Source organism: Delphinapterus leucas, chromosome 4 (assembly GCF_059928025.1).
Source record: "Delphinapterus leucas isolate spDelLeu-1000000601 "Yukka" chromosome 4, BTC_Dleu_Yukka2, whole genome shotgun sequence".
Lineage (NCBI taxonomy): Eukaryota > Metazoa > Chordata > Mammalia > Artiodactyla > Monodontidae > Delphinapterus > Delphinapterus leucas.
In genome coordinates, this window is record NC_143132.1 from 145057185 (window position 1) to 145633900 (window position 576716).

General features: G+C 39.0%; 1 protein-coding gene and 1 long non-coding RNA gene across 2 annotated transcripts; both read right to left on the reverse strand.

Annotated features, from left to right (window-relative positions):
- Positions 1-7146: 7146 nt before the first annotated feature.
- Positions 7147-253501, reverse strand: ZNF385D (zinc finger protein 385D). Its single transcript, XM_022554708.2, has 7 exons — positions 252532-253501; positions 146799-146909; positions 107010-107172; positions 39443-39676; positions 22373-22551; positions 21202-21303; positions 7147-13061 (listed from the first exon to the last, which is right to left on the reverse strand). The coding sequence occupies exons 1-7, from the start codon at positions 252709-252711 to the stop codon at positions 12828-12830; spliced, it is 1203 nt and encodes a 400-aa protein (XP_022410416.2). The 5' UTR covers positions 252712-253501; the 3' UTR covers positions 7147-12827.
- LOC149749453 (uncharacterized) lies at positions 252586-346154 on the reverse strand. The gene is made up of 2 exons (XR_016393145.1): positions 345481-346154; positions 252586-252674 (listed from the first exon to the last, which is right to left on the reverse strand). It is a non-coding gene; the product is annotated as an uncharacterized LOC149749453 (long non-coding RNA).
- Positions 346155-576716: the final 230562 nt, after the last annotated feature.

The window sequence follows — 576716 nt, forward strand, 5'->3', positions numbered from 1 at the left end:
TGCTACTACAGCTTTCTTTTGATTTCCATTTGCATGGCATATCTTTTTCCATCCTCTCACTTTCAGTCTGTATGTGTCCCTAGGTCTGAAATGGGTCTCTTGCAGACAGTATGTATATGGGCCTTGCTTTTGTATCCATTCAGCCAATCTATGACTTTTGGTTGGAACATTTAATCCATTTACATTTAAAGTAATTATTGATATGTGTATTCATATTACCATTTTCTTAATTGTGTTGGTTTGTTTTTTGTAGGTCTTCTCCTTCTCTTGTGTTTCCTGTCTAGAGCAATTACTTTATCACTTGTTGTAAAGCTGGTTTGGTGGTGCTGAATTCTGTTAACTTTTGCTTGTCTGTAAGGGTTTTAATTTCTCCATCAAATCTGAATGAGATCCTTGCTGGGTAGAGTAATCTTGGTTTTTGGCTTTTCCCTTTCATCACTTTAAATATGTCCTGCCAATCCCTTCTGGCTTCCAGAGTTTCTGCTTAAAAACAGTTGTTAACCTTATGGGGATTCCCTCGTATGTTATTTGTTGCTTTTCCCTTGCTTCTTTTAATATTTTTTTCTTTGTATTTAATTTTTGATAGTTTTATTAATGTGTCTTGACATGTTTCTCCTTGGACTTATCCCTGTGGGACTCTCTGGACTTTCTGGACTTGATTGACTCTTTCCTTTCCCATGTTAGGAAAGTTTTCCACTATAATCTCTTCAAATGTTTTCTCAGACCCTTTCTTATTCCTCTTCTTTTTCTGGGACCCCTATAATTCGAATGTTGGTGTGTTTAATGTTGTGTCAGATGTCTCTGAGACGATCCTTAATTCTTTTCATTCTTTTTCTTTATTCTGCTCTGCAGTAGCTATTTCCACTATTTTATCTTCCAGGTCGCTTATCTGTTCTTCTGCCTCAGTTATTCTGCTATTGATTCCTCCTAGAGTATTTTTAATTTCATTTAGTGTGTTGTTCATTATTGTTTGTTGGCTTTTCAGTTCTTCTAGGTCCTTGTTAAATGTTTCTCTTATTTCTGCAATTTTAGATCATCTTTACTATCATTACTCTGAATTCTTTTTCAGGTAGCCTGCTTATTTTCTCTTCGTTTGTTTGGTCTGGTGGGTTTTTACCTTGCTCCTTTGTCTGCTGTGTGTTTCTCTGTCTTTTCATTTTGTTTAACTTACTGTGTTTGGTGTCTCCTTTTCACAGGCTGCAGGTTTGTAGTTCTCGTTATTTTTGGTGTCTGCCCCCAGTGGGTGAGGTTGGTTCAGTGGCTTCTGTAGGCTTCCTGGTGTAGGGAACTTGTGCCTATGTTCTGGTGGGTGAGGCTGGATCTTGTCCTCGGGGTGGGCAGAGCCCCATCTGGTGCTGTGTTTTGTGAACTTGGTATGACTTTAGGCAGCCTCTCTGCTAATGGGTGGGTTTGTGTTCCTGTCTTGTTAGTTGTTTGGTATGGGGCGTCCAGCACTTGAGCTTGCTGGCCGTTGGGTGGAGCTGGGTCTTAGTGTTGAGATGGAGTTCTCTGGGAGAGCTCTCACTGATTGATATTACATGGGGCCAGGAGGGATTTTTGGTCCAATATCCTGGACTAGGCTCTCCCACCTCGGAGTCTCAGGCCCTATTCCTGGCCAGAACATCAACTCCCTGTCAGACACATGGCTCAGAAGAAAAGGAAGGGAAAATAAAAACAAAATAACCTGAATAGATAGAATTTCAAACTAAATGGTAATAAGGATATTAAACAGACAAAATCACACAAAGAAACATACACACACACTAATAAAAAGAAAGCAAACAAGTGAAAAAAAAAAAAGTACAGTCAGAATCCTAGGACAAATTGTAAACTCAAACCTAAACAGACAAGATCACCCAAAGAAACATACATATATGCACTCACAAAAAGAGAAAAAAGGCAAAAATATATATATAATAAAAAATGAAAAATTAAAAATAAATAATAAGAATAGTTAAAAAGTTAAATTAAATTAATAAAAGGAAGAGAGCAGCCAAACCAATCCACCAATAATAACAAGCACTAAAAACTAAACTAAGATAAACATAAAACCAGAAACGAATCAGATGCAGAAAGCAAACCCCACGTCTACAGTTGCTCCCAAAGCAGTTGGTCCCAAAGCAACCACCTCAATTTTTGGTACCTTCATTGTCTAACCAGGTATTCTTCAAATAGAGAGTTTTCAAGTTGATTGTGGGGATTTAATCTGCTGCTCCTGAAACTGCACAGAGAAACTTCCCTTTCTCTTCTTCGTTTGCACAGCTCCCAGGGCTCAGCTTTGGATTTGGCCCCGCCTCTGCGTGTAGGTCACCCTCAGGCTTCTGTTCCCCTCCCAGACAAGAGGTGGTTAAAGCAGAGGCTGATCAGGGCTCTCATGCTCAGTCAAGCTGGGGAGAAGGAGGGAAAAGGTAGTCATAATTGGAATGCAGAGTGAGCCTGAGGCGGAAGAGGCCAGCTTGAGGTGCACTGTGTGTTCTCCTGGGGAAGTTGTCCCTGGATCACAGAACCCTGGCAGTGGCGGGCTGCACAGGCTCCTGGAGCACTGTGGGTAGCGACCTGTGCTTGCACACAGGACTCTTGGTGGCAGTGATGGTGGCGTTAGTGGTTCATGCCCCTCTCTGGGGTCCGAGCTGATAGCCCATCTCTGGAGCTCGCTTAGGTGGTGCCCTGCCTTCTGTGGGCACATGGAGTGGGAATCCCCTCTCCTTGTGCACCCCGAAACAAAGGTCTCTTGCCTCTTTGGCAGGTCCAGACTTTTCCCCAGACTCCCTCCCAGCTAACTGTGGCACACTAGCCTCCTTCAGACTGTGTTCATGCAGCCAACCCAGTCTTGTCCCTGGGCTCTGACCTCAGAAGCCCAAGCCTCAGCTTTCAGCCCCCACCTGCCCCAGCAGGTGAGCAGACAAGCCTCTCAGGCTGGTGAGTGCTGGTCAGCACCGATCTTCTGTGCGGGAATCTCTCCACTTTGCCCTCTGCACCCCTGTTGCTGTGCTCTCCTCCATGGCTCTGAAGCTCCACCCCTGCCCAGCCCCTGTCTCCACCAGTGAAGGGGCTTCCTAGTGTGTGGAAACTTTTCCTCCTTCACAGCTCCCTCCCCAAGGGGCAGGTCCCGTCCCTATTCTTTTGTCTCTGTTTTTTCTTTTGCCCTACCCAGGTACGTGGGGAGTTTCTTGCCTTTTGAGAAGTCTGAGGTGTTCTGCCAGTGTTCGATAGGTGTTCTGTAGGAGTTGTTGCACGTGTAGATGTATTTCTGTTGTATTTGTGGGGAGGGAGGTGATCTCCACGTCTTACTCCTCTGCCATCTTAAAGGTCCTCCAACACATTTCTTTTGAGAAACAGTCATGAGACACACATCCTGTGAGTCACTAAATGACTTAGTTGGTACTTGGAACAATAGTGTTATATGTTTTTTCTGTACTTCTTGGAATGGTAAGATGTTACAAACAAGTAAAGTAGAACATGTAGTTTACAAATTTAATTTGTGCTAAGGATCCTCTTCCAAAGAGCCTTAAAACTTAAACTAAGAAGAAAAATATTTCCCAAATTAGATACATTGCCTATGGGTTATTTACAGATGAAAGAAAAATAAGCAACCATCTTTATTTCATGAACTAAGTGAATAATAAAGATGTAAATGAACAAATTTCCTGAAACCACCAGTAATGTTACATTTACCTGGACAATTTTACAATTGTCCAAGTGAGAGGAGACAATGGCTATGGATGTTTCTAGAGCTGCTAAGGGAATTAGGGAGCTTTCATCCCATAAAAATACCACTAGTGACTTTCTTTTATTGAAACTGAAAAGTTCTTCTTAAAGAATTCCTGATTATTTGTTCACAGCTGCAAGTTTGAGTACAGGACCAGAGTCAGGATAGAATATGTTATATTTTACATTTCTCTGTCAATAAAATTGATACAGCTTCATTTCATATTGTGGAAACTGCTGGCATATGAGGGGATTTTACTGTATGATTTAAAACAGAAAATGGCATGATATGAGTGATATGAGTTGTTCTGATTATTATTAGTATTTTAGGACTTTACTGGCACACCAAGGGCCATTCTTTGGGTCTGCAATTAAAATAAATAATAACATCAACATAATCACGATTCAGCTATCAAAATGTAAAACATGCAAAAAAATTCCATCTCAACGGTCCAAGTCTACCTGGGGACAACTATAACCTTTGATGAAAGGTTAATCAGCATGACTTGGCAAGATGAAAAGAGCAAGGCCATTTACTGAACACGTGGGCTGAGAAGGTGGCACAAATTTGCAAACTGAGCATTTTGGCTTCTGCAGCTCATGCCATGTTCCCAACGTGAGGAGATGAAGCTGCTTTCCCCCAGTAGTTCCACCCCAGTGAAGCATTATTGTAGCTGAGTGATGAATCAGAGACCCCTGTCTGACTAGCAAGTCAATTTCTTTAATCTTTGGTTCCGTTCTTCTTTTTCCTTTTTCTGTAAAAATCAAGCTAGCCATGTCCTCTCTACCTCTTCAGTATTTGTGGTAATGTTCTTTTGAATATGAGGTATTATTGTTATCAAGTAAAACCTTGCCAAACTTTTTGCCAGGTGGTTGATATTGGACAAAGCCCTGCTTGTATTCTCTAAGCGATGAGAATATAAGGAGAGAAAAATCACATAAAATTTTTTCCCTTAAGCAGTTTTGTTTTTCTTTTGGCTGGGTTACACAAATGTAGGGCAAACCATAGACTATTGTTTAAAATTTGAAAATATTATTCAATTTTTAAAAATGTTAATGCCAGAGTTTCCCATCAGAAGTCTGGTTGTCAAAAACAAATACAGCCTCTAATTTGTGGTCACTAAATGCATTTGGATTAGGCTATTTTTAGATCTTGAGATTAAGGCTCAAATTGGCTTCTGTCATTAAATAGCCGTACTGTCATCACTCAGTTCATTCAACAGGGTCTGTTTGTAGTTCTATTGTTAAGAATCACCATTTTAAAATAGCCGAACTGGGAACTCTACTCAATATTTTGTAATAACCTATAAGGGAAAAGAATCTGAGAAAATATATAGATATATATGTATGTATAATTCATCACATTGTTGTACACCTGAAACTAACATAATATTCTAAATCAACTATGCTTCAATAAAAAATAAAAACAATAAAAATAAAAATAGCCAAATCTCCAATTGTTGTGAGAGTTAACTATCTCATCATACATTAGTTAATACTAAATTTTCCTTTGATTGACCAGTATAAGGAGACAATTTAAAATTAATTGTAAAATTGCAGTAAATATTACTAGCAGAAATGCTTGTCTACAGTTACATAAGGAAACTTCAGTTGAACTGACATAAGATTTAAACTTACAAAAGAAATTTTAAAAAATAGGAGTAATGGGCTTCCCTGGTGGTGTAGTGGTTGAGAGTCCGCCTGCCGATGCAACGAACACGGGTTCGTGCCCCGGTCCGGGAGGATCCCACATGCCGCGGAGCGGCTGGGCCCGTGAGCCATGGCCGCTGAGCCTGCGCGTCCGGAGCCTGTGCTCCGCAACGGGAGAAGCCACAACAATGAGAGGCCCGCCTACCGCAAAAAAAAAAAAAAAAATAGGACTAACAAATTTCCCAAGAAAAGCAATGTTCCCCTCACAGACTTAGAGAACAAACTTACGGTAACCGGGGTGGGGGGGCGGGGGGGGAGGAGAGGGGGGAAGGGAGTTTGGGACTGACATATGTTTAAACTGGATGACCACCAAGGACCTACTGTACAGCACAGGGAAAGCTGCTCAATATTATATAACAACCTAAATGGGAAAAGAATAGATACGTGTATATGTATAACTGACTCACTTTGCTGTACACCTGAAACTAACACAGCATTGTTAGTTGATTATACTCCAATATAAAATAAAAATTAAAAAAAAGAAAAGGAAAGCAATGTTCTTAGCATATAGCTCCATGTGTGTATAAGGCAATATTTCTTGAAACAATCCATCAAGTTTTTTTTTTTCAGGACAAAATTGAGTATCTAATAGAGCTACATATGATGTTGCTTTGGCATCAGATCAGTTCCATTTCAAACAGTATGTAGGAATATGAACACTGTAAATATAAGATGCATTTTAAAACAATTTTATTGAAATTTAGAGGAATTAGGCTTAGATTTTGGGACCAATTTGAAGAGGCAAATGACCTGCTTTTACTAAATATCGCCTTTTTTGAAGCATATCTGTATAAAGTAATTTCATTATTATTCCTATTTTTTCCAGAAGGAAATCATCAAAATACTGAGTTGGCTCAGTTTCCTCATAGATAATTTGTGTTGAAGCTGGAAACCACTCTTTGTTCTGTGATGGTCAATCTTGTGCCCAGATCCCTTGGCCACAAGACTTTTCCCCAATATCAAACACTTCCACACATGTTTCCATAATCCCTTTAAAAAAACAGATGGCATCCCGTGAAATTCTTCTTGACTATTTTATGAAAACTAAACTTTCTAGAACTTTGAGAACTTTATTTCTTTTCTTGCTCTAATAATATTAGCTCAGTCAACAAGAGACACAAAGCATTTGGTGGAGGGTCTTCACCCAGTATGAACTTCCTTTAGCCCTAGCGTCAGATGCTAAAATTATACAATAATGTATTTTAAACTGAGTTGACAATATCCAATGATACCCACATTATTATTTGTGGTTAATAAAATTCCATACCCTCTCACCATGGCTTAAAACTCCATAACATCATTTCTCAATGGATTCATGCCTCACAGATTTGGACAATCAAACAGCAGAGTAACTTTTTAAAAAAATGTGTTTGCTGGGAAAAAAATGCAATCTGGGCCTCCAATAAAGGATTATCTCTTTGTCAGGTTTTTTAGCCTTGTTTTACCATGTCCTGCACACTACCTGGATTGGGAGATCTGATGAGGGTTCAACTCCTATAGTCAAAATCAGTAGCTTTTATGAAATGATACAAAGTGGTAGCAGAAGAGCCTTGCTAGAGAGCATAGTACCTTGATATTATATCTGCTTCTCAGCCTCTCCAATGCCCTAAAATGATTAGGATTCCCAAGTGTGAAATTAGAGTTCCTGTTCTTAAAAGTAAAATCAACCTACTCACTAAAAAAAAAAAAACTTTTTTTGAAAAATGATAACAGGTAAAAAGAGGTATTAAGGCTCATATTTTACAAAAATACATGTATCTCTATCTCTATCCATATCCATATAGATATAGATGTAGTGACTTACGACCTGGCCACTGTACAAGTATTTATCTTTAGTTATAATTTTGCTCACAAATCATTTTAGCTCTACTCTTTGGGAATTGCTTTTAGAGCTGACTTGTCAGTCATGAAGAGAACATGACCTCATTCTCTATTGATCCCATTCTCAACTGGGTCATCTATATTAATCATCAGATTTGACTTCAAATTTTGGCAATTTCTAGAGTGAACCATCTAGGAAGGATGGCTTTCCATCCCTGAGAAGAGGTGAAAGAAGATGACCAGATTCAAGGCAATTCTTTGTCCTTTCACATCTGAGCATTGATGACACAACCAGAGAATTCTTTAAACTCTGTGACTCTTTGGAACCCGTATGGACTTCTAATCAAGTAGCACATAGGCAGGAGGTTTTCCCAGTGTTGAACCTGTCTTTCATCACCATTCGTAATTCTGGTAAGCTATAAGTTCATTTCTGGAAGTAACAACCATGTAGGCCACATGAGGATGATATATCAACATATCCATCTTTCACTGGAAGCTCTGATACCCATCTCAGCACAAGGAAGTAGGCAATGGAGACTTGCCATACACATGATCCATTTCACTTCTTGATAGTAACTGTTGTCGTTTTTGAAGATACCGTAGAAAGACCAGAAAAGATGCTCCAGAAATAAATCTGCTCTCTTAATGAAAACCAACAGCAATCAGTTTGTAAAATATTCACTGTCAGGACTAAGTCCAAAAAAATTCTTGCTATATCAATAACAAGAGGGCATAACTGATATCCTTTGGCTGTGGAAGAAGTGATCTGAATAAGGTGGTCATTAGCTAAAACACATGCAAACCCAGGACTGGATTAGCAATGGCTCAGGTGGGGGTCCCTTTCTACTGAAGGGAGATTACACAACAAAAAGAACGAGGGTGAGACATTCAAATACCTGTTGCCCCCTTCACACCCACACTGTCAATATTCTCTTGCTTTTATATGGGTTGGTTTTATTTAGAATTTACAGTAAGCCCCCTACATATGAATCTTCAAGTTATGAACTTTCAGAGATGTGAGCGTGTGTTTGTATGTTCAATCACATGTTAGTTCACATGTCTGGTGTACACTGTCATGGGTGCACCTCCTCTACAAGTGGTTGTGCCTTTGTGTACTTTACTGTACAGTACTGTATAGAGTACTGTAGTACAGTATCTTTGTTTCAAGCCCAGGATGTCCGGAAGCACCATATTATTTGTGTGAAAAGTATTATAAGCCCATTGCAGTACAGTACTATATAGCCGATTGTGTTTGTTGGGTACCTAGGCTAACTTTGTTGGACTTATGAACAAATTGGACTTACGAACGTGCTCTCGGAATGCAACAGGTCCATATGTAGGGGACTTAGTGTATTACGTTTTGGACTGAGAAAACAGATGTGGTATATATCCTAAACGACTTTGTTATAAATCCAATGTGAATTAGCAACTCTTCTGATAACTGTTGGTGAGGTCTACATCTGACTGATCAGATGAATGACCTACTGCCTTGTGATGTATCCTTAGGAGGGAAAAGAATACAGAACACTTTTCTGAGAAAATGCAAATATTTGAGTAGCTGTGTGGTTCACAATAAGAAAGCACTTCTTCGAGGGAGAGAAAAGTGTTTTTTTAATGCAAAAATAGGTAACCAGTTTAGCCTTTACTCACTCTCACCCACACTGCTGATGAAGTGAGTAAGGACAAAGCATTCGTTGGCTATTTAAATGTTACCCTGCTAGGCAGGGACAAAGTCTGCAATAGGCTCTGATTTCTTTCAGGCTCATTGTTTTCCTCACCACATTAAGATGCTTTCCTGCGTACAAAGAGACGTTAATACAATGTCATCCATGCAAATGTACAGAAAGGTAGCTTAGTTCTATAGATCAATTCAGATTTGAAGGAAGAGGTCTCTATGCCAGAGTCATTTTTTAGCTTTATGGTCTGATTTCTTCAGGAAAGTTGAAACATTCCATGGGTGTGGAGACAAAGATATTAATTTAAGCTATTAATTGTAAGTGAAATTTAATGCCCATCTCTACTGCGGGGTGGTTCTGTACCTTAAAAACATACATGAGCACATCCACAATAAACTCTGAATAATCCTTTTTTAAAACCTTTTCATTTTTACTCCTTTGTGTTGGGATTTCGTGCTCTTTGAATTTCCAAATGAGCATAAATGCTCTCTTGGCTAAATAGTTCCTTGGCAGCAAAATATGTAGCACCTTTCAAAAAACCAAATTATATCTCTGATGTTAATGGCAATGAATTATTGCAAGAGAGGAACGGAAACCCAACGGTACCTGAAGATTGCATCATTTGAGATGAGGCAGTGATGACATAAATTGCCCAAAGCCAACTGCATACACAACTGTGCTCAGGTGTACACAACAGCCACTCTTCAAAGTTCAGGAGCAGTGAGAGGAGCGATTTGTCACTTGTAATCACCTGTTTTCTCGGAAGAGAAATACAGTGCCTTCCCAAAGACTGTTTCCAGTTGTCTGGGTAATCTGGATGAGGTGCAAGAATGCTTTTTCCAGAGGCATTTGACTCTTGCAATGCATTTATATTTGTTGCAAATGAAATCGGAGAGGCTTTATCTATCCCATCCCTGCCATGGGTATGATGCATGGGAAGGAACGTATAACCATAAAGTCAGACCCCCCCTCAGGGATGTTCAGAGCACCACTGCTGATCAATCGGAATTACTGATCTTTATTCATGAAAAGAAGTTCCCTAAGGGAAAGGGTAGAGCTTTATAGCAGTCTGAACAATGGTAGATATGGATCTGGTGTTAATAAATACATGGAAGGTTGGGAACCAATTCACAGAGAATCCACCATAAGTTCCATGGTTAGGCTTCATCCTTTATTAGGTAGTGAGTAAAAGACAACTGATAATTACAACTCCAATTTTAGAGACCATTTAAACAAAAATGGTTCCATAGTGAAGTGAGGCAGAAGGGGTTTAGGTATTTCTGAGGTTTCTCCTATGGCTGATGGAGAAAATATGGCTGATTTGTTTGTTTCCCAGCAAATCATTAAAGTTAGTAACGCCTTGTGATCCAGGACTCTTGTATCCCACCGGCCCTGACTTCTAGTGGACTGGCTCTTTCACTCTGGTGAAAATGGGGAAGAACAGCAAAAGTACATTGTATTAAGATTTCATCAATTGACACTAAGTTCTCCAACAGAAAGAGAGGTTTTTAGAGGTGTAAATGTAGTTGGATAGGGATTCAGGCTGACATAGTGAACGATGAAAATATTCGACAAAGCAGAAAGAGGAAACTGAAGTTCAAAACGGTCAGAAGCTGGTCACACAGGATATAGACAAGCCCCAAACAACAGAATTCATGAGCTAACTCTCTCCCTGGCTGAACTAGCAGGGTCTGAGGGTGGAAAAAGGAAACACTTACTAACACCAGAAAGTAGAGATACTGGCAGATGCAATATCACCAGATACTTTCAAAAACAAAATTCAATTGTAACCAACATGTTCAGGGAGAAGATGTATGGTTTGAAATTCCTCTTACCAAAGACTGATGGAATACTTTTTCTTTTCTTTTCCTTCCTTTCTTCCTCCCTTCCTTCCTTCCTTTTTTCTTTTGGTTGGTTGTTTAACAAAAGTTCTATAAAGTCAACTGCTTTAAAGATATATTTATATGACAAATGTCTTTAGCTAGATGGTGGAGAAGAACTCCAAAGACCATGTTTAACGTTGAGCACCAAGCACGTTATGGGTGTTTCTTAAATATAAAATGACAAATACTAAATACCCATCTCTCAAATCGCTTCACCTTGAGTCTTTAGACCTCTCAAAAGTCTACTACAGTTTAGATAAGAGCAGTTTCAGGAAGGCCATACGCAGCCTTTCCCTATATTTTTAAATAGTCTTTACAAAACCTTTCAAAAATATTTTTTTTTCCTCTAAACCTAAATCTGGTAGGGTGGATTTGTACATGTTTTCATTGTTCTAAGTTTGAGCGTCATTATTCTTATTAATGCAACAGACTGGCTGCATCAAACCCCATCATAATGATAGGATATGTTAGCTTTCTATGGGAAAAAGCAAATAGCCTTTATCACAAATTAAAGGCACAGCTATTTTTATGCCATCTGTTACCAACTTAATGATAACATGTAACACGGGATGGTTATATAATTTATATAGATTTTCTTTTTATAAGTTATTCTCTTAATCTTTCTAACATATATACAATATACATATATTTATATATACCCCTGAAAAATCTTGTTTTAAAGGTAAAACATCAACTCCTTTCAGCCTTATGGTGAATATTGAAGGCTGTCAGTGTTTCAGAACTCCACTAGAGAAATGATGGTCAAATGCATCTTACCAATATTTTTTTAACTCTACATCCTTGGTCTGAAATTAATGCAGATTCATTTTTCTTGTTTTACTAATATTTAAATATATATTAATTGTTTATATCATGTCAGTAGGAAATCTAAAAAAACAACAAAACCCCCCACAACAATAGCTAATGTCTACCATCATAGTCAAAGCAGAAACCTTTGCTGAAGAGACAACCCTACTGGTTTGATATAAAGGGGATATTGCAGAGATGCAATATTCTTTGTTTTTATTGGATATGCACTAAGAAAAATCTTTACTTTGCATTATCATGCTAGGTTAGGATCATCCATTATCCCTGAAACAGAATTGTTATACTGATTTCTTTCTGAACACCTATGATGCACGGGTTTACCTGTTTTCAGATATAGGTGCTTTACAAACACTTCCTATTTCCAGCAACACTGTTCCAGAGGGAGGGAAAAGTACTTTGTAAGAAACCATTTTTATTAATCTCTCCCACCTCTATGCTTAGCCCTGTTCTTTTATTCTGAACTTAAAGTCATCTCCAAGCTGGGTAGGATGGGAGAATGTGAACCAGGGACCTTCCCCACACCATCCAGTGGTGTTTAGTTTTTGACTGCTTACAGGCATGAAATAGTTGTTCGTTCTACCTTTTGCAATTCTTGAAAACCTAGTGGCATAGATTGAGACACAGCACTATTGTTTTTACAAGACATCTACTGTATCTACTTTTGTTGGGATAAATACCCAGGAATTGCTGTCATAGCAAGAGGAACAGCACGGGTACTACTATTCACAGTGTTGCTTTTGTTTTTTGTGATTTTTTTCTTTTTCTTTTTCTTTTTTTTTTGTATTATTTTAATCTACAGAGTAAATTATTATATATACATTGGAACCAGTTAATGCCCTTAGACAATGTATAGCTGTCTCATAAAGCAGGAAAGACAATGCAGGGGGAAACAAGTGCCCAAAAGCACAGTCACAAAGGCTTCAGAAGTTCTAGATACCACTACAAGTCAATGCTGGAGATCACTTCTAAAACACTCAATGTTCAAGAGGAATGCTTTAATTTGGAGAAAATACCACCCCTCCCTCCCACCCCTAAACCTCCCTCCTTTTTTTTTTTTTTTTTTTTAATAATCTTTTCAATTCACTATCAAAAGTCCTGGCTCTTCAGGTATACTTTAAACTATAAATAAACACTGCATAGTTCTCTTTTTGTTTTGTGTTTTTTGAAAAATTATTGCAGTACAGTTACTCCCATTTGGAATTCAGTAAGGAGCAAACAACACAGGAGTGTGGGCGGTCCGAATGGGTCCAGGAGCTGGCCGCAGGAGGGCTGGAGGGACTGCAGAAGTCTGGAACAGTGTGGCTGCTGGAGCAGTTCGGAGGCTGAAGGGGGAATTCACTGCCACAGCCGCAGCAGCCGCTGCAGCTGCCAGAGGGTTTGGTAGAATTCGTGGAGCCAAAGGCTTTGAAGGTTCTTTTGAAAATACTAATTTTACCTGCAAGGTAGGGGGGAAAAAAAAGAGTAGATGAACAAAAGTCTTAGAGTCTACAATGAGAATCCAAAAGGGTGAGCAGCTTTTAAAATACAGCAGTCAACAACTACAAAGATAAACTCACACCAGGGAACTGATGATAAAAATCACGCAAAGTGGGGAACCTATATTCAATATCCTGAGATAAACCAAAATGGAAAAGAACATGAAAAAGAATATATATATATATAACTGAATCACTTTGCTTTACAGCAGAAATTAACACACCATTGTAAATCAACTGTATTTCAATAAAATAAATTTTAAAAAATAATGTAAAGGGTAGAACATCTTTCCTTTTGGGAAAATTGGAAGATCCCGGAAAATGGCTTGACCTATGATGTTACAAAGTCCTCCAGGAAAGTACTTTATTTTATTTTTTTAACAACTTTATTGGAGTATAATTGCTTTACAATGGTGTGTTACTTTCTGCTTTATAACAAAGTGAATCAGTTATACATATTCATAGGTCCCCATATCTCTTCCCTCTTGCGTCTCCCTCCCTCCCACCCTCCCTGTCCCACCCCTCTAGGTGGTCACAAAGCACCGGGCTGATCTCCCTGTGCTATGCGGCTGCTTCCCACTAGCTATCTATTTTACGTTTGGTAGTGTATATATGTCCATGCCACTCTCTCACTTTGTCCAGCTTACCCTTCCCCCTCCCCCTATACTCAAGTCCATTCTCTAGTAAATCTGCCTCTTTATTCCCGTCTTGCCCCTAGGTCCTTCATGACCTTTTTTTTTTTTTTAGATTCCATATATATGTGTTAGCATACGGTATTTGTTTTTCTCTTTCTGACTTACTTCACTCTGTATGACAGACTCTAGGTCTATCCACCTCACTACAAATAATTCAATTTCGTTTATTCTTATGGCTGAGTAATATTCCATTGTATATATGTGCCATATCTTCTTTATCCATTCACCTGTTGATGGACACTTAGGCTGCTTCCATGTCCTGGCTATTGTAAATAGAGCTGCAATGAACATTGTGGTACATGACTCTTTTTGAATTATGGTTTTCTCAGGGTATATGCCCAGTAGTGGGATTGCTGGGTCATATGGTAGTTCCATTTTAAATTTTTTAAGAAACCTCCATACTGTTCTCCATAGTGGCTGTATTAATTTACATTCCCACCAACAGTGCAACAGGGTTCCCTTTTCTCAACATCCTCTCCAGCATTTATTGTTTGTAGATTTTTTGATGATGGCCATTCTGAAAGGTGTGAGGTGATACCTCATTGTAGTTTTGATTTGCAGTTCTCTAATGATAAATGATATTGAGCATTCTTTCATGTGTTTGTTGGCAATCTGAATATCTTCTTTGGAGAAATGTCTATTTACGTCTTCTCCACATTTTTGGATTGGGGTGTTTGTTTTTTTGATCTTGAGCTGCATGAGCTGTTTGTAAATTCTGGAGAATAATCCTTTGTAAATTGCTTCATTTGCAAATATTTTCTCCCATTCTGAGGGTTGCCTTTTCGTTTTGTTTATGGTTTCCTTTGTTGTGCAAAAGCTTTTAAGTTTCATTAGGTTCCATTTGTATATTTTTATTTCCATTTCTCTAGAAGGTGGGTCAAAAAGGATCTTGCTGTGATTTATGTCCTAGAGTGTTCTGCCTACGTTTTCCTCTAAGAGTTTGATAGTGTCTGGCCTTACATTTAGGCATTTAATCCATTTTGAGTTTATTTTTGTGTATGGTGTTAGGGAATGTTCTAATTTCATTATTTTACATGTAGCTGTCCAGTTTTCCCAGCACCACTTATTGAAGAGGCTGTCCTTTCTCCACTGTATATTCTTGCCTCCTTTATCAAAGATAAGGTGTCCATATGTGCATGGGTTTATCTCTGGTCTTTCTATCCTGTTCCATTGATCTATATTTCTGTTTTTGTGCCAGTACCATACTGTCTTGATTACTGTAGCTTTGTAGTATAGTCTGAAGTCAGGGAGCCTGATTCCTCCAGCTCCGTTTTTCTTTCTCAAGATTGCTTTCACTATTCGGGGTCTTTTGTTTTTCCATGCAAATTGTGAATTTTTTTGTTCTAGTTCTGTGAAAAATGCCAGTGGTAGTTTGATAGGGATTGCATTAAATCTGTAGATTGCTTTCGGTAGTAAAGTCATTTTCATAATGTTGATTCTTCCAATCCAAGGACATGGTATATCTCCCCATCTTTTTTCTCCTTAGGTAGGTTTATTCCTAGATATTTTATTCTTTTTGTTGCAATGGTAAATGGGAGTGTTTTCTTAATTTCACTTTCCAATTTTTCATCATTAGTGTATAAGAATGCCAGAGATTTCTGTGCACTAATTTTGTATCCTGCTACTTTACCAAATTCATTGATTAGCTCTAGTAGTTTTCTGGTAGCATCTTTAGGATTCTCTATGTATAGTGTCATGTCATCTGCACACAATGACAGCTTTACTTCTTCCTTTCCGATTTGGATTCCTTTTATATCTTTTTCTTCACTGATTGCTGTGGCTAAAACTTCCAAATGTATGTTGAATAACAGTGGTGAGAGTGGGCAACCTTGTCTTGTTCCTGATCTTAGTGGAAATGGTTTCAGTTTTTCACCATTGAGGACAATGTTGGCTGTGGGTTTGTCATATATGGCCATTATTATGTTGAGGAAAGTTCCCTCTAAGCCTACTTTCTGGAGATTTTTTTATCATAAATGGGTGTTGAATTTTGTCGAAAATTTTCTCTTCATCTATTGAGTTGATCATATGGTTTTTCTCCTTCAATTTGTTAATAAGGTGTATCACATTGATTGATTTGCATATATTGAAGAATCCTTGCATTCCTGGGATAAACCCCACTTGATCATGTTGTATGATTCTTTTAATGTGCTCTTGAATTCTGTTTGCTAGTATTTTGTTGAGGATTTTTGCGTCTATGTTCGCCAGTGATACTGGCCTATAAATTTCTTTCTTTGTGACATTTTGTCTGGTTTTGGTATCAGGGTGATGGTGGCCTCGTAGAATGAGTTTGGGAGCATTCGTCCGTTGGCTATATTTTGGAAAAGTTTGAGAAGGATAGGTGTTAGCTCTTCTCTAAACGTTTGATAGAATTCGCCTGTGAAGCCATCTGGTCCTGGGCTTTTGTTTTTTTTGGAAGATTTTTAATCACAGTTTCAATTTCAGTGCTTGTGATTGGTCTGTTCATATTTTGTATTTCCTCCTGGTTCAATCTCGGAAGGTTGTGCATTTCTACGAATTTGTCCGTTTCTTCCAGGTTGTCCATTTTATTGGCATATAGGTGCTTGAAGTAATCTCTCATGATCCTTTGTATTTCTGCAGTGTCAATTGTTACTTCTCCTTTTTTCATTTCTAATTCCATTGATTTGAGTCTTCTCCCTTTTTTTTCTTGATGAGTCTGGCTAATGGTTTATCATTTTTGTTTATCTTCTCAAAGAACCAGCTTTTAGTTTTATTGATCTTTGCTACAGTTTCCTTCATTTCTTTTTCATTTATGTCTGATCAGATTTTTATGATATCTTTCCTTCTGCTAACTTTGGGAGTTTTTTTGTTCTTCTTTCTTTAATTGCTTTAGGTGTAAGGTTAGGTTGTTTATTTGAGATATTTCTTGTTTCTTAAGGTAGGATTGTATTGCTATAAACTTCCCTCTTAGAACTGCTTTTGCTGCATCCCATAGGTTATGGATCATTGTGTTTCACTGTCATTTGTTTCTAGGTTTTTTTGATTTCCTCTTTGATTTCTTCACTGATCTCTTGGTTATTAAGTAGTGTATTGTTTAGCCTCCATGTGGTTTTATTTTTTACAGCTTTTTTCCTGTAATTGATATCTAGTCTCATAGCATTGTTGTCATAAAAGATACTTGATATGATTTCAATTTTCTTAAATTTACCAAGGCTTGATTTGTGACCCAAAATATGATCTACCCGGAAGAATGTTCCATGAGCACTTGAGAAGAAAGTGTATTGTGTTGTTTTTGTATGGAATGTCCTATAAATATCAATTAAGTCCATCTTGTTTAATGCATCATTTAAAGCTTCTGTTTCCTCATCTAATTTCATTTTGGATGATCTGTCCAATGGTGAAAGTGGGGTGTTAAAGTCCCCTACTATGATTGTGTGTCCCCTACTATGATGGGTGCAGAAATATTTACAATTGTTATATCTTCTTCTTGGATTGATCCCTTGATCATTATGTAATGTCCTTCTTTGTCTCTCATAATATCTTTGTTTTAAAGTCTATTTTGTCTGATATGAGAATTTCTACTCCAGTTTTCTTTTGATTTCCATTTGCATGGAATATCTTTTTCCATCCCCTCACTTTCAGTCTGTATGTGTCCTTAGGTCTGAGGTGGGTCCCCACTTGTAGACAGCATATATACTGGTCTTGTTTTTGTATCCATTTAGCCATTCTATGTCTTTTGGTGGGAGTAATTAATCCATTTACATTTAAGGTAATTATTGATATGTATGTTCCTATTACCATTTTCTTAATTGTTTTGGGTTTGTTATTGTAGGTCTTTTACTTCTCTTGTGTTTTCTGTTTAGAGAAGTTCCTTTAGCATTTGTTGTAAAGCTGGTTTGGTGATGCTGAATTCTCTTAGCTTTGCTTGTCTGTTAAGGTTTCAATTTCTCAGTCAAATCTGCATGAGGTCCTTGCTGGGCAGAGTAATCTTGATTGTAGGTTTTCCCCTTTCGTCACTTTAAATATGTCCTGCCAGTCCCTTCTGGCTTGCAGAGTTTCTGCTGAAAGATCAGCTGTTCACCTTATGGGAATTCCCTTGTGTGTTATTTGATGTTTTTCCCTTGCTGCTTTTAATATTTTTTCTTTGTATTTAATTTTTGATAGTTTGATTAATATGTGTCTTGGCATGTTTCTCCTTGGATTTATCCTGTATGGGACTCTCTGCACTTTCTAGACTTGACTAACTATTTCCTTTCCCATATTAGGGAAGTTTTCTACTATAATCTCTTGAAATATTTTCTCAGTCCCTTTCTTTTTCTCTTCTTCTTCTGAGAGCCCTATAATTTGAATGTTGGTGCATTTAATGTTGTTCCAGATGTCTCTGAGACTGTCCTCAATTCTCTTCATTCTTTTTTCTTTATTCTGCTCTGCAGTAGTCATTTCCACTATTTTATCTTCCAGGTCACTTATCTGTTCTTCTGCCACAGTTATTCTGCTATTGATCCCTTCTAGAGAATTTTTAATTTCATTTATTGTGTTGTTCATCACTGTTTGTTTGCTCTTTAGTTCTCCTAAGTCCTTGTTAAACATTTCTTGTATTTTGTCCATTCTATTTCCAAGATTTTGGATCATCTTTACTATCATTATTCTGAATTCTTTTTCAGGTAGACTGCCTATTTCCTCTTCTTTTGTTAGGTCTGGTGGGTTTTTATGTTGCTCCTTTGTCTGCTGTGTGTTTTTCTGTCTTCTCATTCTGCTTATCTTACTGTGTTTGGGGGTCTCCTTTTTGCAGGTTGCAGGTTCCTAGTTCCCATTGTTTTTGGTGTCTGTCCCCAGTGGCTAAGATTGGTTCAGTGGGTTGTGTTGGCTTCCTGGTGGAGGGGACTAGTGCCTGTGTTCTGGTGGATAAGGCTGGATCTTGTCTTTCTGGTGGGCAGGTCCATGTCTGGTGGTGTGTCTTGGGGTGTCTGTGGCTTTTTTATGATTTTAGACAGCCTCTGTGCTAAAGGATGGGTTTGTGTTCCTGTCTTGCTAGTTGTTTGGCATAGGGTGTCCAGCACTGTAGCTTGCTGGTCGTTGAGTGGAGCTGGGTCTTGGTGTTGAGATGGAGATCTCTGGGAGATTTTCATCATTTAATATTATGTGGAGCAGGGAGGTCTCTTGTGGACCACTGTCCTGAACTTGGCTCTCCCACCTCAAGAGGTACAGCCCTCATGCCTGGCTGGAGTGCCAAAAGCCTGTCATCTACACGGTCATGTGGCTCTAGGTAGGAGGCCTCAGTTCATTGCTACATGGATCTCTCCTTAGGGCTGCTTGAGTGTCCTCATGACATGGCAGCTGGCTTACTCCAGGATGAGTGATCCGGCCCATGGTCCCCAGGACCGCTGCAGCTTTGGCTGCTGGGGCCCCTCCAGAGCTGGCAGCCTCAATGAGGCCACCCTCCCTTTGGGCTCCAGGGCAGTTTAGTGATGGCGGAGGGAAGAGACCCCAAGCCAGGAGTTCCAGCTCTCTATTTTATTTTTGTGATAAATATACCTCGTGAGGAAAGTATTCATCTTGAGGAAAAACAGGGAATTTTTTACTGCACTCTTTACACACATTTTAACTAGCAGGGTATAGACATTTTTAAAGAGAGATTAATTAATGCTGTCAGCTACTATTAGACTATGCAAGTATGTCAAGTGAGTATCCTAGTAAGATGTGAGTACCAATCAAGAGACATTATAAAAATAATGAAATTCCACTTTCAATAAAGAAGCAAAGAAAACTTATCTTCCCTAAAAGTTTGACGTGTTTTGCTTTCATTGGTAGCAACATTCTCTCAAACCTACTATATAAAATCAGTTCATTCTCTGACTAGTAGCATTAGTAAGATGGCTGTTCTCAGGAAGGGAATGGTCCCATTTATGGAAATAGTAACAGTGACAGTTAAACAGGAGGTTTGGAAACTAACATTAACACAATTTGACTTCTCTGTTTATTTAAGAACCATTCACTTGATTGTTGAAAGCTTCATCTACGTAGGTCAGGAAGAGCACTCAGGTTATGACTAGTGGTGCTGAAACATCAGTTCCATGCAGAATTCACAGCCACTCAATGCAGCTAAAATTGATTCTATGCAAGAGAGTAAGATGACTTCATTTGCATAAAAATGGGTGATGCTACTAAGTTAATTGGGTCAACTCATTCTGAGGTCTCAAAATGGATGACTACAGCTTTCCTTTAACTGTATTTTCACGTGTCAGCAGCACACAGTAGCACTGATTATTAATAAGATCTATTTTGAAGAAAACAGATTTCAAAATGCATAATTCAGCACATACTGTAGATCAATTGTTCTTCATCTTAATTTTTTTATGCACACAGTTATGGTTTATTACAGCTAAACAATGCAGAGCCCTGGGTCTCTTAGATGTAAGCTATTGTCATTTCAACCAGAACAAAAGCATATGCTTATAAATATTAGCTTAAGATGTCAGGAGGTTTACAGACTTCCCCTAAAATCCTACAAAAATTCTAGGTCAGGACATCAGTACTAATATGTTTACTAATCTAAAACAAGAGGGCATGTCTCAGGAAATATTTCCCAGGCCTTAGATAGTGTCCTTAGGTGAATAATTTTTAAAAGGAGCCATGTCTTTGAGAGTGTGTTATTCAAAAGACAAAACTGTTGAGGGAATCAACAATACTGGTGCTTTGTCTCCTGAAGACCTTAAAAAGGAGATGCAAGAATTTGTTTTCACCGACCTTTTCCTAATAGTATCCACTAACCTCAAGTCCAGATTTCATGCGATTACCTACCTGACACAAAAGAGTTTGGTTTTCCTCCCATCCCCATGCTCTGCTGTAAACCTGTGCCCAACTAAAAAGATAAGACGTCGGACTTTGGCGAATGGTGACAAAACACTCAAACAACTCATGAAACCAATGATTCTGTTGGTGGAGTAGGAGTTGGACTTTCAAATCAATTGTTTGTCTTTACTTAGGTATCTTCCATTTATTTCATTTAGTAACTGACAAAAAAAAATCCAAGTTCAGTGAGTAGACTGCAGGACATGAAAGGCTATTCTCACGCTTCCCTAGTGGTACAGTGGCTAAGGATCCTCCTGCCAATGCAGGTGACACGGTTTCGAGCCCTGGTCCGGGAAGATCCCACATGCCACGGAGCAATGAAGCCCGTGTGCCACAACTACTGAGCCTGTGTGCCACAACTACTGAAGCCCGGGCACCTAGAGCCCATGCTCCACAACAAGAGAAGCCACTGCAGTGAGAAGCCCACGCTCCACAACCAAGAGTAGCCCCCGCTCACCACAACTAGAGAAAGCCTGTGTGCAGCAACGAAGACCCAATGCAGCCAAAAATAAAATATAAACAAATAAATAAATTTATTAAATAAAAAAAAAGAAAGAAAGGCTACTCTCTATTGGGATGCAAAAAGGACACTCACCCCCAGCGGATGTGCTGCCTTCTGCAGTTTGTTGTAAGGACTGTATTTAGGTTTCGGGGGCTTCCCAGCAGCTCTGTCTTTGTGCCTTCTACTGCTAATATGCTATTAAAAGCAATTAAAAATGACAGCTTTAAAAAAATTATCCCCCAAACCCTTCATAAATATTGTTTTAACCTGGGGCAGGATATTAATTATTTCATGCAAGTTGAAGAAAGACAAAAATACAAGAGCGTGCACTTTTGTCCTCAGACGCTGATGCTTTGAGGAGAGATACCTTTGTGCTAGCCGTTTTAGTCTATTTTAAACAAATAACAGGGTCTTCTTTTTCCCAGCATTTTTCCTTATTACTGCACAGATCTCGTTTTATGGACATTTACAAAGGAAATAAATGTCTGAAGGAATTTTATGTGCAAATAAACAAAGATGGCCAGGCGGGCATGAATTTATTTCCATACTAATATTTATCCTCACATTTGTACAGCCAAATGTCAACCCCTTAAATTCTAAAGATAAATAACTAAGGTGTGTAAAAATCAGTGCAAGAATGTACATATGCATATAAAACACAACACTATATGAGGGCTGGGACTTCAACTAGAAACGTAGAACTGATCTCTTTGGAAGGCTATTCAGAGTAAAAGTGAATGCAACAAGGATTAGTCATCTTGTTAGCAGGTGGCTGCAGGATTTAGAAATACAGTACACCACCATGTAATAGAGTACATAAAATAAAAGAAGAGCACAGCATAAAATTAGTGGTAGCATGTAAATATCTAAACAAGTAAAAATGGAACATTGAAATTTGACCTTTAAAGGAAATCAACACTTTTGAGTGGGAAACCTGGTAAAGAAAAGATCTACTACCCCCTTTCCTCCCACTCTTCATATACAAAAATAGCACAGACTCACTTCAGGCAATTTCGGAAAGATCTTAGAAGGCATTACATTTTAGTATTCCTTTAACCAACCAAAATATGCATAAATAAATAAGGAGAGTGAATAAGAAGCTAAGTGGATGGATGGATGGACGGATGGACGGATGGATGGATGGATGGATGGATGGATGGTTGGATGGGAGAGAAAAACAGAAAAGAAAGGGAACAGAGGAAGCACACAGTCTGCTCGTGCGTGACCCCCTTCTGTTTTCACTTCTAGAATGGGTACCGCCTACCTGTTTAAGCTGTGTTTCCGAGTTGACGTGCACATCACAGATTTCACAGTGAAACGTTTTGTTCTGCAGGCCTGTATTCCCCTTATTCACTGGTCCTTTGCCTTTCACACCTACCCTAGGGAAGGCTTTGATAGTCCCACTGCCGTTCCGAGCTTCTAGCATCGTTTTGTGCTTAGTACCTGCCAGGAATATTTAGAAAAGAAAAAAGAGGGGGAAAATCTTAGTTAGTAATCTCCTCCAAGAAACGATACAACAACACAACATGATGTGACGCCGAGTTTGAATGCAGTTCTTCCAGGGATTATGCTTGAAATATGCTTATGACATAGAAAACTGTAACAATGTGCTCTGATCACCTTATATAACATAACTTAATCACTCATCTTTTTATAATGTCCTGTTTTACAAATAAGCACCATCAGTACAGGAGCTAAACTCAAAAGTCCTGAGATGAAATTAAATGGGTGTGACTTCTTTTCATTTCCTCTTGATGCTAATAAGACATAAATGATAGCTGATGAGGAAGAGTGACTTAGTTGCTACAGGTGTAGTTGGAGGTGAGGTGTAACAAGTGTGATCAGTTTAAACACGGTGTGTTTACAGAAGTGGCACTAATTAAATGCCCACTTTCTAAATAGAATACAAACAAGCTTTCCTGGCTATGGGGTTTAGGATCAAAGAGGGAGAGTAATTGTATGGAGATCTTAATGACTCTGGAAAAAAAGTCCTATTAGAATAGGAAAGTTCACACTGATTGGCTATGAAATTTCAAATATAAACAAATGAGTAAAAAACGGGGGGATTCACCGACTAAGCAGATACACTGTAAAGAAACCCTTCTTTTTATTAAACCAGTCACATCTTTTGGCTGTCCCACATAACTAATGTAATTCTACTTATCAAGATTTGCTTTTTTTAAACAATAAAATTCAGGATGGCAGTTTGCTTTCAAAAACTTTGCTCACAATTTCCTTCTCCTTGGAGTTGATAAGTATGCTTTACTTTTCTCATTTAGCCATATGTTTTTGCTATGAAATTTTCTCTTGTAATCATTGATGTCCTTTCTGCCATTCTGGTTTTCTAAATCCTGATTTAGGGGTTTCACCTTCCTAATTGTATTTATTAGATTGTTATCAGTTCTGGAAGCAGAGAAAAAAAGAGAAATTCTTAACTTCTGGTTCTTGGGCCAGCCTCTCAGAATCATTCCATATCAATGAAGAAAAGATGCTGAGGGCTCTCTAGCTCCGTGTCAATCACCCATGTCTTCAATAAGAGGCAACGCACATACGGAACAGGTTTAGAGCCATACGTTTCTCTCTTGTAAAATGATACCTTTACTGAGTCCAATATTTAAAAATGCATATTTTTACCACTTAGGTTCCCCACTTTGAATCTCATTTTCTTATACACAGCAATGAAAATGTTCATATCTCAACATATTAAGGAGAGAGAAAAAAGTCAACGTTTTGTGAGAAGACGGGAGAGGCTGAAATACGGAGTCAAAGAACCATGTGGTAGTGGTGGTGGTAGCAGTGAGGCTGCCCCGGGGTTCACTTTCACCCATGTCCACTGCAATATAGTGACCTAATGCTTTCTGCTTTGTATGAAGATACCATAAATGAGAGTAGGGCAAGCAATGTTCTGGTGAGCAATACATACCTACACAAATAATTAATGAATGAGTATATATATGCATATATATATATATATATATATGTATACACACACACACACACACACACACACACACACACACATTGTTTTCTCCTACCTTCATTTATACCATCTTCCTACAAATTCGAAGCTTTTGTACCACTATGTGAATAGAGGGTTATCCAACCTTCTCTATCCAAACAGGTGATTTTATCAAAATATTTTTTTCCCATGCAACCTCTATAGTCAAACTGAGAAGCTTTCCTGGGGCCGCTGTGGCTTAGGAATGTCTAAGTAGCAGTCAGTAAGAGACAAATTCTCATCCTGACCTTATTTTTTTTTCCGGTACGCGGGCCTCTCACTATTGTGGCCTCTCCCGTGGCGGAGTACAGGCTCCGGACGCGCAGGCCCAGCGGCCATGTCTCACGGGCCCAGCCGCTCCGCGGCATGTGGGATCTTCCCGGACCGGGGCACGAACCCGCGTGCCCTGCATCGGCAGGCGGACTCTCGACCACTGCGCCACCAGGGAAGCCCCTCATCCTGACTTTCTCGAAGGCCCCTTGACTTACTCTGGTTAATATCCTGTGTGATTTGAGCTGGCGTTTGATAGTGGCAACCAGAATGGTTCAGAAAACTGTTTCTACCTATTCACTGATATGGAAGTACTTCATCTTGCCTGGGAGGACAAAAAAAAGTCAGGCGTGGGTGGCTTGCCTCAGGATTGAGTGACAGATGGGTTAGGAGGAGAAGAAAGTCAAAAAAGTTGCTCCCAATACTAAGTTGCTACCAATAGCAACAGTAAGTAAAAATCCAGAAAACAGACATTCTCCATATTATCTCTGGCAAGCTAAGACCCACCTATGTCCTGTCCCTAGGGGAAGGAAAGAAACAGAAGATACGTGAGCATTGGAGAAATGCCCAACCTCAGAAAAATCACTGTGTCATTAGCATTATTATTTCAGTGTAGTCTCTCCACAGAAGCTAGTAAAGATAGGAAAGTTAAATATACACACTCATGCATGCCTTACACACACGTGCACACACACACACACACACCAAACACATGTGGTTAAAATTGTGCTGAGATTGGGTGAAAAACTTCAGCTAATAGCTTTGACTCTGGGGTTACTATTCATCATCACATAGAGTGGAACGTTTGTGCAATGTAACCTCCTGCATCTAGTAGCGGCTTGTCAGTCATAATTAAATAGATATTAGATCATTTTATAAGATCTTAAAGCTTGAACAGCCTGTAAAGGTAGCTGTTTTTCCTTCAAGTACAGCTACAATTAAGGAGAGATGTACTACTCTTAATTTTCAAGCATTTATGTTTTTGAGAGATCAAATGTGCATGAATACTCTAAAATAGTGACTATTAGGAGAACTGATACTTATTTTACTTTTTAAACATTGCACATATTGTGATAAATTATTTACCTGCTCTTAGCCACCCACGAGTTTAGGTGCTATTATCATGCCCGTTTTAGAGATAACAAACTGAGACTCAGAAAGGTTAAGTTACTTGCCCAGCTCACAAAGCAAACACTACTTGAAGTTACTGGCAGGTAGAAAGTGGATTTCTAATTAAGTCCTTAGAGCTATGGGGATTTAGCTAGAAATCCACTAAGGATGTCTGAGCTAGCTGAATTCCAGTGACACAGGAATCTCTCATAGTACCTTTAATTTTTCTATTTTGTTAATGAAGTCTTTTCTAAACTCGGATTTTAATTTGAGTCTTTCAAAGCCCCCTTCCCCTTGTTTTCTTGTAATGCTCCTTTCTGCTCAGCAGAGTACCCGGAACCAGGATGCTATAATAAATGACAGTGGCTTTGTGATGGCAGGTTTGACTACCTCAGGTTCCAACAATGTGTAAATATCTCGCAAGGCTTGTGCCTTCCCCTGTGATTGCACAGTAGGGCCATTGCAAAGCTGCTTCTGTACTTTAAATGGACTATTTTCTTCCCATCACTTTTAAAAGGCCATCACTGATAATGACATTCGTTTGAAGCTTCCATGATTCCTGAAATGTGAAACGGTTCTCCAACCACAGTTTAAATGCAGCAAGTCATCATGCTCCTAGAAATACTGATTTTGTTTGCTTTTTTTATTTGTTTGCTTTTGATTGCCTTGGGTCAAGATATTGTATCTGCAAAAATCAAAATAATATGTGCTGCAGAGTGAATAGAGGCTAGCCTTCCCTTTAATTCCTCATCATTTTTGCAACTTCCTTTTTTAGATGGCTCTTAAGTTAGGTACTGGCATAAAGGAAAGGTGGGTGAGCAAGAAAACGGGCAAATGACTTTTTAAAATTAAATCAATCATTCTCTAGGTCATCAGGAAAATTGGGGAAATTTCTTTAAAATGGAAAAAAACCCAGAGTTCCATCAAGGAGAAGCATATCAAAATATTAATGGTGGTCATCATGTACCAGTCTTTTATTTTCTATTTGTATATGTGCATTTTAAAAAGTCTGGATAACTTAGTTAAAGTAATTTTGTATAGAACTTTCCTTGGAATTATACATACTTCTAAAAATGCACATGATTTTTAATGACAGCATAGGCTTACAATACATGAACGTTATATATTTAACCACTTATCTAATATTAGACATTTGGATTATTTTCTTTTCTTTCCCTGTATAATTATTTTGTAATGAACATCCTACTTGTTAATCTTTTAAAATCTATCCTAAGGTTATTTCCTTAGGATAGATTTTCATAAGGAGTATTATAGGTACAAAATATGGCTATTTTTAAGCCTCAGTTCAAGCTGTCAGATTAACTGTCTAAACAGTACAAAGGAAGTTTCAGAGAGATTCATTTTATAGGGAAATGTATCCTGGTAGAGTTGCAAAATTCACCTTTCTATAAAATACATTTCAATACCTTAAAGTTCAATTTTCCAGAGTGCCCAAGAGATGAGATTTAATAGTGTTAGACTAGGCCCTTAGCAAACCCACGTGACTGCCAGTGATAGTTTAGTTACCTTCTCATTGACAAGTTCAGATGATTCCAGCTTATAGATACATGGGCAGGAAGGTGGTCAGCCTCCATGCAAACAGCAAAATGCAAAGCTGTTTTTAGATGTGTTTATTTATAACATTCAGTAAAACGGCATTATAGTCCAACTCTGTGTGTCCCAAGGAAAGAAAGTTGTTTTGAATCTCTACACCTGAAGGGTATAATTGGCATCAAGAGCTTCCATGTTCTCTCTTTTTTTTAATCCACTAAATGTCAAATTAACCTTTTATTACCCTGACCTCATATATACTATGTATTTTCCATGTCAATCTTAATTTTATTTTGTCTTTGAAATGAAATCTTTGGTTTATTTTATCAGCATATCAACAAACAGTAAGTACCCAGAATGGCATCTATGGTATCAGGTGACCAAGGAATGCCCCAAATGAGTAAAACACTGTGTTATTTCTGTTAGCTCCCTGGTTGAAAGTAATTTGTTGATTCATCAGTAATGCATCACAAGTCCAAATGGCAGAGGTGAAAGTAGAGACAAGGGAAACAGAGGAGAGGAGAACTTTGCTTTTAGCATCAGAAAGGTCTTCTGAGGAAGAGCTATGAAGTGGGAACAGAAGGGGAGGCCAGCCACACAGCACCAGCGGGGATGGACTCGGTGTCCAAAGACAGCTCAGGAAAGAGCTCTGCAGACCCTGGGAACCAGTAAGTGGAGCACTGGCTGGGTTTGATGGGGAGATAAACATGTGGAATTGATATGGCTGTAACCCTGGACATACCAGCACATGAGAATTTTCAGGCATCCAGAAAGCCTCTTTTATCTATAACAATGGACTACAAGGAAGATGGAGGATTTCCTGTGCTGCTTTAGACATGCACTTAACAATCCTTATTTGCACCCATCTCTGCTACTTAGAAACAAGGCCCTTAAAATCATGGGAAAATGCTCCACTGCTTTCATATCCATTAACCAAGAGAACCCGGTAAAAAGGTTTTCACATAATAAACACTCAATAAATGGACAAATTAGACACTCTCATAGTATAACAGATATGATGTTGTCTTAGTTATTTATAAAAGCAGTGTTTTTGCTTACTTTTTGTGTAACTAGTTCAGTTTTCACTTTTTTAAATGAAAGTAACACTTTGTTAGAAAATTCAAAGAGCACGGAAAAGTATAAGGTGAAAAGCGAAAGCCCTCCCACTTTTCACCTTCAAGCCGCATGCCCTCAGTAGGGAAACAGTTTCATGTGCAAGCTTCCTAAAATGTTCTAAATATCAGTGACATTATATTAGGCTCGAGTAGAAAAAATAATGTAGGTTGAACGTTCTACTTGGTTTGCGCACGAAACCACTCTTAAGAAGCACAGCACGTAAAAGTACACAGCAAGAAAGCACATCTCGACACAACTCTGAAATCACTTATTCTGGTTGTTCATCTGTGGGATGTCACCGAACATGAAATAACTAAACCCTGAATGCTCACAGCTACATAAAATTTTTCTATTAGGTAATATATCCTAAATCACCCATATTGCAAACCCCCAAAGTACATTATTTAAAAATTGTAAGAATGCAGGTGACTCTTCCTGTGGCAGTGCAGGTTTGAGGAGGTGGCTTGCAGGGGTGAGGCATTTAGGGTGAGGTGACACCGACCTTGGAGCCAGATTGGCTGGGTTTGCATCACAGCCCCAACATTTAAGGCCTCTATGGCTTTGGGCAAGTCAAGTAGCAGGAATCTCATCAGCACAGAGAGAAAGCTTCACTGAAAACTGATTGCAGAGCAGCGGGGGAAGCTGGATTCCATGACAGCAACAGCAGGGTTTGTGGCAAGAATCACGGCTTTCAGGCCACCCCGGGCAGTCTCATCTTCCTTCAGCTTGTAGACCCTCAGGCTTAGGAGCAGTTTCAAGCACACAGCCTTGAGAGAGTAAGATGTTCTTGAGACCATCTGTACCAAATCCGTGACTGAACCCAGTGAAGACCTCTATATAAACGTTTAAGGTTCTGGCAGCACACACAGAGACCTACTCTTTTAGCCACCAGCTGCTGGAGAGAGCCTCGTAGACAAAGTGCTTCCAAGTCAGCCTGTTGTTGTAGCTGAACAGCTATTGTAGACCCTTATAATCTGACTTCATAATGGAGACAGCCACATTTCACTGCCGTGCGGCTGACAGCATCTTGGTACTCCAGCCAGGGGTCAGGCCTGAGCCTCTGAGGTGAGAGAGCCGAGGTCAGGACACTGCACCACCAGAGACCTCTTGGCCCCAAGTAATATCAATCAGTGAGAGTGAGAGGTCTCCCAGAGATTTCCATCTCAATGCTAAGACCCAGCTCCACCCAACGACCAGCAAGCTCCAGTGCTGGACACCCCATGTCAAACAACTAACAAGACAGGAACACAACCCCAACCATTAGCAGAGAGGCTGCCAAAGACCACAATAAGTTCACAGACAACCCAAAACACATTACCGGATGTAGTCCTGCCCACCAGGAAGACGAGATTCAGCTTCATCTACCAGAAAATAGGCACCAGTCCCCTCTACCAGGAAGCCTACACAACCCACCAAAACAACTTTAGCCACTGGGGGAAGATCCCCAAAACAACGGGAATTATGAACCTGCAGCTTGCAAAAAGGAGACCCCAAAGACAGTAAGAGAGGCAAAATGAGAAGACAGAGAAATATGCAGCAGACGAAGCAGCAAGGTAAAAACCCACCAGACCAAACAAATGAAGAGGAAATAGGCAGTCTACCTGAAAAAGAATTCAGAGTAATAATAGTAAAGATGATCCAAAATCTTGGAAATAGAATAGAGAAACTACAAGAAACATTTAACAAGGACCTAGAAGAGCTAAAGAGCAAACAAACAATGATGAACAACACAATAAATGAAATTTAAAATTCGCTAGAAGGAATCAAGAGCAGAATAACTGAGGCAGAAGAATGGAAAAGTGACCTGGAAGACAAAATAGTGGAAATAACTACCGCAGAGCAGAATAAAGAAAAAAAAAAATGAAAAGAATTGAGGACAGTCTCAGAGACCTCTGGGACAACATTAAATGCACCAACATTTGAATTATAGGGGTCCCAGAAGAAGAGAAATAGAAAGGGACTGAGAAAATATTTCAAGAGATTATAGTTGAAAACTTCCCTAATATGGGAAAAGAAATAGTCAATCAAGTTCAGGAAGTGCAGAGAGTCCCATACAGGATAAATCCAAGGGGAAACACGCCAAGACACGTATTAATCAAACTATCAAAAATTAAATACAAAGAAAAAATATTAAAAGCAGCAAGGGAAAAGCAACAAATAACACACAAGGGAATCCCCATAAGGTGAACAGCTGATCTATCAGCAGAAACTCTGCAAGCCAGGAGGGAGTGGCAGGACATATTTAAAGTGATGAAAGGGAAGAACCTACAACCAAGATTACTATACCCAGCAAGGACCTCATGCAGATTTGATGGAGAAATTAAAACCTTTACAGATAAGCAAAAGTTAAGAGAATTCAGCACCACCAAACCAGCTTTACAACAAATGCTAAAGGAACTTCTCTATGCAGGAAACACAAGAGAAGGAAAAGACCTACAATAACAAACCCAAAACAATTAAGAAAATAGTAATAGGAACATACATATCAATAATTACCTTAAATGTAAATGGATTAAATGTTCCAACCAAAAGACATAGACTGGCTGAATGGATACAAAAACAAGACCTGTATATATACTGTTTACAAGAGACACACTTCAGACCTAAGGACACATACAGACTGAAAGTGAGGGGAGGGAAAAAGATATTCCATGCAAATGGAAATCAAAAGAAAGCTGGAGTAGCAATTCTCATATCAGACAAAATAGACTTTAAATTAAGACTATTACAAGAGACAAAGAAGGACACTACATAAATATCAAGGGATCAATCCAAGAAGAAGATATAACAATTGAAATATTTATGCAGCCAACATAGGAGCACCTCAATACATAAGGCAAATGCTAACAGCCATAAAAGGGGAAGTCAACAGTAACACATTCATAGTAGGGGACTTTAACACCCCACTTTCACCAATGGACAGATCAACCAAAATGAAAATAAATAAGTTAACACAAGCTTTACATGATACATTAAACAAGATGGACTTAATTGATATTTATAGGACATTCCATCCAAAAACAACACAATACACTTTCTTCTCAAGTGCTCATGGAACATTCTTCTGGATAGATCATATTTTGGGTCACAAATCAAGCCTTGGTAAATTTAAGAAAATTGAAATCATATCAAGTATCTTTTACGACAACAATGCTATGAGACTAGATATCAATTACAGGAAAAAAAATGTAAAACTTACAGACACATGGAGGCTAAACAATACATTACTAAATAACCAAGAGATCACTGAAGAAATCAAAGAAGAAATAAAAAAATACCTAGAAACAAATGACCATGAAAACACAATGACACAAAACCTATGGGATGCAGCAAAAGCAGTTCTATGAGGGAAGTATATAGGAATAAAACCCTACCTCAAGAATCAAGAATAATCTCAAATAAATAAACTATCTTTACACTTAAGCAATTAGAGAAAGAAGAACAAAAAAACCCCAAAGTTAGCAGAAGGAAAAAAATCATAAATATCAGATCAGAAATAAATGAAAAAGAAATGAAGAAAACTATAGCAAAGATCAATAAAACTAAAAGCTGGTTCTTTGAGAAGATAAACAAAATTGATAAACCATTAGCCAGACTCATCAAAAAAAAAAAAGGGAGAAGACTCAAATCAATAGAATTAGAAATGAAAAAGGAGAAGTAGCAACTGACACTGCAGAAATACAAAGGATCATAAGACACTATTACAAGCAACCATATGATGATAAAATGGACAACCTGGAAGAAATGGACAAATTCTTAGAAATGCACAACCTTCTGAGACTGAACCAGGAAGAAATAGAAAATATGAACAGACCAATCACAAACACTGAAATTGAAACTGTGATTAAAAATCTTCCAACAAACAAAAGCCCAGGACCAGATGGCTTCACAGGTGAATTCTATCAAACATTTAGAGAAGAGCTAACACCTATCCTTCTCAAAATCTTCCAAAGTATAGCAGAGGGAGGAACATTCCCAAACTCATTCTACGAGGACACCATCATCCTGATACCAAAACCAAAAAAAGATATTACAAAGAAAGAAAACTACAGGCCAATATCACTGATGAATATAGAAGCAAAAATCCTCAACAAAATACTAGCAAACAGAATCCAACAGGACATTGAAAGGATCACACACCATGATCAAGTGGGGTTTATCACAGGAATGCAAAGATTTTTCAATATATCCAAATCAATCAATATGATACACCATATTAACAAATTGAAGGATAAAAACCATATGATAATCTCAATAGATGCAGAAAAAGCTTTCAACAAATTCAACATCCATTTATGATAAGAACTCTCCAGAAAGTAGGCATAGAGGGAACTTACCTCAACATAATAAAGGCCATATATGACAAACCCACAGCCAACATCATTCCACTAAGATCAGGAACAAGACAAGGTTTCCCACTCTCACCGCTATTATTCAACATAGTTTTGGAAGTTTTAGCCACAGCGATCAGAGAAGAAAAAGAAATAAAAGGAGTCAAAATTGGAAAAGAAGTAAAACTGTCACTGTTTGCAGATGACATGATACTATACATAGAGAATCCTAAAGATGCTACCAGAAAACTACTAGAGCTAATCAATGATTTCGGTAAAGTAGCAGGATACAAAATTAATGCACAGAAATCTCTTGTGTTCCTGTACACTAACAACAAAATATTTGAAAGACAAATTAAGGAAACACTCCCATTTACCCCTGCAACAAAAAGAATAAAATACCTAGGAATAAACCTTCACAAGGAGACGAAAGACCTGCATGCACAAAACTATAAGACACTGATGAAAGAAATTAAAGAGGATACAAACAGATGGAGAGATATACCATGTTCTTTGATTGGAATAAGCAACATTGTGAAAATGACTATACTACCCAAAGCAATTTACAGATTCAATGCAATCCCTATCAAACTACCAATGGCATTTTACACATCTAGAACAAAAAATTTTCACAATTTGTATGGAAACACAAAAGATCCCGAATAGCCAGTGCAATCTTGAGAAAGAGAAAAAGAGATGGAAGAATCAGGCTCCTTGACTTCTCACTATACTACAAAGCTACAGTAATCAAGAGAGCACGGTACTGGCACAAAAATAGAAATATAAATGAATGGAACAGGATAGAAAGCCCAGAGATAAACCCACACACACTTGGTCACCCTATCTTTGACAAAGGAGGCAAGAATATACAATGGAGAAAAGACACCCTCTTCAATAAGTGGTGCTGGGAAAACTGGACAGCTACATGTAAAAGAATGAAATTAGAACACTTCCTAATACCGTATACAAAAATAAACTCAAAATGTATTAAAGACCTAAATGTAAGGCCAGACACTATGAAACTTAGAGCAAAACATAGGCAGAACACTCTATGACATAAATCACAGCAAGATACTTTTTGACCCACCTCCTACAGAAATGGAAATAAAAACAAAAATAAACAAATGGGACCTAATAAAACTTAAAAGCTTTTGCACAGCAAAGGAAACCATAAACAAGATGAAACTACAACCCTCAGAATGGGAGGAAATAGTAACAAATGAAGCAACTGACAAAGGATTAATCTCCAAAATATACAAGCAGCTCATGCAGCTCAATAACCTAAAAACAAACAACCCAATCCAAAAATGGGCAGAAGACCTAAATAGACATTTCTACAAAGAAGATATACAGATTGCCAAGAAACACATGAAAGGATGCTCAACATCACTAATTATTAGAGAAATGCAAACCTCACACCATTCAGAATGGCCATCAAATAATCTACAAACAATAAATGCTGGAGAGGGTGTGAAGAAAAGGGAACCCTCTTGCACTGTTGGTGGGAATGTACATGGATACAGCCAATATGGAAAACAGTATGGAGGTTCCTTAAAAAACTAAAAGTAGAACTACCATATGACCCAGCAATCCCACTACTGGGCATATACCCTGAGAAAACCATAATTCAAAAAGAGACATGTACCACAATGTTCATTGCAGCTCTATTTACAATAGCCAGGACATGGAAGCAACCTAAGTGTCCATCGACAGATGAATGGATAAAGAAGATGTGGCACATATATACAATGGAATATTACTCAGCCATAAAAAGAAAAGAAATTGAGTTATCTGTACTGAAAGGATGGACCTAGAGTCTGTCACACAGAGTGAAGTAAATGAGAAAGAGAAAACCAAATACCATATGCTAACACATACATATGGGATCCAAAAAAACAAAAAATGGTTCTGAAGAACCTAGGGGCAGGACAGGAATACAGACGCAGATGTAGAGAATGGACTTGAGGACATGGGGAGGGGGAAGGGTTTGCTGGGACGAAGTGAGAGAGTGGCATGGACATATATACATTACCGAATGTCAAATAGATAGCTAGTGGGAAGCAGCCACCATAGCACAGGGAGATCAGCTTGGTGCTTTGTGACTACCTAGAGGGGTGGGATGGGGAGGGTGGGAGGGAGACGCAAGAGGGAGGGGATATGGGGATATATGTATACACATAGCTGATCCACTGTGTTATACAGCAGTAACTAACACAACAACGCAAAACAATTAAACTCCAATAAAGATGTTAAAAAAAAAAGAATTGTAAGACTCTAAGAGTAGATATATGTGTAACTGATTCACATGGCTGTACACCTGAAACTAATACAACATGGTAAATCAACTATATTGCAAGAAAAATTTTTTTTTAAAAAAAGGAAAAAGAATTGTAGCTCCAGTCCACTGTCTGATAGGAACTTCTTTGCTGATGGAAATGTTCTTGATTTGTACCTACCAATATGGTGGCCTTTAGTCAGAGACGCTCTTGAGCACTTGATATGAGGTTACTGCAGCTGAAACTGAACAGGTAAGTAATTTAAATTTAAATAGCCACCTCAGGCTAGTCGTTATCATATTAGACAGTACATCTCTCCTGCTCAAGTATGCCCTGCAGGAACATGCGTAACACGGAGGTCTATGGGGCTGAATTGGTTTTTTAAACATTTGTAGAAAGTTTAAAGAAGGCGCAACAGCAGACTTGTGATAGAAGAGTCTGTATCTGTATTTCCCATCCAGTTGAAGTCTTACCATTACCCTAGAAGATGCTGAAGAGAAGTGGTAGATAATCTTTGGGCCTTAATAATAATAAGGCCATAAACATGGACCACCATGGCTGACTGGCTTAAATGAGTTTTTTACTTGAAACACGAAAGGACAGATCTCTGGATGAAACAAGTCTTTACACATTCTCTTCCTGAACACAGAGGCACAAACTAGACCAGGGCTTCCTAAAAGGCAATTCCTGGGCTTTGCTCAAATTTAGATTCTCAGTGAGCAACACATGGTAGACAATCAGTGAAAATTAGCGAAGTATTAGATATTTATAAAGATCAACAAACACAGCAAACTCTCTGGAAAGAGATTTATAAGCTCAGGCTCTGAAATGGTATAAGTCAGCCTCCATCAGCTGAGTAGTTTCAACTTACTTGTGCCTCAATGTGCCTCAATGTCTGTAGCTATAGAAAAAAAAAGATCTCCTCTACTGAAGTATCGTATTAGATGCATTTTTTATCTTAAGCATTATTTCTGGCACACCCACATGCTCAAGAAATTTTAGTCAATCTTCTCTTCTCCTTCTTAACACTGATTTTGTGTTTAGGCAAAAATTTAGAAATTCCATCCTTTGATAACGTGTCATTTCTATATATTAAAACTTAGTGAACTTAAAAATAAGCTCTGTGTAGGGATAGAAGAGCTGGAATGAGCTTAGTGAAAATGATCAAATATTACCACTTTAAGTCATTACCAGAAAAATCTGCCCAAATTAGTAATGAGGACTAATTATAAAACATTCCAAAGTTTTTTTCAATTATATAGAGAAAATCATCAAAAACAGCTAAGCAAAGCATTACCTAGTAGGATGTTTGGGGGGAATTTCTTTAAAGAAAAAGGCAAAACATATCTTTTATAATACACGTCTATAACACACAAATAAAAGGAGCCTTCCAGATCTCTCGAAAAGAGTATGTCCTCTCAGGGTATTTCAAGCACTCTTAGACCGTTTTGTGAATCACATGAAGTAAGTCAGACAGAGAAAGACAAATATCATATGATATCACTCACATGTGGAATCTAGTTTTTTAAAAATGATACAAATGTAATTATTTACAAAACAGAAAGACTCATAGATTTTGGAAACAAACTTATGGTTACCAAAGGGGAAACGGCAAGGGAAGGGAAATTAGGAGACTGGGATTGACATATACACATCACTATATATAAAATAGATAACCAATAAGGACCTACTGTATCACACAGGGAACTCTACTCAATATTCCGTAATAACCAATATGGGAAAATAATCTGAAGAAGAATGGATATATGTATATGTATAACTGATTCACTTTTGCTGCACACCTGAAACTAACACAACATTGTAAACCAATTATACTTCAATAAATTTTTTTTTTAAAATGCATTTTCCAAGATTAGGAGAAAAACATGTTTTGAAGGTGGCAGGCTTCCCATGAACAGACCATAAGTGCATAATTCTCCGCTCGGTGCTATAGCCCTGATTCCATGTCTATGATGTATTTCTAAAAGGATAAAGAAGAGAAACACTTAGAATTACAATTTAAATGCAAAGGACACATCTCCCCATGCTGCATCCTGGTTGCTTCTGAGCAAAATTGATATTCAAACTTGGTTTCCTGAAAAACACAGCCCAATCTTAACAGTATTGTCCTAATATCTGGCTCTAAGAAGTAATTGGAGAAATCTTTTAAAGTTATATTGACAGGGTGGGGGTGACTGGAGGATGCAGTGGGTGGGGTGGTGATTGTGGTCTGCCCTGTGCGTAGCTAAGAAGGGGGTCCTTAGATCACTTGAAGGTTTTAAGAGTAAAAGCGTAGGAGCTGGGCGGGGGGCCGGCTTTGGTGGGTAAGGTCCAGTTTGCCCACGTTGGTAGCTGGCTGTGCTGGCCACCTTCCCTGCCCTATCTCCTTTCCCAACTCCACTAACCTTGTCCCTTTATCTCCCTAAAAACTATTTGCCCTGACATCCTTGTCTCAGAGTCTGCTTCTCATGGAACCCAAACTAGAACCCACCACAATAATCCTATGATGAGACTTACAAGGACCATTCCTACTCCTGACAGGAGAGGGACATATGCGGAGCCTTGCCCTCTACAATCACCCCACAGGTTTACCAACATCACACCCCGAGGGGAAGATCTCTGACGCAGGAAGGGAAATACAGGAACCGAGAACCCCAAGCAGCACCTTGGAGGGAAGGGGAGTGGCCAAAGTCCCCCGACTGGGCTGAAGGCTTGGAGGGGACACCCTTAGAAAGGGATTCAAGTAAGGGTGACGACCGAAAGCATGTCTTAAACTCCCAGGTGAGATGGTTACACTAGTTCTCAGCTCTGCCTGCAAAACACTTGCCAGGTTTTGTTTTTGTTTTTTTTCTTTTCCCAAACACTATAGCTTCCCAGGCCCTGGATATATAATAAATCAGAATCCCAGGATGTAGGAGATATATATATATATATATATATATATATATATATATGTGTGTGTGTGTGTGTGTGTGTGTGTGTGTGTATGTATTTAAATAAATATAAATATATTTATATATAAACATACGGATATATTTGACATTCATATAAAATATATATATATACATAAAGCTCCAATGGCAATTCTTATACACAAACCAGAGATGACCATAGAACTGTAATATGGAAAATGTTGACCTGATGTGACGTAAACAAATAAGTCATCCCTTCTTTGCCTCCTAATCAGATGTTTCTGATCAGAATTCAGAAAGGACATCCAAGTTCTTCGTAAATTAACTCCAACCTCAAAGGCTATGGTTTATCTGTCAAAATAGATCCTCCCTCAAAGTGAATGTGTTTCTCTGTCACTATGGGGGGATGATCAAGAATTCTGGAAAAGTAAATGGATTTCCAATGATGCCCACCCTCTCCCAGTGATCTCACATTCAGGAAGAACGTATTCGCAGGAGGAAACAGAGGGCAAATCTGAATGGTACAGATTCTGACTTGGGGCCAGATGCTATTCTGTGTCTCCCAGCCCCTGAACTCATGAACTCTCCCTGACTATAACTCATGCTGCCTGCAGGACGAGGATGTGTGCGGAAGGAATTGTCCTCCTTCTGCAATTACCCCCTTAGAGCCTTGAAGTCAGTACTTGAATATTACGCGTGCAGCACAATGATTGGTCGATGACGCCATCAACACACAGCTGCACTATTAACTCAGGGTATGATTCACAAATGATTCTTTTTCGATTGTAATTGCTGACAGAGTCCTCGCAATGAACCCAGTCTTTTAGAGAAAAACTGATCTTGGGACAAAGGGCTGGCTAAAACCTCAGGCAGGACATAAGTAAATAAATAAACAATAAAAGCTTTATCTATTTAAATCGATATAGATATACTCTATATATGTATCTAGTTAGATAGGTTTATATATATATATATATAAAACATCTTTAAATATAGATGTAGATATAGATATAAACATATATGTATAGAAAGAGCAGGGAGATGGAATCAAAATGTATCAGGAGAGAATTCCATCCCGGCTTACCAGTATTTTCTGTTATGCTATATGAAAGTTTAGTGTTAGTTAGAGAGACCTGGGTTTGAATAATGGCTCTGTCACCTAACTGGTCATGTGTCTTCTCTGAGCCTCAGTCAAAACAAAGGAATAGTATCTTTACGTTGTCAGAAAAAATAAATAAAATATTATATGTAGACATCATGGCTGCCTCTAAGAAGTATTTTCTTAAGTTTAATTTTCCAGCTCATATAGATTTAGCCCAAACAACATTATTTGCCATAAAAACCATAATAGGGAGGTTTTTAACCAAAAGTGAATGGAGTTATGCAACCAACTTTTGCAACTATATTATTGGTGCAACTTCAGAAAATTTCAGTTACAAGCAAATGTGTGGAAGTAACATAGCAATCTAGAAATCATATAAATGCAAAGTTGACACTTCAGAATTATATTTTACTGTCTCTCTTAATGTTTATAAAACACATACACACAAACACATATACAGCATGGCAAGGGAGCCCTGGAAACCCTTCCTTGCCCCCCTGTAAGTGACACTTTGCTTGTCATTTTTACTTCTTAATGGTTAATGAATTCCATGTAATAGTTGCCAGTTTTCTGCCTCCCCCTCTGTCCCCTGCTGCAAAAGATCTAATCTATTCAGAGGAAGATAATTGCAGAGCTGTTGAGACAGAAAATAAAACGCTGCATCTCACCACTGTTGTGCGCCTCCAGCTGTGAGGTGGAGTTGACAGCAACCTTGCATAGAGAACAGTAAAGCAGCCGTTTTGCCTTTTCTTCCTCAGTCTCCGTGGAAGGACAGGAGCTATTGCCGGTGGCTGTCGTGGGGCTTTTCTCCACTTTAGAAGTGATCTCAGTTGTCATAACGCTGCTTTTGCGAATTTCCACAGTTGTCGTCGTTGATATTGCTGGTGTCCCCGTGGTACTGTCTGCAGTCAAAGTAGCACAGAAGAAAAGGCAAAAACAGTGGTATTACCTTTCCCTATTCGAAAGTGTATCACTAATATTACATTCGGCTAATTATGGTAAGAACAGCTAGCAAGTGCTGCTTGTCAACTATGTGTCGATCATCTCCTGAGGAAATGTACATAGATGACCACTTATAGTTTTGTCTATTGATATAACACGTTCGGACAATTCTAGAAAATATATACAAACAGGCTTTAACGTTTTTCCATGGGGTAAATAAACATATTCACAAATTTCTCTTGTTAACATATGGCCTTAGTAAAATAATCTTTACAGTGCATTGTGCTTTGTATATTTCTACAAGGATGGCTTTAAAAAAAATAAAATGGAGGATAAATGTTTTTAAGATATTTTAATTTTTCTTTACTACTTGTCTTTCTATTTTCCTTCTACATCTCTTTCTTTAATTAAAAAATAGGTACTGATCCTCCTGTGTATGCTTGTGCAAAATACAGAAAAAAAAAAAGAACCCTGATATCATATCGCTTTGTCCAGATCAAAGGTTTAGAAAACCATTGCCTTATTTACAAAGAGTTGTATATTGGACCGGTACAGAAATCATCCATATACAAATAAGATGAATTCTAATCTAGCATATTTATTAAATGTATGCTCTGCACCAGGCTGTGTTCAGGGAGCTTGTGACACAAAAGTATTCAAACATCAACAGCCACTCTTTATAAGGAATTCACAGACTGGTCATATCATGTTAATGTCACAGCTTTCAAGAGCTTGATGACCAAGAAAGTGTCGATGCACTGTAACCCTACAACCCTTCTGCCTCTGAAGTCTGATTCTAAAGCTGGAGAGGTCAACCTCCAAAGTAAGACTACCTTGTCCTAACTTCACTCGGGTGTACACAGCTCCCAACTCAAACAGGCTAGTTAACACAATGTCAGCAATGTCTGCCATACCCAACAATGAATTGCAAATGAGCCCTATGCCCTGTGCTTTCTATTTTTATGTTACTTTTTGCTGCCTCCCGGCTGGCTAGTTCTTAACCTTTTATTCAAACTATTCCCAGGCTGTCTCTCCAGCCACAGCTGCTCTTGGAATCGTTTCTCATTCCATATGCTGCTGTGGTCACTATCCAGTGCCACACTGTAAAGTCCATGATAAATGGAGTGGGCAGTGGCTGTAAAGGACAGTGGTCTACCTGCAATGAAGTGCTGTCCTCATAAACGCTTACTTCTTTTTAGTTTATGTTATCAAGATGCCTTGTAACTTGGATTTTCCCTTTGATCCAGAGAGAGAGGTGGGAATATGGGTGAGGTTGCTTATGGCTTCTTTCCCAAATATGGCATCAGACACACTAGTCAATCAGAAGAGAAATGGGCTCTTTTTTTTTTAATTAATGAATTAATTTTCATTTAAAAAATGTTATTGAAATATAGTTGATTTACAATGCTTCAGGTGTACAGCAAAGTGATTCACTTATATATATATATGTATGTATATGTATACATATAATATATACTTTTATATATGTGTGTATATATATATATATATATATATATTCTTTTTCAGATTCATGTTGAGGGCTATTGTATAAAACAATCCATCTGGCTCTCCCCTTTGCCTGACACTTCCTATACTTTTAATCACTTATTTAGCTGTAAGACCATTAAGTAAGTCCCCTGCAGTGTCATGGAGAATATCCTCCAACCATGTTAGAAAAAAAAAAAAAGATGACTAGTCTCTCTCATGGCTAGAGAAAAATAAATAAAATGATCCTAACACTGAATTTTGCCACCAGAATACATTTATTTCCTTGAACACTGAGAGGCCCACTTCCTGATTAGTGTTTACTTGCCTACTAAGATACCAACATTAAAATATCAGGTAATTGCTAGAAAATATTTCTGAGAATCTAGATATGGCATAAAACACAACAACCAACTTGAGATGGTCCAGTAGGCATCATTGCTCCCAGCAAACTGGAAAGTATTCTTTGAAAGCAGGTGCATGAGTGTCTGTGAACACATAGCAAGTGGCCAGTTCATTTGCTAAGTGTTTTATATATGTAATTTCATTTAACCGTCACACATACTTTTGAAAATGAAGAAATTTCAGACGTTAAGGAAATTTCCAAAGGTTACACAAGTAGTATATGGTGAGTCAGGACACAGTGTTTCATGGAATTAAGAAAGTAGGGATTTGGGGAAAAATGTATTGTGAATGATGCTCTTGGCCATAATAATGAACCTCCATAGTAAGGTCACAAAGAGTAGTGGGCTAAAACCACTCAATTGTTTTTATGATCAGTTCTATGGGAAGTGACAACCATAAAGAGAGGTATAATTAAACTTATTGTGGCCACTTGCTGGAGCCAGAGTGTGATACTGTAGGTATTTATTTCATTTGAATCTAAATAAGGATATCCCTAGTAGTACCCTACTTCTAACAATTTTCCTCTGCGTTATGACAATGTTTATTTTATGTCTTGATCTGAAAATTTTACATTGCATAGATTATAGTAATCTTAATCCAACTTCTCTATTTACAGTGAAATTCATAACAGAAGTATAGAATAAACATAACCATGGACCTTCCAATCTCTGTGACAGCTACATCAGCATCATTCCTAATCCCAGAGGATAATGTACATTTATACCAAGGACACCAAAGATTAGAGACACCAGGCTGTCTATGTCCGGGGCTTAGTGAAGTATTAACATCGATATTTCTTAAGGCAAGTCCCTTGCACGAGACAGGCTTAGGGGAATTAGTACCAAAATGCTTAATTTCCGGCACTTCTTACTTTGTTGCATCTTTCAGACCACATAGCTGAACAAAGATCTGCAAATTTTCTCAAGCTTGCGGTTAGTTTGAAAGAAATACAAACAGTTACATGTTTGACATTAAATTTAATATGTAGATCTTGAGTCCACAAAGATAAGAGTACTATTGCTTTATAACAAGACATGAATTTTTCACTTACTCTTCATTTGCCAGTAGTAAAGAGGACTTTTTTTTTTAAGTAAAGTAAATATATTTTAAGATTATGCCACAAAAGAATCAACTATTTCATTTAGTTGGCGCTTGGTATCTGGGGGTTCTGCATCTGCGGATTCAACCAACCAAGGATCGAATATATTTTTTAAAAAAATTCCAGAAACTTCCAAAAAACAAAACCTGAATTTATTGTGGGTAGGAAACTATTTACATAGCATTTACATTGTATTTGCAACTAGCTACATAACGTTTACATTGTATTAAGTATTGTAAGTAATTCAGAGATGATTTAAAGTAAACGGGAGGATGTGTGTAGGTTATATGCAAATACTACATCATTTTATATAAGGGACCTGAGCATCCATAGATTTTGGTAACCACAGGGGTTCTGGAACCAATCTCGCGCAAATAAGGATGACTGTACTTTGCGTAGAAATTACATATAGCAAAGATATTTTCCTTAGTACGGTACATTAAATTACCAATTATATATAACACCTATCCAGTCATTAAAATAAAATTTTAGATCATTGATCATGTTAATAGCATATACTCTTGCTAAGATGTGATGAGAATTACCGCTGTGATCTTCCTCCTAAAACTCATAACCCCTGTCTAACCATGAGAAAAGCATAAACAAACCTAAATTTAAGGACATTCTACAAAATTCCTGACCAAGAGTCCTCAAAAGTATTAAGGTCATCAAAACAAGAAAAGTCTGAAAAACTGTCACAGTCCAGACAAGTCTAAGGAGACAGGATTACTAAATATAATGTGGTGTCCTGGTTAGGATCATGGGGCAAAAAAAAAAAAAAAAGAACATAAGGAAATTAACACAACATTGTAAGTCAACTAAACTGCAATATAAATTAAGAAATTAAATTCAGAAAAAGATGTGGTACGTACACACAATTGTAACAGTCAGATGGAGAAAGACAAATACCATATGATTTCACTCCTAGGTGGAATCTAAAACACCAGAACAGAGGAACAAACAAAAGAAAACAAAACCAAACTCATAGATACAGAGATTAGATTAGTTGTTACCAGAGGGGAAGGGGGGGTGGAGGTGGGCAAAATGGGTAAAAGGGGGTCAACTATATGGTGATGGGTGGTAACTAGACTTATGCTGGTGATCACTCTGTAGTGTATACAGATGTTGAACTGTAATGTTGTTTACCTGAAACTTACATAATTTAAAAAAAGAAAAAGAAAAAAAAACTTTAGGTATAAACTTATGAAATCAGAAAGAACTATGGACTCCAGGTAATAATATATCAATATTTGTTCATTAGCTTTGACAAATACACCATAGTAATGTGAGATGTTAATAATAAGGGAAACTGAGAGCATATACAGGAACCCTCTGTTGTGTTTTGTACCTTTTCTGTAGATTTAAAGCTAGACTAAAATTAGAATTTTGTTTATTTTAAGAAAAATAGAATTATAACCAGTCAACAAATAGTGCATCATTTCAGTTACTTTCTAGAATCATAGTCAAAAGGGCTCTTAGTGGTTTCATGGTATAGCTTTCTAGGTTTTTAGATTAGGAAATTTCAGTAAAACTGGGACTTGACATTGCATCTCCCAATTCCAAATCCTTATTGCAATTCCAGATTGTTATTCTATGTTGCAATGACTCATGTATTTGAACTTCCCTCCATCAACATTCATTGAGTCGCTATTTTGTACTAGGAGATGGGAAGGATAATAGATGTCCAGTATGTGCTGAGTGGTTCATGAGACATCCCATAATGACTTGGAATAATAATAATAATAAACTTAACAATCCTTCATCAGTTTTGTCCATTGCTATATCCTTGCACTTATGCTTGACATAAAAAGGCAGTCAATAAATATTTATTGAAAGAAAGCAATGAATGAATAAATGACTGAATGAATGAACAAAACACAATTATAGCTTATGATAGTAAAAACAATTTTAAAGCATTTATACGTATAAACTCATTCAAGCCTCCTAAAAAACTAAGAGGATAAATTAGGAGTTTGGAATTAATAGATACACACTACTATATATAAAAAAGATAAACAAGGACCTACTGTATAGCACAGAGAACTATACTCCATATCTTGTAATAACATATAATGGAAAAAAATCATTAATATATATATAATATATAATATACAAAGTAATATAGAATATAGAAATATATGTACATATATATGTATATATATATGACTGAATCACTTTGTTGAACACCTGAAACTAACACAACACTGTAAATCAGCTATACGTCAATTAAAAAAAAACAAAGATGGGCATACCATTTTTATCCTCATCTTAGAGAAGAAATTGAGGTATGGAGAGATTTGGGAACTTGTGCAATGCCAGGGCTGCCAGCTGAAGTACAATGATTTGAATTCAGACAGTCTGGCTCAGAAGAACAAGCTCTTCATTTATTTTTCATTGCTAAAATTTTGATTTTGTTCGTAAAAGAACTGACTGTATCCCTTTCAGTTAATTCCAATTAGTCATGATTTATTATGAGTGCTGGAAGATAGAATCTTAAAAATTTGACTTAAAAAAAACTGAACTTGGCCCGAGCTAGAGTCAATCATGTATGTCTAATCATCCATTTATGCTAATGTATTAAGTTGCTGGAGTCCATTTAGGAGGAGAGGAGAAAAAAAAAAACCTACAGCTCTCAAACAACCTCTTCTGCAAAATGATAAGAGTAACGCACAAGACTTCCTTATTGCACAGTTTTCTTTTGTCTTTTCCAAAAGATGCGAAACTAGAATAACAATTCACTTTTCTTAATGTTTCCCAGATACAGATTTCTTTGCACTATTCAACCAATGACCCAATGGGAACAATCTATGTGACTGGGAGTCGAAAAGAATGGGTACATTCCAGTGGGAAGGAACAGTTTGAGATGGCTGGGGTTTGCATTTCTGTGCTGTTTTTTCGCCAGTGCCCTCTAGCAAACATTCATTATTGTAACTGTCACTATTTGGCTTTGACATCAAAACAGATTGTTAATACTTTGTGGAATGGGGCTTTAGTGGAGAATGAAAGGAAACTTGTCAGTATTCAGAGTGGCCCATTTTGGCCCTCATTCTTATATAAAAACACTGTAAATACTTTTTTAAAAAATTCAAAAAGCATAAGAAAAGATTCCAGAAAATAATCAACAACTTGAATTCTAGATAATAAAATGAAACGGCCAAGTTACATGGTCCAGGTAAGAAATTTATTCTCCTAGTTACAGACCTCATAACCCAACTGACAGAACCAGATGTGAGTTATTTAAGTTTCCTCCCAGGTAACAGAAATTAATAGCATGTCCCAAAGGTAATCATCATGTTTTCTGCTAGACTGAAGACTCAGAATGATACACAATTTATTTCCTTCTTCTCTGTGTGAAATAAAGTCTCAACCAGGCTTGCTAGCAAGTGAGAACAGCTGCTTCCTCTTAAATATGCTGACATTCTGAAGTATAAAAAGGTGCTTCGTTACAGAAAAAAAAAAAATTGCAAGTTTTTAGAAATTATTACTGGTGGTTTCCTTCCTCTGGATTTCATGCAATTTGATCAACATTGACTGGGCATAGTACCAGCCTCTTAGACACAGGCAGGAATGGCCCCTGTGCTGGCCTCCATGTATCACAAGCCACTGAAACAAAAGTCTATTTTTGCATTTTTTTGATCTTATAAAAACACTTTTTAGACAGTTTGATAACCAGCTGAGCAAGTGGAAATTTTAATTAGAAAGGGAAGTAAGAGCTGGACTGGGTGCCCCAAAGGCCAGAGTATCGAGTCTGAAAGTTCACAGGTTTGTGTGTGGTTGTGTGCATAGATGTTTATGATTTGTGCATCTATGTGTGTGCATGTGTGGTTATGTGTGTACATGTGTGTCTATGTGTGTGCATGCGTGTCTATGTGTGTGCATGCGTGGCTGTGTGTGTGCATGTGTGGCTATGTATGTTGAGAGGTAAAAGGAGATCACAGCCTCTATCTGGAAACCAGAGAAAAAGGTTTGTTTTCAAATCACCAATCACCTCAAATCACCAATCACCTCAAATCACCGAAAGGTATGTCTAGGCAAAGTCCCCCCAAAACATTCCCTCCCTCTTTCTGCTATGGTGATACAGGAAATGCTTAAAATTGCTTGGGAATCCTGAGTCCACAAAATGAGGTTGGGGAGGAAGGATGCTTCCCCAGTGGGCTACCTGATTGGGGATCAGAGGGCTGGCTTGGGGCACAGCTTCTGCCCTGTTCCTGCAGAGCTGTGTTATCATTTGGTAGGGCTCAGGGCTGACTCAGGCAGGGAGATTCTTTGACCTTCAGGTCACAAAGGCAATCCCTGGATAAAGGTTGGGGGGCTGCCAGGGAAGCTTGAGTTTACAGCTTGTAAACATTTAGCTATACAGTGCATGGTCTCCATTTGAACTCTTGTCTTGGCCCTGAAACTTTTGCGGTGGACCTGACTGAACGCTCATGTGTCAGACCCTGTGTTAATCACTGGAGGTTAAAAAGTAAACATGATGGACTCAGCCATAAAAAAGAACGAAATAATGCCATTTACAGCAACATGGATGCAACTAGAGATTATCATACTAAGTGAAGTAAGTCAGACAAAGACAAATATATGATATCACTCATATGTGGAATCTAATTTTTAAAAATGACAAAAATGAACTTATTTACAAAACAGAAACAGACTTACAGATATCAAAAACAAACTTATGGTTACCAAAGGGGAAATGTGGGGTGGGGGAGGGATAAATCAGGAGCTTGGGATGAACGTACAGACACTACTATATATAAGATAGATAACCAATAAGGACCTATTGTATAGCTCAGGGAGACAAGAATCTGAAAAAGAACGAATATATGTATTTGTGTAACTAATCACTTTGCTGTACACCTGAAACTAACACAACATTGTAAATCAACTCTACTTCAATAAAATTAAAAAAAAAAAAAAGTAAACACAATGTCATTTGTGTACTAGAGTGACAGGGCTCCAATACCACAAGAGGGGAGGGAACAATGGATTTGTTCTCTTTGAGGAAGTAGAGCAGGAAGAGGCATCACCAGAAAATACCAGAAAAACACCTGTACTTCAAACTCTAACTTTATCACACCTCCAAAGTTCTGTTACTTGGAAGTGCCATGCAAAAAGTGATCCACTGATTAAAACTCTTAATGTCCTAAGGGATCAGGTGAGTAATTCTTTCTACCTTTACATCCTTTGAACTAGAGTTCCCATGTCTTTTGTGCATCAGAAATTATAGGAAGGCAAGATTTCAAAAACCTACATAACAAAAATATCTAACTGCAACTTCTGATATGTGTCCCGAAGCTGCCCAATCTACCATCTGTTTGAGGCAATTACATCAAGAGTAGATTCAGACTCAGGGATCCTGGTGATTGATCTGTTGAACTCACTTTGGGCCGTGTACACCAGGTGCAGCTTAGAACATAAATTATTCTGCTGAAAACTATTTCCAGAGCCTGTTGAAAGAAAGAGCTGATTCAACTTCTGGATTTTCCTCTTGAAGCCAGGACTCATTAGTTTCATGGGGATCGGCCATTTTTTTAAAGAGGATCATGTGATTTGAGAGGGTAACATGAGATTACTTTCTTTTATAGGAACATTTATCAGGAATTTAGGTTATTCCTATCAATTCCTAAAATTGGGGGGGGGTAAAAAACTTAGAGAATCAGGTTGTCAGGTTAGCGAATGATGCAGAAGCCCTCAGAAGGTGGTGGTGGTCAGAACCTGACCAAAGGATGCTTGACTTGGGACAGGAAGCAGAGAGTGGGGATAATGTGAAGGAAAGAAGGCAAGAGGACCAGGGCAAGCAGGAGGGAGATCAGAGGCTCTGGAAGCACCAAGGGCTCAGCAGAAATTACCCAGGTCCTGGGGAGTTAGGCGGGATCCAACAGTTGGCCAACGGAAGCTGAGAACTACTTTGTATCTTCTAACCTTAAATGTCCTTGACCTCAGAATGGAGGTCTCTAGTTTGTTTGTTTATGTATTTATTTGTTTTAAACTTCTAATTTTATATTGGAATATAGTTGATTAACAATGTTGTGTTAGTTTCAGGTGGACAGCAAAGCGAATCAGGTATACATATACATGTATCTATTCTTTTCCAAATTCTTTTCCCATTTAGGCTGTTACATAATAGTAGTTTAAACTGGGATTTCACCAAGTAAAAGCAGCATAAATCTAGGCGGTAGTCAGCCCACACCCCCCCTCCGCCCTACACACACATCCAACAGGAAAAGGCAGACAATGTAAAGGAGTGAAGCTGGGCAATTGACACTGATAGAATTACTCACTGTGGTAAACTGGAGAGCACATAACTCCACAAAAATGGGGGAGTTCATTGTACACTTCTAGTCAGCCATCTTAGAAATTCATGCCCCGTTTTACCAGATGCTTTGATTATTATTTTGGTGAAAGCCAGAAAGTTTCGTGTACAATTTCCAAATTTTAAGTGTCAGCAGCTGTATGTGTGTGTGTGTGTGTGTGTGAACGCTTGTGGACCACAATCTTCTCTGTGGGCTGCCATTTTGAAAGGTGCTCTAGCGACACTGTGTCTGTGCCCCAAACCCTGCTCATTCCCACAGTGGTTCTGAGACGCCGGGCTTATGACTGGCCTGAGGCTGTCCCTCAGAAGGTAAGGTCTCTATTCCAAGGAGAGAAAGCTAGTTAGAGTTAGTCTTATTTTTTTCTTTACCAGATAGCTTGCCCTCATTTCTTTCTTTCAAGTTCACAAGGAGAGACTCATTCTAGGGCAGGAGGCTGACATGTCTTGTCAGCTGTGTGTAAAGGATTATGACTTAATATCCCAGTGTCACCTCAACATGACATCTCAATCAATATCTTATCACACTGCAGCCTTAGTTTCTCAAATTCCATGGGGATCGTATTCCCTACTCCTACAGCTTATACTTAATATACTCCATATGCAGCTATAACAAAGCTTGCTAGATATTTGGTAATTGATAAATACAGAGGCTGCTGTCAACAAATTTGTTCTGTTAGGTATTTGCCATTCTTTCAAAAGTTGATGTCGTACCCCCATAAGGCACTAGACTGAACATCGGCACAGCGATGTAAATAGCAACTCTCTGACCTGCTAACCTAAGTTTTCATCCTCAGTCATTTTCACCTTATAATTTTCTTTCACTCTGTTTTCTCCGTGCTCTTTCGGCTGTCACAGCATCCAACAACGATGCAGCCAAGATGTTGGAAACTTTTGTGAATCAAAAATCATCCTGTTCCTGTAAACTAGTGGTTCCGAAACTTTACTATACATTGAACCACCTGGAGGTTTAATCAAACACAGATTGTTGATTACCACCCTTAGAGTTTATGGTTCCTAGGTCTGGGCTGCGGCCTGAATATCTTTATTCTAACAAATACCCCCATGTTTTTGCTGCTGCTGGGCTGAGGATGACACTTCAGGAACCACCACTGACAGACCTGTCAACTACTTTCTGGTTTAGCCTAGTTGGTCTCAGCTTTAGAGCTATAATGACAATTAAAGAGAAAGTCATGAGTGTAAAAAAAGGGAAATAGAGATTGGGCGGCCAAGGTCCTATTTTGCCTGTGACTAAGGGAGTTTCCAAGACATGGGACCTTTAGTACTTTCAGGGAAAGTCCCTTGCAAGTCAGGACAAGTTAACCACCCTAAGAAGGAATTCAGAATAAATTAGAGAACAACTCTTAGAAAATATTTTAGATACCTGAACAAGCAATGACTATCTCTGCTGAAAGATGCAGTTTTGGAGATAGATGTGATTATAAATGAGGGAGGATGGAGAAAATTCAGATCCTTGAAACAGAGAAGAATAACTATGGGGCTTAATTAACCTGCCATTTAGGCTTTAAACCAGGGGCTCTCTTGTAAGACACAGTCTTCTCTTCCTGACTTAGAATCTGTGTGTTTCCAAGGAAATTTGTTTCCTACACCACTCACAGAATGTATACTTCATCCTTTCCAAGCATAAATTAATCCAAAGTAAATTAATTCAAAACTAAGTTACTTGAACAAGTATCATATGATTTCACTTATATGTGGTAAGTGATAAATAAAAATGATACAAATGAACAGAAACAGACTCACAGTCTTAGAAAACAAACTTATGGTTACCAAAGGGGAAACAGGGGGGAGGAAGGATAAATTAGGAATTTTGGATTAACATATACATACTACTATATATAAAACAGATAATCATCCAGGACCTACTGTATAGCACAGGGAACTCTATGCAATTATTTTGCAATAACCTATAATGGAAAATAATCTGAAAAAGAATCGATATATGTATATGTATAACTGAATCACTCTGCTGTACATCTGAAACTAACACAACATTGTATATCAACTATACTCCAATATAAAATAAAAAGTAAATTAAAAAAAAAAGCAAATAACAAACAAAAAACCCAGATTACTTGGAAGGCAGGACCGCGAGACCTTGGGAGAGTTGATTGAGTGGGTTCGACCACTGTACATACAACTGATAAGCACCAAGAAGAAGGGGTGAGTTTTGTCAGAATCTGTGAACTTTCTGATAAACATTACAAGAGGGAAAGAAAGAGGAAGATAAAAAGAAAATCCATTTATTCCAAGGCTATTTTAAGTGACTCAGATGCCACTAAAAGGCATAGGAAGCTGCCTTTTTGGGTTTCTAATAGAGTTTTTTTTTTTTTTCCTTAGTAAGGCAGAAGGAAAAAGAAAATCTTTCCAAATCTACGAATGGTAGTTCCCCTCTTTCACAAGTTTTCTGCAAGGAAAAAAAATTGCTGCATGCCACAGTGACACTTCCCATTTCATTAACGAGGAGACACGCGTATTGCAAAATTTCCAATCTGGCAAAAAGTCAAGGCAGAGTTTTACAACAATTGCCTTTGGTAGTTTATCTGTTATATTTGTAAAGCAATAATCTTCCTTCTGGCTGTGTGCTTTAGGTTAAAACTGAGGGTTTGCCTTGTGTGCTTAAATCTATAATATCTATTTAGAATTAGGACATGATAAATCATGAATTTTGAAAGCTTTTACTAATTGAAATTGAACACAGAGTGAGGGAGAGCCTGCTTTCTGACTAGTGAATTTAGAGCATGTGGAGAATTGAGAATGTGGAGACAGTCGCTCCAAGCCATCTAGCTCAAAAACCCTTGCTGTACAATCCCGTTAGGAAGCCCAGATAATTAAAAGGAAGTAGTGACTGTCAGCTCTTCAAATTTTGTTGTACTGCAGAGCTGTCCTGAAGATAAGAAAACAAGCTCTCATCATGGATGACACAATGATAAAATATTTAGTGCAGATATATTTTAGACCATTAACTCATCTGATCTGGGGCATTTTATAGTATGTCTAAGAGTTACTTAGTAGTTTTCATTACAGTGTTAGCATTTCATAGATTGACTATGAAGAAAACATTTTAACCACCAGAAAGATACCACGATGTAACTGTTATATATTTGCCACGCTCAGACATCTAGAATAATTTTTTTTTTTTAATTTCAGAGGACCAGGAAAGAAGTTTTCAGAGAGTAAGTTCTATTGGACAAATTATGGGAAATGGTTGGCAAACATGAGAGAAATATAGAGAAAGAGAGGACCTTTAAAAAATCAAGAAAACATATTATATATACATATATTTTTAATAACAAGTTTTCAACAACTGCTAGGCATTCCATTTAAACGATAAACTGTGTTGTCTCAAGACTCAAACTACCCAAATTATTTCACCCAAAACAGCAATTTATTATTATTTTGCCCTCGTCAGGAAGGGCAAGAAGATGGGAGGTCATCACATAATACAATCACTTTTTGATAAAATTTCTCTCCTTGAAGAAGCTGTTTCCATGTAATGTTAATATACCTCAGCCAAGAAGATTTTTAAGAGTTGGAGGACACAGAAAAATTAAGAAAACTGTGCACATCAAAATAAACAGGAGAAATCACAATTCTACTCATTATTTCCTTAAAAGTTGGCTGCTGAAAAATTAATAGAACTGCTTGGAAATCATAAAATTCTGGAGCAAATGCCTCTCTTCACAGAAAAGCCAATAGACCTATTTCCAATATTCCTTTTTTTAGCTACAGAAACCATATAAACCAGATTTTCATGAAATTCCAGATATAGAATTGTCTCTCCTATTATAATCTCATAAACTATCACACAGTTCCAGAAATTCCAAGCTACAGCAGACTGCCTCTTGCACAAAAACTCATCATATTATGAAATCTTCTTTTTGTTTTTGAGAATACGTTGATTGTAATTGTATCACCATTTCACCAAAACACTAAAAAACATATGTCAATCTCTCTTTTGTCTAAATGATGCAGAAAAAACATTTGGATTTTCCTTAGGCCTTATTGAAGAGACTAGTTATTTTGGTGTTATTTCAAACAGCTTCAAATCGAATTATTTATTTTGAGAATATATTTAAGAAAAAAGAAGACTTATTCTTGGTTAGCTCTATCAACTAAAATTTAATTCAACACTTTAAGATAAATATACTTTTAAAGTGGAGCTGTGTTAATAAAGAGTACACTGTAGAAAACATTAATTTTTTATTATCTCTGACGGTTAGTCTGTATGGTAATTCTGATCCTGCAGAATGTTAAATATTTTTACAGCTATGAAGGGATAGAAATCTAGTCTCAAGCAACCTGACTTCTCAAAGGATGATGGCATTTCTATTCCATTTTGCCCTTTGGGAACTCATTTCATGAGTCAAGTCAGAACAGTATATTACAGACAATTTGATATGAATAGAAGTTCTGAGATTTCATCATTAACTTAGATAAGATACTTTAAAAATATAATTCTTAAGCCTCAGGAAAGAGTCATTATTTTATTTAGAATATATATTTCTGTAACTGTTTTTTTAATTTAATTTTTATTTTATATCAGAGTATAGTTGATTTACAATGTTGTGTTAGTTTCAGGTGTACAGCAAAGTGATTCAGTTGCACAAATACATATATTCATTCTTTTTCAGATTATTCTCCCATATAGGTTATTACAGAATATTGAGTAGAGTTCCCTGTGCTATACAATAGGTTCTTGTTGATTATTTTATATATAGTAGTGTGCATATTTTAATCCCAAACTCCTAATTTATCTGTTTTTAATGATCACTATTTCTAGTGATCACTATTAGATCACTATTTCTATTTCTTTTTTTTTTTTTTACATCTTTATTGGAGTATAATTGCTTTACAATGGTGTGTTAGTTTCCGCTTTACAACAAAGTGAATCAGTTAAACATATACATATGTCCCCATATCTCTTCCCTCTTGCATCTCCCTCCCTCCCACCCTCCCTATCCCACCCCTCTAGGTGGTCACAAAGCACTGAGCTGATCAGTTTGAACTCAAACCCAACTGTGAAAGTTAAAATTAAAAGCCAGTACTCTGGGTAAACCACCTTGTTTTATAGATCACTTTTTTAAAGCTAATTTTCTTGGGAGAGAAGATTTTCATCTTATGTATCCTGTTTTCTGTAAACCTGTTTTACATCAACACTCGGTTCTTTTGAAGCAGTTCCGTTAGAAGCGGAAAAGCCTACTGCAACATGTGACTGGCTCCATTCACGTCCTTCCTGGCAGCCTCCTCTTGCTTGGGAGGGAAGCCAGGCCAAGAATGCGAGCAGTCCAGGGCTGGATGTGTGGAGTCAAAAGTCTGGGTGGGCAGAGAGTATGCAATGTAGGTACCACATTGACGCCTGGCACTGGGAAGTCTGTTGCCAAGCAGTCAAGATCACAGCCAGGTCCCAACAGGCAATTCACAGGGCTGGAGAGAGAAGTCGGAGCCAGAAGGCAAGCTGGGTGAGAAGAAGCAGCTCTGGGGTGTTTGAGGACACGACTTAAGACCATGGCAGGCAGATGATGGGGTGACCTTGTCGGGTTATTTTTAGCACAATGGCTTTACCTCTTGGACAGCCCTGTCATGGTTTTACTGAGGAAAGAGTACTCATGGCTACCACCTGCAAGGGCAGGAGAGGCAGAGGAAGAGATGGGTGTGTGGGTCTGGTCTTTGGGTCTCATGCCCCTGGATCACACTGGGATGAACAGGCAGGTAGAACAAGGCTAGGTTCAAGCTCCTTTATTTTTTCCTCTTTTGTTCAACCTGCCTACCCCCAACCCTATCAAAAATAACAATGTAAATAATTAAAATAACACATGTATGTATGTATGTCTCCCTTTGAGATTTTAATTTGCTCCTGTAAGCCACCACTCATTGAAGGCATTTCTAGAGAAAGCAAAACTTTAAACTTTAAAATGTTTCCAGGTCAGCTGGGGGATGCGGGAAGTGACCAAGGATTGGGCATGTCGACACACAGAGTTGAGTTGTATGATCTGGTTCATCTTTTCTCAGAAGCTCATCCAAAGAACATCATTGCTTAGGTCTAGCTTTGTAAAAATACAATGCTCTTTACCAAAATTGAAGCCCCATATAAATTCACCTAGGTATTTTGAGGGGACAGATAATCCTAAGAGTTGGGGGAATTCTTGAAGAATGTGCTTAGATATTGAAAAAAATAATGTATTGTAGTTTCACTTCATTTTTACTCAACACACGATTTATGGGCTTTTAGCATTGTCGTGCCATAATATCAGTAATCATTTGCTTTTTACTTAACATGTCAGAAGATCTCCACTGTGACCTAACCTTCAAAACGCAATTCCAAAGCCAGTAGAAGTCTCTTCACTGCTTGACTTGTCAATCTGGGTTGATAAATGTCTCCTCAGACTGGACGTTTAATTAACTTAAGTTGAATAGATCTGAATGAGATAGAAATTATTTGTATTTGCTTATTAACTCTGTTGTTGGCAAGATAAGAGAGAACTAGAAAGAAAAGAAGCAAGAGAGAAAAGCAAGAGAGCCGTGTCTTATTTGCCCTTCTAAATTACAGATTTTATAAGGAAGGAACTTTTGTGAGTTTCTCCTCTTAAAGGATATTTTTATCAGTCAGTCCAGATGGATCGATATGATGAACCAACCCATAGAATTTGGATGAAATTCTTCTCTCTCTTTCGATCTTTGAAGGTCCCATCACCACAGGTGTTTCATTTCTCTTGACGGATAAATCCTGTTAAGATTTCTGAGATGCTAAAAGAAAAGGTGCCACCAGATATGATGATTTATGAATTCTGATGTGAATATCACTGAAACATGCAAATGAATGGTAAATGCCAAAGAAGTCTACAGATGATTTTTCAAGATATATGTTATACAATACACCCAAAATGACAGATAATGCATCACTCAAAATGAGATAAAGACTGCTTCTTCAACTACTTTTATGTCTCATTATTTTTTTGCTATTTTAAATTTTGCATGATACAGAGTGGCTCTCTCTAGTTAATCCAACAATCTAGCTGCCTCATTTTATAGGTCCTTACTCTAAATGTCATTACTGTTACAGGAATCAGCTATCTGGTATAACAGTACACTTTCTCAAATGTAAACCTAAATAATTACAAAATTAAACAAATGTGTTATAAAGAAACCTTAGAAGATACAAAATAATAGCAATGTCCTACATTTGTTTTGTCTTTATGAGTTTTCAAACATATTTTGTAGACCCTTCTTTTTTTATACTCAGGAAAATACTGTGAGATAGACATTGGAATTCTTATTTTATAAAAGAGAAAACTGGCTTACTGATATAACGTCACTTGTTAGAACCATATAGCTATTAATTAGGAAAGCCATTATCAGCACCAAGATTTTTTTAGGGTTTATTGCCGCCACCTGGTTAAAAGAAAAATCTTTAACATCAAGAGCTAAGTGTAAAAAAAATTACATAATATCAGTAGGACATTGCAGAATCATATAGAAGTAATTTTTTATTTCTACAAAAATATTATTGCTAAGACAATGTGTATGACTAGGACACACTATATATTTAATTTAGAACTAATTTTATAGTATTTAGAATACAGGCATATATTAACAATTTTGTGTGGTAATATTACTATATTATTTAAATGTAATGAACCATGTTAGATTTTAATACCAGCTTAACATAGTTACTAAGGTTTCTAGCCTTACTTTTAGAAATTATAATCATTTAAAACATAAAAAAGACAGTATCATTTTAAAACAGGGGTTAGATACCATCACTCTTCTCCTCAAACTACCACAATGACGCCTTATTTCGCCCCAAGTCAAAGCCAGTGTCCAGCTAAAAGCTTTCTCCCTTACCTCAGGGGCAAGACAAGGATGTCTCTCTTGCTATTGCTATTTAAGGCTGTACTGAAAGTTCTAGCCAGGACTATTAAGCAAGAACAAGAAATAAAAGATATCCAGATTGTAAAGGAAGAAATAAAACTCTCTTTTCAGGAGGCATTATCTTATATATAGAAAATACCAAGGAATCTACCAAAAAAAAAAAAATAGGTCTAATAAACTAGTTCAGCAAAGTTGCAGAATACAAGATCAATGTACAAAAATCAGTTGTGCTTTTATATACTAGCAATGAACAGTCTGAAAACAAAATTAAAAAAAATTATTTACCACGACATGTAAAGAATAAAATACTTAGGAATAAATGTAGCCAATGAAGTGCAAGACTTGTACACTGACAACTATAAAACATTACTGAAGGGAATTTTAAAAACCTAAACATGGAAAGACACTTTTTTTATTCATGGATTGGAAGAATTAATATTGCTAAGATGGTAATACTCCCAGAGTGATCTACAGCTTAAATGCAAAATCTATTAAATTCCCATTGGCTTTTTTTTTGGCAGAAATTGACAAGTTGAATGAAAGTTCATATAGAAATGAAGGATCCCAATAATGCTTTTCAATACTGAAAAAGAAGAATATGCAGGAGTACTCATTATCTTCTGATTTGAAAACTTACTAAAAAGCTACAGTAATCAAAACAGTGTGGTATGGGGCTTCCCTGGTGGCACAGTGGTTGAGAGTCCGCCTGCCAATGCAGGGGACATGGGTTCGTGCTCCGGTCCGGGAAGATCCCACATGCCGCTGAGCGGTTAGGCCTGTGAGCCATGGCCGCTGAGCCTGCGCGTTCGGAGCCTGTGCTCCACAACGGGAGAGGCCACAACAGTGAGAGGCCCGTGTATCACAAAAAAAACAAAACAAAACAAAAAAAACAGTGTGGCATAAGGATGGACAGATATATAGATCAATGAAATAAAACTGAGAAATAAACCCATATGTCTGTGGACAAGTAATTTTGACAAGGATGGTAAGACCATTCAAAGAGGAAGTAATAGTCTCTTCAACAAATGGCCCTGAGACAAATAGATATCCACATGCAAAAGAACAAAGTTGGACCCCTGCCTCATACCAAATGCCTCTCAAAATGGATTAACAACTTAAATGTAGGAGCTCCTATAAGGAAACATACCTGTAAAGATTTGTGACCTTGGATTAAGTAATGATTTCTTAAAATGATATTAAAAGCACAAGGATAAAAAAATAGATAAGTTGGACTTCATCAAAATAAAAACTTTTATACACAGAATGGGAGAAAATATTGGCAAATCAATTATCTGATAAGAGTCTATTGTTCAGAACGTATAAAGAACTCCTACAACTCAATAATAAAGAGAAAAACAGCCCAACTAAAAGGGGGAAAAGTGATTTGAATAGAAATGTCTCCAAATAAGATGCAAATGGCCAATAAAGACTTGAAAAGATAGTCCACATCATTAGTCATTAGAGAAATGCAGATCAAAGCCACAATGAGAAATCATTTCACACCCTCCAGAATGGCTATAATAATGATGAAAAGTTAAATTTAAAAAACAGAAAACAACAAGTGTTAACAAGGCTGTGGAGAGATTGGAATCCTCATACATTGCTGGTAGGAATATAAAATCATGCAGGGGCTGTGGAAAAGATCAGTAGTTTCTCAAAAATTTAAACATAGAGTTGACATATGACTCAGCAATTCCACTTCTTTTTTGTTTTGCTTTGTTTTGACCATGCCATGCGGCATGTGGGATCTTAGTTCCCCAAACCGGGATTGAACCCACACCCCCTGCAGTGGAAGCACAGAGTCTTAACCACTGGACCACCAGGTAAGTTCCAGCAATCCCACTTCTAAGTATAGACCCAAGATAAGTAAAATATAGTTTTATGCCCAAACTTGTAAATGAGTGCTCATAGCAGCACTTCATAATGACCAAAATATGGAAACAACCCAAATATGCATCAACTAATGAGTGGATACACAAATGTAGTATGTCCATACAATGGAATGTTATTCAGCCATGTAAAGAAATGAAGTAATGATACATGTTACCATATGGGTGAATCCTGAAAGTATTATTCTAAGTGAAAGAAGTTAGCCACAAAAGACCACATATTGTATGATTCCATTTACCAGAATGGTCAAATCCACAGAGGCAGAAAGTAGATTAGAGATGGCCAGGGAACAGGGGAAAAGTGGAATTGGGAGCTCCAGGGTTTCTTTTGGTGGTGATGGAAATATTCTGAAATTTGATAGCTGTAATGGTTGCACAAAACTTTGAATATACAAATTGTATGGTATGTGAATTATATCTTAGTAAAGCAGTTATTTTAAAAAAAAATAATAAGGACCTACCGTATAGCACAGGGAACTCTTCTCAATACTCTCTAACGATCTGTATGGGAAAAGACTCTAAAAAAGAGGGGATATATGTATAACTGATTCACTCTGCTGTACAGCAGAAACTAACACGCCATCTTAAATCAACTATACTCCAATAAAATTTTAAAAATAAAAACTTTAAAAAATTTTAAAAAGTAATAAGCTGTGAAAATTCTGGCTTCGTTTCTGGTTTACTATGAGGAAGCATGACCAAATGCTAACTCCTGCCAGCTGGGAGGATGAGAGGGGATGGCAGGTTATACCAGCTCTTGTGTGGGTGTAGTAGTAGATTTCAGAAGTATCAAGAGGGGCAGGGCCCCATGTTGCTTCTGTCTTCAGGTTGCTCTTTGGGGCGGCTGAGCCTTATAAATTAAAGCATGCAAATGGGATGGTAGTTATCATGTATCTCAAGCCAAAAAGATCCTCCTAAGATTACGATAAGATAATCATGCCCCTGCTAAAAGCCTTGTAGAGCAAAGTCTAAATTCTGTAAAAAAAAGCAGCTGACCCTTGAAAGCCTTTGAGCTACAACTCTAGATCCTCACCCACAGACTACCCTGTCGAGCTATCCTAACGCCCCAAGCGCTATGATTTTTCCTAGCTTTCTGTGCACCCTTAGGCCAAGGCTCAGTACAAATGTCACCGTAGAAATCGTTGAGTCCTTCTCCATATACTTTCAACACCTTGTCCATATTCCTATTTTGGTACTCATGTTACTATAATTATTATTATTATTATTTTTTGTGATACGCGGGCCTCTCACTGTTGTGGCCTCTCCCGTTGCGGAGCACAGGCTCCGGACGCGCAGGCTCAGCGGCCATGGCTCATGGGCCCAGCCGCTTCGCAGCATGTGGGATCCTCCCGGACCGGGGCACGAACCCGTGTCCCCTGCATCGGCAGGCAGACTCTCAACCACTGCACCACCAGGGAAGCCCCTATAATTATTTTTTAAACTTTGGTTACCAGGGCAGAAAAATGGGGAAGGGATAAACTGGGAGATTGGGATTGGCATATACACACTACTATATATAAAATAGATAACTAATAAGGATCTACTGTATAGGACAGGGAACTCTACTCAATACTCTGTAATGACCTATATGGGAAAAGAATCTAAACAAGAGTGGATATAGATAGATAGATAGATAGATAGATAGATAGATATAGATATAGATATAGATAGATATATAGATATAGATATATAGATATATATAACTGATTCACTTTGCTGAACAGCAAGAAACTAACACAATATTGTAAATCAAGTAAACTCCCAATAAAAATTAAAAAAAATAAATAAATTAGTCATCTTTTCCCCAGGCTGTGTCTTCCAAGGGCACATGGCAAGTGCTTAAATTAAGTATGTCTTATTTGGCTGGCTGGATGAATGAATCTAGTATTGAATGTAGTATTGCATTTAACTATTTGCTTGACCTCCCTGCTCTGCAGGGAAGGAGGGGGAGGGTGGAGTGACACAATGCTTTAGAAATGAAATGTAAGTTTAAAAATTATTGAAGTGGTGTGGGCCATCACAAAATCAATGAGTGGACAATGGTGTGGAAAAAGCACACAGCTGATGGTTAGGATGTGTTTTCCTCTCAATGAGTTCTCAATCTCTGTCCAAAGAGCATTCCACCATGCAAGTATATTTTACGTTCAAACAATACATCCCATAAGCACAAACCAACTGTCTCATCTAGCAGTCACCCAGCGTTCCATAATCTATTGTATTGTTTCATGAACATGGAACAGGTTGGACATACAAGAAAGATGGAATATCTATACCAAACTGCCTCCTTTTTAAGGTATGTTCCGGGGTAACTCTGTTAATACCGGATTTTCACCTTAGGTGAGGACTTTAGCACCCAGCTCCCATGGAAGACAGGACTCCACTCTGTAAGTCTGAGGACTCAGGATTCTGCTCCAGGTCTCAGGGTGACCACTTACAACATCCCCTAGTGAAATGGAGCAGGACCCTATGTCCTCCACCTGCCTTTTGACTGTGGAAAAACTTTAGCCAAAGAATGTTTAATCAGAGAAGTGAGAAAATGCAGAAACAAAGGAAAACAGTCCAACAAGTCTACATAATAATAGTTTAGCCTTTAAGCATAGCTAAGGACCTCTAGTCCCTCCTCAAAGGCTATAGATAATATTCTGAGCCCTATTGTGTGAGCTGTTATAGATACTAAAGCCTCCACCAGGTGGAAGACGTTAACTACGTGATGACCAGGCTGTAACCATGACATAAGCTGCCACAGTTCCGAGAGCTGGCCTCAAAGAAATGGGAACAAACCAACCCTGCAAATGAAGATTACCTGTACTTAAAACAATCAGGATGACACTGAAAACACCACCCCATGACATATTTCAAGATGACTGTCTGAGCTGCCTGTGCTGTTTCTGCATGCAACCCCCTCCCTCCGTCTATAAAAGCTCTTGCCCCCTGGCTGTCGGTGGTGGGGGGAGTCAGCCCTTGGACAGGAGTCCACCTTCCCCCCTAACCCCCCTGGTCACTGGCGTCCGAAATAAAGCAAACTTTCCTTTTCATCAACCTTGCCTCTTTATTGGCTTTTGCGCAGTGAGAAGCCAGACTCCACTTTCAGTAACACTAGTGTTGCTTCATAAGCTAGGCTGCAACGAGCACCAGCCCACATCACTAAGATTATTGGCGGCTGCTAAGTCACCTGTCAAATTCTCTAAATTTTCAGTCGATTTACTCTGAATGTTAACCTTGCTCTTCTGCATCCATGTTTCTGCTGATGCTGTTTCATGAAGATTCCTGAGAGACTCAGGCCTGACCTCAAGTTCATGCTCAGATGCTCTTTCAGTAACACCATCTTTTTCCCTTCCAGCGCTGGACAAAATAAAATTCAAATGTAGTTTAGTGTCGCATGTCCTAGCTTGCATGAATGGCTGAAGTAGATTTGGAGGTGTTGGTTTCCATCTGTCTGAAATTCAGATGCTTCAGCCTAATGCTCTGTGTACCTATTATGTAGATATCAGATCATGTGAGAAATAGTGTATGGAGCCAGAAAGCAGTTGGTGGATATTGGGTATTTAGCATTTAACTTGGCTTATACCAGATTATATTCAGTATAAAGCTTTAACAACAAGCTTCTCAATTGTGTACTTCAGTGGGGACAAAAGAAATAAAGAAACTGATTCTTCTTGAAAATACAACATTCCCTGGTGGTCCAGTGGTTAGGACTTGGTGAGCTCACTTCCAAGGGCCTGGGTTCAATGCCTGGTCTGGGAGCTAGGAGCCCACAAGCTTTGCAGTGCAGCAAAAACAAACAAAAAAACAACAGTCATATTTTAAGGAAAGAAGATGCAACAAAGGTACCTATTAGAGCAGTTGTCATCTCTAAAATTGATGGTCTTCTAATTCGATATAGAGTCATGACGTAGACTTCTCTAAAGAAAAGGGCAATTAATAAGGGCAACTAGATTTGTAAGCCAATTACTGAAAGACTCAAGACTCATCCTTCTGCCATGAAAAAATACATTAAATTGATTGCTTTAATAATATCTAAGATTTGTTTATCACTGTTCACTTCGCCAAATGATTTACCCCCCATTCATTTTTTTTTTTTTTTTTTTTTTTTTTTGCGGTACACGGGCCTCTCACCGTTGTGGCCTCTCCCGTTGCGGAGCACAGGCTCCGGAAGCACAGGCTCAGCGGCCATGGCTCACGGGCCCAGCAGCTCCGCGGCATGTGGGATCTTCCCGGGCCGGGGCACGAACCCGTGTCCCCTGCATCGGCAGGCGGACTCTCAACCACTGCGCCACCAGGGAAGCCCCCCCCCATTCATTCTTGAAAAATTCTTTTAAAGCAGAAGAGCACTATTTTGCTTCTTCTAAAATGTGGTAACAAAACTTCGAAGACTTGCCCTAGCTCACCTAAAGACACAAGCTCTGACGGGCAGCTCAAGACCACGGTGGACCTGTCCCATCACATATGGTATCTTAGGGAATTGAGGTGAGGAAAGGATGTAAAATGGAAGGAGACTCTCTGCCTTTCATCTTTTAAAATCATCTTCAAGTTGTAGTTTTTTCTCTTTGGTCTTCACATTTTAAATGATATATGAATTTTTAAAATTTAAAACTCGTTTTAATTTTGTTAAGTTTTGAAGAAGAGAATTTTGAAGAAGAAAATCTAAGAAAGTGACTCTGGTAAAAACGTTATAAATTTAAAATATTCATGTTGGGCCAAATATTAAATAGTAACTTAACTGCCTTCAAATTTTCACAGCAACTAATTAGGACTCTAGCCAGTTGCAATCACACACTAACAACTTGTACATTTCAAATGTTCATGGAAAGAAATGGGATGCTCTTCTGAGAGCATGTTCCCTGGTCAGTTGCAAATGTCCAGTAAGTTGCTCACTGGTGCAAACTGGGACACAAATTCATCTGCAGCCTTATTAAAGTATTTTTAACCTCTGAACACTTAGCATTGGGCTTAGAGACTCCCTGTGACTTTGTAATTCTTAGTAAACTAGATAAAAATAGGAACCTGGTGTATAGTAGTTGCTTAACAAATATTTTATGAGTGAGCTAATTTTTGGTCCTTTAAAACATTTCTAACCCTAACCCTAACCCTAACCCTAACCCAAACCCAACAACAACAAAAACAATAAATCCCTTCGACTAGAAATTCTAGATTATCCCATAGTGGCTTGGTGGTTGGAACTGTTATATTCAAATCTAAACACAACTTTAAACTTTGAATTTAATCTCTTGTTTTTTTCCTAGGCTATCATTTTGTGAGCCATGATTTAGTCTGCAGGGGAAAAGAGGTACAATAAGTACCTAGAGCAGTTGTCATGAATTTAATTGGAAGAGAGAGATTTACTTCATAGCTGATCCTTACCCCTACAATGCTTGTTTGCAATTAAGTCAAGAGAAGAAACATAAATTCAAAGAATAGATAGACATATAGGTAGATAGTAAGTAGATAAGTAGCAAAATATTGTTTTAAGGGTAAAAGTAGACATTAAAATACATGTAACCTTATGCTAGAAGTAAACAGCAATTTTTAGGAGGCTAAGGATAAAAACATAATAGAGCCAAGAGACAAATTAAGTTAAAATGAATTTTAAATGCCATAAAGTTTGAATTAGATAAGACTACCTTATAATCATATATTAAATTATAATAATTATATATTATAAATAATTACATACTTATAATATATTAAAACTATATATGATGTATGATGATTATATGTAATGTATTATATATTATGTACCAATATGATATATAATTACATATATTTATATATAACATATTTGAATATAATAATAATATAATATAATGCAATTATAATGGTAAACTAAAAGGATAGGCAGGCAACACCAAGTAAAACAATTTTTAAAATAATTGTTTGACAACAAATAAACACACAGACTTGAAAGACAAAATAAGTAGACGAAGCTATAATGATATTAATAGTAATACATACAATTTTATCAGTCTAGGTAATTAAAATAGTAAATATGCAAAAAAAATAAAGAGGAAAAGTAGAGCAGAAAATATTCAATACCTACCACAACTGTAAAACTTTACATGTAACATGATCCCATTTTTATAAAAAGTACATCCCATATACTTTCAAAGGGAGACTAGAGGGAAATAGAAGTGATTGATAGAATCTTTTTTTTTCTGTGTTGAAATACATATCCACGTTACTGCTTTCACAATTAGAAAAAATACAAATTAGTTAGAATAACGATGATCCAAGGAGTGCAAGCCTTGGCAATGGCAAGGTAGGCACAGGAAGCTCCACCTCTGAGATGCGCACAGAGCATGCGCACTAGAGCCCGGGCAGTCCCGAGGGCCCTCTGAACTTGGATCCCCGGGAGGCGAGGAACAGCCAGGCGCCTTGACCCTGGCCTTGAAGACTAGGCTCCACAGCAGCTGCCTAGTGTTCTCACCAGGTCGCCAAGCTAACTGACTTCTCCACAGACGCTGACGGATATGAAAAGATGCCCATTTCCAGGTGGGGACCCTACAGCCCAGACATCTGGGGATCAGAAGAAGCCTCTGCAGATCTAAGCTCCCTCACTTTTCAGTGACAGGCCCTGCTAAATGAAACCCAAAATTACTGATACGGCTAAACACTGACAGTTTCCTTCCCAGATTGCTACCATCATATAGCGTACTCTTGGGAGAGCCACTTAGCTCCTGTTGCTTCACAGCCAACAAGAATCAGAGTATATGTCCCACACTGTCTTATGTCAAGGGGGCCTCAGCACGCAGGTACATGAAACAAAGGAAACAAAGCAACGGACTGGGGTGTGTTCCGCTGACGTAAATTCTATATACAACTCTCGCCTTAACCCAAAGTAAGCAAAGGTCACGGTAAGTGTTCAATCCACTTAAATCTCTTCTGAAAGCAAATAGTTTAGATTATAGTATTCTCATGGTATTTGATAAAGTAATCCTTCAAACACACAATGCAGACTTTTGGGAAAGTAATCGCAGAGATTTTCGAAATAACTTCATAATCACTGACGGGAAGGTTAAGATAGAATAACACATTATGCACATATACTGTGTTTGTTAACTATGTAATCTTATATTCTCAAATGGAAAACCAAAAGCCTTCTTGTAAATGGGGCTACCAACCTTAAGCAAATAAATCTTAAGGCTAATAAATACATTGTATGTATAAATATATAAAAAAATATATATATATAATATATATATATTCCCATGCTGTCTCTTTCTGTATTTCTGTCTGTTTCCCTTTCCTTGTAGGCACAAGCACACACATACACATGTATGTGAGCCCAGGGTACCTCAAACATTCAAATGCTTATTGCTTTTTTCTCTCTGAAACATCGTATCGGCTTCAGAAACAACGGCAGTTAACTCTTCTCATAGAATCTGCTCTAGAATAGCAGTTTAAAAACCACAGCTGTTAGAAATAGCAGTCCAAAGTTAATATGTTTATGCCATGTTTTCAACTCATCGTCTCCAAAAACCCTTGTTTGTGAAAAACATAGACACATACACTCAATTCTTTACAGCCACCTTAAAGTAAACACACACACATACACACTCACATACCATTTCTGCATGAACACTATTTCTGCAATCATTTCTGGATTAAGAGGAAAAATAATCGCAGCAGATGTATTGCACATTACAATGTTTGCAGAAATATAACCCATGAGAAAATGAGACAGCACCCGTGCTTACCACACCTCACTCGGCCACTTGGCTGTTTCAGTGGTGTGCAAGCAGAGGGACCCAAGCAAATTTATGAGGCTGTCATGTGACGGTACTGCCAGCCAAAGGCTGCTACAAAGTAAGAAGTTATAAATTTCTTTCTCATTAAATACTTGGTCATCTTCACAGAAAGACTTTATCCCCCAGTACTCCACATCCTGTGTTTTAACAGACTTCCAGCCATCTCTCTTTATAGGGGACATTTTCTATTAAATATTTTTGGCATCTATGTTTTCACTGTCCCCTTGCCCACATGGAAAACCTAAAGTGCCTTTCCATGTAGGCAACTACATTTATATCTAGAGCCTTCCCAATTTCTTTTGCTTTTAGCTTACATTTTTATATCACCCATTGTGTTGAATGAAAAACACGAATTTTCAAAGATTTTTCTCTTCACTGAATATTTTTTATTCAGAACCGTGGTGATGTAAGGTGCTGTGGCTTGATCTACCAACAGCCTATGTAATCTGTTAGTTAGAAGTACTTCCTCTTTTCCAAATGGGAAGAATTGTGTATGGAAATGTTTCGTGCAGAGCATAGATCTAATGGGACTCTCTCTTCCTATCCACACTTTTGCAAGCCCCTCCCCACTCCCAAGAGGGCCCCAGCCTTCCATCATCTGGCAAGGGTAGCTAACACAAGACAAAACATCTTAAAGTCCAGGAAAAGCTGTAAGAGAATGAATGAATCAGACGCCAAAACTGCCAATTACCACCAGGGCTTAAGCCTGAGTCTCAAATAATTCCCCCAGGACATTCCTGGAGTTACTTATTGTTCTCGGCACTCTTGTCTCACATCTGTGTGAGTCTCAGGGTGTCTGGTTTTCTGTCCCGACCCGGCTTCTTCTTTTCCTGTGAAAAGTAAGCCATGCAGAGCCCACCTGCGTGGATTTTGTAACATTTCTACAATCTGTTTCTTGATCACCCATTTTATGTTTGTGATGAGTAGATGACTAGCCCTAAGCTGGGGACCGGACGTCGGATCTGGTACAGAAGCAGACTCACAGTCTGCAGGCTGACCCTTCTCTCAGGCTACAGCACACTCCTTCCCCATCTCACTGCAGGCTCCAGAGACTGCTGTGAGCATGAAGAGAGATGTTCTCCTGCATAAATTCCTGCCAGGCACCTCCTCCCACATTTGCAAGGATCTTGAAATGTTGTTGTCTCCATCTATTTTTATTTTTAATTATTATTTTTTATTATTAAATTAGTAACTTCAAATGTACAGAGATTTGTGAAATTTTGTTAAATTTTATTATCTCCATCTATTTTAATAGCAAAGTTCGGAGTACTGTTATCTCTCACCCACACCACTGAAATAGCCCTGCAAATGATGTCTGCCTATCTTCTATGACACCATTCTAATCCATTCTAACGTGCAAATCCATTCTCAATTTATAGCTTATAATATGTTCATTCACTCACTATTTGGATGACCAAATCCAATGACCTTGACATGGCTTATAAGGTCCTTAAGGGTCTGGTCCCTGCTGACCTTCCTAGACTCAGCTCTCCCCCCTTGACCCCTCCTCCGTATAATCCCTTGGCTCTAGTTATATTGAACTTCTCTCATTTCCTTGAAAATCATTCTTATCTCAAGGCCTCAAACATTATGTCACCTTTGCCTTTAACATCATTCTTCCTCCACATCCGGGTAATATTTCTCAGCTAAGAGAATTATTTTTCCAGGAAGCCTTCAGGGACCCCCTAAAATGCGCTGTCGACCCCTCCTGTGTGCTGGGACTAACAGTCATGGATTTCAACATCTGTATCTCAATTTTCTGCCTACCAGTTATCTGTGTTCCTCAGGAGTCTGAAAGCCCTAATAAAAAAAAGTAACATATTCATCTTCTTCTCCATGATGTCCTGTGATTCCTGCTCAAGGCATTCATTCGGCACAAAAATGAGATAAATTAATGAAAAGCTGGTTCCATCTCCTATAACTCCACGTTCTCTCCCAGTGATACACGTCTTCTTTCCCCCTGCCTTAGGTCCCCATGAGTTATTGGCCTTGATAAGCAACTACAGAAAAATTCCGAGGACTGGAAACTTGAGAAAGTATCTATTACTGTCTCACCATTTGACAAATGAGAGCACACTCACCCAAAGAGACAAGACAACTTGCCCAGGACACTGGGGTAGTGGTGGTGTAGAGCAGCAGGCTCTGGACCTGAACCCAGTTCTCCTAAATCCTGGTCTAGTTCCCTCGACTACACCAAGCTACTTACTAATGACCAGGAATTTCTCACCTACTCCTTAGGTTCTTGTGTCACTGGCCCGAACATTCGTACCCTTATCCATGCCAGATACTGATGGGGGTAGGGAGCTTATTTCATCATCACTGCTTCAGCAGTGTGTTCATTAATAAAGTGAAAGCAAAACTAAGAAGGAAACTTAAGTCAGTAAACTTCTGTGTCGAATCTTGAACACGCTTCCTTTCCGGATGCGTGAACTTGACAGCTTTTTCAAAATGTGACCATTAAGAACTGTTTTGCTTTTGTGGGCGCTGTAATTGTCGTTGTGATGTTGTTGTTAAGGGCTTACGTACTTTTGTGGATGTGAAGTATATTTTTTTGCGAAGGCACTGCTCTGATTCTAACTGCGCCTAAGTTGGAAGACTTCAATGAGATGTTTCTTTGAGACACCATTCCTAATGCATACAGATTGTATAGTACTGGGGGGACAAAAGAGTTTTCAAAAGTGGTAGGGGGCATTTTTTTTACCAATCTTAAGCATCTCCCAGTGAGTCTAACCTGCAAACAGGAGCAAGGGCAACGCTAGCAAACCTGTCAATTCCAATTCACTAAGAGAGCTTCGTCTTGGCTTTAGTGACATCTTTTTGTGGGATTTCCCTGGTAATTCATAACATCCTGGTTCTACCCGAGCAAACCTATGCTTCCTGTCAATGACTGTTGGAGAATCAGCCGTGTTCTTCAGGACCCAAAAATTCAAACTTGTGAGAATATACATAGTAGTTCAGAGCACGTTGGAAATGCTGGTCCTGCCACTTGTGTGTGGTGTGAATTTGAACAAGTGAACATCTCTAAACTACTGTTTCTGCATCTACAGCATGGGAGTATTAACCACAGTGAGAAATCCTATCACACCCCCTGAGAAAAGACTAAAATTTCAAGGAATAACAATTCCACTTGTTGGCAAGAATGTGGGGAAAGTGTCTACTGTCTATGGGCTGTAAAGTGATACAATCGCCTTGGAAAGATGTTTGACAGTTTCTTATAAACTGAAATATACTCCCGTCCTAGAAGATAACAATTATATTTTAAGTATTTATGAAGGAAAATAAAAATATGTCCATACACACACAAAAAGTATACACAAATATGTAGAGCAGCTTTGTACGTAAAAGCACCGCTAGGAAGCAACCCAAACAGCCATCACCAGTTAAACGAAGAGTTGGTGGTATATTCATAAAACAGGGCACTATTCAGCAATAAAAAGAAATTAACGGATATAAAAACAACATGGATGAACCCCAAATCACTGTGTTGCACCAAAAACACGAGGTGCAAGAGTACATGATTCCCTCTCTATCACATTCTAGAAAATGCAAGGCTAGTCTACTGTGACAGAAAGTAGATCAGTGGTTGCCTCTGAGTGGGGAGGGCATGAGTGAACTTGCTGGAGTGATGGAAAGGTCCTATTTTTTTTTCATTTAATTTTTTATTTTATATTGGAATAGAGTTGATTAACAATGTTGTGTTATTTTCAGGTGTACAGCAAAGTGATCCAGTTATACATGTACATATATCCCTTCTTTTTCAGATTCTTTTCCCATATAGGTTGTTACAGAATATTGAGTAGAGGTCCCTGTGCTATACAAGGTCCTATATCTTGACTAGGGTGACGGTTACACCGGGGAACAGATTTATCTAAACTAATTTAAAATCTATGCATTTGATTATATATGAAGCATGCCTCAAAAAAAGAGTAAAGCAACTGCAATTTCTTCATTCAGACTGATTCTGATATTATAGATGCAACATGGGAGGAGGACATAGACTTTTGTGCCTTGGACTTGGAAAATAATCACGGTAGCACTGTGATTTCACCAGTTATTGCCACCCTGAGCCCTTGCACAACCAGCCCAAGTTTGAATTCATGTCCAGATGACCCCATGCCTTGCCAAACACATTTGTGTATATGTTGCTTCCTTTTGGGGGCCAAAATATAAGCCATTATACTAGCCCTTCTTCTTAAACAGCTTTTTTCCGAGGGAATTTAAGAAATATAGCAAGTGTCTAAGTAGCATTTTTTCCAACTATAATAATTAATATAAATTGGCCATCTATCAGATAAAAGTAGATTTAGGTCACCTGATGGGAAAAGTTTTTTTTGTTTGTTTTCATTATAAATTATTCCACTGATGTTCAAGTTCCATTCTCTCCTTTTAAAATAACAATATAGGCTGATGGAAGATCAGTTACTTGAGAAAGGTTTTTACGTTTTCTTTTCCTTATTTTAGTGTGACCGATAATTTGGCATAAGCATGGCCACTTAAAGCCTAAGAAAGAATCATTAACATGGAACTCAGGGTATTAAACAACCATACAAAGAAGACTTAAAGAGAAAAAAAATTCAGTAATTGTCTTGTGGTCTTGAAGTTTAATAGTAGAGTTACAAAGCAATCTCTCATTTCTTGCAAAGCACTCCACAAAGCAGGTGCATTAAGAAAAAATTGATGGGTAAGAGGACTAAGAATATAGCTACTAATGGAATGCGTTGGTTTTAAAGTTGGATAAAATGGGAGTCATATCAACTTAGCAGAACTGCTTTTCTCTCAGCACTTCGCTTGCTGGGTGTCATATTAGGCACTTATGGCACTTTCTCCTCCCTTGAAAATACAAGTGCATTGCATAATCACGGTCAGGGATATTTCATGCACCTCTTTTCTATTTTCCTGCTTTGCCTAGTAACAGTGCTGCGCAGACCAACTTTTCAACAAACATGCGCTGAGAGAACTAAAGCATGAAGAGCATTTTTAAAGGGCTTTATATTAAAAACATGCTTGATCCTAAGTACTTATCTAGGTAGCTTGAGGAAAGTAGGCAGCTGCCCAGATTTAGAATTCTTGGCCCAAAGTCACTAGTATTGTTTTAAAATGTGATAGGAGTGGGTGTATCTTGCCTACATTATCCTCAGATTTCTGTAAAACTGTCAGAGTATAAAATGACTAAGAAAACGCAATAACCGTTTCCAAATAAATCTTTCTAAAATGTTAAAATATTGTTTTATACCATTAGTATCAAACGGCATCATTCAAAGTAAATTGGTGGCATGAACATATATTTTTAAAAGACCAAATTAAGTGTGATATGTGTCTAATATGATTTCTGTCTTTAATTTTTCTGAGAGCAAAACCAAATGATTTTGCTACCGTGTTATCAGGGAATGTTCTTTATTTTCCTACCACAGATCTAAACTGAGCCACACCTACGATCTGAGAACTGCTCTTGCAGACAGAAGAAATGTCATTTGGGACTGACTATGGAGGTGAAAAAATATAGGACACAGCGAAATGCTAAGAAAAGAGCCTGGAATCAACTACTTTTTTGTGTATAATTGTTTTTGCATGGTCCCAACCTCCAGCCACCATTGGGCCCAAGTACACTTTTATATACATGGGACACACTTTGGGAAGGTTTGCAGTTATGTTCCAACACCATGTGGCCATTAGAATCTGACAGTAGACTAAAGCATGTAGTGAAACTCCAAATCCATTTTCTATATACAATTCTTAGTTAATGACAAGACAGGCTAGTGACCCATAAAAATCATTAAATTTTAGAGTTAGATGGTGGGTCTCATGTTGTAACTCTCTTGCTTTCATTCTCTGGTCCACTTATACCTGGACTTGTTTTCTTACCATTCGTTGGTAGGATCTATTCATACAAGGATATTATTTTCAAGAACAAAGTTCAAAGCCATAGTCTTCTGATACTGCAGAGGTTCAGCTAAAACATAACCCCTAAAGCATCTCTGATAATGCTCAGTAAAGAGCCCAGAGCAAATAAGCAAACTCAATTCTCTGCAACAAAATGTTGCCTCTTACATTTATGGTGGGAATATTTCTCTGTTCATGAATCTACTATAGGAAATCTTCTAATGATCAAAAATTCCCAGAGGATGAAGTAGAGAGAATACTTTTCACCCTCAAGTTAAAACATCAAAATATTTTTATTATAATCAGTTTTGTCTCATTCGAAATAGACTGCAATATGTAACATTTCTCTTAAGACTCTTTGGTTTTGATACAGTTTGAAAAATGATTTCTTTCCGAGTATATTTACAGGGTCTTTCTGAATATATTTGTGCATGGAAACCTCAGAGACAAAAGAAATCAATTATTGTTGACTGGTTATATTTTTTCCCTCCCTGTTGGAGGGAAACATAATTCCTTCTTCCCATTTTGTTACATACATAGGTTCAGAAAACAAAATGCTAAAATTTGCTAAATTACTTTGCTTAATTTAGGGAGAAATTCTGTGCTTGTGTGAGGGCTGATTAGTGCTATTTTTGTCTTGAAATATGTTCAAAGCTGTGTGACCTGAGTTTTGAAATTGCATCACGTTACACTCTTTGACGAATTCTCAAGTTGAAGTTTCTAGAAGCTTCTAAAATGATAATTCCTAAAATGTTTATAATACCACCATGTTGCCAAAGGTCGGAACATTTCATTCTATTTTAACCTTTGCTGACATAGGGACTCTGCTAGGCACTTTAGGGGAATACAAAAGTAAATTCTTAAAAAGTATGAAAAGAAATCTCTCTTCTTGAAGAGTTTACAACTAAGACAAGGAAGAAGACAAGAACTTCACCCCATTGCAATGCAAGGGGACATAAAAGGAGGGCTCTGGCACAGTAGCAAGCTATGCATTATGGAACCCCAAAGAACAAGCGATGAAGATGAGTCCTACTTAAAACCCTCCAGTGGCTTCCCATTGGTCTTAAAAGTCCAGCCGCTGATTGTAGCTTACAGAACCGCAGTATGACATGCTTCCTGCCTGACTGTACATCCTCTTCTTCTTTTCTTGTAGAGATTGTGTGATCTGGCTCAGCATCCATGCCAGAGGCTGAGAGCTACAAACTCTGTGGTCCCAGATTTATTCCCACACAGGTTCTGGCTACAGTTTAGTTTCTACCAATTAGACTGCAGAAGATTGGAAGAAGGGAACTAGACAGCACTTCTGTCTTGACATAAGTAGTGTCAAGGAGGGGTCTGGCGTTTCCTGAGTGTGGTATCTCCCAGATACTGGAAGTGGTCCCTTGCTGGCCCAGTTCTACAGCTTGCTTCTCAAGGTGCTTGCTTTCTTTAGCTTTCTAAATGAACCTGTAATCCATTTTATCCTTTCTACTAAAATGAGCTAAGGTGAATTCCAAATCCTGCTGTTCGACCCTGAATTTTATATGTGTGTGTGTGTGTGTGTGTGTGTGTGTGTTTGTCTGTGTGTGTGTGTTTTCAGTTTCTTTAGGATGGCAAACTTTTTCTTCTTTTAAGGTCTCTGCACATACTTTCTTCCCTTATTGGGTTGGCCTTCTTTGGGTATCTCCCTTCTTGACATAAATTTTAGCTCCTCAAAGATACTTTCCTTGGCTAATCAACCCAACTTAGATACTACCCAATTTTTCCCAATTAAACACTCTGCTTTTTAATTTAATAGTAGTTAACATAAGCTATAAAATATAAACATATCATAAAATATCAGATACTTTTTATCCCATATGTGAGATATACCTGTATCTATATAAATTGTTTACTCATAAGTTCAGGCACTAAATTATACGTTCTGCCACTTCCTCAACAGTGTGTACCTAGTACCTTGAACAGTGCCTGGCACAAATATTTAAAATGTAAATTTATGTTGTTTCTAGGAGTTGTCCAACTTTTCAACCAGCCCATTTTTCTTTCATTGCTTTTCATATGATCATGACCTAGTCGGGAAACCAAGAGGGAACGCTCTGTCCAGAGTGGCTGTGGAAGTTCCCCCTGACCACAGCACAGAGGCAAACCATAGTACAACTGTCAGAGATGGTGAAAATCACAGAGGATGGTGGCTGTGTCTCTGTACTGTTCTATCTCCCCAGCACGTGGCAAGGTCTCTGCACTTTGAGCAGATGCTCGAGAAATGAATGTATGGTAAATGAACTGATCTTATTCTATCCTTCCATCTTGAGAGTAACACGAGGTCCTCAGAGGCTAAATCACTCTCCCAAAGTCAATGATGTTGTTTAGAGGTGATTCTAGGTGCAGTATACTCAGATACACAAAAATTATCCTATTCCTTACATCATTCTTTTATAGTTCAAGCTGCCATAGTTCTGAAATTTCTCCCATTTTTAAAAATTTTGTTATATTTTATTTTATTGTTTATTTTTTTAACATCTTTATTGGAGTATAATTGCTTTACAATGGTGTGTTAGTTTCCGCTTTATAACAAAGTGAATCAGTTATACATATACATATATCCCCATATCTCTTGCCTCTTCCATCTCCCTCCCTCCCATTCTCCCTATCCCACCCCTCTAGGTGGTCACACAGCACTGAGCTGATCTCCCTGTGCTATGCAGCTGCTTCCCACAAGCTATCTATTTTATGTTTGGTAGTGTATATATGTCCATGCCACTCTCTCGCTTTGTCCCAGCTTACCCTTCCCCCTCCCCATGTCCTCAAGTCCATTCTCTAGTAGATCTGTGTCTTTATTCCTGTCCTGCCCCTAGGTTCTTTATGACCATTTTTTTTTTTTTAGATTCCATATATATGTGTTAGCATATGGTATTTGTTTATCTCTTTCTGACTTACTTCACTCTATATGACAGTCTCTAGGTCCATCCACCTCACTACAAATAACTCAATTTCGTTTCTTTTTATGGCTGAGTAATATTCCATTGTATATATGTGCCACATCTTCTTTATCCATTCATCTGTCAAATGCCATCATCAAAAAATCTACAAACAATAAATGCTCGAGAGGTTGTGGGGAAAAGGGAACCCTCTTGCACTGTTGGTGGGAATGTAAATTGATACAGCCACTATGGAGAACAGTATGGAGGTTCCTTAAAAAACTAAAAATAGAACTACCATACGACCCAGCAATCCCACTACTGGGCATGTACCCTGAGAAAACCATAATTCAAAAAGAGTCATGTACCACAATGTTCATTACAGCTCTATTTACAATAGCCAGGACATGGAAGCAACCTAAGTGTCCCATTTAATTTTTTTTTTTTTTTTTTTTTTTTTTTTTTTGCGGTACACGGGCCTCTCACTGCTGTGACCTCTCCCGTTGTGGAGAACCGGCTCCGGACGTGCAGGCCCAGCGGCCATGGCTCACGGGCCCAGTCCCTCCGCGGCATGTGGGATCTTCCTGGACCGGGGCACGAACCTGCGACCCCTGCATTGGCAGGCAGACTCCCAATCACTGCGCCACCAGGGAAGCCCCCATTTAATTTTTGAGCTTAGAAATATATTTCATTTTTTTTAAATCCTGAGAAGGAAAATTGAATAACCTTTTGGGTACTTAAACTTTAAAATATACAGAATATTTTCTAATCAAAGCTCTCTCACAAGCTATGCTGTTCTCAAAATCCAAAACAGGGGCTTCCCTGGTGGCGCAGTGGTTGAGAGTCTGCGTGCCGATGCAGGGGACACGGGTTTGTGTCCCGGTCTGGGAAGATCCCACGTGCCGTGGAGTGGCTGGGCCCGTGAGCCATGGCCGCTGAGCCTGCGCGTCCGGAGCCTGTGCTCCGCAACGGGAGAGACCACAACAGTGAGAGACCCGCGTACCACAAAAAAAAAAAAAAAAAAAAAAAAAAAATCCAAAATGATTTTACACAGCTTGAAACCCAGATCTAGGTCTTTAAGCATTATACATAAATGATACATTTCTCATATTAATGATTACATTCCTCCTAACACATTTTCTTAAATAGTTTAATATTTGAAGTTTGACTAAGATACATTTGATGCAAATGAGAAGGACTCTTTTCCCTAGCTGCTTATATAGAATATACAGGATGAATTAAGAAAAAAATTTTGTTTTACAGCTAAATCTCTGACATGTTATTTATTTTTCACAGGGTATACAGAGTGATAAAAGTAATGCTACTGGGATAAAAGAAATTTAAAAGAAAAAATACCAAAAAATTTTGATTGAGGGGAGTCAATCATCATTTTGTGTTATTCCACTTATCATTACTAGTATTTGAATTGATATTTATATTAGACAATAACATTTGAATTGATATTTATATTAGATGTTTATATTAGAGATTTCTATTAGACTTTTTATTAAAATATATAGGTGTTCTGTAACAACATGTCTGAAGGCATCTATTTCAAATCTGAGAAGTCAACTCCTGTTTTTGATGTTTAGGTAAATAATGTCATGTATAAACTTAGAATATCACTTTGTTTAAAATATCTAATGGCCCTTTTGTTCAATTTTTTTCTTCAAGAAATTAGGAATTTGATACACATTTAAAAATTTTTTACAGCCACTAAAACAAAACAAAATTTCTCTTTTCTTAAAATCCAAAGCCCTTATTTAGCCTGACCTCTCAAATATTAAAAAGAACCAAGAGGAAATTCCTTCCCAATCCTACATTCTAAAATCGTGTGAATTTTCAAAACATCTTTATTTTTCTTAAGAGCCAAAGAACTCCATTCTGCTATTAAAGACACACACATTTAAAATGTCAGGCCCATTAACTCTTTCAGTCTCCTAAGGAAACAATCAGTGCTTACCTCTATTAGTGCAAATCAAATTTAAGACAGAAAGAAGATTATATTTTATAGATACTTAAATTCTGAGTTTAAAGTAGACTCCATTGGCATGCTTAGGAAAATCCATTTCTTTTCTCTTGGTTTTTAATGGCTTGATATAAAATCATTTACAGTGTATTATGCATGGAAAAGACCTCATCTTTTAGATACAGTTCCTGTGTATATGCATTTTGCATGCCTAGTAAATCATCAACAGATGCATAAGCATCGTTGCTTTCTCAGCAGTGGATGGTCAAATGGATTAAGAGATAAAGCATACTAGACTTCCCTGGTGGCGCAGTGGTTGAGAGTCCGCCTGCTGATGCAGGGGACACGGGTTCATGACCTGGTCTGGGAAGATCCCACATGCCGCGAAGTGGCTGGGCCTGTGAGTCATGGCCACTGGGCCTGCGCGTCCAGAGCCTGTGCTCCGCCACGGAAGAGGCCACAACAGTGAGAGGTCCGCGTACCGCACACACACACAAAAAAGAAAGATAGAGCACAGTTAAATATTCCTGATTATTTGAACACAGCTCTGTAAACATTCCTCAACTCTGAACTGTAGTGTTAGACGTTTAAACAACTGAAAGTTGTTTGGGCAGAGAAGCTCCGAGCTATGATAGTGTGTGTGGTTGCTTTATTCTTTTAAAACCTAGATACACTACCACACGTAAAATAGGTAGCTAGTGGGAAGCAGTCGCATAGCACAGGGAGATCAGCTCGGTGCTTTGTGTCCACCTAGAGGGGTGGGAGGCAGGGAGACGCAAGAGGGAAGAGATATGGGGACATATGTATATGTATAACTGATTCACTTTGTTATAAAGCACAAACTAACACACCATTGTAAAGCAGTTATACCCCAATAAAGATGTTTAAAAAAACACAAAAAACCTAGATTTGTAAACATAGAATTAAATCCACTTTAGTTGTGGTCTCAAGCATGATTTAAACATTGTCTCCATGAAGGAAGACCATTCCTTATTTCAATGTTCACTCAGCCCCTAAAACAGACGTGACAATGCATAGAATTATAAATAAATAATAAATAATAAAAGGGGACTGCTTTCAATGGGATAATTGTCAAATTTATTATTTACTTAATGTTCTAAAAGTTAAAGCCTCCACTCCTTTCACATACAGATTGAAAGGTTTTTTAATGACACTGAACTCAATTTTCTCTTTCTTACAGTAGAAGACACTCAGTGTATTTGTTTGAATCATATCTTTAGGAAATGTATGCTCAGGGTAGGTGTATGTGCTTGTGGGCATGTGTGTTGGAAGGAAGCTTATACTCTCCTTTTTTTTTTTTTGAAGGTGAAGCACATTAAATTCTTTGCTTTTTTAATTGACATATAGTTGATTCACAATGTTGTGTTAGTTTCAGGTGTACAGCAAAGTGATTCAGTTACACATACATATCTATTTTTTATATACTCTCTTTTATTTTGCATTTGTGGCATATAAAATATAACTGTTTTAGGTGAGAGTGGCTACCCTTTTTAGATTATAGAACCTGAACGTAGGTCAGAATTAAAATAGAGCATTTCTCCTCAATTGAAGAAAAAAATGCCCTCATCCGAAATCTATTTCTTATGTCCTTTCATCTTTCACTCTGGCTAAAACCTAATTCTCCCCTCAAAAACTAGTTACAGGAAGCTCCCATTCTTTCTCATCCATGGAAGAGATTCTGGGGTGACCGTATTCTTATAGGCAGAGACTCATCCACATGCACAAACCTTGATCCGGTCCCATCACTTAAAGAGTCCAGAGTTATCCCTGAATCACTGTCACCCATCACATTGCTCATTTCTGTAACTGCCCCACAGTTCTTTTAAGACACTCCAAGTCAGTCTTTAAGGCACTGCTACCTCTTGCTTTGTCTGCTAGACCAAATCAACAGACTTCAATGCCACGTCAGCTCACCCCTTCCTTTCCTGTCCTATTAACACCCACAGTTTCTGGGTAGTAACTGCATCATAATTTACAACTTCACAAAGAGCTCCCTAGCATACCTTCTTCAAGTTACTGCTAGCTCCAGAATATCCTACCGAGGGTCAGATTGGTCTCTGTAATGTCAAGGCCTGAGTCCTTAATCTACTGGGTCTGCCCTTTCCTGTTGGAGTTTCATCTTCCTTATTCCAACCCTGGCATTCTAACTCCCTATGGACCAACATAATGTCCATTCCTGCGGCCCCGTTTTTGTTCATGGTTACTTTCACCAGGCTGGTTTTGTCCTCTGACATCTCAAAAACCTGTGCCCAAGCCAATATTTCCTTTAAATTTTACATCTCTTACAGAGCCTCATGCTCAGAAGCTATATAAAACCAGTCAGTATAAATGCATGGCCACCCATTTTCTGCCCTATAATGCAAAGACCCCACATTTTTGTTTGTTTGTTTCTGTTTTTGTGTTTTGCGGTATGTGGGCCTCTCACCGTTGTGGCCTCTCCCATTGCGGAGCACAGGCTCCGGACGCGCAGGCTCAGCGGCCATGGCTCACGGGCCCAGCCGCTTCGCGGCACGTGGGATCTTCCCGGACCGGGGCGCGAACCCGTGTGCCCTGCATCGGCAGGCGGACTCTCAACCACTGCGCCACCAGGGAAGCCCAGACCCCACCTTTTAAAAAGCCACAAATCTACACTTGACAGTGACTTTCTCTGCTATATTCCAGTAGAGCTGGAGGAGGCTCTTCCAGAATTGATCAGAATCGCCAGGGATGCGTATGAAAACGTCAGGCTCATTTCCTGCTCCCTCTCCCTGATGAGAATTTCTTTCAGAAAGAAGTATTTGTAGTCTCTATGAAAGTAACATAAAATTTCAAGCAATGTAACATCAATGAAAGAAGAAAGTATGTCTATGCTATTCACTATTCAAGCCGAAACCCCAACCCAGATCTTAGCACGTATAAGATGTTCCAAAATATGCATTATATAGACAAACATTTACTGCATGGTTGATAGCATCACTGTTGACAATATCCAAACCCTTTCTCCAAAGACCCCTTCCCTACCAGAGGATTGTACATGCCTGTGCCCTACTGACATTAGAACTCACCACGTGGCTGACTTTGGCCCTTCCCCCAAAACACGAGTGAAAGTGACCCACGCCGCCGCCCAGTAGATGATTTAACAGATAAGGCATGCCTACCTTTTCCCTCTTTCTCCCTGCACATAAGACAAGCAATGCCCAGATACACCTGCTGCATCAAACTATGTCCAGAAATGAAGGCATGTTCAGCAGAGTCATAGCAGAGAACAAATCTCTGTTTTGTAAGCCCTTGATATTTGGGGACCATCTATTACCATTGCATAACTTAGCCTAAGCTGTCTGATACAGAGAGAACCAAATATTTGCAGTAGGATTATTCTCTCTTGGTAGTAGATATTGTTTCTGAAAGAAAGAAAGGGCATTTCCTTTTATTTAGGTTTGTGGATATCTTTAGTACAAAAAACATTGTCCCAGGTAAAACAGAAAACAGACTGACTAAAGGGACAGAAAGAGAGGGACTTTATTTTTTCTCTTTACCTTTATTAAAATTTGGCAGAAGGAACATTTTGAGGAAAAATCTCCTTTTGAGGAAAAGGGGATTATAGGAAGTTTTTTAGCTTTTAGGTCACATAAATCTTATAAAATGTGTATAATGAGATTGTACTATGTATAATTAAAATAGTAGTAATAATAAAAAGTATATGATAGGATAAAGTGACAGCCATACATTTCTTATAAACATTGGGTGAAGATATTAACTATTTCAGATCAAAACACACATTATCAAGTTAATGTTTTTATACTTAAACTGGTAGCCTAAAATGTTGGTATTATTCCCTCTATGGAAAACTTTAGCAGATTCTAGAGCTGTAAATTAATTTAGTTCAATATTAAGGCAGGAAATGCATCTCTCTCTGTATAATTTCATCTAGGATACCACCTGAGAAATTTCCCTTGGCTTTATGTAACTTTTGTGGAAATTTTCCTTCTCAGATCTGATCCATAATTTAGCATGTATAATTAACACATGTAATGATGTGTTAATGATCTCTTATTTATACAGCATGTAGCTTCAATGAACACAAAGTACTCTATTTACTTAATTTGTCCTCTAAACATATGCATCTGGAACTAACTTTGGACTAAAAAATAAACTCCACTAAAGAGTAGATTTCTGTAAAAGAAGATTTTTTTTTAAGGGCAAGAATAAAAAATTAAGATATGCACATATTCTTTTGCATGACGAACTGATTTAAGGCTTTTGATTTACAATTAAGAGGATTAGAATAGTTTTAACAAACTCCTGTCAGTGTTCAGCAGGTCTCTGATGAAGGTTCTCTAGGTAGAACCTTCCATTTTTATTAATATCAGAAGAACTTAATTTGTAATGAAAGGCTACTTTGCAGTTGCAGCTAATTCTACATTTACCTGCCTCTATAATTTGCTTTACTTACGGCTGTCTCTCACATTAATATTCATTACAAAAGCTCCCTTCTAATATTACTTGATTTGACAGAAGTGCATTAGCTATGACAAATGCTTCATAATGTACTCAGACAGTATTAATGCAAGCAGAATCTATGGTAATTACTGCTATTTAAACACACAGATTATTCCTCTGGTCTTCTATTTAAAAATGCAAATAAAATCTCCAGCCACCAGAGATTAGAAATATCTGCTTTTTAAATACACTTTGTATTACTATCATTTCCCCACATTAAAACAGCCATTATACAGAGGTAGTGACATATGATAAACATGGCGGACTCATATTTATTCGGAGAAAAGAAGAAACTTTTAAAAAACGCTAAACTCCCCATTCGTACGGGAAGAAAGGTGATGTCAGGTGGATGAGTTACTTGTTATCACAAGGTTAAGGCTCACCCTCAGTTCATCCTCCAAAGCTGCTTTCTAAAGCTCCTCCCCTGTGCTCAACATGTCAGACCACCAGCTCCTTTCAATAAGGAAAGATCCAGAAGATGAAGAGGGATTTCTTTTTCACTTTCAGGATCACTAAACAGCATAACACATACAGCCTGATTCACTAGTAAATTGTTTGATTGGCAATATGTGATATCTGACTTGTTCAATTTTGTAAGCACAGCCCAGGAACATAGTCGTCTCCCAGCAATCCATTTTCAAAAAGGGAATAGAGATCATTTCAAAGTAGCACATAGTGTAAAGCTGTGCTGTGATTCAAATATACTCAGATGGGTATCTGGATCTGGTATTCTCAACGATTTTAACCCCATAGCAGTGTCATGTACTGTCATATCACCAGTTACATAAATCACTAAATGTCATTTTAGTTTTTGGGTTGCATTATTTATTTTTAAATTGCTATTTTATATTGGACTATAGCTGATTTACAATGTTGTTTTAGTTTCAGGTGTACAGCAAAGTGATTCAGTTACACGTGTACATAGATCTACTCTTTCTCAAGATCTTTTCCCATTTAGGATATTACAGAATACTGAAAGCACATTTTGAATTTTCTTATTGAATAAGGTAATCCTTAAATATTGATTTTCTCTTCAAGGGTTTCTAAGTTTATGAATTGATTTATTGAGGCCTACTCCAGGCTAGGCAGAAGGAGAGGTGATGGGCAACCCAAAGTTATCTAAGACATTGGGTGAAGAATCACTGAGCAACGGAGCTTACCTGAAAGGATACAATTAAGATTCCTACGGTCGGGAATTCCCTGGCAGTCCAGTGCTAAGGACTCTGCACTTCTACTGCAGGGGGAATGGGTTCCATCCCTGGTCTGGGAAGTAAGATCCTGCAGGCCGTATGTCACGGCCGATAAATAAATTAATTAATTTAAAAAGAAAAGGTTCCTACTGTCATAAAAATGGAGACCTAGACAGAAGTTTGTTGAGTTGTAGGAACAGAAGGAAGATATTATATATCAGAATGTACAGACTGTAAACACTGAACACAGGGACTTCCCTGGCAGTCGAGTGCAGGGGGCGCAGGTTCCAACCCTGGTTGGGGAACTGAGATCCCACATGCAGCTGGGCATGGCCGAAAAAAAAAGAAAATTGAACACAAAAGGGATGTGATGCAATAAATGAGATAAAATATAAGCCACTGATATAGAACTAAAAGGCAGGGTCCAAGGAAAAGTAAAAATAAGACACTATTCAAACTCCAAAAGTATTATTCCTTAAAGAGAATGTAACATTTTGGATTCCTATAAATTGTCTCTTCAAATCTACAGATTTCTGATCATGTATTCTAATTTTGAAGGGCTCCACTTGCTACTCCCTACTTTGATAAAATAATAGAAGCTCAAAGTTAGAAGGGACCTATATCACAGGGTATTTGACGGCAATTATTATCTCAGTGGTTTTGAAATATATTTTTAGCCAGAGGACTCTTTCTTCAGAAATAGATCATGCAGAAGTGCAACTGTTAATAGATGAGCACGGAGTCTGAAACTGGAATGAGCAATCTGTAGTTCTGAACTCCCCCCGCCCCCGGTCCTTTACGGAGCCCAGGGAGAGTCCTGCGTCCACAGAGGAGACTGCTACCCCCTGGCCCACATATACTCCCCACTGAAATGCCCGGGGCCAGCTTACCCTACATGTTAGATTGTTTTTGCATGACTCCAAAGACCAAGAAATCACCTCCCAAAGTAGCTGGGTCCACTTGCAGATAGCTTTACATTTGTAGAGAGGCCTGTCTTACAGAATTGAAATTCATCTTTCTGCAGTTTCCTTCCACTGGTTAGTTAGTATGGTAGTTTCCCCCTTATCCGCAGTTTTACTTTCTGCAGCTTCAGTTACCTACAGTCAACCATGGTCTGAAAATATTAAATAGAACATTCCAGAAATAAACAATTCAATAAGTTTTAAACTGCACATTATTCTGAGTAGCATAATAAAATGTGCCATCCTGCTCTGTCCCTCCCGGGACTTGAACCATCCCTCTGTCCAGCACTAGTCACTTAGCAGCGTCTCAGTTGTCAGATGGACGTTCACGGTATTACACTGCTTGTGTTCAAATAACCCTTATTATACTTAATAATGACCCACAAAGTGCAGAAGTAATGATGCTAGCAATTCGAATATGCCACCGAGAAGCCATAAAGTTATTAAGTGAAAAGGTAAAATTTCTTGACTTAATAAGAAAAGAAAAAAACACCCTATCCTGAGGTTGCTGAGATCTACGATAAGAATAAATCTTCTACCTGTGAAATTGGGAGGAAGGAAAAAGAAATTCCTGCTAGTTGTGCTGTTGCTGCTCGAACGGCAAAAGTTATGGCCACAGTGCATGATAAATGCTTAGTAAAGGAGGAAAAGGCATGAAATTTGTACACTAAGATGTTTTGAGAGAGAGCATATTCACACAACTTTTATTATAATATATTATTATAATTGTTCTATTTTATTATTAGTTGTTGCTGTTATTCACCTGATGTGCCTAATGTACAAACTAGACTTTATCATAGATAAGAATGTACAAGGAGAAATATAGTATATAGAGGGTTTGTTACTAACTGCAGTCTCAGGCATCCATCGAGTGCCTGGTACCCCCATGCATAAGAAGCAACTACTATGTATCTCCTGGGCCTAAAACAGCACATGAATGGAGTAAGTGTTCATATATATATTTGTTGAATAAGTAAAGAAACAACCTTAATTTTTTTTTTAAGTCATAAACTTCATAATCTGTCTTCCAAACAGCAAAGTGTTCAGACATGGTATCATTCTCAACATTTTCCTCTGGCCAAGTTGCTTCAAGTACTTCTCCCATGTGTGCTTCACCATCCTGGGTGATCTGTTCTGGCTTTGCAAAGTTTCATACACTTTCTTTGAAGTGAGGAGACCAGAACTAAGTGAATGAACTAAGCATGGTTGGACGAGAGCAGAGTACATAGAGCCAATGGTTCTTTAAGTCTGGACTCATTTTTTCACAGCAGGATTCAAAAACTCATGGGCTAGGACCATCCCATGGTTGATTCTTACTAAGTGAGTCATCCACCCAATCCTCTAAATCAGCGTCTACCTCTGGTCTACTGTCTGCTTTTGTAAATAAAGTTTTATTGGAACACAGGCATAACCATTCTTTTATGTATTATCTATGACTGCTTTCCTGACCATGGCAGAATTGAGTAGCCAGGAGAGGGATCACACGGCCTGCAAAGCCTAAAATATTTCTACCTGATCCTTTAGAGAAAAAGTTTGTGCATCCTTGCCCAGGCCCAATTAAAGTTCACGGTATGAGATCACTTATATGCGGAATCCAAAAAATACAACAAACTAGCGAATAAAACAGAAGCAGACCCACTGATATAGAGAACAAACTAGTGGTTACCAGTGGGGAGAGGGAAGGGCAGAGAGACAATATAGGGGGAGGGGAGTAAGCAGTACAAACTATTAGGTATAAAGTAAGCTACAAGGATACACTGTACAACATAGGGAATCTAGCCAATATTTTATAATTAAATGGAGTATAGCCTTGAAAAATTGTGAACCACTATTTTGTACACCTAAACCTTATTGTACAGCAACTACACATCAATTAAAAAAAAGCTAAAAAAAATGTTCAGGCCAACATAAGCAGTACCATCAAATACTACAAACCCAGGGAACCAAGGAAACTACTCCTTCCTAGGCAAAGCTAACTTTTGCCTTAGAATTCCTTTGAAGCAGCATTTCCCCCACGTCTGTAATCAGTAGAATTATCTGTGAAAATTTTTTAAAGTGCCAATTCCTGGGCCTCAAACTAGGTTAACTAACTCAGAAACTCAAGAGTATGGCTTAGAATAATCCCTGGCCTCAGCACCCCATGTCTTAGCCCTATCCTTCTACCATTGTACCTTCAGCTTATTTCTGGCTTTGCTGTTATTGTTCTGGTTGTTTGTTTACTTCATCTTTACTTTGACAAATTTTTAGACCAACAGAGAAGTTGCAAAATTAGTATAGAGAGGGGCTTCCCTGGTGGCGCAGTGGTTGAGAGTCCGCCTGCCGATGCAGGGGACACGGGTTCGTGCCCCGGTCCGGGAAGATCCCACATGCCGCGGAGCGGCTGGGCCCGTGAGCCATGGCCGCTGAGCCTGCGCGTCCGGAGTCTGTGCTCCGCAACGGGAGAGGCCACGACAGTGAGAGGCCCGCGTACCGCAAAAAGAAAAAAAAAAAAAAAATTAGTAGAGAGAGCTCCTGTGTAATCTTCATCTAGATTCCTCCAATGATAACATTTTAGATAACCATAGCAAATGTACCAAAATCAGAAAATTGACCTTGGATCGTGCTATTAAGTGAACTACAGATCTTATTCAGATTTTACCAGTTTTAATAGGTGACCTTTTTTAGTGTATATGTCTTTGAAATTTTATCACATGTATATATTCTGGTAAGCACCATGACAATCAGGAAATAGGCTGTTATATCACTCCAAAGAAACTTCCTCATGTTACCCCATTGCAGTCACAGAGTCTCTCCAACTCTAAATCCTCAAAACTACTGCAGAGTCTAATTTGGAGAATGCTACATACATGGAACGATAAAGTATGGAATTTTTCGAGGTTGGTTTTGTTCACTCATCGTGATGCCCTTGAGATCCACCCAAGCTGCAACACACATCCATGATTTATTCTTTCTCATTGTTGAGTAATATTCCATCATATTGATGTACCATAGTTTGTTAATCCATTTGCCCAGTGAAGGACATTGGGCTATTTTCAGTATTTGGTGAGCATTAATAGAACTTCTAGAAAGATTTGCATCCAGGTTTTCATGTGAACAGAAGTTTTCAGTTCTGGGAGATAAATACCCAGGAATAAAACTGCTGGGTCAAGTGGCCAGTATATATTTACCTTTATAAGAAACCACCAATTGCACTCCCCGATGGCTGGACCAGTCTGCATTCCCCCCAGCAGTATGTTCCAGTTGCTCTGCATCTTCATTGGTGTGTGGGATTGTCAGATCTTGTTATTTGTTTCACAGTAGCCATTCTAGTAAGTGCACAGTGATATCTTACCAGTGGCTTTAATTTGCATTTCCCTAATAGTTAATGATGTTGAATATTTTCTCATGTGCTTATTTACCACCCGTGCAGTCTTTGGTGCTCAAGCATTTGCCCATTGTCTAATTGGGATGCTTGCCTTCTTACTGTTGAGGTTAATGTGTTCTTTGAATATTCTTTGTCAGATGTGTGAAGTGAAAATATTTTCTCCCAGACAGAGGTTTGTCTGCCACAGAACAAAGGTTTTAATATTGATGAAAGCTATTTTATGCATTTTTGTGTTAATGGGTCATGCACTGGTGTCGGTCTTTATTAGTCAGGATCCGATCAGGAGAGAGAAACGACACGGTACTTTGAACATGCAAAGGAGATATAGAGACACAGACATGGAGAACAACTGTATGGACACAAAGGGGGGAAAGGGGTGGGAGGGATAAACTGGGAGATTGGGATTGACATGTATACACTACTATGTATAAAATAGGTAACTAGTGAGAACCTACTGTATAGCACAGGGAAGAAAAAACTGAAAAAAAAATTTAGTATTAACCGTAAGCAGGCTCTTGCTTAATGACGATTGCCTAGTACGAAGTAAAGAGATCTCTAAACACTACAGGACTAGCAGATGTAAGGAGCAGCTACCACCTCTAGGGCTGAGGTCCCGTGCCTAAGGAATAGCCCCCATCCGCCAGGCCTGAGCTCCAGACCTTGTTGGAGAGGGTGTGGCCATGGTTCCCTGAAAGGTTGAGAGGTTGCTCTGGGGCCTCCCCAGTGGTACTCGCTGGAAATCCGCCCTCTAGGCATCAGAGCAAGCTATTCATGGAGAAGAACTTAACTAGAGATACAAAGGTACACAACTGCCATTTGCTGTGCTGGGAGACGTTGCTGGCCGGAGCGTACTGCAGGAGCTGGGTGTCTATGGAGGTACCGCCAGAGTCCGGCCAGTGAGTACCCAAGACCAAGAAGAAAGACCCTTTCCTCCTGCGATGTCTCCCCTGTGCCCTCTACTGACAAAGCTTACCATCCTGCCAGCTGGTAAAGAAAGAAAATTTAAAGCGTCCACCCAGATCCGTCTTCACGGGGTGGGGCTGGCCGAGTATCTCGTAGAGAGGATATGGCGTCTGCTTGTTAACAGTGCTGAGCACAGATGGTCAGTAGGACTCTCCCTGCCAGTTTCTGAAGGGTCTGGGGGGGAGGGGGAGAGGCTGGGCTCTTTGTCCTGTTTGCCTGGAGTACAGTGTGTATAGCCAGAAGGGCTCCAACCTACAGGGCTACTGTCTTCCAAGCCTACAAGAGGGCTAGAAAGAGCAGGCTGTCCTTCAGATGTTGTGTTTGCACCCATTGGCAGTTCCAGGTTGCAGGCTGCTCTAGTGCCCAGGCTGGCATATATAGAAGGAAAACAAAAACCCAAAAACCAAACACCCAGAACAAAATAAAATAACAAAAAGCAAACAACCAGGGAACTTCCCCCTGGGTCATCCCTCAAGTCCTGAGGTCCTTGGTCAGTCCTACACTTTTCCACTTGTCAGACTCTTCTGACAGTTGTTCTCCGTATTTTGTCCAGGGTTTCCCGTTGTAATCAGCAGGAAGATAGGATGGAATCTGCTTACTCCATTTTCTTTAGAATGGGAAGCTCTCTGTTTAAATTATTTCTGAGGCTCGTTCCACGTGCAGGTGTTTCTGAGCCGTGGTCTTGCTGTAAGCAGCTGGTTCAGGGAGATTCCCTCTAAAAAACACATTGATCCTGATCTAAAAGTCTCCCTTATTTGCTAAAGCTGGACACAGGCTATAATGTGGGCGTTAAAGAGATACTCACCTGTGTAACCATGAAGGGCAAATTTTACTAAATATTGGAGCAGACACGAGGAAAGAACTTGAACTGTCCTGAGCTGCCAGCTGGTGGAAGAAAATGTACATTTGCCATCACCGATGTGCACCCACCTTTGTGACCAATCAAAGGTCCCAGGTGCCTTGGCACTCTTGGCTATACTTTCGTTTCTGATCTTGTTAGCTATCAGCTTTCCCCAGGAGGTTTCCTTTTAATACCCCATTTGTGAGGCTCACACAGGAGTGGGTCCATGATGGTAATAATGATCACAACAGTAAACAGTAACCACGGTAACCTTCTTAGCATTTCAGAGTACCTACACATGCCAGGCATTATGATAGGTGTCTTAACTGCATCACTGATCATCCTCACTACAACATATTATTTGATAGATGAAGAAAATTAACTGAGACAGCAGAGCTTAGAAACCTAGAGTTTGGTTCCAAACGCCATCTACTTTTCCCGATGCACCCTCTTGCCTTCACTCGTTCTACCGCATGTCTGTACCACCCTTTTTGTTCGGACCTTTAGGCGAACATCCTAGTATTTCCATTTTGGTTTTATCTACTAAACAAGATTGAAGTCTCCTTGAAGGCAGTGAATTTTCTTAGGTCCTAACACAGTAGCCTCTGCTAGGCATTGAGTGGCTGCTGATTTTTATAGCTACCAATCCAGGGGCTGTACTCTCTGGAAACTGACTTAGCAGAGAGATTCAAAGACTTTATCTAGAGAGTCACAAATCCAGCCAGTGACCGCTGAGTAGAAGGGACGCTCGGTGAATAATGAGGCTAATCCGACTAGTGATCAAAGTCTGGCCATGCATGTATATGAGCACCCAACTTAAGATGAGGTGGTACAGGTGCATTAGTTTACAGCTCCACAAGGAGAAATGGACCCAAGTGTCATAAATGCAAGCACAGCCTTTAAACACACACTTTTCAGAGACACCTAGTTGACGATGATCCCTGATAAAGGCTCACATCAGTCACGCCACAGCCTCCCGTCCTGATGACAAAGAACAGGCTGCCCGTTTCTCTGAAGATGATATGTTATCAAAACATGATAAATGTGCTCACAAACAGGTAGGGCTAAAAAAATGCATGCAATATTTCTCTGTGGTTTTGCAACAACAAGCACCTTGACTGGATTTCCTAGCTGCTAAGGATTAAAAAGCAAAAGGCTTTAAATATCAAGAAAGCTCCAAAGTAAAGAGATAAACACCAGAGGATCTGGGCATTGGAATACTGCTTCACATCTAGTAGAACCACAATGCAAAGCTTACTCCAAAATATTCCTAACTACTAGTCAGTCACATAAGCCTGTAGCAGAATTCCACCATGGTCAGTAAAATATCTGGAATGTTCTATCCGATTGAAAGCTCCTTTGTTCATTCAATCGTCCTCCATTCATTTGTTGGCTGACTATTTACACTGTGCTTTTTCTTAATGAGCCAAGACTATGCAAGGCGCTAGGAAAACAGCCATGAACAAGACAGACATCTTCCTGCTCTTAAGGAACGTCTATTCTATTGGAGGTGGCAGACAATAAACAAAACCGCACAACAAATAAATTATTGACAAGTGGGATGGAGAGTCCATAACAGGATATCAAAATGAATTTCTTTTTTAATTGAACTTAGTGAGTTCCTCTGTATTTTTTTTAAGACTTTTTGTTTTTGATGTGGACCATTTTTAAAGTCTTTATTCAATCTGTTACAACACTGCTTCTGTTTTATGTTTTGGTTTTTTGGCCGTGAGGCATGTGGGATCTCAGCTCCCCGACCAGGGATCGAGCCTGCACCCCCTGCATTGGAAGGCAAAGTCTTAACCACTGGGAAGACCCTGTAGTTTTTACTAAGTAGCCCTGGTTGTATAGCTTCATGCCATACAGAACGACGCTGTTTTCATTCTTCTACATGGTGACACATCAGATATTTGAGGACAGCTACCTTCTTACCGTCAAAACTTTTCCAGAACAAATATATCTCCAGAGTTTTTTTAAACTCTTTCGCCTTTGACAAAACGTGTGGCCCTTCCAACACCACTCTGGTCCTACATGCTAGGTTTTTTTCTCTGTAAATGCAGTGGTTCACAATCTATGCTTTTGTTCATAATCACATTAGCTACAATGAATTATATGGCCCCAACAGAAATGTAAGAGGGACTTGAACATGAGGGGAAGACATGGGTATTTAGTAAGTGATGCCTCTACTGCAAATTCCAAATTTCACCTAACATCACAGCAGAAGATCTACCATTATCACCTTCCTCACTGTCAATCCTATACCTTTACTGATACTTCCAAGCATAATCACAGACACATATACACTATATAATATGCACACACAGAACAATATTAATATAGTAATAATATGCAGAAAACTTGATAGAGGAAAAATTATCGAATAATATGCTTACTGAAATATAGCTGAATCACAACCTTATCTGCCTTGTGCTCAGGACCAAGGCTCTGGAGAAGATCCGCTGGATTCCAATCCTGGTTCTATCGTTACCAGCTGTGTGACTCTGGGTAAGTACTTAACCTCTCTGATCCTTAGTGCCATCATTCACAAAATGGGAATAAGATCAGAACCTTTCTGTGTGAATTAAACAAGCCAATCTATGTAAAATATTAGAGCATTTGACTCATAGCTAGTGCTATAGATGTCTACGCTAATCGTTATTACAATTAAATGTGCCATGAAAATGCAATTTCATTATTTGCTAAGACCAAGTCAGTCTTCCTTAAAAGCTTCCTCCATGCTAAGTTAAAAACGGGAGGGAAAATGTACTTTAACATTGAATTTACATATTCACATCATCACAGCCTCTCCAGGCTGATTAGTCTCTTTAGGATTCTTTTAAACTCTATTGCACAGAGTTAAAATTTTGTGTCTTTCTCTCTTCTTGTGCTGGATCGGCCTCTTCCTCTTCCCTTCCCTTAACTTCAGGAAGATTACAGTTGTTCATCAAGTTAGTTCTAATCTTCCTAGCAGTCAAGGCAAAAAGGGAAACACGACTCATTAAGAAAAAAGGAGGAAGCATGCCAGTGCCACAGGGAGCTAACACTGATTTACCTTTTCTCCTGCCTGTATGTGTCTGTATACCTAGAATGGAATCTTCTACCCCATTAGCACCAAGGCAAAACTCCCAATCTTGTTCTTGCGCATCGGACTTTCTCTAGAAGAATTCAGATGTATCCCTTCCATTACCCTGATTCTCAGCCTTCTGTCCATCCAATGTCACAGCCCTTTAGAAATAGGACAATAAGGAGACTGCCATTGGGCCCACTGGGCAGTTTGCTACTTCAGTCCTGGCTGTTATCTTAGGCCAGGGTTTTTAGAGCATGAATAAATCCAGTCAGCTTCAGCTCTCTGGAAGGAAAGTTGTGCCATTTATTTGTTTAATCTCTCCAAAGCAGTCCAAAAGCATTACCTGGAGGTAGAACTTGGAATTGGATTTCTAGTCCCAAAGGACGATTGCTGCTAGAGTCAGCCTAAAGCCCTAGCATGGAACAGGCACATTTGTAGTTAGACTCTATTAATAAACCGATGAAAGCTCACTGGTTAAAAGCCAAAGAATGCTATTTAATGCTCTCTTTTGCTTTTAATGGACTAAAACCCATTAAGACACTGCTAAATAATATGGCAATTTTTTTTCTTGCTGCTGATAGGGGGACAGACACACACACACACACACACACACACACACACACAGTAGGTTAATTTCAATAGGCTCTACACCTAAAGCAGCTGGAATGGAGCAGAACCTAGAGTCCAGAGGGTCCAAGGAGTCCCAGAGAAAGGCTAGACAGAACTTCCATGATTGCATTATCAACTTTTCCTGGGGCTATTAAACAAATAGAGCAAAAAACAGGCACATTTGGTCCACAAACAGAGATGGCCGGGGACAGGGGAGGGAGGCTCCAAATGGCACAACAGATGTCTCGGGGCTCACACACCAAGGTGCAGGCTTGGAAGGGCCCTTCCGGGGGTTCTAATGCTGGGAACAGCTGATTGAGCGCAAAAATGAGAGAAGTTAGGGGATGGAGTTTGAAAGTCTTGCCTCGTTCTTGAACTTCCCAGATGGGCTGTTTCATCTATTTTTGGAAAGGTGATGTCAAAGCAACCAGCTGATGCAGTCATTTTGGTGAGATTTTTGCTTTGGGGACAACTGCCAGGATTCAGCTTCACTATCTAAACCTGGTTCTCTCTTCCCACCTAGGAACAGCCGTCTGTCTGCCCTACTCTGTGCTATGGGCTGTCCTGGGTTGCAATGGCTTCCAGACTGTCACAAGGTTATGGAGCTCCCAGTCTACTCAGACTGTGGCCTCCAAGTCGAGGGCATCTCTTGCTTCTGGTCATGGAGGTCTCTTCCTGATGGCCTTCCCTGTTGGTCTAGATTGGATTCACAACCTTCCTTTGAAAACAGGAGGCTATGCATTCATCTTTTATATACATTCCTAAAATTCTTTCACTTCAACACACGGCTCTGGTGTTTCGAGTCTTACACTGTCTTGGGTTTAGGCCCTGCTTGCCTGCATCACCATGATCAATGTGTTCTTCCTATTACGGTCCCAATTTCTCCCTTGATCTCCAAATCCTGCCCTGCCTTTTCTATGGCTGTTGTTCAAATACCACAGAGCAGAACAGACTGTGGCAGTTCCATTTTACAAAGATGTAAGATACCACTGTGGCAGTTCCATTTTACAAAGATGGCCAGAGCAAGAACTCCCATCTCACATGATTAGCTGACATTGTGATTCTGCCACTCTGCCATCGTTGGGTACCATCTTGGCCATCTCTGGTGCCCATCTCGACCAATAGAGTAAGTTCAGTGAAAGGATATTGGGAAATTAGAGGCTAGGTAATAAAAGGAATTAGAGCTTCAGCCTAGCTATCTTTTCAGAACCCAGATGCCATGTTGTGAGGAGGCCAGGACATGTGCAAAGGCCACCAGTAGATGCTCTGGCAGACAGCTCGCACTGAGGTTCCCACCAAAAGGTAGCATCGCTAACAGCCTGATCTGTGAGTGGGGAAGGTCTGGGGATGACTGCATCACAAGCTGCCGTTTGACTGTAAGTACATGGGAGACAGCGCTCCTCAGCCCTCCACCAAAGCCAAAACTGCCTACTTGGGCTTCCCTGGTGGCGCAGTGGTTGAGAGTCCGCCTGCCGATGCAGGGGACACGGGTTCGTGCCCCGGTCCGGGAAGATCCCACATGCCGCGGAGCGGCTGGGCCCGTGAGCCATGGCCGCTGAGCCTGCGCGTCCGGAGCCTGTGCTCCGCAACGGGAGAGGCCACAGCAGTGAGAGGCCCGCGTACCGCAAAAAAAAAAAAAAAAAAAAAACCTGCCTACTTAACCTCAGAATCATGAGAGATCTCATAACATGGTACTAATAATACTACTAGTAAGATGCTCATCATCATGACAGATACTGAGGAGAAATGACAATTTTTTTTTCCCACCACCAAGTTTTGAGTGGTTTGTTTTGCATGCACAGATAATTGGAAAAAATATCAAACAGCTGAATATTTGGAGGCCACTAGACCAGGAATATGCAAAGTATGGCCCGTGGGCCAAATCCAGCCTGCCGTGTGTTTTAGTAACTAAGTTTTACTGGAACACAGCTCATGCGTTTACATATTGGCAATGGGTGCTTTCATGCGACAGGGTCAGAGCTGAGTAGCTGTGACAGAGATTGCATGACCCACAAAGGCTGAAATACTTAATATCTGGACACCGTATAGAAAAGGTTTGTTGAACTCTGATAGACAAATGGCTGACTTTTCCATTTTCATTTTGTTTTGTTTTTTTTTTACTTTTGACAGTGAGTATTCACCATTTTGCAGCCTAATATACTTGTATCCTATCCAACTATGTAAAATTTTATATTAATTTGCACTCTGCAGGCAAAGCTACACATATACACTCAAGCATTTGGGAAAAGCTTTCATTAAATTAAAACACACCACAGAGATTCTAAACGGCCATACATGCGGTTTTCATGATGCTAATGCTGGATTGAGTATGAATGAGGTACCCAAAAGTAAATTTGCACATTGACCAAACCAGGGAGTAGGGCACATTATAGTAAATGTTTTATTTTTCTTTCTGGAATAAGAAGACAACTGATAAAACTGGCAACTCCTGGCTGTGCAGAAATTTACATTGGGTGGAATTTTGATGGAGCTAAAAAACAAAGACTTTCTGAGGTTTTTAAGTAAAGGCAAGTAATTTTAACAGCACCTAAATTAAATTAATCTGATGACAAAGTACCTGCAAATTGAATGGGCCTTCTTGATGTATTCTAGATGTGTTCTACGTGAAAAAAGTACTTTGTTGATCAAGTCCCACTTGGTTTCTTTCCTTCATTACTCTTTGCATTATAAAAAATTAAATTTCTGCAAGGTACAACTCAAAAAATCTATCTTGCCTTCCCCCATTAATTGCAAGTTTGATGGAAGATGTCACCTTTACTCTTTTGAAAAAAGGGAATAATAGAGGACAGAAATACTCAAGGAATTTGACAGCCATGCCAAGTAAATTATTCTATGGCTATTCCAACCACAGCTATTAGATTTGTGTTTTTTTTAACACAAAGGCATATAATCGGGTTAGAATCCTGGATTACTTTGAAGTAAGAAATTGGTTTTCACCTACTGTTTCAAAACGCTTTTTAAGATCCATTCATCTTTCAGGGTGACGATTAGCTACCCCCTCTTCCTAGGGCACAAAAGTTAACACATACTGGTACCTCAAAATAACCAAGAGACAAATCCAACACCACTAACATGTTTTTCCAAATATTTGGCAAATGAGAGATTTATGAAATATTTCTACTAATGGGGAGATAAATATGATTTCTGTCTCATTTCTGATACAGTCTTCTGCAAAGAAAATTCCTTAAAATGGGGATGTCAGTAATTTACAAATTAATATGATGACCTATTGAAATTTTAAAAGCTATATAAATAACAAGTACACTCTTTCTCCTGTTTGGGAAATCACCAACTTTATAGAGCAAACTATTTATGCCCCTGAACTTTAGACTACATTACCTTATTTTTAAATACCACTATATACTGATCTAAAATGTCTTAGTAATACAGGAAAAAGCTTGCATTTATGGGCCCTGAATCAATCCTTTCTAAGTTACTGGATTTTCAATTACCAAAATTACTGCATTAAATATCACCTTAGTTGCCTGAAAGAATTAAAGCACTTTCCAAACTGGAAATTCCTAGAAGATAATACATGTCCTGCCAGACTCTAATCCCTTCCACTGTAGGCAGTCTTTTTTTTTTTTTTTTTTTGCGGTACGCGGGCCTCTCACTGCTGTGGCCTCTCCCGTTGCGGAGCACAGGCTCCGGACGCGCAGGCTCAGCGGCCATGGCTCACGGGCCCAGCTGCTCCGCGGCATGTGGGATCTTCCCGGACCGGGGCACGAACCCATGCGCCCTGCATCGGCAGGCAGACTCTCAACCACTGCGCCACCTGGGAAGCCCTGTAGTCAGTCTTGTGGTATCTTTATTTGATAATTTTGTATATTCATTTAGAAAAATTAACATTTGACTGCCAAAAAACCCCAGTGGGGTAGGGCTAACAAGGATTAGCAGAGGATCAAGGGTTTGCTGCCTACGAGGAGATCGCAAGGCTGCAGGGGTCAGAACTAGGTTCCAATCCTAGCTCTGCCTCTTACAAACATGTTGACATCAGTGAAGTTATTTCACTCAGAATCTGGTTTCTTGAACTGCAAATTAAGAGTTAGATTCTCCTATAACCTTCACTAGCCTCTAACATCGAATTTCTAAACCTCTTTGTTTTAGCCTTTTCTTCTTGCTAAAGTGAACCACGAGAGGACAGGAAGAAATACTGAATATGCCCTAAATGTTTAAGGGAAACACTTCATCTAAGGAGTTGTTTTAGGGTTTGCCACCCTTGACATGTTTAGCACATTTGGTTAGTAGTATGTGTGAACCCTCTACCTCCCTCCTATGAAAGGATCATTCCAATTGCTCTGGACTTTCATGGCAGTATATCTGCTGGTTTCCCCTGACAAATCATTTCCTACTCTGGATTATATTTTAGGTTTATTTCTTGTTTTCCAACCAGACTGGAGTCACCCTGGGAGTAGAACACCTATTCTGTACCTTACTTTGCAGCCCTGCAGTATCTTAAAATATTGCAAAATTATTTGAATAGCAATGAGTGGGTGTGAATGAATGGGTGGATAAAAGAACAAATAAATACCCTAGAGCTCAAGAGTCAGATGCTCAAATCTCTGACCAGTTCAGAGAAGGATGGGAAAGGTTTTCTTTTCCACAAGCTTTTCTACTTCCTGAGCAGCATGAAAGAAATGCACTATTCTTTTCTGGTTTTACTTTAATTCTACCAGAGAGCTGGCAAGGAAACAGAAAGCCAGGCAAAAATTAAGATAAGGTCCAAATGGGTAAGTATCCTGACTGCTACACATTCTACATCTTGACCTTCACCTTGGAGTTTGGCCAGGCACCACCAGCTGTTAGTCTGAGGGTAATTGACTTGAGCAATCACGTAAGTATCAAATGCTGTCAAGGCTGCCTGCAAACTGAGTCATAGCAAAAGCAAAGCAAAGGCTGTGTACTGGCCGCATGGCGCAGACTCCACCCCACTGAGTTAAATATGCTCTCTGCCCTCAAATTTAACCCGATACCAGTGACACAACTCGGTTAGTGCATAGTCAGTCTAACTCAATAGAGCTTTTTAAAATGTTCTTTACTCTCATTAGAAACTGAAGTAGCAGGGTAATTTAATGATGAATCTGAATGTAATTAAGGTAATTAAAATAGCAACTTAATTTTATGCTGTCTCTGGGAAATGTTCAACCCAAGGGTTGCACATTCAAATTCTGAGTTACACTGGTTAATATCTTTGATGTGTATTATAAAGTAGTTAAATGTAATAAGAGTTCAATTAGTAAAATATATTGACTCTAGGCATTGAAATTGGTACTATACATTTTGGGAGTGTGTTAGTTTTCACTGTTAAAAGAATTCTTAGGATGATAGTCCTGAAAATAAAATTAATACATCACTTTATTGACAGTTTTAATGTAAAACTGCTAGTGGCTGGGATAACGACGTATGGGATGAAGGTGTATGCTCCACCAAGGAGGTGAAAATTTGATGGGGTTGACAAGTAGGAAGATACATAATTTCAGTAGGTGCTAGGACGGAACTTACACAGAAGCCTGGAAATGGGAATTAGCCAGGCAAAGAACGTGATTCTATCTGTACATGTTTGTGCGCATCCATCACTGGCACACAACGTGTGCATCCTCTGTGCCTCCGTAGGTGATACATGGGATGAGGTGAGGTATAAGGGAGGGTTTTTCGAAGCAAAAGAACATACGCACCTTGCCCTGGATTCTCAAGTAATTTTGTTGCGCTGGAGTTCAACAGAGATGTGAAGGACTGCCAGAAATGGTAGGCAAAGGTCAGACCACAAAAAAGTTCTGATGCCATGTTTAAGAGTCTGGAATTCATTGAACATAAATGCAAGTATAATTTTTAATTTAAATATCTGTTTCAGTTTGTGTTTTACTAAGAATTCAGTAGAAGCTTTATGGCTCCTGACTGTAAGAAATGTGCTGCTAACATGTTTTGTTTCACATTCGTTTCATGTCTATTACTATTAGATATTAAACCCTTCACTTTTCCACTTTGGAGACAAAGTTCTCTCATGGTCCACGTGTTTTTTACAGGTGCTCACTTCATGTTCTGTCATATTTGATCATTGTTAAACTTTTTTGTTATAGTTAAGAGTCTAACATTAAGAATTATTATTTTGCAGTTGAAATATTTTATCATTATATAAGCTTATGTCCACTTGATTCCTAAGAAGAACATAAAAATAGGGGGAGAAAAAAACCCCTCCATTAATTAAAAAACACACACAAATGCACACATAGATACAGATGTTTCCAGAAGTGTAACAGCTGTAGACAAAGCCACTGGGAGTTTTAATTTAGTTTTTAAAATTCATCCAGATGTCTGTTATTTCATAGATACTGGTTAGGTGTTTAGCTTATCATTTATTTTATTCAATTTGGTATTTCTTAAAGAAAGACAATCACATACACGAAGTGTGTACAGATACACACACACACACACACACACACGTCAGGGACCCTGTTGCTTTGAACCATAACATAAATTATGTCTAGCTTGTCAGTTTAGTTTTAATTCCCCTCTTATCATGCACACAATACCCCAGCCCTTGACCATATGGATAGACAACAGGTTCTTTAGGAAATGTAGGTCCTCACTGCTTCACTCATTCATTACGTTTAGGAAGACAACACGTTCCTGTCAGGTGAAGAATTTTTGGTGAAATTCTTCTGCGATTCAAGGATTGGGTTTGTATAATGTATCTGGGTCAAAGCTTTTATCAGCACAATACCATTCATCTTGATTTCCTCAGGCACAAAAAGAACAGGATAGAATATTGTTTGTGATTTCCACATCACCCCTAATGTATGATCTGTCATCACGGATTCATACACAAGGATCCTGGAACCACAATATTCAAATAAGCATCTAGGGTTTGTGTGTGCGTTTCCTTTCTGAATTTCCCTTCTCTTTTTTAATCTCTCTAGAGATCTGCTACCAATACACTCTGCTGGTACTTATCACACATCTTGAGCAGGGAACACTTGGTAAAGGCTCTTTCTTTGACCAGTCAGAAGCATGTCATGAGCCAGCGCTAAGAAGAGAAAAACCACTTAAGGCATCAGTGGTCTCGCAACAGTGCTTCAACTCCTGTGCCAAGATGCTGGCAATGGGGTCCTTAATTGTATTAGTGACTGTTCCAGGGGGTCTTTGTTTGGGAGATTGGGTGAGAAAAGAAAGACCCCAGGAGCCAGCACAATTTCTACTCTGCAAAGAGGGGCATTTTTACGTCACTACACCAGATCTGTAAGTGCTGATAGAAATGTGTCCCTTTTCAAATGACTTCGTATGGCCTCTGAAAGGTCAAAAGAGCTATGGCTTCATAAGCCACAAAAGCATGTGTTCCTCTTCTTAAAGAAAATGGGCAATGCTGATTATGAAGACCTGGTGTAGTGGGGTATTTCAGGAACAGGTATTAAAGACAGAATCTTGCATATCAATAAATATGTATGCAAAATATTTATATAATAAAATACCATCTGATATATGCCATACTATATCATACATACAAATGTATAACACGATTTCAAAGATGCATGGCTTTCTGATGTCAAACCCAGCTGTATTCTGTTATAATTTCCAACACTTGGGACCTTTGTCTGAAGCCTCTGTCAAGAAAAGCAAACTTTTCCCAACTTCCTTATGAAAACAGAAACAAAGCTAATTCTCTCTTGTCCTCTGCTGAAAACTATGTGTCTGTCTTCTAAATGGCCTTGGACTGGCTTTTCCTTACAAACTACTCATCTACCACTTTTATTTCCAGGTCACCATTCTCATGATTTAGCTTCTACTTAAATGGAAAGGGAAAAAAAAGTGTGTGCCTAGCACTGCCTGGCACTGGGCCTGATGTAAACAGCTGGCTTGAGAGGATAAGGCTCAGGAAAGGAAAGACCCCAGACCCTGTGACCTTATAAAATTGACTGACATTCACAAAGAGGCTTTGTTTCCTAATGTATTTATTTGTAGTCATTGGATATCACTTTCCATTGGATATCTTCTTTATCATTAGAAAAGTCTCCATCACTCTAAGTATAAATAATTTGAATTCCAATAAACACTTAGAATCAATTATTAATTCAGAGTAAATAAATGTTCCTTTGCATTCATAGACCTTTTCATAAATAGATTCAAAAGTATTTCACTCTTGGCACCTTTGGGTCAGGTAAGTACAACATCCCTGGATGATAATTTTGAATTGCCAAAAAGAAAAAGAGAGGGGAAAATTGATACAAAGAAGACTGAATCATAAGAGAGAAAAGTGCAAATTTAACTTGTAACATAGTAGCTTTATCTAATGACTATATTTGCAATTCGCTGAGACTTGAGAGAATTATGTAATAGAACCAGGGAGAAATGTTCTCAGATCTTACCAAGTGGATGACTATCGTAAATCTAAAACTCAATAGACTAATTAACTCCTGAGTGATAGTCACTGAAGGAACATTAGAAACGTCAAGTCTTCTTTACCTGTGTAACCAGGGAATCTCAAAGGAAGCAAACAAAGAACAAACAAACTTTAGGAGTTAGACTTGATGACCTTTAAGAAAACCTGCAGCTCTGAAATTTGATGAGCAATATCTCAGAATTCTTTGGATTAATGAGAACCATTGTTCTTTCATGCAATCAGGTATTCACAAATAAAAAAGTCTAGAGGTTTGCTTTTAATTCAAGAACAAGAGAGCAAAACTGATTGCTTCAGGTTTTAAAACTACTTATTAAAAGAAAAACAAAAAAAAACCCTACTTTTACACAAAAAGTACTCTTTAAAGAAAAAAAGATAAATAAAAGGATTATGCAAGTATGTACTCTAAATGAGCATATCATCTGGCCATAGGAAAAGGTAAAGACATAAAAATTATATGTGAACAAGAATAAGATAGGGCAGTTAGGAAGATACGGATTCTTATGGGACTTCATAGGCAGAACGAAGAAGAGAAAAGTGACACACTTTAAGGGAGAAATTTAGAACAGTATAAGATACAAAGATGCAGGGGGATCACGTCTCTAGTGGAGAATATTGCAGGTGAACAACAGAAGAAAAGTTTGGAAAGGCAGGTTGTGATCAAACCATGGGGGACCATGAGGTCCAGCATAAAGGCACAATGAAGGTTTCTGAGTGGGTTAGTGCTGTGCCTTATACACTGTCTAGTATGAATGGGCAGTAGCATGAAGGATGTGGTCGTCAAGGGGCCAGAATGGAGGCAGTTGGACTTGCATGGAGGCTAGGGCAATGGTAGGAGTAAAGCTGAGACCCATGAGGCCAGGATATGGGTAGAAACCATGTGTGAAAGAGTGAAGGACGTCTTCTGGGAATGTGAGGGGAGTGGGTTCCAACCACTGAACGGATGTGTGGACTGAGATAGGAAGAAGAGGCTAAGACGGATAGAAGGTTTCAGGTCTATGAGCTCCAGGACCAAAAGTAAAACTCGGGAAGGCAGGATGGAAAGAGAGTTGGGGAGGATGGTCAAAGTGAGGCTTATTTTTTTTTTGAACCTGCAAAATAGAGGTGCTAACAAACCATCCAAGTGAGTGACCAATAAGCCTTAGAAATCAGGTCAGGGATTTCCCTAGTGGCTCAGTGGTTAAGAATCCTCCTGCCAATGCAGGGGACACGGGTTCAAGCCCTGGTCCGGGAAGATCCCACATGCCGTGGAGCAACTAAGCCCGTGCAGCTAGCCCGTGCGCCACAACTACTGAGCCCGCACACCTAGAGCCCATGCTCCGCAACGAGAGAAGCTACCACAGTGAGAAGCCTGCGCACTGCAACGAAGAGTAGCCCCCACTCGCTGCAACTAGAGAAAGCCTGCATGCAGCGACAAAGATACAATGCAGCTGGGTTTTAAACATAAATAACTAAATAAAATGTATAAAAAAAAAAAAAGAAATCAGGTCAGATTTCAGGAGAAGAACAAGGCTGGAGATGTGGAATGCTGAGACTCCAACACAGGGCTGGCGGAAGCCATGGTGGGATGTGATGCTTTATTGCTCACTAATATCTGTCCCCTTCCCTGAAGAAGATTATTCTTCCCTGCCCTTTATAATCAGGCTTGATCATGTGACTTGCCAAGGAAAGGGAGAGGAAAGTTAAGTCACTTGCATTAAAAAGCTTTAAAAGCCTATTGATTCACACCCTTCTTTTTTCCTCTTCCATAGAACTGGTAATGCCCAGCTAGTGATTGCTTCATTAGCCTGGCCCTAGAGTTAAATTAACAAAGGAAAAAAAAAACAAAAAACAAAAACCCATAGCTGCTCTGTAGGGTGTGAGAGCAATAATTAGTGGCTGTAAAAGCCACCAGGAGTTGGCAGTTGTTTATTACTGCAGATTCACCTAGCCTAACCTAATGGATAGGTCATAGGAATGAATAAAATTGTCCCCAAAGGGAAAGTAAAGAAAGACCAGAGGATGACTTCGCACAAGACTTAATCCAACAACTGCGAACGTGTCATTTCACAGGAGAAAAAAATCAATTGAGCTATATTTGCCAAGTTATTTTAAGCATAATTTCTTAAGTTTTGTCATTACTTTTTCTGTATAGAAAACTTGCATTAAAAGAAAAACGTGGGGAGGGATAAATTAGGAGTTTGGGATTAACAGATAGTACTATATACTACTGTACATAAAATAGATAAACGACAGGACCTACTGTGTAGCACAGGGAACTATATTCAGTATCTTGTAATAACCTATAATGGAAAAGAATCCAAAAATAATATATATATGTATGTATATATGTATATGTGTGTATATATATATATAAACCAAATCACTTTGCTGTGCACCAAAACTAATACAACATTGTAAAGCAACTATACTTCAATTTAAGAAAACACCTCGCTAAGTCAGACAAAGTTATTCTGGTCACCTTTGGAAATGTTTGCTCCATGAAATATTCTGTGAATGAATAGCAATCACCCTCCCGTAACAATTTTGAGTGTTCGAAATATTTTTAAAAATATTACTTTTGCCTATAAATTTTTCTTTGTGTAAATTCACCAAACACTCCTCATTAGATTGTAAGAACTAAAATTATGTATTAACGTTAGGGAGTGTCTTCTTGCCTAGCAGTAGGGGAACGAGGCTATCTGGGAGCGGCTGGTGGTGGATCACTGAATTGCTCACCACTGCAGCCTGCAGACTGGTAGAAGGAGGGGAAAAGAATCCCAAGATCACGAAGTTAGTGACTGAGACCTCAGCCCTCATGTAAGCCCAAATATGTAGATATATTTATTAGCCTAAGGTAGCAATTTAAGCCCACAATACATGATTTAGGAATTTAGAAGGAATTGTTTGTCTACATTCTCTTTTTGTAAGTAGATTTGGAATGAGAATTTGGTTTTTATGAATATTCTATTTCTTGTGTTTTAAAGAATCCCAGGAAAACCTCCTAAGCAATTTTTAAATTCAAGTCTATACCACTTCTTGCTTTCTTTTTTTTTAACTATTGTTGCCCAACCTTCTCCTAAGATTCTTCTCTATCACATCACTGTATACTCAAGCATTTTTAAAAGCAATTGGCCTACATACATACTAAATTCTTGTTAAGAACAATTTGGTAAACTTACTGAAAGTGGTTTAATGTCTCTATACCTTTTATGCATGGATAAGTCCACAAACCCCAAAACAACTTTTTACATTAAGTAGAACGGTTACAATTTTTTATCATTAAAAAATATGTGGTCTTTGATTTCAGAGTGTTCTCTCTTTCCCCTTCTGCCTCCGAGTATTTAACTGTTGTAAGAAACTAGCTCAGAGACCCATCCTGTTTTCAGAGCTGTGCTCCTTCCCAATCAGTATGAGGACACAGGCAGTAATAAAAAGGACAAGTAATCGCTTTAAGAAAACTCCCATTTATCAGCATAGGTGCCTCAGATTCATACTGCAGTACGAATGGGCTAAGAGCCTATGAAATTCCAGGAGCTTTCTTGGGCGACTTCTCATAGGTAGTTTTGCAGAAATCCCAGATAAGGATAGAGTTTGGCTTAAAGCACCTAGCGAGTGTGCTGGACTCGTTAGTCTTTCAACCTGTATGACCCATTTCTTTGTGGGTAGAGGTCCCCTTGGATCAGGAAGCCAACCCCTTCCAGATGCCCATCACTTCCTTACTTTGGCTTTAAGATATTTGTACTAACTTTGCAGATTTTATTATCCCTCTGTCCTTCTGGAATTTTCTCTAGCTCCAGCTAGAAAGGGCACTTCACCATTTCAACACCATTCCAACCACTAGGTGAATCTGGCATCCCCACTAGAATTCTGTCTATCTTATGTAGGCTCTGTCCCACAACCCAGTCCAAACTAGTTTCCATTCATCCTCCAAGAGGACAGAGCCTTTCCACTCTAGTCTCTCAGGTGAGGGATGGAGGTATGTATTCATAACTCATTTATGTAACGGAGATGACACAAAGGGAGCACTTCTTAAGCCCAGTCAGCAGCTCTACCTACCATGTACATATATATATTTTTAAATGCCATGCATCTCAATGTAACAGGGAGTTTTTGCATTTTAAAGAGAAATCAAGGTAATCCAAACAGCCATTATTGATAAAAATGTCTAGGAGTAGAAGAGTCTGGCAACGAGCAAAAACTTTACATCAAACTCATCTCTTTATATCAAACCTTTTACATCAAATTTACATCTTTATTCTTCCTACCGACTATCTTTTTGCAAATGAAATATATGTCTCTATGGCGAGTATGGCTTTAGGGATCCCATCCCAGATGCCAGTATCTGGGAGCTGAAATTACACTCAACTGCTTCAAGACTGCTCATTTCCCCTACAGGCCCCCAAATAGGGTGGTGACTTTTCAATTAATGGAGAAAAGAATAATGTGTTCCCTACAAGGTTTTACATCTAAATTAATAAGACGGTATAATTCAGCTCTTGCTCTGAATACCAAAGAAATGAACATGCCAAGTTTTATTTTTCTTCTTCCCCCTTTATATGTTGTGACACAAAACCAGATGAATCAGAGAATCAAAGGGATGAAAGAAAGTGCAGCCAACAGACATTTTACTCAGCACCTACCCCGCGTCAGACAGGTGCTGGGGTACAAAGATGACGAGAGGTCACTCAGCCTCAGAGAGTATACAGGTTACTCAGGAAGGAGGCATGATGCATGCACCAATAATATTCAGATGAAGTATATAAAATGTGTTGTGGGAACTCACAGAGGACACTGTCGTCCCTTACAGATTCACACAGGAGCAAGCATCTCTCCAGATCCTTTGAGGACTATGTATCATATGTCTCATGGGTGTACCGCGTGTAATAACGTCGCTTTAATCTGTTGCATTGGTTCACTGTTGACTTTATATTTTCATCAGCCAGGGCCAGAAGATCTCTTCTAGGTAAGACATTCCCATAAATGACAATATAAATGCTTCCTGACCACTGCTATTTGTAGGGGCCGGAAGGCAACTGGCACATACCAGCCCTTGTATTCTTAGAAAGTGATTCATTAAATGGATGTGTGTACATCCATGAATCACACGGGATCTCTTTTTATGTAAGTTTCGAGGACCAGTGGTCTTATATTTTTAAATGCCAGCTTATGGAAACCCCACAGGCTTCCCCTGCCGTGAATACACTGGTTGCTTGAGGAGCTATCCCAAGGCACCATTCAGAGGCCGTCATTTCACCGTGAAGACTGTTAAAAAGAATAATTGGTATCAATAACACTTACCTGTGTATGCAGAGGGAAGGTTACCCAGCCATAACAAGCCCAGATTCTCACAGCCACTACTTAAAACAATGCAATGTTTGGGATTTATGAGAATAAACCCTGTCAGGAATAATGCCCTTATGGGGGCCTTCTTGATTCATTTGGCATATTCTGCTGTGTACTCACAGTTCAATCAAATCTGCCATGCGGTTATAGGCTAACGTGCTTGCCTACAAGATGCAAACGATACACACCGGAAAGGTTCACTTCTCAAAAAGAGGTATGGCTTTAGATGCCCTTCTGACTCTTGTGTTCCTCTAAAACAGCCATAGGACTGTTTCCAGTGCAAAATCTGCAACATTACTAGTGATTATCGACATCGCTCAAGGGTACTGGAAAAATGAGGGGGAAGCATTACCATTACATAGAAAGATGGATCAAGCATGAATCAAGATGGAAGGAACACCAGCAACAGATACAGTCAAGCAAGGGAAGGAGCCCCCGAACAACAAGGATGAGGACGACAGTAACACAACAAAGAGCATCGCTTAACCTGTTTTGTCAGAGCTGGTATTGATGGTATTGGTAGTGATGGAGGTGAAGGTAGTCTTTGCGCTGTCCTTGGCAGTTACAGATTTCTGCTTATTTTTCATGGCTTCCAGTGCTTTGAGCTTCTTGGCATGTTTCGTGCCTTTGTAGTGGGCCGCAGCCTGGCTCTACAAAGGAGAACAAAATGAACCATGCAATCAGGCTCATTTCTAAACTGGCATTCTCTGTATTACTGCAAATACAGACTCCCTTTCAATAATAGGTACCATTCACGCGAATTGTGGCTGTGGTCAAACGGTGGGGTTCTATTTAGAATGATGCTACGAAGCAAAGGGAATCAAGTTCTAAAACCTCTGGATGGAAGGAAGAAATATTCTATTGCTTCTCTTCAGAAAAATGTAGATGAACACTAACATAGCAACAACATATTCTTTGTGGAGTGGGAGAAAAAAAAATAAGAATTTACAACTGTATTGCCTTTGTTCCGTCACAGAAGATGCTGGGCTCCCAAAGATTAACAAGGGCCCTAGAAAGAGTAGCTCTCACCTTCTTGGCTCCGGAAATATGTTTCTCCTCCTACAATGTGTCTTATTAATACAGGACCCAACAGGTGTCTACCAGGAAAAATTCACCGATAACAAGGGAAATAGGCACCCTGGAGGCTGAGATGGGAGCGTGAGAGTTCAAAATCAAATGCACTGCTGAAGTCCAAATGGAGTATATGGAAGCTAGGCAATTTTATGATTCTTTATTTCTCTTTGCTTCCCACAGAGGGTAGTCTGAGTTCAAGGTATTCTTTCAACACGTGTGTCCTTTGTGCCCTGGTCCATTGCCAGGAGGATCCAGTGTGTTTTGAGCACTTCATGGGGCCGATGCAATACTTTTGCCTTTGCTTTTTGAGATTTCTATAAATAGTAATATATATATTCCCAAGTTTATATTTTCTTAACCTTATCTTTTGGTATTGGAGAGACAATGAGATAGAAAATCATCTTAAAAAATATATATTTATTAATGTTAATTTATTGGTGGTGACGGGGAAGCCTTTGTGGTTTAGGGTGAGGTGGAAGTGGGCAGGGAGATTCTTAGATTAGAAGGTTTTCCAGCTCAAAACCTTTAAAACTATGACCTCACAAGGAAGAAATCTCGGTGGAGGACTAATTCTGTATAGTATCTACGCATCACTTCCCATGACTTATTTAAACCCAATGTTCCATTTTGCCAGAAAAATGCACATTGGCCTCTTCATCACAGCAACTGTAGTAGGTAGGGTGTTGCAGTATAATATCTTTTTATAAGTAGATAAATATATAATCCACACCTTCATTTGCATCATTCTGACAAGTATCCTCAAAGGACTAGGTACCTTTATTGAAAGAACACTGGACAAGGAAATTGTATATTAGAAACAGTTTGAACAGAGAGGACACTCATGCATCAGTTTTCCAACAACACATAACGTCAAAAGACATAGTGTGAGTCAAACTATGAAGTTAAGACTTACTATAGTTAATTGAGGAACCAGTGATAGATTGGATTGGTTTGATTCTACATGGAAAATGCTATTTTGATGGACAGAGTGGTGTCCCTTTTTTCTCCTTCCTGATTTATTTCCAATAATTCAAATCCTCTGGGTATATCTTTTGAGGGCATGATGCTGTATTCAATTAATTGCACAATATATAGTCGGTCATCTTCTCTAGACAGCTGGTGATGTACTTTCCCTTAAAGCAAGGTTCATCACCCACTCCTGGTATAGAAGTGAATGCTTTATATATAATGCATATTAAAATATGAGGTTGAGATAAACAGTGCTACCCCCACATGTACCTTCAAAATATACATTTTGTACATATACTTTCATTCTAAGTTTCCTGGCAAATCTATATTCTCGGTGGTATTTCAAATCAGATATGACTTTGTTTTAATACACCATAGGACCAGGTGAATGTCACTATTTTAGATATTAAGAAAGTTACTCCGAAAGAATCCTGACACTTAAGAGTGTACTTATATCCCGCGCCCCCCGGCTGAAAAAAAAAAAAACCCCTGCACAGATACAGCTAAGCCAATGCTTCCAACAAGTGAAATGGCTCAGGGAGTTGTGGGGAAAAGAGGGTGATCAAATTACCAATAGTTGGTAGGCTCCCAGTTGAGACCCCTGATATGTTAAAAAGCAAAACAAAAGAAGACAATATGCACACTCACTTGTGCATGTGTTAATTGAATAATAGTCCCAAAGCACCCTGATAATAATTAAAAATATCTGCTATTAAAAAAAAAAGCAAGCGAGCCTCCCACAAATTTGAAAAGAAAAAGTTGAATGGTATGAAGGTCCAAAATGCTATGGAGAGACCTGTAGAATTTCGGGGGAAATGTTGGATATAGTGGAGGCGGATCGGGGTAGCCTCAATGTGATTGTGGTGGTGTAGGGTGTGTGTGTGCTAGGGGTAGAAGTCGATATACAAGTTGTAAACAGAATGCAGACAGATAACCCTTCTGGATACTGTAAATTTTCTTTGTCATCGATCTTTATGTTTGTATAATTTATTGGACTGCTCTTGGGTTCTACTGGTATTAATTTTAATATCTATGTATACTGCCCCCTGAACTCTTCTTTTTTTGTATTTTTTTCCACTATGGTTTATCATAGGATGCTGAATATAATTCTCTGTGCTATACAGTAGGACATTGTTGTGTATCCATTCTCTCTATAATAGTTTGCATCTGCTAACCCCAAACTCCCAATCCTTCCTTCCCCCATACCTCTTCCCCCTTGGCAACCACCAGTCTGTTCTCTATGTCTGTGAGTCTGTTTCTGTTATAGGTAAGTTAATGTGTGTTATATTTTAGATTCCACATATAAGTGATATCACATGGGATTTGTCTTTCTCTGTCTGACTTCACTTAGTATGAGAATCTCTAGTTGCATCCATGTTGCCGCAAGCCCCCTTGATACAGGTGTGTTGCATAAAGGCGTGTTCCTTGTGTAAATGAAGAAAGCCCAGACAGCTCTCCTTACCCTGTTAGCCCACTTCACTGGACTGGATAGATTTTTCAGCCACATCTAACCTTTCTGTGACTGTAGACAAAGCTGCAGCCTAAGAAGGAATCATGCTGAGAGATTTTTCAAAAAGCAGTAGTTGGACAGAGATGTGTCTTTGGGGTTCATCTGCTTTGCCTTTGGGCAGAGAGGTGCTGGGTGTACGTAGCATGCCATTTTCCCTCCAAGGTTGTCTCCTATTATTTCTTAGCCAGTCTCTGAGTCAAGTCATCCTCAGAAACCTGGGAACCATTGAACACAAACAGACTATTATTTTTCACAGGAATGATTTCAAAGTTAAGTAAGTGTACTACTTCATCACAGTACATGTCAGAATTCTGTATTTTAAAACTCAAAGAGAATTAGGTGATCAAAGTACACAGAGAACAAGAAAACATTGCTTTCAACAAGTTCCTTTTAGATCATAAATGGAATATTCGGGTATAGTGTAAAAATCACTATCGCCGACCTTGAACTAGCACATGACACCATGAAATCTAACAAGTGTCATCCCAGAGGCAAGCGGTGACATTCAAGGTATGCACACACATTCCTGCGGAATAGTGATGCCACTTTAAATGTCAGTACCAATCCTAGCCTTCAGTAGCCAGTCAGACTTTTCAATCTTCAAAATTTGTCTTCAGTATTTCAAAAAGCCTTCAGGTTTAAAGGCAACTGAAGTTCCAAAGTAGATAAAAATAACCGTGAAATGGCGAACACTTGGAAGAGTTTCATCATTTTGAAACACATGCACACATATACACACATCTATTTTGCTTATCTATGAGGCTTTGTTATAAAGCACTATTATTCTGTGAAACTCACTGCAAAATTAACGTTCATGCATCCTTTTATTCCCTTAGCTCCAATACCTTGTTTGTGCAATTTTAATCTGCATGTCTTTGGCATAAAGTCTCGTGATATGCTTTTGAAGACTATGAGCATACATATATGGCAATGATAACCAATTCATTTTCATGAACACGTGATTTCAAAAAGAACAAGGTGGTCTTTGTTAGTTTCTGATGTCATTTCATCACATTAAATTTTTATTAAAATAAAATGAACAGTATCCTATTAAAGTGTAACATCAGAAAAATAAAGAGTGGTTATGAAAGAAGTTACCATCCTCTTTGGGGAGACACGAGATAATACTTGAACAGAGGAATTCTTTATTTTTTAAGAAAATTATCTGATTTCAAAACTTTAACTTAGATTGTTGTTTTGGATATGAAAAAAAATGAAATGATAAAAAGATATAGTATCCTAAACTCTAAAACACTTACTTTAGATTTTTATTTTGAAAACTATTGAAAAACTACTCCTGGAAAAAAGTTTAAAATTTGTATTTATCTCTGTACAGTTGTTTTTTTTTTGTTTTGTTTTGTTTTTTTGCGGTACGCGGGCCTCTCACTGTTGTGGCCTCTCCCGTTGCGGAGCACAGGCTCCGGGCGCGCAGGCTCAGCGGCCATGGCTCACGGGCCCAGCCGCTCCGCGACATGTGGGATCTTCCCGGACCGGGGCACGAACCTGTGTCCCCTGCATCGGCAGGCGGACTCTCAACCACTGCGCCACCAGGGAAGCCCTGTACGGTTGTTTTTATGTTGCATACACTCACTCAAATCTAATATTGAGGCCATCTGCATAGGTTCAGCCATGTGGATTAAGACCAGTGTGCATTCTAACTGTTCAGTGGCTTGTTAAATATTTTGAATATCACTTTTGTATATATCAATAGAAAGTTTCTAATGATTCTATCTTAATTTGCTTATTATCAACTCTCAGTTTCATTTAATACTCATATAAAGCATTAGTTCTTAAAGTGTGGTCCCCAGATGAGTAGCAGCAGTGGCAGCTGGGAGCCTGTTAGAAATGCAGGGATTTGTACCCAACATCTTATAATAACCTATAATGGAGTATAATCTGGAAAAAAGAATGAAACACTATGCTGTACACGTGAAACTAACATAATACTGTAAATCCATTATACTTCAATTAAAAAAAGCAATAAGATGATATTCAGTGAATTTGAAAAAAAAAAAAAAAAGGAATGAAAATTCTCAACTTCTTTCCCAGACCCACTGAATCAGAAACTATGGCTATGAAGCTCAGCAATCCGTGTTTTACAACCTTTCCAGGTGCTCCTGAAGCATACTAAAGTTTTAGAACCACTCATCCTAAATATTAGTACATTTTCTCCAAAGATGGCCCCTTCTTGTGTAAGTGGCCAATGTCTAGGTCTTAAAAGATCAATATATAGTCATTTGAAGATTGAACCTTTCCATATGTCTAACTGTGAGTAATGTGTATTACTCAAGAAAAATAATCAAAAGTTTCTTGCCTTAAAAACAAGCCGTAAAAAGAAGTAAAAAATAACTCAGATAACATAGGGAATTGGGGAACTTCTACACAAGAGGGATGAATTCAAAACAGTAGATCAATCTTGGAAATCTTGTAACTCTCAAACCCCATCTAAGTGCTTTCCAAGCCTTTGTGATTCTCTCTGTACGTTTTACCTTTTCTCTCCAAGCTAATTATTGTTGCAGCATGACCTCTGACCCCATTGTTTGTATCTCTATGTTGAATGCTTTGCTGTGATCCATTTGTGCGGGGGTGGGGGGGGTGGGGGGTGGGCTGGGGGAATCGCTAGTTCTGTAAAAAAAAAAAGCAAAAGCAAGGCCCTGTGTCATGTCTCTTAAAACCTCACTATAACAAGCATCTAACTCACTATTATATTTGCATTAACTGATTCAGTGTTAGCCATGGCTAAGTTCTTTCCTTATGTACTTAAGGCTGTTTTAATTGAAGGAAACTCCTAGCCAGCAGGCAAATAAAAACCACCCTAGTAAGCCAAGAGACTGCCTTCCCTGTTACTCCACTTAACAAAATATTTGAAGAAGAAATTTCAAGATAGAATAGTTTATGGTTATACATTTTCCTTACTGATGTGAAGACATGTACTTTTCAAATTCTCTTACTCAATGGGGAAAATGACATGAGAAAGATATTTTTATTCCTTAATTACATGTCCCAGAAAGAATATTTAACAACTTATTTTAATCTGTGATTGTGCAGCTAACATTTAGGTAGATGACTACAATATGAATAAAAGTGAAAATTCACTTGCATTGAGTCCCAAAGTGAAAAACATGATTCAATTAAGAGTGTTCTCTCTGAGCTCAAATGATTGATGCCTTACTTTAAATGTGTTCCTGTCTTCTGTACTCTTCAATACAGAAATGAATAGTACCTGCCTCAGGAACAGAAAAATAGAAAAAAAAGAAAGATAATACCATAAGAGTAGGGTCATTTTTATACACTACCAGTAGTCACTCAAAAAACAAATTCTAAATAAACATAGAAAAAAAGAAGAGAGGCATGTCACAGTTTCTCAGATATATTAGGTAACTAACTTTTATAAGCAACAAAAATACCTTGTCACTAAGTGGTTGTGAAAAAATCTCGATGGACTCACTTATCTTTTTCAAAGTCTTCTCAACTCATCTAGAAACTTCATGATTTTTAAATATTAAGTACTTAATGTTTTCAAGTATCTAATGTGGATGACAAAAATAGCACTTATTTGAGTAAGAGAGGCTAATTTGAGAGTTTTTGCCTGGCTCCTGTTGTGAAACCACTGTTCTTGTATGTCTGGGGTACAAACAGCTGACCCCGTGACCTCTAATGGTGGGGTCCTGATGGGGAGACACTGGCTGACAGTGGGCTTTGGAAGCCGGTGCTCATGATCTGATACCGACCAGGGTTCTTGGCCTTCTCCGATCAATAGAAATTGATAAGAGGACAGACAAGAAATTCAGGTAAGGCTTAACAGGTTCCCTTGCTCACTGCCCTAGCGGGGGCGAGCTGGTTCCTTATATGAGGTGAGGGGAGGGGTGTGGCCAGGGCTCAGGCTGGAGGTGTGGCTTAGGTGGTCTGCCCAGCCCTTTGGTGGTGCTGAGTGCAGGGGGCATGCACAGTGCCCTGCTTTTGCTCCCGATTCCTGAGAAGTGGCAGTTGGGTTTTTGGTCTTTTTGTATCTTGTTGTCCATAATTTGCCCCAACTGTGCATGCACGCAGTTATTTTTAGTCCCTTATAATTTCTTTGTATCTTCTTGCTGGAGGAGACATTTGTCCAGGTGCAAGCACTGCAGCAAAGGGGCCCAGGTCCCAGCCTGTCTCAGATCTAATTGAGCCAAAAGGAACATTTGGTTCTGGTGAAGTTTGCTCAGTCTTTTGGGGATCTTTCTGTAAATGAGAGACCGCAAATGAGTTTTAACTCTACTGATATAATCACGATAATTTCCTGTAGGAAACTGAGAGAAATCAGAAAAACCACTGTGTCTAACTACTCAACCAGCGTACAATAGCCCTTCACCATGTCCGCAGCTGAACACTCCCCTCAGTGCGTGACTGTCACCTACCCTTGGCAAGTGCGGGGGGAATTAGACATGTTGAATCTAGTCATGTCTGAGGGTCAAGCTGTCAAAGGTGTTGGTATCAGATGCAGAGAAAAACTTTATTTCCGGGTGTGACCTGCATGCTTCCCCTAAATCGTCCCAACCTCCTCCCCCAAGAAACCTACCCACCCATCACCCCAGTCATGATGTCTGCTCTCTAACAAGAATAACTGCCTCCAGTGTAGATAAATGAGGGAAAGCCCTCCCTTTTATTCTCTTAAGGAAAATACCACAAGAAGAAATCATTTTCAAAGCCTTCTCCCTCTGCCTGGAGCACCTTCACTTGCCTGACAGATACCTGTTCATCACAGGTCACCAGCTCCATGTGGCCTTGGGTACAGGGAGTGACTCCTTATAGCACTGACGTCACTGCCATAACTAGGGTTAAATGTCTGTTTCTTCTGATAGAGAGTAAGTTCCTCAACAGAGAGAGAAAGACATCATCATTTTGTCCCTGAGACCTAGCAGAGATCTCTAAATAGGTTCCTATTAAATGCACCTTGAATTAATTTCACATTTTGATTTTAAAATATAAATATGCATATGGTGTCTCAATGGATTCTGTATGTGAACAGGGTGCAACTTAATTCTCTGCCATTCTTTGGCACTTTGCGTTATCTGTTGAACACACTTCAGGGCATATTTATAGCACTTAATGCTGGAAAAGCATCTGGCAGAAACACAAACTATTATTTTTTCTCAGAGAGAAGCTTACCATCAACTGTAAATTGTGCTATTTATGGGAGCTCTCTTTTAGGATGCAGCAAGGAATAATATGGAGATTGTTTCACTTTTTAAAAATTTTGATGAATAACGTTTTTGGTTATTTTTTTAAATCTGGAAGTGCCATGAATGTTTCCGGTGATGATTTTTCATTTTAAGATTTTTCTATAGGTCCAAATTCTCTTAAATACACATAGAGAAATTTTCAGGATGTGGAGAATGCTATTTCTCTCTTAACACTATGGTTAAAGTTTCCAAATGGAATATTTTCTCTATATTGCTCTAAAACAATATACAGAAATTAACTATGACATGATTAACCCATTTTCCTCCCTACAAATCCACATAATAATCTATACCCTGCATTTGCTGAAAAAGAGCACCTTTCATTTGGGGAAAAATATTAAATTCCCTACTTCTCCGTAAATCAAGGAAGGCCTCCTCCCTCTAGTTTTATAGCATTCCTCATCTCTAATTCATGAATCTGAGAATTGTCCTGATTGTTCTTTTGATGAATTTGTTTCAAAGATCCTCGGTGAAATATGTAATTGTAAATGAGATTTGTGGAGCCCACAAAATATATGGTATATGGTTGAGCAGATGTTTTCTCAGTGTTTAGTACTATAGCATTTTTCTGAAGCACTTTGGGTGCACTGGGAAGAGATGGGATTGGGACCATAAATAAGCTCGAGAACCTCAACTCCGATGGGCATAGCACACCCGTATTCCAGGTTTTTCACTGCTCATTCAGTCACAAAGGACTCACTGAACAGTGGCTAAACACTTCTGTAGTTATGGGGACAGTTGTAGCTATGGGGACAGAGTAGAGAATGAGGCACACTGATAAATTCAGCCACATTAATACATCTTCTCTATTAAAGATACCATAGGCTGAATTGGGCGATTGGGATTGACATATATACTGATGTGTATAAAATTGATGACTAATAAGAACCTGCAGTATAAACAAACAAACAAACAAACAAAAAACAACTAATACTAAACCTTCTTTGGGTTATTTGTATGGAAATATGTTAATATAAATGTTTCAGACATTACATGAAATTTCTAAAAATCTTGTATGTTCTGTTATAATGTTATGTCATAACTCTAGTTATTACTTTAAAATGTATGTCTCAGAAATAACTAAATTTCCTTGTCAATTGCATTATTATGAACTTTCATCAAATCTTTAACCGTGGTCATTTTTAAGTCTTTGGTCATTTACACACAGTTCTGGGTGTACTTTGATGCTTTTGCAAAAATTTCCTATAAAAGGGTTTCATCTTCGAGGAATTCATGGAAAAGACTCTGACAAGTACAGGTTTCTGGTAACTGACTATACTGCTGAACTGAATGAAGAAGCATTTTCAGAACTCTAATGGAAAACTGATGAACTCATAAAAGTGCTAACAAAAGATCAAGATGAAAAAAAAATTAATTACATGGGACTGAGCGAACTGATGAGGATAATTATAATTTTTGTGACTTTCTGTTTGAATAAAAAAAAAAATCCCCCCCCCAAAACAAATACCATAGGCAAACTCAAACGATGAGAAAAAAATACAAGCCGTATTTGAAAGTCCTACTGCAAAGGGGTTAAGCTCTACGTTCCATGAAAAGTATCTAGAAAATTAGGAGGAAAAAAACAACAGCCATTAGAAAAACTGGCAAAGCCCCAGCCCAATTCAATGAAATAAATTATGACAAACTACCTAAGGCTTCTTGGGACAGAATATGGGCTCAATAATGAGAATAAATGCTAATTTTTGTCAAAAGAAAGGAAAACTAATGTTCATTTGTATAAATCACTTTGGTGCCTAAGTTAGAGAACTCTTGAGATGGATGCAAATTGTGAAAAAATTGTATTTTTGTGGAAATTGTGGTCCTAGGAAAAAAGGAAAAGAAAATGCTTTTAATTAAGCGAAGCTCAGCCAACCTGACCTGACCTCAGGACACCCTTTTGACCAAAGAGGTCTGAAGTGAGACATTTTACGGGCAAAACTTGGGGAAATCCACCCAGCTTCTCAAATAAGAGTTTCTTCCTGGACTTAGGAACATATTTGGTGGACAGAAAAAAACATTTGTTTTTGTTGCCGTTGTTTTCAACTTTCATTTACCAAAGTTGCAGAAAGAAATGGCTTTGGCCTTGGATTAACTTTAGAAGAAGGCTGAGCAAGAAAGAGACAATGACTCCAGAAGACTGATTTATCTGGGCATGTATAAATGCCTGATTTCCTATTATGCCAAATTTCTTCCCATGGCATAAATAAAATTGTTTTTATGGGGCTTCCCTGGTGGCGCAGTGGTTGAGAGTCCGCCTGCCAATACAGGGGACACGGGTTCGTGCCCCGGTCCGGGAAGATCCCACGTGCCGCGGAGCGGCTGGGCCCGTGAGCCATGGCCGCTGAGCCTGTGCGTCCGGAGCCTGTGCTCCACAACGGGAGAGGCCACAACAGTGAGAGGCCCGCGTACCGCAAAAAAAAAAAAAAAAATGTGTTTATGTTTCCCGATTGACCATGGTATAGATGAGTTGTATTAGCAAGAAAGAGTGCTAATCCCAACAGTTTAGGGTTTAGAGAAAACTTCCACAAACAGGTGCTGAGACCACAGTATCCCCCATGTTCATTCAGTAATTCTTGGGAGCATTCTGGCCAGAGGGTTTTTCCCCAGGGTGATGCTTGGAGGAAAAGATAAGTGATTCATAAATGCATTGAGGAGATCCTGCTGGTCCTTTGCCCAGGGGATGTTAGTGTGAGGCTTTTATGGAATGCTTCTCTGGGCCATGTGGTGTGCTAAAGGCTATATATGAATATTCTCACTGATGCCTTACAAAGACCTACAAGGGAATTGCAGTTATCAAGGGCATCTTATACATGAGGAGACTGAGATCCTGAAACTTAGAGCAGCTCAACTGTGTAGGAAGGGCAAAAGCACTTGTACTCCAGAGACTGCACTTATAACTCCTTAATCCCAATGGGGGTGGACAATGGAAAACAATCCTATTATGTGACTTTATTGTGGCTAACCTTGCACAGAACACAGGTAAGACTAAATAGATATTAAGCTCATTAATAAAAAAAAAGTTGTCAATTTCTGTGGTCATTAATTCATTTAATTTCACTCAGAGTTTATTGCAGGACCATGTTTTAGATACTGTTATTAGCATCATTCTATCTGAGGGTCTACCCTAGTTAGATTCTTTCAATACCAGGTCCAATAAATTAATGCTGATTTACTAAACAAAGTGTTTGATTATATCCCAAAATATGAAGCCTTCAGGCATCAGGGAGTATCTTTGGGCACAAGTCAGTTCTGGCAGAGAGAGACCTGTAGGTACAGTTCAGTGTTATGTTTTTTACTCTCTGTTCAAATGGAAGGCTGCTCAAAGGTCTTAAGAAATACAGAAACACATGGGCTTCCCTGGTGGTGCAGTGGTTGCAAGTCCGCCTGCCGATGCAGGGCACACGGGTTCGTGCCCCGGTCCGGGAAGATCCCACATACCGCGGAGCAGCTGGGCCCATGAGCCATGGCCGCTGAGCCTGCGCGTCCGGAGCCTGTGCTCCGCAACGGGAGAGGCCACAACAGTGAGAGGCCCGCGTACCACAAAAAAAACATAAACATGCTTGCATTTTTACGAGATCACTAAGGAGCAGAAGGTTCTATTATTATTGTGAGGGTTCATGAAGAGATGGCCACACCTAAGAACTGGATGATGATGGTGAAAGTAGAGAGAGAAGAGTGCACACGTGTGATTAATATGTCAGTTGGAAACGTCAAGCATTCATGGTGAATTTTGAGGGGAGGTCGCAAAGATGCTCTGATGGCTTCTGCTTGTAAACGCGTGATTAGGGGTTCCATTTCCTAGAACTGCTGCTATTCAAAGAGGCCCAGATGTCTGGGGGAAGAGCGTGGGCTGGTTTGGGATATGTTGAGTTCGAGGAGTCTTTAAAACATCTAAATAAAACATGCACTCTGCAGTTAGCTATATGGTCTGGAGATTAGACATGAAGTCTGGGCCGTAGCTAAATTGGGGAGTCATCGGCAACAGATGGTAACTGAAGCTGTTGGGAAATGCCATTTGAAAGGCAAATAAAAGATTTTTTCCTGTTTCACCACTGAAACACAATCCTTAATCAACTGCAACATCTGAATGAATGAACTAAGCCTCCAACTGACAGTGTGTGCAATAACAGATTTCCAGATTCTTCACTGAGCTAGAGTATACTTCATCACTCAGCTTTTTTTTTTTTTTTTAAGTCTTTTCTGAAAGTGCTTAAAATCTTCAAGTTTCAGCATAGAGAGGATCATTCCCTTTTCATCCTCATGCCAAACTGAGTTAACTAGAAGGAAAGTGATAGAGACAGAGTAAAAGGAAAAAATAGGTGATTAAATCCCACTAAGGAATCATAAGTAAAGAAAAAAGTATGGGAGACCCCTGTACGTTAATAATCACTCAAGAAAGCAGGTTTGCTTAGCCACAAACCAAGCAGGCTTGCTTAGCAAAAAAAGAAACGTGCAACGGAAGCGTGAGACATGCCCCCAAACAATAAAACAATGGTGGAATGAGACCCACATCCTGCACAGTGTGGTAAGTTAATGATTCCTAGGACATACTCCTTTGCGTGCACTAAAAACAAAATATAAGGAAAGGGTGACATTATAGTGAAACCCTGAGATGGTTTACCACATTTTAGTATATGTGAGTACAGTATAGTATGTTTAGTATATGCCTTCTTGTTTATTTCCATTTCTCCATGGCAGTCCTGGTTTGACCATGTAAGGACAAGAAAACTCCCCACCTGACATGAAGAAGGAGCTGATGTTGGAAGCGTGACATCTACCCAACAGTGAGGAAGGAGGTGGTCTTCTCCCCCTCCCCACTTTTCCTTTGATTATAAAAATGTAGCTCACTAAGTTCTCAGGGCACCACCCTTTTGCCTGCCCACTTGTAAACCTCACAGCATCCTATTTTAATAAATCACTTCGCCTCTCACTGAATTCTTTCTGCACTGGGCCATAAAGAACCGGAACTCCTCAGAGCCCCAGAAATGCATCTCTGAAGTTTCAGCAGGACACATTTCTCTCTCTTACATGAAGTATCATACCTCAGCATTTGGTCTCTAGAAACTAGATTTATAAAGATAAAAGTTTTATCAGTAGAGCAGTAAAATGAGGATTGATAAAGTCTGACTACTGAAAGCTACAACGAGGTAGCCTCCAAACCTGGCAGAACCTGGTCCATCTCTCTGAGTTAAAATTATAGTGGATGGAATTAGCCATTTACAGGAACCTTATTAAAGGGCAGGTCAAAAGCAAGGAGGCAGGACGGGAGTCCTAATCAAAGGCTGACTAAATGTAGAAGAAGACTGTGCTTAACGAATATTATTAACATATCTGAAGTGAGGCTATGTTAGTTGAATAGGTTTCATCCTGGCTTCTAGAAAAGGGGACTTTAAAGACCAACTTCATATAGATTTTTTTCTCTCTCTCCCTGATAAATATAAGGAAAAAGAAAACTAATCTTACTTTCAAATATGCCATCTGTCTCTATTATGATCAAAGGAGAAAGGGTCTGTTCTATAATCATTTTTATTTATTAAAATGTAATAAAAATTTTATAAATGTGATACTTAAAAATGTCTCAATAATTATAAATTTTATGCACTCTCTGGTTTCTACATGTGAAGAAACAAACTAACAGCTGCAACATAGTTAGATGACTAAAACCATTTTTTCAACATGTTCAAATGTTAATTTTGAATTTTTTTTTTTTTTTTTTTTTGGTACGCCGGCCTCTCCCGTTGCGCAGCACAGGCTCTGGACGCGCAGGCCCAGCGGCCATGGCGCGCAGGCCCAGCCGCTCCGCGGCATGTGGGATCTTCCCGGATCGGGGCACGAACAGCGTCCCTTGCATCGGCAGGCGGACTCCCAACCACCTCGCCACCAGGGAAGCCCTAATTTTGAATTTTTAAACTGACTTTTAATTTCCATAGTTTGGGGCAGGAGGTCAAAACAGGAACTGCATTTGACATGTGTTTTTCCCATAGTATTTGTGATTAGCACTAAAAAAAAAAAGTAAAAAAGAAAGTTTTCTCTAAATAAGGGTAATTGAAATTTTGACTTGGCAAATATTGAGAAATTTCTAGGCCACTGGATTTTCTGTGGTATTATCTGAATCTCTAAATTGTTTGAACTTCCAAGGTGAAAGTAAGTTAACAAAATTAATAAACTCTACATTTTCATGACAAGCTGGAACATTTTGGATCCAGTCCTAAATATAGAAGTTTTCTAAGTGGTGCTTGGTAATATCACTGCTTTTACAAGCAAGAGAGTTTCCCCCTTGGGCATATATTAACAATTTACGTTTTTGCAGACAAATGCACAAATATGATTAGCTTTTGCAAATTGCTCTTTATTCTGTTACTGGTAAGTAATTTTTATATTATTACAGTGTAAACAGATGCTATTTTCCACTACATATTCAGCTATAATGAACTAAGTTAATGTGTTAAAACAGCAAAAGAACTTCAAGAATGATTCAGTGATTCGAGCTGCATGGAAACCAAGAGAAAAATCAAGCATGGAGTTTGCAAAATTATTCCAAACTTCAGTTTTCCACAAGGAATGTTTGGAGCCTCTGTTCCTTGAGGTTGTTTATTCAAAGAAGTGTTTTCACCTTTGCAGGGTGAGTCCTGCAAACAAACTTCAAAGGGATGAGCTCCTCTGCTGACTGCACTCCCATTTCCTAAAACTTACACTCTGAATGTGATGCCTTTGGGTTAAAGATTAGGTTTATTGATGTGCTTATTTATCTGTTCATTTAAATATTTATGTATTCAACATGTTTATGCTGTGGGGTATTCCAATATATAGATAGGCACTGCCTAAGAGGAACGAGAAAAGGAGATGAAGAAGATGTGGCCATGGAAATAGGACAAAAACCTAAAGAATCTGGTATTGTGAAAGCCAAGAGAGATGAGAGCTTCTGGAAAGGAATGGTTATCACTATTGCCTGTTGCTGTCACATCAGGGAAAAGGAGAGAATAGAGGTGTCCATTGGATTTCGCAACATGCATATTGTTGGTGATTATGATATAGGACAGGATAATTTAATGCTTAATTAATTGAAACAATGGATTTTGGAAAGGTCTGGAATAAATGATGGATCCGAATGCTTGGTCATGGAGTTGCCAATTCAGGTGGCCTCCAGACACAAACTTCAACCTCCTGACACTATCATTCTGAACTGGGCACTATTATCTTATTTAATTCTACTAATACATGTTTCCTTATTTTAAGTGGATATCTGGAAGCAGACCTGCATTTCGATTCTATCATTTGTAAATGTACAAAGATGAGTTAATAATTTAATAACATCAATGAGTTATCTTAAAATACTTTCACTTTAAAAAAGAATTCCATAGAGTAGAAAATCTGAAAATCTTAAATCTTTAATAAAGAGAGGAGTAATGTAGAATAACCTATAAACAAATTATCTTGTATTACTACTTTCAGGCTTTCAGGAATCTTTTTCTGTCATAGAAGGTGCTCAATATCTATTTGCTGAATGATAATTACGTATTATCATACGAAAAATGAGATCACACTCTTTACTGTTACATAACATACTTTATTCACTTATTAATGTATCTTCAACATTTCTACGTTTGATCAAGATTTCGGGGTTCACATCCTCATGAGGACTTCTGCTCTGAGGAAGATGTGATGTAGCTGGTACAGTAAGCAACAAGCTAGAAAAGTGAAAGCAAGGTTCCCGAATAGTCTCCTACCTTTATTCATACACCCAACATAAATCATTTCACCACCAGTATGAAATGTTCCCTATCCCTAAAATAGATACCTTTTGCAATGGCAACAGGTTACTGAGCAAAATGATTTATTAGTTACTGTGAAAGTATACTGCTAGATAAAGACTAAAAAAGAGTCTGATCTTAATTATCCATAGGAATATTAACTTTAGGCTTTCCTCCACAGATTAATAGTTTACATTGACTATCCTCTGGTATTCAATCTCCTCAGTGTCTGCAATGGCTATGGCTGGCTAAATCACCAAAACCACGTGGAGTAAAGCTGGTGGCAACCAGCAATGCTCACTGCAGAGATCATATAAAAGAAAAAAAAGCATCTATGTTTTCTAAGTCTGTCTAGTTTAGGGTTTATTTGTTACAGTAGCTTAGAGTTAACATAAGTTATCCAAACCCTTTCCATCGATATTCAGGCGAGGAGCAAAGAACACATAGGTGCCCTAAAAATGATAAAAATAGCTACCAAACATTTGCCTGCTAATATATTCTATGTATGATTGAAGGGACTTTATGTAAGGTTTGTAGTTTCCCTCAACATTAGATTTTACTGTATCTATTTCACAGATAAGGAAACTGAGGTACATAATGTTTAAGTGACTTGCCCAAGGTCCATAAGGAGTAAACCTCAAAGGAAAGATGTGAAACCAGGTCTTTCTGTCTCCAAGCCTCACGATCCCTCCACAACACCAGACAGAATTTTTCAAATATTTCTGCTTTCAATGCAGGTATTTAGCAAAGCGAAAAAAATAGATCTAGGAAGAACAGAAAAGATAAAAAAAAAAAAAGTACCTAAGTGATAGAGAAGATTTCCCACTTTCTTCTATGATCCTCTATCTTTTAACACAGAAACTAGACAGAATAATTTTTGTAATATTCTAGCCAGTTTCCAGGTCACAATGTCAGGGAGATTTATTCTTCTTTGGCCCGCAGCCAGATGACACTTCTCTTATACTTAAGTGGCTATGTGTCTGAGTGACAAAGGATGAGTGGAAGTCATCTGCAGTATGTCCAGCTGGGTTTACTAAACTTCCCAGACACAGTTTTCCAGGCTCCTTCCCCTTCTGCCTGTTTGATTCAGTTGAGCATAACCATTTTGGAAGCTCCACATTAAAGATGTTAAAACCACAAGATGGAAGGGCCTAGATTCCTGAATCACCGCTTGGAAGAGATGCGCCAATGGATGAAGGACACATATTTCGGATGCTGCATAAGCAACATTTAATTATCTATGATTAGAGCCACTGTATAACTTTTGATTGATTTACACAACGGCCAGAGTTATATTAAACTAATGAATGCATCTATCTTCTTGTTATGCCTTAAAACTAATAAACAGAGACTTCCCGGCCAATGTAAAGAAGAAAGGGCATGTGAGCAGATAGGCACAATTAATTAAGCCTGCAAATTTTTTTTTTAGCTAATATTTGCCTAAATGAAGCACCAAAGTGCTCTGAAAATCTACAGTTCCTTGATTTTAAGAGACACAAGAATGTAACTTGTCTTTCTTTCAGCTTCTTTAAGTATTTCTTTGGATAGCCTGGAGTAAAGAAACATCTAGGGGACGTGCTGAGCCACAGATCTGAACAGACCCAAGTCACCATTTCCATATAATTCGTTGTCAATTCTTACTAGATCACTGTTTCCCTGGTACGGTTGGCACACCCAGTTTTCCCAAATCCTCTACCTGAAACCAAAAGCAGAACCAAGACTCAAGGGTTTTCTCCTCAAAGTCAGGTAATGTCTTCTTACCACAGTGCAATAGAATTTTAGTTTCTGATATTCTATTTAACTTTGACAGAATACATCAAAAGACCTCGCTCTTTCCTAAAGAGACCTGCAAATGATTGATGAAACTCCCCACGATTTTAATATCATGCACTTCAAATATCATGCACTACTTTTTTCCCAAGAACCTTTCTAATCGACAGCCTTTTATGTTTCTTCATTTTTCCTCACTGCCCTTTCTCATCACACATTTAGAAAGCTTAAAAATTAAAATAATTTACTCATGCCTTTAAAAAAAAATCTTTCCAGGAAACACAGCAAGATAATCTTGGGATTCTTTTTTCAGTCTTACCTGAATTTCATCTATCGATTTTAAGTCCCTTTTGTAAACATTCATTCATTTTTCATTAACTTCAAGTGAAGAAGATAAGAAACATTGGCTGGAAATGGGTGTGTAAATTCAAAAAATCCATAAATCATTGTATAAATCTTAATACAACCCAGAAGATCATTACCCCAAATCTATGAGCTAAACATTAGGCATACGTCTTCTTCTAAGTAAAATGGAATGAAACTAAGTTTGCATTTAAATTTTGGCTTACCACTCATGGACTGTGTGACCTTAAGCAAGTGACTATTCTCCAAACCTCAGCTTCTTCATTTGCAAAATTATTATAGGAAAGGCTGTTTTTTACTTCGTGAGAATCAAATTAAAAAAGTAAAATTTCAGTGCCTTGAACAAAGACTAAATTTGAGTGAGACATTCTGGAATCTCCATTCCTGTCTTTCATCTACTCACTCTTTATCACACTGTAACACTTTTGTGGAAGGGTTAGCTTTTTCTCTATGCAATCCTCAGACTCATCCCCTTTAGGGAACCTCCACTAACGGCCCCCAATCAGCTATGCTAATGGGAGGAGGATATATCAATAGTCTTAGCAACGTAGAAAAAGAGATGTTAAGAATGTTTTCATAATAACTTACAAGGGTTATGCTATTATGATAGCATAAACCCTCAGCGTGAGCACACAAATTTTGCTTCATGGGCATTTCATTCTAAGGAACTTGAGAAATCTGAGTGCCCCTCCAGAGCCCAGGGGATGCAAGATCTGAAGTTGTCCTTTCCTGCTGTAGTTACACCTAAGGGAAAACAGGATGGCAGGAGTTGACCAGGTGACCAGATGACCAGCTCTGACAGAAGTGCAGGGAGAAGAGCTTTCCAGGGTGTTAAAGACTGAGAACACAGGAAAAGAGGAAATGAAGAAGATATTGGGGAGGAAGGAATTCCTGAGTCTCATCCAAAGGGACCAACATATGACTTTACGGATTGATAGATACCTAGATAGGAGAGGTAAACACATTTGTGAGCAGGCATAGCCAACTAGTCTATGATTCCCTTACTGGCAAGGAGCTAGATCTTCCCAACCTAACATCAGCGGCATAGTTGTGCTCTTAAAAGTGCTTACAAAGAAATCTTTCCTCCTTGCAGGTAACAGAGAATAAAAACTGCTGGGTTACAAGCTAGGAGTGGAAGGACATGGGAAAATGATCCTCAGCTTCTTGGTCTTCCTCCCCACGGATACTGGTGGATCTCTCTTCAGATGGGACTTGAGGACTTTCTTTGGGAGCCTCAAGAGGAAGGGATGGAGAAAAGGGATGTTGTAAGAGGTATCTTTCCGTTTAAACCCTTAGCTGCCACGGTCATAGTATATTTTAAAGAAACAGGGAACAAGATATGTAGTGTTTCAGAAACATTCCTTTTTTCTTCCTCAAATATTCTAGCTCTTGTTAAGTTACATAAAAAGACACAATTCAGATTTACTTTTTCTTTAGAGTTTTGGTGGGAAAATAAACGATGGTTTTGTTGGGGTTTTTTGTTTAATTAAACGTTGGCTTGACTAACATCACACTTAGTTTCAACTCCTACTCTCTCATTTTCTTTGTAATTCAGATACGGGTCACATTTCCCCAAGACCTTTCAAGAGAACAGGGAACAAAATTGGAGTGCAAACTGCCAAAAGATGTATCTTCCCTTTTGTGGTGGCTGCAGGGAAGCACTATACCTAATGACATGTGCGGATTCTGTGGTCAGAAGACCTGGTTCAATCCCAGTCCCACTCCTTGAAGGTACAGGGAGGTACAAGCCAGAGCTTGAGCTTCTCATTAGCAAAGCCAAGGTAACAATCCTTGATTGTTCGTTCATTCATTCTTGCATCGAATGTTGTGAGAATCTGTACCATGGACTCAACTCTGGGCTAGATGTAGGGCTAGAGGTGAAAAAAATAGACTCAGTCCCTGTCCTTGGTGAGCTTGGCATCATAAGGATTAAAGGAGACTGAATTTAAAAAACATCACATTCTCAATACATGATCATTATATCTATTACTGTTCAGGACACTGTAATTATTATGACACACAGATCGACCTTGGTGCAGGTAATGAGGCTTTTAGGGGATTTCTAGATTTCCAGTTTTTTTAAAAATCTGCAAAAAAGAGCGATCTGCTTTCAGATGAAGTGTCTCTCCCATGCTGGATTGCTGTTTGAATAACCAAAGTGGAGTTGCATGCACATACGTATGAATCATACGAAATTGTTAGCATTTGGCCAGTTTGACCTATAAGACCAGCAACTTCCTATGCCCATCCTAATATGTCAGCAGTGGGAAGGTGGGCGTGAAAAGACGTGAGTGGGAAGGAGAACACGGAGTGGTGAATTTTGTACATGTTGCAAAAATTTCAGTCTATTCAGCATCACATTTAACTAAATATAGATTTCTGATAATTAGATTTTAAGATATTCCTAAAAATGGAACATTTTGGCTTCCTTCTGGCTATAGCTCTGATATAAATTCTCCAAGCCTAATGAAAAATGCTTTAAAAATTAAATCATCCATATCCCATATCTGAAACGTAGGCAGCAATTGTACAAAAGTTTCTATCTGTCAGTGGTCCATAGTACAATATTCTGAGTAAACATTCCAAAGAAAAACACTTTCAACAACTTCCAGGATCATTTTCTTCTTCAGATTTCTGTTTATCCTTCACCAATTCATTCTAGCACATACTGAGTTCATTCAGTGCTTATTGAACACCTAAGATGGCCAGAAAGTATTCTAGGTACTGTGTATTCAAAAGCACACTTAAGGTAGTAAATCAGAGCATTTGACAGGGACAGATAGCCTATACAATTCATTATCTGGAACTCCAAAATATCCCTAACCTCTGACTTCTGACAGTTTGCACAGCTGGCCCCTACAGGTCCAGAAATTCGAGGGCTAAAGATCTTGTGACTCAAACCCTGAGTCTGTATTCCGTGAAGATGGACGTAATCACTGCCATAAACTGACGAGTTACGCATAAAGCTACGGTGACAAACAAGGCCACAAGCCATCACACTGAAATTACTGATGAACTACCCAAACCTACAATGAGTGAGAATAGGTAGCCCTCGCCCAGGACACTGCAGCCCTAAATCTTCCCAATGGACTAAGAAATAAGCACTTCCCCGTTTCACATGAGTGGAGGAAGTCACTTCATCATTGGCCTGTCACATGAATTGCTGACACAAGAAACGTTTCCCCACTTAGAAAACCATAAGTACCAGGCGATCGCTTGCCAGTTGGAAAATGCCTATTTTTTTTCACCCACGCTGTCTCGTATTTGAAAATAAAGGTCGATTCTCTTTGCAGTACATTTTGGTGCACTAATCGTTTAAACTCTAGTTTGTTCCACTAATCCTCTAGCAGTAGACGTTTCATGAATCTGTCAATGGTATACACATTTATTTATAACTATAGATGTGCCTCTATTATGCATCTCTATGACTCAACATGCCAACTGTCTGATACCTGAACAGCAATTCACTGGATACCATTTTCTAAAAATCTTAGGTCAAACCTGCATTTATTACACAAGATCTTGTGGTTTAGGATTAGAAGGTGAGAGAAAACCCAGAATCAACCTGTCAGTTACTGAGTCAAGCTACAAACTGCTCCCAGAATTCATTGATATCATCTATCTATATTTTAAAAAACAACGTAATGACTATGCACGTTCAAAGCTTTACTGGAAGAAAGAACTGACCAAAAGGATAGAATATACATTGGCAGGGCCTAATCAACCTCAATTATCTAATTGAGGAAGAATGATCAAAGTACGACACTTAGCAAGCCTTGCCTCAGACACATAGCTTGTGATTTTGAAAAGGTACTGAGTATGAAAAACATTACTCCCTTTATGCCAATAACAGATATAAGAAGGAAAAAGATTAACTCTAAATACCTACTGTGAATCTGCTGCTTCGCTTATAATACTCCCTTTAATCCTCAGAGACATCTTATATTGTAGTGTTAGCATCTTTACTGTACAGGTGAGAATCTGACATGCATAGATGTTAAAAAAAACTTGCACAGAATTATACAACAAATAAGCACTGAGATAGGATTAGCCGGATCCAAGTCCCTTAGACTTTCCCTTCACAAAGTTGGAGCAGAGTAGAAAATAACTCCTTTGTCATCTGAACTTCCACGGTGGGCCAGGTGCACAACTGACACTTGGGTCCTGGCGATTTCTCAAGGGATTATCCAAAGACTTGAACAGATTGCTCCATCAACACCCAAAGATGTTTACATCAGCAGCTTTAATATAACCCTCCATCCATTCTCCAACTAAAGGTGGTTCAGCTCTGTCACAGAGAAGCTGGGACTAGACTCATCTTTTCTCAGCAGCAATCCCTCACGTGCTGACCGGAGAGAGAGCTGGGGTCCAGCTTTACACATGCCACTCAGTCCAATAAGCACAGCTGTGCTGAGAAGACCTCTTTCTCTAAATTCTCTTGCCAAGCTGAATTTTATGATCTTCACTGGCAGAGGATCAAATGCAAACTCCTAACTTACAGCCAAGTTATTTTACAGCAGCTGTTGGAAGAACTAATTTAGAATGCAAATCTGGTCCTTAATCTACGGGAAAACTGTTGCAGTGATGGATGGCTCTTGAGGCAATAGTTCAGGAAAGACACCCCTAATGCCTTCTAGCATTACAGAAGAAGAAATATGTAGCTGCCGTTTGTTTTTATTTGCTTTGGAGCAATTGCCCCTCTAGGGAGGACTTGGAGTCCTATGGAAAAAGGGTCCAGGTGTTTAAAATCTGCCTCAACTGTCTTTTCCACATAAGTAAAATCGAGATCAGAAGAAAGGCGTGGAGACTATGTTTCAGATAATGTCTCCTTAGGATGTAGGACTCCAAGACTTTAGGCTAAATCATCTATAGGATAAGGCAACTGGATGTAACAAGAGAGTGAAAAATCAGTAGCCATCACTGATCCTGCCTATAGAATCCTGTTACTCGAGGTATCAATTAAAGTTGATACAGTCGTTTTTCTTTTTATTCATTTACTTGCCAGTTAATGGTGACCTTCTAGAACACCGAATGCATGAAGCGTTCACGGAACCATTCCACAGCTTTGATCCTCATGCCTTTAGTCCAACAAAATCTTAGAAAATACTCAGTTCTGGTTATGAGGAAGTTTCTTACTTTTTCCGCTGAGTGACTGAAGAAACCTGAGCCTGAGCAATACCTATGAAGATCTCATCTGATGGCAGCTGTCAGAGTAAATGCAATAGAATAATGTACATTTCTACCTGTTCTTGTTTTGTTAGGCATGGAGAATGATGACTGTGGAACTTCCAATCACTTCAAAGAACTATCAGAATAAGAGTAACGGGAAATGGCTCTGAGGAGTAGAAAATCAGAAAAGGAAAGGTATATCCACACTGGGGATTTTTGTGATTGGTCTTTCAGTTTGGCTTTCTATGTAAAGGAGAAACACTTGTCATCTAAGTAATTGAACTTTGACTAGGAGACCAGAAACTCTCGTGACCCATGATGTGCTTCTAACTAGACACTCCCTCATGTGCTTTCTGGTCCACACGAGTCAACAAACACAAAGGAAAAAAGGTGGTGCTACTCATGCCTATCTGTGGTCCTGCTTTTCCCTGATCCCATCCCATCACTGTTACCCCAAGTTTACTTAGATACACAGCCATCTGTATTACTGATCTACCCGAGTCTGTGGTAGAGCGGGTAGGGCTTAAACTGGGATCAGGAAAGTAGCCTGGATTCTCCACAGTCACAACAGGGAGCATGAACTGCATTAACTATGGTAACAAATATACCCTCTCTGTTCTCCAAGGGCACTGCCAAAGCCCCTCCCTGATCATCCTAAATTTTCCTGTGACCCAACAGTGACCCCTTGCCTAGAAATCCAGTGCATTTTCATTTCACTAGTGCCCTAGTGGACACGTGGGAGTTTGCATAATTGGTTATTCATCTTATTTGCTTTCACAGCACATGATGGAGGACCCCAACAACGTGTTTGGTGTCAAGATACCAAGAAAAGCCTGGATCCAGTGTGAAACTACCTAATGTCCACGGACAGACCAGATACTGTGATGTCAGAAAATGAAGTAAGCTCACAGGAGGAAAGCTATTCATTCATCAAGGATGAACTGGGGCAAAGGTATCCTCTTGCATCTCTTCTAAGAATGTCTCCATTTCTTATCATGGGATGTGGCTTTTTTTTTTTTTTTTTTTTCTTCGGTACGCGGGCCTCTCACTGTTGTGGCCTCTCCCATTGCGGGGGCACAGGCTCCGGACGCGCAGGCTCAGCGGCCATGGCTCACGGGCCCAGCCGCTCCGCGGCATGTGGGATCTTCCCAGACCGGGGCACGAACCCGTGTCCCCTGCATCGGCAGGCGGACTCTCAACCACTGCGCCACCAGGGAAGCCCGGGATGTGGCTTTTTATGATTTGAGGAGGAAAGACAAATTGGGAGAGAGTTGAGATGTTCCCAAGCCTGGGTGAAATAAAGTTTGGATATATATAACTGGTAAGCATCATGATATTCATTTAGTCTTTAATTTATGCACCCAATAAATACGTATTAAGCACAATATATCAAGTACTGCTCTAAGTAAGTACCTAGATAAAACAAAGGCAAACAGGCAAAAATCTTTGCCCCCAAAGAGCTTACAGTCTAATTGGCAGTGGGCAATAAACATAATAAATTAGTAAATTAGGTAGTATATTACAAGGTAATTAGTTCTTAGGAGAAAAACCGCCAGGTACGGAGAGGCGGAATGACAGGTGTTGAAATCCTAAATATAGTAGTCAGAGTCAGCATCAAGGGGTGGTGACACTGGGTCAAAGTTTGAAGAAACAGACCACGTAGAAATCTGCGGAAAGAGCGTTCCAGGCAGAAGTAAGAGCCCATGCAAAGGCCTAGAGGTGGGAGCGAGCCTGGTGTATTTAAGATAGGGTCAGGACAGGGCTGGAATTAGTTTGGGGTGAGTGAAATATTTGCCTCAGGAGAAAAACGTAAGGGGATCTTAAAAAGACTCAGTAATCAAGAAGAATGCTATTTCAATGCAACATTTTGTAAACATTAAAGTCCATGCAACATAAAGAAATCCAAGGTGAACAAAATATCAACAAAATATCTGAAACAGGACAGGATCTGACACTACATGGTCCAACCCTGCCTCATTCACCCGGTTTCGATAAAAATTTATTTACGAAAACAGGCGGCCAGCCCGTGGGCCACAGTGTGCCATTTTGGACTCTTTCGTACTGCATGTATTATTTGTCCTGATGACTGAGCTTTTTCTCCCCCACTTAAATTCTGCTTGTGACTCGGGTGCCTCACCCTAGACCCAGCCCTGCAAAGGAGGTCCGCGTGGTTGCAGAGGATGAAGTGGGAGGAGGTGAGGCCAGGAGGGCAGCTGGAGGCCACATTTCAGAGGCTGTGCAGCCAGTCTAAGGATTCTGCCTTTCGATCTAAATGAAATGCACCACCCCTGAAGAGTTTTTAACAGAAAAGCCACCTGATCTCAACTTGCCTTTTAAAAATGATGAGGAAAAGGAGTAGAAGCAGGGAGAATGATTAAGAGGGTGTTTATAATATTCCAGATGCGAGATGAGAGATGATGGTGAGTAAGACCAGAGTGGTAGCAGGAAGGTGGTGAAAAGCAATTGGTTTCTGGATATATTTTGTTTGTTTGTTTGTTTTAGTTGAAGTGTAGTTGATTTACAATGTTGTGTTAGTGTGTGAAACTTCAGGTATACAGCAAAGTGATTCAATTACACACACATATACATGTATACACACACACACACACACACATATATATATATATAGGTCTCAAGATACTAAGTAGATTTCCCTGTGCTCTACAGGAGGTCCTTGTTGGTTATCTATTTTATATATAGTAGTGTGTATCTGTTAATCCCAAACTCCTAATTTATCCCTCCCCCCTTTCCGTTTTGGTAACCAGAAATTTGTTTTCTATGTTTGTGGGTCTATTTCTGTTTTGTACATAAGTTCACTTGTGTCACTTTTTTTTTTAATTTCACATATAACCAGTATCATATGTTATTTGTCTTCGTCTGACTTACTTCACTTAGTGTGATCATCTCTAGGTACATCTGTGTTGCTGAAAATGGCATGATTTCCTTCTTTTGTATGGCTGGATATATTCTGGAGGTAGACCTAACATGTTGTGTGTAGTATTGGACATAGAGTGTGAGACAGGAAGAAAGGATGATCCCAATATTTTCATCAGATGAACCAGAAAGATGGAATTGCCATTATCAGAGAAATGCTGTCTGGGGAGCAGGTTTGGGCAAGTGAACCATGGCCTTTAGTTTCCTTTTTTTTTAATTAATGAATTAATTATTTTTGGCTGCATTGGGTCTTCATTGCTGCACGCGGGCTTTCTCTAGTTGTGGTGAGCAGGGACTACTCTTCGTTGTGGTACGTGGGCTTCTCATTGTGGTGGCTTCTTCTGTTGCGGAGCACGGGCTCTAGGTGCGCGGGCTCAGTGGTTGCGGCTCATGGGCTCAGTAGTGGTGGTTTGCAGGCTCTAGAGCACATGCTCAGTAGTTTTGGTGTGCAGGCTTCAGTAGTTGTGGCATGTGGGCTCAGTAGTTGTGGCTCGTGAGTTCTAGAGTGCAGGCTCAGTAGTTGTGGCGCATGGGCTTAGTTGCTCCGGGGCATGTGGGATCTTCCCGAACCAGGGCTCGAACCCATGTTCCCTGCATCGGCAGGCGGATTCTTAGCCTCTGCGCCACCAGGGGAGCCCCTGGCCTTTAGCTTTGAACATTTTAGGTTGCGGTATCTATTTGCTCATCAAGTGACCATACTGAGTGGTCACTTGATACGGGAGTTGATACGGGAGTATGAAGTGGAGGAAGAGATTTCAGCTGGAGATATAAATATGGACATCACCTTAAAATCTATATAGACAACTTACTCTCCTCCTTCACCTCCAGATACTGAAGCCACTATTCTGTAAACTAGAGTTGAGAAAGCTTTTGTAGAGGATACATGTCTTCATGAGGTAGGACTATGTTAACTTCATTCTTTTGAGCTTTTCCAGTGGCCTAGGAATTTGTTTAAAAACAGAAGAAACTGGATTCTCTACATGAAAGACCTATGGTCAAATATGTTTCCATGGAGTTTTAATTCTTAGCGTTTTCTCAATTTAAAGACTGGCAACACGTTTCAAGTTAGAGGTCGAAATGTTAGTAACAGGATCCCACCAAAATGTGTCACTTCCCAAAATCTGCATCACATTTTCTACCAACAGGTAAAGTCCTAACAGGAGTACAATGTAAGTAAACATCTCCACAGGGGAAAAACTGGAGAGAGAGAGAGAGAGAGAGAGAGAGAGAGAGAGAGAGAGAGAGTTTGGGGGGGGAGTGGGGGGGGAGAGAGAGAGAAACTCTTCCCTGAATTATTTATTTAAAATAAAGATCGGTCATTTCAAATCAGTCTGCAATAAATGGTAATACATTTTCTAGACAATCTGAGTGTTTTATGAGTATACAAACTTGGCCACTTATGTTGGGCTGATTTGCAAAGTTAGGCATTAGGTCATATCCTGTGGCTACTGTTTAAAAGTATAAAAATCATATGGCTGGCTAAGATGACAAGTTTCTTGTGGCAAACTATTTGACTAGACTCTCTGGGCCAAGAAGAGATGAACTATAGTATTTTGACTCTTCATGAAAATATCCAGTCTGCTGACTGCCAATAAGGAGAAGCAAGAGTGGGTGCAGCAAAATATTATGCTAATTGTTAAACCTGCATAATGACAAAGCACCCCTTGACAAAACTGATCAGCTCCCATCCTGGGAAGATTTGAGACCACAGATATAGCAGAGAACCAGTTTGAGCTTTCGGCTCAGATTTTCAAAACCAAATCCCATTCAGTGTTGTGTGGTTTCTATGTTTCTACATGGGTTGCTGTCTCATTAATGGATGCCATTTGCCCTTGTTTTGTTTCATAGATTAAAGTAAGAACCAATAATGTCTAAATGCCGGCATCAAATGAAAACAGCAGTCTCTCTTTGTTGTCTTATTTCACTCAGAAATAGAAATTTATACTATCTCGTAATAACCTATAATGGAATAGAATGTAAAAAAGAAATATATATATGCGTAACTGAATCACTTTGCTGTACACCTGAAACTAACACAACATTGTAAATCAACTATATTTCAATAAAAATTTAAAAGAAAAACAAAAAAAGATTCCCAACAAAAAAATAAAATAATACATTAAAAAATAGAAATATATCATTATCCTAGGAAGTCCAGCCATAGAAGAAATTTGAGTTTTTGCTAATTCAACCTTTTGATAAAGAGGCATGATTTCTAATTAAATCCATATTATTCTGTACTTCCATATTCTTTTGAGTTTTCTTTATAATTGTGTACTCTAAAAGTTAAATATTTTTTATGCTTTTCTAAATTACTGTTCTGGATTTTATAAAGTAATAAAAATACAACAAAATACAAGAAATAGAAAGAGTGTCTTTGTGGAATACACAAAGGATATATTAAATGTTTATTTAATCAGATATTTATTTTCAATACTTTATGAAATCAATAAATATTTTACCATGGAAACATTGCTCTAGTACTACTCTGAAAATGCTACTGTTTTAAGAAATATGAGTTGGATTAGAGAAATAAAAATTCCTTTTACTGCATATAACAAATATTACAATAGAGAACAGACTTGTGGTTGCCAAGGGGAAGAGGGGTTGAGGAGGGATGGACTGGGAATTAGGACTAGCAGATGCAAACTATTATATACAGGATGGATAAACAACAAGGTCCTACTGTACAGCACAGGGAACTATATTCCATATCCTGAGATAAACCATAATGGAAAAGATTATTAAAACACACACATATATATATAATATATAATATATACATGAATAACTAAAGCACTTTGCTGTAAGCACAAATTAACAGAACATTGTAAATCAACTATACTTTACTAAAAGAATATATATTACAGACACAGCTAAGAGTAATGGTGACTGAGCAACTGATTTAAAAACATTTACTTCTCAATGCTTTTTAAACCATGAAGATAGCTAGTGTTACTTAAAATAAACTGAAAATTAAAGATAAATATTCTCTAGCCCAAGCCAAAACAGAAAACAAAAAACTCTAACTTAGGAAACCATTGCAAATCAACAAAATTAGACTTGCAAACATTCTAGTAAAACATGTGCTAAACTATTTTTTTACAGCAGCACTGAATATTCATTGAATTATCATTCATATGATTTTAATTTCTACCATAACTGCATTAAGAATGGGAAAACATTAATACGAAAATAAGGAAACAATAGATCATAAACTACTGTTTGGAATGAAGAAGGCAAAAGCACGATACTAAGAACAATACAGTAAAAATTATCAACCAGACTTTGAGCACTATTTTGGGAGCATCTTTTATCTGATGGAGCAGATTGAGTCAAAGATAGGCATGACAAGTCAATGCGACCCAAATGTAAACGATAAAACCATGGACAAAAGCCTTGAAGGAAAACGCTTTTCCCTTGGAGGGATGATTTGTGCTGACCTCCAGGTGTAATATTATGTGCACTGATGAGCTGATCAACAGAACAGAACTTGTAGCCAGCTGTAATCAAGAGTGATTGATGGCTGGGACAAAAAAGTTGATTACCATGACAAGTTTGCTGCTGCAGAGAAAATAAGCCTCTGCTTGGGAAATGGATAAAACCTGCTCAGAGACTACCTCCTGAAACCTTATTATATAGGAATCTAAGAGAAGGCTTAAAGTTGTATGAACGGACCTGATATCCCAATAAACCTGATAAGAATAAATTTGCCATGAATCCATCTTCAGATACTTCTAGGTACAGAATTTGAAAGTACATGTAGGCCCAATAAAAAGTAAACCGCATACCCTCAGTGTTATGTGTGTGATTCTTTATCTCTCCGCCTCTCAAAGTATGCCTGTGAATCACACGTGGACACAGAAAATTAAACGTTCACAGCCCTCCACAGCTCCCTCCGCACAAGGAATGGGTTCCCCAAAGGACTGCAACCTTTACCACTTTCAGATTCAATTTACATCAAAACATAGATTTGGAGGGAGACAATGGATCCCAGAGGCAGTGTTTTGCATTGAAAATGAGGTTTGGCAGGCTTGAAAAAGGTGAATACGGGCCAGGATGCAGGGTGTAAGTACAGTGTTCTAAAATAGTACAGTAGCTAGATTATGCAGAGATCCATAGACTATGAATAAATGTACCCATCTTTTCAAGTTCTGGTTTTAACGTCATACTCTAGTCATGCAACCCAAATGTAGCGTGCAATTTATAGCATGCCTGGTACAATGTCATTCTCCTTAAATCCATGATAAAACCAAACAGCCACTCCTCAACGAGTCATCCTAAGAAACGTAGTGGGAAGAAGGTAAAATGAATGGGTAGGTTCATTTCACCTATAGAGAGATCTGTGGCCATGGGGATACTCGAGAAAGTATATTTCATCACAATTACTCTAGCTAATTAATACAGAGAATAGGACTCAGCAGAAGAGATAACAACAAATAATAACTGTAAAAGGAAAGAAAGGATATAAAGATCGTAAAACCCAAAATGACTTAAGAACAAAGTCATAGGAATTACCTTTCTCTCCAATTCCTTTGCTCCTCTGCCCCTCTACTGTCCTAAATTTCCAGGGCTATGGCGAAAGTGGTGATTTATGAAATGCTGAAATAAATTATAGTGAAACGCAATAAAAAGGGCAAGGGGCCTGATAGACAGTGACTACAATGAATGGAAAGGGATGAACAAATTTGATTTTTGAGACTTTCTATTAGTGGTGACGATTAATGCAGTTGCTACTTTTAGCTTCTATAAGCTCATTAGTGCCTATTAATACTTTGAGAAATGTATATGGTTGCAGAAAGAGATACAAAACAAATGATGACATTTATATGAGATATGTACGTCAAGCGATTTATGGGCAACTGGGCTACATCAAGGATTTTATTCCATGGCTAATAAAGACTTCATCAGTCACAAAGTGATGAAGTGGCTGGTGTGCTCCAAAATCTTCAGGGTACAATCATAAAGTTAAAATGGGGGAATTTGGACTATACTGATTTTTTTTTGCAAATAACCTGAAATTCAGAGGTTGCTACAAGGCAAGCTTTCCAAATCACAAGAACCAGCTTCTAAGGCTGTGCTCAAATCTAATTCCACTTATTCATTTCCTCTTCAAGTCATGTGAATTTCCATTTCTCAGGTTTTAGGGAAGTAGTTGCTTAGGATACGAATCCTGCTTTGTAGAGGGATGAGGCACCGGCGAAAAGGCAACCTAAAATTCCATTTTTTTCAAAATGTAGAAGTTATTCTAAATGCTCTTAATGAAGCTGCAACTTAGACCATCTTAGAGAATCCCGTTTCTACCTTCGTTTTCTTGTTAAGGTGATAAAAAAAAAAATGTTTCTGGCCTTAATCACTTCATCCATTTATTTATTCAACATTTAATGAGTGATACCTAAGACTTGTAGAGCTTTCCTAACATTAATAGGTTTCTTGTCTCATCTTTGGGGACACGTGGACGATTTTAGTTGATTTAATTGGAATCATACCTCTTGTTCACCACGTGCAACTCTCCCCATCACATTCTGTCCTTTGATGCTTTGCACATGCTTAACCCTCTTCTCAAACTCTGCATTCAATAGGTGGCATTTGATGAAACAGACTCGGCGGAGATTATCTACTGCCCCCCTGCCCCGCCCCCTTCAAAACTTAATACAAGAGTGCTGCCTTTGAGGCGTTCTCAATTTTGAAATGTTTCTAGGTTCTAGCGATCTATACTACTGGCAATCTAGCAAGGAGTTTAGTACTGGTATCAACCTTAACGTCTACATTGTGTGTAGAACTTAAGTGACCAGTTGTCCTAACTGAAAACTGTCAGCTGATACCAATGCAAGTCTCGAAATTAATTTCCCTTAGGGAAGGTCACGTGATACGTTAAGTAAAAACACTAAGTTGGGACTTAGGAGCCTGGTTTTCAGTCCTCTTATCTGTTTCAACAGCTTAGAGACCTTGAAAAAGTCAACTCAATATTCTGGCCTTTGGTTTTCCCAACTGTACAATCTATAAAATGGACAGAATGATTTCTTATACTTCTCTAAGTCCTAACTTACAACAATTCTCTGAGGGGCTCACAGTATTCCACAGAAATACAAGTACCTCTTTGATTATTGGAGGTTATTGTACACATCTACTTGTCATAGCTAAAATCAACTTTCTCTTTCTATACTTTCAAAGTCAAATTTTCCAAGTCTAGGAGAATTTGATAGAAAAGTGAGTTTTATTAATTTGTTTTTCCTTGTTTATCAAGAAAAGAAGTCCAGAGAAATATGGACCCTTTTATAATGATTTCTCTTTTTTCTCAGTCCCATACCCTTCATTCCACCCACAGATGAAACTCTGGAATATCAAAGTCAATTCAGAGTCCCGAAATGACCCAATATTCAAGTTTTATTTTTAAAAGCCTGCCAAAGAAACACACTGCTTAAATAGATTCCTGTGCTCTTAACTGGCTCATTTTCTCCTGAAATCTCGAACAGCCAGACTCAATATCTCTTGTTTGGTCTTTCTGTTCAAGTTTTGCTTTCTGAGAATTTCTGACAGAGCCTCGGGCTCTATTCAAGAAGTAGAAGCCAGTGAAACTGAGGGATGAAATGGCCCAAACGCACACTCAGAGGACGTGCTCCAGACCCAACTCCTCACAGAGGGACGACCTGGCAGCCCAACTCAAGCTCATCAGGTCCCAGATATATCTCCTTTGGCAGGGAAGCTGAATGGCCCTGTCCTAGAACTGTTTTTGAAGAAGAAAAAGCACCCAGTGGGAAAGCCATGATGCTCAGGCCAACGCTCTAAATAGCTCTGTGAGTCCTGGAGACACGGAAGGGACACACTCTTATGAAAGAGCTGTTTCAAAGCTGCCTGAAAATTTAATTTATAACTGGGTTTCTCTGAAGTTCCTTTGGGACTTAGCAGAAGCAGCAATAGACTTAAAGAGGTTGAGAGTTTTTAATAAATGCAGCTTTGCCAGGGACAAGTGGTTCCTGCTGCTTTTAAAAGGTAAAAGGTAAAGATTTACCAGGAGTGGGCACCTCAGATCTTAACACAAAGATACACTAAGATGCACAAAGATCCTTTCAACTTATAGATCCCTATAAGTACTTTTTTTAAAAAGAGAGATATTTTCAAACTTCTGTATTTCTTAAGAAGTAATTTAACATTTGAAGAATGAAACAATTGTAACTTCATTTTTAGCCCACAAAGTAAAAATGACCTTTCTGTTTCATTCACTATAGAATTTATAATCCAATTGTTTACATGTTGTAGTTTATAATCCTTACAACGTGGCTGTAAGGAATGGCTAGTTATTTTAAATGAGATGATTCTGGAACCTGTAAGTTCAATGAAGAGCCCAAGGCCACACAGCCAATTAAGAGAAGACAAATCTAGACGACAGGATGTCAAATCCCTGATCGGCTGTTTTTCCTACCATTGCACTCGGCTTCCCTGGATGCTGTTTTCAGGTCTGGGGTTTGATGTGTATCCCCCATGCATAGATCTGTATTAACCTTCCTCCTAGGATATGCAATAACATGCTAAAATCTGAATGAGACAAAAATAATATCTATGAACTTTCCTGGGCGTGTCTCAGACTGAAGACACGGCCAGAAAGAGGCCAGAAATACTTAGAAAAGTGCAACTGAGATCCTCAAAATATAATTTTTAATTTGGGATAAAACATACAGCTTGAAAACCCATAATAGGATAGTAGATGCAACCATCCTTTTTCCTTTAAGAAACTTAAGCACGGGGGCTTCCCTGGTGGCGCAGTGGTTGAGAGTCCGCCTGCCGATGCAGGGGACGCGGGTTTGTGCCCCGGTCCGGGAAGATCCCACATGCCGCGGAGCGGCTGGGCCCCGTGAGCCATGGCCGCTGAGCCTGCGCGTCCGGAGCCTGTGCTCCGCAACGGGAGAGGCCACAACAGTGAGAGGCCCGCGTACCGCAAAAAAAAAAAAATGTGTCTTAAGATATGATGTTAGCGAAAGTGTAATTATCTAAGTTTGGTCATTTGGTAGTAAGAAATATTCCTATTAGCATCTTTATCATTATATTGCCACATTTGGTAATGGAAGTTTTGACAGAGATATGAATTAAATTCAGATTTATTGCTTCATTTCACTACATATCTGGTTTCTAAAGTGCAGAACAATAATGATTTATATTTTATAATACCACTGGAAAATGTAAATATCAATTATATTGGTGATGGTCCCAAGGATTCCCTTTGGAGGGGTCTGAGATCTGTAAGTAATGTTATCTTCTTTCTCTCTTTTTGTTTTTTCATAAATTTACTTATTTTATTTATTTATTTTTGTCTGTGTTGGGTCTTCGTTGCTGCACGCGTGCTTTCTCTAGTTGCGGCGAGCCGGGGCTACTCTTCATTGTGGTGCGCGGGCTTCTCATTGCAGTGGCTTCTCTTGTTGCGGAGCGTGGGCTCTCGGCGTGTGGGCTTCAGTAGTTGTGGCACGTGGGCTCAGTAGTTGTGCCTCGCGGGCTATAGAGCGCAGGCTCAGTAGCTGTGGCGCATGGGCTTAGTTGCTCCGCGGCATTTGGGATCTTCCCAGAAGAGGGCTCGAACCCGTGTCCCGTGCATTGGCAGGTGGATTCTTAACCACTGCGCCACCAGGGAAGCCCTAATGTTATCTTCTAATGAGGTTGCTTTTCCTCTGGTTCATAACAGTCACCTGAAATAATTAATGCTTGGCCATTCTGTGATAAAGGATTTGTTGTTACTGTATTATAGTTCAGTAGTTTGCATTTATCTTTAAATTTTCACCATGTTTATGACTGAACTGTGTGAGTGAACAGGGGTGATGCCGTTTGGGAGGACTTGTCAGTCATTGTGGTGGAGCCTAGCCCGCAGTGAGGGTGACCTCCACAGCAGCTCTGACTGCCCTGGGTTAGTTCCATGGGGGAAGGAGCCCTCAGGCTTTCTCTTTGGGGCAGCTGGACTGGGCAGGAAACACACAGGATGCCATCCATGCCATTGTTGTCACAGCTGCTGGATCTCTGGACGGACTTGCTGCCCTACCTGGACCAGTGAAGCAGAAACAGCCTGGAAGTGGACTCCGACCCTGTGTGGCTAGCCTCTGGCTAGGTGGCCTGGTATAAGCCTCCTACACTCTCTCTACACTTCAGTTTCCACTGTGAAATTAGCAAAAGTTTCCTTCCATCTTTAACATATCATGAAATGTTCTTTTGGGGATATTAACCAGAGTGATGATCGGATACCGCAATTTTATGATCCCTCAGTTTTGGGGCCTGAGATCTTATTTCCCATTCTATAAACAGTCATTGAGTAATTCATTTTCTACCTCACTTAATAATTTTACATATGTGCTGGCCTTGCTGTAAGTTGTCTTTCAAAGGCACACTTCCTAACTGGTCCAGGCCAATGGTAATTTATGCTGATTTTAAGATGCTGATAAAATAATTGGACAAATTACAACCTTTCATTCTTTAATTGGAAGCTTTCTGCATAACCTAATGTGTGTTTCACATAAATGTCAAAAAGAATTTTTTTTTTTTCCCAAAGAAAAAGCCTGCACCAGGAGAAGGCAATCTGATTTAAAGTGCATACAATATAGTGTGCCACTTAGAAAGATATCTGCAGGGCTAAAAATGGAAAAAGTACTGTACAGGAAACGGGTATGGCATAACACCAAACTACAGACTTTATAATACGAAGGGTTAAAAAAATAAATAAAAGCTTAGAGGGAAAGGAAATTGAATTTTCATGATGCAGAGATGAAAAGAACTAGAAGCTATTATTTTCATTGGAAGGGGAAGAAGCTTTGAAATGTAAAAAGGTTCACAAGGCAAAAATACTTTCCTATGTGATAGAGGATTCAACCAAGCATACAAGCGAATTACAGTGTTACTTTTCCAGATTCTAGGTTTAAGAATGGAAATAGCAAGATAAATTCCAGATTTACCTGGAAAGAGCAAACAGACAGTTGTATTGGGATTTAAAGCTTTTTGGGAATACAACGCTCGATAACTATATCTATACATCTATATAAATATATATATACGTATATATACACATACATATGTATGTATACATATATACACATACATAGGTATGTATTTTCTTTTTTTATATATGAATGAATGAATGATAAATCCAATTGATCTTGGCATTCAGTACTAAATATTTCATGAAATAGTATATATAGATATGACCAGTCAATAAATAAACAAATCTTATATTTTCAGCACATTAGTTCCCCTTTATTGACATAATAATGCTACGGAGATATTTAAAGTCTCTAAAGGAGTTTCTACTCCTGTATTTCAATTTTGCAATAATTATATTTTGTTTGTAAATCACAGTTAATATGTTGCTATGTCATTTATAAACTCAATAACATTGGGTCTTCCTATTAAAAAAAACTGCAATTTAAAAAACTTGCACTGCATAGTGAATTTATATTCAAGGTTCAAGGCAAGGAAAAGGGCACTGAATTCATGTGTCCAGTTTATACAGACCGAAGATTTGGACTGGGTAATTATCTGATAAATTCAGGTGGTCATGAAATTCAGTTCAAATGTAAGTCAGACATCCACGTGAGTACCTATGGTAGGCAGGATAACGATGTTTAAGTCCTAATCCCTGGAATCGATGGATATGTTACATTACGTGGTGTGACAAAGGAGATTAAATTAGCAGATGAAAGTAGGTTGCTGAACAGCTAAATTTAAAATAGAAAAGTTATTCTGGATTATCCAGGTGGGTCCATGGTGATCACAAAGGTCCTTCAATGTGGAAGAGGGAGGCAAAAGAGAGAGAGAGTAATTCCACATGCAAAGAACTCAACTGGCCTCGTTGCCTTGAGGATGGGAGGGGGTCGCGAGCCAAGAGGGCAGCTTCTAGAAGCTAGAAAAGAAAAGCAAGAGGAGTTCCCTGGTGGTCCAGTGGTTAAGACTCCACACTGCCAATGCAGGGGCCCGGGTTTGATCCCTGGTCAGGGAACTAAGATCCTGCATGCCGCAACTAACGATCCCACGTGCTGCAACTAAGACACAGCACAGCCAAATAAATAAAAAATAAATAAGTATTAAAAAAAAAAAGAAAGGCAAGGAACTGAAATCTCCCCCAGAGCCCCTGAAGGAACATCACCCTGCTAACACCTTGCTTTCAGCCACGTAAGACCCATTTCTGGCTTCTCACCTCCAGAACTATAAACTAATAGAGCTGTGTTGTCTTAAACCACCAAATTTGTGGTAATCTGTTACAGCAACAATAAAAGATTAACACAGTAACCATCTAATGAGTGGTCAAGTCTGCAATTGTTTAATTACGACCGAGACTGATTCTTGTCCATTCTCCAAATACCTTGGCCATTTTCCTTTTAGAGAAACCTGAGAACAAAGTTATAAGAATGAGAAGCAATTTCCCTAATAAATACATATTGATTCCTATATCACTTTGAAAATTCATTAGCAAATGAATACAAATACATTTTTAATCTCTTACTAAGAAATAAAATAAGATTACATTTTAGAAAAGAAATATGCAAATCTTTATTTTACATTATGTTCTTTATGTTAATAATCATATATGGAAACATAGTGTGTTTCCTAAAGCATACCTGACAGTATTTCTAAAGTTTTAAATATGACTTTGATATCCATCTACAGGATTAGTAGAAACACCTGCCAAAAAAAAAAAGACCAATTGTGTCTTGAAGTGGTGAGTTACCCATCACTGGGGATAATCAACCCAAAGACCTAGTCTAGATACAGCAAATGGTTTTCTTACATTTAGTGGGAGAGTGGGTTCAACGAGCTTGAAGTCTCTTTCTGGCTTCCAGTTTACAGGAAGTTTTCTTAATATAGAGAAAAACATTAGCAGTGAAATTGTTGACAGAAGGGTTGATATTTGAAACAGCCCCTATTAGACGTAAGGAGCGGGAAACAGGGCTCCTCAGAGACTTTTGCAACATTATCTGATCAATACCAAAGTGAAATATCAATATGATTTAAGAAGAAAAGGAATAAAGAAGGACACACTTAACAATTATGGAACTATATGATTGTTTGCTGAGTATTTAAAAATGATCAAAATTGCAACTGTTGAGTTCAGAACTCTTATTTGCACGTCAGGAAAGCTGTTTTGTTTTTTTTTTTACACCAGCTGGAAGAGGTTATTATATAACATTCATCACTTGAAATATTTTTTAATAAATTCAACTATAGTAATTTTCTTAAAATTCAAATTGAATCAAGGTGCTCAGCATTCAAAAACAAACAACAAAACAAAACAAAAAAAACAAAAGACAACCCTTCAAATAAAATGCTGTATGTTTAGTGTATTCTTTTTACAGCAGCAAATGCCATTCGGGTGCTATGCAGGCAATCTAGTCCTCTTTTTAAGCCAACAGAAGGAATGTTATAAAATTACGTGATGATTATACTAGTAGGTATGAGTTCATAAGACAGTAGCAATCCTTATACAAATGAAATGCTCTCACGGAAGGAAAAAGCCACTTTATTTATGCCACATCTATTTCCTGTGCCTGATTATCTCATATGAAACCCTTATCATCAGATCAGCTAAGGGACACACTTGCCTAGGGTGATTAAATACTGGAAGGCCTAACATTCTCCAGAATCCAGAGCTGTTTGGTTATCTCCATACAGCATATCCATTTAGGGCAATAACATGGCACCCTGGAAAGGCCACTCTGATAGATGGGGTCCTCTGTTTACCAAGAGTGTCAACAAGATGTGCAATTTTTATTCCTTCCAAACCAACGTCCCTTTTCTTTTCTGTATCTCAGGACCGACTCCATTCCAAAGTAGGATGGGGATGGGCGGCAGTTTTCTTCATATTGACCACAAGCAAAATTAGCTTCTGTGATGAACCCAGAGTCCACACTGTCCCTTAGAAAAGGTATAAAAGATGAGGATCCCTCTCTGTGAATAACTTGCAAAGTGTCAGGTCTACACTGTCTTGCTCCTGTCACGTTCTCCACTTAACTTTTACTCATTAGGGGCTGGGGGCCTTTGAGGTCTTCAGAACCCCGTGTTAAAATGCTTATACTTCTAGGTCAGTGACTGGACGTCTCTAACACAATTACAATTAAAGACACCAGAGATCTGCAATTAGGGACCGTCAGGGCAGGAGAAGAGTATTTACAAAGCCAAAACCTTGGCTTTGAAATATAATCTGGGACCTACCTTATTTCAGAGGTGTGATTTACTGAAAGCCTCGTTACTCCTAAATTTCTACCATTCCCCAAAGGCAAAGTGTGTTACCTAAATTTAGCATTCCCAAGAGACTAAAAAATACCATTAAAGTGCAAGTATGCCAGTTTGTTTAGGTGTGATTTTTTTTTATAGAAAACAACCAAACATAATATAATAAAGTCCAAACTTAAAGCACATACGGAGTTAAAATGTTACCTTTGCATTTTGACATGCTCAGTTATTGGAGAAAAATGTTTAAGAAACGTCTTCTGCAAGATTAGAACAGCAGAATACATTCTTTTCCAGTGAATACTAAATGATAAACTTACATCAGAATTAAATCTCAGCTGGCAAACGTTGCATGATATGATTTGCTTTCTTCGATGAGGGAGAGGGACCCCGAAAGTATGATTTATTACAGCTTTCTGAATCGGGTCCATCTGTAATGAGAAAAAAAAATACAACAAATAGAAATAAAGCTTGTCAGTTCCATTGGAATGTTGCCTATTTCATTAAAGAACCAATCTGTACAGCTTCAATCTACTGCTTACATTATAAAGAACATTTTTATTCTAAGAAACGGCATTTCTACTTTCTTGAAAAATAGACAACAACGAGCCCAAAGCGCAGTACGATAAGGAAATGATAAATGTACCCATTAGAGTCTGCATGCTAAACCGTTCTTCTCATTTAGGATCAACAATTGCCTCAGTTTGATAATCCTCAAATACAATTAAAGGTTTATCAAAACTCAAGCTATTGTGAATGCCAGAAACCTTACACAGAAGTTAGTCTATGCCATTGCCCCAAACGGACTTCAAAATAGACTTAGTCAGATGAGCAGCTATGAAACTAACTTAAGCCCCATTATGGATAATTAACCTTATGCTATGTTTGGTATCTTTCTGCCTTAAGAGTGTGGTATAGATTTCCCCTGCTATCTGAAAGTAGACGCCACTACCTTAGGGCACATCTTGCTAACGGCTGCACAATGTAAACCTAGCTAAAGCACAGATGCGCACAGACACAGTTCAAAGCCATGGCGGCTGGATCCTGAGTGTAGTTGCCTGGGGAGGGGACGGAGCTTAGAGACGCCAGCCTTGCTGGTCAGGGTTCATGCTGCCTCTGTAAGAGCTGCTGCAAAACAAAGGCTGAACATCACTTTCGCTGTTTGCCTTTTTGTGTAAAAATGAAAATCCTCTTTGGATTTCCTTTGGTTAGCAGAAACAGGTACTAATACAGATCTTTGGTCAAAGTGAGGTGACAGAAAGAGAATTTTGGAAAAGCGAGGGTTACCTGTACACAAATCCTGCTTTCTAAGTATTCAGACATGGAGCTATGGATTCTTTCAACAATCATTTACTGATCACCTAATACATACTGCTGTCCTATGGACTTACTGCTTGAGGTTCAGAGAGTTTGGGCCAGATGTCAGTTGCTTCTCTTCATCCCATTCCCAGGACAGGACAAGGGACACCCAAAACATCATGTCAGCAACCTAGCTCTGATAAAATTTCATGTCTCCTCACCAAGCTTTGTCCCAGGGTCCACATCAGTGATTCCCAACTGTTAGAGTCAGATACAAATTTTGATCTGCTTCTTAATACTTGTGCTACCTCTTTGCTCATCTGCATCTATCTCTTAAGGTTGTGATGAAGTTTAAACATAATGATTCTTGAAATTACTGAGCACAGGACAGTGCCGGGCACATTAAGAAGTCAGTAAGTGGTGCTGGGAAAACTTGGACAGCTACATGTAAAAGAATGAAATTAGAACACTCCCTAACACCATACACAAAAATAAACTCAAAATGGATTAAAGACCTAAATGTAAGGCCAGACACTATAAAACTCTTAGAGGAAAATAAAGGCAGAACACTCTATGACATAAATCACAGCAAGATCCTTTTTGACCCACCTCCTAGAGTAATGGAAATAAAAACAAAAATAAACAAGTGGGACCTAATGAAACTTAAAAGCTTTTGCACAGCAAAGGAAGCCATAAACAAGGATAAAAGACAACCCTCAGAATGGGAGAAAATATTTTCAAAGGAAGCAACTGATAAAAGATTAATCTCCAAAATATACAAACAGCTCATGCGGCTCAATATCAAAACACCAAACAACCCAATCCAAAAATGGGTTGAAGACCTAAATCGACATTTCTCCAAAGACATACAGATGGCCAACAAACACATGAAAAGATGCTCAACATCAGTAATTATTGGAGAAATGCCAATCAAAACTACAGTGAGGTATCACTTCACACCAGTCAGCATGGCCATCATCAAAAAATCTACAAACACTAAATGCTGGAGAGGGTGTGGAGAACAGGGAACCCGCATACACTGTTGATGTGAATGTAAATTGATACAGCCACTATGGAGAACAGTATGCAGGTTCCTTAGAAAACCAAAAATAGAACTACCATATGACCCAGCAATCCCACTACTGGGCATATACCCAGAGTAAACGATAATTCAAAAAGACACATGCAGCCCAATGTTCATTGCAGCACTATTTACAATAGCTAGAACATGGAAGCAACCTAAATGTCCATCAACAGAGGAATGGATAAAGATGTGGTGTATATATACAATGGAATACTACTCAGCCATGAAAAGTAACAAAATCGGGTCATTTATTGAGACGTGGATGGACCTAGAGATGGTCATACAGAGTGAAGTTAAGTCAGAAAGAGAAAAACAAATATCGTATATTAATACATATATGTGGACTCTCAAATGGTATAGATGATCTTATTTGCAAAGCAGAAGTAGAGACACAGAGGTAGAGAAAAAATGTATGGATACCAAAGGGGAAGGGGGGATGGTAGGAATTGGGAGATTGGGATTAACATATATACACTATTGATGCTATGTATAAAATAGATAACTAATGAGAACAGACTGTATAGCACAAGAACTCTACTCAATGCTTTGTGGTGACCTAAAGGGGAGGGAAATCCAAAAAAGAGGGGATATATGCATACATATAGCTGATTCACTTTGCCGTAGAGTAGAAACAAACACAACATTGTAAAGCAACTATACTCCAATAAAAATTAATTTAAAAAAAGAGTCAAGGGGCTTCCCTGGTGGCACAGTGGCTAAGAATCTGCCTGCCAATGCAGGGGACACAGGTTTGAGCCCAGGTCCGGGAGGATCCCACATGCCGTGGAGCAACTGGGCCCGTGCACCACAACTACTGAGCCTGCACTCTGGAGCCCGTGAGCCACAACTACTGAGCCCGCGCGCCTAGAGCCTGTGCTCTGCAACAAGAGAAGCCAGCGCAATGAGAAGCCTGCGCACCGCAAGGAAGAGTAGCCCCCGCTCGCCGCAACTAGAGAAAGCCCGCGTGCAGCAACGAAGACCCAATGCAGCCCAAAAATTAATTAATTAATTAAACCTAATAAATAAATAAAAATAAAAATGAGTCAATAAATGTTGTCTATTACATTTTCCCTTTTGCACATCCCACGTGATGATCAAGGTTAACAGGTGCCTCACACTCCTGTGGTCTTTGTTGGCACACCTTCCATTTCTCACACGGCCAAAAAACATTTCAAAATGATCCCAATGTTGTACATACAGCCATCGTTTTTGTTGAATGCTTGTAGAGTTTGGAACTCAGCTCTCATCAGATACAAACTTCTTATGAGAGTCTTCCCAATGGGTTGAGCTAGCTCAGAAAAGATTTGACATACACACAAAAGCTAAGAACGTGTCTGTGAAATGATGCTCTAATATTCAGCTTCTGGGATACATAATAGTTCATTAATTAGCCTAAACCAGTCATTGATACATTCCACCTCCTTTTGTGTATTTCAAATCATCAGAACCAGCTAACTCGTAAGCCCTCTTCACTGGTTAGGAGCAAGGTTCTGTCTACATTCACAACTCCTAAAAGGTTGTCTAGACACTCTTAGTGCACTGTTCTAAGTAATAACAACATCAACAAGAGAATTAATAGCACTCAGCATTTATTAAGTGCCTCCATGTGCTAAGTACTAGGATGGGTGGTTTATATATTAAACAGTTATGATCAGGAAGAACTCATGGGTTCTCATTTTTATCTTCCATCATCACTTTAAATTTTTTCTCATGTTAATCCCAGATTCTGGATGAAGCTCAACTGCCCCATAATTTTTCTGGTCACTTCCAGGAATTAACACATTCTAGGATCCCCTCCCTCCCCCTCCAATTCTACCATATTTTCTTTTTAACCAGTTTTATTTAAGCGTAATGGATGTACAATAAAATTCACCAATCTTAAGTGTACGATTTGATGAGATTTGACAAATAGATACAGCCTTAATAATTATCATATAGAATATTGCCATTACCCAGAAAGTTCCATCCTGCCCTCTGTGGTCCATTCCTACCTCCACCCAGCCTCTGCAAGCACTGGTCTGCTTTCTGTCACGATATTTTTCCATCTTCTCAAAGTTCATACACATGGAATTGTACAGTATGTGCTCTTTTGTGTCTGGCGTCTTTCATTCAGTATGATGCTTTTAAGATTCATCCATGTTGTTGCATCTATCAGTAGCTAATTCCTTTTTATTGCCGAGTAGTATTCCTTCGTATGGATATACCCCAATGTGTTTATCCATTTGTTAGTTGATGGATATTTGAATTGTTTCCAGTATATTCTATAACTTTTTCAAATCTTAATACATAATCTAAGCGCATTCCTAAATTCAGTTCAGCATCTTAATCCAAGCATTAAAAATTAACATAAAATTACAGTTTCTTTATCTTAGCTTGAACCTGCTCTAGAGGAACAGTGTGAAAGGTCAAAGGGCATGGTACAGAATTCTTCTCTATATACACTGCCAAGTCCCTCACCCCAGGTAAGTCAAACTTCCATCAACTCCACCTCACCCCTATTTCCTCAGAAGCAAAATGGACAATGCATAGAACTTGAGAAACCCATTGACCACACAGATGAGTGAATCTGGGAGGCTTCGAGAGCCCACTTTCTGCTTCCCAGGATCACTCTTATACGACTCTAAAACTGCCATCACAATGCTTCTGTGACAGCACAGAGAACACCGGGGCATAACTTCCCTTTCAGCCAACAGCCAGAGAAAAATTAAAAGCTGAAAGAGGTACTGATGTAGAGGTAGCTGTCTCATCATGTTCTGTTGTATCTGTTCTGTCTGCACAAATGGGGTCCATTTCTATTAAGGATCAGGTGAATTATGCCTATATTCCATTTAGGAATACTGAAGCCCCCTTATAATGACACTTTGAAATAAAAATGAATTACAGGTTTATACTAAGGGCTCTCTGAAAATACATACTGTTGAGTTTTTATCATATTTTGCAAGTAACATATTATTTTGTCTTTCATTAACACTGGACACTTGCAGTGACCACATTCAATCCGGAAAAGAGTAGGAGGTATTTTGGAAGTAGGCACTTCATACAAATGTGTCATATTCTCTAGATTTAATTCTTTTTTTTGAATTGAATGTTGTTCTGATCACTGTTGCTATAAAATCAAATTTCCAAATGCTAGGTAATGTATTCTAATTCAGAGACCATTTTATTTCCCAGTAAACTTTAAAAAAAGCACAACCGAATTATATTTTAATGATGGCTTCCACAAACATAGTTATACCGCCAAAAGTAATTATATTTTATTATTTTAGAAACCTAGTACAACAGAATGACAAAAGTTTAATGCCTTTATTAATGAAAGTAAGTCATAATCACCTCTCCCCATGAACCAACAGGTCTGATCTGTCAAAATAATCACACCTTATTGTGTGTATGCGTATTATCATTAGGAATTTGTCTACAGAACCAGTCTGAAGAAATGCCAATGTGTGTAGGAAAGAGAAAAGGGATTCTTGGATCAAATAAGTTGTAGGAAATCTAGGTACCACAGCCTGGACATTCACAGTGCACATCGAATATTAAATTCGCTGAGATGTCTCACAATAAAAATATCTGCTTTAAATAATTTCTAAAATAATATAACCAAAGTTTTGCTGTTTTCTTTGTTTTTAAATTTAGCATCTTTGTTCAATGCATAGTTTAAAAAATAGTGATCTGGTAAAATAAAATCGTTACACGAATATGAAAAAGATGTAATGCCTTCGTACAAAACGAAAGTCACTAAACTAAACATGCAATACACAGAAATCAGAGCCAGACACTTCACTGAATCCATGCAGCCCTGAATTAAAAACGAAAAGAAATGGTAAAAGCTACATGGCATTTTAAGACATTTATTTAATTTCTAAAGTGGGAAATTTTGAAAGCTAAAATTTTCTAAATACATTATCCACCCCTCCCCAAACCAACAAACAAAAGTGAAGAATGATACACTAGCTATTGATATGCTTACCCAAACTATAGAGTAAAATTCAATTTCAAACTCAGTCTATGGCCTTATTGAAAGCCAAATGAATAAGTTTTCCTTCATTTCAAGTTTAAGGGTCTTTGCATTTCTCTCCCAGGCCTAGCTTTTCCCTCATCTCCCCTCAGGGCTTTCGGCTAAATTGATTTGTAAATGAGTAACCAGTGCCACAGTTCTTCCCAGGGAAGTCAGCCACAGTTCTTTCCCTATATTCCCTTTCTTAGGATGCTGCTGTGTTTTCAGAGAGGAGGAGGCTTAACCCTGAGTTTACATTTCCTGCTCCAAGAGACCTCTCCTCTTTCTGTTCCCATTAGTACTGTGGCTTTCAAATCAAAGAATAAGAACTTAAATGCCAGGAAGTTAGAAGTCCAGAAATATAAAGGTTGTCTCTTCGGGCTGGTATTTCTAGGGAACAATGGCCAGTGACAATAATGCTAAAGGTTACCTTAAGGGCACTTACTGTGTTTATAAGCATTATTTCTATCCTAACAACTTTCTGAGGAGGTCTCACTCTCCCTTTGCCTATCGCAGAAGCAGTAAGTGGCAGAGTCAACTGATACCCACAGCTTCCCACTCGGCACCCACCCCTACCTCCATCCAGTACCACGATAAAGCTCTGTGATATCCACTGTCGTGGATGTCTGTGACCATGAAATAACAAGTGACACTGAGTAATTTATTCCATCAACTATGAACTAGTAAAGCTGGTGTTTATGTGACATAACCACACCTTAGAAAACACGAATTTAAAAATTCCAATAATTGCACTCCAACAAATTTGTCCGTTTGAAAAAAATTGCAACTTTTGTCCTTTTAAAAAAAAACTTTTTAAAATGGGCATATAACTTACATACCAAAAAAGTGCATACATCTGAAGTGTATTAGTTGATTTTTTAAAACATGTGCATACTCCCATGGTATCACCATCCCCAATAAGATACAGAACATTTTCAGCATTTCTCTTCTACAAGATTCGGGTTGGAAGGGAGTTTAACAAGAATACCAATCACTCAAGACCAAGACGCAGCTCTGAGTGGAGCTCGGGGGATGTGGAACAGAAGGTACACATGAAGTTTCATGGTTTCTTGGATTTTGCCAAGTAGCAAAGGACATGCATGAGTGCTTTCAACAAAGGAATTCATTCAACTAGAGGTAGGCTTTTCCCATCAATCTCAATAATCAGGTCAAACTCTTTCCCCATGCTTCCTGGTTCATCTTTCCCTGGCTAATGCCTACCTACTTTTCAGGACTCCAATCAGAACTCATCTCTTCTTCTAGAATTCTTAGCTGACCTCCTTCAAATGGGTTAGGTCCTCCAACTCACCCTGCAGGACACTCCATCGCACCATCTGAAGATCTCTCATCTCTTTTGTTTCACCCAAAAGAGGGAAGAGTCAAGGCAGGGCTGAGTCCTTTTGTTGTTTGTGCCCAGGAATCAGCAGAGTGTCTCCCACTTGGGCTAGGGCTCAACACATGACTGTTGAGTTGCTAAAAAAATTGAATATTATTAAAGCCCAATAACAAAACTTAACATCAGTCTTGGAATGGTATTAACAATAGCAGTGAGAAAACCTGGATTCACAAGGGAACCTTAGGCATGAGGGGTGAAGAGAGGTTATCAGAAGCAAAAGCATGTGGATAAATGACTCCATGATACAATCGGAATATAGAAGCTCGAAGTAGAATCTACAACTGGAAGCCACCAAGCAGAATTTACGTGTATTCATCTATGAATTCATTTATAGACATAGTGTCATCTAAGTAATGAGGCAATGGTTGATTGGTTCTCTTTATACTTTAGTGCCAATATCAGATCATTTTTCCACCAGGCATCTTCCTAGACAAAGGCTAACAGACATACTGTTCTGATCAGTTCAAGAGAAGCTGATTTTGCTCAGGAAACCAATGCTTGAACTTAAATGAGCAAAGCCATTCAGATGCTCTCCAAGTACCCAGGACATGTCTAAATGGAAGAGACATTTCACTGTCAGTGGCTTTCTGCCATGGCTATTTTCCCTAATGTTCTATGAGAAGGCTAACAAAGTGAAACACAGTTCAAAGTAAAGAATGGATGATCTTAAGGGGATCTTAAGACATTGTTTTTCTTAGGATCATTTATGTGCTCCAGCAAATTGCATTTAACCAATGTGTTGTGGTGCTGTCATGGAATGCCCACAGATAGCTGCACTCCAAGGTATTTTTTTCTTTTTTGTCATTAAAAAAATTTTTTTTATTGAAATATCTTTGATTTACAATGCTGTGTTACTTTCAGGTGTATAGCAAAGTGATTCAGTTATACATATATATACTTATTCTTTTTCATATTCTTTTTCATTATACGTCACTACAAAATATTGAATGTAATTACCTGTGCTATATGGTAGGTCCTTGTTGTTTATCTATTTTATATACAGTAGTGTGTATCTCCTAGTTTATCCCTCCACCCCCACTTCCCCTTTGGTAACCGTAAGTTTGTTTTCTATGTCCGTGGGTCTATTTCTGTTTTGTAAATAAGTTCATTTGTATCATTTATTTTAAATTCATTAATGTACAGTTTTCCTCTGTACCTAACGCTGAGCGTGGACCTACCTAGAAAAGCTAACCATGACAGGAAACCAGATATATATGCATACACATATACATATACATATACCCCCTATATATATATATATATATATACACACACACATATATATATTCTTTTTCAGATTCTTTTCCCTTATAGATTATTGCAAGATATTGAGTATAGTTCCTTGATTTTTAAGTGGATATGTGGAATCGTTACCGACACAATGTCTCAGTCATGGAAGTTTAATCCTGGCTCACCTTTAGACATCATCTATTTGTGGTATTTTCAGTTTCACCCATCTTCTCATCTCCTGTGGTTCTCATTCCTTTTCCTGGGACCCAGTGGGTACTCAATATATATTGAAATTTTACTGAAATATCTCACTTTATCAATGAGAAAAGCTATACCAGGAGAGGGGAAAAGGTCAGAGGGAAAAAAAGGAAGGAAAGAAGGTGATTTCTTTCTATGTATGGGCTCCCGTTTTCTGCAATGAGATTTTTTTCTCTGGCAAAAAGAATATTAAGTTTCTTTAAGAGGGATGACTGTTGCCTGATCACACTAACACCACTCTGTAGAGAAGATACCAGTGCTTAATTTGGACACTTTAGAAACCTTGTTATCAGCATTACAGGTACGAAATTTGACTCAAATGCTTTGATCAGAATCCCGTTTCTGGTGGACTTAAATGGCAAAACCTCTTTGGAAGACAATGAATGCCTATGGGGCCTGCCTGAGCCAGGAGACAGGTTACCCAATGGTTGGTCAGCCTTGGTCTCCGAATAATGTCTAGGTAATTAAATCCAACAACTTCAGAGCTGGGATTCCATTTACAGAAAATGCCCCAGAAAGCATGGCGTTGTAGACTGAGCTGGAGGATAAATTTCAGAAATCCATTCTATTACCAGCTGTACCAGAAGTCCAGAAACACATCTGGTTCCTCAGTAGGTCACCGAAATGTGAGCCAGGTGTTGAAACCTGCTGTATTCTGAGGTGAAAAGAAAGGTGAGGACAAAATACTTTTGTACATAAATCACTGATGGCTGAACTGAAAGGATTTTCTCTTAATCTAAAATTATGTCCTTTCTATTTTTCTGTTGTTAAATTCCTTTCTTTTTCAAAATCATGGTGCTACTAGATAGATGGATAGATGGATGGAAGGATGGATGGATGAAAAGATGGTTGGATGGATGGATAGATGGATGGATGGATGGATGGACAGATGGTTGGATGGATTATGCTCTGGCTTGAAATGATAACAAGGTGAAAGGACCATGTTGACCGGACTTTTAATACCCCCTTTTTAAGATTTGAACCATGTATAAGTTTCCTAGGGCTACTAACCAACTTGGTGGCTTAAAGCAACAGAAATTTATTATCTCATAGTCTTGGAGGCTAGAAGTTCGAAATCAAGATGTTTGCAAACCATACTTACTTCCTCTGAAATCTGTAAGGAGAATTCTTCCTGCCTATCCCTAGCTTCTGGTATTTTTGCCAGCAATCTTTAGCAACCCTTAGCTTATAGACACATCTTTCTAATCCTCCATCTTCACGTCGCAAGCTTCCTGTGTGTGTCTATCTCTGTGTCCAAATTTCCACTTCTTATAAGGATACCAGTCATATGGGATTAGGGACCATTCTACTGAAGTCATGTTAAGTTGATTATCTCTGTAAAGCGACCATTTCCAAGTAAGGTCACATTCTGATGTATTGGGGGTTAGGACTATAACATACCTTTTTTGGGGGGACACGATTCAACCCATAAGAAATGGAATGGGGAATATAAAAATCTACAAACCACTGTGAAATTTTACTCAGGCACTAATTCTAGGACTTCTTGATTAAAGGAAATATCAAAATCAGTTTTCTTGTTTTAGTGCCTAAAAGGGAATGCTTGAACTAGCAATGGATCACTGAGACCATTCCTTGCCTGCCTTCTCTCTAACGTGATCAACTTTAGCCTCAAAGAGTCTTGTCATCCCCAAGAGTCTGGGAAGAAGAAATATGTTTAAGAAATTGAAATATACATAGAGATGAGGCTCATGAAATTGAAAGAAGCAGATCTTTACTAGTGAGCCCTCAAATAAATTTTGATGAGGTACTTTTGAAATGTCACAAAGTGAAAAGTTATAATCTATAGAAAAATTAAACAATGGCACATTGGTATGAGCTATGTGAGCAATTATCCTGATTTTAATTGTTTGGTTAAATTAGAAAAAAACATAAATTTGGGGGTACATGTTTCTCATTGTGCCTTTTTTTTCTTGCTCCTTTGCTTGTTTGTCTCTGTTTCATCAACCTTTAATGCCTTTGAGAACGTATGATGATGTATAGGATGGTTCTTTTTAAACAAATTCCATCTCAATAGGTAATTAATATGATCTCTTCTAGCATGAAAATCCCAAGTGAACACATACATATGGAATTAGGCACATAAGAATATCCTTACTTGTCTTTACGTTTTGTTCAAAAATGCAAATACACATATATGTCTGTGCATATGTCTGTGTGTGTATACACATGCATGCATATTATTTATGTACCAATTTATGTACCAGTATTTATCCACCAATCCCCTACATAAAATCTCTCACTCTTTTGAATTTGGCAGGATTCAATTTCTTTCGTTCTGTGTTTGGGCTAGACTTGATAGTTTCTTGAATTATTCGACTTCTCCTTGCACTGAAGTATTCATTTGCTAACTTACACACACATTTCCCCCACCTCCCCATAGGTGTCCCAGATGCCTATTTTTCTTAGCCATCAACTGGGAATGCAAGGCTTGAAGGGCATTTTACGTTGGCAAACACTGCCTTCCACGAACCAGCCCGGGCCCACGTGTCTGGATTCATTTCCATTCCTCCTTGCCTCCTTGTATTTCCTCCAGTATTACAGATTTGCTGGCAACTTCTTGTATAACCTGGTATGGTTTACTGTCTCCTTCTCTTTTGTAAGGTTCTTTCCTTTATCCAATCTTTATTACTTATTACATGTGTAATTCCTGCCTATCCCTCCTAATGTTCTTTTTCCAAGAGTAATCCCTGGGGTCTCTTGGCAGGCGGGGCTAAATACCCCTCCCCCCAGTCTTCACAACACCCTGTACATTCCAATGTCATGTCATATACTCTCCACCACCCAGATATTCTGCTTACAGCTCTCCCTTCCCGAAACTGCAAAAGATATAGTCAGTTCTATTCATCTTTGAAAAACAAGTGCCTGAACACAGAAAATACTCAGGAGTAGTTTAATTGTCAAAGAAAGTCATTAGCTAGGCAAAAGCAGGCACCCCAGCTGCTGTCAATCATTTTAAGGAGAAAAAGGTGGCCCAAGATATAATTCTTGGTTGAAGCCATGCAGTTCAATTTCATAGAAAATTTGCATTGTCATCTAAGGCCAACTGTTGTTTGGAGGTCTTGATGGAAATATTCAAAATAAACTGCAGGTTTAAAAATAAATAATAAAATCTCTCTTAAAATGCATGCCATGTGTTTAAAGCAATCATTCTTAGCCTCAGCTGTACACCAGGAATCATTTGGGAACTTGTTAAAGGTACAGATTGAGAGCCCCAACCCAAGGCAAATTAGTTCACAGTTTAAAAGACTCCATGGGGGATGGCTAAGAAGTATTGGTCAAAACCTTGGTAACAGACTCAACTTCCTGTGATTAAAATGTTTTCCCTAGATGTTTCCAGGAAACCAATGTCTTCTTTGCCACCAATAAATAACTTTTAGCTAAAGAATTCTATAAAAGATATGGTAATATCCTTGTTTAAAGAAATGAAAACTGAAGAATAGCCAAGATAAATGATTTGCAGCTCCAAGATTTAAACCCAGGTTTATTCAAAACCAGTGTTCTTCCTACATACCACACTGACTCTCAAACATGTGTAGGAGCTCAACAAACTTCTGAAATCAACTTAAAAACTGGGTCTGAATTTGGGGTTCTTGGGAATTGGCAACCCATGGGCAGAAACACATACACATTAAAAAAAAAAAAAAAAGAAAGAACTGATGAAGAAAACTAAGCCAGAACAACTTGAAATAAACAAGGGATATTTTAAAGTACTTCTAACCATTGACTTGCTTGTTAATAAATGACACTGCAGGTTATTTTTAATCTCCAGAGTGTTGTTAAACTGTCTCACTTCTCTCTACATCTTTCTGGGCTCTGCTTGTTTTTCACTTCCTGACCTTTTTAAGGACCTAAAGGAACCACTGCAAAGTTGAACTGTAGTTAAAAGCTTGAATCAGATACAGTGATAGACAAGGGGTCAGCAAAGATGTTCTCAACTGTGAAGGTCAAGGAAAAATGAAGCTGAGGCTATCATGTCCTTCCAGAAATCCTTCAGATCAAATCTGTCTGAACCAAAAGTGAAGGTAACCCAGTACCTAAGGACTTCTTTTGACCATAAAGGCATAGTTGCATTTGGTTGTAATTTAAACACTTCTGGTGTCTATCATACAGAAACATTTGTATAAATTTTTGAAAAACCACAAATACAATGTTGCTGGATGATTGGTGGCTTAACTGCATAAACTGTAAAAAGTAAAATATAAACTGTAACCACTTAAACCTCTCTTCACATAGCCTGAAGCGGGTTGCAAATCTCAGCTTGATACCCAGGAGCAAGCAGGTTGAGAACCACTGATTTAAGAGGTTATTTTGTTAGTTGGAATACTAACTAGTACATTTTGTAATTCCTGGGCACTTCAAGTCTTCTTCCAGAGAGACTCTCAAAATATTGTGCTATAATTTTTCTATTTTTGTTTCTTTTTATCAAATAATGCACATATGGTAACAAACCAAATAGTACAAAAGAGCTTCAGCCCAGAGGTAAATGCCTGAAATGAAATGTTTATTATTATTATTAATAAGTTTCTGCCAGTTGACATCATGGCTCTAAGTAACATGCTAATATATCTCTAGACACTAATAAAGAGGAGAATTTAATACATATACACTATCACACTTTGTCTTTCTCTCCACAATCTTCTACAAACATTTTCAAATTTTTGTAAGTTGAATATTCTCTTATTATTTTACAACTGTACATAATATGTTTCCATAGTTATGTCTGGTTCCATTACCTTGAGTCAGGATCTCAGATTCCCTGCTTGAAGTTACTCGTTTTCGTACATTTTTTCTTCCTCAATTTCCAATTTCCAAATTCTCTCAACTACCCTTACACTTTTAAATGTTCAACATTTTCTACCTGAAATAGTTAGTACTCTAACTACTACCCATTCTTCTAGGCTTTGTTCAAGGAAGAATCTAAAAGTTGGAAGCTAATAAACAACACTATCATTGTTTTGACTTCATCAATATTTTTGTCCACTGACCAGGTAACATGATAGGATCAGATTACATTTTCTATGGTTCCAATGCTACAAAACTTGGCTCATTCAAAAGAGAATCTTTTAGCTTCAAGCAAAGTAGCTTCTACTTTCTTATTACCCGTCAGTTGCTTGAAATTCTGTCTTATTTTCGACTGCTACATATATAAAGCATACTTTTCTATTGTTCGTTTTTGCCTTTCCTTTTCTATAAAAATGTGTTTTTAATCTTAATTTAAAACACATTCTCCTCTTCTCAGTCAATCCTCATTTTTTCAGACCCCCTTGTCTCATGCTTTCTGCTTTATTCACTCAACATGGTATCCGCAGACCCTAATTCCAGACCTTCACCAAGGTTCTGACTTCATACTTTTCTCTCCTTTCTTTTTCTATGCTCTTCCCTTCCACCATCTGGCTCCCAGAGATGTTTAAACCTCCATCCATGATGATCTGAAACATCTCTGTTCTTTTGTAGCAATCTCTCATTTTTGTATTTCTTCAGATTTATTTCAAAGAAATCTTGAGAGAAAAGGAATTATATTTGTATGCTCTCTGTCCCATTTTGAAATAAAAACTAGAAGTTTTATCTAAATGTGTTTTAAATAAAAAATCTGAATAAAAGGAACCTTGGCTCTTAAAATATATACATTAGTCCAAAACATCTGATATTTGATATCAATAAATTATAGTTGCAGATAAAGGATCACTGTTGGTCATATTTAATCAGAAAAGCTATTCCATTTAAAATAATCACTCTTCTAAACAATATTTTAACATCAAGAATATGATTTAGGATCATGTCACTTCCTCTGAAATCTTCCAGGAACTCAGTGGAAGTTGCTTTCCTCCACTTCTTAGAATATGTAATTCCTTCGATCAGGAAAATAATACATGACAGTGAAAAGCTACATTTTCATCCTTCCTCTGTTGCTGAATTTATTTGTATTTTAAGTGAACTTTCTAAACCAGCTCTCCAGATATTTCTTGAAAACCATTTGCATTTGGTAAAGAATTCTTGGCTAAGGAAAAGCAAACATAAGAAAAGCAATCACAATGAAGAAAATTACTAATGCTAAACAACTTCTGCTAATTACCTGGGGAAAAAAAAAAAAAAAAGAAAGAAAGAAGGAAAGAAAAAAAAAAAATCTGGCTGCCTGAGCGCCTTTAGGATGGAAATATCAACCCTTAAGAAACACCCATCATAGATCAAGTGTCAGGCTCCTAAGCTGAATTTCAAACAATTCCAAAACAATGAACAGGAAGAGACCATGCACTGCATGACACACGGCTTGGCAAGAGTTCCTGTAACCATTTGCTCTTTATCACATAAATCCAAAAAGGAATACAATATAGACAACACAGGGTTCAAAAAGGTGATGAAGGGGAGAGCTCAGCATTGGAAAATGAAGATGAAACTGGTTCTAAAACAATAAAGTATCCTGGAATCCAAATCTTGTGGTGGATGGAGTTAAATTCACATTCCAGAAAGGTCATCTACTAATTTTTGACCTTGGGAAAGAGTGCTGGGAGGATTAAATGAGATAATATCTGTGAAGCGCTTAAAACAGAGCCAGACATATTCAGGGCCCATAATGGTATTGTTGTTTCCAGATACTATCATCCTCCAGATATTTACAGCCAAATAAGTGGGAGAAATAATAACTACTATGCTGTTTCTCCAGAGTGGGTAAGATGATGCCTGAGACGCAAAATCATTTAAAAATATTCTGTATTGATTGTTGAGAGATTAGTCAACATGACAACAAATGAAAAGCAATGGATTAAAGATAAATTGGGAAGGTTGATCAGTGTGATAAGGTTTTAAGGTAGAACTTGCAAGGTGGATCACTGTCAAGGACAGGGAAGGACACCCTTGGGAAGGGGCCAGAGATGTTTTCTGGATTTCCCTAGATGTTTGTCAGAAGAAGGATATGTAATCTAACTCCTGGGGCAGATACAACAATGCAAAACAAATAGTTTCAATCTCCAGAAAGGAACTTTGAATACAGTTAGAGAAACACGTGTAAACTTTAGCTCAAATTAGCAAGTGTTAAAATAAAGATCTGAGCAAAGTGTCAGAGGAGCAGAGAGGAGACCTTTACTCAGAGTGGGAGGTATCCCAGAAGACGTCATATAAATGACCCCATTTGGGCTCAATGAGTAGGAATTATTTGGATGGAAATGATAATTATAACAGAAACAGCCCATGCAAATGTATAAAAAATGTGATGTTGTCAGTAAACATTTAAAATTTAAGGTGTGAAAGGAGAACAGTGTGAGTGGAAGACATGAAAATGGCAAGGGAAATTGGGGCATGTACATGACACGTGTGCTGTGTTGCTGAGTTTGGACTTTTGTCCTTTGACCAAGGTTAAGCTATAAGAAAACATCCAGTTCAAAAGGATAGGTAACTATATCTGTATCTTTAGAAAAATAACTTAGATAAGAACTTGAAGGGAGAAAATCAATCTGGAGTCAGGAAGACAAATCAGTGGGCTGTTGCAGGATTCCACCTGAAAAATATAGCCAGTCATAATTCAGCCAGTAGCAACTGGGAGATTGAGGGAGTGACTGGGGAGAGTTTGAAGAGATAGGTTTTTAAGTCAGCATTATCTGTTTGAAACAAAGCCCAAAGAAGACTGATTCATTTCAGCTAGGTAACTGAAAGGATAGTGACAAAACTAACCATTCCATGAATACAGAAAAAAAACAGCAAGTTTCAGAAAGGTGTGTGTATATGTGGGTAGGGGAATTAACGAATTCATTACTGGGAAGGTATTAAATTGTACAGTGGAATCTACAAAAAATGACACAAATGAAATCTAAATCTGCAAAACAGAAACATACTCACAGACTTAGAAAACAAACTTATGGTTACCAAAGGGGAAAGGTGTGGGGAAGGGATACATTAGCAGTTTGGGATTAACATCATGCACATTACCATATATGAAATAGATAATCAACAAGGTTCTACTGTATCGCACAGGGAACTCTACTCAATACTCTGTAATTACCTATATAGGAAAAGAATCTGAAAAAGAATAGATATATGTATATGTATAATAAAACTGAATCACTTTGCTGTACACCTGAAACTAACAAAACATTGTAAGCCAACTATACTCCAGTATCAATAAAAATTTTTTAAAATTGTATGTGCTAACAGCAGGTTTTATAGGAGATATGTAGCAGGTATATAGGACATTAGAAATACATCACAGGCGTTTAAAAGTGTGGGCAGTGTTAAAGTAACAAATTTAATAATTCTCGGTATAATTGAAGACGTAGGAGTGGATGATACGGAATAGGCTTTTGAGTAAGGTTAGAAGAGACTTCTGGGGGTGCACTGATGTTTCTGGGGATGGCAGAGGGCAAAAAGATCCCAAAAAGGAGCCAGAAGAGACGAGAGTTGGGGGAGAAATAGGAACACCAGTATCTGGGGAGAGAAGATCTAAAAGGGAGGGATTATCACACAGGCCAATTTCTATGCAACTTTTGAAGACTTTACTGAGAGTAGAGTCTATTATCTCCTTTAGATGTCCAGTATTAATGTCCAGACGCTTCTAGTGCCTAGGTGCTACATGGCAGTCACTGTAACTGCTGACACAAAGACAAGATAAAGTCCCTAGTCTCAATGAAAGTGCAATCCAGTGAGGAAGAGAGATGTATGTAAAGATAATGACAGCACAAGACAACGTTATGATAATTGCTGTAAAACAGGGTCAGCATTAGAAACACAAGGGAGAACTTAATGAATTTTGTTGGGGATGGGTCGTATAAGGCTTCACAGTGGGAGAAAATTTCCAAGTTAAGAGTAAAGTGTTTTTTCTCCTTAAACCTTCTCAGTAGTTTTAACTAGGTTTTTCTTTTTAGATTCTCGTCTCTTAGCTAAATGGAAATTTTCTGATGAATAACAATGACTAGCTTCTTTCGAAATTTTACCTTTGTCCAAAAATCTATGATATTTTATGACTGAATTTTTAGAAGGTATAGTGTCAAGGTTTAGTTAAAGATAAGGATGTACTGATTTAACTGAAGAATATATGAATAACTTAACTATGTCTGCAAGAATAATAAGAATTTATCAAACAGTACAGGACCTTATAGAGATAATTAAAAATATATGTATTAAAAAGACATTAAAGAAGAACCAAAGAAATGAGAGATATATCATATTTATGGATAGAAAGATATGATATAATAAAAATGTCTCTGTTCCTTGCAAATCAAACTACAGAGTCAGTGCAAAGTGAATCAAATAGCTGTGAGGTTTTTCATGGACATGATGGGGTGATTCTAAAATTGACACGGGAGAGGAAATAAACAAACCACTCTTAAAGAATGAGAACAAGGAGAGACCATGTCCTATCAGACTTCAAAATTTATAGTAACGTTGTAGATTAAGACAATGGTCCTTACCCAGAGAAAAAGAAACAGACCAACGAAACAGTCTGAAAGCCCATTAACAGATCCATTTTCAAAATGTGCTCATTCATCCACTCGCTCAATATGTATTACTGGGCGCTGATTAAGTGCCAGGCATTTTCTAGGAGCTGGGGTTCCCACAGTAAACAAAACAGAAAAAAGTCCTTTCTCTGCATTGTGCATATAGTGGGGGCGGGGAGGGGATACACAATGAAATGAATAAGACAAGATAAACAAATTTAAATAGACATAAGAGTGATAGAGAAAAATAAAGCAGGGAAGAGGGACTGCATAAATTTGGGGAAGCGTCGGTTTTTAAATGCAAATGGATGTGGTCTCACTGAAGAGTGGAGAGAAAAAGCCTGAAGGAGGTGAGGAAAGAAACATATAGCCACCAGAGGGGAGAGCAATTCAGTCAGAGGGCAAAGCAAGGGCAAATACCCTCAAGAGAGTGTGTAGCTGAGGCAGACATGCCACCACATGTCATGTGGCGGAGACAGAAAGGACAAATCAACGAATGAGCTGGAACATTTGTTTACCTTTATGGCAAAAAGATGAAACTGGATTTCTACCTCATACTATACACAAAATCTAGTCTCCTGTAAATTATAGACTTAACTGTGAAAGGCAAAACTTTACCTTTAAGAAGACATATTGTAATGGCCTTAAGGTAGGAAAATTTTTTTTTTACTTAAGTCAAAACAAGTTCAAATAATTTGAAACTAAGCACATTTGTTCATCAAATATCACTGTAAAGACAGCAAAAAGACAAGTCACAAGTCTTTCAAAGGACTAATAGCCTTAATAGATAAAGAACTCTAACCATTCAGTAAGAAACAATCATAACCTAACAGAAAATGGGTATTTCACAGAAAAAGAAAAATAAAGAGCCAATAAATATAAAACTTGATCAACTCTGCCAGTATTCTGGAACATTTTTGAAAACACAAAATTACTCTAGGATTCTATTTTTTAACCCAAGAAATTGACATACATTTTTAAAAACGTGCAATAGAACCAACCATTTGAAAAAAATGTAGACCAAAAAGAATCCTTATACACTCAGGTGGGAGTAAAAACAGGTACCAGTTTTGAAGAACTTATACTGAAGATGAGACCCCAGAACTGTAAGACCCATTGCTAGCAACAGACACTAGAGAAACTCAGGTATCTCTGCACAAGTAGGCATAGGCAAGGCAGTTAATAGGAACAGATTTTACAACAGCAGAAACATGGATCCAGACATCCATCTGCAGTAGAATAGACCTAGCTATGCCCTATGGTCTACTCATAACCGCATTAGCCATACAGCATGCTAAGAACCGAAGTACAGCTAAATGTGTCAGCAGGCATGGATCTCAGAGACATGGCTCTGACTGGAGAGATAAGTAACAAAGGAGATACATATATACAGTGATATTTCTGTGATGCCAAAAACCAAGCAGAACTAAATCATCCTTTATTTAAGGGCATGTCCTTAGGGGCTGAAACAATACAGTAAAACACGGGACTGGTGAATAAAACATTTTTGATACTGGTAACCTGTGATTGAAAGGCAGGGAAAAAGAACAAATTATTTTAAAAGTTAAAATGTTCACTTTCTTAAGCTGAATAGGAAGTACATGATGTTTACAGTATATTATGCTTTAGAATTTACATAATATAGCAGTATATTTCTAGACATCAAGTATTTCACTAAAAAAAAACAAAAGAGAGTTTCTGAAATTTGTTTACAATGAACCTTCAAAAATGCACCATAAAAAATGAATTACATTGCTTTTACCCATTGAACTTTTGTGCTGGAGAATCACTGAAAAATGGCTAATACTACTAGGAATTTAAGTGAATTAAAATTAATGAAGTGGAGGCAAGTTTTACTCCTTCCATTTCTTTTTCTTCATTTGGGGATGGAGAGGGGCAGCAAGGGTCTGTTGGAGCCCCCTTGAAACTCTGTAAAGCTGTCTGTATCTCTACCTGATCAAGGAGAAAAACTAAACACAAAATATTCAAATGAATTTCAACTCACTATACTTTTTAGAAGTAAATTAAATTTTTAAATATGTATCCAGCATCTTAACATCCCATGCTAGGCATGGCAACTCAGAAAAATAAGTATGAAAAATGTTTCTTGAGTCTGTTCACATCCTCTTTGAATTACATTGTAATAAACTGAATTGCCACATGGTAAATTTCTTCACGGAGGAGGCAGAGTCACTGGTGAAACAATGTTCTCTTTTATCTAACCAAAAGGAAATGAAGGGTCTGTTTGTTCCTAGATACCTCTTGGGGCAAAGGAGGAATCACTGAATGGTTAAGAAAATAGAGTAAAATGAAAGAAATATAATAGATTTCTAAAATCATTATTCACCCAGGCTTACCTTTAGTGAGTTGATTACATGATTAAATACTATGATAATCAATGTTTAGTTTTAAAAGCCAACCATATGAACTCTAATATGAACATAAATGAGCTTACTAGGTACTCATAAATGTTGACTACATTGTCCTCATATAGAGAAAACACACACGAATTAATTTAGTAAGTATTAATCTAATCTTAGGGTTACATCTTAAACCTTGGTTTACCAGGAACTTCACTGTCTCTCAAATCTTAAATACATCATTCACTCTGTCTACAAGCTTCTTTGAGCTCTATTCCATTGTTGCTTTTTTCTTTTTCATGTATTCCTTCAAAACTCCAGTTCTCACTAGTTGTACCTCCTTCTCCAATACCTAGCCTAAAACCTTTCATATCAATGGCTTTCCTGTCTCCCTTGTTCCACTACACTGCCATTACATTTTTTTATATAAAATTCCCATCATAGATCAATCAAACATCTGAATTCTTAGCTCTTTTGATTATTACTGTTTATTTTTATCAGCCGCTCAAGCCTCCCAACTCTGACTAGAGGTGAGATGTGACACAAGTTAATTCACCTCTTTAAGCCTGAGTATTTATTATTAAGATAATAACAGGTGACATATAGGTATATTGTGGGAGGTCAAGGGAGATTATATTTGCAAAGGACTCAATTAGTGTATTTTCCGGCACATAAGAAATTCTCATAATTATCACTTACGATTATTCGCAATTTCCTTGACTTATCTGAAGCAAATGAAGCACTCATGTAGTTTTCCTGCTTAGTTTCCACACTCTTGCAGCTTCTCTAAAAATTCTATGACGATCCTGTTCCTCCACTCTTCCCTTAAATGATACTATTCTCCACTATTCCATCTGTGTTCCAATTTGATGACTTATTTATCTATTACAATTTAGTGTCCTGTGACTTTTAAAATTAAAAATAAATATCGAGAGAAGCAAGTTGATGATTGCTGTAGATGGCCATATATCAATGTGTCTTATATTTCCCTCTTTTCACTGTGTCCTCTATAATAGGATTTATATTTTCTCAGAAAGACTTCCCTCTTTCTTATTTTTTTCTTCTTGGCAAAAATCGATTATTGCATTATGTGTAATTTTCTACTTTGGGGAAAAAAACGTAAAAAAAGTTTATCTGCAGTAAAGATTTAGTTTGCTCAAACTCCTGTTCTCAAGTCAGATCTTTTAGATGTGAAAGGAATGGCAGCTTCTATTTTAAGATTTCAAATCCCAGCAACAGGTACCTTTCAAGAATAAAACCTATTCCATCTTCTTCTAAGTACAAAGCAGTTGGAATCTGTCAGTCAAAGTACAAAACTTCCACAAGGGAAAAGCATTCCAGAACATAAAGCCATTCATTGATCTAAATGAAATGAAAAGGTGCATCTCTTAAGTAGGCCCTTTTCTGAATGTGCTCTAGTCCCCCATACTGGCTGAGGAACAACAAGGGCTGAAATAGGGCTGCGCCGCAAGCTGCTGGCGGCTGTGAAATGACACCAAGCAAGGCAGATCCCTGCCTGACCTCAGAGTGTCATGCACACATCTAAAGCCACCAGAGGATGGTAGCTCCAGGTCACATCATGCCTTTGCCTCCAGCTCAGGTAGTATGTTTCCCTTTTTTCTGGTTACTTCCAACTAGTCTCGCTTGAGCTCTCTTGACCCAACTGCACTTCTCATTTTGCAATGATTATCTCCCTCTAAAGGAGGGACCAATGCAGTAGCGTTGGGATGGGGTGACCAAGGGTCTGCCTTTTCTCCATCCTTCCCACCTCCCCTGGCTCCCTCAGTGGTGATCTTAGTAAAGATTAGTAAAGATTCTGGCTCCCCTTCCCCTACCTCACTTCCCAGGCAAATCTTTTGTCTTGCTGTCTTCACCCTTGGACTAGACCCCGCTCTGGGCCAAAACATCCAAAACAACTTCTGAAATGTAAAAGACTCTTATTCTAACCTTTGTGAACAAAGTTCCATCTTTTTAAATGAGTTTAACTGAATGAAAATAAATAAGTAAAAAATAAGGATGGGGAAGGGGCACCTAAGTAAAGCAGAATGCCCTTCATGCCATCCCCTGCTTTTAGTATTCATAGTAAATCTCTCCTCCTAAACACAATCCCCACCCCATGCCAAAAAGATGTGCACACATCCACACGTACACATGTACAATGTATTTTAAAATCTTGAACACAGCTTAGTTTTGCTTCTGGGTCCCTAGGAATATATTATAGGCTTTGTTTAAAATCACAATGGAAAGCAGGAAAGAAAATGTGATCTGAAACTACTGGTAAAGAAAAGAGAGAGGTCAAAAAATAAGTTAGCTCCAGAAAACTGCAGGAAGAAAAAGGAAGAAATAAAAGAGTTTTAAAAGGAGAAAATAAAATGCCAGGGCACTGCCCTGAGCCAAGAGCCTTTCTGATGGGTTTGTCCTACCATGAAGACCTACCTCTGTTGCTGCTTACCATCTAAACCCTGGCTTCTCAGTTGAGCGCTTAACATGCAGGGGTGGAGGTGCAATAGTTAAAGCAGTACCATTCCTAGGAGACAGAACGCAGATAGCTTTTCACTAGACTTGCTGTCCCGGTAGAACACTGGCAGTGGAAGATTAGAAGCAAATCCAGAAGACAGGGATTTTGCATGATGGGGTGGCTTCATTTCAGCAGTGCTCAGAAGTTGTTCTTTTATCAATGAAAACCACATAGGTTTCAATGTCATACTCAACACCAGAACTGCCGAGATCATTCAGGTATTTTGCAGTGTGGATTTGTCCTCTGGATTTCCCATGATTGTAGCATCCTCATCAAAGTTAGAATGACAAATAGGAACAGCTAGCTAACAGATAAAGGCTGTGCAACTTTGTTTTAGAAAAGACCTGTCTTAGGTTTGTTTTCCCAGAAGTAGATTCTGAGATAAAGATTATACTGTACAAGTGATTTTTAAAGACATGCTCCTAGGAGAAACTAGTAATCTTGCAGGGGAAGCAGGAAGACAATCAATAGTGTGATTTCAGGCCCTGCCAGTGGAGAATGGCTTCAGCCTGAACCTACAAGGGTGTCTGGAGTACAGGCTTTGCCACAGTGTGTCCTGACCCAAGGTAAGGGAGAAGGCTTGCATATTCCCACATCTATCCATCATTGCTAAGGACCTACCAAGGGCATCTTAAACTTCCAGAGCCTTCTGGTTCTCTGCCTGGGATCTAGTACCCCAATGGCTCTTTTTTGAAGAAGAGTCAAAGGTTCAGCATGTAGGAAACAGAAGCACACCAAAGGTGGGACAGGCACACAGATACACTCAAGTGGATTGAGGGGACCTGGGTGGATAATGGACAATTTCCAGCAGGAGCGCTTTAAGCAGTCATGACATAGTAACTGGAAATTTTAAGCTTAATGTTCAATCTGACACACATAAAATTTGGAGAAAAACATAAGCCAATCCTAAATTGGAGGACCCCCTCTGTGTTGTCCTATGCCCAGCAAGTTATCCTAAAACTTTTCATTTTGTTTAATCCTATGTTCATTTAAAATGTCATTCAAACCTTCTAGCCATGACCCATAAAAAGAAGATGCAAAAGAAATACATGACCTAGGATGTCATGACTGCCCTTTAAAATTAGTATTGAACCATAAAGATAATTACATACACATTTCTTTAAATGCAGACATACACACATACCTATGTATCATATAGTCAATCAATGCAGTGTATAATTAAACTACTCATTTGTTACCACAGGTAAAACCAACAGCTAATTAAATGCCCTAAACTGGAATAACCAATATGAAATAATTAAGTAGCTGTGTCACTCTCTAACCCAGGCTTAAAAAAGGTACATTTGTCTTAATAGAACTTGGAACGTGAGGAGAAACTCTGCGAAGCTCACTTATCACTGCTCACAGACCCCAGGGGGCTTTGGCAGTTCCATCATACAGCCCTATACTTGAACCCCACCCACCATGTCTCCCAGGGACAAGAATACAGCTCACCTGTAAGCTTGGTTCTTGGTTGTTCGAGGCCCGATAGACGCCTGTAGTGGTCAATCTTTGGGGCCCTCTTAGCAATGAGACTTCTCACCTTTGTTTAGCTCTCTGCTTCATCCTCCAAGCCCTATTATTCATGTACGGTCTTTACTTTGGCACACGTGGCTCCAGGAACCCATATATACGTAAAACAGGAAAATGGGGTACCTACGACCTGAGCAATATTGACTTCCAGACCACCTCTAGAAATTTCCAACTTCTTTAGTTTTCTCCTCTATCCCAGGACACTATTTTAAACGCAAGCCACCCAACGGCAGCCCTCCTTCCCCACAGAGGAGCACATCATTCTCATCTGAATCATTCTTTTCCAACCAAGGTGATTATCGAGAAGCAGAAATAATGATGAAACTCTCTTGGTGAAGCAAACTAACCTGTCTTCAGACATAAACCTTCTAGACCAAGAAAGACAAAGTGAAGAAGATGAGCGTGAAGTGATCTTCCATGAATACATGAAATGTCAGCCTCCAGTCCTTCACCCTGAAGTGGTTTTGCACCAAACACACGCACGATACCTAACTGGGTATTCAGTCTCTTCTAAAAATATCAATCTAGAGGCACAGATATCAGTGCGCTTTCACAATGCGAAGGAATTTTTATTTTTCCAGTCATAAGAACCAGCCACTTGGCAGCTTTGACAGAAACATAATCAACATTGAGCTGCAAAAGTTCATAGAAACTCTCCATCACCTTTTCATTTAAAAAAAAAAAAATTTTGACACCGGAAAGAAAGTTATTCAAAGTGGTTCTGAGTTCCATTTTAGCAAGTGCAAGCAGGGGAGTGGGTAATTTGAGTTTGAGAATAATTTACTGACAGACACTTTAGTAATTTTCTAACAAAATTAAAAGGATAAATAAAATGACATAGCAAATATTTAAAAGTCACAAACCACACTATTCAGTTTACAGAGCTGGGTAAGAGGGGACCTTACATTTTTTTGGAGACGCTTGGTCTCGTTTTCAAATAGTCCGCAAGCTGGATGATGCAGTCAGAAGATAGATTTTTCATCCATCAAACATCCTTTGATTGTTTTCAGGTGATGCTATGAGGAAATGGAAGCCTGGGGTATAATATAATCAGAAGTGCTCTCGAGGAGGAGATTTGAGTCCTTGCCACCCTCACCTTTTCTTTTCTCTTCATAGGTAAGAGCTACAGCGAAAGTTAATGATGGAAGGAAAAACAGAGTACAGCCTTGTGACATACCTTTTGACTTCTCTTCCCACTTCCAGATCTGAAAACTACTAATTCAGTCTGAGAATTAGTCCTTTGCTAATACACTCTGAGGCATTGCAAGTTTTACTTTTATACTAGTTATGCTAGTTTCCCCTATGTTTTTCTGGGTGTCAGAGTATGCCAGCTATCTTGATGCTGTATAATATGATAGGCAATAGTTGGTGTATTCAGAGATTTGAAAAAGATTTTGACGGCTGACCTAAAAACAAGGTATTTGAATTAACTCATTATTTTAATTAGGGCTTGCTTTTAAAATAAAGCTATGTTTCAATTCTAGGTTTAGTCAAATAGCTGTAATTTAAAGCCTAATTAATTAGTGGCTTCCTTTCTTTTCTTTGGGAACACTCATAAAGGTTATCTTCAAGTAGTGTTACCATGTGAACTCGTGCAATACACACCACGTTGATATTTATTAAATAGAAGAAGAAAGACAAATATTGTATGGTATCACTTGTATGTGGAATCTAAAAAAATGATACAAATGAACTTATTTACAAAACGGAAACAGAGCCACAGACATAGAAGACACACTTATGGTTACCAAACGGGATAGCAAGGGGTGGGGAGGGATAAATTAGGAGTTTCGGATTAACATATACACACTACTAGAGATAAAATAGATAAACAACCTACTGGACCTACTGTATAGCACAGGCAACTCTACTCAATATTTTGTAATAATCTATAAGGGAAAAGACTCTGAAAAAGAATACATATATATATATATATATATATATATGTATAAATGAATCACTTTGCTCTGTACTTGAAACCAACACAACATTGTAAATCAACTATACTTCATTAAAAATAAAATAAAATTGGGGTCAACCATTAAAAAAAGAAGAAGCAAAATTCCTGCATCGGTATTCAACTTATGTGAGCTAGAAGCTGTTATTCAAAATGAGTGTGTAAAGGAAAATGAGATATCTACTCCCATAAAACTTACAAAGAGAATGCATACAGAGTAACAACATACAAATTAAAATGGCATAGGAGTTCGGAAGGGAGAAAGAGAAACATGAGAACCATTTCTGATAGGAGTAAAGGAGGAAGATTTCCGTGGAAAATGGCTTTGAAGCTTGGACTTGTGAGTTGGGTAGGACCATACGAATGAAAGTATTGGTGGGAGGCACATCAGACAAGGCAACAGCACATAAAAATGCAATAGAGGTAGCAAAGCTTTTCAGCCAACTGAGCCTTTTGTGATTTATCTGGAGTTGGTTGTTTTAAGTTAAGCTCACCAAAGGTCCTCAATGTGTTTGTGAATGGCTGGTCATGGCATCATAGACGGTCTTTAGAAAGTTTACTCCAATGTTCCTGTGGAGAGATGGTTGAGTAGGGAAGAAAGGAGAAGACGCAGAAACTAAGATATGTTTCTACAATGGTCCAGGCAACATTTAATGAGTGATGAAAAACAAAAGGTGAACTAGAAGAATGTCTGAGATCAAAATGGAAGAATTAAATGGGAATAGCAAGATACCTACTGATTCACATGCCACCTTAAAAAAAAAAAACCCTACTACTTTACAGAACACCTTTTAGCAAATATATTTATAATAATTCATGAGGAGCTGAATTATTTATGATCAAAGATAACCATGGGAGTCTTAGAGAAATCAGGCTTGGAAATAAGTGCTGATTTTTTCATCCTTTTCAAACTTACCATCTATAAGGATATATTTAGCTTAATATTTCATATGGATAAAACTATACATACACACATCTCATTCCTAAATAATTTTTAAATTCTTTATTTAAAATGATGTTTCAAAAAGGTAAGGACAGACAATAGTAGAGAACTACAGACATGTAGCTTTTAGCTTAATGGGAGGAAAATCCACAATAATAATTTTAGAACACATAGAAGCATTTTAAGCTTGGTCATTAAAAAGGAAATGTAGGAGAAAGAGCTGGCGTTTACTGTATAACATATTCTCAAATGGGTCACTTCAGTGTGAATACAGAATATAACTGGACCAAATTCTAGAATTGGATTTAATGACAGTGGAGCAATGTCATTGCTCAAAACTGAAGAAAGTGGGATTTCTGCCCAATAGACAAAAAACCGGAGTCTCAATTTTCATCGACTTGGATCCTGGAGGAAAAAAAAAACACCTCAAGCATCTATTTATGTCCTTAGTGAATTCATGACTATATGAATTTATGTACCTTAGTTTAAAGCACAAACTAGGTACTGTGACTTAGGTAACATGAATAGATATTTGTGGACTTGAAAGACGAATACAAATTTCTGAAATAACAGGCCAAGTTTCGGCAGAGTTTCTCTGGCTTCTCAGGCAAATACAGATCTGTTCAATTTCAAAATTATGTATTATTTATTCAAGTTCTTCAATGAGTCCAGACAAGTTCACTCTGTTGTCTAATGTTCATAAAAATCTTAAGTAGGGATTCTGTACATGACTGACCTCAATGGAGCAAGGCGTCCTTGAGTCTACCCACCATGTTCAAAACGATTTCCAATGGTGTGTTTATAAAAGTGGCTGAAGAGAATTCCCCTTGGAAAGGTAGTGATTTCTAAATGAACTTCAACTATTTTTCTAAATGTGAATCTGGGGTTACACATCAACTTTTCTATAGGAGGTCACTGTTAAAGAAACACTGGTTCCCATTACAGACAAACACCCAGCCCTCTTACAGCAAACGGAGGGCAAGTCATTTTACAGACCTGGTTGAAATGTTGTTCACTGCAGATGTGAGAATAATGAGAAATTGAGAAAGGATTCTGGAAACGTTCTGTAAGGGATAAGTTTAGTGCTTGCAAATACCAAATACCCAACACACAGCTAGTGAATGGGCAAGTGACGTGCGGTAAAAAAAAAACATTAAACATGAAGTTTGCATTTTTAAAACCAAAGGTTTTCCAGAGTTGCCTAAGCGTTTCCTCCAAGGTTTGCATAGGAGATGACTTCTCCAGGTTAACTAGAATATCTCCCACGCATGATAATGTGCTGACTGTAATGCTCAACCATTGTACAAATCTGAAGTTTGGTGCTATTATTCCTGTTTTACAGATGAGGAAAATGATGCTCAGAGAGCATATTTACTTAAAGTCACACTGTATGTAGAACAAATATCTAAGGCTGCCCCAAAAGTCCATAACCTGAAGGAAAATAGTAGTCTTCAGGGTTTTTGATTTCTAACAGTTGAGCATTTCTATTTTGATATATACCCATGCCTTTTTCCAATTTTAAAAACATCCAAATAAGGGCTTCTAATCTGATTTTGATTTTTTTCTTTAAGGTGATATAATCAATCATATTGACTAATATCAGTTATATAAAGTCAATTGATATAAAATCATTCATATCAGTATAATATACCAATTTTTGAAAAGACGAATTATTGGATCCAGTATGCCTTATTTTTATTTTACTGTACAATTTTAAAATATCAATTTCATAATAAACTAAATTATATTTACTCATAAGATATACTATATGTGTCAATTATTTATTTTATTGCTTTTTTTAAAGAAAAAATGAAAACATGGTAATTAAATAAGATTTTCTAACCCAATATGGATTATTGTTTTGGATAGGTCTGGACTGATACTATGAATTCCTATGCAACATGTTGGTAAATGATCAAGTTTTTAAGACTCGAGATATTCAAATCTTAAGAAATTTGAATTTCTAAGGTGGTTGGCACAATTTCTAAACTGAATATTTGACAAAAGTCAAATAACAAAGCATTATTTTATGGAATCAAAATGAATTCAAGTGGAAGGTGAGACAGCTCTACCATAGATAATTAGGATAATTAAAAGATAAATAGGATAATTAGGGATAGGTAAATTTCTGACCCTTTCTCCTTTGATTTACCATCTGAAAAAATTCAAGGAATGTGAGAACCAGAATCAACAGGTGATATTTATGGCCCTAAACCACAAATATAGAACAAAGCAAAAAAAATGAAGTCTAGACTTCAAGAGAGAGAACAAAAAAAAATCAGTCTGATTTGCCACTCAGAGTCACAGTGAGTATCAGTATTTGGGACACCCAGTGTCTTGGGGGGTGACACTTGGGGCTCTAAAAGCATTGGGTACTTTTCAAGGAACGATTACATGTGCAGGTCCCACCTCCATTTCCTATTTCATGCTGACTCTTGATCCATCACCACAGGAAGTAAGAGGTATATTTTCTGGAAATGTTCAAGACCAGAAGATATCAAACCCAGTAGTCATTTGGAGAGAAGTAATTGACTAAATTTGAGTTTAGTAAAGATCAATGAAATAACTGAAAGTTTCCAGTCTTCCTCTCAACATCTAGGACTATGTTGTCAAATGCGGTAGCTTTTGGCCAGATGGGAATGAAATAAAATAAAAACCCAGTTCTTTAATTGCAGTAGTCACCTTCCAAGAGTTGAACAGCTACCTGTGGCCCGTGGTCACTGTACCAGACAGCCCAGGTATAGGACATGCCTGTCATCACAGGACAGACAGCTCTACTGAACAGCAATGCAGAAATGAGCAATCTGTTACAGCCACCAGACAAAAGATTAAATGGTGCCTCCCGATAACATCCGAAAGCTCCAAAATAAGAGCTGTTAGAGTCTTCCAACAAAAAATAACTCAGTCTTATCACCCTACATTGCTGATCCTACCACCACCATTCACACAAGGCATCAAATTAGCCTTTCCATGATTTCCTCTTGAAAATGAATTTAAAGATGATGATCATGAGACATTTGAGAAAGCCTATCAACATGGAAGACAGAGCTCTAAACAAAAACAAAAACTAAACACACACACACACACACACACACACACACACACACACAGGAAATGCAGAGGAAACAGGAGCAGTGCAGGGAATGGAAAAACAGTTAATTTCCATGATAGACAACAGAATATATTCATGCATTAAATTAGAAGAAGATGCTGTTAAAAGGGAATATTCAAATGCAAGAAAAATCCCTGAGAAATTATAAATAAGGACATATACATGCAAAATGTAGTCAAAAAATTTAAAGATAAACTCGAGAATATATCCTCAAAATTAAAAATAAAAAACAAGCCAAAGGTATGAACAAGAGATGAAAAGATAAGAAAATGAAAGATTAATCCTATAGAGCCCACATCTGAGTAATGGGAGTTTGAGAAAAAAAGGAAATCCTGATATTTTCCTGAATAGAGAAAGTTGTAGTAGAAGCCGAGGGAATACTTAATATTTTTATTGTTGGTGTCATTTCTTAGGAGCATTTTATCCTTATTACCATTACCATGTATGTGACTAACATTGATAAAAATTAAAATAGTAATAATTATTTAAAAACCCACAAACGATTTTACAAAATGTAGTTGAATCCATGTATTACACTGGCTGAATAACCAAGTTATTTATAAGGTACATGTTTGAGATCAGTTCCTCAACGTAAACCCGAAAGATTTTTCACTTTAGAAAACAGATGATAAACCATGGACAAAGACAGATCTGAATTTTTCCTGCTGACTCATTTGCATGAATGAAGTAACACATTCAAAACCTCCAGAAAGATAAAAACTCCAGCTAAGGAGGCCATTTGTGCAAATTCATTAGCCTGAATACTTCCAATTGATCAGCACCAAGTGTTACAAGGAAACCTCAAGAGTAAAAAGTAACATATAAATTTGGAGGCTGCTCTCCCAGAATGGAGAAAACCCCTGGGGATGAGGCCTGGGGAGTTAAGAAAAGCATCTGGCCTCCTTTGTAAATGAAAATCTCTAAAAAGCAACATATACTAGTACTTACATGTCTGGATTAGAGCAGATGCTTCACTTTTATAAAGTTGCTAAATGTGAAACCAGTTAAAGAAAGCAAAATTTAATGCTAATTATTTATAGAACGTTAGGAGTGATCACATCATTTTTGCTCACAAGCATCCAAAGATGCTGTGCTCCCTACCATGCCAAGTAACTACAGTCATTAGTGACCTGTAAGACGCATTTGACCCTTAAGACGATTGCAGCTGTCCCTTCTCCCAGAAAGCTTGAGCAGATCAGCCCATACAGGGTGATGAGATGCTCCAACTAAGGGTGCCCAGGCATCCTTACACATCCCCACTTGGAGAACGCCCACAATATTATAATGATCTCTTCATTTCGTCCTTGTTCTCCATGATACTTTATGTTCAGAGACCTTACTCACTGTTGTACCCAGAGCTACTAATAAACTGTCTAGAACACCTTGGCGGGTGGACAAAAGTGATGGAAAAAAATGAATGGAAAATGGAACTCTTCATTTCAGAGACAAGGCAATGTAGTACTAGAGGCACAAATACCAGCCCAGGGTCAGTTAGGAGGAAAACCAGGAGCAGAACTTAGGTCTCCTGCTTCCCTACTTATTGCTTTTTCTAAAGTATTAAAACAGAACTCAGAGCAAGGGTCACAGAAAAATGATCATAACTTTCTCCTCCACTACTTGTCCTCCACTACACTTACATCTGCAGACAAAAAAGATGTTTACTGTTGAGATAAACCCAGCTTACCCCCTGCAGCTCCTGTCTTTGATGGCTCTGTCAATGCCAGGAATACCCTGCCTGTATCTTTACCTCAAACATACTATCATTCAGGGTCCAGCTTAAATACAATCACATTCAATTACAAAAATAAAAATAAATTAAATAAAATCGAATAGTTTCTATGTACCAAGCAACAGAGAAGACCAAAAGATGGATAATGAATAGCCTCTCTTCAAGAAGCATACAACTGAACTAAGTGACGAAAAGGTTGATAATATCTACAGTGGTAAGAGGTAAGAAAAAAACATTTTTGCACATAGCTGGTAGGGATGTAAATCAGTTCCACAGTTTCATTTCATTTTGAGGGGTCAGAATTTGGCGCTGTCTTTCCAGTTAAAAGTACCTGTCCCCTCAGAACCAACAATTTTGCTTCTAGTAATTTCTCATAAAAATATTCTCCTATATGTGTTCATTTTTTTATGTACATTAATGATGACTATGGCAGTTTTTGTAACAGTCCAAAACTGGTAAAATAAGTTTTCCTTTATAGGATGACATAACATAAATTGTATTATATCAATACAGATACTACTTTGTGTGAAAAAGAATGAGCTAGTTCTCTATGAGCTAATGGAGAAGAAAACTCAAACATAAAATGTCACCCCAGCAAAGTACAGAACAATATGTCTAATATGATTCCATTTGGTTAAAACTATACATGCAAATCCACCATTACATACATTAAAATTATCAAAATATAATCAAAGAGTACAAGTCGTGATCAATTGTCTCTAGAAAGTGGGATTCCAGGGTGTGGGTAGGGATCGGTCTGTACTTTTCAGTGTTTATTCTCCAATATTTGAATTTTTTAACCATACACAGCTAAGAAAGTTTTTTAAAGTCTGTGGATATTTACCTAGTTGATAGGAAGGTGATAAGAATATTGGAGAAAGATTACATGAGATAGTGATATTTGACAGAGGCCTTGAAGGGTAGGTGCTGTTTCAATGGCAAAGATAGTAGAAGGATTCTGTGCAGAGTGGACTGTACTCCCAGCACATGGCAGTGAGGCATAGCTATCAGATTCACTCCAGCCAATGAAAAACGTGTGGAAGCGCATCTGATACCCAGGCTGAGGCAGTGAAAGCCCCTGTATAATCTGATTCCATCAGAGAGAAAGAGTTGGTAGAAAGCACTGCTGAATAACTTCAGGGAGAAAAGCTGCTCTGTTGTGTCATGTGAATCCTTAAAATGAAAAATAAACTTTCCCTGTGTAGGACTTCCCAGGTGGCACAGTGGTTAAGAATCCGCCTGCCAATGCAGGGGACATGGGTTCAAGCCCTGGTCCGGGGAGATTCCACATGACTCAGAGCAACTAAGCCCATGCGCCACAACTACTGAAGGCTGCACGCCTAGAGCCCACAAGCCACAACTACTGAGCCTGCGTGCCTACAGCCCATGCTCCACAACAAGAGAAGCCACCACAACGAGAGGCCTGCACACTGCAACAAAGAGTAGCCCCTGCTCTCCGCAACTGGAGAAAAGCCCACGAGCAGCAATGGAGACCCAATGCAGCCATAAATAAATAAATAAATAAATGCATTAAGAGAAAAAGAAACTTTCCCTGTGTAAAACCACTGTGATTTGGGGGTGTTTGTTACTAGAGCCAAGCCTAGCCTGAATTATACAGACGACATCAGAAGAGGAAATAAATTCTATATAAGGAAAGGTTTTAAAAATGGAGGTCTATATTTATAACAGTGAGTGTCTCTGTGTGTAGAAGGACGGATGGAGAAATGCTAAGAAAGTGACCTGGAGTTGAAAGGTAAATGAAATTGACCACAAAAATGAAAAGTTACCTTCCATTTGTTTAGATTGATACATTGCTGAAAGTTTTCTATTTGCTTGTTTTTTGTTTGTTTGCTTGGTTTGTTTTGTTTTTGCTTTAAGTGTGAAGTGACATGATCAAAGTTTAGGAATTTCAATTACTTGGGAAAATTAGCCTGGCAGTGCTATGCTGAGAAGGATATCTAGTTTGGAAAATGCAAGAGGGGTACTCAGCAAAGAAGGGAGAAATGAGAAAGGGAAAAGTAGGAGTGTTTTGTGTTTTAGAATCCAAGGACAAAGGAAGAAATGGGTGGTTCACAGTGTGAACCAAGGAGGTGAAATAAGGTGAGATCTGAGGATTAAGTGATTCATGGTGATTAACAGATAAACTTTGAGAAAGTAATTTGTAAAAGAAAGTAGGTTCTAACAGTATGAGTGGTGAGTGGGTGGTAGGAAACTGGGTCACTTGGTGTAGGAAACTCTAAAGAAAGGGGAGAAATGGGAACAGCTTGAAGAAAATTTATTAAAAGTTAAAGAAAATTTAGTTAATTTTTAAAATATTTACTATTTGTTCAGACAGGGAAGATAAAGAATTATTTGTGGACATAGAGGAGTTATACCAGGAGGACAGAAACAATGTTAGAGGGCAGTGATTCACAGCATTCCCTGTAATAGGGAGGATCCATATGGGATCTGTTTCTTTTACTTTAACCTTTGCATTCCATTGCTTTTGCTACAAGTTAAGAATGTTGCCTAGAGCCTGAAATATATAGAAGAGCCCATTCTCAAGGCTCTGATCTTTAAGGGGATAACAGGTTTCCAATTATATAAAGATAAAAAGTTGCAGAACAGAGAATAACATTTGTCTTGTTGCAGGTTTACAGGAACATCCTGACCTGAACTAAACAGAGAGCTGCAAGAACAAAGGATTCCAACACCAAGAGGTTTGCAACAACCGACCATACCCCCTCCCCTTTTAGCATAAAAGGAGCCTGGGGCTTCCCTGGTGGCGCAGTGGTTGAGAGTCCGCCTGCCGATGCAGGGGACGCGGGTTCGTGCCCCGGTTCCGGGAAGATCCCACATGCCATGGAGCGGCTGGGCCCGTGAGCCATGGCCGCTGGGCCTGCGCGTCCGGAGCCTGTGCTCCGCAATGGGAGAGGCCACAACAGTGAGAGGCCCGCGAACCGCAAAAAAAAAAAAAAAAAAAAAAAAAAAAGAAGCCTGAATTCTAACTCCGGGAAGATGGCTCTTTGGGACAGTAGTCCACCACCTTGGTCTGCTGGCTTTCTGAATAAAAGTCGCTATTCCTTACCCCAACAACTCATCTCTCAACTTATTGGCCTGTCACGCAGTGAGCAGTATGACTGGGACTTGGTAACAATCCACATGTGAGCGATGGGTAAAATCAAATACACAGGTGAAGAGAGTAGCTGTGAGCACCTGTGACATAAGCAAGAAGCATGAGTAAATGGGTGAAACCGCTGAAAGATTCTGAAGCAAACAGGGAACTTACATGGAAATTAACCTTGGTCTTAACACTTCACAGTGGAAACAAAAGGTGTGCCTTTTTCATCAGAGTATGGAGGCTGCAAGTCCTTTAGAAGTCAGAGAATCACTGGACAGGGCAGTGTGGGAGTTGGGGACATTTAATTTCCAGGAACAGACAGGGAGTTAGGAAGGAAGAAACATAAGGATAACTGAGCCCCCTTGAGGGTTCAGATACAAAGAGGAAGGATTTGCATTGGACCCAATACTGGTGTTTGCTAATATCTCCAAGTAGGCACTGCAGCCTGTGGACAGAGTGCAGAAAACAGAATTGGCGTCTCCTTGGGCGTAAATTGAGTGAGAAGAATAAGACAAAGGTGTGACTCATAGCAAGGTTATCACTAAATTTTCTAAATGCCTGGCCACAAATATGAAGGAATTTTAAATGTGTTGACCACCAGTGATGTGCAAACAAACAGAGGGGATAGCAGAATGGCAGTGATTGATAGACAACCTAGGTAATGAAGTTTTTCCTGATCACAGTAAAGAGATCACTCCCTCTGCAGATGTCTTTCAGCATTTTTGTCTGACTCACTCCCATGGCTTTACAACTCTCCGTGACTCAGTTTCTTCATCTGTAAAATGATCATAGCAAGCACCATAGGGTTCATGTGAAGATTAAGTGTCATTTTTTTTTTTTTTTTTTGCGGTACGCGGGCCTCTCACCGTTGTGGCCTCTCCCGTTGTGGAGCAACAGGCTCCGGACGCGCAGGCTCAGCGGCCATGGCTCACGGGCGCAGCCGCTCCGCGGCATGTGGGATCTTCCCGGACCGGGGCACGAACCTGTGTCCCCTGCATCGGCAGGCGGACTCTCAACCACTGCGCCACCAGAGAAGCCCCTTAAGTGTCATTTTTATCTCAATCATTACTACCATTGGGTGAGTTAGGGATTATCATTAACAGACGAAGAAATTGAAAGATTCTTACTATGATCTGTAATGATTTTATTAAAATAATTGAACATAAACATGCCACAATAACAGCCTACTCAACTCAACACTATCCCTATCCGCCACTGTATGAATCAAATGCAGAATGATTCATGTATACTACATAGAGGAAAACCACATAAAGTACACCTTAGAATGTACAGACTAGACCGGTTACTGTCTTTCCAGCACCTCCATCAAGTCTCTGACTTTCTTTTACCTCCTCTATTCCCTGAGGGGCTCACTCTATAGATTCCATCACCTGCATCCTTTCCACCTGACTTCTAGTTGTGTTTGGCCCATGGAGGCACCAACATGAGAACAGAGGGCAGGAGGAGAGAGGGGTAGAGTCCATCTTCCCCAGCTCCCTCTTAAGGTTCACACCACCCTGATGGTGATGGCTTCTCTTTGACGCTAGCTGGAGTCCTGCTTCCCTCTGCCCAGCCCAGCTCTCCCAGGCTCCAGCAGCATGACTTCTTCCCCATGTCTCTTTGGCCAGGTGTGGTCAGGATGCCATCTCTGGGTTGCTTCATTCAGCATCGTCCTCACCTCTGAGCATCGTCCTTTGATTAACTGTCTCCTATGAAACACTTTTGGGTAGGTGTTTTTCCTATTGTTACCCTGAGTGTATATGAAATACATTTTATGTACAAAATGGAACATCAATAATACATTTTAGATCCAGAGGTGACTCTGAAATGCATCTGAAATAGACGAAGAAACTGAGGGCTGGAGATGTACTAAATTGGCTCCCAGGCTGAAAAACTATTAAGAGCAAAATGGAAAGGGGGCAGAGCTCCCAACTCCCAGAACAGATGATTTGTGCCCCATTATGTGGACTCCCTCACAGGGTGACCTGAACTGGAAAACAAAAGATTCTGATTAGAGGAAGCAGCTGCAAGACAGTGACTGTGGCTTCTATTAAATAAATTCCACTCTCAGACCTTTCCACCCCATTGTCAGAACATCCCTACCAACTCTCTCTGTGGAGATAATTAGGATTTAACCTCCGCGTTGGAGGCAGAAGGCTGCTAGCTTTCAAAAAGAAATGTTACTTAAGGGTCAAAACTATTTTCTTGTGATCAATTCTGCTGCAAATGGATGACGTTTCTTAAATCTGCTTCTTGTGTCAGGGCGGAGGGGTATCTCTCGCCCTCTCTTGTATACGTATAGCAAATCACACACCATCAGGCAAAGTTGAAGAATGCAGTCTTTAATTAAAAACAATTCTTCAATTCTGATGCATTTACAGAGTAGAAAATTTATTTACATTAATCAATATTAACTTCCTAGCTATGTTTTGTTCTCCCCAAAATTATTCTTAAAATTGATGGTATACACAATATTGGATAGTATCTTAAATACGTACAACACACACACAGAAATGTATACAGACATATACACAAGTATATACGGTCATATACACACAAATTAGTCCTTAAGAACTAAGATAAAATCGATTATTCTACAATAAAAATGATGAACATTTATTTATTGTTTAGTTGGGGAAACATTTGCATTAATGAGTTTATTGAATTTTCCAACAACTGGAAGGGGCATTTAATAGGTGACAAAACTGAAGCATATTGACATTAATAAAACCAGCCTAAGCTAGCAGAGCTAATAAGTCAAGAACTGCAAGTGTGAACCTAGGTCTTCCTATATAAAAATTGTACGCGATTTCCATTTTTCTGGTGCTCTACAATCAATACACTTATGACAGTGCTCCACAGAGGATAATTGTGTTGACGAGGCCAAAGGATGTCCTCTGTCAATCGTTTCTTTCAAGTCCCTACATCTTCTTGGAGAACCCTCCCATCCTCTAGCCCTTAAAGGGACAGCACCCCTCTGGTCAAACCCCATTTCTTCTAGGAATCTATATTTGGTTCTTGGAGATACCGGTTTAAGTTCTGTTGGGGCTTAAATGGAAGCATCATGGGGGAGTGTGAAATGGAGGCCATGTGCATGTAGGACCAGAGAGAGCTGGCTACAGAGACAGAGAAAAAAAATGCTTATCTCCAGAGAGAAACATAGATGAGAGACCACTTAGTTCTAGAGAGAGAGAGGAATCCAGGCCCCTGATGGCTGTCTGGTCTCACCCCTGTAAGAGGCTTGATCGTTGGTCCTGCATTTGAGTTCCATGAGATGTCCCTTTATTCTTCCAGTAAAATACTCCCTCCTTTAATTTAGACAAGCAAGTTTGAATAGTATTGTGTTACTTGCAACCAAGTGACCCATACGCAAAACTATAAATTTTAGGAATGTCATTACGAACATGAATTCTGGATGCTGTGGGTTATTACATCACAAGCATTAGTGGGATGACAGATAACTGACAATGTAGAATTAGCAGATGGTGGTTAAAACTGTGGGCCTATATTCAGAATACCTAGGTTCAAACCTCTGCATAAATGTAACATAAAACAAGTTAATTTTACCTATTCTGCTTCTGCTTCTTTTGCTGTAGAATATGGAAAATAAAACAATGTGCCTGAAAAGGTTGTTACGAAAATAAATGAACATGTGGAAATCAGTTACCACCATAACTGACCCAAAGAAGAGCTCAAAAAATGTCAGCTGTTGTTTTTCTTGTTATAAAACTCTGATCATATCCACAGTTACTTTTCCCTGTCTTGCTCTTTAGACAAAGCTTCACTTTTGGTCTCATGTAGAAACATCAAAATCCCATCTACAGATGAAAGCAGTTTCAAATCCAGTTGTGAAATAACATCAAGGTCTGCCATAGTCATCGTTTTAACATGTACAGTTATTACTTTATCTTTGTTTAAATTTCCAATACGCTTCATTCATTCTCCTAAGAATGGCTTGGGGTGATGAGACTTCACTGAAATGGGGGGGGGAGTGAGGGGGGATCTTTCTAAACATCTCGTCAATGGTACGTCTGACAGCTCTGGGACGTAATCAGGCACCGTACATGAAGATGACTGTGCCACCTTTCCCAAATGTAAATGTGTGTTCTTTCACGAGGAGCAGCTATGGTGTTGTTTTCCCAGCTGTGCTAAACAGAGCTGTGCTAAATAATTTCACTTTCTTTGTCCCACATCCCAAAGAAGGTGTTTTCAGAAGGAGGTTAGAATAAGAGAAGAATCCATATTTCCACAATGAGTAAAACCTTCCGGTCCGCACAGGGATTTGCCCACCACATCAGCCTCGTTAACACACAGCTCCAGCCAACGGAGCTAAATAATTAGGGTCGGCTAAAGATAGAATTACCATTAATTGTTTTCAGATTTCAATCTCTGGGCCTTTCATTCCAGGATCCCTAATTAAAATAAGAAAGAAAAAAGTGCTCAGAAATGTAGAGTCAATTTATGCTTCATAACCATCTACTAATAAGCCAAATGGCTCATTTATGGAGGATGCTATCCAAATCAGGTTTTCCAGTAGTAAATGTTCGAATTCCAGGCACTTGAGAAAAACGTTGCTAAATAAACTCCAGATACCACTGTTTTGTCTAGTTAACACGTCTTCCCACCCTTCTTCTGGGAAAAGTTCCACCCCCTCAGAATAGCTGCATCGGCTAAGCCTCTAAGTGTACCTTGGCCCATGGCGCTCATACTGATTGGTCTGAAGTGTCAGAATAGAACCTAAGAGGTGCCGGTAATATTCACCTCTGGGATTCTTTTCAAGAAGAAGCTAAGACAGAATGTGTTCTTGACATTGTGGTCTTGAAACTATTAATATATAAGCTATATTGGCTTGCAGCCATTTCCAAAGCCATACAAAGAGAAATGAAACCCACGTGCAGAGAAAAACAGAGATGAGAGGTCAAGAAGGATGAAGAGAGACACCTGATGGCATTTGAATCCCCCCTTTCATCTGTCCCTAGCTTTACTCATACCGTTCCCAATTACAAGGCTTTAAAATTTCCCATTTTTCTTAAACTTTTCTTTGCCTAATCTAACTTGGGTTTCTATCACTTGCAATCAAAATGTCTTGATTAATAAGCCACCACACCAGAATTACTTTCTTTAAATATTGTTGAGGCTTGCTTCATTTAAAAGACCCTAAAATTATAGGGGTAATTTAGGCAGCACTCATACCTACAGAAAAGATATACATATAAGTGTATGCATAAACATAAGAATAGGTCTTCACAAAGGCATCACCGTAAGTTTCTAGGAGATCGGACAGGCACACAGCCAACTATATAGCCGACTAGATAAGAACATAAACATCAGGATATAACTCTAAAACTCTCATTCCATTACTGGCTTAAAGAATAAAGCATGATGATGATACTAACTTTTACTGAGTGGCTACAATGTGCCTTTATATCTATTACCAGATTTAATCCTATAACAGCTCTGTTAGGGTGAATTAGTTATCTACGGAGGTATGACAATTTAACTACAAATTCAGTGGCTTAACACAGCATGCCTTTATTATCTCCCAGCTTAGCTGGGTCCTCTGCAGGACTGCAAGTTAAGTCGTCAGCCTGGGATACAGTCTCATCTGAGGCTTAGATGGGGAAGGATCTATCTCTTGACTCACTTGGCTGCTGGCTGCATTCAATTCTTGTGGGCCGTTGAACTGGGCCTCATTTTCTTGCTGGCTGTTGGCCTAAGGCTACCCCAAGTTCCTTGTCATGGGGATCTCTCTATAAGCAACTCACAACAGGGCACCCTGCTTCTTCAAAGCTAGCAGGAGAGAAAATCTCCTTGCAAGACTGGTGTTTCAATAGTATGTAACATAATCATGTACGTTTGTCCTGTCACCTTCGCCATATTCTGCCGGAGAGAAGCGCAGACACAGGTCCTGCCCACAAGGTAGGGCGCATGGGAGCCACCTAGGGTCTGCCCGCCACAGAGATATACATCATTATTTCTTATTTTATAGAGGGGGATGCTGAGGCTTCCTTAACAGACAAGTGACAATGCAAACCTATGCTACAAATCCAGGCAGTTTGCTTCCACTACGCTCCTCTTTATGGGAAAAAGAAAAACAAACTACATATGGCAAGTTCAATACCAGTCTCAGACCTGATGTTTACCAGCTGTGTGAGCTGGGACAAAAGTCTTGATCTCTCTGATCTTCACTTTACTCTTTCCTTCTGTAAACAGAAATGATAAATAAAAGCATTTCTGCCTTTTTGTGATGGTTAAATGGCATGATGTATATAAGTATACTTTGAAAGGCTAAAAATAGTGTGTGAAAAATATTACCCTGTATCCCTGTGATATAGAATGAAGATATAAATGAAATTACTCTAAATTAATTTTTCCCCAAATAAGTAGGTGCTGTGTTTCCTATGAGTTGCTACAACTCTATACGCTCACATGGTCAAAGGCCAATAAATCATCCACTGCTTTCTGCAACAGTGACACCGAGTCCAGTCTTGTTCAACAGAGGGAGATGGCGAGAAAAGTATCTGAGGACACATGATGCTTCACCATCACCAAGACATGACACTCGAGAACACTGCCTAGAAGGACAGATGGGTTTATCCAAATTTAACCCTATTCTTCTGTTTGTCGTAGGCCACAATACTAAAACGGCTAGACTTAGAGAGATCTTTGGTAACAATGGATGGGAAAATGAAGGAACTTCACATCTAGTGAGCATGTCCTATGAGTTACCATTGTTCTAGGCAGTTCATGGATGTTATTTCATTTAACCTTCAGAAACTCTCTGAAACGGTCATTATTAACTCTAGTATCAGATTAAGAAACTAAGAATCAGAGATGCGTATAACTTTCAATATAGAATTCAAATCCAAGACTTCTTCAAGTTGGACAAATAGAGGAAATACATATTTAATTACACACACACACACACACACACTCACATTAATTACACACACACACACTGTCACAGTGGAATTCATTCATTTATTCAGTTATTAAATCACCATGGAGTAACTGAGCTCTTATAATATATTAGTCACAGATATATAAAGCAATGGGAAGTCAGATTCAACGTCACAGCATCTTGAAAGAGAAACCATTGACTTGGGACTCAAAAGGCATCCATCCTGCATCTGGCTGTATTGCTAACCAGCCATGTGTCCAAGTCAACTGATTTAGATTCTGTCGTCCAAGCCTTGTAAAAACGGTGTCAATCCCCTCTGCTCTGTTTTCACAAAGCAGCTATGGGTATCAAATTAATTAATATACCTGAGAAAATAAAGCAGTATAAATGTAAGGAATTATCACAGTCATGGATAAACAAATCCAATCTTGGACCTACTTAGCTTTGAGTAATGGTCAAAAAACAAACATCCTCATGCAAAATCTTCTTTTAGCAGAGTACTTGGGAAACCCACTCTCTGTATTGAAGATGACAACTGTGAAGCACATTTAAATCAAAACAAATAAGGAAACAATAACAACAGTAACAACAGAACACACATTGAACTGACTGGGCTGCCCACCCCGAAAGGAAAGCCCTGGATGGGAATGGAAGGCCCTTGTCACAAGGAGAGTTCAAGCCAAGGCTTATCACTGGGGCAGATTCAGATTTTGTGGGGCCTCAAGTGCAAGTTTATACCATTTTGGTGAGTATTTTTAAGAAAAAGAGCACATGCTTTCAAATACAAACTTAGATTAGAAAAAGAATATTTTTTATAATGAGAAAATGTACAACAAACTCCAAATTAAACAAACAAACAAAAAAACAACTGACAGACACCACGAACATTATTAAATTCATAAAAAAGATGTTTTTATTTTTTTGTTTGTTTTTCTGTTTTTGTTTTTAAAAGAAAGCATTGTTTTTCTTAAAGATTTCCTATAATAAAAATTTTTTCAGTCATTTGTGACCATTTTTAAATAAAATATTTGTATTTTACTATAAATAGCAAAAAAAAAAAAAAATCCACTGAGGTAAACACACATTCTTCAACACAAAGAACATTTTAAAGCTCAGATTTGAGCTAAACCTAGCAGTAGAGATCTTATTATTTATGCTTTCTTTGTTAAAATATGTTTTTAAGTTAACCTACTTGATAACACTTTTTTCCGCCTCTATAGCTTTTGGATACATACTCTTTGATTGCCTCTTCATATGGCAATGATGTTATAATTTTCAGTGAAGAGATTAAAGAAACAAGATCAGTTTTTCCTCTAGTATGGTTGACTGGTTTTTAAAAATAATATTTTTTTTAATTTACAAAACAGAAACAGACTCAAAGACTTAGAATACAAACTTATGGTTACCAAAGGGGGAGGGGGAGGGGGAGGGGAGGGGGAGGGGGAGGGGGAGGGAAAAACTGGCAGTTTGGGATTGACATGTACACACTCCTGTACTTAAAATAGATAAAAGGACCTACTGTAGAGCACAGGGAACTCTGCTCAACAGTCTGTATTATCCTAAATGGAGAAAGAATTTGAAAAAGAATAGAGACATGTATATGTATAACTGAATCACTTTGCTGTACACCTGCAACTAACACAGTATTGTTAATCAACTCTACGCCAATATAATATAATTTTTAAAATAAAAATATAATTAAAAATAATCATTTTTGAACAGTTTTTCCTTCAGCTTAAAACCAATTCCCCATTGGCAATATAAGGTACATTTTTAGGATTGTTGCCAAATCTGGGGCACTTCTATTAAGTTTCTTTTCTATTTGGGCTATAACATTCAGAGGTATTCTCTAAAGACCAGTATCTGGCTTCATACATTTCACACCTTGTTTTTCCTCTCTGTTGCACATAACTTCAGTGACAGGCTTTTTAGAATTGGCTCATACTGAGATCTAAACATTTCTGTTATGTTTCTCTCTGTGTTACTGATGACAGAGAAGGGATCCCAACATTACAGCAAGTTTGGTCAAGAAGACCCTTAATGAGCTTTCCATTGTTGTAATGACATAAACTTCTGCTCTTTAATTCATTAAATGGACCTTTGAACTCTGGAAGCAGTAAACAGGCAGACGTGTATTATCAGACAGAGGCAGAGAGAGAACAGTGGGGTTGAACACTGGAGCTAAGCCTATGGATGAATCTTAGACCCCTGCTTCGTAAGGGAACGGTCACCCTTGTTCTCAGTTCCTCCTCAGGCCACAACTATGGTTATTTCAGCCCTCAATCCTTGTCCCTACATCCTAAGGTTACTGTGCGAAGAAACCACCTGTACTAGTTGGGGGAAGCAAACTGCTCTAACAGCTAGTCCCCAAATATAAGAATGACTCAAATACAGGGAAGGTTCAATTCTTATGCACAAAACAATGCTGGGAGGGTGAGCAGGTCGGAAGTGAGACTCTCATCCGTGTGGTCACTCAGGGACCCTGGATGACAGAGATACTACCAGCCTCACCATGTAGCTTCCAAGGTAACTCTATTAGGCTGCTAGGGCTGCCGGAAAAAAAAAACAACAAAAAACCCCCCCACAGACTGGGTGGCTTAAACAACAGAAATCTGATTTCTCACAGTCCTGGAGGCTGGGAGTCCAAGATTAAGGTGTCAGCACGTTTGATTTCTCCCGAGACCTCTCTCCTTTAGCTTGCAGACGGCTGCCTTCTTGCTGTGTCCTCACTGGCCTTTCCTCTGTATGTGTGTAGCTGTACTGTCTCTCTGTGTCCTAATCACCTCTCCTTATAAGGACACCAGTCAGACTGGATTAGGGCCCACCCTAATGACCTCCTTTTCACCTAATTACCTCTTTAAAGGCCCTGTCTCCAAATACAGAGGTACTGGGGGTTAGGGCTTCAACATGTGAATTGGGGGTACAATTTAATCCCAAACAGTTATCCCTCATATTGGTTCATATTGAGATCTAAACATTTCTGTCATGTTACTGATGACACAGAGGGTCCAGTCACACAGAAGTGGAAAGAAATATGGAGAGAAATAACACTGGGTGGCTTTTTATCAGCCAGGCCCAAAGTACAGGATGATCAAATCCAGTCCCATTGCTTCAGCTGGACTCAGACATGGGGCGGTCCTCACATGGAAAGCTGGTAAATTAGTATCCCTAGGTAGCCGCCTCCTAGCAAAAGTTCACACAATGGAAGGCAGGACACGTTTTTGGTGAACAGGAAGGCATCTCTGTCACAGCTCTGTGTTCGAATCTGTAGGCTCTTTATTAAAATGTGGCTGAGAACTCACATAGCAAGAACTCAACAGATATGATTTTATTTCATTTATCTTCTGTTTCCTGCTCTCATCCCCTAATTTTATTGATCTTGCCATCTAGCCATGTCCTTGACCCTTTTTCTCAAACTTCAAAACACTAGAGTTTCATTGTTTTTGCAGTTTTCCTTTTGCTTTATATTTCATTCTCCATTTAAAAAACTTTGAATGCTTAGGGTTTCAGGTAGCCAAGCCATATTATAATAACGCCTCCTCTATCTAATTACTGGAGAGAAAGGCGGTCTAGAATGAGGGGAAAATGTGTGTGTGCGTGTGTATGTGTGTGTGTGTGTGTGTGTGTTGAGAGAGCTGTAGAAAAAAACTGATCAATTTCAAAAGACCTCATTATTCAGTGAAAGAGGGGAAAAGGTATAACAAGCTAATCTCAACTCTTGGCGTCAGGAATCTGAGCAGCTTTATTTACCTAGAATTTGAACACATAACTTTTTGAAAGGCTAATCAGAATTAATGAATAGAAAAATTAAGGGCTAAAATTAATGCATGGAAAACAGGAAAAGAAACATTACAATCAGGCATCAAGTTTGCTCTATTTAAATGAGCTGAAATCTATTAGAATTCAAAAAATAAAAATCACCTTAAGACTACCCTCCCCCTTAATATTAAAAACTAAATGAATAAAAGAACCAAGAAAAGGAAATCTAATAGTAATCATATAATGTGCATGATGGGATGAAAATAAAGGTCAGTTGAAGGGGTGAGAACACACCAGCATCAGGTAATTTGAGAATTCGGGGCGAGGGGGCACCATTCATAATATTTTTTTTGCAAAGGAATCTGGGTAACAGAAGGAGGGCAAGGAATGACTTAATTCTTGTTTACTGTTGGGAATATACAGACATCTGATTCACTGATAGGGCTAAATTAGCTGCTTCTCCACTGATGCTAAAGATACCCTTCAGTACCTTCTGCTAGAAAATCAATTTCCTTGCAGGAGAGTTTTGAAGAAAGCTGGGGGACCTTCTACTCTTATGCTAAGTAACTAGTCACAGCAAAACACACTTTTATTCCTAAAATGACCTCTACAAAACACAGCACCTTTAGTCTTGCAAATCACAAATCCTTTCAATCTAATTAGTTTTACCATTTAAAAAATTAAAAAAACAACTCAGGTATTCCTGCTTATTTCTTATTGCTTGTTAGTATTTACTAAATGGTTTGTTAAAATGTCTCCAAACAACAGTGAACAGCTCTGGAAATATATGCATATGTGTGTGTAAGGCTCACTCATATCCGGTGTCTAAGAGTACAGAACAAAATAATTGCCACGATACTTGTAGCTTTTGATAAACAAGACAGAAATTACCAACATAGGTCACTTTGAAGCTGGAATTTCAATGTGTTATAAAAGAATATGTATATTTTCATGACTTATGAATCTGCAAAAGAGTTCTTTATTACAGCAATATCCAAATTACTACTTCCTCTTTGCTGATTATTTTCTGAAAGGCTTCAAAAAAGTCAGAAGGCACCCCATCTGACTAAATCACTAGAACACTGATTTTGCCCTTATCGCATCTTTTAAAAATACAAACCTGAAAGTTTCCTTCTTTTCAAGAGCCTGAATTTCAGCAACATCCCCTCTGTCCTTGAGACCTGTGTCAATAACCATTTCCACGTTCACAAACCCAAATGTGTTCGGGAATAGAGAATTCTGGTTTCTCTAGCCCCCGAGGATACCAAATTTTCATTTCTACTTAATAAAGTTGAGAGTAAGTTGTCTCAACTGCTCATGGGCTGATAAGCTAAGTTCTCTGTGAAAATTTTCTAGCAAGAACTTGAAGTACACACATGGGTGATGGGTACACAGAACTGAACTAACTAGGCTCTAGAGAGCTGGGCTTGGGACTAGCTCTGTTATTAAACAGCTGTGTGTCCTTGACCAAGCACAATTCTTAGGACCTCCTGTGCACATCTACAAAGTGAGGTACTTGGATGACATACATGCTAATGACAGCTAATGCTCCAGAGTGCCCTTGTGGCCCAGACACTTCCCTTTGCTTTACCTGGATTAGTTCAGTCCATCCTCAGAATAACCCCAAGAGAAAGGTACTTTTTTTTTAACCCACCTTTATCCTTTATTGTTGGAAGTGTAACACATACCGAAAAGTGCACAAAACAGAATACACAGCTCTATGAATTACAGCAAAATGAATACAGTAAGTCCCCTACATACGAATGAGTTCCGTTCCAAGAGCGCATTCGTTAAGTCCAATTTGTTCCTAGGTCCAACCAAGTTAGCCTAGGTACCCAACTAACACAACTGGCTATATAGTACCGTACTGTAATAGGTTTAGAATACTTTTCACCCAAATAATATATAAAAAACAAACACAAAAAATAAAGAAAACATTTTTAATCTTACAGTACAGTACCTTGAAAAGTACAGTAGTATGTACCAGCTACCTCACTGCTGCTTTTACACTTGCTTCCCGGACATCCTGGGCTTGAAATAAAGATACTGAACTACTGTACTCTATACAGTGCTAAACAATAAAATACACAAAAGCACAACCACTTGTAGAGGATGGGCGCACATGACAATGTACTCCAGACACGGGAACTAACTTATGTGATTGAACATGGGAACGCATATTCACATCTTTGAAAGTTTACAACTTGGAAGTTCATATGTAGGGGACTTACTGTATTGTATAACCGCTAATGAGAAAGATACTTTTATAACCTTTGCTTTACAGATGTAGAAGCCCCAGGCAAAGCAAAGTTACCAATCTTGCCCAGAGTCAAAACAGCAAGTGAGCGAGAAGCAGACTCAACCTCTTAGCCATCCCATTGTACTGCTAAGGTATTTTCTAGCCCTGCTGTGCTCTGATGTATATCAACCTCTCTTACAAAGCACACAGATCCAGTGTCCTTGGTAAGATTTTTCAGACAAGTAACATGGCGGAAGGAAAAGCAGCTGGACCAGGGACCAGGCAAGTGGCCTTCTCTCCCTCTTGCACTCTTAAGAAGTTGTGTGCAGCCAGGAAGGCTACCAATAAGTTTTCTGGGCTACACAAATCCTTAAAGTCCCTCCCAGTTCATCTGTGGGAATTTAATTCTGAATCATGGCACACCTCTCATTGTGAATGGAAGCCTAGATTCCTCGTACAATGATTCTTTCCCTCCTAGGTTGTGAGTTGAGCGGTGGCCTCACAAAAGACATGTCCGTGTCCTAACTCCCGACACCTGTAAATATTACTTTACATACAGCAAGAGACTAAAGGTTACCTTATTTGGGAAAAGGGTCTTTGTCATGTAATAAGGTTAAATATTTTGAGATAAGATTGCCCTGGATTATCCAAGTGGGCCCACCAGGCTAAATAATTAGAGCAAAAAACACCTGCATTCCCAAAATGACCTCTACAAAACAGGGCAGAGTTAATCTCGCAAAGCACAAATGTTTCTCTATCCTTTAACTCTAACCAGCTTTACTGGAAAACAAATTAAAAACAGCTCAGATTGTATAAGATAGAGGCAGTGGGAGATTTTAGAGCTCGACACACAGAGGATAAGAGCATGTGAAGATGGAAGCAGACCTTGGAATGAGGTGGATGCAAACCAAGGGTTTCTGGGAGCCAGCAAAGCTAGAAAGAGAGCAGTGAGGATTCTGCTCTAGAGCCTCCAGAAGCAACCAACCCGGCTGATACCTGATTTTGGACTTCCAGCCTCCAGAACCATAAGAGATTAAGTTTCTGCTGTTTGGAGCCACCCTTGGCAGCCCTAGTAAACTAACAGAGTATCTTATTCAGGATGACTTGGGTAAGTCAAAGAGTCTGAATCATTTTTATATCCCAATGATTGCACAGTAAATGAGCAACAAACATATTCTTTTAACTATAAAATCACATCACAGAAATCCGTACACGTTAGGTCCTTTAAGTGTAAATTGGGAAACAGTCACAAAGACGATAAACTTAAATAAGGAAAAAGTCTAATATAAGCAATTGTAGTCAAGAAAACTTGAGATTTAAACCTATCTTCCGGCCTTTATGCGTCTGTGAGCATATGTGTATATATGTATAAGTACAGGCATGTTTAGATCCAACCTGGCAGGTCTGTGAAGTCATATCCCAGAGGGTTAAAGAAACCAATAACTTAAACATTCTTTTTTTTTCTTTAAATTTTATTTATTTTTTAATTTTTAAAAATTTTAGGGCTTCCCTGGTGGCACAGTGGTTGAGAGTCCACCTGCCGATGCTGGGGACACGGGTTCGTGCCCCGGTCCGGGAAGATCCCACATGCCGCGGAGCGGCTGGGCCCGTGAGCCATGGCCGCTGAGCCTGCGCGTCCGGAGCCCGTGCTCCGCAACGGGAGAGGCCACAGCGGTGAGAGGCCCGTGTACCACAAAAAAATAAAATTAAATTAAAAAAATTTAAAAAGTTTTTATTTTATATTGGACTACAGTTGATTTACAATGTTGTATTAGTTTTAGACATACAGCCAAGAGATTCAGTTATAATATACATGTATCTATTCTGTTACAAATTCTTATCCCACTTACAGGTTATTACAGAGTACTGAGCAGAGCTTGCGCTTGCCTTACAGGATGACTGATGAGAAGGCAGCTTGTTGAAATCCCCTCTGCTTGGAACACAACAAAACCAGCTGAAACCGGATAAAACCAATATGGTGAACTGGAGTCTGTGCAGTATAAACCTACTTGTCAGACGGGCGACCTATTGACGTCACAGCCCAAATTCCACAGCATATTTCATACCGGCTCCCCTGAATTTGCACGTCCGCACCAGGTAGAGTTATGAAGCCTACTTGCACCTGCGTATAACACTTCTTTAAACTTTGTAATCCACTGCTTTTCTCCTTTCTTCACTGCCCCAAACCCTAACCCTTAAATATCCCCCTTGTAAACAGCTTTTAGCAAGAAAGAGCTCTCTGCTGGGGGCCCCTCTGGTCTTGTCACTAACTTTAAACCAGGCCCTCCCATGCTCTACTCATCTCTGGCCCAAGCACACCTTTCCAACCTTTTGATGACACAATACCTTGCCTAACCTGTTGGTTCTTTCCGTACATCAAAGTAGAAATGAAGAATAAGTAATTAACAGATGACCAGACCTCTTCCCTAGCTTCCCCTTCAGTGATCTCACAAACAAACTGCGTGAACAAGACAGCATCTAAAGAAAGGTCACAAGAAGTCAACAAGCCTGTACACAGCTAGGGACGGCGATGACCCCGACCCCCAATCTCAGTGAGTACCTGAGATTACTTCCCTTTTTCTTTACAAAACTTTCATGGCTGAGCAGAATCTTCGGAAGTGGTTTTGTGGGGGGGGGGGGGCATTGAGTCCACCATCGCCCCAGATTGCCGGCATTCTGATTAAAAGCAACTTTCTACCAACATTTGCCTCTCTCCAGGGTATTGATTTTCCAGCGGCAAGCAGCCAGGCCTGAATTCGGTAACAACCTCACCTTGCTATTGGGAAGACAGATTTGAACTTTGCCTCGTTTCCTTGCAATAAAGCTTTCTCCTCCCTGCGAAGCCCGTTGATTCCCTATCTGCTCTTTGGGTCACACGAGGTCAAACAAAGTCTACTCAGTTTTGTAGCACCTGTGGTTTTTCCTTTCTAAATTCATACTCAGTTACTCAGCCAAAACAACACTGATAAAACACAAATCGGATGATCATATTATTCTCCTGCTCAACCCAATCGATGTTGTAAAAGAGACTTCACCGGAGAATGGCAGTAGACGTTGCAAAATCTGCAGCAGCTTTAATGTTCTCAGCCCAGGCATACTAGGGGAGAAATGATGGGGAAGGTCCCGCTATGTTCTGAGCTTAATTGAAACTGCATTAGATAAAGAGGAGACTGGAACCCTAGTTAAGTGCAATCTGTAGCAATTCGTCCATGTCGTACCAGAGGAAGAACAAGGGATGTGATTATTTCATGTATGTGGAGTCAGCACCCTGCTCTGGACACCAGCCTGGCATCTGTCTTCCGTGCATGATGATAACAAGTATGATGCAAAGGTATGTGTAACTTGACTAAAAGCCCATCAGAATTAGCATTGTAGGTATTCAAGAGCCTGTTAGCAAAACATTTGCACATATTTCAGTGTAAGGGGAAAGTATTTTAGAAGGCAACAAAGAGTACATCAGAAATACAGCATGGGGATGGGGCTTCCTTGGTGGTGCAGTGGTTGAGAGTCCGCCTGCCGATGCAGGGGACACGGGTTCGTGTCCCGGTCCGGGAAGATCCCACATGCCACGGAGCGGCTGGGCCCGTGAAAAAAAAAAAAAAAAAAAAGGAAATACAGCATGGGGAAGTTTATGTTTGAAAACAAAAGCAATCAGAGATCTCTGACTACTTTGTATTTTAAATTGAGGCCGTATCTAGGCACCAGGTCTACCAGGTCTTGTGTTCCAAACAGAGGAACGACGGCTAAAATGGGGCTGATTGTTATTCAAATGAAACATCTCAACTCTTTACTGAAGAGACGACCTTCCGCCAATTTTTAAAACCTCTTCCCTTCTCCCCAACCTCCTGGGTCCCTTCCTAGTGGCACTTTTCAGTGAATAGACACGAGATTGGGGTGAGGCTTTTTCTACTTTCCTTAGCAGGAAACTTTGTATCAACAAAGTTCCATTTTATACGAAAAAGCCAATAATTAGTCTCACGCAAAGCAGTCGTTGAGTGCAGAATTGGATTCAGGCTCCCCCTATGCCAGGGCATTTTTCTTTCGGTACCCAGGGCTGTCTTTCAGCATCAGATTGCACAGAATGGCAAGCAAAGTATTTTCATCTCAGACCACCGGGTTTTCATTTGAATGCCCTTAGTCTATTTGATTGCGTGTTTCAGTTTTGCCCAATATGCTGAAACCTGATTCATACACCAACAGGAACACGGGTGGCTGTGATATAATGCCTGTCAGTGCACTTCACCCTAACCATGTCACAGTAGGAGGCAGTTTTCCACAAAGGGATCACGAGGCAGAACTGGCAAAGGGGCTCTAAGTTGCAAACTGCTAATGGGTGTCATTACTATGCAAATCCTTTGGTTGAACTCATCACAAACCAAATACAGTAGGTAAGCAAGTCTATGTGCCCATGTGCTGTGCACATGTGTGTATACACACACACACACACACACAACCACACACTCATTCCTTATTTTCTGAAGCAGTAAATGCCTAGCATGGGTTAACCATTAAGCAATGGAAAGCAATCGTTTACTTATTAAAAACCTGCATTACTTACCGTGATATTAATAAGGACTCTGCAAAAGCACAGCTTGGAAAGGGGAACTCCTTGTTGCAAATACTGGGTGGCTTTTTCCCCCTGATAATTATGCATCTGCTGTCTAAGATTAATCAAGGAAGTTAATGATGCAAAAAATTACATTTATAATCCAGTCTGAATACAGCTGTACTGCAAGCTAAGTTTGCAGTCCTATTAAAGTAAATGGAATTAATGGGCTGTCGCTGGCAATCTTTATATCTATCAGTTACTAATTAACATTCTTCTGCAAAGAATAGTTTGTGGTGGGGAAAAAATAAAACATACCTGAGTGGGAGCTATGGTCAAAGCTTAAGACAGGCTGAGCAGTGGCTACTAGAGATCACTGTGCAAGGTGTTCACAATGCAGGGATGCAGTGAGCAAAAGAACACCAATGTGCCCTGCCATCAGTTTTAAAAAAGGTGTGTGTGTGTGTGTGTGTGTGTGTAAATTGTTTGTCTTGCACAGCAGCAAAGGATCACCACTAAGGATGACCTTTAAGTGGGAAATGTCGCCTCCGGCTAATAATGCAGGGGCCCCGAGAGCTGTAAAAAGGGAGAATTAAATGAGCTAAGTTCGAAAAATGAAAGCAGCTCGTTATCCTTGGAGATACTCAAGCACATTTGCTGCTCTCATCACAGAAAACTCCCATTTGATTACTAATTTTATGCCTTCTGTTCTTGTACGAGTTTGAAGTGTCCCTTCCAACCCTTTACCGCTGTGTGTGTGTGTGCTGGTGTGTGTGTGCGTGTGCGTTTGGTCCTTAGCACACAAGGGGAGATACATTATTATTCTTCTGGACTTTAATTCTTTTTTTTTTTTGCTTTTATTTCCTTAGCCAGAAGCATGTGCTTTGTCGCTTTACAGTCCAGAAGAGGCTCAGTTTGCTAATAAAGGATACCATTTCTTTAACAGGAGACACTGAGAGTTTCCACTCATTTTTTATTACTCACAAATTGAGCCTCTGATGCAATGAAATCTCCCTTAGGTCTTTTCATAGATTAAAGATGAATCATTTCAATAGGAGAAAAGTGATGGAGGAGGAAGGCATTCAAAAAGAATGCTTTAAAAAGAAAACAAGGTCAAGGGCATTTGCCTTCCAATTTGCAACATCCCAAATTTGTCTTGACACCAAACAATTAACATTAGTTTGAGAGATCATTAGTTTGTAAACTTCCCAGATTTGTGGGGCTTGCTTTTTTCAGATAGGTTCATATTGACCCTCACCAAGCAGAAGAAAGGCACATTTTAAAATCTGAATTATAGTTGAGTTACAATATTGTGTTAGTTTCAGGTATACAGCAAAATGACTTGGTTATACATATATATGTACACATCTATATTCTTTTTTATTCTTTTCCACTATGTTAATTACAAGATATTGAATATATCCTGTGCTATACAGTAAACCCTTATGATCCAACAATCTGACACCTGACATATATCCAGAAAAGATGAAAAGATAATTTGAAAAGATACAGGCACCCCAATATTCATAGCAGCACTATTTACAACAGCCAAGACCTGGAAGCAGCCTAAGTGTCCATCAACAGAGGAATGGCTAAAGAAGATCTGTAGGGGCTTCCCTTGTGGCACAGTGCTTAGAATCCACCTGCCAATGAAGGGGACACAAGTTCGAGCCCTGGTCCAGGAAGATCCCACATGCCGCGGAGCAACGAAGTCCGTGTGCCACAACTACTGAGCCTGCGCTCTAGAGCCCATGAGCCACAACTACTGAAGCCTGCGCGCCTAGAGCCTGTGCTCCGCAACAAGAGAAACCACCACAAGAGTAACGCCTGTTCGCCGCAACTAGAGAAAGCCAGCGGACAGCCAGTGAAGACCCAACGCAGCCAAAAAGAAAAGAAAAGAAAAAGATGTGGAAAGGCACATTTTTAAGAAGTCAAGTGATGGAAGAAATTGAGTCCTAGATTTTGAGTGAAAAGGTCAAGGTTGAAATTGTAGCTTTGTTTTTCAGTAAGCCGAAGGTCTTGAAGCTAGATTTTCCATCTGCCCAAAGGAGGTAACAAACAGCACACACGCTTCCTTTCTCCTAAGGATGTATTGAGATGTTCTCGACTTCATGTGAGATTACAGACAGGAGAGGGTTCATACATGTTGAATGACTTCTCTGTGTTGAATTCAGTCCATCTGTATAGCTATTGAGAGACAAATGTATGATCAGTGCAGGCCCAGTAGCTCAGGATCCCTGGGCTGGGACCAGGGGAGGGGCCAGCCTATGAGGTCCCCAGGACACCTGTGGCCTCAGGGTCCAGGAGGGCGGCCTGGGTCCCTCCCAGTGCCCTGCGCACTGCTTGCTGTAGGAGATTAGGCACCAGTGAGGCTCACATCTGATTTGAGTTGACCGCGCACATAGAACATGGGGTGTGTTTAGAGCGCTGGGCTACCACCGTCCACCGTAGACGCTGCCTGCGTTGCCCGTGTGGTCCTGTGTGGGTCTCCCCTCTGTGTTCTGACCTTCCAGCTCTGCAGCACCAACAGGGGTGAGCAGCAACCTTGAACCTGTGCACCCTTACCACAAACACCTAGGAAGGCCACCCACCGCTCACGGCAGCCTCCTCTGCCTTCCCAGGTGACTTTCCAGGCTGTTTCTGCTGGTCACTGCCCTCTCCGGTCCCCCACCTCCTGCTGTCCGCACAGTCTCCCATCCCGCCTGATGACGGTGGATATCTGTTCCTGAATGTAACTGCTTTCCCCTCCTCTTCCCTTAGGCCTCTACCCTCAGGGCTGGCAGCCTTGTGGCAGGCAGGGATGTGGTCCCCATAGAAAGAGATCACATCCTACAAAGGTACTGATTACCCTCTGAATGGCTCAGAACACAGTGGAAAAGATTCTGCATTTATGCTAGAAAATTTCAAATAGCATATTTCATGTCACCCCAAAACAATGATCCTTCACACTTTCTTGCAAACTCAGGAAGACATGCAATTTCTGTTCATCATCAAGGGGGAAGGACAGTAAGGACCTTGGAGAGGGTTTTGGGGGCCAATCTTCACCCAGAACGGGATGGATAAGGCAACTCACTGGTAACGAGGCAAGAGCCCTTAAATGAATGGCGTTTGGGAAAAGCAGGAGCAGGATCTCTTCTGTTTCAACACAAACCGGCTCTGGAGAGCCCTGGCATTGTAGTAACAAAGCTGTTCCCTCCTTCCAGTGGTAGATATAAAATCAACCAGGAATGGTGCATTGGACAGTAAAGAACAGGACAAGATGGTGTCTGGATGTTACAAAGAAGCTTCATCTGCATTTGACCGGACAATAAATAAATACATAAGTAGCTCTTGTCCACCCATTATTCTAATTTTTCTCCAAATAGATCACTGTATCTCATACAGGCCCATGAATTTTGTAACATTCTGTAATCAGCTTGTTTTATAGACAGGAGCCCCATCAAGTAAAATTTGCCCAGGCTCTGAATATGCTAAGGGGCAAGTTTGTGGGGTGTCATGTTTTGTTTGTTGCTGTTGTTTTATTTAAAAAAAAAAATATATATATATATACACATACAGTCAACTTAATTCTATGCTGAATTCAATCCATCTATATAGCTCAAGAGGCCTTAGTTTACATTTCTCTTGAACATAATTATTATTTTGCTTTTTAATGTAAAATAAATGTTGTAGTTTGCCAAATCCTCACTTGACTTGTTGACGGCTATAATACTTCTTACAGTCAAGGCTCATTTTAACTAAGACTCATGTCTTTAAACTAATTCATCTGTTCTTTCAGAATGATTTATGTGGTTGCTCCAAGCAAACTGTAATGGTAAAGGGAAATCATGATTTAAAAATCTGGCCCCCAGATGAAAATGTTTATTCGCCTTTCTTTTCCAACTTGTCACTGAAAAATAGTAATGATCAAATAATGTTCTTAACTAGGACTACCATTCTTTTATAGTTGGAGGCAGTATAGCCTGTTTTTGAGAACATTTTATTTACATTTTATTCCCTCTCGTCAGAGCTCTGGTCTTCATTGGCTGTGTGATCTTGGTTCCCAGTTTCCTCATCTGTACATAAAGACGACACAGCACACACTCTACTCGGTTGTTGAAAGGATCCAGACAAATAAAGTAGGTCAAGAAATTAAGTATAGTACCTGGAGCCTAGAATCTTTTATTTTATTTTATTTATTTATTTTTGGATGTGGACCATTTTTTTAAAGTCTTTATTGAATTTGTTACCATATTGCTTGTCTTATGTTTTGATTTTTTGGCTGCGAGGCATGTGGGATCTTAGCTCCCCAACCAGGGATCGAACCTGTACCCCCACACTGGAAGGCAAAGTCTTAACCACGGGACCCCCAGGGAAGTCCCCAGCCTAGAATCTATTTAATAAATACAAGTTCCTATTATTTTATCATAGACCATAAAATAGTGTTTCGCCTTCATAACACTTTTATAACATATTAATCACAAATTTCAAGAGGAAAGTGACTTTGCACATGATTCTTAACATATCGCTACAGTAGATGGTATGATTGCAAGTACCACAGCCATTTTGCTTTGCCTCTTTTTGTAATGCACAGCCCAAGGATCCTAATTTTAAACCATTTCTCTCCATTCAGAGTGTCATGACGATCTGAGCTGCACATTCTCCTTCCTGCAAAAGTAAAGCAGTACAACTTTGACAAAAATTAGTACTGAATTATGCATGTCAATGGGTTTGTAGAGAGTAGCTGAAATATGTTAAAATCATCAGGGTGCATTGAGAAAAGGGAGGAAGAGCCCTATGGTGCTTTATGGTGGTTTGTTTGCTATTCAGTTTGTTTTTTTCAGAGACAAAAATGGACCGAACCATGCATCTCGTCAAGATGGAGGATTCAGTTTGGTTTCTTATTCCCATTTCACGTGCAACCAATCAACATTCTTTCTTTTATGAAAACCAGCAGCTCTATTTTAAGAGATGCCTCTGTTCATAAAAATTGCTTTCTATTGTCATCACAACCCAGTTTTGAAAATTACAGTTTGGGTTGCCTTTGGAGATTCCCAGGTTGGCCAAAAACCTTAGAAAGGAGCCCAACTTTTCCTTGTAGGGAGGATTACCCTGTCATATATCTGCTCTCTGGGTGACCTACAAAATTAGTCCAATATGAAAAACTGGCATTAAAGGAAGTAATTCTTTTTTTTTCATTTCAAAAAGTGCTGCAATAAAAATGACAATGCTACTTTCTAGTCAGACAGATACCTACAAGAGATGAAAAAAATACATGACCGGAATTGGAAAAGCTTTAGCTTATTTTAAAATAACACAAATCTGGGAAATACTCATACTCTGAGGCCGCATAATGACTACTGGCAAGAATTAAATTGGTGGAAATCCAAGCAGCTGGGAAAACGTTGGCTCAACCACTGCCAGGGAAACCTTGAGTCCCTACTCAGAACTCAGGAAGGAAACCGTAACTCCCCAGCTCTCGCCCAGCAGCCTCGGAGGACCCAGTGGAGTCTCATGCAGGGTTTTAGTGCTGAGTATTCCCAGAAAACCATTAGCCAGCTGGGTTCTGAATCCGGGAAGGTGAGGAAAGAACATCTTATTTCCACTAGAATCCACTCTTTAGTCTCCAGACTATTTCCTATTTCTGAGTTGAAGGCAAGTTTGAATGCATTAAAAGGTAGAGGTAAAAATCCTCAGAGTGACCTGCCAAACCCACCTGATTCCCGCTGCCAAACATGTAGGCTTGGAAAGGAAGGATTAAGATTCCCTAAAAATTAGACTTTGCAGGCATTTATTCACTCATGAATATTTTCATGATGTACCTCTTGCCTGTCTCTCAAAGACTTTCTTTGATCCAGCTTTAAGGATGAATACGTTAAAATTATAATGTAACAAGATAGAACAAAACTGATTAAAAAAATTTTTGATTGTAGACCCCAATAGTCAAATAAAGTAATACACATATAATCTAATTAGCTTTATAAATAAAAAGTAAAGAAAATGTTTCCTAATGATTCCAAATTCAAAGTAAGAGAGGATTTCCCTGGTGATCCAGTGGCCAAGACTCTGCACTCCCAACGCAGGGGACACGAGTTCGATCCCTTGTCCGGGGACTAAGATTCCGCATGATGTACGGCACCGCCAAGAGAAAAAAAAAAAAAAAAAATTCTGGGTAAGAGATCTTTCTAAGTCTTCCCAAGGTCCACATTCTTGCAGATGTAGGTGTATTACGTGTTTCTGTCCTTTCTGTTGAGAGTCAGAAGAGGAAATGACCCAAACGAGGAACAAGCAGGAAGGACTACATGAAAATTAGTAGAGCTTCTAAACCAGCTATGGTAAAGCTTTCAGGACTTCAGGGACAAAGTCATCCACTGAATCCTTTTCTGAAGCTAGGCCTCTTAAACAAGGATACTTAGCAACATTGCTCTCTTCCTTCACTGATGTAGAAGCACACATGTATTCAGGACGTTTGAACAATGTAAGAGAGCAATGTTACCTGATGGCATTAGGAGAAAAAGTCTTGACCCCAAATTTAGCACATCGTGTTTGTTTATCAGGGCTTCTTAGCTGTGCAAATCACAAACAACAGAAGAGATACAGAGGAAGCCAAAATACCAAAAAAAAAAAAAAAAAAAGGTTAAAAAGAGCTGCCGTAGGCAATGCACAGTAGTCTGAGGCAGACGTGGTTTTCCCATGAAACAACACATCAAAATGCGTGTCGATGGAACAAGCGTCACCCCTGAAGTGTCTACGGCTTTGAAGCTGGAAGAAAAGATCGATTAACGTAACACTGTTCCAGCCAGTTACACAGAAAGAGGTCTGCTTGCCATCTAACTGCTTTTGAATCAAGCCACAATACTGGGAGATTTTGATATATACTATGAATATATCTGCTTTAACGAGTTTATTTTAAATTTTGTTGTGCAGACAACAAGCAGAGCGGACCAAAAATGTCAAGTGTTTTCTTTGCGAATCTATCCTGCAACAAGGAGGGGGTATATAAATAATCCTTTTGTCTGCGATTTACAAGACAAAATTGAGCCATGAGCTGAAAGACCACTCTTCCCACCAACTGGAGGCTTTTCTCCCGTTCAGCCCTTTTTAGGCTGTGTATGAGGCTTAGGTAGGACAGGCTGCTACTGTCAGACGTTCAGAAAGCATGTGAGGTGGCAGTGCATTTAGAGGGCCTGGACCTGGGATGAGGCTGATACAAAAGCTCTTCACTCTGACACCAGGGCTTCAAGGGGCATTTCATTGTCAGATGGGACCCAGTTTAATTGCTCATAAGAACAACTCTGCTGCTGGGGGAGTGACAAGAACTACGGAAGGCTGTGGAGTTCACCAGAGGAAGCATGAACCGGCAGCAGGGGGCAAAAAAGGAGGATGAATTCCCAGATCTGCCACCAACTGGCTATGCCATCTTGGGCAAGTCATTTTTATTCATTTCCTAAAGGATACTCTTGCAGAGAAAGGATTTGAGGTGGCTTCTAGGAACGGCCTAGAGAAAAGAAAAAGTCGATAAAATAAAATGAGAAAAGGAAGTTGCTTAGCATCTCCAAGTTTCTGTCGTCTAAGAAAGGCAGGTGAGTTTGTCAGGAGTTAGTCAATTCCATTCCGTGCCTTGGTGATTGGCTACCAGAGTGGGAACAACCTGGGATCTTCATTATACAGATTCCCTGGAACCACTCTGAAAATTCTCCCTTAGTAAGTCTGAGGAGGAATCACAGAATCTGAACAGATAACCAAAAATGGGAGTATTATTATTAAAAAACTGTAACAACCATAGCTCAACTTCCCCAATACTTAGCTTGCCAGAGACGACATAAGCAATCTCGTTTCCCATAGGACCTTCTAACTCCATGATTTTATGACTTCATGCACCTTGCCACGCGTATTTTGGCTGGGAAATATTTATTAAGGGCAGGACACTAATTCTTTTCTGAAGAAAATCCCCCAATCAACACTGTCTATTATAATTAATAAACAGTCACTGTTGGGTTACAATGTAGACGATCAGACTAACTGCTCTCCCGGGAGGACCCTTGGAGAAAGTGTCCTCCTGTGTAGCTTTTTCAGTGCATCCTCCCAATTATCCCACAGAGTAGGTTTTATTATCATCATGACCGTTGGACAGGGGGGGAAAGTGAAGATTATAAAACTTGAGAAATGGTCCCATAACTACTCAGCTAGTAAATGATGAAACCAGCGTTCAAAATCAAGACTTTTCCCAATCCACAAGCTTCGTTTTCAAAACTTTAATTGCATTTCTGAAATCACCTGCATCTCAGTGTCACTAACACAGTATGTACACTTAGGCAAGTGACTACATCTTTTGTAGCCTCACTTTGCTCATCTATAAAATGGGGAGACACAGCTAAACAAACTCAAAAGTACATTCGAGTTTGGATGTAGGATGATTATTAAATCATGGCTCTCATCAGAAATGTGCAATTCTTTCCTCTTCACCACCACCATAGTCTTCGTCACAATCTCCCTCACTGAAATCTAGTAAGCACCTGTTAATAGATTAATAAAATCTAATTAATATATAGTCATCTACTTAAGAGAATTTAATTAATAAAACCTATTAATCACCATGTAGAGTTTTACTTCTCTTACACACTCTATGAGCTAGTTTCTCAACAGGACCTATTGAGTTTCTCTATTTTAAAGGTGGGGTAGGAGATTTAAAGAAATGAAGCAGTTGCCCAAGTCCACATAATTAGTAGGTGATGAAGAAGATAAATCCAAATATGGTAGTCCTTTGACTCATGTAAAAAAATATACTAAGGGCAGCCAAGATAAGGAGGGAAAGCTTCCTAATGCTAGAACCTGGTATAAAATAAGCAGACATTTCTGATAGGCAGCAGCGTAAAGATTTTAAGGATGTATTCTCATCATGTTACTCGAAATAAAAGCTTTTCCTTTAAAGCTTCAAATTCACAGAGGTGGATCCTTATTAATTTGGAGCTTATGTAAAATTCAAATTTATATAAGTACATACTATGTATATGTCTACTTATGGATGTTCCCTCATTTAACCAATACTTACGGAATTCCTAATATGCGCTATTCTAGCCATCAGTGACATGGCGATGAACAAAAAATAAAAATCCCCATTGTCACGGAGATTACAATTTAGTGGTCGGAGAGACAGTCAATTATAATATGGGGGAAAATCGTAACATTCCTACCCTCGGAGAGCTTATGTCTAGTGGTGGAGAGAAGATATTAAACTAATATGTAACATGATGTCAGATTTTGGTAAGTCCTGGAAAGGAGGCAGGGCACACTGGTGAGGTAATGAAAACTGGTAAATTTTAATTAAAAGTAACCAGTTTGAAGCTGGCTTTCTTAATATGTTCATTTACTGAGTTGATACCATTAGTTTAAACCCTTGGGAAATATATGAAAATTTTACTTACTTCTCATGCTGATTTTTGTCAATCCAAAACAATTCTGCATGAAATGCATTAAGTTAATCTCCAAAAGAATATCGTTAAGGGGGACAAAAGGCAATGTAATAGCATTTTGCTCTGGGAGATTGAACAATACTGCATGATATGAACTGGACCACAGAGTGTATTCTTTAATGAAAGGAACCAGAGAAAGGAGACCAGAGAAAGGAGACATAACAAATCTATTTTCAGATGCAGTTGACACAGACTGTTGCCTCCCCCTAATTTGTAGTGGAGTACATACATCATCTCTGTTGGATCGGATGTGACAAAATTTGGGAAAACAAAATATAAACCATCGTTTTGTGTGAACACTGGAATCAAGTTACATGGTCATCAAGCAATTTGAAGTCCTGAGAAATTATCTTTTCATGTATCTTAGTCAAATATCAAAATCTGAATAACTGAGGCATTTGCATTATACCTATTTTACTAATTTATTTGATGAATTAATTTATAGGAAATTTATTCTTTTTTTTTTTTTTTTTTTTGCGGTACGCGGATCTCTCACTGTTGTGGCCTCTCCCGCTGCGGAGCACAGGCTCCGGACGCGCAGGCTCAGCGGCCATGGCTCACGGGCCCAGCCGCTCCGCGGCATGTGGGATCTTCCCGGACCGGGGCACGAACCCGTGTCCCCTGCCTCGGCAGGCAGACTCTCAACCACTGCGCCACCAGGGAAGCCCAGGAAATTTATTCTTATATACCCTCTCCAATATATTTATTTTGAACAAATCTATGATGTTATTAAAATGGATTTTTTAACCATTAGTTAAAATTGAAACATACTGAAGAAAAAATGTAAAATTCAGTATATTTGTGAGACTTAACAGAAAAGTTATCAATTATCTATCTGTCACAAGCTGGTATTTAAAGGCAGAGGAAAAAAAAAAAGAAATTCATTCATTTTGTTCCCATATCATATGGAAGTGAAATTAAAATAAAATCATTAGATGTGTAGCAGTTTTTATTTTCTTCCATTATTTTACCTTTATTCTTTTATCTTTATTTTACTCTATTTCATGATTATTTGGTTACCTTGAATAAGAGCTAGCTATATATAGCACTTGAATTATATAAAGTCGCATGAGTGTAGGTGTCAGAATGACTAATCTTTAAATAGCAGTAGATGTGTAAACGTAGAAAAACGAAACAACAAAAAGTAAAGAGGTGGAGCAAAAAAAAAACCACTTTCATATATTTACTTGTATTCAGCTATTGAGCCAAATTACTACTTGCAAGCTGTACTATTAGTTCTGGAGGCCATGATTTCACTGAGGAAACCCGAAATCCCTTCTTAAGTTATTTAGATAATCAATAAATTCATTAAGATTCTGAAAGCTGGAGGTTTTAGCATTGCGTTCTTGTAATGACTCTAGTACACAGAAAATTTACTATGAAGTATAAATATTTCATAAAACTGTACATTTCTTCCACCTCTAGCCTCTCATTAATGTATATATTGCATCATTCATAGCATACTGATGAACCTAGTGAATCTATGATCTTATATACCTTGTTAATGTTTTAAACCAGTGATACTGGCAGCTAAAGAAAGCAAATAAAAGGAAAAGATGGCTTTTCTTTTTCATAATAAAAATAAACCATAAAATCAGCCATAAAGGAAATCCGTGATCTTTAAACTCTAAATAGCATTGAATGCTACACATCTCTGTTATTTTTTGAAGCATATTTTTAGTATTAAATTTGAGAGGTACTTACCACATTTTAATTATCATTTTCCAGTCAATATAAAGGTATGATATACTTAGTTCAGAAGGACATAAAGGCTAAGTAACATTCTTCTAGTTTTTCCAATTGCATAATAACATTTCAGTAAATTGCATGCATGTTATGTGGCTGTGATGGCTTCTTAAAAGTACACAAGTATCTAGTTAATCAAATTATATGTTAATTAACCAGTATTCTCAAGCCTGACATTTTCCTTCAGTATGATTTCAGGCTTACTCTTTTTTTGGATTGCAAAATTTTTCTTTTAGATTTCATTTTACAGAGAGAAGGGAACTGTCACTTAGAAGAAATGCAATTTAAAATGTGAGTCAAGAGAATGAGTTTAGTCATACATATCAAGGCAACTTGTGTTAATTAGCTGAGGATTTCAATGGGGGCAACCCAGGGTTTTGTTCTTCAGGTCTAATTGTGCTATCAAGAGGCACTTCCCTAAAAATCAAAGCAGATCTCTATTCAAACAGAAACCCACAGACACACACACATATGTACAGAACACTATCACAGCCTTTCTTTAGGTCCCTGTAGATTGTTTCAGGATTTTCATTTTTAAATATCTTTTATTCACCTATTCAACAAATATATGATCAAGCACCTACTTTGTATGAGGCATTGTAGTTGCCTAAAAATATAATGGTGAGGGCTTCCCTGGTGGCACAGTGGTTGAGAGTCCGCCTGCCGATGCAGGGGACACGGGTTCGTGCCCCGGTCCGGGAAGATGCCACATGCCGCGGAGCGGCTGGGCCCGTGAGCCATGGCCGCTGAGCCTGCGCGTCCGGAGCCTGTGCTCCGCAACGGGAGAGGCCACAACAGTGAGAGGCCCGCGTACTGCAAAAAAAAAAAAAAAAAAAAAAAAAAAAAAATATATATATATATATATATATATATAAAATGGTGAGCAAGCTAGACTCAATGGATTCAGAAAATGTCATTGTTTTCTAAGAAAAAAATTCATAAACAATTAGATGATATTATTTTCGTTAAAATGTATCAAGTGCCCACCAAATGCCTGGCTCTGGTGAAAGTGACTGTTACGTATTAACTATTTTAATCATCACAACAATCCTACAAGTTATGTTATATTAATATGTCTTTTACGGAGATGGGAAAGTTGAGGCACAGTAGATTTAAGTGACTTGTCCCAAACTGCATAGCTACTAGCGTGGCTGGTATGGATTCTAGCTCAGGCAATCTTGGTCCAGAGTCTACTGTCTTAAACACTGCATGACCTTTGGTACCTGACTCCGTGTGTGCACCTCCATGGTCCATATTTGCCAAGGAACTTTTTTTTTTTTTTGCGGTACGCGGGCCTCTCACTGCTGTGGCCTCTCCCGTTGCGGAGCGCAGGCTCCGGACGCGCAGGCTCAGCGGCCATGGCTCACGGGCCCAGCCGCTCCGCGGCATGTGGGATCTTCCCGGACCGGGGCACGAACCCGTGTCCCCCGCATCGGCAGGCGGACTCTCAACCATTGCGCCACCAGGGAAGCCCACCAAGGAACACTTGACGCGGAGTTTAAAGAATGTACTTTCTCCAAGTGGTCCAGTTTTCCCTTTCCATTCTCCTGCTTCTTCTTCCCAACATCTCTCGCCACAACACCTAGATTCTAGATTTTAGAGGACTTCAATGGTGAGCCTCAGAGGAAACTGCTTCTTTGTTAAAGGAGGAAATAAACTTTTAAGAAACTCTTGATTGTTTCCACAAATCCAAAATCTCTATTACTGGCTCTGGATCTAAATGGAATCTAACATTTGGTCCTAATGCCTTTGTCCCTGTACTTTCCTATCCTTATCTGTTATTGAACAAGTCGCCCACAAAATTCTAAAGAATAATCAGAGGAAATTAAAAGAAACATAGCAGTAAAAATAAAACAATATTGGTCATTACGTTACACTGTACACATACTGACAGAGAAATTTTCACCTGCATTTTTCTTAAACGTACTAACAAATATGAACAAACTCAAGCAAACAGAAACAATTTAAGAAAATACAAATAACTCACAAAAATTTTAATACGCAACATTCATTTGGGAGAAAATTCTCCAAGAGTTTTGTGTTTCTGCACTTCTGAGCAAAGGGGCTTGACAGCTTTCTGGACTACCATTTCAAGGATGCTTGTATAGCAAACAACAGCCTTGGAAGTTAGACAGTATCTTCTTCTGGGCAAAGGACAGATATTTTTTCCTGACCAGTACAACAAACATAATGTCTTTCACTGGGGCAAAGGTTGGGCAGGTTTGCTAGGAGTCTCCTTTGTAAGATTGTGATTTTGCTAAGCTCAGGGTTCCTCAGCTGTGAACCTTCCCTGGCATCACCCTGTGGCCTTGGTAGGCCAAGGGAACTGATGGGAACGTGAAGCTCCTGGTGCCTGATGAGCTGTCAGTAATAAGTCATTTATCTCTGACCTAGGAGCCTCATGTCTCCTGCCAGCATCTATAAAACTGTGGTAGACTTACTTCCTACCTTGCAATGTAGTGTAAAGTCTCAGATCCTGAACTGTTCCTGATGTATTCCAATTCAGTAAGAGGTACTCTGTGTCTAGAAATCTATTTTAATTACACTTTATTGAACGCTTTATCTACTTCTTGTAATCCTCAGATTTCTGGACGAATGCATAGTGAAATAGAAGCTTGTATTTGAACTTGACAAGAAATGACCCAATGGCAATCACAGAGAAACCTTTTCCCTACAGAAATTTCCTCAACAGCTGAAGCATACACACCTATTCATTGGTATGAAACTACAAAGAAATGGCAGTTCTGACAGGTATTACAAGAGGCAGCTTCTTAAATTTACCAGATAAAGACATACACACACACACACACACACACACACACACACAGAGCCACACAGCCACACATATTCCAACTGCAAAGAGAGTTGACTTCATAATTCCATCTAATCCAACTACCACTCTGTGATTTATTGCTATTTCAGAACCTGGATAGAACCAATTACAATTTTTCTAATTATCAAGAGTAATTCATATAATTGTTAAATATATCATTTTCGTTCTTAAGTCCTTCAACAACATAGAACCCATCACTCCTGCAGTCCCTACCATCTCTGCTTTATCTTTTGTCCAGATCACTTAGCACCTTCTGACATACTTTATACATCACTTCCTTATTTATTATTTGCTTCTCTCCAATAAAATGTAAGCAGTATGATCTCTAGAACAATAACAGAATATAATACATAGTAGGTACCCAATCAATGTCTACTGAATGAATCAATAAATACATTAAATAAATAAATAGATGTGCTAACTGATTGTTTTACAAAATTAGGGAAATACTGAAAAAAGAATTTTACATTCTACCTTATAAATTAAAATATTATGAGCCTTGCATTAAATATTCTTTCAAGCCATTATTTTTTATGATGATATAAAACTCCATTTTACTGATGTAGCGTAACTTAAATATTTCCTCATCGGTAGACACTTGGCTTTTATTCAGTGTTTTGATATCATACCTTGTACTCCCATGAATATTAATCTTTGGCTATCTGAACACTTCCAATGCAGGATATCCTCATTTCAGTGAACTCCTAATTATACAATTCTACATGAAAAACAATTGTGTGACAGACTTGCTCTACTTTAAAAAATTTTTGATAAAGTATAATTATTTGTATTAGTTATAGATTTTTTATTTAAAAAAAGTTAATCATATGAGTCTGCTGAAGAGAATTTCCTTCATCACACTACTATAGTTTAGAAAAAAGAAAATTGAGACCAAACATCTCAGACTTAGTTTTATTATATAATGAACTGTTCAAATATACTTTAAGTCTTTCAAATGATCTTTCTATATTATTTCTCTTTCCCAACAGTTTAAGTAATTGAACATTTAAACTGTTAACTCAAAATTATATTGGATTTTTAAACTGGAGTTCTTTTCCTCCTTGTTTAAAGTTTTAACTTGTTTTATTTTTCCAAATCTTTGAGAACAAAATAAGCTTGAAATCCACTCTGTAACATGGAAGTTTTGCTGATCTCATACTGGTCCTCCCAATCTTTCTAATTCACACAGTTGTTGCAATTAACATGGTGGAAAGTGGGCCTTAGAGTTGAAATACACACACACACACACACTTATTGAGATTATCACAGTAATTCATCATCATAGTTTTGTCTCTCTGGCTTCTTTCCACTTTTTGACTGAACCATGGTATTTGCCAAAGAAAAAAAAGTGTGAAAGAGGGTCCCACTCCATGTAAACCATGCTTCTAATGTCTATCTCCAAATAATGGATCATCTCAGATTCACCACTCCTAAAATTCAGATGCTTACTATTTTCCAAATTAATTATAATTTTTTATAGACACTAAGAAGCACAATGGCTATTAAAGGTGAAAGTGCCTCTTATGATCTAGAGCTACCAACTAAATACTTATAACAACCATCCAGAAATTTTTGCGAATATGCTCTTTGGTACATGTAAAGGCACATGTGAGAACTCAACAGCTTTGCCTCCTAGGAAAAATGTATGAAGGGGTGAGATGGTGTGATAACTCTAACAGTTAAAGAATTTCACTTACAAACTCTGAGAAGACCCCTTACAGGAAGTTAGAGCTTCTTTATGACAAAGCTCATGGTAGGTTGGCCCCTTCTGTTTTCTTAACCACAGGGTCAAAGTCTCTCCAACACACTAAATTTAAGTTTCACACCAGTTCCTGCTCTATTCATTGGTCTGTAAACTTGCTGCATGGAGAACTGAGAGCCCTGTGAAGCAATACGTGATGTATGCTATTATAATGCAAAGAGAACTAAAATGGGGCTCAGTTCTAGACCAGGGTTGAAAACTTTCTCTGTAAAGAGCCAGAGAGTAAATATTTGGGGCTTTGTAGGCCACAGGGTCTCTGTATGTTTCACCTACTCAACGTTGCTGTTGTAGCATGAAAGCACCCAGAGACAAGTTTTATTGACTGTGTTCCAATAAAACTTTATTTATGAAATAGGTGGCCCACTGGATTTGGCTCACAGGCTATAGTTTGTTGAGTCTCGGCTTCTACTGGTTTCTCTTCTGGCATAGTGACTAAGCACAGGTAAATCACCTAATTGCTCTGGACCTTAAATTCACCACCTATACCATTTATAGAATCCTAGAGTCTTGATGGGCTAAACAATACTGGCATGTATGTCCACACAAAAAAAGAAAATCACACATTGAACTCCAAATATTTTTGTTATAAAAACACATACACATGGGGATTTGATAAGATGCTATATTTGATGTCTCTTCTTCAGTTACTCCAAAGGTACCTTTTGAGTATCCAATTGGAAAAAGGTGGTCTGAAGCATGGGTCTGTCCATCTCTAGCTTTATGAACATAGATAAATTAATTACTGCCTTTGTGTCTCATATCATTCTGTAAAATGAGGATAATTTAATTACACAAAATTTTTCTAACTGCATGTGTCACAGAGACGTTCAAATCTAGATGGCACCAAGTCATTCAATCTTTCAGTCCGCTCACTCATAAGCAAGAATGTCTTGGTGCCCATCTTAATGTGATGGCGTTAATATCAAAAAAAAAATAAACAAAGATCAACCTTGAAAATTTCCTGAGCAGACAAACCAGTTGAGCCACACAAATAAAGCTTAATTTAGCTTATTTCACAAGACTAACCTGCCCTGGCTCATTTCTTGCTTATGCATAAGCAAAGTTTAAACTCTTTCCTGAAACTGATAGCAGGTAACCACTAACCAAATCTGTACCCTTTAAGAAAATTTGAATACTATAACTCATCACTGTGAAGAATAAACAATCACTGCTTTCTCCCTATATACACTGCTTTATAAACATATACTCTTTTTTTTTTTTTTTTTTTTTTTGCGGTACGCGGGCCTCTCACTGTTGTGGCCTCTCCCGTTGCGGAGCACAGGCCCCGGACACGCAGGCTCAGCGGCCATGGCTCACGGGCCCAGCCGCTCCGCAGCATGTGGCATCTTCCCGGACCGGGGCACGAACCCGCGTCCCCTGCATCGGCAGGCAGACTCTCAACCACTGCACCACCAGGGAAGCCCGTATAAACATATACTCTTGAGCCTCACTTCATGTTTTGGTTTGAGGGTTCCCAGTTTGTAAACTGTCCCTTTGGTGTATACCATAAAATTTTACTAGTTACTACTTCGATGATTCATTGGTTTTTCTTTTGCTATTTATAAACTTTTGACAGTTCAATGCCCAAAATTCTCAGCACTATCTCCAACAGTTGAATTAGAGTTATAGTTTTCCTATATGTGTCTTTGCTGTAACAACTTCCCTTAGTTCCTGCAGTTAGCATCCTTTCTCATTGGTCTGCTTTTGTCCACTCTGGAGATGACCCCACAACTTCAATATTCCTAGAGCTCTTGTGTTTAGGAGACTGTTATAAACAATTAAGGGGTACCTAGAGTAAACTTTAGCATGGGAAAGGAAGCATAATACTAGCCAACTTGGAGTAGAAGGCGAGCAGGAGGGTGAGAAAGAGAAGGAGGAAGAAAAAAAAGAAAAAAACCAATTATAATGATTATTATTTATATGATTTCCTATCACTAGGAATTGCGTGGATCATATCCCTCTATTGTTAGTCCTCCTGCCATGTACTGACTCCTTTCTTTCCAAACAATTACTGCATCTCTCCCTTCTCCGTTCCCACACATCTCCCACTTTCTACAACCAGACAATGTAAAATTCTTCTCACTTTAGTATGCAGAACAAAGAACCTCTCCTCTTAAAAATCTCCTTAAAGTCTCCTTATAAGTCAAGATGAGCTTTGAGATATTTTCACCCGAATCCCAATTTAATCAGTAGCTTTCACCAGCTAAGAGAAAGCAGAAACTTCTGGGTATATACTCAAAAGGTTTGAAAGTGGGGTCTTGAACAGGTATTTGTACGCCTGTGGTCATAGCAGCATTGTTCACAGTAGCCAAAGGTAGAAATAACACGCACATCCATCGATGGGTGAATGGACAAACAAAAGGTGGTATCTAACATACAATGGAATATCACTCCACCTTTAAAAGGAAGGAAATTCTGGCACACGCTTGCAACACAGATGAACCCTGGAGACATCCTAAGTGAAACAAGCCAGATACGAGAGGAAAACGTTGTATGATTCCACTTACATGAAGTACTTAGAGTATTCAAAGTCATAGAGACAGAAAGTAGAACCTTGGTTGCCAAGGACTGGGAGACAGGGGGAGGGGAGCTGCTCTTTAATGCATACAGAGTTTCAGGTTTGCAATGTAAAACATTTCTGGAGGTGTTTGGTGGTGATGGTTACCCAACAATGTGAATGTACTTAATGCCACTTACTACACTTAGAATGGTTTAAATGATAAGTTTTATATTAAGTATAATTGAACGTGATTTAAAAAAAGACAAAGCAGAGAAAATGCAATTGGTTTTTAAAAGCGAATGTTTTTGAATTCTAAGAGCTGGGCCCTTGGGCTTAAAAGCATAAGCTCTAAAGGCCACAGTATATAGTGTAGCCACCATCAAAAGGCAGATGGAGAAAAACGCATGCTCAGGTAAGAGCCTTTCTTCTCACTTCAAAGTATAAGACCATCCTCTGGGCTGAGGAAGGCAGCAGAGAGCCGGAGAAGACGAAATCTTAGCGTTGGTTGGTAAATAGTCAAAGTCAAGCTGAGTGGCAAGATGACAGGATCACCATGTGCTTTTGGGGGAAAGGAGAGGAAAGGAGACCAGCTTCACCCCTGAACTCCAAGAAGGGCTGAGGCAGGAGATAGCTGGGCCCCAGGCTGAGCAGCTGAAGTCTGTCCCTTGTGGACAGATACTCCAAGGTAAGACAATGACAGGAGCAAGGAGAAGCTGAGCCCTGCACAGATAAGAGATGAAGAGACCACATAGTCCTCATTCTCAAGGTCAAGGAGACTACACATGCACAGAAAGGCTCCTCTGGGGCCAAAGGGGAGGGGGCGCCACCCCATAGTAGGTGATGTCAACCTACCCATAGGCCTCTTTGCTAGAATCCACCTTGGCTGAGAGATGCGCGCACACAGGGGAGGACACTGAGATATTCTAAATCCGGACTCAGAACCAGGCAAAGAAAGCAAGATGACTGGCTAGAGGAAACCCGGAAGAAATGCTCCGTATAAGGGATTTAAACTACCATGAGGGCGTGACTCTGAGCCCACCCGCATGAGTCTATTCACATGTATTCTTTTTCTTCCTAATAAACCCTTGACTTGTTTCACTACTTTTCATCTCTTCGTTGAAATTTATTTCTACAAAGCAGACAAGCCAGGGCCTTGTCACTGGCCACTGGCCCTCGTGGTCTGGTGGCTAGGATTCAGTGCTTTCACTGCTGTGGCCTGACTTCAATCTCTGGCTGCGGAATTGGGATCCTGCTTCAAGCTGCTGCAGGCCGAGGCCACCCAAGATCAGAGCCGTAACACAGCAAGAGCCCAAAGATTTCTTGTGCCCACCATGGTGCAGGAGCAAGACATATGTCTGCATGAGGGGTAGAGGGGATCTAAGCAAATGAGTGAGTCTACCTCACAGAGTCCCAGAATGCTGCAATGATGTGACATTCAGAAGAATGGCTTCTTAACAATGGCTTCTTAACAGAGGAGCAATGAAGCTATCATGGCCTCAGGGAGCCTCTTCACTCTTCCAAAGATCTAGCACGTCATGGAGAAAGGACTGAATTTATTTTAAGATCCTTCTTAGTGTGTAGAAATAGCTGGAATCGAAGTGACCTGCAGAGACCCTGTGTTTTAGAACTGTACTGTCCAATATGGTAGCCACTAGCCATGTGTGGCTCTTGAAGTACAAATAAATTAAAATTAAATGCGATGAAATGTTCAAGCACTCAGCTGCATTAACCACATTTCAAATTCTCAATACCCACATGTGGATTGTGGCTACCCACTTAGAGCAGATACAGAGCATCACAGAAAGTTTGACTGGACAAGGATGGTTTAGAACAAAGAGCTACAATAGCAATTTTAGTGGCTGGACAACCAAGAATCATATGGAATAGACCAGAGTGCATCTCACCTCTTGCCAATCTGGACAGAAAAAGACAAAGAACCAGGTGTCTCCTGCCCTCTGACATTTTTAAAGCACCTAGAATATAAACATAATCCAGGAAAGTAGAGAGAAAGACTCTGAATTAGCTAAAATTATATTTTACACATAGAATGAAAGTTCAAAATACAAGCATTTCAGGTGTGGTTTCAGACCACTGTAATAAAGCAAATATTGCAATAAAACAAGTCACATGAATTGTTTGGCTTCCCAGTGCATATAAAAGTTATGTTTACACTATACCGTAGTCTATGAAATGTGCCTTTTACCTAAAAGAATAATGCACATACCTTAAATCAAAAATACTTTTTGTTTGATGAAAACTGCTAACCATCATCTGAACCTTTATTGAGTTATAATCTTTTTGCTAGTGGAGGATTTGAAATACTGTGAGAATTGACAAAATGTGACACAGAGACACGAAGTGAGCAAATGATTTGGAAAAATGGCGCCCAGAGACTTGTTCAACATGGGGTTGTCACAAACCTCCAATTTGTTAAAAAAAAAAAAAAAAAAATCTGCGAAGTACAATAAAAAACGAAGTATACCTATAGATACTAAGTTCAGTTTTTTAGAAAAATGTAAACCTTCCTGCACACATAGCCTTATGGATTAAAACATGTAAACCAAACCTCCCTGAGATGGAACAGAGTTCCCTGTTCGGGTAAAAGTGACCACAGCACCGTTTTAAGATAAAATTGTGTCCTCCCCCTAAATGAAATACCCAGTTGGGGCCTAGTTTATAGACCTAGTTTACAGACGGCACTCAAAAATGGTAGCTTTTGTGATGACTACTCCGTACACACATCTTATTATAAACATACAAAATAAAAGTGGGTATCTGAGAAGAAGCAAAACCTCCCGATCTAAAAAGGACAAAACTGCCTTTGAGAATAAGCAGCCAGTAAGAGGCCCCGAGGTCCTCTAAGTCAGAAAGCTCAGCGTGGCTCTGAGGCAGCACTGCCTGAGAAAGTTCTGCGAATTCCAAACTATAGAATCTCCCAGGGTCTTGCCCATATGGGCAGTAGCAGACATGGTAACAGCTGTGCTGTCAAACGGACACTCGTCAGTTAACTGTTGTCCAAATCAAATTGCAGCCAAGGTTGTTAGAGCTGCTGAAAAAAATAAACAGCTGTTGAGAGGGAGATGGTACAGGTGGTGAGGTCACATCGGCAGCGGGGGCTGGGGGTGAATGAGGAGGCGAAGGAAGAAAGGGATGGTGTGACCCTGTGACACTTGTCGACCCCAGAATAACTAACCTATTCACTCTCTAACCCTACTAGTGGGGGATCTTAACTGCAATTGACAGAAAGGATAAAAGAACAGATCAGTCTCAGGGATCTTATTCCTGCTGTACAGGCTGCATTCTGAGGGTGACAGCAGAACACAGAAATAAATGATAAACCTCTAAACACACTGGCAGGCCGTGTTGAGGGATTCAGAACTGGGCTGGGAATCCGAGGAAAATAGAGCTAGTCAATTAGCTAGTCAGTTAACTAGTCAATTACAGAAGGGTGTGTGACATACAAGTTCCTAGAAAAGTTGAAGTTCCTTGCAGTCCCCGAGGCAGCCAGCCACCCTCCCCGTCACCAAGTTTCATGCCAACAGTCCCTGCGGAGAAGAAGAAAAGATGGAAAGAAGGGGGCTCGACAAAGGTAAAGTGACTTCATTCCTACTTCCTGGGTTTTCCCACTCAGCTCAAAGTCACAGCTGCTAGGTCCCATGTCACGGTTAGGTTTTCTAGGTCCATGCTCAGCATTAGGTACCGAGAAAAACTGCACTGCCTTAATGAAAAAAAAAAACAAAAAACTGCATTAATGAAAAATTGTGCAAAATGAATCTAAAAAATTGATACAAATGAACTTATTTCCAAAACAGAAATAGACCCACAGACAGAGAAAACAAACATATGGTTACCAAAGGGGAAAAGGGGAGGAAGGATAAATTAGGAGTTTGGGATTAACAGATACACACTACTATATATAAAATAGATAATCAACAAGGTCCTACTGTATAGCACAGGGAACTATATTCAATATCTTATAATAACCTATAATGGAAAAGAATCTAAAAATGAATATATATCAATATATATAACTGAATCACTTTGCTATACACCTGAACCTAACACCATATTGTAAATCAACTATACTTCTATCAAATTTTAAAAAATTTAAAAAAAAACCCAAAAACTTAGCCAATGTCTCTTTCACCAGCAAGGGTTTTAGGTTTTCCCATTTGATTAGTTTATGATTCGATATAGGTGAATCTCAAATTTGTCTTCTACCTTGTCAAAGGGCAGCTAATTCCGAGAACTGGGTTGAAACGAGCATCTTGTTAAACTCAGAGGGTCCTGGTGTACGGGGACTGAGAAAAGATCTGAAAAAGCAGAGTGGCTGCCAATGGCCACAGGGCCAAATTATGCTTTCTAAGGTGGAAAAATTCAAGGAACTTTTTAAAATGGTTTTTCTTTTCAAAAATTGAGGAAGAGGGCTATATGCTTTTGGGATGTGAAAATAAGCCCCGAAGTAAACGCAATCGTGGGTTTGGTTACGTTGAAGAAAATGAAGGAAGGAGGAAAATGCCATTCACTGAACACCTACTTACTTGCGACTGCTCAGTACTGCCATATAAACCGTTTTTTTTGTTTGTTTGTTTGTTTGTTTTGCAGTACGCGGGCCTCTCACTGTGGTGGCCTCTCCCGTTGCGGAGCACAGGCTCCGGACGCGCAGGCTCAGCGGCCATGGCTCACGGGCCCAGCCGCTCCGCGGCATGTGGGATCTTCCCGGACCAGGGCACGAACCCCTGTCCCCTGCATCAGCAGGCAGACCCTCAACCACTGCGCCACCAGGGAAACCCATATAAACCGTTTTTGAATCGGGGGTTTTGCTTACTACTGTGGTAGGCAGTCTTATCCTTATTTTATACGTGAGGAATTAGCTACTCAGAGAGGTGAAATTAATGGACTGAGAACCACACCGGCCAAAGGGCAATGCTTTGATTTGAACCAGATGTTTACCTTCAAACGTAAGCTGAAAGTTTGAATGAGGATTTACCAGCCACAGACTCTACTCAGTGGTACCCGAGACTGATTCATTCAGCCAGTAGTAAGTGGGTGCCTACTGTGTGTTGACCAGGGCTGTGGGAAAATGGCAAACAGTGGATTTGGAAAACATGTCAAATCTAGAGAAAATCTGATAGTTCTGACAAGTCTACAGTCTCCACCTACTTTAGAGGCAGTTACAAATAACGAAATTAACTTGTTTTCACTTTTCCACAGTCAGAGGCCTGTATAGGCCGCTCCGTTTACTTTCTTTCCATATTTCATCTGGGAACGTTTTCAATCAGCATTCAGAGCTGACAGCTTCAGCACATGGATCACACATAGAAAGCACGGAAAAGTTCTGGGTTTTTGTGTATAATGGCAGCACTGTCCAGTCCCACTCTGTCTGATTCCCTGGCTTGGCTGAAATCAGAGCTGGACAGAATGAGAGCCAGTCCAAAGTGATTCTGTGATCTGTCATTTATCCTAAATTACCGTGATCTTTTTAATCGGTAATCAATTTCTTAATGACATATGTAGTTTCTCATTTCTAAGCAAAACAGAATAGTCAAGGAAAACAGCAAGTATAGACAGATCTAAATGTCTCAATATCATATTTACAGACAATCCAAAGGTCCAGAATAATTCTCATGATCCAAATTCTGATATGGCTCTTAAGTAAATTACACTCATTTTCTAAGTACTAACTTTTTAAAGGGATTGCCTAAATAACATGTAATAAAAACAACACAAAACTCACCACGAGAGTCTCCTTACTATCCCACTGGAAATCATTCGCAGACCTACATGCCTTTGGTCGAAAAAGCAAAATGGTAGTGATGAATCCATCTTTTTTTCCCTTCCCTCCCTTCCTTTTTTCTTTTCCTTTCTTGCTTCCTTCCCTCCCTCTTTCCCTCCTTCCTTCCATTTACTTACCATGATGGATGCCACAAATACTTATTTTTCAGGAGTGTTTTAAGTTCTAAAGAAGATCAGGTAATACAGCTAATTATATGATATCCATTAACACAGCTGAATTCCTAAAACAATGATTTTGTTCCATTTTCATTATCTATACATCTGTTTCTTTTATCCACGGAATTAGTTGTGGTGGTAAAATGTGCTTCTCTCTTTGTATTCCTGACTTAATATAATTGAACCGAATAATTTCTTAAAGTATGTCACTTTTCATTTTAAATGTAGCTTAAAAAAACCAAGTTAACAACTGCCTACAGTTAACTGAAGATTTTATGTGCTACAATATTATATGCCATCCATTACCAATTTTATAGGCTGAGCAGAATAAAATAATCATTGATCTTTTTCATCTGAATGCTACTAAGAAAAACGGTGTAAACTTCAAGTGATTAAACTGTTACTTAAGACGCTTTATTAAAATTTATTTTAAAGCGATTTTTCTCATTAAGACTTGACAAATCTGGAGAGTATTTCATTTAATCTCCTTTATGAGAATGTTTTGCATGCAAAAAACCTGAAGAACTATGAAACTCCACCCAAGAGAGACTTGGGTGGTCTGGAGTTGCTGAGACCTGTAAGCAGTTATTTCTTGCAGTTCTGCTGTGCAAATTGTTTCTTACACAAATCAAGGTGGGAAGGAAAGGCAGGGAATCATGATCTTGCTTAACAGTTTTAGTTTTCTACAAACATCGATACAAATAAAGACGGAACCACTGCCAATTACACTCTGTGTCTTACACATCTTTTATGATTACTTAACTTAATCAAAATATCCCATAACAGGAGTTCAACAGATTTAAGGCATGTGACAAAAGAACTGTAAAAGACCTATCAGGAAATAACAAAGGAGCAACTGTCATTGCCATTCTCACAACCACCCAAAGCCAGTACAGTATTCTCACGGTTGCGTGTGTCCCAGGAAATAAGATACATGTGATATCTCATGTAACCCACAAAGAACCCATAAGGTGATTAGTAGTGTTACTTGCATGTTACAGATGAGGAAACTGAGCCACAGGGAAAGCAAGCAACTTCCCCAACATTGCATATTTAGTCAGTAGTGAATCTAGAACCCAAACCTTAGACTCTGACTCAAAAGCCATCGCCTGAAGCTCTAAAGCCCTGCTCCTCCATGTGTGGTTCCCAGCCAAGCAGCACCAGCTTGACCTGTGACTTTAATAATGGTGTGTATTATGTTATATATTTCTTTATTTCTTAAAACTATGTGCACAGATACTGCTTAACTGTGGGCAAGACAAGGTGAGAAGGCAAGTAAGAATGTTCTGGAAGAAAAGGAGTCTATTTGGACATCACCAGACAATGTTTGGTCCTGCAGTTTATAACATAACATGGACACATATACTCTTGGAGAACTATGAAGGGAGTGGTCATGAATTCATGTCCGCAGAAGCTACTTAGTGGGCTGACATCATGGGATTTTGCCGAACTTGCCTAGGAAGGGTTGTCTAACCACATCAAAAGCTATCTTGCCAAAAGTGACACCAACTGTCCTTTCTCAGGATATAATGAAAGAAACCTGTTCCCTGAGAGTTTCCATTTAAATGAGGAGGAATCTTGGCAAAGCAAATCTTCAGAACTAGAAAATATTTAAAGCTCCAGTCCCTGTTACTGAATGTTTTAAAGAGCAACAAAGGAGCAAATGTCATTGCCATTCTCACAACTTCCCAAAGTCAGTACAATATTCTTGAGGTTGGGTGTAAGCAAGAGCAAGTTTAATTAATTTATATTGAATGCAAAACTGGATATAGCTTTTTTATCATAAATGCAAGTTAGCTAAAAGACGATGAGATAGGATGGAATTTTTTCTTTGAATTCTTTTACTTTGTCCAAATAAAAGCCAACAGATTCACTAATAGGAATCAATCTGTCAAGTTAGTAGCATTGAATTTACTACTAAAATTACATAAAATGTGTTGGTTTCATGTGCCTGCCTCCTCAGCTAAATTATGAGCTTTATCTTCATTTATTCTAAATATTCCACTAACATTTATTAATTCTATGTTATTCAGATCTCTGAGTTATACTAATCACATAATAAATAAATACTTATTGATTCATAAATTAAAATAATTTTTTTCAGGTTCCCTGTATTAGGACTTTAAGATCCTTGAAGAGAACGACTGGGTCTTGGTCATTGTCTATCTCCCATGACTAGAAATTTGACAGTAGCAATATTTCTTGAACTAATGAATGAGTAAAAGGTTGCAGAGAAGTAGAAAGTAGCCATGCTGTTGAAGTGACCATGAAAAATGTTAATTCCAACAAACAAGTTGCCACTTTTATGGCAATAATATGAGTATTTTATATTTTAAAATGTAAACGAACAATGGAGTCCTTATGTCCTAAACACCTTAAATGAGACTAGTTATTAATGAAGTTTTCAGTTTGTGTTCATTCCCTACTAGTTCATATAACTTGTGGTTGAATATCGTCTGCTAGCAATCAAGCTGATAAACACATTTATATATTTATAAATGTTTACTTCCCAATAAACTTCTACTTAACACTCACATTATCAAGAGCCAACATCTATGAGAGCAAAGTTCACAATTATGAAACCTACATTAATGCTTTTTTGAAGCACAATTCCTTAGGTCAGGTCTTTACATATCAGTGTTCCACATAAAGACAAATTTTTAAAAGGGTATAGATAAAATACAGGTTTTATTATAATGGTGTTCTTTAGACCATTTCACATCTATAACATTTTCGTTTATGTCATTCTTTTTTTTTTTTTTTTTTGCGGTACACGGACCTCTCACTGTTGTGGCCTCTCCCGTTGCGAAGCACAGGCTCCGGACGCGCAGGCTCAGCGGCCATGGCTCACGGGCCCAGCCGCTACACGGCATGTGGGATCTTCCCGAACCGGGGCACGAACCCGTGTACCCTGCATCGGCAGGCGGACTCTCAACCACTGCGCCACCAGGGAAGCCCCGTTTATGTCATTCTTAAAAAAATAAGAAAAAGAAGAAAGTATCTACAGATATGCTCAGGACATGAGAGAAATCTAGGGCCATTTATTCTTCCACATCACCTACTGAAAAAATACAAGTTGTCAACATCAGTTAAAAATAATGGCTACCAACCAGCCAATACATCCATAGAAAGATAGAAAACAGACTCCACTGAAGCAAGCCAATGTACTAAATATGGAATCAGACAGCAATCACAGAATTAATTACCATATTTACAGTCAAACAATGAAGCTGGCAGGAAGATCCAAAGATATGACGAGCAGGGAAGCAACCTGGAGTCTTAGTATTTCAAAAACTGAAGGTGTGGGAAGGTTGGCCAAAATAAAAGCAGGGCATGAGGTATTACATATGTAATCAACATTTCTGAACACCTATGGCATTGTATATTAAACATAAACAAATTCCATGTGTTGTAAACTTTAAATCCCAGATATGATTTCAGGAGCCAAAACTCAACTTGGAACATTTTTCTTTGCTCCTGCGGTGAGTATTTTTTCAGGATGTTCTTTTAGGTTTACTTGGCTTTATTAGGAGTCAAGCTAATGCCTCTCTCCCTGCCAACGACCATAGAAGCCTTCTTAACGAGGTAAAGCAGACAGCACAATAAGCAGCGGAGAAAGAAGTGGTTACATTCATGTGTTTTTCCTTATTAGGCATGAAAGTCCTTAAGACATACATTAAAAAAAGTTCCTTCCAACAGCTCACAGGCATCCGCAAGTGATACGCTATTTAGGATAAAGAACAAAATGGACCACACTTTCAAAAGAATTCTGAGAGCAACTCAGGCTTCGCTGTTCTGCGTGCTCTCCTGTCAGATCCCCAACACTTTTCAGTGAAGTTAGAAACCGAGGAATGAAGCACAAGGTGTGGGGTGTTTCCTCCTCATTCTGGACAAACCAACGGTTTCTGAGAAGAGTGCATTTGGCTTTGAAAAGAGTGACGGTCATCATTGTGATGCTTGTAGAAGTCTTCAACAGATACGAAGTTTGTTGAACTTGCTGTGGGTTGTTTTCCTTTTATGGCGTATGTTAGCTTTTACATTTTTATTTTTGCCAGAAATACATTGTGCAGACTCATACAATTATCTGACATTTTTTATTGAAGTATAGTTGATTTACAATGTAGTGTTAATTATTGCTGCTCTGCAAAGTGACTCAGTTATACATATACATACGTGTATATATATATATAAGAATATATATATAAGAAGAATATATATATTCTTATATATATATATAAGAATATATATATTCTTTTCCAATATGGTTTATCACAGGATATAGAATATAGTTCTCTGTGCTCTGTGCTATACAGTAGGACCTTGCTGTGTATCCATTCTCTATATAAAAGCTTCCATCTGCTAACCCCAGCCTCCCACTCCATCCCTCCTCTAGCCCCTCCCCCTTGGCAACCACCAGTCTGTTCTCTGTGACAGTTTCTTAAAAGAAAAAAGTGAAGGAAAATTTTGAGGCTAAGAGCCTATAAGGTATTACCTCATTTATGTTCTGGCTTATCATATTTTCATTCAGCTAAAGATGAATATATTCATCAGATATACCATATAGTATATCTGTGATCACTAAACTCTATTGTGTGGAGGAAATGGTGCTCTGGCGCCCTGGTTCTCATTGTATTTGGAAGCACAGCAGCCTGGATTTTTTTTCCTTTTTTTTTTTTTTAGTGGTGAGGAGAGATTTCTACAAGTTATTACTAAAATTGTTTAGAATAATGGTTAAATGTATAGTCAAGTCCAGTCAATCAACTTATTTAAATTGGACTTTTTAACTTCATTAAGGAGTTATACGACAGATATGGTAAACTCAATGATCCTTGATTCTAAAATAAAAATTTTCCTAATATTCAGAACCCAGTGGTTATCTAAAAACTACAGCAATTCCTTGAAAAACACAGAGCTTTCAACAGAAAATTAAGTGTCAACTTGACATTTTAATTTGCTGGCTGGAACAATTTGCTCTAAGGATGTGTAAATAAAGTTGCCCACTTCTGAGAAATACTCAAACGGCAGTGTTTAAACAGTGATATTAATTTGCCCACTACCCTAAAATACCATCCCTGCTATGCTATGAAACTCGATATAACCTAGCACTATCTCAATCAAATTCCATTACAATCGGTATTAATAATACAAACCAGAAATTTTACTAACCTCCTTGACCTTCACTGAACGTGCAAGTGTTTAAATGATAATGTCTATAATGATTAAATTTGAAATTGGATTTTAGGAATAAGTTGCCAAGCTTGGTCAACATGTTTTCTGATTGACTTTGTAATCTCATCTAATAGGAGAGGTAACAAGAATCAATGCATTAGCCTTTCCACCTAGATATTAATCTAAATAGCTCGACAAGGCCTTTCAGCAAGCCAAATACTAAGTGTGACACAGAAATCTCAGAGCTGGGGCCATGTCGATCAGAAAATACAAACTAGGGGGCACATCTAAGTATTAATATCAGCTGGGCCCTTAACTAATCATATATTATAGGTAGTACACGGTGCAATTAAGTATTTTGCCGAAGATATTTGCAACTTAAACAGTTTGAAAAGTTTTTTAATATATAAAAATATAGAATATTACAATAGTTATAATATTCATTTATAGAATGAAAAGCTACGTGTTAATAACTCTATTTTTGCTACAGATATGTCTTTTATTAAATAAGAAAACTTGAATGCTACAGACATGTCCTTTGTTCCCTTCACCAGGCCTCCTGTCACTCAGTCACTCCTCAGAGCCATCTGCAAACTAAGATTTGATGCATGACCTTCCAGCCCCTGTTATATGCTGATAATCAATCTCAGTCTCTCTCTCTCTCTCTCTAATTGCCACATGATTTCAAAATACACACACACACACACACACACACACACACACACACACACACGTATATTCTATAATTCTGTACACAATTTGCAACTTGTGTTTTCTCCCCACCTGACATTATGCTTTTAAGATATTTCCACATAAAAACAATTCTTTCATTTCAAACGTCTCTTAAGGTACATTTCAAAATAGATCTCAATGTAGATATCTATTTTTCCTTTGATAATCATATTAATTGTTACGTGTTTTGGGGGTTGTTTTGGCTAATAAAAACATTGCTGGATAAACCATAAGGGGAAAGAATATGAAAATGAATGTGTATATATGTAAAACTGAGTCACTCTGCTGTAGAACAGAAATTAACACAACATTGTAAATCAACTATACTTCAATAAAATAAATTTTAAAAACTTGCTGCAGTGAACATCTCTGAATTAAGCTTCATGAAACACCTATGCAGGAGGTTTCCACATACTTGCATTATTTTAAACCATGATCCCCAGTAAAAAGCATGTGTACATGCATAAACATACATAGCCATATGCATTTGTGTATATATTTTTTTCTTCAAAATTATGAATTTTTACTATAATTTTAGGTAAGTAGAATTAAAAGCAAACAAACTCTGAGCTTAAAATCATTCTACTTTATTTCTCTGCCTCATTCCAAACCAGGATTTCAAACCCAGAGTATGTCAATAGGACCTGATAGGTAGTCTAAGAGCTAATTAAGTTAAAATTAATTAAGTTGACTCTGGAGGTCAAATTAGTGTTCTCTGGATTTTTTTTTTTTACTTTAAAAAACAGATAAAATTATCAAAAAAAAAAAAAAAAGGCCAGGATCCCCACATAGCCCATCACACACAAGCACCACCTATCTGAGTATATAAATTCTGTAAATGTAGACAGTGCCAGAAAGGGCTGTTTACCTCTCTTGTCTATCTTTCCTACCTCACGTTCCTAGAAAAGCAGAGACTGTTGCTTTTCAATGTAGCACGTGACAAAAGTCACAGAAGCACTAAAACTGCATGTATACGTAGAGGTTCTAAAGAACACAAGGACGTTTGGTAAAACTGTTTTTCTATGTGATTGCTTTTAAAAAACTGGTTTAAAAAATGTTCCCAACTTATGGTACTACTGGACTGTTTATTCTAGTTTCTATTTAAAAAAATAATTTGGATGTAGACATCAAAACTGTGAAGTATCTTATCCCCATATACAGCTACTTAAATTTTCCTCTTTTTTCTTTTTTTTTTTTTTCAGTTCTTTAAAATCCCTCATCAAGGTCCTTGAAGTAAAATTCCATTTCAGATTGTTTAAAAAGGGAAGCTCAATAATTAACTACTAATTTTACTACCTAATTAGTTGCCCAAACTCAAGATAAAATGTGGCATAAATGGCTATGCTTCAGAGAGAGGAAAATTTGCAAAATGCAAATTTTCCTACTTTTGTCACTAGTACTGTCTTGATTTATGAGTTTCAGAGGAAGCCATTTGCCATTGCCACATGTCACCAGGATCAGGAAAACTGGGTAAAGCTAAAGGAATTTGAGTCAAATTGTATTTGCTGTTTCCTCAACCAAATACCGTGCGACTTACCTAAATTTAATAACTGCTTCAAAAATCCCCTCATGGGGACTTCCCTGGGGGCGCAGTGGTTAAGAATCCACCTGCCAATGCACGGGACACAGGTTCGATCCCTGGCCCGGGAAGATCCCACATGCTATGCAGCAACTAAGCCCGTGCGCCACAACTACAGAGCCCGTGCTCCAGAGCCCGTGAGCCACAACTACTGAAACCCTCGCACCTAGAGCCCGTGCTCCGCAACAAAAGAAGCCACCGCGATTAGAAGCCTGCGCACCACAAGGGAGGAGTCCCCGCTCGCCGCAAGTAGACAAAGCCCATGCGTAGCAACAAAGACCCAATGCAGCCAAAAATAAATAAATAAACAAACGAATAAATAAATAAATAAATAAACCTTCACTTTTGATGTGTAGATGGAATCTGAAACCTTCACAGTAACAGACCACTGCTTCCCAAACCTCTTGGTTGAAGGACCTGCATCCCCCCATAAATCATAAGCCAAAACTCTTAAGAAATATAACAAAAATGAATTAACAGAAAAAATGAAATGACAAAGATATGCAAAATATGTCATAATTCTTTACTAGCTTCAACAGATGTCCATTTGCTCTCCTAAGTTGCTACAACATCTAAATGCTGCTCACATTAAATCTCAGCACTTATCTTATTTCTGACCTGGAATCAGTTCTTAGACAGGAACATACAGGTCTGGGAACCATACTTTGAGAAGCACTGAGTCATAAAACCAAATAGTCTGCTGGCAAAAAGTTCTCATTCCTTTGACAAAGAGTCATGAGAAACAGCATTAACACTGTTCTTTACATTCGTGTTGGGAGGTGTACAACTTTTCTCAAAAGGCAGTCTGAGAAGGTTACGCTTTCATCTGTACTTCACTGTGAAAATGGATTTTCCCACCAATTTTGGTCACAGAATGGAATTCAGTGATTCTCAACATTTAAGGGGCAAAGGACTCACCTTCGGGAGGTTGTAAAAGATGCTCATTAGGGTTCCAACACCAGAGCCCAGAGTTCAGAATTCAGTAGACTTCCTTAATGCCTACCATTTCTATAGCACCTTCAATCTTTAACACCTTTAGATACTCTTATGAGGTCAATACGATTACTCTAGTTTCACAGATGAGAAAACGTGGACTCAGGCTTTTGTCTTTTAGACATAGAACTCAGACCTTTTAGATTCTAAGTTTGGTATTTTTTCTTATGTGTGCAGATGGGTCTTGAGTCTTAAAATTGATACTAGGATAGGAATAGATTCTTAACATTTACTACCACTTAAAGTTATTTATTCCCCTAATGATGACTGGCCATATACAACATGAATGCTTGTGAGGGTGACATTATATAAAGTCCACTGAAGCTCTAGATGTTCCTTTTCATAACTGTCCGATCACAGCCAGGATATTACTTAGGAAATAGCTTACTGTCTTGGAGTTAAGCCTTCTAAGGAGCTACAGATTATTTAGTTAATTAGCTTATAATGTATACCAAGGCTCTGACAGCTGATTAAAGACACTACAACTAAAAAATGATACAAATGAACTTATTCACAAAACAGAAACAGACTCACAGACTTAGGAAACAAATTTATGGTTACCAAAGGGGACAGGGGTTGGGGGATAAATTAGGAGGTTGGCATTAACATATACATACTATTATATATAAAATAGATAAACAAGGAACTACTCTATAGCACAGGGAACTCTATTCAGTATTCTGTAATAACCTGTATGGGAAAAGTATCTGAAAAAGAATAGATATACATATATGTATATGTATAACTGAATCATTTTGTTGTACACCTAAAACTAATACAACATTGTAAATCAACTATACTCCAATATAAAATAAAAAATAATAAAAAAAAAAGAAACCGCAACCGTTTGCAGGCAAGAGAGCCTTGTCATAGATGAAGTTGCACTGGGCTTGGATCACTGCATCTAAATCTAGCCATGACTCGGTGATTCACTACTTGTGTAATTTGGGGCAAGTTATTTTACTTCACATCTTTGGGTTTCCTTACCTATGTCATCCAGATAACACTTATAATACGTAAGGCTCTCATGAAATTGTATTTTTTATAAGGTGGGTGTAAAATTGTCTTCCTTAATAGCCCCTGTCACTTAGTCTGTGATCAATAAACATTTTTTTTTACAAAAAAGCAACATACTGTTTTATCTTCTTCCTCGGTTTAAAGTAGCTATATGGAGCTGGCAGTGGCTCCAATAGAGAACTTCTTTACAGTGTAGGTGACCTACAGTGGAGAGACCCCCTACCCCAGGGGTAGACTTATTTGCCACAGGAGATAGTTAAGTAAAAAGCTGGATTACAAGTTGTCAGAAACATTGTAGAGTGCAAGTGTAGGTACGTAGGCCAGATGGCTCTAAGAATCCTTTCTTGCTTGCGTGGCCCTAACAAAGTATCACATACTGGATGTCTTCCACAACAGAAATGTATTGTCTCACAGTTCGGGAGGCTAGAAGTCCAAAATCAAAGTGTCAGCAGGGTTGGGTCCTTCCTTCTGAGGGCTGTGAGCACAGAATCTGTTCTAGGCCTCTCTTCTTGGCTTGTAGAAGGTGTTCTCCCCACGTCTCTTCTTATCATCTTCCCTCTATGACTGTCTCTGTGTCCAGATTTCCCCTTTCTATAAGGATACTAGTCATAATGGATTAGGGTCACTCTAATGACCTCATCTTAACGAATTACATCTTCAACGACCATATTTCAAATAAGGTCACATTTCCAAAGCACCGTGGGTTAGGAAATTTGGGGGTACACAATTCAACTCTTAATGCTATGATTCAATGTTTAGCATCCTCATGAGAAACAGAAGTCAGGGGTCTCAGTTTTCTCTTAGCTCTACCACTTACGAGCCATGAAACTGGAAATCTCTCCATCATTCTAGGCTTATCTGTAAAATAAGTGATTTGCAGCAGACACAAATTAATTCTAAAATGTTTCTTTCATTTTTAAAATGTCTGTAAGTGTGGAGCAGGGAATTTCCCAAAGAGCTGCTGTATTCCACAATAAGCTAGGAGCTTAGATAGTCCCTTATTCAGGTTCCCTTAGTTGCCCAGGATCACAGGTAGTAAGAAAGCAAACAGGTCCAATATATATTCTTGCAAAAGCAAAGCCTCAGCTTATTATGACAGATGGACTGAAAAAGGAAAATAAATACATAATGTGCATTATGCCTCAATCTTTAGTGAGAGGAACACGCTCATACCTCAAAATATCACTGGAAGGATAGATACAAAAGCCAGTGACCACACGGATTGTCACTGAAAAGAGAACTGAGTGGCAAGGGAAAAGCAATAAGGGAAACTTTTTTGTTCTCATCACAAAAATAAAGGAAAATATGTTACTTGGTCACATTTTGAATGATAGAAAAATATGTTACCTGGTCAAAGAGTACACAAGCATTAACACAGAAAAATATCTGTGTGGTGTGCAATTGTTTAGCCTTTTATTTTCAAGCCTAGATATCCTGTATTTAATTCATTTTGTGTTTGAGGGTCCTTATAAGTAGGCTTGACTTTTACAATTTTTGGTTCACAGGAAGCTGTAGGGCTCAGCAAACATGCTTACATACCTGTTTCAGCATGAAGACATATATTGAAAGATTTAATAAGCATGTTTCTTAAGATGCTTCTGTTGTACAAATATGGTGCACTTAAAGCACAGAACTGCCTAGAAATCTGCTACATTTGTCTTCAAAGGGCAAGGAACTTAGCAATCAATACCATATTTACTATGGTATTTTTCACCTGCAAAATTTCCACACCTTCTACCATTGTGGCTAAGAAAGACAGGTTTATTTTTCTACCCATAATTTTACGTTGGCTCCCTACCTATTTTAGTGACAGCAGCAGTTGTAAAGACTTCGTAGGAAGTTATTGATGTGTAAACTGAATTTTTTTTTTAAAACAATGACAATCACTTATTTTGTTCACGAACCTGGAGGTTGAGTAGAATATTAATTCTTTCACTACACTCTTACTGACTAAAAACAGTACCTATTTGACTAGCTCACAGTTCTGTAGGTCAGAAGTCCAGGCACAGCGTGACTGGGTTTCCTGCTCAGATACACACGGGAACATGGGAGTTCCCTCCTGAGAGTGTTAAAGCACGTGAAATTTAAGTGTAAGGCATTGAGCCCCAAACGTTGGATGTTCACCATAGTTTGTGTGGGTCACAGAGCTGAAATCTAGATGTCAGTCTGGCTGTGTTAGCATCCAGAGGCTCTGGGAAAGAATGGCTCCAAGCTTCTTCGGCTTGTTGGCATAATTCAGGTTCTGCAGTTGCAGGACAGAGGTCCCCATTTCCTTGCTGGCTGCCAGTCGGTGGACAGTCTCAGCTCCTAGAGGCCCCTCACTTGCCTTGCCTGCTGCAGCATTGGACTTCTTCAGAGCCAGCAATGGAGAGTCTCCCTCTCGTCCCTTTTGTACTTCATTTCAGGAAGAGTTCAGGTCCTTTTCATGGGGTGCCTGAGTAGGCCACATCCACCTAGAATAATCTCCCTATCTTAACAAATCAACTGATTTTGAACCTTAATTCCATCTGCAAAATCCCTTCGCTACAGCACCTAGATTTAGGGTTTGATTGGATAAGTGGAAGGTTTCTGTACTTCAGTAAGTAGGAATCTTGGGGGCTCTGTTAGAATTCTGCCTATTGCAAGCAGTGTCCCCACTTCAAGGACCGAAGTGTCTTAGTTCCTAAAACTCCTAAGAGAGTTTATCAGCGTTCATTTTATTTCAGTGACCTTGGTGAATGGGAAGACTACCACTTCCGTGAACAGGAATGGCACCCAGCTTCCTAAGTCCACAGTGTGGCTCTGCTACTTAGTGGTGTGACCTTGGCTGTGCTGCTCTACTTACTCTACTTCTCTGCCTCTGTTTCCCTCATCTGTAAAATAACATGGAGTTAGTGATCGTTGTTTCCTCGTAGGGTTTTTTGTTTTATAAATTTATTTTACTTATTTACTTTTGGCTGCGTTGGGTCTTCGTTCCTGCTCGCGGGCTTTCTCCAGTTGCGTCGAGGGTGGGGGCTACTCTTCGTTGCAGTGCGGTGGCTTCTCTTATTGCGGTGCATAGGCTCTACGTGCGCAGGCTTCAGTAGTTGTGGCACATGGGTTCTAGAGCGTAGGCTCAGTAGTCGTGGTGCACGGGCTTAGCTGCTCCGCGGCATGTGGGTTCTTCCCGGACTAGGGCTCAAACCCATGTCCCCTGCACTGGCAGGTGGAATCTTAACCACTGTGCCAGCAGGGAAACCCCTCTTAGGGTTTTGATGATTAGATTATTTAATACCCAGGGAACTCCAAGAACAGTGCTTGACTGTAAATTGCTTTAAAAGTGATTACTTTTTTTTTTTTAACATCTTTATTGGAGTATAATTTCTTTACAATGTTGTGTTAGTTTCTGCTTTATAACAAAGTGAATCAGTTATACATATACATATGTTCCCATATCTCTTCCCTCTTGTGTCTCCCTCCCTCCCACCCTCCCTATGCCACCCCTCTAGGTGGTCACAAACCACCTAGCTGATCTCCCTGTGCTATGCGGCTACTTCCCACTACCTATCTATTTTATGTTTGGTAGTGTATATATGTCCGTGCCACTCTCTCGCTTTGTCACAGCTTACACTTCCCCCTCCCCATATCCTCAAGTCCATGCGCTAGTAGGTCTGTGTCTTTATTCCCATCTTACCCGTAGGTTGTTCATGACTTATTTTTTTCTTCTTAGATTCCATATATATGTGTTAGCATATGGTATTTGTTTTTCTCTTTCTGACTTACTTCACTCTGTATGACAGACTCTAGGTCCATCCACCTCACTACAAATAACTCAATTTCGTTTCTTTTTATGGCTGAGTAATATTTCACTGCATATATGTGCCACGTCTTCTTTATCCATTCACCCGCTGATGGGCACTTAGGTTGCTTCCATGTCTTAGCTATTGTAAATAGAGCTGCAATGAACATTTTGGTACATGACTCTTTTTGAATTATGGTTTTCTCAGGGTATATACCCAGTAGTGGGACTGCTGGGTCGTATGGTAGTTCTATTTGTAGTTTTTTAAGGAACTTCCATACTGTTCTGCATAGTGGCTGTATCAATTTATATTCCCACCAACAGTGCAAGACTGTTCCCTTTACTCCACACCCTCTCCAGCATTTATTCTTTCTAGATTTTTTGATGACGGCCATTCTGACTGGTGTGAGATGATATCTCATTGTAGTTTTGATTTGCATTTCTCTAAGGATTAATGATGTTGAGCATTCTTCCCTGTGTTTGTTGGCAATCTGTATATCTTCTTTGGAGAAATGTCTATTTAGGTCTTCTGCCCATTTTTGGATCCAAATCCATTTTTGGAATTGTTTTTCTGTTATTGAGCTGCATGAGCTGCTTGTAAATATTGGAGATTAATCCTTTGTCAGTTGCTTCATTTGCAAATATTTTCTCCCATTCTGAGGGTTGTGTTTTGGTCTTGTTTATGGATTCCTTTGCTGTGCAAAAGCTTTGAAGTTTCATTCGGTCCCATTTGTTTATTTTTGTTTTTATATCCACTTCTCTAGGAGGTGGGTCAAAAAGGATTTGCTGTGATTTATGCTCTAGAACATTCTGCCTATGTTTTCCTCTAAAAGTTTTATAGTGTCTGGCCTTATATTTAGGTCTTAAATATATTTTGAGCTTATTTTTGTGTATGGTATTAGGGAGTGTTCTAATTTCATACTTTTACATGTACCTGTCCAGTTTTCCCAGCACCACTTATTGAAGAGGCTGTCTTTTCTCCACTGTGTATGCTTGCCTCCTTTATCAAAGATAAGGTGACCATATGTGCGTGGGTTTATCTCTGGGCTTTCTATCCTGTTCCATTGACCTATATTTCTGTTTCTGTGCCAGTACCATACTGTGTTGATTACTGTAGCTTTGTAGTATAGTCTGAAGTCAGGAAGCATGATTCCTCCAGCTCCATTTTTCGTTCTCAAGATTGCTTTGGCTATTCAGGGTCTTTTGTGTTTCCATACTAATTGTGAAATTTTTTGATCTAGTTCTGTGAAAAATGCCAGTGATAGTTTGATAGGGATTGCATTGAATCTGTAGATTGCTTTGGGTAGTAGAGTCATTTTCACAATGTTGATTCTTCCAATCCAAGAACATGGTATATCTCTCCATCTATTTGTACCATCTTTAATTTCTTGCATCAGTGTCTTATAATTTTCTGCATACAGGTCTTTGTCTCCTTAGGTAGGTTTATTCCTAGATATTTTATTCTTTTTGTTGCAATGGTAAATGGGAGTGTTTTCTTGATTTCACTTTCAGAATTTTCATCATTAGTGTATAAGAATGCCAGAGATTTCTGTGCATTAATTTTGTATCCTGCTACTTTACCAAATTCATTGATTAGCTCTAGTAGTTTTCTGGTAGCATCCTTAGGATTCTCTATGTATAGTATCATGTCATCTGCAAACAGTGACACTTTTACTTCTTCTTTTTCGATTTGGATTCCTTTTATTTCTTTTTCTTCTCTGATTGCTGTGGCTAAAACTTCCAAAACTATGTTGAATAAGAGTGGTGAGAGTCGGCAACCTTGTCTTGTTCCTGATCTTAGTGGAAATGGTTTCAGTTTTTCACCATTAAGGACGACATTGGCTGTGGGTTTGTCATATATGGCCTATACTCTGTTGAGGAAAGTTCCCTCTATGCCTACTTTCTGCAGGGTTTTTATCATAAATGGTTGTTGAATTTTGTCAAAAGCTTTCTCTTCATCTATTAAGATGATCATATGGTTTTTCTCTTTCAATTTGTTAATATGGTGTATCGCGTTGATTGATTTGCGTATATTGAAGAATCCTTGCATTCCTGGAATAAACCCCACTTGATCATGGTGTATGATCATTTTAATGTGCTGTTGGATTCTGTTTGCTAGTATTTTGTTGAGAATTTTTGCATCTATGTTCATCAGCGATATTGGCCTGTAGTTTTCTTTCTTTGTGACATCTTTGTCTGGTTTTGGTATCAGGGTGATGGTGGCTTCATAGAATGAGTTTGGGAGTCTTCCTCCCTCTGCTATATTTTGGAAGAGTTTGAGAAGGATAGGTGTTAGCTCTTCTCTAAATGTTTAATAGAATTCGCCTATGAAGCCATCTGGTCCTCTGCTTTTGTTTGTTGGAAGATTTTTAATCACAGTTTCAATTTCATTGCTTTTGATTGGTCTCTTCATATTTTCTATTTCTTCCTGGTTCAGTCTCGGCAGGTTGTGCATTTCTAAGAATTTGTCCATTTCTTCCAGGTTGTCCATTTTATTGGCATAGAGTTGCTTGTAGTAATCTCTCATGATCTTTTGTATTTTCTGCAATGTCAGTTGTTACTTCTCCTTTTTCATTTCAATTTTATTGATTTGAGTCTTATCCCTTTTTTTCTTGATGAGTCTGGCTAATGGTTTATCAATTTTGTTTGTCTTCTCAAAGAACCACTTTTAGTTTTACTGATCTTTGGTATTATTTCCTTCATTTCTTTTTCATTTATTTCTGATCTGATCTTTATGATTTCTTTTCTTCTGCTAAATTTGGTTTTTTTTGGTTCCTTCTCTAATTGCTTTAGGTGCAAGGTTAGGTTGTTTATTTGAGATGTTTCCTGTTTCTTAAGGTAGGATTGTATTGCTATAAACTTCCCTCTTAGAACTCCTTTTCTGCATCCCATAGGGTTTGGGTTGTCGTGTCTCCATTGTCATTTGTTTCTAGGTATTTTTTGATTTTCTGTTTGATTTCTTCAGTGATCACTTCGTTATTAAGTAGTGTATTGTTTAGCCTCCATGTGTTTGTATTTTTTACAGATCTTTTCCTGTAATTGATATCTAGTCTCATAGCATTGTGTTTGGAAAAGATACTTGATACGATTTCAATTTTCTTAAATTTACCGAGGCTTGATTTGTGACCCAAGGTATGATCTATCCTGGAGAATGTTCCATGAGCACTTGAGAAAAATGTGTATTCTGTTGTTTTTCGATGGAATGTCCTATAAATAGCAATTAAGTCCATTTTGTTTAATGTATAATTTAAAGCTTGTGTTTCCTTATTTAGTTTCATTTTGGATGATCTGTCCATTGGTGAAAGTGGGGTGTTAAAGTCCACTACTATGATTGTGTTACTGTCAATTTCCCCTTTTATGGATGTTAGTATTTGCCTTATGTATTGAGGTGCTCCTATGTTGGGTGCATACATATTTACAATTGTTATATCTTCTCCTTGGATAGATCCCTTGATCATTATGTAATGTCCTTCTTTGTCTCTTGTAATAGCCTTTATTTTAAAGTCTATTTCGTCTGATATAAGAATTAGTACTCCAGCTTTCTTTTGATTTCCATTTGCATGGAATATCTTTTTCTATCCCCTCAAGTTCAGTCTGTATGTGTCCCTAGGTCTGAAGTGGGTCTCTTGTAGACAGCATATATATGGGTCTTGTTTTTGTATCCATTCAGCCAGTCTGTGTCTTTTGGTGGGAGTATTTAATCCATTTACATTTAAGGTAATTATCGATATGTATGTTCCTATTACCATTTTCTTAATTGTTTTGGGTTTGTTATTGTAGGTCTTTTCCTTCTCTTGTGTTTCTTGCCCAGAGAAGTTCCTTTAGCACTTGTTGTAAAGCTGGATTGGTGGTGCTGAACTCTCTCAGCTTTTGCTTGTCTGTAAAGGTTTTAATTTCTCCATCAAATCTCAATGAGAGGGGGCTTCCCGGGTGGCGCAGTCATTGAGAATCTGCCTGCCAATGCAGGGGACACGGGTTCGAGCCCTGGTCTGGGAGGATCCCACATGCCACGGAGCAACTGGGCCCGTGAGCCACAACTACTGAGCCTGCGCGTCTGGAGCCTGTGCTCTGCAACAAGAGAGGCCGCGATAGTGAGAGGCCCGCACACTGCGATGAAGAGTGGCCCCCGCTCGCCGCAACTAGAGAAAGCCCACGCACAGAAACAAAGACCCAACACAGCAAAAATAAATTAATTAATTAATAAACTCCTACCCCCAACAACAAGAACAAAAAAAATCTCAATGAGATCCTTGCTGGGTAGAGTAATCTTTGTTGTAGGTTTTTCTCCTTCATCACTTTAAGTATGTCCTACCACTCCCTTCTGGCTTGCAGACTTTCTGCTGAAAGATCAGCTGTTCACCTTATGGGGATTACCTTGTATGTTATTTGTTGTTTTTCTCTTGCTGCTTTTAATATATTTTCTTTGTATTTAATTTTTGATAGTTTCATTAATATGTGTCTTCACGTGTTTCTCCTCGGATTTATCCTCTATGGGACTCTCTGTGCTTCCTGGACTTGATTAACTATTTCCTTTCCCATATTAGGGAAGTTTTCAACTACAATCTCTTCAAATATTTTCTCAGTCCCTTTATCTTTCTCTTCTTCTTCTGGGACCCCTATAAGTCGAATGTTGGTGTGTTTAATGTTGTCCCAGAGGTCTCTGAGACTGTCCTCAGTTCTTTTCATTCTTTTTTCTTTATTCTGCTCTGCAGTAGTTATTTCCACTATTTTACCTTCCAGGTCACTTATCCGTTCTTCTGCCTCAGTTATTCTGCTATTGATTCCTTCTAGAGTATTTTTAATTTCATTTATTGTGTTGTTCATCGTTGCTTGTTTCCTCTTTAGTTCTTCTAGGTCTTTGTTAAATGTTTCTTGCATTTTGTCTATTCTATTTCCAAGATTTTGGATCACCTTTACTATCATTTTTCTGAATTCTTTTTCAGGTAGACTGCCTATTTCCTCTTCATTTGTTAGGTCTGGTGGGTTTTTACCTTGCTCTTTCATCTGCTGTGTGTTTTTCTGTCTTCTCATTTTGCTTATCTTACTGTGTTTGGGGTCTCCGTTTTTCAGGCTGCGGGTTCGTAGTTCCCATTGTTTTTGGTGTCTGTCCCCAGTGGCTAAGGTTGGTTCAGTGGGTTGTGTAGGCTTCCTGGTGGAGGGGACTAGTGCCTGTGTTCTGGTGGATGAGGCTGCATCTTGTCTCTCTGGTGGGCAGGTCCATGTCTGGTGGTGTGTTTTGGGGTGTCTGTGGCCTTATTATGATTTTAGGCAGCCTCTCTGCTAATGGATGGGGCTGTGTTCCTGTCTTGCTAGTTGTTTGGCATAGGGTGTCCAGCACTGTAGCTTGCTGGTCGTTTAGTGAAGCTGGGTGTTGGTGATGAGATGGAGATCTTCAGGAGATTTTCGCCATTTGATATCATGTGGAGCTGGGAGCAGTGTCCTGAAGTTGGCTCTCCCACCTCTGAGGCACAGCCCTGACGCCTGGTTGCAGCAGCAAGAGCCTTTCATCCACATGGCTCAAAATAAAAGGGAGAAAGTGTACAAAGAAAGAGAATAAAATAAAATAAAGTAAGATAAAATAAAGTTATTAAAATAAAAAATAATTATTAAGAAAAAAAAATTTTTTTAAAGTAAAACAAAACAACACAAAAATGTACAGACAGAACCCTAGGACAAATGGTGAAAGCAAAGCTATACAGACAAAATCTCACACAGAAGCATACACATACACACTCACAAAAAGAGGAAAAGGGGAAAAAATCATAAATCTTGCTCTCAAAGTCCACCTCCTCTATTTGGGATGATTCGTTGTCTATTCAGGTATTCCACAGATGCAGGTACATCAAGTTGATTGTGGAGATTTAATCCGCTGCTCCTGAGGCTGCTGGGAGAGATTTCCCTTTCTCTTCTTTCTTCTCACAGCTCCCAGGGCTCAGCTTTGGATTTGGCCCCGCCTCTGCGTGTAGGTCGCCAGAGGGCGTCTGCTCTTCGCTCAGACAGGACGGGGTTAAAGGAGCCGCTGATTCGGGGGCTCTGGCTCACTCAGGTTGTGGGGAGGGAGGGGCACGGATGCAGGGCGAGCCTGCGGCGGCAGAGGCCGGCGTGACGTTGCACCAGCCTGAGGTGCGCCGTGTGTTCTCCCGTGGAAGTTGTCCCTGGATCACGGGACCCTGGCAGTGGCGGGCTGCACAGGCTCCTGGGAGGGGAGGTGTGGATAGTGACCTGTGCTTGCACACAGGCTTCTTGGTGGCAGCAGCAGCAGCCTTGGCGTCTCGTGCCCGTCTCTGTGGTCCGCGCTGATAGCCGCCGCTTGCGCCCATCTCTGGAGCTCCTTTAAGCAGTGCTCTGAATCCCCTCTCCTCGCGCACCAGGAAACGAAGAGGCAAGAAAAAGTCTCTTGCCTCTTCGGCAGGTCTAGACCTTTTCCCGGACTCCCTCCCGGCTAGCCGTGGTGCACTAGCCCCCTTCAGGCTGTGTTCATGCTGCCAACCCCAGTTATCTCCCTGGGATCCGACCGAAGCCCGAGCCTCCGCTCCCAGCCCCGCTCGCCCCGGCGGGTGAGCAGACAATCCTCTCGGGCTGGTGAGTGCTGGTCGGCACCGATCATCTGTGTGGGAATCTCTCCGCTTTGCCCTCCGCACCCCTGTTGCTGTGCTCTCCTCCACGGCTCCGAAGCCCTCCCCCTCCGCCACCCGCAGTCTCGGCCCACGAAGGGGCTTCTAATGAGTGGAAACCTCTCCTCCTTCACAGCTCCCTCCCACTGGTGCAGGTCCTGTCCCTATTTTTTTTGTCTGTTTTTTCTTGTTTCTTTTGCCCTACCCGGGTACGGGTCTTTTGGGAGGTCTGAGGTCTTCTGCCAGCGTTCAGTGGGTGTTCTATAGGAGCAGTTCCACGTGTAGATGTATTTCTGATGTATCTGTGGGGAGGAAGGTGATCTCCGCGTCTTTTCCGCCATCTTCCTCAACTTCTCTGTGTAAACTGAATTTAATTGACATCTCTCTGAACCAAACAAATGGAGATGTAATTAACACTGTTTCTGTTAACTCTAATCCTGGCTGAGGGAGGGGAGGCATCCCCATAGCTGGAGCAGGTAACAAAGTACAGAGCCACAGGGGCAAGCCAAAGTCAAGAATAATTTTTGAAAAAACAGGAGACAAAATGTGCCAGTAAATATGGTAGTCTTTCCATTTTAAAGATGGAGGAAATAAAGATCCTAAAGGCTATATATCCGAAGATAACAAAAAGTTGAATTTGAAATTTTCTATTTTGAGTTCGGTATTTTTGTCATTCACCTGTAATATTATAAATGCATGTTTAACCTGTAGAATAATCTCTGTATGTTAAGCATACTTAAATTTGTCCTTTTAGAGTCCTAAAGTGCCTCACCAACATTTTTATGGTGACAGCCGTTCTGGACTCACATGAAGTAGTTAATGAATAATACAAAGGACTGATTTTAGAATACATTCTATAGGCAATCACTGGGATTTTTACATCACTGTCCTTTTATATAATGGGAGTAAATAAATATATGAGCCAACATAAAATTATAAATGCATATTAAGGGGATGGCTTGATGCTATGTTCCCTTATATTTCCTAATAATTGCATAAATTAATAACTTCAGTTAAATAGAAATAATCTAACGTATGAAGCAGTATTTAGATTTTTAAAATTTTCATTGAGACATTTCCTCCAGTTATGTTTCATATGATACAACTGTAATGACTATTTCTCCTCTATTAGTTTTCTGTCAAGCATTTTTCCTATCTATCTATCATCTCTCTATCATCTGTCTTTCTATCATGCATCCATCTACCCTCCACTCATTCATTCAAGAAATGTGTGTTGACAGACAGAAAACAAACTTATGGTTACCAAGGGGGAAAGGGGGTGGGGGAGGGATAAATTAGGAGTTTGGGATTAGCAGATACACACTACTATATATAAAATAGATAAACAATAAGATCCTACTTTATAGCACAGGGAACTATATTCAATATCCTGTAATAAGCCATAATGGAAAAGAATATGAAAAAGAATATATATATATATGTATATATATCTGAGTCATTTTGCTGTACACCAGAAAATAACACAACATTGTAAACCAACTACATTTCAATTCAAAAAAAAAAAAGACATGTGTATTGAGTCTTTGTGATATCCCAGGCTCTATAACTTAATGAAAGAGATAAATTTGGAACTGATTACGGATCCCAAATTAAACCTTAACTTTTACCATATAGCTTTCCTTGGCCATCTCCAAGTCACCACTCCTTCCCTTGGCCTCAGGTAGCACTTATTTTCACAGGACTTTATTTAAGGATTTAATTACTGAGTTCTTTATAGAACATTTTAACTATTTCACCGCATGCTTGCCCAGACCTTATTGTCTAATGCTTGCATAGACCTTATTGTCTAATATAGTGGGTTTTTTCTGTTTTGTTTGTTTGTTTTTTGCGGTACACAGGCCTCTCTCACTGTTGTGGCCTCTCCCATTGCGGAGCACAGGCTCCGGACGCGCAGACTCAGCGGCCATGGCTCACGGGCCCAGCCTCTCCACTGCATGTGGGATCTTCCCGGACCGGGGCACAAACCCATGTCCCCTGCATCGGCAGGCAGACTCTCAACCACTGCGCCACAAGGGAAACCCTAATGTAGTGTTTTTATATCTAGATGCTTTACCACCTGCTGATAGAAGAGTATTTTCAAGAGTGATGAATCAACTGGGTTGATGCCATAGTTACAAAGACGATTCCTCCCACTCCTCCTGTTCTTTCTCTTGTATTTCCAGGTCTACTAGAGTGTCAGACAGATAGCTGGTGCCTAACAAATGCCCAGAGAGTGAATCAGTGAGTAAGAGATGAATTACCTCTTCTCCCTCCTCATCCTCTCCGTTATACTTATTAGTACTTTCCTTACAACAGATACTTTTGATGGAGCTGTTTTTAGGAGGCACAGTTTTCAATCTATAGAATTTTTCCAGTGGTCTCAAAAGTTTGTAGAATGAAGAAAGCATTGAACGAATAAACGAATGAAAAACTCATTCCTGTATTTTTCTCGCCAACAATTTGGAGATTGTGACACACATAAAAGCTTAAAAATTTCACAGCAAAATTTTGCTTTTAACCAGTTGGGATGCAAGTGATGATTTCAGGTATATGGTGCATACTAAGCATTCAATAAATGGCACCTATGACCAAAGTCCTGAACAATGTCACCCTATAAGGAAGGCTCCTAGTATTTCTGGGAGCTAAAGCACACCGTAGAAGGATCATGCTTGGGGTAGAGCTGCAGCTACCAATAACTTCAAATGTCCCCAACGCCCCACCACACATACACCAAAAAGCAAGTTCCACAGTGGCAGAGACTTGGCCTGTTAGTTTTGCTGTGGAATCCTAAGGGCCCAGCACATAGTAGGCCCTCAATAAATATTTGTTGAGTGAATGAAGAGATACTCTGCAGAAGCGTTTAAGAAGTGTCCAGTGTATGTAGTCATTCTCCTGGCTTTCCCTCCCTCTACCCACATATGTTCAAAATCTCAGGCCCTATCCCTGAACTACTAAATCACAATTTGCATTTTAACACGATTCCCTTGATTCTTCACATGCATCCTGATTATGAGAAGCACTCCTATAAGACACATCAAGTTCACTTTCCTGCCCCCCCACCAACTGATAAAACTTCTGAACCCAAACTAATGCCACATTCAAGTTTATACGGCTGGTTGCTTGTAGGGTCACTGTTTTTGAAAACTAAGAACTGGAGTCAGATGCTAGGATTTGATCTCTCTCAGCCTCTTTCTTTTCCCCCTTTCTTCCTCCCCATTTGCTCCCTCTCTGGCAATGAAGTCATATTACACAGAGGAACAGGACACAGTCAAAATTTCTATGCTAATTTACTTTTTTTTTTTTTTTTTTTTACTGTTAAAGAATATTAGCCAGGGCAGACTGAAAAGCAAAATAGTCATCTCCTGTTTTTACACACCTTGCTGCCTCTTTGCACTCTGCATGACCTCCTTACACTTCCTTGTGAATCTTCTGGAAGAGACAAGACTCAATATTTTCTGAGTATCTGGCTTACGCAGGTGCACTAGGTCACGCTTACTCATTTAATCTTTATGCCAACAAGAAATATAGTCATGGGAGGGGAGCACGGAGTCAGGTTCACTGTCAGCTCCCATCAACATGTCCTCCAAAGCTTGTACTTTTCAATGACATTCTCAATGTTCATTATTATCATGACTACTGAGCAGAATATGAAGAAAATATGTTAGAGACGTGAAAAACAAAAAGGCAGCTCAGAGACCTTTGGAGAAAATTGTCAGGGAGTATAGCCGTGTTTTACAGGTTAGCTCCAATCTAAACAATATCCCAAGGTCTTACCCAAGCCCATTCTCTGCTTCCATTTCCAGCATTTTCAAACTCAGCTACCTCGCTGATAACAAACCTAAGAGACAGTTAGCCACTATCCTTTTCTGGCACAGGACACTGGGGCTCCAATGGACTTAGCTTCTTGCCCAAGATTGCAGAAACTTTTCGCTTTTCTGATTCTCAATAGTCCTTTCCATTCTGCCATCATGTCAAGTCTTCTGTTGGCAACTCAGCACTGCTTCCGCTGTTACGTGCTCCCCCTTACATCCTAAAGACAGGAAGCCTGAGGTGTACGTTCCCACAGATCTCGGCCAGCAGTTTTCAGTGTAAGAACCCACTAAATACTCGAGATACACGTCTTTCAGATATCACATTAGTGAAGCTGTCTTATCGTGTCCTACTGGGTGGCACATGATCTTTATTTGCCGAATTACTGATGATAATACTGATCATTTGAGTAAGATGGTGCCTGCTCGGTTTCTCCACTGTAAAGTTCCTTTTCTTCTTTGTAATTAGTAAGTATTGGTGTGGAAATATCTGGAGATTGTGTAAATATCCTGTTCCCTATATGTCCCTTGGCTGAATAACTTGAATGTTTGCCAAATGCCAATTTTTTATTTTCATTTTTCCTCCTACATTTATTCACAGGCATTCTACTGGAAGTAAAAGCTTTACCTTATCTGTGTGGAATCATGGATTCATATTTTATTCAATGGATTATAATCTATTGTTATCTTTTTTAAAAAAAATCCAAAATCATGGGATTTGGATGAAAGTAACTGGGATTACTGGGCATCCTGTATTTCTGCAACTTCCCGACTCCATGAAAGCAAGTAGAAAAACCAAGAGCCAGCAACAGCCTTCCCTGACCTTTGTTTGCCCAACACCTCCAAATGTCTTTTAAGCATCTAAATCCTTCTATTAATTCCCTTCCTGTCAGCATGCCTAGAATAGTTTCTATTTTTCTCATCAATCCCTCACTAAGACAAACGTAAGGACAGCCTTTCACTCCTGTCCTTGAGCAGCCATTCTATCCTAGACATCATTCTCTATAAAAGCACCCATATTTATAAATATTTATTTATTTGTCAGCTTCTCCTTTATAAACTAAATTATTTCATGGTAGAGGTCATAACATAAATTTTGTTATCACTATTCCTAGCACATAGAAGATGCTTGATAACTAGCAGTTGACTGAATGGACCAAGCTCATACTACTTAGAAAAGAAATATTTCATTACTAAATACCACTTACCTATTTCCAGGATTGGTTCCTTTCAAGAAATGCACACGCAGAATGGGATCACTGAGATAAGAATGGTCCTAAGCACTGAAACTCCAGTGAAGAGATTGAAGGATAGAGTAGGGGTATATGAGGAATTAAAGGAAAATTTCTCTTGTCTGAAAGCTACTGGAACAACCAGAGATACAACATCCCTAGGTCAAGGGAATGGCTTCTGTTGCTATTCTTTAAAGTTGGCTTTAAGTATATTAAGGGATCCTAATGATTTTATTGAATGTCCTTTTATATATCCATAGCCCAGGTCATATCCTACATCTGTTTTTCTTTCTCTCATAACTGTGTGTGTGTTGTTTGTTTGGTTTTTTTGTTTGTTTGTTTCTTTGTTTTTGCAGTACACGGGCCTCTCACTGTTGTGGCCTCTCCCGTTGCGGAGCAACAGGCTCCGGACGCACAGGCTCAGCGGCCATGGCTCACGGGCCTAGCCACTCCGCGGCATGTGGGATCTTCCCGGACCGGGGCACGAACCCGTGTCCCCTGCATCGGCAGGCGGACTCTCAACCACTGCGCCACCAGGGAAGCCCTGTGTGTGTTTTTTTTAACCGATGTTTCATGATTCTTCCTGACTCACATCTGAACCCAATGGTTTATACTCTTATTGAAGGACAATAATCTCAGATATTCACGTATGTATTTTGTTACAGGTATATAACTGAAATGTCTTTCCTTTACCATTCTGCCACACTTTATCCCAAATAGACCATTCTATACTCATATACTCAGAGAAGAAATATAACAGGAAAACAGTTTCTGATCACCATGGACTTTGTTTCAAAACGTCAGATGAAAGAAAATTGTGGGGTGGGAAAAAGGTAATAGCAGTGTGGCACATCTAGGCAGGAGGCACCACTAAAGCCTCACCAGTTTGTGTGTTCAAAGTCAAGAGTTTGAGCCTAAAAGGCCATGCTTACTAGGGGCTCGTCATACCATGATTGCCTATGTGGACACATAACTTGATGAACAGAGGAAGTCTCCCACCAAAAGCTGGGTGGATAATCTGTTAGATTCTAGAGCCTTAGCACATCCTGAAACAATTAAATTTCACTTCCCTACAGACTAATGGAATGGGCTTTTGAGCCAGAAATAAAATCAACTTACAGCAATAAAATGTTACATTTAACACACCCTGAATTTGTAGATTGAGAATCACACCTGCTACAAAATCAAGAACTCAGGCTGTTACTTAAAGAGATGCGCTATATCATAATTCTCAGTCCAAAACTACCAGATTTGGGGCTTTGCAACCATTCCACTCAGTTGGAAACAAAGAATGGCTTAATCCATGACTGGCTGCAGCTTGACCAGCACTAGAAGGAAATAACCAACAGGTGGAGCAACAGAGGGTCTCTTGGTTTAAATGGAAGAAATAACAACACAAGTCCAAATTATCATAGAAGAAAAAGAATCAAGTAAAACTTTGGCAATCAGTTAGTCAATGAACTTCCAAATTCAAAATAAGGATTTACAGGCTATTTATGAATATAATACCTGTCATTAAAACAATGATTATTAATGCTGAGCCCTGTTGTAAATGATTTAACGCACATAATCATGACCACAAGCCTACAAAGTAGGTTATATTAGTCCCATTTTACAGACAAAGATATCGAGATACATAAGGATTATGTGACTCACCCAAGGTCGTGATGATGGTGAGTAGCAGCTCTGACTTGAACCCAGTCATTCTAGCTCAGAGTCCAACTTGACCACCATGCAATGCTGTCTTTGCCCACAAAAGCTCAACTATTTTGAATGGGATAACCCCAAAGGAAGAGGTTATCAAGTCCACTCCCTTTATTTTAAAGATGACGAAACAGTACCAAAGAGGATTAAGACATTTGCTCAGTGTCCTATGGCTCGATATATCACTCATCTTTGTTTTATGACAAATAATACTCATTGTCAATCAAATTAATCATTTTGCTTTTAACGTTTCCCAAAGGGCAAATCAAAAGTTTAAAACCCAGCCTTTTACAACCTTCCAGGAATTGTACCTCAGCTTCTCTAGAGCTGATATGAGACGTGAGGGACAGGAGGCCAAGTAGTCTCAGAGGCCAGGTAAAGCACCCTGATGGATCATCTCCAGGTGGCAGGAAGCAAAATGGTACCAAGAAGCCACTTAACAGTGGAGCAGGCAAAGAGCTCAGAAAGAGGAAACCCAGGGACTTTACTGTGGTCATTCAAGAATCAGGAAATTTGATTCTGAGCAATTTTTTCCTCTACTCTTATTGAAATACCTAGAATTAGAAACCTCTACTTCGGAAATATGATCTTTATGCTGTTCTATTTAGGTTCCATCAATTTCAAAATAATATTCCTATGGAAAATACTTCATGCTCCCAGAAGCAATGAAATCACTGTGATTTTCCCTTGTCCTTTAGTAAAGGTTAGCATGTAACTGTACCATCTCCTTGGCAGGTCCAAAGTCCCCATGACAAAGCATGATTAAAATAAATAAGGCCCACTTCTGTCTCCTGAAGAAGAATGATCTAATTGTGGGCAGATTTTTAAAAAATCCATCATGGAGGTAAGATGTTGCAGTAAGAAATCTGTTTTATTTAGCTCACTGGGCATTCAGAGACCTTGCGTCCTAATCCCCTTCACCTTGGTTGTGTTGACATGTCCTGTCATTGATAAACTCAGACCTGCATTATAACAACCGCTGAAAGCTGAATCAGACGATATTAGAAAAAAATGTCACTCACTGGCTTCTAACCTTTTCAACCCTTATTTCTATTTCCATCCTAGGAATAGTCTCACTGCTTGTACAAAAAAAAGATGATGATAAATAAGAGGAATCTGTCCACTTATAAAGACATGCTTAAGAGTGAAAACAGAGGTAAGCAAGTATTGAACTTTTGTTGAGAAGGCTGCTGACAAAGCCCCCAAAACAAGGTCATTTAAGAAAGACTTCAGTTGAGGAACTGTGCCTGAGCAGGAAGAAAATAAAATGAAAATCCTTGGTACCAGAACCCTACATTGTTTTAAGTTAAGAGAGAAAATGTGCTGTATACATGGAATGTATCTCTAGTGTGATTATAAGGGTCCTCTTTATTAAATCAGAAAAGAAATAACAGATTTGAAAATTAAAGTAAAAGGCCCAGAGAGAAGAAACACATGTTTAAGTTTTTAGACATCTACTTGAAGTTGAATGCTCTCTAACACATTCATTAAATTTCAATTAAATTGAATTTGGCATGGAAAATAAACTAATAAAATGGTTAGTGTTGTCCAAAAAGACACTAAAAGAGAGGCATGAATTCATGATCAACCTAATCAGATTACATCTCTTTTCACTTTCCCTTTGAAGGAGCCTGGCTCTGGGGACCTTACACAACCAGGCAGACAACTAACCTTGACGTGCTTTCAGACAATCTATGGAACAAAGCATAGAGTACATGAGAGGCAGTGAGCAGCTCACTCCTGGCCCTTAAGGTTTTCCAGTACCTACCACCCTGGCATATGATGATGTGGGACTTACCGCATTAAAATTGGGGAAGAGGTTGACTGCGGCCGCAGTGTCAAGAGGAAAGGGAAGAAACGGTTTAATATCCAGCGATGGTTGCAAAGGAGGGGCTGGTGGACGGACCAGGGCTGGGAGAGCGGGGCTCTGGCATGTACCACCTGCACAGAGGAGAACAAAGGGAGCGATCAGGGACATGGTGCATATTAAACACACAACACACAAACACCAAGGTCTCTTTTGAGACCAAAAGGCCAGCTTTATGGGTCACTGGAAAAAACAAGACATGGAGTGTATTGACCTCAACTGGGAACCGGCCAACGAGCAGATGTGCCATTAAGCAGAGAAAACCAGTTGAGCCGCTCCTTTTTCCCTCTTGGATTAAAACTATCTGGTTACATAAGGAATTGTTAACATTTCAAACATTTCATACTCCCCAATCCATCCTTCTTTTCCTGCCTACAACCCGGGACTGAGTCAGCTACAAATCTATAAGCAACATCCCTTGATTCAAAGGGAAAACCCCTCCAATGCTCCCCCATCCCTCTTTGAAAACTAACTCCTGCTCAAAATATACATGCAGTCTGAGGGATTCTTTTACAGAACTGCTCTTTTCCACCGCATCCAAAACTCTGGCAGCAAGATGACACGAACCTGGCACAGAAAAGAAACTTAACGCAAATGCAGGCAGCTGTACCTTACTTCCCTGGCAACTGGAGGGTTAAAACCAGCAAATCCAGCTACATATCATGTGATCCCTGAGCTATTTAGCACCCCTGTGGCTTTAAACATTCAAGACTAGCTGCCCCCTTCCTTCCCAGTCATAAGTAGGTGGAATTTAGAAGGTCACCAATGAGCAGGCAATGGAATATTATGGCAACACAGACAGCTCCCTTGCATACCAGTGGGCAAAGGCTGTTTGCAAGGGACTCCTACCTCTGCCCCCTGTTCTAGGATTCCACTGCATTCAGAAGCTGAAAGGAGCCCATCTCCCAGTTATGTCTCTCATACTTTGGTAACATTCCAAAGCATCAATTGGCTGTTAATTAAAGGCTGTTTGAATCCTAGGAAACTGTTAAAATATGCCAGCATTCTTCTAATCTGAGAGGCAAGCAATGGACTGTAAAAACCTGCTGGTGAGAATCCAAGAAGCATGAGGAAAACAAAATGCACTAGAATTATTCCTTTCTCATGGAAAAGAATTCCAGGAGACAGAAAAGAGAAGATGGTAGAGTAGGAGGATGTGAAGTTTGCATCTCCTGACAACTAGGGCACCTACCAGGTTCTGGTGCAGGACCTCAGACACCTAAGGGGACAAGGGGAACCCCCGAGTGAGTGGGTAGGATGTGGAGTGAAGTGAGAGGGGAGGAGAAGTAGAGGCGGGAGGGGACCAATACACCTAAGGGGCCGTTGGGGGAGGGGAGGGGCCCACTGACTACGAGGGGATCAGGGGGACATGGAGAGATGTTCGGGGGATCAGAGGATCAGAAGGGAACATGGCCAGCATCTCCTCTGCCCACTCGGGTCCTGGACTAAACCTCTGCACACCAAGGCCCCCTCCAGCTGTGTGGTGCTGAGCCTAAGCCCTGCCCCCCACACCCCTAGGGCCTTTTCTGGCTGCTTGGGTCCTAAGCCTAGGTCTGCCCCCCACCTAAGCCCTGCCACCCCGCCTAAGCCCCACCCCACCTAAGCCCCACCCTGCCTAGGCCCTGCCCCCACCTAAACTCCACTTCCCACATCTACGGCCTTTTCCGGCCTTTTTTTTATTGTTTTTTTCTTGCTATTGTGGTTCTCTTTTACCTTGTTGTTGTTTCATTTATACGTTTATTTTTTATAACATATTTTTTATTTTTCTAATTTTATTTTACTTTTATTCTTTGTTATTGTTCTATTCCTTTTTTTCTTTGGCTGTGCCACCTGGCTTGTGTGATCTTGGTTCCCAGGCCGGGGGTTTGGCCCGAGCTCCTGTGGTGGGAGCTCTGAGTCCAAACCGCTGGACTAACAGAGAACCTCAGACCCCAGGGAATATTAATCGGAGTGAGACCTCCCAGAGGTCCTCATCTCAGCAACAAGATCCAGCTCTACCCACCTGCCTGCAAACTCCAATGCTGGAAGACTCAGGCCAAACAACCAGCAAGACAGGAACACAGCCCCACCCATCAAAAAAAAAAAATGAGATGGCAAAAAAATATATTACAGACAAAGGAACAAGGTAAAAACCTACAAGACCAAATAAGTGAAGAGGAAATAGGCAACCTACCTGAAAAAGAATTCAGAGTAATGATAGTAAGGATGATACAAAATCTCAGAAACAGAATGGAGAAAATAAAAGAAATTTTTAACAAGGACCTAGAATTTAAGAACAAGCAAACAGTGATGAACAACACAATAATTGAAATTAAAAATACTCTAGAAGGAATCAATAGCAGAATAACTGAGGCAGAAGAACGGTAAAGTGACCTGGAAGATAAAATGGTGGAAATAACTGCCGTGGAGCGGAATAAAGAAAAAAGAATGAAAAGAATTGAGGACAGTCTCAGAGACCTCTGGGACTGCATTAAATGCACCAACATTCGAATTATAGGGGTGCCAGAAGAATAAGAGAAAGAGAAAGTGTCTGAGAAAATATTTGAAGAGATTATAGTCGAAGACTTCCCTAACATGGGAAAGGAAACAGCCACCCAAGTCCAGGAAGCGCAGAGAGTCCCATACAGGATAAACCTTAGTAGAAACACTCCAGGTCACATATTACTCAAACTAACAAAAATTAAATTCAAAGGAAAAATATTAAAAGCAGCAAGGGAAAAGCAACAAATAATATACAAGGGAATTCCCATAAGGTTTTCAGATGACTTTTCAGCAGAAACTCTGCAGGTCAGAAGGCAGTGGCAGGATATATTTAAAGTGATGAAAGGGGAAAACCTACAACCAAGATTACTCTACCCAGCAGGATCTCATTAAGATTCAATGGAGAAATCAAAAGCATCACAGACAAGCAAAAGCTAAGAGAATTCAGCACCACCAAACCAGCTTTACAACAAATGCTAAAGGAACTTCTCTAGGTGGGAAATACAAGAGAAGAAAAAGACCCACAGAAACAAACCCAAAACAATTAAGAAAATGGTAATAGGAACACACACATCGATAATTGCCTTGAATGTAAATGGATTAAATGCTCCAACCAAAACACATAGACTGGCTGAATGCATATAAAAACAAGACCTGTATATATGCTGCCCACAAAAGACACACTTCAGACCTAGGAACACATGCAGACGGAAGGTGAGGGGATGGAAAAAGATATTCCATGCAAATGGAAATCAAAAGAAAGCTGGAGTTGCAATTCTCATATCAGACAAAATAGACTTTAAAATAAAGACTATTACAAGAGACAAGGAACAACATTACATAATGGTCAAGGGATCAATCCAAGAGGAAGATATAAGAATTGTAAATATTTATGCACCCAACAAAGGAGCACCTCAATACATAAGGCAAATGCTAAAAGTCATAAAAGGGGAAATTGACAGTAACACAATAATAGTGGGGGACTTTAACACTCCACTTACACCAATGGGCAGACCATCCCGACAGAAAATAAATAAGGAAACACAAGCTTTAAATTACACAACAGATCAAACACACTTAACTGATATTTATAAGACATTCCACCAGAAAATGGCAGAAAACACTTTCTTCTCAAGTGCACATGGAACATTCTCCAGGATAGATCACATCTTGGGTCACAAATCAAGCCTTGGAAAATTTAAGAAAATTGAAGTCATATCGAGCATCATTTCCGACCACAATGCTATGAGATTAGAAATCAATTATAGGAAAAAAACTATAAAAAGCACAAACCCACGGAGGCTAAACAGTGCACTGCTAAATAACCAAGAGATCACTGAAGAAATCAAAGAAGAAATTTTAAAAAACCTAGAAACAAATGCCAATGAAAACACAATAACCCAAAACCTATGGGATGCAGCAAAAGTAGTTCTAAGATGGAAGTTTATAGCAATTCAGTCTCACATCAAGGACAAGAAAAATCTCAAATAAACAATCTAACCTTACACCTAAGGGAACTAGAGAAAGAAGAAGAAGAACAGCAACAAAAAAAACCCAAAGTTAGTTATTAGGAAAGAAATCATAAAGATCAGAGCAGAAATAACTGACATAGAAATGAAGACAACAAAAGCAAAGATGAATAAAACTAAAAGTTGATTCTTTGAAAAGATAAACAAAATTGATAAACCTTTAGCCAGATTCATCAAGAAAAAAAGGGAGAGGACTGAAATCAATAAAATTAAAAATGAAAAAGGAGAAAAGGAGAAATTACAACTGACACCGCAAAAATACAAAGGATCATAAGAGACTACTACAAGCAACTATATGCCAATAAAATGGACAACCTGGAAGAAATGGACAAATTCTTGGAAAGGTACAACTTTCCAAGACTGAACCAGGAATAATTATAAACTATAAACAGAAAAATCACAAGTAATGAAATTGAAACTCTAATTAAAAATTTTCCAACAAACAAAAGTACAAGAGCAGATGGCTTCACAGGCGAATTCTATCAAACATTTAGAGAAGAGCTAACACCTATCCTTCTCAAACTCTTCCAAAAAATTGCAGAGGAAGGAACACCCCCAACCTCATTCTATGAGGCCACCATCATCCTGATACCAAAACCAGACAAAGATACCACAAAAAAGAGAAAATTATAGACCAATATAACTGATGAACATAAACGCAAAAATTCTCAACAAAATACTAACAAACAGAATCCAACAGCACATTAAAAGGATCATGTACCATGGGATTTATCCCAGGAATGCAAGGATTCTTCAATATACACAAATCAATCAATGTGATACACCAATATTAACAAATTAAAGAATAAAAAACATCATCTCAATAGATGCAGAAAAAAGTTTTGACAAAATTCAACACCCAGTTATGATAAAAACTCTCCAGAAAGTGGGCATAGAGGGAATCTACCTCAATATAATAAAGGCCATATACGACAGACACACAGCAAACATTATTCTCAATATTATTCTCAATGGTGAAAAACAGAAAGCATTTCCTTTAAGATCAGGAACAAGACAAGGAGGTCCATTCTCACCACTACTATTCAACAAAGTATTGGGAAGTCCTAACCACGGCAATCAGAGAAGAAAAAGGAATAAAAGGCATACAAATTGGAAAAGAAGAAGTAAATCTGTCACTGTTTGCAGATGACATGATACTATACATAGAAAATCCTAAAAATGCCACCAAAAAACTAATAGATTTAATCAATGTATTTGAAATAGTTGCATTCCTATACACTAACAACAAAATATCAGAAAGAGAAATTAAGGAAACAATCCCATTTGCCAATGCAACAAAAAGAATAAAATACCTAGGAATAAACCTACCTAAGGAGGAAAAAGACTCATATTCCGAAAACCATAAAACACTGATGAAAGAACTCAAAGATGACACAAACAGATGGAGAAATATACCATGTTCTTGGATTGGATGAATCAATATTGTGAAAATGACTATACTACCCAAAACATTCTACAGATTCAATGCAATCCCTATCAAATTACCAATGGCGTTCTTCACAGAATTACAACTAAAATTTTTACAATTTGTATGGAAACACAAAAGACCCTGAATAGCCAAAGCAATCTTGAGAAAGGAAAATGGATCTGGAGGCTCCCTCACTTCAGATTATACTACAAAGCTACAGATATCAAGACAGGATGGTACTGGCACAAAAACAGAAATATAGATCAATGGAACAGGATAGAAAGCCCAGAGATAAACCGACACACTTATAGTCACCTGATCTATGACAAAGGAGGTAAGGATATACAATGGAGAAAAGACAGTCTCTTCAATAAGTGGTGCTGGGAAAACTGGACAGCTACATGTAAAAGAATGAAATTAGAACACTCCCTAACACCATACATAAAAATAAACTCAAAATGTATTAGAGACCTAAATGTAAGACCAGACACTATAAAACTCTTAGAAGAAAACACAGGAAGAACACCCTTTGACACAAATCACAGCAAGATCTTTTTTGATCCACCTTGTAGAGTAATGGAAATAAAAACAAAAATAAGCAAATGGGACCTAATGAAACTTCAAAGCTTTTGCACAGCAAAGGAAACCATAAACAAGACAAAAAGACAAACCTCAGAATGGGAGAAAATATTTGTAAAGGAAGCAATGGACAAAGGATTAATCCCCCAAAATATACAAACAGCTCATGGAGCTTGATATCAAACAAACAAACAACCCAATCCAAAAATGGGCAGAAGACATAAATAGACATTTCTCCAAAGAAGACACACAGATGGCCAAGAGGCACATGAAAAGATGCTCAACATCACAAATTATTAGAGGAATGAAAATCAAAACTACAATGAGGTATCACCTCACACCAGTCAGAATGGCCATCATCAAAAAATCTACAAAAAATAAATGCTGCAGAGGGTGTGGAGAAAAGGGACCCCTCCTGCACTGTTGGTGGGAATGTAAATTGATACAGCCATTTTACATTCCTTAAAAAACTAAAAATAGAGCTACCATATGACACAGCAATCCCACTACTGGGCATATACCAGGAGAAAACCATAATTCAAAAAGACCCATGTACCTCAGTGTTCATTGTAGCACTATTTACAATAGCCAGGACATGGAAGCAACCTAAATGTCCATCAACAGATGAATGGATAAAGAAGATGTGGTACATATATACAATGTTATATTACTCAGCCCTAAAAAGGAATGAAACTGGTTCATTTGTAGAGATGAGGATGGACCTAGAGTGTGTCACACAGAGTGCAGTAAGTCAGAAAGAGAGAAACAAATATCGTATATTCACGCATATATGTGGAATCTAGAAAAATGGTACAGATGAACCTATTTGCAGGGCAGGAATAGAAACGGAGACATAGATATGATGTGTTTCTGATGAGAACAGGTATGATATCTGATAAGAACAGATATGTGGACACAGGGGGGAAAGGGGAGGGTGGGAACATTGGGAGATTAGGATTGACTTATATACACTACCATGTGTAAAGTAGATAGCTAGTGGGAACCTGCTATATAGCACAGGGAGCTCAGCTCAGTGCTGTGTGATGACCTAGATGGGTGGGATGGCGGGGGTGGAAGGGAAGTCCAAGAGGGAGGGGATATATCTATACATAGAGCTGATTCACTTCGCTGCACATCAGAAACTAACAGAACATTGTGAAGCAATTATACTCCAATAAAAAAATAATAATTTTTAAAAAGGACCAAAAAAAAAAAGGAAAAGCGAAGGAAGGCTCCTGTCTGTGTCACTTCCTTGCCTGCCATCTTGCTTTTAAAACAAAGTAGAGTGAGATCCCTTACAAATTGTCTTTAGAAATCTCATGATCAGTTCTCGTCAATTGCACACAGACCATCATCTTGCCCTTCATCAGTTACCAGAACAAAGGTCAACATTTAAAAAATGATTCTGCAATGCTAAATCCAATGCTATTGGAGCAGAGTATCTACTAACAAGGTGGGTGACTTAATACCTAAAAACAGAAGCCATCAGCACAGGATTTAATTAACCATACCAAAAAAACCATTAGCTCTCCCGGCCCTCCTGATTGGCTAATCACCTGGAGCCAAATTAACAAAAACAGTATTTTTTCCCCCACTTTTTACTTCTCTCTTGAAATGTTCTTCACCAGCTACAAGGCCAACAACAGCCAGTCTGAAACAGCAAGCCAATTAAATAAAAAGTAGTATGAGTCAGGAAATAGAGGGTCAATGTTAAAACAGAGATAAGAGCAAAATATAATAAGTCTCCATTCACCAGAGGACACCATAAACTTATTTTATTGTCCACCTGGTGGTATACTTTCTTAGAGAGGGCATTCGTAAAACTTTGGTGATAGACCTGTCATGAATTTAGTATTGCTACCAATTTCTCTCTCTCTCTCTTTTGTTTTTTTCCAATTTCTCTTTTGATAAAAAGTTAAAGAACCAAAATAAAATGTTGGTTGGTGCCTCTTTAGAAAACTCAGAAGTCAAATAAGTTTTGGTTGAAATCAGTGGTGCGGTTTAACCTGTCCACAAGTAATAGTGAGCTTTAAATAAATCATTTTAAGTATTTATTATCTGTGTCACAGGTCATGTTTTGCAAAAGATATTCATTCATATATATCCATTACCTTGTTTGACCCTAAAATCTCAGAAATCAGCTAATGGCTAACATAATATCATGGAGAGAAAAAATAAGTTGATAAACTCTTTAGCTGTTTATGTTGCGTCCACAGAGACATTCCATTCTTATAATTACAAGAATGCAATTTAGCAGGAACATATTCTGGAATTATTTCATTTATAAGTCCCCTCTGGTTCAGAAGAGCCAAAGAGGTTCTGGAAAAGCTCAACCTTCTTTTTTTTTAATCCACCACAATGAGAGGAACAAAGAATTAAAAATACGTTGATTCTATCGCTAGGGAAAGTTAATTCCTACCTCTCTTCCTCTGAGATACGTATTTCATTTACATTTCATTATACACACAGTTCAGGGCCCTCTCTCAGTGTTACAACTGGGGTTCCCTACCTAAGGGATTAAAAACATCAAAGAAGAGTCATAAAGCTGGGGGGAAGCTGGGGATGCTATTTGAGTTCATCCTTTCCTACCTATTTGAAGAGAGAAATGTAAAAGATAGTTGGAAAAGAGAGAACATGTTAACCGCATAGTCTTTGGCCACTGGCTAGGCAAACCCAGGTGTACTGAATGCTGCGGTGTGCTCCCCACAGCCCCCTTCTGGACTGAGGCACACCCTCCCCCGCCTGCTGGGGGACCCCCTAAGGAAGACTCTCACTTGAGATCCTCCTCAAGCATTGCAGAGGTCAAAGGGAGCTACCTCACCCAAGGTCAAACTTCCTCCCCAGTGGAGGGGCTGGTAGCCCCATACAATGACAGATTCATGCAAGGGTTTAATTAGTGGCTCCTTCCCCTTGCCTCAAGGCAGGGAGACTCTGAAGCTCTATTTCAGCTCTAAAGCTCCTCACAGAATCCAGGATAGACTGAGGCCTCTGTTGTGACTGCATCACAGTTCAACTTTTCCCTTTGCCCAACACTGTATCTCTCACTCCTCACAGGAGATGTTCCCCAAGAAAGAATCCACTGCTGGAAGAACTTGACCTATAACATCAGAGTATAACCATTCATGAGTCTGAGTGAAATGCTGAATTGCTTTATTCTAAAATAGGTAATTGCCTACAGATCTATAGAGAGGCACAAGATTGAGCCTGTCTCTCAAAAATTACCTGTGACTAATATTTCTGCTTTTAAAATTAGTATAAGTTCTGAAATATTTTACTTGTCTCAATCTGTATATGCTCAGCAGTAAGAATACTATTGGCAAATAGTGTAAAATCAAAACTGGCAAACATAACATGTTTCATCTGTAAAGCAGACTAAAATATGCTCCCTGAGAAAATAGCTATTTCATTCTTTCATTTTTATTAGAACGTATTACATTTAGGACATCAATTTCTGTTTATTTCCTTTATTTTAAAATTATCCTGAACATAATTAACTTCAAAATATATAATGAATTTGTAGACAGGACTATAGGTAAAAAAGAGTTGTTTCGTTGTTACCATTTACCGACAATGTTGCTTCACTCATCGGAATGTCACACTTCTGGAAATATTGCTGTTATCAATTTGAGGAAAGCATTTTGAAGCTTCCATAGGGTAGTAACAGAAAAAATACAAATTCATGCCCTTTGTATGTGAAACTCGGCCTACATCTAGTACTATGTATTTCAAACCCTATGCAGTTTTAATTTACGCAGGTTTTTAAAATTAAACCTTAATAAATTATTCAGATTTCAGAGCAGTTAATATCTCTCTATACCAAATTTCTTCTATGCCATTAAAGTTAAACTAAAAAAACAGTCATTAAGTAGAGATTAGTTATTATGGCTATATTGAGTAAGGCATTGAATAATGAAGGGAAATAAGGTAAATACGATGAAGTAAGTGATCTAAACTCATGAAACTCCTCTCTGTCCCTTTTTGAAGTTTGGTTTTGTTAGTTTATATTCATATTTAGAATTCTGAATTGAACTATAGAGCAAACATATTAAATATTACTTTGGTTTTTTCACAAGACAGCTGTGTATTCACAAAAGCGTGAATTTGTGAATTTGAAAAAAATACCGGAATAACCTATTTGTTCATGAATATTTGTTAATACTATCTGAGAAAATAAGACACATTCACTTCAGAAGTTTGCATTTTTGAAATGCAAATCTAATTAAAATGTAAATTTGGAAATGTTTGTTTTAATAATTTATACAGATAAATAGGAATTCTAAACCAGTGATTGTCAGTTGAAGCTACTGCATTAGAGATAATGTATATAAAGTGCCTAGCAGAGTGTCTGGCCAGTTGATGCTAAGTGAGGAGCGGTTTTTGTTTTAATGAATTCAGTAAATTCCAAAGGAGCTGTTCAGGTTGGTCCAGACACAAATCCGGGCTCCCTGAAAGAGGTCAATCAAGATAATTTTAAAAGCACCTGCCTATTCTTCACTTTTATTTTGACCCCTGCAGAAGGAGAGACTTCACAATAAGAGGCTACTTTGTAAGTCAATATTTTGAAATATTCCTTGAGAGTGGAGTAGTATTCTTTCCATAATACAACATTTTAACCTTGAACTTCTGCACTTGATCCATTCAGGTTTCATCAAATAGTCGCAGATGTCCTGTCTGACAGCTTAACCAACTACCTAATCATTCATTTCCCCAAATGACAAAACTAACATTCAAAATGATCAAGGGTTGCTGCTGTTCAGTATTCATGACAGTGTATGCTTTAAAACTGTGAATCATTGAAAAACAATATACATAATACATATTTATTGTTAAAATATATTATCATTACATATTTTATATATATATATATTTTTATATATATATATATATATATAAATATATATATATATATATATATATATACATTTACAGAAAGCAGAAGAAATCCCTGATTTCCTGATAGGAGAAATAATTTCTATCATATCTTTTTTTTCACCATCAATTTAATTATATATATGTATATATTTGCTTATCTATACTGAAATACATACATATGTTTCGACAGTGTCAACAGTGAGCCATAGTTAAACTGTTAAACTGCTCAGAATATTTATACTTATTAGGAGAACATCAAGAACATTTTATGTAACATCAAGTCCTAAGTAGTTACTTGCAAAGCAACTCATTTGATAGACGTGGAACATTATTCACATCCAATCCCAACTATTTCGGTTAGAATTTGCCATGTGCACTGGGGGAGGGAGGGGCATGATGGGATTTCTGGAGTCTATGTGATAGAGGACATAAAAGAATTAGATCTGATAGTATGAATAAGAAATAGAAAAGAAATGATGGATTTGGGGCATAAAGGCAAAACTTGATTTGACACAAACAAAACAATGGGCATGGGATGCTGTTGGTGAAATTGGCCAGCCAGGGTGGATGGGAGCAAATGTTGAGAAAAAAGCTAAACTTTATAAATCTATTGAGTAATTGGTATGAACTAGGCCCTGTTTTACCCTTAATTCCTTTAAAATGCACAAAAATTCTGTCAGGTATCTATTATATTACCCAACTTACAAACTCAAAAGCCAAAGCTATTACCTAAATTACATCTCACCTCAAATTACACAGGTAAAAAAATGGCATTCGATGTAAACTTGAGTAACCTTAACAAGTTTCAACACACTGATGCCAAGGGCATTTACATTAAATCAGCAAAAACAAACAAAATGACAACAAAAAAGAACACTCTAAGAAGTCGGTTTTGTCATACAAGGCAAGCCATCTCCCTTGAAGCCAGAATGGAATGCACTAAATCAGAAATCTTGTGAGAAAATTTTATCACTGCTCAAAAAAAAAAAGAAAAAGAAAAGAAAAAGGAATAGACACATTCCTTGTACAGAAGATAAAGGAATATTCAGTATTTATTACCAATATTTACCTGCTTGGGAAGATGCTGGTTCTGCCCTATATTTGAGAATGTATCCAGAAAGACATGAATATCATATCAAATGTTTGAAAAGTCCTCTGGTTTACATTCTTTAACATCTACTTGCCAAATAAGAAAAGCAAACAGGTATTTGTGGTATTCCCTTGTGCAGCTGTCTCTAAAAAACTCAAGGTTAGGGATTACAATGGGCAGTTTGTCGTTGAGATTATTTTTTATTCCTTAGCTAGGAGAACTGTATGTTTATCCTGTTTCCTTCAACCTCAAGTGATCCAAACTCCCATTCAGTTCCTATCTTTGTTTAAATGTTGTTCCCAACTGAAAGATACAACTAGAAACAAATTTTGAGATAAAATTTGAATTGACTGTGACTTGGTCACAATTTTTCTTTTATTGCTTTCAGTTTTCCTCTGTTTTAGATTGTTGATTCACTTACTAAGGTTTGGAAAATGGATCCAGCACCTTCTACCTGACATGAAGGTCCTCACTGGCCTAAAGTGACCAGCACTTGGCAGGTCATTTCAAATATTAAAGCAGGGTCTGGTCCACAGGGGCAGTTGCCAGCACTAAGCCACACAGGGTGGTGACTGCTGCCTCATCCATCCTGTCCTTGACCACAGAGAGGAATGAGGTGAGAATGGGAGTGAGTCAGGGCAACTGGAACACTGATCTGGAAACAGTGACACAGAAACGTTTGCCAAGTCAACTGTCTGACTCATACTTTACCCATGAAAGAAAGCCCATGTGAGGGATCCACTTGCCCTTGTTTAAATTCTTTATTTATTCATTTTAAGTTGTAGTATTTAAATATTCCAGTAAATCCAATGGAATATTACTCAGCCTTAAAAAAAGGATGAAATAATCCTTTTCATTTGCAGTTACATAGATGGACCTAAGAGATTATCATACTAAGTGAAGTAAGCCAGAGAAAGACAAATACCATATGATATCACCTATATGTGGAATCTAAAATATGACACAAATTAACATATGTACAAAATAGAAACAGAGTCACAGACATAGAGAACAGACTTGCGGTTGACAAATGGGACGGGGGCAAGAGAGGGATGGAGTGGGAGTTTGGGATGCAAACTATTATATATAGAATGGATAAACAACAAGGTCCTGTTTTATAGCAACTATATTCAATATCCTGTGATAAACCCTAATGGAAAGGAATATGAAAAAAACATAAACAAACAAACAAACAATAAATAATGCAGTAAATCACTTGAAAGCTCATTTCGGAAGGAAGCTATAAAAAAGGACTAACTAATGTTTTCTCTGTTAGTTATTGAATACTGGGACCAAAATCAAAATACTGCTATTATCTAGTTGCCAATATCCTGAGTCAAGTCTTCACTAGAAGAAAAGTAGAATCTTTCACTTATTTACCCAACTTTCATGACAATTTCTGGTGCCTGGGAGATTCTGTCAAGAGTACCAGAGTAAGGAGTTTTAGACATTTAATCCTATACATCCTTCTGCACTTCAGCCCCTCTGTCAAACACTGCATAAGTCAGGACAAGGACCTCCTCACAGGCGATCAAAAGATTTTGCCTGGAAACTTCCTCTCATGTCTGCACCAGTAAGCATAAAAATGTAAAATTTTCCTCAAGAGGAATTTCCCAAGATTTCATTCCACAAAATCACTTGTAACTAATAAAAAACAGTGCTCTGGTGCTGAGCTGTCCCATGTGGTAGGCTTTAGCCATGTGCGGTTATTTTAAATTGGAATTAAGTAAAATTAAACATTCAGTTTCTCAGTCACACCAACCACATTTCAAGGGCTTGACAGCCATGTGTGGACAAAGGCTACTTCGCTGTATACTGCAGTTAAAAAAAAAATTTTTCCATCACTATAGAAGGTTCTATTAGACTTTGAGGCTTCAATGCAAAACCAACGATCTCCAGTGAGGAGTAATTTGCAGATAAGGTGCCTGATACAGTCTGTTCTAGAATGCACTGCCGACAGAAGATAAGTCTTGCTTTCTCCTGGGTCCATCTCCTTTTGGGGGTGAGGAGGAGAGCTTTCCCAGAGCCAAACATAGCCACTGTCAGAAGGCAGACCCTGCTGGGATTGTGCCAGAAAGAATTAATTCCTTCTCAAGGAATTCTCCATTCCTTGAGAGGACAATGGCCAGTCTATGAATCTTCACATGTGATCAATGATGATAATCCTCAAAGGGCAACCTAATTTTAAAAATTTGATGCTGAAATCAATATTGAGTAAGGAGTGCTTTGGATAAAAAGATACCAGGGCTTCCCTGGTGGCACAGTGGTTGAGAGTCCGCCTGCCGATGCAGGGGATGCGGGTTCGTGCCCCGGTCCAGGAAGATACCACATGCCACGGAGCGGCTGGGCCCGTGAGCCATGGCCGCTGAGCCTGTGCGTCCGGAGTCTGTGCTCCGCAACAGGAGAGGCCACAGCAGTGAGAGGCCCGCGTACCACAAAAAAAAAAAAATGATACCATATCTTCAAACCAAAGATGGAAAAAGGGCCAGACCTGGGGCAAATGGATGTTTATTAATATCTGATAATTCTTGAGAGTGCTACCACAAAGCTATTATTTCACCAAAGTGTGTCACAATCTGGTCTCACTAAAAAAACAAGTGTTCAAGGCCAGCTAATGTAGGCAGTTAAACCTGCCTAGCTATATCTGAATTACCCTGAGGGGTAATTCTGTTCATAATATCCAGGCGTTAGTCATCTCACTATTAAAAGAGAAAAAAAAAAAGATGCTGTCATCTTGTGATATGGTCTTGTTTTTTCCATGATCTGTGCCTTTCAGTTGGGACTTGCCCACATGAATTTCTCTATGCCAGCACATCTGGGTGTACAGTTCACTGTTCCTCCAAAGCCTGATCAATATCTTTCTTTCCCCATGTTTTTTCCACGTGATATTACTGTGATATATTCTTTGCTTCCTCTCCAAGCACTCGCCAATCTGTGTAGACCTTCAATGTGACCCAAGGCGTTAATGAAACATCTCCTGAGCTTAAATGGTTTAGTGTGGTTTTCCCAGTACCATCAAGGTGAGTTAGGCAAGCATCACACAACTTAGGGAACACCTCTGTTTATCTCCCTAAAGCGTCCTCAAGATGTAGAGGGTGAGGATGTCAGTTGAGGGAGAGAACAGCTGAGGAAGGGCAAGTCTAAGAGAAGAAGACAAGCTAAGTTTCTGACATCCTGAGGTTGAGGTGTAAGTGCGAATGTAGCCATTGGGTAAGTGGTACTAGCACTTAGAAGACAGCTCTGGGCAGACTTCATTCTGAGCAAAGAGTGGAGACTCATCAGGTAGGAACTCAAATCATGGACATGAAAAAGATTTCCTCGGGAAAGTGTGGAACAAAGAGCCCAGGGCCTAAGCCTGAATCTGGAGGCTCGTTAGCCCAGTGAAGAAGACTGAGCAGGACTGGAAAAAGAACAAGACGGAGGTGGGGAGAATGATTTCCCAGAGACAAGAGGGAGAGGTTGTTTATAAGAGGAAGAAGTGGTCAGCACTGTCTAAGGCTGCCCACGGAGGCAGCAAGTAAGATGGCAACTTCTATGAGATTTAATGTCGAGAGTTTTGGTGACCTTTATGAGCTATTTAGTGGGTAACATCAAAAAGAAGTCACTTTCTCACAGGGGATTGCTTCCAGGACCCCTGGATACCAAAATCTGAGGATGCTCAGGTCCCTTATATAAAATAGCACAGTATTTGCATATAACCTACACACATCCTCCCATATACTGTAAATCATCTCTAGATTACTTATAATACCTAATACAATGTAAATGCTGTGTAAATAGTCTCCTGGGCCCAGCAAATTCAAATTTTGCTTTTTGGAGCTTCCCAGAATTTTTTTTCAATATTTTCCACCTGCAGTTGGTTGAATCTGCAGACACAAAACCTGTAAATAGAGAGGGCTGAATGTATATCAAAATTAAAGCTTCCTACTCTCTGAAAGACAGTATTAAAAAAAAAAAAAGAAAGAAAGGGCAAGCTATTGACAAGAAAAATAAATAATGCAAAACATATATCCAACAAAAAGCTTGTATTTGGAATATATAAAGAACTCTTATAGCTCAATACTGAGATATTAACTCATTTAAAAATAGGCAAAAATTTTGAACAGACATTTCACAAACAAAGAAATCAAAATGGCAAATATGAGAATGAAAACATGCTCAACATCACTGGGGAAATACAAGTTAAAACCACAAGATATTATCACCTACTAGGACAGCTAAAATTAAAAAGGAAAACAATACCAAGTGTTGGCAAGGATGCCGAACAACTGGAAATTTCATATTTGGTGGTAGAAATGCAAAATAATACAGCACTTTGGAAAACTTTGGCAATTTCTTATGAAGTTAAATATTCACTTACTATATGACCCTGCAATCCCCTAGGTATTTACACAACAAAAATAAAAATACCTGTGTCCAAAAAAAAAAAAGGTGAAGTCACTTTTTAGGAGGGTCAGGGATGGAAGAGGGGTTCAGAATGGAGTCTAGCAGGGAAAATTGTTTTGAACAACTTGGCTGGGAAGGGAAAGTAAAGTAGGACCCTATAAATGTGGGTAAATATGTTTTCAAGGTATGGAAAGGAATTGATTCAATCTAGAATATTTAGTGTAACTCACTCTTGGAAAGGCAAGTTTCCACTACCAATTAAACCTAGAAAATATGAAGCCATGGCAGCATATTAAGCATTGTAATTTGTATCTATCTCGGTTACATCCCCCTCCACATATACTCTAAACCTACATCAAAGTATAGCAAATAACGACTCATAGTCCTGGTTCAGGACACAGTTCAAGGATGACTTCCTCTGCGGGGTATCTTATAGTTGTCCGGGTAGAAAGAGCACTCCCTTGGCACTCTACCCTGCACTCCTCTGTCTGCACATACATCACTGCATTTACTTGCTCTGGGTCTGCCTCCCAACATGAGGATGTGGGGTCTTGAGGAGAATGTCTAGTGTAATCCTCCTTGACTTCTATGCATTAGGGGGTTCCTAGTACCTACTTGGTGAGTTGTTTTTCTTTTTCCTGGAATGGATGGATGGATATATAGGCAGATGAGCAAACAGATGACTGAGTGAAACTGAATCACAGCCTGCTGAGATATTGTACCCTTTCTTCTGTTGTGCCCAAACTAACAATCTTATCCATTTCAAAACCCAGTAACTTCCCTGAAGAACTAGAAAAGGGGACAATCAGAGAGTTTATTGAAGTGCGTTGCTAAAAGGTGAGGAACAATTTATCATAGATTTTTAAGCCAATGAAGCTCCGTGATTGATTTTTTTTTCTTTGAAATAATAAATAGGTGGTTCAATCAAAATTCTAATCTTTCTAGATTATAATTTTATTAACATTTTTTCTTGGCACTATATAAATTTCTTAAACATCTTTCACTTTTAGGTATGAATTTATTCTATCTTGTAAACAACTCTCCTTTCCTCCACAGGTATAAAGACAGTAACATTTCAGCTCCTGTGTGCTGGGTAATCCATGGAGTATATCTCCTTTGTGCTCTCATAGTCTTAAGGAAACGGAGCCATGGTGAAGTGAAGATAATTGTTCAAGGTCACGCAATAAGTTGTAGAGACAGGATCTGTAGCCCAACATTCTACCTCCAAAGTCTAAGCTCTTATATTTACATTTTATTCAGAGATGGCCATATTTTTTTGGATGACCTGTGGTAGAGAAGAAAATAATTCCATAAATAATAGCTGGTTTCATTTAAACTAGGCCAAAGCCAATCAAATCAATTATCTAAGATTCATTCATTTGTAAGGCACTAGATTATTTAAGGAACAATTTCCTGTTTCTTGCCTTTTTTGAGGTTTATAATCCAGTATAATGCATATTATGCACGTGTTGAGTCTACCAGATACCATAATGGTATAGACTGAATGTTCGTGTCCTCCCCACCCAAATTAATATGTTGAAACTTATAACCCCCAATGTGATGGTATTCAGAGGCGGGGGCCTTTGGGGGTGATTAGGTCATGAGGGTGGAGTCTTCAAGAATGGACCTAGTGCCCTATTAAAGAGGCCCCAGAATGATCCCTTGCCCTTTCCAATACGTGAGGTGGTCATCTATGAACCAGGAAGCAGGCTCTCACCAGACACCAAATCTGCCGGCGCCTTGATCTTGGACTTCACAGCCTCCAGAACTGTGAGAAATAAATGTCTGTTGATCATAAGCCACCCAGTCTATGGTGTTCTGTTACAGCAGCCCAAATAGACTAGGACACATGTGTTCATCCAAAGGTAACAGGTCTTTATTCTACTTGAATGAACCTGTTATTTGTTCAGTTCTCCCTTTCGCTCTACATATTCCAGAAGGGCAATGTAGAAACGAAATTTATATTCATCATAATTAACCCTATTGAGCTTAATGGTAATACCTCCTAGAGCATTCACTTACTGTGAATATTTTCACTTGGTGTTTCACTGTGATTTCTTTTTTTTTTTTCATCTTTAAATTGAATTTTCTTTCAAATAGCCTTGGTACAAAATTTCTAGGGGACACCCCTGGAGTTAGCACTGGGTGACACTGAGAAATAACCATGGAAGAAAAGACTATGTCGCCATTACTATCATCAATTTAAATAAAATCTATTAATAACAAGGAAGATCACATTTTTGCTATCTTAAGAGGCCTATACTTAGCACATCCCATTTGTAGCATCCATTAACTTCTGAGATGTAGGAACTGTGAGTTCTGGTTTCTATCACTTTGGTGAACATTCTTACAAAGGCTATAATAGCAAAAAGAAATTCTGATTTCAATTTCCTCAAGAATATCCCCTGTGGAGCTAACATGTGCTCTGTTTAGTCTAGGCCTCAATGTGATTGTTTCTTCTGGCAGGTTTTGCATAAAACAAACCTAACTTTATACTTTCTTTTAATTCTGAAACACTTGGTCCTTGGAAAAGATGTAAAATCAGTCACTAATGGAACTCTAGTAATGGTGGTATGCTGAAAATGACCGGTTTTAAAATAGAAGAGAAATAAAATGCTTCTAAGGGATTGTAAGCAAGAAGATACACATAAACATATTTTATTTTTATAAGGAGTTCTGTCATTGTCAGCACTTATTATAGCCTATGTTCTGTGCTAGATGGCTTTACATAGATATCTACGTAAACAATGAAGGTATCCTTGTTCTCATTTTACAGGTAAAGAAATGGAGGCTTAGTGAGGTCATTTTTCCAAAGATAAACTGACTTGTTAAGGGGGTAGAGCTAAGAAGAATTAGGAACCAGAGATATCTGATTCCAAAGCCCATATTCTTTGATTATATTACACCCCTCAAATACCTACCAAGTTGTGAGTCCCACCAATCTGAAAGAGGAATTGATGAAAGTGGTAATTGTCTCTGAGGAAAGGACTTAAGTTTCCACATTCAAATAGCCTGGAGTCAGCAGGCAGAGGATTTACAAATGCAGGAAAAAAACAGAAATTGTTTATAGCCTCAGGAAGGAGAAAGTCATCATACCAAGGTTATAGGACCATCCCTAAAATGTAACACATGATGAAAAGGGACATCTATATTGTGTTAAATCAAAAACATCATAAAATACTGCAGTTAGTACAAGGATTAAGTGAATCTAAAATGAAGGAGAAACAAATAATCAGTGGGAGCTGTCCCTGCTGGGAGCCATGTTGATAGAGATGACTAGCATTAAAACTTAAATCTGAGACAGCCGTCTGGAGGGTCCCGGAGCTCAGAGAATACAAGGCACCAACCAGAAGGTGAAGATCAGAGGCCAAGGTACATAAGAGAACACAGGTTTTTCTGGTTGCCGTGATCAAGTTCTCACCTTCCTGTGAACTGCTGCCTAAAATATAGAGTTCTTGACTTGCCATGAGGCACATGCACATCTTGACTTGTGCTACTAATTCCCATCCATTTTACTCCACTCAGACTGAGCCAGAATTAACTGACTGATGTAGGACATCGCAGAAATTGTCTCCAATTTTTCTTTGACTGCAAATTGACTAGAAGCTCATTCTCTTAGTATTCCTTAGAATTGGAGTGTCCAGAATAGTACAGGCCTAAATAAGTTTCTAAGAGAAAAATTTAATTTAGAAATAAGAGTAAAATATTCCAGTAATTAAATTGTACACTGCTGGTACATAGTGGACCATATAGACTGAATTATTCAAATAGCTCTAATTTCAAATAATAATGATAACTACTAAAACAATAATAACAATCACTATCAATTTTTGAGCACTTCATATATATATATATATATATATGATTTTAATTTTCACAATTGTATTAGTTCTTAATAATTTAGTTTAATGGTGGAAACTGAAGCTGTAGAAGATTAAGTACTTTATAGCAGCAGATTCAAAGTAGGGATGCAAACAAAGGTTGACTGATTTCAATGCTCCTGCTGTTTGTAAAACATCATATTCCATCCATTGTCCCTATAAGCCAAGGATAGAAAGCCATGATATTGCTTTCCTTTGTAGTACTCAGGGCCTATTTTAGCAATCAACCATATTTGTAGTTGGTCTCAAAATCCTTGTATAACACACCATACCAGTGGTATCTAATCCAGTTCATCAGAGTTCGCTATCCCCAACACACAAACTCAAAATAATTTAAACATGGTACCATTAGGGCATCCTAAACTCCACCTTTATGCTCATCAATCAGGTTAGAAGATGTAGGGAAATCCTTTGTCAAAAATGGGAGGTGGATAGTGAAATAATCCTCCTGGCTTCTTTATACCAAGTCATTGGGAAAACTGCTCTGTCTTCTTTTGCTTGAAATCTGGTGAGAGGACTTTTCTGCCAAAGCTTGCCCAGATTGTGAGGACGCTTGGAGAATTGCACTTGCTCCTCAGTAAGCAGGAGACCTCCATTCCTTAGCTTTCTGAATCAGTGAGTGTTGACACAGTTAACGTATTTTGTGAGATCCCCTCATGACTCTTATGTGATGACCCTGGCATGACTGACCATCTTGAGAACATACAGCCCCCTTATCGCCATTCTTCCTCATAGATCTGTCTTAGAGAGTAAAAGCCTGAGGACTGACCTGACCCATGTAAACCCAAAAAGTCCAGTGGAAAACAGCTGACCTTAAAACGAAACCTGAGAAGGGGCTCTGATCACAGGTACAAAGAATTCGAGTTAGTCCTTTCAAACTCATGGGCTAGTTTGCCTTACATTGTAAAGATTACTGTTGTGCTTTTGAAAGGACGTTAATCCCAAAGGAGGAACAAAACAGAATGAGTCAAATTGCTTTCAGCAGGAAAATCTGCTGAGAGAGAAGAGAAAGTCTATAAGGAGCGACTTTTCTGAAATTGACCCTGCATTTTCCTGAATGATTCTTATCTGTCCTGACTTTTCGAAAGTCATTACGCCTTCCAAGAGCTCACTATTCGCCTCCATGTCATCAATGTCATTATGACCTTGTCTTGCCTACTCATACTATTTAGCGGCATCCTCATATACCTAAGCTAAGGAAAATGCTTTTAACATTTTTACGTTTGTGCTATTTCTTTAACTCCTCCCTGTCTTTCAAGGTTTAGCGGAAATGTCCCTTCTCCCAGTTCCCTACCCCGCCCCGGTCCATTCAGCACCATAATCAATTTTCTCTTTTGCAAACTTCCACAGAATGTTTTAAGTGGTGATGACAACAACAGTTTCTGTTATCAGAAACCTGAATCCAAATTCCAACATTTTCATGTTCTAAGGAAATTCACACCTTTTTAGTTTCTTTTTCTGTAAATTAAGGAAAATAACACCCAAATTACAGGATTTCTGTAAGGATTACTTGGAGAAATATTTCACAGAGGACATACTAAATTATAGTAACTATTCTTATTGCCTTTTTTATTATTTTATTTAAATGATAGGAAATAAATTGATATGTGATATTTTCTTAAATTTGATTTTATTAAAGTCATTATTATTTAAATCATTAATCATTATATCTCTCATGGGTCTTACCTTTTGTTTAGTAATAAAGTTATTTGGTTCAGGCTTAAAAGTTTTTGAAGGGGAGTATCCATGTCTGTATTACCTTAATTTTTTTTTTCATGATGGCTAACAAAGGAACTCAAGTGTTCTTTTTCTCTTTTTATTGAAGTATAGTTGATTTACTATGTTGTGTTAATTTCTGCTGTACAGCAAAGTGATTCAGTTATACATACATATATATATATTCTTTTTTTTTAATATTCTTTTCCACGGCACTCAAGTGTTCTTGAGTGAATGAATGAATGAATGAATGGGTAAAAAAGACATTGTTTCTCTGAAGGCTAATCAAAACAGAATAAATGGAAATGGCAAACTATAATTTCATTAACACTATTGGTTGAGTCCTGTTAAGAACGTGAAATATTCATTGCTGCCCATTTTCAATGCACGAGCATTGTGATGGTAGGGAAAGGAAACAATATTTAAAAGAGAGAGAAAGACAAAAAGGAAGGAAATAAGGAAGGAATGGTGCGGGGGGCAATAATCTAGGGAAATAGTCATATCCAAATCAGATATGCACATGATTCACTTGACCTAGACAAAACTGTTACTGAAACAGCCTCTAAACAACAGGGAAATGGCCCCCAAAAGATATCCTACTTGGAAATACTTACTCTTAAAAGAGCTCATGGTAACTCACAGAAGCATTTCTAGCTTTTCAATCGGAAAATAACCAATCAAGTACATGATATTATCTGACAAAGTATCATATGGAACAGAGACTAGCTCAGTGTCTAATTCATAGCGGATATACGAAACATAATAGCTGACTCAGAATCTGTGATGGAAACCTATATTATTATTTTTGGTCAGTGGGAAAATGGACACACTAATTCACATTCGTCCATTTTTCCTTGTTCTCAATTACTCACTTGTTCACAGCCACCTCTTCTCTTTTACTGCCCCTCACTTCTCCTCCCTCTCAGATTTACTTCTTCGCTCATTCATTCTCTCTCACAAGCATTCATCAAGTATTTATTGGTTGCTCACTCTCTTGAATGCACTGGGTAAGTTTCAATAAAAGTAAATATGATCCCAAGCCCTTTAAATAAGCATAAGTACAAAAGCAACAGCAAGGGAGTAAGCAAAACATTGTTTTCCATTCCTATTCTCTTCAGCATCCCCTTTGGAATAATGGCTTTCTCTTGTTGAACGAAATGAAATCTTTTTCTGAACCATGCAGTAAAAACGAATGCAATTTGTTAATATTAGCATATGTTAACAAAAGCAAATGAGCTTCTAACTGGACATTGGCTGGCCTCAATTTGGTCTTTCCTCCAGATTTTCACATACTTTGAAACCCACTTCCTTTCATAAAGAGACATATGTGATGTTTAATTAACAGTATCAGATAAGATGACTGACTTTTTTGTCAAAATGTGATACGCTCTGTCATTCGCACGGACTAGAATCAAGCCCACTCAATTTTATGAGTGGATTTCTCGTCCATTTGCTCCGTTTTTACCCACTATTTCAGGCAGACAAAGTTTAAGACAGCATATTGACACTGGGGACTACTTGATAATAATTGTTTATGGCAGTCTTGCCTGTAGCTGAAGAATTCAATTAGTCCAGCCAAAATTTTAGTTGGATCTTTTTTTCAAATATCTCTAGCCAAATCATGAGTGCTATACAGTTCTACACAAAAATATCCTTTCTTCTCTCTCCATATACACCAGCTCATAAGCTTACATTCCCTCTTCCTCACAGACAGCCAGTTTCTATTTTTGTTTTTAATTTTGTCTTCCATTTTCAATTGCACTTGGTTTCATTTTTGTTTAGCTAGTCTGGGTTGGGTCTCAACTGACTGATAAATTCTATGCTTATAGATATGAGCATAGTAACATTGTTTGCAAAGAACTCAGACTCTCCCATCACATTTCAGAGTATTATACTGTTATGAAATAGCTGAAGTTCTTCCCTGATAGCATAGAAGAATATGGTAAGGTAAATCTCCTCACAAAGCATGTTATTTTTATATTAAGTAAGTCATATGTTCAGAAATCTCATGTGAATATATTCTATGAGTAAAACATTTTTGGCACATGGGATGAAAATTTGATTGGCGTGGAGCAAATTATGTTATTCATTATGTTTCTGGAAAGGTAAAGGTTGCACAACTGGTAAATTAAAAGTGATTATTGTGGTAATAAGATATTTCAAATAAGCAGGCTTTAATCTGCTCAAGGAAATAGCAGGGCATACCTCAAGGGGCGAGCTTAGGAAAACTGGCTCTCCCTCAAAGAAGTCCATAATGCCAAGAGCACAGAGGTACATCACAGATAAACTGGGTAGAAAGGAAACCCAAGGGGATAGAACAAAAACTCTGCATGTATTTGGAAGACACACACAAAAATATGTTTTCTGGAAGAATGCAGACTAAGAATGTCAAAACTTGAAACAAAGCAACCAAACAAAAAACAATCATGTATATTATTAGCGTCACAAATCAGAAAATATCAAGACTAAATCAAACTTAATGTGATTAAAGGAAAGAAAGAGAAAGCAGAGACTTCACTGATGATTGACAGAGTTTCTAAAACAGAAATGAGAAAAGGATTATAAAATTAGAGTTGCATACTTGGAGTATGTTGAACCAATTGGCTGACCAATTAAAAATATCAGATGCCAGTGAAAACCTCCATTAAGCCAAATGTTCGACATCATCAAGTCTGGGCTCAGAAAATAAGAATTAAATGCATTAAAGTCTGATTGTTGGACCGATTTTGGAGAGAAAGGGATGTAAAGTAAGGGATGCAGGCCACATTTAATGAACTTCAAGCAAAAGTAAGGGCAGAAGATATACAATTACACAGAACTCTTAAGAGAATAAAGAGCTGAAACCTGGACTTTTGGAGGGTTTGTTTAATTGTTGTTTCATTTTAATAGAAGCCAGAAAGAGTAGCTACGTATGTTCAGAGTCTAATAACTTCTAGAAGATATACACAGCCTGTAAATATCCAAAGTAGAGAAACAGACATGATTAAAGGGCAGGCAAATAGTAAAAGGTAAGGGATGGGGAAAACAAAAGGTATTGGTGATGTTTGCCTGAAGGGAAGAGACTCAGTGTGACTTAAGAGCCTTCAACTATTTGAAAAGTAATATAAGAAGGATGGTGAACAGATGTTCTCCATTTTCACCTAAGACATAAAAAGCAGACAGAGGACTAAAAGTGCAGAGAAGGATAAAAGAGTTATTTTAGTTGCAATCATGTCTGGAGGAAATGCCACACTTTCAGGCCCTCTAATAGGAATGACTGTTAAGGGTTAACCTTTTTTAGAAGAAGGAGTCCCTAAATCTCATGAAATTTTGTGAATTCCTATGGGAAGATGTACAAAATCAGAACAAGATAGAACTGGATGGGACTTAAGCAATCAAGTCATCTACTTCCTGAGCAGGGGTAGGCAAACTTTTTTAAGGAAAGGGTCACAGAATAAATATTTCAGGCTTCGTGGGGCATATGGTCTGAACTGCAATTCCACCACTGTAGTGTGAAAGCAGCCACAGGCAATATGTAAACAAAGGGGCATGACTATGTTTTAATAATTACTAAAACAGTCAGCAAGCCAGATTTAGCTGTCTGGCACCAGCTCTTTCCTAACCCTGGTCAGAAATGTTGGTTCTCAAACTTTAGTGAGCACCAGAAATACCTAGAGGACTTGTTAAACACTGACTGCTGAGGCCTACTTCCACCTACAGTTTCTGACTGAGTTTTGACCAAGGCCTGCTCATTTGCATTTCTTACTAATTGCCAGGTAACACTGATGCTGTTGGTCCAGAGACCACACATGGAGAACCCAGAGGCCAGAGCACAGAAATGAGAAGCCTAAGGGTCAGGTGAGCAGAATTCTAAGATGGTCCCTAAGATTTCCTTCCTCCCCGTTTACATACCAGGTATCATCCCCAAGACTGTGAATTTGGTGGTTATTACTCCTGTGATTAGATTATGTTATGTGATAATGACCTCAAAATTGGGAGATTATTAAAATGGACCTGAGGTAATCACATGTGGGCTTTAAAAGCAAAGAACATTCTCCAGCTGGTCACAAAAGCAACAAAAGGATTCAGTGTGCTGTTGGAGGCCAGGTGTTGAGGAGCTAAGAGCAACCCCAGGCTGACAGTGACAAGGAAGTTGGGACGGCAGTCCTACAGCCACAGGACTGAATTCTGCTAACAAGGATGAGCTTGGAAACAGATTTTTTTCCTCCAGAGTCTCCAGATGAGAATTCAGTCCAGCCAACATCTTGATTTCAGCCTTATGATGCCCTGAGCAAAGGACATGGCCATATCAGTGCTGGACTTCAGACCAACAGAACTGTGAACTAATATATGTGGGCTAATGAAATACATACATGTTTTCAGCCCCCTAGTTTCTGGTAAATGTATTATACAGTAATAGAAATCTACCACTGTGTGTGGTGTGTGTCCCGCCCTAGACCTAAACCTCCCCAGTCGAACAGGAGGTATCCACTGGCCGACATCATTAATTCCCACAACCCCCCAGTGCTCTGCCCACCCACTGCCCCCTCCACATGCATGCATGTGTTTCGGAAGCATCTCTCTCTGGATTAAAACATTCTCTGAGTTCTCACCCTCCTCTTCTGGTCAGGGGTACAAAGAAACTGAGGTAAGAAGTAGCTTCAATGTTTGGCAAGCATAGCCATACTAAACCTAAAAATAGTTAATAGTTTCTTCTTTCCAAGGAGCTTTACATTCTTTAGTATCTAATTTGAGCCAACCCCAAATATTTCAATGGCAGAGCCCCTTTAAGATTCTTTAATAAGCCCCAAATTCATAAAAAGTTCAAAAATACCCTCAACAGTTATAAAATATTATAAAATCCTATTAATTTAAAAGCATTACATTTTCTGACATTTAAAAAGTTTCTGACATGGCATATCCATGGTTTGATTTTTCTAATGTTCTTATAAAGGTCATGTTTATGGTATAATAAACACACATTTGCAAGAGTTATTAATCAGAGCAAAGCTAGGTCGCAAACAGATTTCCAAAGAATTTCCTCTTTTTTATTCTGAACATCTTAGCTACTTAAGTCTGTCACATTTTTCAAGAGCCTACTTGGAAAAAAAACTAACGATTAATTTCGTTTAAAGGGATGTCTTCATTTTAAACGAAGGGGGAGTGCAGCTTAGGAAATAAATGACAGAGATGCATTCTGCTAGTTCAGCAAAGTTGCCTGGCAATTTGGAAAATTCTAATTTTTAAGCTCATGCTTTAGAGCAGGTACATTGCCAGTTAGCAAGGAAACTGATGGGGTCTAAAAGCTTCGCAAAGAATTCAGTGGATATTGGCAATAAGTTTTTTAATGTGTTTATGATGGAAGGGACATCTCCTATTAATGCTAAGAAATACTGCAAAATAAAAAGGTGTTAAACTTTATTTTCTTACACAATTACCTTTCTGTTTTTTCTTAGCAAGAGAGATATTAGATAGTTCCCTTCTTGTTGAGTGTTAAAAATAAAATAGACTTATTGGGCTTCCCTGGTGGCGCAGTGGTTGAGAGTCCACCTGCCGATGCAGGGGACACGGGTTTGTGCCCCGGTCCGGGAGGATCCCACATGCCGCGGAGCGGCTGGGCCTGTAAACCATGGCCGCTAAGCCTGCGCGTCTGGAGCCTGTGCTCCGCAACGGGAGAGGCCACAACAGTGAGAGGCCCGCGTACCGCAAAAAATAATAATAATAATAAAATAAAATAGACTTCTTTTGTTTTAATATTCAAGAAATGCTAAGGAGAGAAGTGTCACTGAAGATTTTGTGCCTACTGGCTATTTGGAAACATTATTTGCCTTGGTAACAAGAATTCAACCCACTCTTGAAATCTAAGCACACTTTCAAAATATTTAAGCTTAACAAAAAGAAACAAACACACAATACAGCATAGCCTAGCAGTTCATAAAAGACGACAGAAGTGGCAGACAGCATCCGATCTTCAAATTTCTGTATCTTTCAGTTTTTCCAGCTGAATTTCTCTAACCTTGTGTGTGATGAACTTTACAAACCCAACAGACGAGCTGGCACATGCAATTTTGCTCCAACAAGAGGACGTGTTCGCTCCAAAGAGCTGTTTCACCTGATGTTTAAACCAAACATCCCAGCCAGATTTCAAGGGCTCCAAATAGCACAGCTCAGAAGAAGACCCAGTAGAAACACATTAAACGATGAAATTGGTCATTGGCATCACCGAATTACTAATGACACAAGATTTCTGGAAAAGCATGAAAACAACACATCTTGCCTCTCTTAATTTAGAAAATGAAGTGCTAAAGGTACAAATGATCAGCCACCCTGAGGTTCTGGCCAAGGGACCAGTAAAGCAATAAGCCAAGCATGGCAGCAAGACAGGTGGATTCCTGGGGCAGTAGTTCCTCGACTGAGACAATCAGAGCAGGGAGAATGGGTCAACCAAGAAAGGAGAAAGAGGACAACTGTGAAAACTGGCAGGCAGGCGCCCTGGCTGGCACAGATGTACAGCTTGGGTTTCCACGCGGATAAAGGACAAAAAGGCAAATCGACACACTCTTGCCTTTCCTGTGATCCACATAAGAATAATTAAAGATAAATAATACAGAAAAAGGAAATGGAAACACAAGGGAAATGAAGAAAGTAACTTTTCTTTAAACGCCAAGAAATTTGGTAGTGGTAAATATTATGTGCAGAAACGTGTACTCAGTTTGTAATAGTTTATTTCAAAGTCTCTTCAGTAATGTAACACCAAATTATTGTTGTGTCTGGCTTTTAAGGTTGCTGTAATTATTTTTGGCAAGTGCAGATCATACATTGGTATAAAGAGATTGAAATAGTGCACTTTGAAATTACGTATGGTTTCTAGCCATGTAATTGTAAAACTCAGGATTGGGACACGCTATGAGAAACTATGAAAATCATCAGTATATACCAACTAGCACCTACCGTATGGCACAGGGAACTCTGCTCAATATTCTGTAATAACTTAAATTTTGGGCTTCCCTGGTGGTCCAGTGGTTAAGACTCCACGCTCCCAATACAGCAGGCCCAGGTTCGATCGCTGGTCAGGGAACTAGATCCCACATGCCACAACTAAAGAGCCTGTATGCCGCAACTAAAGATCCTGCATACAGCAACAAAGATCCCATGTGCTGCAACTAAGACCCAGTGCAGCCAAATAAATAAATAAATATTTAACAAAATAACCTAAATGGGAAAAGAGTTTGAAAAAGAAGAGATACATGTATATGTATAACTGAATCACTTTGCTGTACACCTGAAACTAACACAACCTTGTAAATCAACCATACTCCAGTATAAAATAAAAATTAAAAAAATAAAGCATCAGTGTATAAAGCGACACTGGCTAAATGCAATATGATGTGACCTCAGACATGAGTCACATGTGTAATTTTAAAGTTCCTAGCAGCCACATGAAAAAACTAAAAAGAAACAGATGAAATTAATTTAATAATTTTATTTCATTCTTTATCCATAAAAGAGCATTTCAACATATGAGCCATCTAAAAAAATGAGCTAGTTTACACTCTTGTTTTCTCTACTAAGTCTTCATAAACCAGTGTATATTTTAAACTCATAGCACATCTCAATTTAGCCTAGCCAGTGTTAAGTCTTCAATACCTACACGGGGCCAGTGACCATGTTTGGCAGCCTGGGCACAGAAGTTAAGAAATCAAGGCTTTGGTGTCAGACTCTGAACTTCCACCCTATCCCCACCATTAACTAGCTGTGACCTAGGCAGCACGATTAGTATTTCTTAACTGAAAATGGGAAAAGTAATAATACTACCATTAGAGTTACTCTGTTGATTAAATAATTCCTATAAAAATAAAGTAAATACTGACTTGACACTTACCTGAACATTTAATAGTTTTTAGTTTTAATAATAATGTTTTAATATAACACTGGAATTACTTATAGTCTCAAGATGTGAGAGCCATAAAACACTTCTGATCGATAACTGTGGGATTCTGCCTTTGGCATTTTGGTCATCCCTTGTGGAAAATTAAATGTGGCCACTAATACTTTGCTGGTCCTCCCATCATGAAGAGTAGACTGTTGTCTTGCCCCATGAGTTACTGATGGCCTGATGGTCTGCTTTCCCAATAGAACATGGCAGAAGTGATGCCACGTGCATTCCAGGGTCTGGGCCTCAAGAGGCCTTCCTCTCTTGCCCCTTGCTCTCTGGTAAGCTTGTCCAGAGACCAGTAGGAAAGGAAGTGGGTCTAGTCCAATGAAGAAAGAGGTGCCATAAAGAGGAGAACCAGGGTCCACAGTCAACAATCAGTACCAACCTCCAGAAAAGTCATCTTGGACTTTCCAGCCCAGGAGACTCTCCAGATAAAGGCTGCTAGATGAAAAACAAAACAAACAGAGGTGGGACGTCCCTGGTGGCGCAGTGGTTGAGAATCCACCTGCTAATGCAGGGGACACAGGTTCGAGCCCTGGTCCAGGAAGATCCCACGTGCCACGGAGCAACTGAGCCTGTGCTCTAGAGCCCATGAGCCACAACTACTGAGCCCATGAGCCACAACTACTGAAGCCCGCATGCCTAGAGCCCATGCTCCTCAACAAGAGAAGCCACCACAATGAGAAGCCTGCACACCACAACAAAGAGTAGCCCCTGCTCGCCACAACTAAAGAAAGCCCCCGCGCAGCAACGAAGACCCAACACAGCCAAAAATAAGTAAATAAATAAATAAATGTATTTTTAAAAAAACCAAGCAGAGGCGGTACCCAAACACAAAGTATCATGAGACATACTGTTATTGTTGTGGCCAGTTAGTTTTGGAGTTTGTCATGCAGCAACAGATAACAAAACCATCATGACAAAACTATTATAACTATGACCTGTGATATGTTTTTTTGAATAAAGCAAAAGTTACTTTTACATTCACAGGAATTCAACACAAAAAGGCAAAACAATGGTTCATCAATGATGATCATGCACAATTTTGATTTGTTCCCGTTAAGAAATAGATAAATAGCTTAATGAAGGCTCATGTTCATTGTAAAAAAGTGAGACAACATAAATAAGCAAAGAACAAAAAAAAATTTTTAAATCTCTATAATCTCACTACCAGAAGTCACCTCTGTTATCTGGGCATCTCTACTATTTTACTCCTTTTAAAAATGTATTCTTTGAGGGGGTCAAACACATTAGTTTACAAAAAACAGAATCATTTCAAACTGCCTTTGCTCTATTGAGAATAATTGCACATTTTAGTAAATATACTTCTAAAATCTCATTTTAAATTCTGAGAATGACGTTCTTTTAGGGATATACCATAACTGATTTAACCAAGGCCTCATCACTGGGCATTTACATACATACCCGATTTTTTCCATTATAAATAAAGCTGACATTAAAGATGTTTATAATCATAAATAAGTTATTTCAAATGAAACAAGATAAAAAGGCAATCAATAAATTGGGGGGAGGAGACAAGGCATACCATGAAACACATAATGGCATAATTCATTAATTATCTTTCTATACTAAAACTTGCAAAACAAGTGTTTATCACAGCTAGACATTAATTGCATTCTTTCCAAGTCTCAGCTGATTTAAGGGTCTTTAGCAATGTCTCTTCTTCCATAGGGCATTTGTATCAATAAACTGTTTTTAAAATCCATAAATTCTGCCGTAACTATTGTCATCTTATGACATTCTAATATTCAATTAATATCCTAATATTCAATGAATAACTCTAGATATGCAACATGAAAACTAAAAGCCAAGTCATGTAATTTTTAAAATGACAAAGAGAAGTTTCTCATTTCCCACTCAACAGCTTTATACTGTAACCGTATGTTTAGAAAATCAATTAAGAACATACCAAGGTATCTGAAAACAGTATGTGTACGCTATGAAGTTATTATTATATAATGTGCTTGTTTTCCCGACAACGCACTTCAGTACCCATAGAGAGATGTCCTTAGCCAAGAAGATTATTGTCCTCTTAAACTAGTAAGCTAAGAAAAGTATTCTCCATGACAATGAAAGGGAGCTTAGATGCACAAATCTTACCTACTCCCATGGCTGAGGCTGTGCAATCTCCACACGGGGAGATTTTTCGGATGTCCAAATATTTACAATCATCTGGCCTGCCTCGCATTCTTGAAGCACAAATATCCTATCACAGTTAAAGACTGAACAACTGAATCTCAAAGGAGTTATGACAAACTGACCGTGTTCTAATACCATACTATCTACAAAAGTAGAGTCCCCCAGGGAGAGACTTTGGCTGCGTTGGCCTAACTCTGTCCAGAGGACAACAGCGCCAAATTTAATGAATCACTAATATTCCTTCTCTGGAGAGATGTGTTCTGTCGTGGGGTAGCGTAAACCCCACTGAACTTACAATTCGAAAAGCAGCCATAAATATAACAGTCACGGGAAATTCAGTGTGGGCTCAACTACACATTAGTAGTTAGACACGTAGTTTAGATTCCATACGCACTGAGCTCGTAGGTGTCAATCTTCGAGAACCTGCTTGCTGCTCCCTGTAGCAGTTTCTGGTTAAGGGGAGGACAGTCAGGTAGCGTCAATTGATAAGAAGCTCTAACGCAGCGATCCTCATACTTGATCAGCATCACCCGGAGGGCTTAAACCCCAGAAATTTCTGGGCCCCATCACCTGGGAATTTGAATCTCTAAGAACTTCTTAGGTGATGCTGTTGCTACTGATTTGGGGACCTTAGTTTGTGAGCCACTACCCTAAGGTATCTTCCAATCACATTGGGAATGTTATAGCAGTTTATACTGGATTTGTAGGGCAGGAATAGAGATGTAGGTGTAGAGAACGGACATGTGGACACAGTGGGGAAAGGGGAGGGTGGGATAAACTGGGAGATGAGGTTTGATATAAATACCATGTGCAAAATAGCTAGTGGGAACCTGCTGTATAGCACACGTAGCTTACTCGGTGCTCTGTGAAGACCTAGATGGGTGGGATGGGGGGAAAGGGAGGTTCAAGAGGGAGGGGATATAGGTATACATATAGCTGATTCACTTCATTGTACAGCAGAAACTGACACAACACTGTAAGGCAATTTTACTCCAATAAAATATATATATATATACTGGATTCCAAATAAGACTGTTCACAGATGCAATGAAAAGTAAGTGCGCTCGAGTGATGTTTCAGACCTGGTTCCTTAGGAAATAGAGCCTAAGATAAGAGTTAGGTGTTATTGCTTTATTTGGGAGATGTCCAGCCAGGGCAGTGAGGGTGAGGAAAAGGGACATGAGGAGGGCTGAAGGACAAGCCATGTGAGGTGGTGCGTGGCCACTGCTTCATGATAAGCTGTGAAGAGACACCGCCCGTTCCACTGGGCCATGTGTGATGTCTCCTGACATGCTACTCAGAGAAACTGCACCTTGGAGGAGCCCATGAGACAGAGGGGGCCGAAAGGGAGTTTGGTTGCCTTCGTTCTCCTTTTCTCTAAGTGTGCCCACTGGAAGTTAACTCCCTGCCCCCCCAGGGGCATCTTCTGACCTCCTTGGGGGGAACCACGTTCCACTTTTCAAGAACTGCAGCACTTCAACCCTAGGCTAGAAGTCTCAGGAAAAGCCAGAAGCCCAGAGCTTAGCACTGGCTACACTAGCCATTTATCCTTAGCCTAGAAGGAGGATCTGGCCATCCTAGGCTGGCCACTGGACCCACCAGGTAGAGAACGTGAGGACCCAGGCAGACTTTGTTCCTTGACTCTGATAGTGGGTGACACAGCGCAGGAACCTGAGGGTCTAGAAAATGGGGGTACTGAGTAATTCCAAGGAAGCCCAGAACATCTGTCTACTGCCTATAGAATTTGAAAACACTACCCTCATTCTCACTAACTTATCTCCAATGAATAAGGGTCACATACGCACCACCTAAGTCTGAAATGACAGATCTTGTCACCAATTCTGGGATCAGTGAGCTCACAGCTGCCCGAAAGTGCTAGAAATCATTAGCTGAAATTCTAAGGCTGAAGAATGCGTGTTGACTGGGGAAGAGGGGATTATTTTCATAATTTAAAAAATCTGAATGTGAAAGCCTTTAACAGGGCTTCCAAAAAGTTGGCTAAGTCAAAAAAATTGCAAAAAACAAAAAGGAAGAAAAAGAAGTGTTCTTTTTAGTGGAAAATATTTACCAACATGAAAGAATTGAATAAGAGAACGTTTACACATATTTTGAAAGAGACTTTACAACTGTCTTAAAGAGGATGATCCAGTAAACATTTCTGAATGATAGAAAGATTGAAAATTAAATACACCGAAAGTATAAAGTACATGCAAAAAATCCTTTATTCTAGACATAAAATTTGTGGGCAATTTGTATACAAATGAAATTTTAATTTTTTAGTAGAAAGATCAGTTTAAAAAATGTTCACTAAATAACATAGTTTTAATATAAAATAAATACATATGGATATATTTATGGATATAGTTATTTATGTCTTTATAAATACACATGGATATATATATTTATTTATTTATGTATTTATAAATGTATATGATATATACATATACATCTGTATACCCAAAAGTCAAAGGCTATTGATTTGAAAGGGTGCTAAACCATTAAGCCATCTGGGATGTACACATAACTCAATATAGCCTTGTCTAGGAGTCCTTAGGGTACGTGAGCCGGCAGACTCAGTGCCACACCAAGGTGGGGACACTATGTAAGGTCCTGTGGGTGGTAAACTGATCAACCTAGCAGAGATCTCAGGCTTACCCCTCACCCTGCTTACATTCTTAATTTTACATTCTCCTGATTATCACCTTCAGAGCCCCAGGTCATTTCCTCATGTTCTCTGGAAACTTCAGCACCTGAACAGAGCATCCCTCCTTCACCCTCTGCCACGTATAACACCTGCACTGGAAAATCCCACCCTACCCCCAGCCATAGATTCTTCTCCGCACTCTACTCTGGTGGTTCTCAAAGTGTGGTCTCCAGGCCAGCAGGATCACCATCAAATGGGAACTTACAAGAAATGAAGTCACTGGCCTCACCCCAGACCCTTGGAATCACAAAGTCTGGCTGTTGGGACCAGCAAAGCATGTTTTAAAGAACCTCAGGTAAATAAATTCATCTGTATCTTTTTTTTTTTAGATTCTATATGTAAGTGATATCATATGGTATTTGTTTTCTCTTTCTGACTTACTTCACTCAGTATGATAATCTCTAGGCCCATCCATGTTGCTGCAAATGGCATTATTTCATTCTCTTTTATGACTGAGTAATATTTCATTGTATATATGTACCACATCTTCTTTATCCATTCATCTGTCAATGGACATTTAGGTTCCTTCCGTGTCTTGGCTATTGTAAATAGTGCTGCTATGAATATTGGGGTGTGTGTGTCTTTTAAAATTATGAATAGAACCACAGACGTAGGAAACAAACTTGTTACCAAAGCGGAAAAGGGGGGGAGGTATAAATTAAGAGTTTGGGATTAACATATACACACTACTGTATATAAAATAGATAACCGACAGGGACCTACTGCAGAGCACAGGGAACTCTACTCAATATTCTTCAATAACCTATAAGGGAAAAGAATCTGAAAAAGAATATGTATGTATAGATAGATATAACTGAATCACTTTGCTGTACACCTGAAACTAACACACCATTGTAAATCAAGCATACTTCAATAAAAAACAAATTAATAAAATAAAATAACATTAGAAATTTAAAAAAAAGAAAGCACCTCAGGTAACTGACGAACCTTACATCTGAGAACCACGGCTCTACTTCATTCACACCCACCTGCCTTCAGCCTGAACACTTACCTGGTCAATATCTGAAACTACTCTTGAACCCTGGCACTCTGACCTCTGATCACAATCCATGTCACTTTCCCTTTTTTAAAATCTCTGGTCCCTTGAATGCTTCCAAGACACCTCTCAGCCTGCCACCCCCTCCCTCTTTGCCGTCTCTCCTCCCCAAACTGAACCACATGGGCAACCAATTAAACTGTGTTCTCAAGAGCATCCTCAAATCCCTCACCTCTTTAACTCTTGACCACAGCTGTCCTGCCGATGTCATACCCTAAACCAGTCCAACTCCCTGTTTCTCCAGGTTGTTTCTGGGTTGCCAAGCACTGCTTGAAAAAATGACACAGCTATGTTCACTGGCTCCATTACAACTGTATTCTACCCAACCTCAGCTGCTTGCTCTCTGTGACTTGGCAATTCTTTCGTTCTTCCCCAGTCTGCTTCCTTTCCCACCCACAGCAGCTGGTCAACAGCTTTGTAACTTTCCCAGTGGCTCCAACCTCACCTTCAACCTTCACACTCCTTCACCAAGAAAGGAGACTCACTGTTAAGGCAGGAGTTCCTTACACCTCCTCCACCTCTGCCTCAAAATGGACTCAAATATGTGTGCCCACCCTTTCCTCCTTTCTTTCCTCTGAGAAGAGCTGTCTTGCCCTCCCCAGGTCATCCCGCCATCTCCCTTCTCTCCTATCCTACAGTCTCCAAGATCTTAATGCCTATCGATAATTCTGACCGTCATTGCTATGAAACTATGTTATTCTTATGGATTGTCCACCTTAATTTTCACAACTCTTGAATTTTTTTTTATTGTGGTAAAATATACATAACACGAAATTTACCATGTTAACCACCTTTAAGTGTAAAACTTGTTGGCATTAAGCACATTCACACTGTCATGCAACCATCACCACGATCCATCCTGAGAACTTTTCATCCTCCCAAACAGAAACTCCATAGACGTGAAATGATAACCCACCATTTCCCCCTCTTGCCCCAGCCCGTGGTAACTACTGTTCTCCTTTCTGTTGCCATGAAACTGACTATTCTAGGCATCTTGTATGAGTGGAATCACACAATAGTTATACTTTTATGTCCAGCCTATTTCACTTAGCATCATGTTTTCCAGATTCAGCCATGTTGTAGCAGGTATCAGAATTTCATTCCTTCTCAAGGCTGAATAATAATCCATTGTATGGATATACCACACTTTGTTCATTCATTCATCCATCAATGGACATGTGGGTTGTTTCCTCTCATAAAACTTATGTGTGGGGCTTCCCTAGTGGCACAGTGGTTGAGAATCTGCCTGCTAATGCAGGGGACACAGGTTCGAGCCCTGGTCTGGGAGGATCCCACATGCTGCGGAGCAACTAGGCCTGTGAGCCACAACTACTGAGCCTGCGCGTCTGGAGCTTGTGCTCTGCAGCAAGAGAGGCCGCGATAGTGAGAGGCCCGCGCACTGCGATGAAGAGTGGCCCCGCTTGCCACAAATAGAGAAAGCCCTTGCACAGGAATGAAGACTCAACACAGCAAAAATAAATTAATTAATTAATAAACTCCTACCCCCAACATCTTCTTTAAAAAAAAAACAAAAAAACTTATGTGTGGTGTCTATTTTTAACCTCACTTTTAGATGAAGATCCTGAGGTTTAAAGAGGTTAACACAGCTGCTAAGCAGGTGGACCTCGACCTTCATATCTCCGGCTTTCCCCACGATATCCCTCCGGCTCTATCTCATATACGTCCACTTCTCTGGAGATTATACTCCATCAGTTTTCCACCCTCAGTCAAGCTGCCTTTCTCTGTGCCCACCCACACCTTTCTAAAATCATATTCAATTCCGTTCAACCCTAAAAACAACTGACTTCTCTCTTTCAATTTACTTCCCAAATTCTCCCAAATGTGGCCATTAAAGGTCGTGAATGTCTTTCTCTGTCTGACTTACTTCACTCAGTCTGATCATCGCTAGGTCCATCCATGTTGCTGCAAATTGCATTACTTTCTTCTTTTCTATGGCTGAGTAATATTCCACTGTATATATGTACCACATCTTCTTCATCCATTCATCTGTCGATGGGCATTTAGATAACTAATAAGGACCTACTGTATAGCACAGGGAACTCTGCTCAGTACTCTGTAATGACCTATATAGGAAAAGAATCTAAAAAAGAGTGGATACATATATATGTATAACTGAATCACTTTGCTGTACCCCTGAAACTAACACAACCCTGTAAACCAACTCTACTCCAATACAAGTTTTAAGAGGTCATGAATGATGTCTTAAGTGTCTCTTCCCCTGCTCTCCTACTCAGTGCCAGTCATTCTGTGCCTTCACAATCCAGCACCAATGTACTTTTCCAGCCTCATCTGCCAATGACACCCCTCACTTCACTCCACACAGAATGCCACAAGCTACAGGATATCCATCTTCCTGCAGAGTGAATGCCTTCATTCTTCCCCCCAACATTTTCCTTAGAAGGTCCTTCTTTCCACTGCTCCTTCTGACAAACTTATGCTCAGCCCATCCTAAATTACCTTTTTTGCTGGCGTCTCCCAGGCCACCCCAACACCCATCTACCTCAGAGTAACCATGTCTTTCTCTGAGCTACTGTTATGGATGCTACTGCCCCAGAATTTTAGTATCATTCATTATCTGAACATCTGCCATCCTCTTCCAAGATACTGTCAACATCTTGAAGGCAATCGCTACTTTTTAAATCTTTTTAAATTTATTTTTTATGTTCGAATTATTCTTTATTAAATTTATTTTATTGAAGTATAGTTGATTTACAATGTTGTGTTAATTTCTGCTGTAGAGCAAAGTGGTTCAGTTAGACACATATACACATAATTTTTCATATTCTTTTCCATTATGGTTTATCACAGGATATCGAATATAGTTCCCTGTGCTATACAGTAGGATCTTGTTGTTTATCCATTCTATATATAATAGTTTGCATCTGCTAATCCCAAACTCCCAATTCATCCTTCCCTCCCTCACTCCCCCTCCCCCTTGGCAACCACAAGTCACGTTCTCTATGCCTGTGAGACTTTCTGTTTCATAGGTAAGTTCATCTGTGTCATATTTTTAGATTCCACATATAAGTGATAGCATATGTTATTTGTCTTTCTCTTTCTGACACACCTCACTTAGTATGCTAAACTCTAGGTCCATCTACGTTGCTGCAAATGGCATTTTCATTCTTTTTTACGGCTGAGCAATATTCCACTGTATCACATCTTCTTTATCCATTCATCTGTTGATGGACATTTAGGTTGTTTCTGTGTCTTGGCTATTGTGAATAGTGCTGCTATGAACATAGGGGTATATTAAATAGAGTAAAAAACATATAGTGGATATTTCTTGTGACCGCCTCATAATCTCTTAACCATTTTCTCCTCTGGCTGTAGTTGTGGCAACTAGCTTCACACAGCTGTAACCAGATAACTCTTTGCCTCAGTGACAATAGGTATCTCTTGCTTTCTTCCCCAGAGTTTTTCTGATACCTCAATGAGGGATGCCCTATGGGAGCCTGAGTTCACACACACATGAAGATTTGATTTATGCGGGAGTTATTCCATGTTGCCACCCAAAGGGAAATGAGAGCTGGTGGACTGTCTCCTTCTTTCAGTCTCTTTAGTGGAAATTTCTGAGGCTACTGCAACAGGCACTTAGAGGGTCCCAGTATGATTCAGCCTGGTTGCCCATAGCAGTGATCAGTTTGATAACCTGCCTTTGTTTCACTTTTCCCAGTCCTCTGCTCTTGTTTCCTGGGATCCCTTCTCAAAATAAACTACTTGCAGTGCAGACTATTGTCTCAGGCTCTGCTTTCTGGGGCATCTTAAACTTAACAGTCAGAATACTACGTCATAAGTGTGGCTTTGTCATTTACAAGCTCAGAAACCTTGGGCAAGTCACTTGACCTCCCTAGGATTCAGTTTTCCTCATCTGTGAAGAAGAGATACCAAGAAGAATTAGGCTAAAACTCATAAGCTAAAAAAAAGTACATGTCCTGTGTAATATAGAGCAGGTTTTAGAAATATTAGAACCAATGATCTCCATAATAATATTTTTTAAGTTTTTAAAAATATTTCTCACAGATTGGTGCCAATCGACAAAAGCCAATAAACAGTTTATGAATTTAAAACATAAGAGAGGGCTTCCCTGGTGGCGCAGTGGTTGAGAGTCCGCCTGCCGATGCAGGGGACACGGGTTCGTGCCCCGGTCCAGGAAGATCCCACATGCTGCGGAGCGGCTGGGCCCGTGAGCCATGGCCGCTGAGCCTGCACGTCCGGAGCCTGTGCTCTGCAACGGGAGAGGCCACAGCAGTGAGAGGCCCGCGTACCGCAAAAAAAAAAAAAAAAAAAAAAAAAGAAAGAAAGAAAATGATGTATCATCTAGCCAAAGAGAAGTAGGAGCTACAGAGTCAAAATTATTGATAATATAAAACTTTAGGAAATGTTTTCCGTAGCATCTTTAAGGAGTGTCTTCTGAGAGAATCAGGACTCATGGGGGAAACCCTGCAACTTGGATACATACTCAAGAGCAAAGTAGAACTAGCTCCGATTAGGAGGTTTCACTTCTCCATGTGGCCTGAATCTGCTTTCTCTCAGCCCTTCCAGAACGTTAACTGGTCTTAACAACCAGATCTGGGCACTAGGGGAGAATTTTTGGGCCTTGGAACACCCCACACTTGACAGAGGAAGATAATTTGGAAAAAAAAAAAAAAAAGAGAGAGAAGTCATAACTATGGTGAGTTGAGTACTCATTTGTGTACATCTAGAAAAAGATGGACTCTTGGGTATTTAAACATACAATGATGAAAGAGGGTAACTCAGAAAGCTTCTTGTGATGGATCTCAATGAAGCAACTTGAGATCTACATCTCACTAACTGTGCAGGGTCAAGCTGGTTATTTAACTTCACTGAGTCTAATTAAAACAAACAAGCAAAAAAAAGACAATTTTTCAAAGGGAAGGAAAGGGAAAGAAAATAAGGAGAAAGGGAAGAAGAGAAAAAAGGAGGAAGGATAGAAGGATAAGCTTGGCTTTTAAAGTGAGGCTGACTTGGGCTTGGATCCTAGCTCCACCAAAGAATTGCTTTTGTGTTTAATAAATCATTTAACTTCTCTATAAAAGGAGTACATTATCTTGAAGATTAGACAGGGGGCATATAAAGTGCCTGGAACATAGGAGTTATGCATAAATGGACCTGATATTCACCATCATCATCGTCACCATCGTTACAAGTATTGGCATCACATCACTTCCCAGAATACAGAAGTCGATGCTAAAGCCGAAAGCTGGGAGTCCAAAAGACATCAGAAGAAAAGCAGTGTAATGGAGTTATTTTTCTCTTCTAAAGTAGCTTTTGGGAATTGCTTTTCTTTTCCCTTTTAAATTAATCTTCAAATGCCTCTGGAGACGGGTGATTCTCAAGTGCTGAGCAAAAGTGAAGCTGATCAATAGTGGATGGTGATAGCTAAGGGAAACAGTCTAGGTTGCAGAATGTGTGCCATCAGCAAGAGACCGCCCTGTGCAGCACTTTTTAGTTCAAAGGTTGCAGCCACATGTGGTTTTAAGCAAGCATCACTGCAGGACACAATACGTATTACAGCTTAAGTAGAACCACCCAACAGCCCATCCAGTTAATGCTAGACCTCATTCTCAAATAATGCCAGACCCTTCCATGGGAAAGTGTAAAAACCTTCAAATATTCCTCACCACGTTCTACATCACCATAGAGAGGGTTGCTTCTTGACCTTGGCCAGTCATCAAGCTATGCCCAGAAGCATGAGACCTGACAGCCCTCCTCATAATTTCCGCCTTGTAGTCAAACTGCAGGTGCTGTTATATATACGTTGTACACAGAGAGAGTCCATGGAGATACTCCACTTTATTCCTTTGAAATGCCCTCCTTTCTAATTCTAATCACTGCTACCTCTTGTTGGGGTGAAAATATGTGGTGTAAACAAGAACAGCATCTTATTCTCCTGAAATACTTTGTAATTAGAGAGAGAATTGCCATTATGGCGTCTTGTCAACACCAGACCCTGCGCTAAACAACTTAGATACACAACTTTTCATCATAATAGTGCTAGTGGTATCATAGTCCCATTTTACAAATAAAGGAAGTGAGGTTCTCAGTGGGTAAATCATTTTGCCCAATTTCTTACAGTAATAAGTAGGAAACTGGTCTTAACAGTCAGATCTGGGCACTAGGGGAGCATTTTTGGGTCTTGGAACATCCCACACTTGACAGAGGAAGATAATTTGGGGGGGGAAAAAAAAGAGAGAGAAGTCATAACTATGGTGAGTTGAGTGCTCATTTGAGTACGTCTAGAAAAAGATGGACTCTTGGGTGTTTGGACATACGACAATGAAAGAGGGTAACTTAGAAAGTTTCTTGTGATGGATCTCAGTGAAGCCACTTGAGATCTACGTCTTACTAACTGTGCAGGGTCAAGCTGGTTACTTAACTTCACTGAGTCTAATTAAAACAAATAAGCAAAAAAGGACTTCAATGGGGATGAACCTGGTTCTGTCTGGCTCCAAGGCCACCAGAGAGCACCCGCTTTGATGTGTCTTCCCAGAGTAGAGAGGCAAAAGTCTGGATGCTTCAAATGTAGGGGGTGGGCAGGCAGCAAGGTTAGACACAGACTCTGAATTCAGATCCTGTTAAGTCAGAGATCTGACACATAGAGCTGTGTGACCTTGGGGGATCATGGGATGTCTCCTGGCCTCAGTTACTTTATCTGTGGAATGGAGACTGTAAACTCTCCTACCTGAGCATGCTTGAGATAATCCCTGGCCCCTCCGGCACAGGAAACACAACACATATTTGTTGTTGTTACAATATTCATTGTGTTGTGACAACAGACAGCCACTATACAGTGGCACACAGAAGCTGGCCCATGTGAGTGAAACCGAGACATTAAATTCAGCCACCATTCAGTGCATTTAAACATTTCTCTCTTAAGCCACTACATCAATTAATAATAGACTTTCTGATCTAATTAGCATAACCGTGGGTCCACATAACCTGCCCACATTCATCAAACTCAGCTCTTGAAACAATTGATCATTGCCTATCAAGCCCATGCAATGCATTTCCAGAGAATTATCCCACAAGATCATGAGAACTCAGCTTCTGCCAAACAATGCTTTATCCTGGGAAAAAATCTACTCCTTAGTCAACCTCCCTGTAAATCAGTAGAGTGTGAACTACCTGAACCGGAAGGGAACCAGTCCTCTCTGGATAGCTCTAAAGACCCAAAGTTATCATTTTATTCATCAGCTTGTGTCTTGTTAATATTCTTTGTTTAATTATGATTTGAAACAAAGTAAAATTATTAGAAATGCCTTAGAAAGTGACGGTATAGCATTCTTATGAACGTGTTTGTGTGTGTTTTCAGGTCAGAAGAACAGCTGACACTAAGCACGTGCTCTGGAAGAGCTGCCCGCCTGGGTGGAAACCCTCCCACTGGCCACGTGGCCTGGGGAGAGGACGTCTCCGTGCGCCGTTGCTTCTCCTCCTCTTGTAACTAGGGGAGACCAAAGCTGAACCTGCTGCATAAGACTGCTATTCGCCCCACAAAGATCTGAGTGCTCACCTTGGGTGAAATACCATTCTACACATTTTCATGCCCTTAGAAAGTTTATAATCACATGAAGAAAGACAGTAAATCAATATATAATATGCCAAGGGGATAAGCTGAGCCCCATCTTTGCTCTGATAGTAGTAAGTTTTGTGATCTGTTCCAAGAAACTCATTTGGTCTTGCTGAACCTGATAAGAATACGAAAAAAAAAAAAAAAAAAAGAAAGAAAGAAAAGTAAAGTGGAGTAAAGGGCATAGAGCTGCACTGTCCAGTATGGTAGCCACTAATCCCATGTGGTTACTGAGCCCTTACAATGTGGCCGGTCCAATTTGGGATGTGCTCCAAGTGTAAATACAGTGCATTTACCAGAAGTACCCTAAACGTAAGTACCAGATTTTGAACACTTAATATGAAAAAGGGAATATAAACTATCTCATGAATCTTTTATATTAATTACATGTTGAAATGATAATATTTGGGGTATATAAATTAAGTAAAAGTATTATATAAATTAAATTTTACTTGTTTCTTGTTGCTTTTTAAAAAATGTGACTACCTAAAAAATTTAAATAAATTTTATTAAATTTTTAAATTATTAAATTCAATAAAATTAAAATTTTAGAAAATTTTAAATTACCTATGTGGCTTTCATCTGTGGCTCATGTGATGCTTCTGTGTCTTCTGGGCTAGAGAGGGATGGGAGCCAGATTTGCGGCTGAGGGGGCATAAAGTAGTCAGGGAAGACCTCTCTTAATAGCATGACGTGGGGGCAGGACCACAAGGAAATGAGGGAGGGCACCATGTGGGTTCTCGGGAGGAAGCACTCCAGACTGTGGGCAAAGTCAGAAATAAATGAAATAATTGATGCTACACAACTAAAAAGAGCCTGACACCTAGTAAAGCAGTAAACTTTAGCTCTAATGATTCCTCAGACCCAAAAGCCTGGACTGATATATAAAGATCTGAATTTATACCATCTGATTAATTTTAAAAACTAGTAATCTTTTAAGTAATCTTTTTCCAAGAGGGAACAGCCAGGATTAAGCATCTTTAGGGATTATGGAAAACCAGCTGGACTAACAGATCTGAGTGCACTCTGGCTCTGACAAGCTTTGTGACCTTGTGACCTTCATTACCTCACTTGGCCTTTCTGAGTTTCATTTACTGGTATGTATTGATAAAATGGAGGGAAAAGGTGAATAAGAATTTTGGCTCTGTCTTCTGTAGAGAATTGATGTGAAGCTTTAGAAAGTTATTTAAATTATATAATGCAATAAAAATCACATTGGAATTCTCAAGTGATATACACATGCTAATTTTATCATTGAAATGTACAGGGGAGAAATCCAACACAATTCTAGTTCACCTCTGTTGCAACTGCCTGTAATGCTTTATGTTGAAAGGGATGTCCTTCAGATTTTTTTTTAATTTTTGTATTTTCTTTTACTTTTTTATACAGTAGGTTCTTATCAGTCATTAATTTTATACAAATCAGTGTGTACATGTCAATCTCAATCGCCCAATTCATCCCACCACCCCCATCCCCCCGCCGCTTTCCCCACTTGGTGTCCATACGTTTGTTCTCTACATCAGTGTCTCAATTTCTGCCCTGCAAACCGGTTCATCTGTACCATTTTTCTAGGTTCCACATATATGGGTTAATATACGATATTTGTTTTTCTCTTTCTGACTAACTTCACTGTGTATGACAGTCTCTAGATCCATCCACGTCCCAACAAATGACCCAATTTCATTCCTTTTTATGGCTGAGTAATATTCCATTGTATATATGTGCCACATCCTCTTTATCCGTTCGTCTGCCAATGGGCATTTAGGTTGCTTCCGTGACCTGGCTATTGTAAACAGTGCTGCAATGAACACTGGGGTGCATGTGTCTTCTTGAATTATGGTTTTCTCTGGGTATATGCCCAGTAGTGAGACTGCTGGATCATACGGTAATTCTATTTTTAGTTTTTTAAGGAACCTCCATACTGTTCTCCACAATGGCTATATCAATTCACATTCCCACCAACAGTGCAAGAGGGTTCCCTTTCCTCCACACCCTCTCCAGCATTTGTTGCTTGTAGATTTTCTGATGATGCCCATTTTAACTGGTGAGAGGCGATGCCTCATTGTGGTTTTGATTTGCATTTCTCTAATAATTAGTGATGTTGAGCAGCTTTTCATGTGCCTCTTGGCCATCTGTATGTCTTCTTTGGAGAAATGTCTATTTAGGTCTTCTGCCCATTTTTGGATTGGGTTATTTGTTTTCTTAATATTGAGCTGCATGAGCTGTTTATATATTTCAGAGATTAATCCTTTGTCCGTTGATTCCTTTGCAAATATTTTCTCCCACTCTGAGGGTTGTCTTTTCATCTTGTTTATGGTTTCCTTTGCTGTGCAAAAGCTTTGAAGTTTCATTAGGTCCCATTTGCTTATTTTTGTTTTTATTTCCATTTCTCTAGGAGGTGGATCAAAAAAGATCTTGCTGTGATTTATTTCAAAGAGTGTTCTTCCTATGTTTTCCTCTAAGAGTTTTATAGTGTCTGGTCTTACATTTAGGTCTCTAATCCATTTTGAGTTTATTTTTGTGTATGGTGTTAGGGAGTGTTCTAATTTCATCCTTTTACATGTAGCTGTCTAGTTTTCCCAGCACCACTTACTGAAGAGACTGTCTTTTCTCCATTGTATATCCTTGCCTCTTTTGTCATAGATTAGTTGACCATAGGTGCGTGGGTGTCCTTCAGATTTAAGGAAAAAATATCTTAACCGGTCTGAACGTTCTCTCTTTGCCCCTCAAGTGTCCTCTTTAGCACTCTCCAGGCTTTGCTAAGCCCTGAAACACTAACCTATGTGGACTGTATCCATGGACTCCTTTGCCATGTAGCTTCTGGTGGCTTTGGTCACTGGGAAGTAACAAGTGATCTGACATCAGAATGAATTTAAGTTTGGGGGTTTTATTCCCTGATGGGTCTCCATTGCTTGTCCGTGTCTTTCTATCAAACCTCCTATGAGGCACCACTCTCCACACAGTTCAAAGATGCCCATTCTTCTCCTTGTTCAGGGCACTGCACAGCTTTGTTGGTTTCCTTAAATCCTACCCAACCTTTGTAAATAGTCCTCGTGTTAAATTCTTCTCAAGGACACAGTTTTGGTGTGCCATCTGTTTCTTGTTGAATCCCTGACTGTCAGTAACTAAGTATGTGTAAAATAAACTATTTAAATGAGAAAGCAGTTATTGCAACCTTATATAAGTTGCTCATGCTGTGTGCCCTCGCATGAAAAACACCACTGTAGATAGTTCTTTCTCCTGTTGGTCCATGACGCTGACATCAAGGCTGGTGACTTGGCTAAATTTGTTATTTGTGGCGTCTCCTCTTTCTGATCTTTGGCCTTGAAATGAACCCAGCCACTTTCATAGTAATTAACCGCTACTCCTGCGTGGCCAACTCGCACCACTTCCTTCCCTAAACCATACACTCTCGTGCTGTGAAGGTGCACCTTTCAGGTCACTGCACATGCCAAACTCCCTGCAGACTTTGTGCCCTGCATACCGTACCACCGGTCATTGGTGCCCACACCTGCTCTCCCATGACTCTACCTGCTGAGGTCCCTTACCAGCCACAAACACTGAAAAGAAACTGTGTGCCCCTTCTCTATATGCAGTTAAAATAAAAACAATACTCAGCTGTAAAAGACAAATGCCTGTATTTGGAAATTAGAATAGCATTTCCTAGTGTTTCTGATCCCACATAAGTTCCCTGGGACCAAACTTTTCTTATTTTTGAGGTGACGTTGCACAACTTTTAAAATGCAGTTTGTGGTTGGTTTGCCTACTCAGTCACACATCAATATTCCCCTCTTTTCCATGAGATTCTACTCAGGTGCAATTTCCTACTAAAAGCCAGCACTAAAGCCTCGACTCTGGATTAAGAGCCCTACTTCATGTGTACCTGGCACACACTGTGTACCTCCCGCAGAGTCCTGAGCTCACCTTACTGTCATCACTGGGTTTACCTGTCTTCCTCCTAAGTGTCACTCTTCACTCTTTATCCTCTTTCCCTACTTTATTTTATTTCATAGTCTTTATCGACATCTAATAGTATTTATTTGCTTCATTATTCATTATCCTTTTCTTTCTCTAAAGTATAACCCATGAAATCATATCTTGTTAATCACAGTATCCCTAGTACCTAGAATAGTCCCTGATACAAAGAAAGCCCTCAATAAATATCTGTTGCATTAATGAATGAACAAATAATCTCATGTTTTTCACATGGTATGGGACAGAGTAGCTACTTAATAAGTGCTTATTTGAATGCAGAGTGGCTTCGTTCTAGTACCCGACCACAGTGGCCACTACAGTGGCATGCTGATCAGTTCACGCATTTCTGAGAAGAGGTCTTCCAGAGTGTGGAGGTAAACATGGTTACCTCAGAGTCTGAGCCATCTAGAAGGGGCAGCTGGTTCTCAACCCCAGACAGCATTATCATTTGAGAATGCAGGCTCAGTTCTGCCAGAGCTTCCCATATCTCAAGAAAAGCCAAAATTCTTGATTCTTCTATGTTAAAACTTCTCCATTTTAAAGGTGGCAATGAATTTAAAATATAAAATATGGTGGGACCCAAGCGAAATGTCTGCAAGTGGGATGCAGCCAGTGGGCTATCCGTGTGAGAACTCTACCCCCATCCCTGCCCTGTAGAATGCCTCCATAAAAGAGGGTAAACTTTAACAAACACCAGCATCTGGACTCGGGAACTCAAAGACATCTAAAGTAATTTCTTCATATAGATTAAAAAGGAACGGCAAAGGCCCCTATATTTATATTTTTTAAAGTTCTCTCTTAGAAGACACAAAGAGTATGAAACCAAACCACTAATTAAAACTTCATTTGAAAATTAATCAAGAGAGAATTTTCCTGTGCTAAACACTCAGTGATTTCCAGGATCCCACAACCTTCGATCTGTTTGTAATGTGGTTCTCCTTCCTAAGTGGGCAAGGGAGGGCGTAGTACATGAGAGTCAGGAGTCATTTTGCCAATATCTCCATTGTACAGCTGAGGAAATTAGGGTGGGGGAATCGGAGACTAGCCAGAGGTCCTGTGAGGAAGGGCAGAGCTGGAAGCAGAACCCACTCCGTCTACTATCCCCCCCCAGATCCACCTGCTCCATCGCACCTCTCCTGTGGTCCAGACCCTTTGCACTAGATGCGGACCTGGCTCTTCCAGTCACATGACTGGGTTTGACTCTCTAGACTGTCCTGTGTTTCCCGCCCCGCAGTACTCAACGGTTCAGTTTCTGCCACTCCCACACCAAGTCCCGGTTGCCAAAGCCTCAGCCTGGGACCTGTGCCCAGATAAGCTCAGTCACCAGTGATGGCGGAGGTGGAGGCGGGAAGGGGAAATTTACCATCCTGCACCCCGCAGAACCTCTGATGCACTGCTTCGCATCCTGCAAGGGTCTACCCCACTTCCACATGACTTGCCCATATTAAAATAGTTGCTCAGTGGTGACAGGACCAGCAGTGACTGAAACATCACCTTACTTTCCCCACAGGACAAAAACAGAACAGATGTCCACAAGGCCATGCAACCTTACACGATCACACTTTGACTTATCAGAAAGTTCCTTGTCGTGCAATCAGCTTTTTTCCTTTTTTTTTTTTTTCCCCCCGACAGTTTGATCGAGATATAGAGTCCACACACCATACAATCCATCCCTTTAAAGACAACCAACTTCTGATAGCTCACCTATAACTTCTTACACTGGGGTCAGTGAAAGACCACATATTCCTACAAAGAAGGTGTATTTTTCCATAGAAATTATAGTGAGGCCAGGGATTCATTTTGCATGAGTCACAGCATATTTATGACTTGAGAATATACAAAAGAAAACGTTATGACTCTTTTCTAAGCCACTGTTGGCACCTTGACTAGAGGCAGGTATTGGGGCTTGAGGGGCATGTTTTCAAATGGATGTCTATATTAGATTTATAATCTTATCATCAGAAGTGATCATGGACCAGTAGGGTTTATTCCAGTTTCTAACCTTTTCAGATGTCAGAGTTAATTATAATATGGCCAATACCCAGAAACCTATTGTTTTGCACGTACCATGTGTCATGAAGGCAGTTGCTAGGGTAACAGAGGGTCACATCCGCAATTCCACTTCTGGGGGAGGGGCATTTAAATAGGTAGATGATAGATAGATAGCTAGGTAGATAGGTAGATGATAGATATTGACATAGATTCTAACACCAGAGACAATATCTGATTTAGAGAGCTGACAGTTTATTTTTTTCCCTCCTCCTTCAAGCGGCTGCCTCAGCCTGTATTCCTCAGTACGTGTAGACGTATCCAGAGATAATTTGGAAAGTTTGGTAACGTTTAAGTTCAAAGGCTTTCAGTAACTTTCCTATAATAAAACACAAATGTGATTCAAACTTGAGTGGGCCTTACTTGCTAAGAGGGTTTGTTATTATTTAAAGAAAAATGGAGCGAGTTGATGATCTGGATCACACTCCCGGGGGAGAGACATGCTTGATTAAATAGTGATTATTCTTTTTAATAACTCCTATTTAGATGGGCTTCATTATGTGACTCACAAATCACATCATCTTTATTAAAGTCGCTTAAAACATTCAACATGAAACAAAATTCGGAATGCTTGACTTACTCACAGGTGTGGGACTGTTTACAGTCCTCAGGTATAGCAGGAAGTCAAGCTTTCATTTATATTTCATGGTGCAGTAAGTACCATTTAATTCTGAAATGTTAGGAGATTTAAAGACAAGAAGTCTTTAAATTTGAAGCATTTGGGCTTCCCTGGTGGCGCAGTGGTTGAGAGTCCGCCTGCCGAAGCAGGGGACATGGGTTCGTGCCCCAGTCCGGGAAGATCCCACATGCCGTGGAGCGGCTGGGCCCGTGAGTCATGGCCGCTGAGCCTGCGCGTCCGGAGCTGTGCTCCGCAATGGGAGGGGCCACAACAGTGAGAGGCCCGCGTGCCGCAAAAAAAAAAAAAAAAAAAAAAAAATTGAAGCAATTGTCAATGCAGATCAACTTTAAGACTCCACCACCATCATGATGCCACCTTAAGGACACTACAAGTGCTTCTTTGTTAAAATCTTGAAAGGGAAAGATCTCTACACATAGAAAACATTTAATCCCCTAAATGCTCTAGGGGGAGGGAAAGCTGCAGATTAGGGAGTGTATGCTAATATGGGCAAAACCTGCTATGGGCTCCCCTGGGAAAGTAGCGTTTGGAAAGGGCAAAGCCTAGCTGAGTACTGCTATAAATTTCTTCTGAAGGTGAGATCATTTGAGAATATACTGGTCTCTTTAACTGCGTCTTAGTTAATGTTTCCAATTAGTAATCCGTGGTCCCTAATCAGCCCTCAGAGACTGGAAAAAACACAAATTGTAGAAGATGACAGATCCGCTCTTTAAAATGTTAAAAGATGAGAAATGAGTAAGTTGGATTATACATGTGTGTGTCTGGACTTAAATGACCTAAACTCACTTATTTCATGGTGACGTAGAGGAGCTCTGGGCTGGGAACAGACAGCTGGGTTTTAGCACTGGCTCTGGTGCTAAACGCATATGGAACCTTGGAAAGTAGCAACCCTTCTGTGATTCAGTTTCCACATCTGCCAAAGGAACAGCTGGACTTTGCCTAAGCTCCAAAACTCCATGACCAGTTCTAATATGAGGCCAAAGCCCCAGAGTATCAGCTTAAAATTATTGGTGATTATAAGGAAAAAAAACAAAAGCAAAGGCACTTTGGGTTAATCTTGGTTACTATTAGCGACATGGGCAGCAGCAGGAAACAGAAAACTACCATGTTCTAGGTACTGAGCTAAGAGCTTGGCAAGCTCACGTAATTAGCTTACAACAGCCCTACGAGGAAGCAGTTATTCCTCTAGGGATAACTTACCCAAGATGGCACATCTTCCTAAATGGCAGAAATAGGATTGAAACCTAGGGAAACTCAGGTTTCTCGGGCTTAATGCTATCGCTCTTAACGACGATCACCTCCTCCTGTAATTTGGGATTCCTAAATGTTCCAACCAATCCCATAGCTTCCTCCCACCCATGGGCATTTAAGCTACCTTCATATTTTACCAATTTTCTTTAAGAAATTGCTCACCTCAAGTCCCAGAGTAGGGAAATAAATTTGATATTATTATTTTCCATTACTTGGAATCAAAAAGATGCTTTTACTCCTTCCTTTTCATTTCATTTTTAAAAATTTTTTCATTGACTTTTTTTGGTATTAAATGTTCAAAATTATTTTATTAGAGTATGGTCTGAGTCCCTTCAATCCTCACATTTAAATTTCATCACCAGCTATGACCAGAAAAAATACATTTAACTGTCTAAGAATTTCAACTGATTTGTGTTGATAATAGCTCATATTGGGTTTTTGTTCTTTTTACAATCAACCTGTTTAATTAAGCCAAGGATTAAAACATCTGGAGTGTGTTACACTCACACACATACACACACATACACATACACCCACAGAGCAATATTTGATCACAATGGCCTTACCAGGACGTACACATTATAAAGCAATTTTTCCTAGAAGGCAAGGTCTGTCTCTAAAGCTTCTGTGGTAGAAGAATCCATAGTCAGAGACTTGAGACCAGATGCGTAGACTGGGATTCAGGCTGTGATTAAATCTCTTGCAGGTGCAATACTTCCTTTCATATTTCTTAAAATATGCACAGACCACAGATATAATGTGTGTCAGTGACACAGTACGCATTTTACATTATGGTAATGGCTACCCAACTGTTTAATTCCATTTCCAGTCTCCTTCAGGATCTCACACACCTTAAGTAAGGATGCACATAAATTCATTTTACTCTGACGAAGCAATGCACTAAAAGGGAGGTATATTGTTCATTTTCTGTGACCTACCAAATGTTCAATGCCTTTATGATTTTATGACCCAGAGTCGTCTGCACCTCCTTCTCACTAGTACCTCGGTCCCCATGAGTTTCCAGAAAGGCCCTCTAACCCTCAGCTTACTTACCATCCTCTAAGAAGCAGGGGCTGTCTACAGGGGCTGTAGACAACTATTACACCCCTCCCTAGGCTTGCTTGAAACAAATCTCACCTCTTTCTTTAGCCTCTTTGTTTATTCCCAAAACGTCAGTTTCTCATTTCCTAATTTTTTTTCAACAGAAGTTCCTCTTGGGCTTCCCTAGTGGCACAGTGGTTGAGAGTCCGCCTGCCGATGCAGGGGACACGGGTTCGTGCCCCAGTCCGGGAAGATCCCACATGCCGCGGAGCGGCTGGGCCCGTGAGCCATGGCCGCTGAGCCTGCGCGTCCAGAGCCTGTGCTCCGCAACGGGAGAGGCCACAGCAGTGAGAGGCCCGCGTACCGCAAAAAAAAAAAAAAAAAAAAGAAGTGCCTCTTGCACGATAAAAACTCAAGGTTGTATAAAGCGAAAACTTTCGCATATGAAATTTAACGAAACTCACGGATGGGAGAAACTACTGTACGTATTTTTTAAATAATTATTTTTAAAGTAAACATTTTTTTCCCAGTTTCTTATAAAGTTAAGTATACACTTACCATATGACCCAGCTCTCCCACTCCTAAGTGTTTTCCCACTATTTCTGAATGTATACAGTGGAGCTGTTTGTAATCAAAAACTGGAAACAAAACTGTCCTTCAATAAGTGACTAGATTGACAAACTGTAGCACACCCATACATGCAATACTATAGGTAAAATAAGAGTTAAATAAAAATAAATAAACCAGAGCAAGTTACTGATACACAAAACCACATGGACGACTCTCAAAGGCTTTAGGCTGAGTGAAAGGAGTCTGTCTCAAAAGACTACATACCCTACTGTTTCATTTATATGATATTCCAGGAAAGACAAAACTACAGGGACAGAAATCCAGGAGTGCTTCCGGGATCTGGGCATGGAAGTAGGCATTTCCTATTAAGAGGCATGGAGACATTGGGGGAGAAAATAGAATAGCTCTATATTTTGATTGTCGTGGTGGTCACATGATTACATGCATTTTCTAAACCTACAGAACTCTAGACTAAAGGGATAAATGAAATCTTAATAAAAATAAATAGATAATAATACTTTTTTTTTAAAGTAAATTGGGTCTGCCAGACCCAATGATTGGTGAAACAGATGTGTGTCTTAGAGCCGAGCAGTAAATATCTACATACTTGTCCCCAGCTAGTGATGGTTCTATTCTTTAGATCAGTATATCAACTTGATAGCTTGTCAAAGGGGCAGGGAGGGGCGTGTCCCCCTGCTGCTTTCCTTGGTAACTGATGAGCCAACCAGACATCAACTCCCCCTGTAACTGGTAACCCCCCCACCCCCAGGGAGCAAAGACTGTTGCAATCTCCTGCCCCATTGCCCACCGCACACGGCGGGCTGTCGCTCCAGGACCTTGCTTCAGACGTGTAAGCTCCCTCTTGCATGAGACCATTGATGTGTCTGTCCCTGACTCCAGGCTCTTTCTTTGGTCCCCAGGCTTGGCAAGTACAGGTCTTTCATGCCTGCAGGGTGCAGCCCAGCAACAAGGTCCAGCTGGATGCCTTTTTTGAGTTCCTAGGAGATGCCTTGACCATCTTCTATCTCCTGACTCTTTGTCCTAAGCTTCCATTCTCTGATGACTGGATCTTCAGCCCCACAGTGCATATTGGTGGGCAGAGAGTAATAGGCATTGCATTTTTGTTGTTGTTGGTTGTTTTTTTGGGGGCTGCACCACGGAGAATGTGGGATCTTAGTTACCCAACCAGGGATTTTTGAATTGCCATTGCACAGTCCTTACATTTTCCCAGTTTGATCCTCATTTTTACCTACACCCAGGAACGTTTGTGGCAGGACTTATTAAATAACAGCCTGAGTAAAGAAGGGACTGTGCTATTTCTGCAGACTCTCAGTGTTGGCAGTGACGCTGAAAGTCTGTGGACCACGATGCTTGACCATCTCCTCTATGATAGTTCCTCCAAGGAGTGATTTAGCCTCACGTGGAGGGTGGAGAAACTCATTGCTCCCTGAGCAAGGCTGCTTAATTCTTTCACAGCCTGATGTTAAGACATCCTCCTAAAATTCACTCATTCCTCATGAACCAAAATGCTCAAATTGTACTTGCTAATCTAAAGCGTCTCTGATTTTCCCTTATTCAGTCCTCTACCATAACTATGTGACCTTTGTCCTTGGGAAACTGAACCCTCCTGAGCCTAACTTTCCCATTCCTCCAGTTTTTCTAGAAATCAAATATATAATTCTCTTCCTCTACAACGATTTCATAGTTTCTTATGTTCTATTAATAAATTTGGAAAGATGGGAGAAATGGTTAGGATATTTGGAAAGAATTCACCTCTAACTCATTTCAACACCTTTTTTTTTTTTTTTACAACAGTAATTATAGGACAATTCTGTTATCAGTAATCCAGTTCTGACAGCCCCGGAGCCCATACACCACCAACATGCTATCATATGTAGCTGTCATATGGAGAAAAGGCACAGAAATCTTCCTTAAAAGAAAACCTCATTCATTCTGCCTTTTCAAATTGTAAAACACATCCAAGTAATCTGGGTGTTTATATGTAGCTTTAAGGACATATGAATTTCCAAAGATCTTAAAAGGGAAATAAATAGCAATCTCCAAGGCCCATCCCCATCTCCTCCAAGAGCTGGGAGCGAGAACTGAGACTCCGAGAAATGGACAACAGCCCTGGGACTGGAATTCCATCTGGAAAACCCATTTTTCTACCTTTCCCGTATCACTGGGAATGAAAAAATACATAGAATTATAGACCAAATACTGATGCCGAAAACGCAGCCTCTGCGCACCAGTGCTGATCAAATCTCAGAGACAGAGTTTGTGGTGAAGGAGAAAACAACAGCTTTATTGCTTTGCCAGGCAAAGGGGGACACAGCAGGCTCATGCCCTCAACACTGTGTGTCCCAACATGGGGGAGTTTGGTGAGGGGTTTTATAGCCATGGTTCAAGGGCGGAGCTGCTGATAAGGATCAGGGTGTGTGCAGGGCCTGGGCTCCTATAATCTGGTCTCAGGGGGTCTCCTGATGAGCTTCTGTGGTTCTCGAGGTTATCAAACTGTGACCTTGTCTCTGGAATGAAGAACGCTTCATCAAGTAGTTAACATCTTCCCTTTGTTGGGGTTTTAGTTCTGCAGAAGAGCTCAAAGATATTATGTATATCCCTTGAGGCGGAACCAGGACCCTGCCCCAAGGCTGCACTAGTGTTTCTTGACTGTTCCTCCCTTGTCTCTGCATCCCCTCCAATCTCTGTTCCACCCTTTGCCTGGCAAAGCAAAGCAATGAATTCTTTTCTACTTCACCCAAAGCTCTGTCTCCAAGATTGGATTCAGCACCAGGGTACAGAAGCTGAGTTTTTGGCATTATAACTACCATCTTAAAAACCTACAGTGACATATATGAATGTCATTTTGCTAATTAAAACCCTTCCATAATTCCCTATAACATATGATGACGACGCTATACAAAACTTCAATTGATGGAGCATTTGAGGCATTTTTTAAAGGCCCTGCCACCATTTCTGGCCTCTCTGCCACCACCTACCACACTGTCACTACTGTCCAGGGCAATGGACGAGTACTGTCTCCCTGAACTTGCTATGTTCTTTCACATCTTTGCACCTCTGTTCACTCTAGGATGCCCTTCCCTCTTGCAAATCACTATGGATCTCTGCAGTCCTGCCCTCTCTCCCCTGGCCATGCTGGCTTCCAAGGCATCAGTGCAGGAATCGGACGCCCACGTTATGGAACAGGATCTCTGCCCTTTCAGGCTGGGTGTCCTCCCGTGAGAACCTCCCCTACTGGCCCAGCACAGCCCTTTGGCCAGCTGAGCTCACCATCTCTTCCTTTCTTACTTCTTTATGTGGAAGATCACTCTCCTCCCCGTATTTCTTTTTTTTTTTTTTTTTTTTTTCCGGTACGCGGGCCTCTCACTGTTGTGGCCTCTCCCATTGCGGGGCACAGGCTCTGGACGCGCAGGCTCAGCAGCCATGGCTCACGGGCCCAGTCGCTCCGCGGCATGTGGGATCTTCCCGGACCGGGGCACGAACCCGTGTCCCCTGCATCAGCAGGCGGACCCCCAACCACTGCGCCACCAGGGAAGCTCTCCTCCCCGTATTTCAACCTATAGTTTCTACAGTCCGTGACATCTTCATATTTGCTTGGTTTCAACCACCAGGAAACAATGTTATTTTAAGTAATAGAAAAGTACGGATTAGAGGAAAAGATTTCTCAATAATTTGGACACCTTTGCAAAATTCTATTAAATAAAACTCTGATTTTGAGAAACATCTATGCACATGGGTATCCAATGTGCAAATTTCATGCAGAAGGAAATGAAAATAGTGCATATGAAAATTATTCAGGTTTGCAAATATATAAGCTCTTGAAAATATGGATTTTACTATTGTCTAAATACATAAAACCTGTTAGCTGCCTTTATCTACTCTGAACAAATAGAGTTTTCTTTACTCAATCAGGATTAATTTATTTCTTGAATCCATCATATTCTCTCAGCCTCTACTGGCAGTGAATTAATTCAGTCTCTACTTGTCTCCTGAAATACTGCAACGAACTCCTAAATGGCTTTGAGGCTTTCAGTCTCAACCCACCACACACACAAATACATATGCACATACTCTGCTTTCCATTTACCAGTGATGCCAGCTTTCTTAAACATAAGGATCACTTTTCAAGGTAAAAGGAATTTCCTTTCCCCTCCCCATCATGCTAACTTGACCAACCTTGGGGCCTCTAATGGAGAGAGCCAAGAGAGTAGCCAGCTGCATCAAGTAAGATGGCGCCTCTATTCCACTGCCAGACGCCAAGGGCAAATCTACACATGTGGAGGAATACTCCCTTTCCAAAGGCCCCAAGGGTGCCCCTCAGCAGAGTACAAGGAAGTCCCATTCTAGAAAAAAGCTGGCCCCTCTGAGACCTCCACTTGTCCATACCCTGGAGTCTAGTGGCAACCCCCAAACTTGGTGCTCCTGAAGACCTCTTTTGTAACGTTGCCCTTCATGGTCTTGGCACTGAGGGCGCCCCTTCCCCTGCGCCCTCACATGTGGTGGGTGTTTTCTCCTCCCCCTTCCTTGTACCCATAGGCGTGGAGGCAGGGGACATGTTCTCCTTATCGCCATCCCCAGGGCATTCCCCCTCTGCACCCCCAGCTTCAAAGTGTCACAACCATTCGGAGCAATCACTGTCACAACCATTGTTGCCATTATCCCTGACCACAGGGCATGCCTCTGATGCCAAAAACTCAGCCTCTGTGCACAGGTGTTGAATCAAATCTCAGAGATAGAGTTTTGGGTGAAGTAGAAAAGAATAGCATTATTGCTTTGCCAAGCAAAGGGGGACACAGTGCACTCATGCCCTCAAAACTGTGTGTCCCAACCTGGGGGAATCTGGTGAGGGGTTTTATAGCCATGGTTCAAGGGTGGGGTTGCTGATAAGGAAGAATCAGGGTGTGTGGACTCCTTTAATCTGGCCTCAGGTGGTCTCCTGATGAGCTTCTCTGGTTCTCAAGGTTATTAAACTGTGACCTTCTCTCTGGAATGAAGAATGCTTCATCAAGTAGTTAACATCTTCATTTGTTGGGGGTTTAGTTCTGCAGAAGAGCTCAAAGATATTGATATGTGTATCCCTTGAGGCGGAACCAGGACCCTGCCCCAAGGCTGCACTACTGTTTCTTGACTGCTTCTCCCTTGTCTCTGCATCTCTTCCCTTCCCTGATTAGCAACTGTTTGAACCTGCCCTTTGGAACTCAGGGATGGTCACGGTGGCTGAAGCCTATACCCTAAAAACAAGAAACAGGGGACACAGAAATGCTTCCGTGCCCCAGAGCCCCACAGGCTTCTGCTCAGTTTCATCTCTTCTTTCCTTGACGGTTTCAGCGCTTGTTTCCCTACCACTGTCCCCTACACTATTTTTGACACACCTTGTGATGATTTTAAGATACCCACAGCCAATATTTCCACTTCCCTGGAGGTTCTTCTCTTTGGCCTCCTCTTCTCCAGTAATCCTGTTTTCCACCCTTCCTCAGCCACTCCTTCCCACAGTCATAGGCTAGACCTTGTCATTTGCAATAACTGTAATGTCACCATAATCTCAGTTTCAAGTATCCTGTCCTCCAAACACCGTCTTCCTTATTTGCTGGTCAATCTTATTACACCAGCTCAATCTTTCATCCCATGAGTGCCTAGAATCTGCTGATCTTTTCAGTCCTTTACCCTGTTCATGCTTTTCTGTCTTTACTCAGCTTAATCATTATAACCTTCTTGTCTGCATCCTCAACTACCTAGCCCTTTCTAGCTTCTTTATCCCCTTGACTAAATGAAGCCCTCCTTAAATTTAAATCTTTGCCTACATGTGCGTCTGTGCTCATGTAGCTGAATTGGACAGGAGAAGAAATGAAATGTGCCATTATGACCGTTCTCAATTTAAACCCAGGATCATTTCAATATCAAGAGGGCCCTTCATACTGCCCAGTAAACAAATGGCCTTTCCCAAATCCAGTCCCTCACTCTCCCTCTCTCCTAGACAAGTGTTTTATTTTTTCTCCTTCTTGAAACTTCCAATACCTCTTCCCCAACCTACCTCTGAGCCAGTGGGCTTGTTTCACACTTCACTGAGAAAATGGAAGCAACAAGGGACAAGTACCATACATCGTCATAATCTCATCTGAGCCTACATCTTGTACCACCCCTGCCTTCTAGGAATGAACTGTATCTCATCTAAGGACAATCCCTCTTCTTGATTCCTGCCCTGAAGTCTGCACACAGACATCACTCCTTCACCACCACTTTCTCTTCCACATCATCAAATTTCCCTCCCTACTCTATATCAGTCCACTTAATTTTCACATGTGTTATTATTTCTTCTGTCTTCAAAAACAAAACAAAACAAACAAAAAGCAAACTAACACAATTCTCCCCTTCCCTTTACAGCAAAGCTCCTTGAGATGGTTGTCTATAATGGCCGTCTCCAAAATCCCTGTTCCTATTCTCTATTAATCCCACTCCAACCAAGCCTTTGCTCACACCATGCCATGGAAACTTCTCCTACTAAGACCATTAAAGACAATGTCTAGTCCTCGTATCACTTGACCTATGGAACACTCCTCTTAGGATTTTAGGTATTGGTTTTCTTCCCACAGCACTGACCTTTCCTTCTTATTCTCCTTTGTTGGTTCTGCCTCATATTCATGGCCTCTAAATGTTGAAAACCCTCAGAGTCTGGTCCTTATAACTTACTGAATTTCCATTTATATGGTATTTATTGGCCACCTCTTTCAGTCTCATGTTTTAAACATCATCTGTATGTTGACAACTCCACATTCACATGTCTAGCTCAGACCTTAACACTAGACTTTGCACTCAGTATATCCAGCTGCCTTCTCCATGTTTCCACTGAATATCTCACAGACATCTCAAGCCCTACATGTCTAAAACCAAACCCCCGCTATTTTCCCTTCAAATCTGCTCCTGTCAACACTGTGTCCATCTCAGGAAACAGAAGCTTCATCCTTCTGTTACTCAAGCCCCCAAACTTTCAATCACCCTCAATATCCCACACCCAACCCTCAGCAAATCCTGTCAACTCGAGCTTTAAATACACATTTCCCACCACCTCTGCTGTTACCATCCTTGCCCATCGACTGAAATATTTTGATAGCTTCCTAATGGATTTTCTTGCTTCCATCCTTGTCCACGTTCAAGTTATTCCCAACACAGCAGCCAGAATGATACTATTTAAACATACAGCCCCTCCTCAGAAACTGTCAATACCTTCCCATCTCAGAGTGAAATCAAGGGTCTTATAATATCCTAAAGTCCCCTATAATCACATGATTATCTCCCTATGTGATTCCCACCATGACCACCCTCACCACTGGAAGTCCAACCCCTACAACTCTCTACCCCTCTCATACCACTCCAGCCACGCTGGCCTCCATGTTATGCCTCTTACATGTCAGGGGATGTTCTCCCTCAGGCCTCTTACATTCGCTGTTCCCTGTGCCTGGGATGATTTTTGCCCATATATCTGCCTGGCTTGATTTCTCAGCTTCATAAATACATTACTCAAAGTTCACCTTTTCATTGAAATCTTCCCTGATCCCCCAACATGTCCCTTCACTCTTCCTTCCTTTATGTTTCTACTTAAAAATTTATTCCTAAAAAAGAATGAAATAATGCCATGTGCAGCAATATGGATGTTCCTAAAAACGAATGAAATAATGCCACATGCAGCAACATGGATAGACCTAGAGATTATCATATTGAGTGAAGTCAGACAGAGGAAGACAAATACCATATGATATCACTTATATGTGGAATCTAAAATACGACACAAATGAACATACTTATGAAACAAAAACAGACTCACAGACACAGAGAACAGACTTGTGCTTGCCAAGGGGGAGGGCGTGGGGGAGGGAAAGATTGGGAGTTTGGGGTTAGCTGATGCAAACTATTACATATAGAAAGGATAAACAACAAGGTCGTACTGTAGAGCACAGGGAACTATATTTAACAACCTGTGATAAACCATAATGGAAAGGAATATGAAAAAGAATATATATATGTATAACTGAATCACTTTGCTGTACAGCAGAAATTATCACAACATTGTAAGTCAACTATACTTCAACATTAAAAAATAATATTCCTATATAGCATAGGAAACATTTTCCTTATTTAACTTACTATATCTCTATATCCCCACTAGAATGTAAGTTCCACCAGCGTAGGGAATTTTATTTCTTTTTGTTCATTGTTCTGCCTCCAGTGCCTAGAAAAGTTTCCAGTGCATAGCAAATCCTTATTAAATATTGAACGAATAAATGTTTTACCTGAAGCTATTATTTGATTGAGGCAATACATGGCAAAAAGTCCACATAAATGCAATTATGCCGTTAAATGGATTTTGCCTTTTTTTAACCATAAAATCACTTGGGACCTTCAAAGGAGGGTAGAATGGATATGTACAAGAGAATATTTGGAGCCCCTCTGGAATTTTCAGACTCACAGATGATATGTGGAGCCTTGTGAGATTGTCAAATCCCTTGTGATAACTTCCAGGGTCTCTCTGCAGTCCTGATGCAGAGATTAGAACCAATGCTCCATTATTCTGCCAAAGTAATCGTTCCAAACTATAATGCTCCATTACAACACACCTCTGGTTAAAGTCCTTTAAGGTTGCTTATGCCCACAACAGTGCTTCACAAATTTTCACCTGCCTTAGAAGTACCTGGAGGACTCCTTAAGCCACAGGTGGTTGAGTCTCACGCTAGAGTTGCAAATTCAGTACATCTCAGGTAGAGGCAGAAAATCTGCATTTCCAACAACTTCTCAGGAGATTCAGTTACTCTTGGTGCTAGAACCACATCTTTAGTATCACTGGGCTGAAAAATGAACACGTTTGTTCACCCTATGACGTCCCTCACAGATGAACCCACATGATATCCTCCAGAACAAGGCAGTCTGGGGCCAGTCCACAGGGAGGTTTCCTGGAATGCTCGTCCAAGTTTGCTCCTGAGCAACTCTTCCAGGGCTCCTCTGCAATTGGACCCCCTAGGGTTAATATGAATACAATTCTTGTTTGGTCTCCTGAGAAATCTTTCCGGGGAAATTCCTGACAGCCAAGTCAGAGGACTGAGTCCTGGGAACCACTGGTGTCCATATCCATCAGCCAGCTTGTGGCCACCAGCCAACAAGGTAGAATCTCAATGAAAACCAGTATTTATCTAAGCGTTTACCAAGTGCCTGGATATTTGCTAAGAACGTTCTACATACCGTATGTTCCCTACATATGAACCTTCCAGTTGTGAACTTTCAAAGATGCGAATGTGGAGCTTACTAATGAAGACCTGATGGAATTGGAGGCCCACAGAAAGGACAAAAAGAGACAAGAAGAAGAAGAAATAACTGAAGAACAAAGAGATTCACAACGTAGGAAAAGGCCAAGGGGTTTTCTTTATTTGAGGAGGCACTGTTAGTTTTTGAGGCACAGGACCTGAACATAGAAGGGTACACAAAGGTTGCAGCAGCCGTTCAGAATGCAACCCACTGCTACCATGTAACCTATGATGAGGAAAAAAAGAGCTACTACCCAGACATCACTGGATCGTTTTTTCAAGAGGGTGGATAGAATTGAATCCAGCAAGGAACCAGATCCTGTGCCATCAGCGTCAGGTGTGAGTGACACTGCAGCTGGCCCTCCGTCCCCTATTGCCTAGGATCCTTCAGCTCTACCATCTCCCTCCTCCAGTCAGTAACTCTTCTTGCCTGTTCCCTCGATGCCAGCCCCTGTATGCCAGCTGTTGTACTGCATGACTGTATTTTTCAAGGAACTGTTCTGTAAGATTGAAAATGTTTTCTTGATTTTTTGTGTTTGTTCTCTATATATTATTTGTGTGAAAAGTATTATAAACCTATTACAGTACAGTACTATATAGCCGATTATGTTAGTTGGGTACCTAGGCTAACTTTGCTGGACTTACTAACAAATTGGACTTAATGTGCTTTCAGAACAGAACTTGTTCGTAGGTAGGGGACTTACAGTAATGCCTTATTAGATCCTCTCAAAAACTCTATGAGGCAGGTACCATTATTATCTCCATTTTACATATGACAAACATCATCAAGATTAAGTATCACGCTCACAGCTTAGCATTTTAGTGGCAAAGTCTGGTTATGAACCCACATATCCTGATTCCAGAGGCCAGAATTATAACCAGGATGCTACAATATCTTCTCCTAAATATGACATCAGAAAAGAGAAAACTAAAACAGTTAAATAATTTCCTTCCCAACATGACTGGAAAATGTTCAGACAGAACTGGAAAATATAATTGAATCAATTTTAAAACAATTAGCATTGTGGACTTAGGTTGTCTCCAAATCTCTCAATTTTTATTTTTCCTTCACTTTAACCTCAATTTTGGCAGAAAGTTAAAAAATACTTTTAAAGTATTAAAATTCTACGTTGTAGGCTTTTCCCTTTCATCACTTTAAATATGTCCGGCCACTTACCTCAACATAAAAAAGGCCGTATATGACAAACCCACAGCCAACATCGTCCTCAATGGTGAAAAACTGAAACCATTTCCACTAAGATCAGGAACAAGACAAGGTTGTCCACTCTCACCACTCTTATTCAACATAGTTTTGGAAGTTTTAGCCACAGCAATCAGAGAAGAAAAAGAAATAAAAGGAATCCAAATTAGAAAAGAAGAGGTAAAGCTGTCACTGTTTGCAGATGACATGGTACTATACATAGAGAATCCTAAAGATGCTACCAGAAAACTACTAGAGCTAATCAATTAATTTGGTAAAGTAGCAGGATACAAAATTAATCCACAGAAATCTCTTGCATTCCTATACACTAATGATGAAAAATCTGAAAGTGAAATTAAGAAAACACTCCCATTTACCACTGCAAAAAAAAGAATAAAATACCTAGGAATAAACCTACCTAAGGAGACAAAAGACTTGTATGCAGAAAATTATAAGACACTGACGAAAGAAATTAAAGATGATACAAATAGATGGAGAGACATACCATGTCCTTGGATTGGAAGAATCAATATTGTGAAAATGACTCTACTACCCAAAGCAATCTACAGATTCAATGCAATCTCTATCAAACTACCAATGGCATTTTTCACAGAACTAGAACAAAAAATATCACAATTTGTATGGAAACACAAAAGACCCTGAATAGCCAAAGCAATTTGAGAAAGAAAAACGGAGCTGCAGGAATCAGGCTCCCAGACTTCAGACTATACTACAAAGCTACAGTAATCAAGACAGTATTGTACTGGCACAAAACAGAAATATAGACCTTTGGAACAGGACAGAAAGCCCAGAGATAAACCCACACACATATGGTTACCTTATCTTTGATAAAGGAGGCAAGAATATACAGTGGAGAAAAGACAGCCTCTTCAATAAGTGGTGCTGGGAAAACTGGACAGCTACATGTAAAAGAATGAAATTTGAACACTCCCTAATGCCATACACAAAAATAAACTGAAAGCGGATTAAAGACCTAAATGTAAGGCCAGACAGTATCAAAGTCTTATAGGAAAACATAGGCAGAACACTCTATGACATAAATCACAGCAAGATCCTTTTTGACCCACCTCCTAGAGAAATGGAAATAAAAACAAAAATAAACAAATGGGACCTAATGCAACTTCAAAGCTTTTGCACAGCAAAGCAAACCATAAACAAGATGAAAAGACAACCCTCAGAATGGAAGAAAATATTTGCTAACAAAGCACTGACAAAGGATTAATCTCCAAAATTTACAAGCAGTTCATGCAGCTCAATATCAAAAAAACAAACAACCCAATCCAAAAATGGGCAGAAGACCTAAATAGACATTTCTCCAAAGAAGATATATACAGATTGCCAACAAACACATGAAAGAATGCTCGACATCATTAATCATTAGAGAAATGCAAATCAAAACTACAATGCAGTATCATCTCACACCGGTAAGAATGGCCATCATCAAAAAATCTACAAACAATAAAAGCTGGGGAGGGTGTGGAGAAAAGGGAACCCTCATACACTGTTGGTGGGAATGTAAATTGATACAGCCACTATGCAGAACAGTATGGAGGTTCCTTAAAAAACTAAAAATAGAACTATGATACGACCCAGCAATCCCACTACTGGGCATATACCCTAAGAAAACCATAATTCAAAAAAAGTCATGTACCACAATGTTCATTGCAGCTCTATTTACAATAGCCAGGACATGGAAGCAACCTAAGTGTCCATCGACAGATGAATGGATAAAGAAGATGTGGCACATATATACAATGGAATATTACTCAGCCATGAAATGGAACGAAATTGAGTTATTTGTAGTGAGGTGGATGGACTTAGAGTCTGTTATACAGAGTGAAGTAAGTCAGAAAGAGAAAAACAAATACTGTATGCTAACACATATATATGGAATCTAAAAAAGAAAAAAAAAAAAAGGTCATGAAGGACCTAGGGGCAAGATGAGAATAAAGACACAGACCTACTAGAGAATGGACTTGAGGATATGGGGAGGGGGAAGGTTAAGCTGGGACAAAGCGAGAGAGTGGCATGGACATATATACACTACCAAATGTAAAATAGACAGCTAGTGGCAAGCAGCCGCATAGCACGGGGAGATCAGCCCGGTGGTTTGTGACCACCTAGAGGGTTGGGATAGGGAGGGTGGGAGGGAGGGAGACACAAGAGGGAAGAGATATGGGGACATATGTATATGTATAACTGATTCACTTTGTTATAAAGCAGAAACTAACACACCATTGTAAAGCAATTATACTCCAATAAAAACGTTAAATAAATAAATAAACAAATAAAGTATTAAAATTCTAGCCCAGGAAATGAAGGAAAAAACATTACTCCAAAGCCTCTAAAATTTTAAATGGCTGTAAGTTGGTCTAGTAGAGTTGCCTACGATCTGCCAATTTTCCTTGTAGTAGCTATAACCTTGTATTTGGGGTCATGATTTTTATTACATTTGTATTAGAAATACTGATAAAGCCCAGGCAGAGGTATATTTCAACCTCACGACTCAAAGTGTAATCTGTGAACCAGTTGTATGGACCAAACCTGGGGGATCACTATAAATGCAGACTCTCAGACTCCACCCCAGACCTGCTGAGTCAGAATCCGCATCTTAACAAGATCCCAGGAGACTCTTATGTTCTTGATGCTAAATTTTAATTCCAGACATATCAATAAAGAGGTGTCCCGTAGTAAAAGTGCCCTGGTCCAGACATCAAGAGAACCATCTCTCCTAACTGGCTAGATGACCCTGAATGATTTCACTGCTCTCGGCCTGCATTTCTTCATTGGAAAAATAAGGAGAAAGAAAGATGGACCTAGAATTGTGGTTTTCAAACTTAGCTGCACACTGGGATCATCTGGGGATCTTGAAGAAAAAGACTGAAGTCTAGTTCTTACCTCTAGAGAATCTAATTTAATTTAAATTGGCCAGGGATGTGGCTTGAGTATTGGGATTTTAAAAACTGCCCCCAAGGATTCATATGTGCAGCTAAGGTTGAGAACCACTGGCCTAGAATGGAGGTTTAAAGCATTTTCCCTAAACCAGCAGCATCAGAATCACCTGGGCACAAGTGAACAATGCATATTCTTGGATCCTACCTCAGATGTGCTGAATGCGCAGCTCAGGGGGCGGGGCCCAGTGGTCTGCAGTTCACAAGACCTCTGAGTCTGCAGAGCTTCTGGGCTCCGCTGTATACCCCAGTTCCAGAACACTGACCTGGAGAAATCATCACGGTCCTTTTCCTTCAGCATAGCTGGAATTTTAGCGCTTTCTGATGGGATATGTCAATTGTATGTTTGCTCCGTGAGTCCCATGACATCTCATTTGAAGACCTTCTATTTTGGGGTGGGGGAGAGGAAAGAAGTCGAGATCTTCAGGAAGGTTTCCAAGTGGTGACAAAAGATCCCTGATAGCAATCAGGCAGTTATGTGTACCTTTTTCCTGTAAGAAGACCTTCACAATTGAGGTGGCATGAATAGCATGTGCCCATCTGCTGAAGGGCACGCTTTGCTTAGAATTCCTTCTTTTGTTTTTCAACACACCTCTCATTTTCAAGAGAAAGCTGTAATAGAATCTTTTCTAATGAGCAGAGTTGAAGAGTAAATAAAACCCTATGGTCTTTATTCCTGGAAAGGGGCATATCTACCTTCCCTTCTTCTTTGCTTGAATGGTTGCCTAGAAGCTCCTTACAAGTCTCAGCCATGGGCACACTCTGCCTGTTCCAAGACCAGGCCCAATCAAAGAATTTAAGGTTCCCATCATCAACCAGAGAGTTGAAGCCAGGTGGGTGAGATCTGAACATAGTTGGACATTCCATTGCATAGGAAGAAATCCTTTAGACAGACTCTGTCTCTCAGTGGTATGAAGCATCCTTCCCATGGTTATAAAAAGAAATCATCCGGAGAAGAGAGTACCAAACATTGGCATAGCCTAAAAAAGACTTCACAAAAACAGGAAAATCTCCCACCTTTAAATATAAAGAAATAATTTTCTTGGGCCTTGAGTTTCTTTGAGGTTTTATAACCAAAACAAGGACAAGAAAATCCTATTTTGGAGAATACCTAATTTATTTGAAAATATTTTTGATCCTTAAATCCCTTAGCAATTATAGTAATATTAATTCAGACCATTTTAAATTATGCAAGCGAACTGTTACACTTTATGGAAGAGATGCGTTTCTAGGTACACAAAGTCTCTCAACTGTATTTTATAAAGATCAGCGTGGAATCTGGAGGCCAGCTTGGCATTTTATGTCTGAACCGTAAAAGTGTCCCATCTGCTAGAGATATTTGCAAACAAATAGCAGGGCAGCAGGGGTGGTAGCTGGTCCCCAAAGGGGAGAAGCAATGTAAGTCAATGGCAGCCCCCAGCAAAGGTAATGTTTCTAGCAGACCCTGTGGTCCAGCAAAGCAACTCTGGATGCAAACTCTTCCTTAGACACCACAGTGTGTATACAATTAGATATTTTTGTGATATCTTCTGATATCCTCTTTCTCCCTCTCCCCTTTACCCTTGAAAATCAATGCTTTCAGCTACCTGATACTTAGGCCCTCTCTGTTCATCTTGCCTTTTCTTTTCTGTTTCTTCCCAACAGGAAATGCAATGGCAAACAGGGCTACAGACCTGACAGGTCTGACAGACCAGAGCCTGGATTCTGAAGCCCCTGGGCCCCTCCTGCTGGAGGAATTTAGGATTCTGTCTTGTTCTCAGCTAACCCAGAGAGAGGCCTGGGGCCACTGTGGCCTCTGAGATGCAGCTTTGATTTTCCACCCTCTCCCGGGGCCCAGCGGAGTTCCAGGTCTCACACTTCAAACTCCCTCTGCCTCATATTCCCTGATGTGACCTAGATTCTCTGGCCAACCTCCATATCAAGGAGACTAGATCATTTTCTCCAGGTTTCAAACCAATTTGGAAGCCTGCTGGCACTCAACAAAGGTCTTAAAGCCTGTAAGTAACCCTAACTGCTTCCAAATCTACAGTGTTGCTGTCCTCGTTCATCAGGTTTTTCCATCTTCCTCTTGGCCATCCACACACTTTTGTGAACCTGCTGTCCTTTCGGACAGTGGTCCCTTGACCTGGCTGTCCTAGGTTAGTTTCCCAGGCCCATGGAGTCCTGGCTCACCCTTCTGCCCACGCAGCTATGTGTCTCCTTCTGGTCCTGGTGCCTCACATGAGCCTGCCCGGGTCAGAACCCAGGTGGCTTCCCCAATACTATGTAAGGTGAAAGAAAGACAAACCCAGGTGCCCTCCCAACCACTATGCTGGCATTTTCTTTCCCAGGCTCAGTTTACAGACAAAAAAAAAAAAAAATCCAAGGTTTTATCAGGTCACAGAACCTCAAGGCCTGTGTGACACCATCCCCCAGGACATGTATCCTCCTAAAAAAAATACATTCAATTTAAACACTATTTTACTCACCTTTTTTAAACAGAAGTTTAGACTACCTGAATGTGTAATCATAAAACAAGTAAGAAAAACCCTACAGCTTTCTAAGGACCTACTCTAGGTCTGTTGCTTTATCCAGGTTTGTCCCTTTAATTCTCAACAGTAAGTTATAAATTTCTACCACTTCACAGGTGAGGAAACGCAGCCCCAGTGTGCTCAGGGGTCCTGCCCAACTGACTCAGCTAGCTGGTAGGAGAGGAGAGCTCCGACTCATTCAGACGTTGGCCTGGATATGACCTTCACCACGAGCCTCCCACACCCCCTGGAACAGCACGCTAGCCCACCCCTCTCCTCCCATGCTTTGCCAAATCCCTCTGAACTGCACTTCCTACCCATAGTGTTTACTATATTTTACCTTATTATACACTTTATTTATTTTGTTGTCTATTTAATGTCTGTCTCTTCCCAAGAAAATGGACATGCTTCAAGGGCAAGGATTTTGTTTCGTTCACTGATTTACCCAGTGTCTAGAACAGTGCCTGGGACATGGCAGCCCTCCAGCATATAGGTGAGGGACCTTCTAATAAAGCGGTGATGCCTCCACTGCCTACGCCCGTCACTAGCCCTCTGCACCCTCCCTGTTCTGTGTGTAGACATGGAAATTCTACCCACCCCCCCCAACGCAGGGTCACCTTCCTGGTCATAATTCACCTTTTGGTCTCACTGACACCAAAAATCCAAGTAATAAGTATTCAAGTATGCCTTCCACCTAGAGGTACAAAGATTTGGAAACAATGAGACTTTAAAAGCAATAAAACCCTAAACATGAATTTCTCATTAAGGCTTAATTTTTTTCTTTTATTTAAAAAAAATTTTTAGTTTATATTGGAGTATGGCTGAGTTACAATGTTGTGTCAGTTTCAGGTGTACAGCAAAGTGATTCAGTTATACATATACATGTATCTAATCTTTTTCAAATTCTTTTCCCGTATAGGTTAGTACAGAGTACTGAGTAGAGTTCCCTGTGCTCTACAGTTCCCTGTCCTTGCTGTTTATCTATTTCATATATAGTAGTGTGTGTATGTTATTCCCAAAATCCTGATTTATTCCTCCCCTGACCTTTCCCCTTTGATAACCTTTAAGTCTGTATAATTATTTAAATAATGGTTTCCTAGTCATTGGCTAACAGGCCTTCATTGAAGCTATTTTAAGATGAAGAAGAGGCAACACTTACTTTATAACCCTCAGTGAAAACGGATTATCTTCCCACTGCACCATCTTTGAAGATAAAACTGTCATTTCCACCAGCGGCGGAAGGCGCTATGATTTAGGGTGCCCGAGATCTTGTCACTTCTGAGAACTCCAGTGGGATGGGGGCTTCTATCTCCCCATGAGTCTTTTAGAGATAAGGTCTTGGGCTCTCCCAGTAGCCTTCCCAGGCTGGGTTCTGTAATCTCTCAGAACTTGGTCCTGAATCGGGCTGTCAATTGACTGGGTGGGAAATCCGGCATCCAGTGAAAGCCAAGGGGGTTTTGGAAGGACAGCAACAGTTCAGAAAGCCAGGGCTATAAAGGGGAAATGTCTTCATGAGCCTGAGAGATGGCGGGCGCCCATGACTCCTGCAAGGACCCAGACCTTCTGTACTAGGGGATGGGGCTGAGGACAACAAATCGAGCCCAAGATCTCCTTGTGGCAAAAGGGGATTGGTTACATATCCAGTTTGGAGTAAATCACCAGGTGATGTTTCGTTAGATTCTCCCCAGAGCTACTGAGATGCAGGCACAGCCTTTCCATGGCTCCCCTTCACAAGGCAGGAGCTCTAAGCACTCACTTGTCCCTTCTTCATTCACTCAGTCATCAGTTACTGGGTGTATCACTTCTGCCGCTATCATGGAGTACCAAGAAGATTGCATTATGCACAGTATACACGTTATCTCATTAAAGAACCACCCTGTGAGGAAGCTGAGACGCATACATGGAGTTTCGGCTGGAGTCAGTCCGCTAGCGGACACAAGGGGCAACCTGACCACAGAACATGGGATTAAATCACTTCCCCGCACTACGCCAGAGACGCCTCTACCTACAGAGGCCTTAAAACAGAGGATTCCAGCCACACACACAGTCCTGTCCTGAGAAAGGGATGCCCCCCAGGGGCACATCATGCATGACAGTGGTCCCCAGCTCTGACTGAGCATAGCACCGGCCGGGGAGCTTTCACATGAAATTCACAATCATTTTAAATTAATACAGGTCCTATCTTTATCAGTGCAGAGGAATACAAGCAAGAGAACCCAAAAAAAGCAGCTCACAGGACAATGAAAGACAACCCTTGATGAGAAAAGCAAAACAGGGCTTCCCTGGTGGCACAGTGGTTAAGAATCGGCCTGCCAATGCAGGGGACACGGGTTCGAGCCCTGGTCCGGGAAGATCCCACATGCCGTGGAGCAACTAAGCCTGTGTGCCACAACTACTGAGCCCACGTGCCACAACTACTGAAGCCCGCATGCCTAGAGCCCGTGATCCGCAACAAGAGAAGCCACCGCAATGAGAAGCCCGTGCACTGCAACGAAGAGTAGCCCCTGCTTGCCGCGACTAGAGAAAGCCCGTGCACAGCAACAAAGACCCAACACAGCCAAATACATAAATAAATGTATTTTTAAAAAAGCAAAGCAAACCAGTCACCCCGTGTACAGCTGTGGGGCACCTCTGATTGCTGGGCACAGAACAGTGCACAGGACAGACATCTATCCCTGGCCTAGTGGATCTTTTTTTTTTTTTGAATTGTAATTTTTTTTTTAATTTTTCAATTTTATTTTATTTATTTTTTTATACAGCAGGTTCTTATTAGTTATCCATTATATATATATATATATATATATATATATATATATATTAGTGTATATGTGTCAATCCCAATCTCCCAATTCATCATACCACCACCACCACCCCGCTTTCCCCCCTTGGTGTCCATATGTTTGTTCTCTACATCTGTGTCTCTATTTCTGCTCTGCAAACCGGTTCATCTGCACCTAGTGGAACATTTTATCTGCATAAAGTGACTTAAAAAACCCAAGACCCTCCCAAAGATAACAACTGCTAATGATTTCTTATGTTTATTTTTGGAAATGAATGTGGTTACATCAGGATAGCTATCAAAGAACCCTCATATTCTCACTCCCAAAGGGATTTCTTTGGGGATTTCTCTTTACCCTTTTGAGCCTTGCTTTCACTACTGTGACATTTGAGATTTTTTTTTTCCACATCACAACATAAAGATATACTTATTTTTTTCACGGCTGTACTCCCTTCCAACATTTTGAATGTACCATAATTTTATCTAATGGATCCCCTACTGATGTTCACTTTTTTTTTTGTTTCGGTACGCGGGCCTTTCACTGTTGTGGCCTCTCCCGTTGCGGAGCACAGGCTCCGGACGCGCAGGCTCAGCGCCCATGGCTCACGCGCCCAGCCGCTCCGCGGCACGTGGGATCTTCCCGGACCGGGGCACGAACCCGTATCTCTTGCATCGGCAGGCGGACTCTCAACCACTGCACCACCAGGGAAGCCCTGACGTTCACTTTTACTGTTTCCAGTTTGAGCTTTAAAAACCAACACTGCATTTAACATCCTTATTTATATGTGTGAGTGACCTTATACAGTGTATTCCTAGTAACAAGCTTGTTAGGGCTAAGAGTACCTGCTATAAAAAAACAAGCATATATAAGTATCCTCAAAGCACCTTGTACAGAGTTCACAAAAAATGTATTTCCTTGCTCACAACTGTGTGTAAGAGTGGCTTTTGCCATACTCAACTTTTAAAAATTTACTAATCTCCTAAGTGAATGACTATATATCCCATTATTTTTACTTATATGTTAATTATGAGTGAAAATAAGTGTAGTTTTATATTTTTACTGGCAATATATTTTTCTTTATTTGTAATGTGTCTGTTCATATTCATTTTTCTTTCGAGTTGTTTGTCTTTTCTTATTGATTCTTATAAGCTCTTTGTTAATTAAAGAAATTGGCCATTTATCTGCCAATGGTGTTTAAATATTGTTTTCCAAATGTCATTTGTTTTTTTACTTAGTTTTTGAATTGTTTTTCCCAAAAACAAGTTATTAATTTTATGTAGTTAGATTTATCATTTCTCTCCTGTATAGTTTGGGTTTGTGTCCTGACTACAGAGGTCCTTTCCATTACAGGAGTATAAATTTATTCACCTGGGCTTCCTTCCATAAATTTATGGCTTAAGTTTTTATGTTTGAACCTTTGTTCAATCTGTAATTTATTTTGGTATAAAGAGTGGAATAGGAATTTATTTTATGTATTTGTCTAAATGTTTACCCAGTGGTACCCAACCCATGGATTTAATAATTCCTGTTTTCAACAGTGAATTGAAATGTTACTTTTATCATAACTTACACCCCCATATACATAAGTACTGAGGTTTACTTCTAGATGTTCTCATCTGTATTTTATTACCTATTATTCAGGACCAAATTATTTAATTATTATGGTTTTTCGATACAATTTAGGATAAGTATCTCCTGTCAGATCGCTCCTTTTTCATAATTTCCTGGAGTGTTTGCTGATGTTTCTTCTTTCAGATAAATTATTGTATCATTTTGTCTAGTTCACAATTAACTCCTATTAGTATCTTTTGTGCTACTGCATCACATTTTTGGGTTTATGTACGAAGAGCCAACAATCTTATGATATTAAATTGTTGGAGGGGGAGTTGAAAATACTGATTCCTGGGTTCTTTCCTTGGATTGTCTGACTCAGTAAATCTAGAGTGGGAAATAGGAAACTTAGGAAATAGGAAACCTTTAAAACTCTCCAAGTGTTTGTTCAGACAACTTTGGGAAATACCATCCATGGAAATTCAGAGAAAGGGTGTTTATTCCTCTTATGAAGAATTAGGTGGTCTTCAAGAAAAGGTGGTACATTGAGAGTAGACCTTCTGGAAGAATTAGTAAGATTATGTTTTCACATAAAATGTTTAAAGGACAGAAAAAATAAGAGTGAAAAAACAATGGATGGTTAAAAAAAAAAAAAAAACTACATGTCAGGTAAGAAGGAAAACTTGAGGGCAAGTCTCAGAAGGGTTAGGAAACTAGGCGCGGTTCTGCAGAGCCAGAACTTGGGATGAGAGAAGAGGAGTTTTGTAAACATGAAAGTGCAAGGTAAATTGGGGCCAGGACCTGGATCATCCTGACCACCTGAATAAGAAGTTTGGAAGCTCTGCATGAGGAAATAAGAATTGCTACGGGCATCTGAATATGTGTGTGCACGTGTGTGTGCGTGTGTGCACATATGTGCCCATGTGTTTGTGTGTGGGGGGGCTATCGGGTCTGCAGCTAAGTCCTGGCCTAGCACAGTGTTGGCTAAGTTGGAAGCATGAAAGAGTAAGTCAGGAAACTCAGTAGGGACGATTACAGCAGTTCACACTGAGATGAACGCTGTGCATAGCTGACAGTGAGGGGTGGAATGAAGGAGGCTTGATCTGCTTCTGGAGTCCTGCAGGCTGTAGTGATTTATTGCTCCAAGGAGTCCCACCTTTTCACCCCACATCCACTGTAGGATCAGAGAATCATAGGGCTGGGAGGGACCTTTGAATTCATTTAGAGGCTGAGAAGTGAAGGGATCCACCCAGGTTTAAACCCAAGGCACAGGATGGCAGACAGGAGCCCTGACTCAGGAAGCAGAGAGAGAGTAGAAAGCTGTGAGCTTGCATTCACCCCCGGCCCCCACACTTTGGGTATAACATCAGCCAAGTAACAATGTCAGTTTCCTCATCTACAAAATGAGAAGAACATTCATTTTATACTTTCACTGTGAAGAAAGAATGAGACAATAACCAATTCCCCTGACACCCTGAGGAGGACAAAAAGTCCTGGGAAACAGTCAGCAGACCTGGATTCTAGGCAGCCCAGCTCCACCGCTCACTACTGACTCTATTTGGGCTAAACAATTAAACACATTAACTTCCCATTTTCTACCTATAAATATAAAGATGCCAGGTGTCAGACAAGATCACAAGATGCCATCCAGATAGGAGGTTCTTCTAATGCCTATTACACAAGGCTTATATGATCTCTAGGATGGGAGAGAACTTTAGATGCTCAAGGAACAGAGGGAAACGTAACTTAGGACATGAGGGAGTGAGTTCTACCCAGTACTCCTTATTAGCATGTCATAAAGTGCAATGATTTACCGATTTCCTTCACTTAATTCTGTTGCTTTGACAGCACTGGGGACTGCTGGGATGGTGCAAAGAGACAGCAGGTAACATAGGAGACCATCTCCAACAGAAGAGAGAAAAGAGGACTGTTCCCTCTCCCTTCCTTTAGGGTAGGGCTCTTGGTACTATTTATATTTTATCAAGAGTGGCTGCGATTGTCCTTAAGACTATTCAAGAGCACGGACCAGGGAAGTGATAACCTCCACTTTTTAGAAATGTCCCCTCCTACCAAGATTCTACAGAAGTGGCCCAGAAGTAATGTGCTGGGAAGAAAATACCAAAGGGTGGCGTCAACATTTGGCACACAAGATGTCCAGTCAGAAGGTCTTGGATTTGAATCCTATGCCTACCATTTTCAATCTGTTTAGTCTTGGGCAAGAAATTTAACCTTTAAGGGCATCTTTCCTCTTTTGTAAAGTAGAGAGAATGACATCTAGTCCATTAAAACATGATCATTCCTTTAGGGAGTAAATGAATTCATGTTTGTAAAGAGCTCAAGAGCTCAATAAACGGTGATCATCATTGCTGTTGGGAGATTTTGGGTCTTCGATAAATATGGCATTTTTACCATAGACACACACTATAGACATTCCAGATGATTTCTAGGCCTAATGTTTCTAAATGGCAATGATGAAAAAATAAGAAGAAGAATATGGAGTTAGAAGAAAAAAAATCACTGAAATACAGAATAAGGCAAATGTGCTTTTACCTTTTAATGGCTATGGACTCCAAGGAAAATGAAACTTCCAACCATAGCTGGCTTTAGATTTAACTGAATTAGAGCTCTTTCAAGGATCAGCATTCTAGTTTTGAGTCAAGATGGCACAGCGCCACTTACAAGATGCATTCTTTCTGTTGCATTCATCCCCATTTGAAAGCACAGGGTATCTTTCGATTTTATGGCATTATTGATTTTTTGAATATTGAAACCAATATCCATATGGAAGTAGCACAACGGAAGTAAGTGGAGAAACAGATTGGAGAGGGGATTGCAAGGACGAAAAAGCAGGAAGTCACTCATTTTGTTCCACTTTGAGAATTCATGCTCTGAGAAGTCTGCAAGGCAGTTTTCACATAAAGAGGCTACCAGTTTGAAAGCACCCACTCTACTCTTTAATGAAAGAAATATATGTAGAAATTGATCAATAAAAAATTTCCATGGGACACTTTGGCAATACCCATGAGAATTAAATATGCCTTCCCCCTAAATTCCACTTCTGTAAGTTTACTCTATGGATACATGTGAACATGTACACAAAGAATTATGTATGTCGGGCTTCCCTGGTGGCACAGTGGTTGAGAGTCCGCCTGCCGATGCAGGAGGCACGGGTTCGTGCTCCGGTCCGGGAAGATCCCACATGCCGCGGAGCGGCTGGGCTCATGACCCATGGCCGCTGAGCCTGCGCGTCTGGAGCCTGTGCTCCACAACGGGAGAGGCCACAGCAGTGAGAGGCCTGCGTACCGCAAAAATAAGAATTATGTATGCACAATGATATTCATTGTTTTTATTAGTGAAAGAATGAAAATAGCTTATTTTTCTTTTAAAAGGGCCAGTAAAATAAATCACAATATGTTCCTGAATTAGAAAATGGTGTAGCCATAAAATTAAATAAAAAAGAAACATCCATATATACTGAATAAAGCAACATGAAAAACAGGGGACATGGTATGTTTCCATTCCATGTAAAAACAAGAGGGGGGTGTATACACATACCGTTCCATAGAGTTTATTTTTCCAGCTTTATTCAGATATAATCGACATAACATGGTATAAGTTGAAGATGTACAACATAATGATCTGATGTGTATATATATTGAGAATAATACTACAATAACTCTAGTTAAAATCCATCACCTCACACAGTTGTAATTCTTTTCTTGTGATGAGAACTTTTAAGATGTACTTTCCTAGAACTCTCAAATATATCACACAGTATTGTTAGCTATAGTCACCACACTGCACATGACACCCCTGGGATGTATTGATCTTATAGCTGGACCACCTTCATCCACCCCCTCCCCCTTCTGTAGAATGCAGTCTCTCGAATAAAACAGAGTGCACTAGGGTGGGGATAGAAGATTTCGTTTTCACTATTTGCCTTTCTACGATATTCTCTTTCAAAAACTGTACATGCATCATTACATTTTCAAAAAATAGAAAATATTCTATTGAAGGTATAGAAAGATGTCATGGTCTCCCTCAGTTTCTGGTGTTTTAGGAACCCCCCAAAAGTTCGGATTGTTATCTGATAAGAAAAGATCACCCCACACCTGGCACATTGTATGTGCCCAGGAAGGAGCCAGTGAGAAAGAAATCGCTGTTCCATTTGGAAGAGAGTCGCCACTGTGTCAGGAACACGTACACACAGAGGCCAGGCCCCCAGGCACCGTTCCTGCACAGGGAGGCCAACTATCAATGCCATTTGCAGTCTGTGTAAGCCTTGACTTTGGAGCACTGCGTGTTCCATGAACAAGACTTCCTATCTCCTACCCTTTCTGGAAGGGAACTGGAATCTTTCCCTGCTCTCAGTCTCAGGCCCCACCAGCAGGTGGCTGCTTGGCAGACAAGGTGAGATGCTCTCTGCTTGTGTGTTGGTTCACGTTTTAGTTTGTTGCCTGCTTCAAAAACCCATGATCTATCTGCATACTGAGGATGTGCTCCCGGACTCTGGCTTTCAGAGGCTGAGTTTTACTCAAGGTCACACCAAACAGTGTGGCCAGGGTCTGACCCAGCTAGGCCACTTATTGCTGCCTCTTTGCTTGCACTCTCTGTACTCGTGTTTCCTCACCTGCAAAGTGGCACACTGACCATTCTTCCAACAAGGCCATTAGGAGGAGCGGTGGAGGCCATACCCTGAGAACAGTGGTTGGCAGGGACCAAGCACGTAATAAACCTCAGCTATTTTTAGTAGTTAGAGGGTTGCCTGATGAGTTACCACTGTCTCAATTTACTGATTTGGAAGCTGAGGCTCGGGGCCATTTTTGCAAATTCACGCCACTAAATCGCGGCTTGGCTTGTAAGTTGTGGTCGGAGCCTCGTCACTAGCGCCAGATACGTGCATTCACCAAGCACTTGGCCTCTATTTTCCTGTCTGTGAAATGGAGACTTTGACTCCATACGTCAAAGAGCATATGTTAGAATGGCAGCAGCTCTGACGACAGCAAGCAGAGATGGGACCAGAGACAAAAAAATCTCCCAATTTTGCCTTTAAGATGCTCATAAGTGAAAGTGCAACTGTGCTGGAGCCTTCCTGCAGTCACATTTTATGCTCGAGGAAAGCAAGAGTAGCCTCTGCTTTGTTGTTCATTTGTTTTCTTGTCTAAAATGCTAGTAGGCAGCGGTTCAGGCCTGGTAACCACTACTGTGGAATAATCTGCTCCCTGGAGCAGCCCTACTTACTAGTCCTCATAGAAAAACAAAAGTGCGCTTTGCTTCTCACATGATCGTCACATATTTGGCAGACTAAGTGCTCTGATAAACGGCTGGCATTTGACAGGTGAGTGAATCGGCTTTCCCAGGTAAGGACGGGCAAAGCCAGCCACTTTCACCCAAGATGAGGCCAACTGAGCACGGGCATTTCAGTGCCTTGTCTGTTTGTGTGCCTGTTGTTTTAAGGCTATCTATTGTTAAGACAAGGATGGGTCAGGAGACGGAAAAATTATTAGCTGCAGTGGCCCTCATAAGCTGTTACAACGCTCAGAGAAACACTAATGGATAAACAAGGTCAACAGAACACAAGGGGCCGGCTCACGGTGTCCCAAGGTGGCCAAGCCTTAGCCAGGCCTCTCTTCCCCTAAACAACAAGCAAAAATCATTAGTATTGACATTCGGGGTAGGCAAATGGCACGCTGAATGACGAATGACTTCACCCCGGCTTGTCCATCATATCTGTGGGCAGGAGGTAATTTACAAGCTGCCCTCTCTGTACAGAGATGGTGCAATACAGATGATCCATGACCACTTACACTTGATCTTTGGGGTGTTTCTTCTTTTCAGTGATGGAGGAGAGTGCTGAGTCAGGTCAATGTTTAGTCAGGATGAATATAGTAACAGCAGGCCCAGTGCTCTGTGCACACCATCTAATTCAATCCTTATAAGTATTCTAGGAAGTTTCATTTATTATTCTTATTTCACAGATAGGGAAATGGAGGCTCAAAGAAAGCAAGTCACTTGCCCAAGTTCCCTGTGGGGAGCTGGGTCTTGAGCACTAAAGCTACTGGAACTAGGGTGAACAATTCATCCCCGTCCTCATGAGACTTCATTTCAGCACCCAAAGTCCCACGTCCTGGGGAACCCCTCAGTCTCAGGCAGAAGTGAGATGGTTGGTCACCCTAAGTGGAACTCTAACTGTGGACGATTCAGTATCTTGTACAATAGAAACAGAGGAACATAGGTTGGAGACTTAGACCAGATTTTCCATGTCAGCAGAAAGCCGCAGGTCAGCTAAATGATCGCTAAAGATTCACTACCTAAAGTTTGGTCAGTGGGCCAGCAGCACAGACATCTCCCGGGAGCTCATTGAAAGGCAGAATCCCAGGCCACACCCCAGACCTACTGAACCAAGACCTGTGTTCTAATACGATCCTCTGGGGATTTGTATGAACATTAAATTTTGAGAAGCACAGTTCTAAAATCCTTTCCAGAACCACCCCACTGTGATCCTAAACCAGCTTGCACAGCATGAATCTCTTCTGGGTGCCAGCTCTATAAAGGGTCCCAAGGACAGGGGAGGAGGGCTCCTCCCTAGGGACTTCCAGTCTATAAACTGAGGCAGGGAGTGGGCGGGGCAGCACAAAGCAGCTTGCAATCAGGTCCAGACTTCATGCCATGGACTGATTTCCCTCAAGGTGAGCAGTGTGTTGAAACGAAAGAACATAAGCTTTGGGCTCAGACTGACCTGGGTTGGAGTCCTGACCCACTGCCTGAGTGACCCAGCAAGTGGGGACTCCTGGGTCACAGGGTGCACTCAGTAAAGTGGGTTAAAGTCACCCGTCCCGGTGGTTCTCAAGCTGGCTGCCCTTCAGAATCAACTGAGGCGTTTTAAAAGAAATGCAGGTGCCTGGGCTCCAGCTCAGAGAAGTGGATTTAATCAGAGTGCCCTGGTCCTTGATGGTAGCATAATTTCAGAGTTCTCCAGGGGATTCCTTTGTGCAGCCAGGATTTAGACCCACTGGCCTTCCTCTTAAGGATGATGGTGAGATGCTGATGAAGTTACTCATGCCAGCAACTGGGACAAAAACAGTCATCCCGGCTCTGCTAAATTCTGCTCTTCAGTCAGTGGCGCCACATCACCTGTCAGCACCAGCTCTGCTCTCCAAAAACGGGAGCTGACAAATTCTCTAAGGAAACCAAGAGGTCCATAAAGTCCATGGCTTGGGCTTCTCACAGTGATGTTCTTATTATTAAGCGTTTTATTTTATTTTATCATCTTATTTTATTTTACTTATTTTAGCCATGCCACACAGCTTGTGGGATCTCAGTTTCTGCCCAGGGATTGAACCCAGTCCTTGGCAGTGAAAGCCTGGAATGCTAACCACTGGATCACCAGGGAACTCCCTTATTAAGCCTTATAAAATTAGGAAAAAGCAGGCAACAGTGCCAACTACTAGAGCTAATCAATGAATTTGGTAAAGTAGCAGGATACAAAATTAATGCACAGAAATCTCTTGCATTCCTATACATTAATGATGAAAAATCTGAAAGAGAAATTAAGGAAACACTCCCATTTACCATTGCAACAAAAAGAATAAAATACCTAGGAATAAACCTACCTAAGGAGACAAAAGACTTGTATGCATAAAACTATAAGACACTGATGAAAGAAATTAAACACGATACAAATAGATGGAGAGATATACCATGTTCTTGGATTGGAAGGATCAATATTGTGAAAATGACTCTACTACCCAAAGCAATCTACAGATTCAATGCAATCCCTATCAAACTGCCAATGGCATTTTTCACAGAACTAGAACAAAACATATCACAATTTGTATGGAAACACAAAAGACCCCGAATAGCCAAAGCAATCTTGAGAAAGAAAAACGGAGCTGGAGGAATCAGGCTCCCTGACTTCAAACTATACTGCAAAACTACAGTAATCAAGACAATACAGTACTGGCACAAAAAAAGAAATATAGATCAATGGAACAGGATAGAAAGCCCAGAGATAAACCCATGCACATATGGTCACCTTATTTTTGATAAAGGAGGCAAGAATATACAGTGGAGAAAAGACAGCCTCTTCAATAAGTGGTGTTGGGAAAACTGGACAGCTACATGTAAAAGAATGAAATTTGAACACTCCCTAACAACATACACAAAAATAAACTCAAAATGGATTAGAGACCTAAATGTAAGGCCAGACACTACAAAGCTCTTAGAGGAAACCATAGGCAGAGCACTCTATGACATAAGTCACAGCAAGATACTTCTTGACCCACCTCCTGGAGAAACGGAAATAAAAACAAAAATAAACAAATGGGACCTAATGAAACTTCAAAGCTTTTGCACAGCAAAGGAGACCATAAACAAGACCAAAAGACAACCCTGAGAATGGGAGAAAATATTTGCAAATGAAGCAACTGACAAAGGATTAATCTACAAAATTTACAAGCAGCTCATGCAGCTCAATATCAAAAAAACAAACAACCCAATCCAAAAACGGGCAGAAGACCTAAATAGACATTTCTCCAAAGAAGATATACAGACTGCCAACAAACACATGAAAGGATGCTCAACATCACTAATCATTAGAGAAATGCAAATCAAAACTACAGTGAGGTGTCACCTCACACCAGTCAGAATGGCCATCATCAAAAAATCTACAAACAGGGCTTCCCTGGTGGCACAGTGGTTGAGAGTCCGCCTGCCAATGCAGGGGACACGCGTTCGTGCCCCGGTCCGGGAAGATTCCACATGCCGCGGAGCGGCTGGGCCCGTGAGCGATGGCCGCTGAGCCTGTGCTCCGCAACAGGAGAGGCCACAACAGTGAGAGGCCCGCGTACCACAAAAAAAAAAAAAATCTACACACAATAAATGCTGGAGAGGGTGTGGAGAAAACGGAACCCCCTTGCATTGTTGGTGGGAATGTAAATTGATACAGCCACTATGGAGAACAGTATGGAGGTTCCTTAAAAAACTAAAAACAGAACTTCCATACAACTCAGCAATCCCACTACCGGGCATACACCCTGAGAAAACCGTAATTCAAAAAGAGTCGTGTGGGGCTTCCCTGGTGGCACAGTGGATGAGAATCCCCCTGCCGATGCAGGGGACATAGGTTCGTGCCCCGGTCCGGGAAGATTCCACATGCCACGGAGCAGCTGGGCCCACGAGCCATGGCCGCTGAGCCTGCGCGTCCGGAGCCTGTGCTCCGCAACGGGTGAGGCCACAAATGTGAGAGGCCCGCGTACCGCACAAAAAAAAAAAAGAGTCATGTACCACAATGTTCACTGCAGCTCTATTTACAATACAGGACACGGAAGCAACCTAAGTGTCCAGTGACAGATGAATGGATAAAAAGATGTGGCACATATATACAATGGAATATTACTCAGCAATAAAAAGAAATGAAATTGAGTTATTTGTAGTGAGGTGGATGGACCTGGAGTCTGTCATACAGAGTGAAGTAAGTCAGAAAGAGAAAAACAAATACTGTGTGCTAACACATATATATGGAATCTAAAAATAAGGGAAAAAAATGGTTATGAAGAACTTAGCCGCAGGACAGGAATAAAGACACAAACGTAGAGAATGGACTTGAGGACATGGGGAGGGGAACGGTAATAAGGTAGGACGAAGTGAGAGAGTGGCATGGACATATATACACTACCAAGCGTAAAATAGATAGCTAGTGGGAAGCAGCCGCATAGCATAGGGAGATCAGCTCGGTGCTTTGTGTCCACCTAGAGGGGAAGGATAGGGAGGGTGGGAGGGAGACACAAAAGGGAGGAGATATGGGGATATATGTATATGTATAGCTGATTCACTTTGTTATAAAGCAGAAACTAACACACCACTGTAAAGTAATTATACTCCAATAAAGATATTAAAAAAATAAACGTTCCCAAAACAAACTAATTTACCAGAAGGTTAGTATTCAGGATCTTACACAACTCTGTTTTTTTTTAAGGAAAAAGAAAAATTCTGAGCAATCTACCTCTAATGCACCATTTAACTGATAGAGCTTCCTTAGGACACGGCTCCTGAGTATCCCCATAAAACTGTAAGTTGCAGCCCGCCATTCCTGGGGCAGCTAATGGAAACACATGGCAGTGATCACGTGGCTTCCGGATTGAGCATCACAAGGGCATCACTCCCTGTCAGTAACCTCCACGTTGCCTCACAACAAGGGCACCATAAGTTATAAACTGTCGCAGAGCTTTAGAAGCAGGCTTTGAGAGAGATGCTAATAATTCCATACAGGAAGGGCAGAAAGTTTTTTTTTTTAATAGCACAGCCAGTCAGACAAAGAAATCAGTGTTTAAAAGTCGAGCAACACACAGAAGGATAGATAAAAATCGATACCAAATCCCTCTTTCCTTCCCAAGCAACTATTAATAAACTCCCTCAGCTTTCAATGTGTCTGTCCCCATTAGAGTCTTGGGCAGGAAGGAATATGGGGCATGGAGTCTTTATGGAGGTTTCCTGCCCTGATCATTTCTCTATTCTGCCTCTGCTTCTGCCATTTCCCTTCGTTATAGAATAATGACAAATAAAAGATTAGAAGTGGCCTGGGCGGTACATCTAATCCCAAAGTACCAGGGGCTATTTGAGGAGGTAACCAAATGCCCCCTTTCTCAGTGCACTCAGATACCTCCACAGGGATGCTAAGCTGCATCGCTGGACATATATTTCCAAATTGTCATGTTTTCAGAATCTGCTCTTTTCTTTCTAACGCACTTGGTTTTCACATCCTCATACCAAGGCCAATTCCTATGGTGCTTTGCAGATTATGAAGTTTGTTTCAACCTCTGATTGAATCTCTCTATCAGAGAGACCCTTTAACCCATCGTATAAAGGGAAAAATTGACACAGATTCACTAATGTGTCCAGTGTCACACTACCAGAAAGTGACAAAGTGGGAACTTGACCGGGGAGGATTGGTGAGGAGTTGCTGAAAGCTCTTCACCTATATTTCTTTCCCTCCTACCTGCATCTCCCCCAAGAAAACCTCTCACTGATAACTGAGATATTTAAAGTGCTACTTAGGGCTTCCCTGGTGGCGCAGTGGTTGGGAATCCGCCTGCCGATGCTGGGGACGCGGGTTCGTGCCCCGGCCCGGGAAGATCCCACATGCCGTGGAGCAGCTGGGCCCCGTGAGCCATGGCCGCTGAGCCTGCACGTCCGGAGACTGTGCTCTGCAACGGGAGAGGCCACAACAGTGAGAGGCCCACGTACTGCAAACAGTAAATAAATAAAAAACTAATAATAATAAAGTGCTACTTATATCAGTTGTAAGATCTCCCTGCGGGTCTGTGGCCAGTTTGTCCTGAGATCTGTCTCTCAAACGTTGGACTGCCCAGGTGCTGACATGTGCAGGATGCACTGCCCAGGCTGCCTTGTTGGTGCCCTCTGGCTGGATTCCACCAATGAGAGGCAGAGGCTATGCACTGGAGGGTGGGCGCAAGGGAGAAGGCAGGGTATTTCTCCATCTCCCTCTGTGCCTGAGGCTGAATCCTTCCATCCTTAGTGTCTTAGGCCTGCCGTGATTCCAGCTCCTACCAGGAGGCCCTGGGTCCTGGTCTCCAGGACCACATCTCGTCTCTCTCCATCTTACACTACCAGTTTCTTGCTATTGCTAATCTCTGGGTTGCCTCTGCACCCCTCATGGGGCATCTCAGCTCCTCCATCACCCACATAACTAATGACCTGCATTAAAGTCCTTCTTTGTGAATTAGCTGACATGGTTCCTGTTTTCTGGTTTGACCTCAAAAGATATCATCACTTTAAAAAATTTTTACACATTTGTATACTGGGTTGGATATAGAGGGAAAAATCAAGAAAGGATCAAATTTTACTGATGGCTCACCAAGAACTTCCTGGGGCTTGGCAGTGTTATATGCCTTGTATAGTTTAGTCCTCAAAAGAGAACTGCGGAAAACACATTATCATTATTCTCCTTTCACAGAAAAACCTGGATATCAAAATGTGAGGTGACTTGCCCAAGAATACAGAGCTAATAAGTGGAACGGCTGAGATTCTAACTAGGTTGTTTTTACTTCTTTATCGGTCATGAAATAAAGACCAGGCTGGGACTCCCTTCTTGAACAAATACTGGAGATAATGGTGTAAATATCAAAGTTTGTAGTACAAATGACTTGCATTATTTTTACAAGCATTGAGTTAAATAGTGAAACAGCAGGTATATGTAACACATAATTAATACAAGCCTTAATACCTAACGATGCTTTGGAAAAACTTTTGGGTTCGCGGGCCTCTCGCTGTTCTTGTGGCCTCTCCCGTTGCGGAACACAGGCTCCGGACGCGCAGGCTCAGCGGCCATGGCTCACGGGCCCAGCCGCTCCGCGGCACGTGGGATCTTCCCGGACCGGGGCACGAACCCGCGTCTCCTGCATCGGCAGGCGGACTCTCAACCACTGTGCCACCAGGGAAGCCCAATTCATGCCTTTTAATTAGATTTTTTCTGATTATTATTTGATGTGAAAAAATAAGGCAGAATAATAAAAGTATGGATTAGATTCAGACTTCTGTTATCAATTGTGATTCCACAAAGTCAAAACACACATCCATCTTAGGCCTCAACCATTTTTATTTATTACTTTAGCTATCAGCTAGAATATTCTTTCTAGCATTATTATTACAAAGAATCTTCCTTTCATAAAAAATATCTCCCTACGCTCTGCTATAAAGAGTAAAGGGCACTGAAATAAGCCTCAAAACACTGAATTGGAGTCTTGGCCTTAACTTTTACTAGATGTGTGACCTTGAGAAAGTTGTTTCAGCCATCTGAGGCTCAGATTCCTCATCTAAAAAGAGGAATAATTATATTTTGTCTACCTCCTACAATGGGTCATTTTGAGAATTAAAAATAAATAATGCAGATGCATTTTTAAAAATACAAATTGCTCTACAAGGATCATGTTTATTAAAGTGCGTTTACATTCATTACTGCGTTTTTATCCTCAGAGCAATCTGCCGCAAGTGCTTTCCTTCATCAGCAAAATGCATTAATATGAAAAAGGTACGTGTGAAGAACAACTTTACAAAAGCCTTGCAAACAGCAGTTTTGCTCAGCCTTAACAAATGGCAATTTTTGAAATTGGTGGTCGTGCTGAGCATTTCCGGCTACTTGCACATAAGGTGGTTCCTGCCTATCCCAGCCTCATGGCCAGAGAAAGCCAACATCTGGAGTGAAGACACAGAAAATGCCAACATCTGGGATAAAGACACAGAAGCCAAGTGCAGCTGAGAACTGACGTTGTGACCAGGTGGATTGAAACCAAGTGCAATTCTACCATCTTACGATTTTACGCGTTCTTCCGACATTTTCGAACATTAGTCTTAATACTCTATAGCTTTGTCCCTCTCCTTTTACACTGCAGAGTCCTAGGAAGCAAGAAGTAAAGTGAAACAGAAAAAAAGGTTGTGGAATTTCTTACATTTATTTAAACATCTAATATCTAAGGGCGCGTCCTGACTTCGACACTTTGAAAACAGACAAAAAGAAGCAGCTACTGCTCCAGGAGCAAAGAGGTGTGTTTCTCTTGTCAACTCACATTCACCAGTTTTGCTAGGGAACGTCAGCATTCTGGATCCGCTAAGGAACTGGATTCCCTTCCTCTCTGATCGCCAACACCCATTTCATCTTGCAGTTTCAACACCTATTTGTAAGTGCCTATGTGCCTGGCACTGAGCTGAGCAGGGTGCTGAGGACACCTGAGATTAAACAACGCTCATGCATTGAAAGAATTCTCAGCCCCCAGCCCCATCCTTGCCCCCCAGTCCCCAACTCCCACCAGGCACCGCTGTACTTTGGGGCAAACAGCATTGCTCAGAGCACCAAATGCTGCTGCTGCCCATTTCCCGTCTGACCTTGGCCCAGGTAACTTGTCTCCCTCCTCCCTACTTACAGAAAAGTGATTACTGCAAGTGGGCAGAAAAAAAAAAAAAAACATAAAGAAGAAGAAGGGGTTCAGTTCATCCCATCCAGTGCTATGATACGAGTTCATATGCATTTCAGTTGTCAGAATCCAGAGGGATTCACGGAAATGCCTTCAATTTTAAAGGCTGTGCAAACCTGGAGCTCACATTCAAAGAAGGCTGACTTCCAGCTGCTTTATAACGATTTTAACGGGACAACAGAGCAAAGCGTCTTCCTATTTTCAACCCTAGCAATTTGGTTCAAGCGTGATCTCAGCCACTTTAAGCTTTGATATTTCTAGCCACCTCTTATGCTGTATTTTCTCTTAATGCCACCAATCATGTGTGAAATTCTGTTGCAAAACTAATCTTTGTGGGAAATGATATATAATGACTTCTTTAAAGAGAGACAGAGAGGGCAGTGACTATGACCTTTGTTGTTTTTTGACATGCTTTTCATAGTGTAATACAGATGGAAACAGCTCTTTCTCAAGGTCAAAGTCGAAATAGTTTTCTGCTTATACAAGCATCCCTCTTTCTTAAGCAGGAAAAGCCTTGAAAATTATCCTCATGACTTGACTTTAAAAACCTCTAAGGTATAGAATGGTTGATAAACTTGAAAACCAGCTGTGCTCAAAATACAGTTTCATATCCATCTTATTAAATCAATACTTAAAGTTTTACCTTTCAAATGATGTGAAAAGATTTACAAATATACAAAAGATGTGAATGAGAAATAAAATTTGGGTATTTATATAACAAGGCACTATTTTAGGATCCAGTGTTACACTCACACACACACACGCACACGCTCACACACACGCACACGCACACATATATGCTAGCCAACACACCTGGTCTTATCAAGGGAGATTTCAGTCAAAAGCAGCTGTGACCAAATATTCTGCAGTGGAAGTCAGAAAACACTAATTTAAATTTTTCACTTGTTTTTTGGAACAATTATGCCACCCACAAAAGGGTAACTTTGCAAGTCGTCATTATCTCATGAATTTTGGAACTTGTCCCTTAAATAAACTCATCTCGTTTCCATGTAATTACAGCAACTAAGAAGGCCCTTTCAAAAAGAAGAAAAACTTAGCTCAAAATTTAAGGGTCCTAATTAAAGAATCCCTGTTACTGACATTTTGATCATCCTTGGAATTTGGTTCCCGAAAATGAGAACTTCCTGTGAATCTGAAAGAGGAATGTCTTGAGAGCGTTCTCTTAGATTTCAGTTTCCTGCATCTGATGCTTTCTGACAACGTTCACCTGTCACATCCGCCATCCCTGTTATGTAGTAATTGATTGCATGTCATTTAGATTCATTTGTAATAACACACAATGGTAATGACTTCAAACTTCAAAAAGGGTAACCTGGACTAACAAATTCCTTCCTGAATTATTCTCTCCCGCTGGCAACCTCGGGGAAATAGAAGCACGTCCAGAGTGCCTGAGGGACTCAAGTAGACCTAATTCCCCATAACAGATCACCTAGTACCAACTAATTAGGATGAGTTAAATGTTTCCACTGAAAACACACACACAAAGAGGAATGTTTTTCTCTGCTGCCTGCTGTTTTCTGCTCATTTCCTTCCTTGTAGCCTTGCCGCCTAACTGCTTTTCTAACACAACCAAAAGTGTAAACGCTGACTGGAGAATGTTCTAAACATCCCAGCGGAAAAACAAAGTCCTTCCTATGACAATGTATAAACGTGTCTATTATAGGCAGGGGAATAGGCTGCTGGTCTAGAATTTTCCTACGAGATTTTTTTTCTAACTGTTGTATTAAAAGCTTCCTCCATCAAGTATTTCTTGTTATGATAGGCACAGCGCTAAGTCTTTTCCAGGTTTTTCTAAGGCATTTTAAGGAAGACAGCTGATTCACAATTAGCACCACGCTGCACTTGAACGGCTCATTCGCACTTTCTAAATTTTGCTCGCCCTTTTCTCCAGGTTTAATGAACATGCCATGAATAGTAGCATTGAGAGGGAGCTCTAATGTTTGTCTCAAGTTCTACTCATTTGTTTAAGATGCATCCTTTCTTTTTGCAGCAGGATTCTCAGGGAGCAAGCCCTCGCCCCTGCTTGGCTGTAAGTACCCCAGAATCTCCATCTGGTTGATTTTCGGGCACGTCGAATTTCCTCAGTGCCATCAGGCTCCCATTTTCTCTCCTGATGGCAAAGGGCTGTGACATGACACCTCTCTGGCAAACTGTGGACAATTTGTGAGGTTGGCAGGACCACGGGCAGCCATTCATCACTCCAGCAGTGGAGAAATGTGTGCAGCCAGATGGAAGGGGAAGATGATTCAGACATACTGGAGACAGTACATGGTTACAGCCTTCTGCTGGGATGTACCTGCCCTTCATGCCAGCACTGTCCCCTGACCCAACCGTAACCAGGTGGCATGGGGCAGGTCTGCTGTGCTCACAGCCAGCCAGGACCGCTCCCTTCATCCAGTGAGAAGTCTCCCAGCTGCTTGCTGTTATTTGCGGATTAATTTTTTTTAAATTTATTTTCTTATTTATTATCTCTAGGTCTCATTTGCAAACGGGGGATCATAATACTACCTTTTTTTTTTTTTTTTTTTTTGCCACATGTGGGATGTTAGTTCCCCAACCAGTGATTGAACCCGGGCCCTCGGCAGTGAAAGCGCAGAGTCCTAACCACTGGACCACCAGGGAACTCTCTATTTCCGGATCAATTGTTAACGGTTCTTTATCCTCGGCACATGCAATTTTTAGGTCTGTCAAATATTCCTGCGGGTGGAGAGGGTAACTTCACAAGTCTTTATGATTTTCCCTTGCTTTTACAGTAAATCTCAATCAGGTTGCTTGCTGGGATTTTTCCTCTCTTCTTTCTCCCGTGTGAACCTGATTCTTAACTCCAAGTAATGAATGCGAGATCGACAGAATAAGTAACAAACGTATCCACGGTGACTGAACAGCAAACTCTTAAATTACTGTGCAGTAAGTGCAAATGAACAATTATTGAAAACACTGCACTAAAATTTCAGTAGGAGATAAGAGTGAGGCTTAAGTCATTAAAAGGGTCCATTAGCCTCGTGAGTCTGAGACAGCACACTCAAAACACGAGTTATTCTGGAGAACTGGAAATATTACTTATTCCACCAACTTGCACACACACAGCTGACTCCAACTGAGAAAGGACGGGGTCACAGTGTCCAGCCCCTAAGGGGAAAGGGGTCTACAGAGAAGCAGAGGCTGGGCCAGTCTGTCCAGGCAATGAGTCTTCAGTTAAACTTGAAAGGCGTAGCAGGCGAGCAAAACTGACAAATTAGATTATTTACAAGGGAAGTAAATACCCTGCTTGCATATCAATTCCCAGGGTATTAGAGCATCACCCATGCTCTCCATCACTCCCTGCTGGGGACACAAATAAAGACTTCTGACACCTCTACCCCATTCCCACAAATCACCAGAAAAGCCCAAGAATTCAGCCCTGCTTTCCTTTTGTCCCTGTTCTCCCTGACCTGATAAACCCTCTGCAGTTCAAATATGAAGAAGAAAGTCACGGGTGACCAAACTGCAAAGTGAAAGCACTGTTTTGAAAAAATTACCTGAAATAGCTACACCCACATAAATACACGTATGTGCCTACGTACATACACACATACATACATACTGTTAAGGATTTGCAACATTAAATTGCTGTTGAATCTTAACACGCCTGGGTCGTATTGTCAATTCTGACCCTAGATCGTGGACCACACATTTTATGAGAGACAGGTGGGCTCCCAGAGCTCTGGATGCCAAACAGCTTGAGCGAGGGGCTGCATAACAGAACCTGAAAGAAACAGCATTCCTAAATACACACGATTTCCTCCGAGAATATAAAACCATATCTCACGCCGGAATTATGGTGAGACCGAACCGTGCTCATGACACAGAGGGCAACTTTAGCCTTGCCTTTAAAAGAGTATAGTTTCATCTGAAGCAGGACATCATATTTCAATGTGTGCTATTAAAAACTTGCATTACACAGTGAAGCTAATTGCCCTGTGAATCACCCTGCTTTACAAAACGGCTGGACTAGCATGCAGTTAATAATACGAGCTAGCCCAGTGAATATTTCTCCAAGAGACACAGGAAGATCCAGTACAGCACAGATGGCCTCTGGACCAGTACTTTTACACCACTGCTCTGGTTAACACTACATCCTCACCACCATCACCTTAGGCATTGTTGCAAGAGGTTGAAAACTTAAGCTAAAATTAAAATCTTCCTTTCCATCTCTCAAATACCAGTACAGATGCTGAAATGTTATTTTGTCCAAAAGGCGTATTATCTTTACAAGCTTTTGCGTGTGTCAAAAACATTCACAATAAACACTTGCTATTTTATGAATTGTCAATTAACACGCTTACCACCTCTATCACTACCCCCTGGAAAGAGTGTTAACTCTGGATTCTGCTTAAATGTGTCTCTCAAATGAGGAGCCTTGCTTTAAAATCGATTTTAGTTATCTTTAAGACTTCTTTCCAAACGTGACGCAAATTAAAGGGAAATCAAAACTGCTGTCAAGACAACTAAAAAGCACTCAGCTTCTCCATACTTTGGCAAATGTTTCAAAGGCTCGAGCAAACAAAACAAAGCAAATAGTACGCACAGCAATAAACAACCGAGAAACTAATACTGCCCCAAGTTTCTCGAAATACCTCTTTAATTGAAAAATGACTCTAGCTTACATATTTCCAAGCAAGGCAACTGATCACCCAGAGCATTTGCATCATGGAACCCTCACCCCTCTTCAGCTGCTCTCACAAACCTTTTAATATCAGAGAGATGCCCTTAGGTGATGATGTGGGATGAAACTTACAGAAGGAAAGCATAACTTCAGGGAGGAGGAAAGGATATTCCGTCTAATCCTTGGCTTCGTATTTAGGGAAGGGTTTTGCCTTCTCCCCATCAGTAAGTTGCAGCGTTACAGTGCAAATGTGCAGCTCCCAGCCCACTTACACTGCTCCACTAAGAGCCCAGATCTAAGCCTCAACATGTTTTCTGGAAGGGCAGGCAGCTCCGCAGAAAACCTAAGGGGGGTTTCCACCACGGCACGCAACTAAACTGCACAAACATTTAACAGCTCCGAGACCTCTAAAGGTTTAAAATAATATGCAGTTTGTGCCAGGATGCTCTAGCTGGATGGAAAACTGGGATGCTGTGGAAGGGTGCTCTCAGCTGTCCAAGCACCGCACACCAAAGAATGTTTTCTTTCCCTTTCTGCCTCAGAATTAGGGGAAAACCAAAATGCTTAATGAACCGTAGATATTGACTAAGCTTCCACAGCATCCATAGTACAGAACTTTTACATTCCATTGAGTTTGCCCATGACTTTCCCACGCCGCACCATTTCTCCTTCCTCACCTAGCTAAAAAAAAAATCAACTTCATCACACAAATCAAGGCAAAGTTTAGCCACCCTCACCCCTGCCTCTTTCCTTTTCCAACTTCAACTCCTCTACGACTAACAAACAGCCCCGATCGTAGCACAAAGGAAGCTCCTAGGGCTGCACCAGCTGGGTCCTCCAGTTGCCTGCTGAAGGTAGGTTTACTGGAATAGATTCTCGAGGCTTTGCCGAGATTTTCGAAAGGGCTTGTCTGCCCTGATGAAGAGCTGGGCACCCTCAGCATGACATCATCAGCGTGAACACTCACCAAAATACATTATGCTTCTCATTAATCAGACAGCCGGAACCCCACCGCGGCGTCTTCAGCATCAGCTCGCACCCAGGGCTGCCGCGCAGAGCCAACCCGTTTCATGCTACATTCGGCGGAAACGTCCCCGGCGTGGAGAGCAGGGGCGCCGAGCGTGCCGCCTCCGCCGCGGGATGAGCGCCTCGCGGGCCGCCTTTCCCGGGCTACGGTCCCCGGCGGCTGGAGCGTGCACTCGGGCTGCCTGCTGCACTGCCCATCCTTACTGTAATCCGACTCCTCCTTGCGATGTCCTTGCTGCGCCTGTGACATCAGGACTGAGAGTACTACAAACAGACCCCCCCCACACTCCACCCCACCCCACCCCCGGTTCCCCGCGGCTCCGGGAGGTGCTTCGATTGCCTGCCTGGACCAACCATGGTGCTCGGGAAGCGTTGACGAGCCCAGAGACCTGGGAGGGGGCGGAGTGAGGGGCGCGGGAGGCTGTCTTAAAGAGAGAAGGGTCTCCAGAGCCACGGAGGCGCGCACGGGGGGAGAAATTCACCGGGAGGGGGGCGAGAGGGGACAGGGTTAAGGCGACTTCTGTCACTGACGTGTCATTAGACACACTTTTATCCCGCCCCTCCCGCGAATGGCAGCATCCCCGCCCCAACTGAGTCTCCCCTCCCAAGTTTAAAAGGCAGTAGGAAGGGGAATGGTGCCTTGTGCCTGCATTCTCTTTGCTGTAGGCTTGAGGGTTGGTTGCTGTCTGTGATGGTTATACCTAAAAGACTCCAGGGACCATGCTAGGGTAATACAGGTTTCCACTGAGAAGTGATCAGATCACAGAAACCCAGCAGTTGGTGAAGAGTTGTTTTTATTTCTTGAGTATTTTCTGAGCTAGGTTGATAGAGAAATGTAAAGAAAAATAACTGGTGATGAAAGTCACCTCGCACCTGCACGAGATCACATTTGCTGCCTCCCGAAGCAGGTAGTAGAAAGGATACTGAGCCTGAAATGATCCCTGACCCCTAAAGGGGAGAGACATTTTAGCCTGAAAGATAACCAGGATTGTGTCATAATTCAAGTCTGGTCACCAGTATAATATAGACACACACAAGCACTCCCATTACATTTGAGATGAACAGTCGAGAAAGGCAAAGCTTAGCAAAGAAGCTTAGCCCTTACATAGAAAAGGATGTTAAAAAGAAATCGCTGAAAGCTGGACTGATTAATATTTCAATGCTCTGCACTGAAAATAAACCCATAGAGCAAGTTCAGTTTCATAAGGACTCATCTCGTTGGGGTCCAACTTACCTACTGGACCATTTAAACTTAAACATTTCTACAAAAATCTATTAAACTAAGAACTGAAGATATTGATAAACCATAATGGAAAAGAATATAAAAAAAGAAAAAAGCAAATAAAAATTAAAAAAAATAAAGAACTGAAGATAAAGAACTGTAGCCTATGGAAGCAAGCAACTGATATATTTTAATAGGAGTTTTGGTAAGCCATGGTAGCCAATATTTCTCCACTGTGATATTAAAATATTCCATGGTCTTTTCTTGCACAATTCTGCGTCTGTTGATGGGTTTAATACATGGGGGGGGGCTGAGGCTTGTAACAGCTTGCTCTGCAATCTTGCAGTGGATTATAAAGAATTTGGTGAATGCAAATAGATAATCATATATAAATCAGAAACATTACAGCGAGTCTTAGGATAAATCTGGTGATGCTCTTTTAGAAATAGTCTTCATTTAAAGCAAGTTGGAGGAAGAAAATGTCAATAGTAAAGAATATTTACTTTTTTTACTCCTAGTTTTAAATTAAAACTAAAAAGAATGTTACAGGAAAATCCTGAAGAAAATACATAAGTGGTTTTCCTTTTGGACAGATGGAAATCATCCAAAAGTACAATTATTGGCCTTTCCCTCAGGCAAAAGAACCATCTGTGGTAGAGCTTATTCCTGAAGCTCATCAGGTGTCTTGACGGCCTACATGGGCTAGGGGGCGCTGTAGTTTAATGTTAGAGTTTTTGGTCCTTTCGACTTCCTGTAGTTAGAAGGTGGAAGCTTTTAGAGTTGCATTTAAAACAGGAGATTTAAGATACTAAAGGACTCTCTTAATAATTAATAACACCCTTGAATTTGTGTGGCATTCTGCAGTCACAAGGTCTTTTCACTTATGTCATCTTCCTTGCTAACAAACTGAGATCTCCAAAGGCATATATTATAATCACAAGAACCTGAGGCTCAGAGACTTTAGGCAACTTTCTCAATGATGTCAGTGAATGTCAATACAGAATAGTTGTCTTACTATGTGTATGTTGACTTTATGTTCAAGTCCCCAGCAGAGCTGTTTATTCAAATTCTAAATTTCCACTCAGGTAAAGATCGCCCCCAATCATATTACATCACTGCATGTTCCAGAAAAAATATATATATTTATATGGTCATGAAAACAGAGGCAGAGAGCATTTGGTACTAGAACATTCCAACCTCTACCGGGTCTGAAAGAGCAGTGTGTCGCCTCTGAAAGAACATGGCATCCAAGGAGCTGCGTGTTACATTCATACAATGGAATTCTGTTCAAAGAAAAAAATGAGGGTGTCTGCTTTATTTAAACACGTGTGCCCCATCCACCTCCAATTCAGGGTTATCTGGAATATCAAGACCTCCGATAGAAAAGTTGCTTATTTCTGGATGGAAAACAAGTGGTTTTTATTTTACTTGTATACTTATTATCGTTCCTTCTAAAATTACTTTATGTGTATATATTATATTTATAAAGAAAAAATGCGACTATTTTTATCTTGAAACAAAATAACATCTAAACAAAGGCACAGCTGAGGTTGGCTAGACGAAGGGTTGTGGACATGACAGCCGTGCCTGAGAGATGTGCCCATATGTCACCCCCCAGGAGAGGACCCAGCAGCTCCCAGGGAAGGACCTCGTTCACACCAGTGGCTTTTCTCTGTCTCTCAGAAAGTATGAGAAGCTGAGAAATTCTGAGGGGGAATAAGGTAGAAATAGACCTTTCATGAGTAAGACAAAGGATGCCCTAAAACCAGTCACATATTTGGACTGAAAACATCATGGAAAGATGTGAATTTTCCCTTTGCTCAGATATCCGGAGAGCTGCCTGCTTGGATTCTCCTGTCTCCTGAAAGCCTTGTTCAAAGGTTTGTCAGGGTAGTCATTCCCAGTCTCCCTTCTAACAGTTCAGACTTCCTTCCTCCTTCCCCTGGCTTTTCCTAACCCCTCACCACCCTCTTAAGTCTCCATAACATGTATCACCATCTGACCCACTACTGTGGACATCTGTTCATTTTGATCTCTCTCCATCGGAATATCATCTCCACGAGGGCAGGGATTTTCCTTGTTGTTCACTGCTGTCTCCACCATCCTTACAAGGGTATCTGGTACTTGCTGCTACTCAATAAACATTTGTGAATGGATGAATGAATGAACATAACCGAGTACCACCTTACTCTGCGTAAAACATCATACTTTCCTATGTGCCTGCAGGAAATCTTTGAGACTGATGGTGTTTGATGCAAACTGTTTACACAAATTGAGTGTGTCCATGCTTAGCAGCAGCTGTTCTCACATTCCATGCAATACAGATGCCAGGTGGTCCTGCAGACCACAGTGTGTGAGCTTGCTTGTCCTGTCTCATAGCTGAATGCAGCAGTCATGCAGCCCTGACTTAGCAGAGCCCGTTTATGTCGCCTTCCTCTGCGTCTTAGTTTTGTCCACTTTCATCTCTTCCTTATGTATCCGCAGTAAAGTTTTATCCAATGTTCCTTATTCCAGGCTTGCCCAAGGCCAACCCATGCTCCATATTAGATCCATTATTATCTTTTTAAAACAGATGTGATCAACTCACTCCCTTGCTTAAGACTCTTCATTGTCTATTTCACCTACCAGGGTATATAGGGCCTTTCACAACTAGCCCCTGATTACTTTTCCACTTGTGAATGCTTGATCCTTCACAAGCTTCACTCCAATCCCACTGCAGGACTACAGTTCCCCTGAAGACTACACTCCTCTTACCTGCTGTCTTTATCTGGACAGTTCCTATTCAACTTCTGGGGCTTTGTTCAAGTATTATTTCTTCTGAGAACCTTTCCTAACCTCAAGAGTGAAGGAGGTACTGCTCCCATTTTGTTTTCAGATAGCATATTTTCTAAGTCCTACTTGAGCACTTAAACATAGTGTGGGGATTGCCCTTTACTTGTCCGTCTCCCAAATGAAAGAGGATGCTCTTTTTTTTTTTTTTTAAATCTCCAAGACCTAGTATAAATCAGTATTTAATGAATGATTCCATTATTTATCTATTCATTCATTCCATGTTTACTGAATACATTCCATATCTTTTGAATGTCTACTTCGTGCCATGCATTGTACTAGGTGATGGATAAATAACGCCGCAGAAAGTGCAAAAGGCAATGGGGGACGTGCCTGAGGGTTACCAGGAAGAGCAGGAAGGTCAATGCGCTAGAGAGGAAGTAGGTACTGAGGAGGATATTAATAGTTGAAGTGAAATAGGTTACATGCAGCCTAATTCAGTAGGACTTTGGTTGGCCATATCATAAAGATTTAGACTTTTATTCCGACTTGTATAGAATGCCTTTGGAGTAACGTAATTTGACATATTTTAACAGGTTCACTATGGCTGATGCATGGAGAATGGATAAAAGGGAGCAAAGGAAAACACAGGTGACCACTTAGGAAGCCTTTGTAATAATCTAGGAAAGAAATGGTGGCTTAGACCAGGGTGGGAGCAGTGGAGATAGTAAAAAGTGATTGGAATCTATACATGTGACAAAATGGGTCAATAGGATTTCTTGATGAGTTGGGAAAGTGATGGAAGAGGAAAAAAAAAAAAGAGTAATAGATTATTTGAAATTTGGAGACTCAGCAATTGGAAGGTGAAATTTCCACTAACTGATAAGAAGACTGTGGAAAAACATGTTTGGGTGGGGGGGTAGGAGGTAGTCAATGCAGGGCCTATTTAGTTTGAGTCCTATTATAATATTCAAGTGGAAATGTTCCCTAGCAGTTGGGCTATATAAGTATGGAGTTCAGGGGAGATGCTTGAACTTCATATTTAAAGTCATTGTTTGTATCATTTTTTTTTAGATTCCACATATAAGTGATATCATATGGCATTTGCCTTTCTCTTTCTGACTTACTTCACTTAGTATGATAATCTCTAGGTCCATTCACGCTGCTGCAAGTGGCACTATTTCATTCTTTTTAATGGCTGAGTAGTATTCCATTGTGTATATATGTACCACATCTTCTTTATCCATTCATCTGTCAGTGGATGTTTAGGTTGTTTCCATGTCTCGGCTATTGTAAATAGTGCTGCAATGAACATTTGGATGCATGTATCTTTTCCAATTATGGTTTTCCCCAGACATATGCTCAGGAGTGGGACTGCTGGATCATATGGTAGCTCTATTTTTAGTTTTTAAAGTAACCTCCAGACTGTTCTCCATAGTGGCTGCACCAATTTACATTCCCACCAACAGTGTAGGAGGGTTCCTTTTTCTCCACATGCTCTCCAGCATTTATAATGAACTTATATACAAAACAGAAATAGACCTACAGACATAGAAATAAACTTACAGTTACCAAATTAGGAGTTTGCAATTAACATAATACACACTACTCTATATATCTATCTATATAAAATAGATAACCAACAAGGGCCTACGGTAGAGCACAGGGAACTATACTCAATATTTTATAATAACCTATAAGGGAAAAGAATCTAAAAAAAATACATATATACATATATATACATGTATATATACATGTATAACTGAATCACTTTACTGTACACCTGAAACTAACACAACGTTGTAAATCAACTATACTTCAATTAAAAAAAGAGAGGAAAAAAAGCAATAAACAAATAAAAAGTTGTATTTTCAAATTAAAAAAATCATAATCTTACAGATGGTGATTAAATCCATGAGACCAGGTGATACCTCCAAGGGAATATAGATGGAAAAGTAGAATAGGGTCAACACTGAGCCCTGGGGAATTATAAGTGCAAGAGACCAAGTGTGTGCGTATCTGGTGACTGAATATTTGTTAAAAGCACAATAATCTGTTGAGTGAATATTTGTTGACATATGAATGACATTTGATGGAAGGCTATTTATTTTAAGCCTGAGTTTGCCTCCGTCTAATATACCTCCACCTAATGTCAAAACAGGTTGAAAGGTGGAGAAATAACTAATTTGTCTATATGAGAACAAATGACAGGTGCAGCTAATCTGTGTAGTGTTTTGCTCAGAATTTTGTAGATTGTGTAGACATGACTACACACTCATAACTCATTTTTATTCATTGATTCCTACTTGATGCTTCCATTGAAATTAAATGCCTAGGGACCTTAATCTGGATAATTAATAGCCTACAGGAAAAGAAGTGCTAATATTGTGATAAGAAGAAAAATTCTATAAATACTATAATATTCTAAAATTCTACATATCTGAAATTCCCTAACCTTGGAGACATCATCTAATAAATTCCTTCTATATGTGGTCAGTTAACATGGGCTTTTTTACAAGGTTTACTAACTGGCATTGAGAACCCTCTTAGAATTCTTACCCTGGAGCTGGCTGTGGCCTAGGCATGTTTATTCATTCAAAAAATAGTTATCGGGTACTCATGTGCCAAGCACTGTTCTAGGTGCTGAAAGTACATTGATGAAATTACAGACTCTCTGTCTACATGGTGCTTACATTCTTGCGGTTTCCATAGCTTAACTTATCCAGTAGGATTTGGAACATCTTCCAGCTTTGTCTCATGCAGAGGAAGACTTAAAACATCCTTCATCTCATTCATTCATTGGTTATGGTTTATTGCTTCTTTACCCCCAACAGAATGGACATGAGGGCAGGGGCATATCTACCACGTTCACACTGTATCCAGTGCCTCAAAAAGTGTCTCAACAATAAGAGACATGAAATAAATATTTATTTGTATTGATTTATTATTTATTTGAATGAATAAATATCTCAAAAGTCTTCCATATGATGCTCTGTCCTGATGCTACCGAGAATATAGTTATATTCTACCAGGAATGCCCTTTCCTATTCCCCTTTATCTGTCTAAATAATTGTATTCACCACCCAAAACTGCTCAGATATTTCATTTTCTAAGAAGTGTTCCCTAGGCTATGTCTGACTCACATGTTCCCCTAATGTGCTCCCAAACATTGTTTGCAAAACTTTATTACAGTATTTATTAGATTGCATTTCAATAAGCAGCCCAGTTATCAATATTCCTGAAGTAGAATGAAGGTTCTTTGGAGTCATGGGAGAAATAGATAAATATCAATTCCTTTAGTATTTTAACATACCCCAGAATATAGCAGAAGTGCACACCAAGGGCATGGCAGATCGGGCTAGTGACTGGAGCGTGCCGTTAACATCCATGACTTAGGAAGCAGCAACCTTTGCTGTGGTTGGAGACGAGTAGCAGAATTCCATAGACAAGGAGGAGACTTCAAGAGCAATCTTAGAGTGAAGAGAGAATCCCAAAGCTGGGAGGAAAGGCCAGCCAGGAACCGGAGGGCTGATCAGCCATTAGGCAAAAGACAAATCAGAAATGTTGTGGGTGGAGCAGGTCAGGAATCCAATACAGGAGCCAAGTATCACCAGAGTCAAGAACAGTTTAGTCAGAGAAGAATCTGGGAAAAGCTGATCAAACCCCAGCTGCTCTTACAGGTGCCTTTTATTAGCACATTTACCCTGGTTGATTGATTGTCCTGATTCCCTTATAACAGGAAGCATCACAAGCTCCCTTTCTGAAGTCTCTCGGATTAGCTCCCTGTCACGTTTCCCTTTCTTATTTTCTTTTTTCCCCTCCAAAGCCCTTCAGGAACGTGTTCACATTTTTATCTAGCTTTTAATAAGGCTGACTGACCTCTTGCTTTATATCTATGTAGATATTTTCTCCAAAAATCAATGGACACCACATCATATGTTTGGTAGTCCCCAGTCCACATACTTTGGTGCCTCACTCATAGGAAGTTTAATTATTATAACTATTATCATCAGTGGCAAAAAGAAAAGAAGTGAAGATCCTATATAACAACACACTGAACTCAAATATTTAAGCTACTGCTCTGCTTCTCAAAGCATTTGGTGTCTTATTTAAGGAGATGAAGCATTCATACAAAAATATAAGTTAAAAAAAAAAGGTAGTATAAAGTAAATGACAAACGAATAATCTAGGACATGTATGTAAGGGCTTGGTAAAAGATGAAATTATAATGGCTTGAAGGCAAACCTGGAAAGCTGCAGAGAAGAGGTGGCACTTAAGTTCAATCTTTATTATTGGCCCAGATTGATAAAATACAGACATTGGCAAATGACATAAAGCAAGGGTGGAGTTGTGAGTGGTAGGTCTGGGGGACAAAGAAAAAACAAGAGCATTCAAGAGGAAGTTTCATGAAAGATTTTCATGCCAAGTGAAGCTGGAGAGGAAAACACAGAGCCTACGTTGGATGTGACCTCACATCCCAGATTACAGTGTTTGAAGCGACACGTGATGCAGGAAGTGTCTACTGAATGAACATGTGAATGAACCTTAAAGCGTTTCCAAGGACAGAAATGTAATAATATGCCTCCCAAGATATTTGGTGACACCCTACCATGAGTTAATACATCTTGTAGAGCGGGTTGAGAGATCTTATACGCTCCAGAGGTTTCCGATTTTTCTTAAAATAAAATTCATTTATGGTTTCTGGGGAGCAATTTGAGGATCAGCCCTCTCCCCACAACAAATGTGCTTGTAAACCAAATGGAAGAAGAAAACAACATCATATTGAATTTCTTCTTTTGCTTTAAAAAAAAAAGGTATTTCAAGGTAAATTGAGTACAGGTCAAGTAAAGTTGGATGCTTTAGGTCACGGACATTCCATTTTTATATATACCGTGATAATAACACTATAGAGTGAGCACAGAGACAACGCAGTGTGCCCCCAGCTTTGCATACATTCACTTTCAAAGAAACTGAAAGTGCTTCCAAGTGTGCATAATTCTGCACCTCAAGTCAAATACAGTAGATGGAAATTTGTTCGGCTCCCTCTGTCAAATGTCTAAAACACATGAAGGAAATGTGTAAAGGAAAACAAACTATTCCAGTTTCAACATTCTTTTAATTATATCTCAGTTTCAATCTTGGCTTTGCTCAAACGTAGAAACAATCCTAAGGGCTCATCTCTGATCCTTTCGGTGGATAAAATGACCGCATGTGATTTTTTATCCTTAACTCAAAAATGTCAGTCCTGGAAATCCACAGTATTTATCACCATGAACACCATTTAACTGTGGCAGTACCCAAAGGAACTCTGCACAGCCATACATGAATACAGCTGAAGGAACTTAATTAATCTTGCTGCCACTTCCATGATGCTTTTCATCAGTTTTGCTGCTATCTGATCAAATGGACTTCTCCGTATTGGAAACGGCTACCCACAGCCTCTTGGAAAAGCATTTTCAAAAGGTAAACAAAGGCTCACCTTTGTGGTAGGGAGCTTTGATGCAGACAGACATTATTGTTGCTACTCTAACATGGAAGTAACCCTCACATTTCCTATTTACGATTACAAAATCACAGAAAACATAAATATCTATTCTGTTCCCAACCGCGAAACTGCTTTAAAATCTATACACAGAATATGTATTCGAAATAAAAGGTCATGTTTTTCTTTCTATTCTTTTCATGAATAGTGATGCTTAATTCATTATCATGAACTGCACTAACAAAATACAGTATAGAACATAATGCATAACAAATCTAGACGTTTTCACCGACCACTGGGTTTAACTGATACAGCAAAGCAAGTGATCATTCAATGACAGTACCGGCCCTCACTGTCAGTCATATTTTGGAAAGATTGGTTTAATACGTGTATATTTTAAGTATAATTTTACTTATATGCTGTTTTTGCATTGTTTTTTCAATGCTGGCCATAATTTAATTTACTAAAAAGAAATTGGAATGATTTTGTAAAATGTCATCGCCTTTTGACCATATGAAAGTCAACTCAGTCCTGTGGGATAGCCACAGAGAACCAGAAAAGCAACTCACCAGTAGCTCAACATCCGTGGTGGGCTCTGATGAAAAAATACCAGTAATGTGTCCTCTTTCTTCATGTGTGGAGCCAGCCTCCAAAATTGTCCCCAGTGATGGATTCGTGTTTCCCAGTATCCACACTCTTGTGTGGCCCATTCCCATTTTGGGTAGAGCTGACCTGAGCAACTAATAGGATGCTGTTGACATGACCAAGGTGTGACTTTCAAGATGAGGTCATAAAAGGCAAAGCGGCTTTGGTTTCTTTCTCTTGGATCACATCCTCTAGGAGAGGGGACTTGCCCTGCTATGAGGACACTCAGTAAACCCTACAAAGAGGGACACATGACAAGGGACTGAGATTTCCAGCATTTCCTAGCATCAAGTTTCCAGGCATGTGAGTAAGCCACCTTGGAAGTGGATTCTTCAACTTGGGTCAAGCTTTCAGATACCTGCAGCTATAACCGACATTTTAAATGCAACTCACGAAAGACCCCCAAGTCAGAACCACCTAACTGAGAAACTCCCAAATTCCTGACCCAGAGACAGTGTGAGAGATGATAACACTTATTATTGCTCTAAGCTTCTAAGTTTGGGATTTTAAAAAATATGTCAATAGATGCATCATGCAGCTTTATAGCCTAGTTGTAACAGTGGGACGTCTGTACAAGATTAATTAAAATGATGACAGTGTGATATAGAGCTCAGCTGAGATAGACATAGACATAGGGCCTTGGAGAGGTATGTATCCCTTTGGGTTTTGGTTTCTTAATGCGTGAAATGATGGAGTGGGAATGAGTGAGGGTCACCAATGCAAGAGTCTCTGGATAGACGTGAGGAAAGTATTGATAATAGAATTGCATGGGGTGAGCTAGATGTCTGTTTATAGAGACTGTTAGAGCCTTTGGAGGATTGACAGTGTGTGTCAACGAGTGCCCATTATTTTGCTTCAACTGACCAGAAGCCATGAGGGAATTTGGACCCAATGTTGCTAGATTCTTCCATTTCTCCCCTACCAAGTTTCTACTTTCTATGAAGAAAACAGTATCCACTTGTTAAAATCTTTCATGGAACTTCAATTTGAAGCCACATTGTTTTAAAATTATGACTTTTTTGTTTTGTTTTGTTTTATTTTAATTATTTATTGGCATATAGTTGCTTTACAATGTTGTGTTACTTTACAATGTTGTGTTACTTTCTGCTCTACAGCAAAGTGAGTCAGCCACATGTATACATATATCCCTTCCCTCACAGATTTCCTTCCCATTGAGGTCACCACAGAGCACTGAGTAGAGTTCCCTGTGCTAATAGTAGGTTCTCACTAGTTATCTATTTTATACATAGTAGTGTATATATGTCAATCCCAATCTCCCAATTCATCCCACCCCCTCTCCCCGCTTTGTTCTCTATGTCTATTTCTGCTTTGCAAGTAGGTTCATCTGTACCATTTTCCTAGATTCCACATATATGTGTTAATATACAATATTTGTTTTTCTCTTTCTGACTTACTTCACCCTGTATGACCGTCTTTAGGTCCATCCATGTCTCTGCAAATGACCCAGTTTCGTTCCTTCTTATGAAACATTTTCTTTTTCCCTTCTTTTGCATTTTCCGATATCTTTAGGATTTTATTCAAGGGTCTCTGCTACTGCATTCAGCTGTTCCAACCTGTTCTTCCCTTCCACCACTCTCTCTACCTTTCTCTATCTCGTGATCAAATTTCTACCTTTATCTACCAACTCATATTCCTCTCTGTCTGGTATCACCATCTCCCCTGCATCTGGCAGGCCCTTCTTCATACCTTTTTAACCTACTGAAATGCTGCTCATCTTTTTTTTTTTTTCATTGAGATATAATTGACATAACATTATATTAGTTCAGGGGTACAACATAGTGGTTTGATATTTGTATATATTGTGAGATGATCACCACAATAAATCTAGTTAATATCTGTCACCATATATAGTTACAGAATCTTTTTTTCTTGTAATGAGAACTTTTAAAAAAATTTATTGGATTATAGTTGATTTAAATGTTGTGTTAGTTTCTGTATAGCAAAAGTGAATCAGTTATACATACACGTATATCTACTCTTTTTTAGATCTATTCCCATATAGGTTATTACAGAGTATTGAGCAGAGTTCCCTGTGCTCTACAGTAGGTCCTTGTTGTTTATCTATTTTATATATAGTAGTGTGTGTACGTTAATCCCAAACTCCTGAGTTATCCCCGCCACCCCTCAGCCCATGTTTCCCCTTTGGTAACCATAAGTTTGTTTTCGATTATCTGTCATCCTTAATCGTTTTCTTTCTTTGTCTGTTTGGTTTATAGGAGAGATTTATCTGAAGAAATATTATGAAATACAAAACAACATAAACCCTTAATCTCCACTCCTACAGTGGTAGATTTGATATAATACATAATAAAAAAAACTTTAAAAATCCAAAATGCACAAAGTACTGCACAGTTTGATCACTAAGTCATTAATTGACCAGCAAGGATGAGCCTTCTCTAGGATGGTTGCCAAGTTCATAATTAGTGACTAACTTTTTTTATGCCTTGAGAGAAACGTGATTTATCCCTTGATAAAGTTCCTTGGTATGTCTTCCTGTTTATAATGTGAAATCTCATTTGGAAGAATTAATATGTCTCGTTTATTTTATTGCCACTGAGTGTTCTTATAACGCCTGCCCATGACACACCTCCCAGATCTCCCTAAAATGAGAATTGTTGCTCAGCTGCTAGGAATGCTTCAGACAGAAGGCCTTCACCTGCCAGCCTCTTTAGGGTGTTGTCTCAGATGCTGGGAGCTGCGTGGCTAAGCTTTCTCCCCCTGTGGTGGACCACATCAGTGATCAATGTGGAAATAAACGTCCTGGCCATCTCAGACCAATTTGGGACAATTTGGTGGAGCAGGTACCTTGGAGGCAGTCATGACCCTGCGGCAAGGATGTAGAAAACCACAAAGGGTTTAATCAGGAAAGGGATGGACTGTATTCTTATTGATTCAATAGGTACTAGAATAGTGACCTACTAAGTATTGTGTGGAAATAAAGCACTCATATAACCGTGCGACTCTGAGATAAGCATATGCAGAAATGCCCTAAATCTCTGACATAATTCCCGCTTTTCCTTGCTTGGGTTTTCTGTCTACATGTCCTCCAATGAAACGTAGTAGACAAGGAAAAAAAAAAAAAGGACGTTTTGCATGGCTGGGCTTGTCTAGTTGAGAATCACCAATTCAGCCAGTTTCAGGGTAAGTCAGCTTTTTCAGCTGTCACGGGAGCTGAGCATTGAACACAAGAATGAAAACTGAACGGTTGATTGTTTGACAATTGACCCAGATTAGCCTTCAGATGGCGGAGTCAGTGTGTTGGCTAGATGGGAGCCTGTAATATAATTACCTATTGTATATGCATAATGTCTACATGTATATGTGATACGCAGAAGAAAATAGAAAAAGTGAAACTTTGAGGTGTATACCACAAGTTTTTATGTTTATCTGCCAGTTGTAGTATAATTCTACATCTCTGGCTCACATGCCCAATTTGTAAAATTGTTTACTCCTCTCCTGCCTTCAAATTTCCTAAGTAACATCTCTCACATTATGGGTGACCCTGTTTTTGAAGATCCTCAAGCAGTAAAGAGTATTCTGAGACTGTCATTACCTATGGTGGCCTCAAGGATCTGCAGTGGCCACAAGTGTCTTGTTTCTTCCATAAAGTTTCAAAAATGAGTGTCTGTCTAATCACAGTAGTATGTTCCAAAGATCAGCAGGTTATTGCATTTATTTCTGAGAAATAAATGCAGCCATTTCCTAAATGTTATTTATGTACAGCAGCTACACAATATATATATATGTAATGTGAGTACGTGAGATTTCACTGTCTTAACTTTCCTGGAAATATAAGCAAGGCGTCAATCTTGATGGGAAATATAGGGAATTTGGACATATTTCAAGGTGGTTGCCAAGCCATCCTCCTCTCTGGGGAAGTTCCTTTTCCATATGAAATATGCAGGTCTTACTCACCCCTGGACGTGACTGATTTGATTATGGTGGCCTCTGGATAGGATTTTCTGAGACCTATGACTTGTACGGCTCAGCTTGAAAAAATGAACCAAGACAATCCTGTTTGTTCTTGAAAACAAACTAAGAGATGGAGAAGGAGCTTGTCAATTGGTGATGGACCCTGGAACTAGGAGTTCATATAAACTTAGGCCTTACGGAGTCCAGTGCAAGGTGGATAAGCCCAGGAAGGTAGAAAAGAGGGGAAGAGGCAGAGAGACAGAAAGAGAGCAGGCAAGCTGTATGTTGGATGGAAAGAGAGGCTCATTCTTATAGGGTAGGATTTGGTTATTCAATGGTTTCTTCTCACGGGCACCTTTCAAATGATTTCATTTTTCGCCTTGAGGTAACTTTAATAAGTCTCTGTTCCTCCAATAGTAATAATCTCTTATCACTCCCTTAGTTAATTGGAAGAGATTCCGTAGACTGACACTAGGGGGCGTCATGGTCAAGTTCTGTACTCTAGCCTTTTGACTCTTTCTCCTAAAGAAGAGAAAATGGCAGCATCGTGAAGAAGAGAAACACAGTGGTCTAGAACAGAAGGAAAGCAACAGTCAGGCTGGAGGGAATCAAGGGTATTCAGGAAGTGAACTAAGAGTAGTTATGGGATGATAATAATGGTTTCTAGAAAAATGACAATAGCTTCTAGGTCTCCAGAACAAAGAGCTATTCTCTTCCAACCTTTATTTTCCACCAACATTTTGTGAAGATGTGCTTGTGAACAATAAGAGTAAAGGCTTTTGACTCCTAGGGTTGATATGTAGCCTGTTCTCCTTATGTTTTTATGTATTGTTTTCCTGATAATCAAGCCTCTTTTATTGCTAGAGTGATGAAGAACATTGAACTTTGTCAACTAGATGACTTCCTATCTTGTGAATGAGTGACATGCCTACTGGAGTGTTAGAACTCCAAATCATGACTTTGGCCCGTGTATCGAGGCACCGTTAGCACCCTTTCTAGAGATGAGTTTGAGTTTGGGCATATTACTGGCCACGAGTAACGTGGATTCATTGATTCTCTCTGTTATCTCAATTTCTGATGGTTCACAATAGATCTACCAGATTTGCTATAAGATGCAAATCTCAGCAGAGATCCTGCAGGAGAACAGAGAAAGTCTTATTAAACCACTATGGAAAGGCCGTTAGAGGATGAAGGATAACAGATAAATAAATAATGAGGTCAAGACAAGTAATTTAGAATAGATGGAATTTGAAAGAAGGTGTATTAAATGGAGCAAAGGTGGAATGAAAGGATAAAACAAGTTAGAAGGCAGGATAAAGTATTGGAGACCCTTGAAGTCAAGAACACATAGTTAAAATTGTATGTACTAGAAAAACTGTCTGGAGTTGAACCAATGTACTTGAAAGGATTTGTGGTTATGGGTAAACAGGACAGCCAGATGAGGTTCTATTAATATAAATCTTATCTAATCCAATGCTTGATTCAAGTTGTGGGCTCAATGACCACATTTAATGTAGCTATCAAATATAAGATCTTTTCACATCCAATCTTTTTTGCTGTTGTTCATGAAACGTGGCTAGAGCCTGCGTACAAACATCCCCCCACACACATACGCACACCACAACCACTTGTGTCTAAGCCTAAATTGAAACGGAAATAGAGCCTTACAGTAATCACACTTCTTAGGGGAATGCTAGGACACTGTGAGACAGCCACCTTTAAACAAGGCTGAAGATACACACGTGTTTTAGGCTTGTATAACTATCCTACAAAATATATTCACCTTTTCAGCTCAACTCCCTCCTGTATTTGACAAATTTCACATATTCTTTACCTCCAGTCTCAGACATCACTTCTTCCAGAGCACCTCATGACTCTGCTGCTAAGCCTCCACACGCTTCCTCAGCACCCTCTCTTTGGTGATAATGCATTTGTTGTAACTGTCTGGACACTCGCCTTCACGAGACTATAAGGCAGATGCCACGGTGAACTGGCCACTGTACCTCCAGGGTCTAGTGTGTGGTTCATGGTAACTATCCAGTACGTACCTGTTAAATGGGTGGATGGATGTGTGGGTGGATGGTGAGTGCAGAGACAGTTGGGGTGGAATGTGCGGAAGGGACAAGACAGACAAAAAGAGAGGAGGGAGGAAGGCTAAGATACCGTGATGTGAGTATATGACAGTTGTATCAATAGATATTTGGATAACAGATACATATGACCTTTCTTTTGGAACATTTTAGTAATGAAAGAAGTGGGCTCTATAATGCTGGGTTAGGGCACAAAAGTATAAATGATAGCTTTATATCACTATGAACACCCACTGAATATCCAATGGACTAGCCCTTTACCATAAATTCTAGCCGACAATGAAAAGAATACTTGAATTTTTACATTATTACAGTTTGTTCTAACTATCCACATAAGTACATTCTAAGCATAAGAGGATTATACGAACATATACTTGTCTCTCATTTCTAGCCTTGCTGTATGTAATAGAGGGTCTCAAAGGGAGATATCTTAGTGGGCTGTGGAGCCCCTGAGGCGGCTGAGACAACCCCCAGGGCCATTCATGCCTTGTGACCTATGTCTGCATTCTGGTTATGGGCAAAGATGAAGGATCTTCTTGAAGATAGAGTCATGACCCATTTTATAACCAGAATTGAGCATTTAGAAAAGAGTGACACACTATGATTAAATATACAAAAAAGGAAGGTGCTAATTAATAAGAACTTATTCTTAAAGTACTAATTATTTTCTTGCTACCTTCTATTTCCTCTTTATCTCTATTTAAGGAAGCAGAATCAACGCACAATTAACAGGTTTGCCCAAACCCGGCAAGGTCACCTTATGGAATGAAACTCTAAAGAAAGTCTTTCTTTACTACCCTTTTCCCAGGGAAGAGATAGGAACTTGCAACTTTCTCCATCAATTTCAACCTAAACACAGTTTTCTTGAGGCTTTGATCACAGCGTGTGGTGCATCTATGCTTGTGTGCCCTCCTTCACTGGACCGGTGCATTCCCTGAGGGCAGAATGTTGGCATCTACGGTTATCTTACTCATGTCTGTGCTCCTGGCTCCCACGACAATGTCCACAGTGAGTCTGCAAAGATGTTTTTAGATGGGTAAATGAAGGAGTGAATGAAGGAACACAAGAGGAAGAAGAGTCACCATTGACCATGTGTCTGGACATCTGTACATTTTCCCTGATGAATCTCTGGAAAAGAGAGTAAAGACATATTTGAGAATGGAATTTTTGCCATGAGAAGTTGTTGTGTTTGTTGTTTTGCTTTGTTTATACCCCAAATAGTAATTTATCATTTTAAGATGGGAAACTTCTTTTTCCAGTGACTGATATCCCACTGTTCCCTATCTAAGACCATCTCCATTTCCTGATATTATTTCATCTGAGGAACGGAAATATTAGATAATTTGTTGTTCTTAGGAAACATAACATCAGAGGATAGGGAGGTGGGAAGGCTTAAGGGTTTATCCAGGCCACTGGGAGCTCCTCAACAAAACTTCCATTTTATGTCCTTGATATTTATGTCATTAAAATTTAGAGTCCCTAGGGCTTCCCTGGTGGTGTAGTGGTTGAGAGTCCGCCTGCAGATGCAGGGGACACGGGTTGGTGCCCCAGTCCGGGAAGATCCCTCATACTGGGCCCGTGAGCCATGGCCGCTGAGCCTGTGCGTCCAGAGCTTGTGCTCCGCAACGGGAGAGGCCACAACAGTGAGAGGCCCGCGTACCGCAAAAAAAAAAAAAAAAAAAACTTTAGAGTCCCAGTCATCTGGACAGTGCTGGACAGATATTGCCAAATTTGAGGTACTTACTTTTTATTATTTAACTACAAAAGTCCTATAAATTGCTTTATTCCTAAATATGGTTTTATAGAGTTCAGGTGTAGAAATTCTATATATCTTAATTAATGTGGTGGTCACATGGGTACATTTGCCAAACTAATTGAACTTTAGACTTAAGAACTGTATACTTTTTATTAAATCATATTCTAAAGAAAAGAGAAATGGAAAAAAATAAATGCTAAGCACACACATACACACACAAAAGAATTGGATCGGGTAAACATGAGGTTGAAAGCTGGAGTTAGCTATATGATATGGTTAGAAAATAAAAATCAAAATGAATCTTAAATTTCTAATGGACTTAAAGTAAGATTGTTACAAAAACCAGGGGCGATGGGTCCCTCAGGCTTCGGCAAGACATAATGTTATAATAGAAAAAGCATGACTTTGGAGCAATCCTGACCTAGGATTCAATCCAAGCATTGCCATTCAACAGCTGTGTGACCCCATGAAAGTTACTTAAGCTTTGGAGATTTCCATTTCATCACCTGTAAAACTGGGATGATAATCTCTACTTTGCTTTTGGGTTTTGAACAGTTGGCTTATATAGGTGCTAAATAAATGGCTGCTATCATCGTTATTATCCATCATCTTAATAACATCATTTTAATTTCTGCAAATTTAAAAGAGTTACATGAACATGAAAGAGAAATTTACTATTTTGGGCTTCCATGCCTGGCCACTTCAGGCTTCTCCAGTCTTCTCCTCCCCAAAGTGAGTTTCTCTGTTAAAAACAAGCGTCAACAAGAAGTAACACGTTTAAAAAGAGAAGCCAGTGGGGACCCTCTGATGGAAGCAAGAAAGGGGAACTAGGAAGTAGCGACTCAATTCCATGGTCTCGCATCAGCCACTCTCCATGGTTTAAACACTCCCACCAAGGCACCCATTTCATGGCATCGATACAACCAACAGAGCTTCCAACGAGATGTGCACAGTTGGCTCTTGCAAGGGGGTGCAAGCCAGTTTCATCGCATAAGGGGTGATTCTAGACGCAGGAAACAGTCAAAAGCATAAAGAGTTTGTTGAAAGCTGAGTAAATTCCTCTGGCTAAGGGCTGGCTTTCGCATATCATTTGCTTCTGTTTCACTTGTGTTTCCTTTTACGTTAAAGTTTTCGTGCAGGGTCGCTAAGTATTTTCAGAAAGTATTGGCACTGCTCCTTAAAGCAGCATCGAGCATTCATTATTGGCACCTGCAACATCTGGTACTTCCCAAGCTCATCAGAATGTTAGGGTAAAGGAAGACTGTTCCTTCTCACTTAAAAAAACGGGGGAAGGAGGGCACGTGAATTGCTTTCATGGCCCTACTATCTCTAAAATACTCTAAACTCTCAATGAACCTATTTGCACCTATCTGAAGTTTGTACCTCTGGCTGTGGCCTTTAGCAAACGGGACCTTATATGTTATCTGATTTCCAAATTTGTCTTCTACAATTTTATCATGACCGTTTTGGTTATTTGTGCATCTTTTCTTCCTCCCTATATGTTTTCTGTTTTGGTGTCTCCAGAAATTGTTTTTATACTGAAATACTTGAGGTTCTTAATGACAGGGGAATCATGAATCATTTTCTTATTGATACAAGAATGTGATTCTAGAGTATATTTTTGGATTACCTAGCTAAAAATAGTGTACATTTCTTTCTACAGCTCATTTTTTAACGGTAACACTTTTCGCTAATTATACAATTTGGGAAAATTAATAATAATTTTACTCCTGTTAAAGAATTTGGAAAATTCAGAAAAAAAGTAAAGAAGAAAATAAGCATCTATAATCCCATATATGAATGTTATAAGAGTACTATTTCCTTTCAGCTAGTCAACTTTATAGCTTATATTGACAATATAGATTACATACATATTAAATATTTTATACTATTTCTTTGTATTCTGAAATTTTGTTTAATATTATACTAATCAACGTCCTCCCCATGTCATTAGATTCTGCAAAATATAATCTTAATTGTTGAACTCCTCTGTCATGAGTGGGCCTATTTAAATATTCTTCTATTTTTGGACAGTTACATGGTTTTCAAGTTTTCATTATTGTAAATGGGATGGCAATGGACATCCTCTTCCATTAGTTTTTGTGCTTATTACTCATTGTTTCCTTAAATAAAGTCCTAGAAATATGACTACTGGGGTAAAAGGTAAAATTGCTGCAAAGAATTTCAGTACGTAGCGCTCAATTGTGTTCTCAAACAGATTGTACTGATTTACAATAACATCAGCACTGTATGTGTCTATTTTCACTCCATCGTCACCAGCGTTGACTATTCACTTTAAAAAAAGGAATATATGTGGGTGTGTGTCTGCTTGTGTGTATGTGTGTGTATGTATCCCACCACAAAGATTACGATTGGCATTTCATTGTCATTTGCATTTATTTTTCTTTTATCAAGATAGGTTAATGTTTTCTGTGAAAAACAATGTGTGTGTGCATGTGTGTGTGTGTGTGAGAATTTCTCTTCTTATCCCTTTCTCATTTTTTAAATTGATGTTTAGCATTTTGCCTTACCTAAGGAATTTGATGTAATGTGCAGGTAACTGAAATAACAAGCTTTAATTGAACTTCTGGAAATATAATTTCTAAATGGAGCATCAGAAATTACCATAAAAGGGAAAATAAAGTGAAATTATGAAAAGGATATTTACAAATCATAATTATACAAAGCAAAAACAAACATTATCCCTTACAGCTCTGAGAACTCCATGAGAAAGGCATATTTACTACCTTTTTGGGCAGATACTGAAGGTTTCTTCTTCTGTCCATGAATGCACTTGGATTTAAAGACCAGATTCAGAAGGTTTTCCAGCTCCCTTCCCGTAAGAGCTGCAGAGGAATCCTTGCAAACAATTGCTGTGAACTTTAGATATGATTTTCTAATTCTCCCTTGGCCCCCAAACATGCTACTTCCTCAGTCTTTTCACCACATGGGATCATGTTGCCAATAATGTCTTTGGGATAAATTTGAATTCATCAGGCTTGACTTTAATTACATTATGTAAACTAGAAAATGTCCCCAGTAGGCTCTGAGGGAATAGCTTCTGTATGCAATTGCAACATCCTGTTTTATTTGAAATATTTGTATTTTGATAATCCACTCTGACTCCAAACCCTTTTTTGATGTCTGTCAGGAGCTCATTTTCATCACATCAGCCTGAATTTATTTTCTTTCTTTAATAAATATTTGCAAAATTTGCATAAGTTCCTTCCCTCTAGTCCACATCCTCCCCAAACACCTCTCTCTTTTCCGCCCACTGGGGCAAGATGGTGAGCAGAGATGGGCAAAGCATCCTTTTTTGCGGATTATCCCAGCACCACGGAAGTGGACATACCTCAGTTGACTCCTGAATAGAAAGTATTCTGAGCATAGGGAAGAAATAATCAAGCAGGGGAAGAAGAATCATTTGAGACATTCCATGGACTCTGCACTTAGGTTCATTATGTCTGTGACGTTGTCCATACAGATCCCCCACTGTAGATTGCATCATTGGTCCCCAATTATTTTTTCACATCTTTATTGGAGTATAATTGTTTTACAATGGTGTGTTAGTTTCTGCTGTATAACAAAGTGAATCAGCTATACATATACATATATCCCCATATCTCTTCCCTCTTGCGTCTCCCTCCCACCCTCCCTATCCCACCCCTCTAGGTGGACACAAAGCACCGAGCTGATCTCCCTGTGCTATGCGACTGCTTCCCACTAGATATCTATTTTACATTTGGTAGTGTATATATGTCCATGCCACTCTCTCACTTTGCCACAGCTTACCCTTCCCCCTCCCCATATCCTCAAGTCCATTCGCTAGTAGGTCTGTGTCTTTATTCCCGTCTTACCCCTAGGTTCCTCATGACATTTTTCTTTTCTTAGATTCCATATATATGTGTTAGCATACGGTATTTGTCTTTTTCTTTCTGACTTACTTCACTCTGTATGACAGACTCTAGGTCCATCCACCTCACCACAAATAACTCAATTTCAACTCTTTTTATGGCTGAGTAATGCTCCATTTTATATATATATATGTGCCACATCTTCTTTACCCATTCATCTGTTGATGGACACTTAGGTTGCTTCCATGTCCTGGCTGTTGTAAATAGAGCTGCAGTGAACATTGTGGTACATGACTTTTTGAATTATGGTTTTCTCAGGGTATATGCCCAGTAGTGGGATTGCTGGGTCATATGGTAGTTCTATTTTTAGCTTTTTAAGGAACCTCCATACTGTTCTCCATAGTGGCTGTATCCATTTACATTCCCACCAACAGTGCAAGAGTGTTCCCTTTTCTCCACACCCTCTCCAGCATTTATCGTTTGTAGGTTTTTTCATGATGGCCATTCTGACTGGTGTGAGGTGATACCTCATTGTAGTTTTGACTTGCATTCCTCTAATGATTAGTGATGTTGAGCATACTTTCATGTGTTTCTTGGCAATATGTATATCTTCTTTTGGTCCCCAATTTTTACCCCTCCCATATTCATGCCCTTTACCATGTAACTATGTTGTTCCTCCTTCAATGGGCATATTAGATTTCGACCCCTGCCTTCTGTTGGGCTTGGGATCAATTTCAATTAATAGGATGAAGTGTGCCATATTTCAGCCTAGCTCTCTTATGCCTCTGGTATGACAATGACATATACACAGCTATATATAAAATAGATAACTAATAAGGACCTACCGTATAGCACAGGGAACTCTACTCAATACTCTGTAATGACCTATAAGAATGACGTATAAGGGAAAAGAATCTAAAAAATAGTGGATATATGTATAACTGATTCACTTTGCTGTACAGCAGAAACTAACACACCATTGTAAATCAACTATACTCCAACAACAACAAAAAAACCTGCCCTGGCAAGCCTCTTGGTCCAAGGAGAATGAGAGACATGCGGAACAGAGATGACTCAGTGGGATTAACACCCATAAAGAGAAGCAGGGCTGCCCCTCGATCACAACCTGAAGCCAACCCACCCAGTTGAGCCACGCCTAGATCAGCTGAACCCCAGCCAACAGGTAGCATGTGTCCAAGAATAAAGATAATAAGTCATGGCTGTTTTAAGTCAATGGGATGGTTCGTTAAACAGCAGTAACAAACTAACAAAATACCTTTAGAAATTTTAGCCACGTACGACTTACACACTCAGTTAAAAAATTTAAAAGCTCCTAAGTTAGGAAGAAAGACAATCGGTGCCCCTCATTTAAGAATGGTGATGCACACTTTTCTCAGGTTCTTGTTTATGGCTCCTGAGATATGCCTCCCACTGGAAGCATTTTGGTTTTTAATTTTATTGAAGTATAGTTGATTTCCAATGTTGTGTTAATTTCTGCTATACAGCAAAGTGATTCAGTTATACATGTATACATTCTTTTTCATATTCTTTTCCATTATGGTTTATCACAGGATATTGAATATAGTTCCCTGTGCTCTACAGTAGGACCTTGTTGTTTATCCATCCTATATATAATAGTTTGCATCTGCTAATCCCAAACTCCCAATCCATCGCTCCCCTAACTCCCCTCCCCCTTGGCAACCATGAGTCTGTTCTCTATATCAGTGAGTCTGTTTTTGTTTCATAGATATGTTGATTCGTATCATATTTTAGATTCCACATACATGGGACATTATATAGTATTTGTCTTTCTCTTTCGGACTTACTGCACCTAGTATGATAATCTCCAGGTTCATCCATGTTGCTGCCAATGGCATTATTTCATTCTTTTTGATGGCTGAGTAATAGCTGCTGGAAGCATTTCTGTTTATTGGCTTTTTCAGAAGCATTTCTCACTAAAAATAAACTTTTTTTCCCTCAACACACTTATCCATCCCTCTTCAAAGCTCCTCCCAACTACTTCACTCTTTCCCTACCCACAGAGATGCAGAGAACCTGAGCTGGGGGTGGCGATGGTTGACTTCAGAAATCAAACAAGCCTTTCCATTTCCTTTTCATCTCACAGGGTAATCTAAACACTGAAGCTCTCCATAGTCAATCAGGCAAGCTCTCACTGCCAGCTCTTGAAAGATGCAGAGAAACAGTTTTGATTCAAGGCAGGGCTCATGACAAGCAAATCTACAATCAAGAAAAAAATATATGTATACCCATCTCAAATGAGGCAGAAAAATCACATCCCATGTCTTCTTTAATGTTTCTGACTTCTCACAGTAAAAAAGAGTATCGTTTTTATAATTTAATTAAAAATAAAATTTAAAAATCCAGTACAAACTCTCGGTTGTCTGTGGTGTGAGTCAGTTTTTACCAAAATCAATAAGCCACTTGTGGCTAAGTGTTTTATAAACAGTCAGCAGACTCAAGGAAAAATACTGTGATGAAAAGATTATTTTAATAAAACAAAATGACTGTCTGGCACATGGTCTGGAACATTACTATATGTGGACCAGATACTATTAATATCCCTGTTTTTCTAAGGACAACAAACCTAGCTTGTTTCCTAAGGCAGAACTCAATCTTCCCTACACAGAACCAGGTTGGAAAAGAAGATTCTGTTAGCAAGACTCAGGAAGTGAGGATCTGATGGCTAACGTGTACAGAGGTATACGATTTGGCCTGGAGCAGAAAAAGATCAGCCAGAGTCATGGCTGGGACACGGGAAACGGCCTGGGGATTAAACACCCACACACATTACTTACTCAGCACCAGTGAAAGCCACCAACATCAGTGTCATTAAGCACCACTGCGTGTTTCAGGACAGAAACATTCAAATACTCTATTCTCTGTGAAACAAAGAGCCACCATATGACCCTGCAGCCCCACTCCTAGGCATATATCCAGGGAAAACCATAATTCAAAAAGATACATTCAGGGCTTCCCTGGTGGCGCAGTGGTTGAGAGTCCGCCTGCCGATGCAGGGGACGCGGGTTCGTGCCCTGGTCCGGGAAGATCCCACGTGCCGCGGAGCGGCTGGGCCCGTGAGCCATGGCCGCCGAGCCTGCGTGTCCGGAGCCTGTGCTCCGCAATGGGAGAGGCCACGACAGTGAGAGGCCTGTGTACCGCAAAAAAAAAAAAAAAGTTACATTCACCCCAATGTTCATAACAGCACTATTCACAATAACCAAGACATGGAAGCAACCTAAATGTCCATCCATAGATGAATGGATAAACAAGATGTGGTATATATATATATATATATATATATATATATATATATATACACACACACACACACCATGGAATATTACTCAGTCATAAAAAAGAATGAAATAATGCCATTTGCGGCAACATGGACGGACCTAGAGATTATCATACTAGCTGAAGCAAGCCAGACAAAGACAAATATCATATGGTATCACTTATATGTGGAATCTAAAACAATGATACAAATGAACTTATATACAAAACAGAAACCAACTCACAGGCATAGAAAACAAACTTACGGTTACCAAAGCGGAAAGCAGGGGGCGGGGGGGAGGGATAAATAGGAGTTTGAGATTAACAGGTACACACTACTATATATAAAATTGATAACCAACAAGGACCTACTATATAGCACAGAGCACTATACTCGATGTTCTGTAATAACCTATAAGGGAAAAGAATCTGAAAAAAATAGATATATATGTATGTGTAACTGAATCACTTTGCTGTACACCTGAAACTAACATAACATTGTAAATCAAGTATACTTCAATTAAAAGAAATATCAAGCAGATTATGCAAGACAAATTGCTTTTTACCTCAAGGAGCATAAGCCCCAAATTGTTCAAGTGTTTGTATTCAGAAACACGTCTACACAGCATATGGAGAAATAGATTTACTTTCTTCTAAAAGCTTTTCAAAAATGTGAGGAAAAAAATTAAAAAGGGGTGATTATTGCCTTTCTATAAATCGTATGGCCTAAAGCATAATATTTAATTATATTGTGAATATAATAAAAAGGCAATTAAATGTCTATTGTAATTAGTGAACTTAGCACATTGAGTTTATACAATCCCTGTTGCTGAACGTTAAAAAAAAATGTCTTTTCTGACTTTAATTTCTACCTTGGAGAAAAAGAAAGGGGTAGGCAATTCACATTGACTGAGTACCTTCAGAGTAACATCCAGGTTACACATGTGAGTTCCTTTAACATGGTACAGTCAAGAAATCTATGAGAAAAGCGTAAGTAGAATATGAAGCACAGACGCATTTAGAACTGCAAGGTCTCAGGTATCTAGACATGTTTATGTTAGTTATGAGCATGGCCTTAGACTGAGCAGATTCTATGTTCTGTTGAAAGGTACAAGGATCTACTAACCCAGTTACTCAAAATAATATTTTATTTTTTTGTCCTCACTAAATATTTCCTTAGACTTAGTCCAAAAGTTAAATGTATATTAAAAACAAACAAACAAAAAACAGGCTCAGAAGAAACCCTGGTCCCACATGTAATTTCCAAGCATTGTCTTACAAGGCTGCCTTGCTAACTGAGCAGAATAAAGAAGGGTGAGGTTACCTATTGTGTGTGAAAGTGACTTGCAGTGTTTAGTATGTTCATGCACGCATGCATACAAAACCATCTGGATAGGAAATAAACCCTTCTGGAGAGTTAACACCACCACTAACAACTAAAACCACACAGCACTTACCATGTGCCAGGCATTACTCTAACTACTTCACTTCTATTAAGTATTTTAATCTTCCTAAAATTCCTATGAACAAATTTCACTCGTTTCAAAGGACAGTACCAGCTGAGCAGAGTGCTTGTGGCCAGAGGCTACTAGATGGAGGGCCCACTACCATTGCAACGTCTACCAGGGGATTCATGCCACACTTCACTGAGTTTTCCTCTCACGTGTCACTCTCTTCCTCACTTACTTTTTTTTTCTCGGTACACAGGCCTCTCACTGTTGTGGCCTCTCCCCTTGCGGAGCACAGACTCTGGACGTGCAGGCTCAGCGGCCATGGCTCACGGGCCCAGCCGCTCCGCGGCACGTGGGATCTTCCCGGACCGGGGCACGAACCCGTGTCCCCTGCATCGGCAGGCGGACTCTCAACCACTGCGCCACCAGGGAAGCTCCCTCACTTACTTTTGTTTCTGTCTCAGCCTGTGTATTTTTCCGTCTCACTATTTTTGTATATATGGATATAATATACATTTATACTATTTATTGGTAGTGTTTATTTACTGAAAATAAAAAATATGTTCTTTTTAAATTTTAAGAGTGAATTTGCTGAGTGTTTACTTTTCCTTTCTCTTTGAATACTTAAGATCCAATAGGGACTCAAAGCAGTTCATACAGGGAAGTGCCAAGACACAGAGACCTTTGAATGTCCAGAGATGCAGCATTAGTGACCTAACATTTTGGTAGAGTAACCCACAGACCCCCAGGGAACTACTGCATCGTCCTCAAACCCTTTTCTTCCAACTTGCACCAGATGAAACTTTTTCTGGAACTTTCTCCACCAGGTGACTAATAACAATATTCAGATATTAACAATAACCACAAAAACCAAGGAGTTCCTGTGAGATCCATCCAGCATGGCTGCTGATTGGGTATTTCCAAAGCTCTCGTAGCAATTACTTAAGACATGAACATCCGAAGCGATCAGCTTTAGATCCACCAGGCTTGAGAAATTTTGAGGCAATGATTTTAATGGATTCCTCCAAGTTGGATAGAGAAATTAAGAGATTGTAACAGAGAGGTAACTCAGAAGAGAGAGGTAAAGTCTGCTATACTAATCTTTCAGAAAATGAAAGAAAAGGGTACAAATAAACATGAAGTCTATGAACAGGATAGCTATTGCTTTCTTTGAACGATTAAGACGGAAAAGAATGGGCTTCAGCAAGAGAAAGAAACACAGTAACCGTGCATTTTCAGAGTAAATGTCCGATGGAATGCAAGGGTAGAAATCGAATGCTGTCTTGCCTAAATGGGACGGGCAGCCTCTCTGCAACTAAAATGGAGATAGCGCCTAAAATATGCCACAAATTCCTAATTCATTTCAACTCCCCCTAGGCTTCATCTGGAAGCAAATCATGAACAGCAAATACTAAATGTATCGAAGGCTGTGCCAGGGACTGTCAAGGTCTTACGTGTCCATGAGCTATAAAATATTTTGAGAAAATAATTCTTTAGAGAAATCTTTTTGAATAATGGTTCCTTTACAAGTGATCCGAGACAAATGTTTCGTGAGTCTCAGCTCTAATAGTCCCTCATCTAAATTCAGGCCAGAGAATGACTAAGGATTCCTCGCTGTTCCTGACCATATAAGCCAGACACCTTGAATAAACACTTCAGTCTTGTTATTATTATGACTCCTAAACTCAGAATATCAAAGGTTACAGAATCTAAATAGCATGGGTTTTAGAGGCTCCCTCTGTTATCAGACTGACAGAGAAAACCTCTTTTATTTTCCAGATTTTTAAAAATTGAAGTATAGTTGATTTACAATGTTATGTTGGTTTCTACTGTACAGTGAAGCAATTCAGTTATACATATATATACGTATATACATTCTTTTTAATATTCTTTTCCATTATGGCTTATCATAGGATACTGAATATAGTTCCCTGTGCTATACAGTAGGACCTTGTGGTTTATCCGTGAAAATTTCCTACAAGTAGATCTCCAGCCCAAAGGTCAAGATGAATCAAATAATTGATGTCCCCAGCAATGGCATTTGACCCAGAAAAAAAAAAAAAAAACAACTCTTGCAATAAAGTGAGAGCTGAAAGGGCTAAATGGGGATGGAATGACTAGCTACTTTCATCACTCCTCAAACTGATGAAAATTGCCTCTATCAATAAAATAGTCACCTCACTTTCTCGGCTTTCTGTCATCTCCACCAGCGGAAAGACTCATGTGCACCACCTACCCTAAACTCTCTGATCCTTCTCTTTGATGAAAAGGGACTCATTTCAGGTCTTGGATCAAAAACTGAAGCTCTGTCATCATCTCATGTCATGCACCATTAACATCATTCATTCTGAGAAGACATTGCCCTACTTTTCATGGAGGTCAACAGCTTCTCCTGTAAGAGCCATGCTTGTGTGCCTGTCTGTATTCTGCACCTGGGCAACGCTTAGCGGTGCCTGACAGGTGGAGAGTACCGTGGAACTGAGAGAAATGATCTGTCACCTGGAGGGAATTTAGGGACCAGAGAATTTAAATACACCTTTTTCAAGTGAGGAAACTGAGGCTTGGAGAAATTAAGAATTTTGTTCAAGGTCACTCAAGACAAATCTAATTCAGGATATGCGCCAAGACTCTGATCATTTTAATTTTCATACAATGGGTAGATCAGTAATTTAATTTGTATCTCCTTTTCCAACCTGTCATTACCTTTAAGCCTCTCTAGATTTGCTGCGTGATTCTGAGCAGGTTATTTAACCTCTTTGAAGTTACCTTCTTATAAATAAAAATGTGCATTATAATACACATAACTAATATAGCTCATTCTTCTTAAGATTGCTGGCACAATTAAAGAAGACAACACTTTTAGAAAACACGGTCTGTTACAAATATTATACGATAGGTGTTTGATAAATGTTAGTTGCCTACCATTACTTTTTGGGTGAGGATGATAAAATGCATTGAAATGATGAATAAGTAGGTTAAGGTGTGTTTGAACACAGGATAAGAGGGAAAGTGGAACAGCAACTTGATTTAACTTCACACCCTGGATAATTAGGTCTACCTACTGGAAAATTTGTTATGCAGTTCTAATTGCATTCAGACTTGGTGAATCATGACTTCACTAACACATTCATGCCTCACCTGCACTTCCTACTCATAGCTTTGCTGTTTTGCTTCATCTTCATGATTCGTAACTGATCACTATTCCTCCTGATCTTTAGCTCAATATTTCAAGATCATCCTGGGAGAAGAATACCATATTCCATTGAAAATTTTTATTTAGGAACCCTCATGTATTGCAATTTTCTGGTGGTGTAAATAGATGGATATTGAAAATAACCTGACATGTGAAGGACCTGCATAGGTAATGAAAAAGCCATTAACTCAAAGTTTTATGCGTAAAGTGTTTAGTTTGATCAGGGCTTTCATTAAATTATATTCAAAATTAAGCTCTCCCCGAGATTCTCCAGCATTCCATCGGAGCAGTGTAGAGAGAAAAGCCTGAAAAGAGATGGTCCCTGAAAATCTCTCCAGTAGAAGGGAAAAGCACCTTCTCTTAGGAAGACACTTAGATGTTAGTACACGTGACCATTTGGAAAAGTATTTCCGGAGAGGCCTCGTTGCAGGTAGACTGTCCATCTAGAGCAGGGATTTTAAAAAGCATCTGCAAACATCTCAGACGCTCTACAGCACAGTTTAAGGTGCAAGCGCCAAGTGCATCTCTCTCCCTTCACTCTGAACCAGCAATTTCTCCAGCCTTGTTTCCGCAGCGCAGGCTCCATCCCTGGCCTTTCTGAGCGAAGGTACCAGCTAAAAGATGCTCTTCGCAAAAGTAAATAAATAAAATAAAATAGCAGCCCCGGATAAAGCCAACTGATCTTTTCCCTTACGAATGTGGGGATATTTTTGTGAATCAGGAAACATTCAAAAGCTCACAATATAGCTGGGGAAAGTTAAGCCTTTCCTAAAATATCTTGATCGACACCCACTTCCTCTGACAAAACTAAAAATACAGCATGTAGGCAAGTCTTCCAGAAAGAAAGTTGTGGCAGTGATTTTTTCTTTTTTTTTTTTCTTTTTCTTCTTTTTCCATCAGACCTCAGAGACAGCAGTTCCTCTTTATCAGCGTTGCCAGACTAATTCTGTGGCAGCCGGGTCCTCTCAGGCAGAGGCTTATCAGTCTCCTGTAAGAAGTTTGTCACTTCGTGCACTATGGGTATTAGGACCGAGTTACAGGGAGCAAATTCTGCCCAGAATAAAACTTTCAAAATCAGCCTATAGAGAGGAGGAATGTCATTATGGCTTCAAAATCCAAATATTTAAAAGGAAAACTATAATCCGCCATTGGATGCGTATTCTTAAAAATGGAAATATTTCTTCCTAGCTAACTCTCAGTGTGGGCTACTTACTTACCTAAAGATCTATCTTTGGGTGTCACACTTCAATAATACCAGCATAATCACATTAACCATTTTGTTGGCACCAGGAGTTTCTGAGGTGATGGCACCTCTATTCTACGTGGCTTCAATATGGTTATTTAATATATAGATTTCAGATTAACGGAAGCTATGAAAAAATTTCAAACGGCCCCTCGGCATGTGGGATCTAAGTTCCCCCACCAGGGATCGAACCAATGCCCCTTGTATTGGGAAGGCATGGTCTTAAGCACTGGACTGCCAGGGAAGTCCCTCAAATAGTCCATTATTAAGTACTATGTGAACATACACACACACACACACACACACACACACACACACACAAGACTTCATTTCACCTTTATAAAATCCTTCTACAGCATAGATACCTTTATTATTCAAACGAAGAGGGTCACAGAGGTTCCTAATCTGTGACCTCAACATCACAAGCATAAATGGTAGACGTGGGACTCAAACGCAGCTCTTTCTGACTCTTCTTTCCCAGGATTCCTCACGAAGAACTTTACAAGCTGCTCCAAATGCTAATGTGGCCCTGGTGACCGTACCAGGCTGTACTGGGCACCCTGTGCAGTGGTCTGGCCAGAGATTTTTCTGACAGTCTCAGTCCAAGAGAGCCAAGCACAGCTTGAAAGTACATTACTTCTCCCAGGAAGTTCGTTTTTTTTTAATCTTCATTGTTTCCTTTGGCATATTTCAGATTTTAAATATATACAATTCATAGGAAATGGGATATAGCGCCTCCAGCAAGAATTATTCAAAAGGCTTTAATCAGAAATTTTGCTCACATTCCCAGCGCCCCGAAACCACATAACCTGTCTACCTCAGTACATTATCTCTGAATCAATCTATGCTGGGCCATCAGGGAGGAAAAACAACTCTCAAATACCTCCCATTGTGCAAAAACTATGATCTGGAACAGTACAGCCTCAGCGGTGACAGAATAATAAGGCTGCTTATACTTTTCTGTTCGATGATTCGTAAAACCAAGTCGCATTGAAGTCATTTTATTTATTTTTAAGCATTAAGTTTTGCCATGTCTGTGGACATATGCTAATGAATGAAATGAACTAATTTTTTTTTTCTTCTGTATAAATGAACCTTATCTTTTAAACCAGAAACAAACTCCCAAGCTAAATCTCCAAATATATTTTCCTGGGTCCCATGTGAAGTAGCCCATTATGTTATTTCAGGACTTAACGCTACCATAACAAAAGAGAAAGAAAATTTTACATTTATTTAAATCTGATGATAAAACATAGTGGATTGAACACGTGTTTATCTTCATTCTCGCCTGAAACCACACTTAAATGACAGCTAGGAAAAAGAAAAGCATAAATCATAAGGGCAAAGAAATGAGCTGAAACAACACCATATAAATGATGTGAACTCATTTTTGGAAGATAAAGAGAGCATGGAGGAAAAATACGTGATCAGGCGAAGCGGGGGAAGCTGAAAGTAAGTATCCACAGGAGATACGGATGAGAGATCAGCCTGCTGAACTTCCAGAACCTTCAAAAGCCTCGGGAATTGGAGCCATGAGGTTCCTCCAAAGGTGAGGGTACAAGCAGAGGACATTTCCTGCTCTAGCTTTTGCAGAAGAAAGGAGAGTTCAAAGACTAAGTGGGGACGTGAGGCACAGAGGGGGAGAGAGGGAGAAGCGAAAATGAACACACAAGTATGTAGTGATGGGAATACCGCCCCACCCAAGGGCTCTGCTCCTGCTGGGAATCCAGACACCAGTGTCCAAGACCCCACCTACCCCACACCCCTGCCCTGGGGGACATTAGAAGCTCCTTCTCAGGAGAAGTAGGAAGATCCCAGAAAACTGCTATTCAGAGGCTGACATTTTGAAATCTGCCAAGAAAAAGCCAGCTTTCCACCCAATCACCTCAGTGAAGGTCACCAGCCCACCAGCTCCGCCATCACCTTTCTAACACCTCATTCTTAAATATGAATGAGCAGAAAGATCACCACATATTTGAGGAGAGCCTCCATCATGAAATGCAGAGACCAAGATACTGAGGACAAAATTCAAATAAAGAGAGACAAGACTAGGGGCAGAAGGCATATCTTTAAAAAAAATAAAAAGGAATATTTAATAACCTCAGAGAAGTAGGTGTTAATATTGCATCACACAAGAAAAAGAAGGATGCCTTGAAAAGGGGCAATCAGGTAAGAAGAACACCAGGAAATTCAAATTATGATAGGTGTGATCACATATTCAGTAGAAGCACTAGAAGGTAAAGTTAAGAATATCTTCCAAAGAATAGAAATAAAAAAAGACAATTAGATGGAAAGTAAGAGAGCAATGATAACAAAATTAGAGAATCAATCTACACAATTTGCTCTCTGCCTAACTGGAGATCCAGAAATAAAATTAAGGATAACAAATTATAAAATATATATATACACATATATACACATGTGTGTATTTATGCATACATATTTTATATACATATATACACATATAAATACACACACACACACATATATATATCCTACATAGAAGAACATATGTCAAGAGAGAGAGGACCCAAGTTAAATTTAAAAAAGGGGGAAACAGGATCTTCACTAAAAACACATCATGTAGTATAAGGATAGAATAGAAACCTTTTTAAGACAGCAAAGAATAACCTCTTCTCCACTCCTGTTCACTGCAGGAGGTGCTGTATTCTAAGGAGGCCATACTCATGCTAGAGAAAGCACAGACTCCAGGAAATAGGAATCGGGATCCAACACCTGCTAGAAGTCTAGAAATTTCTAAGGTGATGACCTATGTTATGAAAAAACAGCCACACAGAAGGCTTAAGGGCTGCTGGCCTAGATTGAGGCAGGAAGTCAGAGGGTGTCAGGAAGGAGGAATTAAAGAAGAAGGATCAGATAGAGAATCTGACAGACTGGGCCACGTGCTCTTGAAAGGTGTGGGAAAAAGTATGGCATCCCTAAAGCCTGAAGCAAGTGAAAAAAAAATGGAAACCATGTTTAACTCCAGGAAAAACAAAAAGAAATTAAACAATAAAGCAAAAAGTAATTAGAGTCCCTTATTTGGCTTCCCACAAACAGGAGGTCCACAGGCATAACAAAGAAAACACAAAATACTGAATTAATTAAATCCTTACTTAATACAGCTATCATTGGAGGGTGGGGGAGAGTGCCACAGACATTACAGTTGAAAAATTTAAGACGCACTGTCTAAAATTATAAATCAACAAACTTCCTGTTACTGGTTTAAAAACAAAACAAAAACCGGAAGAGACTACGTAGGAGAATTGAAACTGGTACGTTCTGATCAGCAGAACTTGGGAATGGGGAGAGTTGGGACAGAATATGACTCTAGTGGTTGCTCTAAACATTAAAGCTCTGTGAGATTTTCAAAGGATGGGCACAGGTTCATTTGTTAAATATATAAATTAATAATTTTTCCAAAGTTAATAGATGCTTTTTACCTGCATTACTGCAAAGAAATCTCCCTGAAGCATAAAGGTAGGGATCACTGATTTACAAGGTCAGAAAACAGCCTTATTTGCCTGTCTTTTAGAAAATTCTGGATTTGCTTGTGTATGTTAAAAATAAATAAATAATGCAAAACGAGAAATTCAATTAAATACTACACAAAGATCCAAAAGGCTTTAGAGTATTTAGCAGGATTATTGCATTTTTATTACCTTTATCACATCTCCTGTAACAGATTTTGGACATAATGAATATTCTATGACCTTCATGTATATGACTTCTTGGCTTCTGTTAATTTGTCAGTGTGGTCAGAATACAGCAAGAGGATGGGTTCAAGGGACTCAAGGCTCTTCAAAGGGAAATTGAAGGTATAGTCAGACCTTAAAATGAAACATTTTGAAGCTGTTACTAGGCTGAGACAGATGTATACGAAAAGATCTCCAGGAAATATTAAGTAAAAAGGATCAAGATGTAGAGAACAGCATGTATTCGGTGATTCCCTTTTTACACACACACATATTTATGCTTGTGGACACACAGACTCATTTTGGGAAAACAATGCTTATTATATGCTAACAGTGTTGGCCTATCAGGAAGAAATCTTAGGAGGAAAATTCGTACTTTTATTCAAAACTCTTTAATAGTCTGATTTTTTTTAACCTTATGCATATATACTTTATTTTCATAAAGATAACTAAAACGCCAATCCATATCATGCCACCATTAAAATAGATGGCCTTGAAGAAGAATGGAATTATCTATCAAGTTATACAAAGGGGAAAAGGAATTATGATCATATTTATGTGAAACTAACAAAGAGTTATCTGTTGGTTATAAGATTGGGAGTGAGATTTGGAGTGATTGCTGTGTCTTCTTTACAGTTTTTCTTGAAGTTTACAATTTTTCTACAGTTATCTTTCTATTACTTTTAAAATGAAAAAATATCACCAAGAAAGAAAAAAGAGGAGAAAATGGCATTCCTTTACCGATTCTCTAGGGCACAGAAGATATTCAGCCAGAGTGTAGCTTTTCTGGAACAGGATCGTAAGCATCTGGGCATTGCATTTGCAGATGGACTTCGTACAAAGCATATGGTAGATTTTCTCAAAGAAAATTTCTGCTGCAGAAGCACCAGTTGCTATTTTAAACCTTGGCAGACTACTTCCTTCTTATGCTTGACTTTTCTCTCTCCAATATGTGATTTCGACATCTGCTTAGCTATTTCTTAAGGAGTTCCCCCCACTATTGAAATTATTATTTTTTTCTTTATAAGGATTGTAAATTGTAGAATGTGAAATTGTGATAGCTTGGATGGGTGGGGGTGAGAGGGATAACGTTTCACTTGTCCTTTAGGCCTATTTATTTTTTCTTTCTGTTCCCTAAGTTGCAACATCTTAAAACAAGGGCTAAGGAAACAGAACAGAACAGAACAGAACGGAACAGAACATTATAAGCCACTATGAAGATATTCACAGAACCAACGGCACTCGAGCCAAGCAAGCACAGTACCATTTCAGAAAGGCAAGCAACTTCATTTTCCATTTACTAGAGGTGATAGCTCTAAAAATCACAAGTACTTTTCCTGGAAAGCCAATGCCTTTACAAAGGTCAACACAGAATTTACCAGCTTTATTGCATGTTTTCTGTCCTTTTCTTAGGTATGTAAAAGGAGCAGAATAGAAGGCTTTTTGTGTTTTCATTTTTAATGTCTTTTCTATAATATGATGAGGTAGGACAATTACTTTGCTTCCGACTCAGTACATTATTTTAATCGCATGTAGGTGCATTTTTAACAACAGACATTCCTTCAGTGGCTCAAACTAAGAATGGCATAGGTGTGCAGCGGCCGTGAGACAGACAGGAGAGAATGACAAACATTTACCCAAGAGAAGTAGCAGCAGATGTGGGACGTGTTGCAGAAATGTCTGCACGACAGATGACCGGCCTCTGAAATTTAGGGGTTTGGGCTGCAAGTTTTAAGAGACACTACCTTTCCCAAGGAAGAAATCAGCCTCCTTCAATTTCCCATCCTGCTCTGGGGACAAAAATCTGGAATTCTGCTGAGGCTTATGGTGTCTCCAGGGGATATTTTACAAAACATTAGCGACACTAATGGTTTTCATTATTTAATGATTTCTAACAGCCTGCATCTGAATGAAAACTAGAGCAAAGTTTACAAAGTTGTAAGTATTAACAACTCACAGTAAATAATGGGCCTGACCCCAACATTTGCATATTCCCTTTGGCCTTTTCTGCGAAAGCCATTTGATAATTAAAAGACAGGGACTCAAAACTTCAAGCTTCTCTCGTAAGGTGTATTGTTTTGAACAATCCGCTATTCTGGGCCTTAACTTTCCGTATCTGCAAAATAAGTGATGGGTCAGATAAATTTTGATGTCCCACCTGAACTTAGTATTCAATTGCAAAGGCTTTTTTTTTTTTTTTTTTTTTTTTTTTTCTGCTCTGTAGAGCATTTCGCACCCTCTATTAAAAGAAGAGCATAGGGATTTATAAAGTTATGACAGGGCTTCCCTGGTGGCGCAGTGGTTCGGAGTGTCTGCCTGCCGATGCAGGGGACACGGGTTCGTGCCCCGGTCCGGGAAGATCCCACATGCCGCGGAGCGGCTGGGCCGGTGAGCCACGGCCGCTGAGCCTGCGCGTCTGGAGCCTGTGCTCCGCAACGGGGAGAGGCCACAACAGTGAGAGGCCCGCGTACCCCCAAAACAACCAAACCAAACAAAACAAACAAAAAAAGTTATGACAACAACTCTCTACCTCTAGGTAAGTAAATATTTGTCTTCACAAACCTTTGTAAAGGGGGAAGGAGTTAGCATATTTCAACCCTCCGGCCAAATCCAGCCAGTTATCTGAACACAGGGCCCTTTGGTTGGCTTATAGTCTATGGTTGCCTTCAGGTCACGCTGGCTGGCATCATTTGCACCAACACCACCTGGCATGCAAAGCCTAGAATATTCACTAGCTAGCCTTTTCCAGAAGGAGTCAGCCAACCCCTGGCCTAGAAGATCTCTGAACTGCTAAGGACCTTCTTGGGCCCTGGGAGTGGTGGGGACCTAGGTAGGTGCCTAGGTGCAGGAAATGTACACACGTAGCCAAAGGCCCATGTCCCTCTTGGGCACTTCTCATCCTGTTCACTTCTCACCGGTGGAGCCCCAAATCCCCAAACGGAGCAAAACCCAACATCCGGATTCTTCAGGTTAAAAGACAAGCTTTCATGAGAAACATAGCTATCCGATGCCAAATGGTTGTTTTCTTTGTTTCAAATAACATGTTCTAAATTCTCCTTCCTTTGGACATTTTAACTAGTCTCTGACCAGCACTCAAACTGTTTGGTTGGTCACTGACGTTTTAGAGGATCTGATTAAAGCTGTGGATCTTCCCCAGGAAAATGGGCTTGTGTAATTCACACAACATTTTACACCCAATTTTCTGGGAGGGGAATGGTTCACCTTAGTCTAAGACCTCAGAACACATGGCCACAACAGCATCTCAATGTGATCATTTGTATAATATTCTAAAGGTCAATATTACTATATAGGATTGAAGGCTGATGTGATATAGCAGAAAGAATATCAGATGAGGAGCCCAAAGAACACGTTTATGCATTGTCTCTGCTACTAAGGAGACAGGACAGGCCACTGAGATGCTCTTTGCTTTGGGTTCCTGGTTTAGTAAATGGTGAAAACAATAGTAACCCTGTCTACTCCACAGTCTGTGATAAGAATCCAACGAAGGAATTGTAAGAACATTTTATAAACCACACAACTCTTCCTATTTGAGTGGTGAGGGCTGTTGACAACCCATTTCACAGGAGGGGACAAAGAATCACAGACACCCTGTATTCACAGTGTGATCCTCGGACAAGCACCTGAAAGCTGGCGAGAAATGCAGATTCTCAGGCCCTCTTTAGACAGAGTGAGTCAGATTCTGCGTTTTGACAGGATGGCCAGGTGATCTGTGCACATGTTCAAACTTGGGGAATGTTGCCAGCGAGAGATCTCTCTGCAAAGTACAAACCACTTCATAAGGCTGATCTCCTTCAGGTAAGGAAACAGGCTCACAGATTTTACAGGACATGCTGAGATTTTGCACACATCAAGTTGCAAAAGAGACAGGAGACGTTAGATTTTAGAAATGTTTCCAAAATAATTCTGAATCACTTTGCTGTACACCTGAAACTAGCACAACATAATTAATCAGCTATATTTCAAAATAAAATAAAAATTAAACAAATAATAATTCTGTGCTCATGGAGCTCACTGCCTAGCGAAAGAGACATATCACAAAACAAGCACAACATCCTGTGGGAAGCTTAGAAACAGCTTGAAGATGCTGAAATCCACAAAGAGTTGCCATCTATTATTATGAGGTCATGGAACTATTGTCAGGGCAAGCTGTAGATTTCTAGATCTTCTTTTTATCTGCAAAACTGTCATATGGGAAGTGGCATATCTATTTCTCTGTAATCCCTCATGGAGATGGAGTAAAAGCAGGAGGAAAATCATGTAGGCTTTACAGACTACTCCTCCACCACATGGAAGAAGATGTGAAGAGAGGAAGAAATGGGTGGGGGTTAGACCATGGGGAACTTTTGGACATTCCTGAGGGTTTCTGGTTTCTGGGTTCTGAGCCATCTATCCTCTTGAGAGCTGGCGGTGCCAGACTACCACTCAGAGGACCGAAAACAGAGAGCAGACTGAGAGGTTTCAGCTCAAGTTTAAAGGAAAGACGACTTCTAGGCTGTCCAGCTCAGACCACCAAGCGGAGGGAGTAACCAGGCTTCAGAGCAGAAGCCTCACAAGTCGGGTGAAAGCATTTTCCTTATCTTTTATCTCTCAGAACCCTGAGAATTGTAGATGGGAATGGAGGGGAGAATGACCCAAGTTGAATGATAACATTTAAAGAAAAATAATCTTTGAAGCTGCTGCTGCAGCTCACTTTGGGCATGTAATAGAAAAGGCAAAAGGTCTGGAATAAAAGAAGCCTGGACTTGAGTCTCAGTTCCGCCCCTTACCACTACTGTGTGATCTCATGTAGCACCGGCAACCTCTCTGAGCTTTTCTGAAGACTGTGAATTAATGTCACATATCACATAATGTTATTATGACAACTACATGAAATAATGGTTATACAGTGTTGGCAAACTGTGAGTGCCCATCATATATCCATTCCCTCCTCTTCCTTTTTCACTAAGGCTCAGTTTGTTGGTCCAGTATCCAGTATGTGTTGAGTATTGGATCCAACAATTCCTTTAGGACCCTTCATTAAAACAAAATGAAAACTTGTAAAATACATCAAGAATCGAACGCTTAAGTTGGAGTGTTCCAGCCCTGTTTGTCCTCAGCTCACTCTCCAGGTTTGGTTTTTTAACCACCATATTAGCCTGCTCTAAGATCACCCAGTGTGAATGGAAAAGCCATCAAAGTCTTTCACGTAATTATGTCCACAGTTGCTGTAGGCCTCAGGGGCCTCATTGGCCCTCTTATAAAAGAGGAGCCTGGAAAATCTGTGCCTCCCTAAATTACAGCAGTGGCAGGCTGTGGTCTCACCCTGGTGACAGATGGTTTTATGGGTGGCCTCTGCCAGATACCTGGCTGAGGGCGGAGCATGTGGTCATTAGCGTCTGTTCTACTTTGGTGGAGAAGTGGCTGTGTCACAAGGAAAGCTGGGTCTGAAGATAACTGACAGTGAGGGAGACAGTGCCCTCTTTTTTAAATTAAATTTTATTTATTTGTTTTTATTTTTTGGCTGCATTGGGTCTTCGTTGCTGCGTGTGGGCTTTCTCTAGTTGTGGCAAGCGGGGGCTACTCTTCGTTGCGGTGCACGGGCTTCTCATTGCGGTGGCTTCTCTTGTCGTGGAGCACAGGCTCCGGATGCTCAGGCTCAGTGGCCATGACTCACGGGCCCAGCCGCTCCGCGGCATGTGGGATCTTCCCGGACCAGGGCTCGAACCTATGTCCCCTGCATTGGCAGGCGGATTCTCAATCACTGCGCCACCAGAGAAGCCCCCCAATGCCCTCTTGATGTCACCCAGGAAAAAACAAGCTGAAAGCAATTTTTAAAAAAATTCTTTCCCTTGGTTTTCCTGAAACAGGAAAGATAAGCCCAAATAATTTCATTATTTCTGTGAAAGAGAAAAGTCACGATGTCTCCTAGGGAGGGAAAAATAGAGCAGAGAACACGATATCCACAGGTGCTAACATTCAGTGAATTGGGGGGGAAATTTTTGACGCTGGCTACTGGGCAAACATATTTAAAACAACCACAACACAGAAAACGTCTCGCCATCTTTCACTTATTTAAATTATAGGCGCTCAGATCTGGTGAAGGGACAACCATCAGACAGCAAGCCAAAGGAAAGCCATGCTCAGTGGCAAAGAGAAAATAGCTTTTTAACAAAAACTAAAGACTATGACTATTAATATTTAAGACCTGGAATGCAAAAGCTGGTAGTCAGCTACAGAGACCAGTAGAAGTATTTAAGACACATATGTGAAAGGTCTAGGAGTCTATGGTCATCTGCTCAAATAGAAGTTGATTTAGAGCAATAGCGTCGTAGCAAAGCCCAGACAGCACTTTCTTTCTCCTCTTGGCATCTGGATGCAAAGACTGCGACCAGCAGTGTAGTAGTTGTTTTTAAATCAAGTCATGGCAGATTTCCCTAGTCCTCCTGAGCTTTCACAGAGTCAGAGTGTCCTAGAGAACTTCGCTCCTACCTGTCTTGCTTTTCTGTTGCTGGTGACGAAGGACCACAAGCTAAGTAGCTTAAAAACAACACAAAGTCATTATCTCAGAGTTACATGGACAGGACCCCAGGAACAGGTTAGCTGGTTCCTCAGCTCAAGGCCTCCCTAGGCTGAAATCAACACATTGCCCGGGCTCAGGATCCTCTTCCAAGCCCACTGGTTGTGCGCAGAATTCACTTCTTAGTCTGTACAATGAGGTCCCCGTTTTGTTGCTAGGTCTAGATCAGGGACCATTCTCAGCTCCTCCGGGCCATCTTCAGGTCCCTGCCACCTGGCCTCCTCCCCTCCCTACACGGCCAGCAGGAGAGCATCCGCTACAGCATCTTGAATTTTAGAATGGCTCACCTGATTAGGACGGGCCCACCTAGGATAATCTCCCTTTGGTGAACTCAAAATTAAGTAATTAGGGACTTTAATTACGACTGTAAAATTCTTCACCTTTGCCACATAATGTAACCTAATCGTGGGTGTTACCTCACCGTATTCACAGGTTCTGTTACTGATGTAGGAGACAGATAGGCTTTGGGTTAAGCTGCTGCAGCCGGTTTCATGCTGACCCTTTGAAATAAACTACCATTGGACATGATGCACCCTGACTGGATGAAACACAAGGCAACCCACTGCAGCCTCCTCATTTTTGTGGTCGAGAGGATTTCCCAGTCTGACACTTGCACAGAAGGGGTCTCAAGTCATCCTCTAGTAACCTTGGCCACATTGTAATATCATTGTAATACCATTAGCATTGTGGTTTTGACCCCCTCCCCCTGTTGTGGGTTTCACTTAGGTACTCACAGGAAAGATTCAAAACAGAGCCTGGGGCTTCCCTGGTGGCGCAGTGGTTGAGAGTCCGCCTGCCGATGCAGGGGACACGGGTTCATGACCCGGTCCAGGAAGATCCCACATGCCGCGGAGCGGCTGGGCCCGTGAGCCATGGCCGCTGAGCCTGCGCGTCCGGAGCCTGTGCTCCGCAACGGGGAGAGGCCACAACAGTGAGAGGCCCGTGTACAGCAAAAATAAAATAAAATAAAATAAACAGCCTGGGAAATAAGGAATTGCAGACGACATGATCATAGGGAAGGGAAAAAGGGAGTCACCCTTATCTAAACCCCAGAAGATTAACCCCATATTAACAACCTAAGCTACCCCTATAAGGTGCAACTCACTCTACGAGTTCACCCATGTGCTCTCCCACAAGTACTGTGCTTCTAATAAATGCTGTGCCTACTTTACAATCTTGGTCTCTTTCTCAAATTCTTTCTTCAAAGAAGACAAGGACCGAGGTCCTTTCGCTCGCTGAAAACATTACCATTCAAGGGGAGGGGATCCTACAAGGCATGCACACCAAAGGGTGGGGACCTTGGGGGCTCTCTTTGAATTCTGTGTGACACACTATTTTTTTGTTTATTTAGTAAAATTTGCATAACACAAAGTTAACCATTTCAAAGTATACAATTCAGTGGAATTTAGCACATTCACAGCGTTGTGCAACGATCACCTCTATCCAGTTCCGAAGTATTCTCATCACCCTAAAGGGAAGTTCCACACCCCTTAAGCGGTCACTCCCCGTTACCCACTCCCCTTGGTTCCTGGCAGCCACTCATCTGCTTTCTGTCTCCAAGGATTTAGTTCTTCCGGATATGTTGTATAAATGGAGTCGTATGATATGTGATCTTTTGTGTCTGGCTTCTAACAGTTGATGGCTATTTGTATTGTTTCCACTAAAAACACAACTTGCTATGAATATTCTTGTACAAGTTGTTTGAACATCTTAATAACTCTTTTGAGTCTTACCTAGGAGTGGAATTTCTGGATCACACAGGAACTGTTAAATTATTTTCCACAGTGGCTATACCATTTTACATCCCTACCAGCAATATATGAGTGCTCCAATTTCAGAATAACCTAACCAACACTTGTTATTTCCGATTTTTAAAAAATTAGTAGTAGTAGTATACCTTTCCAGGGGGTGTAAAATGGCATTTCACTGTGGTTTTGATTTGCATTTCCCTAATATTAGTGATATTGATATCTTTTCATGTACTTTTTAGCCATTTTTATATCTTCTTTAGGGAAATGTCTAAAAAATAAGTCCATTGGCCATTTTTCATTTGAGTTGTTTGTCTTTTTGAGTTGTAAGGGTTATTTATATATTCTGGACACTAGATCCTTATCAGATATATGATTTGCAGACATTTTCTCCCATTCTGTAGGTTATCTTTCCACTATCTTGATAGTGCCCTTTGATGCATAAAATGTTTAATTTTTATAAAGTTAATTTTATAAAATGTATCTATTTATTTTTCATTTGTTCCTTGTTCTTTTGGAGTCTTATCTAAGAATTCATTGTCAAACTCCATGAAGATTTACCCCTATGTTTTCTACTAAGAGTTTAGTATTTTCACTTAGGCCTCTGATCCATTTTAAGTTAGTTTTTATGTATTATGTGAGATAGGTGTCCAATTCATTTTTCTGTACATGTTCCATACCCAGTTGTCCCAGAAATATTTGTTGAAGAGATTATTCTTTTCCAATAGAATGGCAGCGTACTTTTGTTGAAAATCAGTTGATCAAAGAGTTACAGGTTTATGTCTAGATTCTCAATTCTAATCCACTTATCTATATGTCTATCCTCTTGTCTGTGTCATACTGTTTTGATTATTGTAGCTTTGTCATAAATTTTGAAATGTGAATAGTCCAATTTTGTTTTTCTTTTTCAAGATTCTTTTGGTTATTCGAGTTGCTCTGCAATTACGTATGAATTTTAGGATCAGCTTGTCCACTCATGCAAAAATATCCATTGAGATTTTGATAGGGACTGTACCAAATCTGTAGATTGCTTTGGGTAAGTGTTGCCATCTTAATAATAAAGTCTTTCAATCCATGAACATGGGTTGTCTTTCCATTTTTTTAGGTCTTCTTTAGCTTTTATCAGCAATGTTTTGTAGTTTTCACTATACAAGTTAGGCACCTTTTTGGTTAAATTTACTCCTAAGTATTTTTTAATGCTATCATAAATGGAAGTGTTTTTCTTAATTTCCTTTTTCAGATTATTCATTCATTACTAGTCTATAGAATACAATTGATTTTTGCACATTGATCCGGTATCCAACAAATGTGGGTAATTCATTTATTAACTCTGTTTGTTTTGTAGATTCTTTTGGATTCTTTAGGATTTTCTATAAATAAGATCATGTCACCTGCAAATAAAGATAGTTTTACTTCTGCATTTCCAATTTGTATGCCTTTTATTTCTTTTTCTTGCCTAATTGCTTTCTAGAACCTCCAATATTAGCATCCTTGTCTTATACCTGATATAGGAGGACAGCTTTTTCTTTCACCACTGAGTATACTATTAACTGTGGGTTTTTCATAAATGCCCTTTACCATATTGAGGAAGTTGGAGTCTGTCTTTAGTTTGAGTGTTTTGTTTTTGTTTTTAATGATGAAATGGTATTGGATTTTGCCAAATGATTTTTCTGCATCAGTTGAGATGATCTTGTGTTTTTTCCCTCTCGTTCAATTAATGTGCTGTATTCCATTGACTGATTTCATATGTTGAATTACCCTTGCATTGTTGGAATAAATCCCATGTGATCCTGATGTGTAGTACTCTTGGATTCAGCTTGCTAGCATTTTCTTGATGATTTTTAAATCAATATTAAAAATGGTTATTGGTCTATAGTTTTCTTCTGATGTCTTTATCCAGTTTTGGTATCAGGGTAATACTGGTCTCCTAGAGTGAGTTAGGAAGTGTTTCCCCTCCTCGATTTCCTGAAGAGTTTTAGTGTTAATTCACTTTTAAATGCTTGGTACCATTCACTAGCAAAACCATCTGGTTCTGTACTATTTTTGTTGAGAGCTTTTTCAAAAATTACCAATTCACTCTTTTTACCTTTTTATTTATCTATTTTTAATTATAAACTTCTAGTTTACGTGGTTGGAACTTAACTGAGGCACTGTTTCCTTTCTCTCTTTGGCCAAAACACTTGCATTACGAATCTATTGTGGCAAAGCCATCACTTTATTTAACAGGAAGGCCACATTGGAATGAAATGGGATCTAGCAGTTCGTGCAGCTGCTGTGGCTTGGAGAGGGAGAACAGATAATTTGCCAGCTCAGAAGTGGGAGCTACAGAAAACTGTTATTATTATTATCTTAGAGGTATTGAAGCTTGAGTGATTTAGAAGATAAATTAACTGTAAGAAATTAATCTCTGTCTCATAGACACTAAAAGGAAAACAAACAATTAAGAAAACGTACCTCTCTCCATAAAAGGGAAGGAAAATAATTTCTAACCTTTGTGAGAGACTGGATAGCTTTCTCAAACTAGGGCACACACTAGGCAGTCATAGGCTACAGAAATGTCTAATCGATACATTTCCTTAAAAACAAAGAAGTGAATAAAAATCTAATTTATGGCTTATGAAAATGATGCCTATTATCTAATACAGATTGCAATTCCAATATTGCTCAGGAGTTTATACTTACAAAGGAGTCAGCATATATTAAATATTTTTTTTCCAAGAAGAGCAGAGAGTAAGAAAGACTTTGAGCTTCCATCATGGAGATGGACTTATTTCTTTGACAAATCCAATCATCACTTTCACAGAGAAATGGACTCACTCTTTTGGAAGGGACCTCCCATTACTGTTTCCAAAACAACTTGTTGTTTTCTTTGCCTAAGACCCCTGAAGCAGAGCGTTCTGAGACCTTTCAAAAGCACAGAGTCAAAGCAACATTTATATAATAGATAACTTCAAAGAAAATAATATAAAACATTTGAACCAGCATCTTGTCTTGCAGAAAAATAACTTAATTTGCAGAGGGTGGATCCATTCTGGTGGATAAAGTGTAGAAGGTACAACCTAAACTACACGTCCATGGGTGACAGCAGGGCAGATCACACAGACCACCTGCATCAGACAATGATTTTCCTACTCTGGGGGTAGAAACATACTCAATAAGAACATGGTCCTGGCAGTGCCATCCTGCCATCTGTGTGAACCCCAGGCAAGTCACTTAATCTCTGAGTCTTCCTTTCCTTCCCTCTAATATTAGGATAAAAATGCTCACCTGCCTATTGTACAGGTGAATAACATAATGTTCATGAAATGCTCTGAAAGCCCCAGACATAAGCCAAGTTTCCAAGGATTTGTATGCAAGTGATTGATTGAGAAGTGTTCCCCTAAGAAACAAGGAAGGGAGTCAGGGAAGCTGTACAGGGAAGAAGGGGAATTTAGGCAATGTTGATTCTGTTGGGAGCTTTGGAGTTTTGATTATGTCAGGGTTCCTTTCACCTCAAGGCAAGATGGCGGTAGGTCCTTGCTAAGGTCCCCAGTATTGGCCATAAACCTCCAGCTTTCTGTGAGCAAAGCAGCTCTAGGCATCTAAGACCAGACCTCCAAAGAGAGTCACAGATACACGTGGCATCTTAGAAGCAAACTATCAACAAAAAATCTACAAACAATAAATGCTGGAGAGGCTGTGGAGAAAAGGGATCCCTCCTACGATGGTGGTGGGAATGTAAATTGGTACAACCACTATGGAGAACAGTATGGAGGTTCCTTAAAAAAACTAAAAGTGGAGTTACCATATGATCCAGCAATCCCACTCCTGGGCATGTATCTGGAGAAAGCCATAACTCTAAAAGATACACACACCCCAATGTTCATTACAGCACTATTTACAATAGCCGAGATATGGAAGCAACCTAAATGTCCACTGCCAGATGAATGGATAAAGAAGATACAGTATATATACACGATGGAATATTAGCCATAAAAGGAATGAAATAATGACACCTGCAGAAACACAAATGGACCTGGAGATTATCATCCTAAGTGAAGTAAGTCAGAGAAAGACAATATCATATGATATCACTTATATGTGGAATCCAAAAAAATGATACAAATGAACCTATTTACAAAACAGAAATAGAGTCACAGATGTAGAAAACAAACTTATGGTTATCAAGGGGGCAAGGGGTGGAAGGGATAAATTGGGAGATTGGAATTGACATAGACACACTACTATATACAAAATAAACAACAAGGACCTACTGTATAGCACAGGGAACTCTACTCAATATTCTGTAATGACCTATATGGGATAAGAATCTAAGAAAGAGGGGATATATGTATATGTGTAATTGATTCACTTTGCTGTACAGCAGAAACTAACACAACATTGTAAATCAACTATACTCCAATAAAAATTAATTTTAAAAAAAGCAAAAAAAAAAAAAACAAAGCAAACCGTCCAATGTGAGGGTGGGAGGATGGGTGCTCCAAATAGTAAAACTGATCTGCCAAGAGTGTCCCTATAACCATCTTCCTTAACATTTCATTTCATTCCCAGACTTTCATTTTTTAACAGTCTCCTAGAAAATTATCTAGACAGCGTTTTTTTTCTCTGTAGATATAGTCACTGCTATCTAAAATCACTATGCTTTAATAACTGTGCAAACCAGTTATGGCTCCAGAACTCAGCATAAAGCTTAAATATTCCATAACAAAATAGCCTTTCAAAAGGTTTCCGTTTTCAGCTTAATTTTACAATAAGGAAAATCTATTTTTCTTTAGAGCCATTTACCCCGAGTGTTGGAAGGCAAGCAAGTGGATGGGGAAAATGCTTTAACAGGTCCGTGTGGGATAATCAATCGTCACTCATTTTGGAACTACACTCAGTATCTGTGGCACTGTCATATGAGAATGAAAACTTCAGTATTCTTCAACCTCGACACGAATATTGTCAAGTTCGGTAGAATTTCGTTTCAGGTTTAGACAATGAAGGAGATTTTGCCAGAAGTATCTCAACCCATCAGAAACCAAACTTCAGGAATTTTATAAAGGTGTAAATTATTTCAGTTGAAAACCTAGCACCGTCACAGGGCAAATGAAACCTTCTGCACAATTTTACCCACAGTGACATGACTTGGATACAATTATGACTAAATTAAAATGTTTGACGTGACGGCTTTAGTAAACGGAATGAGATTTTTTATACCACATGTCTATTGTGCCCTATTATTGTCCTCCGTGAATCTTGTATTTGTTTTCTTACATGAGGAAATGGAACTGCCATCTCAATTTGCAAAGGCTAAATAGGTCTCTATTTGCAAGTTGTAATTAAAATGAACACACATGTGGTGACGGCACATCACCACAGTGGAGAGGAAGGTTTTTAAGGAATTAATCAGGTGAAAAATTAAGTAAATCTATCATAAGGAAGTACTTAAATTTCTCCAGGGTGTGCAGAATGACTATGAAACAGAGATGATTCACAAGTAGAGGGAGTGACATTTCTTTTGCATGCATCAAGCCTTGCCCAGCATGTGAAAAGTGCACATGTACAATCAGGAGACAAGAGTTTAAATCCCTCCTTCCCCTTCTGAGCTGTTCGTTCCTGTACAATTCATTTTACTCTCTCGTCTTCAGATTCTGCCTCACTTGCTTAATTTAAACTGTTTTTAATTTTTATTTACATCATTTACTTAATTTTACAGATGAGGAAACTGAGGATCAGAGATGTTGAGTATTTTGTCCAAGATCGTAAATGAGGAGATGGGTCTCAGGTTCAAAGAGATTCTATGTGTATTGTTTCCACCGTCTTACCCTATTTACTTCTATCACTTGATAATTAAAAAGAATGTGGCTCAGAAAATCACTCTTAAGGATGAAAATTTAATAATTATCATAATTTCTTCTTTGAGAAATTGAAGTTCAAAACACAACAAGAGTCTCTAGGAGGGTCCAGATAGAGCGATGCCATTCACTATGGTAGCCACCAGTCACATGTGGCTATTTCAATGTAAAACAATTCATATTAAAAAACAAATGACAAATTCCTCACTTGCAAGAATCACCTTTCAAGTGCTCAAGAGACACGTATGGCTCCTAGCTACCATACTGGAGACCAGGAATAAAGAACATTTTCATCATCACAGAAATTTCCATTGGGTATTGCTGGCTAGAGTCTAGATCCAAGACTTCCAACATTGTATTTTATAGTCACTAGCGTTTTATCTGTGTGTTTTTTTTGGTCCTACTCCTAGGCATGGTATTTTAGCTTACTTTTGTAACCATACACGACAGTGCTCATCTTTAAGTATTTTGTCAGGTATATGGCAACATAGAAATCACATTGCAAAATAACAAATAAATCAAGTGGTTTGTAAACACAGACATTTTCTCTCTTTATTTGAGTAGCCTGGAAGACTGCTGCTAATACTCAAACTCTACGCAAGATGCAGCTTAGAGTCTTCTATAGACAGACAGAAGTCAAGAAATAATACACCTGATATTAAGACACTCAATAATTACTAAGCTTTCCCATCTTTTATTTGTTTTTGTTTGGGGTTTTGTTTTTTTTTTTGCGGTACGCGGGCCTCTCACTGTTGTGGCCTCTCCCGTTGCGAAGCACAGGCTCCAGACGCTCAGGCTCAGCGGCCATGGCTCACGGGCCCAGCCGCTCCGCGGCATGTGGGATCTTCCCGGACCGGGGCACGAACCCGCGTCCCCTGCATCGGCAGGCGGACTCTCAACCACTGCGCCACCAGGGTTTATTTTTTATACAAAGGGGAAAATGTGTAGCCAAAGCAAACGCCACTTTGGACAGAAGCAAAAATTTGATTCCTATTGACCGTTGGAGGTAGAGTAGAAAGAGCACTCTGATGCTCATGAGGGTGGCTCATGTCTCTAAGTGGGTTTAAACTTGCAAGCTGTTCAGAGGGGGGCTCTAATCACTAGTCTTTTGCTCCTTGAACCATCTCCTCCAATTTACATGAATTATGTGGGAAAGCAGTACCAGATGCAGATAACAGAAGAGCTGGTAGTCTGTTGAGTGGTGTTGAAAAATTAGGTGATTATCTAAATTAGATTAATTCAAATTAGATATGTGTGTGTGTGCGAGTGTGTGTGCCCCTGCACACGTGCGTGCTCACAAGAGGGAGAGAAAGGCGAGATCATGTGCTTGTATAAGTGACATGTAATTTTATTGCCAATTTGGTGTAAATGTGGGTGTTTATGTATGGAATCTGGTCACTGGCAGTTTTCTCGGTGTGGACTCCAATATAAACCAGGCTCTGAAAGTTAATAATGCTGATTCTCCATGATTCATGGTTATAGGTATGAAATCCACAAGTTCATAGTGTCCATTCAATCCAAGTCAAACAGCTGACTTGCGATTAGGAGAGATAACAAAAGAGCACCCTAAGATTCAGAGATTTGTCTCTGCCCATGTGACCTAGACCCATGGCTCCCCCGGAGACCAACGCCGTCATTTATACAATGAATAAGCTGAGCGATCTTGGACCATCCCACCTCTGACGTGTGGATTCCCCTCTGTCACAACTTTCCTCGGAGTTGCCGGGAGTATGGTAGTGCTGACAAGACTGGATTTCTCTTAATTCTCTCCCATCTATCAAATGGAGATGCTGAGGAGCAGTGAAATGGCCCATCGTGCAGATGTGGGGAAAGAACGGGTAGCTGGCTCGGAGCACAGGATTTCATAAAAGATGAAAGATTTTTCCCTGGATAATTAGCATGTGGCTGAAATGCCTACTGTGTGTTGCTACTATTTACCTCCACAGACCGCAAGATGGGAATCTGGGAGAGGTCACTTTCAATACATTTTGGAAACCATAAAATATAATGTCTGTAAGTCCACAGCATTGAATAAAGTCTTGCATATACCCTTGTTCGTATTTGCCAGGTGAAAGTGATGTGTGTATTTGCTGAACAGCAAAGCTTGCTTCTATGTCTGGTACTCAAGTAGGGCTTGCCTTCCGTCTTTCCTTTCTTCTTCCCTTCTGTTCCCTCCCTCCTTCCTTTTTGTCTTTTGTTTGTTACACCTATCTAGGCTCCTTTTGCATTTAGTACCTGAAAAGAGAATGCTACGACACAGGTGCCAGTAACACTCTTGCTGATATGGATCCAACACTGTTTCATCAGGAATGTTACTCACTTCCTTTTTAAAGCAAGATGAGGATCACCAGCAACCCGCTCCAAGAATTCCAATTTACCAAAATCTGCTTCCTCCATTAAATATAATAGGACCACTTTACACTAGTTAATTAGGACTGGAAGAAATGACACAGATTAGGAGTTGTTTTATGGTTGATTGAGGTCATAATAAAAGTATACATGAAGCTAGCGCTATTTTTATAGGAGAAGAGAACCAAATGTCATTCCAGAATTTCTTCCTCTAAACCACATATGCTTAATTTTTTTTTTTTTTTTTACGCGGGCCTCTCACTGTTGTGGCCTCTCCCGTTGCGAAGTACAGGCTCCAGACGCGCAGCCTCAGCGGCCATGGCTCACGGGCCCAGCCGCTCCACGGCATGTGGGATCTTCCCGGACTGGGGCACGAACCCGTGTCCCCTGCATCGGCAGTCAGACTCTCAACCACTGCGCCACCAGGGAAGCCCGACATATGCTTAATTTTTTATAGGTTTTGTTGTCAGTGCAAAATCTGTGTCATTTCACAGTAATGAAATTTAATTTTCAAATCGACTCATAAAAATTTGTGCTTTTGTCTCCCTCTATTAATGGCCTCCCAACCTTCCTAGTCAGAAAACTTACCTGAGGCTTGTTAAAAATACAAACCCTGGAATTTCCCCTTGATCTGAAATAATACTCTCAAGGAGAGAAACCTTACAATCTGCATGTGCACAGCATCAGCAGTAATTTTCACAGTAAAAGCCAAGCTCGGAAACCATTCATTTACCTCCAGAATGGAAATTTCATTGCCTGTGTGTGAATCTTCTGAAATCAATGCCAACCTCCCTCCTATTTTCCTGATGTGAATCTAGCCCATTTCATAGTCCACACTAATGTGGAAAGCCAGAAGAAAGAATGAGGCAATAAAGGATTTAGAATAGTACGGTGCAATAAAAATATAATGCCAATCACATGTGTAATTTTCAATTTTGTATAAGTCACATTTTAAAAAGTAAAGATAGTTGAAATTAACTTTAATAATATAGTTTATACAACTCAATATATCCAAAGGATTATCAATATGTAAATAATAGAAAAATTATTGAAATACTTTGCATTCCTTTTTCAAACAAAGTCTTACAAGTCTGATTTACACCTGGTGCCTATCTGTGTTTGGACGTGCCACTTTTTTAAGTGTTTGATCACTGTGTTCAGGGCAGATTTAGAATTTATTGGTTTATAGCATGATGAAAGTAAACAGTAACTGAATTTGCCCCAACCATTTACCTTGAAAAAAATTACAACAATTTATGGGCATTCTAATGATGATTTGACTTGCCAAGATTAAAAATAAAAAGAAAAGCAGGAACAGGTAACAAAAATCACATGGCCTGGCTTTAGAGTTTCTTGTAGATAGTATTTCATTTTCATCACTTAAAAATTGATATTGAATTAATAAATACAATAGGGAATATATTCTCATGCTTATTAGTAGGTGTTACTATGCCAATAACACATTATATTTTAAAAATATTTAGATAATTGTTTAGTATTAGTGGAATGGAATCAAGGAGAAAATGTTCCTTAGAATACTTGTTTCTTTTTTCTGCTATATTTTTAACAAAATAAGCTCTGTTTATAGTTTTTCTTCAGCTTTTCAGAATGCCAACATCTGTGGTTCAGTGTCATCTCAATTTTTGACAAGGTCCCGCTTCTGAGGAAGGTTTGAGGGAAGTCTTTGAGATGCTCTCACAGTTCTTACAAAAGCTATCTACTCAATCCTCATATGTGATCCTGAAAATAAGGCCCAGATGAACTTCCCATAGTTATTTTATAAAAATAAAGAAAGAATACAGACTAAGTCGAACATCAGTACCTGGATTCCAAAGTCAATCCACTTCCTTGGTTAATATGTGGACACAAATTTGCTCCCTGAGATAGGCTAAGGCTTAATAAACACTATATGGTCACAGTTACCTTGTCTCTTACCCTACATTCAAAATCTGCATTATTTTGAGGATCTAAACTAAACTTACAGAAGAAAATGATTTCTTAGACATTTGTAATATGCCAAAAATTCAAATTTTATTGTAAGTCAAAACTTATATATGGCCAAATGTGTTTCAACAGAGAATAGCTCAGCATAGATTTTATTTTTACCCTTCTTCCCTCATACTACAATGAAATGATCAAGGGATAGGATGCCGGGGAGGACCTTCAAGATGGCAGAGGAGTAAGACGTGGAGATCACCTTCCTCCCCACAAATACATCGAAACTACATCTACACGTGCAACAACTCCTACAGAACAGCTACTGAACGCTGGCAGAAGACCTCAGACTTCGCAAAAGCAAGAAAATCCCCAAGTACCTGAGTAGGGCAAAAGAAAAAAGAAGGAACAGAGACAAAAGAATAGGGACAGGACCTTCCCTTCTGGGAGAGAGCTGTGAAGGAGGAAAAGTTTCCACACACTAGGAAGCCCCTTCACTGGCGGGGATGGGGGGTGATGGAGGTGGGGAGCTTGGGAGCCACGGAGGAGAGCGCAGCAACAGAGGTGCGGGGGGCAAAGCGGAGAGAATCCCGCACAGAGGATCAGTGCCGACCAGCACTCACCAGCCCGAGAAGCTTGTCTGCTCACCTGCTGGGGCGGGTGGGGGCTGGGAGCTGAGGCTCGGGCTTCGGAGGTCAGACCCCAGGGAGAGGACTGGGGTTGGCTGCGTGAACACAGCCTTCAGGGGGCTAGTGCATCAGAGCTAGCTGGGAGGGAGTCCAGGAAAAAGTCTGGAACTGCCTAAGAGGCAAGAGACCATTGTTTCAGGGTGCGTGAGGAGAGGGGTTTCAGAGCACCGCCTAAACGAACTCCAGAGATGGACGCAAGCCACGGCTATCAGTGCGTACCCCAGAGACGGGCATGAAACGCTAACGCCACCACTACTGCCACCAAGAATCCTGTAAGTAAGCGCAGGTCACTACCCACACTGCCCCAGAAGCCTGTGAAGCATGCCACTGCCAGGGTCCCACGATCCAGGACAACTTCCCCGGGGGAACACACGGCGTGCCTCAGGCTGTTGCAATGTCATGCTGGCCTCTGCCACCTCAGGCTCGCCCCGCATTCCAGTTATGACTACCGTACCCCTCCCTCTCCCAGGCCTGAGTAAGCAAGAGAGCCGCATTCAGCTGCTGCTTTAACCTCCTCCTATCTGGGAGGGGAACAGATTCCTGAGAGTGGCCTACAGGCAAAGGTGGGGCAAAACCCAAAGATGAACCCCAGGAGCTGTGAGAACAAAGAAGAGAAAGGGAAACTTCTCCATGCAGCCTCAGGAGCAGTAGATGAAATCCCCACAATCAACTTGAAAAATGCTGCCCTTGAAGAATACCTGATTATACAACAAATGTTCCCAAATTGAGGCGGTGGATGTTGGGAGCAACTGTAGACTCGGGGTTTGCTTTCTGCATCTGATGGCTTTCTGGTTTTACATCTATGTTAGTTCAGTTTTTAGCGCTTGTTGTCACTGGTGGATTTGTTTATTGATTTGGTTGCTCTCTTCCTTTATTTATTTAAATTAAAAAATTTTTTATTTTTAGTTTATTTTTTAATTTTATTATTATTTAAAAATTTTTTTTAATTATTTTTTTTTTTCCTTTTTCCTCTTTATATGTGTATGTGTATGTTTCTCTGTGTGGTCTGGTCTCTTCAGGTTGGCTTTTACCATTTGTCCTAGGGTTCTGTCTGTTCGTTTTTTGTTGTTGTTGTTGCTGTTTGTTTTCTTTTTATTAGCGTGTGTGTGTATGTTTCTTTGTGTGATTTTGTCAGTTTAGTATTGCCATTACCATTTGCTTTGGGGTTCTATCTGTTTGTTTGTTTTTTTCTTTTTCCTTCCTTTTCTTCTGAGTCATGTGGCTGGCTGGGTCCTGGTGCTTCAGCCAGGTGCTGGGCCTGGGCCTCTGAACAGGGAGAGTCGAGTCCAGGACACTGGACCGTCAGAAACCTCCTGACCTGACATAATATCAATTGGAGAGAGCTCTCCCAGAGATCTCTGTCTCAACACTGAGATCCAACCCCACCCAACGGCAAGCAAGCTCCAGTGCTGGATGCCCCATGACAAACAACTACCAAGACAGGAACACAACGACACCCATTAGCAGAGAGGCTGCCTAAAGTCATACTAAGTTCACAGACACCCCAGAAAACACCATGGGACGCGGCCCTGCCCAGCAGAAAGAAAAGATCCAGCCCCACCCACCAGAACACAAGCACCAGTCCCCTACACCAGGAAGCCTACACAAGCCACTGAACCAACCTCACCCACTGAGGGCAGAAACCAAAAATAACAGGAACTATGAACATGCAGCCTGTGAAGAGGAGACCCCAAACACAGTACGTTAAACAAAATGAGAAGACAGAGAAATATGAAGGATGAAGGAGCAAGGTAAAAACTCACCAGACCAAACAAATGAAGAGGAAACAGGCAGTCTACCTGAAAAAGAATTCAGAGTAATAATAGTAAAGATGATCCAAAATGCTGGAAATAGAATGGAGAGCATATAAGAAACGTTCAACAAGGACCTAGCAGAACTGAAGAGCAAATAAGCAATGATGAATAACACAATAAATGAAATTAGAAATACTCGGGAAGGAATAAATAGCAGAATAACTGAGGCAGAAGAATGGATAAGTGAGCTGGAAAATAAAATAGTGGAAATAACTGCTGCAGAGCAGAATAAAGAAAAAAGAATGAAAAGAATTTGGGACACTCTCAGAGACTTTTGGGACAACATTAAACACACCAACATTCAAATTATAGGGGTCCCAAAGAAGAAGAGAAAAAGAAAGGGTCAGAGAAAATATTTGAAGAGATTACAGTCAAAAACTTCCCTAACATGAAAAAGGAAATAGTCACTCAAGTCCAGGAAGCACAGGAGAGTCCCATACAGGATAAATCCAAGGAAACACATGCCAAGACACATATTAATCAAACTATCAAAAATTAAATAGAAAGAAAACATATTAAAAGCAGCAAAGGAAAAGCAACAAATAATACTCAAGGGAATCCCCATCAGGTTAACAGCTGATAGTTCAGCAGAAACTCTGCAAGCCATAAGGGAGTGGCAGGACATATTTAAAGTGATGAAAGGGGAAAACATACAACCAAGATTACCTTACCCAGCAAGGATCTCCTTCAGAATTTTTTTTTTTTTTTTTGCGTTATGCGGGCCTCTCACTGTCGTGGCCTCTCCCGTTGCGGGGCACAGGCTCCGGATGCACAGGCTCAGCGGCCATGGCTCACGGGCCTAGCCGCTCCGCGGCATGTGGGATCTTCCCTGACTGGGGCACGAACCCGTGTCCCCTGCATCGGCAGGCGGACTCTCAACCACTGCGCCACAAGGGAAGCTCTCATTCAGATTGGATGGAGAAGTTAAAACCTTTACAGACAAGCAAAAGTTAAGAGAATTCAGCACCACCAAACCAGCTTTACAACAAATGCTAAAGCAACTTCTCTAGGCAGGAAACACAAGAGAAGGAAAAGACCTACAAAAACAAACCCAAAACAGTTAAGAAAATAGTAATAGGAATACACATATCGATAACTACCTTAAATGTAAATGGATTAAATGTTCCAACCAAAAGACAGACTGGCTGAATGGATACAAAAACAGGACCTGTATATATGCTGTCTACAAAAGACCCACTTCAGACCTAGGGACACATACAGACTGAGAGTGAGGGGATAGAAAAAGATATTCCAAAGAAATGGAAATCAAAAGAAAGCTGGAGTAGCAATACTCATTTCAGAAAAAATAGATAATAAAATAAAGACTATTACAGGAGACAAACAAGGACACTACATAATGATCATGGGATCAATCCAAGAAGAAGATATAACAATTGTAAATATTTATTCACCCAACATAGGGGTACCTCAATACATAAGGCAAATGCTAACAGCCATAAAACGGGAAATTGACAGTAGCACCATAATACTAGGAGACTTGAACACCCCACTTTCACCAATGGACAGATCATCCAAAATGAAAATAAATAAGGATACACAAGCTTTAAATGACACATTAGATCAGATGTACTTAACTGATATTTATAGAACATTCCATCCCAAAACAGCAGAATACACTTTCTTCTCAAGTGCTCATGGAAAATTCTCCAGGATAGATCATATCTTGGGTCACAAATCAAGCCTGAGTAAATTTAAGAAAATTGAAATTGTATCAAGTATCTTTTCCGACCACAATGCTATGAGACTAGATATCAATTACAGGAAAAGATCTGTAAAAAATACAAACACATGGAGGCTAAACAATACACACTTAATAACGAAGTGATCACTGAAGAAATCAAAGAGGAAATCAAATAATACCTAGAAACAAAGGACAATGGAGACACGACGACCCAAAATCTATGGGGTGCAGCAAAAGCAGTTCTAAGAGTGAAGTTTACAGCAATATAATCCTACCTTAAGAAACAGGAAACATCTCGAATAAACAACCTAACCTTGTACCTAAAGCAATTAGAGAAAGAAGAACAAAAAAAAGCCAAAGTTAGCAGAAGGAAAGAAATCATAAAGATCAGATCAGAAATAAATGAAAAAGAAATGAAGGAAACGATAGCAAAGATCAATAAAACGAAAAGCTGGTTCTTTGAGAAGATAAACAAAATTGATAAACCAATAGCCAGACTCATCAAGAAAAAAAGGGAGAAGACTCATATCAATAGAATTAGAAATGAAAAAGGAGAAGTAACAACTGACACTGCAGAAATACAAAAGATCGTGAGAGATTACTACAAGCAACTCTATGCCAATAAAATGGACAACCTGGAAGAAATGGACAAATTCTTAGAAATGCACAACCTGCCAAGACTGAATCAGGAAGAAATAGAAAATATGAACAGACCAATCACAAGCACTGAAATGGAAACTGTGATTAAAAGTCTTCCAACAAACAAAAGCCCAGGACCAGATGGCTTCAGAGGCAAATTCTATCAGACATTTAGAGGAGAGCTAACACCTATCCTTCTCAAACTCTTCCAAAATATAGCAGAGGGAGGAACACTCCTGAACTCATTCTACGAGGCCACCATCACCCTGATACCAAAACCAGACAAGGATGTCACAAAGAAAGAAAACTACAGGCCAATATCACTGATGAACATGGATGCAAAAATCCTCAACAAAATACTAGCAAACAGAATCCAACAGCACATTAAGATAATCATACACCATGATCAAGTGGGGTTTATTCCAGGAATGAAAGGATTCCGCAATATATGCAAATCAATCAATGTGATACATCATATTAACAAATTGAAGGAGAAAAACCATATGGTCATCTCAATAGATGCAGAGAAAGCTTTCGACAAAATTCAACACATATTTATGATAAAAATCCTCCAGAAAGTAGGCATAGACGGAACTTAACTCAACATAATAAAGGCCATATATGACAAACCCACTGCCAACATCATCCTCAATGGTGAAAAACTGAAAAGCATTTCCACTAAGATCAGGAGCAAGACAAGGTTGCCCACTCTCACCACTATTATTCAACACAGTTTTGAAAGTTTTAGCCACAGCAATCAGAGAAGAAAAGGAGATAAAAGGAATCCAAATCGGAAAAGAAGAAGTAAAGCTGTCACTGTTTGCAGATGACATGATACTACACACAGAGAATCCTAAAGATGCTACCAGAAAACTACTAGAGCTAATCAATGAATTTGGTAAAGTAGCAGGATACAAAATTAATGCACAGAAATCTCTGGCATTCCTATACACTAATGATGAGAGATCTGAAAGTGAAATCAAGAAAACACTCCCATTTACCATTGCAACAAAAAGAATAAAACATCTAGGAATAAACCTACCTAAGGAGACAAAAGACCTTTATGCAGAAAATTATAAGACACTGATGAAAGAAATTAAATATGATACAAATAGATGGAGAGATATACCATGTTCTTGGATTGGAAGAATCAACATTGTGAAAATGACTCTACTACCCAAAGCAATCTACAGATTCAATGCAATCCCTATCAAACTACCACTGGCATTTTTCACAGAACTAGAACAAAAATTTCACAATTTGTATGGAAACACAAAAGACCCTGAATAGCCAAAGCAAGCTTGGGAACGAAAAACGGAGCTGGAGGAATCAGGCTCCCTGACTTCAGACTATACTACAAAGCTACAGTAATCAAGACAGTATGGTACTGGCACAAAAACAGAAATATAGATCAATGGAACAGGATAGAAAGCCAAGAGATAAACCCACGCACATATTGTCACCTTATCTTTGATAAAGGAGGAAGGAATGAGTGGAGAAAGGACAGCCTCTTCAATAAGTGGTGCTGGGAAAAGTGGACAGGCCCATGTAAAAGTATGAAATTAGAACACTCCCCAATACTATACACAAGAATAAGCTCAAAATGTATTAAAGACCTAAATGTAAGGCCAGAAACTATCAAACTCTTATAGGAAAACATAGGCAGAACACTCTATGACATGAATCACAGCAAGATCCTTTTTGACCCACCTCCTAGAGAAATGGAAATAAAAATAAAAATAAACAAATGGGACCTAATGAAACTTCAAAGCTTTTGCACAACAAAGGAAGCCATAAACAAGACCAAAAGACAACCCTCAGAATGGGATAAAATATTTGCAAATGAAGCAACTGACAAAGAGTTAATCTCCAAAATTTACCAGCAGCTCAATAACAAAAAAATAAACAACCCAATCCAAAAATGGGCAGAACCTAAACAGACATTTCTCCAAAGAAGATATACAGAGTGCCAAACACATGAAAGAATGCTCAATATCATTAATAAGTAGAGAAATTCAAATCAAAACTACAATGAGATATCATCTCACACTGGTCAGAAAGGCTATCATCAAAAAATGTGGAAACAATAAATGCTGGAGAGGGTGTGGAGAAAAGGGAACACTCTTGCACTGCTGGTAGGAATGTGAATTGGTACAGCCACTATGGAGAACAGTATGGAGGTTCCTTAGAAAACTACGAATAGGAGTACCATATGATCCAGCAATCCCACTACTGGGCATATACCCTGAGAAAACCATAATTCAAAAAGAGTCATGTACCAAAATGTTCATTGCAGCTCTATTTACAATAGCCTGGAGATGGAAACAACCTAAGTGTCCATCATTGGATGAATGAATAAAGAAGATGTGGCACATATATACAATGGAATATTACTCAGCCATGAAAAGAAACGAAATTGAGTTATTTGTAGTAAGGTTGATGGACCTAGAGTCTGTCATACAGAGTGAAGTAAGTCAGAAAGAGAAAGACAAATACCGTATGCTAACACATATATATAGAATCTAAGGGAAAAAAATGTCATGAAGAACCTAGGGTTAAGACAGGAATAAAGACACAGAGCTACTAGAGAATGGACTTGAGTATATGGGGAGGGGGAAGGGTAAGCTGTGACAAAGTGAGAGAGTGACATGGACATATATACATCACGAAACGTAAAATAGATAGCTAGTGGTAAGCAGCCGCATAGCACAGGGAGAGCAAGTCCGTGCTTTGTGACCACCTAGAGGGGTGCAATAAGGAGGGTGGGAGGGAGGGAGACGCAAGAGGGAAGAAATATGGGAACATATGTATATGTATAACTGATTCACTTTGTTATAAAGCAGAAACTAACACACCATTGTAAAGCAATTATACTCCAATAAAGATGTAAAAAAAAAAAAAAGTTGAAGAAAATGAAAAAAAAAAAAAAAAAGAGATAGAATGCCAAAAGTAGGATTAGGAATAAAAGGAGAAAAAAAAAATCTGCCAATCAAATGTTTCTATGCTTATTGCATAGTGGTAACATTTTCCTTTGTTGTTGTTGTTGCATACATGTTTCCTACTGTTTCTTATATGTATAAACTCACACACACACCAGCACACCTGTTGTATTAAGAAAAGGCAGATACAGATCTCCTGAGGTCCTAATGTGAAAGAAATTCAAATATGTCGTTTTTAACACAGTGGCACGTTTTGGCTAAATTTCCAGTCTCTACCCCTCCAACCCCCTTTACAAACAGAAGCACAATTAAGTTGGGGTGTCAAATATTTCCCAGCCTACCTTGAAGTTAGGGCTGCCCATGTGACACAGTGACAATCAATTAAATGTAAGCAGAAATTTCTGGTTGGGGCATTTTTCTCTTTATAGTAGAAAAGATCTACTTAGTCTGTCCCTTTTTTCACTACCTTTCACGTTTCCTCATTGCCGAGACTGTTCACTTGATGTCTGGAGATAAAGTAGCTCTTGATCTTCAGACCAAATGTCTGAGGAGGGATGCTTGCCCTAAGGATGGTGAAGTACAAAGTCAGGGTAATCTGAGTGCCTATTGTCATCATGGGTTACAGTCCCTGTACCAGCTTTCTTTCACCTAAAGCTGAAATCTGTCCATTTAATAACTTCCTGAAAATATGCGATAGTCTTGGAACACACGGAAGAACTCTTCTGAATATATTAGAAACATTATCATTTTTTCAGACGGAACATGGAGCTCACTGATAATATTCTCTCCTCTTTATGACAGGCTGCCTCAAATAGCAAAAATGGGTCTTCTGGTTTCTTAAATTTTCTTGTCACTGTTATAGTTTTATGGACATTGGCTAGTGTCTTATTAACACAGGACGTGATGAAATTATGGGTAGAAATCCATGATTAGGAAGAAGTTTTGGAAGATCTGACCACAAGGATTAAAGCTATTAATAGGGTCATCTTGACCTTGCTAAGTCCTGAGTCAAGAATACCAGAAAGCAGTTCACTTTGATGCACAATGTCTCCAAACACTGTCAGAAACTTCCAAAAGTGTCCACAGACAGGAGCTGCATTGTGCTGATAAGAAGTAGAAAGTAATTTCTTACATATAATATATAAACTCTTTAAATTGATTTTTAAATCTGCTCTTTCCAAATTGTCTCTTCCAGAGCTCATCCTGATATTCTCATTGCCTAGAAAGTCAATTGTGATGGCTAGTGTATGCCAAGCACACAATCCTGTCTTCCCTTGACTTATAAGAAAACGTAAGATTGCCCATCTGCTTCAGATGCAAAAGCTTTATCAGATGTTGGATTCCACGAGGAAGATGAAAGATGCTGTCAGTCATCAATTTTAATATACATTTTCTGAAGGGAGTTTTGCTACCACATACTAGGTTTCCTTCCAAAAGAAACAATTCATATAGATAATTTTTATGAGTGAGGGAAAATATTTGTAGAAAACTAAATGTTTTAGAAATAAAAAGCAGGCAAATAATTAAGAAAATAAAGTCAACACATTTAGGAAAATGTGAAAATTTCATAATTGATGAAAATATTATTTTATGTGTTAAATAAAATAGTATATGATATATGCAAAAATTATGTAATTCATGAAGATTTAGACATGACAAGGGTCAAAGATAAAGTAGTGAATGTATATTTTAATATATTTATTTTAATGTGACTAGACTAATATATATGTGAGCTATGTAGTACATATGTTTATATATATACATATGTATGCATATATGTCATACATACATATGCAATCATGAGTATTAATCTTTTAAAAATATGTATAGGATAACAAAATGTCAGAAACCATGAGAACCATGAGGGTATTTCCCAGGTAATTTAAATGATAAGGATAAAGGGAAGAACTCAAAGTTAGAGTATTTCTTAAGGACCTTAGTTCTTTAACTTAGAAAAATAAGCTCATCCACACACTCTGCTTGCATGTGAAGTAAAAGCGACATAGTATAAACAAGGAGTATTGGCATTATTTCAAATACATGAAAAAAAAACAAGTTGAGGGTGCTTGAAGGATTGAATTAAATAGACAATACAGGTGAACTTGTAAAAAAAAAAAAAAGAAGCCATCCCATTATAAACACCCTCTCTTTACAAAAGGACCTGAGAGATAAAACCCTTTTGAATATACCTGCCCTACTTCAGGCAAACACCAGAAGCCAGGACTCCATACTCCCTGCTCTGCACTGTGGCCTCCTAGAAGGTGGGCAGTTGTGCATTAACCATCCCTTTCCTGTGCTAGGTGACTGGCATCCATCGCACTCTCCTCTGGGCATGGCAGTTGAAGAGACCGTGAGGAGAACCCCCAGGCTGACCATCTTCTCCCTGCACTAATGTAGCAAATACCTCCCTGCCCCTTTGTCAGAACCGTGGCTACACAGAAACTGTCCTGTGGAGCACTGTTAACTATTCCTCTCCTGCCCTACACAATGGACAGCAAGGGGACAAATCACCCAACTCTCCCAACTAGAGAGTGAGGGAAAGATGATGGAAAAGGATGATCTGGATGAAGCAAGGATTTAAATGAGTTGTGGGAAGTCCCAGGGCACACCCTGGAGCAGCTCCTGCATGAAACCACCCAGAATCAAAACAGCAAAGCCTTAAGAACTGAACACCGGTGTGAAACGCTGCCCAGGTCTCAGATTGGCCCCAGGTTAGCATACAAGTAGACAGGCTAGACTGAATAGTACTTCAAAGGCTTTAACAACAAAATTGCTATTTGAAACACAGCCCACAAGGACAGACAGAACATGCATTCTAAACTTCAAGAGCTTGCCTGCATGTTCTAATAGACAACTTAAATAGAAACCAGAGTCTCATAACCTAAAATGTCCAAGATACAATGCGAAATTGCTCATCATCTCTAGAACTAGGAAAGTCTCAACTGAAATAAGGAAAAATCATCGAAGGATGCCAAGTGCAATGATGACTCACATTCTGGAATGTGATGAAGACCTTAAGGCAGCGATCATAAAATGCTCCAGTAAGCTATTACAAACACTCTTGGAGAAAAAAAAGGAAAAATTAAAGTCTGAGCAAAGAAAAAGAAATAGAAATTCAGGAACTTTTCAAGAATAAATAAAGAGCAAAAGAGGAGGTAAATATCTGGGTAAGTATAACAGGCTGTTCTTATCCACTTTAGATTTAAAAATTACATTTGATGATTGAAAGCAAAAATTATAACACTTTCTCTTTTTTTCATAAATTTATTTTTGGCTGCATTGGTTCTTTGTTGCTGCACACGGGCTTTCTCTAGTTGCTGCGAGCAGGGGCCACCCTTCGCTGCGGTGCGTGGGCTTCTCATTGCGGTGGCTTCTCCTGTTGCAGAGCACGGGCTCTGATGCAGTTTTCACTGTGTGTACAACTAATATTAAAGGCAATTTTGTTATAAAGGTGGGAAAGGAAGAGGGACCTCAAGACTGGTAAGGTTGTTACATTCACCTTCATGTGATAAATTATTGAAACAAGCTCATAAGTTGTGATAACTTAGAAACGTATGCAACCCTTAGAGCAACCACAAAAACCAGTATGCGAAGATATAGTCGAAAACACTGAAGATAAATTAAGACTGAATACAAAAATATGAACAAGGAGGCAAGGAAGGAGAGAAGAACAAAAAACACAGAGGGAATAAACAGGAAACCAACATATAACCAGAATAGAGCTGTAACTAAAAAGGAAATTAAATTCACAGTTTAAAAAACTTTGTGAAACAAAATATCTAGGCACAGATGCATAGATTGTTTCACTGGAGAATTCTCCCAAACATTTCAGGAAGAAATAACTCCCATTTTACACAATCTTTTCCAGAAAATAGAAGAGAAGGGAATATTTCTCAATTCATTTTATGAGATCAGCATTTTCCTGATACCAAAACTGACAAAGACAATACAAAAAAAAAGAATACAGACTAATATCCTCCATGAACACTGACAGAAAAATCCTCAATGAAACATTAGCAAATTCAGCAATATATACAAAGAGAAACACACCATCAGCAAGTGGGATTTACTGCAGGAATGCAAGGCAAGTGCAATATTTAAAAATCAATCAATCTAAAGATGAAAACTACATAATTGTATCAATTGATGTGTATAAAGGATTTACTTTTCATGATAAAAAGAAAGATGCTACCTCTTATTTTAAAAAGAAGTATGTGTGCATATGCATATATATACATACGATACTCACACATATTTATATTAAACAATGAAAATGTATAACAAAACTAAAGAAATTGTTTACCTATGGGGAAGGAATGGAAGACGATGGAGACAACAGAGATTGAAGCTGAATTCTCTGAATACCCCTTATTTTAAAATTTGGTTTTGGATCCATATAAATGTTTTACATAATTATTAAACAAAATGAATCAAAGGAAACTAGCTGTATGTCAAGTTGGACACTTAACTACCCTGATAAGATTTATTTGAGTGAATTTAAACAAAGAACTTTGAACATACATTCCTGGTGAATGTATTCAAAAGATAAAATAAATTATAAGTATATTTTAAATGGTAATCATATTATATATGTTAGCATGAAATAAGTAATTATTCAAGGTCTTTAGTACCACATTTTCCATGTAGGAGAAAGGAGATGGAAAAAGGATACGAATGCAAACTCAGAGAAGTTAACACAAATAACCTGAAATCTTAAATTTGCATTGAAAATACTAGTATAAACTTATTTTATTTGATTTAGCAAAAATCCTGTTTCCTAACTCATACCATGAAAAATGACAAATACAGTAGTAATGAACACCCTAATCACTGAGACTGTGGTCTTAAAAAATATATATATCCTACAAAGAAGAACCAGGACTTCTTCAGAAAATTGCATATTCTCAGGACTGGGAGAGGAACTGTTCAAAATGAGACCAGAATATATTTTCGTATTAGAGGCAAGAAAGCTATCAAAGACTATTAAGGTCTTTTCAGAAAAATCAAGAGTCAGTAAAAGGGATTCCCACTTCTTAGGAGGGGACAGTTTTTTTGTTGTTGTTTTTTTGTTTTCTTTCTGTGGTATGCGGGCCTCTCACTGTTGTGGCCTCTCCCGTTGCGGAGCACAGGCTCCGGACGCGCAGGCTCAGTGGCCATGGTTCACGGGCCCAGCCTCTCCGCGGCATGTGGGATCTTCCCGGACCGGGGCACGAACCTGTGTCCCCTGCATCGGCAGGCGGACTCTCAACCACTGCGCCACCAGGGAAGCCCAAAGGGGACAGTTTTAACAACAAAAAGGTGATGAAGGTAACTTACTGAATATATATAAAATACCTGAAAACTGGAGACCTCGATAAAAACAACAAAACATAACAGAACTCAAACATACTTACAGAATGCTAATATATGGCACCAAATAATTATTCTGAAAACTCATAAAGGAAGAAAAGCATCTAGCATTTCTTCTGCCTTTGCTGTGTAAACTGTACCACAGGAAACAAACAACTGATAAGAAAAGGTACCTCTTAATCAAGGCATTCCAGCTAATTCATGCAGAAAGAAAGATAGAATTAGAATATCACCATTTTGCACTCTCTAATGAAATTACTTACCCAGGCAATGCTCAAATGTTGCCAAATTCTCTAGCAAAAGGTTGATTGATAAGCTGTATAATGAATGGATGATGGTAAAAAAAAAATCTAAACCCACTGATCAATTTTAACACCACAAAAAAAGAGATAATGAAATGTTTCATACCTTCTGATAGGATGAAGTAGAAAGTACATAGAACCACCTACGAAATATTTTTACCAAAAAAAAAGAATCCTGAACCTCATCAAGTCTATAATTACTAGTCTATAAGAAACACAGGCCACAGAGGAGCAATTTAAATACCACCAACGGAATGTAATCACTCAAATTGAGAACATGGAAAATTTTACAAAAAAAAAAACCAATCTGGCGCCTTTAATTAAAAAAAAAATAGAGAAAACTCTTATAGATAAAAGAGTCTTATCAACTAAATGCCATGTCAACTTTTGACCTTGTTTGAAATTTGATTTAAGTAATCAACTGTCAAAATATATTACTGGGACTATCGGAGGAAATTTGAACACTAACTGTATATTAGATGGTATTAAGGGATTATTTTTTATATTTAAGTGTGATCATGATAATGCATTATTTTTAAAATAAAGAGAAATTATCTCTTAGAGATATATTTTGAATTTTTTCTAGATTAAAAATGTAATACCTAGGATTTGCCTGAAACAATTCATTAGGGCATATGGGGTAGTGAGGACATGGGAGAAGGGTAACACTGAAATAAGACATATGGCCTCTATCAGGACATACACTGATATTGTGGGAGCTGGGTAATGAGCATTTGTTATACTATCTCTTATTTTCTGTATATATATTTTAAGATCCTATATTAATAGAAAAAGTAATTTCAGGTTGAAGATGCCAGAAGGAAGGAGGGAGATTAAAGATGGAGTAACGGACAAAGAAATTGAGAACATGGGGATGAATCTAAACCAACATTACGTTAAACAATAACAAATCTACTTAATTTTTTCACACTGAAAATAAAACAAAACTGAACTGAAGTTATGGTAGAGAACTGCATATAAGCTATTAGGAGGTGATGGATATTAATAAGTTCTAAGGGGCTTATGTTTCTCTGGAATGGAAAAATTTAAATTTATACATGGTTACAATAAATATGCTGTTAAATATTTTTTCAAATAGCCACAAAAAAAAGTAGAAATAAAATAGAGGAGAAAAGAGCAAGAAAAAAGGCAAAAAGCAGAAAATAAAAGTAGAATAAGTAAAAAGCACAAGATGAGATGTTAGAAATGAATTCAAATATGACAATAATCACAATCAATGTAAACAGACTAAACTCTAGAATTAAAAGACAAAGATTGCCAGACAAGATTGGAAATGAAATAGTTATATGCTTTTTAACAGAGACTCAAACCTAAGACAAAATAACACAAAAAGTCTAAAAGTAAAATAACGGGAAAATGTATACCAGCCAAATACTAAATATAAAGAAAATCTGATGTTACATTAACATAAGAAAAATTATGCTACATGGAATAAAATTAATAGAGAGTAAAACGTACTGTACAATTGCAGACAATTCCCCAGGAAGTAACAAATTATATAATATAAAATAACATAAATTAAAAATTAGAAATCAAAATTTGAAACAACTACAAGAAGAAACCAATGAATCACCGTACCACAGAGCTATGTTATATAAATGTACCTTTTAGTAATAATAGATTAAGCATATAAAGAACAATAAAAAAATAGAACATACGAATGACATATTTAACATGCTTTATCTAATGGACGTGTTTATAACACTTTAGTTCCAAATTGTAGAATATACATTCTTTCAAGGCATAGTACAAATGAACAGCATTGGGGATGACAAGAAAAAATTAAAAGCCTCAATAAACTGACAATAATGAGCTAAATTGAATCAATAATTTAAAATATTTCAGGGACTTCCTTAGTGTTCCAGTGGGTAAGACTCCACGCTCCCAGTGCAGGGGGCCCAGGTTTGATCGCTGGTCAGGAAACTATATCCCGCATACAACTAAGAGCCCGCATGCCGCAACTAAGACCCGGTGCAGACAAAATAAATAAATAAAATAATAATAATAATTTAAAATATTTCAACAGGCACAGATGGTTTCTCAGAGATGTTTAACAAACTTCAATAAGTAGATATTTGTAATCTTATATAAATTTTACCCTTACATAAGATTTTACAGGGAAAAATTCTAAGTAACTTTATGAGACAAGGATAGTAGAAAGCATTTATATTACAGGTCTGTCTTATTCATAAGCTTAGATGAAAAAATCTTCAACAAGGAATGAGTAAGTGAAATTCAGTAGGATACTTAAAAATGTAAACTATCATAAATGAGTTGGTTTTATCTCAAAAGAGCAAGGTTAGTTCAAGTGAAAATTTCATATGTTCATCCTAATATTGAAAAATTATTAAGCTTTTGACAATTTTTAAATAGACTGTCATGAAAAAAAATAACTTCAACCTACTAAAAGTTGAAGGAAGCTCTTTCTACCAATAAAGGGTACTTAGAATTTTAAAAATCTACAACAAACATCATATTTAATAAAGAAATGTAAAAGTTATTCACTTTAAAATCAGAAATAAGATGAGAACGCTGGTAAGACCAATCAAAAAGTTGCCAGAAGGTTTGAATGAGCATCTCAGAGAAGAAAACAAAAAGCAAATTATAATCATGTGTGTGCAAAGATGTTCATCTTCATTGGTAATCAGGAAAATGCAGATTAAAATTACAAAGAGATGCCACTGCACACTCACCAGGTTGTCAAAAATTTAAAAGTTGGCTAAACAAAAGTGTTGGTGAATCGACAGTCACCCTCATAATTTGCTGGTGGGCATGTAAATTTGTACAACCATTTTTCAAAACAATTTGTCATTACCTAGAAAATCTAAAGATGCATGTATCCTATAACCCAGTGATTCTATTCCTAGGTATATCATCTACAGAAACTTGTGCAAAGGTACAAAGGATGACCTGTACAAGAATATTAACAGTGGCATTATTAACAGAGCGAACTCTGGAAACAAGCCAAAGGTATAGCTCCAGTAAAATGGCTTAATGAATTGCAGTGCACCTGTAGATCGTAAAAGAACAAGAACAGGAAGGAACTACAGTGACATACATCAACATGGGTGAATCTCAGAAACAACACTGAGGGAAAAAAGAAGTGAGAGAAGAATGCTCCTGGAATCTTGCACATACAGAAAGATCAAAAGCATGCAGGCAAAACTGCATAAAATATTGTTTAGAGATATGTGCATATGTTATGAAGATATAAGCAAAAGAAAGGAAATGGATCACTCAAAATTGAGGTGAGTGTTTAGTTACCTGGAGAGAGGGCAAGAAGTGGAGTTTACAATCAAAAAGGGTAACACAAAAGACTTCAAAGATGTGATTTTCTACTTTTCAAGCTGCAGAGTGGGTACACAGGTGTCCTTTTGATTGTCATACTTACACTGCATACACACATTATGTATATTTTGGGGTATTAATGTTATCTTGCATAAAAACCTTCAAAGACTGTATAATTAGAAAGTAGGTCGAATTTGAACATCATAGTTTATGTAGCTGCTTATTCATACCAAATCCGATGTTATACAAATTGGTAACATATCATCTGGGGCAACTTTAGACTTAAATCACTGTAGCCTAATCTTCACCATCACTTGTTTGGGTGATGGAAATTCTTATCTGTACTCTAAACATTGATGTATTCGACGGGCATTCATGACAAGTCCCACACCTACATGCCCCCACCTACACACTATGCGTGCCCCCAAAACCCACACACTATGTTATATAGCATATAAACATTTTGTTTTAATTCACTTCTCTTTTCCTCAGACATTATGGGTTCTCTCTGGGGATGCAGTCAAGCGTTGCTATGTTCAGATGAATTTTCTGGCCCAAGGATATAATTTTGCACAGTCAATAGCAATATCCCAGAAGTGAACCAGAAAACTCAAGGAGTGAAACAAAATTCAATCCCAATATCGAGCAGAAAAATCCTTAACCACAGAGGGTATGTTTTCTAAAGAACACACCAGTAAATGCAAACGGAGCACAGAATTCCAACATACGATCCAAGCAGATTGGGCCACATTATCAAATAAGGTTGCAGATAAGAAAAAAAAAAATCATTCTGCCTCTGTAACTCCCAAGGGGTCTCTTCTGCTTAGGTTTAAAAAACTCAATTTATGGTAATGGATTGCACAGACCTGTACATCAAACCTGAGGTGAACTTGTCACTTTATTGAGAAATCATTCAATTATTATACTATTTAATGATGCATGAAAGCAAAATGCAATTGTGAAGAAAAGCATTCTGGGTATAGACTGTGCGTTTTAGTCATGCAAAATGGTGCATTTCTGTCAGTTCCCTGAACACAGCATGGCCATCTGTGTAAACCTAAAACTGAAAGGAGATGACAAAAGGTGACTAATTAAAACACAACTTCTTTCAAAATTCATTATTTCACAGTACAGAGCATCAGCTGAGGCCTTGGGACTTCTGAGCAAAACAGTAAGGGCTCACCCCTCACGTGGTTTGAATTAACTTTATATTCCGAACAAAATATCTATGCCCTTGAGAATTTTTATTAAAAAGACTACACAGCAGTGGTGTTTTTATAAAAAAAAACATAAATTTGTCTAAATACATGAGTAAGAACACACACATATCGAAGAAAATCATTGATACACAAAATCAAGATGAAACAAAAGTGTCTTCTTTAAGCCAAAGATCATACACACACCCATGTATGTGTATATATGCACATATACATACATTCATATACACATATGTCTATATATATGCTTCACCTTGTCCTATAGCTCTTGATCTTTCATATATATATATACATATATATATAAAACAACATATAGTTATACATTACATCTGTATAACCATGCATATATATAGTTATGTTGTTATATGTATAGCCTCAATTGTCTTTTAAGAACTTGATATAGAATGGCAGTAAGACTGAGTAGAAACTAAAATGAAAGAAATGATTCTACTCGGTGGTGATGTAGATGCTCCAGTGCGTGAAAAATATTGGCAATGGATGAAAATGGAACAGTTTAATATCTTAATAAATAATTTAGGGAATTTAAGGAAAAATCATTAATTGTTCTAAAATTGCCAACTGAGACTCGGTGACTGTTTTTACACTATAAGAAAATGGCAGGGAAATGATCCTTCTGCACAATAATGCTGATGATAACTATAATATGATAATGCGGAATTTCAAACAAAATTACTTTCATTGACAAGCACTCATATGCATAAGTACTTTTTAGAAAATTAATATGTTCAGATTTTATGATAGTAACAGAGACTCCTATATCATTTAAATATTGATACAACTGTCTATTTGAGATTTTTTTCAGTTTTTTCACAGTATCAGTACCACCTAGGTCATACATAAAGACATTTTTCCTTCTAATATTAACATCTTTTTCCCCTGCCAATATTTAATGAATGTATACATCAATGCAGACAAGGTAAACAACATGATTTTTTTCCCTAAAGAATGTTCTAAAATGACAAGCATTTTTAAGTGGAATGTCAAAAGGAACTTGAGTGAAACTCCACAAGCTCCATGATGCTTGCATCAAACTCCTGTATCCTTTCTTCTCTTACCTACAGCATGTATTGCCAGAACTAGTCTGCCACTCACTACTTTGTATTCTTCTCGAACTACTTCTAGTATTTCTGGTTTGTCTTCCCATATCAGTCATATTGCTTTTATTAAACTACAATTGGCTAAACATTTCAGATTGTTTGCAAATAGAAAAAGGTATAGAGTTAAGTAATCCCAAGGTTGTCTCACTGGCTTACCCACCTCATGAAAGATCCAGACTCTTTATTTTCTCTCTGCATTCCTCAGTTCATTTGCACTGTCTATTCCTCCACCCCCACCCAACTCCAAACTGCCACAAATGGCTGCAGCAAGTCAAACACCAAATTTTTACATGGCAACACTTAAGAGCAGGACAGAGGAAAGGACAGTGAGAAAAGGAGAATAAGATCATCTTGTCCATCTCTCTCTCTCTTAAATCACGCAGGTTCATTTTTCCCCTAAACTCACCAGCAGAATGTCCCTTACATTACATGGACCAGAAGTAGGTCACATCATCACTTCCAGGAGCAAAAGAAGCTGGGAAGATAAATATTTGGCCTCTGTAGTCTCTATCATGGAAAGCTGACTCTATCAATAAGAATTTGGAGAGGAGAATGCCTGGTGAGTAAGTAAACAACAGTGTCTACTGCAATCCCAGACCTGATTGTGAGTCATCCAAAGACTTGGGCTAGGTAATGTATTACTTGTGTTTCCAGTAGAGTGGCCTGTTCAGTGCTGGTAACTTAACATCATTGGTAAAATTCCCTGAGGTGTTGCTAGTCAGAAGAAATAGTTGATAAGGCACACAGAAAGCCATATTAATTATTGGTTTCTAAACAGTGGTAGGGGGTGGGGAGAGAGGTCCAGGCAGCATTTCACTTGGAAGTTCTTCCCTTTCTTCAGAAAGTGTGGGTGGCCTAGGAAACTTCTGTCACTGTTCAAACAGCCAGAAAAACAAGTTTGGGGGTCTACACAACTTTTGTAGAACATGAACTATAATGGAAGGGGGGGATGCACTCCTTAAGCTCCAGAATTTTACAAATAGGTGATTTCCTACAGTAATGAAGACTCTGTTGATCATTAAATGACTGCAGAAAGAAAATTAGAGAATACTCTGCAATTAGTATAAACAGAGAAAAAAATTGGAGGATTGTTAAAGAATCAGGAAACTGACAGAAACTCTCCTGCAGGACAAGGGTGTAGGTGGTCGCAAGGTCCTCTTCTGGTTGTACCTGATGAAAAAGTGACCAGTGGGGGCTTCAAGTCAAAGAGCCTGAGCACACAGCTTCGCACTGCCACGTGTTCGACTGTACAGATTTTATCAGCTCCATCTCTCTGTGCCCCTGTTTGCTGTCTCTAAAGTGGGGATTCCAATAACTCCCCTCATATGGTTATTGTGAGGACAACATTAAGTAACATGTTACATCCCTTGAACATGGACACACAGTAGGTACTCAATTCTTGTTAACTTCTATTATCACCACTGATACTCTTAAGCCACACCTGACTCAAGGATGGGTAGTCCTTCAGGAAAAGATTTGCAATCAATACCACATCCTCCCTGAATATTGCTTATTTTATAGTAACGCATCTTCAAATCAGCTGTGCAAACTATGCACAAACCATACACATGTATATTATACCTATATATGAGTATGTATGTGTATATAAATATATTTAATTGGATCATTTTCAGCCTTTTAGAGGCTTCAGAGTCTTGACTTACAAGGATTCTTTCACATATTTTTAAGAGATCAACTAGGCACTTGTGGGCGAGCAGCACCACTTATACGATAGGTTTGAGTTTACTCATGTCTCAAGACGCCACACGCTATACCAAATCAGTAAAATCACTTGTTGAACTAAATTCACATACTAAATAGTTTATACTTCATCCAGATTTCATATAGGAAGGAGATCCGTGATTACACCCTCAGCCTCTTTATATTACTATACTTGGAGTGCCCCTACTTTGAAGCATTACAAGTACTCTTGGAATGCAGAAGGAGGACAGATTACAAAAAAGATTAATTCTCCCAGGAGTTACAACTCTAGAAAAGAAGTCTTCGAAATGTGCATGGCATTTGGCTCTTCATTCAAATGCAATTTCTGATCCTTCTGAAGTTTGCCTTTCACTAGTTAAATATATAGCGCAGGAAGAAACACACTGAATTTGTAGTCTGTGTTTCTCTAATATTCAAAGAACATTGGTAAAGGGCTCAACATTAAGCTTCAGCTTATTTACCTGGAGAAATGCCATTATGAGTCAGCTGTATTGGATATTAAGAATAACTTGATTTACAGTTTATGCATTTTCTTCTGATTACATTTTTTCCTACCCTGTACTTACAACTAAGCCCATGGGAATATCATGTCAAGAAACTAATCAGAAACATAATGAACACTGTATCTTTCACAAAGGGACAACTCCATGCATGCCAGTGCTGGTTATAAGTCCTAAAAATCAGAGCCATATTTCCTACACAGAATATACCCTACACAGATATTCCCTTTAAGCCAGTATGTTCAACTGTGCTGAGAAGTTTGTATCCATATAGTCACATATATACATCCTGACATGCTAATCTCTGTGGGTCAGTCAGACCTGTGTTCATAGACCTTGAAGTTGGCAGGGGTATATTTTAAATGCTTTCTGAGTGATACAATCAACATATATTTTACAATGTTTTGTTGCCCACCAGGAGAAATAACCAAAAGAAAAATGGCCCTCAGGCCCTGAACCAAGATGGCAGAGTAGAAGGACGTGCTCTCACTCCCTCTTGTGAGAGCACTAGAATCACAACTAACTGTTGGACAATCATCAACAGGAAGACACTGGAACTCACCAAAAAAGATACCCCACATCCAAAGACAAAGGAGAAGCCACAATGAGACGGTAGGAGGGGCACAATCACAATAAAACCAAATCCCATAACTGCTGGGTGGGTGACTCACAAACTGAAGAACACTTATACCACAGAAGTCCACCCACTCGAGTGAAGGTTCTGAGCCCCACGTCAGGCTTCCCAACCTGGGGGTCCAGCATTGGAAGGAGGAATTCCTAGAGAATCAGACTTTGAAGGCTAGAGGGAATTGATTGCAGGACTCTGATAGGATTGGGGGAAACAGAGACTCCACTCTTGGAGGGCACATCGGGACCCAGGGGAAGGAGCAGTGACCCCAGAGGAGACTGAACCAGACCTACCTGCTAGTGTTGGAGGGTCTCCTGCAGAGGCAGGGGGTAGCTGTGTCTCACAGTGAGGACAAGGACACTGGCAGCAGAAGTTCTGAGAAGTACTCCTTGGTATGAACCCTCCCAGGGTCCACCATGAGCCCCACCAAAGAGCCGGGGTAGGCTCCAGTGTTGGGTCACCTCAGGCCAAACAAACAACAGGGAGGGAACCCAGCCCCACCCATCAGCAGACAAGCAGATTAAAGTTTTACTGAGCTCTGCCCACCAGAGCAACACCCACATCTACCCACCACCAGTCCCTCCCATCAGGAAACTTGCACAAGCCTCTTAGATAGCTTCATCCACCAGAGGGAAGACAGCAGAAGCAAGAAGAACTACAATCCTACAGCCTGTGGAACAAAAACCACATTCACAGAAAGATAGACAAGATGAAAAGGCAGAGGGCTATGTACCACATGAAGGAACAAGATAAAACCCCAGAATAACAACTGAATGAAGTGGAGTTAGGCAAGCTTCCAGAAAAAGAATTCAGAATAATGATAGTGAAGATGATCCAGGACCTTGGAAAAAGAATGGAGGCAAAGATCGAGAAGATGCAAGAAATGTTTAACAAAGACCTAGAAGAATTAAAGAACAAACAAACAGAGATGAACAATACAATAACTGAAATGAAAACTACATTAGAAGGAATCAATAGCAGAATAACTGCGGCAGAAGAAAGGATAAGTGACCTGGAAGACAGAATGGTGGAATTCACTGCTGCAGAACAGAATAAAGAAAAAAGAATGAAAAGAAATGAAGACAGCCTAAGAGACCTCTGGAACAACATTAAATGCAACAACATTCACATTATAGGGGTCCCAGAAGGAGAAGAGAGAGAGAAAGGACCTGAGAAAATCTTTGAACAGATTATAATCAAAAACTTCCCTAACATGGGAAAGGAAATAGCCACCCCAAGTCCAGGAAGCAAAGAGAGTCCCATACAGGATAAACCCAAGGAGAAACATGCTGAGACACACAGTAATCAAACTGTCAAAAATTAAAGACAAAAAAAATTACTGAAAGCAGCAAGGGAAAAATGACAAATAACATACAAGGGAACTCCCAAAAGGAGTTTTGATTTGTAGTTCTGATTTGTACATTTCTCAGCAGAAACTCTACAAGTCAGAACGAAGTGGCATGATATACTTAAATTGATGAAAGGGAAGAACCTGCAACCAAGATTACTCTACCCGGCAAGGACCTCATTCAGATTCGATGGAGAAATCAAAAGCTTTACAGACAAGCAAAAGCTAAGAGAATTCAGCACCACCAAACCGGCTCTACAACAAATGCTAAGGGAACTTCTCTAAGTGGGAAACATAAGAGAAGAAAAGGACCTAGAAAAACAAACCCAGAACAATTAAGAAAATGGTCATAGGAACATACATATCGATAATTACCTTAAATGTGAATGGATTAAATGATCCAACCAAAAGACACAGGCTTGCTGAATGGAAACAAAAACAACACCCATCTATATGCTGTCTACCAGAGACCCACTTCAGACCTAGGGACACATACAGACTGAAAGTGAGGGGATGGAAAAAGATATTCCATGCAAATGGAAATCAAAAGAAAGCTGGAGTAGCAATACTCATATCAGATAAAATAGACTTTAAAATAAAGAATGTTACAAGAGACAAGGAAGGACACTACATAATGATCAAGGGATCAATCCAAGAAGAAGCTATAACAATTATAAATATATATGCACTCAACATAGGAGCACCTCAATACATAAGGCAACTGCTAACAGCTCTCAAAGAGGAGATCGACAGTAACACAATAATAGTGGGGGACTTTAACACCTCACTTACACCAATGGACAGATCATCCAAAATGAAAATAAATAAGGAAACAGAAGCTTTAAATGACACAATAGACCAGATAGATCTAATTGATATTTATAGGACATTCCATACAAAAACAGCATATTACACATTCTTCTCAAGTGTGCATGGAACATTCTCCAGGATAGATCACATCTTGGGTCACAAATCAAGCCTCAGTAAATTTAAGAAAATTGAAATCATATCAAGCATCTTTTCTGATCACAATGCTATGAGATTAGAAATGAATTACAAGGAAAAAAACCTAAAAAACACAAACACATGGAGGCTAAACAATACATTACTAAATAACCAGAAGATCACTGAAGAAATCAAAGAGGAAATCAAAAAATACCTAGAGACAAATGACAATGAAAACACGATGATCCAAAGCCTATGGGATGCAGCAAAAGCAGTTCTAAGAGGGAAGTTTATACCTATACAAGTCTACCTAAAGAAACATGAAAAATCTCAAATAAACAATCTAATCTTACACCTAAAGGAACTAGAGAAAGAAGAACAAACAGAACCCAAACATAGCAGAAGGAAAGAAATCATAATGATCAGAGCAGAAATAAATGAAATAGAAACAAAGAAACCAATAGCAAAGATCAATAAAACTAAAAGCTGGCTCTTTGAGAAGATAAACAAAATTGATAAACCATTAGTGAGACTCATCAAGAAAAAGAGGGAGAGAACTCAAATCAATAAAATTAGAAATGAAAGAGGAAAAGTTACAACAGACACTGCAGAAATAGAAAGAGACTGCTACAAGCAACTCTATGCCAATAAAATGGATAACCTGGAAGAAATGGACAAATTCTTAGAAAGGTATAACCTTCCAAGACTGAACCAGGAAGAAATAGAAAATATGAACAGACCAAATCACAGGTAATGAAATTGAAACTGTGATAAGAAAATCTTCCAACAAACAAAAGTCCAGGTCCAGATGGCTTCACAGGTGAATTCTATCAAACATTTAGAGAAGAGCTAACACCCATCCTTTTCAAACTCTTCCAAAAAATTGTGGAGGAAGGAACACTCCTAAACTCATTCTATGAGGCCACCATCACCCTGATACCAAAACCAGACAAAGATACTACAAAAAAAGAAAGTACAGACCATTATCACTGATGAATATAGATGCAAATATCCTCAACAAAATATTAGCAAACAGAATCCAACAACACATTAAAAGGATCATACACCATGATCAAGTGGGATTTATCCCAGGGATGCAAGGATTCTTCAATATATGCAAATTAATCAATGTGATACAACATATTAACAAATAAAAACCATATGATCATCTCAATAGATGCAGAAAAAGCTTCTGACAAAATTCAACACCGATTTATGATAAAGACGCTTCAGAAAGTGGGCAAGGAGGGAACCTACCTCAACATAATAAAGGCCATATATGACAAAACCACAGCAAACATCATTCTCAATGGTGAAAAACTGAAAGCATTTCCTCTAAGATGAGGAAGAAGACAAGGATGCCCACTCTCACCACTATTATTCAACATAGTTTTGGAAGTCCTAGCCATGGCAATCAGAGAAGAAAAAGAAATAAAAGAATACAAATTGGAAAAGAAGAAGTAAAACTGTCACTATTTGTAGAGCACATGATACTATACATAGAGAATCCTAAAGATGTCACCAGAAATCTCCTAGAGCTAATCAATGAATTTGGTAAAGTTGCAGGACACAAAATTAATGCACAGAAAGCTCTTGCATTCCTATACACTAATGATGAAAAATCTGTAAGAGAAATTAAGGAAACACTCCCATTTACCATTGCAACAAAAATAATAACACCCCTTGCTATGTTTTTTTTTTATCATTGTGATATCACTTATATGTGGAATCTAAAAAATAAAACAAACAAATGACTATAACAAAAAAGAAACAAGACTCACAGCTATGGAGAACAAACTAGTAGTTACAAGTGTGAGAAGGAAGCGGAGAAGGGCAAGTCACAGGGAGGGGATAAAGAGGTACAAAATGCTATGTGGAAAATAAGCTACAAGGATATATTGTACAACACAGGAATTATAGCCAATATTTCATAATAACTATAAATGGAGTATAACCTTTAAAAAATTGTGAATCACGGGCTTCCCAGGTGGCACAGTGGTTGAGAGTCCGCCTGCCGATGCAGGGGACATGGGTTCGTGCCCCAGTCCGGGAGGATCCCACATGCCGCAGAGCGGCTGGGCCCGTGAGCCATGGCCGTCGAGCCTGCGTGCCTGGAGCCTCCGCTCCCTAGTGGGAGAGGCCACAACAGTGAGAGGCCTGCGTATGAAGAGCCACAGTGCAGTAGGGAAGGGCCAAACTGCCAAAGTCGCTCCTGTTCTTTTCTCATCCCTCTTCTCTCGCAATTCTTTTGACTTATAATATTATACATATAAGGCCAAGTCACTTTCCACTCATTTTTTTCCCTTTTCCTGTCTTGCAAAACCTAGGTAGGAATAAACCTAGGTAGGAATAAACCTACCTAGGGAGACAAAAGACCTGTATGCAGAAAACTATAAGACACTGATGAAAGAAATTAAAGGTGATACCAACAGATGGAGAGATATACCATGTTCTGGGATTGGAAGAATCAATACTGTGAAAATGACTAAACTACCCAAAGCAATCTACAGATTCAATGCAATCCCTATCAAATTACCAATGGCATTTTTTATAGAACTAGAACAAAGTATCTTAAAATTTGTATGAAAACACAAAAGACCCCGAATAGCCAAAGCAGTCTTGAGGGACAAAAAACGGAGCTGGAGGAATCAGATTCCCTGACTTCAGACTATGCTACAAAGCTACAGTAATCAAGACAATATGGTACTGGCCCAAAAACAGAAACATAGATCAATGGAATAAGATAGAAAGCCCAGAGATAAAACCACGCACCTATGGTCAACTAATCTATGACAAAGGAGGCAAGGATATACAATGGAGAAAAGACAATCTCTTCAATAAGTGGTGCTGGGAAAAGTTGACAGCTACATGTAAAAAAATGAAATTAGAACACTCCCTAACACCATACACAAAAATAAACTCAAAATGGATTAGAGACCTAAATGTAAGACCGGACACTATAAAACTCTTAGAGGAAAACATAGGAAGAACACTCTTTGACATAAATCACAGCATGATCTTTTTTGATCCACCTCCTAGAGTAATGGAAATATAAACAAAAATAAACAAATGGGACCTAATGAAACTTCAAAGTTTTCGCACAGCAAAGGAGACCATAAACAAGACGAAAAGACAACCCTCAGAATGGGAGAAAATATTTGCAAACGAATCAATGGACAAAGGATTAATCTGCAAAATATATAAACAGCTCATGCAGCTCAATATTAAGAAAACAAACAACCCAATCCAAAAATGGGCAGAAGACCTAAATAGACATTTCTCCAAAGAAGACATACAGATGGCCAAGAAGCACATGAAAAGCTGCTCAACATCACTAATTATTAGAATAATGCAAATCAAAACTACAGTGAGGTATCACCTCTCACCAGTTAGAATGGGCATCATCAGAAAATCTACAAACAACAAATGCTGGAGAGGGTGTGGAGAAAAGGGAACCCTCTTGCATTGTTGGTGGGAATGTATATTGATACAGCCATTATGGAGAACAGTATGGATATTCCTTAAAAAACCCCAAATAGAATTACCATATGATCCAGCATATACCCAGAGAAAACCATAATTCAAAAAGATACATGCACCCCAATGTTCATTGCAACAGTATTTACAATAGCCAGGTCATGGAAGCAACCTAAATGCCTATCGACAAATGAATGGATAAAGAAGAAGTGGTACATATATACAATGGCATATTACTCAGCCAGGAAAAGGAGCGAAATTGGGTCATTTGTTGAGACGTGAATGGATCTAGAGAGTGTCATACAGAGTGAACTAAGTCAGAAAGAGAAAAACAAATATCATATATTAACGCATATATGTGGAACCTAGAAAATGGTGCAGATGAACCGGTTTGCATGGCAGAAATTGAGACACAGATGTAGAGAACAAACACATGGACACCAAGGGGGGAAAGCGGTGGGGTGGTGGTGGTAATGGTGTGATGTATTGGGTGATTGGGATTGGCATGTATACACTGATGTGTACAAAATTGATGACTAATAAGAGCCTGCTGTATAAAAACATAAATAAAATTAAATTAAAAAAAGAAATGACCAAAAGATAATGGGTAGGGCAGTGGTTATAGCTTTTTAATATAACTGGACCTGTAACTACAGTCTTACTCATATACAGTCTAAACCACTTTGGCATTCACATTTTCCCATAAGGAAATTTTGGCATGTAGTTTACCATTTGTTTGTCTTACTAATATTTATTGAGTATATACTATGTATTAGACAGGTTTTGACAGAAGGATTCAGCATGGAGCAAAGCAAATATGTGCATTAGTTTCACATTGCTGCCCTAACAAATAACCACTACAATACACACTTGTTATCTTACTGTTATGGAAGTCAGAAATCTGAAATTAGTTTCACTGGACTGAGTTCAAGGTACTCTCAAGGTGAGCTCTTTCTGCAGACAGGAGGGGAATGTCATTTCCTTGCCTTTGGGGGCTTCCATGGGCCACCTGCATTCTTTAGCTCATTGCCTTTTTCTCCATTTGCAAAGCACATCACTTCAACCACTGGTCCTCTCCTTACAACTCCTTTTCCTGACTTTGACCCTCTTCCCTCCCTCTTGTGATTATACTGGGTCCACCTGGATAATCCAGAAAACTCTTCCCATCTCAAGGTCCTAACTTAATCATATCTTCAAAGGCCCCTTTGCCATGTAAGGGAACATATTTATAGTTTCTGACGAATAGGATGTAGACATTTTTGGGGGTGGGGCATTATCCTGTCTCCCACATCAGGTACCTGCTCTAATGAAGCTTACATTCTAAGGGGAAGCCAATCAATGTGAAACCAAGTCAAGAAACTGCATAATTTCAGAATGAATACGTACTATGAAAAAATTTTAAAGGGCAGTAGGAGAGTAATTGGTATGGAAAAAACGGCTGTCTTATCTGAGATGGTCAGAGAAAGCCTCTGAGATAGGAGGCTTCAGGTCTAAATGATGAGAGGGAAAAAAAAGAGCTTTCCAGGTAGAAGGAACAGCAGGTGCAAAGGCCCAGAATTAGTAACAAGCTTGGGTGTTTTAGGACAGAAAAAGGACCTTTTAGAGGCAAGAGACAGAAAGGCTGGGCCCTGATCAGATAGGTCTCTGTAGGTCATAGTAAAAAGCGTGAATTTTATCCATAATAGAAGACAAAGCAAAGGACAATTTTAATCAAGAAGAAGGCATGATATAGCTTATCCTTTGCTTAAAAATGTGGATTACAGAGGGTCAAGCTGGTGGCAGTGGAAGACTGGCTAGGAGGAGAAGTTTCAGTAGCCCAGGTAGGATGCCATGGTGTCTTGGGGAAGATGCTGAGAAATTATTGAAATATATAGAATATCCTCTAAAAGATTTGCATTAAGCCTCTAATTTCTCTAGAAAAACGCAATCTTCACATGCACCAAATTGCCACCGTGTCTACTTTGTACATACATAACAGGCATGAGTATTTGGGGATTGCTTACTAGTTAATTGGGTTGTACATACATAACAGGCGTGAGTATTTGGGGATTGCTTGCTAGTTAATTGAGTCTGACCGTTGATTTGATGGATATTTGTTTAACTGAGTTGACCAGCTGTTTGGCTGAATTGATTGGATTGATCTGTTGTTTTAGTAGTGTTGAGACAGCTGTCACCATCTCTGGGGTATCCTAGGCTCTACACTTATATTCCTTTGATATAAAGCCACTTGTAATCATCTTGGCTGATATTTTCTTGGCTACACTGGGAAATGCATCTACATAGCATTTGTACCGATGGTCCTTTGATGTCAAATTGTTTCTGTAGCCGAAACTCTATTGGCTTAGCCATTCTTACTCAGCGTTCGTTTGCCTTCCTTCTTCACCGCCCTGCCCCTGTCTGTCCAGGATGAGGTGGACTTCAGCCAACATTCTGCTCACAGCATCTTTGTTAGCAGTTTTGGAATGAATGGGCCTGTCAAATTTTAAGTAGGTGTTCCATGTTTGTGATTTCTTTTCCTTAGCAAATATTTGTGTCTGGAAATTTTGCTTGCAGTGTACAAAGAAACTTTGTGCTCCTGGAGGGGAAAAAAAAAGCAAGTCCATCTTTGTTATTTCCTTGGGATAGACAGAAATCCTGAAATGTATCTGGAAGACAGTATTCACGCAATTGATCTCATTTATTCACCCAAGTTCATTTGGAGGAAGGTGTGTCAAAATTGGCATAAAAAGTGATGCATGAAATATTCTGTCAAAAAAACCCCTAGTATTTGGGTTTAAAGAGTAAAGTTTTATAAAACTAAAGGAGGCAGATTCCAGGACTTCAGAATTTATGTAAGCAGGGAAGCTACATCCTGGATCTAAGCATGAAAGGAAATGTTTTCTTGATGTTTATTTTCGAAACAAATCAACACTGGAGGTTGTTTTTTGAGGCACAATTCAATAACTGGGGGAAAAAAATGCTTAAAAACATCCTCTCCTTTGGTACCTGGAATGCCCTTTCTCTTATGTTTTATTATTTTCTTCAAAATGTAACTGTTCCAGGACTCTTCTCTGATTAACCTCACTTGTGGCAGGGAGGAGTGGAAATCACACCTCACAGGATACTATGGTACAAAAGAAAATATATACAAAGTCAGGTGGCAGAGGCAGAGTAGGTACTCAAAAATATTATATATTTGTATTTTTTCAATATTGCTTCAGCCTTTTTATAGTTCATTTATTCACTGACAAATTGTTCTTGATGAATGAACCCTAGACTGGAATAAGAAAACCTCAGCTTTGTTCCAAGCTAGTGGTAGTGTTTGAACATAAACCCAGACCTTTCTACACTCAATTCAGAGGTCACCCATCCCATTTAGCTGCTCATTTATTCAGAAAATATTTACTGAGATTCAATCTGGTTCAGATCAACCCGATTCAGTTCATAAACACAACCTCTGGGAACACAGATCTAAAAGAACTGTCCCGCTCAGTGTTTTAACCACTGAGAAGGAGGTTGCTTTTCCCCTCTGTGGGATGTAAATGCACAACAGATTCCTCCTGCACAGGCCACAGTTCCAACACAGCAGTCAGACAACTGAATCCTATCAATTCTGGATTTTTATGGTGGGTTTTGCCACGAAGAATTTCAACTATCTTATCTTGGTAATATACTTAAGATTGCATAACTTTGTGCTCATGCCAATATAACCTACAGTTCGAAAATATCAAAAGAAGCTTATATGCACGTGTTTATGCTTAAACATCTTATGAGAAATGGGGTGAGAAATACGTTTTTAAAATATAAACATTTTGACATTAAAATGCACCATCCCTTGAACTAGCATGGATATCATCTTTCCAGATTTACTTAGAAAAACATTAAAAATCAATCTAATAAATTTTCTAGACAGTAGTGTTAAATAATTTATCTTTTGCTTATTTCAGCCTTGTTTTCTCCTTCAAGTTTATATATTTTTATTTTTTCTCTTTATTAAATTTTATAATGCTGCATATGTTAATAAACAACATGTTCAATTCTTTTTTCTTCACATCTACTTTGGTTTAGAAATGATTCAATAAAAATATGAAAAATAATTACAGCATTTTTCTTTAATGCAGCAAATCTTACAGCAAATCAACTCATCTCTATAACGTTGTCTGCCTTTTAGCATCTTCTATGTTAGACTCATTCACATGCTGTCAGGGTTTTATGATAAAAAATAAACATTGTTTTCAACCACTAATTTGAAAAGCAGCGGTGCTCGGTCCCTACTTCTGAGTAGAAATTATCTTCCATTTAATAGAGTGCCTAGCATTCTCATGGATCAGAAAGGCCATAACCTCTTATGCTCATAGAAATTTACGAAATGGGAAGCTGCTCTCCCTTTGCTAGCCCACTCTTCCGAGACCGAACTTAGAGCTTCCTGAGACAACGTCTGTGTAACTGATCCCATATGTTCGAAGCTTCGTACTAATTCACCTTCACCCTCCTGGATCAGCCCAATGATAAAATGGGCTGAGCAGTCAGGTGGCGTGATCCTGAGCACTGAGGCCTTTAAATGGAAGCTCTCAGTGTCTCCCAGGTGTGGTCATCTGTCACTGGGTGTGAACTTGGACTAGACAACATTTCAGGTCCTTGCAAACTTGAAGATGATCTGATTCTATGAGCTCCTCTGCTCCCTTTTTTATCTACTTCTGTTTCACAGCTGTAACAGGGAGAAGATTCATGCAGCAGCTTATTCTGTTATGTCTCTGACTTCACTTAAGGACATCCTTGGGGTCAAAACTTTTTTATGAGAATATCTGAATATCTTATAGAAAATAAATCTTACTTCCCCAGCTATTCTTTCACGCACAACTTCTTTCCCATGGTAGGGCACATCCTACCAGTATCAGGACACTTTCTATTCCTATATGCCAAAGTATTTATCCATTTAACAAATGTTTGTTGAGCACGTACTCTATCAAACATTGTGTTGTGTTGTATACTAGGAACTCAGCAGAGATCAAGAGAGACAGGAATCCTGTACCATCGAATTTTCTTTTAATCAGGTTTTTAGCCAGGTGCGCTTAGTCATCTGAAAGGTGGTCCCAAAGATATGCCCATATCCTAGTTTCTGGAACCTGTGATTATTATCTTATACGGCAAAAGAGTGAATATCACCTTACATGGCAAAAGGTGTCATTAAATTAAGGATCTTGGGAGGAGGAGTTTTTCCTGGATCTAAATGCAGTCACCTGTATCCTTCTAATAGAGAAGAGAGGAAGTTCAACTCTATACATAGTGGAGAAAACAAGGTGAAGATGGAGCAGAGAGAGATGTGGCCACGAATCAAGGAATGCCAGCCACCACCAAAGCTGGAAGAGGCAAAGGATGGATTGTGCCGTTGAGCTTGCAGAGTGTGGCCCTGTAGATATCCTGATTTTGGATATCTGGCCTCCGGAATGGTGGAAGAATACATTTCTGTTATTTTAAGCCCCTCAGTTTACAGTCATCTGTTACAACAGCTCCCGCTCACCCCACCAAATAGTATAGAAGTCAGGACTTAGGAACCAAAGACTTGGACACTCTGAGCTGTGCAACCTAGTAAATGGATGACTTCAGGCAAATCACGTCATCTCCCTGGCTCTAGATGACTAATCTGTGAAGTGGGAAAACACTGTCTATCTTCTATTTAATTGTTGGCTTAAAAGGTACTATGTGTTTGAGTCATAAGTCTAGACCATAATAAGCATGCAGTAATGGTACACATTTGAATATTATAGCCAGTAGTCTTTTTTCTTAGTTATGAGTTGGCCATTTTATTTGTCAGTCCTTTGCAGTCAGTACAGTATCCCCTTTCCTTCTTTATAAAACAATAGTAATAGAGAAAAAAATGTAAAGATTTGCCTCTGAGGCAAATACTTCAACACATTGATTGTTTTCACTTTTTTTTCCCATTTCTCTTCCAGGCATTATCCATATGCACTCTTTTTTTTTTTTTTTTTTAACAATTTTGTGTCTTGTGTTCTTTTACACCATTACAAAATATTTCCATATGGGTTTAGTAATGACTACTTATAATGGCTATATAATATGTACTTGTGTTACCATAAAATTATCATGATTTACTTAGCCATGACTTTCTACTTCGTATTTGTGAAGTTTTAAGAATTTTAATAATATTATATTGAACATGTGTAGCTTTCCGCCTTTTTTTCAACACCTTTATTGAGGTATAATTCAGATACCATTCAATTCACCCATTTAAGTATACAATTCAGTGTTTTTTAATAGATTTGTATAAATTGTAAGTTGACTATATGTCAGGTAAAAAAAAAAAGAGTGATTACAAAATTCCAAACCTGGAGAAGCTCTCCCCAGTATTCCCCAAGGCTCACACCTGCTGTGCTCGGTAAGGCCAAAATGCTTTGACTCACTCCTGCAAAGAGCTGTCCTTCAGAGCTTGGTAAAGAGGAGCACTCCTTGCCGCCATCATAGCATTTGTGGTACTCAAGGGCATTTGTGGGGAGCAGTCAAAAGCAACCCATCTGAGTAAGGCTCAAATATTAGCTGGTTTTCCCATCTGGGGGTCCAGTGTTAGGAGGAATAGCAGCTAATAATTTAAAAAAAAACACCCATGTTAAAACAACAAAGTTAAGTTCTTACTTTTTTTTTTTTTTTGCGGTACGCGGGCCTCTCACTGTTGTGGCCTCTCCCGTTGCGGAGCACAGGCTCCGGACGCACAGGCTCAGTGGCCATGGCTCACGGGCCCAGCCGCTCCGTGGCATGTGGGATCTTCCCGGACCAGGGCACGAACTCGTGTCCCCTGCATCGGCAGGCGGACTCTCAACCACTGCGCCACCAGGAAAGCCCAGTTCTTACTCTTAACACACACTTTAGAAAAAATAATACCCATTGCTGGGAAGGTTACAGTGAAACTAGAATATCACATTACTGAAGGTAGCATCCATTCAAGAACCCTTTGGGAAAAAATTTGAGCCATAGATATCAAGGGGCATGCTGTAAAAAGATTCTTATCCTTTGCCTTAATAATGTCTTTGGGATTCTTAGCATAAAGGAATATTTCAAAGATAAAAGCTATACAACCCAACAATTCTCCTCCTAGGTATATACATCCAGGAATATGAAAACCTATGTCCACACAGAAGCCTGTACATAAATGTTCACAGCAGCATTATTCATATAGCCAAAAGGTTGAAACATGACAAATGCCATCAAATGATGAATAGAAAAACAAAATATGGTATATTTACACAATGGACTATTATTTGGTTATTAAAAAGGAATGGATTTTGAATATGTGCTAAAACATGGATGAACCTTGAGGACATTATGCAAGTGCAATCATCCAGACAAAAAAGGGCAAATGCAGGATGCTTCCACTTACATGAGGCACCTAGAGTAGTCAGATGCCTAGACACAGAAAGTAGAACTGGGGCCGAGATGCGCTGGTTGGTTGGGAAACGGGAGTTGTTGAATGGGTACGGAGTTTCAGTTTGGGAAGATGAAAAAGTTCTGGAGATGGATGGTGGTGATGATTGCACAACATTTGAATGTACTTAATGCCATTGAACTGTACACTTTAAAATGGCTAAAATGGTAAATTTTATGTTATGCATATTTAACAAAATTTTTAAATGGGACAAAACAATCCCAAAGACAGATTTTATGAGTCTATTTATATGAAATGTCCAGAATAGGAAAATGGGAAGTGATTGCTAATGGGTATGGAATAATGAAAATATTCTCAAATTGACTGTGGTCATGGTTGCACAACCTAGCCAGCAGTCACTTTAAAAAATATATAAAAGATATTTATTTTAGAGAAGTTCAGTCGAAAATAAGAAAAAGTCATTTTAGTCTACAAATAACAAATGTTGGAGAGGGTGTGGAGAAAAGGGAACCCTCTTACACTGTTGGTAGGAATGTAAGTTGGTGCAGCCACTATGGAAAACAGTATGGAGGATCCTTAAAAAAATAAAAATGGAGCTACCATATGATCCAGCAATCCCACTCCTGGGCATATATCCAGACAAGACTATAATTCAGAAAGATACATGCACCCCAGTGTTCATAACAGCACTACTTACAATAGCCAAGGAAACAAACTACATGTCCATTAACAGATGAATGGATAAAGAAGATGTGGTACATATATACGACGGAATACTACTCAGCCGTAAAAAGAATGAAATAATGCCATTTGCAGCAACATGGATGCAACTACAGATTATCATACTAAGTGAAGTAGGTCAGACAGAGAAAGACAAATACTATATGATATCACTTATATGTGGAATCTAAAATATGATACAAATGAACATATCTGTGAAACAGAAACAGAATCACGGACATAGAGAACAGACTGGTGGTTGCCAAGGGGGAGGGATGGATTGGGGAGTTTGGGATTAGCAGATGCAAACAGTTATATATAGAAAGGTCCTAGTGTACAGCACAGGGAACTATATTCCATATCCTGTGATAAAACATAATGGAAAAGAATATGAAAAAGAATGTATATACTATATATATGTATAAGTGAGTCATTTCGCTGTACAGCAGTAATTAACACAACACTGTAAACCAACTATACTTCAATTAAAAAAAAGTCATTTTAGAATTACTTTAGTGGTGATAATGAAATTAATACACACAAAATCTTTTATCTATTTGTGATCTTTGTTAGTCATAACAACAGAATAAAAAGAAGCCAGTAAAGGAAAGGGGGATACAGTTCTTCTATAACATCAATCTTATTGTATTTCATACACATATAGCTGCCTAAAGTGGATACCGCTGTTTCGTTACCAGACATCTATCCCCTTCTCTTTCTTTCTGAAGTAACCTAGTTATGTTCAAATAGGTACACAGCCCATGAGACTCAGAGCTGACTTTATCTCCTCCTCCTGAGCTTCAAGTCCAAGTACCAAAACTCCATCCCTTGCACAAAGGATTGGCTTGGGAATGGATTCATGTCACGATATGACCAATGGGACACAAAAGACCTGTTTGTTGAGGGCTCCTTAGAAAGTTCTTTTTTGTTTACCTGGGAAAGATAGTAGGAGAATTATCTTTCTTCTACTCAGTGTGAATAAGGAAGAATGCTACTTTTGCCATCCTATGGCATCTTAGGAGGAAGGTAGCACTTTGGACTACAGAATGGAGAGATGGTTGATGATTTCAGCACGGACCTTTGCAGTCAGCCAACACTGAGCTCCACCCTACATTTGCATTCCCAGCTAAGCAAGCCAATAAAAACGTTCATTTTTTAAAAGGCAATTTTGTATTATATTTTATGTTACTTTCATATATCCTGAGTGATGGACTTGGCCTAGAAAATGCTAAATAAATGGCCCTACATAAATTCACTCACAGAGAGTCATGGCTTTAAATAAACATTCCTTTACTGCAATTTAGTTATTATTTAAATTCAAATCTAATAAAGGTAGTGTCATATGTGACATCTGACGAGAAAACGATTCTCAACAGCTAAGAAGTAAAGATAAAATGTAGTGAGGGTATCTATAGCTTGCATATTTGTTTGGGTTTGGGGGAAAAGAAGCAAAAAGACTTGTAGTTTTTTGTACTAAATAGATTCTACGTGACTATATAGCAAGTGGTTCTTGTTCCTTCATTGTAAAATTTTCTTTGAACAGTTTTCCCTCTAGAAAGTTATTATAATAACATGTTTCCTCCAAAATTATCTAGTTGGATAATGCTCCCTGCTGAACGACTCCTAGCCCGCTCAGGAATGTGGTAAACACAATGTGATTTGGAGGGTGGATCAAAGTGAAATTATTTTTTTTAAATACCTAAACCAATACATATGTTCAGTAAGGTCAAATACACGAGAAATAAATATTAGCATATAGCCTAATAGGAAAAACGAAAAAAAAAAATCTTGGGAAAAGAAGCATGCAGCCCAGAAGAGGGAAGGTTGTATATGTTACTTGGAAAGGTTCTTGGTAACCAGAAATTATACTTGAAACTATATTGTGATAAGGAGAAAAGACTTGTTTTCTCTTCTTCCACTCCTAGTAATGGTGTGTCATTTCCAGAAAACAATTAAAAATTCTTCCAATGATTGTTCCTAACAATGATTCCAATGATTGCTCCTAAAAATTCTTCCAATGGTTGTTCCAATGATCATTCTAACAATGACTGTTCCTCTAACCAAATGTGTCTTTCTGGATCTCTTTGGTATCCTGAGATTATATTCCATAATACCTCAGACTGTTGTAGAAGCAAAGCATATGAATGGATTCTGAATATGACTTTAAAAATAACTCATAGGGTGGATTGGTAGAACCTTTTTTAAAAATATACATTTATTTTACTTATTTATTTTTGGCTGTGTTGGGTCTTCGGTGCTGCGCACGGGCTTTCTCTAGTTGCGGCCAGAGGGGGCTACCCCCTTGTTGCGGTGCGCGGGCTTCTCATTGCGGTGGCTTCTCTTGCTGCAAAGCACAGGCTGTAGGTGCCTGGGCTTCAGTAGTTGTGGCTTGTGGGCTCTAGAGCTCAGGCTCAGTAGTTGAGGTGCAAGGGCTTAGTGGCTCTGCGGCATGTGGGATCTTCCCGGATCAGGGCTCAAACCTGTGTCCCATGCATTGGCAGGCGGATTCTTAACAATCGCGCCACCAGGGAAGCCCAGGAGCACCTTTTAAGTTAGGGTGTGAAGAGGGAGTTTGGAGCCTGGGAAGGCCAGGCAGGTAAGGAAAGATGTGTCTAGTCTTTTTATTTATATATTTATTTATCTAGTGTCAGTGGCACTGTCACAATAAGATCTTCTGAAGAACTTTTAATTACTGATGATGGAAGCTAATAGGAAAGAAAAAGTTATTCTTTAGGGCTAATGTTGTTAGTTCTTTGCTATTCCAGCTCTTCAGAGAGAGCTCTGATCCATCAAAAAAAAAAGGTATTTAGAAGAGGTACCAAGAGACAAACATACAGAAGGCATTTTTCAAGTCACTTCTTCAGTTTTTATTATCAGGCACTTACTCCGTGATTTACCCCCTCTTGTCCTCTCTCCTTGCTCTCATCTCTTCCCAACCAATTTTAGGACTTAAACACCTTTACACTTGTCCATATTAGATGAACAAGCTGTGCGGACTCTGAGGATGAGGTGAAGAAAGTCAGCTAGGTGCTTCTATTTACGGATTCACAAATACCGCCATGGGATATAACGCATGACGGCAACCTACAGAGAAAATGCTCAAATCTGCATTCTAGACCAAGGGTTGACAACCTTTTGCTGTAAAGAGCCATATAGAAAACCTTTCAGATTTTGCATACAACCTCCATCACATCTACTCAGCTCTGCTGTTATAGTGAACAAAGTAGCCTTAGACAATACATAAAGGGAGGAGCATTGCTTTATGGTCCCCATAAAACTTTATTTATGGACACTGAAATGTGAATTGCATATAATTTCCACATATCGTGAAATATTATGCTTCTTGTGACTTCGTGCTTCAACCATTTAAAAACTGTAAAAACCATTCTTAGCTCACAGGTATACAAAACGTATCACAGACAGTCTTTGCCCCCGGGCCATGGTTTGCTGACCCTGTTCGGGATCCCCCCCCCTCTTAAATACCTTAGAATGGTGAAAACCAGGAAACATCACCCATCTTATTCTGGGATTCTTCCTTTTCCCACTTCTTGAGCAGATCACATCACCTTTGTACATTGCAGTAAGAGAAATCTTAGGTAGGGATATGAAACTTGTCTGAGGAGCACATTGTCATGATTCTATGAAAGGGATGTAAAAAATTCAAAGTACTCATCTTTACAGCTCTATAAAATATAAAGCCTTTCACATGTCACATACACTGGAGTGACAGAAACAAAAGTTCAATAAAAGTGAAGTGAAACTTTTTTTTCATGTTTTATTGTCAGATTTCTTCCTACGGGCCTTCTTCTTTCAGTCTCTAATTTAGAGACATACGTTCTAGCTATTGAAAGACTTTGGCTTCTTTCAGTCACCTACTGGTGTGTAAAAACCACTCTAAATGTAATGTCTTCAAACGACAGCCATTTTTTATGTCTACAATATGGCGGGTTCGCTGTGGGGTTCTTCTGCCGGTCTCTCCTGAGCTCACTCATGTCACTGTGTTCAGCTGCTGGGTAGATAGAAGCTTGGGCTCGCCTGGGATGATTGGGGTGGCTAGGTCTCTCTCTCCCCATCCCAGGCTTCTTCATGGAATGGATAGCTCAGGACAGCATTCCAGGTGAGCCCAGATGGAAAGTGCAAAGCCTCTTGAAGCTCAGGTTCCAGAATTTTCATGATATTCTTTCATTTCCTCCACATTCTATTGTTCAAAGCAAGTCAGAAAACCAGTCTAGATTCAACAGGGAATTTGTAGCCGCTGAGCAATCTACCATATCACACATCTCAGGGCTTGTGGAAGCTATGGGTGCAAATTATGCCTTTTATGTTGAATCATTTTGATTTTTGTAACTGCTTAATAAGAGAAACAACCTTAATGACATGGTTACAAAGTTTAGTGATGAGCTTTCAAGAGGACCACAGATGAAGACCATTTACAAGACTAGACGTTGTCATAAAATTGGTTTGTCTTGGCTCTTGTCATTTTGGTAAAAAGGAAAACTCAGAGAGATTGCCTGTTGAGACAATGCAGAGGATGGGCATGAAGGAAATGCCAGTGGGAATCTGAGCCATGTCAGGGAAAGGCTTCGGGACAGGTACTTGAAGGATTTGGGAGAATGGAAACCACGTATGGTAGAGATTGCGGAGACAGAGAACGTGTGATCTCTTTGGTCACGGTCACGGTCAGAACTGTGGATCAGGAAGAGGTTCCAGAAATCGTCCTAGTGAACTTAGGCATGAGTCAATAATAAAGTGGCCATCCTTCCTTGTCAGAGTGTTTTTAGTTCGGGTTTGAGACCTTCTTTGTTGAGAATATCACACCAGCTCTTTACCATACTGGAAAACACATTTTCAAAGGTCACTAGGAAACCATTGGGGCTCTGAGTTTCCATAGTTCGAGGGATGGGGAGAAGAGATGCAGCAAAGAATGGTACTGCTGCAGGATGGCACACTGACCCTAGCCATCACGACCTGATGCTCAAGTCAGTCCCACCCAGAAACCTGCCAACGGTACTAACAATAGCCTTTTTCTTCAGACCTAAGATGCCATCTATTGTAAGTTGAATCCTGATTTATATACCATTCAGTAACTATAAGATGCCACCTGTAAGATGTATCCTGATTGATTTCAAAGATAAGTTGTGAGTAAACACACTTTTTAGAGCTGATGGAATTTGGTCATAATAATAACAAAAACATGAACTAAATAATGAGCACAGGAGCCTGCTAAGCAATTTCCATATTTTTTTCTGTCAATGCTTAACAGTCTATGAGAGACTTTCCATTATTCTAATTCCTAGTGTATGGACAAGGCAGCTGAAGCTGAAGAGATTAGGTCACCTTATTCAAGGTCCGATGGCCAGTAAATGCAAAGCCAAGATTCTATCCTTGGTCTTTCTAACTCCAAAACTTGGCTTCTTAATCACTAAGCTCTGTGGCGTTTTCTGCAACTTGGTCATGGACATGTAGCAATATGTGGCTCAGTAACCGTCACAAGAACAAACAAAACAAATGAAGACTTCAAAGACCTAAAGTTGAAACAGAATGGAGAAATACTGCAGGCCAATGGGATCACTTTCACTTTTCCATCTATCAGAGGGCAAAATAAAGAGTTTGATCATTACACAGAATGCAGCGTTCACTCTATTGCCAGACATCTTCATTTCCTTCCTTTTTTTCCTTTTCTTATGCTTGCTCAAGTTTGAGCACTGCTCTCTGGTAGGTAGTGCTCACACTTTAGCAAGCATATGAATTTGTATACACAATCCTAAAATTTCTATACTTTATGAGCAACTTTGGAAACTTTCAAGAAAAGTTCTGTCTTCAGCCAATGTTGGTGCACAAATGTCTTGGGGATTTCATAGCTCTTCACAGGGATACCACTGCTTAAGTAAGAAACTACCCAGCAGAGGATACTCTTCTGTATTTGGTGATGTTCCATCTAATTCTAATATTCTACCATTACTCATCTAGATTAATTTGGGGAATGCGATTGGACCGATTACTTTTTCACCTATTCAACAGGGTTTGATAAATCACCCCTTATGTCAGATATTACATCTATATACCATGCTGGGGATGCTGAGATAAAATATATAGTCCCTTGTTTCAAAGAGTTCATGGTCTACAAGAATCCAAGAGTTGAATAAATGGCTGTGACTGAGGTCTGCTCAGGATAACTAGGCAGCACAGGTGATGGACACATAGCCCAGCTGGGTTGACGAATTTAGCTTCCTGATAAGCTGAGGCTCCTGTTGAATATTTTAAGAATGTCAGAATTAGACAAGATAGATGATGATGAATGGCTTGCGAAGAAGAGAGGAAAAGCAAGTCACAGGAAAGGAGGCAAGAACATTCAAAAGCAAGGATGGTACCATCTCTTCATTTTACTATGCAGTTGGTGTTTTCCACCACCCATCAATGGAATACAGATCAGGGGTAACAGCCCTAGCTCACTCTTTTCAATAGCTACATGGGAATCCTAGGACCAGCTATGTGGGTATCCCACATATTCAGTCAACTATTCCTCTACTGATGGACTTTCAGATTATCTCCAGGGTTTTGCTACTAAAAACAGTGTGGCTGTAAACATTCATTTATATATAACTGTAGGCTTAGGTGCTTGATTTCTCCCAAGATCAATTCCCAAATTGACACTGTTGAATCAAAGGGTATTACATTTTTAAAAAAATGCCAGACTACTGTATCAATTTATCTTCTCACCTAGCAGTGTAGGTTGCAAATCTTAATAATTTTTGCTAATTTTAAAAGCCCAATGATAACTCTTCATTGTAATTCTTACTATCCTGACCACTGATGAAGTTGAAAATGTTTCCTTTTCTGTGATTACCCTGTTTATATACACTGAACATTTTCCACATTGTCTTCTTCCTGTCGTTTTTAGGGGTTCTTTTGAATACTTAGGTTATTAACCAATTTTCATTCAAATTATGCACACTTGTCCTCCACTTTGACTTTTGTATCATGACTTTGACTTTGCTGACTTCATTTATGATGTATTTTGTTACAACATTATTTTTAATTTTTGTAAATTCCTATGCATTGTTCTTTACTTTTATACATTTTTCAGTTTCTGATCTTCCTTGAGAAAGTCTCCCATACCTTGATGACGCACAAATATTAATTGAAAATTTATTCTAATACTTTCACTATTTCTAAAGTTTAGATCTTTTGTATACCTTAAAAATACATATCTTCTTTCAGATAAAAGAAACACAGAGAGATAAGTGGTTTTGATATGAATAATAATTAAATAAATAATCTTTCTCACCAGTATAGGTCAAGTGGGACCCCCTTCTACTTTGTTCTGAGGCCCAGGCTGACAAAATAGCCTCTCTCTGGAACAACGGGACTGGAATCTGAAATACTACTCATCTGGGACTGATGGGCAAATAGGGAGTTGGGAGGATGGAGTAAGACAGGAAGGAGACTGAATTTTATCTCAAATTCGGATCCCTATCAGATCTGACTCTTCTTGCTTATCTTCACTTTCCTCTGCCTTATGTCCAGCAGTTTCAATTGAATTTGATCCATTTTTGAAAAGCCAGGCAGTGATTGGCAGGCATGAAAGAAAAGTTCAAATTCAATTTGGTCAACCCCTTTGGCGCCATGGTGGATGATTATGGTGATGCTTCTTTCTATTGATGCTGTAATTAGATTTTTGGAATGGTTGCTTGTATATTAGTCCGAGGATGTGAATTTACACCCAAAGGGTTGTTTTACAGTTGTAAAACTTTGAAAGTGGAATGAAAGTCTTTTCTTGTTTAATTCAGCCACATAGTCAATCCATCACATTTCGGATGCCAAAACGGTGCGGAAATATAGTACTTTTCAGCTTTGGTTACTTCTATATTTGATCTGCTGTCAAACAGCCGTTAAGCTGATGCAGGAGGATTATTTTGATAAGGCCATTTCTAAACAGAGAATTCAAAACAAGAGCATTATGGTCTTCCCCATTAATGTCAAATAAATTGTATTTGGCCAGACATGGTTGGGGCACTTCTGGAAATCTGTTCTCTTTCAAATTGCACTACGTCCTATTTTCTGAAGAATGCTTGGTTCTTGTTTGAAATAGTTTAGAATAAAAGCTTTTAAGAACAGTTTCTTTAGAAGCTGGGTCGGCTTTTATTGGAAACTGTGGTTTATCCTAGAAAGTAGTTCCCGGATAATGGCTAGAGAATGGTCGTGGTCCTATTTCGGAACAAGCTGAACAGGACCACCCCTGTATGGGAAGCTCTGAACAGTTAGAAGATGGTGTAAAGATGCTGAGCTCTTGGATGTGGGGAAGAAGGCTTTAGAACCAGCAGGTGGAAGTGCTCAGGAGATCAACCTTAGTTCCTTTATGACTTAGTTCCTTTATCACTTTGCCCTTTGCTCGGGGTCTTAAAATGGGCCTAGTCCAAAAGGTCACCAATGTGGCATTAGTGGCCCAGGAATTATCTTGGCCATTTGAGTTACCCCTGAGGCTATGTTTCAGCCCAGGAGAAATGTCAGCCCATTATTTTAGAAAAGTGTGTTCTGGGGCTGCAAAGCCATTTATATTTCATATGCTTTTGGCCCAAGTGAGGGAGAAGTAGAGTCTGATCCAAGGGTGGTAACAATTGAAAATATTAATTTGTTAATTCAACTAAAATTGACTGAACCTTTAAAATATACAGGGCCTTGTACTAAGCACTGCAGAAAAAAACAAGGAGTTCCCTATTAGTGGGTGCACATTAAAGTTAGAGTGTGGTAAAGAGGAATAACCAAAGAATTAGCAATTTTGCAAAGGAAAGAAATCCCAGCAGATGGTGAATTCTTAATGAAAGAGTTATTCCATACAAACTTTGACAGGCAGGAACATTTCCAAGGGTCCCAGATGGAGACAGGAGGACGGGTCCCTCCAAGGTGCGAGGAGCATATTCATTCTAACTTTGACTCTAGTGAGAACCAACTCCATTCATAGCACCATGCTTCCTGCTGGGGAACAAAGTAGAAACGGACATGGATTGTGCAGGAATGAACTCCAGTAGTGAGGTAAGATATACTGATAAATAAATATAATACAAGATTGAAAGAAATGCATTACACATGACATATAGATCCTTGCTCTGGGAATTGTGTTGGAATTTAGAGAGATGATATTCAGCCTAACAAGAGGCCACAGACTAGGGATTTGGAGAAACAGGTCCACCTTACAGCATTTTCACTACGTTATCTAATTGTAATCTGGAAAGAACCATGAGAGGTGGAGGATACAAGAAAGGCTAAGATCTATTATCCCTATTTTACAGATGAGAAAACTTGGGTCAAGAGAGGAGAGTTTTGTTTCCTATTGACATATACACACTACTAAACATAAAATAGATAACCAACAAGGACCTACTGTAGAGCACAGGGAACTGTGCTCATAATAACCTAAGTGGGAAAAGAATCTGAAAAATAATGGATACATGTATATGTTTAACTGAATCACTTTGCTGAAACTAACGCAGCATTGTTAATCAACTATACTCCAATATAAAATGAAACTTAAAACAAAAGAGTAGAGTTTTCTGTTATTTTTTGTTGTAGTTTTGTTTCACTTCTCAACATGTAGTTTCTGAAGAATGTTTTTGCTAAAGGGAATTCATCTTGAGTTGGGACTTAATTTATTCTAGTTCATCGGCTGATGGGACAATTGTGGATGATGCTTTCTTGGCTTTCTTAGCATTTTTGATTAGCAACCTGGATGCTGAATTTGTCGGAAGTGGGTGGGTAATAAAGCTTGCCCTATTAACAAAATCAAATGCGAAAGCCCTTTCAAAATGAGAAATCACCACACAAAATAAGGCATTAAGTTTTTTTTTTTCTTTTTTTTTTTGTGGTACGCGGGCCTCTCACTGTTGTGGCCTCTCCCGTTGCGGAGCACAGACTCCGGACGCGCAGGCTCAGCGGCCATGGCTCACGGGCCCAGCCGCTTCGCGGCACGTGGGATCTTCCCGGACCGGGGCACAAACCCGTGTCCCCTGCATCGGCAGGTGGACTCTCAACCACTGCGCCACCAGGGAAGCCCCAAAGCATTAAGTTTTGCACGGTGAACTTTCAGTCCACATTTTCAGTGCCATCACATCATTTTTAAAATTCATCTCTGTGAAAGATGCTAAAAGTCTGAAATATTGAGGTCTATGAGGAATTCGTCACAATCAGCAAAATTGCTCACTACATTGTTTGCCTTCTACTTGGAGCTGGTATTTTCATTGAGCTTTGAAAGGCAAAAAAGATCAATTTTACTGTAATTTTACAGAGCTGCCTTGTTCAACCTCATGCACAAACATCAGTGTACAGCACCCCTGTGACTATCCTGAGATAATTTAAGGGATCCTGATGGACTTTAGAACTGGTTTTACAGACATTGGTTTCACCTCTGATGCTTGATGTACTGCTAAACCATGAACAGAGCAAACAACAACGGGAAAGAAACAGAATTTGCTAATCTCCGACTTAGGCTTTCATGTTACTTTGCAACTCCTTTCTTCCAGAGAATCACTTAGACTTAACATGGATGGAGGCAGTATTAGTTATTTACTCTCCAGTCCAGTTCTATGAATGTCAGATCACAGGTTGCATATACATCCTGCACATTTGCCATCTGTAATACATTAGAACTTCCTGAGATTAAAAATAGAGGGGAAAAAGAGTGTGGAGATTTCAATTTGCTTAGTGGCAGAATTTTCTGCATGGATGTGACTTCTGGTGTCATGAAATATAAGAGGGATGATAATTTTGGTTGTGGCCTGAATTCATGCATAAATGTACCAAGGAGACAGTAGCTCCTACACCAGCGTTATGATGGTTTCTCTTTCTTCTCCATCTTCTTCTCTTTCTTCTTTAAATCCCTATTCAGTTAGGAAATCTACTCTCTGAACTGATATGGAGAGCTTTCTAAGTAAAAATAACCTTTTTCAGTGTCAAATTTTAGAAAGATGAAATGAACAAACCATGCCAGTTTCCATTAATTCAGTAAACCTTTCAGCATTACAATCTCTCCCAAGGAAGGACATTTTTTACAGCCCTGTAAGTGCTTTCTGATGTATAATATACCCCCTGAAAAGACACCCGAATAACCTCAGCTGCATTTGCCGTATTATAACACCAGGATGTTCAGTGAGAGGGCTTAGAAGACTTGATTTTTGTGGTTAATGAGTGCTCCTAAGAATCAACGTCTTTGACTTTTAAAGGAGAGCTTGACTGCAATTTCTACATCAATGTCAGGTTAAGAAGACACACCTGAATATAGGGAAATATCTGAAGATTCACATAAAACAGCCCACCAGAGGAAAAATTAATTAATTGTATCGATAATGACCATGAAACGACTCTATACAATGCCTAAAGTAGCCAAAGCACGCCAGAGCCGATAACCATACTGCAGTTCTGATTTCTGGGGAGTCTGCTAGTAACACAGAGAGAAAAATTCTGCTCCAAAGTCAGAATGAACATGTAGGCCATTTCAACCTGGGCCATGGGAGTTGGGAGAAAAACTGCACATTAGCCTTTGTTAGGGAATGGCTTCCTAGCTATAACTGTACAGCTGGAAAAACTGAGGCCAAGGATGGTAGGGTGGAGGAGTTGGAAAAAGTATTTGAGAAGTGATTCTCAGTTCTGGAGGTCTCTAGAGGCTTAAATCTAATTAGTACATCCTATACCTTTTCACCTGTACATTTCTGCCCAATCCTGGAACAGGTGATACCCAAATTATTTAAAAGTTTCTGTGTTGGGGTAGGACTTTCCAGATTTAAAAAGCACTTTCCCATAAACCCTTATTATCATCCCTCTTATATTTCATGACACCAGAAGTCACATCCGTGCAGAAAATTCTGCCACTAAGCAAACTGAAATCTCCACACTCTTTTTCCCCTCTATTTTTAATCTCAGGAAGCTCTAATGTATTACAGACAGCAAATGCACAGGATGTACAGTGAGAAAATTACTGACATTAAATTGTGTGTGCTCTCTTGCACTTTTGTCTTTGAATTCAAACAGGTGGCAAGAGTTTGCAATGTACTGCTTTAGGGCTTTCTGCCATGGTGGAGAGATGAAGCAGCCTTTTCCTTGCAGGAGATCATTGAGAAACTTGACATGTTTCTGGAAGGGCAGGAAGCAGCAGAGTACCCTTGTGATGTAGGGGAGATCTAAGAGAATGGAGAGTGGCTGAGATTCCTCTGGGTTCCGGGGCCTCGTTCCGAGGCCTTACCCATCCCCAACACACACCTCAAGTTGGGAGAGTAAGATGGGAAATGCACCAAGGAGTGGCTGAGTGGTACCCCAATCACATCCCAAAGCCACACACACTGCACACTGAGATACTGGCTGTCCTGGTAGAAACCCATAATATCGATGACTTATTACTGCTGTACTTGGTTTTCACAACCCTATGGATGTATGACCTAAAGATCACGTGACTAGTTGAATGTAAAGCAAAAGCTAGAGTCCAGATCTCAAGCCCCACCCAGATTCCTTTCTGTTACAGGCTCCAACCTCAGCATTTCAGATGAAGCTAATTCTAAATTCTAATCTCACATCAGCTGTCAAAGATTTCACCTCTGGAAATCCAACTGCGAAAGCTATTTTCATCAGTAGAAACAAGGAAGAATTTATATTTTTGTGACTCATTTCCCAGAGATCCTGAAAGAATAAAAAAGCTATACATGCAAAGGGTTTTTTAGTTGTTTGGAGGCATTCCATTATCTATATTCAAAACAGTTGCTGCTGGGGTTCCTTTGCTTTGAAGGGATTGAGAATCAGGTAAGAAGGCATCTATGACTTATAATCACAATTTCAAAAAAAACAGTAAAATTTTAAAGGTATCCATTGATAATGCTGAATCAGTTAAGTAAAAGATTGCATCTGTCTTGCTTCTGACAGGAATAATAGCAAACATTTTAATAATCCAATTGCTTTATGCTGATCTGGATCTTTATTAAGCTCTTAACATATTTTAGATAACTAGGGAAAAAAATAGTTACATAATGAATATAGTTTGTTGAATATAATAATGCTTTTGCAGCTTTCCCCCTTTTTTGTATGTCAGTGTCAATTTTATTGAAGTATTATTTATAATTACATATATATAATTTAACATATATTAATATATATAAATTATATATTAATATATATTGATATATATAATAATATATCAAATTAATTATATATATATTATTTATAATAAAATTCACTCCTTTTAAGTGTATAAGAATTTTGTGAAGTGCATAGTCAGTCCAGTCATGATATAGAACATTTCTATCTCCCACAGTAAGTTCCTTCTTGTTCATTTGCAATCATTCTTCTTCCCTACCCTTGGCCTTGACAACCAATGATTATTTTTCTTTTCTTTATTTTCATTTTATTTTGATAAGAACACTTAACATGAGATGTATCCTCTTATCAGATTTTAAGTGTATAATGCAAACTGTAAGCACAATATCGTCCAGATCACTAGAATTTATTCATCTTGCAGCACTGAAACTTCATACCTGTTGATTATCGGCTGTTTCCCCTCCCTTCAGTCCCTGGCAACCACTACTACATTCTCTGCTTCCATGAGTTTGACTCTTTTAGATATATCATAAAACTGGAATCTTGCAGTCTTGCTGTAACAGGCTTATTTCAATGAACATAATGTCTTCAAGGTTCATCCATGTTGTCACATATTGAAAGATTTCTTTCTATTTTAAGGCTGAATTATATTGCATTGCATGTATGTACCATGTTTTCTTTATCCATTCATCTGTTGATGGGCGTTTAGATTGCTTGTACATCTTGACTATTGTGAATAGTGCTGCAATGAACATGGGAGTGTGAATATCTCTTTGAGATGCTGATTTCCATTCTTTTGGATAAATACACAGAAGTGGGATTTTTAGAGTATATGGTAGATCAATAATGAAGACCAGAGATAAAATAGAGAAGAGAGAACTCACATGATCATCTTAATAGATGCAGAAAAATCATTTGATATAATTCAACATCTTTTCATGATAAAACTCTTAAAAAACTAGGAATAGAGGGAAATTACTTCAATATAATAAAGGTCATAGTTAAAAAGTCCATAGCTAATATCATACTCAATGGTGAAAAACTGAAAACTTTTCCTCTAAGATGAGGAACAGTGCAAGGATATTCAATGTTGGCACTTCTATTCAACATAGTACTGGAAGTCCTAGCCTGAGCAAGTAGGCAAGAAAAATAAATAAAATACATCCAAATCAGAAAGGAAGAAATAAAATTGTTACTTTTTGCATATGACAGGCTCTTATATATAGAAAGCCCTAAGGACTCCACAATCTCACACACACACACACACACACACACACACACACACACACACAAAACTCTGTTAGACTAATAAAAGAATTCAGTAACATTGCAGGATACAAAATCAACATACAAAAATCATTTGTGTTCTATACACTAAAAACTATCTGAAAATGAAATTAAGAAAACAATATGATGTACATAATAGCATAAAAAGAATAAAATACTCAGAAATAAACTTAACTAAGGAGGTGAAACACTTGTGCATTGAAAAATACAAAATATTGATGAAAGAAATTAGAATGCAAACAAATGGAAAGATATGCTGTGCTCATGGATTGGATGACTTAATATACTTAATATTGTTAAATTGGCCACACTACCCAAAGCTAACTACAGATTCAATGTAATTATTATCAAAACGTCAGTAGCAATTTTTTAGAAAAAAAAAATCCTAAAATTCCTATGGAATCACAGAAGATCCTGAAGAGTGAAAACAATCTAGAGAAAGAACAAAGTTAAAGGCCTTGTACTTTATGACTCAAAACATATTACAAAGCTACGGTAATCTAAACATTATGATAATGGCAGAAAGAAAGATATGTAGACAAATGGAACAGAACAGAGTCCAGAAATAAATCCACGCATACAGAGTCAACTGATCTGCAACAAGCATGTCAAGAATACACAACAGGAAAAGGATAGTCCTTCAATGTTGTTGAGAAAACTGTATATCCACTCTCAAAATAATGAAATTGGACCCTCATCTTAACATCATACAGAAAAATCAACTCAAAAACAGATTGAAGACTTAGATATAAGATGTGAAACTATAAAACACTTAGAAAAAAATCATAGGTAAATACCTTCATGACACTGGTCTTGGCAAAGATTTCATGAATATAATACCAATAGCACAAGCAACAAATGCAAAGACAGATAAGTGATTTGTTTTCTATGACTCTTATTTTGCCATTTTTCTCTATATTTTCATTATAAATGGAATAATACAGGATGCACTTTTACTGTGTCTGACTTCTTTGACTTAGCATAATGCTTTTGATATTCACTCATATTGTTCCAAGTATCCATTGTTTATACTTTTTAGGACTGAGTACTATTCCATTGAAAGGATATACCAAATTTGTTTATCCATTTGACATTTGTGGTGTTGATCCATTAGATATTTGGGTTGTTTCCAAATTAGTATTATTATGAAAAAAGCTTCTATGAATATTTATATACAAATTTTTGTGTAGACACAGGTATTCATTTCTCTTAAATGACCAAAAGTAATACTGCTGTGCCAAATAGTAAGTATATATTTAAATTTAGAAGAAACTAAAAAAATGAAGTGACTGTACAATTTTATAATTCTGGAAGCAATATATGAGAATTCTTGTTTCTCCACATATTTGCCAATGCTTTGTATTATCATTTTTTTAATTTTAATTATTCTAGAGTGTGGATAATGGTATCTGATTTTTATTTTATAATTCGTTTATACCTAGGGATTAATGACGTTGAACATTTTTTATATAATTATTAGCCACCCATATATCTGCTAAAATGTCTGCTTAAATAGTTTGATCATTTTTAAAGTGGGTTTTTTTGTCACTTATCACAAAGTTGTGAAAGGCACCTTTCATGCCATACAGATTGGGAGGAAATAAGTAAAACTATTTTATTCTAAGATAATTTGATCACCTATGTAGAAAATACTAAATAATTTTTTAAATTAACTACTAGAACTAATGAGAGAATTTAGTAAAATTGTAGGGTTTTGTTGATATACAAAACAATTATATTTCTCTATATGAATATGAACAAATAAATTGGTAATAATGCATAAAGCTATCATTTACTAAGGTATAAAATTAAAAAAAATACTTAAGTATAAAATTAACAAAATGTACACAATATCCATACACTGAAAGCTACAAAATATTGCCAAGGGAATATTTCTAATATACCAGTTAATAAATAAATATACTTGCCCATGGATCTAAGACTCAAAATTGTTAAGATGTCAGTTCTCCTCACAATGACCTATGGGCTCAAAGTAACCCAAATTAATATCCCAGTAGGCTTTTTTAGACATACAAGATATATAGAAATATAGTAATATATAATATATAAATTAAAATATATATCATATATAAGTGGAAAGGACCTAAAATATTCAAAAACTTGGTAAAAAAAGAAGAACAATATCATAAGACTCATATTTCATGGTTTCAAGGATTATTATTGTAAAGCTATAGCAATAAATACACTGTGATACTGGGTTGAAATATACATATGGATGAATGGAACATTATATAAACAGTCCAAAAATACACCCATACATACATGGCCAATTTATTTTTGTCAAGGTGCCAAGGCAATTGTATAGCCAAAAGATAATCAGTTCAACTAATGATGCTGGAATAACTGTGTAACAATATGCAAAATATATATATGTTAGACAAATGAAACTCAACCCTTACATCACACCATACACAAACACTGAAAAATAATTATAGGCTTAAATGTAAGAGATAAAATTATAAAACTTCTGTAATATAAAAGAGGAGAAGTTATTAGTGACCTAAAGTTAGGTGAAGATTTTTTAAATAGAGTATAGAAAGCACAAACTATAGAAAAATTTAATGCATTGGATTTTATCAAAGTTAAAAGTTTGTTTCTTCAAAAGGAACTGTTAAGAAAATTAAAAAGCAAAGAATAGCTTTTTAAAAACATTGGTCCATATAAATAGTGGAGAGAATAAAGTAAATGGACTCTGGCTGGTGAAATTTAGGGAAATCCTACTAAAGGTTGAATTTGATTCTTAGGTTGCTAGATAGTTTGATTCATCTTGTGGTCCTATGTAATGAATACATTTTCACCTGACTTCTCTCTTCCTTCTACTGTTTTTCCATATATTTGTGCACAACTATTAGGATCCTGCAGTAAAAGCAAAGACACATTTCTCAGGCATTGTGTTTGGATTTTAGGGGGGAAATCCCTGCCACATGTGAAGTAGGAGTCTTGGACTAGAAGTCTATTTGATTATGCCTTCTGAGAGCTACTTATACCTCAACCTTTCATGATCCCTGTGTCCAATGTGAATAGCAGAGACTTGGACAGATTATCACAGTCATGATGGTTCAGATCCAGATCAATCCTGCTTAACAACAAACAAAAATAAATTGACAATAGCTATTTTTTCTTTTTGTCTACTTTTCTCCATGACCGGATCTCACATGAAAATAAATTTGAGAATAATTATTTGACATTCAAAAGATGAAAAGACTTTTCAAATAGTTTTTCAAGTATCATTTTAAATGTTTTTTATTCTTTTCTGAATTCTAGATATTGCCCATAAAAAAAAGCATTTTTTGGGGGAAAAAACATTTTTTAAAGCATTGAAGCCAATATAAAGTGGGTTTATTTTGGACTTATCAATAGGGATTAGCATTTAAAGTACCAACAGGATGTTGCTATCTTATTTTAAGAATCTGTTCGCACACTGGGTACCCGGAGTATTGTATTTTAATCAAGTTGTAGAGTAGCTGGATAAAAATGTTCCAAAGTCACATACACTCAATCACTAAATGAGTTAGAAACCTTGAAAACTGACTGGTTGTTAGCCTAGAAATTTCAAAGCTCTCTTTATCATTAATTATATAGCTTCTCTTTTCCATCAGAAAACAGAACATAATGAATAATACTGCATTTACTAAACTTATGATCATTTTCTCTTGCCTGAAATGGACTCTAAAAATGCCAACAGACATCATATCTTCTTGGTGAATAGAGAACATGTTTTTCTATTTTAGAATACAGCCATTATTTCAGAGACACAAACATTATCTCCCACAAAAATTTTCATTATAAACTCATTTAAGACTCTTGTCTTAAGGTTTTATTAACAGTGTAAAAATACTTCTCTATAATCACTCTCATCATGTCTGCATATAAAAGATTCAAACTCTACATGATATCAGTTGTTGCCTATATTATTTGTACTTGGGAATTATACATATGCATGTACCTGTTACACCTGTATTTTTTAATTCCAGGTATTTTACTAGTTTTACACATTGTAAGTCTTAAAAATATAAACATCAAAGTAATTTCTTTTCAGAATATCTAATTCTATGAGTCTTACATATTCAGTAAAATAGTGCAACTTCTTGTATGGTAAGAATGAGAATTGTAAATTAATGCTAAAGGGTGAGCTAATACTTAAGTATTACTTCATATTTTTATGAATTATGTTTTAAATATTTACAAATTATTAATAGCATGACTTTCTATTTCTTTTTTTAACACAAGAGAATATGAAATGTAAATACTCAAACTGCCCTTTCTCCAACACCATCTTTTTTTTTTAAATTTTGTGTTTAAAGGATAAAATATACAGCACAGATCCTAAAATGGGACATTAAAATAATGAAACCGTAGTTTTCCTAATTATTTTCTTCCATTTATGCTCTAAATGGAAGTTACGTTTCCAAACTATATGTTAAATCCATACCATTTCCATTTTCACCACTGGCATCACCCTAGACATCATCATTTTTTGCCTGAACTACTCTAATATCTGTTAATATAGATGTCTTCTAAATTTGTTGCTTACATACTTCCTCAAACATTTGAGAAATCTGTTTGTTCTCTTTGCGTGATATTAAGTGGAGATCTAAAAATTTTTATTGCGAGTTTAAACAGTTGCAAAGGATGGTAATTTGTTACTGCTTATCAACATTGGCATGTAAAAATAAGCTGTTATATCTACTCTTCAAAGGTTCAATAGATGATAAATATAAAAGTTTGATACTCACAATATCAAGCTTCTGCACACAATAGAATAACTCCAGACTCTTTTATAAAGAACTAGAGAATTGGAGAATTCTTTTAAAAAGTTATTTTCTAACACTGCACAGAAACATAGCATATTAGGGTAAGAATTCACAAAATGGGGCAAAGGACAACTAGGAGACAGAACAAGTATAGGGAGCTAAAATTTAGGAAATGGACAGATTTCACAACATGGCTGGAAGTTTTTTAAAAGTTCTCACCAGCCGAAGTAGAGAGACCTTGCTGAACACTTGAGATGTTCAGCTGAGATTCCAGAAAGGCCATTCCTTAAAAGGAAGGATAAACTGGCCCTGCAATAAAGGCTACTCTTCATCTGTCCTAAAAAAAAAAACAAAAATCTTTAAAATATTCTAAAAATGAAAACGCTGACACAAAAGTATAATAAATGAATTGCTTGCCAGAACAAACTGTAACTCTTTAGAGGAAAAACACAAAATTCACATAAACAACAATGTATCATTCAAATATCCATGTAAAGAAGCAGTAAAATACAATATGTAACTAGTCAATAGAAACAAACCTAGAAATAAAAAAGTTAATTAGAGGATAAGGATTTTAAAATAGTTTTTGTTATTACTATGTTACCAATTTAAAGGCAAATATGAACAAAATGAAAAGATAAACAGAAACTATAAAAACTAAACCAGATGAATTGTAGTGGCGAAAAATACAATGCCTGAAATGAAAATTTCACTGGATCGGCCTGGCAGCCAGTTAGGAACTAGCGAAGAAAAGATTGGTGAAGTTGATGAAAAGGCCTTATGAAATATCTGAACAGAAGAAGAGAGATGTGAAAAAAGTTGAAATAATAAAGAAATACTCAGGAACTTGTGGGACAAGATCAAAATGCCCAGCATACATGTAAGTGGAGTTTTAGAAAGGAGGAAAGAAATGTAATTTAAGAAAATAGTAGTCAAAAGATGCTTCAGATTTGATGAGAAATATCAACCCACATATCCAAGAAGCTCAAAGAACCTGCAGAAAAATAAATAAACCAAATAGAACACCAAGATGCATTATAAGAAAATTGTTGAAAACAGATAATTTAAAGAATGTAAAACAACTATGACAAGTATATTAAATATGAAGAAACAAAGACAATAATATCACCAGTTTCTCATCAGATCAAATGCAAGCCACATGACACGAAAATGACAAAAATAATGTAATTGAAGGGAAAAAATAAAACTGCAAATTTAAAATTTTACTACCAGAAAAAATATCCTTCAAAAATAAAAAAAATATGTTTTCAGAGAAACAAAAGTTGGGATATTTTATCTCCAACAGAGCTGCAATAAGAGAAATGTTAAAGAATGTTTTTATAAGCTGGGGGACTATTAATGCCAAATGGAAATTTGGATCAACCTAAAGGAATGAATAGCACAATAAACAGTATACATGTAGAAAAATATAAATTTTTCTCATTACTAAATTTCTTTAAAGACATTTGTGAGGTTTATATCAAATATAAAAATCAAATGTCTGAAAAAAGAATAAGATGGATAAAAATTAAAATGTACTATTATTAAGTTTTTTCTTTACATAGGAAATGGTATGAAATCGTTTGAAGGTTAGGTTGTGACAATATAAAAGCAAAAATTGTAAACCCTGGAGCAAAACCCTCAAAGTTAAACATAGAAGTTTAGTCTGTAAGCCAGTAGAGGATGTAAAGTGAAATACTGACAAATACTCACTGAAAAAAATACAAAAATAAAAATAGTAAAAAAGGAACAAAGAAAAAAAAGAAACAAAGAGAAAACCAAGAGCAAAGTGGTAGACTTAAATCCAGATATTAGATTAAAGGCAAGTTGTCTAAATATACCACATAAAATGCAGATACTGTAAGAACAGTATTTAAAAAGTAGCACTTTAAATGTAAAAAATGAAAATGATAAAAGGCATATGATGGAAAAGATAATAAACATGAGAAACTAGGAGTGACTATATTAATATCAGATAAATTATTTTTGACAAGTAATATTGTCAGAGATAAAGATGGATATTCATGATGAAAAACATTACAATTAAGACTAGAATAACTAAAATTCCCTTAAAGACATTTGTAGAACTCTATCAACAAGTGCAGAATATATGCTCATTTCAAGTATTCAAGAAACAAACAAGAAGCAGGTAGTTTAGCAATATTGTAGGATGTAAGATCAATATAAATATAATTATATTTCTGTATATGATCAACAAGCAATCATTTTAAAACTATCTTTTTTTAACATCTTTATTGGAGTATAACTGCTTTACAATGGTGTGTTAGTTTCTGCTGTATAACAAAGTGAATCAGCTATACATAAACATATATCCCCATATCTCCTCCCTCTTGCATCTCCCTCCTACCCTCCCTATTCTACCCCTCTGATCTCCCTGTGCTATGTGGCTGCTTCCCACTAGCTATCTATTTTACATTTGCTAGTGTATATATGTCAATGCCATTCTCTCACTTTGTCCCAGCTTATCCTTCCTCCTTCCCGTGTCCTCCAGTCCATTCTCTACATCTACATCTTTATTCCTGTCCTGCCCCTAGGTTCTTCAGAACCTTTTTTTTTTTTTTTAAGATTCCATACATATGTGTTAGCATACGGTATTTGTTTTTCTCTTTCTGACTTACTTCACTCTGTATGACAGACTCTAGGCCCATCCACCTCACTACAAATAACTCAATTTCGTTTCTTTTTATGGCTGAGTAATATTCCATTGTATATATATGCCACATCTTTATTCATTCATCTGTCAATAGACACTTATGTTGCTTCCATGCCCTGGCTATTGTAAATAGAGCTGCAATGGACATTGTGGTACAAGACTCTTTTTGAATTATGGTTTTCTCAGGGTATATGTCCAGTAGTGGGATTGCTGGGTCATATGGTTGTTCTATTTTTAGTAAAACTATCACTTTAGGGCCTTAGAAAGCTTAAAATCCAAAGGGATAAATTTAACAAAGATATACAAGACTGCATATTGAAAAGAACATAGTATCGCTCATAAATACTAAAGAAATTAAAATAAATAGGGAGATATATCATGTTCATGGATTAGAAGACTCAGTATTGTTAAAATGAAATTCTCCCAGAAGTGATCTGTACATTCAATGTCACCCCATTGAAAATCCATGCCTGCCTCCTTGTAGAAATTGACAATCTATTTCCAAAAATTATGTAGAGATGCAAAGAACATAGATAAGTGAAAAATTTTTGAAAAATCAGAACAAAGTTGAGGGACTTACACATACTGTAAAGCTACATTGGTGGAGAAAATGTGGTATTTGGACAAAAATGTAGATATATAGGGTAAAGGGAGCAAGTAGAGAGTGCAGAAACAGATCGACACGTAAATGGTCAGTTAAATTTCAATATGCCAATGCTATTTAATAGGAAAATATATGGGAAATAAATGAGCCTTGATGCCTATTTTGCACCATACACAAAATTAAACTCAAATGTATCAAAGACCTATGCATGAAAAAAACTTTTTTAAATTTCTAGAAGAGAAAAAGGGAGATATTTTTATGTCTTTTGGTTAGGCAAAGATTTCTTAGATAGAAGAAAGAAAAAGATAAATTGGATTTTATTTAATTTAAAATTATCTGGTTTTCAAAATTTCTCCTTAAGAAAATGAAAAGCAAGCCACAGAGTGGAAAAAAAGATTTCTAATACATATACCTAAAAAGGACTTTTATCCAAAATTTATAAAGAAACTTAGAGCTCAATAATAAAAAGAAAAATGACCCATTTTTAAAAACGATCACATATTTTAACACATACTTCACAAAAGAAAGTAGACAGATAGCTACATGAAGAGATTATCAGTATCAGTAGCCATCATGAAAATGCAAATTAAAACTGCAGTGAGATACAAGCACCACTCTACTAGAATGGCTAATTTAAAAGTTCTGAAAAACATCTAGTATTATTGGATGTAGATCAGTCAGAACTGTAACACTTTGCTGGTAAGAGTGTAAAATGTATGACCACTTTGGTTTGGCAGCTTCTTTTAAAGTTAATTATACATTCAACATATGACTCAACGATTCCACTCCTAAGTATCTAACACAAGAGAAATGAAAACATTTTCCCACAAAAACACTTGTACATGAATGTTCACAGAACCTTTATTTAAAATACTAAAAACTATAAATCTTCCATGTATCCTTAAACAGCTAATGGATAAACAACTTGTGGCACATTCACCTAAAGCAATGCTAAGCAGCATAAAAAGCAACAAAGATAATCTCCTGTGATCATAAAACTCCATGTGTTAAAAATCTCTTGTGATTATTATTAATAGCTGATTAAAAGAACATAAAATAACAAATTTTACAAACATTAAGAATGACATATAACTAATAAGAACCTGACATATAAAAAATAAATAAAATAAAATATTAAAAAATGGCTAGGCAAAAAAGAAAAATGACTAAAAAAAAATGACATAGACTTCAGCATCAATTCTCTTCCTTTTTTCTTTTTTTATGTGTTTATAGATTGTTAGAGCTGAGTATTCTATTCACTTGCATAAGTAGATGGATAAAGGAAGTTTTGTTACAGCAATATTACTGAAATACTGGAGCTCTCTATAGGCCAGCAATCACACTGTGATCTTTCAAAAAATATTTTCAACAACCTTGTTAAAGTGAAGAATTGGAAATTACCTGATTTGCAAAAGAATTCGTTATCCCATTTGGTAAGTTTTCAGTACCAAAACCAATACTTCTAATCGGTCCCACAGTTTGGTGTCCTAGAGGGTTTTACCAGGGCTATACACAGTAGTAGATTTTTGGATGGGTAAGAGGTGAAACTTTCTTCTATAAATTGTGAAAGGGGAGGTGAGAAAGTAGAACATGCATAGAGTATTTTCAGGAAGGCCAATCTTAGAAAAGAGCACATCTGAAAGCTGAAGAGTTGTAAATTGATCCCCTTATAACAATTCATGCCGCAGGTACTCTTTAGAATGACTACCCCCCCCACCCCCGGGGGTAGCATCCCCGGCCTGAAGACCAGGGCTCAAACAGCTCTTCATCAGTACCACATGCCTCCTACAATCCACTCTCCTGACAGCAGCAAGCCTAAGTGATATTTGTGGTAATGAAAATCAGATTTAAAAAAAAAATCTCCATTGCTATTCCTTTAAAACCCTCCTATATGTGCCCACTGCAATTAGAATAAAATGCAAACTCTTCAATTCTGAAGCCCATCACTCTCTCCTCTCTCATTTCTCCTTCTCTCTATTTCTGGGTTCCAGATATAGACAGCCCTCTGTTTCTCAAACATAACAAGTTAATTCCTACATGGGCCTTTGTCCCCCGGTTATTCACACAACCTCAAGCAGTCCCTGTAGACACTCCTTGTCTTGTTGCTCTGTTGTACTTCCCACCATTTGTCACTGTCTGCTACTGTTGCCCTGTCCCTCTTTTAATATGTTTCATGACAGCACAATCAAAACCTTTCTTGTTTTTTATTTTCATTTCTCTCCATTACCTAGAACTGTGTCTGGTAGACTCTCAGAACATATTTTTTTGGATTGGTGGATGAGTCAATAATGAATACAAAGTCGTTTTTATAAGCATTCGTGTTTAAAAGACATTTTGGTGTTGCTGAACACCAAAAAATTGCTCGATTTTTCAACGTGAGTTTATTGTTTCCTAAAGCTACAGGATGCATGCTGTATGCCATATGTCTCTCAGTTGGCTGTACATCTCTAAGGAAACTTTAACTGCAAAACAATTTAGAGAATGTCGAAATTTCAGCAAGTTCAATTAATTGCATAGTAGTTTCCCTTAGGACATTTCCAACACCATTCCTAGGTCTAATTCATAAAAGAGCTTCCCTAAGTGACGGTAATGGACAGTATTTGTTTGAAAACTGTCACCTCTAGACGTGTAGCTTAATTGATTTCTACACTGCTTTTACTTTTGAGGCATCAAAGTCAGAAACAAAATGAATATCATACTAAATGGTTGATTTTAAAGGGGCTTATTTTCTCAGAAGGATTCTGAAGAAATGTTGCGATTCTCAATAGGGTAAGATTAGGTGGTAATTACTGTCTTGAGCTGAGCAATAGTAGGTTCTATTATTTCTACACAGGCATTTAGGACAAGATGGTGTTGTGTTTACTACGAATTGACTAAGAATCAAATGGTGGATAAAATGAAAAGTTATGAAATGAGGAACTATTTCAAGGGATCAAGGTCAGTGCGAAATAATCGAACCTTAATGGAAAAGGGATTAGAGCCTGGGTTAGGTTATTGAAAGATGATAAGATCTGGAGGAAACTGTATCCCAAGAGAAACTGTTTCCCCCTCAAGCCCCTGATAAAGTCATCAGGAAATGTTCAGGAATATGGTGGGACCTCTAAATTTGGTTTTAATTTCTTATATTCATTCCCTCCACATACTAATGCAAAATCTGTTTGTACCTATTTCTAAATTTCCTTCCCCAGTGGTCAAAGCCAATTAAAGTTCTGCATACATTTTAAAAATAATACGTCCAAAGAAATTGAAAGTGGTTTGTGACAAAACTAATCAACCAAAGGATATAGTCAGAGTAGTGTTTTTAAAACCCAGGAAATATGTTAAAATTAGGTGTCACTGAAGTTACAGACACCTACTTAAGGAGATGAAATTTTTCTTATTGTTGGTAAGAAATTCCTACAGTTCTTTTCAGTGAAAGGAGAGTTAAAAAAAAAAAAGAAAGGTCTAGAAAACTATATCTGACTTTTTTAACTATCTCTTTTCTTTTTGGTGGTTTAAAAACATTGTTTTGAAGAAAAAAGGTGGCCATCTCTGTTAGCTCAGAAATCTTATGTTTGGAAAGTCAATCCACTTTCATATTTGTAGCATGATGATTATCAAAATCATTATCATTGTTAATGAAAATGCTAAAGTTTTCAAGTGCTTTAAACTTTAATTTCTCAAAATTTGCGTTTTCTTGAGTTCTGTTATGTTACTTTATCAGTTATAAATGCCCAAATAGGCAGTTGTAAAAAAAAGGAAGGGAAATTTAGCTTAGAGTTGGAAGAATGGATTTCGAGCCTTGATTTTATTACTTGTTAACCATGTGACATGACATGTTATTTTGTAACTATGAGTGTTAATTCCCTCCCCTGTAAAAAGGAGGACCCAAAATAATTTCTTCACAGTATTGCTGTGAGGATTAACTGAAAAACTGGCTGTGAAGTCATTCGTTAAAATCTAAAGGTGCAAAACAAAAGGAAGAGTATGTACTGTACAATTCCATTTACATGAATTTAAGAAAGGCAAAACGAAAGAATAGTGATAGAAATCAAAACAGTGATTATGAGGGATTGGGCTATTGACTGGAAAGAAACACAGGGAACATTCTAGGATGACAAAATATTCTATACTTGTATGCAAGCGGTGGTAAAATTGTTATATGCAATATAAAAAGTCCTAGTAATGTGCACTTAAGATTTGTGCATTTTGTGGTAAATTACCTCAATAAAATAAATAGAAGGAAGATACCCATGTTCCTTAGCATGGCCGCAAGGACAGTCATGACCTGCTTCTTATCTACTTTTCTATGTTCAAGTCTGGCCACTCCATTCTCTTTCTTCAATCAACTTTTGAACCAATTATTTCCTGGCCACAACATTTGCCTTTTTACAGTTGAAAAGAAATGTAAAGGGTCCATCTCTTTATTTTTTTACATCCTATCCCAACCTTGCCAAGCAAACTCCAATTCTTCTCTAAAAATAGAGCTCCTATGCCACTTCTTCCAAAAACCTTCCAGAAATATTCTACACAGATAGAGATAATCAGACAGTCCTCATGTGGGACAGCTTCGTGGGCATGCCTAGAGTTCCATGCCTAGAAAGGCTTTGCACTTGGTTAATGCTCTGCTATAGCCAACTTGAAATTCTTAATTTTTCAACAAGGGAACATACATTTCCATTTTGCAGTGAGTCCTGAAATTATGTACTGCGTCCTGCTCTTCTGACATTTCTCTGTACATGTACCAGCCCCTTTCTTTGTTGTTGAGAATTACCATTTACTTCTCTGGCTCCTTTACTTACCAAGAATCCCCTAAATCATGACTACGGCTTTTCCATTCCAAGAACCTAGCATACCTCTTAGCATTTAATAGGCTGTTAATGAGTATTTGTTGATTGATGCATTAAGTAACTGACCCACTAACTGGATGAATGAACTAATAACAAAGTGAATTCATTAATGTTTTTGGGCAAGGGAGTGATAGGGGCAAACTAAGAAATGATAACAGAGTAGAGGAGTAAAGTGAAAACTGTAATCATTCATTAATCAGATCTACGCATTCGTCAGCAAGCATTAGGTGCCTATGCTGTGCCAGAAGATCTGATTGGCTGGCAATCGCATCTAGCATTCCCCCTCGACAGCCTGATTTGCCTGTCGTCCTCCCCATATACCTGGACCAAAGCAAGAGAGTCCACTGCCTCTGTGCAGCTCATCTGTCCCTGAAGAGAGTGGCAGGAGCTGAAGGTGAAGCTGGGCAGAATAAGTAAGTTTTAGGCATGCTGCCATATAGTTTTCAAGCTTACTTCCTAATTTTCCTTTAAACACTACTCATCTTATAACTTCATCAAATCATTCCTCGGCAACTCATTTGGCAATGTACTCCTGGCCAATGGAGTGAGAAACAGAGGACAGGAGAAAATGGCTCTGGAAGTGGTATTGCATACATTGCAATAACCATTTTGTTTCAGAGGCAAATTGTTGGAGATGCCATTATTTTTTCCATGTCCATACTCCACCCACCAGAGTTCTCATTGAGCCTTTCTCAATGGCTTCCAGATCTTTTTTTTTTTTTTAATTTGAAATTTTTATTTTTAAAAAATTTTTATTGGAGTATAGTTGACTTACAATGTTGGGTTCATTTCACGTGTACAGCAAAGTGATCAGTTATACATATACATATTTCCACACTTTTTTAGATTTTTTCCCATATATGCCATTACAGACTATTGAATATTCTAGGTCTTTTAATAAATGAGCAATGTTGTTGTCAATAGCCACATTATGACTCCCCAAACCCATTCCCATACCCATCCTGGAAAGTAACTTAGAATATTGTTACTTTCTCTAAGAATTTGCTTGCAATCTAGCCCTTACATAGTGGCTCTGAATAACTCATTTTCCTTCCCTTAAGAATGTTTTCATTGATGAAAAATTGCACTCTTTGGCACTGCACACTGCCCTGCTCAAGCTGAGATTACATCTGTACCACCCAGGGAATTAATCACAGTGTGGTATATGACAAGATGCACGCTCTACACAGACTCTTAGAAGTGGCACTTCTTCATGAAGATACGGTATTATAGGCTCCTTGTCATTTGCCCTCTGGAACTAAAGCCTTTCCTGTTATTTCCTGTTTTAATCCTGTGAGTCTGGATTTCATTTCTTTCCTATTTTTGGCAGGAAATTAGAATCACTGCATTAATCACAGTGCATTGAAATAACCTTTTCTAGTTTTCTTCCTTCCCACACGTATCCAGAAAAGTGGTCCAAATGAGTTATAGACCAGTACAGACCTGGAGCCCTTCTACTTACAGAACTGCCATTTAGTCAACCCCCAAAGGCTTTTTCTTAACCATTTGTGCAAGTCATAGAGAATGAGAACTTGTTTTTAGAATAAACTTGAAGTAATAACTTATGTAAATTTCGACTGAATGTAAGTATGCTTGAAGGACATGCTGATCTAGATCATGTTTGAGTCTTTCTAATAATGAGTTGTGGGGATAACTCTAATATATAGTGATGTTAATTCAGTTTATTTACATTTTGCCAAAGGTTTTGGGAGGAGGTAGCTAATAAAAATATACTACCAAACACAGGACTGGATGAAATCAGTCTATCTTCACACACACATACATCGAATATACTATGTGAATTATGGTATGTGTGTGTGGATACATGTTTATGTATATACATATATATAGTGTATGTGTGTATAATCTGGTTTTAAGAGTCCTATTATCTGAAGCATAAGTAGATGAGTAGAAGTTACAAAATGCTCATCATGGGTAAATTTTTTCTTGCTACAATCTCCAAGAGAAATTATTCATACGAGGTATTTTATAGCTGTGGTTGACATCAAACTCTCCTCGTTTTCTTCCTCTCTCACTGATCATTTCTTCACAGCCCTTTCTGATGGCTGTGTTTCAACAACTGAAGTGTAGACAAGGGAGTATCCAGGGTTATTTCCAAGGACCCCTCTACTTCTCTACATGCCTTCATTCTCCCTGTCATTTAGTTCCTTGGTTTTAAGTAACATTCTCAATTTTTTATCTTCTTTCCGGACCCCTCCTGTGAACATCGAACTCAATTACCTCTGGGGCATCTCCACTTGAATATCAAAGTCAGTGGGAAACTCCAGCTCTTCCTTTTAAAATCTGCTCTAATTGCAGTCTGTTCCATCCTTTCAGCTGCTCAGGCAAGACATCTTGGAGGGTTTTTTTCCCCTGATTTTTTTTTTTCACACACCACATATAAATCCATCAGGAATTCAGTTGGTTCTACATTCAGAACAAATTCACAATCTGACCATGTCTTATTCCTTCCACCACTGCCACCCAGTCCAAGCCACCATCATCTTTTTGCCCAGATTACTGCAAATTTCTCCTCTTGCCCTTGTACCTCTGAGAAGACAGATGAGGAACAGCCTGCTCATAGGTGTTCAAAGTAAAGAACTTTTGAACAAATGCTAGGCAATGTCCTTAAAAGATGGTTTCAAAGGAAATTTAGACATTGATTCCAAGTGACTATATCAGAAACCTTAAAAACAAAAATCACAGACAAAAAATCAAAATAAAACTCAAGGGAGAAATTCCAAGTGGAGCTAAGGTAAGTAGGTAGCCTTCACACTTTCTACCTGACGCCACCTAAGAAGAGTACCATTTATAGCAGAAATATAATTAACATGTCTTTCTTATCCAGACCTTCCCTAATCACTGTATTTAAAACTGTAAGAACCTGATCTCAACCCTCACCAGCTCTCCCCCTTCCCTTGATCCTTTTTACATCACTTCATAGCACCACTGACATATTATATATTTAGTTATTTATTTACTTCTATATTTTTATTGTTGTTTTCCCCGATTAGGGCAGGGGTTTTTGATGTCTTAGTCACATTGCATCCCCAGCTATTACATTTCCTAGCACGTAGTAAGTTGTGTGGTTCAGGTCCCAACAGAAAATAGAATCTGACTCAAATATAATAGTAGGTTTTGTGTTTTTTGGTTTATTTTCTTTCTTTCTTTCTTTTTTTTTTTTTGTAGAGAGTACATAGGGAGGTGTGAAGGGAAATCGACAAGGGATTTGGAGCACCCAGAATCAGCAACTGTGAGGAGTCCTTATAATCCTGAGGCCCCAAGAGGAAGCGGGGAGGCTAAAGAGGTCCAGGGGCTCCGGGAGAGCTGAGACCATGGTGGGGGTTGCCCGGCAGGAACTGCAGTCCTGGTGGGAAAGGGAATGGCCCCAGTCACACAGCCGGAAGAAGGAGGGAGCAGAAGATACGTGCCCTGGCCTCTGTTGTCTCCTGCCTTGAGTCTCCCGCTGATGTGATCCACTGGCCAAGCCATGGAAAGCCAAGGTCAATGGAGCCCAGCAATTCAGGCTGGAGGTCAACCTCCAAGGGCACAGCACCCGGCAGAGAAGAACAGGAACGGAGCCATGGGGAAAGTGGAAAATAACCAGCAGATAGGAACTTAATAAACAGCCATGGAACAAAGCCAAGGCAGTCGCCTTAAAATGTAATTTTAAAAGAAAACTAGAGGGCTTCCCTGGTGACGCAGTGGTTGAGAGTCCGCCTGCCGATGCAGGGGACACGGGTTCATGCCCCGGTCTGGGAAGATCCCACATGCCACGGAGCAGCTGAGCCCGTGAACCATGGCCGCTGAGCCTGCACGTCCGGAGCCTGTGCTCCACAACGGGAGAGGCCACAGCAGGGAGAGGCCCACGTACTGCAAAAAAAAATAAAAAATAAAAAATAAAAAGAAAACTAGAAATTAAATCCAAATGACTATTTATCTCAGAGACCTTAAAAAATGCCAAGGGTATAGAGGTTCCTTGAAAAACCAAAAATAGAGTTACCGTATGATCCGGCAATCCCACTCCTGGGCATACATCTGACAAAGATGAAAACTCTAATTCAAAAAGATACATGCACCCCAATATTCATAGCATCACTATTTACAATAATCAAGACATGGAAGCAACCTGATTGTCCATCTACAGATGAATGGATAAAGAAGATGTGGTACACACACACACACACACACACACACACACACACACAATGGAATACTACTCAGCCATAAAAAATAATTAAATAATGCTATTTGCAGCAACATGGGTGGACCTAGAGATTATCTTACTAAGTCAGAGAAAGAGAAATATCATGTGCTATCACTTATGTGTGGAAACTAAAAATATAATATAAATGAACTTATTTACAAAACAGAAATAGATCCACAGACATAGAAAACAAAAGTATGGTTACTAAAGGGGAAAGAGAGATAAATTGGGAATTTGGGATTAACAGATACACACTACTATGTATAAAATAGATAAACAACAGGACCTACTGTATAGCACAGGGAACTATATACAATACCTTGTAATAACCAATAATGGAAAAGAATCTGAAAAAGTATGTATATATTCACATATAGATATATATATAGATATATATAAATGAATCCCTTTGCTGTACACCTGAAACATTGTAAACCAACTATACTTCAATAAATTTTTAAAAAAATACCAAGGGCATAAAATCCAAATAAAACTCAGGAGAGACAAGTCTGAGAGGGGTTCAGGTAAGGAGGCAGCTTCAAATGTTCTAACATGGGCCATAAGGAAGGGTTATTTACACAGTAGATCCTTTGGTAAAAATTAAGGTGTTCACACAAATAGGTAGATAGACATGTCCCCCAATTTCCTAGTTCTATGTCCTCCACTGAACTGGGTGGCATTCATGATTTGTGTCATTAATCCAGCTTCCAGCCACGGTGTCCCTCTAACACACAGGCAAGGCAGAGGGCTTCAGCGTGACCACCGATCCAACAGAAGGGCCAAGCTGTAAACGTCACCCGGTTCCTGTTTTTCTTGATTGTCTACCCCACTTTTGGTGAGCTCTGCTTTGTGTCAAGAGATCTAGAATCTGACTTGCTATCAGGAAGCCAGAATACCAGCCATGGCAGACATCACCCCTGCTTACGGCACAGGAGAAAAGGTATACCTCAACTTTCAAATCTCACATTTGAAGAAGGGATTCTTTTCAGCAGCAATACCACCTGGAACTAGAATTGATGATTTCTGTAAACTGTAAGGAAACACAGGTAAGAGATGAAAACCACAAAACAGCAACTGAGCCTTTCTGCTCCGAGGGATCCCAGAAGCTCAAAGAACTTCTCTCAGCAAAACCATACTTTACACTCTGCCTGTAGATTTACTTTTGCTTCCAGAAGAAAGCTAGGAACAAACACAGCCCGTGGAAAACCCAGAAGCTGGAGAGTCAGAGGCTATACATGTGTGGATTGATCTTTCCTCTTAAGTAGTTGGGTCTGGGAAGAAAGAAATAGAAAAAGATGGGTAAACAATAAAGGGAGGAATAGAGTTGCCCATTTTATGTTCACGGGGATGTAAAGAACATTCTGCTTTTCCTCCCTTTGTTCTCCTCAGAGGCCCACTGAATAGGACATTCAGGAAAAAAAGGAGACAAAACAGCATGTCTCAGGCCACGTCAAGGTGCAGGCCCATCAATTCAGCGGCCTGCGGAGCTCTCCCTGCACAGGGCCTGGCGCTGAAACAACATTATTGCTGGCTCTGACTCTGGAAGTTCTAAAGGCATTTTTCTTTTTTTTCCCCTGTAGTTATGAGGTGCTGACCTCACTGCTGGAATTGGAAGATAAGAAAAATGTTTTAATCCGTATGTTAATTATTGAAATTAGAACTGCAAACAAATATTTTGGGAAACTTTGAGTTGCTTCCAAACGTGGCACTTTCCATTTTAAGCCCAAAGTGTAATTACGTATTCAAGGGCTCAGATCTTCCCGAAGATTCATACATTATGCATGCCGCACTTCCCCGGGACACGGCGGATGTCACGCTCCGCATCCTGCTGAAATGGGGAAATCATTTTAGACAGAGTTTGACTTGAAAAAGTATCACAACTCAAAAAAGAAGAGAAAAAAAAGAAAACTTGGAACTCACTTTTTGGGACTCAGAAACTTTAGTAATAGAGTTTTTTTAGTAAGAGAGTTTACATCTCCTCTGGGTAAAAAATTATCATGAAATTAAGATGAATGTTGAAATAGCACATTAACAACTACAGAAGTACAGTCTTTTATGCATTTCTGAAAGAGGTTGTTATTTTTTAAAATTTGTTGTATTGAAGTATAGTTGATTTACAACCTTGTGTTAATTTCTTCTGTACAGAAAATTGATTCAGTTATACATATATATACATATATATTCTTTTCCATTATGGTTTATTACAGGATATTGAATATAGCTCCCTGTGCTATACAGTAGGACCCCATTGCCTATCCATTCTCTATATAATAATTTGCATCTGCTAACCCCAAACTCCCACTCCATCCCTGCCCACCCCCACCCCCTTGGCACCCACAAGTCTGTTCTCTGTCTGTGAGTCTGTTTCTGTTTCATAGATAAATTCATTAGTATCATATTTTAGATTCCACATATAAGTGATATCACATGGTATTTGTCTTTCTGAGAGAGGTTGTTATTGACCAAGTTTCAGTGTTCTTTTTCTGTAAAGGGCCAGATACTAAATTTTTTAGGCTTTGTGGTGACATGATCCTCATCACAAATACCCAAATCTGTCCTTGCAGTGCAAAGTCTGCCATGCGTAAACAAAGGGGTGGGACTTTGTCCCAATTAAACTGTATTTACAAGGGGAGCTGTCAAACAGAGTTGGCCTGCAGGCTGTAGATTGACAACCCCTGATGTAGAATATACTTTCACATATTAATTAATATTTCTACCAGGCAAGTTAAATCTTTAAAAGCATACAGTATTGCCTACTTTTGTAAGTTGATTATTCCCCTGATAAATTCCTGGCCGCTTTTATCAGCTGGACAAATACAGATTTTCTCTCATCAACATCAATTAAGAAGGGAGACATTTACATTGCCAACATCTAAGTGCTCCTGGGAACAGATCAAGCACCCTCTCTGTATTAGATTTAATATTTCCATCATCAGGTTTAATAAAATCTTAACTGTTTTCAATGCCAGGCTCACAAACATTTTCTCTAACTTCTGCCTCAAAATCACATATTAATTTCAGCCACTGGTACCCAAGGCAATTCCATCACAACGGCTTGTGGCTGCCCCAGGGAAGGCCAGGCTAAGGGAATTTGAACATCTGTCTCTAGCAAATTTACTCAGTCTCTATTTGGATATTCCTGTCAAACCAAATGAAAAGGGGCAGAATGTAATAACATCCCTTTAGATACACGGCTTGATTCTCATTTAGTTGACTTGATTTCTTTTAGTCCCTAGGCACATCTGCCAGTGCTTATTTTTATGGCTGATTTATGGTAAAGGTTTGATTAAGATACCTCTAAATCTTACAAGGCTTAAAATACACAGTATGGAGCAGGTAAAAAGCAGAGTTCAAACTGTCAGTTCAAGGTCAAACCAAATACTGGAGTTCATGCAGCCAAGCCAATGAGGTTGACCAGCTAAGAGTCACAGAACCAGCTTTGGTACAGCTGGGAAACCCAAGGAAACAGACTGCTTTCAAAACAAGCTCTTGTTTTTTGTTTTTTTTTTTTTGTCACACCATAGTACAGGTGTTTCAACTGTATCAACACAGTCTGTCATCATAAAGCGGAAAATTTAGAATAATTGCAATTTTTCTGTGTTCAGAAGTAAGTGAAAATTTAGGGGCATTGGTCACTGCTCATAACAATGCATTTGTCTAATTGCCTTCAGGCATATCACTCAATGTGCTGTGCTTTGATGACATGTCTAATAGGACCTGGAAAGCAGGTAAACTCTTTCTAGTGTGCAGACTGGAAATTTAGATAAATGCAATTAATTAAAATGAGTATGGGGAGAAGTTGACCAATTATAATTGATTTGAAAGAGGTTAACACCAAAATCACTGATCAGGTAGCATTGTTTTCCAAACTCCAGCTGTGAAAGCCAGACGGTACATGGTGGGAGAATCTGTCCAACAGCCACAGAAGGATGAAGCTTCAGCAGAGAAGATAGTGGGTGTGTGTTGCCTCCTCAAAAGCCTTTCCTTCTCTCATTTTATGAAATGGGTGAATTTATGGGTTGGATCGTCTATATCTAACCCTATCAAGGCAATCCCATTCTCTTGCCACAGTGGTTGGCTGAGGTAACCTGTGCTGATCAGCTCATAGCACACTTCCTGGGTACCTCACACATAATCAGGGCCAGTGAGACAGCGAGAAAAGTTCTACCAGCTCTAAAAAGGTTATCACACATCAGGAAAGCCATGCCATGGCTTGAAGACATTATCACACAGTTATATTAAACCAACCCTAAAACTAGACCATCTGGTCATATGACCTAAATAATTCTTTTATTGTTTTATAAGTATAATGTATATATTTAAATTATAAAGTATTTCAAATGTACAGAAAAGTAGAGTAAATACTAGGACAAATACCCAAGTATTTCACTTAGATTAGGAAATGTCAACACTTTTTTATACTGAAATCTAATCCCTTTTTAAAAAGAGTTTAAAATGTGGTAGAATATCTTAACTCATCGTCCTGCACTCAAGTGATTAGAAATAGAAAGAGCCCCATCAGGGAAGAGCTATTGATGAATTCTGTGTCCTAGTGGCAGGATAGCTCTATTTATTAACAAGTTCAGGTTAAAAGCCTAAAAAAAATGCAGTACTTGCAACAGATATGATACTGAAAACATGATCAAAGTGATACGAATCAGCCCCAAATGTGGACCAATTGGAGATTCTTATCTAACACTAGGATTATAAGAAGGGAAAATGAGCGAGAGAAACAGAACAAAATGTTTTCCTTTATCATTGCTGCTGACCAAAGACATGCCAATACTTTGATAAGGAAGCCACAGGTAACTTCTACCATTGACTCATGATATGGCACATTTGAATGAGGACTTCTCTTCTCTCCCCATCCTTATTGTGCTGTGTGTATGGGATTCCAGCATAAGGACTTATGCTAAAGAGAGGTAATTAAATTAGAAAGAGCCAAAAGACCTTGGACTCCATCATCCTGCAGCCCAGATGAAGTGTCCAGGCAAGAAGCTGTGCCTCCCTCTAAATGTCCTTTTCCTATTTGCATGGGCCCTGTCACATCTGCCACCACAGATCGGACAGGGCTGTGCCAACAGCTCTAAGGACCTAAGACACACCTAACTTCAAGTCAGACTGAACTATTAGCTCAATTACAACTGGTCTCAGTTGTTTCCAGGATTTCTGGAGCCTAATGAAGGTAGACTAATGTCACCCTCCATTCCACTCCACTGGGTTAAGTCTGAAAAATCCACTTCCCCTTCCTCCCTGATTTCACCTCATTTTGTGTACAAATATGTGACAATATATGCAAATAATATGCTTGCAAAGGGATATCCATATTTGAAGACACACGCATAAATATACAGAGTCCACTGTCCTCAAAATCCTAGACGCCAGTAGCATAAAATCATGTTGGGAAACAACATTAGAGCTGATATCTAAGCAAAATAACTTACTGATATTGGATTAGAAGTATCATTTAAAAAATAAAACTAGACAAAAAATTTAAAAAGTTAAAGAAGTTTAATTTCTCTTCTTTCTGTATTTTGTCAATTTGTCCCTTTTCTTTCAATTTTGTCAAACTAAATGTTCAAAATTGTTGACATTTTTTAAAATAAATGTCAGCATTTGATTATATTTTGTAATATATCTTCTCTTTTCTGTGCCATTGTAGAAACTCATTAACTGTTAAGTGTTCGGATGGATGAATAAATTAATAACTGTCAAAATGCTCATATGAAACATTTGTCTGCATTCTCTGAGTAACATTCTTGGCTATGAGAAAAAAAAGTAGTAGTCACATTGAACACACATAGAATGGTCATCAAATCGTAGGATTTAAACCTATGTTTCCCAGAGAAAACCAGTGTTTACTCAAACAGCATTTAACACAAGAGTTGGGGAAATTTAACAGTGGAGATAAGATAAGAATCTAAGGAGGTTCTACTGAATCCTGGAAGAGAGTAGTTCAGCAAGAATGTAACAGAAAATGACAGGGCTTGCAAAGGAAGACAGTCAGTATACGTCAGTATGATTGATGCAGGAAGTCCAGAATTTTAAAGACTGGACTCATGTTGCCAGCTAAGAAAGTAAAGGAAGTGTATCTGTGTAGATTCAAGAAAGTGGGCAGCTGGATCCAGACATCAATAGGAAATGAACATAGTGAGTTCACAGTGTTTCTCAAACACTGATGTGCAGGTGATTCTACGTTTCCAAGGAGCTAACCAAATGGTGCTGCTGACATAGATTTTGTAGCAAAGAAAGAGGATCCTCACAATGAATACAGGAGATCCAGACAATGACTATGCCTCAGCAATATATAGGTTGTGTATATAATTTGCTCATGTGAACGTGCATGCATATGCATACACACACACACACACACACACACACACACACACACACACAGCTTTTATTTCATAGTTTAGTTCTCAACTAGTCCTTTTGTTGCTATTTTGAAAACGTAGAGCTCAACAACCTAGATCTTTAAAGGAAAGGTACATGATATTTGGTCTTTATCATGAGGTCTGATGGGTTGGCCCGGTAAGCATCCTCTTCATATCAACCCCATTTACGATAAAAAGGGAATGCATTGGACAGTTACAAATTCTCTGAGCAGAAATTACATTGTCTATGATTTGGCCTGTTTGCCCTGCCTTTCTGACTCATTGCTCCTCTAATTTTAGCTGAGTGGCTGGAAAAGCTGCTTAATCGCTATGAGACTCAGTTTCACTATTTTTCAATGATGGATAAAATATATACACTTGAAGATCAAACAGGCTAACATATTTCATTCTTGTAGTACGCGGGCCTCTCACTGTTGTGGCCTCTGCCGTTGCGGAGCACAGGCTCCAGACGTGCAGGCTCAGCGGCCATGGCTCACGGGTCCGGCCGCTCCGCGGCATGTGGGATCTTCCCGGACCGGGGCACGAACACGTGTCCCCTGCATCGGCAGGTCCTTGTAAAATATCATTCTTTATTATGCCAATAACTCAGAAATGTAGGTCAAGTAAATACAAGTGGTGTGTGAAATGAAGCCTTCAGAGTTAATAGTGCTACTGACCAAACAGTCAAACATTGTTAGTGTGATTATTATGGCCTGGAGGAGCCATCCTACTTTTGCAAAACAATGTTTATCTTCTCTTTTACAGCAAATACTCCGGGGACAGGGAAGGGCATTGTTTTACTTTCGGAGGAGGCCACCCCTTGCTTTGGTATAACACATTTGTGTTTCTTCAAGTCATTATTTATAAGGTTAGCCTATGATAGCACTGCAAGCAATTAGAGTATTCGCTACACATTATGGGCTTCTGGAGCCGTTAAGAAATACCGTGAAGCTACTATACAACTTATAAATGGATGGAATCAAAACACAGTGAAACTTCAAAAACTCATTCCATGCTAGTTTAGAATTTGTGATTTATCAGACATAGGTCTGACTGAAGGTGCTTTTGCATTATCTGTGGAAGGAGAAAACAAACTTAGCTACACAATTTAAAAAGTTCATTTACCTTTCTTAAACAATATATTATTATGAGGGTATTTTAATGGATCCAAGAGTATACAGTGTAACAAACAGTGTGACAAACACCAACCTTGCTTTCAACTTATTAAAGCAGAATCTGCAAATCTTCCTTGACAATATTGTACATTTACAGTCTTGAAAATTACAAAACAAATTTTAAAAAATCACTCAGAAGGTTTTTACTGAGAACTTGCTGAACACTGCTGGGTACACTGGTAAATTAAAAGCTTACAGCTTGAGGAACTTACTTTGGGGAAAAAATTGAGCTTTCATTTACAAAGACTGAATTTCGTTCCCATTAAAATGACTGTGCTCGTAGATAGCCTCATCCACCAGAGGGCAGACAGCAGAAGCAAGAAGAACTACAATCCTGCAGCCTGTGGAACAAAAACCACAATCACAGAAAGATAGACAAGATGACAAGGCAGAGGGCTATGTACCACATGGAGGAACAAGATAAAACCACAGAATAACAACTAAATGAAGTGGAGTTAGGCAACCTTCCAGAAAAAGAATTCACGATAATGATAGTGAAGATGATCCAGGACCTTGGAAAAAGAATGGAGGCAAAGATCGAGAAGATGCAAGAAATGTTTAACAAAGACCTAGAAGAATTAAAGAACAAACAAACAGAGATGAACAATACAATAACTGAAATGAAAACTACACTAGAAGGAATCAATAGCAGAATAACTGAGGCAGAAGAAAGGATAAGTGACCTGGAAGACAGAATGGTGGAATTCACTGCTGCAGAACAGAATAAAGAAAAAAGAATGAAAAGAAATGAAGACAGCCTAAGAGACCTCTGGGACAACATTAAACACAACAACATTCACATTATTGGGGTCTCAGAAGGAGTAGAGAGAGAGAAAGGACCTGAGAAAATATTTGAAGAGATTATAGTCGAAAACTTCCCTAACATGGGAAAGGAAACAGCCACCCAAGACCAGGAAGCGCAGAGAGTCCCATATAGGATAAACCCAAGGAGAAACATGCCGAGACACACAGTAATCAAACTGTCAAAAAATAAGACAAAGAAAAATTATTTAAAGCAGCAAGGGAAAAATGACAAATAACATACAAGGGAACTCCCATAAGGTTAACAGCTGATTTCTCAGCAGAAACTCTACAAGTCAGAACGAAGTGGCATGATATACTTAAAGTGATGAAAGGGAATAACCTACAACAAGATTACTCTACCCGGCAAGGATCTCATTCAGATTCGATGGAGAAATCAAAAGCTTTACAGACAAGCAAAAGCTAAGAGAATTCAGCACCACCAAACCAGCTCTACAACAAATGCTAAAGGAACTTCTCTAAGTGGGAAACACAAGAGAAGAAAAGGACCTACAAAAACAAACACAAAACAATTAAGAAAGTGGTCATAGGAACATACATATGAATAATTACCTTAAACGTGAATGGATTAATGCTCCAACCAAAAGACACAGGCTTGCTGAATGGATCCAAAAACAAGACCCATATATATGCTGTCTACAAGACACCCACTTCAGACCTAGGGACACATACAGACTGAAAGTGAGGGGAGAGAAAAAGATATTCCATGCAAATGGAAATCAAAAGAAAGCTGGTGTAGCAATACTCATATCAGATAAAATAGACTTTAAAATAAAGAATGTTACAAGAGACAAGGAAGGACACTACATAATGACCAAGGGATCAATCCAAGAAGAAGGTATAACAATTATAAATATATATGCACCCAACGTAGGAGCACCTCAATACATAAGGCAATTGCTAACAGCTCTCAAAGAGGAAATCGACAGTAACACAATAATAGTGGGGGACTTTAACACCTCACTTACATGAATGGACAGAACATCCAAAATGAAAATAAATAAGGAAACAGAAGCTTTAAATGACACAATAGACCAGATAGATTTAATTGATATTTATAGGACATTCCATCCAAAAACAGCAGATTACACTTTCTTCTCAAGTGCACACCGAACATTCTCCAGGATAGATCACATCTTGGGTCACAAATCAAGCCTTGGGCTTCCCTGGTGGCGCAGTGGTTGAGAGTCCGCCTGCTGAGGCAAGGGACACGGGTTTGTGCCCCGGTCCGGGAAGATCCCACATGCCGTGGAGCGGCGGGGCCCGTGAGCCATGGCTGCTGAGCCTGTGCGTCCAGAGCCTGTACTCCGCAACGGGAGAGGCCACAACAGTGAGAGGCCCATGTACCACAAAAAAAAAAACCCAAAAAACAAATCAAGCCTCAGTAAATTTAAGAAAATTGAAATCATATCAAGCGTCTTTTCTGACCACAACACTATGAGATTAGAAATGAATTACAGGGAAAAAAACGTAAAAAACACAAACACATGGAGGCTAAACAATACGTTACTAAATAACCTAGAGATCACTGAAGAAATCAAAGAGGAAATCAAAAAATACCTAGAGACAAATGAGAATGAAAACATGATGATCCAAAACCTATGGGATACAGCAAAAGCAGTTCTAAGAGGGAAGTGTATAGCTATACAAGCCTACCTCAAGAAACAGGAAAAATCTCAAATAAACTATCTAACCTTAAACCTAAAGAAACTAGACAAAGAAGAACAAACAAAACCCAAAGTTAGCAGAAGGAAAGAAATCATAAAGATCAGAGCAGAAATAAATGAAATAGAAACAAAGAAAACAATAGCAAAGCTCAATAAAACTAAAAGCTGCTTCTTTGAGAAGATAAACAAAATTGATAAACAATTAGCCAAACTCATGAAAAAAAGAGGGAGAGGACTCAAATCAATAAAATTAGAAATCAAAAGGCAGAAGTTACAACAGACACTGCAGAAATACAATGCATCCTAAGACACTACTACAAGCAACTCTAGGCCAATAAATTGGACAACCTGGAAGAAATGGACAAATTCTTAGAAAGGTATAACCTTCCAAGACTGAACCAGGAAGAAATAGAAAATATGAACAGACCAACCACAAGTAATGAAATTAAAACTGTGATTAAAAATCTTCCAACAAAAAAAAGACCAAGTCCGGATGGCTTCACAGGTGAATTCTATCAAACATTAGGGAAGAGTTAACACCCATCCTTCTCAAACTCTTCCAAAAAAATTGCAGAGGAAGGAACACTCCCAAACTCATTCTATGAGGCCACCATCACCCTGATGCCAAAACCAGACAAAGATACTACAAAAAAAGAAAGTACAGACCAATATCACTGATGAATATAGATGCAAAAATCCTCAACAAAATACTAGCAAACAGAATCCAACAACACAATAAAATGATCATACACCATGATCAAGTGGGATTTACCCCAGGGATGCAAGGATTCTTCAATATACGCAAATCAATCAATGTGATACACCATATTAACAAACTGAAGAATAAAAACCATATGATCATCTCAATAGATGCAGAAAAACTTTTGACAAAATTCAACACCCATTTATGATAAAAACTCTCCAGAATGTGGGCATAGAGGGAACCTACCTCAATATAATAAAGGGCATATACAACAAACCCACAGCACACATCATTCTCAATGGTGAAAAACTGAAAGCATTTCCTCTAAGATCAGGAACAAGACCAGGATGTCCACTCTCACCACTATTATTCAACATAGTTTTAGAAGTCCTAGCCACAGCAATCAGAGAAGAAAAAGAAATAAAAGGAATACAAATTGGAAAAGAAGAAGTAAAACTGTCACTGTTTGCAGACGACATGATACTATACATAGAGAATCCTAAAGATGCCACCAGAAAACTCCTAGAGCTAATCAATGAATTTGTTAAAGTTGCAGGATACAAAATTAATGCACATAAATCTCTTGCATTCCTATACACTAATGATGAAAAATCTGTAAGAGAAATTAAGGAAACACTCCCATTTACCACTGCAACAAAAAGAATAAAATACCTAGGAATAAACCTACCTAGGGAGACAAAAGACCTGTATGCAGAAATCTATAAGACCTGATGAAAGAAATTAAAGATGATACCAACAGATGCAGATATATACCATGTTCTTGGATTGGAAGAATCAATATTGTGAAAATGACTATACTATCCAAAGCAATCTACAGATTCAATGTAATCCCTATCAAATTGCCAATGGAATTTTTTATGGAACTAGAACAAAAAATCTTAAAATTTGTATGGAGACACAGAAGACCCCGAATAGTCAAAGCAGTCTTAAGGGAAAAAAACGGAGCTGGAGGAACCAGACTCCCTGACTTCAAACTATACTACAAAGTTACAGTAATCAAGACAATATGGTACTGACACAAAAACAAAAACATAGATCAATGGAACAAGATAGAAAGCCCAGAGATAAACCCACACACCCGTGGTCAACTAATCTATGACAAAGGAAGCAAGGATATACAATGGAGAAAAGACAGTTTCTTCAATTAGTGATGCTGGGAAAACTGGACAGCTACCTGTAAAAGAATTAAATTAGTACACTCCCTAACACCATACACAAAAATAAACTCAAACTGGATTAGAGACCTAAATATAAGACTGGACACTATAAAAGTCTTAGAGGAAAACATAGGAAGAACACTCTGACATAAATCACAGCCAGATCTTTTTTGATCCACCTCCTAGAGTATTGGAAATAAAAACAAAAATAAACAAATGGGACCTAATGAAAGTTCAAAGTTTTTGCACAGCAAAGGAAACCATAAAGAAGACGAAAAGACAACCCTCAGAACAGGAGAAAATATTTGCAAATGAATCAATGGACAAAGGATTAATCTCCAAAGTATATAAACAGCTCATGCAGCTCAATATTAAGGAAACAAACAACCCAATCCAAAAATGGGCAGAAGACCTAAATAGACATTTCTCCAAAGAAGACATACAGAGGGCCAAGAAGCACATGAAAATCTGCTCAACATCACTAATTATTAGAGAAGTGCAAATCAGAACTACAATGAGGTATCACCTCACACCAGTTAGAAGGGGCATCATCAGAAAATCTACAAACAATAAATGCTGGAGAGGGTGTGGAGAGAAGGGAACCTACTTGCACTGTTGGTGGGAATGTAAATTGATACAGCTACTATGGAGAACAGTATGGAGGTTCCTTAAAAAACTAAAAATAGAATTACCATATGATCCAGCAATCCCACTACTGGGCATATACCCAGAGAAAACCATAACTCAAAAAGGCACATGCACCCCAATGTTCATTGCAGCACTATTAACAATAGCCAGGTCATAGAAGCAACCTAAATGCCCATCGACAGATGAATGGATAAAGAAGATATGTTACATATATACAATGGAATATTACTCAGCCATAAAAAGGAATGAAATTGGGTCATTTGTTGAGATGTGGATGGATCTAGAGACTGTCATACACAGTGAAGTATGTCAGAAAGAGAAAAACAAATATCCCATATTAACGCATGTATGTGGAACCTAGAAAGGTGGTACAGATGAACCGGTTTGCAGGGAAGAAATAGAGACACAGATGTAGAGAACAAATGTATGGACACCAAGGGGGAAAAGAGGCGGGGGGCGGCGGTGGTGGTGTGATGAACTGGGCGATAGGGATTGACATGTATACACTGATGTGTATAAAATTGATGACTAATAAGAAACTGCTGTGTAAATAAATAAATAAAATTAAACTTAAAAATTAAAAAAAATGATTTTGCTCAATACCAAGGTACCTGAGATTCAAATATTGCATAATTGATCTTGTCATTTTATTCAAATGTGTACACTTTACTACTTCAATAGCACCAAGAGATCTTTAAGTGCAAAAATAAATATTCATTTGCAGCTTAGGGCTATAATTTATCTGGTTTGAGCTACCGAATGCTATGATGGTGCAAAGGACACTCACAAAGTTACATCATTGGGTTTCAAATGACCAAACCCTAGCTTGGCAAATGATACTAGATTAAACGATCATGCATAATTATAAGTATAATATGCTGGTATAATATAAGTCTGTATTAGTATGTGTGCATATAAATAGGCACATTGGTGATTTTAAAGTTGTAGCAATATAAAAATAGTTTTATTTTGATTTTATAATCTGGAAATAAAAAAAAAAACACTGCTCAGGCTTCCTGAGTACATACTCTGCATCTGGGGTACTAGTTCTCAAACTGGACTTGGTGTCAGACTCCACGGCAGGCAGGGTTGTTGAGAGAGCTTCTGATTCAGTAGGGCCTGACGTGCAACCCAGGACCCTGTATTTCTAACAGGTCCCACATCTGATGCTACTGCTGCTGGTCTTGGCAACCACACTTTGAGATCCACTGCTCTAGAATACCTCATTTTTATTTGAAGTACACAGTAGCTAGATGTTCTCTTTTGATTCTTATTTTTTCCCCATTGTAACAAAGACTTATAGAATTTGCTACCATGTATTATCATAATATACTTTAAATCAATCATCAGAATCATCTGAGTATTTAAAAAAATATGAATACCTGGGCCTCACATCTGTAGGTTTAACCTGGGGCCCCGGTTTCTATAGCGGTGGTTCTAAAATTTTGCTGTCTATTAGAAACAACTGGAGAGCTATTAAAAGTCCGGATGCATCGGCTGTATCCCAAGCCAATTAAGTCAGAATCTCTGGGGGTAGGACTCAGGCCTCACTAGCGCTCCAGGTGATTCCTGGGTGTGACCAATGTTGCGACCAAGCATTACGCTTGAGAACTGCTACGTTAGGGTCTGTATTCCAATGTGCACTCTATCGCTCTCTACCCGGGAGGGCTGTAATCATCACGGACACCAATCTCTCTCTTTCTTTCTCTCTTTCAGAGAGAAAGAGACCAATAGGTCTTTTTTTGTGTGTTTTTGTTTGGTTTTGTTTTTGTTTTTTGCGGCACGCGGGCCTCTCCCTGCTGTGGCCTCTCCCGTTGCGGAGCACGGGTTCCGGACGCGCAGGCTCAGCGGCCACGGCTCACGGGCCCGGCCGCTCCGCGGCATGTGGGATCTTCCCGGACAGGGGCACGAACCCGTGTCCCCTGCATCGGCAGGTGGACTCTCAACCACTGTGCCACCTGGGAAGCCCAGACCAATAGGTCTTGATCACATATTTGTATTTTCTCGATGTACATTTAAATCTCTAGTTTTTAGGTATTTATAAATGTTCTACCAGAAAGGCATATATTTTAACCTCTATTTTAAAATGTCATGCTATTTTATTAGTTTATTGTAATGCCTTTAAATCCCTCACATAATGCCAAGAGGAAATAGATTTTAGTAGGAAACAATCCTCAACAGACTTTTTTAGTCAGTTTTAAGAGCTTAGAACAGAGCTGGTCAATGGAACTTTCTAAGTTGATAGAAATTTTCTATATCTGCTCTGTCCAATAAGTAGCCAGTAGCCACATGTGGCTTTTAAACACTTAAAGTTTGGCTAGTGCACCTAAGAAACTGAACTTTAAATTTCGTTTAATTATTTTAAATTTAAATAGTCACCTGTGGCTAGCGGCTGCCTTATTGGACAGAACAGCCTTAAACGATAAACTTAATCTAGCACAAAACCAGACTGTAATGAATATTAGGAAATATTTTCTAAACTTCTCATATTATATATATGTAATAAACTTCTAGTATATACATGCATATCTATAGATAGATAGCTACATACATACCTATAATGATTCTTAAAGATATACTATGTGCTAAACTCTGTGTTAAGGAATAAATACGCATTATTTCATTTGATTCTCATGATAAGCAGTTGGTACATTTCTTCTGTAGAGCCAGAGAATATTTTAAGCTTTTGAGCCATGTGATCTCTGTTCCAAGTTTTCAACTCTGCTGCTATAGTGAAAGCATACCTAGACAATTTATATATGTGAGTGTGGCTATATTCCAATACATTTTATTTATAAAATAGGCACCAGGTGAGCTTTGGCCCATGGGGCTTAATTAGTAGACCCTTGTTCATGATAATTCTATAATTTTATAGGTAAAGAATTAATAGCAGAAAGGGAGTACATAGCCACTCCAAACAAGGGTTGTATTTCTATTAGACACACTCACTTCCATTTTCCCCTCCCTATGTCTGATTATCATTTTATTGGAACTGAAAGGCGCAACTTTTTGACATGAATTATCCATCATAAGGAACTCCTTCTCATACATTCCTTCCTGGTTATCTGTTCAGAGACAAATGTCCTTATATTATTGTTAGGCCCACTATTGTAAGGTTCTTGTAAGCTGGGACTTTATGGGGCAATTCTTGGTTCCAGCTTCTGGCCAGAAAGGAGAGTTATTACACAGCAGTTAAACATTTATGTGAGTGTATGTATATTACTATTAAATTCAGCTATCAGATGCTGATCTGCCATGTATGTTTATTAATTTATTTAACAGAAATTAAATGCCTATTATGTTCAAGGTATAGTGCTGGTACTACTGTGGGATTCAGGAGAGTATGGCATGATTCTTTCCAGGAAACCTATAGTTTGAGTACGGAAATGCAATGTTCATAAATTATTGTAAGTTGATTTAGAGAATTGGAAGCTATGTATTTCCGAGAAGCTAGAGATCAGTTTTTACTAGAATTCAATTCAATTCAATTCAATTTGCCCAGAATTTTGCTAGGCTACTGGCAGAATACAAAAAAAAAAAAGGAGATTTGGTTTCTTTAAGATATTAAGTAGGAAAAGCATGAATACACTATTTAAACAACAGAAAGATATTCCAAGGGTCTAGTTTCAAGAGTATTCTCTACTGTATAAAACATAGCTAGTCAAGGGAATTTATTTTATGTATGTATGTATGTATGTATGTATGTATGTATTCAGTGGCTGTGTTGGGTCTTCGTTGCTGCACGCGGGCTTGCGGGCTTTCTCTAGCTGCCGCGAGCAGGGGCTACTCTTCTTTGCGGTGCGCAGGCTTCTCATTGTGGTGGCTTCTCTTGTTGCACAGCATGGGCTCTAGGCACGCGGGCTTCAGTAGTTGTGGCACGTGGGCTCAGTAGCTGCGGCACACGGGCTCTAGAGCACAGGCTCAGTAGTTGTGGCACAAGGGCTTAGTTGTTTTGCGGCATGTGGGATCTTCATGGGCCTGGGATCAAACCTGCGTCCCCTGCATTGGCAGGTGAATTCTTAAGCACTGCACCACCAGGGAAGTCCCCCCAAGGGAATTAAAAGTAAGGAAGAAAGTTGAAAAATGTAATATGAAGACAAACACCCTATGGAAGGACCAGTCTATAGGGCTAAAAAGTTTGTGTTTACACAAGAATCAATGTTATAATTTATTATCATGTGGCTATCTTGGTTTATATTATAATAGAGTTTTAGGTCAAAGGGATGTAACAATCACCCAGCAATCAATAGGGTCAAACACCTTCAAGTCTTGACATTGTATTATCTAAAACAAACTATGTCAAAATGTGCAGAGTCAACATAGATATCTTAGAGCTCTTAAGATAGAACTATATGATGCATGGGGTGAAGACGTTTGCAGTAACCGTGAATAGATGAAGGAGGGGTATGTCTTCAGTAAGTGATTATTACTGGGACGAAAGACAATTTGGTACACACCTGCTCCAAAGCACATAGGATTCAATACAGCAGAAACAATCCATTAACAGGAATGGGAACAGTAACAACAACTAGAAACCTATCATACACACACTAATCTTTCATCCACATTTAACAAAACAGCCTTCAGTATATTTTTGTTATTTCAGTATATTAACAATATACTTATTTCCTGTTTTTCTTCCTCTTCCTCATTTTTCTTCTTCTTACCATTCCTTTTAAATGAGCCATGCTGCCATTTTCAGGAATTGCTTGGTAATCTTACCGGACATTCTTTTTTTTTCCTTTGCCATTTAAGTTAACTCTAAATATACTGCCATTAATCCAAAATGTATATTGAACATATCATGGTGAGGTAAAGCACATTATTTCACACATGTAAATCAGATGACAAGTAAAACAAATTTTCCAGCATCTGAATAGGTTAGTAGAAGATGGTGTATTTTTATCTGAATAGAGCATAGTATTCTCAATCATAGTGATACTTTCTCTAACTGCATTCTTATTTCACTGTGGACATGTTATCCGTCTGTTACATGGGAGCTCGAGGCAAACCATGCCTTCCTGAATAAAACTTTATTTTCAGAGGTAAAATTTTAGGTTCTCTCATAGTCTACAGATTACCTGAAACATGAAACATTAAAATGCCACAACACACACAAGATATTTACTGGGTTTTGTTACAAGATTTAAAAGTTTCCTCTAAGGTTAAAAAAGAGGAAGATTATAAAATAAGTGTTTGTTGTGGATATTTAAACTGTATTTTTCAATGTAAAACAATATTGATGACATCCTTGATGTTAAAGATGAGCTTATTACCCCTGCCTCCAGATTTTTGTTTATTTTTATTTTATACATTTTCTTTTTTTTACTTGTATCAATTTTCATTCCTTTATTAGTCTTTTTTTAAATTGAAGTATTGTAGACTTACAGTATTATATTAGTTTCAGGTGTACAACGTAGTGACCCAATATTTTTATACATGATCACCACTTTGAATCTAGTTACCCTCTGTCACCATGCAAAGTTATGACAAGAGGAACTGTATTCAATGTCTTGTAATAACCAGTAATGGAAAAGAATCTGAAAAAGAATAGATATACATATATATGTATAACTGAATCACCTTGCTGTACACCCGAAACATTGTAAATCAACTATATCTCAATCAAAAAACTTTACAAATTTTAAAAAGGTATGACACAAATTTTAAAATGGTATATTTGCACAGCTTCTTCTACATAATTGTAATCACACAGCATAACTGACTGGGTGTATTTTTTAAATGAATAAATGCCTTCTATTTGCCAAAATAAATAAATAAATACAATAAAATGCCACATCAGTCCCCAAGAATTATGAAGAAAACGGGATTCATTTTATCTTCATTTCAGTTGGAGTTCACTATTATTTTTTTAAATGGAAGGTGCTTGTTTTCCCTCCTACAATAGTGATGTGCTGCATAACAATGCTTTGAGGGGCCCAGACATTATACAAACTCATTAGCACATAGATTAAGGCAACAGAAAGAGATTACTTTATCATCTCATTTAAAGACTATCATTCCCGTGCTAATGGGTAGGTGTATTTTGATAGGGCAGAGGTGCGCTGTCAAATAGTATAACATTCAGATGAGACCCGAAATCCTCTTCAGAGGCGATATGCACACATTCTATTGTCAACCTCCCCAACACATAGTCATCAACTTATTTTTATTATTATTATTATAGTTATTGTTATTCATTATAATGTCCATAGAAACTATCACAAACCTTCACATCAAATATCTCTTCAACAGGTGACATCCCCACGTCCCACAAAGGTGTCTTTCTTAAAGTAGGAATATATATTACATTTGGAGAGCAAGCCTGATATTGTCAGGTTTGAAGGTCAGCAAAATCCACCTACTTGAATAAGTACCATAAAAACTATATTCTGAGGGATTAATAATGAATAATTGACAAGCTAAATACAGGCTTAAGAAGTATTACATGTTCTTAATGATACAGTTCAGATGCACTCGTAAGTGAAAAAGACTGTATAATATCCTTAGTTTTTAATGCCATAAAAGAAGAAAATTAAATATTTTATGCATTAGAGTAATTTGTTAATGTCACCTATTTTGAGTCCAGATTAGATTCTTATACCATAAAACAGAAAATTAAGCCTAGAACCAACCTAAGATATTATTTAAATACACTTCTTGCCCGAGGAGTATTAAAAGCTGTTCAATAAAGTAGTTATGAGTCTCTTAAAAAGAGAATTGCAACTTAGCATTAGGGAAAATTTTTCTTTAATTTAGATGAAAACAGATAAGCTCAAAAGTGGTAAAAGAAGGTTTGTAAGTAAAGATGATAAAACAAACAAAAAAAAACCCCAGTGCTTTTATATGCTGGTGTGGAATTAAAACAAAGTCAAGTGTACAGAATACACATTCCCAGTTTTAAATATGAACAGGTACAAATCTTGGAAGCTATATATCTCTTGACCTTACAGTAAGAAAAAAGCTGAGCAAACTGAAATTCAATGACTTTTCTTAGATCCACCTCAGAAATGAGGTTACAGGGAAAACCACCACACTCAAATCTAGAGAGACAGGTAAATACAGAGAGTGACAACTGCAGACGCCTTATCCCTACAGCCAGTAACTGATAAGAGAATTTAAATGGCAATTTCATGAATTGCTGGAGGCTTTAGCTTGGACTAGTTAGGAAGTTAAAGAGTTTGGGGGATTGAGTTTTAAGAGGGAGTTCCCACGCTCATGAGTTTTACCTCTAAGAATTTCAATGGTTTCTCAAAAATGAAGATTGGAAAAAAAATCTCTTCTTGTGTTAGGCAGATAGAGGTGAAAAGTGTCAACTTTGAAATACTTCTAGGGCATTCTCCAGTAAATACACCTACCATTGCAGTCAGGGCCTTATGTGGCTTGAGAAAGTGACAATTAAATAACTCCAGGACACTCTAGCCTTCCTGTGCCACCTAATAGAAGGAAAAATAAAAGGTCTAAGGAATTCTTCTGAAGGTCACAGCCCAGGGACTCAGGCCAATTAAAAAACTGAGATTTAATTGGAAGATTAAAGAATGCTTCTCCTTCCTCACATTACACACTACATCAACAGGGCTTCAGCATAACAGGGAAGTACAAGGGAGAGAGCTGCAAGACACATGCTCTATTTAAGAAGGATTTCTTAGGGAACCCCAAGATATAAAGGAAGAAAAAAAAAGAAAACTAAAGGAAATGAAGCCTACAGCTATGGCAAATATCAAACATAGCTCAGCTTCTAGCCAAATTAACATAAAACCTCACACTAAATGCCTCATTATCTCAGTGAGTACAACCAGAAACATTATGTTCAGATTTCAACAAAAAAATTACAAAGCATATTAAAAGACAGGAGAAAAAACAGTTTGAAGAGACAAAGCAAGTGTCAGAACCAGATTCAGGTATAACACCTATTCTGGAATTATCATGCAGGGAATTTAAAACATTATGGTTAATATATTAAGTGTTATACTTGGAGGAGCAGACCACACGCAAGAGCAGATGGATAATGTAAGCAGAGAAATGAAAACTTTAAGAATTAAAAATATGTTAGAAAGAAAAAGCATAAAACGGAAAAGAAGAATACTTGTACAGGAATTGTCAGTAGGCTGGGCAAACTGAAAGATGTGTCAGAAATTTCCTAACTTCAAATACAAAGAGAAAAAATAGAATGGAAAAAAAAGGGAATATTCAAAAACCATGGAAAAATTACAAAAGGTCATATATATAATGCAAATAACAGAAGAAGAGAGAACGAAGAAGAAAAAATAACATATTTTTCTTATATAACATAAATACAGCACATATATTAAAATATGTTTTTTATATCATCCTATTTAATGCCCACATTTGACGATGTTTATGTACATTGTTATGAGTAGGAGGTTATTTATGTTATAAGTACATAGATATACACAACATAAAAACAGTATATAAATTTACTGATATTGATACATGATTAAATATATTTGGAGACAGCTGGACAGCCTTAACAAGGTTTGGTTTTATTCGAGTGTGTTTGAAGTTGCATTTTCCCACAGTGCGTGCTATCCTAGGGTGTAAACTCTTTAAGGGCAAGAATTATCTTTCATCATATGTATATTCCTAACACAATGCACAACTGGAACTCAATATATATGTCTTTTGAAATAATGAACTCTATTGAATTGAAAATACTGAAGGCATTGTAGATAATCAAATTAGAATATATTGGCCTTATGCAATAACAACACATCCATAGGGACAGGAGTTTAAAACTTACAGCACTTAATCTAGAAGTCATCTAATTACATGGTTTTCCATACCATCCTTGTATACTTAGAATGGTTTCCATGCCTCAGTGAAGCATTACTAACCAGACCCTGAGGCCATGATGAAGTTGTTGCTTTCAGTGGGTAGTAAAAATGGCCTGAGAGAAATAGTTTGCAGAGCTCACAAATCTAAAGTCATGAAGAAGTAGGAGCATCACAAAACTTAACGGTAAATCTTCAGGAAATTTCACAGCCACTACCATCCTGCCTTGTTAACACAGTTTCTTTAAAGATGTAATTGGATCCATATAATTCGGAGCATTGAAGGTGTACAGCTGATAATGTTGGTATTAATAACAGAGGATGTGTGCCGAACAGTTTTAACTTCTATTTACAGTTGAATGGCTGTCCTGTGCGTTCAAGACTGGATGACACAATTGTTACCTCTATTTCCTACCAGCTGATTTGTGTAAAAGGAGAGCATAGATCCAGGTCAAATCAAGGTCACTACAACACACAATTTACTCTCATTCCCTCTTTTAAAGTTTATCTGTATTTGTATCTAATGGATCTTGATAATTTTAAATATATATTGGAATGAAAAAGTACATATGTGAGGTAGACAGCTAGATGATGGAAAGAGAATGCTGTGGTTTACGAACACAGGCATGTGTGCATTTTGTGTGTTCATGAAACACACACATGTAAGCACATCTTACATATGTTATGCATATTACATATGTCATAACACTCAAAGTCACAGTGAACCCATAAGGTATACTTTTTTTGTTGTTTTTTTTGTGGTACGCGGGCCTCTCACAGTTGTGGCCTCTCCCGTTGCGGAGCACAGGCTCCGGACGCGCAGGCTCAGCGGCCATGGCTCACGGGCCCAGCTGCTCCGCGGCATGTGGGATCTTCCCGGACCGGGGCACGAACCCGCGTCCCCTGCATCGGCAGGCGGACTCTCAACCACTGCGCCACCAGGGAAGCCTGAGGTATACGTTTTTAAATTTAGTTAATTGATGAACTAATCTCCTAAAGCTGAACGCTCCAAAGGCACACAGGTAGCAAGTGGCAGAGACAAGATATACTCTCAACTCTTTGCTTTTTCTCACATATATTACCCTGCTCTGTATATTTCTACTTGTGAAATATACCATGTTTATTACTTATTTCTACCTATGAAATAAACCATGGTTGCATACCTTTCACACCTTTCTCCTTCTCATCCTCCCAATAGATCACAGCTTTCTTCATTTCTTCCTTCATTGTTTTTCTTGTATCCATTCATTCTTTTTGGATCCCACTTTAGTCACTCTAGTTTAGACTCTTTTCACTTCATAGCTTGAATGTTCAACTGTATTCCTGCTTCAGTGTATCCCTCCTAAAGTTGCCAAATGTAGCATCTCTCAATACCACTGTGGCTCACCAGCTAAAGCTCCCATGTTCTTCAAGATCTCACCCTCCAAACTTATTTTCTGAAGGCATGTGATCCGCTCCACTGTGAAGTGGTCTTGATGGCGCCCTATGATTCTCATCTCATCTTTGCTCAGACTTCCTTGTACATGCAACGTCCTCTCCCTTCCCACTCGGCCAGCTCAAATCCAGTCCAGCCTTTGATCCCCAACTCTGGGTCCACTCTGAGTACCAGCAGCCATGTCATTGTCACTGTTGTATTATCCTGCCATCATCATCCACATTCTATTTGTACAGACAATAATAGCATCGCTCCTCAACGAGTAAATCCTGGGAGACCCTGGTCGGTTAGCTAACCATTTCATATGCTCTACAATAAGATAATGATGGAAACTGAAAGAAAGCATTTTAAACCTTGACGTCGATGTAACAGTTCTGCGACATGGAAATGTGGAGTTTTAAAAGTATCCATTCTCGATGGACCGGAAATGAAAAACCAAGAAAAAAAAAGGAAGATACTTCATCAAACATGGTTTGAGAAGTGTTGCTTTATAGTCTTTCAAAACATTTTCACACATAACATAGCACTCAATTTATGCTGAGATATTAAGAATTCATACTGTTGTCATCTTATAAATGTGAAAAAAGCAAAAAACTGAGGCACGGAAAATGTATGTGATTTGCCAAAATGCATATCTTGTTAGTGGTCAAACTTTTTATTCCAAATCTGGTGATCCTTCCTCTTTGTTCTATTACTTATTTCTAGGGAAACTGCACAGTGATTTTCGCCTTCTGCCTGGACAAAATGGGCAGACAAAGTAATTTACCGTGGACCACTGAAGATCCCCTGGACACCTGAATAAGTTTCATCTATCAATACAAATTAATCAAGCATTGGTCTTCAAGAAAAATGAGAGTAAAATATACACTTATTCTTTCTTTTCATTCATTTACCCTTTCAATTAACTAACACTTGTTACATTTATTGAACACCTGCTGTATCCCAGGCATTGTGCCCAGCTGGGTATACATGAAGAGCAAAGTAGCTGTTCTACAATAAGTCATAGGTAGAAAATAAAATAGGAGTTGGGAAAAGTTTTCTCATATTTCATGTAATTTTTGGTACCATTTGGAATCGTTGGAAACTCAAGTTTCCTGTTTCGTAGTACAAAAAGCTCTGAGAGGATTCCATCTAATGTGAAAATAGAATTCTGCACAGCTACACCCTGCTGCAAGTTACTCAGCTTTAGCTTCTGTCTAAATGTTCTTCCTCTCTCTAATTGCTTTCTTCAGGATTGCTAATCTTCCAAAGAATCATTGTTTACATTATGCCTTTGCCCATTAACCGGAGCAGCATTTTTCCCCCACCCTTTTCCCACTCTAAGGAAGGATTCAGAGCAACTGTTCCACCATTAAAGCTCAGTTTAATTTCTACGATCCATTTGCATTTGCAGTAAAACGCCATGACTGTGGACTCCTGGAGGGTTTTACGTGCCACGGGATCAGGTTTGTTCTGCTGCCCTGTGTGACCTGTAGAGCAAGAAGGCAAAGGCTTATCTTGTGGGGCGCCAAAGCACTCAGATTCCATAAGCAAGGTCATTTTGGATGTTCTGTTTGCATAGGAATAAGTATTATAATAACTACCCTCTGTGAAGCTGAGAATGAACTCAGCAAACGCTGTACCCAAATACCTATTGCAGCCTGCAGTCAAGTCTCAAAAGCACAGTGGCTCAGAATTTTGATCCACTAAGGAAATCAATTCAAGAGCAGACGCCCTCAATCTATGATCCATTCTCTGAGCCTGTGATTCTAGGTAGCATGCACATTCCCAGAAATGTGTTAGAATCGAAGGATGACAGTGGTGTCACACAGACTTTGGTAGTTATTGAAAATTAATTAATTTAACCTGACCTTTCCCTAGAACTATAAGGTACAACAGACTACTGGTGATAATTGATTCTGGAGAGCCTCCGAAATGGTTCAAGGAAAACGCAGCTGTGCTGTGTAACAGTTCTTGTTTGCTCTGGATTACAAACTATTTTTAGTACTTAGTTAATAAAGCTGATTTTCTTAAGGGGCCTGCAGGGGAATGCATGAGCCGCGGTGTCAGATGCTGTTGGAATTGGGATTTGCAATGGATGAACCTACGAAAATTAACTCCGCCGATGCCGCTTACATTTTAGAGCTGAGGCATTGGTGTGCCTGCTTGTGGAAATAGTTAATGGGGGTAGCTGTAGTCTGTTTCATGGTTTCCCAAAATAAACCTACTTTTGAAGTCATAGACGGACTCGTTAAAATCTATCCGCCTTTATTTTATGCATCTTAATTGTAACAGCAGTAAGTGAAGATTTCAGAATATAATGATAAGCAACACATATAAAGTGCTCCTTATAAATGCTTTATGTGTATTTTTCCATTTTAAGATATTCATCGGGCTTCCCTGGTGGTGCAGTGGTTGAGAGTCCGCCTGCCGATGCAGGGGACACGAGTTCGTGCCCCGGTCCGGGAAGATCCCACATGCCGCAGAGCGGCTGGGCCTGTGAGCGGCCGCTGAGCCTGTGCGTCCGGAGCCTGTGCTCCGCAATGGGAGAGGCCACAACAGTGAGAGGCCCACATACCGCAAAAACAAACAAACAAAAAAGATATTCATCTTTCCCCATTTTGGCGTCTTTGGATTTGATGATGTATCATAATAGCACATCTTAGAAGTGATGGCATCTTAGGTTCAGTAATCTTCTAAGAAACTTTCTTAAGGAGGTACTGTTTTTAGTCCCATCTCATATTTGAGGAAAGCAAAGCACAGGGAGATCTTAAGTAACTTATTCTATGTGATATATCTAGGAAATAGCAGAACTGTGATTCAAATGTAAGCAACTGGTTCCAGATTCAATTCTTAATTACTGTGAGATGTCTCATGGACCCATTTAGATATGATTCAAGTGCCATTTGAACAAGACCATTTCATAAGAAACCACCACTATCAGTTTCATGTATATCCCATCGGCATGAAGAAGGCATTAATGTGTATAAAATAGAAAATACAGAGTATTCTGTGTGTTTTTATAGAAGAATGTATCGTACTGTGCAAAGATTTCTCTTTTGCTTTCGTTATCCAATAATAGTTTTTGCATGGGGTCCTTTAACTGAACTTCCCTCTTAACTGCCATATAATATTGCACTACATGAATGGACATGTAAGTGATTTTCATGTTTACACTCTTATAAACAGCCCTGTAGGAAACATTTCAATGTTCTCATGTAAACAAATTATTGTCTAGATAGATACCAAGAATTGTAATTCCTGGGTCACAGATACACTTCTATTTGCTTTTTAGAAGATTTAAATATTTTAGCTATAACACACCATATCTGTTATATTGCATTTTGTTGCTAAGCAGTAAATTATTTGCAGCTATATATTAAAGCAGTTATTTCTTAAACTCCTTTGAAGTGCTTCTCTGTGTTATGCAGAGAATCCTTTGGAATACCATGTTTATTTAGGTTCATACACACCCTAAAGATATTTTGTATGAAGAACTCCATCTATTTGGAGAGCAGAGGGCTAGGACAAGACTCGCTGCCAAGAATAGTCCTCCTGTGATATCCTACCAGAATGACAACAGGTGCCCCTGTTATTTTTCATCATTCAAACTCCTCTCAAATTTGTAAAACATGTGAAGACAGCGACAGTTTGCTTGTCACAGATGACACTAACGAGAAATCAAATGATATGATAATTTACCTTATTGGAGCAAAAAAATCATAAACAGGGAAAAAAAGTCCTGTTTCTCATATTCTTTCAGCACAAGGAGTTTAGTGCTCTTGACTCCAAAGTGTCTGTTTTCATGAGTGATTTCAGCCAAACTGCAGTGTCATCTGAATGACGGAACGTGTGCTCAGGAGAGGATGCGCAGGATCCTGTTTATTGCCGTCTCTGGGATTAGATGCTTGCTCTCTGCTACCTTTGCAGATGCTACTTGTCTCTATTCTTAATATAGTTGTTTAGCATTAAGCAAAGTTATATCGTCATAACCCCTCATATTAGGCGCAGGGCTGTAATCTTGAAATGGTGTAGGCTTTTGTGTATTAGCTGATCAGCTCTAAACCAACCTTTCTTCAGAGGCAGGAAGCTATTAAGATGAATTTATTAACTGAAGTATCAAGTCCTTCACACACACTCTAAATACAACACTTGGCTCACAGGTGCTGTAACACACAGAAGCACTTCAGTGAAAAAAAAGTCACATGGTTGAAGAATCACTAAACATAAAACGAATAGCTGTCTCTGAGCCACTGAGTGCTGCATTTAAAAGGGCCCCAGAGGGTCCTCATTTGGAAAGTTGCTTACAGACTTTAGTATCAGAGAATCACGAATACAGGAGCCTTTAGTTGGTTTCATAATGTGATCCCTTTGCTCTTAAAACGGACAGAGGGGATTTGAGGTGACAATCTTTCTTCCTTCTTAATGTTTTCGCCTTTCAAGGGAAACAAGGTAGAAGTAGGTGAGCAAACCCTTCCCCATACTCCCCTTAACCCTTACATCAGTCTACTTTGCTTTGACCAAATTGGCATTCCCTGGCGGTCCAGTGGTTAGGACTCCATGCTTTCACTGCCAGGGCCCAGGTTCGATCCCTGGTCAGTGAAATAAGATCCTGCAAGCTGCGTGGTGTGGCCAAAAAATAAATAAAATAAAGCTAATAAATAATCTTTAAAAATGTAAAAATGTGATGGCTATGCAAGTAACGTGTAAATCAAACCATGGAAAGTGCTTCAAATGGGTATGTGGCTTTCAACCGCAGCGTTCTTTCAAGGCTCCAGAAGTATAAACATGACTATAGCGGAGGAATTTTGCTACTTCAGATGTGATCTGAAACAGCATCAGGTTCACCTGTGAGCTTGTTAGACCTCCAGAAGCTCTGGCCCCATTCCAGAATTCGTAAATCAGGATTTGCCCTTTAACAAGATCCCCTGATTCTCATATATTAAAGTTTGAGAAACATAGCTCTATACCATGGAATCAGGAATAATTTTGTTCTTAATTTTTGTTAGACCAAGTACATGAGCGGTGGCAACACTGTGTTTTGCTTAGCCAATTATGTGGACTTTTAAAATAAAAGGCACAGTTACTTGGAAACTTCCCCAGTTTCTCCACTTTGTCCTCAAAAAAAGTGTGCAGGGGCCTTTAGGTGAAGGTAAAGAATGGTTAGGAAAACGTGCTTATAGTGTTTACATTTAGAATATTTACTTTGAAGAATGGGGCTTCCCTGGTGGCGCAGTGGTTGAGAGTCCGCCTGCCGATGCAGGGGACGCGGGTTCGTGCCCCGGTCCGGGAGGATCCCACATGCCGCGGAGTGGCTGGGGCCGTGAGCCATGGCCGCTGAGCCTGCACGTCCGGAGCCTGTGCTCCGCAATGGGAGAGGCCACGGCAGTGAGAGGACCGCATACCGCAACAAAAAACAAAAAACAAAAAGAATGGAGTACAGTTGAACAGTTCTCACTATTTAACAGAACACTCCTTTAAAGATTCTTCTGGAAGAATATTATTTATGATTATTTGGAGGTGACAGACTTATGCTATGTCTCCTACCACATTAAAAAAATGTCATGAGAAAACACCATACATCATTTATGGGTTAGTCTATATGTGTAAAAGATCATTATCTCACCCTATTGTCTAGATTTATGACAATGTGTTAGCAGTCTGTCTTCCCATCAAGAACTCTACTTTTTAATTTTATAATCATTTGTTCTACAAGAATTAATCCATGGGGGAAAAGTCAAATTGATTTTAAAGCTAGAAACATGTATTAGTATCATTTAAAATAATTTTTTTTATCTTTAGAAATACACTAAGGGAGTTTGGGATTGACATGTACACACTGCTATATTTAAAATGGATAAGCAACAAGAACCTACTGTATAGCACAGGGAACTCTGCTCAGTATTATGTAGCAACCTAAATGGGAAAGGAATTTGAAAAAGAATAGATAAATTTATCTGTATAACTGAATCACTTTGCTGTACACCTGAAACTAACACAACATTGTAAATCAACTATACTCTAATATAAAATAAAAAGTTAAAAAAATATACTAACAAACTACTTTTTCCTCCATGAAACGCAAAATAAACCTTTTCTAATGAGACAATATCTAGCTAAACTGACCATGTCACTTACATACTCTAAAATTTCATTTTCCTATCTATAGAACAAGAAGGTTTTATCTGACCATGAGGTTTTATAATATATATTCAGATATAAAAAAAATTATGATTATATGATTCTACCATTTATTTTCACTCATGCTACTTCATGATATGAAGGAACACATACAGTTTAGCAGACTTTGCCAAGATTCCTGAAACCTGAAAAGGTGCAAGTTTAAATAAATTTACTAGAAATGATGAGAAAAATGGGTTGTAGTGATACACGATGCTTTCTGCAGAGCAAAATAGAGCATATTGACTAGAGAAATGAAGGTCATTTCATTTTGATTGTATTTCATCAAATTGTTGCGCCCATAAGGGTAGAATTTATATATGTGGAAACCATGATTGTTTATTGAAGCAATGCATTTCTAGCACCATCTTTGAGATGCTCTCAGCAGCTAATGTAGGCTGAACCACAGGTAAGAACACTCGGTCTCAGATTGAGACGTGCTATGCCATCTCATCCATTTCCCAATCCTCAGCAGGAAATCATAGCTACGAAGTCAAATTTCTTGTCTTTCAAAGGGAATCAATTCATGCATGATTTTATGGTATCCTTAGTGCATGTCAATGGGTGATACTAAGACTTTCAGTGTTGGTGTGTAACACAAGACACACAGTCATGATGCAGGGGGTCCACAGAGGGGTAAGGAAAACTGAGGGTTGGTTACCTGATTGCTCGTTACTGTTTTGCAAGAAAAAAATTAAGATTACTAAATTAAACACTTAGTACAACTATCACTGTGAATTCTATTTCATATTATTTGGGAAAAATACAATCTACCCATGCAAAACTGACCCTGTCATTTGTATATGTACAGGCAGGCTATAAGTTATGAACACAGTGTTCTAAAAACGACCTTTTGAAGTCGGTTGTTTGGACCCTGAGATTTATTTTCCATAGAAGTAGTGTTTTATAGGATAATTTTATGCCCTGGTCAAATTAGAAAATCCTTTTCAACCCAGAATGTTGCTAAGCTGAAACTATCAGGCATTTGGTACAGTGTGCCTTGAAAATCAGTAGACGACTCCGAAAGTAGCTTTGCCAAAGTAAAAAAAACTACTTTATTGCTGTTGCAGAGTTTCCCTTCTAATGTCTTCAGTTCGTATCTCTGTTCCTAACCCATAGTTATCGCCTGGAAGAGTTTCACGGCCTTAACCCGGTTATTAAGCTGGATCTTGATCCTGGCTTGTGGTGTTTTGGAGCCAGCTTGTACTGGTTCACAAGAGCTAGTGTTTAAAATTTTCAGGGACTTTTGCATTCCAGTTAGTCAACGTAGCCAATATTAAAATATATATATTATAGATGCTTACAATTAAATGATATTAAAAACAAAGGTAATAAATGGTTGGAACTCATCAGTTCTTCATTATTTTACTACATTTTACTAGTGTCTATTCTCTTGAGGTTGTTGATGTGTATTGTCGTCTGCAGAGCGGAAATACTATGCAATGGTGTGGCCCTGTGCATCTCGTTCCAACTTCAGGGCCAGCCACAACATGTTGGTAGCTTGAAATCAGCCATGATGGGAAACATACACTGTGGACATCAGCAAACACTACAAGTCAAGGATGGGTATCTTTGATTATTGACTGATAGACGAGAGAGAGAGATTTTAAAGAATTAGTTCACATGATTGTGGAGGCTTGGTAAGCCCAAAGTCTACACGGTAGGTGGGCAGTCTGGAGATCCAGGGAAGAGTCCAAAAGAAGCAGCCTGGCAGAATTCCTCCTAGCTTGGGAATGTCCGACTTTGTTCCTGTTAAGGCCTTCAACTGATTGGATGAGTCCTTCCCACATTACAGAAGGTAATCTGCTTTACTCAAAGTCCACTGATTTAAATGATCATCTCATCCAAAAAAATCTTCATAGAAATATCCAGAATAATGTTAACCAACTATCTGGCTGCCGCGGCCCAGACAAGATGACACATAAGATTAACCATCACATACATACATACATGTTTTTGTTTTTTTTTTCCTTGAAGTGCCGTTTAAACATCAACCGGCACACACTGAATGACACCCATATCCTTGGGTTGTCCGCCTGTTTCATCACGCTGTTCAGCTTCCTACTTCTACTTCAAACATACAGCTGGAGGATGGATGAAGTTCCTCCTGGGGTCATGGTACAGATGGGGCCGCACTCAGTTCCCTGCACCATGACTATGGATATAGGATCTGGGTCTGGGTGGGATTGATGCTTGGAGGAGAGAAGGGAGAACCTTTATGCAGAAGTCAGCAACCTTTTGAGGTGAGCTGCCTGCATTTGACATCCTTTCACCCTCCTCTCTGAGCATCACCCTCTCTCACGATGTCCCTGTAACTAGCTCTGGCCTTTATCCTTTCTGAAGAAATGGAGCCTCTGGTGGAAGTGTGATCGATGACTCAGAAAAACCACAGCAATGTTTACAATTCTGAGCCTAGTCTTGCTAAATCATAGAATGCTTCCTTGTCTATATTGAATTAGCATGCCTCTATACAAAGAAATGGAAACATGCACAGCTGATATATATTTATGGAATTCCGTCTGGTTTACATTTGGCAAGGACCTTATGGTTGATGAGATCTGAGTTCAAATGCATGATTAGCATTGGCCCTGAATAAGCAAATCGAACAATGGGTTGCGTAGGTATTTTTTAATAGTTCTTCCTACATAATGGTATGAATTTAATCTTGAGCTGCGGTCATGATTGGACGCACCACGTCCCCATGGGTCCTCTTCTAGCATATCCTTTCATTTGTATGTGTGGGCCACCTGGCTAGAACGTCTGTCATCCCATTCCATGCCAGACTTTTTTCAAAAGACTTGGCAAGGGTTCCTTCCCCTCCTCACCTCTCCAAGTCTGTCCCTCTGGAAGCGGCATTTACTGATTTCTTTGTCTATGGATGTTTCAAGTTGCTCCGGTGTGCTCACAACCGTAAGAAAGAAGTGGTCCCTGGCCTCTGGCAGGCTCACATAAAAACTGTATTTAGGGCAAACCTTTATGAGAACAAGACTTGAACTTGGGTTGTTGCAGTTTGTAGATTCTCAACTGTGGAGGGGCAGTTTATTTCATGTGCTGAAATGTCATGAAGGATGTTTAATTTTTGTGGATTTAGTCTTAAATATCAGAGAGTTTGTTGCTGAGTGTGCCCTTTAGCTATCTACTACCAGTAATTGATTCTAACATTTTGGAAATCCTTCAAGGAAACATAACTGTGCTGTTTAATGGCATAGTTTATAAAAAATGATTTTGTGGGATGAAGAGACAATACTTGTGGCTGGAGAACTCAGGAGAGCAAAAAAACAACATCAACAGCTAAAACCTTAGTCTTAGAAGTTGAGCAGATTGATAAATGCTTGAGGCATAAACATAAAAAGGAATTTTGTTTTAGTTTTTAAGAAACATTTTTATAACAGCTGCTGCATGTGGGGGACACAAAAAATGACAACACAGATGGTATTTGCTCTCCTGCAAATTGTTTAGGGGCAAAACTGTGATAAAAGCAAAAATAAAATAAGTTATATGAATAACAATCATTCAGCAAGGGGAACAGGAAAATTATAAATTTTAAATCACCTAACAAAGTGGTTCAAACTTGTTCTGGGCTCTGATGATTTCTAAATAGCAACTGTATAGAGAAGATACTTCTAAGATGCCTACTACCCTTTCCTTTATCACTGACAACAATATACAGAATTGAAGAGAGGGGAGAAAAAGCATAACGAATAAATTGGTAAAATGATTTAAATTGTTGCTTTTAAAAAAGTATAACAGAATGTTTCCAGATGGATGACATATTTCAACTGAAAGCATATTAATACATTATAAAATAACAGGCATTTCGTGAAGAAAATTACATCACAATGAAAAAAATTACTCTTAAAATAAAATGATGAAATGATTAAGAACTTACTTCCATTTCATTTTTTCCTTTTATTCAAACTCAGTAATTACTCCTTCTCTTTTTTGGAGAGATCTCTTCAATGCTTTTCATTCCAGGTAATCCTCCCTCCATTGTCTAGATTGTAAAATTTTTGTATCAAGAATAATAGTTCGAAATTGCCTAGCTTCAAAAATGTTCATTAGGTAGTAAAATAATGATCTGGAATTGAGGAAAGTGAGCTAGTGTGGACCTTTGGATTTGGAAGTGATTAGTGAAAAAAACTTTTATATTGGGTTAGATTGTAAAGGGAAAGGGAGAAAAAAAAGGTGTCAAGGAAGAAACCTGGGGACGACAAACATTTAATGATGGATAGAGGAAGAGGAGCTTTTGGAAGGAGATGGAAAAGATAAGAGGAAGGAGAAGATAAGAAGGCAGGGAACACGGGGAGAGTTTTAAGGGGGAAGGGGATGTTCACAGTGGTTCACTGAGGTTCAAAAAGGCCACAGGGTGGTCAGTACTGAGAACTGAACATTGGATGAAGCAATCAAGAGTTTAGCGGTAATTTCTTCAAAGACACTTTTCAGTGTTGCTGTGGAAACAGAAGATAGAGCTGAGGACTGAGAAGTACGTGGAGACCAATGGAAACAACACATCTAGCTACTTTTTTCAGGACGGTTGGCTGAAATGGAAAACGATATAACATGCAAGGGCAGGTAGGTAAGGTGACGGAAGTTGAAGATAAATGGTAACAGGTTATTAAAGCTGGACTTGTTTTCAATATCATCTAAGACCTCAAATTGATAGCAAAATAATAGGGGAGAGAATTTTCCCAAAGTGAGATGCCAGTTCCCCTAAGCTGGGGTACCAAGGCAGTGGCAGAGGGCCAGGTCTGCGGCTCCTACCTGACCTCCCATCTCCAGCCAAATACCTGTTCAAAAGGGACTTGCAGGATGGCATCGGAAAAATGACTCTACTCTACTCTTTCCTCCCACGCCAGTAAAAGAGGCTGGACGCCCAGAGTAACTTAGGAAACAGATGAGATGGAGTAGATAGTATGAGTGCCCTTGATATCGGGTGAGAGACACAGGAAGGACACTTCTCAGAGACCTTGAGAAGAGCAACTGTGGGGACCCAGTAGACAAGCATCTGACACTGAAAGTAGCCTACAGAGAAGCAAGTAGCTGAGGCACCAAGCAGAATGTCTGAAACACCTACAGCCCCTCTGATATCGGGGGTGGGGCAAAGAATGAAGATTTTTTTTTTCTCATGTCACCCTGCGTGTTCAGTTCCTAGGGCTGCCATAACAAAGACCACAAACTGAGTGGCTAAAACAACAGAAGTTTATCATCTCACATTTCTGGAGGCTAGAAGTCTGTGATCAAGGTGTCCTCAGAGGACACCAGGGAAGGATCTGCTCCAGGCCTCTCTCCTAGCTCTTCTGGGGGTACTGGGGTGTGTGGTAGCATAAGTCTTCATGTGGCAACTGTGTGTGTGTGATTGTGTCTGAATTCTCCCCACCCCCTTTTTTTGGTTTTTGTTTTTGGGGATTTTTGTGTGTTTCAAAAAAATTTTTATTGAAATATAGTTGATTTACAATGTCGCATTAGTTTCAGGTGTACAGCAAAGTGATTCCGTTTTATATATATATTACAAGATATAGAGTGTAATTCCCTGTGCTATACAGTAGGTCCTTGTTGGTTATCTATTTTATATACAGTAGTGCGTATATTATCATCCCAAATTCCCAATTTATCATCCCCCTTTCCTCTTTGGTAATGTAAGTTTGTTTTCCTCCTTTTTAATGAAGACATGAGTCATGTTGGATTAGGGTCCACCCTAATGACTTCATTTAACTTGATTACCTCTTTAAAGAAGTATCTCCAAATAAGGTCACATTCTGATGTGCTGGGGGTTAGAACGCTGATGTATTTTTTGGGGGGGTAAGGGGACACAGTCAACCCATAATACCTGGTGAGACCTAATTTTTGAATATACAGATTATATTATAACCGAAAGTGGGGTCCAGCTGCTCGCCGCTCAAAAGCCAATAAAGAGGCAAGGTTGGTGGAAAGGAAAGTTTGCTTTATTTTGGAGGCCAGCAACCGGGGGGAGGGTGGACTCCTGTCTAAAGGCCTTCTCCCCCTCCCCTGACAATCAGGGCGTAAGATCTTTTATAGACAGAGGGAGGGGGCTACATGCAGAAACAGCACAGTCACCTCTGACAGTCATCTTGAAATTTATCATGAGGTTGTCTGACCAGCATCATCTTGATTGTTTTAAGTACAATTAATCTTTAGTTCCAGGGCTGGTTTCCTCCCATTTCCTTGAGGCCAGTTCTCGGAATTGTGGCAGCTTATGTCATGGCTACAGCCTGGTCATCATGTCGTTAACGTCTTCCACCTGATGGGGGTTTTAGTATCTACAAGACAGCTCACAGGACACAGCTCAGAATATTATCTCTAGCCCTTGAGGAGGAACTGAAGGTCCTTGACTATGCTTAATGACTAAACTATTATTATTTAGTTTTGTTGGACTGTTTTCCTTTGTTTCTGCATTTTCTCACTTCTCTGATTAAACTTATTCTTTGGCTAAAGTTTCTACAAAGACAAAAGGCAGGCGGAGGAGGACATGGCGGGCAAGGGCCATAGGGTCCTGCTCCATTTCAGTATACGCAAGAGAAGGAATAATTGATGTGTAGCAGAAAGGAAAGGATTTTAAGTTCATAGATAGGCCTCAAAGTAGGAAAAAAGTCTTTAAGATTAGAAAGAAGTAGGAAAGAAAGAATGGTGGTGGGCTCAGGTGGGCATAAGAAAAGGGGTGAGGGGCACAAGCGAGTCGAAGGAAATATCAATTGCTGTAATCTTTGAGGATAAGAGGGAGAGTGAAGTTGGTGGCGGTGCGGGGGTCGGATGGGGGCGGGTGGCTCAAGTTTTCAAGGGGAGGGAGCAGCAGGAAAGTTGCTGATGGGAGGAGTAGTGGGAAAGGGAAAGCAAAATAAAGATTGACTCTTGGTATCCAGAGGCCAAAAGAGAAGAGAAACCATGACCTTGCAGTGGCCTCAAACCATACTGTTTGTGTGATTTTGTTTTTGTGTTTACTTTTTGTCCCCAGCAGCACTTAAGTGTTTGAGAGGGGGAAGAGACAAAGTGAGTTTTTGAAGCAGCAGAACAGAGCTGCAAACCAACTTGCAGTTGGACAGATATAGGTGTGAATTTTGTCTCTGACACTTACTATGCAGCCACTTTGCAGACTTTCTAAAAAGTTAGGTTTCCCTGGTTTGGAAGATGGTTAAACTAATACTTTCTTTACAAATGTTTATGAAAAATAGGTAAAATAATAGAGGAAAGCATTGATCTGTTATACTCCTTGGCACACAGTAGGTACTCAATTAATAGTAGATATTTTTATTATTGCTCTGTTTTTTGTTTTTTTTATTTTATTTTTTTTAATATATATTTTTTTGCAGTATGCGGGCCTCTCACCGCTGTGGCCTCTCCCATTGTGGAGCACAGGCTCCGGACACGAAGGCGCAGTGGCCATGGCTCGCGGGCCCATCCGCTCTGCGCCGTGTGGGATCTTCCCGGACCGGGGCACGAACCCGTGTACCCTGCATCGGCAGGCGGACTCTCAACCACTGCGCCACGAGGGAAGCCCTGGTCTGTTTTCAGTGTTAAGATTCTCATCATCATCGTCATCCTCACCATCATTTTTCAGATTTGGAAGTTTGGTGGGTGATTGGGGTAAAAGAATAGGAAGGAGTTCAGTATGTTTTTTATTAGTTTGTTGCTCCTGTAACAAATTACCAAAGCCTTAGCTGCTTGAAACAACACATGTTTATCACCTCATTGTTTCCATGGGTCCAGAGCCCAGGCATGCTTACTGAGTCTTCTGTTCAGGATCTCACAAGGCTGTGATCAAGATGTTGGCTGGGATGCATTCTCATCTGGGGCTCAACTGGGAAAGAAGCCACTTCCAAGCTCAAGGAGGCTGTTTGCAGAATTCATTTCCTTGAGGCTGCATGGCTTAGGGCCCTAGCCTCCCACAGGTCCAGAGACCACCCAGAGCTCTTTAACCACATGGCCCTCGTCAACATGACTACTTACTTACATCGTTAAGCCCATAAGGAGAATCTCTAGCTCCATTCTGCTATGATGGAGTCTTAGAGAACATAACATATTCCAGAAGTGACAGCTCATTCAGTCACATTCTACGGTTAGGAGAAAGTCACAGGTCCTATTCACACTCCAGTGGAAGGACTTACACAAAGGTGAGGACACCAGGAGAAAAGAATTGTTGGAGGTCACATTATGGTCCATCTACCACAGCTGCCTCAGGGAGTCCTCAGTGAGTAACCAGTTCACAACATTGATTGACTTGATATGTCTATTCCCTCATTCTCCAATAATTATTAATAAATATCTCCACTTACTGCTGACCACGAATTGCATTAGCTGTATTTGTCAAGGTGGTAGAAAAAACATGATTTAAATGGTACTTATTACACCTTCTATTAAAAACAAAACCAAAAATAACCAAACACAGAATGATCTATCAAGATATGCTCATAAGTCAAAAAAAAGTCCTTTCCAAAACAAAAAAATTGTCTTCAAAGAATAAAAATTATGCATCAATGAGGCCAATATGCAGATAAAACAGAAAATTAGTGTTCTTTTATTTAATCTTATCATCTTAGGCTGTTTCTGAAGAAAGTTCTTCAACATTGTTCATAGGTAATGATAAACATTAAATGGAAATCAATTAGGAAGGTCTAAGGGTAAGCCCTTTGCCAGTATTAAGTGTACGGTATTCTAACTCTCCTGCAAAAAAAGCATAGGGCAGTGAATTGGAGACATGGGTAGGGAAGGAAGAGAAAAATCCATTTGAGACCTTGAAACACAAATTCTAAGAAAGGGTATGACTGAGTTCAAATGTCCTTTCCTCAGAAGGGTCTCCCCAACCATCCTGATTAAAATACCTCCCCAGCTTTCATGTTTCAATCCCTTACCCTATTTTTCCTGAAAGTCCGTATCACGACCAGACACTGTATTATGTAGTGGTTTATTATCTTTCCTTTTAACTAGAAGGTAAATGATACAAGCATGGGTTTTGTCTGTTTCACCTGCATGTATCTAGTGCTTAGAAGAGAGCCTAGCACACAGGAAACATAAATGTTCACTGAAGAAATGAATTCTATGGCTTCACAGCAACAGCAAATATCCAGCTAATGTTCTACCAAGTGGCTGAATCAGTTTGAAATAAAGTTGAGAGGCCTTGAAATTTCCTAATTATCTGAGATACAAATTAATAAGGTTGTATTCTACTATCTGTATTACAAAATGGTATATGTGTTAAAATTCTGAAGACACAGTAAGTTTCTGTTAACTTTAAATCGATACTAATTCCCCAAATTCAGCAGTCCATAGGATTATCTGTCATAGATGTGATTTAGCAAAGGTCCACTCTGTCAGCTTAATAGCCTTTTGAAATAGAGATCTAAGCTGATCACAACATACTAAATCAAAAGAATACTATCAAAACAACGATATAGGTCTCCATGTGTACATGCAAAACATCCATTTTAATTCAACTGTAGCATATACGGTATCTACTCATTTCAAGGGCGACTAAAATTTACTTTAAAAATTAAGTACCAATACCTGTTTCATGGGGTAGGAGGCATTCTGAATGAAAACATGACTAAACGTAGTGGAAATTAAAACACATAGGATGGTACTTTATTTTAAAAATGGAAATGGAAGAAGCTAAGTTTTTAGAGTGTAAGAGAGATGCTTGCCTGAATTTCTCAGACCCTGTAATTTACACCCTTGAAAACCTATTGTGTCAGGGATATGCTGGTTCAGCATAGAAACCTCAGGGGGAAAACAACAGTAAATGACTGCCTCAGGGTTGCCAAATAAATTCCTCAAGGAATCTCTAAGGATGTAGCAATCCAGAAAAATCATTCTCAAAATGCACTCCTATATTTCACTCAATATTGCTGTGCCAAATAAACTTGTTTGTCCTTTACTCTCATTAGATTTAAAACTATTATTATTCTTACTGATTTACTTAGGTAAAAGTGTTGTGAATATAAGCATGTCTTCTTTCAAAATACACGTGAAGAAATATCAAGATTAAGATGTATTGGTTTTCTTCCACAAGTCCTATTTACATTCAAAGGAATGAAACATAGGTCTTTAATGGATTTTAAATTTAAATTAAATTAAATTTAAAAGACACTGACTTTCTCCATCAACTTTCCTACTCCTTTTTACCTCAACAGGTCTATGACCCTCTGAAGTTAATTTCCAAAAACTATTTATCTGTACAGCAAGATAAAGTCCAGAAGTGAAAATCAGTATTTTTCTAACCATGGCTTGTGACCAATTTGTGGATCGGGAAGTCAATTTAGTGTTTCATGTCTTACAAAATGAAGTAGAGTAGAATCGAATGCAAAGGATCAGAGTAAATCACATGTTGTAAAGATAAGTATTTTTTGAAAATGTTTTTATTGTGTGTATCTACATTTGGTCTCCTGTAAAATGTGCTTTTTAGAAGAGATTCCAAACATAAGTCTGAAAAACACTGGAACAGAGAAGAGAATGGAATTTAGACGCAAAGAGGCCTAGCCTGAATGCTGGCTCTAACACTCCCTGTCTGACATTGAGTAAGTAACCTCTGGGAGCCTCAAATTTCTCATTGAAGATGATGGCGATAGTTCCAGGTGATGAAATGGAAAAATACTGGTAGATTTAGAACCACCTTGAACATGAGACAGAGCAAATTCGACCGACATTATATCTCATCCACACCTGCTTTTATCACAGCGATACCTCATTCCAAATGTGAATTGCTTATTTATGGAAGCGAGGGAGATCAGGCACAAAATTTAAAACACTGGTAAAAATACCAACAAACAAAAAAGGTGTCTTGCACATGGCAGCCAGCCAACTGAGTCCTAATTGGTACCCAAGTCATCAACCCGTCTTCCTGTGCTGGACTGTGGTCTGGGAGCTGGCACATGAAATATACACCGTTGAGTCAGGATCTCCATGAACAACATTTAAAAAGGCTAAACAATAAATAACTTAGCATTTATGTGAAATATAAAACGCTTTAAATGTTGAATGGGTCCTCAGATAATTTACCTCCTTGAAAGTTTTTCCACTGAGCTCATTCAAATTAGTTGCCTTGGGAATTCCATCTGAAATTATAATGTGCCCAGAGAGAGAGCCTGGGTAGTGGCCCAAAGGTTGAAAGTTGCTTTATAAAAAGAACTTTGATATTGAGAGCTGATAACAATTAGAATTCCAGTTGTTGGCTCTAGAACTTGGAGAATTAAAGAGACATTCTACATTTTATCAAAGCCACTGTTATAAATTTTAGTACCTGGGTTTAGGCAATCATCACTTTCTACTCTGTGCAGATTTCTGATAAGAACATCACCTGAGATAGAATATATTTTTAAAATTTTATCATCCAAAAAGAAAGTAATTTTGATTGTACAGGATGTAGATCAATCTAAAGATAATCACTGCCTTAGATAATTTACAAAAGCAACTTTTTAATATATTTGAAACTTTCAGGTAGACTTAGTTCTGGACTTAGTTCTGAAAGATCCAATGATAGAATATTTGTATATGTGTCTCTAGGCAGTTAGACATGTGTTTCACATTTCTTAAAACCTCTAACATTTTTGAACTTGCATATTTGTGTATATCAAATCATATTTTAAAATTGCCTTAATCTAGATAATTTCTGATTTATTTCCCCTTGAACAATATAACAAGACAGACACAGCTTTATAGCCATACTAATTAAAATGAAAAAATTCAGGCCTCTAAGTTAATAATGAAGCATTCCAAATATCATTAATAATGACTTAAGAACTAGTATGTCATAATTGGTCTCTTCAACTAATATCATGGCTTGGAAAACATGCTTTTAAAATAAAAAGTTGAAAGATTATGCTGTTATAAATGCAAAGAAAAATTGTTGGACCAATGTTTCAAGCCCATGATTTTTGGATTTCCTATTTTTTTCCCATTTGTTCTCTCCCTTTTCTATAACATAACTTGTCTTTGTGGTAAAAACAGACTCAGAGGTTTATCGGATTTCTTTTAGGATTACAGAGTAGTTTAGTTATTACTTTAGAACTGCCAAACTCATTTTATTTTAAATGTAAAGGTCTACTTTATAATTATTTTCAAATAATACAGCTTGTGAATGATAATAATTCTCTAAATCTATGGTATATGGGCTCCCTCCAGTGGCTAATTTAGCATCCACAAATCTTTCGAAGTGGTCATTTTAAACCACTAAGCTTGTTTAAGCAATGATCAGCTATGGTTTCAAACTCTCTGAGTTTAAATCTTGGAACGGTAAGTATCAGGTGAGCGTGTAACCATAAACGGTTCCTCTGTTTATTCATTTAACAAAAAATAGCGAAGCTTAAAAATATATGCCAGGCATCATGCCACCCTCTGGAGATTCAACATATGAGGCAACCTCTCTCTAGGAGCTCAATTTAAAGGGGTGGCACAGATGTGTATAAACAGTGAAAAGCACCCCCTAACAAAACCCAGTGAAGTGAGCACACTTATTATGGAGGCAAAAGCAGAGTGGAGCAGAGCCCCCAGAGAGGAAGTGAGTTATCCGGGCAGGTAGACCAGGGAAGACTTCTCAATGGATGCGTGGTTTGGAAGGTAGGACATTCCAGACGAAGAGAGCAAATAACACGTTCAAAGATCCGGATTCATACAATAGTTGAGAATATAGGGAAAATTAAGTATTTCTGTTTGATTGATTAGAGAAGTCCCTTCCTCGGTAACTTGTAAGAGCTAAGGATTTATAGGAAGATGGGGATCTGAACGTGGAGCCACAAGATTCCCATGACATAACTGGAAGATACTTTCTTGGTAGTTGCAACACTGAAGTGTTTTTTTGGTGTTTTTTTTTTTTGCGGTACGCGGGCCTCTCACTGTTGTGGCCTCTCCCGTTGCGGAGCACAGGCTCCGGACGCGCAGGCTCAGCGGCCATGGCCCACGGGCCCAGCCGCTCCGCGGCATGTGGGATCTTCCCGGACCGGGGCACGAACCCGTGTCCCCTGCATCGGCAGGCGGACTCTCAACCACTGTGCCACCAGGGAAGCCCTGAAGTGTTTTTAAAAAGGGAGTGAGGGACAGACTTCCATGTGGAAAAAGAGAGGTGTAGTGGTGGTGTGAGGGACAGATTACAACAGGGAGTGAAACCAAGTTCAGGGAGTTCAGCTTGGTCATTTTTAGGAAAATCAAACAAACAAAGGGTAAGAAGGAAGTGAACGCCAGAGATTGCAAGATGGAAATAAGCAGACAGAGTCAAGGGGTGTTAAGATCTTAGGTTATGGCAGAGAAATGAAAATATGTCTGTGATGTCTTCTAGAAGCCTGGTTTACACTGCATTCAAACTAATGTCCAATATGTAGAATTTCTAAAATTAAAAATTATGTCACTGGAAACTTATGTAATATCGTCAATGACAATTACATTAGCAAGCAAAATAGTTATTTGGACCATATTAAAATTAAATTGGGGACATGAGAAGGGGATTCCTCTCTTTAACACTGGGAATCATTCATGGTTCTGAGTTATCTCTGTTCCCATGTCGATAAAAGAAATTTTGTGACACTTTGCATCTACTAGAAAGAATATTGAAGGAAACCGGGAAAAGGGAAGCTAGGGAAACCTGCAATCCCAGCCCCTGAATGGTTTATTCTACACACATGTGGAGTTTGAGTGGGCAATAGCCAATCTTTGGTAAGCACTGCTGCTTAGATATATGTCACTCACGGCTGTCCCCAAACACCATAATTTGATAACCCTCACAGTGTAGATGACATCTTCCCAAAGCAGAAAGAAAAAAAAAAAATCTATTTTCCACAGCCTCCCCCAATACTAAGACACATACATGTGAGTTGGGTTCTACAATCAGATGTCATACATGGGAGACTGTGATTTTAAACTGAGATATGAACAGGCAGCATGTCTTTGGAACCAAGGGCTATGGAAGCAGCTGCCCGTTGGGAGCCCCCTGGTTAGGGTAGAGGTTGAGTGGTTTTAGAGCCAGCAACTGTGTAGTAGTTTTCTGATGCGATCAATAAGGCATGATTTTCACAGAGGCAGCAGCTCCTTCTTGGGAGTGGTGAGGTTTGGGGAGGTGTGTGACATGAAATAGGAAAATGTTCTTGACACTCACCCTAGAGTCTGTTTCTTTTATTTCTCCAATGCATTCTTCTTTTGAATTTTTAGAAAAATTTTTATTGGAGTATAGTTGCCTTACAATGTTGTGTTAGTTTCTGCTGTACAGCAAAGTGAATCAGTTATACGCATACATACATCCCCTCTTTTTTGGATTTCCTTCCCATTTAGGTCCCCACAGAGCACTGAGTACAGTTCCTTATGCTATAGCATAGGTTCTCATTAGTTATCTCTTTTAAACATAGTATCAATACTGTATATATGTCAATCTCCAACTCCCAATTCATCCCACCCTCCCCTTTCCCCCATGGTGTCCATGTGTTTGTGCTCTACATCTGTGTCTCTATTTCTGCTTTGCCGATAAGATCATCTATACCATTTTTCTAGATTTCACATACATGCATTAATATATGATATTTGTTTTTCTCTTTCTGACTTACTTCATTCTGTATGACAGACTCTAGGTCCATCCACATCTCTACAAATGACCCAATTTTGTTCCCTTTTATGGCTGAGTAATATTCCATTGTATATATGTGCCACATCTTCTTTATCCATTCGTCTGTCGATGGGCATTTAGGTTGCTTCCATGTCCTGGCTATTGTGAATAGTGCTACAATGAACATTGGGGTGCATGTGTCTTTTTGAATTATGTTTTTTTCTGGGTATATGCCCAGTAGTGGGATTGCTGGCTCATATGGAGGTTCTATTTTTAGTTTTTTTAAGGAAACTCCACACTGTTCTCCACAGAGGCTGTATCAATTTACATTCCCACCTACAATGCAAGAGGGTTCCCTTTTCTCCACACCCTCTCCAGCATTTATTGTTTGTAGATATTTTGACGAGGGCCATTCTGACCTGTGTGAGGTGATTCCTCATTGTAGTTTTGATTTGCATTTCTTTAATAATTAGTGATGTTGAGCATCTTTTCACGTGCCTCTTGGCCATCTGTATGTCTTCTTTGGAGAAATGTCTATTTAGGTCTTCTGCCCATTTTTGGATTGGGTTGTTTGGTTTTTTGATATTGAGCTGTTTGTATATTTTGGAGATTAATCCTTTGCTTCGTTTGCAAACATTTTCTCCCCTTCTGAGGGTTATCGTTTTGTTTTGTTTATGGTTTACTTTGCTGTGCAAAAGCTTTTAAGTGTAATTGGGTGCAGTTTCTTTATTTTTGTTTTTATTCTCATTACTCTAGGAGGTGGGTCAAAAAGATCTTGCTGCGATTTATGTCAAGGATTGTTCTGCCTACGCTTTCCTCTGAGAGTTTTATAGTGTCTGGCCTTACACTTAGGTCTTTGCTCCATTTTGAGTTTATTTTTGTCTATGGTGTTAGTTTAACCTAGACAGAGGGGAGTCTGTTGTCTGCAGTTAAGAATGTTGACCAGTACACAAGTATTAGCAGTCACTGAAAGCAGCGGAATCTTAAGTAAACAAGAAACTGGGATTGGTTTTCTGATGGTTGGGTTGGTGATAGTCAGGGAGGAACCAGTTATCATCAGAGAATGGAGCATTGGTAATCCGTGGTAAGGAGTCATGAAACAGCTACTTCAATGACCATCCAAGGGCACATGCAGAGCCCCACAAAGGCTGACTGATTAGACTTGCCACTTTGGGCTTTGCCAGTTTACAGGTTTTAAATACCTGAATAAGAATGCTTAGACCAATGAATATAACGGTGGTTCTCTTGGGGCTGCCACATGGTTATTTCAGACCACTCATGCTATTGTAAAACAGGCAAAAAGGGATTGATACATTGCCTGGGTGACTGATCTTGATTATTAAGTGGAAATAGAGTGCTTTACCACATTTAGAAAAGAAAAATATATATTGAACCCAGGAGATCTAATGTGATTCTTTTGAGTATTTATAGTTCCATGTTCAGAAATCAGGGCTGCAGCAGCTATCCTAATTTTCCTCCCTCCTTACTGTGTCAGGTATTTGTTTACTTATGCTAGTTAATTACCCTTTTTCTACCTGCCTTCCCCTTATGTTGTATACAGGATGTGCTGGTTGTAGCTAACTTTATAACTTATTTCCTAGATTTCAGAATATTGAGGTAGGATAGTCACCAAGCAGGAGGAGCAATGAACATCAAGCAGAGATTCTTGATCTGGAATTATGTGTCTACAACTTCATCTGTGGCCATCACGTTAGTTTAACTAGATCTGAGAGTTAAATCAATGGGAGAGGCCACAACAGTGAGAGGCCCGCGTACCACAAAAAAAAAAAAAAAAAAAACAAAGTACAACTTTCCATTCCTCTAGAAGTTAAGTATGACTTTTGAGACCAATTATTTTAAAACTAAAAAAAGGAACAATGAGCAATAAAGAGATAAATTTCAGTGATGTTCAATCTCACAAAATGATTCATTATCACTGAACAGCAAAGACACCTGGGCACATAGTCGCTAATAAAACCCCCCTGAGATCTAGCCTAATGGCACTCCTCTCTACTAAAATAGCACATTGTAATGGAATTTTCCTAATATAGATATCTGAATGTGATTTCTGGAGAGTTTCATTTTCATTGCTATTGGAAGACAAACTTCATCCATAAACACATAAAATGTTCATACATAAACTACTTCCAGATAACCTTTTCTGCATAGTTGAATTTGTAATTGCACTATCTCCAATCATAGTGCATACATCAGTTAGGATGCTTTAGCGCCAAGTAACACAAACCAACTAACGACTGCAAAAACAATAGGTGATTTTAACAAATAACAGGGGGCCTGATGGTAGCTGTTTTCTGGACTAACTTACGTAGAAGCTCAGTTATGACAAGTTCCCTCCGATCTTACAGGCATTCCGCTCATGATGCGGGGGCTGCCACCACTCCAAACATCCCAGATGCAAAAGATAATGTCCAAAGAGAAAGAAGAAAGGAGACCTAACTCCTGTGCATCTCCAACTTTACTAGACAGGACTCTTCCTCTAGGGCAGTGATTCCCACTAGGAGAAGGGAGATTTTGACGCCTGGGGGATAACAGCCACTACCCGGCGACATTTCCTGTTGTCGTGACTTGGTGGGGGGTTATGGTTACCAGAATCTAGTGAATAGAGGGCAGTTATGCATCCTACAATGTACAGGACAGCCAGTCTCGACAAAAAATTATCTGGCCCGAAATATCAATAGTGACAAGGTCCCAGGATTTCACTCACCTTCCCTGTTGGTTTGCCTTTGGATAAGTGAACAAAGTCAAGGTTCTATTAGCAATACATCAATAGTCTCTTCCACAAGGGAAACGAATCTATTAGATAGATGATTCTCAAACTTTAGACCATATAGGAGTTATCTGAAGGGCTTGTTAAACCCAGATTGCTGGACCCCATTCCCAGACATAGTGATTCAGTAGTTCTGAGGTGAAGGCTCAAAAATTTGCATTTCTAACAAGTTATATATTGGTGATGTTTAGCTATTGGTCCATATACCACATGCTGAGAACCACTGTGTTAAGATTATGGCCCAGGAGATCGGGAATAAGCAGTCATCAGATTATGACACTGGACAACTAACTTAACCTCTCTGGGTTTCTGCTTTCTCACTAGTAAAACAGGCAAGTAACTAAAGGTATGTTGCTTTATACAACTTGGTGAACTTAGACTCCTCTGTAACCAAATTTCCCATTGAAATGATGCGCCCCATCCTCCATGGTACTGGTTTTGCGTAATAGAAAATCAAAAAACTTGAAGGTTGTGTTTAAAATATAGTAAAATTTGAACAATATTAAAGAAAAAACAGACCAGTTGAAGTTCTTCTAAGTAGAATGTACTCCTCGATATCAGGTGAAGCAGCTGAACTTGTAGGGTTGGGCTACTGGTAAGGAAGGCTCTTTTCCCAGCCCTCTGGTCAGGTATAACATTTGAAAAATTGCACTAGAGGTCTGAACAGGTCTATTTACAAAACAAGAAATACACATTGCTAATGAGAAAATGTTCAACCTAACCAACAAAGAAATGCCAATTGAAAGAACCACAAGATATATTTTCTATGCTTTGACAAAAAGGAAACAAGGAAAACACTGGATGTTGGTGAACAGGGGAAAATAACTGGGCCCATGCCTGACACTATTTAGCAAGTGTCACTCTAGAATGACGACAGAATCAAATAAGAAAGACAAATCAAATTATGGAAAATAAAAACAAACAGAAAATAAAATGAGATAGTTATTAGATTTATGGAAGAATGGTAGAGAACATTAGGCTGTTTCATGGTGATGATGTTGATAAGGATGACACACCCTAGTTTATGAACACACTAAAAGAAAGAGATATTAGAAAAACATTCATTTAAATATATCAAGAAAGTGGGTAATATGCATACGTTATAAGTGCTCATTTAGCTCTAAAGGGAAAATTACAAAACAATAGATAGAAAAATAATAAGAACTGACAAGTCACTCAAGATGAACCATAATATGGAACTAAGTCAAGAAAGTAAACTGAAAAAATAAAAACGGTAGTATTAGGGTAGGGTCACTGTGGTTGATATATTTAGGTACATATATACTGTGAAATAAAATTCACGTTTTATGGCAAGACAAGAAAAGAGTTAAACATAAAATTTTTTTTCTCTGCCCTCTGGTCTCCTCTCTCCCCACACTGTGTGTTGTATATCTGCATTATGCATGGACCAAACCTCCCCTATTGGCAAAAATACTTGCTCAGCCATAAGGAGCAATATTTTCCTACAAGACAACTCCTTAAAGACAGCTTCTTTCTTGATCTTGTAAGGGGCCACAATGACGCTTAGATCTGGATCTCTCTCTCTCTCTCCTAGATCTCTTTCTACTATAATTTTGGTGTTGCCCTTGGATGGTGATAATAAACATCATACCATTAAAGACTAACATTTATTGAGTAGCAAGTACTGTGCTAAGCAAATTGCCTGCATTATCCCATTTAATTCTCAGTATAATCCTGTTATCTATTCCACTTGTAGATGATAAAATCAAGAGGATATGTCCAAGGTCACAGAACTCTTACAACCAGGTCGGCATGATTTCAAAGGCTACACATAAACCACTCTCTCCTATTCTCTTTTTTAAAGTAACTTTTAATTTTCTTAATATGAGGAAAGAAAGGGGAACAAAAATCCAGAGGGAGAAACAAATTCTTCACTGATGATCATCTTTGCAAGAGGGACTTTTTACTTTATTAGGGATTTGCTACTTTATTATGGATTAAGGACCTTGTGCGAAGGCCCTATATGCCTTGATTTAGCTCTTAATTTCCACCCTCACCTCCAAATCCTAAACTCTGGTTTAAATTAAAATCTTCATTATTAAATGTATCAATGGTTTACTCTCCAAAGCCTGGAGGAGTGTGAAAAGTGGGAATTAAAATGGATTTTTTTATTACTAAAATATGTCTTTAGGAGAATAAGGTCAATGTCATTTCTCCAATCCCAGCTAGCATCAAAGAAGAATCAGAAAAAAACACTCAACAAAATGTTATCCAATTGACATTAACAGTGGATAGAAAACCCTTTTCAACTTTAACAGAGATATATTAAACAGGCAACAGAGAGATCTAAAAAGTTGCAAGTGGTGATTTTACAAGAGATCTTATAAATAAGAAAAATCCCCAGCATAGTTATTTGTTCCCTATCTCCTTGCAATAAGCACATGGACAGGAAAAGATAATCCCATCTTAATATTCACAGCTGTCATTTATGTCCTCTCAAAAAGTATACTAAATAGCTGGCAATATATACATTAGGTAGTGATGTGCTAACAGTGCAAGTAAGATAATTACAGAGTGATACCAACAGCTGGCATGTATCACCTGCATCCCAGACACCAGGCCCTGGGCTACACACTTTAAAAAACATATTGCCATTTAGTCTCTCGACCTTCCTTTAAGGTACATCATTATCTCCATTTCACAGATAAGGAAAGTCATGGTTAAGTGATGGTTATGTGATGGGATGGTCTAGAATGGTTAGGTGACCTGTTGACTGCTGGAGTTAGGATGTTATCCCCTAACTATTTAGCTCCAAACCATATGTGCTCACCCAGCGCATAAAACTGCACAACAGACAGATTTCTAGAAAGTGGTGAGAGGGAGAAGCATTAGGACACAAGTTGGGAGAGAAAGGCCCAGGCTGACGGGTTATTTTAAGGGTAAAATGGAAGGTAGGAAGGCTGATCACCGGTGAATGATCTTTGCGAAAGGGAGGAAGGCCTGGATGAACCTACAGCGTGGTGTTAAAAGTGCCAAGTGGGGCTTCCCTGGTGGCGCAGTGGTTGAGAGTCCGCCTGCCGATGCAGGGGACACGGGTTCGTGCCCCGGTCCGGGAAGATCCCACATACCGCAGAGCGGCTGGGCCCGTGAGCCATGGCCGCTGAGCCTGCGCGTCCGAAGCCTGTGTTCCGCAACGGGAGAGGCCGCAACAGTGAGAGGCCCGCGTACCGCAAAAAAAAAAAAAGCGCCAAGTGTAGTTTGTTCACGGGTGCCAGCTTCCAAGAATGGCAGGGTGCTCAGAGGTGTCCTTCAGAAGCAGGGTGACTCCCTCTCCAATGGGGGACAGGCTTTACGCTAAACTTCAATTTCCACCCTTCAAAAGAAGGGTGCCTGAGTCAAATCCAACACTGGACCTACATAATTTGACCCAAAGTTGCTTTTCTCCATGTCAAAGTATTTGTAGAAGCACCTAGTGCCTATCTGCCATTAAAATTGTATTCCATTCATTCCAAGTTCATTTTAAATTTAGTGTGAAACCTTTAAAGGGTGCACAATGTTGTGTATAGGTCGCAAAAACTCACAGAGGCCTCAGACCATTGATCACTCAACGTGAAACAGCTTTTTATCTGACGGTAATAGATCTAGTTATCTGACTTTATGTTCTGCTCCTTCCTCATTTTAGAAAATGAAGTCATTTTCAATGAACAAGAAATGAAAGGAAGCAGAAATGAATGGAGTTTGGGAGTAAGAATGAGTGGAGGTTATTCAATAATCAACAGAATGATATCACTGAAGATTATTTTTCCTTGGGTTACTGTTTGTATTTATTTTTAATATTTTAGTTTTATTTTCTAGGAATCGAGGCAAAGGTGTCTGAAAGAAAATGACATTAAAAAAAAGATTTGTGATACAGTTATTTAATAGGAATAACTACCTGCTTTTTTTTTTTTTTTTTTTTTTTTTTTTGCGGTACGCGGGCCTCTCACTGTTGTGGCCTCTCCCGTTGCGGAGCACAGGCTCTGGACGCGCAGGCTCAGCGGCCATGGCTCACGGGCCCAGCCACTCCGCGGCATGTGGGATCTTCCCGGACCGGGGCACGAACCCGTGTCCCCTGCATCGGCAGGCGGACTCTCAACCACTGCGGCACCAGGGAAGCCCAGCTGCTTTATTTTTATAGAATTATAATGGTCTTTGTCCTTTAATTAGCTTCATCAATACAAATCTGTTTCTTTAGTCTTTGAGACCATGACTCAAACTTCACTATTGGCCTAGCAGAAGAGTAACTTAGTTTCTGGTACGATGATTTGTAAGTAAACAAACTCGCCATGCTTGCTTTGCAAGCCTACACCTATAAAACGATTGCATCTGTCACACCATGACATGAGGTCTTGACACCATAAGATAAACTAAACCATCGTTATCTTCTAAAAAGGGACGATCCATTTTAATAACTAGTGATATGCACAAGCTCTTTAGCCTTCGGGCAGAAACTCTTGGTTAGAAGGATGTGGGAAGGCATTTCCTCCTCTTTCAAATACAGCATCACAGAATTAGATGTGTGTGTGTGAGAAGGCATACTTCAAATAAGAACCACTGCCGGGGGCAAAATATAATATTTGATGCAATGATTCAGTCATTTAAAATAGGACCCAAGGTCCATTGTGTCACATTCACACCTGTGCTCTATTTTAAAAGATCCTCGATGTCTGCAAGGCTGGCTTAACTGCACCATCTCAGGCAGGCAATAGGCCAAGTGTCTAAGCAAGCATTCTATGAAAATCAAAATTGATGGCTGTACAGAACTTTGTGGGTCGATGGAATTTTTCTGTATTTTGATTGCGGTGGTGGTTACGTGGTTGTAAGTGTTTCTCAAAATTCACTGAACCATACATTTAAAAGGAGCATGTTTCATTGTATGGAAATCATACCTCAGTAAAGTTGATTTAAAAAAATGACAGCTGTCTGTTTTGACCATGAACACATACCTCTCGGGCAAAAGCAATAAAAGTCCATGAAGTCAGCTCTGGGTGCACACAAATAAAGATTAAATATAGCATTTAAGACCTGTGCAGTCATGAGCAGAAGGAATTCTTGGTGAGAAACTGGGGATGGTAATTAGAGATCTATTGGGAGCTTCATCTTACACTCAAAGACAAAAACCATCACTCAACACGTGCCTCTGGTATTTGCTTTTTCCTTTATCAAACCAATCAGAGTGTGTTAGCATGCTCAGTGGTTTCCAAAATTTATATCCCCATATATGCACATTAACTAGGAAGAGTGCATCTTCTTGTTCTTTCAAGAAAATAAAACGTAGCACACTTCTCTGGGATTACTGAAAATATATCTAAGATGTATCATTCTGTAGGCTAATTTCCTAAATGCATAATAATGTATATACTAAGAGGCAACACCTAGTCCTAGACACGACCTTGATTGTGTGACCTTGGCAAAAGTCCTATCATCTCTCTGGAGCTATCTCTAATTTTGCTTCTATAAAATGAAGGGGCTAGCCCAGATAATGCCCGATGACATAGAACAACATAAATCATACTTAGCTCATGGATTAGAAGCTCTATTCTTATTAACTGAAATTTTTCTCTTTTTATTATTACCTAATACCTTCTTTTCTTTTGTCGTACTAGATTTGGAGAAAGGAACAGTGCTAATGAGACAATGAGAAAAAAATTTTTAGTTATCTCAGTGAGACATAGAGTAAACACTCTAAAGATACTAATTTCTTTCCAGTAGACTGGATTTGGTAGAAGGAATGTTCTAGAAGTTGAGGTTGTCGGGAAAACATTAGGAAGAAAAAGAACATTATTGAGGAGGGAAAAATAAAAAGGAAATGAAGTTATGATTCATCTCTAATATTTTAACAAAAGATGTATACTAGATTAAAATATCTTCCATTGGAAGAAGTCAAACCCATCTTTGACTTTTGTGGAAATAACCATATGTTTTCGAAATTATGACATTAGAGAATCTTGGATTTACAAAGGAATTTGATCATCTACACCAGTTTCCCCACTCAAGGTCAGAGAGTGGCCCAGTATTTTAAGATAAAATACAAAAATAATTAACCTGTCTTGATTATACTACTTTTGTAAAGGCAAAGGCATAAAAGCAACTTCACGTAGCTGTTACTTTGCATGTTTAAGCCAAGCTGTGATTAATATTTTAGAGATAAATATTCACAGATAACAGCAGGGTCTTCTCTCATCATGTAAATGGTATTTTGGACATTTATCTATAATTTAAAAAAAAATGAACTCAATTAACCTAACCTAATATTTCTTTGTTAAATGGTCTATATACCCCTATGTTTTTAAAGTGCTCTCCTAATTGGTCATAACATCTTACTCTTTGTGTCATTAATGAATGAGTTAAGTGAAAAATAAAAGATTCCACATGTTCATTCTTTATTTGCCTGGCAATCATGATTTTCCTTTTTTTTTTTTTTTTTTTTTTTGCGGTACGCGGGCCTCTTACTGTTGTGGCCTCTCACTGTTGTGGCCTCTCCCATTGCGGAGCACAGGCTCCGGATGCACAGGCCCAGCGGCCATGGCTCACGGGCCCAGCCGCTCCGCGGCATGTAGGATCTTCCCGGACCGGGGCACGAACCTGTGTCCCCTGCATCGGCAGGTGGACTCTCAACCACTGCGCAACCAGGGAAGCCCTGATTTTACTTTTTAAAAGTTATATTTTAACAATAGGATCAAGAATTAAATTGAAAAGCAAATTGCCGTTTTTTAAAAACAGAAAGTTAAAATGAAAGGGCTGAGCCATGTAACTGGAGGGTATATCAATCATGGGTACTTGGGACAAAAACCTACAAAGAAATGTCGTGAAAGAAGATTCAAGTCCTGTCAAAGGATACAGCGCTGTCCGGGAATTTCCTTCTACTTGGAAAGCACTTCCCCTCCACAGTCTCAGCTCTCATAATCCAGCAAATGACCATTGCCTTTGCAAGGCTGTCAGTATTTCCCCAAGAAAAGTTATTTCCTTCAAATCATTTGGTTCATCCTTCTTTAAAGCACCTGCTATTTTGTATTGTCATTGATCTGCTGAAATGTCACTACTGGCTCCGTCTTAGCTTCATGCCCACTGTGAGCTCCTGTCCCGGCTGGCCCAGCACTGACCGAAGTTGATTCCTGAAAGATGCACAGCCTTGCTCCTTGACTTACAGATTCTTAGCTGGTGCATCCCAGTGGAGCTTTATCTTGGCTGGTTTAAGCTCTGACCTCTCGAGGCGGGGCAAAGCCCTAAATAAATGATCATCATGTTGCAGGAAGGGGACCCCTTCCAGGGCCTGAGAGTGGGCTCTTCTCTAACACTCAGAAATGAATAGTCCGAGGAGATACCCGTGCTGACAAAGCAAGAGACATTATCGGGAAGGGGCGTCCAGGTGGAGAGCAGGAGGGTCAGGGAACCCAGGAGAACCGCTTTGCCACGTGGCTCACAGTCTCAGGCTTTATGGTGATGCGGTTAGTTTCCGGGTTGTCACTTGCTTGGCCCATATTTGGTCTGACTCAGGGTCCTTCATGGTGGTGCACACATCTCTCAGCCAAGATGGATTCCAGCGCAAGGGCTTCTGGGAGGTTGGCAGGAATATCATCTCCTCCCTCTTCCTTTTGGCCCCTCCCGAATTCGCCCGGTGAGTTTTCAGTGGCAGCACCTTGCTCCTTATCAGGACCTCCTGCCGTGAGACACTGGGAAAGGCAGGCAGTTTCGGTCAGCAGTTCCCTAACTATCACAGGACACCCTTCCACCTCGGGCTTCACCACCACCTATGACCCGAAGAACATTTACTTCTGTAGAACTTTCAGGGTGGATCCAGATCTCGCCTCTGCTTTCTTCTTTCACTTCTGATTTCCTATTTGAATTTCCCTTCACCCAATATGCTCTCTTTGGTTTCTGTGGGCTCCTTTCCCCCAGCCCTGGGCCAGCGCCACTCTATTCTTACACCCAGCCTTGGCTCGAAAACCACAGGTTTGGCCAGAGACTTAGGCTGTTTAGAAGTTATTTGAGGGGTTTGGCTTCTGGACGCTATTATTGTTCTCAAATCCGGGCCCTTGTGTATCTGCCACACTACATTGTCCCCCAGCTGCCAGCAGTCTGAACAGCTGAGAGAACTTATCGTGTGATCGAGAGGACATACCCCCAAGTCCCTGCATTTACAGTTCTCAGTCTTTAGCCTCTGCACCCTTCAAAGTCCACTGGCAGTGAAATGGAGCAGGACCCTACGGGGCCTTCCCAGGCCAGGAATCCCCTGCCCCCCAACCATGTCCCCTGCCTGCCTTTTGTCTATAGAAAAACTTTAGCCAAAGAATAAATTTAATCAGAGAAGTGAGAAAATGCAGAAGCAAAGAAATGCAGTCAAACAGGACCAAATAATAATAGTTTAGTCATTAAACAAGGTCAAGGACCTTTAGTTCCTCCTCAAGAGTTATAGATAATACTCTGAGTCATGCCCTTTGAGCCGTCTTGCAGCTACTGAAACCCCCGCCAGGTGGAAGAAGTTAACTACATGATGATCAGACTGTAGCCACGACATAAGCTGCTCCATCTTACACAGTTCTGGGAATGGACTTCAAGGAAATGGGAACCAACCGACCCTGGAACTAAAGACTAACTGTACTTAAAACAATCAAGATGACACTGATCAGACGATGGCATGACCAATTTCAAGATAATTGTCAGAGCTGCCTGTGCTGTTCTGCACGTAGCCCCCTCCCTCTGCCTATACACCCCTGAAACTCCCCTTTAAAAGCTCTTGCCCCCTGATGGGTAGAGGGGAGTTGGCCTTTGCACACAAGCCCACCTTCTACCCCAGTTGCCAGTCTCCAAAATAAAGCAAGCTTTCCTTTCTACCAATACTTACCTCTCGAGTACTGGCTTTTGAGTGGTGGGCAGCCGGACCTGAGTTTGGTAACAGCAGGTCAACCTGAGCTTTGTATTAATTCTAGAGTACTTCTCCTCCCTGTTTCCCACTGCTCAACAGTTAGCAACGTGGTCATTCTCTTTAGAGGGCTGCCACATCATACTGCATCAACCCACGATCCATTTGACATCAATCTCTAGTGTGGCTAATTTGGCCCCTTGCACCAGACCATTGGAAAATACACCTTCCACTTACCATCAGGAACATTGATCAGAACTCTCACACCACCTCCTTAGGCAACACAATGGTCTCTTAAACCTTAGTTTTTCTTTTACTTTTCGTTAGGTATATAATAATGCTCACTTTAGTGAAATTTATCCATATCTATCTATCTATATTTGCAATAAGATAAAAAATAGCATTGCTATAATTCTGCCATCCAGAGATAAACACTGCTAACAGCATGGAATACACTTCATACTTTTACTTCTACAGTACATAAATATAAAACATTATTATGAAAAATGGCATTTTATTGCCCTTTGAAATCTTTTTGTATATAAGAAAATCCATTTCCACGTCAATATGTATACTTTTAAATAACTAAACTGCATTTCATTGTATAGATGACCAATGTTGATGCGAATAATTCCTTAAGGTTGGAATTTAGGTGGTTTTCATTTTTTCACCATTACAGACGGCACTGCAATGGAATTTTGATCATAAATGTGTACTAGTCAGATTAGAAAAAATTCAGTAAAGTATAAGAAAGGACTAACATCCCCAGCAATAGAAAATGTTGCTACAGGTTGCGCTCATCACTGTTGCCCGCAGCTTATGCTCTGAGACAGGAATCCTAACAGGACCCAAGGAAGGAGAATTCATGAACTTGCCTATTAGAAACAGCAGGCCCAGAAAGACCTTTTCTCATGGAAGGATAAACAAACAGTGGAAATAAAAACAACAAGGGGCCTGTGAAAGGGCGAAACATTTAAAGAACAGAGAACATTATATGCAACATGAAGAGGAAAAAATATGTTTAAAACATTACTGATAAAAACTGGGGGAAAAGTAATTTATTTACTTTTTTAAAGTATTTTATGAAAACAAGGACTTTCGGAAACAGGAAAAGAAAGATGAGGCCAAGATGCAAGTGAATGAATTGAAAATCAGGTGGGTGGATTATGAAAAACTGTAAGCAAAAGAAAAGTGTCATTGCAGGATGCAAAGCTGCACTGGAAATAGGGAAGAGCCTGCCCTATTGATACTGCCTGAGAAACAGGTACCTTTTCTGTTGAAAATGGTGTTATGCTGTATATGATTCATTTATTCTAACAAACAATTCCAGACACCTACTGTGAATGTCAACATTTGAGGATAAATGCTGAGAATCCCAGTTTGTAAAGAAATCACCTGTAGCAGGGGAGGATGGCTGGAAACATTGTTAACAGGCTGAGTTCTCAAACTGAGGCTGGTACAGTGCTGTTGGAACATAGTGAAGGTAGGCTTAACCACTCAAAGAGGGAGGAAGGTCTTCACGCAGGATGTAACTTGTAAATCAGGGCTTGTGAACGAGGCAGATTTGGCCAGATTCCAAAGGGACAGGAAAAATTCCAGGGAAAGGAACGAGCATGGGCAAAGTTCTCAAATCCACCTCCATCTATATTTAATACCTCTTAGTATTAACATTGCGAGGGATCATTTTAGCTCCTTAAAATAACCTTTGCCTGAGAAACACGCACACCCACGTGTCAATGTTATGACAATTTCAGCTGTGAAAAAATGGCTGTATTACTAAAGAATGTGAGACATTATTCCCATGGGCTAGCTCTAGTCCATATAGTAAATAATCGCATATTTTTTAGCCTATTGAAAAGTTACAGAAAACTCAAATTAGTACTTTTAAAAGTATGGTAAGACAAAGCAGAAGTGCAGTTCCCAATATTTAAATTATTGTTTCTCTAAAGGTCTCAGTGTCTGAACAAAGAGCTAATTGCTTATTGATAGTGCAACTGTAGAAAACACAGATGTTCCATTTCTTTAAATAACTTCTCTTCCTACAGAATGGCCGCGTCCTGTGAGATATAAGTTCATCCGAATAGAATATGGATTGTTTATGGAAGCAATCACATCCTATTTTTGGAACCAATTGAGATAACTCTGTCACTGCACAAAATACAACCTTCTCCCAGCCCCCAACTTTTTTTTTTTTTTGGTATGCAGCAAGTATTCAGTTTAACAACACAAAATAACTCTGACGTTCTGAAAATCTGGCAACATTTCATTTTTCCATTATGTCAGGTGGGAATGAAAAGGAACCAAATATTACTGATAGTAACATTAGAAAAGCCTGTCCTCTTGGCTGATATGCAGGTGGGAATCATTACTGGTAACAGAATCTTTGTAACAATCATTTTATCTCTAAATATAGCTGAACATTGAGCTCCATAGTCAAATTTAAAAAGAGAGAAGGTTGATAGGCATTCAAATTCTATTTCATCCTTGCAATCTCCTGGTCAAGACTTTTTTTCTTTTAATTTTTATTGGAATATAGTTGATTTACAATGTTGTGTTAGTTTCAGGTGTACAGCAAAGTGAATCAGATATACATATACTTATATCCACTGTTTTTCTTTTTTTTTTAGACTCTTTTCCCATATAGGCCATTACGGAGTACTGAGTAGAGTTCCTTGTGCTATACAGCAGGTTCTTGTTACTTACCTATTTTATATATAGTAGTATGTATATGTCAATCCCAATCTCCCAATTTATCCCTCCCCCGCCTTATCCCTGGTAACCATAACTTTGTTTTCTACATCCATGACTCTACTTTTGTTTTGTAAATAAGTTCATGTTTACCCTTTTTTAAAGATTTCACATATAAGTAATATCATATGATATTTGTCTTTCTGTGTCTGACGTACTTCACTCAGTATGACAATCTCTAGGTCCATCCATGTTACTACAAATGGCATTATTTTGTTCTTTTTAATGGCTGAGTAATATTCCATTGTATATGTGTACCACATCTTCTTTATCCATTCCTCTGTTGATGGACATTTCAGTTACTTCCATGTCCTGGATATTGTAAACAGTGCTGCAGTGAACACTGGGGTGCACATATCTTTATGAATTATGGTTTTCTCCCGTATATGCCCAGGAGTGGGATTGCTGGGTCATATGGTAGTTTGTGCTGGGAAAACTGGACAGCTACATATAAAAGAATGAAATTAGAACACTCCCTAACACCATACACAAAAATAAACTGAAAATGCGTTAAAGACCTAAATGTAAGGCCAGACACTATAAAACTCTTAGAGGAAAACATAAGCAGAACACTCTATAACGTAAATCACAGCAAGATCCTTTTTGACCCACCTCCTAGAGAAATGGAAATAAAAACAAAAATAAACAAATGGGACCTAATGAAACTTAAAGGCTTTTGCACAGCAAAGGAAACCATAAACAAAATGAAAAGATAACCCTCAGAATGGGAGAAAATATTTGCAAACAAAGCAGCAGACAAGGGATTAATCTCTAAAATATACAAATAGCTCATGCAGCTCAATATCAAAAAAAACCAAATAACTCAATCAAAAAATTTAGAAGATCTAAATAGACATTTCTCCAAAGAAGACATACAGATGACCAAAAAGCACATGAAAAGAAGCTCAACATCACTAATTATTAGAGAAATGCAAATCTAAACTACAATGAGGTATCAGCTCACACCAGTCAGAATGGCCATCATCAAAAAATCTACAAACAATAAATGCTGGAGAGGGTGTGGAGAAAAGGGAACCCTCTGCACTGTTGGTGGGAATGTAAATTGATACAGCCATTATGGAGAACAGTATGGAGGTTCCTTAAAAAACTAAAAATAGAACCACCATATGACCCAGCAATCTCATTACTGGCCATACACCCGGTCAAGGATTTGAATGAAGTGCCCTGCAATCACTACCCTATTTTGCATGGGTAAACACGACAGTACTGACACAGGTCTGCTGGTTATTGTCAGGGAGAAAGAGCACCGTATATGGAGTAGGAAGACACATTCCAGTCACTTAATTCTCAGAATGCTTTTAAAATTTTTTTCTAAAATCTAATGGCTATCAGTTTCTTTGAATGCAAAATGGGACCACGAATGAGAACATATTATGCAAAAGAGGAAAATGAGAATATATATGGGACAAATCTTTTATAAACCATCAAGTGTTAGAAATCTATCTTTATGAATAATGCATCATTATTTTTATATGGGATAAGAATTTACAACAAATTGCTTTTGAGCCTTTGACAATTAACACACAAAACTAAAGATGGCTGGAGAAAAAGTACTAAACTGGTTTTCAGATACTAACACTATTTAGCTAACTGCTGTATTTCAAAGTGTGTATAGATCCAACTAGTTATGGGTTAAACATATATTTAACACACACACACACGCTCACAGATTGCTAATTGTCTTTCTTCTTCCTAAACCATCACTGTCCTATTTCCCTCTCCAGTATGACTGATCTGCCACCCAATAGCTCTGTGGCTCTAGAGTTTCATTCAGCCATTTAGTTCATTGTTGGAAATGATAAGCTTTGCTAGGCAGTATATCTGTTCTATGTGTTTATCATATAGGTTCCATGTATTTCACGTAGTTTCTAGATCTCTAAAATAGGTAAGAGAGAGTTGCTTATTAAAAACTGTTAAAATAAGCCTCTTGAAATTTCTTAGCTCAACAACCTTTTAAAATGTCAAATACAGAGAGCTTTTGCACTTCCTTTCAACTCTTTTAAACAGGGTCTCCTTTGCTTGCTGCCAAAAGCACTAAAAACCGGAATTCACTACTTTCAGGAAATTATTAAAATTTTAATTAAAAAAATAATGTCTAGCTGCTTTAGTGCAATGAGTTCAAAGTTTTTTAAGTCTAACCAACAGTTCGATAACACAGAGACCGGTAATCACTGCATCTCACATATAATATATTCATGTACAGATATGATTGACAGGTCCAAATTTAAATGTGGAAATGTTGGAAGTGACATGGGCTAGGGAAGGGGAACAAAGGAGGCTTTTACTGGAGAAAGCAGGAGAGAATGCACAGAACACTCCATACACTCCCTGACTATAAAAAGATAGCATTTGAGGAACAAAATAAATATGACTCATAATTGCAGAATGTAGAGTAAATAGGCTTTAAATTAAATTTCATAGGAGAATTTCACCATATTTGATGACTAAATGTACATATACATTTGTTTTAAATAAAAAATAAACATACTAGTCTTAAATTAGTATTTGAAAAACTACATCATATTTTCTAAAATTCCTAAGAATGAAATGTGTGTGTGTGTTTGTACTGCGCTCTGTGCTGGGGAAGGATGCTGAGGAGGAAAAAGGGGTTATCTCCATGTTTTTAAAATAATAGAGTTTAACCATCTCTTACACTTCATACTGGAAATGCTTTAAAACTCCACATGAACTTGTAAATATTCATGCCTCCTAAAACTGGGAATACTTAGGTAATGATCAACCTTAACAGAATTGCTATTTTTAAATAAACTAAAAAAAAATAAGAGTTTATGTGAGCTCGTCAGCTCTTATTCTTATATAAAATCCATGTTCTAAGAAATATTAGTAAACCTTATTGTTAAGATTCTAAGTGAAATTAAAGAAAACATAAAGTGCTTTGGAGATCACTGGTTTCATGGTGACAATCTGGTCACTGTGACAGGTCGTGCTATGAGGGGGCTGGACACTTGAGTTCATGTTCTCCCTGTGCCACCTACAAAGCTACATGACTCCAGGAAAGTTACATAGGTTCTTAAGGGTTTCTTTTATTGGTAATATGCATATTCCTAATATTAACCTCATAAAGTGGTTTTGAGAATCAAAGGATCTAAAATGATACTCAAAAATCATTCAACGTGACAAACTGGAAATGCTCAAAGTATACTTTAGCATTCTTGTTGAAATATAAGAGCTACATTGCAGAAGTTGCACAGTTTTTCTAGAACATTTTGACTGAGTCTTATTTATTAATTTTTCAGCTTTATTGAGATATAATTGACATCTGACCTTGTGTAAGTTTAAGAGGTACAATAAGAAGACTTGACACAAGCATATATTGTGAAATGATAACCACAAAAGGGTTAGTTAACACTTCCCATAACTCAGAAAATTACCTTTTTTATGTGTGTGTGGTAAGAAAATTTAAGATCTACTCCCTTAGCATTGTCCAATTTTTATTTCCATTAAAAGTCATTAAATATTTCCGTATTTAACTATTGGCCAACAAGTTATTTTATTATAATTGGAGAGGTACGATGGATTTACCATGTCTCTATACATAGGTATTTATCATCCTTGCACATCATGCCAAGATTCAGAGAGAATTGTATTTTACAAGAGATTTCTAAAAAATTACAATATGATCACTTTTGTAAAGTTTCTCAGAAGTCACAGAAGATAGTAAAATGGACATTTATCAATATATCAAACTAAAAATAAACTTGAGAGTGATTTAGGACTTTGAAAATAAAATCAGTGAGAATTGAAAACAAAATAAGGTCTTATTTCTGTGTTAAACAGTACTCTAAACGAAATTAACCTAGCTTCTGGCTCCAAGGAATACTTGTTCCTGGAATCTAACACTATAAATCAACTGAAGAGCTTATTTATCGAGACTCACAGTTTGCCTATGAAAGCTCACTTCAGGGCCCTCGTTTTGCTGTCCATACCAGCACATTTCTCTGCTTTGCAGGACCTGTCAAAATTATCCATCCTTGTCCTACCACTGCTTAAATGCCTGCCCTGATTTCCTGTTTTGAGACATTATTAGCTCTAAGTGACCCTGGCACTCCCTGGTAGGTCTAAGAAACTTAGCTTTGCTTCATCAACAGATTTCTCCAGTGGACTTTTAGAGAGTTGACACCAATTTTAAGATAACTCTTACGGTATCTAGACAATATATGAATATCTTATATCCTCTTTATGTTAAACGGTAACGTGTTCTTTCCATTGGTGTACAGATTAATCTGAATATGTGCAGAGGAAACTAAACAGTCATACTTTGATTAAAAGTCATGTGCCATTCAAAGAAATCCAGGGGATCGTTCTCTAGTGCACGAAAATCAAGAGACAGTTGTCTGTCAGTAGGAAATGGATATCATTAGAACTCCCCCTACTCTTTTGTAACTTAAATAAGAAAAAAATTCAATTAATACTATTATATCCCACAATATACCAACAGGGATTGTGCTACCCTTGGGCCTCTACAGAAAAGCTGTTGTAAAGTAGATCAGCATTGCTATTCTGTTATTTGCCCCTTTACTTTTTTTTCTCAAATATAAGCATTTATTAATACTTCATGTAGGAAAAAGGTGTTATAAGGCAGTACATTAGTGATGTAAAATAGTAATTCATCGGAGACAAAAATATGATTTTCCACTATTCCAGGAAAGTTAGTAACAAAGTATATGCATTTGAAATAACAATTGGCATAAAACTCAATAATAGAAACAAGCCATTATATTAGAAATTTTAAAATAATAGCCAAATTATATTGAATTCTGTAAAAGTCACTTTAATACTTTCAGTTATTTCATGTTATCTTGGACCTGACCTTTTTTTTAACATCTTTATTGGAGTATAACTGCTTTACACTGTTGTGTTAGTTTCTGCTTTATAATAAAGTGAATCAGCTATATGTATACGTATATCCCCATATACCCTCCCTCTTGCATCTCCCTCCCACTCTCCCTATCCTACCCCTCTAGGTGGTCACAAATCACTGAGCTGGTCTCCCTGTGCTCTGCGGCTGCTTCTCACTAGCTATCTATTTTACATGTGGTAGTGTATATATGTCCATACCATTCTCTCACTTCATCCCAGCTTACCCTTCCCCCTCCCTGTGTCTTCAAGTCCATTCTCTACATCTGTGTCTTTATTCTTGTACTGCCCCTATGTTCTTCAAAACAATTTTTTTTTTAGATTCCATACATATGGGTTAGCATATAGTATTTGTTTTTCTCTTTCTGACTTACTTCACTCTGTATGACAGTCTCTATGTCCGTCCACCTCACTACAAATAATTCAATTTCATTCCTTTTTATGGCTGAGTAATATTCCATTGTATATATGTGTCACATCTTCTTTATCCATTCATCTGTTGATGGACACTTAGGTTGCTTCCATGTCCTGGCTATTGTAAATAGTGCTGCAATGAACATTGTGGTACATGTCTCTTTTTGAAATATGGTTTTCTCAGGGTATATGCCCAGTACTGGGATTACTGGGTCATATGGTAGTTCTATTTTTAGTTTTTTAAGGAATCTCCATACTGTTATCCATAGTGGCTCTATCAATTTACATTCTAACTAAAAGTTCAAGAGGTTCCCTTTTCTCCACACCCTCTCCAGCATTTACTGTTTGTAGACTTTGCTTTTTTGGTTTTTTTTAAAGAAGATGTTGGGGGTAGGAGTTTATTAATTAATTTATTTATTTTTGCTGTGTCGGGTCTTTGTTTCTGTGAGAGGGCTTTCTCTAGTTGTGGCACGCGGGGGCCACTCTTCATCTAGGTGCGCAGGCCTCTCACTATTGCAGCCTCTCTTGTTGCGGAGCACAGGCTCCAGATACGCAGGCTCAGTAGTTGTGGCTCACAGGCCTAGTTGCTCTGTGGCATGTGGGGTCCTCCCAGACCAGGGCTCGAACCCATGTCCCCTGCATTAGCAGGCAGATTCTCAACCACTGTGCCACCAGGGAAGCCCCTTGTAGACTTTTTGATGGTGGTCATTCTGACCAGTGTGAGGTGATACCTCATTCTAGGTTTGATTTGCTTTTCTCTAATGATTAGTGATGTTGAGCATCCTTTCATGTGTTTGTTGGCAATCTGTATGGCTTCTTTGGAGCCATTTAGGTCATCTTCCCATTTTTGGATTGGGTTGTTTGTTTTTTTGATATTGAGCTTCATGAGCTGCTCATATATTTTGGAGATTATTTCTTTGTCAGTTGCTTCATTGGCAAATATGTTCTCCCAGTCTGAGGGCTGTCTTTTTGTCTTGTTTATGGTTTCCTTTGTTGTGCAAAAGCTTTTAAGTTTCATTAGGTCCCATTTGTTTATTTTTGTTTTTATTTCCATTTCTCTAGGAGGTGGGTCAAAATGGATCTTGCTGTGATTTATGTCATAGAGTGTTCTGCCTATGTCTTCCTCTAAGAGTTTTATAGTGTCTGGCCTTACATTTAGGTCTTTGATTCATTTTGAATTTATTTTTGTGTATGGTGTTAGGGAGAGTTCTAATTTCATTCTTTTACATGTAGCTGTCCAGTTTTCCCAGCACCACTTATTGAAGAGGCTGTCTTTTCTCCATTGTATATTCTTGCCTCCTTTATCAAAGATAAGGTGACCATATGTTCATGGATTTATCTCTGGGCTTTCTATCCTGTTCCATTGATCTATATTTCTGTTTTTGTGCCAGTACCATACTACCTTGATTACTGTAGCTTTGTAGTATAGTCTGAAGTCAGGGAGCCTGATTCCTCCAGCTCCGTTTTTCTTTCTGAAGATTGCTTTGGATACTTGTGGTCTTTTGTGTTTCCATACAAATTGTGAAATTTTTTGTTCCAGTTCTGTGAAAAATGCCATTAGTAGTTTGATAGCGACTGCATTGAATCTGTATACTGCTTTGGGTGGTATAGTCATTTTCACAATGCTCATTCTTGCAATCCAAGAACATGCTACATCTCTTCATCTATTTGTATCATCTTTAATTTCTTTCATCAGTGTCTTATACTTTTCTGCATACAGGTCTTTTGTCTTCTTAGGTAGCTTTATTCCTAGGTATTTTATTCTTTTTGTTGCAGTGGTAAATGAGAGTGTTTCCTTAATTTCCCCTTCAGATTTTTCATCATTTGTTTTTAAGAATGCAAGGTTTTTCTGTGCATTAATTTTGTATCCTGCTACTTTACCAAATTCATTGATTAGCTCTAGTAGTTTCCTGGTAGCATATTTAGGATTCTCTATGTATAGTATCATGTCGTCTGCAAACAGTGACAGTTTTACTTCTTCTTTTCTAATTTGGATTCCTCTTGTTTCTTTTTCTTCACTGATTGTTGTGGCTAAAACTTCCAAAACTATGTTGAATAAGAGTGGTGAGAGTGGGCAACCTTGTCTTGTTCCTGATCTTAGTGGAAATGGTTTCAGTTTTTCACCAGTGAGAATGATATTGGCTGTGGGTTTGTCATATAAGGCCTTTGTTATGTTGAAGTAAGTTCCCTCTATGCCTAATTTCTAGAGAGTTTTTATCATAAATGGGTGTTGAATTTTGTTGAAAGCTTTTCCTGCATCTACTGAGATTATCATATGGTTTTTATCCTCAAATTTGTTAATATGGTGTATCACATTGATTGATTTGCGTATAGTGAAGAATCCTTGCATTCCTGGGGTGTACCCCACTTGATCATGGTGTATGATCCTTTTAATATGCTGCTGGATTCTGTTTGCTAGTATTTTGTTGAGGACTTTTGCATCCATGTTCATCAGTGATATTGGCCTGTAGTTTCCTTTTTTTGTGACATCTTTGTCTGGTTTTAGTATCAGGGTGATGGGGGCCTCGTAGAATGACTTTGGGAGTGTTCCTTCTGCTATATTTTGGAAGAGTTTGAGAAGGATAGGTGTTAGCTCTTCTCTAAATGTTTGATAGAATTCACCTGTGAAGCCATGTGGTCCTGGGCTTTTGCTTGTTGGAAGATTTTTAATCACAGTTTTAATTTCAGTGCTTGCAATTGCTCTGTTGATATTTTCTGTTTCTTCCTGGTTCAGTCTCAGAAGGTTGTGTTTTTCCGAGAATCTGTTCATTTCGTCCAGGTTCTCTATTTTATTGGCATATAGTTGCTTGTAGTAATCTCTATGATCCTTTGTATTTCAGCTGTGTCAGTAATTACTTCTTTTTCATTTCTAATTCTGTTGATTTGAGTCTTCTCTTTTTTTTTGTTTTTTTTGATGAGTCTGGCTAATGATTGATCAATTTTGTTTATCTTCCCAAAGAACAAGCTTTTAGTTTTATTGATCTTTGCAATCGTTTCCTTCATTTCATTTTCATTTACTTCTGATCTGATTTTTATGATTACTTTCCATTGGCTAACTTTAGGGTTTTTTTGTTCTACTTTCTCTAATTGCTTTAGGTGTAAGTTCAGTTGTTTATTTGAGATTTTTTTTTTGTTTCTTGAGGTAGGGTTGTATTGCTATACACTTCCCTCTTAGAACTGATTTTGCTGCATGCCATAGGTTTTGGGTGGTTGTGTTTTCATTGTCATTTGTTTGTAGGTGTTTTATGATTTCCTCTTTGATTTCTTCAGTGAACTCTTGGTTACTAAGTAGCATATTCTTTAGCCTCCATGTGTTTGTATTCTTTACACTGTTTTTCCTGTAACTGATATCTAGTCTCATAGCATTGTGGTTGGAAAAGATACTTGATAAGATTTCAATTTTCTTAAATGTACTGAGGCTTGATTTGTGACCCAGGATATGATCTATCCTGGAGAATGTTCCATGAGCACTTGAGAAGAAAGTCTATTCTGTTGTTTTTGGATGGATTGTCCCATAAATAACAATTAAGTCCATCTTGTTTATTCTGTCATTTAAAGCTTGTGTTTCCTTATTTATTTTCATTTTGGTTGATCTGTCCATTGGTGAAAGTGGGGGTGTTAAAGTCCCCTAGTATGATTGTGCTACTGTCGATTTCCCATTTTATGGCTGTTAGCATTTGCCTTATGTATTGTGGTGCTCCTATGTTGGGTGCATAAATATTTACAATTGTTATATCTTCTTCTTGGATTGATCCCTTGATCATTATGTAGTGTCCTTCTTTGTCTCTTGTAACAGTCTTTATTTTAAAGTCTATTTTGTCTGATATGAGAATTGCTACTACAGCTTTCTTTTGATTTCCATTTGTATGAAATACCTTTTTCCATCCCCTCACTTCCAGTCTGTATGTGTCCCTAGGTCTGAAGTGAGTCTCTTGTAGACAGCATATATACGGGTCTTTTTTTGTAACCATTCAGTCAGTTTGTGTCTTTTGGTTGCAGCATGTAATCCATTTACATTTAAGGTAATTATCGATATGTATGTTCCTATTACCATTTTCTTAATTGTTTTGGGTTTGTTATTGTAGGTCTTTTCCTTCTCTTGTGTTTCTTGCCTAGAGAAATTCCTTTAGCATTTGTTGTAAAGCTGGTTTGGTGGTGCTGGATTCTCTTAGCTTTTGCTTGTCTATCAAGATTTTAATTTCTCCGTGAAATGTGAATGAAATCCTTGCTGGGTAAATATTTTAAATTTTATTTTATTTTTACTTATTTTTAGCTGTGTTGGGTCTTTGTTGCTGCACGTGGGCTTTCTCTAGTTATAGTGAGTGGGGGCTACTCTTCATTGCAGTGCACAGGCTTCTCATTGTGGTGGCTTCTCCTATTGCAGAGCACAGGCTTTAGGCGTGTGGGCTTCAGTAGTTGCTGCACGTGGGCTTTGTCTAGTTGTGGCGAGCGGGGGCTACTCTTCATTGCCGTGCACGGGCTTCTCGTTGCAGTGGCTTCTCTTGTTGCAGAGCACTGGCTCTAGAGTGTAGGCTCAGCAGCTGTGGCGCACGGGCTTAGTTGCTCCGTGGCATTTGGGATCTTTCCAGACCAGGGCTCAAACCTGTGTTGCTTGCGCTGGCAGGCAGATTCTTAACCACTGCACCACTTGCGAAACTCTGGGTAGAGTAATCTGGTTGTAGGTTTTTCCCTTTCATCACTTTAAATATGCCCTGCCACTCCCTTCTGGCTTGCAGAGTTCCTGCTGAAAGATCAGCTGTTAACTTTATGGGGATTCCCTTGTATGTTATTTGTTGTTTTTCCATTGCTGCTTTTAATATTTTTTCTTTGTGTTTAATTTTTGATAGGTTGATTAATATGTCTTGGCATGTTTCTCCTTGGATTTATCCTGTATGGGACTCTCTATGCTTCCTGGACTTGATTGACTATTTCCTTTCCCATATTAGGAAGTATTCAACTATAATCTCTTCAAATATTTTCTCAGTCCCTTTCTTTTTCTCTTCTTCTTCTGGGACCCCCTATAATTCGAATGCTGGTGTGTTTAATGTTGTCCCAGAAGTCTCTGAGACTGTCCTCAATTCTTTTCCTTCTTTTTTCTTTATTCTGCTCTGCGGTAGTTATTTCCACTATTTTATCTTCCAGGTCACTTGGCTGTTTTTTGCTTCAGTTATTCTGCTATTGATTCCTTCTAGAGAATTTTTAATTTCATTTATTGTGTTGTTCATCATTGTTTGTTTGTTCTTTAGTTCTTCTAGGTCCTTGTTAAATGATTCTTGTATTTTCTCCATTCTATTGCCAAGATTTTGGAACATCTTTACTGTCATTACTCTGAATTCTTTTTCAGGTAGACTGCCTATTTCCTCTTCATTTGTTAGGTCTGGTGGGTTTTTACCTTGCTCCTTCATCTGCTGTGTGTTTCTCTGTCTTCTCATTTTGCTTAACTTACTGTGTTTGGGGTCTCCTTTTTGCAGGCTCCATGTTTGTAATTCCCATTGTTTTTGGTGTCTGCCCCAGTTGCTAAGGTTGTTTCAGTGTGTTGTGTAGGCTTCCTGGCGGAGGGGACTAGTGCCTGTGTTCTGGTGGATGAGGCTGGATCTTGTCTTTCTGGTGGGCAGGACCACATCTGGTGGTGTGTTTTGGGGTATCTGTGAACTTAGTATGATTTTAGGCATCCTCTCTGCTAGTGGGTGGGGTTGTGTTCCTGTCTTGCTAGTTGTTTGGCATGGGGTGTCCAGCACTGTAGCTTGCTGGTCGTTGAGTGGAGCTGGGTCTTAGCGTTGAGACAGAGATCACTGGGAGCGCTCTTTCCGATTCTTATTATTTGGGGCCAGGAGGTCTCTGGTGGTCCGATGTCTTTAACTCGGCTCTCCCACCTCAGAGGCTCAGGCCTGACAGCCGGCGGGAGCACCAAGACCCTGTCAGCCACATGGCTTTTCAGCTGACAGCGTCCTCTGGGAGCCTGGCCCTGTGCTAGCTGGTGAGACCTGAGTAAACTCATTAAGACTGGGAGCCACAGCAGTTCTGTGGGAGCTGCTGCCTAAGGAAGTGGGTGAGGCCTGCACCTTTACTCTTGAACACTTTTCTGAAAAAGCGTTTGGCTCCCTTCCTAGAGGAAGCTTAAACTATTTTGTTTTCCACATCTAAGAAATTGAAATCGTACTGACAATCTTACTGCTTTTTGAGACAAACAGAATTGCGTTGGTGATTAAAAAAAAGAAATAAGGGGTGAATCTTCCACTTTCTCGATAGGGTTCTCACTTTTTCAGACTAGCGGATAACTGCTCTGGACCAGGGTTCCTCAAAGGTACTCTAGAAGAGTGACTGAACCACATGGAATCTTCTGGCTGGAGAGACCATTTTCCTGCAAATGTGAGTAATTTGCTACCTTCTCACCAGGAGAAATGAATCCTCGTGACCACAGGTGTAGGTGCCACAGGGAAGGAAGGTCTGGGCTAGGAGAGACACCATGCAGTGCTGCAGTGTGTCTTAGTTATAACTGGTACCTTGACCTACACAACACAATTCTTGTAGCTCTATCTTCCACATGCATAACTATTTCCTCAGGTTACATGTCCGCCGTTGTATGAAACAACCCACTAGAAAAATTCAGCACATTTCATTTAGCAAACCTCACATCAGAAGGAGACCACCTACATGAATTTCCTCGTTTCGTATTGCTAATTCATTCAAAAGCATTTTCTAAATGACTACTATTTTCCAGGTATTACTGCCATCCTTAAAGTGATGGCTTTTCATATTCCTATAGAAAAGATGGATTTCTCCAAACAGGTACTTGTATCATTTTGTTTATTTTGTTTACCTTTGGGAAGCTTCTACATCAAATGCCTTGCCTTTATTAAACTACAAATCCAAATTCATTTGCAGCTCCTTTTGTTCATACAAAGGTTACTGTGTTTCTATCAATTTGGGATGAAAGTACCAAATGCTTGTCTTTCTGCAGAGAGATCAGAACTCCTCCTTGCTGAAGATCAGACTCCCACCTCCCTCCCCAAGTTGGCCATCCTCTGGCCTTTGATCACGATGCTAATTCATCATAAACCCACACCTCATAATGATCCATCTGTTTAGATTTTCTCATCAGTAGTTGTTAAAATTAGGCAAAGATTTGTTTGTTGGTTATTTTTATTCACAGCCACATTAATACAAGCCTTAAAGTAATCAACTTGTATTATGTGGCCTCTCATGCAGGGTGCACAGATTTGCAGCCTGTTTAGTTTATCTAGGCTCATGCTTGCGAGGCAGCTGTTAGGCATTTAGCTAATAAAATCCTCTTCCTCCGGGGAACTATGCTTTGTCCAGTCCCAGGGAGACACATATAGCCATGTAGTTTACAGTTTAACACTGGAGGCATTTTAAATCAGTTGCTAGTTCCAGATTTTGGTGGACAGCCTCTTTAAAACTAGTGAACTATTTCAAGCATGACCAAATTTGGTCACTGTGGTTTTTATTTTAATTTTCTTGAAGAGAGTGGGTGAACACTTAATATTTTAATTTTGAGATGAATCACGCTGACTTCAAGTGTTAGGAAGTAAAGGATCTTTGAATGTACTTAAACCCGTCTTCTGTTCAGTGCTTCTATTTGACGTTTTCTGGGGGAAGAAGGGTCTTATCTGTCTTTTTCAAATACTGAAGAAATGAAAATATATGAGATTAAACCTTTTCTCATTTGATTGTGTCCCGGCCAAAAGATCATATCAATGAAAACTCATTCAAATGCCTCATTAAAATTCAGTCCCTAGATGAGCAAACTTAATTGGCATGAAGTCAAGATACATAATTATTTAAATTAGGAACATTTCTAGAAACAGAAGGTTATGATGAAAGGCATCTATTTACATCATTCCACTGAATTGGAAGTTACGATAAAAACTGTGTATTTTTGCTAAAAAGAAAGTGAAATATAAAATTATAACTCTATAGCATCTTTAAAACAAAAGAGGTTTATTTAAAATATCTTAGAGGCCCTTTGGTTCGTTTGTATTGAAAGGAAGATAAAGTCTTTCTTTTACAAACACATCCTATCAAAGCTAACAATGTTGTGATAAATTACCCTGAGGCTTAGCACAAATAGCTTTGAACATTAAAAAAAATGAATGGCAAAAAATAGCAATAAAAAGTTATTTTCAAAATTAGCATGTGTGCAGATATCACAAACATAGGGAGAACTCTGAGACTCGGTTCATGGGAGTCAACAAAACGATGATCAATAGAAACCCAGAGTGTGAAAATTACTTTAAGAATTAGTAAAAACACAACAAAGAAGATCCCTGCATGCTTCTCAACACCCTGCGTAGTTCTCTGTCATTCCATTTATATGGCATATTTTTCTTAGCACCCAGGGACCAAGGGTGGTTTCCTTGACAGTATCATAGTTATTTGGGTATAAGATACTTTCAGAATCTCAGAAAAAGGGTTTATAGCTCATTAAAATTCCACCTGCTATAGAACTGCTGACACACTGTTTTTCATTTCCCAAAAGGCATGTTGGTTTGAGGCTAGTTTTCTTTTTTTTTAGGATTGGTATTATTATTGTTGCAGGTATTTGCTAAGGGAAGACAATGCAAAAAAAATTTCTAAGAATAAACACGGAACAGCTTTGTGTAACTTGAGCCATGCTGTCACACTTCTCCTCCATGTTGGTGTATTGCCCTCATTTTCATGTTCTTGTTTTAACTATTCTTTTTCTATTATCAGGTAAAAGGAATGATCAGAGTTTCTCTCCACATACTGTCTGTATTAGTGGTTTACATTAGTGGTTACAGTAAAGCAATTGGTTCATTCAAGAGAACTGAAATTAATCCCCTCCTTTCCACAATAAAAGGAGAAAACGACAAAACAAATAGCAAAAGTGGTATCTATCCCTATACACAAACAACCAGGGGGCCAGCTGAATAGAGGTTTAAGAGGGTAGAATAGCAAGGGTAGGTTGAGTCATCAGAAAGCAAAGACACTGTTCACACCTCTTACCTTTTATGGGACTCAGGGTAAATGGAGGGCTATTTGGAAAAATGTTGTCACTAGTGTGTGAGTTTCAACATATACATCAAGAGATGATTTTAAAATGAGATTTTCCTGTTGGGACTGCCATGGCTATGTCTCTTATTTTAGTGTTGTTTTATTTACTTTATTTTTTTATAGTTTATTTATTTATTGTTAATTTTTATTGGGGTATAGTTGATTTACAATGTTGTGTTAGCTCCTTCTGCACAGCACAATGAATCAGTTATACATATACATATATCCACCCTTTTTAAGATTCTTTTCCCATACAGGCCATCACAGAGTACTGAGAAGAGTTCCCTGTGCTAGACAGTAGGTCCGTATTAGTTATCTGTTTTATATATAGTAGTGTGTGTGTGTCAATCCCAATATCCCAATTTATTCCTCCCCCCCTTAACCACCGGTAACCATAAGTTTATTTTCTACATCTGTAACTCTACTATTTTGTAGATAAATTCATTTGTAGCCTTTTTTAATATTCCACATATAAGTGCTACCATATGATATTTGTCTTTCTCTGTGTGACTTACTTCATTCAGTATGACAATCTCTAGGTCATCCATGTTGCTGCAAATGGCATTATTTTGCCCTTTTTTATGGCTGAGTAATATTCCAGTGTATATATGTACCACATCTTCTTTATCCATTCCTCTGTTCGTGGACATTTAAGTTGCTTCCATGTCCTGGCTATTGTAAACCATGTTGCAATGAACACTGGGGTGCATGTATCTTTTTGAATTATGGTTTTCTCCTGATACATACCCAGAAGTGGGATTTCTGGATTATATGGTAGCTCTCTTTTTAGCTGTTTAAGGAATCTCCATACTGTTCTCCACAGTGGCTGTACCAGTTTACATCTCCACCAACAATATAGGATGGTTCCCTTTTCTCCACATCCCCTCCAGCATTTATTTTTTGTACGTTATTTGATGATAGCCAATCTGTCCAGTGTGAGGTGATACCTATTGCAGTTTTGATTTGCATTGCTCTAATAATTAGTGATGTCGAGCTTATTACACCGGCCAGTGGCAGCTTAAAAGCTAAACTGGTTCCATAAAATTCTAACCTAAAACCAAAAAAGATAACCAATAACAACCAAGTATGTACTGGACTTTGTTTTTCAAACTTCCTACTTTAATATCAGAAACAGTTCTTTCTAAATGTCCATGAATATTGAAGGTATTCTAGGCCACACCAAAGCTTAATATGTATCAAAAGGTAAAAACTCTCTAAATCATGTTCTGCTACCTGAACACAACAGAACTCGGCATTTATAGTCAAAGAATAAAGAAAATTAGAATATTTGGAAATTAATAAAGGTTTTCCTGGCTAGAGGTTATCAACTTAAGTAATGAATACTGTGTGCATATTTTTGTAGTATTTGAATCTTATTTCTTATTTTATTTTTTGTCAGCTCTTCAAGCTGATCTTCCACGTCATTTATTTACTTTTCTCTTGGGTTTTGATTCTGTATTTGGCTGCTTCTGATGCATAGCTTTTTTTTATGTTTGTTTTGTTTTTTAATTTATTTTTGGCTGTGTTGGGTCTTTGCTGCTGTGTGTGGACTTTTTCTAGTTGCTGCAAGCTGGGGCTACTCTTTGTTGCAGTGCACGGGTTTCTCATTGCAGTGGCTTCTCTTTTTGGGAGCATGGGTTCTAGGTGCGCGGGCTTCAGTAGTTGTGGCACGCGGGCTCAGTAGTTGTGGCTCGCGGGCTCTAGAGCGTAGGCTCAGTAGTTGTGGTGCAAGGGCTTAGTTGCTCCGCGGCATGTGGGATCTTCCCGGACCAGGGCTTGAACCCATGTCCCCTGCATTGGCAGGTGGATTCTTAACCACTGCACCACCAGGGAAGCCCTGATGCATGGTTTTAATTGTGCATTTATGTTTAAAATGTCATCTTTACACAAATAATACCTATTACAGACTTTAGAGAACAGAATAAGCAAAAAAGGAAAACAAAAATGACATATCTGCCTAAATCCCAAAGTAATTATTTTAACCACTGATAATATGCTTGAATATAGTCAGTCATATAACTTTAGGCATGATTTTTTCCAGTGTAGCATGTATACTGCCTTGTAACTTTAATTTTAACACTCTGTTAGCCTTATCAAGTAAACGTTCTCTGCACAAGCAACTGAAATTAATTCATACTATTTATTGTACATATCTACAACAATTTATCTACTCGGTCCTTTATTGTGTGATATTTGGGTATTGGAATAAGTTATTATCGGCGTTATTATTTTGGTGCTTTTATTCAAGAATGCAGCCATCAGAATCAGTAACTTTTTCAGTGGAGTTCGTAAGTCTAAAATTTCCTTCATTGATATTTCAGAAAATTGTCTCTGGTTTGTAAGAATGATATAAATATTTTTATTCCTCAAATTGGAGAATATATGTGAAACATTCATAATTGTCATTTTCACACTAATGTCAATAGCTTTAGTAATCTGATACAAAACATAAAATAATAACATAGGGGATTAGGCTGTTTGTGGCTAAAAAAAACCCGTTCATTTCTTCTGACATTTTCCCTCTCTTCTTCTTTATTCCAACATCATTTTATAATTCTGCAATATATTGTATTTATCTTTTTATTCACTGAAGCGTGTGATGTTTTAGTCATTTTATCTCCCTTTAATTTTTAATCATTTAAGCTAAATTGCGAGCCTGCAATGACTCTTGACAGGGAGATCTTGTGATATTAATCAATGTCTTTATCTTCAGGGCCAGCCTTTGTTACTTATTAGCTCCAAGGTTATTTCAAATGCTGGCCTTAGATCCCAACATCCAAAAGGAAATATTCAAATCCTTCCCACTCCTATCAAATAAAGACAGCCTTAATTTAAAAATCTCTTCACTTGCTATCAGATGGTTTCATAATGTATTAAATGGTATCAGGAACATGGTCCTCTATAATAACATCTGTTTGAATAGTTGCCCCCCATGTCTTGCCTTTGATAGTTCCGTTGTAAAATTGCTGAGGGATTTAGAGAATGTTGAAGAATAATGTCAGGATTCAGTCTTCATTCATTCATTATTCAACAAGCATGTGTGATGGTCAACCATTATCAGGAACCAGGCTTGGCACTAGCAGTTACAAGATGTAATACACATGTTGCCTGGCATTAAGGAGATGGGTATTCTAGCTGCAAACACAGGCAATTACAATCATAATCCATTTTGAAAGGTGTAACCCTGGGGGCCAGAATTGGCCATCCAGGAGCTCCTCCTCTGTTTACTAGCTGTGTAAATTAATTTGCCTAAGTCAGTGGTCAAATATATAAGATGATAATGATAACTGTATATAACCTATGGAGCTGTCAAGGGTTAAATGACATACTATGTAAAAGGTTATAAACTGGGGCACAGAGTAAACACTCAATTGGCATACGTTTTTATCATTACTAACACTGATGAGAGAGTGAAATACACAGCCTTGTGAAATATTGGACCTTGAGGAACTTACACTGTCTCTCTTTTTTTTTTTTTTTTTTTTGCAGTACGCGGGCCTCTCACTGTTGTGGCGTCTCCCGTTGCGTAGCACAGGCTCCGGACGCGCAGGCTCAGAGGCCACGGCTCATTGGCCCAGCTGCTCCGCGGCACGTGGGATCTTCCCGGACCGGGGCACGAACCCGTGTCCCCTGCATCGGCAGGCAGACTCTCAACCACTGCGCCACCAGGGAAGCCCTACACTATCTCTTGATATGGCGAAGGTTGCGACTTTAGGGATAGGGAGGAGTTCACCTTGAAGTAGAGAAGGGGAGAGAGGACTTTTAGACACAGGGTACACCTAGAACAAAAGCACAGAGAGGTGAGAGAGCATGGCAGGGTCGTCTGTGAATAATCAAAAATAGGAACCTTGGCAACCCCTCCTCAAGGGGGAGGGGGTGGGGGAGGCATGGATTGGGAGTTTGGGATTAGCAGATGCAAACTATTATATATAGAGTGGATAAACAAAAAAACCCTACTGTACAGCACAGGGAACTATATTCAATATCCTGTAATAAACCATAATGGAAAAGAATATGAAAAAGAATATATATGTATAACTAACTTTGCTGTACAGCAGAAATTCAACACAACGTTGTCAATCAACTATACTTCAATAAAATAAATTGAAAAAAATAGGAACCAACTGCTGTTGAACAAAATGGGGCTGGTTATATAAAGCACTGTGAGCCTATATCAGGGGTTGGCAAATTTTTCTGTAAAGAGTGAGATAGAATATATTTCTGTCTTTAGGAGTCGAACCTTTTCTGTCACAACTTTGCGACTCTGCGCTGGTGGTGGGAAAGCAGCCATAGACAATACGCAAACAAACGAGCGTGGCTGTGTTCCAATAAAACGTTGCTTACAGAAACTGAAGTTTGAATTTCATACATTTTCATGTGTCATAAAATATTATATTATTAATAATATGTTGATATTTGCACACATTTAAAAGTGTAAATCCCATTTTTTGCTGATGGGCTGTGCAAAAATACAGGCTGTGGCTGTACTTGGACTGCAGACCCATAGTTCGTCATTTCTACTCTATATAGAGAAGTATTGTGCAGCAATTAAAAATATTGTATTGATTTAGAAACATCCTTAATAGTATACGAAAATGTACCTGCTTAATAATCCTAGGCATAAGGAAAAGACGGAGAGAAAAAGCACCAAAAACTCAAGAGTAGCTGATTCTCAGTGTTATAGATTTTACTACATTATAGTGGTTATACTTTTTCTTCCTTTCAAATTTTCTAGACTGAGCATAAATTAATTTTAAAATTAGAAAATATAGCTTTCATATATTCATATGTATGCAAAGTTAACTGATAAGTGATCCAATGTGTTTTCAGGACATGTCCATTTGAAATAAAATTCAGATAATTCATGTCAAAATAAAATCTATACCTCAACAATTTTTATTTCTTTTACAATTCCTTTTAACATTTTAAGCTGCAGAGAGTTAAAAAAAAATGACTGGTCAAAGGTGAGTTTAAGAACATGTATACAAAATCTGTGTTAATGTTTAACATTTCCTTTCAAGTCTCAATTTTTGCTCACATGCACAATTATTCTCGGAAAGGACTATCAGATAGTGGCAATCAGTCTTGGACATTATTGCCATTTGCTCATGGATGGTAGGAGTAGATGCTGATCAATGGGAACCCAAAGGAAAAACAAGGAAGAAGGAACAGGTTTTTAGGTAAGCGTAACATTTGGGAAGACATAATTTTGGTTATCCCATCTTAAGATACCAAGAATAGACAAACTCTTCAGAAATAGAATTATTAAGAGTGAAATATGGGGGCTTCCCTGGTGGCGAAGTGGTTGGGAGTCCGCCTGCCGATGCAGGGGACACGGGTTCGTGCCCCGGTCCGGGAAGATCCCACATGCCGCGGAGCGGATGGGCCCGTGAGCCATGGCCGCTGAGCCTGCACATCCGGAGCCTGTGCTCCGCAACGGGAGAGGCCACAACAGCGAGAGGCCCGCGAACCGCCAAAAAAAAAAAAAAAAAAAAAAAAAGTGAAATATGGTACCTCCTGAGAAACATAACCAATTTCAGATTTATTTCCAAATATTCATTTTTGTAATCACTGAAGATAACGTTGAGACAGTCATCATATTTAATGGGGAAATCTTCCCTGTAAATCAGCATTGACACAAGATCCCCACCACGACCACGTGTAGTCAATATGAACATCCCAGTTGGGGCAATAACAGCAGGAAGAACAATAAGTTCAGAAGCCCAAAAGTTTGCAAAAGGAACTATACAAATAACACTGCTTCCAAGGTACTCTAGAAAACCATAAGAATCTATACATTATTAAAAATAATAGTAATATTTAACAATGCAGCTAGGTTCATGATCAATATAAAAACCAATCTATTCCTCTCTGGCAACATGAAAGAGTTGAAAATAAAATGAGAAAAGAAACATAGCATTACAACAGCAACTTAAATATAAGAAACCTATCAATGAAGCCATAACAAAAACTATGAAGGATTTTTTTAGAGAAAAGAATATTAAAAGACGTTGAAGAAGATCTAAATAAATAACGGTAATCTATGTCATAAAGTCTTAATTTCCTTATAATTAAACTATAAATTTACTTCAAATTTCATCTAAATCTCAAAAAGTATTGTGTGATGTTTGAGAAGATGACAATAAAATTAGTATGGAAGAGAAAAGGGCAAAGAATAACCAAGACAATTTTGCAAATAAACAAAATGAAAAGACTTGCCTTATCAGACAAGTGTTATAAAGTTACAGTAATTTAGAGTATGTAGCATTGGTATTAGTATAAAATAGATTAATTGTTGTAGAATAGAATGAGGAGCCCAGAAATATACTTATGTTCGTTAGTGCTTCAAAAACTATTCAACATTTAAGTTGCTTCCATGTCCAGGCTATTGTAAATAGTGCTGCAATGAACATTGGGGTACATGTATCTTTTCGAATTATGGTTTTCTACAGATATATGCCCAGGAATGGGACTGCTGGGTCATATGGTAGCTCTATTTTCAGTTTTTTAAGGAACCTCCATACTGTTTTCCATAGTGGCTGTACCACTTTGCACTTCCACCAACAGTGTAGGAGCGTTCCCTTTTCTCCACACCCTCTCCAGCATTTATTGTTTGTAGATTTTTTGATGATGGCCATTCTGACTGGTGCAGTTTTGATTTGCATTTCTCTAATAATTAGTGATGCTGAACATCTTTTCACGGGTTTGTTGGCCACTTGTATGTGTTCTTTGGAGAAATGTCTATTTAGGTGCCCATTTTTTGATGGGGTTATTTGTTTTTTTGATATTGAGCTGCATTTGATATTGAGCTATTTGTATATTTTGGAGATTAATCCCTTGTCAGTTCCTTTGTTTGCAGATATTTTCTCCCATTCTGAGGGTTGTCTTTTTTGTTTTGTTTATGGTTTCCTTTGCTGTGCAAAAGCTTGTAAGTTCAATTAGGTCCCATGTGCTTATTTTTGTTTTTATTTTCACTACTCTAGGAGGTGGATCAGAAAAGACCTTGCTGCAATTTATGTCACAGGGTTCTGCCTATGTTTTCCTCTAAAAGTTTTATAGTATCTGAACTTACATTTAGGTCTTTAATTCATTTTGAGATTTTTGGATATGGTGTTACAGTGTGTTCTAATTTCATTCTTTTGCAGGTAGCTGTCCAGTTTTCCCAGCACCACTTATTGAAGAGACTGCAGCGCTATTTACAATAGCCAGGATGTGGAAGCAACCTAAATGTCCATGAACAGAGGAATGGATAAAGAAGATGTGGTACATATATACAATGAAATATTACTTAGCCATAAAAAAGAACAAAATAATGCCATTTGCAGCAACATGGATGGACCTAGGGATTCTTATACTGAGTGAAGTAAGTCAGACAGAGAAAGACAAATATGATATCACTAATACGTGGAATCTAAAAAAAAAGGTTATAAATGAATTTATCTACAAAACAGAAATGGAGTTACAGGTGTAGAAAATAAACTTACGGTTACTGGGGGGTAAGGGGGGGATAAATTGGGAGATTGGTATTGACACATACACATTACTACATATAAAGTAGATAACTAATAAGGACCTACTGTATAGCACAGGGAACTCTACTCAATACTCTGTAGTGGGCTATATTGGAAAAGAATCTAAAAAAGAGTGGATATATGTATATGTATAACTGATTCACTTTGCTGTACAGCAGAAATGTAATACAACATAGTAAATGAACTATACGCCAATAAAAATTTCAAAAAGAAAAAAATAAATAAAACTAGAAAAAGTACTATTTAATAATTCATCTTGGAAAATGTTCTTAGACCCCTACATAACACAATACACAAATATAAAATATCTCTACTTTTCTATAGACATTTCCTGGTAAGGAAGCAAAAGAAATTAGTTGGGCTCTGACAGATGGTCCTTAATCTGCATTTTGGCCCAAGAGAAAGAATGGACTATTTTCAAAAGTCATTCTGATTGCACTGTTTATTATTCAGTCCCAAGATTATGGGTACTCTGATTCCAGGGGCCTTAAACCTTTGATGCCATGTCACTCTTTTAGTAGTGAGCAGTTGAAGTTCCCAACTAAACTACATAAGAATACATAAGTGGGATTCACTGAAGATGCTATAAGGCTCCCTCATTTCTTCTTCACCCAAATGCATGGAATCAGCTCAAAGTCCCCAGGTCCAGTGGTCCCTCTTTATCATAAAATACTGCTTTTCTAACAAACCAAGGAAAACCTACCTAACCCTTACCTCTTATAGCTGTCAGTGATCAATTACACAGCTGCTGTTGAGAGGAATTGGTGTTCTCTTGAAGTTGATGAGAGACTATGTACAACCAGGCTTGGACCAGAATATTACCTGAATCTAGGGGTACTGGGCTCTCCGTGTAGCCAATAAAAGTACCCTAAGAATCTGCTTGCCATGGACCTACAGATTGTCATACTGAGTGAAGTAAGTCAGACAGAAAAAGGCAAATACCATATGATATCACTTTTATGCAGAATCTAAAAAGAAATGATACAAATAAACTTATTTACAGAACAGAAACAGACTCACAGACTTAGAGAACAAACTTACGGTTACCAGGGGGGAAGGGTGGGGGGAAGTGATAGGGAGTTTGGGATTGACGTGTACACATTGCTGTATTTGGTGGCACAGTGGTTAAGAATCCACCTGCCAATGCAGAGGACATGGGTTCGATCCCTAGTCCTGGGAGACCCCACATGCCGCGGAGCAACTAAGCCCGTGTGCCACAACTACTGAGCCTGCGCTCTAGAGCCCGTGAGCCACAACTACTGAGCCTGCGTGCCACAACTCCTGAAGCCCATGTGCCTAGAGCACGTGCTCTGCAACAAGAGAAGCCACTGCAACGAGAAACCCGTGCACCACAACGAAGAGTAGCCCCGGCTCGCTGCAATTAGAGAAAGCCTGCGTGCAGCAACGAAGACCCAACGCAGCCAAAAATAAATAAATAAAAATAAATAAAAAAAAATAAAATGGATAACCAACAAGGACCTACTGTATAGCACAGGGAACTCTGCTCAATATTATATAACAACCCAAATGGGAAAAGAATTTGAAAAAGAATAGATACACGTATATGTATAACTGAATCACTTTGCTGTACACCTGAAACAAACACAACAGTGTTAATCAACTATACTCCAATATAAAATAAAAAGTTGAAGGAACAAAAAAGAATCTGCCTGCCTTTCTAGAATGAATATTCTATATCTTGCTTTTACTGTGGGCTATATGAGTATAGGCATTTGCCAATACTTACTGAACTGTACATTTAAGACCCACTTAATTTCTTGTATGTAATTACATCTCCATATAAAGGTTCTCAAAGGAAAAAAAAATAAAGTGGTATGTGGGGGAGGGGTGGGCTTGGTCAAAGAATTTGGGGAACTATTTATTTCCATACCCATCTTTCCTCTTGGAGATTGCATAATGCACATGAATATTAAAGTCTCATCAATGCTGCCAGATTTGAGATTGCCTTGTTAATACAGACAGTGTGATGCTGGCAGAAGCAGACAGAATTGAGACCGGAAATTAATCCTTGCATTCATAGCCAATTGATTTTTTGGCAGTGATGCCAAGGCAATTCAGTGTGACCAAGGATAATCTTTCCAAAATGTGTACTAGGAAAATCGGATATCCAGATGCAAAGCATACATTTCAGTGATTACATCACACCATACATACACACACACAAACGCCTACCTCCCCAATTTACCACAGGCCTAAAGGTAAGAAGTAAACCATAAAACATATAGGAGAAAATGTAGGAGAAAATCTTCAGGACTTCCGGCTAGGCAAAGATTTCCTTGATACGACACGAGAAGCACGATCAATTAAAAAATTATAATTTCGGGCTTCCTTGGTGGCGCAGTGGTTGAGAGCCCGCCTGCCGATGCAGAGGACACGGGTTCGTGCCCCGGTCCGGGAAGATCCCACATGCCGCGGAGCGGCTGGGCCCGTGAGCCATGGCCGCTGAGCCTGCGCGTCTGGAGCCTGTGCTCCGCAACGGGAGGGCCCACAACAGTGAGAGGCCCGCGTACCGCAAAAAATAAATAAATAAATAAATTATAATTTCGACTTCATCAAAATATAAAACATTTGTGCTTTAAATGACCACATTAGGACAATGAAAAGCCAAGCCCCAGGAGGAGAGAAAATATAGACAAATCATGTTTGATAATGGACTTGTATCCAGAATATATAAAGAACTTTTACAACTCAATTATAAAAAGACAACCCAATTTTAAAAATGGGCAAAGGATCTGAATATCAAAATAAGAGATACAAATGGATAGTTAATAACCATACAAAGGGTGCTTAACATCATTAGTAATTAGGGAAAGGCAAATTAAAACCCCAACGGGATGAAAGCGGAACAGCTATAATCAAAAAGACAGACAGCAACAAGTGTTGCAGAGACAGTGCAACCTTCACGTATAGTATAGCTGGCGGGAATGTAAACGGACGTGGGCACAGTAGAAAACCATCTGGCAGCTTAAAAAGGTAAACTTATCAGATGGCCCAGCAATTGCATTCTTAGGTAACCAGCTAAGAGAAATGCAAAGCATATGTCCACACAAAGATGTGTACACAAATGCACACTATAGTATTGTTTGCAGTAACACAAAGTTGAAACAACATTTCCATCAACTGGTGAATGGATTATCGAAATGCTTTTATTCTATCATACAGTGGAATATGGTTCAGCAATAAAGAGAAACATGTTACAAATTGGATGAACCTCCAAAACACTATGCTGCTGAAAGATGCGGGATGGGTAGGTGCACGCATTGTATGACTTCATTTATATGAAAATCTATAGAGACAGATAGCATATTAGTCATTATCTTGGGCTGGGGGTGTGAACCAGAATTGACTGCAACAGACAAAAGGGATATTTTGGGATGATGGAAATGTTCAAACTGTACTGTGTTGATGTCTGCACGATTCTGTAAATGTACTAAAGCGTCATGGGATTGTATACTTAAGTGTGTGAATTGTATGGTACGTAAACAATACCTCAAGAAAGGTGTTAAATTTTGAGTGTGAGTGGATCAAAGCAAAAGAGAAAAGATCCTTTGGGATACAGGAAATGAGATTCTGAATGACATCCTTACCATATCAGATTTAGCTGACTTTGTTAATGTTCCTAAATCTAGGGCTAGGAAAACCATGTGATATGAAATTAGTGAAAGCAAGTATTCATGACGCAGCTCTCTGACTGTGGCTTAATACGGGGATAGATATTTTACCCTGAAGCTGCAGGCAGCATCTCCTTCAGGCTATCTGCCATAGGTATGATGTCCCTCTCTACCTAGCTTTTGATTAAATGCTGAATAGCACTGAGTTGACGCTACAATCCTTGACCAGTATCTGGAGTGCAGTTATTCTGCGAGGCTGATTAGGTAGGGGAGGCATCAGCTTTAACAGTCAATTGAGCTGGAGTCAGGATTACTCTTTTCTTGAGAATGTTAAGTAGCTTGGAGAAAACACACTCTGGAATCGAAAACCACCCCCCAAACCTTATTTCTTGGCTTTCTGGTTTCTCAGAAAGAATAGGTGAACAACATCTCAAAATCAGCCACACCCAGTCCTCTCTGCCCTAGAAAATGCCACAGAATAAAAACAGCATATAAAACAATTTTACTAGCATGCTGGTTCCTTTTCAGGGGCCTGGTTAGGGCTTTATTTTATATTGACTATGACAGTAATAACTATTTATGGATGGTTACCTGGACCTCTGGTGAAGTATTTTCTGAAATTGACTGTATGGATAGGAGGTCACAGGAATGGAGCAGATGCACGGCTTTTTCCAAACCACACTGGGTGAGCTTTTCCTCAGGAGACCAGGTTCTGAACCCAAGGGAATTAAAGGGAAACTTCCTGAACTTTGCAGCTCTGGACTGATTCCTATGGAACGCTTACCTCAGGTGCTATTAAGACTCTTTGGACCTTATACTATGGACATTTGCCTTGACTTGGGAGCTTAGATAAAGATGAAAGAATAATTTATGTTGCTTTTCCTCCTCTCCATCCACACCGTGGTCTTTTTGATCTGGGACCTAAAGGACTGAAAAAATTCATCACAGCCTTTTTAGCTTCTCTGCCCCCAAAAGAAATTTCTTTGACTTTGTCTAGATTTGGCTATTAAATTCACAGTGCAGCTCACGTAACAGTGAGCTGGTTTATAAATATATCATGGGATTAATGATATTAAGACAGGCTGGGACCTGGGACCTGGGACCCTTTGCTGTAGTGCTTACACCTGAACAAACATCTCCTCAAGCAACAAAATACAAAGAAATTATAAAAGACTAAAAATAACTGTGTGCATGCCCAGTTGGGGCAAATTATGGACAACAAGATACAAAAAGACCAAAAAAACAAAAACAAAAACAAACTGCCACTTTTGAAGAGCCTGGAGCAAAAGCAGGGCAGTGCACATGCCCCCTGTGCATAACACCACCAAAGGGGTGGGCAGACCACCTAAGCCGCACCTCCAGCCTGACCCCCTAAGCCACACCTCCAGCCTGACCCCCTACACCTCCAGCCTGACCCCCTAAGCCACACCTCCAGCCTGACCCCTGGACACACCCTTACCCTCACCCCCATATAAGGCACAAGCTCGCCTTCCAACCAGGGAGCGAGCAAGTAGGGGAAACTGTTACTTGTTCTAACTCCCCTCTGTTGCAGCAGGGGCCCCAATAAAGCTTTGCCTGAATTCCTCGTCTGGCCTCTGATTAATTTCTATTGATTAAAGAGGCCAAGAACCCTGGTCAGTAACAACAGTAATTAAAGAAGATAGTAATATACAGAATTTTTACCCATTTACTGAAAGGCCAATGCATCATAGCTATAATTTCCTTAGTATCTCAGGACTCAAACCACTAGATCTGTTTTGTATCTATTGGGGCTAACCTGGTATTTAGCTTGATGGAAAACAAAAATGTAACAGTAACTTTTTATTTGAGAAAACGTGGAGAACCTTTATTAATTTCTATATATGTGACAAATATAGATAAACAGGTTTGATAAATCGGTCCCACTCTACCAGTGAACCTTCAAATAAATTAAATCTTATTGAGAAAGTCCAAATATTTTCAAGTCAATTCAAAAAAGCCTAAAATAGTAAAATGTGTACAACTTTCATATCTCCTGGTCTCCTAAATATAGCACTGATGCTCCTTAGCCTCTGTTTCAAGTCCAAAAGGAGTTAATTTTAATTCCACTGAGATCATAGGACTGCCAGGAAATTTTAATAAGATAGTGTATATAAGGTACCTTGCAAAGTTTGCTAGTGCATTGTTGTCTTTAAAATACTATCACCTGAAAGTAGCACACCATTGTAAATCAACTATACTTCAATTAAAAAAAAAAACCAAAGGCTGTAAAAAATTCTTATTCCCACCAGTGATATATTATTAGAGTGTCCATGTTAATTATAATAGCTGATTTTTATGTTTGTAAGGAACAACTAAGGGCTCAGTATTTTTTTTAACAATGCAAGTTTATCCATATATACAAACTGCATTAGATTCTGCTTGCCCTAAGATATATGTAAGGAATGTTTAAATGTTTAAAGGAATAAACCTTACTCCATCACTAAAAAAAGGGAAAACATTAATTATTATTATTTACATAGTAATTCATTAGTAATAATAAAACTAATTTTGGCAGAAAAAGTACTGGAAATGAAAATTTAGAGAGAAAGTTGTTTTTCAGTGTTAAAGAAACCTGAGTATGTTTTTCAGACAAAGAAAAGAACCAATATTCAACATGTCCTATAATGTTTTTCTTAGCTCTGAGAGGCAAATATTATTAGTTTTGTTGGTTCTTATTTTGAAAATCAAATGAAAACAACTATCATTGTGTCATATTTCTCTTTTAGATAGGAATATATTAAGAGTGTGGAAAGTCTACAAAACCTGGAATACCAGGGGCTGTATTTGGTTGAACTATTCTCTATGCTTTGTGTATTCCCTTCAAATAAGAAGAGTTGCTTAGAAATAACTGCTAAAAGATTATCTGAGTTCCAAAAAACTTTATGTTGCTGCTTTTTAAATTACTAGCATCCAGCATCAATTATTTATACTGAGATTTGTAATAAATTCTTAAATATTCAGCAACCTATAAAGATCTGGGAAAAGGTTTTTTTTTTTTTTTTTTTTTTACCAGATAACCCCTTCTTGTAATCACATATGCAGAGAATAAATATAGCTTTAACTCCTAAGACCTAAACTATTTACTGACTCCATCATAAAGACAAAATATATTCATGATCAAAAACTGGCTCCAGGGCTTCCCTGGTGGTGCAGTGGTTGAGAGTCCGCCTGCCGATGCAGGGGACGTGGGTTCGTGCCCCGGTCCGGGAAGATCCCACATGCCGCGGAGCGGCTGGGCCCGTGAGCCATGGCCGCTGAGCCTGCGCGTCCGGAGCCTGTGCTCCGCAACAGGAGAGGCCACAACAGTGAGAGGCCCGCGTACCGCAAAAAAAAAAAAAAAAAAAAGGCTCCAGATTGATAACACAGCATCAGGGAATCCTAGTGATACAGTAAAAGAGTTCAGATTTGGGGACCAAATTGCTCCAGTTAAGAGATAATTAAACAGTTTCAGCCCGGAGGAAGGCTGCTTTGGCTGGCAGCTCTGCTGTACTGACAGATGAACTTGTTTTTGCAAGTGAATGAGTAAACAAATCTGTTAAATATAATTAATTTGATTTATACACATTGTTCCTCCACTTTTTTATTTACCAAGTAATTCTCAACTCCTCTTAAATACAGAGGACTGATTGCACAAATATTACCTACAGCTTAAATGATGTGAATAAGAAGTTGAGTAAAAACTTTTTTTACTTCACTGCCCATGCTATTCGGCACATTTTTGTTCTTAGTTGTATTGTCATTATTAAGGATATTCCTTAAACCTACATCACAATTTACCTGATTTGTCTAATAAGTCCTCCTTACAGATGATGTATGTAGTTAAATGTGCAATGATCTATTAATAAATTGTTCAGGGGCTTCCCTGGTGGCGCAGTGGTTGAGAGTCCGCCTGCCGATGCAGGGGACACGGGTTCGTGCCCCGGTCCGGGAAGATCCCACATGCCGCGGAGCGGCTGGGCCCGTGAGCCATGGCCGCTGAGCCTGCGCGTCCGGAGCCTGTGCTCCGCAACGGGAGAGGCCACAACAGTGAGAGGCCCGCGAACCCAAAAAAAAAATAAAAGCAAAAATAAATTGTTCAGAAGGAAAAGGCGGCAGAGGAGTATCTGCCCTCTGATCATGGAAAGTATACACCGTTGGTGTTAGTGATTAATAAGTCGATTTTCAGCCCTATGCACTCCTTAAAATAATCTTCACGAGAACACTGTTTTCATAAAACATGGATTTGTTTATTTTATATAGTAAACATTTACACAGCTCTTACTAAGCAGCACACATTCTTCTAAGTATTTTATTAACTCATTTCTTCCTCAACATAACTATAGGATTAGGTAGTAACCCCATGTGATGAAGAAAGCAGGAACTGGGTATAAAACGAAGTACTTCACTGAGGTCCCAAAGCTAGAAAGTGGGTTTGAACCTAGGTAGTCATGTCACAGGGCATGGCTTCTAACATCTGCTGGTGTTTTCACCCTGTCCCCTCAGAGTTCACTTCACAACTGTACACGTGACAGTTTTATTGACCAAATACAATTTCCTATCAGTCTATTTTCTTGGACAGACTAAACGTTGCTTGTGTGTTTGGTAATGGCCTCTCTTAGCACATCGAACGAAGACTACACTGGCTGACTCAGGTTCCCTAAGAGATCAGTCCAAGGAGAGCAAAGTTAAAGTGGATTGAACAGACACTGGACTTGAGTCTCAGCTCTACTTTGTCGCCTGGTGTTCAGTTGGGCATACCTCACAGCAGTACCTACTCTTGCCGGCGCTTGGCGTATAAGTGTCCTAGGAGCCCACACCCTGTGATGTTTTGGAAATCGTCACAACACAGTGTCAACAGAAACTAGTGTATTTGAATTGAGTTCGCTGTGAAAGGATCTTGAATGTTGAGTTGGAGGTCTTCAGTCTAAATTCGAAAGAATAGGAGGCCACTAAAGGCTCTCAGAGAGAGAAATGACAGCTGGAAGCCATGCCTGTGGTGGACTAGTTTGTGGAAAGGTGCAGAGTGAATTGGAGTAGGACACTGAAGGGCTAGAGAAATGAATGAATCAGATAACTTGGGTGAGGAGGCCAGAGAGGGAGGACAAGATAAAGAGAGAAATCCAAGGTGATTCCAGAGCTTCAAGTGTGGGGAACGAGAAGAAACTTTTTTTTTAGGCGGGGGGTGGGGGGGAAGGACAGGGAAGGTGGCATAGAGCTGGAAGAGAGAAGATAAATGTGACTTTTGAATAATGCACATCAGGGCTTATTTCAATCACCACTTTAGCATAACGCGGCTAAAAATTCTAAAGCTTTGTAAAAATAGATCTTAGTTGAGATGTAGAATATTTTTGGCTATGTCAGCCCTGGTCTGTGTAGAGAAACTTTTGACCAATACTATAATTCCCTCCCTGTAACTACAAGCCCTGTCTGGAAGGTTCAATCTAAATTAGTACCTCCTATTACTTTCTCATGGCACCCATATGTTTTCCTTCAGAGCATTTATCATAATTTGTAATTATTTAATCATTTACATGTTTGCTTGTTGAACGTTTCTTTCCTCCACTAGACTGAAATCTTCATGAAGACATGCACTTTATCTCATTTTACAGCATTGCATACCCAGTTATTAGCATAGTTTTGGGCACAAGGTAAATAAATAAATGATCCAGGTTTCTTCTCCTTACTAAAAGCCAAGATTTTTAAAAAAAACTTAGAAACCAAAAAACTAAATAATACCTGAGAGATGGTATCCATTTTACTGTGTTGAAAAATGAAATCAAAGTCTGTCTACTTCTCGGGCTTTGATTAGAAATCAAAGATTAGGAATAGTTGAATTGCCAAATTTAAACACTCTTCTTCCAAGTGGTTAAACCCTATTAACATTTCAGCTGTTTAGGTTCTTGGATGTGAAATATTTATGAATACAGAAGGTTTGTAATGCAACATTGCAATAAGCAGAGAGAAAAAAGCACTCTCTGGATCAGAGAGATTTACATTATAACTAAGAGAAGTTAGCCTCACAGCTTAGGTGATACAAGAAAGAAAAAGTACTTCTTGAAATGGGAGAAAAAAATATGTGTTCGTAAAAGTTCAATTACTTCAATCAAAGTATAGTACGGCATACACTATTTTTTTTTTCCACACGTGAAAGACCCAAATAAAGTAAGCTTTAAAAAAAAATCAAAGTACAATAAAGGTCTGTGATCCAGAACATCTTCAATCACATCCTCTTATTCTGCTCTGTCATCTAATTTCACCATTCTCCACTCCAGTGCCTTTGACCTTTGGAGAACAATAATGCCAATGACTTTTACAGTAATTTGTCCCATTGTGCCACTGTAATTGAGTTCACCTAAGGACCTATTTGACATTGTATTAATAATTGTTTATGCTAGAGGTATTTTAGCCACATTAAGTCTTTGTAAAATCTAATCAAGAAACTTAAAAGATGTTTTGTGTTATTGATGATGAAGTATCTTCAACTATATTGAATTTCTCACAATTGTTTAAATTTCAAAGATTTATTTATCTTTACATTTATATTTAGAAATAAAAACACAAAGGACATTTATTCGTGCTTTATTATGTTCTTTTTTCTTGAAATTAATGGAAAAATTCTCCCCATAAGTGTTCTTACTGTTTGATATTAACAGGAAAATGACTGGTGTTTTCCTTTACGATGATGAATGCAACATTCATCACTAATTTTCATTGTTTTATACATATTCTAAGCTCTTATCGTCCCAACATTCTCTTAAAACATTCAATATAAACTATGTGTATAGCTTAAAGTGGTCTCTAAAACAAACATATTTTTCAATCGCCAAAACCAAAAGAAAACAAGTAGAAAATAATATTAACCAAAAAACTCTCCTCCTTGCAATGTGCCCAAACTTGTCCATATGCCCGATGCATAATTTACACATATATGAACACAGTGCCAAATCTCCATGTAAAAAAGGTCGAAGTTTTTTTAATTTGCTTCAAGGGATACTCAGCACAACAAAATCCCAATGCATAGAACATTATAGACAGCTTCATTTTTTAATGTAATTTTATTTATTCACTGATTTTTTTTTTTTTTTTTGGCTGCATGGCACGTGGGATCTTAGTATCCCGAGCAGGGATCGAACCCATGCCCCCTGCATTGGAAGCACAGAGTCTTAATCACTGGACAGCCAGGGAGTCCCATCCACTGAATATTTTAAAATGTACTCATTTAAGTTGAAAAACTCACCCTATCACTTAAGTAGGTATTGACTTTATAGCTGGTGAGGGCTTTCTCCCAATCAGGCCAAGCTGTGAATAACAAACACCAAGAACGTTTCTGTGCACTGACACTGGTGAGCCTGGCAGATAAGGGTGCCTGGGGCAGTCTGCCTGTTATCATCCAAGTGTATCAGGTCCAAACCTGAAAGAATCTCCTAGGAAGGTAACTGGACTGCCAGTGTAAAGAGGGCAGTGACCAGAGAAGGAAAGCAGGCAGGATGTTTCCATTCAATTATTGCCTGCCCACCTCCCACACATGAATTAGTCCTTTGTCAGACCATCATTCATCATATACAGTCCCAGATGCTTAAGTGATTTTTTATCCACTCTCTGCTACCTCACAACAAATGTTTGTTTATATTTCAAGCATGTCTATAATTTACCATGTTCCTCCCCTCCAACTACGTCAGACACCTGCCACGCCAATCACACTTAATATCCCTCAACCATAACACACACTGAACTCATTAATTCCTCTCTGTGTTTTCTTTTCCTCACTGTGTTGTAAGTGCACTTGGCCTGAAAATTAGTGTCCATCCCAACACCCCAATCTGAAATGTCCATCTTTCTACCTTTATGCAGTACAAAGCCCTTCATCCCTCAAACCAATACCAAGTTCATTTCTTTTATGATTCCTTATCCAATTTCAGTCCATGTCAATTATTTTCATTCTACTTTGAGTCATTATTTTGAAATTTAGTGCTTGTGTATGTGTGTGTGTGTGTGTGTGTGTGTGTGTTTTTAATTATTTTAAGATCATCAGGTAGTCATCTAACTGGACTGTGTGGTCTCCCAGGTCAGGGCCCATATTTTGTGCTTCTTGGCATCTGTACTTTGGTTACTAACAGTGCTGGGTGTCCTATTGAAGAGACAGACTTTTCACTGAACTGATTTTCCATGCTGACAGCTGAACAGGAAGTAGAAATCCACTCAGTAAAGGCAAGGAGAAGTCACTTCGTGCTGTCACTGCCAGGGTACAGTACTGGTAAAATCCCTATGTTTGCCTACTGAAATACCAATGAATAACAATGCTATAAAGCAGGTATTCCTATCTCTGAATTATGGATGATGAAAGGGAGTTTTAGAGCAAGAGACTTGTTAAAGACCATTCAGCCATTCAGCAGATAACGGTAGTGAAACCTTTAATCTTCGACAAAGATGCCAAGAATATACAATGGAGAAAAGACAGTCTCTTCAGCCAGAGGCGTTGGGAAAGTGGGCCAGCTGCATGTAAACCAATGAAGTTAGAACACTCCCTCCAACCCTACACGAAAATAAACTCAAAATGGCTTAAAGACCTCAATATAAGACAGGACACCATAAAACTCCTAGAAAAGAACATAGGCAAAACATTCTCTGACATAAATGGTACCACTGTTTTCTTATGCCAGTCTTCCAAGGCAAAATAAATAAAAGCAAAACTAAACAAATTAGACCTAATCAAATTACAAGCTTTTGTACAGCAAAGGAAATCATAGACAAAACGAAAAGACAACCTACAGAAAGGAAGAAAATATTTGCAAGTGCTACCACCAACAAGGGCTTAATTTCCAAACTATACAAATATCAATAGCATATGCAGCTCAATATCAAAATAACAAAGCAAAACAAAACAACAACCCAATCAAAAAAGGGGCAGATGCCCTAAATAGACATTTCTCCAAAAACGATATACAGATGGCCAAAAGGCACATGAAAAGATGTTCATCATTGCTAATTATTAGAGAAATGCAAATCAAAACTACAATGAGATATCATCTCAAAACCAGTCAGAATGGCCATCATCAAGAAGTCTACAACTAATAAATATTGGAGAGAATGTGGAGAAAAAGGAAACCTCTTCCACTATTGGTAGGAATGTAAGTTGGTGCAGCCACTATGGAGAATGGTATGGAGGTTCCTTAAAAAACTGAAAAAACAGTTACCCTATGATCCAGCAATCCCACCCCTGGGCATATATCCAGAGAAAACCTCTAACGTGAAAAGATACATGGACCCCATCGTTCATAGCAGCACTATTTACAATACTCAAGACATGGCAGCAACCTAAATTGTCCATCGACAGATGAATGGATAAAGAAGATATCAATATATATACAATGGAATATTACTCAGCCATAAAAAATAAATAATGCCATTTGCGGCAACATGGGTAGACACAGAGATTATCGTACTAAGTGAAGTAAGTCAAACAAAGACAAATGTATGATAATACTTATATGTAGAATCTAAAAAATGATACAAGTGAACTTATTTATAAAACAGAAACAGACTCACAGACATAAAAACAAACTTATGGTTGCCAAAGGGGAAAGGAGATGGGAAGGGATAAATTAGGAAATTGGGATTAACATAGATACACTACTATATAAAAAAGATTTTTAGAAAAAGAGTAGTGGGACTTCCCTGGTGGCACAGTGGTTAAGAATCTGCCTGCCAATACAGGGGACACAGGTTCGAGCCCTGGTCTGGAAAGATGCCACATGCCACGAAGCAAGTAAGCCCGGGCACCACAACTACTGAGCCTGAGCTCTAGAGCCCATGAGCCACAACTAATGAGCCCACGTTCCACAACTACTGAAGCCTACATGCCTAGAGCCTGTGCTCTGCAACAAGAGAAGCCACCGCAAGGAGAAGCCTGTGCACTGCAACGAAGAGTAGCCCCTGCTCACCACAACTAGAGAAAGCCCACGCACAGCAAAAAGACCCAATGCAGCCTAAATACATAAATAAATAAATAAAATAAATAAATAAAAAGAGAGTAGTGAAAATTGCCTTAAAACTTAGTTCAGAGGACCTTAAAGATGGCAGAAGAGTAAGACGTGAAATCACCTTCCTCCCCACAAATACACCAGAAATACATCTACACGTGGAACAACTCCTACAGAACACCTACTGAACGCTGGCAGAAGACCTCAGACCTCCCCAAAGGCAAGAAACTCCCCACATACCTGGTAGGGTAAAAGAAAAAAGAAAAATACAGATACAAAAGAATAGGGATGGGACCTGCACCTCTGGGAGGGAGCTGTGAAGGAGGAAAAACTTCCATACACTAGGAAGCCCCTTCACTGGTGGAGACGGGGGTGGGTGGTGGGGAAGCTTCGGAGCCATGGAGGAGAGCGCAGCAACAGGGGTGCAGAGGGCAAAACAGAGAGATTCCTGCACAGAGGATCAGTGCCGACCAGCACTCACCAGCCTGAGAGGCTTGTCTTTTCAACAGCCGAGACCGGTGGAGGCTGAGAGCTGAGGCTCGGGCTTCGGAGGTCAGACCCCAGGGAGAGGACTGGGGTTGGCTGCACGAACACAGCCTGAAGGGGGCTAGTGCGCCACAGCTAGCCGGGAGGGAGTCCGGGAAAAAGTCTGGAACTGCCTAAGAGTCAAGGGACAATTGTTTTGGGGTGCACGAGGAGAGGGGATTCAGAGCACCGCCTAAATGAGCTTCAGAGACAGGAGCGAGCTGCGGCTATCAGCGCACACCCCAGAGACGGGCATGAGAGACGCTAAGGCTGCTGCTGCCGTCACCAAGAAGCCTGTGAGCGAGCACAGGTCACTATCCACACCTCCCCTCCAGCGAGCCTGTGCAGCCCCACTGCGAGGGTCCCGTGATCCAGGGACAACTTCAATGGGAAAACACAGTGCGCCTTAGGCTGTTGCAACGTCACACTGGCCTCTACGGCCCAGGCTCACCCCGCATTCTGTACCCCTCCCTCCCCCTGGCCTGAGTGAGCCAGAGCCCCCTAATGAGCTGCTCCTTTAACGCCCTCCTGTCTGAGTGAACAACAGATGGCAGAGGGCGACCTACATGCAGAGGCGGGGCCAAATCCTAAGCTGAATCCCGGGAGTTGCACGAGTAAAGAAGAGAAAGGGAAATCTCTCCCAGCAGCCTCAGGAGCAGTGGATTAAATCTCCACAATCAACTTGATGTACCCTGCATCTGTGGAATACATGAATAGACAATGAATCATCATAAAACTGAGGAGGTGGACTTTGGTAACAACTGTAGACTTGGGGTTTGCTGTATGTGACTGACTAGTTTCTGATTTTTATGTGTATCTTAGTATAGTTTTTAGCATTTCTTATCATTGGTGGATTTGTTTACTGGTTTGGTTGCTCTCTTTTTTTAGTATTACTTTTTATTATTTTTAATATTTTTCTTTTAATAATATTTTTAGAAATATTTTATTTTAATAAGCTTAATTAATTATCTTATTTTTCTCCCTTTTTTTCTGAGCTGTGTGGCTGACAGTATCTTGGTTGTCTGGCCTGGTGTCAGGCCTGAGCCTCTGAGGTGGGAGAGCCGAATTCAGGACATCGAACCACCAGAGGCATCCCAGCCCCAGGTAATATCAATTGGCGAGAACTCTCCCAGAGATCTCTGTCTCAGCGCCAAGACCCAGCTCCACCCAACAGCCAGCAAGCTACAGTGCTGGACACCCCATGGCAATCAACTAGCAAGATAGGAACACAACCCCACCCATTAGCAGAGAGGCTGCCTAAAATCATACTAAGTTCACAGGCACCCCAACACACACCATCAGACAGAGTCCTGTCCACAAGAAAGACAAGATGCAGCCTCATCCACCAGAACACAGGCACCAGTCCCCTCCACCAGGAAGCCTACACAACCCACTGAAACAACCTTACCCACTGGGGGCAGACACCAAAAACAACGGGAACTACGAACCTGCAGCTGGTGAAAAGGAGACCCCAAACACAGTAAGTTAAGCAAAATGAGAAGACAGAGAAACACGCAGCAGATGAAGGAGCAAGGTAAAAACCCACCAAACCAAACAAATGAAGAGGAAATAGGCAGTCTACCTGAAAAAGAATTCAGAGTAATGATAGTAAAGGTGACCCAAAATCCTGGAAACAGAATGGAGAAAATACAAGAAAAATTTCACAAGGACCTAGAAGAACTAAAGAGCAAACAAAAAATGATGAACAACACAATAAACAAAATTAAAAATTCTCTAGATGGAATCAGTAGCAGAATAACTGAGGCAGAAGAACGGATAAGAGACCTGGAAGATAAAATAGTGGAAATAACTACCGCAGAGCTGAATAAAGAAAAAAAGAATGAAAAGAATTGAGGACAGTCTCAGAGACCTCTGGGACAACATTAAACGCACCAACGTTTGAATTATAGGGGTTCCAGAAGAAGAGAAAAAGAAAGGGACTGAGAAAATATTTGAAGAGATTATAGTTGAACACTTCCCTAATATGGGAAAGGAAATAGTCAATCAAGTCCAGGAAGCACAGAGAGTCCCATACGGGATAAATCCAAGAAGAAACACGCCAAGACACATATTAATCAAACTATGAAAAATTAAATAAAATGAAAACATATTAAAAGCATCAAGAGAAAAGCAACAAAATAACATACAGGGGAATCCCCATAAGGTTAACAGCTGATCTTTCAGCAGAAACTCTGCAAGCCACAGGGGAGTGGCAGGACATATTTAAAGTGATGAAAGGGAAAAGCCTACAACCAAGATTACTCTACCCAGCAAGGATCTCATTCAGATTTGATGGAGAAATCAAAAGCTTTAGAGACAAGAAAAAGCTAAGAGAATTCAGCACCACCAAACCAGCTTTACAACAAATGCTAAGGGAACTTCTCTAGGCAGGAGACACAAGAGAAAGAAAAGACCTACAATAACAAACCTAAAACAATTAACAAAATGGTAATAGGAACATACCTATCAATAATTACCTTAAATGTAAATGGATTAAATGTTCCAACCAAAAGACATAGACTGGCTGAATGGACACAAAAACAAGACCCGTTTAACCTCCTAGAGGGGTGGGATAGGGATGGTGGGAGGGAGATGCAACAGGGAGGAGATATGGGGATATATGTATAGCTGAGTCATATAAAGCAGAAACTAACACACCTTTGTAAAGCAATTATACTCCAATAAAGATGTTAAAAAAAAATTAGTTCAGTCTAACTCTAAAACTTTTTACCACAGAACTCTGAAGAGTTTAGACTTCTTAAGAACTATGTACTTTTGGGGCTTCCCTGGTGGTGCAGTGGTTGAGAGTACGCCTGCCTATGCAGGGGACACGGGTTCGTGCCCCGGTCCGGGAGGATCCTGCATGCCGCGGAGCGGCTGGGCCCGTGAGCCATGGCCGCTGAGCCTGCGCGTCCGGAGCACGTGCTCCGCAACGGGAGAGGCCGCGGCGGTGAGAGGTCCGCGTACCAAAAAAAACCAACTATGTGCTTTTTACTAATCTCACCAAAACTACCTGTAAGTAATTTATTAGTTATACATTATTTTAAAACAATAATCATCCAATGAAACCTTGTTGAATGCATTGATATTGTAAAATATACAAGGAATTAAATATACAACGCTTATATAATTAAGGGTAAAATTTAGATGGGCAACAAGGATTTACTGCGTAGCATAGGGAACAATATCCAATATCTCATAAAAACCTATAATGGAAAATAATCTGAAAAATATTTATATAACTGAATCACTTTGCTGCATACCTGTAACCAATACAATATTGTAAATCAACTGCAATTCAATAGAAAAATAAAATTTACATGGAGGTCAAGAAATCAAGAATTACGTAAACATTTAGTAAAATAAGACACGTCTTAAAAGCAGAATGTGATGTGTCCAGTGACTGGGGCCATGAGTTTTTATGGGGGGTAACAAGGCTTCTCAGGCTGAAGGCTTCGGAAAATAGATCAGGTGGAGGAAGACCTTGGGAGAGTAAAGGAAAGCACTTGTATCATTAAATGGAAAGGCCTCAGAGTTGGGAGCAGATGTCTTAAGGAAAGCACTTTCTGGTTCAGACGAACTGGGTCAGACGACGTTGAATAAACTCATCTGAAAAACGAAGAGTCCACACAGGGAGTAACAGATGAAAGGCTGGAAAGCGGCCCCAAGGAAAGAGAAAGGCCAGCCTTCTAGACCAGATTGGTAGGGAAGTTGAAACTAAAAGAATTTTCTCTGTGCCTACCTCATGTGTTTCCAATTCTTTCCTTTCCTCTTTTCTTCCCTGGGCCTTTGTCTTTTAGGTCTTAGAAGACTCTCGTTTTTTCTAATGTTTTTTCTAAGTTTCCGGCCAGTCATGAACCATGACCCTTTTTGCCAGTATTTCTTTCTTCTCCCCACTTCCTTTTCCTTTTCAACATGTGAAGGAAAAATGTTCCAGGTGCAATATATTATCAGACAACGTGGTGTGGCAAACGGGTATTCACAAGTTTTGAAGGCAGACAGAGCTGGATTTGACTCCAGTTCAACTACTTAATGGCAAGTTGCTTACCCCCTATAAATCTCACAGTCTCAATCTAGAAAATGGAGAATATCATAACTACTTGCCAAGTTTGATGTGAAAACTGAAAATGCTATATGCAAAGCACCATTTTTACAACATAATAAATACAATATTAGCTCTGGTTATTATCGATTCTTTCAACATCCATGTCAAAAGGCTTATATTTTATGCTGGAAACCCCCTTTTCTTATTGTAGTACAGCAAAAAAAAAAAAACAAAAGACAAAGCAAAACAGTCTACGTGCAGTCAAGGAAGTTATATTCTAGTTCGGGAGAAAGAGAACGGTCAGATTATAAATTTGTAATATAATTTAAGCTGTAGTTAAGTGCTGTGAAGAGTAATACCACAGTCTGAGAGGATATGAGTGGGGTTAGGGGTGTGAACAGTTCTGACAGGGTGGCCAGGGATGTCCCAATATACAGATTTGTTCTTAATGAAGAAAATATCATATGTTAAAATACGTTAAATATAGTATCTGTCAACAAAGGGATGATTCAGAAAAGTGTCTATTTAGTTGAATACTGCAAAACTATTATCAAGGTTACAAGAATTTACTTCAAATAGAGATGCATCACAGAGGTTCCATCCAAACACTTTTTTTTTTTTTTACGGTACGCGGGCCTCTCACCGTTGCGGCCTCTCCCGTCGTGGAGCACAGGCCCCGGACGCGCAGGCTCAGCGGCCATGGCTCACGAGCCCAGCCGCTCGGCGGTACGTGGGATCCTCCTGGACCGGGGCACGAACCCGTGTCCCCTGGATCGGCAGGCGGACCCTCAACCACTGCGCCACCAGGGAAGCCCCATCCAAACACTTTTGAGTAATTAGTATTTCATCAATGGATGAAAGACAAAGAATATTAAATCTAAAGTGTTTGAAACAAATAACTGGTAACAATCAATGAGAAACAAAAACGATTTGTCTTTGAAAGTGGGATTTCAGCCAGTGGGAAATTATGATATATTTCCTTTTAAGTGCCCACTTTATGTTATTTCAAGAACAAACTATTAAATAAAATGACCTGAGTACTGTCTCTATTGTGTGGTGGTTCAAAGAGAAGCTTCAGCAAACAAAATATCTGGGTCCTCAAGCTCTGATTTTTCTTAGCTGTGTGAGTTTGTTTATATAACTTAAACGTTACTGTTTTGATGATGCCAATTTTGTGGACAATTCATTTTTAGGAAAAGAGCAATATACTCTATGGTAAAAATGTGATATCTTTGGGGAAAAAAGTAGTATCATATGTACAGAAAGCTAAATCAAGTGTCAGCTATAATAAAATTTCCTCCTTAACTAGAACAAGTGAAAAAAATAATGGTCTATAAAATATAGTGATTAGGCTGTACATTTTCAATAGTCTTTTCCAGTTTTAATTCCGTGACTTTTCATTTACTTTATATATTATGGCCCACCTCACTCTACAATTAATTTGCAGCAACTAAATCTTTAAGCTCTGTGATTGGCAAGAAATATGAAATAAAAAAATATTTTGTTCTTTCTCTTTTACAGACTCAGGTACTATTAACAAGTGGTATAACTAGATACCATCAGGTTACATACAATTACCCTCTTTGATTTTGGGAAATTCTACTTGACTAAACTTTGTCTTTAATAAAGAAAATATATACAACATATGCATATGTATGCACATGTGTACATTATAGCTAAGAGCATACAAAACAATAACACTGTAACGATGTGGTATTATTTCAAGCAACCGATAATTTGTCAACAATTTTATGTGATAATTTAAAAAATTACTTATATACTAATAAATTCTCATTTTCAGATAATTCATACCCATATGGTACTCAAGTAACCTGTATCTGAAATAAAATGACACTTATTTTGAGCAGTCGGAGACGAATAAGCAAATAATAATTGTTCCAAATTCCTTTCCTAAAAGCCTGCACCAGTAAAGGGCTCTTTAATTTGCTCCACATTCTAATTTTTAGTGAGTCATCCTTCTGTCCTATAAAATATGATACAAACAGAATGCAGGGACTCATCCACCAGCTAATGCATTGTTTAGGGACTTACTAACTTTGGATCAGAGCACATGGCCATGAGAACACAAGACAATCTAAGCACTGAAGAAGCAACACATCATTTGCTCCTTGATTTATTACCTCTTTGGCAGGCAGTGCTCCAAGCTTCCATGCATATATGGGCAATTGGGGCATCTGTGATGAAATGCTGTTGACAGAAGTATGGCCCGTGGTAACATGATTGCTATAATAAGGAACCATGGTAAGTCAGACAGCTGTATCAATGGTTATTCTCTGCTTTGATATTTCAAAATGTCAACAAACCATCACAAACTGTCAGGGGAAAAAAACTGAAGGATGTAGAGAGAGGAAAGAACACTTCTATCTGCAGTTCTTTAATCAAGTCATTGTTTGAGATATTTCTAATCTCAGGGATATAATACACGCAGTTCTGCTGCTTCTCTAAAACATGAGGATTTTACCAAAAGCTGAATGTCAAGTTCATCTGTCTTAAAGTCATCATTTAGTTTATTTCCCCTTGTAAGATGTTACAACGTAACCCTTCTAAGTTCATATTGGAATCTTCTCAATACATAATACTTATATCTGTCATACTATTTCACATAAAAACATATTTCTAATAATAAAAATTGTATCAGAGAAGCCAGAAAAAAATGTATTAACTTTAGGCCGAATTTAGTGTTTTATTTCTAAAGACCTAAAAATGAGGGAAGAATTACTTTAGTCCACCCATTCCATATTTTGGTTCTGTCTATCCTATAAGAAATAAAAAATATCATAAAGAAATGAGTAACACCTCCTTATTTGATTCATTCTATCTTGGTAGTCTTTTTCTCTGTGCTCCAATTTATCAAATATTGAATTTTAAAGTGTAAATGACTTGTGCAGTAATAACTTCAAGTACACAAATGATACATCTACTGACTATTTATAACATATTCAGCGTATTTCATCAATCTTTAATTCAAAACTTAGTCCACGTGATAAAATGCAGACAAATTCTAAAAGAGAAATGAAGAACATGTAACCAACAACTTACATAGCTGTTAAAATTACTTTTATAAGGAATATCTTCTTCATATATATATAATATATACACATATTCACAGCTTAGTTCACTGTGCTCTATCCAATATAAATGTGTTTATTTTTCTCAACCAGAGTCAGAGATTTCACCAACCAGATATATTTTTTCTAGCAAAGGAGGAAAGAAGGATGCTACACGAACAATAATTTAGTTCTGGCGTTTTAATGCAATGGCCAAACTAAGTTTGAAAATACTGATGCATTTTGTTGCATAGGGAAATACAAAGAAATCATTAAATACTGTTACATTCCATGACAAGAACTAGGATTGTGCTGAAAACAAAATCAGGTTTCCCGGCCCGTCCAATAACGATCATTTTCACATCTGTTCCAAAAACCCAGTGAACCATGGTATTGCGTTCAACAAACAGAGAAGCCAGACATTAAGCCTATGACTTAGAAGACACAAAAGTCCATTTACTCTTTCTTTCTGTTTTCAGCTGTTTTGAACTTAAGCAAAAGGACAGTTTTTTAAAATGGAAGAAAAATTCGTACATATACCACTCTTCTTTTTCCTAGTCTTATACATTAACTTACCCAGCAGCATTGCACTTGCTGCTAATGAAAAGACAGCAGGCTGTACAAATCTTCTTTAGTGTCCCGAGGCAAGAAAACTATTACAGAAATGAATAGAAGGAAGTCTCTGGAGCTTTTTCCCTGCCTTCTTGTATTACCAAAGGCTGTTAGGATCACACTGAGAACTGTCAAAGCTGAATAAATCACTGGCAATTGGGTTTATACCCTTTGGGCAGTCAGGCTTTCATAGGGGATGATTCGACTTTGTCCAACCACCAGTACATTAGAAACAATGTGAAACCTCCCAGAGACCGGAGCCTAGTTTCTAAGTGTAGCCACAGAGGCACTTTGCTGCTGGCGGTTTGCAAGGCAAGGCTTGTCAAAGAGAGTTAATTCAAGCTGCTTGAAATCACATCCACCCCGGACATCTGAGTACTGTTAACCCTCAGTTGTGCACATTGTATTCTCAAAGCTGTTCAGCTGCAGAGTGGGAGAACAACTAGGTTCACAGAATCCTGTAGAAATGCGAAATGTCTTAGCTCCCATCTTTGACAAGAAAATGCTCATTAAGATTTATAGGGTGAAGTGGGTGGATGGCTAGGAAATTATTTGGAAGTCAAATTCAGATTATTGTTTTCTAATATCTTCTGACCACATCTATTTTCAGGATAAGTAAGTAAACTCATTGCAAACGAGAATTATAGAAATATAGATACATATGGAAGGGACTTTGAAGGTCAAGACCTTCATCTTCATCTTACAGCTAAGTAGAGTAGTTCACAGTGAGTTTGGGAAATCTTATTTATACAGAAAATATTACAAATGTACTATAAATATGAATAATTTGAAATTCTTACTTATTTTCAATTTAAACATAGGTAAACTATTAGAAAATGTACATAATAATGGGAAGGTTTCTCAAATACTGAATGCATATATTCACTGACTCTGTATATGAATGTACATATACGTACAGTCTAATGTACAGAAAGACAGAGACAGAGACAGAGAGGGATTTTCCCGTGCTAAACAAGCGCTGGCTGGAACAGGAAACTGGTACCTGACTCAACAGCGTTTATGAATATATTTCTATCCTGCAATGTTGTCTGGACCTCAAAAGCATTTTTTATAATCTATGTGGATATTCATGCATGTACAATGCATGTTTATGGTGAGATTTGTGGTAGTTGTATGGTTGCTACATCAGGATACATTCTACATTCTGCATTCTGCTGCTCAATTTCATAGTTCTCCAAGAATTAAGAAATCAGTTCACAGTAATATGAATTTAAGTTGAACCCAGTAATCATCTCTTAATTTTACTTAATGCAGTGTGTGCATATTCACGCAAATTAGCTGACTGAGCTGACCCCTGCTCAGTTCATGGATCAGTTCACCAAATGTATTTACATATTTCTCCAAAGTCATACACTGGTGAACCACAAAATTAGGATCTTTTCTTGAGAGGATGCACTGGTTCCTTGATTTTGCAGTTTTTCTCTTTCAACTTACCCATTTCCATCCTTTATTTAAAATGAAATAATTAGAGAAAATGAAAGATATATAGCTTATTAGTTGCTTTACATTCTTCATATACGCAAAATATTTTTATACCTATCCAGTGTTTTGCATTATGTACAAAGAAAACCAATATATAAGTCAGCCTACACACTCACCTATACTTTCCAGGGACCCCAAAGTTGAAACTGCATTTATTATATTCTAAAGACAGCTGCTTTGAGTTTTTCTTTATTTTCTCTTACATGTATTTTAAATAGAATTCCCTAAAAGTTGACTTTTTTAAAACTTAAGCTATGTTAAGAATGACATTCTGACTTTGTAAAGAGTCTTCTATGAAGGCAATTTTTAAAGAGGCCATATAATATCGCAATGGGTAGATCTACCATGATTCTTTAAATAATCGTCTGTCTTGGATACGTGATTTAATGCCCATTTGACCCTCTTGACAAAAAATCAGCTTGAGAAGTATTCTTATAAATATCTACAATTCATTCCTTAGCATACATTTTTTCAAAATGTAATTTTGGGGCCAAAGGTGATGTGACTATTTCAACTTGCCCTCATGAAGCTTTGTAATAGCTCGTATACCACTTGTGCTTAAAAATGTCGGAATTGCTTGTTTATAAATGTTGGCAAATTTACGTTATATTGGCCACTCTTTAATGAATTTACAACATTTTTTTAGTTATCAGAGCTCTTTCATGCATTTTTCAAATTATTTTCATATCGTCATTCCCATGAGTTTGGGGGCTGTAATGACATATCTCTACATCTATCTATCTATCTATCTATCATCCATCTATCTTCTATGCTTTTACCGCTGCATAAAGTTTATCAGTCTTTTCCTTTGCTGCTTCAGTCATTGGCTTAGAAAGCCTTTCCCAAGCCAGAATTATGTATTTGTCAATATTTAACTTTAGAATCTTATTTTATTTGTTGCTTTTGAACCAGTATTTCAGCCAGGTTTCATTTTATCATATCATACGAAGTGGATATCCAATTATTGCTTTTTAATTTTCAATATAATTAGGTTTTTGTCCTGATACCATTTGGTAAAAGCGCTCTCTACTGATTTGAAATGTTGCCATTAAATTATAATTAATTTTCATATAAACGTGTGTCTGATTATGAACTTTCTAATACACTCCACTAATTAATATCTACCTTATTCTGTATCACACTGTTATAATTACTAGTGCTTTTTATAGCACCTGATCATTCAATCCACTGTGTTGCTCTTCTTTTTCAAAACTGGGTTGACTCTTCTCATTTCTTAATTATATTAATACATTTTATCAGGGTGCCCATGTTTAGTGTGGTTATATTTGAATGCTATTGATCTCAAATAGTTGAAGGGCTTCTAAACTAAATGACTGCCTTCTCATACAAGTCTAGCCCTCACTTCCAGTCTAAATTAGGGTTTCTGCCACTATTGCTACTATTTGATTTCCAGAAAAATGCTCTGCTGTGGGTGAACCCAGAGGGTCTTTATACTGGACCTATTTTTATTGCATATTAAAATAAACCCTCTAAAAATTTAATTATTTTTTAGTTGTTTTTTTTTGTTTGTTTTTTGCAGTACGCAGGCCTCTCACTGTTGGGGCCTCTCCCATTGCAGAGCACAGGCTCCGGACGCGCAGGCTCAGCGGCTATGGCTCACGGGCCCAGCCACTCCGTGGCATGTGGGATCTTCCCAGACCAGGGCACGAACCCATGTCCCCTGCATCGGCAGGCGGACTCTCAACCACTGCGCCATCAGGGAAGCCCCCAGAAGGGTACTCTTAAGTTACTTCTAATTGAATTGCTTAAGGTAAAAAGTCAGATTGGAGTTTAGCTTACTTAATTACAGGGTAAGAGCTACCCTCCATCTCCATTAAGGAAATAATAAAGCCATGACATATGTCATGAAAACACACAATTTTGAGTCACAATGTTCTCACTGCTTTGTTGTGTAAATAAAACTCTCTGTGCCTCAGTTTATTTGCTATGACAAGGATCTTTTAATTACAATGAAAATTTCAAAGGCTGAATATTCAATTTTAACACATTTTTATTGAGTGATGTTTGACTCATAGGGGAACAAAACTCTCCACTCCAAAGGTCTTTTTTGCATGCTGATTATTTTGAGCTGAAAACATTCAAGACCCAAAAGACTCAGGGAGAAACACTGACCTTCCCTCTAACTCCCTAAAAGAGTGTAAACAGAGGACATGTTCCAGGAATGGAGCATCACCATAGGTAAGTACAGTATGAACCAGATGTGTAGACAGGGAGGAACCTAACAAAGTCTCTTTGTTAAAATTCCTCTCTGTGTCCCACTGGTCCAGCAAACATTTGTTTACCAAACATTTGCTTTTCCATCTCATGTCAATTTCCTTCCTCCGTTTTGAAGTCCCAAACCACTATCTCAGACATCCTCTTTTGTCTTTAGTAGAAGATGGTATTTAAGTTGAGCGTTTCAGCCATTTTGGAAAGTTACTCAGTTTTTCTGGGTCTCTCTCATGTATACATGTTATTAAATTTTTGTGTGATTTTCTCCAGTTAATCTGTCTCATGTCAATTTAATTCTTGGAACAGACAGAAGAACCTAGAAGGGTAGAGAAAAATTTATTCCTCCCAGACAGACCCACAGCAGTTGGAATTTGTCTTTAAGTAATCCATTTCCCTTTTTTTTTTCTTTTTTGCTTCAAGTAACCACATAGGGATCAATAATTTACTCAAAATTACAGTTTTTGATACATTCTCATAATGGAGATTTTTCAGTTATTTCATTGACTCACAGGGATCTAAAGAGGAATTAGAGTAACTCTTCAACCCAGAGGTTTCCAAACTTTTTCATTTTGTGGTACTTTTAGTGTCTTATTAATTTTTACATGATATTCCCAGCTCAAAAGAAATATATGAGTCCTATTTACTAAGCACTTGGGGCCAAACAACTTAATAAATATTTATGTCCTAACAAGTTAGTAGCAAAATGATTAAATAACAGATATTAATGAAAGTAAAACATTATTTTTACTTCATTCTTAATTCACTACAATTATTTAATAATGGGATGCACATGCCTCTTTTAAGTCTGAAACATTTTCACAAACTTTGGGATAAGATTGATTGAACACCTTCACAATCGTTTCCTGTTCCTCACTGACTTTTGTGTTGTATTTGCTTCCAATCACAGCAGATAACAAAAACTAAGTTTTGCAAAACTATGACATCATGAAAAGTGATTATGTGATGTAGTATTGAAACTGTGAACAGCCTCCATCAAGTGGTGTATACAAAGTCTGACAGGCTGTGTTGCCTTTAAAAAAATTTAAAATACCTGGTGACACCCCTGTGAGTTTACCAAAGTGCTTTGAAACACCTTTGCATATAATTTGGGAACCATGACCTTACACAATTGTTTTTTATCATGAAAATGCAAGCTATTTTGTTATCATCAAATAAGGTTTTCGTATCCTATTACTATAATGCAGCCGAACCCTATGGAGCCTTCCCTGGACAGATTTCGCCCCCCCACCATGTCCTCTGCCTGCCTCTTGTCTGTAGAAAAACTTTAGCTAACTAATAAATTTAATCAAAGAAATGAGAAAATGCAGAAAAAAAGGAAAACAGTCACAAAAGACAAAATATCAGGTTGGCCACTAAACAAAGTCAACGACTTTTAGTCCCTCCTCAAGGGCTATAGATAATACCCTGAGCCATATCCTTTGAGCTTTTGTGCAGATACTGAAAGCCCCATCAGGTGGAAGGAGTTAATGACATGATGACCAGACTGTAGCCATGACATCAACCACTCCATCTTACCCAATTCCAAGAACTGGCCTCAAGGAAATGGGAACAAACCAACCTTGGAACTAAGGACTAACTGTACCTAAAACAATCAAGATGACACTGATCAGACCACCAATGACCAATTTCGAGATGACTGTTGGAGCTGCCTGTGCTGTTCTGCACATGGCGCCCTCCCTCTGCCTATACACCTCTGAAACGCCCCTTTAAAAACTCCTGCTCCCTCATGGGTTACTGGGAGTTGGTTCTTTGGGACGTGAGTCCACCTTCTCCCCAGGTCTGCTGGCTTCTTCGAGAAAGCTTTCTTTCCTTTTACTTGTCTCTCAGTATTGGATTCTTGAGCTGTGAGCTGCTGAACCTGAGTGTGATGACACTATGAGTGTGCATCACTGTGGAAAGTCATGCCAAGTTCTTTTCTCAAACAAAGGAAAATGACTAGATGAAATCCTTCCTTCTCCCCACAACACATGGCACAATAACACACATTTGAGTGCATTGCTGTTGGTGCCTGGCTTCTTATTCTTCTTCCTGACCCTGTTCTCAAATTGGCTGGAGGGAGAGGGTGGTAAAGGAGGTGGCAGCTTAACGTTCCTATTTTCTTGTGGGTGTGGGAGAGGACATGAAAAGGAAACAAGCCTGGGTGGAAATGCGAGTAACTCCCGAAGAAAAGGGGAGAGGGAGGATAGGTCCTCTCATTCCCAACATTCTCCCATACCCATCTCCCCAGATCTAGCAAACATGTATCAACTAAACAGGTGATTCCTTAAGGCTCTGATGGTGGCCAGGAAGCTCCAGCTAGCCACTCGATCCACAACCATCTCTATCAGTACTTAAGTCAGGGCAAGCAAGCATCCCTAATTGGTGGCAAACCAAACAAGAACTTAGATTTGTCTAAACTTTTCCATATATTCCCGAATTCCTAGCCAGCCAGCTGTGTAGGCTCATCTTGGCCATTTCATTAACTCACATTTTACAGAATCGAACATTTTGGATCCACTCGTCCAGTGATGGTTGTTGGAGTGTTAACTTTATCCTGCCTTAGATATCTACTGCAAGTCAGTTCTGTACTAGCACATGCTAGGTGCCCCAGGAATGATACAGAAAATTAACTCTTCCATAATTCAGAGAAGAGAATATCTTCAAGGGATTTTCACTAGTAGATAAGTATCTAGCTTTATTCATCCTGAGCCCTAGTCATAAGCCACATCCTGATCTCCAGCTCCAACATGGCCCAAAGCTGAAACATCCAAACATCTGCCAAGATGGCAGATCTTGGAGAATAAGAAAGCCTGGTGGAGTCTTCCAGTCATGCCAGAGGATAGATCTCCACCAAGAGTAGGAAGTATACTCTCTTTTTGTAAAATATAATTGAACCTGTTCAGAGTATGTATAGAGAATATCATCGGTTTTTCAATATTGTTTCCATAACTAATTATTTAATTGAATTTGTACAAACAGCCTTTAGTAAACCACTGAAATAACACTGTGATGATCAAGCTTGACTTACTCACTTACTAACGGCTGATTTCCTAGATGTAGAAGGAAACTTTCATTTGACATAGTGTCCATTACCTTAAAAATGTCATAAAATTACCAAACATTCCCATAAATCTGGATTTTATAAAACCATTGCTTTTAGAGTAAATATAAATAGTGATAGATTCAAGATAAAAGATTCAATTTATTTAATTTCCTAATAATTAATTGACTAAGGGTGGGGAAATTGCTTCTCTATTTTTATAAAGTTGTTTCAACTTTTTCCCTAAGAAGTAGTATCGATTCTGTCCAATCCTATCATTTGGGGTTTGTTTTAAAAATGTGATATTCTTGCCCACTTTGAAATTGTATTATAGTAATAAAAAGAAGATGAGGCGACTTCCAAAATGATGAAGTTTGGGTGTGGGAAGGAGAGGGGGACCCTCTATAGTGATCTAATTATAAACATTTAAAAGGGAGACAACTAAGAAGTTACCCCGATAAAACTAAAAACTTTCCATTTTACTTAGCTTTTCAATAATTAGGACAGAGTTCTTGACCAACAGGGTGGCATAGTTAAAGCAATTGATATGCCAGAGAAACCTGTGCCCAGTGATGGATGAAACTTCCACTTGTAATAAACACGTGCAAGAGTGGTTCAGGATTCTGGTCATTTGAGGGAGCGTTATGCTAAGCATGGTCTCTCAAAATAATCATGAAATAAGCCTGCTTTCAGAAAGAGGGATGCATGGCTGCAGGGGCCAATGCCAGACCTCCAGTGAAAGCATACCTCAAGCAGAAAGCAATCTGTACTATTTTATCCTGTGATCCGCAGTCTCTCCTCAACGGGTAATCCAATGAAACCTTGACTTAAGGCTTATTATCTTTGGATATTCTGTATCCTTAGTCTTGATACTCTAATTGCTTCTTGCATTAAGGCTGTCCTTACCCTGCAAGTGACCTAATTCAGTAATTGTAGTTACCGACTCTACTCTTCCTTTAAAATTCCACTTCAATTTGACAACTTTGTTCTGGTAATGACTCCAAGACACGATGATTGCTTCCTGATTCCAAAGCCCCAGATCCTGTCCCATTACTAAGCTTCATGAATCTTCCTACCTTATAAACAATGGCATCCAAGGGGGTTATTATAGCGTCCTAGCTCTCATACCGCGTCTGAAGAGGAGGACATTCTTGGAGGAGAAAAAGCTCTCTGCTGCAATCCTACTGAACAGCTTTCCGAGTAAAATTATGCTCTTTTCTACCTCCATAAACTCACACGGCACAAGCCTGCCCAGGTCCCAGGGGAAGTACATAAGAAATTGTGGAAACGAGAAATTCCCTGGTGGCCCAGTGGTTAGGACTCAGCACTTCCACTGCCATGGCCCAGGTATGATCCCTGCTCAGGGAACTAAGATACCACATGCCTCACAGCGCAACCGAAAAAAAAAAAAAAGAAGATATTGCTGAAACGGTGTGCTGCTTGGCTTAGGGAATCACTGCGGGCTTTGTCTCCTGACCTCTGCCTCTGAACATAACTATCTGATCTCCCCTTATTTCCATCTCACTTCCTCTCACGTGGATTTTCCCCTCACAGCCTAGAAGCTACTAACAGAAAGTGCATTTAGGTCTGCCTGCTCAACACTTTGCTTTGGTGTTTTCTCCTCCCATTCTCCATCTGTAGCCCATAGGACTCCTCCCAGCCGCCACCACCATCACCCGACTGGTTAATAAACGTCCCAATAATAAATGCAGTAGTTGCATTCAGTGTACTAATTGACCACCAGTTTGTGGGTGCAGGTAGCAGACAGTACTTGATGAAACAGTTCGCTTTAAATCAGAACCCTGATTCTCCAGATCACCCCTGATGTGCCCAAGGGCTACTCTGTACGCTTGCCCACGGGCACAGACTCACGCACATATGAGGAGAAGGTGAGGGGTGCAAGGTAGCTATGGAGACATCCTCTTTTAATAAAACTCCTCTACATCATTGAAATGTACAATGAGCAAGGACCAGCCTTACCTCTCCTCTCCGAAAAATCCTTGTCTCCTTAGTGGTTTTCAAAATTAATGCAAATAAGCCTTGTGGATCACATTTCATCTTCCCTACCTAAGAATGCCAGCTTGCACAAATGACAGGCAAAATCATTTTGTTAGCTGATCACAGTCAGAAGACCTGTATTTTGTAGTTAGGGACATTAGATAGTGACTACAGAGGTCAGGAACATGGGCTCTGCTGTCAGACAGATCAGAACTCAAACTTTATCTCTAAAATGGGAATAACAATGTTTCTCCATAAACTTGCTGTGAGAACATATGAGACATTATTTACATAGTGTCAACTTGCTGGGCATGTGTAATATAACTAACAAATGGGAACTCTTATTGTTATTATCATTATCGTCAATGACAAGAAGCTGTATATCTAATAAAAAATCAATTCCTCTCAGTAAATGAAAATGAACATTTTCACCTGTAATATAAGCTCAGAGTAGAAG

What these genes read in the sequence shown, in the direction of transcription:
- ZNF385D (XM_022554708.2), bottom strand. Translation starts at nt 252,711, where the DNA reads ATGTCCCTGATCGCTCCCTTTGTTCTCCTCTGTGCAGGTGGTACATGC. An exon ending in TCTTCCCCAATTTTAATGCG is followed by an intron (nt 146,910 to 252,531) that starts GTAAGTCCCACA and finishes TTCTCATTACAG; the next exon opens with ATGGACCCGATTCAGAAAGC. An exon ending in CGGAAACACAGCTTAAACAG is followed by an intron (nt 21,304 to 22,372) that starts GTAGGCGGTACC and finishes TGCTTTTAATAG; the next exon opens with CATATTAGCAGTAGAAGGCA.